We start from the raw sequence: 576,716 nt of genomic DNA on the forward strand, positions 1-576,716 counted from the left end.
TAGAAATAGGGCTTCGGCACTCGTCCTCTCTTGTCCACCCCTTATCATCGACAGCATTAGTACTTCTTAGGCTGTGCCCCTCCTCAAATCAATTCCGCTAACAACCGAATGATTCCTCACTAATATTCAGGAAACTGTTCAAACATGGTAACAATTAGTAGTCACAGGAGTTCAATACCTATTAGTTCTGTGACTGTTTTCTGCCCAGTTGGGTGTTCCAGCACCAAGATGCCGTTGGGTGAATGTTGGCGCTCTAAAAATATCCATAACAAAATAAATAATGTGACCTACATATCATGAGTGTGAACCACGAAATGACCAAATTATCGTTTCATCCTTCTGATGCTGGTAAATTGAGAACCCTTGTATTTGATAATAGGATCAGTCACGGTATACATTGCTGAGAAAAGCCAAACCTGCGTATTTAGGGCTGAATATAAAAAGTAATTATTGGCCCAACTATAATGGGTGTAATGGCAATTAAATGCCAATTACATTTGTGGAAGGCCATTGAATGAGGAAATTGATTTTTCTTTTTTAAATCTCTTTATTGGCATTTTGTGTATTGTTTTGCATGCATTGGTAAATTAAATGAAGACGGAGAAATGAATATTGACATTGATGATAATTAACCATAGTCAAAATATAAACATTTTGCACATATGTGAAGCAGGCTGGTACCCAGCAAAATATGTGTTCATTGTAGGATAACTTTCATGCATTTCTGGAATAAATGCCGTATGTCAGACTTACGATAGATGAAATGTAGTCTATGGGTCTTGGGGTGCGGTAGCTTGGCCAGTGTCAAACTACCCATGTGGTTATGTGCCAGAGATATTGCATTTGTTAAACAAGTGCAAACTAAACTTTGCAAAGTTGCCAAGTCTTTTCTCAAATCGCCCGCTATGTCACCCCTTACGTTCTAGATTATCCATCCTCAATGAATAATGCCCCCCACCCAACCACTCACAGAGCAATCACCCACAGCAGGCCCTGGCACTTCCAGTCCCTTGTTCCCGTCTGTGGGGTCTGGTCCCCAGCCTCTGGGTGGGCAATATGTTGTAAGGCCACTCGTATGGAATCCCAGTGTTTTGCAATAGGATATTTTCTGAGCCCAAGAGCATGTTCCCAGTTAAGTGCTGTACTTTCCGCTTGTGCCCATACTAAAAGAGACTGTTTCCATGCCGTGTGATGTGGGGAGAGTCTGTGTTTCCACCTGCATGTAATTAATCGTTTAGCTGTAACTAGTCCCAAGTCCAGGAACTTGAATGAGGAGGTTGATGACCTATTAATATCATTTCAGCATGCAAGGAAGTACTGCATTCGGTGGCGCACTAGGTCTCTAGCAAACCACTGGAAAACAATAGGATAGTTCACTGAAGGACGCTCCAGCCCTTGATCCCATTGACTTGATGGAAGTACTTTTAAGTCAACTAAATAGAAAGACGTGTTTGGAATCCTTTGCTGCTTTCTATGATCCCATCTTAGTTTATCTCTAAATTAACGTTGTCTCTCTTCTACTGCCATGGTCTTCAGGATGTCATCGCCACAAGAGTTTGTGACCTGCATGCGCACTTAACGAAGCTTAGCCAAGAGCTTCCAAGCATCTCCTCCTTCAGGCATGGCACCTTCCCACAAGCCTAGCATGAGGGAAAGACTGGCATAGCAGCATAGATCCAATACACTAATGAGAAGTCGGTCCTTAGCCAAGATCTTTTCATTTTACTAAAATATTATGTGTAAGGTGCTTGTGGGGGCTTTCAGCCAGCCCCCCTAATCCATTGGTCTGCTATTGTCATTCACGTTTTTCTTTCATCCCCTGCAGCACGAGCCAATGGGTCAGCCCACTTTAGAAATTGGCTATCTTCACTGTGAGTGACAACAGTCTTTTTTATTTGTTTTACAAGGAGCACAACCACTTACAACGTAGCAGTGTGTTTTTTAAGACCCAAAAAGTATTTCCGTTTTTTTAAAAATTGACACAAGAACAGTAGTTTCCCTAATAATGTTTTGCAAAAACATTGCCAAAACTATCATGGACAAATTCATAAAACTGTCAGCCAATGCTGTACCTATTGGCTTTGCCAATGTTTGTTTTAGGGCAAAGTTCTGCCTTCGTGTCAGCAGGCTCCTAGTCCACCAATATATTTTAATGAAGGCATAATACTCTTGACCAGACCATATGTGGTGTGTATGTGAGTGATAACGAAATAAATATAGGGACATGATGGGGCAGGCTAAAACTTATTAAATGTTAATTAAAAATCTCAGAAGTAAAATAAACACACAAGGAGTTACCATGACTAATTGAATATCAGAAAACGATAGAACAATCATTACATTAGTGATTTTGCCGTACAGATCTGAGGTTGCAAGACATATGCTATTGTACATCCTGTGCACATTAGCAGCAACATTTGGACCATGGCTCATGAGTCTGTTTCAGTGGGTCAGAGTGGGGCGTGTGCACTGCTACAAAGGATCCGTCCACCTTCTTGAGCACCTGAAATGATCTGCAACAAAAGATGTGGAGATCAAGATAAAAGAAGAACCTGGGACTACAAGTACCATGTTCTAATACTCCGAGGTAAAGGAAATGGGATTTCTCTGAAAGGATGACAGATGCAGACTTCGAAGACGTTTTTTTACAGTAGCGCATTCCTTTTAAAGCCATAACAAAATAGTTACCTACCTGTAGGTATAGTTTTGCAGCTTGAAGAATTCTCAGCATTCACATGCGGTGCATTATTCTGCACCTAGTGGTTGGGTCCGGAATAGTCTTTCTTCCTTACATTGTGTTGTGTGTGTGCTCCTTCACCGTTTGGTGCGATGTCCATTCTCAATCATGTTTCGTCCTTAGCTTTATGTGGAATTATGGGTAGAGTTTATCATGATTTCAGCACAATGATCCTGAATTGAATGCAATATTTGTGGTTTGTCTGATGTACTTGTATGTATTTTTTTAAGTGATTAGTGCTGTTTTGAGCATGTCAGTACCTAACTATATGGCATATCTGTGCTGTATTGGATGTGTTTGTTATGCCCCTTCGAATGTGTTTGATGTTTTTAGGGTGCATTGTTTCTAAAAGCGTTAGTGGCGCAAATCTAAATTCCTATCTGGAATTTGTGCAGGTATTAAGATTATGAGCACTGTGGTAGTTACTGCACATACTAATGTTCCCCTGAAAATATTGGCCGACTAAGGGGAAGATTTACTAAGAATTTGCGCTGTTTGCGTCACAAAAGTGACGCAAAACGGTTCACAATCTATTTTTCCTTATTTACTTTCCAGCGCTGGAAAAAACGTAAAAGTAATGCGAAGCAGCACATAAATGCTTTCATTTCTCCTTCCTTTACTGGCTTTGCATGCGTGCTGCACTGTGCAGCACTCATACAAAGTAGGAAAATCTTTGCCTCGTGTCTAGGCATAGTATTTTGTACAGGAAGGATACCCTTCCTGTACAAAACCTATGCTAGACTCACTCACTTGCACACCCTAGTGCTATGGTGGTGCGTGGCGCACGGCAGCTGTAATCAGCGCCGGGGCAAGGGAATGGGGAGGAGAGAGCCATATGTTTGAAAATATGGCACTCTCCTGCTCCTTCCCTGTCACGCAAAGCAGCGCAGCCTCGCGGGAGGCTGCGCTGCCTGGAGATTTGGTAATAAATCTCCCTATGAATGTGTCACTTTGGGTGGTAAATGCCTGTATGTATGTAAGTGGCATTTCTATAGGGCAAACCTAGCCAAAGGGCAGCGGAGTGTTGTATATGGTCAAAGACCATCATAATGTCAACAATCAATAGGAGAGGAATCTGGGTTGTGGATGGTTAATACATTGTGATGAAGTGTTCTTTAAAGAGGTAAAGCCTTTAACTCTTTCATGAATTGCAGTAGTGTTGAAGTGGTCTTGATGGATAAGCAGCTGTTGTTCCAGATCCTGCGTGCATAAATGAGAAAGGCCTGCTGTCGATTTTTTTTTTTTTTACTTTACACTTCTTAGTCTGCAGTCTGATGGTATCCTGCCTGTGGGTGTGCCAAGAACCAACAGTGATGGCGAGTTTGTCTGCAAGATAAGTGGGTGATGGTCTTGGTGGCTTTGTAAATGATACAGTGATGGCGAGTTTGTCTGCAAGATAAGTGGGTGATGGTCTTGGTGGCTTTGTAAATGATACAGCTGGTGTTCAAGACTGCAGGCTGGCAATGGAGCCAATGGAGTTCCATCAGGACATTCATCAACTGCATAAAAGTCTTACAGTCACAGATGACAAAACAACAGTCATTTCTTTCTCAGTCTCAGCATTATGCAGCAAACTAACAGGTCTGGAGCAGGGGATGCTAAGTCGGTCCTACGCGCGTGTCCCGATTGTGTCTTTGGGAGGTAGGCGTTGGGTGCTCTGATTGGAGGGAGTGGTCAACGGGTTGTGGATGATATGTGAAAGATTTTAAGACACCTCCTACAAGGAGGAGGGATGTAGGGCCTTCATGGATACAGATGAGTGGGGGGGGGGCTCTCAGACTTTCAGGGGGTTGCTTTAAGAGCCTGTGGGGGAGAAGTGTGGCTGCAACAGCCACAGAACCACTAGCAATGAATGAAACTAGATAACACTGACAGGGCTACATAATATAATCAGATCAGCAGACATAATAACTGTACCAGTTCACACTGTGGTAAGTTGCATGTTTATATGAGATGTGTCCCCTCTATCCTAAAACGATTCTTGGGTCTTAGTAAACGTGTGCAACTGGTTTCCATTTACCTGTTTGCAGTGTGGATCTTAACTTTTGAACTTCTATCACCTGGGATTCAAATGCATCAGCATTCATAATTTCCTGAGATGAATTTCCTCACAGCATGGCACAGCCACTCTCTGTACTTAGCTGGCTGTCTTCCAACGCAATAGCTACTAACCAACCTCTGCCCCATGTTATGCTTTTTGTGATTAGGTCACCTTACATATGATGTGTTCTGGGCTTACCCATCACAGTGAAGGTTTTTTTTATTGGGGGGGGGAGGAAGGAGGGGAAGGAGGAGTCAGTAAATATGGTGATTGCCTGCCCTCTCCATTTGACACAAAACAGCAAGATGTCTTGCTGTGCTGCATCAAATCTTTATAAATCTGGCCCTTGGTGATTTAAAAAAGGGCTATATACTGTTGTTGAGAGAGGAAATTGACAATTGATTTTGTAAAAATATGGTAATTACCATCTTTACTGGAGAACTATGTAGTTTCCTTTTCTGTGAGCCAGTCATACATGCAATCGGCTGTAAAGAGAGTAAAAGGGGGGAAACGGCCAGACCTTCACATACACACTGGGACTACGGAACGATGCTACCAGTAGGGCAGAAGATATGTGGCTGCCTGCATGATGTGATAAAGTTACCAAAGCAGCAAACACTGCACAGTTCCAAAAAATACACTCACACAATTGAGAAGCACAAAAGAAGACAGGCATGTTTCCTTTTTTTTTTCCTTCATTTTAATCAACACTTTACAAAGTACAAAATATACTGTCATTTGTATTGCAACATTCATTGTTTTCCATACAGTACATGAATCTTGAGTCTCAGCAGAAGACTGGCAGAAAGTAAAAGAAGATGTCAGCGTGCACACCTTTCCATAAACTGGCTCTTCCCTCGTCCGTTTTTTGAGCACCACCCTCCGCTGCTGATAAAGAAACTGCTGGATCGCTGTTTCTAGCCACGATATTTAGGCCAGGTTACAAAACGAACCCTTAACAAAAACCCTGTGTGCACGCCCATAATTCATAGGCATGCACAGGGTCATCTCTTCAGTCAGTTGCCAATTCAGAGCTGTCCAGCGTAAGACCATGCAGGATTTTCAGGGTATCCACTGATGTGTCCTTGAATACAGTCACACTATGGGCTCCCTTATGACTTCTCTGGTGATCTAGGGTTAGCAACCTTGCACCCAGATGTAACCACCGGTCCCAGCGATTTCTGGATGTGGGATTACCTAGCAAATCATAGTGGAACCCTGACTGTCCACTGAGAAATGAGGAATTACCACAGCAATCAGTATTACCACATCCGTCTTCAATTTTCTGCCAGATTACCCCCAAGAGATTTGACCAAGTGTTACAAGGTGAAATACCCGATGGGGAAACACCAGGAGTGTGGTTTAACTGTGGTTGTAATCCTGAATTGGCTGGTATTTGGCCGCATCAGGTTTTACTCCAAGGTTTCAACTAAGTCCTACATGGGAATAATTTGCAGAGTCCGCAGTTATCTGGAAAATCTGCCATGGGTCTGCCCTGGTGAGCTTCTATTTGGCAACTCTGGTTTAGTTACTGGTTGTCTGGGAACCCAGGGGGAATATTTACAATAAAATGTTGGATTGCAGCGCTGTGGCAAATTTGACAGCACTCCACTCCAACATTTTCAAAACACAGGAATGTGCTGTATTCACAAGAATACAGCGCACCAGTGTGTTTCACTTACCGCAAAAAACGCTGTCTAGCACCAGCGCAGGCGCCATGCCGCCATGATGCAAGAGTGCCTACGCTGTAGGGACGATTGTTTATGTACAGGAAGAGACACCTTCCTGCTCATCAGTAATAGCAATTTGCACCTTCTATGTGCGCTGCCGAAAATATGGAGCAGCACACAAGGAAAGAGCAGATATATATTATTAAAACTGACAACTTCCCAGCCATTCATAGCCATGGGGAAAAAAACGTGCTCGTCCTCCCAGAAAGCCTCAGAACTTTATATCAACAGTTCCTCTCAATACAATGCTTTCTGATGGGAATTGTAAGCATGTTTACACCAACATTGCAAATGATCAAAGGGCTTCATTCAGTCAACCTCAGCAATGTGGACTGCACTGGATAAAGAAACAGCTTTTAATGCGAAATTCACCATGGCATATCAAACTTTTTTTTTTTTTTAAATGTGTGCATTTTCCAAAGAAATCTAACGCAGCACAAGCTTGCGTGGCTTTGGAAATCCCAAATAACCCCTGAGTTGCCTTTGCTAGTTGAATTTCCTGCAGTAGCAGCAGTGAGAGCGATCCTCAAAAAAAGAACGGAGGAAAAGAGTTTGTGAATCCTGCGCAAACATAAAACCAAACAACAGCAAAAACAACTTGTAACCCCCTTAAGAAGGAGGGCATTTTTTAGCATGTTAATGAACCCCCCACCCTCACAGCATGCGTTTTAACTGAGTGCAAATAAGCCCAAGGGGTTAGCTTTAAATACGATACCGAAATCATGTTAAGGGGGTGGGGCAAAAGGCCTAATTTCAGCATGTCACATTTTTCTTTTACTATTTAAAACCATGGGCTACTTTGCCAAAAAAACAAGACTGGTGTCAATTTCCACTTCAAAGCTGTCGCTACTTTGTGCAAATAAAAGAACCGCAAGCTTCTGACGTAGAACTGTCATTGTAAACTTTCCTACGGACAAACATCCTAGATTGACAGGTCCCTGAACACTTTGTGAGCAGCTGTACCTCATTCTACATTAGCGCAACCACACCCAAACACACACGCACAAACACACACAAAGAAAGTCTCAGCAAGAGACTGTTAGCAATCGACTTATTGTTCAGAGCGAGGCGCGTTAAGTACTCTACGTAAGCATATCGCTGCAAGTCAAACAAAGCAGCAGCTTCGAACAGCCCTAAACATACACCCCTGTCCTCCAAGGCATCACATGATTTCAGGGCAGCTGCATGTTTGTTTCTGTTAACACGCACTTCAGTCCTCGACAACCATAAAGGCAATGTACTGTACAGTACTAAGGTGCAAGGGAACGAACGATCATGTGAGAGTTTAGGATACCCAGACCTGCCACACGGTGGCGATGTTGTCGAGACATTGGAGATGAGAATGCGGAGATGGAGGACGGATACAGGAACCCCCCCCCCCCCCCAGTAGTTATGGGGCACACAGCACTCTCACTTCATCAAAAGTGAAGTGTCCACTCTAGGAAGCGAAGTGACAGCACAGAACACCCTGCACGTAACCACTGAATTGCTCTATGACTATGACAGTGACCCTTCATGATGTTACAAGCTAGTCGTGAGAGAGCAGCTTTCATAGGATTTGGAATTCACCATGGGCTCACACTGAGCATCTGACTCTTCAGTGGAAGAAACCACCTGCTGCTGTCCAAGGACTCATCGCCACAAAAGCTTGTGACGTGCATGCGCACTTAACGTCTTTGGACTACCTTCCCACTGCTACCTACACGGTCTCATCACCACAAGTACTTGTGACCTGCATGCGCACTTCACGTCTTTGGGCCACATTCCCACTGCTGCCCGAATGGACGCATTGCCACAAGCGCTTGCGACGTTCATGCATGCTTGACAGCCTTGAACCAGTCTCCCACTGCTGCCTGCAAGGACTCCTCGCCACAAGCGCTTGTGACGTGCATGCATGCTTGACAGCCTTGAACCAGTCTCACACCGCTGCCTGCATGGACATCTCGCCACAAGTACTTGTGACGTGCATGCATGCTTGACAGCCTTGAACCAGTCTCACACTGCTGCCTGCAAGGACTCCTCGCCACAAGCGCTTGTGACGTGCATGCATGCTTGACAGCCTTGAACCAGTCTCACACCGCTGCCTGCATGGACTCCTCGCCACAAGTACTTGTGATGTGCATGCATGCTTGACAGCCTTGAACCAGTCTCACACCGCTGCCTGTATGGACTCCTCGCCACAAGTACTTGCGACGTGCATGCATGCTTGACAACCTTGAACCAGTCTCACACTGCTGCCTGCAAGGACTCCTCGCCACAAGTACTTTTGACGTGCATGCATGCTTGACAGCCTTGAACCAGCTTCACCCTGCTATCTATCTGCACGGTCTCATCGCCACAAGTACTTGTGACGTGCATGCATGCTTGAAAGCCTTGAACCAGTCTCACACTGCTGCCTGCAAGGACTCCTCGCCACAAGTACTTTTGACGTGCATGCATGTTTGACAGTCTTGAACCAGCTTCACCCTGCTATCTGCACGGTCTCATCGCCACAAGTCCTTGTGACGTGCATGCATGCTTGGACTCTTGGGACCAGCCTCGCACTGCTGCCTGCAAGGACTCCTCGCCACAAGTACTTTTGACGTGCATGCATGCTTGACAGCCTTGAACCAGCTTCACATACTACCTGCACAGTCTCATCGCCACAAGTGCTTGTGACGTGTGCATGCATGACCACTTTGGACAGCCTTGCACTGCTGCCTGCAAGGACTCCTCCCCACAAGTACTTGTGACGTGCATTCATGCTTGACCGCTTTGGACCAGCCTCACACTGCTGCCTGCATGGACTCCTCGCCACAAGTACTTGTGACGTGCATGTATGCTTGACAGCCTTGAACCATCTTCACACTACTACCTGCACGGTCTCATTGCCACAAGCGCTTGTGACGTGCATGCATGCTTGACCGCTTTGGACCAGCCTCACACTGCTACCTGTAAGGACTCTTCCCCACAAGTACTTGTGACATGCATGTATGCTTGACAGCCTTGAACCAGCTTCACACTACTACCTGCACAGTATCATCGCCACAGGTGCTTGTGACGTGCATGCATCCTTGACCGCTTTGGACCAGCCTCGCACTGCTGCCTGCAAGGACTCATCGCCACAAGAGTTTGTGACCTGCATGTGCACTTAACATCTTTGGACCACCTTCCCACTGCTACCTAAATGGACTCATCGCAACAAGCCCTTGAGATGTACATGCATGCTTTGAAAGCCTTGAACCAGTCTCACACTGCTGCCTGCAACGACTCATCGCCACAAGCGCTTGTGACGTTATTGCATGCTTGACTGTTTTGAATCAGCCTCGCACTGCTGCCTGCAATGATTCCTCGCCACAAGTACTTGTGACGTGCATGTATGCTTGACAGCCTTGAACCAGCTTCACACTGCTACCAGCCCAGTCTCATCGCCACAAGTGCTTGTGACATGCATGTTCACTTGACATTTTGGGACCAGTCTCCCACTATTGCCTGCAAGGTTTCATCGCCACAAGTACTTGTGATGTGCATGCACACTTGGCCTTTTGGAACCAGCCTCCCACTGCTACCTGCAAAGACTCATCGCCACAGGTTTTTGTGACTTGAATGCACTGTTGACCCCTTTTCACCATCCTCCCAATGCTGCCTGCAGGGACTCATCACCACAAGTGCTTGTGACCCGCATGCACACTGGACGTCTTTGGACCAGGCCAAAACCAGCAACTTATGTGAAGGCCAGTTAAGACTCAGTCATTTAGACCACTGAAGGCCACCTGAAAAGTATTTCTTATGCCTGCCTAATGTCCACTGATGCTTTGCGCAATATGCTAGTGTGCACCTTCATAGTCTTTTTTTAACACACAATTAGAAGACATTTTCGGAGTGGACAGGGACCTTCTGAGAGGGTTTGGGATATTATAAGGGAAGGACTAAACAATCAGCCACCAAAACTAAATTATGCTAGACAGCCAAGTCCAGTGCCCGAGCACGATTATTTAGGAGTTATTGCTTATACGTATGCCATTAACTACTGTTAACTTCCCTGCCTACAAATATGGTTCAAGATGAGGGTGCATCATAAGGTGAAAAGGCAACTAACAGTTGTTAACGCCTGATGGTGTATGGGCCATGGCATTTATGTCCCTAATCTGACCCAATATGGAAAGACAAGGCGGCCCACTGTCCCCGTCTTCAAGTCCTGGTTCCCACTCTCACTTCACTTAGAATACAGGCAAATACCGATAGTTATATGTAGCATTGTGAATGGCTGAGCCACTCACAGTTTTCCTTACAGGTTGATACTTTACATTCTAAAGGCTCATTAAATCTGGAAAGCTTAAGGTCCAAACTTCCGCGTAATACAGTGTAAACAGCATATATCTAGGCATGGCGATAATCCAAATGTCCTATTCTCGTTAAGGGTCTCTTTCAACAAGTTCAAAAAGGAACTTTTTAGAGCCTTGGCAAACCATGTGTTTGTAGGTCTACAGGAAACTTAAAATAGAGACTGAACTGTGTGCACAGAACATTGGATATGTAGAGCATTGTGAATAAGTGAATCAAAACAATAGTATTTAGTGCCTTATTTATATGTACGGAATGCTGGTGATTGTGTCCTGACAATACATTTTTTTATTACATTGTACAGTTCGAGAATATTTTGAGTATAAAGATAACTTAGTTTCGAAAGGACCCCATGTGATGCGTGACACTTTCATCCTGACCAATTATGCACAAAGCTGTTAGGTCAGTGAAAAACAGGACTGTCCAAAAGGTGCGCATCGTAACACGAGTCCATGTGGTGCCATTAATTCTGGCTATTGCTAAAGATTCCTAGATGTGTATCCAGTCCACCATGATAAACCCCCAAACAACAAGTTTGTCAAGCCAAGGGGGCTGCTGGGAAAATCTAGGACAACCCAGTCCTTCAGACGGGGACAAATCAGGCCTTTTCCATCAGGTGCAGTTAACGCTTCTTAAAGATGAACTAAGGAAGCACAGGGTTCTGATCATCACACTTTTAGAAGTGGGGTGGGGGAGAATTAACCTATAGAAGAAGGGCACGCAGGCAGGCTTTCTGCGCGAACACGCTACGCTGTCCACGTCACCGCCGGCAGCGCATCTGGAATCAGACACAGCACAGGCCGCGGCAATAAAGAATAAACATGGGAGGTGAGGGCACCGGGGCAGTCCCCTTAACAATAAAAAAAAAAAAGAAAAAGCACAAGTACAAGAATGGCACTTCGCGCTCCCGTAAAAAAAAAAAAAAACACTGCAAAAGCGAGGTGTGGCGCAGAATCCAGAGTAAAGGAAAAATCGAGACTGCGGCCCGCTCCCAATACATCAAAACATGGGTGTTGTGCTGCAGCCTGCTATGCAACAAAACCATAGAGCGGAAAGGAGAAACCATAGAGCGGAAAGGAGAACAGCGACACAAAACAATCTAACCGACGGGAGAGAGGGAAATTTGCGCATGCGCAGTTCACGGCGGGACAGATGCCGACTCAAAGCACGCGGTAGCTCTCCGTTTTAAAATAACAGATATGCCATACTAAACATTGTGGGGTTCAGGTGGAGCGGTTGCCAGATATTTCAAAAGGCTATTTATATTTACACTGCTATTTTTGATTAGGGAACATTTCCTGAGGCTGTCAAACCAACGGAAGAACTCGTAAATGGCATACGTGATAAAGGTAGGGGAAATTATTTATGTTGCACCCTTTTTTTTTTCAATTTCTTGACTATGGGATGCTTATTTCTTAGAATAAGTGTCCCGGTTTGCATGTGGAAATATTGCAAAATCGTTCATATCCATCATAATGGAGCTGAACGGTTCAACACTTTGCCGCGAACACATCTGGGGCTCTATGGAGAGTACTGCTATGGCCACAACTGTTATTCTAGTTGAATTTCAAACATGGTAATAACATAGTAGCACCATGTGGTCCAGATTTACTGAAAATCTTGCAGTGATGCTTTGCACAAATGAGGAAAAAATATGCAGCACACAATCTACAAAGGTTTGGAGATCTATAACTTCATCAGCTGCGCTCATGCAAAAAAGTCTGTTTAGCATCACACAAAGGAGCATATTTATCAAAACTTTGCACCACACCAAGTCACATAAATCAGTGCAGTCTTGATAAAGTAATAATTTTCCCACAAAACTTCTATTGCACTTTAAAGATGACTAAAGTGGTGAAAATAGCGCTTTGCACTTATTTATGTCAATAAGGCGTTCCAATGGTGGTTATTTGGGCATTTCAATTCTACCACTATGGTTTTGGACGTAAAACCAGACTTGCTAGAAAAAAATAACACCTCCTTGACGCAGGTGCACAATCAGTAAATGTTTTAATTCTTCAGACATTTCACTCATTGCATGTAAGCTGCAATGTACAACATACATTCAATGTGTTAATGTTAACACATTGTCTGGGCATAGGGGTGTGCACTGGAAGGGTATCCTTCCAGGGTAACCAGATGTCACTCACATACCTGTGCACTATGGTGGCACTAGGCAGCCTGCTTTTGTGACAGTGTAGAGGAAGAGAGCATCAATTTGGAAAATATGGCTCTGTGTTGCACTATTTAAAAATAAATTTGCCTCTTAAGTATTGCATGAGGATGCAGAGTGAAGGCAGCAATGTCCTGTGCGGTAGTTGTACCAGAGGTACACCCTCAAGTACAAATTGCTACTCAATGATAAACAGCAAAGCATAAGTCATGTAAAATTTGTACTTTTGCATAAACTACCCATCACACTTAGGAGTATCATGCAATATCCTGATTGCACCTTGTTTCATTTGGCGTTACTATTGTTTTGACAAGATAACACTTTCTTAGTTGATCGACTTAGTGTCAAATCATAGGGCTGTTTTATCAGGATCCTCTCCAGTATGCCGACATTAGCATAGGTCTGGTCTTGTGCAACACAAAACATGCTTGGTACTGTGGCCAATCAGAAGCGGACAAATATAATTAGAGCCCTCATTATAAGTTGTACTTTCTCACCCCGACCAATAACTCAGATTGAAATTCTACATCTTGCAATTCCAAATGCCTTTGGTCCCATTATAAGCGTTTCTGTGCCTGGAATTATTGGGTCCACAAACACCAGACTGGAGACAAAGGAGCAGTGATGCGGCGGCAGGGACTGCAGCTAGCAGCATTGCCCGGCTCCTGTTGAATCTCTGCAGCAGTCCAAAGGGAGCAGACAGTGCACCCACTGACCAGGCACAAACTTCCCTGCACCCTCCCCAAACTGACCCTCCCAATGATACTTAATGCCTGTCAGAGGTTTTCTGCCCAAAATTGGGGGAAAACACTCAGTATCTCTGGGTACATATGATTATTCCCCATTTCGGAAGGAAAAGTTGTAATCACCGGAATTTGGTGTGAAAATACCAACGGGAATAGAAGATTCTGGCCCCTAGTACTAGATTCCGCCATACTCGCAAATGAAGGGCTAGGTTCAAAGACATCGATGTGATGCAGTGGTCCAAAAAGTGGATGACATTAGCGAAACTATATTGACAATGAAGCTAAAGAAGAAAATTAAAGATCCCGGCGTGCATGCACTCCTGCTAAACCAGAATTTACAAAGCCCTAAAAAAAAAACAATAGAGAAAACCATAATGCTGATCGGTATCAATTACCAAACACAACTTAGAAATCTTGCACAATTCTCAAAGCTGCCATTTGTCTTGTTCAAATTAAAGAGGTTATGAACAATCCATTGTTAAAACCTATTGAAACAGTTCGGCAATGACATTCTTGAGGTCGGGATTAGCCGGGAAGGGCAAGCAATTGATTGTTTTAGAGGAGATGAGCAGAGTTTCTCCACTGTAGGCTTTGTGTTTCTAAAAGGTGAACATTAAAGGATCACATTTTTAATGTTCATAATCCGCAAGGGGTGCTAGCACAGCTTTTCATCTCTTCTAAAGATTTAAGACGAGACGAAAGACTACATCATGAGTCGCAACACAACGCGTCCCAGGGGAAGGACATGATGGCGCGGAAAGAGGGCAGTAAGTGGCATTGGAATATATTAGAACAGCAACAATCCTACCAACATTTATAGCACCTTTGAAATGAGAATGAGGGGGAACAAGCCCCCCTACCCCAATACTTGCAGATTCATATGGAACTGCAGTATCCCAGGTAAGGAGCAGACATTTGAAATCATGACACAGAAATGTACAGTTAGAGGCTATAAACCAAGACAGAACTGTGTGGGCCTCATTTTACAAAAACAATAATTGATGGTGTTTTCCTCTTTCTACGCGTGCTGTAGAATGCAGCACACATAGAAAGAGGGAAAAATGAGGAGAAATAATAAGTATTTCTCCTCGTTGCACCTCCTTATGCCAACCCTGGGGAGGCATAGGATTCTGACGCATTCCAAGGTTTATGAAATGTTGTAAATCTGGGAATGCGGCAGAATCCATGGGTGTTGCGTGGGAATATCTACAGCAACACCCGTGGCACACCCCTTTCACACACAGTGATGCGTGAAAAGGGGCCGTATTTACAAGGCAATGAAAAAAAAAGCCTTGCAAAGTGGCTTTGTCTGGCCTTCTAAATATGTGCCAGCACACTGCACAGCCGGTGCATCAAAAAAAAGTGACTCACCGGCAGCGCAAGGGGCTTGTAAATAAGCCCTGTGTTCTGATTTAGTTTGATGAGGCAAAAAAAAATTCAAAGCTCATCTGTTTTTGATAATTCGGGGTTGGTTAACTAGATTTTTGTTTGAGAAGCATGGTACCTTATTTTGCATCTGACAAGCTAGATCTTACGCTTGAAATTAGGATGAGTGTGATATATGGGCGCGTATTCTATCTTTGAGATTGTCAAAATGTCCTGCATCATTGTTTCATGACATTTGTTCCATGCCCACATTAAGAACATCTTAGGCGAACCCCTGTAGGTGGTTCACATGCACAGATCCAATCAATGATTTTAACAATCCGGATCTATTTATGAGCCCATTTTATATTCAATGAGTAAATATCGGTACAGATCTCCAGTACTATTAATAGGCTGTTCCGGCACTTGCTGGTACTATGTGAAGGTACCTGCACCTCTTCCATCGCAAGCTTTGCCTCATTACACTTTAAGACAGTGGAGTGGGGTTTTGCTTGTTGAAATCTCTTTTGTTTGTTGTTGCTCACAAGCAAATACAACACCAACTAAGTGACAGTAGAAGAAATGTCTGTCGGGGCACTTGGAAATGCTAAACATTTCACAATCATTGTTTTTAACAAAATAACTTTGAGTGTTTTCCTTCTACGTGTTTCAGCACATTGTTTTCCCACTTTTGTCTACCCTCAGCACAGCTCCTTGCATTTGTAGTGAGCTGCTCAGCTTCCTACACAGCACACATACCCTTTAATTGGGAATGCATTCCTAGGACTATATAGTGGTGGCTGAGGGGATAAGTTCTTTTATGCATCGAAGTAAAAAAACTGATCGTCTCAAACTGTACGCAAGAAGTTTGACAAATAATACAAACGAGCTTGGGCTGTCCTTGTAGCTGCAACAAAGAGTCTTAAATATGCTGCTGGGTGGACATTCCTTCTTTCAGTGCAGAAATACAGACGTTCTGAATGTATCCATTGTTTGTGAGTGTAGAGATAGAGAGAACCTTACAAGTAAAATGAAGCTTGTTGCTGGGGAAAATTACCACCAAACTGAAACCTGTAGTATCAAAAAAGAAAAAGAACGTAGCTACCAGTTACTCCATAAAAAAAACTGATGAATCGGGGATTGACTTTCCAGGGTTCTTTGGTGTATGTTTAGGACAAATGAAATACAACAAAAGTGTTCCTGGCACCGGTCAGTAGAAGTATGGTCACATAACCGATCAGATTTTCTGATTGTAGTAGGGAATATCGAAGGAAGAAAGGTAACATTTCACCAGAATATTGAGGGTCAAAATATCAAATAAGTAAGTACGCAAAGGGTGATATGTATTTATTAATCTTAACTCCACAGCTACATACCTTGAAGGAATATATATATATATATATATATATCCACCAAAGTACACATATGTGGCGTTAGCTATAAAAACTCTATACAAACTTACCTTTAGAAATTTTGTTCCTCTATAGTCTGGTTATATATATTGGGATATTCTGCCTTTGATAGTCCCGACCCACACCAGATTTTCTTTGCTGACCAGAACCTGATAGCATCTTTTGACATAAAGACATCTAACACTTGACCTACACTTTGCCAAGCAGATATTTCTTCTTAGTTGACATTTCTGTCCATATTTAGGTGTTACATAGCCTATTTCAGCTTCTTACTCCCAGTCGTTCTGTAACTGCAGCATATTATTAGTATCGGAAAAAACAGAAAGATCAACATCCAGAAAATGTGGCAAAGTTACCGCAAAACCAGTAAAAATCACAGCAAAACATTCAGAAAATTTGGGGGGTCTCATCCGGAGCACACACAATGGTCCTACAAAACTTAGCAATATTCATCTAACAAAGGTAAGACCAAATGTTTGAAAAGCAAATATCCCCCTCGCGTACAGGGTTTTCTTACAGAAGGAGAACCACCTGCCCACACAGACCAATACATCTTCACGCTGGGCTGTAAAATTCTAATTCAAATTGATTATGAACAGCAATCTCTTTCCACCAAGACAGGCAGAAAATTGCCTATAACCTGTAAGTACTCCAGTGAAATGTCGGACAGAGGTGCCTTGGTTTGGGTAAAATAGGCTGTTCGATGACACCCAATGGGAAGAGTTCTTCATGATTGCCTCCACAAGGGTGGCTGGAGCCACTAGCCCTTTCCATTAATTGAACCCACCATTACCCCCTGATTCGGGGCAGTCCAGATGAGAGCCGCTTTTGCACTGTCATTGCTTGGTACCTATTACAGAATTGGTATGTGCCAGGACAGTGGTTGTATTTGCATATAGCATCCCTATGAATATATGGGGATGCTCACATGCAAATACAACCAAGAGCCTCTGCAAAAGCTCACCTACCATTGGATAATGAGAGGTCTGTGTTGTTTGGTTGTAGGTGTACATGCCACTGGGTGGTATGATCCGTCTGAATACATAAGGAGGAGCATTGGTGGCTTAATATTTCAGCTAACCTGCAAGAATATGGCCCTCCAAAAATAAAAAATCTTGACCCTAGTAAAAGAGAAACAAAAACCCATATCAACCAATGGTGTTATAAGTTACTCTGTGTTGATTAGAGCCACGTGTTTCCTACAACCCCACATCAAAGGGAACACTGCTATCACAGATAAGACTGAACTTACACAGCATACTGTTTTCAATGTTACAACCAAGGTGCAGCGAAAAGCAAAAGAAAAGAAAAAAAGAGCAATGGAAGCGAGAAAGAAAGCAAATACAAATGGACTACTTTAGGCCACTTAAAGCCAACGAGAGCACTGCCAGGATACAGGCTTTTGATATGAAGAGTATTATTGTGGGCTCAGAAACCCAACGCCTGCCATATGCCACTTTGAATCGCTGAAAGTGAGTTTGCTTTCTGGCTTAAAGGAACTGGGATCATTAAACAAGTTTTGCATGCATTAACATAAAGCATCTCAACTTGGTTGACGTGTTTTGTCTGTTTTATCACAAAAGTGATGGCACGTCTTATTGGGGATAAAAGGCGCAAACACAACGTCTCGGTACATGATCCATCTGAACAACTCAATAAAACAGCGGACAAAGTTCTGTGTTTTCCTCAAAGCGACAAACCGAGCAACAGAAAAGACCATTCACTTAGGTACAATTGAAAGGTGGTGGTTTATTAGAAAAATCCTTTACTACTGGAGATGAATTTGCACGAATCAGTATTTTCAATAGCACCCAAGGCTGAGGGACTACGCTTGTAAGCCCCTTAATGTGTGCATTATTTTCACTAGCAATTGATTTCTCACTACGGGGTTGTAGCAATGAGAACTGATCACTGGTGCTCAGACAGGAGACTAAGCACTGATTTAATAACAAAATGAAACAATGTCACCAAATTAAAAAACAACACGAATCTCAAATACATGACTTTCTTTTAGGAATTTGTTAACAAACTATAATGTTTTTTCCAAAATGTATACCCGTGTCCCGTTAACGATAAACAATTCCTTGCTGCACTGTAGTCCACCAATTGCAACATCCACACCCGGCAGAACTTTACTGCAAGCACCGTCTGAGCATGGGTATGGTTTAGGGCTTTCAAGAGTGTACAAAAAGAAGACTCGTCATGCTTGTGAGTATATATAGGATTAATACAGTAAGGACTGAGTTGCCATATGCCAGTGACTTGCCAGTTACAATAGCATGCCAAAGACTAGGGATCTTATTTAGAGTTTATCAGACGGGATACTCCGTCACAACCTTGGCGGATGTCCCAGCGGCAGTATTAGAAGTGCATTACAGCCTATGGGACTTGTAATAGCCATGTTTTGACACTATCCAGTTCTCCAAAATATAAATAAGGCCTTTAATCATTTACAGGCTTGACATACACTTGTGGCTCTCAAAACACTGATTTCTTCCAAGGTAGCAATTTTTCTGATGAGTGTTCAGGCTAATAGATTATCTGCCTTTTGGAAGGACTGGGATTGGACAGACATCAGGGGTATCAAGAGGACTTCTGAAAACCGTAGACTGGGAGGATCTCATGGGCACGAACTATGTAACTTTATTGCATTATATTTTATGAGGGTAAGGCATAGGACACACACGGAGAACTACCATAGTGAACTGAGAGCAGAACACAAAGTATCTCTACATAGATAGTCAATGAGATGAGCAGAACTTAGCAGAGGGTGGGCACATCAAAGTTTAGATGTCTGCTAAGAGCGAAACAGGTGTCATTACTTTTGACCTAGGCCCCTCCCTCGGAAAGAAACGAGGGAAGTAGCAACCTGGGTTTAGTTTGTAAATTTACTTGGTCTGAGAGTATTATTAATATGCAATTTGACCTAGAGGCCGTAGTGTTAATATCGGATTTGACTCACGCATTGTACTATTTTTGCAATTAACGCCTCAGTTGGCTCAAACTATATCCTTTGCCTTAGGCCAACTTGGCACAAACACACACACACATTGTATGCATTAACGTGCATACACATGGACAGAATATATAAGCTGCATATATACAGCACATGTATAACACATGCATGTATATGTCGACAGTATATATATGTATATACAAACACACTACAGAATTTAATGTAAACAATACACAGACATCACAAAATCTATAAGTTGAAATTGTCTGAAATTCAATAACACAGGAGCACAACAATGTCTATATATCACTACACTACATAAACTAGCTTTTTATTTCTATGAAAAGAAAGCCTCGTAGATAGAGAGAGAGAGGGAGAATTGGCAAAAGAGGGAGAGGTAAAGGAAGGGGAAGAGAGAGAAGGCGAGAGGTCAACAGCATGAAGACCTTTCTGAAAGCAGATGAGCATTTACATTTTGGTTATGTATATTTTGTGCAAAGTTAATAAAGTTTAAAAAAATACATAGGTCTTTAAAAGTAAATGTGGGCTTCAAAAAATATAAGGGAGCCGGTAATTCCACAACTCCGAAACAATCTCAAAATGATAATGACCATGAGAAAGGCTCCGCCAGGTCATAACTCAGAGTACCGTCCAATCAGCCAGCGGAAGACGCCCATGCAAAGAGGAGACTCCTCATTATCATATGACGAATAGTGCAATTCTTCACTCTTTCCGCTGAGCCTTCTCACTCCCTCACAATCAGAATCGCTGCCTAGCAAAATGCTAATCTTTCAATAGATATCAGCCTCAGCCTGGAGTGTCCTGCCCATATAGTGAAGCAAAACAGATTCTTCAGGCATATCAGAGACACACAGCAATCACTTATGCCAAAGTCACAACTTTAGGTGGGGTTTTTAGACAGGGAAAGGTGAAGGTTGGCTCCAAAGTTCATAACGTAGCTCAGTCCCTCACTTTGGTTCAGCATTTGAATCTCAATTTACAAAACGTCTTTACTTGGGTCGGCCAGGGGGATAACATAATAAACCAACGTAACGTGTCAAAGTAGACACGCCTAAAAAAATATTTTACCAACTGTGTCAAAACTGCAACTCTGCCCAAATCTACATTAGTGCATAGTTATAGTGTTCTAGCACCTTTTAGGTGCTGAAGGTCATCGGCTCGGTCAAGGAACCACCATCCTGAATAGTGTAGGCCTCATGCAAAACATCGCCATGAGAAGAAAGCAGCGCGCAATCGTTTGCGAGCGCTAGTGCTGAGGACCGCACTTTGTCTATCAGGTGACAACACTCAAACCCGAAATACCAACTAAACACATGCTGATCTTTCATTGTCATATTAACCGGAGACGGTGGCAGATAGTGTGCAATGGAAAGGATATCAGTCAAGGGGGAGGGATTAATTAAATGTATTGTATCACCGGGGATAGGAATCTATTCATAACTCAGTGGAAATATCACCCAATATTCCAAGAAAATGGCTCAGACTTCCATTGTGCTTTGCAGTCGGACGCAAGAATTTTAGACAATTCACAGCTTCTTTTTTCAGAAATATTCCTTCAGGACATTCTTTATTGCACTTGAAAACTTTAGCTTTGTTCCTTCTAAAAGGCGAAGGTATATTTTTTTGTCAGACGCGCATGCGCTGTCGCGTGCCACAGCGCCAAAAACACAAAATGGAAGTCTGCGCTTAGAAGGCAAAGGTTGGGAATTTGTGTTGGAAACTAGAAGAGCTGGGAGGGAGGATAAGACAGAAACAAGTTGTCCGTGTGTACTGCTGCCCAAAGGTATAGTGAGTCAGTAACCATGGAGGTGTTCGATATTTAGCCCAATCGCTGTACAGTGCAATCCGAAAGATAAAGAGGCAGCTTACTATGGTACAGCTAGTAAATGGAGTGCTTGCTCTTTGGGTTACACAAGACTTTTGATACAACTGAGTTGGTGAAAACAAAAACTTGCATAATACCTACAAGATGCAGAGAGAGGGCCCTAGCAAACGTCTCTACTGAAACCGTAGAGACCGCGGAAACCCGCGCAGGCGCTACACTCCTGCGCATAGCTGTGTACCCATCCGATGCACAGGCCGCTTAGATGCAAGACCGTCCCAGTTGATGAACATGGACCTGAGCACAAGCGGGAGTTGTGCTTGTAAACAAGGTCCTGGATGGCCCCACACAAAAATAATTTCCTAATCAAAGGGGGCGGAGGCTGGGGGAGGAAAAGAGGAAGCAGGTTCAAGGTGCAAGAAACTGTACATTACTGCTCAAAACCCCTCCTTTGCTCGTGGCCCTACAGCCTGCCCCATTGAATAGAAAGAGAAAAGCAGCAGCCTCTTGTAGCGAAGACAACCCCCTGCCTTATGACTCAATGCGCGGTCTCATGAAAGGGGGAATTTGGTGACAACATTAAGTCCTTCTACTTAAAACCAACAATTTGTTAGGATCTTTTTTCAGTACGATGTCAGTAAGAGATTTAATACAGTGCAATATTAACTTGATATTTCTTTTGTTTACTCTTCACCTTCCACCCTTTTCACCCAAACCTCCTCCCTCCGATTTCAGGGCATTTCTGAAGCGCCCACAAAGCTATAACGCATAGATACTTCGCATAGAAACTAGTGACCGTTCGTTTGAGTCCTGCGTCTTGGGAATGCACCACACCATGTCTGTAGTCAACATATTTCAGACCAAGAGAGCAGGAAGGCTACAGTTTTGTTTTAGAATCTATCATAAGCAAACCTTCATGTTAAAAAAATGAAAATAAATTGTTTTTTTTTTTATGCTCATCTCTTCGGCAACCTCTCTCTTTAAATGGCACCGCTCTGAATTCAGCTTCTTCAGAAATACTGTGCGGAAAATGGAGGAGACCTGGCATGGTCCTCGCGACGCTCTGTGCTGAGCTCTAATGCTTCTCGGATTGGCTGACTTGCAGAGCGTTGATGACGCCATTGATGTTTTCCTCTGGTACCTGTAAACACCAAGCAGATTGTAAGACACATATGAGATGGGCAGGGGAAAAGTCGAACTGAGCACATAGGAGTTGTGGGTGACAATACTTTTATGTATTTAATTATGTTTTGCAATCAGTAGCTTGTAACAGAAAGGCCACTTCGTAGTGGTGACAATACAGTGTACATCAAGTTGTTAAGTTGATCCAACCCCTTCCCAAGGGAGGCCCAGCCTCCCAAACCTCCTAAGGCTATTGAGATCCAGGGATTAGAGATCAGAAGTCTAACATTTGCACTCTCTGGATGAGAACAGAGGCAAACGCAGACATTCTTTCACGATTCAATGAAATGGAGGAAAGCCAATCTGGAAGCATACCCATCCTCCGAGGATGGCATTTACAACCATAAGTACTGCAACCTAACTTATATGGCTTGGCCTTTTAGAGTATTGGTCGAATCATTAGAAATTGCCCCAGCACACCAAAGGTTTCTAGGACCAGTACAATATTCATTTTTTCCCCAATTAGCTCTCCCCTGAATACAAGTCCAAGTTTTACATAAGGGAAAGCGGTTATTTGATTTATTTTTCCTTTACAATTAATTAGAAAATTACTAGTCTCTCTCTAAAACTTAGTTGTCTTTTGCAGACTTCAAAGGAAAAATACAAGACTACTAGATACCCCAGATTGTCGAGGCTTAATGCCTCCATCTCTCAACAAAAAGAAGATTGGATTCCGTGGCCCCCTCTGTCATGGAACACTTTGCACCTGGTGATGGATGGGTAGAATCCTGGATGGTGCATGAAGTAGGAAAGCAGAAGGTAGGGACTGGAAACACTTATTACATTTGATAGAGTCATCAGAAGAAAGGAATAGAAAGATACAAGGAGGGCCACAGGGACATCAAAAAAGGTAACTAAGTGTGGAGATAAGCTATTGGGTGAGTGCTAGAAAGCCTTAGTGGGAGGTGTCAAAATATGTAACAAATAATTTTTCCTTACCTGTAATATTCAGCTTAATACTGTTTGTACTTACTAACTACTGTTAGTGGTTTGATCAAAAATACTTTTTAAAGTTTGGAAGAAAAAAATGTTGGTATCGACAGAGATGGGCTGTAAAGAGACCCTTCTAATGATGGCAGAAATTGTGTATAGCTGCTCAAAGGGAAGGCGGCTTGGAACCAGCATCATATAAGCAATTGTTGCCACTCTCTTGGAGAACAGCAAATTCAGATCAACCTAGGAAGTATTCATGACGATAGTGGTGGGAAACAAAGTCTCCAGGGGGATGGAATAGAATGGCCTGGCTTTCTTGGCAGCCAACCCATCCCCAAATCGGAAGTCAAAAGTCTGGGCTTTAGGCTCAACAAGAAGCTTTTAATGGCAACTCAAGCCAAAAATTTGGCAGCAACTTGCTTCGGCACGCTTAGGACCTTGAGAAAGCTGCTTAGATTGCTACCCGAGCCATCACCCAGGATACTAGTAAGGAGCCTAATCATTTCAAGACATTTACGGAAACTCCTTGTACCCGGGTAGGCTCAAATCGGTCCCAAAAAGTCTCCAGGTCATTCAGAACTCCGCAGCATGCATACTGTTGAAAATATTTAAACACCCCTCTGCAACTGCAGCCCCGGGCAGCCTGCACTAACTGCCCGTGCTTAAAAGGATTCACTTTAAGGCACTATGCATGGCCCACAGGAAATGCATAAAAAGGGCCGGTGTAGTTTTGCAGCTTGAAGATCTTTCTGGATTCACTATGCTGTGCATTATTCCACGGTCTGGTGGTTGGGTCCGGAATCGTAGTCTTTCTTTTGTCTTTTTTTTTTTTGTAGCCCAGTTGGGTGTCAACGTCCCACCATTTGGTGTACTTCTCGTGACGTCGTCATGCTTCCTGCGGAAGTCCCACCTCGGGCGCCATCTTCGGATTCTTTTTTTTATTTTTTATGAACCCTAGGCAATTTTCAGTATTTCTTCTTAATCATATCCTTTCTCACATTTCTTTTTAAGTCTCTTCTTGTTCTCCATTCCCTGTCTTTACACCTTCTTCTCCAGCCTCATCTTTCTGGCGGAGGTGGGTGGGTTCGCTAGTGAATCCAGACAGATCTTCAAGCTGCAAAACTACACCGACAGGTAAGAAACTATTCGTTTTGCAGCATGAATCTTTCTGGATTCACTATGCAGTGCATAGATTTTGTAGCGGTTTGTCATCTTTGTAGCGGCAGGGTGGAAGATGAGCGTTGGTCGTTGAATATATGTTGAAGCACCTTCTGTCCTACTTGTGCTTCCTTGCTCATTTGTATATCCACGCAGTAGTGCTTAGTGAACGTGTGCACTGAAGCCCATGTTGCCGCCAGGCATATGTCTTGAATGGTTGTGTTCGCCAGAAAAGCAATTGTTGCTCCTTTCTTCCTCGTGGAGTGGGCCCGTGCCCCTTCATGCCATGCCTGTTTGTGGCAGAATTGTATCGTTAGTGCGATCCATCGCGCGATGGTGCTTTTTGTTACTGGTCTACCCAGGAAGCTGGTTGCGAAGGACACAAAAAACTGCTTCGTTTTCCTGTGCTCCTTGGTTCTCTCGATGTAGTGCATCACCGCCCTTCTAGCGTCTAGAGTGTGCAGTGCCCTTTCTGCGCTTGTGGCTGGGTTCTGAAAGAATCTTGGTATTTGTATTGACTGGTTCATATGGAATGCCGACACCACCTTCGGCATGAAGTGCGGGTCCGTTCTCATTGCGACTCTGTCCTTGTGTATTTTGATGTAAGGCTTTTGCAGTGTAAGCGCTTGCAGCTCGCTTACTCTGCGCAGCGAGGTTATTGCCACCAGAAAGGCTGTCTTCATTGTTAGCATTTGAAGCGAGGCCTTGTGGATGGGCTCAAAGGGCACCTTCATAAGTTCCGTTAGGACTACGTTGAGGTTCCATGCCGGCGGCGGCATCCTCTTTGGTGGCGCTATCCTTTTCGCCCCTTCCAGGAATCTCTTTACTACTCGTGATGTAAAGAAACTTTCACCCGTCTCACCTCGTGTGTAGGCTACAATCGCAGCTAGGTGTACCCTTAGCGAGGATGAGCATAGTTTAGCCTTTAGTAGGTGCGTGAGGTATCTCAGCACTGTTGATTCCTTTGTCAACTTGTTTTGCAGTTTCTTTTTGCTGCACCATTGTGTGAACCTCTTCCATTTTTCCCCATAGCATTTTCGTGTCGTCAGTCTCCTTGCCTCCCGGAGCACTCGCATAGTGCTTTGAGGTAGCTTAAGGTGTGCGAACTCTATGTCTTCAGGAGCCATGCCGCTAGGCCGAGGATCTCTGGCTCTGGGTATAGAACCTCTCCGTTCTGCAAGGAGAGTAAGTCTTTTCTTTTGGTGAACTTGTGTGGTGGTCCCTGTGCCATCTCCACTATTTGTGAGTACCATGTCTGTCTTGCCCACTGTGGTGCCACTAGGATCAGTGTCATGTTGCTGGTCCTGCACTTGTTGAGTACCCTGTGTATCAGTGGTATTGGTGGAAAAGCGTAGGCAAATGTTTTTGACCAACTTATCCATAGGGCATTCCCCTGGGATTGATTTTCTGGTTGCCTGGATGCGAAGTTTTGGCATTTTGCATTCTGGTGTGTTGCAAACAGGTCTATTGTCGGTGTACCCCACCTTCTGAATAGCCTTTGCGTTTCCTGTCCATTGATCTCCCACTCGTGGGTTGCTGAAGTCTGCCTGCTGAGCCAGTCTGCTTCCACATTGTCCTTCCCTGGTAGGTGTATGGCCAGCAGGTCTATCTTGAGTGGGATGGCCCATCTCCAAATCTCCTGAGCCAGGTTGGATAGGGGAAATGATTGTGTTCCTCCCTGCTTGTTGATGTAGAACATCGTTGTTGTATTGTCTGTTTGTATCAACACCTTCTGGTTGTACAGTTTTTTCTGGAAGGCCTTCAGGGCTAGGAATACGGTCTTCAATTCCAGGTAGTTGATGTGTCTGACCGCATCTGCTGGAGTCCACAGACCCCTCACTCTGAGCTTGTTCATATGTGCTCCCCATCCTATCTGGGATGCGTCTGTGGTGATGGTCACCGTTGGGCTTGGTGGTGTCAAAGGCTTCCCTATAGTTATGTTCTCCTTGTTCCACCATGCTATCTCTTCTTGCACTGCGTGAGTTACAACCAGTAGATCCTCCCAACTTCCGCTTGCTTGTGACCATTGCTGTTGCAGCCATTCCTGGAACGGTCTCATGTGTAGGCGTACATTGGGAACTAGGTGAATGTATGACGCCATTATCCCCATAATCTTGCTCGCTTTCTCACTGTCAGAGCTCGCCCCATCTGGTAGAGGCGCGTCTCCTTCAGCAGGGCCAGTGTTCTCTTGTCGCTGGGCATCACCCTGAGCCCCCAGGAAGATCTTCACCTGTTCTGGTTCCATAGAGGATTTCCCCCAGTGTATTGAGAATCCCAGCTTCGTTAGTGTGCTTGTGACCCGTTGTGCGTGTTCCTCGCATCTTTCGCGTGAACTTGCCTTTATTAGCCAGTCGTCGAGATAAGGGTACACATTAATCCCTTCCCTCCACAGGTACGCTGCCACTGCCGCCAGGCATTTTGTGAAAACCCTTGGTGCGGACTTTAGTCCGAATGCCAAGGTTGTGAATTGGTAGTGTTCTTTGTTGATGGAGAACCTTAACAGATGTTTGTGCTGTCTGTTCATTGGGATGTGCAGGTAGGCATCTTTGAGATCCACGGTGGACATGAAGTCTCCGTCTCTCATTTGCGGGAGTACCTCTTGTAGGGACGTCATTTTGAATTTCTGCGTCCTTATGTACTTGTTTAGAAACCGTAGATCCAGGATGGGTCTTAGTGTTTCGTCCACCTTTGGTACTAGGAAGTAGTTTGAGTACACTCCCCCGTTCCTTTCTTTGAATGGTACTGGCTCTATGGCCTCCTTTTGGAGTAGCTCTTGTGCTTCCTCTACGAGTTGCACTAGCTCCTGTCCCAAGTGTTCCCTCCTCTTTGGTTTTTTGTTTGGTGGTTTCCTTTCCAGCTCTATGCAGTATCCAAACTGTATGATGTTGAGTATCCATTTGTCTGTTGTTATGTTTTGCCATTCCTGAAGGAAACGTCTCAGCCTGCCGCCTACCGGTGTTGCAGGCTCGTTGGTGTTTGGTCTGTGTAACCCTCTCGTTTTGGATCTTCTGTGCTCTACCTTCGGAGGGATCTTGTGGGTGAGCACTCCTCTCCGGGCGAAGTCACTTCGAGGCGGGCTGTTCTCCCCCTCTTCGTCTTTGCCCTCGTCTGTTCCCCCTACTGCGAAAGTACTGGCCCCGAGGCTGGTACTGCCAGTTTTGTTTCTGCTGCCCTTGATGTCCGTGATTCTCGCCTTGATGGATGACCCTGCTGGAATGTCTGGTGTGACGTTCCCGGCTGGTTTCCTCCCCTTCCGTAAGGTCTCCGTGTCGGGGTACCTCTACGCATCCCTCTGAATTGCAGTGCCCCCATGGATCTTGCCGTTTCGTTCTCCTTTTTGAGCTGTGTGAGTTTTTCATCCACCGGTGCTCCGAACAGCGTTTCTCCGTTGAAAGGGGTGTTCAGGATGTTGTTCTGGACTTCTTGCTTGAAACCTGAGATCCTGAGCGAGGCTTGCCTTCTTTCTGTTATTCCTATTGCCATCAACCTGCTTGATGTTTCTGCTCCATCCAAGGCTGTTTTAAGGCAAGAATTCGCTATATTTTTTCCTTCCTCGACTAGATGCGAAGCTCTTTGTTGGCATTGTTCGGGGAGGTGCTTGATTAGTTCCCCCATTTCGTCCCAATGTTGGTATTGGTGCCTGTTCAGTAGGGCATTGGAGTTCGCCATGCGCCAGTGCATCGCCGCGTTTCTCTCAATTTTCCTCCCAGTCAGGTCCATCCTCCTGCTTTCCTTGTCTGGTGGTGGTCCAGAGGTAGCCAGGACATTAGCCCTTTTTCTGGCAGTAGATGCAATGATGGAATCCGCTGTGACGGATCCTTTGATGTATGGAGGATCCTGGGAGGAGTGTTTATATTTTTTCTCCGTCCTGGGTGTGATGGACCTACATGTAGCTGGGTCCTTGAACGCCTCCTTCCCCTGGTTCATGACACTCTGTAGCATGGGGAGGAACTGGCTCCTCGTTTGGATGGGGAGCAGTGTCTCCAGTAAAAAGTCAGCTTTTGGCTTTTCTTCCTCCAGCTTAACGCCAAAAGCTGCTGCTGCGCTTTTGACGACCATATTGTAAGCCCCAATGTCATCTGGCGGCGAAGGCCTCGAAGGGTAAGTCTTCACGGGCTCTTCTGGATTTTCGGCGTCGAGGTCCTGCCACTCCAGGTCCTGTGTCGTCGACGGCGCCGAGCTGCAGTTCGATTGTTGTTCCTCATATTCCTCTCCCTCATCGTAAAGGTCCTCTTCCTCATCTCCGGGAGTCTTCGACATTTCTACGGCCTCAAACTCTTCCTGTTCCTCGACTTAAACGATGATCGATGGTGGTTTCGTTGGAATTGTGAATTTTTTCATCTTTTCGTCGAACTCCTTTTTCCTTTGAAGGATGCTCTCCATTTCTGCCTCGAGTCTCCTCTTCTTCTTTTCCAGTTCGGAGGCATGTTCGGCGTCAAGCGCTGGTCTCTTCGACGGAGCCGTCGTCGATGCGACCTTATCTTTTGAAGTCGAGCGCCCGAGTTCTTGGCCTTGCTTCGACGACCTTTGCTTTTTGCCGGTCTTCGGCACCTGGGAGTCCTTCTCGAAGGATCCGGCGTGCCTTTCGTCCTTGGATCCACTTGCGGTCGTCAAAATTTTCGGCGCCGGTGTTCCTTTCGAGGACATTGACTCTGTTTTTCGAGAGTCTGACTCTTTTCGGGGCCCTGTCGAGGGTTTAGTGTTCGACGTCTCTCCTACCTTGTCAGACGTTTTCTTATCGGTCTCTGCGACCGTGAAGTCCTCGGCGACGTTGTCTTCATCGTCGGTGGAGAGGCCCAGTTCGTACAGCGTCGGGGCCTGTCCCTTGCCCTCCATGTTGTAGTTGGCTCTCCTCTCTCTCTGTCTCTCGGAGTGTCTTCGGTGTGAAGGCGGAACAGGCGTTGCAGTCTTTGCTCTCGTGGTCGACTGGCAGGCAAAGGTTGCAGACCGGGTGTTGGTCTTTCTGCGCGTATTTGTGGTGGCAGTTACGGCAGAATTTAAAGGGTGTCTTGTCCATTCCTGCGCTCAGTGTCCCTGAGTGCGCATTCTCCGTTGGACGTCGAAGATCTCGAGGTTCTCCTCCTTCTTCGTCGTCCCGGTTCGTTAATCTTCCTTCTGTAGTCTTCCTCAACTTCTTCTTCGATGAAACTCGTGCTCTTTCTTCTTTTCTTCGCAAAAAACACTGGAGCTTCACGTTGACGATCCAGGCCCAACGGCGGAAAAAAGAATCTGAAGATGGCGCCCCGAGGTGGGATTCCGCAGGAAGCATGACGACGTCACGAGAAGTACACCAAATGGCCTACTACAAAAAAAAAAAAGACAAAAGAAAGACTACGATTCCGGACCCAACCACCAGACCGCGGAATAATGCACAGCATAGTGAATCCAGAAAGATTCACGCTGCAAAAGACTACTTACTCCTTACAACCCCACCAGAATACTGCGGTCCACCAGCCAGGAACTGTTTGTAGTACCTAGGATCATGAGAACCAGGAATGGAGGACATTCCTATTCTTTCTTGGGCCCCAAGTTCTGGAGCACCCTCCCACAGGACATAATGCAAATTAAGTCAGAACCAATATTTAGGAAACCGCTACAAACAGCTCTTTTCTAGCCTTTTGAGATCAATACTGACACTGTACCTTTAGCTGTCCCAGCACTGGGAGGCCCTTTTGGGTAGCCATGCGCTCCAGAAATTCCCATGTATAGAATAGAATTCATTGCTTGCCTTTGGATCATAAGCATAATCACCATGACTCATTCAGTGGCACCAACATGCATAGGGCTTGGGAGGTGCCACCAACAAATAACATGACAGCGATGAAGGGGGCATGCCCTTAGAGGCGATAGGCATTGTGATTAGTTGGCACTGGCCTCAAAAATGCACTCTGTCATATTGATGCCTTCTGGCTTAATATTGGCCCTAAATATTTAGGCCAAAAATGTATCCTTTTGTCACGCACCGCAACGCCGCAAGCCACTTTGCTACGCTGCAATTTGTGAAATGTAAAGGGCAGGAATACGTCGTATTTAACATTATATGGTGCATTCCTTTCCTTTTCTAGCACTGGCACTTTTCTGGCAGCCTAGTGCCAATGCAGGCTCCTTTGCGTCATGGTGCAAGGGTGCCTGCATTGTAGGGAGGATTGTTTTTACGCAGGAAGGGACAACTTGCTGCAGAGGCATTTTCCTCTTTCTATGTGTGCTGTAGAATGCAGCACGCAAAGGAAAGGAAAAATAGAAGAGAAATAAAAATATTTCTCCATGTTACGCCTTCGCTTGGGAGGCATAGCATTTTGACGCATTCTGAGATCTACCAATAATGGTAAATGTGGAAATGTGCCAATTTCCATGGGTGGATGCATGGGAACACCCACGCTCCACCCCTGGAATGCCTCTCTGGAGCAGAGTAGTGCAAGGCAGTGACTTGCTCTCCCTTGCGTCACCCTATATTTATCAAGTCATGTAAGGCCACGCAAGGTGGACTTGCATGACTTGATAAATCTCACTTAGGTTTCGCACAGCCCTGGCGCCCCCTTACAAGGTGCACGGGCCATGCAAAATCTTCTAGAATCCGGCCCAAAGCATTCAAATAAAAACATAAGGAAACACCTTACCCACTCAAAATTCTTTTGAGCAAACGTTTTCAACCCTTAAGGAACGAACTGTGAAATAGAGTGTGGTCCCATGTGCCTGTACTTCGGTTCTAAAATGGGGTAACCGTAGCCATGGATGTGACCCGATTGGTATACGCAATCCATTATTTTTGTCCTTGTGCCAAAACATCTTTATAACTTAAGGTCTGGTAGAAAATATATTTACTGCAAGGTTTTTTTCCATGTTCCTCCATTATACCTTTCAGTGTATGCTGTGTCAGTGGCCCTACACAATCCCAGAAATTTAGAGGTCTAGTTATATGCATTCTCTCTTTCTCTGGTGGGAGCACTGCAATAGACGCAGAGGTTAATCACATGTATTTTGATCCAGTACTAAGTACTCAATGTACAGTAGAGGGCCCTTTGATATGCTGTGGGCGGAGTAAGAACACCCCTTTTCTGGAGGTCACAGTTCTAGGTTTGCTTCTGTTTGATGATCAATACCAACTACTTTTGTGTAGTCTGCAACAAAGGAAAATGAATTTAAAAATGAATGGTCTTTGCAGTAAGGTGGGAGAGAATGACTTCACTGCCTGTTTACGACACTTGGATATCCTGCCACTGCAGGAAACCTGGTTGCAAACTCTGACACCATTTACCCGCTTCAAAGAATTCCATCTTGAAGCAACAAAACCGAACAAGGTAGGAAGAGCTACAGGTGGTCTTTTCATATACATAGCAATCCATCTCTGGTGGACTCAAGAATCTATCGATCTGAGATTAACTTGGGTCTAATGTGTCAAACTCTCAGCTTTCCCATCAGCACTAAATTACTTTATCCTCTTAATTTGCAATCTATGCATCCCCCCTGCCCACATAAGCAACGCTGGAAAAATAAAGACCTTGATTGCCCTACTTAAACCCCCTCAATTCAACTTTCTGCAAGCACGCCTGGTACTGTCTAGGGATTTTAACATACATCTAAGGCATACCAGATTCCCAACAACCCAAGAGCGTCAAACACACCCGAATCAAACATTGCCAACAGTAATCTCAACGTATACCAGAGATGACCAACATGGAAAATCACGCATAGTGGCCCTAAAATCATTGGTCTTTACACATTAAACAGCCGCCTTCCCCAGGACCAAGCAGCAGCTTTTACCAGGCTGTTGCATAAAACCAATGCAATTCTCAACAATACGTTGGCAGACGCTGAGTTGTTTCCAACGATCATCCAGTATGGCATAACACCAAGAGTAGAGGGCTACCACTTTGCTCAGCATGTGGAGCTACTGCCCTGCCCACCAATGGCCCCTCTTGTGAATGACCTGCTAACATCCCCCAGGGCCTGTAATTTATAACGTCTCGCATGGGCAGGGCCTGCAGTAGAGGCAATCATGGTTTTTTAAGCATGTGCTTGTCATTAAAACAATCGAGCCCTAAACATCACCCACCGCTGGCCTAGATTTGGGAGACCTTGGTCACGACTCTCATTTTGAACTTTCCATCAAATCCTACCCCAAAAAAATAACACTCGGATGGGGGCAGCCTGGTTTACTCCATCGTTACTTCTGAAAAAAAGGGAGTTCAACAGAGAGATCTGAACACTTATGAAATCGGACCCCTTGATCAACCAAGACTCGAGGAAGAAACTTGCATCTCCTAAGCAAGCCTACAGAAAGGCCATTTGGACAGCTAAAAATCCTATCAGACAAAAATATGGCTAAATCTCCTTCAAACGAGCAAATTGAAGAACAGCAAATTATTTTGGGCTGAAATCAATAAACTTGAAAATGGGTGTTATTGTCAACATAATGCTGGCATTTTCCGAGGCAGATTGAGTAACACACATAACATCTCTTTATTCCTTAGACATTTCGGACCACTCCACGAGGACCATATCGGAAAAGCCAAGGTCCCATGTGCCAAGATCCTTATTGGAGGCACCAACTTAATCTGTCGGCTCATGGCTGGACGACTCGCAGGTCCGGCACACCCTTAAGCAACTTAGATCTGAAGGAGCGCCATGCATGAATGGACTTCCCAATGCCTTATTCAAACATGACCAACAATTTTGGGCTTCTCATCTTACCCCTAATTACTAATCCTAACTTTGCTACTCCTAAATGCCTTTTGTGAATACCAAAAGTCGTAAAGTTAGGATTTTGTCTTAGGTTAGGAGTAGTAAAGTTAGGAATCCTAACTTTACTATTCTGAAATGTCTTTTGTGAATATCGAAAGTCGTAAAGTTATGATTTTGTCTCGGATTGCTTTTGTGAATCGGGCCCAAAGAGTTTTGTGTCACTCTCAAGGATAAAGCTAGAGCAGTTGGTGCCAACATGTTAGAAAAAATGGTTAAGGCTTTCTGTACAAATTACTTTAATCTTGTCAATGTGACTTCTTTGATTTTGAACATTTAGCCAAAGCTAAGGGCTTTTTTTCTACTCAATATAATGTCAGGAACATCAAAGTTACGAGTTTGTGGAGGTTAATGGTACCGAATCATCAGGATGGAGTTTTGGCTATCATCTGAGTGAGGGCACCAACCTTCACAGATGATATGACAGTCTCCTTATTCAGAGCCCACACGACCAATGCCAGTTACACCAAATGGGACTCCCTTCCAGGGGACAGGATTTGGATGGGCAAGGGATGCTTAGACAGCATTTCAAATTCTTTACAATCAGTAGTACTCCTGGAGAAGGTTAAAATATTCTATAATTAAATAATATATATGCTATAATTATAGTTAAAAAATATTTTTTAACAATTATAATTTCTTTAAATAATTTAAGTTAATTTAACATTATTTCCTATGGAGTTTTATTTTAAGGTCCTTTCTCCATTATTTTTTAGAGAGGGTGTTGTAGCAACAGTGGTTGGCCATGTGTGGTGCTGGATATACTACAGTTTCTTTAGCTGTAGTAACTTCGACTGCACCCACTTTCTCACAGGGTGGAGATGTGCAAGTCTATATTTTGAGTAACTTTACACTAGAATTTTGGTGATAGCCAAGAGTAGTAATGTTACTCAAAAATGTATGAGTAAATTACATGTGTAAATTACTCACAAGTGTAAGTTATCTTTGTGAATAGCCCTGAGGCACTTTGAGCTCTGTGGTGTTGGGGTAATTAATAGGATTAGGGTTGCGGTTAGGGCTGGTTTAAAGGTTAGGGTAATGATTTGGTTACTTAGGGTAATTCTAAAGGTAGTGGCTATGGATTCATAAATCCATACCCAGGTCTTATTTTAATGTTTTTGAAGGCATGCTTTTTCACTGAGATTCCTATGTGAATTTAAATACTTGGACTCAGATTATAGTACTGAATGACCATTTGTAGGGTTTGGTTCAATTTAGACCCTCAATAAAACAGGCGCATGAACAGTGGTGGCCGATATCATTTATAAGTCTGGGTGGGGGGGCACTGAGTACAGCATGCAGGGGATTAGATTAATAAATAAAAACGAAACTTACCTCACGATTAGGCCTGGGCGGTAATTTCCGTTCCGCTCGCGGAATTGGAGTAATTTCGCGTTACGTGGAATTGCCCAAAATTCTGCCTTCCGCGGCTTCACGGAATTTTTCGCTTGTTCGCGTTCTCAAAATGCGTGTTCGTGAGATATTTCCCCCGAGCACGCAAACAGCATTCGTAAACAGGAAAAAAGCATCGCGAACAAGCAATTCCGCGTGTTCGCGGAATTTCTGCGTGCTTGCGGGGATTTTTTTACTGTTTCGAGGAGCTTTGCATAGCGCGACTACGTAAATTCCGCCCACCCCTACTCATGATGATGGCCGTCTTGCCTCGCACTGCTTCTCTGCTCTGCTGTCCCAGCAGTCTCTGGGGGAGCCTCACGGACTCCCCATCCAATCCCCGCACTGCTCTCAAGCATGAGAGCAGCGTGGGGATTGGCCTGAGCAGGCTGAAAATATATTAAAATATATGTTGGGGTTTACCCAAATTACCCTCCTGTACCTGGGTAAAAATACTAGTAGAGAAAAAAGAAATGGCAAGGAGGAAAAAGGAGTATGCTACTTACCAGTATGCATCTGTTCTTGGCATGTAGAGCTGCAGATCTACACACTTTTGCATAGATCGCCATCTGGTGTTGGGCCCGGATGTTTGCAGTTTGTTTTTCCTCTTGGAAAGTCTTTGGAAGTCACGAGGTCGGTGACTCCTCCCTTGGATCGTATTGCGCATGGGCTTCGGCTCCATCCTCAGATTGTTTTTCGCCAACAGGGAAAGATGGAGCGTAGTAATAACAGTGAAGAAACCCATGTGTGTTGTATCTAAATAAGATAGACTGGAACAGATACAGGTTGCCGGGGAGGCGGGTGGGCGTGTGTAGATCTGCAGCTCTACATGCCAAGAACAGATGAATACTGGTAAGTAGCATATTCCGTTCGAGGCATATGAGCTGCAGATTACACACTTTTGCACAGACTATATAGCAGTTCCCAATCTTAGCGGCGACCACCGGTATCTGTTGCAGTGGTTTGAAATAGTGTCTTTAGTACAGCCTGGCCCACACTAGCTTGTTGCTTGGTTTGTACATCTACACAGTAATGTTTAGTGAAGGTGTGCGGTGTGGACCATGTAGCTGCTTTGCAGATATCATCTAATGGGATGTTCCCTAGAAAAGCCATAGAAGCCCCTATCTTTCGTGTAGAGTGGGCTTTAGGGGGAACAGATAGCGTTCGTTTTGCTTTGTGGTAGCAAATCTGGATGCATTTTACAATCCACCTAGCTATCCCTGATTTTGAGATGGGGTTGCCTTTGTGTGGTGGAGAGAAAGAGACAAATAGTTGTTTGGTCTTTCTGAAAGGTTGTGTACTTTGGATATAGTAAAGTAAGGCTCGTTTGACATCTAGCGAGTGTAGAGCCCTTTCTGCAACAGTTTGAGGTTGCAAGAAAAATACCGGTAATTCTACCGATTGGTTTAGATGAAAAGGGGAAATGACTTTAGGTAGGAATTTTGGGTTGGTACGGAGAACAACCTTGTTCTGGTGCATTTGGAGAAAAGGTTCTTGTATGGTAAGTGCTTGTATCTCACTGACCCTTCTAAGGGAAGTGATGGCTACAAGAAAAGCTGTTTTCCATGTGAGAAATTGCAGGTCGCATTTATGCAAAGGTTCGAAGGGCGGTCCCATTAGTCTTGTGAGAACTATATTTAAGTTCCACACAGGTGAGGGTGGTACTCTGGGGGGAATTATTCGTTTTAGGCCTTCCATGAAGGCTTTAATGGCAGGCACTCTGAAAAGTGATAGGTGCTGCCTGTTTTGTAGGTAAACGGCAATTGCTGCGAGGTGTAGCCGAATGGATGTATATGCTAGGTTACACCTTTGTAGATGGAGTAAGTTACATATGATGTGTTGTATAGACACGTCTAGAGGATTGATTGTGTTGTTATGGCAATAAACAACAAATCTTTTCCACTTGGCAGCGTAGCAGGCTCTAGTGGTAGGGCGTCTAGCTTCTCTGATGACGTTCATACAGTCAGGGGGAAGGTTAAGGTATCCGAATTCTAGGATCTCAGGAGCCAGATCGCAAGGTTGAGCTGAGCTGGGTCCGGGTGCCTGATCTCTCCATGGTTCTGGGTTAGGAGGCATGGTGAGAGGTGTAGCTTTTGGTGTGGTACTACCGAGAGTTCCAGCAGTGTGTTGTACCACGGTTGTCTGGCCCATGTTGGAGCTACTAGGATCAGTGTGAGGGAATGCTGTTGTAGCTTTCGCACCACTAATGGAATTAGTGGGAGAGGTGGAAAGGCGTACGCAAATTTGCCTGACCAGTTCATCCATATCGCATTGCCTTTGGACAATGGGTGTGGGTATCTGGCGGCGAAGCTTGGGCATTTTTTGTTTTCGTGGGTGGCGAAGAGGTCTATCTGCGGATGCCCCCACATTTGAAAGAACGGGTGAAGAACCTGCGGGTGAAGTTCCCACTCGTGGATCTACTGCGTCTGTCTGCTGAGCAGATCTGCCATGGTGTTTTGGACTCCTGGTACATGCTGGGCCAGGAGAAAGATTTTGTGTGGAATTGCCCATCTCCATATGCTCTGTGCTAGCTGAGAGAGCTGTGGAGAGTGTGTGCCGCCTTGTTTTTGAATGTAATACATGGCCGTCATGTTGTCTGTGCGAATGAGGACTGCCTTGCCTAAAATCTGTGTTTGAAAGGATTTTAGGGCTAGAAAGATTGCCAGTAACTCCAGATGGTTGATATGGAGTAACTTCTGTTGCGGCGTCCATATGCCCTGAACTGTGAGGTGTAATAGATGAGCTCCCCAGCCGGAGAGCGATGCGTCTGTTAGTATTATTTGTGGAACCGGGTCCAGGAACGGTCGACCTCTGGAAAGATTTGTGGTGTTCCACCACTGCAGAGAGCGTTGGGTGCGACCGTCTAACAACACCAGATCTGTCAGTTGCCCCTGGGCCTGGTTCCATTGGCGCGCTAAGCACTCTTGGAGTGGACGCATCTGGAGTCTTGCGTGAGGCACTATGAAAATGCAAGAGGCCATCATCCCTATCAGTTGCATAAACACTCTTGCTGGAAGGGAGTGTTGAGATATGAATCTTTGACGCAAAGCCTGAATGCTTGCAATCCTGGCCGGATTGGGGTAGGCTATGGCTTTTGAGGTGTCTCTGGTGGCACCGAGGTATTGCTTTATGTGGGATGGTGTTAGCTGGGACTTTTGGTGGTTCACCGTGAAGTCTAGCTGGTGAAGTAGTTGGATTGTAGTGGCGGTGTGGTGTACACATTGGTTGTAGGACGTGGCTTTTATCAGCAAGTCGTCCAAATATGGGAAGACGTGAATGTGCTGTCTTCTGAGGTGTGCCGCCACTACCGCTAGGCACTTGGTGAATACCCTTGGTGCTGTTGTGACCCCGAATGGGAGCACCTTTAACTGGTAGTGTTGCCCGTCCACTACAAATCTGAGGTACTTTCTGTGAGCATGGTGTACCGGAATGTGAAAGTATGCGTCTTTCAAGTCCAGTGTGGTGAGGAAGTCGTTCTGGGAGAGGAGCGGAAGCACCTGCTGAAGCGTTACCATGTGAAAATGGTCTGAATGTATGTATGTGTTTAGGGGCCGGAGATCTAGAATAGGCCGTAGAGTCTCGTCCCTTTTTGGTATTAGAAAATATAGGGAGTAGACCCCTAAATTTTGCTGATTGGCGGGAACTTGTTCTATTGCCTGTTTTTGTAGGAGGGAGATTACCTCCTGTTTTAGTAATGTGGAATGTTCTTGTGACATTGGGCGTTGCCTGGGTGGAATGTTTGGAGGGGTAGATGTCAATTCTAGGCAGTACCCTGAGCGAATAATTTGGGTCACCCATTTTTCTGAGGTGATGGTCTCCCAGACCTGAAGGAAATTTTGTAGTCTGCCCCCGACCAGAGTGGGATGGTCTGGAGGGAGCGGGGGGAAGTCATTGGGTAGGCGGTGTGGCAGAGCGGGCGGTATTTGTTTTGCCTCTGCCTTTATTGTTATTGCCCCTATAGCCGCCTCTTTGATAACCCCTTGTGAAGGTGGACTGAGTAGGGGATTTGTAGGAAGTGGACGCGCTATCTGAGGAGTAGCCTCTAGCCGTACTCCGAAAGGAAGAGCGGTGAAAGGAGCGCCTAGGAGGGTGTGACTGCAGGGCTCCCATAGATTTCGCCATATCAGTGTCCTTCTTCATTTTCTCGAGGGCCTCATCTACCTTTGGGCCGTATAGGTGTTGTTGGTCAAAGGGATGATTTAGGATGGAGGCCTGTACCTCAGGTTTGAAACCTGATATTCTCAGCCAAGCATGGCAACGGAGGAGGACGCTAGTGTTAATGGCCCTGGAGGCTGTGTCTGCTGCATCTAAGGCACAGAGTATGGAGGTGTTAGTTATAGTCTTATCCTCTTGAATTAACTCGTTGGCCCTATTTTTGTATCTTTCTGGGAGGTGGTGCATTATGGTCTCTAATTCATCATAATGCGCCCTATCGTATCTGGCCAATAGCGCTTGGGTGTTGGCGATACGCCATATATTGGCTGCCTGTGACGCAGTACGCTTTCCTGACGCGTCCAGTAGCTTTGACTCTTTGTCAGGTGGTGGTGCTTCGCCTGACGCCTGGGAGTTTGACCTCTTCCGTGCAGTGGAAACCACTAGGGAATCTAGTGGCGCTGGCCCTTTGATATAGGCAGGATCTTTGGGGGCAGCTTTGTACTTTTTTTCTATGCGTGGGTTAATGACCCTAGCCCTGACTGGGTCCTTAAAAACCTCTGGCGCATGTTTTATCACCCCCTTGAGCATAGGTAGTATGGAGGTAGACCTATGTGCGGTATCAAAGGTGTCGAGGAGGAAATCCTCCTCTACTGGGTCAGTGTGTAACTCTACCCCGTGATAATGTGCTGCCCTCTGAAGTAGGTGGTGGAAACCTAATGAGTTTTCCGGTGGAGATGGCCTGGAAGGGTAAAGGTCATCTTGTGGGACATCTGGAATATCTGGATTATTGTAGTTGTCCCATGGGTCTGGGGATCCTGTAGGGGTGGGGTCTTGGGGAACATCCCCTGGATCGTAATATGGGTCCCCCTGATCATCATCGTCTGGAGACGGGGTCGGAGAGCGATGAGGTGGGGGTGGAGAAGGCGGAGGTGGAGAGGGTGGAGGAGGTGGGGAAGGCATTCTGAAAGGGGAGGTAGCAGAGTCCTTCCTCTTTGGAGGTGGAGGTGGAGGCGTAGCCGGTTTGTCCAAATATCTCTTTTTGGAAGAGAGTGCCAAATGTCCAGTTTTTGGATCCTTGGTAAGAGTTTTTTGCAAGGGATCCGGTGTAAACAGTTCCTGTGACAATGTTTGTTCCGTCGGCGCCAAAGTTTTCGGGGCCGATGACTTTTTAGGCTTGTCCGTGCCGTGCTTAGCACTGGGCTTGGGAACCTCCGTTTTCTTGGTTGGTGCCGAGGTGGGCTTCGGCGTGGAAGTGTCGGTGCCGAGGGCCTTATAAGGTTTGGTCGGTACCGCAGATGGCGTCAGTACGGAAAGGCTGGATTTCGACACAGAGGACTTCGGTGTAGAGGCTGGTTTCTTTTTCGGTGCCGAAGTGTGTTTCTCGGCACCGCTGGAGGGCTGGCTCGAGCCCGAGCCGCCGGAAGGCTTATTTGGCTTCTTCACCGGGCCCTAAAGTGGGGTGTGTGAAGCAGTGTCTCTGGTCTGGCGTAGGCCCGGAGGCGAAGGCGTGACCGAAGCCTTTTTGGGTGTGGGCGCGGGTGTGGGAGGGGGTATAGTACTCATGACCCTCTGCGCCGGGGTGATGTCCTCCACATCTGAGTCGTCGGCTTCGGAAGCACTGACGAGGTCCTCTTCGGTGTGCTGCTGTCCCGGATCTTCGACGTCGTCCCCGAAGATGTCGACTGGAACGGAGGTCGAGGAGTGCTCCATGTTTCGTTTGGCTCTTTGATCTCGAATAGTCTTTTTCGATCTGAAAGACTTACAGGCCGGACAGTCTCGAGCCTCGTGTTCAGGGGAGAGGCAGAGGTTGCACACCTCATGAAGATCGGTGTGGGGGAATTTGGACCCACATCGAGGGCACTTCTTGAAAGGAGTTCTTTCCATCAGCCGGGACCGGAGCTTGGGTAGGCCCGAAGGCCGCCGTCGACGACTGGAATCGAAGATGTGTCGAAGAGAAGGTGATTGAGGAGATCTGGATCTGAACAATACCGCGATAAGCGAGGATTCCGCTTCGATCGTCGAACTGGAAATGTTCGTAACCGGAGCGCGAAGATTACATCCGAGCCCGATGGCGGAAAAAAACAATCTGAGGATGGAGCCGAAGCCCATGCGCAATATGATCCAAGGGAGGAGTCACCGACCTCGTGACTTCCAAAGACTTTCCAAGAGGAAAAACAAACTGGAAACATCCGGGCCCAACACCAGATGGCGATCTATGCAAAAGTGTGTAATCTGCAGCTCATATGCCTCGAACATATCTATATCTACTTAATCATAGGGGACTTAATATTACCCTATTAACAGTACATAGACCTGTCATTAATTCATATACCCTATTCAAGACAACACATCACATACCACAGACACATTTTTGGGAAAACAGTCATCGTTATTTTTGTTTCTCTTTTAAAACATACAAACATATATGCAAACAACATAAATATACATCACAAACCAACTACAAACAACAAAATTCAGAAGTTCCTTCTACCCACTCAATTGAAAATTAATCATTGTTTGCTGACTGAATAAAGGCAATACACTGTGAGGTCGTCTTATATGCACACAAGGTTACCACCCCTCTAAAGACCTTAGTTCAAATGTGCTTTCAATCATCGAAAAATGTTGTTAATTTCATTTGGACTCCTCCTGTCAAAAAACTGTCGATGCGGGCGCGTTTCGGTCTTCATTTACATCTCGGCCTCCTCAGGACAAGGGTCAGGGAACAAACTTGATGCGGACAAATGTAACTGACTGTAAACTTCTGGGCAACCCAATTGGACCTGTGTCACTAGTTACATCACCTTCAAGTTGGAATAACCGACAATCAGAAATAAAATCACCGATCCATACACGAAATGAACAGGATTATTCCACTCCACTGCTTGCTTCAATTCCTACTATTACTCATGGCACGCTAACTTCTTTACAAAAATCCGCTTTGGGCGTACCAGGCGTTCCTCTCTCTTTCTGCCTCAACACAACTCTAAAGTCCGGTCTTCTAACAATCCGCCGGTCCAATATGAACAATCCAGCTCAAACTGACGGCGACATCACCTAAGAATACGAACAAAAGCAGCCTCAGACAGGCCCTAGCCTTTTTAGGTCTCATTAATGAGGGGCAGCTTGGATTTTATGGCACAGAGAGACTGAGAGTCACTTCTGTGAGTACCCATTGCATTTATGGAATTGCATAAAAATCAATAAAACGTGATGGGTAGAAGGATTGCAAAAGTCTCATGGGTCGAATTATTGGAAAGTCTCAGGCACTGACAGGTCGCTCTCTCCATTTTTGTTTGGCTACTGCATTAACCCAACTTGGTAGCAAAAGTATGCAAATTAGTTTTGGTCCTTTTCCAATAGAAACAGACTAGTCTCATCTACTAGGCCACCTTAATTTTGCATGGGAACGCAAACAACCACAGACGTGTTGCTATATTGTTTGGGCCTGATCAGTAAGGTGCCACTTGGATAGTATAGGACAGCATGCATTGGACCCATGTCTAGGCATACCAGTTGTAGTTAGGGAGTCACAATAAAACAACAGAAGGTGATGAGTGGAATGTTTGCAAAAGTCTCAGCTACTGGCAATCGCTCGGGTCTCTGCTAGTTCCTTAATTATACCATGTCAAACGAGTAGCCGAGCTGCACTTGAGCCCGATGATGCGAAATGTGGTGGGCTTTTGTGTTCCCCTTTCCTTGCCGTTCACAATGAAATGCATCAATGTTATGCAACCGCTTCGGGGACCAACATAAATTGAAAGATTACAGGGTGCTCTTGCCAATGCTTAATAAAAAAAAAAATACATGCCAGGGCTCTCGTCAGGAGGCCACTGCAGCTCGCCCCGCCATGCTGCCAGTGATAGTAACAACACAACTACTGACCATCACACTCCTACAAGTGTGACAAGGTGGACTATTGCAGGCCCCCAAAGCTACAAGAATTGCTTGGGTGGCAGGTAATGGTCATTTTTTATGCATATTGAATTAATAATTAACTGTTGTGATCATCTCTAAATTAGCCAGACATAGACATCTTGTGGCAGACTGTCACAAGTACCGGTGCCAAGCACCAGAAACCACCGGCTCAAATTAACCACTGGCTCTTGCCAGTCAGTCACTATTCGCAAAGCATATGTGTTTGGTTAGGGGCAGGTCACACTGTGTGACTGGCGGCTGTGGGCATTAGCAGGAGCAGAAGGGCTGGTTTGAGTAGTGTGCCCTGTGGGTGTGCTGGACACACCTCAAAGAATTTAAGAATGGGAGGAAGAAGAGAGAATCAAAGTAATGAAGATTAAAATGTACGTAAAACCAGCATTATGAAGAATACCACTTGGATACTTTGATTTTAGGATGGGTGTGTTCAATCTGAAAACACTGTAATCCTATGCGTTTTCTGTGCCAATGGTGGGATGCTTGTTTTATTTTTTTAGGGTGCAAAGCACCAAATGAGAGTCTCGCTGTACTGAATGAAAAAGTGGCTATTATGAAGAAGAAATACAACTATTTCTGTCTTTGATTCTTCAAAAACCTTTTTCTGGAAGAGTGCCACAGCCTCCGTGTGATCTTGGATCAACAAAAACTGTGCTGAAATAACAAACAGATTGTCTAGTGTCAACTGGGGCAAAATCGAATTGTTTTCGTTTCGATGCCTGCATGCACTAGAATTTCACAGTAACCTAAAAATGATCCCACAAATACATAGCATTTCCGATCCTACCCACTAGATGGCAGAATATAGCTGAGGATGTTAATCCACACAAGATCACACTAACAGTTGCACTATTTATGTGATGAACACATGCTACAACAAACAAGCATTTTCAATGCAATAGGTCTCGCATTATTAAAGTTTGAGCTGTTGGTATTGCTAATAATAATGAAACACCAACAGCAGATCAAAGATTCAGTAATGTGAGACCTATTGCATTCCAATTGTTTTTTTTTTATATAGCACAAACTTGAGTGAAAGGTGTGTATTTATGTTGCATTGAGTACAGGGTAATTATGTGTTGTGTTATTATGTGGCACAGAGTGGTATTGTGTGGAGTGTATTTAGCTTGCATTAAGTAGAGAGTAATTATGTGACGTGCAATTATGTAGTACTGAGTGGTATGTGGAGTGTATTTATGTTGTATTGAATACAGTGTAATTATGTGATGTGTAATCACACACACACACAACCACACACACAACCACCACAACCACACACACAACCACACTCACACAACCGCAACCACACACTCAAACACACACACACAACCACACACACAACCACAACCACACACTCAACCACACACACACAACCACACACACACAAACACGCACACAACCGCAACCACATACACAACCACACACACACACAACCACAAACAACCACACAACCACACACACACACAACCACAACCATACAACCACAAACACACACACAAGCACACACAAAAACAACACACAACCACACCCAACCACACTCACACAAAAGCACACACATACAACCACACACACAACCACACACACAGCCAACCACACACACACACACACACACACACACAACCACACACAACTTAAGGGAATCGAGTAACGGAAAGAGAAAGAACTCTATCCAAAATCACACTTTTTTTTTTTTTGATTAACAAGTTTTTATTGTGTTGAAAAAGATTGGGTACAAAACAAAGAGAAAAAAAAGATCAGCAAGAGCACGGAGCACATTAAGTCGGAAACATTCACAGTAGCATGACATCCTACAATCCCCTGCCCGATTGGGCGTACACCATCGCGAATCTTTAGACAAAGTGTGGTAATCATTCCATGGTACCCAACCATTTCCCCCGCACCTTACGGTATTTCCTAGAACATCCTCTTGCGACATACAGGGTTTTTTCTTGGGTCGCGCACCAGTCCACCCCCCCCCACGCCATCTCCCCGGGTCGGGTGGTTCGGGGCATTCCCACGCCGCCGCGATAAAGCGCTTGGCTACAATCATGGCCGTGTTAAGGAACATCTTTTCATTCCTGGTCCCATCCAGCCCGTCCGTGATCCCCAGTAAGGAATGACGTGGGTCGTGGGGAACCGTCCAGTCCAGTACCTCCGTGAGCTCCTCCTCAATGGATCCCCAGAATCGCGTCAGGCGAGGGCACGACCAGACCATGTGGAAAAAATCTGCAGGATCGTAGCCACACCTAGCACAGGACGCATTTGGGCGCAAGCCCGCGCGGTGAAGGCGCGTGGGCGTTAGGTAGGCGGCATGTAGATAGTAAAGCTGGATCAACCTAAGCTTGGCGGATTCTGTGATCGTCTTTGGGGCCATAAGGGCGTCACGCCAATCAGCCTCGTCCAGAGGGCCCACCCACTCCACCCATTGGTCCCTCAACCTGTCCATCGAAGTGGGAGTATTGTTGATGAGAGTGCGGTAAATGCGGGAGATGCCCCCTCTGACCAAGTCACCCAACATGGTTTGCACCTCGAGAGGACTGTACTCCAGAAGCCTGGTCTCTTCAGGAAGATGCGTGCGGAGGGCGTGCCGCAGCTGCAGATATTTATAGAATTGGGATGGGTGAAGGGAGTAACGGGTCTGGAGTTCCCAAAATGAATGCAGATGGCCATTGGCCCAGACATCCCCAAGCTGCGAGACCCTGATAAGGTCCCACAAGTTAAACCCCCGCAACCCACAAACCTCGTGGAGCCAGGTTCCCTGCCAGAGGGGTGTGCATTGAGTCAGCCTACGTGTCCAGCGAGTGTGGCATAGGGCCGCCCGCCAGGCCAGCAACACGGAACCCGTCGCGTCGGGCAACCGATACGGAATGGTTCCCCCGTACATCATGGATTAAATTTTGGGGAGGCCCAATTCACTGAACTCGAGCCAATATGCTGGATCTGCCCAGCCCCCATTAAACCAATCATGGATGACTAGAAGGCGCGCTGCCAAAAAGTAGAGATACAGATGTGTCAACCTCATACCCCCATCAAAGGAGGGATCCGACTGGTGGCCAGGGCCAAACGCGCTCGCCCCACACTCCAAAGGAATTTAGTAGCGAGGCTGTCCAGTTCCCCAAACCAGGTTCTGGGGAAGCAGAAAGGGGTATTTTGCAGGACGTAGAGGAATCTGGGGAGGATCATCATTTTGAACAGGGCGACCCTCCCCAGGGGTTTCAGGGGAAGGGTCTTCCATTTTTGGAGATCCTCCTTAGCCCTCTTTACCAATGGAGCTACATTGAGAGACCAACCCAGCTCAGGAAGAAGGGTGACCCAAATCCCCAGGTATTTGACCGATTGGCGCCGGAGCGGAATGGTGGATTGCCAATCGTAGCATTCACTGGATAAGTGTAGTGGGACCAGCACCGACTTTCCAGGGTTCAGCCGAAGACCAGATGCTTGCTCAAAGGACTGCAAGATCCGAAGGCACCGCGGCCCGGAGACCGCAGGCTCTGCCAGAAAGACCAGGAGATCGTCGGTATACAGGGCTATCTTGTCCGCTTCTGTTTTAGGCCATTCCCAGCCGCGGACGCAGTCGTTGGCCCGCCCCTGAGAGGCCAGAGGCTCCATCGCCAGAGCAAAGAGCAGGGGCGATAGAGGGCAGCCCTGCCTGGTCCCCCTGGCAATAGGGAAGGCCTCGGATAGCACCCCATTAACCAACATGCGTGCTCGGGGGTGGGCGTACAGAACGCAGACCAGAGCCCTAAAGTGGGGCCCAAACCCCATCTCGACCAGCACGTCCATTAGGTACGCCCAGTCCACTGAGTCAAAGGATTTTTCAAAGTCTATAAAAAGGAGGGCTAGGTAGGGAGTAAGAAGGTGCCGGTGGGCCAGAGCCAGCTGCAGCCTTCGAAGACAGTGTCTGGTCCCGCGCAGGGGCATAAAGCCACATTGGTCAGGGTGCACCAGCAGGGATAAATAGGGTTTCAGTCGCTGAGCGAGTATGGCAGCGTACAGCTTAATCTCCGTGTTGATAAGGGAGATGGGGCGATAGTCCGCACAGTGACGGGAGGGCAGCTGGGACTTCGGGAGGACCACGATGGTGGCGATGTCTGTCTCATGGGGGAAAGAAACCTTTTTCCAGAGCCTCGTCGAATAGGTCGGCCAAGTGAGGTACGAGAGTCTCACGATACAACACATAGTATTCTTACGGAAGGCCATCTGGGCCCGGGGTCTTACCCGACGAGACGAGAGAGATTGCTGCGTCAATCTCCTCCCTAGAAATGGGGCGATCCAGGTCCTTCTGAGCGAAGGGATTCAGCCGAGGGAGACGCACATGGCCTTGCTCGAAGAAGGCTGAGAGGGATATGCCAGGGGTCCATGTCGCATAAAGCCGTTGGTAATAACGGGCAAAGATGCGGGCCATCACCAGCGGATCACTGTGCACTGCACCCTCATCATCCACCACCTCTGGGATGATGCGGTTGGCTCTGGGATATGTTGCCAGGCGGTGCAGGATCGTGCCGTTTTTGTCCCCCCAGCCATACACTCGTGCCACTGACGATCTCCAAAGGACCTTAGCGGCATCTAGGGATAACTGCCTGATCTTGGCCCTAAGGTGGGCGAGTTGTCGGGCCTGGGCCGCGTCACTGGACAGTGAAGGGGATTGCTCTAGGCGGAGTGCCCGCGCCTTCCGCGAGGTAATTTCACGCAGCTGCGCCTGTCTCTGGTTCCTAAGCTGACCCTTTGCAACACCCCGAATGGTCGCCTTCCCCGCCTCCCATAAGGTACCCGGAGAGGCCACCGAGCCCTCGTTAGCGAGAAAATACTGCTCGAGTTCCCTCCCCACCACCTTTTTAAATTCTCTGTATTGGAGGAACCAAGCATTCAGTCTCCACGTTTGGCGGGCAGAGGGGGGGGGAGCCCCTGTACTGAGAAGCACTGGGGAGTGATCAGAGATCCCCCTAGGAAGGATCCGGACATCTACAATCCCGGTGCAGTCAATTGAGGGGATAAAAATCGCATCTATTCGTGCCTGTGTGTGGTGCGCTGCCGAGGTGTGGGTGAACTGGGCGACACGAGGGTGCCAGATGCGCCACGCGTCGCATAGGCCCAAAGACTCGGACCAACTCCGCAGCTGCTTCGTCTGCGCCAATCTAGTGGTGGAGGGAGGGCCCGTCACATCAACAGCCAGGAAAGAGACCGCATTAAAGTCACCCCCAATGACGGTGGGTCCCAGGGGCAAGTCATTCAGAAGCACTGTGGTGTGTTTAAGGGTAGCTGCCAGCAGTGAAGGGGGAGAGTATATGGACATAAGATTGAGGGGAGAACCGGCCAACAAGCCACAAAGCGTCACCGATGTGCCCTGAGGATCATGAAACACTTGTGTGAGTACAAATGGCAGAGTGTGTTTGAGGAGAATGGCCACCCCTCGGGAACCCCTGGAGAAGCCGGAATGCCATACTCTATCGTACCCATAGCGCGCCAGGAAGGGGCAACAGTTACCCAGCAGGTGCGTTTCTTGGAGCAAGAGGACGTTCACGTTAAGGCGCTGCGCGAAGCGTAGAACGGCCGTGCGCTTAACCCGGTCCAACAGACCACTATCATTCCACGATAAAACGTGTAGAGACGCCCTAGGAATATTTGTGTCGGTCATGGAGGATGGAGCGTGGGTCTGGGTCGTGCACCCCCACTAGGACATGAGAGCGCGTGTGGGAGCCTGCCTCCGCGTGGGTGGGCACCTGCAGGAAGATCGCACCCAGCCCCTAGTGGGTCGGCGCGGGGTGGTCCGTGGTAGCTGAAATGAGAAAACAGTACAAACAACAACAGCATAGCGAAAACCCAATACCAAACATTCCCCCCTCCCCCCACCCTACACTTCTGGAACGGAAGTATCTGTCGACCCTCCATTGTAATAACAGTACCAAACTAAAACGCTCGGGTTGGTTGCGTGGAGGACCCCTCCATATGGACGGATGAGCCGTGAGTCAGCTAGTGGCTCTAGGAGGTGAGCGTGAAACTCTGTCAATGTTCAATGTCTTCGTCAGGAGAGAATCCCACCCAAGGACCAAGGAGCAGCAGGCCTAGCACAATATAACCTCATAGTGTGGGAGTGCGGGAGAGGTCCGAGTCAATCCCGGGCGGTGTGGAGAGCCCGAGCGGATGGATGAGTCGCGGGGCCCACGGGTCGCCGCGCCCGGGGACCCGGATATCGCTGCCCGGGACCGGCGCCTTCTGCGAGAGTGCGTGCGCCACCGGCGCCCCGGCAACCGCGGCCCTACGGGTTGAGAGCCGGCGGGGCCCGGAGAAGGGTCCCGCCTCTGGCAGAGGGGACGCTCCTCCGTCAGCCATGTCCATGCTGCCTGGGGCGTGCCAAAGAATTGAGCTTTATTTTGAAAGATGACTCGGAGGTGCACAGGGAACTGAAGCTGGTACTGGAGGCCCAGGGCACACAGTTTCTTTTTAACGTCCGAATAGGAACAACGGAGATCTTGCACTTCCCTGGTGTAATCCGGGAATACCATAACGGTATGGTTCTGGAACCTGAGGGGACCATGGGCCCGCGCCGCCTGCAGAATGGCATCCCGATCCTTAAAGTTGAGGACTTTCAGTATGATGGGGCGAGCGGGAGCACCTGGCGGCGGCCTGGGGGCGAGGGAACGGTGGGCCCTCTCAACCACGAACCAGGGAGAGAGAGCGTCCCGGGGCATCCATGATGTGAACCAGGCCTCGACGAAGGCAGCCACCGGATTCGACTCGACCCCTTCGGGAAATTCCACCAGGAGGAGATTATTGCGGCGGGCGTGATTTTCAGCGTCTTCAGCGCGCCGGTGGAGTTCCTTGGTGTGGGTCCAAAGGCGCGCTACCTGTTCCTTCAATTGCGAGATATCGTCCTCCGCTGTGGATATGCGGGATTCGGCCTCCGTGAGTCACCCGGTGGTGTTGCGGAGATCTTGTCGGAGGAGGGAGACGTCCACCTTGATTTCTCCAATCTTCCCCTCGACGGACGCCTGTGAGGCACTAATGGCCTGAAGGATTGTGTTCAGGTCCTTGTCCTGGGGTGGGGAAGGAGCCCCGGGAGTGCAGGGTCGGAGGTGGTGAACCGGTCCATCTTCGTCTGGGTGGGAGCTGGCGTGGGCTTGAGACCCTTGTCCCTCCCCATTGCCACCAGGTACTCCTACTGCAGCCAAGAGTCCGGAGACCAGGCCAGTGGACCTGGAACCCTAAACGCCCCACACAAGACCTAGTAATCCGCACCAGTCCGAAGGGCTAGCAAATGGAGCCAGGGGGCAACCCGAGAGGGCATGCAGCACGAAGGGACCAGGACCCGCCGGCGAGCCAAGCGCCCCGCAGCCTAGTCCGCAGGACCAAAGAGGGTGACGTGCTCTCCAGGAAGGGCGCTGGGGAGATGCGGCGCAAGGCCTCCCGATGGAGGGGGAAGTGTCCAGCCAGTCAACAACCCATGGGGGGTCCGTGCATGAGCTAGCCCAACCCGTGTCCAGGGAACGTCAGGCAGTGAAACGTGAGGTGCAGCGCCCCCAGGTGTCGCCAAGGCAGTGGAGAAGATTATGGCAGGTGGGCGGCACCGTCGGCGGTCAGGGTATGAACTCCCAGTCCGGCGCTTCCCATAAGTTGCGCCCAGCTGTCGGTGACGGCGCCGCGGGGACAGTTCCCCGAGGAGGAGGGGTCTTTCGCGTCCATGGGGCAGCACCCGCAAAATACCCCTGGGCCCTGCCGGGGAGCCTGGGGGGAGCCGCGCAGGACCCAGGGCACCAGGGAGGGCGAGAGGAGGAGGGTCCAGTACCAACCCCATCACACGTTTTAAGTCCAGTCAGAAAGTATGACTTAGCCCCAACGAGTCCTTGTTTTGTAGCTAAGCAGATACAGTCAATTATTTCAGTAAGCCTGACGCGACATTAGAAAAAGAGAAGTATAGTGCAATTATTAGGCACGCATTGTTTACCTTGTAACCGCGTAAATATTTGCCGCGCATTTTCATTTGTTTTACCTTGTAACCGCCTTCATTTATTTTACCTTGTAACGAAGTAAATATTTGCCGCACATTTTCATGTACTTTGCCTTGTAACCGCGTAAAGATTAGCCACGCATTCTATCCAATAAAGCAACAAACTGTATTGCAGCCGCAAAGCCACAAGTAAAGTGATCGCAAAACTGAAAGCAAAGCCACAAGATGTATTTGTGTTACTGTCCGTTTCTCTTAGTTTGTGCGTTTCTATCTCTCTCTTAGTCTATCTGTGTGTCTCTGTCTTTGTATATGGTCCTTTGTGCCCGTCATGCTCCGCTATATGTGTCTACCTATGTGTACACTGTATTTGCGTGTATGTATCAAATTCTACATGTGCCTTTTAGTGTTTATAAGTTCTGTCTTTATCTCTGCCTCTGTTCCTCTTTGTCTATCTGTCTCAGTTTCTAGCTTTGTGTATGTGCCTCTGTTTCTGTATATCTCTTTGCTTGTTAATCTCCTTTTCTATATATGTGTACGTGTGTTTTCCTGTACCTAGGTCTAGCTCTGTGTATTTCTGTCTATATGTCTATAACTCTATTTGTAAGCAAGCGCCATTTTAGATAAGGGAATCGGGTAACGGAAAGAGAAAGAACTCTATCCAAAATCACACGTTTTCAGTCCAGTCAGAAAATATGACTTAGCCCTAACGAGTCCTTGTTTTGTAGCTAAGCAGATAGAGTCAATTATTTCAGTAAGCCTGACGAGACATTAGAAAAAGAGAAGTATAGTGCAATTATTAGGCACGCATTGTTTACCTTGTAACCGCGTAAATATTTGCCGCGCATTTTTCATTTTTTTTACCTTGTAACCGCCTTCATTTATTTTACCTTGTAACGAAGTAAATATTTGCCGCGCATTTTCATTTACTTTGCCTTGTAACCGCCTTCATTTATTTTACCTTGTAACCGCGTAAAGATTAGCCACGCATTCCTCCCAATTAAGCAACAAACTATATTGCAAAGCCACAAGTAAAGTGTTCGCAAAACTGAAAGCAAAGCCACAAGTAAAGCGATCGCGAAACCGAAAGCAAACGCTTTTGGAAGCAGAGACAGCCGCTAATGGTGCGCGCGCCTCAGACAGCCATATGCTTTCAATTATCGCGCCCGTGTCTGGGCACGATAATTGAAACCAGATAATCTTTAGTGCGCGTAACAGACACCAATAGGCCGTGGGTGGAGCGATGCACCTGCCTTTGGCCTATTGCGTGCTCTGTCTAAAAAATACAGCCACTAAAAGCCCAATAATAGAAGACAAAACAAAAAACACACGCACGAGCGTGTACGATTCCAGGGTCCATTTCTGAACCCTGGACAAAAGGACTCTCGCTAGGCGCGAGACCTAAAAACACAGCAGATTACAGATGCAGAAACAGGCAGAATTGTATGCTGGGAGTGACTGAAACAGGCAGAATTGTATGCTTGGTGTGACTGCCTAGACACTTTTTTCCTTACCGTTTGGGTGGGTTCTCCTAAACCAATCACATTTAAAATACAATGACGATTCCTACTTTGGCATGATATAACATCTACATTGGTACTTCTTCCACATTATTTTCACAAACCCCTACGTCACACTGGAAACAGAACGGACATTAAGGCGGATCCTGCTGGTGACGTCTACAATGGAAGGAAACACAAGAAACCTTTGGTGATGTCACCGATGGGTCATCTTAAGGGCTTTACTGAACAACAATGTGTCCATTTACAATCAATCAATCAATCAAGGTTTTTTAAAGCGTGCTACTCACCCGTGAGGGTCTCAAGGCGCTGACGGGGTGGAAGAGGTGTGGGGTGGGGGAGGGGGTGGCGGAGGGTGGTGGGAAGCTCCGGGTCAGTTGAAAAGCCAGGTCTTGAGGCTCTTCCTGAAAGTGTGCAGGGTAGGGGAGCATATGACGCTGACTGGGAGTCATTGCTTACATTACTGCTTACACGATATCTCTACGAATACCGATAGTTAGGAATAATGTCTTCAGTGATTCACTGCTAGAGGATGTCTCTGTTGATATTCTTAGTACAGGATGTCTCTATAGAAATTGCCACTTAGCAGATGTCTCTGCTGAAGTCCCTCACTTAGAATGTCTCTACTGATGTCACTGCTTAGAAGATGTCTCTTCTAATGTACCACGTTTAGAATTTCTATACTGACGCCACTGCTTAGAGGATCCCTCAGCTCATGTCCCATGTTTAGAAAGTCTCAGTTGACGTCACTGCTTAGAGCATTTCTCTCGCTGATGTCCCTCATTTAGAATGCCTCTTTTGATGTTGCATCTTAGACGATGTTACTGCTGTCATCTCTAGTTGAGAATGCCTCTAACCACGTTGCTGGTTACTGGATCTCTTGGTTCTTGTCACCGGGAGAGAATGCCCCTTTCTAGCCACTAAGGGGTTGTTTGTCAACTGAATAACCAATAACAATGCTCACAGAGATGGAGATGGGTTACTCCAGAAGTCAGATTGAAAGAAAAGCCCAGGACAGAGATGGCTGGAGCGTCCTGGTTCACTGTCTATACCTCAGGAGTATTAGTAGACATAAGAAATTCTCACAAAATTTCCCGGCACTTCTAGCCTGCCTGCTGTGAGAAGTTGGCCTGATGTATGATGTCACTAGTTATAGTGTACACCTTATATCAGTCCAAATACCCTTATGGTGATTGGTTGTAAAGTCAACCTTATAGACCAGCTATCCTAGTGGTAGCATGGACAAGAGCAGTCTTAGGCTAAACTCTGAATGGCATGTGAAGCCAGCTGTGATACCATATATATCCCTTGAATACCAAATGAAAGGACACCACAACAGATATATATATAAAATAAAGTGTATTTATTCTAAGCAAACCCTCAGCACTCTTTATGAGTTTAGAGGTAAGTACAACACAGTCTTATTAATGCATACAGTAAGTCACACAGGTAAGTAATACAGTTAGGCCCTAGGGGCCACGCAAACCATATACTAAATAAGTGGTATAAGAACCACTGTCACGGAAATAGAATAGGCCTAGGCCTAGGGAATCGCTGGGGCTACACTACACTAGCGTTAGTTAGGAAGTGGGAAGCCCACGGGATTCGTGTGCAGAGTGGAAACACTCACGTGTAATGCGTAAAAGTCAATAGCAATGTTACAGTTTAGAAATAGATAGATTTAGGACACTTCCGGAGTAGCTAGGAAGTTGAGACTTGAAAACTAGACACTAGGATAGTTACTATCCTGATGAGCACCGGAGTACCCAAGTTACCTAGCCCACAGGCTGCGGGTGCATAGGGGTGAAGATGCGTCGTTTTCGTCGTCGACTCCTATGGATGCCTGAAGAAAGATGCTGACAGGCAGTCAGGAGAGAGTGTCCGGTGGATCCCAAGCCTGGGATCAAGAAGAGAAGAAACCTGCAAGCAGAGGGGACAGAGTCAAGGTCACTAGCCAGTGACCACGTGGAACCAGGAAGGAACCAGGCGATGTCGTGAAGAGTTGCAGGTGAAGGTGAAGCTTGTCGCTGCAGCCAGGAGGACCAGGAAGCGTCGAGGACGACCAGGACCAGGAGGCGAGCTGTCCCACGAAGGCTCTTGCTGTTGGCGGCGTCGAAGTTGGACTAGGACTCACCAAGCCTTGGCAAGCGGAACCCACGAAGAACAAGGGACTTGCTTCTGGTGCAGACCAGGAAGGTCTGGGGTGCTTCTTCTTTGCAGAGAAGCGGGAGCCAGTCTGGAGGAGCCAAACCAGCGCAGAAGATTTCAGGGAGCGTCGTCACAGAGGCCACTAGCCAGCGGGCAAGCAACCGGACAGACGCGGCAAGCAGGAAAATGCTGAAGGGCCCCACGCAGGACTCGTGGAGTGTGGGGGGCTGGTCTTCGGTGCAGATGGTGCTTGGGGTTGGGGCTTCTCAATCCCCGGTGCACAACTTCGAGGGTACCTCAGAAGCTGCGCTGTAAGTTACTAGCCACTTTTCCCAGGTAGCCGGTCCCACGTCGCTCGTCGCCTCCACGGATCTCAGCTCTGCTGCAGATGTGGATGAGGGTCGGAGAAGTCTGGAAGTCAAGGCTCTGGTCGGGCTCTGCAATCGGTTCCTCGTCGAACGTTTCACAAAGCAAAGGGTAGTCACTTGATGGTGCCTGTTTGCACAGGGTAGCCACTCCTTGGCTACAAGGGAGATTCTTCAGTCTTCTTCTTTCGTCGAATGTCGAAGGTCCAGAGTTTCTGTTCAGTTTTGCAGGTTCAGGATAATCTAAAGTCTTGAGGCCCAACTCCCACTCTTATACTAATCTGGGGGGCTGGGATACCTGCTAGGTCACGCCTTATGGGTGGGACCTGGGAGGGGGTGGTTACACCCACTTCCCTTTGTCCAGTTTCGCGCCAGAGCTGGGGCTGGAGTGCCCCAGCGCCGGTTTGAACTGGACTATGCAAGGAACACCTTGTGTGCCCCAGGCATGTCTCATTCCTTTCAGCCCACCCTGCCCCAATACACTAAAGGCTGTCTGGGGAGGTGCTAGCACCTCCCCAAGCAGGAAACCTATTGTCCAGGCCTCCCTGGCTGGGATCACTCCCAGCAGCAGGAGGTCAGACTTGTGTCTGTGGCAGCAGCATCCATTTTGTGATGCTGAGGCTTTGGTTAGAGATAAACAGCAAAGTAGGATTTTAACATGTCTCTCCCTCTAGAAGGGAGGAATAATATCCTCATCACCAGAAATGGTATGGGGGTATTATTCCAAAGTGTTAGACACCTTACACGACATGTTTTGATACAGCCCAACCATAGTTACCATAACCGTTTAAGATTATAAGGCACTTTAAGAGTATATGGTAGGCTATATCATAGAACAGCTATAAGGACATGGTTCCGAAAGCTGCAGACAGGCTCAGCTCATGCTAGAGCACCATCTCACATGTTACCAAGCACTCTGCCTCCAGGATTGTTAAGGCCTGCCATAGGAGTGACTGATAGGTACACATGTGTCTATATATAAGGGTAGATATAGGCATACTATATCTAAGCAAGGGGTGATTACACGACCTTGCCCCAGCTGAGTGATCAGCCAGTTGTGTCTGATTGGAAGGCCAGACCAGGGGTGGCATAATACATGCTGCAGCCCCTGGGAGGCCTAGGGTACACCTATGCCCTGGGTACCTAGGGTACACTGTACAGGGTCCAATAAGGTGATCCTTACCAATTGGTTATGTACCTAGGGTACATGGAGTCCATTTTACAGAGAGAGCAGACAGCCTGAGACCCTGAATGGCAGGATCTCAGGCCAACTAAGTCGAAAAACCAGCTAGACACTAGGCAAAAAGTTGGGGGTAACCATAGTCAGATATCCACCTTCCTACACAACCCCCCCCAAACGAAAGGAGATAAGGCTGGCCTTGACAAGGTAAGCCTCTATTGCCTGAGTGGCCATATAAGGAAGAACCAGCACTGGCATGGTTACCCCCTGTCTCATGGTCCACTAAGCAATCCCTCATCCTAAAGATATCATAGGGTCTCCACCATAGGGAATCTCTACCTTTGGTGTGTCTTTGCAAAGTAAAAGGCTGGTGTTGAGATGGAGTACTGAAGTGAGTGTCCCCAAAGTGAGGCCTCAGCTTCCTCCAATCATCCTCCACCATGGATGCCTTTCTTTCTCTAACTGAGTTGCACTGTGCTCTCAGGGTCAGCCTCTGGCTACCTAAAGCTGGAGGCTGGGTCCCTTTTGTGGGCTTACTGGAGGGACAGGTCAGGTTTGGGGCCCTAAGGTCCCATGTTTGCCTGTGCCCAACAGAATCCCTCTGGGGGAGGTCCCTAACTACCTGTGAAGGGGATCCCTCAGGAATGTTTTTACCCATCACCTGGCTAGGGCAACTAACCAGGCAATCCTCATTCTTTTGAAGGGGGGGCTCTTGTGGACAGGGGCCCTCTTGGGGTCCACTGGCCTCCCTGACCTCTGCAGCCCTGGGCTGACTGAGGCAGGGTAGAGAGAGGCAGGCTACCTGCACCAGACTGGGTCCCACCTTGGAAGGGGCCACTGACATCAGAGGCTCTGCCAGGCCAGGCCTGGCTACCTCTGGGGCAGTTCCTTCACAAGGGGTGAGGTCAGATCCCTGAGGAGGCTGACCTCTTCCTAATGTCTGGGGAGAGGGAGACTTTTCTTCCTCCCCACTACTCTCTGTTTGTGTGGAGTGATCCATAGTTTCAGGCTTCACTACACCTATATCAGTCTGAGTGTGGGCTGAGACCATTACAGCCTTGCCAACCTTTTCAGGAAGGCACTCAGTTTGTGTTTGAGCTGTGACTGTCACAGCTCTGCCAATTTCTACAGGGAAGTCTGTCTGTGCCTGGGCTGTGGCTACCACTGCCCTTCCAACCTTTTCAGGGAGGAAAGCTACTTGGACAGGGGTTGTGACTAGCACAACCCCACTACCCTTTTTGGAAAGGCCTACCATTTTAGAATGGGTGTCTTGTTCAACTCCAGCCCAAGCTGAGAGTTCTAAGTCATTCCCCAGCAAGCAGTCCACAGGCAAGGTTGGAGACACTGCCACCCTTTTAGGGCCAGTGACACCTCCCCAGCTGAGACATACCTCTGCCATGGGATGACTGTTCTGTTTGCCATCAATGTTAGTTACCTGGTATGAGAAACCAGGCAAAAGCTGCTCAGAGGGAACTAGCCTATGGGCCACCATAGTGATGCTAGCTCCAGTGTCTCTGTAGGCCTCAGCTTTTCTACCATTGATGTAGGGTTCCTGTCTGTACCTACCCAAAGTGTTGGGACAGGCAGTGAAGTTGGCAAACCCCATGCCACCATCACAGACAAGAGTAGCTGCTGCAGGGGAATTGGCTAAGCCAGGATCCCCCTGTGTTCCCCAAGAAAACCCAACCAAATTTTTGGGGGCACTCCCACCACCTGGGGGATTACTGCTGACAGTAATAGGTGGTGTGACAGGAGTAGTTGGAGGAACAGTTTTGTTTTTAGCCTGTGGACAACTGCTGTCAGTTTTCCAATGCCCAGGTGTTTTACACACATGGCAGTAAGGCTTTTTAACTGTGGTAGAGGAGGGAGCTTGGGACCCACCACCCTGTGTGGAGTTTTGGGGCCCTGAGGAAGATTTCTCTTTTGCTTTATCCCCACCCTTCTCTTGAGGCTTGGTGGTATCTTTCTTTTGGTCACCACCCTGATTTTTAGGCCTAATCCTGGTCCTGACCCATTTATCTGCCCTCTTTCCCAATTCTTGGGGAGAGGTCAAATCTGAGTCTACCAGGTGTTGATGGAGAAGCTGGTTCTGACAATTACTAAGGATCTGCTCCCTCATAATCAAGTTGTACAATCCTGTATAGTCCTGCACCTTGCTGCCAGTTAACCAACCTTCCAAAGCCTTAGTGGCACAATCCACAAAATCAGACCAGTCCTGTGTCTGTGTCTTCTGGGTGTCTCTGAACAACAACCTATATTGCTCAGTGGTTAAGCCAAACCCATCTATCAGAGCACTCTTCAGGACTTTGTAATTGTTTGCATCCTCATCACTGACTGTGAGGAGCTTGTCTCTACCTTTGTCAGAAAAGGAGAGCCACAAGATAGCTGCCCACTGACTTTGGGGTACCTGCTGTACTTTGCAGGCCCTCTCCAAAGCAGTCATCCATTTGTGGATGTCATCCCCATTCTGATATGGGGGGACTATCTTGCTTAGGTTTCTATGGTCATAAGACCTATCCCTATCTCTAGGAATGTTGCTGCCACCAGTGGGTTCTGACCCACACAATTTTTGCTCTCTAGCCAGAGCAAGCTTCTCTTTGGCAAGGGCAATTTCTTCCCTCTGAATCCTCAGATTAGCTTCCCTCATTCTGGCTTTATGCTCCTTTCTCTCAGGTGAAGTCATTCCCCTGTGAGAGGAAGCATTAGAGATGCTAGAGACATGGGAGTGGATGGATTCCCCTGAAGGGGATCTGTCCCTCCTGTTTCTCTGTGAATGCCTACTTGTGGGTCTGTATGGGGGGACCCCATGCAAACTCCCATGTAAGCTTAAGTTAGCCTGGCTAAGTCTCCTTACTTGGCTCTGGCTGTCTACCTCTTCCTCTGAAGTCCCATCTGACTCATCTGTGGTGGGTAGACCCTTATCTACAGCTATGGCACCATCCCTGGCAGCTCTTTCAGCATCATAGGCCTCCAGAAGCTCCACTAGCTGTCTAAGGGTAGGGTTTGCACCCTGTTTTATTCCTCTGGAGGTACACAATTGTCTCATCTCCTGGAATGTGAATGCATCATACCTAGAGGGAACCTGTCTAGGATTCTCCTCTCCTGAGGGAGCATCAGTGTGATCTCCATCCAGGGGCATGATTCTAGTGAGGGTGTGGTGTGTGCACCTACCTACACTAGTTGTATCTACTAAACCTTTCTAGTAGTTGTAGTCAGGGTGTGTTATTCCCTTCAACCTACCACTACAAAGTCCAGTAGGACTTAAGTATAATAATCTATGTTATATGTACCTAGACAATATTTGTGTGATCTTTCAATTTAGTATCTCAAGATTACAATGGTATTACAACAGCAAGCTCAGATCCCAACCGCTGCTCACCAATGTGAGAAGTTGGCCTGATGTATGATGTCACTAGTTATAGTGTACACCTTATATCAGTCCAAATACCCTTATGGTGATTGGTTGTAAAGTCAACCTTATAGACCAGCTATCCTAGTGGTAGCATGGACAAGAGCAGTCTTAGGCTAAACTCTGAATGGCATGTGAAGCCAGCTGTGATACCATATATATCCCTTGAATACCAAATGAAAGGACACCACAACAGATATATATATAAAATAAAGTGTATTTATTCTAAGCAAACCCTCAGCACTCTTTATGAGTTTAGAGGTAAGTACAACACAGTCTTATTAATGCATACAGTAAGTCACACAGGTAAGTAATACAGTTAGGCCCTAGGGGCCACGCAAACCATATACTAAATAAGTGGTATAAGAACCACTGTCACGGAAATAGAATAGGCCTAGGCCTAGGGAATCGCTGGGGCTACACTACACTAGCGTTAGTTAGGAAGTGGGAAGCCCACGGGATTCGTGTGCAGAGTGGAAACACTCACGCGTAATGCGTAAAAGTCAATAGCAATGTTACAGTTTAGAAATAGATAGATTTAGGACACTTCCGGAGTAGCTAGGAAGTTGAGACTTGAAAACTAGACACTAGGATAGTTACTATCCTGATGAGCACCGGAGTACCCAAGTTACCTAGCCCACAGGCTGCGGGTGCATAGGGGTGAAGATGCGTCGTTTTCGTCGTCGACTCCTATGGATGCCTGAAGAAAGATGCTGACAGGCAGTCAGGAGAGAGTGTCCGGTGGATCCCAAGCCTGGGATCAAGAAGAGAAGAAACCTGCAAGCAGAGGGGACAGAGTCAAGGTCACTAGCCAGTGACCACGTGGAACCAGGAAGGAACCAGGCGATGTCGTGAAGAGTTGCAGGTGAAGGTGAAGCTTGTCGCTGCAGCCAGGAGGACCAGGAAGCGTCGAGGACGACCAGGACCAGGAGGCGAGCTGTCCCACGAAGGCTCTTGCTGTCGGCGGCGTCGAAGTTGGACTAGGACTCACCAAGCCTTGGCAAGCGGAACCCACGAAGAACAAGGGACTTGCTTCTGGTGCAGACCAGGAAGGTCTGGGGTGCTTCTTCTTTGCAGAGAAGCGGGAGCCAGTCTGGAGGAGCCAAACCAGCGCAGAAGATTTCAGGGAGCGTCGTCACAGAGGCCACTAGCCAGCGGGCAAGCAACCGGACAGACGCGGCAAGCAGGAAAATGCTGAAGGGCCCCACGCAGGACTCGTGGAGTGTGGGGGGCTGGTCTTCGGTGCAGATGGTGCTTGGGGTTGGGGCTTCTCAATCCCCGGTGCACAACTTCGAGGGTACCTCAGAAGCTGCGCTGTAAGTTACTAGCCACTTTTCCCAGGTAGCCGGTCCCACGTCGCTCGTCGCCTCCACGGATCTCAGCTCTGCTGCAGATGTGGATGAGGGTCGGAGAAGTCTGGAAGTCAAGGCTCTGGTCGGGCTCTGCAATCGGTTCCTCGTCGAACGTTTCACAAAGCAAAGGGTAGTCACTTGATGGTGCCTGTTTGCACAGGGTAGCCACTCCTTGGCTACAAGGGAGATTCTTCAGTCTTCTTCTTTCGTCGAATGTCGAAGGTCCAGAGTTTCTGTTCAGTTTTGCAGGTTCAGGATAATCTAAAGTCTTGAGGCCCAACTCCCACTCTTATACTAATCTGGGGGGCTGGGATACCTGCTAGGTCACGCCTTATGGGTGGGACCTGGGAGGGGGTGGTTACACCCACTTCCCTTTGTCCAGTTTCGCGCCAGAGCTGGGGCTGGAGTGCCCCAGCGCCGGTTTGAACTGGACTATGCAAGGAACACCTTGTGTGCCCCAGGCATGTCTCATTCCTTTCAGCCCACCCTGCCCCAATACACTAAAGGCTGTCTGGGGAGGTGCTAGCACCTCCCCAAGCAGGAAACCTATTGTCCAGGCCTCCCTGGCTGGGATCACTCCCAGCAGCAGGAGGTCAGACTTGTGTCTGTGGCAGCAGCATCCATTTTGTGATGCTGAGGCTTTGGTTAGAGATAAACAGCAAAGTAGGATTTTAACATGTCTCTCCCTCTAGAAGGGAGGAATAATATCCTCATCACCAGAAATGGTATGGGGGTATTATTCCAAAGTGTTAGACACCTTACACGACATGTTTTGATACAGCCCAACCATAGTTACCATAACCGTTTAAGATTATAAGGCACTTTAAGAGTATATGGTAGGCTATATCATAGAACAGCTATAAGGACATGGTTCCGAAAGCTGCAGACAGGCTCAGCTCATGCTAGAGCACCATCTCACATGTTACCAAGCACTCTGCCTCCAGGATTGTTAAGGCCTGCCATAGGAGTGACTGATAGGTACACATGTGTCTATATATAAGGGTAGATATAGGCATACTATATCTAAGCAAGGGGTGATTACACGACCTTGCCCCAGCTGAGTGATCAGCCAGTTGTGTCTGATTGGAAGGCCAGACCAGGGGTGGCATAATACATGCTGCAGCCCCTGGGAGGCCTAGGGTACACCTATGCCCTGGGTACCTAGGGTACACTGTACAGGGTCCAATAAGGTGATCCTTACCAATTGGTTATGTACCTAGGGTACATGGAGTCCATTTTACAGAGAGAGCAGACAGCCTGAGACCCTGAATGGCAGGATCTCAGGCCAACTAAGTCGAAAAACCAGCTAGACACTAGGCAAAAAGTTGGGGGTAACCATAGTCAGATATCCACCTTCCTACACCTGCAAGAGGAATCCTTTGATCGGTGGATGCAAGGATCAAAAGTACAGTGTGCCATACCAAGTCTTGTGACCTAGAACCACAGAGGTGGACTCTGAAGGTTCTGTGACTTTGCTGTTTCTGGTGAATATGGCATACTTGAAATATGTGTAAATTCCTAATACATGCAGATTCAAGATTTGGTGAACTAGAGCTTCAAAGCAATGCAATGTATATATATTGGGATCTAGAAGAAATTAATCGTACAGAACAACATAAGGTGCTATTGCACCAGTGTAAAATAATTTAAATTGTTTCTGAAGGCCAGCTACGCTCTGCCATTGCTTTTGCTCACTTAGTGCTATAGAAACTTACCAGTGCATGATCGAACTTAAATGTGCTGATGTAATACGCCGGAATGTCAGCAGCGGCCAGGGGCTCCGAAATCTGGGCCACAATCCCACATTCATCTGAAGGAGGGAAGGATATCAACAAATCATTGGTGAAGGAATAACACAACTGTGGAGACAGTCATCTCTGGATTACAGTAATGAACCGGAGGGAAGGGTGGCAGGCACTATAGTGCAGGTCACCACAGGCAACGGCAGAAAGCACTGTAAATTATACTCTAAGGAACATGGGAGGTGTCATACCAGCTACTCGCAGTAGTGCAAGCACAATGATACTGTTGACAGTAAGTGCTGCAAGGTACACAAACCCAGCCACAACACAGTTACAGATAGTATATACAGGTATTTACACTCATTCATATGTTCCACAGTTACCACGAATATGCTGGCAAATACACATGTGCACAGATGTCAAAAGGGGTAACCGGGTGTAGCATGTGCTATCCATCGCTGGACGTTTGGCATCTCTGACCCTATACCGGCTACTCCTGGTAATAGAAGGGTATGAAGACAAATGCGGGAAAAGAAAGAAAACAGGGTTTTGTAGTTTCTACTCTTTGTCCTTTCCCAACCCCAGCAGTAACAGCAAATGAGAGTGCTCAGTGTCAGAAAATGGCCCATCCCTGTGAGTTCATCTATGGAATAACAGGATCATTGATTAGTGCTACACTATACACTGGGATGATAACATACCAAAGCCAAGGGGTTGCCCACCAATCCGAACCATCTTCCAGAGTTCTCCAGATGCACTTGTAAATAACAGATGATTAGGAAACCTTTGAAGATAAAAAATAATGCAGTCAATGTACAGAAGCAGAATCTAACCTGATCCTCGGTTGTACTCCAGCGTGGACTTGACACGCTCGCTATTATTCAGCAGGCAATTATAGAAGCATTTGGGAGACTCATAACAGAGCTTAGTTTAAGGCAGTAAGCTTCAAACTGTGGGTTGCAAAACCTGGCGGGGGATGTATGGAGGCAGCATGCCCAAGGGGCACACTCTCAGTAATTAAACTCACAAGCTGTTTCCAGCATTATCAATGGTAGATTGTAAGCAAACACAACTATTGTTGAATACAAATGAAAAGGAAGCTTAACCCACAAAAGAATGTTACAGACAGATCGCTGTCATTATGTGGGTTAAACTTGCCTAGGTCTTTTTAGCACTTTCAGTTGGGCTTGCTCTGAATGACTGGCTCCCTTGGTCTTAGTGCGGATTCCAAGCCTTGCAAAGTACCGTGCATCAGGGGTTAGACTGACGCATTTTAGTACTGGTGTCCGCATAATAGCATTAAAATGCATTCATCACACATCTATAGCACCCCAGGGACCACTCCGAGACACGCTGTAATACAAGGGAGGCTGCAATGCATTTAAACAGCAAGCGCGCTGTGCAGCCCAACTAAGTGCTCAGCTCTCAGAACACTGTGGTTGCATCGCTCTTTCACTTATACTCACTATTAACTACTTAGGTTTTGCGCCGGCCGGGGAATTATTGATCATTGACCAGGAAGTTCACAAGTGCAACGCAGCTTTCAGTTTAAATAGAGTTCACAGTGCTGGGAAACAAAAGGTTTATTAGCCAATGAGGATGGACGTACAGACCAGATTACAGCCAGTAGTGAAGGCCCCTGCTCAGAGAGGAGGTGTGCAAGCGTCTCATGGCTTTCTGTTGTGGAGACTGGCTGATGTAGTTTTGCAAATATGAAAAAAAGGCAATACATATGTAGCAGTATTCCCAGACACAGTACAGTTGGCCTCATTTTACTAATGTTTCCAAGACTTAATTATATGCCATTCTGCCCCCACCCAATAAAAATGATTTTACTATGGCTCTTTACTCTCCAGTCTCTATGGCTGGTGCTGGTGCTGGAGACTAGGTGAAGGACACACTGCAGTGTTGAAAGCTCCTGCAATGCCGGCAAGCTGGACACACCTGAGTGAGGAGTCAGGGCAGCTGGGACTCCGTTCATGACTTGACCGTCTGCATCCGTGACAGCTTTAGCCTCCATGAACTACAGCCTGCTGCTACATCCAAGTTAGTGGTGCTCCCTGCCCAGCCCGGCTGAATAACTTGGAAGATGTTCAATGGAAGTGCTCAGACTGGCAGCACCCTCCCCAGGCCCTTCTGAGCTGGCAGCCTCATCAGGTGAGTCATGAACTCCCGCTCTCCATTGAAGTTTCTTAGGAAAACAACGTGTTAACCTTCAACATGAACCTTTGCACAAATAGCGCCAAAATGCCATATTGATTCTTCCCTGCCATTCGGACTTGAAGAGAATTGACATTTTTAAATCAAACATTAGTAAGATAATTTATAGAAAATGGACTTTCCTGACTAATTTTATGGAATTTCAGTAACTAAAAAGTTCTTACACAAAAGGACTCGCAGGTTTTAGTATATTGTGGTTTTGCAAATACAGTTTCTTCTTTAGTATAATGATAGTGATGTTAGTAGTAGTAGAATACAGACACTTTGTTTTATTGTGACAAACAGCGGCCATCTTAGAAGGGGTTCTCCCTGAGAAACAAGGATTATGTTCATGGTTCTATAGCATACATGACATGTTGTTCACCAGTTCTTGCTTTTTTGCCTACATCATGTTACTTGCCTGTATGTTTCAACATTTTAATAACGATGTAATTTCAATCAATCACTTTATTCACATTTTTGTAAATGTATAAAAGTACCAAACATTAAAAGTAACACAATGCAAAATTTACAAGAGAGTAAAAATGTTAACAAATTGATTGATTATTAAAAGACCAAGGTACCAGAACATACAAACACATTAAAAGCCGAAGGCTTACGTTAGGCAGAGTATTACAGTCCCTACAACAAAACATAACCAAAGTTTAAAAATACATAAATAAGATTAAAAACAATGTATCTTAATTTATCATGAAACGGTTCATTTGTATCTCATCAAAAACGTGACTCACCTGTACTCATGTATATAATTATCTTAATGGTGCTATCAGTAAACTAGTGAGTCCTTCTGTTTATATTAGTGGCAATTTCATTCATCTGATCCCTCTGCAGCATGTGCATTAACCATACCCCCTTCCAGTTCGATTAAGTTATTAGGACAACTAGAGGCATGTTTCTCTAAGTTAATTTACATGCATAAAAATACAGCTGACATTGCATTAAGCGGATTTTGCAGCAGTTTGAACATATTTTTAGAGCTTTTCAGTGCTCAAATTGTGTAATTGCTAATATTTATATGTTTCTATGCACATCATTGCTTGGTTTTACTTGCAAGAAAGTGTCAGTCTAAGTGTCACAGATTTCGCAGTTAAATGTCACTGAGAAATACATTGAAACCATGGAAATGTCACATAAAAGTAATCTGAAAACTTGACAGTTATGGACTCCTGTGGCAAAGGTAAAGGGGGAGTTGGGTGGGCAGGCTCAGAGTCCCAGATAGCAGAATGGCAGCTTCAGTGTTTTCTGCTACTGAAGAAAAGTTCCAGTTCACATGGCCTGTTTGCTCTGTCCAAGCACTACCCACCCTTTAGGGGCATCAGTAACAGAGCAGTAATTGGGAGGGGGGGCTGGGACAGGAAAGGGGCAGATGGATAGAAAATAATATGAGAGTGGTAGTGACACGTGGGGTGGAGCAATGACAGGTGGAAAGGAGCAGTGACGAGTGGACACAGGGACAGAAGACATGGAAAAGACAGGAATGCATGCACACAAACACACGGCAAACACATGCGCGCACAGACTTGCGCACACACACCAGTCTTCGCTCATATAGAACAGGAATAAAAATCAGCTGCTGTGCAGCCTTTCTCAAATTTTCTCTCACAAACAGAACAAGTACTGCATTGGCAATAACACAGCAAATTTCTCTTACAAACAGAACAAGTAAAACAGGCACCGCAGCAGAAGACACACAAAAGATAACTGAATGAGCAACAGCTACAGAGCAAGCTTCCCTCAAACAGCAACGTTGAGGGAAGCAGGAGGATAAGGTCATCACACATAAAACAGGTACAGCATCAACAGCAGTAGTGCAACACACACACACACACACACACACACACACATACACACACACACCCACACACACCCCCACCCCCACACACTCCCAGCCCCACACACACAACCGCCCAGGAAAGGTATGTGCAAAAAAATTGAGGAAATGCTTGTAGTTCAGTCTGCATTTAGCACATCTGGCACAGCTGTGGATTACTTTGTGTCCCAAATCAATATCAATCCACACGAGAAAAATCAGCCATCAAATTCCGTTGACAGAAAGTGCTATGTGAGAAATCACACCACCCTTAGGGCCGGATTTATAAAGTCTTCATGCAATGCAAATTGACAAAACGTGATGTAAACCAGTGCAAAGTGTTGATTTGTTACTTGCTTTCCCGTGCAACCTCTTTTTGGGCTGAAAAGTTGCCTAAAATAAAGCAAAATAGTGCTTTGCCCTCTATTGAGTTGCTGGAGTTAAGGGGCATCCGATGAGGGACACATAGGGGTTCCCATGCTCCACTCATGTTATTTAACACAAAGCTCTAGCTAACGATGGTAGATAGGGCTTTGCAGCAAAAAATTAGGCCTCCTCGAGGAAGGTGCAAAGTAGGAAATATGTTTTTATTTCCTCAAACTTTGCATGTGTGTTGCCCTGTACAACACAGATACAAAGTGGGATTTTCTTTTAGCCTAATCATAGTGTTTTGTACTGAAAGGGTACCCATCCAATAAAAAACAAATGCTAGACTCACACAGATACCTTTGCACAGGGCTGCGAAGGTGTGGCACCAGACAGCCTAATTATTTATGCACCAGCACTTGGGAAAAGAGTGCAGTGCCATATCTTTGTAGACTTGGGCTACCCTGCTCACTCCCTTTCACGCAACGCATTGCAGCAACTTTGGTTACTGTGTGAAATAATAGTAAATTTGCCACACAGTTCTAAATTCACCCACAGCGCCCATATCATTGATGTATACAATGCTACTTAGAACTCCTCCCTCTACCTCCGAGATTCCAGGTATTTATGGTCCAGCAGATCCATCTGCATAGTAGAGGCTTCTCAGTATGTCGGCCAGGTTTGTTTTACCATTACAGTTCCCTTTACAGTCAACAGTTCGCAGAGAATGCTACCACGGCACATGAACAGAGAGTGCGATAGGCTGCTTCATGCTGAGGATTCCCAGAGGAGCAGAACAGTGTCCTTAGAGAGTTATGCTCTCATTTCAGCTGTAGCTATCCCTGCTAGGAGGATTCAAGGAACTCTCTGCTAGTCAGGCAACATGAGACTTTGTCTATGTGCGTCAGCTTTGTCTGTGCATTGACTTAGAGGGTAGGAGCCTTGAGTAGACAGTTGCCACACTATTTGTACTTAGGGTTATTGGGTTGCAGATGATCACAGACTATATCTGCATACTTATGATTATCAATAATATTTCTATTTAGCTTCTGGTAATATTCTTGTCCATGGTAATACAATGAAACATCCAAACAAGTCCATGTTTCATTAAAAAAACATAATCAGACTGACAAAGGTCACTAACATGAATGTTAGTCAACTGGGGATATATTATTTGCAAACCTGAAGATGTGTGACTTTCATTTTGAAATGTAAATTTGAGGGTTAAAGTGTGAATAATTGCCCACCCGGAAGATTTGCAAATTGCCTGTGTGGGTACTGTACGATAGCAATAAAGGAAAGACTACATCACTTATCCCATGGGGGCTGTTGGCAATGATATATACATAAATAGCCATAGCTGTTACAGCCACAGAGGTAGGATGGGAAAGGTGTCATGGCCCTCTGAATTCAGTGGCAGAAAACAAGACAATTCGTCTTCTGGTCTTGCTAATGAGCGGCACCACTTCATCACTTGTGCACTGTTGTAGAGAGACTGCTAATCTGTACAGCTGACCAAATTGTGAGTCACAGTTTAATGATACACATTGCATTTAAATTGGTGTTTTGCATTAATGCACACGTCACATGCCAAAGCATACCGATTAGCAAGGGACACTGCAAGCATAAAGGTTATTTGTTTTCATTGCATTCACATTATGCACCCATTCATTTACCCAGACTCATCCTCTCATTCCTGTAAGGCAGAGCAGAACAGGTTCTATCGTTCTGGTAATCACTGAGCCTGTGGTGGGCAGATTCGGGACACAGAAGCAGTACTAGTGTAAGGACTGTCAGTGCTCTAGGAAAAGGCAATTATGTTGGACCTTGGTGCTTCCGCAAGATGGTGTCCACAAGCTGCTGCGTTACCTACATTCTGGAGTCATCTGTTCAGCGTCTAAGCCGTGTAAAAAGGGTTTCTTTATTTACATTTTGAGTTTTTTATAGCGTAAACTCGACCCAAGGGTTTCAGAGCGCTTTACAAAGTTTGCATAGCATCATTTACAAGGATTACACAATCAGGATAAAAATATACAATAAATGGTGGAATAGATGGACAATGAAGTTCAGAGGTAGCAAAGGTAGGCTGTTTCAGAAGTTAAGGGAATTAATGCACAGTTATTTCGGGAAGTAGTGATGTTCAGGCTCTTTGATGGTTGGAAGAGAGGTGCATCTAGGCAAGTCGATTATTTTTGGAGGGAGTGTTCAGGTATTTGTTGAGAAGAAGTAATTTAAGGTTTTTTCTGAAGTGTAGGAATGATTGATTGTCAAGTAGATCCTGTGGCAGAGCATTCCACATTCTAAACTCATTCCTAGAAAAGGAGTGGGTGAGTGTGTTTTCTCTTTTAAATTTGGACATATGCAGGAGTAAAGTGTTTGAGCTTCACAGAGGCCTCTTTTGGCCGATTTTGCTAGTTTGTTAGCGAGGTAGTTCAGTTTTTCAGTGGGAGAGAGATTTGTGGGTTATGGAGGCCCATTTTAATATGCTTCTTGCTTCACTTGGCAGCCATTGTGGGAGTGATGTGATCAAAGCGACTCTCCCCGGAGAGGTCTGGCCACTGCGTTGAGTTTGGCTTTCATAGGCTTAAGGTGGATTTTTGGGGTACCTGTGAACATTGCATTGCCTTAGCCCAACTTAGAGAGTACTAGGGACTGCACCACAGTTTTTAGGTCTTCAAGGGGGATGAAGGCTTTGATTTTATCTTTTTAGGTGTTTCAACGTGTAGAAGGCACTTTTTTGCTGAAGCACTGATACGATCTTTCATGCTCAGGTTTTAGTCAAGTGTTTTCCCTACTGACTTAACAGAGATGGAGATAGAGAGATGGTTTCATGCATTTCTTCAGATTGGCTGGCGTGTTAAGGACTGCTGGACATGTTACGATTGATTAGTGCAGTTTCCTCCAGATAGTTTAAATGTACTACTTCAGTGTATTTGTTAATCTGAAAGGTTGGTGTTAGCCAGAGTCACCAGTGGTCTAAGTTAGGATGCAATGTATCCTGAAAGATTCTCATTAAATGGTTTTCATTTAGCAGATGGCTTACGATGCAGGTCTGTGTGGGGCATATGGGACAGAGGAGAGCCCTGTCATAGGTGCAGTCCATTGAATCCTGAAAGCACCTCCAGGACGGCGGCGAGCCTTCACCCCAACCATCCAACATCTTAATTTTCTGTCATGAGATTATCCTCACCTTTGCTGTGTCTGTACATCCATCACTAAGGAGATGTAGCCCTCAATAAGGGAAAAGGAGAAGAAGCGGATGTGACCGGAGTCATCATTGCCAATCACAGAGTCTTTTACTCTAAAAGAAAGAGAAATAGAATTTGCTAAGGTCATACATCATTAGAGAGAGAACCAACGGCTGACCTCAATTAACCTGTTGATTAAGTGTGAATATGAATGCCTCATCATGGCAGAACCCGACATCATTTGCAATATCTTTAGCATTATAACATTTACTCAGTGTAAAATTAAATGTATAAACAAACATCCCGTGTCTTTGGTTGATCAGGATTAATTAATTCCAACACCCGTTTGACTAATGTTAGATATGTGCTAAACTGGAAATTTTTGCTTCTACAAATATGAAACGATTGGCCATGAAATGATGACAATTTCCTAAAACTTGTTAAAAATGTTCAAGAATCTGTTTTGAAGGGAACAGTCTCCAAGCAATTGATTATGCATGTCAGTTGTTTGCAAAAAGAAATTATGAAGCACACCAAATTATAAACAGAATCTAAGAGTTATCGGAAATAAGCATGGCTGCCTAATGTTAACAAGGTTTTTCTTTGCAAAAGTTTTTCATTATTGGATTTAACAGTAGGAGAGTTAGCAAAGAAACCAATCTTGGTTTTAGGGACTAGGTGAGACAATGAATCAGTGTTCATTTTTACAAGACAGCAAGGAGGCAAAGTAAAGCTATTCAGATACTGCTCACCAGGAACAAAATAGGTTCTGGAATCTGTTACCGCGTACAACCAAAACTCCATCCTCAATAATTGTTCAATAACCCAAATCATCCCCAACTCCCACTAATCTGCCCAAGACACAATAGCATGGGATTATTAACGACAAAATGCTTACAAACAGAGTGCATATGCATAATCACAGCATTTAGCATGATCTAAAATGTATAAAGGAAATTTTTAAGGATGAATACTTGAAAAACATTTTACAAACCTACATAGTTAAGTTCTTTTAATAGTGGTATTTATTTTTTTACTGATACAGAGTCTAAATGCACAATTATCCAGACTGTATTAAATGGTCTATACTTTCTACCTGCCACTCCGCTCAGGACTTGCTGAAGTTTTCAGTGGTGAAATAACAGTCCCCCTAGATTTCAGAGCCTTAGCATCGACATATATATATATATCGGTTTGTTAATTTACCCTTGAGCACGTGGTACCTACTTTTCTTTACATTTTGACATAGTTGACTGCCATGGTTGAACTTTTAGTATTTCTGACTTTCTCCTTTATGACTGAAGACTTAAGGCCTCATTTAGAGTTTGTTGATGGACTACACGGCCACAAACGTGATGGATATTCCGTCCACCTTAATAAAAAGGCAAAAGAATATAATGCACTTATAATAAGGCTGTTACATTTGTGACGGAGTAACCCATCTGCTAAACTCTAAATTAGACCCTTAGTTACCACACGGCTAGGATCTTCTAGTATAGAAAGCCATGATGCACTTTTTTCATTACAATTACAAAAAAAATCATCATGTGGCAGCAGTTCCTCTTTAGAGAACAGTATCAGGTATACAAATTCTTGCAAATCTACCAAATTGACTTGGAGCTTATACTTTTTTGAAACACAGGATATTCTGATTTCTTCCACCTTTGACCACTCACTTAAGTCCCTAAACTACTCCTGCAAAGTTGGAGGTTCCACCATCTTGTTGTGGTGTATTGATGTTTACCTTCTGGCTGCCTCTCTGTCGATAATGCCATTGGTAAGTTGGCTTCAAAACTGCATCACCATCAGATTCTGCATCTTCAGCCCCTGCAGAGTTTAACAAGTAGACTTTGCGAACAGATTCTGAAGCCAGAACAGGGGGCATGACAAACAGCACCCAATCCTTCTGGTCCTGCACCTGAAGTGTCATGGGTCCAAATGTACCAGAAGCCTTGTGCCCTTCTTCGGAACCTCAATGCACACTTTGTCTGCCCATGGAATCTGTCCTAAACATTATCACCAGCACTAAAGATGCTCCGCACATGTCATCTGTGATTGGCCAGATCATGGAAAATGGAGTGGTGTCGAAACATCTGCATTGTGGAAGAGTGGTCGATGTCATCGGGAACGCCTGATGGCAGGCGTACCTGTTGTTGCGGCCAGTAATGGAAAAAGTTTGTTTTAAGAGAACGGAGTTTTCCCACCAATCCCCAGAGAGCAGAAGCATGCATAGAATGTGAAATTATAACGTTTCTACTGTAAAAATGGGATCAATGTATTCACTGTAAAATGTCAGAAGCATAGTGGTAGACCCAGCCTTCGCTACAGAGTGCTGGGCCAGGGTTGATGTCTACTTATACTGCCTATATGCACGGCCGGACTGGGAACCTAAAGCAGACCTGGCAATTTGGCAGATGAGCCCCGGGTGGGGGGGGGGAAGGGATGCACAAGTGTGCACTGCTGCTTTTGTTACAGGGGGGGGGGGCAAGATTGCAGTGCCGTTGCAAAACCGGACCCCAGTAACAAAACCAGACCCCGCAGCTGAAAAACCAGCCACCACCCCTCCAGCCTCCTGGGAAATTGCCCGTTGCCCGTGACGGCTAGTCTGGACCTGCCTTTATGGAACTTGTCTTCCTCTGTCCCTTTCCCTGGTGACACAGCACGTCTTCGAGCTGCGGTGTGACCCTTAGGGACCTGGGGTGCTTGGGCGACTCACTTGGAAGACTCCACTCTGGATAAGAACTGCCTTCAGTGATGTTGTGACCCTGCAGGGGTTTCGGGGATGGGATGTAATTGGCCCCTCTATGTTGGGAGATGTTATGGAGAGAACCCTTATGGCTTAGTTTGCAAATTGTAGGATTCATTTGACATGTGCAGGAGTCTGTTTTTACGCTCTCTCTAACTCCAGCATGCCCTTCATCCACAGATTACGAACCTGACCGAGCTTCCGGATCACAAACTGCTGGAAGCCCACCTACTCACGGGTGAAATAGGACAAATAAACTTCTCTCTATCTCGGACTACAGTAAATAACTCACCCGATACTTTTGATAACCGGAGGGTGGTTTGGGCTCGATATCGCGGATAATAAGTGGCAAGATGCCAGGATGGCTCTCCGCAAGATTGCCATTGCAGCACAATTTTGAATGATTCAATTAAGAATATTGAACAGAATACATATTACTCACTTCAAGCTTCGGCATGGTCCCCTGAACAAGCCAATCCTTAGAGAGGTGGGCCAAAAGCCTAGACCATTTTATGGTCTAAATGGCAAAGTTATAGAGCTATTGACTATGAGAGGGCGGGGACATCCGCTCATTATAGCACAAGGAGACCCGATGATGTTTCGGTTAAATGAGACAGTCTTTGCAGCGATGTTTTTGTCTTGTCGTCTTGTTAGCCTGGTACAAATGTGTTTCTTTCTATGGGCGATTGGAGGGATGGGATATTGGTTCATAGGAATGTCTTAAAATATCAATAACATTATTTCATAAAACAAGAAGGATAGTGGTGAGCGCGATATGTCAAATTATGTGCAATGTTGGACAATGACACTGAATAGCATGGGTTTGGACCAATTACCCACAGTGCCACATAAAGGCTCTATACTTTCATAGTGATCACATTTATCCATCCATTAAACCATGTACATTTTGCCATTTAATGTACATCAAAGAAAATATAATAGGTCTGTTAGCAGTACTCATGGAGGCAGGATGTGCAGCCTTACAGAGAGTGTGGCTGGAAGAATGGATGGACACATCAAACAGGATGAACATATAAAATCCCTTTTATGCCTTTGTGATCATCTACTTGGCAGCAGGACCTCAATTTTGACGACTACAAATGATTGCTTATTATCACTATCTTTAGCTATTTAAGGTGTTTTTAAGGCCTACTACTACATGTAGCAAGAAACAATCCCTGCATACATACAGCAGTTTTTCACTGTCTTTTGAATTGTGATTTAATAGGGGTCACCGCCTGTTGCCCCTGTGCCCCGCCCCTACCTCACCATTCCCTTGAGTTCTCATTAGTTTTCTAGCCTGTCTTTAGATCTGGTGTTAGCCAAGACCTTTTCATTTTACTAAAATTAAATGTATATAATCTACTTATAGGGGTTTTGAGCAAACCCTCTTCAATTATTGCTCTTTAGTTGTTATTCACATTTTCCTTCAGCCCATTGGAGCATACACTAGGGGGTAATGGATCACCCACTTCAGCCTTGATCTAACGTCACCCTGAGTGACAGCATTCTTCCTTATTCCAAAGAGCACATCCAAACACAAAGCCGTTCCCTTCCTTGCCAGAGACTTCTGTGGCAAGTGTGCTTTGTGAGGCACACAAATATTTTTTTTATAGTCAGTGTTAATTTCTTATAGTGACGAGGACTTGGTTGCTTCTCAAAATAAAGTTTTACCTGAACCATGACATAAGCACTGGCAAAGCTAAAGGTCTGCCAGCCAATACCAGACCTATTGGCTTTGCCAATACTTATTTTTAGATTGAGGTTACAGATCTACCTTATGCCAATACACAATAGGCACCCGTGTACTGGTCCAATCCTCGTGAGGGAAAGAGATCATTATACACGATGCTCAGTGTTATGTTTCTAAAGGAAAAATAAAATTTTACAGCACCTGAGATTTTGGCTTATTTGTTCGGTGATAGCTTTTCGGAAGAGGAAAATCCACAATTTGTACTTACTACGATGACATATTTCACAGTGAATGCAAAACCGGTCGCATGTATGAGAGGTTTGCTAAGAACAAATTTAAAGGACATGTTTCCTTTACAGTGGCGGCTGCTAAGAAACGGGGGAGGCGAGACAGTTGGAAAAAAAATCACTTACCAGTTTATGGCCGCCACCTCTCCTCGGTACTCTTCTCTTTCTACTGACTCGATAGCAGGAAGGTCGCAGGCTCCCCTAAGTCAATCACGACACTGCTGTCACAAGCATGATAGCAGAGTCGTGATTGGTCTGTTTGGCCGCTCAGGCGGTGCCTGGGAGCCTTCCGACAGTTTTCCACCCGGCTCTCCAACACAGCTGGCCAAACCTTCATGCGCACTTAGTAGTGGCAATACCACTCCTCCCCCTGTGAACCAGCCCAGTCCCGCCCCAACCTGGCTACGTGCAGAAAAATAAAATGATAATAATAATGTGTTCTCATTTTATTTTTCCTTGTTGCATCTCTCTGATAGCAGTGGGGCGACAATCCTCCGCCTTAGCGGAGAAGCCGCTGCTGTTCCTGTATAACAACCGGTAGTACCATTTTAACAGTTGAGCAGTGTTGGGATGGGTGGCTTTAAACAAGTAAAAAGTTGTGTTCATTAGGTTACAAAATCTGCTTCTTTTACTCTCTGGCACAGCTTTTACAACTTGCACATTTGCTATGCAACATGTGCATTTTTGTGAACTTACATAGATTACAAGATTATAAAGATTTTGCAAGAGTCCTACAAAAACTTCAAGTTGTTTAAAAAAACACACCCAAATGCAGAGGTCACAGAATACATCAAAATAACAATTTTACCTGACATTGCACAAGTAACTCTTCATGTGATTATCTATATTGTGTCAATGTAAACATCTTAGTCTTGCTGTCTTCCGCAGTGATGTTATTCAAAGTTACCGATTGCACCTATGAATAGGTCTAGCTGTGGATAGGTCTAGCTGTGGATAGCTGTGTGTGCTGGCAGTGCAATACAACACACAGGAGCAAACTCCTATGCAGTGCCGCATGATTCCGCGTCTGGCGTGCCCCTTCCGTGGATGAGTGACACAATTCTGGGCCTCTGCTAGTCTAGATGCCTGACGGTAACAGGTCTGTGTGACAGCTAAACCAGCCACAGATGCTTGACAAATGAGGCTATAAATGGAAACAGCCAATTACCCAGAGCATCCACCACGCACCTAGAACCTGGAAGCAAAAAACAGAGCAGGAGCCAGGACTTGAACCTAGATATAGCCCACTGTCCACAAGACATTCGGTAGATAAATGTACTACCAGCTCAACTTTTAACTAATGCCAAGCAAATGCATGATTTACTATGTAGCTTATAGCAACGTTTTAAGGACCCAATGTACCAAGAGTCAGTTTCTGACACCTTTCTCATGGCATACAGGCAGCCCAAACACACTGCATCGGATATTATAACATTTTTGAAGGGGGGCGAGGGGGGGAAGGGGATTTTCGAATGGATACCATCTCAAATATCACCCAGATCAGCTGTGATTCCAAGATATCTCGATAACAACCAGGACTGTGTTTCTTCAGTGATCTTTGTTACAGGTCTCAGGAGAATTGGGTAAATTATTCACTAAGTATCTTTCAGTACTAACTAGCATTCCTGTGTGCACTGTCAGCAGAAGCCGGCAAGGACTGAATACAGAAATAAAATATTTAATTATTAATTGTTAGGGCAATTGACAAAGCTTGGGTGAGACCTAACCACTTTCTTCTCTCCTTGCACAGCTCAATAAAGAACCTTTAGCAGGGCAATGGAGGGTGGGGATCATGCTGGTATAAGGCATACCAGTACATCTTTTCTCCCAGATGCATTATGGTAAGTGCAGCGCATGATAATAGTCACTTTAGTTTACTTGCAGGTTGTTTGCCATTCTGGTTGCCTCCAGTGCTGCACATCTCTGGGCATGTGTTACTAGATTACTGCCCTTCATCAACAGAGAGCAACGCATTATTTAGGGGTGCTTAGAAATGCTGCTTCAAGTCTTTCCATGTAAAGCACCCCTCATATACGGCAGGTCCACAGGGGCTCATCAGCCAGAAACTACAAGGAGGAGCTAATCAAAGGATGGAGGGAAGCTCTCTCCTGGCACACATTCTTACCAAGATATGTGATGGTAAATGCAGTGCATGAGAACAGGCGCTTTAGGTTACTCACAGGCCACACTGTCCCAAAGGATTTTGGGTTGACAAAAGCCGGGTATGCACATGTAAACTTAAATTGGCTTGCCAAGCACCCCAAACAAACCAATTTCTCATTGCCAATGAGTGCCAACTAGCGGGTAACCCTTGCCAAGGATATCCAAAAATGGTGGTGCCAACAGTGGGTGGCAAACACTTGATGAATTGTGAGAATGAAAACAATGAACGGGGCATCCACCTGAATACATTGAGTGGAATGTTGCCGGCAGGCAGTGTGCACACCCATCCCACAGTGGGTTGACAAACCTGGAAGATGCAGCTGTGTGTCTTGGAGTGGTGTAGAACCTGATATACTGAAAGTGGCTTCCCAGGCAACCGCAAATGGATTGCTCCTTGTGGGGAGAGCCATGTACCACAAAAACACACACACAAGTCCAAGATATCCAGCAATTGCTATGCCAACAATGGGCAGCAAACCCTTGCTTATTTGTGAATATGAAAACTATTGATGAGTGAATGTATCAGAATGCCATGGGTGGACTGAAGCAGGCAGGCAGTGTTCCACTCACCCTGGTGCTGCAGCTGACAAAGCCACAGCACAAGTCAATGCTGGATGTTAGAGCCTCGGTTTCTCCATCTGCCATATATTTTAAGCATCCTCGTTCAATCAAACACCAACTATTGCAAACGTTTTGTGCAAAATGATCATCATCACAAATCCAATCAGTCAGACCTGACTTGGTCCTAGATCCCACTTCTTGAAGCTCAATGACAACACAACACAGTAACACACCAAATTTGACTCAGCTGAAACATACCCATTGGAGTAAAACATGACGTCCATTAGGAGCGTGGCGACTGCAGGGAGGGTATCTGGATCCAGGCTAGTGACACAGAACATGTTGCTGGGGCTGGAGAGGGGATGAATCACAGGTCTTTGAACTGGAAAACAAACACACAGAAGGTTTGGTCAATATATCTAGGCAGGAAAGTGTCACTATGTCCACATTCACCAAGCGCTACTTCTGAAGGTTCGCTTAGCCCAGAAAAGCCTTGTGTTTTTATGGGCCATGTAATAGGGTGATACACAAGTGAGTAAACGATAAAGACAAACAGGTTTGTGCTTATACAAATCAAAATAGGGTGTGAATAGAATCAAATTCACACAACATGTACCTTAGCATACAGACCAAAAGACAGAAATAAAAAAGTTGAAAAACATAAAAGGACCTAACTGCAGACAGCCCGATATATGAAAACTAACCTGGTAAAACTAAAAAATATAAACACCAGCATGCTTTGTGTTGTTTGGGAGAAAACTGCACTATGTGTTCTAACTGACTAGCTTAATCAGTGTCTTGCTACTTTCAACATTTGAGTGTCACATTTTTTACTCATAATTAGTTTGTTTCATTCAATTCACTTTGTGATAACATTTCTGAAACGTGTTTTTTTCTTAGTCGACCAAACTGTGGTCAGAAATCACACAACACGTTCTTAACTAGTTTTTTCAACCTAAATTCTGCCTTCTCGATTTGAAAACTGCTTACAAACAATACAAAGATAATTGTGTAGCTAAGGCAATACAATGTAGGCTATTTGCTCTGTTAATTCATAAAAATAAATTATTGGTAATGCATTTGTTTGTTTGTTTTCCATGCCATAATTTAGGAGTTAAACTCTTTAATAAAAATTAGAAAAATGTTGCAGTGGTGGTTTGTTGATTGCCACATGGGATGTTTCTGTTCACCTCCACACAGGGGCACAGACATCACTAGTCATCTGATGACCTTGAAGTAGTCTCCTGGGGTAGGAAACAGGGCTCCACAGGAAGGTGAGAAGGCGGTCCATGGCCACAAAGGGGATGTTCAGGAAAAATACATGGTGTACCCTAGCTGAATTCTGAATGATCCTCGAATCACTAGGAATGCATAAATGAACTTAGTCAACAAGGAGAGCGCACACAAGAGGAGCCCAACTCTTGCCTAACCTGGAGATATACTGCTGGGAGTTGAACCTGGTTCATATAGGAAAATCTCTGACCTAACAATAGGACATTTCATTGTGATCACACCCATCTTTCATAGTTTAAACATTACATTTCTGGTGGGGAAGAAGTAGTCAATACATTGGAGACCACATTTCTTTCTGCTCATTCTAGACACCTAATCAGAGCTTCATTTAATCCAGTTGCATCCTGATGACAGGCGTAGCTGTCCATTCCCACCACTAATGGAATACCTTTGTAGGTTTTCAGAACAAGCACCTTACATTTGTATGTTGTATTATTCTAAGAATGTTAAACATATGCTTTTCTGTTGCTACGTACATGGAATGTTTGGATTCAGTCTAGCTGATGGTTGGGAGCAAGTGAGAGCAGTAGAGGCTTGCTGGTGGATGGGGGTCCTTTGACAGTGACTAATTAATAAAGTGTTGGACTGTCAATAGGATTTTTGGTGCTCCTGCTCATCTTTATATATGTTTTGAAAAACCAATGTACCTCGGCACTCTCTAGATATTTTACAGTTTGTCAAAAAAGTATGACATCATTTACAATTCAGCAAGTAGTGTGATTACTCACAGGAAACCAACCCATACAATAAATCTGTTGCATAATATCATTTAATTTTAAATATACACATTTCGTACAAATAAATTCAAACAATGAACGGGATGTGATCCAAAATACAAACAAATATTCTTTAAAAGTCCACGCAGGTCAAGATCATATGGCCTCTTTGTTAGTGGTGATGGATAAACAGCCGACATGTGTTTCGTTACAAGGTAACTTCTTCGAGGCACCAACACTATTGATATTGATTTAATAATTCAAGCCATTTACTGTACATGATTGATGTGCAATCCTGTTGAACCATCACTACCATTGTTCTTGTATGTTCATCTTTATATACGTCTACTCCAGTATTTATTGTCTTGTAGACTCTTAGAGGGACAGTGAATACCTTTGGCTTCTGATTATGGGGCAGACCTCCTGAGAGTGTCAGTGACCACATTGCACTGTGGTGGTCCATATGTGAAGGCACAGGAAGCATAATCCTTGGAAAATGTAAACTTTGTGTTTATTTCTCAGTATTTACTAGAGACGTAATTTTACAGATATGCAGCAGATCTAGACCGGTAGCGCCCATATGCAAGTTGATGAAATATAAGAAAATGTTGTCTTGGAATTAAGAAAAAAGATTACTTCTTCGTATCAATGGCCTCATCAACTAAGGTGGTGACAAAACAGATCATCTTGTGGGACGGCAGCCACCTTCTTCGGCGTTACCTGGCTCCTCAATATCTATGCAAGAGCACTGAGATAAGATAATAAACCAAGAGCAGTCAGACCTGAGCTGGGTACAAACATGAAACTGAAGAGCAGCTCAGACCCTACCTGCACCATTGTCATACTGGTCATTTATGCTGAACAAGGCGCAGCAATAGGGACATTCTGAAGTTTAGTGATTTGTTATTCAAGGTTAGAAAATGCATTGGTAATGTAACTGGGAATATTACAAAAGAAATAATAACAATAATAATAACTTGTTTAGCGCTTTGTGCCACAGCATTTTCCATTTCTAAACAATAAGTTGGCTTTGGCAAGATTTGAACAGACTACCTACAGCTCAGGACACATGCTGAGGGTGCTCACGCTACTATTAGACAACAATCTAAGTTAAAGTTCTTGGTCAAAGGGTAGTTTCATATGTTTACTAGCTTCACAGAGGCTCAGGAGCTTCCGCAAAAGAGCTCTACTCGATTATAATCATGATATGCATCTATGCTGTCATGCTGAACGTGGGACCAGGCCAATGATCTACATGATGTTGTGAGAGGATGCGATGGGCTAGAAGCTTGAGACCCTTTTGATTTGAATGAGGTATATGCAGCTATCGAGGATGAGGACGGCTAATGATGCTGTGGATAAAGATGCTGCCAGAAAATGCGTTCTGTTGGGAGCCTGAGAAAGTGTAGGACCCAAGGGTTCTCGCTGGACACGGGCACTAGAGGCAGGGAAGGGTGGGTTGAGCGTCTTTTGAGTGAAATACCATGGGACCCTGTGTGGGTTGGAGTGGCGAGAGGGATATTGTGGGCGATTTCCCTCTCGCGGGGATCAGGGTTTTTTTGAGGCACGTAGGTTGTCAATTGGTGGATCTGGAGTGGGGGTGAAGTGTGGAGGGAAGTATGCATAGTAAAACTGGGCCGAAGCAGCATTAATCTAGAAGTTCTGGCAATATAGTATGCAGGAATATTATTATTGGGGACAAAAGGCTATTAATGTAATGGATGAAGCAAAATAAAGTTCGTGCAATGTTAATGGCATGTCAAATAAGCAGATTTACGGGGGCCTGAGTAGATGGCCAACTTCTTTAACTTCAGAAATATTTTTGCAGGAGAATCATTTGAAAAGTAATTCTCCAGAACAGTTTATTCTGAAGTTTTATTCAAAAGTGTATTTTGCTTCGGGAAGTCTGACAGTGAGAGGAGTAACAGTGTATTTATGCAGAGGGCTGGAGTGGGTGGTTTCCCACGTGTTTAGAGATCTCCAGGGAAGATTGATTTGGTTAAAAGTTAGTGAGAAAGGTAATTCCCTTGAACCTGGGTCAATTATTATGCCCCAGTTTTCGATGAACCTGATTCACAAAGACAGATTTATAATATCGCTATTGGAGAGTCGGTCCGATAATCTAAGGGGGAGATTTTAATTTCATCCAGGAAGTGGCAAGAGATACATCGAATAAGAATAAAAAAAACAATTGAAGCCCCAAACGGAAAAAGTGGTGGATGCACTGAAGCAACATTTTCAACTACTTGATCCTTGGGGTAGTGATCATCCTGATCTGTCACAATATACCGGCTTCTCACATCGCTTTCATTCAGCTACCCATATTGACTATTTTTTAATTTCCCTTTCACTAACATGGGCAAACTCATTTTCCGATCATTCCCTGCTATCATTGTACTTGTGTTTGATTCATTCCCTGCTATCATTGTACTTGTGTTTGATTAATTCCCTGCTATCATTGTACTTGTGGTTGATCAGAGGGGAAAGGCACACCGGGTAGCAGTGGGATAGGAATCTTCTTACTAACCAAGAAGGGCTGAAAGATATGAGAACGTTCATCCGAGATTTTATTACTCTGAATAGGGGAACAGCTTAATTGCTCTTGTTTTAGGAAGCCTTTAAGGCTATAATCCAGGGGCGGATCATTGCTTATAAGGCGCATCAATTGAAATTATGTTTCAGGGATGTTACTCTCACATAGAGGGTCATTTGAGTAAAGCAAAGTGGGATTTGAGGAAATTCTTTATCATGGAGAAGATCAATAGCTAGAGGGCCTTTCAGCAGCAGGTATACGAGGAAAGCCAGATGGTTGGGAAATTTCTTGCATGGCCAATGCATGCGGATTTAGCATGATGCTCCATTTAATACTCAGTTCCAGAAGTCAGATACTGGGGAGCCGGTCTCTGGTAAGGCTAGAGTATCCCAAGTTTTCCAGCAGCATGATAAGGCTTTGTATAAAAGTAAATTTAATATCTCGCAGGCCAATATAATTGAATATTTTCAGTCCATCAGGCTTAAGCAGCTGGCAATTTCACAGGTTGAAAGACTGGCCTCTATTATATGAGGGACAAAGGTTTAGGATGTTCTCGCCACAATGCCTAGTGGGAAGCCACGTGGCAATGATGGATTTCCGGTTTACTTTTTAAAAGTAGTCGCAAGTGAACTTCTATTTTGACGGAGTTATTCAATTTTCTGAAAGAAGGTGGGGAAATTCTTGTTTCCTTTGAGGAGTCCACAGTTGTTAATTTTTTAAAGAAGGATAAGAACCCAAAGGATGTTAATTTCTGCCGATCAAATAACTTATTGAACTCGGGTTATAAGTGTTTCATGAAATTATGGGCCATACGTATTACTCCGGCAGCCCAGACTTTAATACGTAATGATCAGACGAGGGTTGTGCTGGGTCAGGTGATGTCGGTGAATACGGGTTTCTTAATACATGCACTGGACTACTTTACTGTTAAACACACAAGATGATGGACGGAATGTTGCACATTGGCAAAACATTCACCCCCAGTCACAGATCTGGGTTTAATCCACCGTTATTTTGCTCACCACGCCACCCCAGTTGAGACATGGCTATATGCAAATCAGTCTTAACCCTGTGCCTCATGGGAACAGTCCAGCCCGAACTGCCAAGCCATGTCTTCCCTGGACCGGAATCAAGCATCCTAGGACTGGTTTCTGGGTTTCACCCCTCTTCAGCCAGGATAGCTTGACTCCAGTGGCGTAGCGAGCACGTGACCCACGTCTGGGCATACCCTTCCCACATAGGGTGAACAGCAAAACACACAAGATGATGGACAGAATGTTGCACATTGGCAAAACATTCACCCCAGTCACAGATCTGGGTTTAATCCATCGTTATTTTGCTCACCAAGCCACCCCAGTTCAGACATGGCCATATGCAAATCAGTCTTGACCATGTGCCTCATGGGAACAGTCCAGCCCGAACTGCCAAGCCATGTCTTCCCTGAACCGGAATCAAGCATCCTAGGACTGGTTTTGGGGTTTCACCCCGCTTCAGCCAGGATAGCTTGACTCCAGTGGGGTAGTGAGCACGAGACCCACGTCTGGGCATACCCTTCCCACATAGGGTGAACAGCAAAACACACAAGATGATGGACGGAATGTTGCACATTGGTAAAACATTAACCCCCAGTCACAGGTCTGGGTTTAATCCATCGTTATTTTGCTCACCACGCCAACCCAGTTCAGACATGGCCATATGTTTGGGCTGGACTGTTCCCATGAGGCACAGGGTCAAGACTGATTTGCATATGGCTGGGTTAAAACTGGAACGGCATGGTGAGCAAAACAATAATGGCTTTAGGCCCAGATCTCTGTACTGGGGTGAATGTATGACATTTTTCTTCATTCTGTCCATTAACTGTTTTTGTATTTGTCACCCCGAGTGGGACGGGTATGCCCAGACGTGGGTCCCGTGCTCTCCATGCCACTGGAATCAAGCTATCCTGACTGCAGAGGGGTGAAACCCCGAAACCGGTCCTAGGATGCTTGATTCCAGTCCAGGGAGGACCTGGCTTGGCAGTTCGGGCTGGACTGTTCCCATGAGGCACAGGGTCAAGACTGATTTGCATACGGCGGGGTTCAAACTGGAACGGCATGGTAAGCAAAAAACCATGGATTTAGGCCCAGATCTCTGTACTGGGGTGAATGTATGACATTGTTCTGCATTCTGTCCATCAACTGTTGTTTCTATTTTACTGTTAACCAGACTTGTGCAGCAGAAATAATAGATGATGCAGAGAAAGCATTTGACCTGGTCAATTGGGATGCACTCTTTTTTGCGGAATTTGTATTGTAATTGTAATGTGTAAGGTCTTTGTGAATTCCAATCTTGCAGGGGTAGTAAATATAAGTAGGGGAAAGTGACAGGGGTGTCCTCTGTCCCTAATTTTATTCACTTATTTTTATAGAGCCACTGGCTGTTAATATTCCGGAGAATGAGAGTATCGAGGCCCCCGTTAAGGGGCTGCCTAAACTAAATATGCTCTTGGATGATATTATCCTATATCGTAGGCCAGAGAAGCAGATTATCCAACGGGTGTTGGACGAGTTTGAGGTGTTTGAAGGGATTGGGGGGTATAAAATGAATCCGAATAAAACCGAATTGCTTCTTTGTAATTCCTTACCTAGTGGTCTCCCTTCTTCTTTGCAGCAACACGCCAGCTTGAAAAAACTGACTCGATACCTGGGGATCTTTGTAATGAATAACTACTCCCAGCTTTTTCAATTACACTGTCTGGTAATGCTCAAGAAGATAAAGGGATTATTGGATAGAAGGACATTACTCCCCCTTACATTAGTGGGCAAAGTAGCTCGTATTAAAATGTTGATTCTAGCGCTGCTGTTATTTCTTTTCTAGTTCTGCTGTTATCTCTTGGTTGTCCCCCATAACAGTTAAGAAGAGCTATTTTACTGAGCTGGAAGTACTTTTGGGGAACTTCGTGTGGAAGAAGAAGGCCTCTAGGGTAAACTTTCCGTACTCCGACTAGATATTAGTTGGGGGGGATGGCATTACCCCTTGTTTAGACATATTACGAAGCTGCCTTGCTAGAGGCGCTAGCAAGATCAAGCAACAAGAAGGGGGCGGTAGATCTTTTTTTATAGAAAAAATTATCAAGGAAGCAGAATATCAGTCTTCTTAAAAACAGCTGAACTCCCCCCAAAAAACGTTACAAGGTGTTCCGAGGGATTAGTGCCCGACTCCAATCGCTTTATTTATTGAGAAGCATTTCATCAGGCTTTGAGTTATTACCTCACAGGAGTGTAAATATGTTGGCTTGTCTATACCGCAAATTCAGTTAAGATTTTGGAAAGCTAATGTCTTTAAAGAATTAAGCCAATTCATGTTAACGGGTAGGTGTATTACTTGGCACGAATTGCAGACTAGTTGTGGTGATCGCTGTACATTGTTCTTTCTGGGGTTCCAGCAGATCACCCTTTTTTGAAAAATCAAATCTAGCTTATATCCCCACCCCGTCATGCGATCACTCTTAAGGTCAAACCTTAATGGAACTGGTATTTGGTATAGACTACTACGTGACCAGGGGGGCAGGCATCACGTGTAAAGCTTTTTTTGTTAAAAAAAAAAAAAAAAAAGGGCTTGTCCACATAATGCACTCACTCAGCGGCGGATTGGCATTACATTTTGTTAGCAGGGTATAAGGCTTTAAGGGCAGCAAATGTTAAGAGGATGTCCTTCCTATTTCGTTGGATGGCTAACTATACTCCTGCTGCCCTCCGCAGAATGTATCCGGCAGTAGAGGATGGGTGCTTCTGATGTAAGCAAAAGGGGAAGGGAGGCTGGCTACATTCTGTTTTTTTACTTGTCAGCTGTTGGAAGAGTTTTGGCAAAAAGTCTTTGCAGCTCTCAGTCTTGGCCTCCAGGTGACTATAGACCCGGTGGTGGGTGTGGCACTATTTGAGTTTGTCAGGAAGAGTGGGGTTCGGGTATTGGCAAGTGGGGACACATGTTTATGTCAATTGCCTCTATAATCGATCGTTCATTGATTTTACAGAACTGGAAATCATCCAGGGTTCCATCATTTCATCAGTGGTTTCACAAAATGCTCAGGACAAAAATATTTGAGGAGGCGGATGAGAGACGTGTGGGTGTTTAAAAAGATTCGAAGCCTCATGGTGGTTTATGGACACACAAGAAGAGTTTGACCCCAGTTTAGTAAGAGCACCACTGGTGGCTCCAAGAGGGATACTCGTAGATAGCGGAGTTTCTCAATTTACGCGCCTCTGTAAGGATAACCACTTTCCAGGTTATTCTTGAAGGATTGAAATATTTGTCCAGGCAGTGGGGGCTTAATGTGGCACATTGGCACTTTATTGACGGCTGATAGTATAAAAGTGCAGTATAAATGTTTACACCATGGTTTGTTCAGTACCATTTGGGAGGAGGAGACTTAAATTGCCACACGGTCATTTTATTGATTGCTACAATGTATCTCAGCATTACTGTTTTTTAATAGATCAATTGTGCAAAACTATGCAATGGTTCGTCTGATTGGACAGGATCGTAGTAGTATCAAATGGCATTTTGTATAAAATGTGCATGGCATCTTTTTGACCTGTAATTGGTCGGTGATTCTACTCCATAAAAATACAATTTAAAAAGAAATGTAACTGGGAATATATCAAAGAAATAATAATGATAATATTTAACTTGCTTAGCGCTTTGTGCCACAGCATGTTCCATTTCTAAACAATAAGTTGGCTTTGGCAAGACTTGAACAGACAACCTACAGCTCAGGACACATGTCCAGAGTTAGCACTTGATTCACTGGGTCATCAGGCCAGCTGAGGATCACGAAGTCATGTTTCCCAGTGCTCCTCCCAGAAGCTGTGGGCACAACTGGATGGTACTGTATTATGTAACTTTGATGTTTTTTGTGAAGGCTTCAACTATATTTGTGCTGCTGCTCCTCGTCTCTTTCCCTCTCGATTTCTTGCTGTGTCGAAAGAGATGAAAGCCTTACGAGCGAGTTTACCTCACGAAAGGGAATGAGAGAAGTTGGGATAAAAATCTAATCTCGTCATATTTATGAGTGACAGGTAGCACAGTGGCACTAGGAACATGGCGGACAGAAACTTCTGCATAACTATCGGCCTTCAGCGACAACATTGTGGGAAAGTGATCCAGATTTGAGGGTAAATGGAGCATTATCAACATCAGTGCCCTTATATAGTCTATTAACTGTGTTGGATTTCTTGCCACATTGGTAGCACACGTGATGTGTGTCCTTCCGCCCTACAGTGGATTGCAAGCATGTTAAGATGTTGTTCAGACACCAGTGAAGCACTTCCCCAAACATGTCTTATCTGTGAAAACAATTTCAGTAACTTGCACATAGATCTGGCTGAAGTTGATCACATATCGACTCCCCACACTGTGGATGTATGTCTTGTGAACGTGGACTCTGAGCATTGAATCAGACTGCTCTTTCAGTCATTAAAGACAGACTAGTGCAGCATATCAGACCAAAGGGTAGTTGGGACAGAAGAGCATTTGCTAGATAAAACGGCACCGGACCAAAACACGTAGGCAAACACAAAACTGCATAAATCACCATTATGGAAAAAACAAAACGAAATCCAGTCAAAGGCAATTTGTTTTTCGGGTAGGACGAAACTCTGGTTAGACATGATGAGGACACAGAACAGAAAGAAGGAGAAGCCCAGGTAGCTAAGAAAGGTTTAGGCTGTGGAAGAGAAGAAAATCGAAACCAAGGTTGCAGGCAATGTCAAAGGGAGAGCCAGGCATGGATGGGAAGGACTCACTGTGCGACCCCTGGCATCAAAAATCCTTTAATGTGCAGGGTTATATTTTCAAGACCCACTGCTAGGTGGTGTAATGTTGCCATATGTCAGGAATAGAAGCGAACATTCAATACAAATAGTATGATATCATCTTAGAGCCTGTCCCTGAATAGTGCTCAATGCGCTGATATTAACGTTTTGTACCGAGTATCACCCGCGAAGGTATACTAATATAATTTCATGAGGTGCTGTCTTCTATCACCCCAGTGCATTTGCAAGAGATTAGTAAGAATGCTCAAAAGAAGTGGAAGGGTATGTCCCTCCGACAATTGGTGGTTGGAAGAAGGCCCTCGATTGTTGAATGGGGGCAGAGATGGCAGTCTTCCAAGCTCGGGGGTGTCCCCAGAAACACAGGAAAATATGGTCCAGATGGCCGATTTATCAAGGAAGAGAATTACCGCCTCTACCGAACATAGACCCCTTCTAGAATGTCTCTCACATAAAAGTCCATACCTGAACTGTCCAGACACTATTATACTGTTACTGGTGGTCGTATATATCCTAATTTAATCCTTTTTTTGTGGGTTTTAAAATGTTCTGTGTCATGTTTATGTGTTGTTGCCTGCATGTTATGCAGGGGTTTCAGTTTTTCAGTGTACAGAGGGGAATGGCCCATTGTGTACCTTGAAATTCTGATAAAATATGTTTAAACAAAATTAAGAATGCTCAAAAGAAACTTACCAAGCTTAGACTTTGCAAATCCATTCGTTACACCAAAATTGTCAGCTGCCACAGTCTCCCCGTTCACTACTCTCAGGATGGTAAACTCGGCTGCAAGAGTGTGCATCACAAAGGGCAGGTCCCGCTCACGTATCTGAAAGACAAGGCATAATCAGGCATTGTTTGCCGATGGTGGGGTACTTCTGATCAGAGAGATTGTCATACAAAGAGCACCACACTCCAACTGCTTCTGGAACACTGGGTGCAGAAGTAAAGTGAACTGAAGGAGAGGTTAGGTAACTTTACCAATTATGCCTACAATTTTGTCTGCTTGTCTGCAGCTACACTCAACATGTCACCCACACTGGCACCCTCACCAACACTCCATGTTCCCAAGAATTGTTGGGTTCCACTGTGCCACCAGGGACCAGATGACACTCATCCAGATGAACTATAGAGGAATGCACTGGCATGACTCATCTTAGCGGGATGGTAGAAAGGAGCAAAACTGCTGTTTTGGCTTTTGAGTGTATATTTGCTTGTCTTAGCTTGGCTTCTGTCTTATAACGGTTAGAGTAGTAAGAATAAATCAGGAGGCACTCAAAATTCAGGCATTTTTGTCAATTAAATGCTTATTTAACATCAATGAAGTCACAGACAACACGTTTAATTCCAAGACCTTCTTCAGGGCATTACTTGCTAACATCATGGGGTCATCAAAGTAGTTGACAGTATGGAGGACTATGGCATTGCACATACATGTGCACAAGCTCTTTTGGAAGCTTTGCAGGTACTCCTGAAGATTTCGAGGTAGAATCACCCTACCCTGATGTAGCTGTTTCTGGTGCCACCCTGTGTTCTTCCTTCTTAATAACTATCATCCGTCTCTCTCAGTCCAATTCCTTTTTTTCATGCCTTTCCTACTCTCTTCCCCTCCTCTTTCTCTTTTATGGTTTTTCCCTCCTGTCTTTGCCACCTCCTTTTCTTTTGTTCTTGGTGACCTAATCTCAACTTCTTCCTCTTAAACTCCTTGCCTTCTCCTCTTGCTCAGCCATAGCTTTCTGCAGTGCCATGTGCAACTTCAGGGTGTCAGTCAGACTTAATCCACCCAAAGGAATTACTCCTAGACCTGATGACAACAGTAACCTTGAAACTAGGGGAATGTTTTGGGGAATCACTGAACAGCAAATCTGGGGGGACACTTGAGTGTGTCTGGGGACGCCTTTTTCGAAGGGGCTAAGAGCGCCTGACAACGCAGCACTTTCCCCCTGGCTTCCTAACTTGGATCCCTCCCAGAGTGCATGCAACCCATTTTCACTAACTGGTCTTAAACAAACCCAACAAAGATATCCCTATTCTTCTTTTTTGGGTAGCCATGTGAAACTAGTCCAGCCAATTTCTAATATTTATGACAAAGAAAGTACTTTTAATTTCACAGCTGTAACATACAGGGTCGTCCTTAATTGCTTTAAGTTGTGCTAAAAGTAAGTTGTTTTTATTTGAAGACAGTGCTTTGGTTTTGAGGTGACTCATTGTGCTTTCCACAGTGCACCAGAAAACAGAATCCATCTTACATAGTTTTTTCCGCCATTAGGTTCAGACGTGTTTTGACTGCTCTGTTACAAAGCAAATCCCAAATTTTTTACTAAGCAAATACCCCATCTCTCCACACACACACATACTATATTAAAATGTGGTTGGTCGTTGTAGAGGGTGCTCTGCATATACTTTCTTCTTACCAAAATAAAGTCTGTCTGGTAGGTGGAGAGCATAAATACTGAGATGTTCTGGTCTGCCAGTGGTGCGATCACTGATTTGGCAATCTTCGTCACCCCGATTGGTTGAGAGCTCGAAAAACTCCCTCCCCCAGAGACAACGTTCAGGGCCAGCCATGTTGCATCTGCTACGCTCAAGTGTTCAGACGACGGAAGTTCTGAAAATGAATAAAGTGCAAAGGTTACAATTCAGCTCTTTTTAATTTTAATGATCGAAAGGCAACAATGAAATAAAAAATAGCAAACAGAAAAAAACAGAGTAACATAGATAATATGAAATGGAATAAAACAGTCTGGTATCACTAACAATCAGCACAAGCAGTCATTCGGCAATGCTCCTTTGTGTGGAGATGTCTGCTTGGGTTTTGAGGTATTGTGGTATCATTCACTGGATGGTACCTTTAAGGCCTGTTTTTTTACCAATCGAATGTCCTATCAATGATAGCCAGCATAAATAATGTAACAATCAGTATGAATGAAATCAAAATGCTAAGAATCAATGGGTGCTGCATAAACTATGCAAAACCGAAAACAAAAAAACAAACAAATCAAGCAAAGTGTCTGGTTTCTGATCAATTAAGAGAGAGAGAGTAACATAAGCAGACAATAGCATTCCATTGGCAGACCTGCAGCATTTACAAAACAAAAATACCGTCTATGCCTATTGGGGAAAACTAAAAATGACTCCTGATACTCTCAGGAGTGTAAAATCACCACCCGAACACAAGCAGGATTTTCAGTACAAGTTAAACCTAACTGCTCGAAAGCTTTTTTTTTTTGCTGATATTTATATAGCCGAACTCGACCCGAAGGTATCAGGGCACTTTACCTTAGCACCAGTTGCGCTGCAGACAGACACACGTTCCTCCGCACAGGGAGATTAAATAATTTGCCCAGAATCACAGGATGTTGTTGAGTGTCCCTGCCAGACTCAAACCCATTTCTCCAACTTCGAGGTGGACTGCTCTAGCTTTTAAGCCACATCCTTTCTTTTACTGGGAATTCTTCCAGGGTTTTTTATTGCCAAATTTACGCTGCACCCTATGCTTTTGAGCAGTTTCATAAAAGACGGGCTAGAGCGTGAATACCGTGTATTAAATTTGTTTGACTTGAATAGAAAGAGGGCCATATCTTTTCCATTTTATTTTCAAGTAGTGCCTTTGAGCTCCATCATGTGGGACACACAAAAGCCATTGAATTGAAGGCTGGGTGTTCCCAAATCCAATCAGCCCAGAGCAAGGAATTCTATGGAATTGACATATTTTGAGGATACACTGTGGACTTCAAGATGAGCAGCATGATACAATTAAAGATATCCATGGTTACTTGAGTTAATATAAACATAGAAGGCCTGTCTCTTCATCACTTGTAATGACAGGCCCTTTTATGTTTTTTTACGTAGTTTTATATAGCAAGAACTTGACCCGAAGGTATCGGGTAAAAGAGAGCTTTACATAGCACCAGTTGTGTTACATGAGGACACATTCATTTTTGTTAGGCACGGGGAGATTATGTGATTTGCCTAGAATCACAGGATGATCAGCATCATTGCTGAGACTCGAACCAGGTTCCCCAGATTCGAGGTTGACCGCCCTAGCCGTTAGGCCAACTCCTCTTCCTAAGGGAAGCCAAAAAGCATTTCAGTTTGTGGGAATATTCACTATGCTCCTGGACTTCAGGTAGATCGAAACAGGAAATTCTGCACCCACAGACATGGAAAGAGCAAGTGGAGGAGAGGCGAAGAATGCTTGAATGATTCTGATCAAAGGTTAGTGTAGAGCAACTGATGGAGATGCATTGAAATGCAACTTCCCTACTGTTGCACTCTATCAGGGTATCAATTGTGGCACACCTTCTTTTAACACAAGGGAACTTCATTGGCCCTAGCGTATTCAGACTTAGTAACCTCAGGTCCTGATACACCTCGTACTCCACCAGTCTTCTATGTAGAGCCTTCGTCCAACTGTATCTTTTGTCCTGAAATTTGAGTTACCTTTAAAAAAGGTGATTCAGGATAATATTGTTGCATCAGGTTTCTGATGATCAAGAGCTAGACACAACTTAACAGTGACAGGCTTTTTTGGCCCACAGCACCTGAGAGCTCCGTTGTCCTTGAACCCATGTATTTTACTAGTGAGTTTCAAGACTATCCAACGTGTCATTTTGGCTTATGATGTCGGTAACGCCACCGCTGAATTTAGTACCAAAAAATCCACTCTTCCTGGTGAGTAAATACAGGCTTGAACTACCACCCATTCAGGAGACACTTCTATTGCCAGTAGTTGGTTCAACAGCAAATTCTTGCAAAGGTTGTGTTAATGCTATTTGGTAATGCAATACAAAACCATAAGTTACTTAAAAATGTGAGTTTTACCTCTAAACAATGGGAAAACAGGTACGTAGCTGTGGATATAATACGCAAAGTGCAGTGGAACTGGTAGAGTGTTATTAATCATGGCGCTTCATCAACTTGAATAACATTCTAAACAGTGCTTAATTTGTGTTGGTTTTTGGAGGTGTTGGGCACTGACATCCATTTTTGGTGACCAAGGCTTTCTTATTTTGCATCACTAGACTTTGACCCAGAGCAAGAGACAGAAAGGAAGAAAAGAAAGAAAGGAGGAGGAGGAGAAAGATAGGAGGGCAGAGACAAACTGAGAAAGGAGGGGTGAAAATACAAGCCGCAAGTGAGAAAGATGAAGAGAAAGAAAGTGTATGGTGGTGGAAGAAGCAACATGAGATGGAATCAATAGTACGCAGCCACAGTATTCAGAAACCCTGACAATCAACAGCACAGATGGAGCACTCCTAAAACAAACAAAAAAAGAACTCCCTCCCTGGCACTTATTTGTTTACAAACTGAACACTGATTATAATTGATCCGGGTAAGAAAGAACATAATGATAATGCTGCTCAGATATTGTTACAGACACCTCATCAGAGAGTCCTGGGACCTCCTCCCTGCATGTAATAGTTTTTTTTCAGCCACTAGGCTAAACCGCTCTGCTTTACATCCCTTTATCTCTGTTACATCAGGATTGGAAGAAAAATGACTACATTTCAACATGGCCGTCCAGACCGACAGCCGCACAGAGTCCAGCTATAATCTAACAAGTGCCTCTAGTACTGACCAATTCTATTTAAATCGCAGCAAATACATTGTTTGGTAAGACGCCTTAGCGGCAGAGCAGCAAAATGTCCCAACATACCAGGGAAGCTGGTGAAACAAATAAAACATTAACGCCAAGGCAATGATCTGAAATTTATGCTAAAGCAAAAGGAATTTGTCATGGTTTGTCATTCAAGGTCAACAGTGCAAAATTCTGCAATTTTTCCAGCCTCTCTGAAATGTTGTCCAACACATAACTCCCATTCCAAGACTCACCACACTTGAGCCATAATTCTGAGCAGGTCTGGAAAGGGTTAAGTATTTACTGTATGAGACATTCACCGAATGCGCTACAACACCTGCTAATGCAAGGTTTTCACTTGGAAATGAAACATTACATGTGGAATCTTCTTTTTAAAGCATCAGATTGCATATGTTTGCCTTTTTCCTGGACCTTTTCCCCAAAATAATTTTGGCAAGTTAAACCTGTCAAGGGAAAACAGCAGTGGAGCAACAATTATCACGCAACTCAAATTCCACTGCCTGCAAAATCTGTTTGCACGGAGATTGTTTAAACCCCATCCCATAATTAAGGCCGAAGTCTCAACAACAACATCGTAAGGCAGCCGCTGTCATTTGCAGTCAACACCCCTCCGATAAACCACATATTGGTATCTTAGGACATCCAATAGCATGCCACCACACACTGTTGTACCAAACTCACCAACCAATGGTCAAAGCCAAATATAACATGCAAAACTGACCATTCTCACCACCATACACACCTGAAGGACTCATGTGGCAAGGCATGGGAAAACCAATGACATCGTCATGCACCATGCACCCTAGAAACATGTCAATACAATAGCATAAATGTCAAAAACACTGGATCATAAGATAACAAACCTGGATGCACAGAAAACACCAAGCTCTTGCAGAGCAATGCACAATCAATCACCCAATCATATTATACAGAACAGAAAAGTACTTTGACACACCCACCCATACACATAACACAAAACAATCGTCTAGGATTGAACTCACATTACTTTCACACTAGCTTTTTACTACCACAACAACCAAACAAACACCAAGAAAACAGCACAGACTATCAAACAGTGAATCCTCTAATTCAATGGAGGGCCGTTCCAGATCCTCACAGAAAGGGGCCCTGATAGACAATGCACTGTAATGCCGCAACATTGGTCATCAGCACTGCAGGAAAGCAAAATAACAAACCAAAACATATATAAAAATTTGCAGTGGTTGCCACAGTAAAAGATAAAATATCGCGGAAGGGACTGAATAAAAGGACTACTGCAATGATCTTTCTAGAGCACGGGTACTCATAGTACGGCCCGCGGGCCGTCAGCGGCCCGGCAAGCCTTCCTTGGCGGCCCGCGGACCTTGCAGACATAGTGCCTGTGCCTGTGCCCTGTGCTTGTCAGCGAACACCGCCGGTTACAGCAGCGCGGAGCTGTGAGGCCGGGCGATTCTTTTAAAGGCCATTTACTTGTTAATGAGGCTTTGTTATATTTTACCTCTTCTTAGCGCCCCTGCCTCTGGGGGCGCTAAGAAGAGGTGAAATACAACAAAGTCTCATTAACAAGTGAATGGTCTTTAAAAGACCTGTGAAGTACTTGGGTGCGGCGGCCGTGTGCGTTCCCTGGAAACCCTCTCAGCGCGGGGTGAGGTGACAGAGACAGCAGGGTGAGGTGATGGAGGGCAGCAGGGAGCGAGAGCAGGGGGTGAGGTGACAGCGGGAGGAAGACAGAGTGCGACAGAGGGAGGGAGAGAGCGGGAGAGGAGGAAGACAGGGAGAGGAGGAAGACAGGGAGAGGAGGAAGACAGGGAGAGGGGGGAAGACAGGGAGAGAGGGAGACAGAGGGTGGGGGAGGGAGGGAGGGAGAGAGAGGGAGGGAGACGGAGGGAGAACGGAAGAGGGAGGGAGGGAGAACGGAGGAGGGAGGGAGGGAGACAGAGTGAGGGAGACAGAGGGAAAGAGAGAGCAATACAGAGAGGGAGGGAGACGGAGAGAGGGAGGGAGAGGGAGAGAGGGAGGGGGACAGAAAGAAAGGGAGACAAACAGTGAGTGAGACAGAGGGAGGGAGACAGAGGGAGGGAGACGGAGAGGAAGGGAGGGAGAGAGGGAGACAGAGAGAGGGAGGGAGGGAGAGAGAGGCAGGGAGACAGAGAGACAAACAGAGTGATGGACGGAGAGATAGATAGATAGAGAGGGCGGGAGACAGAGTGATGGACGGAGAGATAGATAGATAGAGAGGGCGGGAGACAGAGTGAGAGATAGATAGATAGATAGATAGATAGATAGATAGATAGATAGATAGATAGATAGATAGATAGATAGATAGATAGATAGATAGATAGGGCGGGAGACAGAGTGATGGACGGAGAGATAGATAGATAGAGAGGGCGGGAGACAGAGTGAGAGATAGATAGATAGATAGATAGATAGATAGATAGATAGATAGATAGATAGATAGATAGATAGATAGATAGATAGATAGGGCGGGAGACAGAGTGAGAGACAGAGTGAGAGACAGAGTGAGAGACAGAGTGAGAGACAGAGTGAGAGACAGATAGATAGATAGATAGATAGATAGATAGATAGAGCGGGAGACAGAGTGAGAGATAGATAGATAGATAGATAGATAGATAGATAGATAGATAGATAGATAGATAGATAGATAGATAGATAGATAGATAGATATGTGTGCATACCGGGTCTGGTGGCTCAGTGGATGAAGGCGTCCGCTGCAGTGGCCTGTGTTCAACCTCATGGTCATAGTTTTTTTTTGCTCTAGCCCCGCCCCCTCCCCCACTGGCCCCGCCCCCACCGGTGCGGCCCTCAGCCAGAAACCACACTGTAAATTTGGCCCCCGAGAGAAAGTTTGTGAGTACCCATGTTCTAGAGTGTAGCGACTTTCAATATGGTAAATCAGTTTATGTAGACATCCATCCTTCGATTCTCCTAGTAGGGCAAAATATGTAGGACTTTCAACAGTCTTAACAAAATGTATAAAAGGATGGGTATTTACATCGACAACTAAAAGGTGTAGTGGATTAAAGCTTGATGCAGTAGAACACTCAAAATTCAGGATTCCAAATTCAGACCTAACCTTCTTAAATAGTAATAAAAGACAGGATATTCACTCTAAAACAGGATGACCACCTACCACCAGTGAATGACGGACACTGTTTCCAGTCCTGGAATTGTGTGCTATAGGCTATTGCATTCGGTATGTCGTTGTCTTATTTTACTCCCATTAAAGTAATTAGACTAACACGCCCGAGATCAATGAATTTGAGGTGAAAAGTTCAGGACTGCAGACAGTGGTGCTAATAACCTGGATTAGGGGGTCCCCCAAGTCTGAAAGGCCACCCCTATGTCCTAAAAGCCAACCTGAAAGTGGGGCAGCCTAGTAAAGAGATTATCCTTTGAAAGAATTGTGCTGTTTGCTGCTTTCATTTTTCAAAGGAGATTTTATGATGAACACTTAGGAAATCAATTCCGCATTTTCCAGATAGGACAAAAGTAAACTTCTGCCTGCACGGACAAACACCTCACCCATCTTGTGACAGGACTTGCCCCAACCCAGGCACAACTTGGACTCTCTGACGTTGATCTGTTTTGTTGTTGACCACCTGCGACTGTGAAGGAGAGAATTCCTTCTACATCCCACTGGGAGCATTACATTGAGTCCAGCATCACCCACCGACCAGACATTAGCAAGGAGAGCAGGAAGGAAGATCCTTGGTCAGTGCTGAGTTACTTCATTGAACAGCTTTTCGTGGGAATAAAGGCAAAGAAAGACCTCAACATATTTTAGAACAACTCAGTGTTGATTACTGTACCCCGCTGACTGGAAGCGTGGTCTATGTCTTTTTCAGCCACAGTGCTAGAAGCACTTTAGATCTAGAACTGCTTCCGTACATCTCCACTGTGTTTCTAGAGCAAGCCAGCATAGTATCAGTTTGCAGTTTTGAACCATTCAACCATAAGACCATGTGTCTGTGAACAGAAGCTCTGTGTTTCTGTAGTAGATAAGATATCAACAGCATGATCACTGTTTACATTTTCCAGCAATGGTGACAAGAAAAAGGGAAGACCATTGGCACTGTGGGCCTCCATGTCTTGCAATTGTGTGCTAACGAAGACCTTAGTGGGATAAATTTAAGCCTATCCAGGGATTAACCCTATTGTAAGGTGTGTACAGTCATGAGCACACATTTAACATTACCACACGGCACATATTTAACATTTAGTGCTCATATTTTTCACGTTTGTGACCATCACGTAGCACGGAAGGAGGCTTCCACGTGCAGTCTAAATGTTACACTTTAATGTGGCGCAGATCCTTGAAAGTGACCACAAGTCTTTTTAGCACTGTCCAGTGTTACCATCATTGTGGTGGCTGTCTCACATTATTTGCTTTAATTGCCTCTTTTATAGAACAGTGCTCCCAAAGCAATTATATTATCTTGCCAAGAAGGTGGTGAGAGCAGAGACTAGAAGATTCAAAGGATGTATGCTTGAAATAAGTCATAACCTTAAAATCAGTCATTTTCTAGGTACACATCCAAAATCTAGACTGCCTCAGTTAAGAACAGAACTATGTTTTAGAAAGGTTTTCTTGAGCATTCAGATCACTGCTCCATAAACAATACCTGGTGATTCGTGGCTCTCCATCTAACCCTATAGTTACATTTATGCACAGCAGTTTTTTTTTACCCACAATGTGTTTCACAATTGCCTAACAGAATTCAGTTCATGGGAGTGATGTAAATCACAGTAGTTAGTGTCAAAGTTGATCTTCCTCAGCCTTTGCCATGTAGTGGTATATCCTCCCCCACCCCCACGGGTGGAGTAATATGCATTAAAAGTTTAAAGATTACCAGGTAGCTATGGGTTCCATAGGCACAGTTTTGGACTGGAGGAATTCGATCCTATTCATTTGCACTCAGCTAGTCTTTATAAAGTCCACCGAGTCCATCTATAGAAATGTCTTATGATGAGAAGCCCAGAGTTCCTGCACGGTCTCCTTCAAACTACAGCATATGAAGAATAGATAGACTAAGGTGCTGGAAAGAAAGATTAGTCAAGGATTTGGGTGGTACGGGACAAGGATGCTCACGATGTTAGCCCACGCCCTTCTTTTTTTTCCTTGGTATATTTCATACCCTCACGTGAGGCAATGCTCCACAATAAAAAATTAAAGACATATTAGAGCATTGGAATGTTTGAGAGCTCCATTGAAGACAATGGAGTGGCTCCAGGCTCATAGTAGCTGGTATAAAAAGCCTTCTGCTCAACATTTCAATGTTTGTCTCTCTGTTCTTCCCATTTCAATTTAAAACATTCTACTCTTAGCGGGTGCAATGCTCTAATGGCCATATAGCCTTTCCCCCTCAGACTATGCCTGTTGTTAAAGACCCTCCCCCTTGGTCCTCGCCTGTGGATCGGGCCTATAACTCTGGTTCAGGGCCTTTAACAACCAGTATAGCCCTTGGCAGCAGGCTATAAGACTATAGTATCAGACAATAAGGTGTGCATTAAAAAGAACTGTCACATGCCAATCTTTAAGAGATCCTGATAAACTACCCCCCATGGATTTAAAGTTTGTAAAATTGCAGCTGCAGATTGATCCTGCGAAAAGAACCTGGACAAAACCCCACAAAGGCGATTCTGAATGTACATGAGGTCTCTTCCCAGAATGGATGCTTGACAGGAAACTACTTCAGCACTACACAGATCTGCAGCATTTAACAATTGGCATTGGCAAGGCCAAAACCTCTGACTTGTACAGTGCAAAGAGATACTTGGGGAGAGCTAACTTTAGCCAGAGAAGGGTGGATAACAGCAGCTACCAGGGCTGCAAGGCTCCGGCGTGAAGCCCCACCCAGACTGGAGAAGCTGCTTCTGCTGTCAACAGATCTGAGACGACTGTGTATGCAGTAAGGACTACTTAACCACACCACCACAGTCATGATGTAAATTCAAAGAGTCAGTGTAACCATCCGCGACATGCTGTCACCCTGTATTGATCACACGTGAGCTCACAACAGATATCTAAAGGAGTCTTTAGCTAGGGTGCTAAAATATACTTTTCTAGCAGGACACAAGCTTTGCATGAACTGACAGAATTCTTGTGGAAGGCTCTCTTTCGTGAGGCAACAGAGTCGCTTGACTACCAAAAAGACTACTACTTTCAGAGACTAAGAAGTTGTGATGACATAAAGGTGAGTTTGACCTGTATTACAATGTTTCACAATGGACCAGCATTCTTCCCCATTAAGAGCATTACCATCACTCTAAATACAAGTTCAGAGTAATTATTTTGTTGTGACTAACTTAGACTCAAGTGAGGACCTCATTGAAATGTCCGGCTAATGGTCCGGTGAATTTGGCCACAAGGTATATTGGTATCAACTACAGCGGCATCAGTGGGAGTTGGAAAAACTGGCCTGTACCAAGCTGGACACTTACAATCCAATGAGGAAAAGCCAAGGAAATTAAATTCATCACATCTGATTCCCTTGGTAATTCTTCACTCCTGCCTACATTTTCACCCTGACTTACATGGAGAAATTGGGACTGTGGTATTTCTGCATTACTAGGAATTTAGTGATGACAGGTAGCTTGCTTTAAAAGGCCCAAATGCAAGGTCCATTGGGGAGCGCAATCAACTCCTAATGAGGTCCAAAGCGTAGTGAACCGAAACAGATTTATTAAAAGTATGTGTGGTATCCTGCTATTCAGCCAGAATGACTGCGTGAGAGAATGTTGGTATGTGGAATGTTGGAGTGCCTAAGTCAGTTGGTGGATGGGCTGAGCAGCAGGGAGGCTGCTCCTGGTGGGGCTCTCTCCTATGTAACTGACAGTGTGTGTTTTTCACATGGTACCCGTGCGTGATTCCACACCTATTTACTATCATGTTGGACTTTTTTTCAAAATCCAACAAGGTGTAGTTTTCGCCCCTCTTTTACTCTAGTTTTACTTCTCTCTAACGATTATGTGTTGGATCTTTGCCAACCTTTTCCTTGTGTATGTGAGTAAGAGTTCTGCTTGGTGTTTCTTGTTGAGAGTGGTTTTCTTTTCTGGTCCTTCCCTTGCGCTTTTGTTTGGAGTTCTCTGCTTACCTCCATGCTAGTATGGCCAACTGGCGTACCTGCTGGTAACTCGGATGTCAAGTTCTTGCGTTAGTCTGTGTTTGTTTATTTGTATTGCTGCGCAAATGGTGGGAATCAACCTCTTTGTTGTACTTGTGTATTCCTTGCTTTCTTTTGTTCTCTTCTACAGCCCTTTGTTACAAGATTTATTTGTATTGTAACCATTGTTTGGCGTTTTGCATTTTCCTATTCCTATTCTTCATTTGCTCCGTAAAAAGGGGAAGAGGCGTGTTATTTCATTTTTTGTTAATTAATGCGATGTTTTTTGCTCTTATGGATTTAGTGCAATATTTTTACTCTAAATGCTTTACTTATACTGTTACTTGTTCTGTAGCATGTTCACATCTATGTTTATTTATGCTATTGCTTTGCTTACTTATGGTATTATCTTTTTGTTATGGTTCCTTAAAGGGGGAAGGTGTGTATATGGTCTTCAGTGCAATACATCTTTTCCTACTTCTCTGCCTTGCTGCTCAGCCAGTGTGGATGTACTGTGGAATGTTGGTGCGTGGTGAGGTAATGGAGTGTTGGAATGCCTGAGTGTGGTCTGTCAGTTGAGAGTATGGGCTGAGCAGCGAGGGGGCTGCTCCTGGTGGGGCTTTATGCTTGATACCTATCTACACCTAAGAACTGTATAAATAAACCTACATGGAAAGCTACGTGGATTCGACTACTTTCATTTCACTGCATTTTGGTACCAGGAGTGTCTGACTACGGTCTGGCCACTGATATTTCAAAACATCAAGCCATTGCTAAACTGGAAGAGGCTGAAGAAACCGACAGCCCACGATCAAGCTAAAGCACTTTCTTTAAAACTAATGCTGAGCCCTTCCAGTTAACTGGCACCTCTGAGCCCCACCAGTGACCGTCCATCGGTCGCCCACAACCCAAACGTGCCAGTTACAACTTAAGTCTACCAGCATCTCCTGCCTGCTACCTACCGGTTATCTTGCTGCCTGCCTGCCTTGCTGCTTTCCTCTCCTGTAACCTTTCTGTTCTTGTCCTGCTACCTTCGGACTAACATCCCTGTCTTGCTACCTGTGCTACTACCTCTTGTAAGAGGTCTTCATCGTGTGCTGCACTTTGAAGGAGATGTGCAGAGGAGGGCCACGATCTCTAAAGAATGAAGTAAACTGAGCTGAGGTAATACCGCCTACATACTGGTGACTGGGTTTACCAAGGAACCGCCGTGAAGGAGAATACCCGCTGTTCCTGTTTGTGCACTGAGGAATTCAATTGTCATGTTTTGAAGAGGAGTGATCAGTGCGAGGTATTTACTGCTTGTCTTCGCTTTCAAGTTTTTCTCTTTGACTACACCCTTTACCGCTGCCCCATTCATTTAAAATAAACCGTCACCTATTTACAAAGTTCGTTGGTGCTAGCGCGAGCTGTTCCCTCACCTCGCGCAGCGCCCTGCTTCTTCCATGATGTACTGCTTTGGCGTGCCTGCAGCCACCCGGCATTACCTTCTCCTACGTGCCGCCATCTTGTGTTTGGAGGCACCATCGATGCAGTATGCAATGCTCTGTTCTGCGTTAATTGCTTGTTAGCACGTCTTCTGCCTACCACATTCGTCTCAATAAAGCTTTTCGAAGATTTCTGAGGTCCAGTTGCTTTCCGGCTTTCAACTTGAGGAAAATGAATTGCGAGGCGTTTTCTGGTGAGCGTTTACTTATCATCAGTTTTCTATGCCATCATTCATCTGCAGTGTTTTACTTCAGCTACGAGTTGTCTGTGATTACGCATGATTTGCTTAAAAAACATCTTATCGCCGTTGTGGATCATCGTTGCTTCACTGCAGATACTGTTTTTCATAAACCTGCTGCCCCTCCTACATTGGTCTTCGGGCTTGCACTAATGGAACTTAACATAACTCCTGCAATTTGTTCAACTGTATTACATTTGGTGCAGTCAAAGTACTGGACTTTCATTTCTCCACTGTGCCACCTAGTACATTAACTTTGCCTGCTGCAGTACTTGGAGTTAACTCTGCGTCATCCTGCAATCTACATAAGCTTTTGTGGGCAATCTATTTACTTTGTTTTCAAGAATTAATTGCTTGTTTGACTTGCTTTCCTATTCTCCTTAATGTGTTTTAGACCATTATGTTACCCCTGCAAGGGCTGTTATTCTGGGCAATTTATATTCACATGTCTACTTGCTGTTGCTCTTACTTGCTAAGGAACCTTTCTTTACCTGTTTTCTGGAAGTACAAAACACGTATGCCTGTTCTTATACGTACTGCCGTGTGGCTAGTTGCCACACCTTCCACCCCAGCTTTTGGTTGGGGCATTTATAACGTGTGGTATTTTTACGCCACACCTACTTTTGAAGTTCCTGCGTTTTGCACTGTACTGTGTGGCATTTCCTACCACACCTAGTTTGTTATTCCTACATATTACACTGTACTGTATGGTATTTTACGCCATACCTTGTGTTTTACTGTGTGGTATTTTACGCCACACCTTGCGTTGTACTGTGTGGTATTTTACGCCACACCTAGTTTTACATTTCTTTTATTGCATTGTACTGTGTGTTATTTTCCACCACACCTAGTTCTGTATTGCATTGTACTGTGTGTTTTTCCCCACACCTGGTTCTGATGTTCGTACATAGTGCATTGTACTGTGTGGTATTTTCCACCACACCTATTTCAGCTGTTCACACATATTGCAATGTACCGTGTGGTATTCTCTGCCATACCTTGTTCTTTATTGCATTGTGCCGTGTGGTACTTTCCGCCACATCTAGCTCTGCATTCCTGTATATTGCAATGTATCGTGTGGCACTTTCTGACACACCTAGGATTTGCTGTCTTTCTGGGGACTTTTCCCCATGCTCTTGCTTGAGTTAAAGGCAACTATCCTCTTGCTTGTTCTATCTGTGGCTGCCTTCCACCCTTTCACTGTTCTCTTGTTTCTGTGTTTTGTTCTCTCCTTCACCTTGTTGCCAATGCCCTTGTATTTTCTCGTGTTTGCCTGGCCAGCTTGCATGGTCTTTGTACCTGGGTTGTTTTGTTGTTTGTGTGAGGGTGTGTGTGGGTTGTCTTGGTGTGAGAAAGGTAGTTGGTGCATGAGTCGTTTGTATTTTCTTTTCCTGTTTGCGTTTCCTACTTTTCCACCTTTTATTTCCATGCCTTGTTTCACTGTATTTTCTTCTCATTTTTCTTGCTTCTTTTCTGATGCCTTTTGATAGTTCCTTCCTTTCCATTGTAAAGGAGGGAGATGTATGGTATCCTGCTGCTCAGCCAGATTTGTGTGAGAGAATGTTGGTATGTGGAATGTTGGAGTGCCTAAGTCAGTTGGTGGATGGGCTGAGCAGCAGGGAGGCTGCTCCTGGTGGGGCTCTCTCCTATGTAACTTGCCACTCAATAAACCTACATGGAAAACTACTTGGATTCATTTTACTACAGTATGCAAACAGAAAATCAGCATGGGAAACTGCAGTTTCAAAGAAAAATCAAAAAATGTATGTTTTAAATATATTGCTCTACACAACCTACTTCTGATGTTTCTGAGCGCTGTAGCTACTACCTAATTTCAATCCACTCAGTTATTCGTCACAAAAATACCTTGATTTTGACGTACTGAGCCAGCCATTCTTTTAAACGTTTTCGCCAACGGTCTAATAGGATTTGGCCAAACTATATTACCCAATTTCTACACACACTTTTCAAAATAGTTCCACCGTACTTGTGCTATTGCCAGCAGATTTAATTCCCTCCAGTAAAACTGTTGGGCTTTTAAGTATGATAGCATAATGAAATTAAAAGCACAGCTAAATAGTCTAATGTGCCAAGATAACACTTAATTTGATTTAATGATCACTACACTTATCTAAGAAATATATGAGGGTGCTGCCTTTAATATGCCTACATAAAATGTGGCCAAGGGCTGTTTCATTTTGTTAAAAAAACACCATTATATTTTGTACTTATCTGTGCAGAGCACATTTAATATTGGCCCTGTTCTCTATGTCGCTGTTTGTACCATCTTTGGAGTTTAATGTAGCTTAATTAGTACCTTAAAAACATCATTGAGCTGGTTCCCAGGCCATAGCATTATTTTATAAATGGCGCTACATAACTAAAAACAATTAACTCTGAAAAATCCAATGAAACAATTGTCTATCACAAAACATCATTAGATTATGGGATACCGCAACCGACCCCAACAGCTCCTTTCAAAATTAAGAGGCAAGTATAATTTTTTTGCCAATGCAACGCAGCTCAGCAACCACATTTGCAATGCTGGGTTGTGCAAGGAGAGGGGGGCCACAGCGTAGAGCAATATCAAAGGGCAGACAAGCTTACATCCTCGGATTGCTTTTTCCAGCTTACATCCTTAGATTGCTTGCTATCTCAGAAAGCCGCCTTCCACTATGCTCCTAAAACCCTGCATTAAAAAACTGAACTTGACTTAATTCCTTTAGGTGTTATTCCTCTCCTTTCTTTCTTCTGAGTGACCCTGTTCTTATCTTCCGTCCTTCTCATGCTTTCTATTTCTCAATATAGCCGTCTCTCGGCCTCATGCCGGGCTGCCTTATTCTCTCTTATTGTAATTCTGCAAACGGCTGACACCTCATTTCATGGATACCAACCTCTCCTTCTTTAAAACCCTATCCCTACAACTTAACATAACCTAATCTCCCCCCCCTATCTATGTTACCAGCCATCGCCGTGAAACCACATAGCCCCCATTAATGAACACACCTAACTGGTATAAATAGAATCTATTACAGAGTAACTGGAGTAAATGCATGTAGTGTTTTTTCTTGAGAGCACAGGACTAATCTCAATAGCCAACATTTAATCACTGGATTAACCACTAACCCTGGGTTCTGGAGTAGCGTGCTTCCACGCTTAAAAAGGGGTAAATAGTCCTACATAGAGGTCATTAAAATTACAATTTACAAGACTGGTCTACTAATGTTGTCATCCCTTGCACTGGTGCACCAAAAGGCTGCCTTGTGTGACACAGCCTTACCGAGGACAAAGATTTGTACTGGAAACATACCCTTCCAGTCTAAATACCAATGTGCAGACAAACATAGATGAATCCCAGGCAGCTGATGTGTGCTGCACCCTTCAGGACATAAGCAATGCTTAGTTTATTTTTTTGAGAAGCGAAAACATTCCTCCGAGTTAGCATGTGATTCAAGAGGGCTTTTTTGTTTGTTTTTAAAGCACAACCTGGTCTGGCTATCTTAGTAGATCAGGCTTTTTTTAAACAGAAAATGTGTGTGTTTGCATTGACCCGTCCAAGATACACCCCAGTAATGCCTCTTAATGCAAGACAGTACAAAGGGTATTTGTGCTGCTAAAAGGGCACTTTCCAAGACAAAATGCATTTTGTACTCAAAAGTAAATATCAATGTATTGCTTGGAATCAACAGCACAAAGCTTTAGTGAATCTAGCCCTCTGTTTTCAAAAGTTTCATCACAATAGCAATTGAGTGCAAGTATGCCGGGATTTGATGATGTAAGGGGTAATTTTAAGGACCTCCAATAAGCGTGGAGCTTGACAAAGTGCTCTGTGGAATCCTGGGAAGGTTCTGACAATAGGTGTATCAGTAGCATTTACAGGCGCTCAACAGGGCAGTCGAGCTTTATACTGTTCATATAGGTTAACGCTGTCAATCATGAAACAAGATTCCATGCTATGAAGGAAGTCATCATAGGAATACAAGAGGGTGGAGAGATTGGGGTTTTCAGGACAAATGAGAAAAAATGCAATATTTTCAACCTGCTAGGTTGGAATTAAGGTCATTTAAACAAATCCTACTGTGGGAGCCCTGCATCCAAAGCTTTTTAGGTCGAGCCTGAATGCGCTGATCTGCGAGGCATGCTGTATTCAGGTAACGACTTGAAACGCCACCGACTGCCTATTTTTTTTCATGTAAACTGCGGCTTTTCATTGGTCACTAGGCTTAGTAGTTCCTCCTTACTACTGCCTTGTCTTATTTTGTAACATCCCATGAAGACACCCCGTTCCCTTCGTTGTCACTCTGTAGGCTTAAATTACAGCCGAGCACTATTTTGTCAATTCACACTCTCTCCCATCTCTCCTAACGCTTTAAAAAAAATCTTAATAGCACGGGCGCCAAACGCATGGAGTTTAAGCTATTGGCATTGTAAATGACAACGCATTTTATTTATCTGTTTTAAAAACAACACATAAATAAAAGGCATTGTCATTTACAATGCCAATAGCTCAAACAATTGTAAATGCGAGACCTATTGCATTGCAAATTCTTGTTCTAAGCTGTAGTGGGAATAAAGATTGATTAGGGCCAATATAATGCCCTTCCTTCAGGTACAAGTAAGGGTTTAATAAATATGAAGAACGCTCCAGGGGATCTGACTGAAAACTGGATGGCCTAGCTAACATCAGCTATTAAAATACCAAATATATATTTCCCAATAATGCAGCAAGGATGTTGTCAAGGGATAAGATTGAGTGAAATGTAATAAACTCAGAGTATCTAGTCTGGGCATTTTATGAAATTGGATGGAAGTATGATGCTCTAAAGTTTAAAAACATTTTGTTTGCAAATACTATAGCCACAAAATACCTTAAGCTGACTGGGAACTAAAATTATTTTTAAAACATTGATCCTGTTCAAACAACAATTCTCTTGAATTTATGTTAAACCTGTTCTGTTTTACAAAGCCCAAAGTGGGATTCAGCCATTAATATGCATTGGCAAAGAACATAGCACTAGCGCTGACTTCCAGTGTTTTGGCTTTGCACATGCTTGTTTTGTTTTGTTATGGGTTTAACAAAACGTCATCGTTTGGAAGTTGCCATGCCCTTGTCAATCTAAAAAATATATTGGCTAAAAACAAAAGTAATATTTGGTCTAAAAAATAAAAAAAAAAGCCCACATTGCTCCAGTAGTCCCTAACACTGAAGGAAAATACTTTGCGTGCCTATGTGCTAGGTTTAACTGTGCAGAATGCTGTCCTCGGCAGTGCTTGAGAATGTATTGAATGCCATCCATCTTAAATGCCTCAACAATAACGACAACTTCACCCAACAAGATAGCGCCCTAAAATTCTGAGAGGACTGAAATGGTCTTCCTTAAACCATTTGCTTCCAACCCAGTAGTGGTCTCTGAGGGACCTTCCCTCAACCTTGCCCTTTTTAACGTCTACTTGACTCTCCCTGAAGACACTGTCAGGTCATATTGTGTTGAGATCATCTTCTGAGCCTATGATACTCCAATCACTATTTCCCTCAATTACATCTAAGCCACGAGTCAGACGTCTTCGTCCTGCAAGCCACATATAGCAGAATGGGTGAAAGACCACTATCTGTAGTACTACAGCAACAAAACTGAGGTTATGCTGTTTGACAACAACACTTCCTACTGGGCAGAGGGTTGCTGGCCCCAGTAACTGGGTGACACTCCACGCCCTACAACTCATGCTAAAACCCTTGTCATTGACCTGGCCTCCAATCTGTCCATGACCAATCAAGTAACCTTCATGCTTAAAAAAACCTTCCCATGGTTGCCAGTCGACCTTCAAAAAATGATGGCCCACGCCTTAGTCAAAAGCCATCTTGATTATGACAACACAGTCCTTGTCAGTATTCCTGCCTACTTCACACAAAAACTTTGGACTATCCAAAATGCTGCAGCCCAACTGGTACTCTGAGGACCCTCCACTCAGAACCCTACATAGGCTACATGCCCCTAAAAGAGGACTGTTCAAACTAATATGCCACACCCACAATGCCTTACGCGGCACAGGGCCTCAATATCCAGCTAACAGACTTACTCTGTACCAACCCTCTTTCTCATTCTCTTCAAGAACAATCTCTAAACTTACCTATTTTATTCAGCCTTCTGGCCAACAGATTATTTTCCTTTCTCTGTTTCACGCTATGATACCCTTTCTGGTTTTGAACAGCAAATTAAAAGAAAAGAAAAACAGAGCATGTGCAAGCACAAATAAAGGAAGCAAGCAGCCTGGTAGCCCCTTAAAACGGCCTGGCTCTTGTAAAAAGAATTACATGAAAAAGCAAGACAGGGAAAGTGGTATGAGAGTAGGCTGTGGAGCATCATGGAGTGGTAGAAAGTAAAAAGAGAGCATGGGAAAGTGTACTGGGGACACAAGCAGGAGAGAGAGCAAGGAAACACATGCACTTTTATAGCATGCTAAATGCCAACTAAAACAAGCATTGGCATAGCCAATAGGTCTCGCCTTTGGGACCTTATAAGTGTTTAGTTTTCCAGCACAATATCCTTGGTGTAACAACATCAAGTGTTGCATGGCTAAACACGTCTGCTGAGGCCTCTGAGCAGCTGAGCTGCTGGGTGTGCTCAGCACAGATCCGAGAAAGCAAGCAAGCTCCCCACAGACACTGATAATATTGTAGGCTGTTCGTCACTGTATGCAAAGTTCAGCTATTGCCTCCGTGTGTGCGTTCCTGAAGACTGACATCATTGAACCACCATCTGTTACAGCCAAGAAAACCAAGTGGCGAATTGGGAAAACGGCACTGTTTTGTCGCGCATGCGTAAGATGTAAGGCATCGTGTGCATGCAAGACAAAGAGTGCGACCTCCTCCACCAATCACACGACAAAGAAGCATTGAAAATGCAATAGGACTCGTATATACCCGAGACCTATTGCAGTACAAAAAGTTACGGACTGCGGGAGGGAACGGGGAGAGACACGGAAACAAATCTGTTTTACAAGTAAAGGGACTGAAAGCCCCAGAAGAGCAAAAATGACACCATGGAAGTCAGGAGGCGGGACTAAGAAGACAAAAACCAATGAAAATGCAGAATTTATCATTGCAGCCAATTTATGGCCAAAAAGTGGGCGGATCTTCCCCCGCTATACTGTATACGGCATCTCTCTATGAGACTGCGCATGCGCTGCCTAGCCGAGACCTAAAAAAAAGGATTTTATCCATTTAATGCCTTTAGATATATGGAGGAGGGCAAAATGACAGAAAGGGAGCAACTATATCAAAAAAGATAGGGGGGGGGAGCAGACTTTGGTCAGAACACCTTAATGTAAGCTTTAAAAACTCAGAATTTCACTAAAGAATACACTGTTAAAGTTCAGCTATCGTGGCAAATAAAACTGAAAACTCCCTGAAATTCCCCTGTTATGGCTGGCTCCCCAAACCATAGCTTGCACAACGGCCAAGTTAACCGCAACTTGCACACCACAATCAATGCTTTTGGTCGCACAATATTCCTAACAATGAATACTTCACACTACAGCTTTCCATTACAGCACAGGCATCATACTCTTACCTCAGCTGTGCAATTCATGTTAGTGGTATGATAATAAACCATGCACTCGTGAGATTATTGACGTCATCCTCCACTATGACTGCATACGAGTGACTACACAAAAACAGCCTGCTATACATATTTTCATCTATTTAATTTGTGACATGATCTTACTTGTAATAGCTGTGGGGTATTCTTGATAAGTATGTGAAAGCTGAGATCCTCTGATGCCATGTAATTTTAAAACCTGCTAATTTTTATTTTTAAAAATTATATAATGATAAAATGCGCTGCTGAAAAACGTGTGTTAAGTAGCTGCCGCTCGTGTAAAGCGCTCCAATACCTTCAGGTAGAGTTCGCGCTATATAAAAACTGCAACAACAAAAAATATAGGGCCAGCATTTCGGTTGGGTTTTATCTTTTTGGGAAATCCTAAAATAGCGAGTCCACTTCACACCAGGCGCTACTTTACTATGCATCACACTGATGCTATGATGTGACATAGGCGGCACGTTTCGTACAGAACAATATGAAAAAATTAGTTTTTAGGACTGGTGGAAATTCCGCCGAAAATTTCAAAAGCAGCAAAAAATGTCATGGCCACGTGACAAAGCTTGCCTTCTGTTGTGGTTGTTACAATCCTGCTATACCCTGGCATGGGGCTCCTCACCTTGCAAGCAATAACACCCAGCAACTCTTCACCAGAGGCGAACGCACAATTGTGGGTTCTACACCTAACTATACAAACCAATAAAAACGCACTCTGCAAAGCGCTTTAGTATTGCGCTATAGCATAACGACTTTAAAACAAATGATCGCATCTTTCCTGAAGTAACACAGCTATTTAAGTGCAAGCAATATACATGCGATCCCAGCTAAACATGCTTGCCGGACTTGCGCGAAACTTTACTTTGAACATGTCTAAACTTGCACTGCATTCGAGTATGCATAACTTCAAGATTAAAATGGAAAATTACACAAGTGTTCAAATTTAAGTAAAAGGATCATTGGCATTTTTAAAAGAGGATGTTCATTCATCTTTTAAGAAAAATATCGGTCGAGAATGGCTGGAGGTAACTAGAACAAACACGCGAGTGGTGCACGCACGCCTCAGCGAGACATCTGGTTTGAATTATCGCGCACGCGTCTGGGCACTATAATTCAAACCAGATGGTGCCTGTGCCGGTAACCGCATGCAATAGACCGTGGGCGGAGCAAAGGCGTGACATGTGCCCGCCTTTGCCCAATTGCGTGCTGTCTTTGTTAAAAAGATGCACGCAAAGACCAATAGCCAGGGACAAAACCAAAAGCACACGCACAAGCGTGTGCGAGCGTGTGGTGAGATTTCTAAAGCCCTTACATAAAGTCGAGCAGAGCAGCGCATACGCGCTGCGCTAGGGTCGACCTAAAAATGAATACCATCAAGTAAGCAGTGGTAGGATATAACACATACATCAGAACACTGTGAGACGAAAATTCTCCTGAGTGAAAAGAAACACAAAAACAGGGAAGAACGCCAACAACAGACACCTGTGTTGGACATAAAAGCCATCCAACCTGTATCAAAAGCACACACCTGTGTTAAACAAAAAAGCCATCCAACCATGAGAAAGGAGATATCCAGAGCCCACCCTAAAACTGTCTGTAGTTGAGACCCTAAAACAGAGAAAGGAGAGAAAAAAAGAAGTGCTCTACAAGCTGCTAAATAATTTTTTTGCCTCGTAATTGAGGCACAAGTCAATACATTTTCAAAGGATTCACATAAGTGGTAGTGAAGATACAGTTCATGCCCCAACAGCCGAGTTCAAAGTGCCAAACACATTTTGTAGGTTTAAAAAGAACTGGCAGACTCGAAGATTGAACAAGTGAACCTGCTGGTGAAGGAACCTGCTTTAATACAAACACCCTAGTGAAGTCATGTTCAAAACAGACATTAGATTTGCAAAAACCTAAGAACCAGGAAAATAGTGCAATATTCTGAAAGTGTGCCCCGTTGGGTGTTATTGGTAATCAAATAGTACATTGGGTTATTTTTAAAGGGGTACATTTGCTAATAATTATTTTATAACTTTCTTTTTTTTTTTACCGAGTTTTATATAGCGCAAACTTGACCCGAATCGGGTATCAGAGCGCTTTACATAGCACCAGTTACGTTACATAAGGACAAACATTAATTTTTTTTAGGCACAGCGAGATTAAGTGATTTGCCCAGAATCACAGGATGTTCAGGTCATTGCCGAGACTCAAACCCAGTTCCCCAGATTCGAGGTTGACCGCCCTAGCCTGTATTGCATACAACTTCTAGCCATTTCTCGCATGGAGTATGGAATGGATAACGAGCATTGGGAAAGCGAAGAGGCCTCACCTGTGGAGCCTGTGTAGCTTTGTTAATGGTTTTAGCCTGTTAGTATCCCGAATGCTGCGTAGAATGGCTATAGATTTATTTTTTTTAAGTGAGGTTTTGACACAACCAGCCTATTTTTTGTAGAGATAATTTGCTGTTTTCAGGGACAATGTTAATCACAACTTTACCCAGGAATCAAATTCCTGGAGTTATGAGTCCCATAATGATTTAGTCTTACTCTAAGAGAAATATTTTGCAGAGTCTATAAGAAACCTACAAGAAAAGGCTGCATCAAACAGAGGGTGCATCTATACGCTACTGCGTCCTTGTGTTTCACATGATATCTGTGATCTTCTGGAGTAATCATACCTGATGAGAAAGGTAAGAATGTGCACCAGTTTACATGTTAAGGAAAAAACACTTAATAAAGGAAAGACTCCCTCCATTGAAGGCTGTGCATTGGCAAGCTCTACCTCTGATGTGCGTGCATATGGATTAAGGTCACATGTTTAAAGACCAAGGAAGCATTGTTAAACAAGCATTTGCAATTCAATAGGTCTCGCTTTTGCGAGATTTCGAGCTATTGGCATTGTAAACTACAATGCATTTTATTTATGTGTAGGTTTTTAAAACATAAATAAAAAGAATTGTCATTTACAATGCCAACAGGTCACTCTCTCGCAAATGTGAGACCTATTGCATTGCAAATGCTTGTTTTGTACAGCGCAGAGTTCGAGTTAGGCCATTCCCCTAATTATGCTGGCTACGCCCAGTAAGCAGGTTTGCCACAGCTCTTTTAGAGACCCCCAATCTCCAGTTTTGTTTCGTTCCACTCAAAGCCCTGCAGTGGATGTTAATGTGAACTGGAGAGTGTCCGCCAGTAGACTATGAAAGCATGTGATTTATAAAGTGTGGTGACGGCTAGAATTTAGAGAGGGGACAATGTTTAATTACACAAATCATGTCACGTGCCAGGATGTATTGAGCAGCAGCTGAGAATTGACAAATCGCAATTACTAAATGGGGGTATTAAAGCACGGTTGCTGAGCTATTTCCTGGTCTCACCTGAACGGTGTCAACCTCTGCACCGTACCTCAACTTCTAGGGCTGTAGAACTGCTTCCAGGATCTTTTCAAATACAGCGCCCTGTGCTGCTGGACCCTCCCCTCGCATGCGCACCCCGGCACTTTGAGCATTTCCTGGCGTGTCGGAGGTATCTGAAAGTGCGCCTGCGGTCTGGGAAGGGCAACACAATTTCTTCCTGTGCAGTGATCGAGGCTGCTATTTTGAAACAGGAGTAATCCTTTTTCACACGAACCTAAAATCGCGATATATTAAGTAAATTGTTTAAGAGTAAATCTTTGTAATTAAAAGGCAGCCCCCCCTATTATGAACACTTCACATGGCCTCTTCTGATTAACCCAGTTTCAAACCCTCCAGCCACACAAACCAACAGATTCTTGTCTCGTTGTAAGTCATCTGAGGCAGCAGCACACTTCATGGATTCCTAGTGCTTGGTCTTGTTGGGGGAAAGGATACTGCCTTTCTGTCTTTCGATGGTTTCAGAAAGAAAGCAGGACTGCTTGCAGGTCAAAAGGTCAGGAACATCGGGTATGTTTATGGACTTACTTGGTAGGTGTCACGGCACGTCTAGAGTCAGCAGAAGGCAGGACTGCGTGTTACAGTCATGCGGCCTTGTGGCCCAGAAATGACCAAAAGCCCAGTCTGTGGTTGAGCAAAGCGCGCGCTGGAAGCCATGGATGGGAGTGGGAACAATGGTGGCACATGGAGGAAGCGCCCGGAACGGCGCCCGCTCAGGAACCATGAAGCATGGCGTCCGTGCAGCTGTGGGTGGGGGGTGGGGAGCATATTTAAAAGTTATAGCGTGACGTCTATAAAGTGGGTGTCACGCTGAGCTACTAAAAAGCGTTGTGGGAGACCATGTCCTGCCTGCAAAAGCAAAGCGGTTTAAGAAAATAGTGCTTGGAGGCTGTAATTAAAGCCTGAGTAACAACACAAGTAAGAGGGCCAGTCATCATGGGAGGTTACAAATGCAGACAAGGAGGTACTAAGGAGTGACTACTAAGCCTAACCACGAATCAAAACCAACCATTTAAAAAGGATACTAACAGGAGCTAATTGAAGAGGTAGGTGGAAAATGGGCGGAGCTTCAAGTTCATATCTCAATATAGCATGTCTCCAAGAGACAGAGCAAGCACTATCAAGGCGAGACCTAAAAACACAGATGCCTGCAGGTGCCACCTCTTCTGACCCGGATGCCTCCCGGTTAACACCTGTGATTGCAGTGATTCTTTCTGGAGAGGACAATGTATTTTCATCAGAGCATCAACAGTAAGGATGAAGACCTTCCGCTCATATATGCAACTGAAGAAATGGATAACATTGACCGTTACATGAAAGTAGTCGGCAAGAGGAGCGTGCGTGTATATAAAATTATACGTGCATACATACATTGATCATATGTGCTTCCCTGCTACCCCCGGACCACAAAATAAAAAGATTTTTCGAGAGACAGGCCACTTATATTTCTCATCAGCATTACAGACGTTTCATACTATATTCGTCAAACAGGCCGCATAGTCCTGAGTCAGACTTGTGTTTTGACAGCTGAACTGTCCAGGATCCTGCCGGACAGCTCCGGGTCTGAATGGTATGTGTGCCGAAATGTACGAGCCCTAGGGTGACCAAATTCTCAAAACAAAAAACGGGGACAGGTCATAGACATAGAAGTAGGACGACGGTTTGCAGCAACCATCGACATAAACGTAGGACTATTTGACAGCTGTCATAGACATAGAAAAAGGACTACAATGACAGCTCCCTCCACAGACCGAGATGAAGCATTACAGACAACAAATCTGCGGTCTTTTATTGGCACCCCTCTCCTTTACACAGCAGCATTAGTACTTTTTATTACATTTACACTTTTAAGGACTATAGCATATATTTGCCAAAAATCAATAAAACATCACAGGCTAGCAAACGCCAGATTTACTAGCTTTATCAATGCTTGTTTCTATTGCTGCGCGTCAGCACCACGTAAAGTACAACTCACCAATGTTGCTTAGTTGCTCATGAAAGAAAAGCATGGGAGGTAAACTGCAGAATGCTAAATTGCCAAATGGTGGTCATGGACCAATGTAAAAAAAAAAAACACTTCTCTCCAGGTATTACTGCCTTAGGGTCTTAAGGGTCGCAATGGCTGGCCGACCACACAGTCCTCCCACATTTGCGTGGTCACTGCTGGGATGTCATGTTACCTTACTGGGGTATGTATAGTGCACTCTATCCATTGGTATCATCTCATAGTACAATAGAATGAAGACCCGAGCAAAAAGCTCGAGCAGCGCTGCTCGCCTCTTCCACAGGCGTTAATACTGCTCCTTTAAGTTCTTTCCAGCTAAACAGTTTGCCATGGTCTGAAAGGTCAGTCAAAAGGTCAAGTCATAGCTTTGATATGGAGAACACAGATCAATTGGTTAGGAATAAAACATGCAATGAGCAATGCATTAATCCTTGCACGGTATGCATAAGGGCTACTGAAAAGTTTGTATGGCTATGAATACAAGCTACAGGACGAAGAAATATTGTTTTATCCAAAGTAGAAACTTTGGCTGGCATGATGACATAGGTGGCGCTGCGTGTAAAATGTCTCTCTTCAAAGGATTTCCCTTCTTGCTACAGCACTCACCTCAGTGACGACACATGCCGTAAACAGTGCAAAGAGAGCATGCACACGCATGCTCAACCGGAACAATGAAAAACAGGGACATTTCTGTGTTTAACCGGGACACTGTTTGAAAACAGGGACATTTGAGTCACTTGGAGAAAAGTATCGGGACACGGGGACACTTCTCCAAAAACGGGGACCATCCTGGGAAAACGGGGACGTCTGGTCACCCTAACGAGCCCCCTCGAGGTTTACATCCCATGCCACAGTCAGAGATAGTCACAGAACAATGAAACAGCGGCAGAGGAGCGCGCGCACTGCTGCTTGGCCAGGGCGCCACGCGCCCAGCTGAAGGGAGTGTCTCCTGTCCGTGGACGCCGTCTTTGAATGAGCACAGGAAGCGGGACAGTGAATTCATGGCACTTGGGCACAGGCATGAACACGAAAAGGATACTCTGTGGGGTATTGCGCTACGAGAGACCAGTTAATATGACTGAAAAGTGCAGGCTGCCCACAATACTGCAGCAAACAGTGCAAAGCACAGCGAACATATGTGAATAAATGTTACTATGCAACGGTTCTCGGGTCTATAGACTAATGGATAGAGCTACGGCCTTGTCTCTTTTCAGCGACAATCCATGAACGAAGGCATTTGTCTGAGGTACAAAGGAATAAATGACTGCCCTTGGGCTCGGCCGGTATGCGCTTCGCTGAATACATGCTTTTAGATGTGCTCTTGAACAAATATTTTTTTTTACTAGTTTTTATTAATAATTTGCACAGCCTGGTACATTACATGCCATTGCACATGTTAACTGTACAGTAGGAAAGGATTCAACAAGCATTGTTAAAACTCACAGAACCTGGGCCCAATCAATGGTACCTAGGCCACCCAACAACTGCCATGCCCAGAGCTCTTTGCAGGACTGGTGCTGTGCATACCAATCCTGAAGTGCGAATAAATAGTACTAATAATATGATTACTCACACTTAAAATAACGATGCTATGCCAAGGACTGTCTGGGCTAAAACATGGATGAGGTGTGCCATGGGAAGAGGCAAAATAAAGCCTGTAAGCATCAAATAATGTGCATCAGTGAATGGTCCTCTGTGGCGGACCTCTGGAGTCTTCATCAGGTGAATGATCGGTGCTAAAAAGAACAAAACAAAAAACTTTTGACAGCTGCTTTTTTCCCATTTTAGTTACCAATCTGGGTTGGAAAGGTAAATAAAAAGGAAAAAATTGAAAGTGTTTTTTGTTATGAAGCGTGTGTCGGGAAAGCAACATGGGAGTGCGGAGAAGAAAACAATGGGTGACCGAAGTGTATCAAAGGAGTGCTCATTTTTTTTTTTTACATCTAAGTTCCCTTATGTTGCCTCGCACATTACAGACACTGGTGCAACATGGACATTGCAGGGGTGAGAGAAGAACAAAGCTACTGAATAATCCTGAAAAACCATGCAAGGCCTAGGATGGTGCTATGTGCAGTACATAAGGGCAGCGGATCTACCCTGCAGTTTTTAAAGTGCATGGACATGCACTCTCGTGCTTCTGTGTACTTCTGCTGGAGAAAACAGCTACCGTGGATAGTGAGTACCAGCACTTCTATGTTTCTATTTAAAGCACTGACTGTTTCTAGGCTGGGAGAAAACAGGCATAGGTGATCAGTAGCCGGCGCTGGCTCTCGGATGTGCTTTATGGTAGGCACAGGTTGGAGTGGCCTGTATGCACAGAAAGCTGCCTGTGACCAGTTTGAGGTGCCTCTAAACACTATGCGAAGAGAATCCATTGAAAGAAGCGATAGTGGAGGTGGAGAGAGTGCGAAACCGCAGGCTGCTGAAACAACATGAGGGGGGCACGGTTGGGATAAAACCAAACAGACAATAAAGGGCAGCACAAACCACAATATAGAGAGCAGATAAATACACGAGGGAAACAGCTGGAAAAAATATCAATGTACTATTGCAGAGTGCTTAATAAAAAGGAAAAAGGAGTGCTCTGAATGAGAGCAGCAGAAGAAAACAGTAATGGGTCCATGCTTCAGGGGAGGGGCAAACACAAGAGGAAGGAAAGCCCATGCAAGCTGACTAATAGGAAGCAAGTAATTTAGAGTGACAAAGCCAACTAATGGGTTAACAATATATCTCACGACAGCCAGCGCATGCGTTGTTGTCTAGTAGGCTTCAACCTAAAAATTACTTCAAAAAATTGCCATCTTCTCTCTGAGGACCTGATCTTGAAAAGGGGGGGCTTCATGTCATGACAAATGGATTTGAGTATGAACTCAAACCTTTCTCCTGCAATAAAACTAAAATTTGTGACAACTGCCTCAAAGCAAAAATCTATGCGTGATATTTTTCTGCTATCTTCGCTGCTGTAGTTGCTTTGCTGCCTATCGAGTAGGTTTGAGCAACAGAAATACCATATAGATACAAACATATATATATAACATTGGCTGTTTTCAGGGGGAAATTCTTGGTGCCTCTTAGTTGCGGCTCCCAAGATGGCTGCCCAACACTGGAACCAGACCTGATTATGAAATGATATAAATCCTACTTTAAATTTTCTCTCTGCAAAAAAAAATCACACCTAGAGCCCAGCCCTGACAGAGAGGGCGGTCCAACCACCAAAATACTCAAGGGGAACAATGTCTTGATTTCTGCCCCTGGCCTGCAAAGCTCACCCTCCGATCACACATCAGTTTATCTTTTGCCTAGGAACTAACTTACACTGATTTGATCCACAATCTCTCTATAACCCTGTAAAAAGTAGTAAAACCTCAACGTGAAATCAACATAGCGAGTCAGTGCACAACAACTAATCGCGTTAAATTTTCTCTATTTTGCCCGCGAGCGTTGCTCGTGCCATGAACTAACGCCACTGAGCAATTCTTCCAATTGTCCAAATTCTCTATAACTTGACCTTTCATGGAAGCACAGTGTTCAGTCATCTAGCCTCTAATCAGACTGTGCAGACTAATAATTTGTTCATGCAACCATTATGGCGACGGTAAACACTGCCCTTTTCTGGGAACAGACAGGGGAAAAGTCATGAGCTGGGTTGCTGGGCAGAGAAAATCCCATTTATAATTCAGCTGAAGGACCTCGGTGAGCAATTCACACACGTGACTTCGCCTAACACAAAGAAGAAGTAGCTAAAATAGACACCAGAGGTCCAATACGAACCAAAAATAACATTTACATCTGCAGTGTTGATAAATATGTCGCGCAGTGGAAATAATGCCTGGTTATTTCAATGCAGCAATCCTCTGCCAACTTCGCTTTTCCTCGCCTCTTGTTTTGGCCTCACACACTTGTTTACTTTGCAGTTTTTTTGTAGACAAGCTACACACGAAGAGGAGCTCTGCAATTTTTCCATTAAGGCGCAAAAGCCCCGTCAGTGTGAATGTGCGCTCTCTGTTTGGTCAGCTGCCGCCGCGCGGGCTGCGCGCAGATAACGCGTGCGTCATAATGAAGTCCGGGAGTTCACAGTACACAGCAAGTGTTAAACTAATGGTGTGAAAGAAAATTGACCTGCAACGGGGACGCGCGGTTCTTTTCCATTCCTCGGCTTCCACTGGCAAGAAAAAACACATTTATTTTCCCATTCGTGGAGGTAAGTGAAAATATGGTATTGCTTGCCATGGGCCGCGCTCTGCAGGTGACAAAACGAATGTACAATTAAATATGGCAGGCCTGCTCATTCAAGGAATGGTCGCTGATGAGACCTTACCACTAGGTGGCGGCAAATACTGTTTCTGTTTCCCAGAGAACGTTCTTCTATTTACTAGGTGAAAGCCAGAGTGGGGCTCAGCAAAAACCTTTCAACCCTGTCCACACAAAATCATCTGTATGGGTCAACGACATGTTGATACCAGGGCAAGCACACTGTGACCACTACAAAGGAGGTTGAAGGGGGGGAGACTGGGGGTGGTAGGGGGGGGGGGGGGGAGGGGGAGAGAATGGTACTCTCCCCAAGAAAATGTTGGAAAAATTTTACAAAAATGGTGCATTCTACAATACATTTTCATCATATATTCAATTGTATTAGCTTTTAGAGCACAAAAAATGTTGACCTTACAGTGCACTGGGGTGCAGCAATCTTTATTGGGGCTCTTCAGTTATTCCCTCATTATTTAATTTGTTTTATTGTGCCTCCATACCAGTGTAGGGAATCGGAACACTTTACAACACACACATATCAAGAGACAATGAATCATGTGTGGGTAATTCAGTGTTTAGAAAACGTTACATAAGACAAAAGGGGATACAAGGTGTAGGATTTACATGTCATCTTGGTCTGGAGAAACACAAACTCAGCATTCAAAACGTAACACAGTGGTTAGATTTACTAATAAGCATGTATTTCTACCCAAACAAACCCATCATACCAACATTAGGCTAATGAAAGACTGGGGGAATACATAACTTTTGAATTTGTACCATGCAGTTTGCATGCAGCTCTTTGATGGCTGTTCATAGCTCACTGTGCTGGATTTATTACGATTCTAAGTTATGAATTGCGAGTAACTAAAGGATCTCTGTGACAAAAGCAGTAACCCACTGAGCTATGCACATTAAATTCAGTTCTGTGATCTGTATGGGTGGTACACGTTCTTTGCAGCAGGCATAATAACCCTCTGCACTACATTAGACGTGTCCAAACTACCAACAGACAAAACTCCAATCTCTCCCCAGCAGCAAGATAAACCACCACAGATATCAATCATGACACTTTTATTGTTACCTGGAAACTGCTGGTTATACAAGGAACTCAGCAGCCAGAGTGAGAAGTGTCTCATTAGGCTGGGCACTGCTGCAAAAGTGGCCCCCAGTAACAAAACCAGCCTCCCGCCCCCTCCAGCCTCCTGGGCAAACACCCGAAGCTCAGTGCGGCCAGTCCTGCCTTGGGTGGTACTTACAGCTTTAGTTATAAGTTGTGACTGAGGAATGCCCACAAGCAGTAACTAAACTGCAGTCACTGGGCACTTGGGTAACAGGTTACAGAAAACAAAAAGTGGATAAACGAGGAGCACAATAACTGAACAAAGGAATACAAAATGGAAACAATACTATGCAAACTCAAAACACTGGCTTGCAATGTTTATATCAGTTCTACCTGTGTTTCTCAGGTTTGATGCTGGGCGCTTGCGCATGTCTGCCGGCTCGGCTCCACTCATGAGTGAAACAGGTGTCCCAGCATGGCTTGAATGCTGGTTTTCTAATGTCAAAGCCGTATAGAGCAGGACTCTTTAAACTGAATATATGGAATATATACAGAATTATAAAAAGTACTAAAAGGCATGAAACAACACCCCGATGCCAGGCTCAGGCAAGCCTCTAGGAGTACAGGAAGCATACTACACGCGTTCTCTTACCTGCACTCACACGGCCTTCGTGAATCGGGCCTGAAACTGGCCACTCTCTGTTAGTAGAAGTGCACAGAAGCAATTGTCCTTTCTATTTCTACTATTTGTGATGCTCCCTGGATATTTCCATTTCAGGTATTTTGGGGTCAATTCACAAAGGTATATACAAGAGTACTACAGGAGTACTGCTTTACATACTCCAAGATGCCTTTGTGAATAGGCTGCATATTGTTTTAACTCCGGCAAGTGCCAATCATGCCCCTTAAAACAATGAATGTCTCACGAGGGCGGACCTTTACCCCATCTCTGCCTAAATCCATTATATGTGTCGCAGCTGAAGCTATCTCTGGCCAGACCTAAAAAACAGGCGATGCAACATGTTCATGCACAACTAACAATGTCTTTCTTTTATGAAGGCTCATTGGGAATAGTTTAGGCCTACAGTCCAATTTAATGGTGTAGGGATGACAACAGGCCTACTCTAATATTACTGTAATTTTTCTCAAGATGCCCCGCTGCGTCTTATCCTCCACCAGCGCCCAGATCAGATGAGAAGACACTGCTCATGATGTTGTGGAATTAAATACTTACCAGTAAAGCACAATGTTAGGAGAATACTAGATAGGTCCTGAAGCTGTACAAATAACATAAAAAATATTATTTGGGGTACCACTGTAATATTTTCTGCACTCATATGAACAGAGTCACGTACCCCGCCTCCGGACCACGTGTCAGGGCCTAACGCACCTCACCCAACTTTTCCCACCCGGGTCATATTACAGCCACACACTTCAACAACCAACCCACGCATGGCTGCCTATAACAGGTACAACCAGCTAGAGTGCCATGATGCCCCACTGGTGGCACCTGTGCGCTATTTATGTGTCGGATAATATAACAAGATATAAGAAAACAAGGGTTGTCAATCTGGCAGAAATATGCTACTATAGTTACCTATATTTACTGTTTGTGTAACACATGTGGGTGAGAAGAGAACATGCAAGAGAACATGTTACTCAAAATCATCCGCAAGAGAGTATGCAGTAGGGAGCAGGCCTGGAAAGAAAATACAGATGAACTTCAATACATTCCCATTAGGTACGGCTCATGCTGTGTATGGTTGTTTATCAAATGACCTACTGATTATACTGAATAAATGATCAGTAAAGTTACTGGTGTTGCTAGGTGCATTATGCCTAACTGATGTCTGCTCTACACAACGGGTCACTACAGTGCCATCCACTGGTGAGCACATGTGCTCTGCATGGTTTTCGAGGTGAAATACATTAAAACAAGATCTATAGAGGCCGAAAGGAGAGATGGACGTTTAAGGAGATCTGGGACAAGGGAGCAAGATAGTAGGTTGTGTTGTAGAGAGTGTACACTACGGAGTTCACTTCAAAGTGACACGGGGGAACAGGAGGGAATGGAGGGGACACGAACAAAGGGGAGACCAGGAAGTGTGCCTTTTCTATCAGATTCAGAGCTAAGCGGAGCGATGTTCTGTGTGAAACTTTAACCAGTACTGATTTTTAGTCAACTTAGCTATGCATTCTGGGACCTCTAGTTTCACCTTTCCCATTATAAATATAGGCTTAAAAATTCAAAAATGCTAAGTGCTCTGGACTACAATAGTCAGACTTGCCTGGGTTTCACACATGAGCTAAGGAGCCCCTTCTGCAAGGACCCTGAGCTGAAAGAAGCATGCCAACAACTAGGATTCGTTGGCATGAAAGCTGCAACCCACAACATCGGATCCATCCTCGACCGTGGCGAGACAGCAGTCCTTATCCTCCTCGACCTCTCAGTGGCCTTCAGCAACCGTATTCCCCTCACACCCTCATTGCCAGGCTCGACCACATCAGCACCAGAGGAAATGCCCTCAAGTGGATCTCCTCCTTCCTCTCAGAACGCACACAGAAAATGTACCTTCCACCATTCACTTCTGAACCCAAAAGCATCATCTGTGGAGTCCCCTAATGATCGCCCCTCAGCACTACCCTCTTCAATGCCTACATGACTCCATTGGCCGACAACACGGAAGACACCGCCACCAATCAGACGCAACTTCCAGAACGACAGGATCAATGTTGCCGACTGGATGAGATCCAACTACTTAAACCTGAACACTGACAAGACGGAAGTTCTCACCTTTGGAAGGAACACCTCCTCATGGGACGACACATGGTGGCCCACTGCACTTAGACCTACCCCCACCAACCATGCCTGCAACCTCGGCATCATCCTGGACAGCAATCTCTTCATGAAGCACCAGGTCAACACAGTAGCCTCCTCCAGCTTCCGCAAGACCTTCAGCTGGATCCCTGTCAGTCCCAGGAAAACTGTGACTCAAGCCCACTACAATGGGAATGCACTTTACGCAGGAACCACCATGCATCTCCTCTAAAGACTACAGACCATACAGAACACTCATCCCTTACCTCCACGGATAGACCAGCATCACCCCCCATTCCAGAAGCCTCCACTGGCTCCCCGTCCCAAAGAGATGCCAGTTCAAACTGCTGACCTTCACCTACAAGGCCCTCCACAACACTTGGCCCTCCTACATCAACCATCGCCTAAGCTTACAGGGACCGACCAGACAACTTCGATATGCTCCCTCGCCCTTGAACACGTGCCCTACATCCGGCGAAGCCACAGTGGAGCCCATCCTTTCGCCTACCTCACCGCCAAGTCCTGGAACAACCTCCCACTCCACCTCCGATCCTCCCCTTCACTCAGCAACTTCAGGAAGGGACTCAAGACCTGGCTTTTGATGGAGGCTCACTGCACCCCAGCGCCTGGTTACCCCCCGGAGCGATAAGCAGCTCTACAGAAATACTCATTGATTGATAGGATTAAGGGTTATATAAAAACTGGGCTCCTAAAACGTCCCCTCAATGTTTTGAAACTGTGATGGGTTTGTGCGTTAAATATATATGCAGGTTCCTGGGGAAAAAGGAAATCTCAAAGTCTGATGTTGTGTTTTAAATATCGTATTTTTGTATTTATTCGTTAACATAAAAAAAATGAGCAAAAGAACAGCAGACGCGTGTTTCGCCAGTATAGCTGGCAGGCCAAGGGCTGTCTCAAGGCGAATAGTCTTTAAAGGATAATAAATTGAGTCTTGAAACAATGGGTGATATTAGAAACGGCTGTGTCCGTACTGAAGCAAAGCATCCGAAGTGTGGATGAGGAGAAATAACAATCTCTGCTGTTCTTGAACTTCCCACAGCTGGAAAAGGTGGTCACGGTTCTCCAGTTCAATTACCACAGAACTCAGGTTGTGCTTAGAGCACCTAGGGCACCGGTAACCACACCGCATATATCCACAACCTTCACACCTCCTGATAGCAAGAGTCTGAGCTGGGTAAGGCTCTAGAGTTAGGCAGAAAGGTTCAGTAGAGCGGCTGCACTGCCACAAGGCCACAAATGCACAGGCTCTAAGGACAACACTCTCTAAAGTGATCTAGGTGCAAAGCCCTGACCCCATTGTGTGCAATAGCGTGGTGGAAGCCGGACCCCCTCAGGTCAGTGTTTCACTCACTTATCTGGTCATACTTTACAAAGATCAGCAAGTCTACCTTTTTTGTTGCTAAAAGAGGGCAGCTACTGAAACCTGGGGCACATTGCGGCTCAAAGTTTCATTACGACACACTCTTTACGTTTATTTAGTCTGGGCAAAAAGGTTCCAACGAGTGCTTTGAGGGAATCTAATGAATGCTACATGGAGGTCTAGTCAGTGAACAAGTACTATCTGGGGTCAAATGAGTGAATTAGCTATACACAGGGTCTAGTGAGGGGATAAGTATATGTGGGTTTAGTCAGTGAATTAGGTCTAGTGCTTTGTGGAATCTAGTTAGTAAATGAGTGCTGTGCAGGTTTAAGTGAGTCAATGAGTGCTGGGGGGCCCTAATGAGTGAATGCGTCCTAAATGATTACCTAGTGAGCGCAGGGCGGGGATCTAGTGAATAAATGAATGTTATACAGGGATCTAGTGAGTGATATACAGGATCTAGTTAATTAATGAGTATTTTGCCTGAATATGTTGGTGAATGAGATGCAACTGAGACAGTAAAATGAATGTAACAAGGATCCTGTGAGTGAGTATGCAGTCATTTCCCACAATAGTTTTAATGTCGATTGGTAATAACATAGAATTTGGCCTTTGCACTGTAGTAATACATTTGTTAATCTGTATTTATTAGCCTATTTGCTCCAAATAACATGTATTATTGAATAACAATTATGTTTTTACTGCCATAGCATGCATATAATCTGTGTCTGTACACACACACACACACAAACACACACGTTAAAAGTCCATAGAAGCTCTGAGGGATACATTGAGAGATAAACATAACAAAGTCTCAAATCTCTTTATTTTCTTAACATCTTTTAGTCTTCAAATGTCATACAACTTCCATCACTATTTCAGTAACATTCCATTATCACACACAGCCACATTCCATTATAAACAAAACAGCCAATACGTGTTTCGCGACACAGCTGTTTCTTCAGGACCGTAATCTAATTAGTATGCCACTTTGTTATTATGGGCGTAAAAGACAACAATTTCAATAGTGGAAACAATTTAATTCTTCTTTGGCAATATCCCAAGATTGGAGCGTAGAAAGCAAATAACGCTGCAACAACAGATGATCTAACATTCTCTCGCTATATAAGCACCTGTTATATGAAATCTTGATCTTATTTTCATTTAGGGCGTCTGAACGATGAGTCGGTACTATAGTGATTACAATTTATAAACAACCTATGTAAGTTTATCTGCTCCTGCTCTGTCTTCTTGCCCCCTGCCCTCCGTTTTTCCATGTGCAGAGCCCTATCCCCTCCCTCCTGCCCTGTCTGGTCCGCTGTCATGTCCCTGCCCCCTCCATCCTACCCTTCATGGTCCATTATGCTGCAACTCTCCCTCCTGTCTGTCCGGTATAGTCAGCTTGCTGCCCTTGCCTCTTTCCCCTTAGTCTCTGTTGTCCCTATGCATTGCCCTGTCCCCTCCCTAATGCTTGTCATGGTCTGTTGTGCTGCACTGCTGTCCCGCTTGCCCGGTGTATTGTTTTGTGCTTCTGCAAGGTCCTGTAAGGTCAGTTTGGTTCCCCTGTCCATCTCCCTCCTGCCCTCTTTTATCCGTGTCCTTGTTCCTACCCCATTACACCTGCCCTCTGTGATTCAATGTACCTTACTTGCCAACATTTTAAACTTGGTAAGAGGGAGATTTGAAAACAAAGCCTGGGGGATTGATTTTTCCTTTTGACTTGCATTGAAAAAGGGGAGATTTTAGGCAGAAGATGGATAAAATAAAGCCCTTTTGGACTTAAAAATATTGTGAGTCTCCTGCCTGAATCAGGTCTGTTGACATGTATGCCTCTTCCTTCTGCCCTCAATGGTCTTTTATATTGAAACAGCCTCTCTTGCTTGTACTGCAAGGTGTGTTTGTTGCCCCTGCCCTTCATGGTCCGTTGTGCTGCCACTGCCCCTCCTACCTGCACAGCGTTGTCAACTTGTTGCCTCTGCACCCTGCTCTATGAGAGAGCCTTATTCCCATAGAAATTATGGTCAGTGATCTAAATAACTAAAATGAGGACGTATTTTCAGAGTTTTCAAGTAGCGACAAAGCACTTTAAAATAATTTGCTATCTTTATGTTTTTTTATGCAGTTGATCACTTGATAATATGTTACACTTAAGTGAGAGAATGTGGCCTCACGGCCAGAGCTTCAGACTTAGCAACTTGGCAACCAGGTTCGAGTTTTGGCATCAGCTATACATCCTGTGATTCTGGGCAAATCACTTAATCTCCCCATGACTAAAACCAAAATGAATGTGTCCTTGTGTACTATAACTGATGCTCATGTAAGGCACTACTATACCTTCAGTTGAACTCTGCACTATATAAAACTGCAAAAGAAACTAAACAATAAGTGTTTGCAAACTTCTCTCATTGGGCTGTACTTGGGCTACATTTGGGTGATATTCATGCTATATTTATCTTTTTGTTTCAGGTGGCCATCTTGGAAGGCTTATTTGTTATAAAGCTCCCTAATTTCCTCATTTACTGCAATATTCTCAGTAGAAAATGCATTCAGTTATCCACTTTGATTCCATCAAGATGGCGTTCAGATGTGCCATACTCTTGGCATACATTCAGAATATTATCACTGTAGTTGCTCATTAGAACGCTGTAGTAAAGCTGCTGATCACCAGGGAGTTAACTGGCAGTCTACTGCTGGTGTTGAAAGTGCATGCTTTAATCTGCATGTCAGAATGTTTTAATGAAATTAAAGAGAAAGACATTTGTAAACTCACTTAAAATGTGTCCTCATTTTTATTTAAATAGCACTAATCATAATTAGTATGACAAACCAACGCCCCCTCATTTTGTTCCTTTCTAAATTAAATGTTTTAAGTTTTACCAGTTTGATTCAATCAACATGGCTTCAGGTGGGCCATACTTGTGTCATAAGTAACACTGTCACGCTCTAGTTGCTCAATAGAACACTCTGGGAGGCCGCAGTAGAACACAAGGGAAACAACTGACAGGCTGCTCCTGTTGGAAGTACAAGATTTACTGAGAATGTCAGACTTCATTTTCATATGGCTGAGAAAGATAGTGTGAATTTACAGAAAATGTGCTCTTATTTTAGCTTCTGGAGCACCTTCCATAAACTCAATGGGAAAATCATGAGAAAACAGTTTTCTCTCAGACATGATTCATTAAATCCCAGTCGAAGGCTTTTCCACAGGGTAAAATCACCTTAGAACACACAACAATTCATAAAATGAGTATGGTACCATCAACATATGACTTTTATTGTAACTAAAATCTGTTATCACCCTTTATATGTTCTCCTTTTTGTGACGCTCAAAACCTGCCATTCACTACAATGCATTTCAATTGGGTGCTATCATATATATTGGTCCCAAGATGGCTGCCAACACTTCCTGGTTGAAGTGTTGGCAGAAAATCAGATCCCACCATGAGATATGTACTTAGGCTCCGCCCAGTTATACAAATTTGGTTTTCCTTTAATATCTCCAAAACTACTGAACGAATTTACACCAAGGCATGTCTAAAGAGAATATGGGAATTAACATGGGAAACAAACTTTTTTTTAATCCCCCTTTTTTCTTGGCCCTCCCTTGACGGATCCCCCCGAAACTTTTCATGCACAACTAGAATCACCGGGGCACTTTTTTTGGGACAATTTCGTGAAGATTCGTCAAACGGTGCCAAAGATATAGTCAAGTCAAGGAAACGCTTTGCCTATGGAAACATGGTCCTAAATATATATATATATATATATATATATATATATATATTTATTCCCGGAGGGCGGGGCCCTGGAAGATGTTTAGTGCAGGATATACCGTTCACCAGTATGCAAGTTTACTGCCATTGAAGAAGGGAACCGGAGTTCCCGAAACACGTCTGGCAATTTTAATTGATGCTGGTGTCCATGTTGCTTACCTGCGTGCATGCTGTCTTCAATAAATGTTGAAATATACTGCTGCCTGTGGTTTCCTTCGTTAAAGGGCTACCTGTAAACTGGATCTGACAACGGCTGAGCCCAGCCGTGGAGAGAAGCCCGACGCATAGCAGCGCACCTAGCTGGCGCAAAGGCGTGTCAGCGTGAATGGAGGCAGTTTCACTGAGGCAGCAACAAAGGGAACAGGTTCGCTACAGGAACTGACATCGCCCCACTTGGGTTTCATTAACATTAGGAGTGCAACTCTCAAACGGACTCACTTGAGAATACTATTGCCGCACTACGGGACCCAGAAGGCCTGTTGGCAACGCCCAGGAGGGCGGGGCCGTGGAAGATATTTAGTGCGGGATATACCGTTCGCCAGTATGCAAGTTTACTGCCATTGAAGAAGGGAACCGGAGTTCCCGAAACATGTCTGGCAATTTTAATTGATGCTGGTGTCCATGTTGCTTACCTGCGTGCATGCTGTCTTCAATAACTGTTGAAATATACTGCTGCCTGTTGCTTCCTTCGTTAAAGGGCTAACTGTAAACTATATATATATATATATATACATATATTATATAGATCTATATAGATATATATAACCAGGACCCGGCCCCCTCTCCACGGAAAAAGGTCAGAGCACACACGGGTTGTGTTTCTTGTCATTTTTTAATGCACCGGCATGACGCGTTTCAGCATTACTGCTTTCTTCGGATGCCCCTGACAACAAGTGCTGCAGAGTTTGTGCTTTTGAATGGAACTGGCTCCACTCCGATAGGCGGAAATCACAAGAGGGTGTGGCAGAAATTTCCACGAACTCGACACTGCAAGGTATCGGGTGCAGGCGCTTCGGTAAGTACCATCCCCAGTGGACGTCGCCTGCTAGTTTCCACCATGTTCATCCATGTCTCTAGTTCCTCATAGCAAGACTAACACAACCCTCGTCCTGGCACTTGTGTCCCTTTACATATGAAACCACAGTTGGTTCCAACAAATGCTGTTAACTTGTATTGTGGGTTAGTGGCGGTCCGGCAGCAACCAAGGTCATTAGTTAAATACCAACAGTTTGCCATTCACATTGCCGGACCAAACATGAAAAACCAGGTGATATATGTGATATATATATATATATATACACACACACACACACATTCATATATATGGACGAACACATATATATATATACACAACATCATAATCAATAAGTCTGATAAAGGCGGTAATGTTGTGCTATGGCATAAAGATCAATATCTTGCAGAAGCCAATCGACATCTAGCCGATATATCTTGCTACAGAAAATCCTCCAGACAAGAAATGCACATGGTCCAAGAGAAGGTGACTCAATGCCTGATGCAGTGGAAACGATATGGCCTATTAACCAAAGATGAACTGAATTTTTTGAAAGTGGAATTCCCTGTAACACCAATTTTGTATTTTCTGCCGAAAGTACACAAGAAAACAGTTCCTATTCCTGGTAGGCCAATTATATCTGCACAGAAAAGTCTAATGGAAACAATCTCTAAATATGTGGACAATTTTCTTCAGCCATTTGTCTCTGCTTTACCATCCTTTGTTAAGGACACTCCTGACTTTCTGAATAAAATCAAGAATGTATCATGGCAGCCTGACTATCTACTAGTTGTAATGGACATTGAATCATTATATACTAGCATCAACCACACAGACGGTCTGTCAGCTGTCGAATACTATCTTTCAGAAAGAGGAATAGGAATGAGAGAACACAATACCATGCTGATGAAAATGATTGAACTGTGCCTCCACTATAACCATTTTCTCTTTGGCAGTGAAATCTACCAGCAGCTGAGAGGTGTGGCGATGGGGGCATGCTTCTCCCCCAGCTATTCATGCTTGCATATGGGCTGGTGGGAGGAGCATGTCCTCAGGGCCAATTACCAGACAGAATGGGGTAATAATGTAATGTTTTTTTGGCGCTACATTGATGATACCTGTATGATATGGAAGAGGAGCAGACAATCGGCTAGTGAGTTTGTTGATTCCATCAATGTTAATGATTTGAATCTGAAATTTACTGCCAATATCGATGATTCCAATGTCGAATTTCGTGATGTTTCTCTGTATGTCAGTGAGGGCAAATTGCATACCAAATTACATCGTAAGGTCACTGCAGGGAATTCTATCCTGCATGCAGATAGTGCCCACCCCCACCATACAATCCGTAGCATTCCGTACGGCGAATTCCTTTGAATTCGCCGTATTTGCAGTGAGGAATCAGAATGCACTACATGCCAACATGAGGCCTTTCTTCGTTTCCTTGAGCGAGGTTACACTAGAGATATTCTGAACCAAGCACTCATGAAAGCTAACTTGCCAGCTAGGGAGGAATTACTTATTTCAAAAAAATATCAGGCAATGTCTCTTGCCTTACTTAATCCTGATGTAGAGACCGACAAAAATAATGTGAGATTTATCACTACCTTTAGTCAGCAGGAAAGCAAGATACGTCACATTATATATTCGCAGTGGCCCATTGTACTAACAGACATTACACTTAAATCTATTCTGCCATAAACACCTGCTATTACATTCAGAAGGCACCCTCTATGAGGGATGCACTTGTTAAATCAGGCCCAGAAATCATTCCTAAAACCACTTGGTTGGCTAAAAAGGGCTTTTTTAAGTGTAATTCCTGCCGTGCGTGCACTTTTGCTACCAACAGTGTTGAATATACCACGGCATTTAACAACAAAATAATTCCTATCAAGGAACACTTGACATGCCGTACGGAATTTTCTATATACAAACTCCGCTGTACTTGTGGTCTTGGCTACATCGGGAGTACGAAACTCCCTGTACATAAGCGTATCTTACAGCATGTGAGGGCCATTGTCAACTCGGACCCTAACTATCCAGTGGCTAGGCATGTTAAACTGGTTCACGATAATAAACTCAAGGATCTTGAATACACTGTTCTAGGGGCAGTTCCCATTTCCGGACGGGGTGAGAATCGTGAAAAAACTCTCCGTCAGCTGGAGACTCACTTTATACTGTTCCTTAAAACCAAAATGCCTAATGGCCTCAATAACAGCGAGGACCTCTATAATTTCTTATGGTTCACTATGTGTATTCCGATTTCCATACAGCATAAAGATCCTTTCTCTAGTTATCGATATCTAATTGAGAGATAAACTTTGTTGAGATGCAGTTGATTTTGTGTAAATATGTATTTTTCTATGTATCTCTATGTTTGCCATCTGTCATTTAATGGCATTTTAGGACTGTCTGTTCAGGCTTGAAAATACCTTATTAGCTGCTTTATTCAATTTTGGTATTTAAGTCTTAGATGTTTTTGCTCTATTTTTATATATTTATAGGCACTAGAGCACTTACAGACCTATTAGGTAACTATGTCGAATGTTAGACCAGACAGCTCTCATCTAGATCTATTACAGGCATATATTTGAATCTGTGTTATTTTGCACATTGCTGATTAATACGCTAATTTGTACATTTCCATAATAACACAATGACTTTTTGTGTTTTAAAGCTGTTCTAATTTTTTCGAGCTGGAGTCCTTGCACATTATTTTACATCTCTAATTACTTGATTCTCTGACACTCCAATGCACTTGATCAGTGGCTCTCACTGTATCCTCAGTACTGTAATAGTCAAGGTTGCACTTGCACTTTAGCTAATGTCCCTTCAGTATCTTAGTAGGTACAATGTATTTTACATTGCCTGGTATGACACTCTATCGAAAACATGCGTTTATATAACTTCTCATCTATTGGATCATTGTGGACATCTGCATGCTTTTGCTTGTATTTAAAAATGCACTGGTAACTGGCTGATACATGCGAGAGGAATCTATGCGAATCGGGAATTGTCAGCACACATATTTATGTTGGTAATTTCAATGTACTTTCACAGATGTATTGTGTTTATAAATATAATGTGCAGATCGTTTACGCTGGAATGCTATAAGCAATGTGATTTTTGTCGTTATAATCAATGCGATCGTTTGCAGATATAATCGCTGAATTTTATATATACAATTCCGTTCCTATAATGCACTATTGGTAGTTTCTCTGCACTATTGAGTATTTTAAGTCTGTTTTTTATTGCCATGCACAGAAATAGAGCATCGTTTTGTATTTAGCACTTCCCGTCCTCAAGCGTGTCATGTGACCAAGCTCGCGGATGCGAGCGAAAAGCGTCAGTGGCGGGCACTATGTCCGAGTAGTTTCTGGATTTTAATGTGCTTATCAATAAATATGCGCTTTGCACTTCAGTATGATGTGTTCCTGATTTGATTCCAATGGATGTTCTCCAAGAGGTCCTCGTCATTCATGCATTGTGGGTCTGGAACAGTTTTGCGATATATATATATAAACACACACACACACACATACGGATGAACACACACACACACACATATATATATATATATATTCACTGAAAAAACCATAGGTTTCACACATGTTATAGTTAGCTGTACATTTCACTCGTAAAAAACCAATGAAATTCCACGTTATAGTTAGTGCAGGCAACTATAACTCACGCGACCGCAATCCTCTGCTGATGATGTCAGATATTACATCACTGATGACATATGTGTCTTTATGAAAAATAAATATTTGTAATATATGTATAGCTAAAGATACAGTATTAGCATCAACAGAGGATTGCGGTCGCGTGAGTTATAGTTGCCTGCACTAACTATAACGTGGAATTTCATTGGTTTTTTACGAGTGAAATGTAGAGCTAACTATAACATGTGTGAAACCTATGGTTTTTTCAGTGAATTTGCAAGGTTTTTTAAATGCTAATTCCTAACTATAACGTGTGTGAAACCTATGGTTTTTTCAGTGAATTTGTACGTTTTTTTAAATGCTAAGTTATGTATTTATTTTAAATTTTTGCGCGCGCTGTGGGCGCACGGTGCGCTTCGCGCACCAAGCGCACACATTGCGCATTTCGTACCGTGCACGCCTCGCCATTTTTTTCAAAATATCAATTGTTTTTTTATCCCTTGGGGGTCCTTAGATTTATATATTAAATGTGATTGTTAATTTTTTATTTTTTTTTTATTTTTTTTTACCGTACGCGTACGGTAAGCTTACCGTACGCGCACCCCGCGATTTTTTGAAAAAAAATTATTAAATTTATTTTTCATACTTTTTGGTCCTTCGTGAACCCCCTGACGAACGCTAGGGGGTCTGCAACTCTCTTCGTTGCCCCCTTTTCATGTTATCAACCTTTTTTTTTCAGTGCGACAGACAGAAAATGGCGGCCGATACTTCCTGGTTTCGACCGATTCGAATGTTTACTTTGATCTAACAACCAATCAGAATCGCGCTCGCGCACGGCACCGGCACGGTCCTAACTATAACTACCTACTGGCGACCGCCAGTAGGTAATACACACACACACACACACATATATATATATATATATATATATATATATATATATATATATATATATATAATATGCATACATGAGCTGCATGTTCCTTGCTGTATCTTTTAATAATAACTTTGAGCTAAAGTGTAACACAAACATTAACTTTTAACTACATGGCTTTTTAATAAAGCTATTATAAGGTTACCACCGTTCAGGGGATCATGCAGCGCTGGGAAAATGAATACTCTAATATCCTGGGTAAATGTGAGGAATAATCAAGTAGGCGGACGGTGGCGTGACACTGGGTAAGCTCCATCCATCCTTAGTGTGGAGGAACGGACGAAGGCTTAGAAGCAGCACAGAAGGTATCTGCAGCTCTTTTCCCCAGCACAAACAGGACTCAGTTGTATATTGTGAGTCTTGAAAAGCCTCCAAAGACTGGCATACAAGACAAACTATTTTGCAAGGATATATTCTTTGTGTTAATGACAACACATGAGTAGATGGTCATTCATACTATCTGTTGTAGAACCTGTACTGAAGTCTAAACATTATGACGCAACAAGGGAACTCACAGAAACACGTATTTTAAAGACTAAGGCCCACATGCATCAAAGCAAAAACCGGTTGCAAACGGGTAGATTCTCAGAATCTGCCCCTTTGCGACCGGTATTTTTGCATTTGGGATGCATCATCCCAAATGCAAAAATCGCAATTTAAGTAATCTCTAAATTGCGATTACTTAAATTGCGATTGCATTTAAGGAATCTCAAATTGAGATTCCTTAAATGCAATGCATTAAAGTAAAAAAATTAGCGATTTCGCTAATAGGGGGAGCAAATTACCATGAAGTTGAACTTCATGGTAATTTGCAAAAACTTAGAAAAATGCACTAAAGTGCATTTTTCAAAGTTAGATTTTACACACACACATGCCCTTGGGGCATGTGTGTGTGTAAAATGTACTCATATGCAGATTTCAGGGGTGCAACAGGGTGTCCTTTTGACACCCTGGCACCCTTGAAATTGCATGAGCAATTTGCGATTCTCTAATTGAGAATCGTAAATTGCCAATGTCTTCCCATTCATTCCTATGGGCCTTTAGGCCCATAGAAATGAATGGGGAGGTATTCCTTAATTGCAACTCGCAATTTGCGAGTCGCAATTAAGGAATGTTTAGAAATCGCTATTTTTTAAGCGATTTCTACATGCATAGCCTTTTGCTATTCCTTATTAGCGAATCCTTATTTTTCGCTAATAAGGAATCGCAAATGGCATTGTTGATGCATGTGCCAGAGAGTAATCAAACATGTGATGTTCGACATCAACCACCACTGGAACAAAGAGAACGTCAGAGGAGAATGTGGAATACCTGAACAGGAAAAAGTTACTCATCTATTTCTCTAAGTCTGTAGCTTGTTCAGTTGCAGATTCACATGCTATTGATTCCATCTAAAGCAGGGACTGGAACAGCGCAACATGTATTTTCACAAGTCTTTGTTTTTAGATTCTAGCATGGCCATGTCCCCTAAAGCCCACAATGCTATAGGACAAAGACTCAATTAATTTAATTATCAGTGATACACTCTGCTGGATATGCAGGAAATGTAAAATTGCAGACTAATCAGTACTAACTTTTTAATCTACAAGCATACATGAATTCGTACGTCAGCTCTGAAACAGAATTCTAGATCATCTCTTAGACTTATCTTCTAAAGGAATCTAATTTGATGAGGTTCTGGAAACAATAAAGAACACAGACACAGCTAAGTCAATGAGACCTTTAGAGCAGCATTGGCCCTTCTTTTGGAACACACAAGGCAAGCACACCTCTACAGAAACAAGCCCACCATACCACCCTCATCAAACCTAGCACCAACAGAACATCGCCTCACTGGCCAGTGAGGCGATGTTCTGTTGGTGCCAGGTTTGATGAGGTTGGTATGGTGGGCTTGATCCATCCACTCTTCACAGCGACTTCAAATGAAATGACTATATGAATTGCTTGTACAACGTGAAAATCACAATCATTCTACAGAAGTGTTTATATAATCAGCAAATTCCTGCGGCTATCTGCCTGTATGCACAACGATAAAATGAAATGACACCACGGTCCTAACCTGCAGATCTCACAGGAGACCTGAGATTACTTTGCTGGGAGTGGAGCATTATTCCCACAATCCACAAATGGCCTTGACTGGGCATTACATTACATATTAGTGACTACCTGGAGTAAACGCGTTTTGTTGTGGACAGCAAGCCTCAGAATGAGGTGCAACGTTCCTTAAACTTACTCTCCTTGGAAGGAGAGCGAGAATTTCCTGTTCATGCCAAATTGGTATGGCTGAAAGAAGGCTTACATTCTATAGCCGCAGAAGCTGCTATATTGGCTGCACACAGGCCCATGTGAAGTCACTATAGTCTACAAGCGCATGGGTATTATTAGAAAACTGTTTTCAAGCGTACACATTAAGGTGACTATTGTGAGGAAACGAGATTTGATATGTGACGTGCTATGACATGTAGTATGATGTATAATATATGGTATTGATGCATTTGTCCTTGATTGCAGGGGCACAGAGCCAGAGGAGGACATCTTGGCATGCGCACTATATCCAATTCCCCGCCTGCTTTTGACACTAAGGAACGCTTTTCATTCAAAATAAGGCTATTCATGCATCGTAGATATCGACGTCTCACTTGCCTACATTTGTTCCTACTTTAGAACTCACCATACACACATCGACATTTCGATGTGCACTTCTACTTCCCACACGTAGGACATTACAAAGAAGTAAATCTAGCTAAAATCGTTTTTATATCACTACGTTTGCAACCACTACATCGTTATACAACTTCTTTGACGGCCAGTAGTAGGTCGTCCATGTAAGTTTTTAATGTTTTACCCAATGCCTTAACCTCACTACTTCTACCACACAAACAACCCCAATGTATTTTATTATTCAAATGTCTTTTTTTTTAACTGGAACTGCAACCTTTTTAATTTATTATCATCATTTACTTAAATTTTACATTAACTCTAAAAAATGTTATCACATTAATTTGTTCAATTGTCCTTTTCCTAAACGTGAATCTAAAATTTAAACTAACCAGTATTTGTTATGAATTTAATATTAATGTAGTGCATACCCTTATCCTAACTTTACTATTCTTTTTATTTTTATTAATTGTTCAATTTTGTCTTATTCTTTATCTAACCGTAGCTCGTAAATATAATTTTTTTTGTTGTTTTTTACAGAGTTTTATATAGCGTGAACTTGACCCGAGGGTAGCGCCAGTTACGTTACGAGGACACATTCCTTTTTGTTAGGCACTGGGAGATTAAGTGATTTGCCCAGAATCACAGGTTTTTGCGCGTCCTTGCCGAGACTCGAACCCGGTTCCCCAGATTTGAGGTCGACCGGCCTAGCCATTAGGTCAGCTCCTTTCCCAATTGAATTCTATATAATTTGAAATGATTATACTAAACCGTATAGTCCCTGACCACTAATTAATTTTAATTGTATTACATTAAATTGAATTAAGTACTTTGTACCAACACAAACTTGAGAAAGGGAACCCTGCAGGATCTGGAAGGGGTGAACGAGGTGCCACATTTGATCATTTCTTCTTATACTTGGTTCACCTTGATAAGCCAGGACCTACCAGGCGGTGGGAAAAAGGGCGGACCAACCACCTGATGCACCATGCTTCTGCTACCAAAATCAGGCCATCTGCTCAAACAGGTCTACAAAGAAGGGTTCCTTGATCGAAGCAGAGCTGGTAGCAGTAGGCTCTTGCAAAGCACAGTAACAGAATAATTCATCTAAGTAGATCTAAGTCCTTTCTCAGCTCAGCCAAGGGAAGCCACAGCAAAACAGACCCCCCCTCCTAAGCCATGCTTTTTCTCACTGCATAAAAAACAAGCACTGGCATGGCTAATAGATCCAGCATGCATGTTTGGTCCTGATTAAAACATTAAGAGGCATGCTGCAACAGAAAAAAACAAAGGACAAACAAAAACGATTTCTCCTGCATACAATGAACCTAAGAGATAAATAACGTGATGTTTGACAACATGGTGTTCTTTTGAAAATGAAAATGGTTCCTCGTGCATTGCAATGTAAATACACCTCAGGGGGTGGAATGATAGGACACCCTGAACAGCCAATATCATGCAGTGAGAGGGAAACACTTTGCTAAGCAGAACCGAAGCCCACTCTGTACTTTAAAGAATTGGTAACAATAGGTCAACACCAGGCCGATAATGTGTACGAACAGATGTTGTAGCTGTATAAATCGACACACAGATCAAGATAGGTACACAGACACAATGTTTCTTTTCTTTGTGTGCCATCCTACATTAAAGCAGGTTCTTGCATATCAGGGAGTGCCACAATAACAATGAATTTGCCTTGTAGAGATCTCTTGGTGTCTAAAATGGTGTTTAATCTGCCTCTCTAAACAATTTATGGTAGAGTCAAATTAGTTAAATGTGGAATTATGCCCAAGTGGCATTTCCAAAGGACATTTAAATTGAGGATTTAGAGGGTGGTCCTGCGAGTGCAAAAGAGCTCTTTGGTACGGGTGCAGAAAGTTAATTGACTATGCATTAAGAGCTGTTGTGCATGGATGTTTGTCGACTGACTTTCAGCAGGCATTTCCTGGTCTAATAAACAGTGGAAAAAATGTGGTGATTTGATTACCAAATGGCTAATTGCCATCAGGTATTTCGCGTTCCTGGAATTTACCACCCATAATGCCTTCTGGTAGTTGTATTTCTGGTTCACTTGCGAGCGACAAGTTGGACTTAATGTCTAGATTATAAGGGTTTTTAGAAAGAATGGTGCCCCATTGCTTTGTAGTGATCTAGTAAACATAAAACAGCCAAATACAGTCAATTAATCAATCAATCAGGGTTTGTAAAGCGCAACTATTCAACCGTGAGGGTCTCAAGGCGCTGGGGGGTGGCACCGTTGAATGCTGGGGTCATCCGAAAAGCTAGGTCTTGAGGTCCTTCCTGAACTGGGACAGGGTGGGGCTTGCCGGAGGTGGAGGGGGAAGGTCGTTCCAGGCCTTGGCTGTGTGGTAGGACAAGGGCTTTCCTCCCGTTCTGGCCCTGTTGATGTATGGGACAGTAGCTAGCGAGAGGTCTGCTGATCGGAGGTGTCATTTGGGTGCGTGGAAGGAGAGGCGGTTGTTTAGGTATGTTGGTCTGGTGTTGTGCATGACCTTGTATGCGTGGGTAAGGAGCTTGAAGGTAATTCTTCTTTGCGAGTCGGAGCCAGTGGAGATCGCGGAGGTATTGGGTGATGTGGCTGCGACAGGGGATGTTGAGGATCAGTCTGGCTTCGGCTTTCTGTACGGGTTTCTTGTTGATTCTGGCGTTTAGGGTGTTACTGTCATCTTGTCTGCTACTGATGAGGGGGCTGCGTGACGGTTTTTCTGGATTCAGATGGGATACATCTGAACGTCTTTTGAAGCAAGTGGAGAGTGTGGAAGCAGGTCGAGGATGCAGCGTTATCTGGCGGTTCATTGAGAGTGATGAGCCCAGTATGATGCTGCAGTTTCGTGCGTGGTCCATCAGGGTGGTGGGGGGGTTTCCTAGGGCTGGGGGGCTGCCAGGAGTGTTTCCATGCAGAGTGGGTGGAGCCCAGGATGAGGACTTCTGTTTTCCCGGAATTGAGTGTCAAGCAAATGGATCCTAAATCATTTATAAGAGTCATCACCCCTCCATCGTCCTCATACACATGTGTAATAGAGATGTGTGCTTAGAGATTTGCATGCTATATCCCTATTCCAGACTACAATATAGACATAGCAGGGTAGCCACTTCAGCATCAATTGCAGGGTCATAATGGGGGTAAATTGGGAGACACGGTCAATTCTCCAATCAGGCAATTGGTGAATTACATTAATCTTCAGGGAGATAGACAACCCAATCATGTTGGCCATTGACTCAAGCATTATTTTCTCCTGCAGTGACCCAGGTAGAGGCTGTACCATCAGCATGTAGGGAAGTACAAAGCATGGATCATATCTCGGAAGTAAATAGAAGGACTACAAAGTGGATCTTAGCAATATAATGTGGACAAAGGTCTAAGTGTACCTGCTTTCTAAGAGACTGGGGCAGTCACTTGAAGGGTGGATGGTGCCATTGACGAAGGGCTGGTGGCTATAGTTTTCATTACTAGATAGACTACTTGGGTAAAACTGTTATTTCGTCAGGAGGTAAAGCTGGAAGTCAACATTACACTGCAGAAATTATTCTCAGCCTCTTGTAATTACTCAGGGTCCATCTCAATCCATCGTAACTTTGCACACAATGCCACTTCAGTTTGGACCCAGACACCGCTCTTGGGCTACTTGGGACTCAGGAAGGTGACCCGCTCTAATATGAACAGCCCACCTCGAACTACCAGGCCAGGACCTTCCTGAGCTGGAACAAAAGCTACCCAAAACCGGTTTCAGTCGAGTACAGCTTGCTTCCAGTGGCACTGGGAGAATAGGGACCGCATCTGGACATACCCTTCACACTTACGGCGGCACACCTTAGTATACAAAAAAAATGATGGATGGAATGTAGGAATTAATCCCAGCCTTGGTTACTTAATCAGGCTGCATTCCAGTTTAACGTTATGGAGTTAAACCCCCCGGGGGCGTGGCTTGGCGCCGATGTAGGCAGCAGCGGACCTCGGAGCTCCTCCGTGGCTGCCCTCCGCCGAAGCTTATCCTGATGAGATACGGAGGTCCCCGACACTGTAAACTGGAGCGGAATACCGGGTGCTCCCCTGGCTAAACTTTCTGAGGCGTGAGGGGCACTGATCACAGGAGGAATCCAAATACTTTCTGCGAGCTGCTCCTTGCCGAAGCGGGACCCAAAATGGCGGCTGTGCTTGGGGAGAGTGACGCCAGCCGTTAGGGAGTCTGGGTGCCCCAGGCGCGACTGCTGGCTGTCGTGGACTGGCTGCTTGGAGGGGAGACACGACCTGGGAGCCCTCGGGACGGTGAGGCTGCGGGGCCGCGAGGACGGGCTCGCCTCGGCGGATGGACGGACCGAGGCTGCCTGACCCCAAAATGGCGGATGGAAGGACACCGCCTTTCCTGAAGTAAGCCTGCCCGCATCCAGGCCGCCTATCCTGCACACGGAGCCCGCCGGCGCAGGCTAAAGATACAGGGCGCCCCGTCCGGCTGCGGCGGCAGATTGTGGCGACATCCGCCTGCGCTGGGCTTGTGGCCGGCACCTCTGCGGTCCCCGCGCCTGGAGATCCCGCGGCTCGCGGACGGAGGCGGCGCCTAGAGGGACTGGCGATTGCCGTGACTGCCATGGACCCCCGGAGACCCTGAGAAGAAGAGGGCGTGAGTAGACTGTGGCTGGAGGCATCTGAGGGGGACTGCGATTCCAGGGTGTGGTGAGCGGAGAGTGCAGGCTCCCCCTGGTGAGTGCTGGCGGGCCCCTCGCTTGCCCAAGTCGAGTGGCACGGAGACATAACCAGCGAGCGGGGCTGAGAGGGAGCGAGGTCGCTGCTCACGGCTCGGTCGTACTGGCACTGGGGACCGCCTTGCAGTGGGGGAAGTGAGGTTTGCCCTCCCTGGAGGTGCAGGCCCATCCCGTCTAAAGCCCAGGACCTGCTGCGCCGGAGGGCCACAGCGACAGTACTGCGGGTCTTTCTATTTCCTGCACCGTTACGAGGGCGAGCCCTCCTGCTCCTAGATGGACCGTCCGGCAAGCCGCTGAGAAAGCTGGGGCAACTACCAGGGGTGACTCCGGGCTGGAGACGTTAGGCCCACGTGCTGTCAGGCACTTCGTGCGTGGGCTGAGGTGCCACCACGCCCACGGGAGGACGAAGCGACCCCATACTTGACTGGTAAGGGCGGTGCCCACGACCTTTTCCGCACGCACCACTGTTCTCCCAACTCTACCTTGGAAAATGGGGAGAGTGTCCAGGAGCAAGAGATACGAGGTTCTGCGGCCGTCCGAATCGGAACAACACACGGATGACGAGGGCGGTACAGCTGAGGGATGTGGTGGGGAGCAGCCCGGAGACCCCTTATTGGGTGACATTATGCAGGCCATCATATCCTCCCGAGAGGCATTGGAGGCGAGGATAGACACCATTGGGTCGGATCTTACCCTCTTGAAAGACGACCACCGGAAACTCAAAGAGAGGGTAGTGACCAACGAGACCACAATGAAGGGCATCCCAGATGCTGTCACTATCCTTCAAAGCTCACTGAAAGAGGTGGTGCACAGGGTTAAGGTCCTAGAGATGAGGGCTGAGGACAGCGAGGGGCGCTCAAGAAGGAACAACCTCCGCATAATTGGCGTTCCGGAACGGGAGGAGGGGGCTGATGCGGTGCAGTACCTGGAGAGCTGGCTGAAAGCTGAGGTGGCCCCGGAGGGTCTCTCCCCCTTCTATGCACAGGAGCAGGCTCACAGGGTTCCGGCTCGCCCACCTGGGCCTGGGGCTCCACCCCGTCCATTTGTGGTGCGGCTGTTGCATTATCGGGATCGAGACTTTCTTCTACAGAGGGCCTGCGAGAAACAGAACCTACAGATCGGGAACAGCAAGGTGATGATATTCCCGGACTATACTAGGGAGGTGCAGCGTCAGAGATCCTCCTTTCTGGCTGTTAAGCGGAAACTGCGCCAACTTCATCTTCCCTATGCAATGTTGTTCCCGGCCCGCCTTAGGGTAACCTCTGGGGAAAAGACGCACTTTTTCCTCACCCCGCAGGCCGCTTGGGACTGGCTGGACACCCGAGGTGACGTTGGCCCACGTTCGCCACATCTGAATTCACCCCGGCGGCGGTTGTCCCCCGCTTCTCCCCCACGGAGGCCCCTTTCTCCTGCTGACCGCCGGCGAGAACGAGACAGGGCGGTCTTGGCGGTGGCGACCATTAGCCGTGGGATTGGTGGTCCGGCTGGCGCTGACACGGACCGCGAGAGTGACAGATCTGAGAGCTCGGGGGCGAGTAGTGTCCAGGGGCTCTCTGATGTCGAACTTCCGGATGTCACTCCACAGACGGCGGATGAGGTGTTTGGCTAGTTTGTTTGCCTGTCTCTTGGCAAGAAGCTGGTGGGCAGCCCCCTGTGGGCCCTGGTCCCGGTGGCCTAACTGTTATCGGAGGGGGGGGCTTGACTATATCATGGGGCCCGGTGGGATGGCCTAGAGTTGGCGGGGGGAGTCGGGGGGGGTTCTGGGGACATTGGGAGTGGGACACGTACCTCCACCTTTCCTTAGCTTCGAGCATGACTGCCTTAGTTTGGATGGGGACCAGTTTTTGTGTGCCTGTCCTGGGGTGTGGGAGTTGGGTAGGGTTTAGTGTTTGGGACAAGAGGGGGGGTTCAGACATGTCGCTCAGGGGAATCATTGCGATCAATATAAAGAGTCAGGATCATGGGTACCTCCGTAGGCATAAAAATTATGACCTGGAATGTCAGGGGGCTGCATACGATGAACTGACGGCACAAAATACATGCCTATCTGACGAGGAGGGGAGTCCAAATAGCCTTACTTCAGGAAACTCACTTGACTAAGACTGAAGGGGCTGCGCTACAGCGCCGCTGGAGGGGTCAGGTATTCCACACTACGTACTCGGCCTTTGCACGAGGGACATTGGTATGGGTGCGAGCGGGGGTTCCCTTTCAATGTGTAAGACAGATAATTGACCCTGAGGGGCGCTTTGTGGTAGTGGTGGGGCGTCTGGATGGCCGGGATATCACTCTGGCAAGTATATACGCCCCTAATGTAGATCAGCCGGCTTTCTTTACACAGCTGTCTCAGAAGCTGGCGCAGGTCCTGACTGGTTCTGTGCTGCTGGGGGGGGGGGACTTTAACTGTGTCACTGATGTGACCCTGGATCGGTCTCATCCTCCCCTCCCTGACGCCTCCACGCATAGAATAGCAGAAGCTCGTCGTGACTGGCAGCGGCACTGGGAGCTGATAGACACTTGGAGGGCACATCACCCAGGGGAGCGGGACTATTCTTATTTATCGGCTCTACATGAGCTACATGTTAGGCTGGACTCCATACTCTGTTCCCCAGATGTGCATGGAGGCTTCACCCCGAGTGAATATTTAGCCAGGACGATATCAGATCATAATCCCCTGCTGGTATCCCTGAATTGGCTGCGAGTTCGGTCCGCTATTCCCAGTTGGCGCCTTAGACCGGAGACGTTGGAGGCCAGGTCTTCCGAACTACAATAGGCACTGCCATCGAGGAGTACTTCCAGACCAACACTAACACGACCGCTAGCATTCATAATGAGTGGGATGCTTTTAAAGTAGTGATAAGGGGTCGTTGTATAGGTGAAGCGGTCGGGGTCCGCAGAACCCTGTTGCAGGAGGTTCAAAGGGCAGAACAACAACTCCGTGACGTGGAAAGGGAGAGACCTGAACAGGTGGAGGGACAGGAGAGGCTCATGGCGGCCAAGGAAGGTTTGGAGACCCACGTAGAACGCCTGCGATGTTTTGATTATAGGGCGTACGCGGTGCGGGCGCACGCTGAGAGAGACAAATCTGGGGCCCTACTGGCGTGGCTGGCCAACCCAGCGCGCAGGGGAACTCCAATCTTAGAGCTGCGGGATGGAGATGGGGCAGTGCACTATGAGCAGCAGGCTATTAATGGCCAGTTTTTAGAATACTATACCGCCCTATATCAAAGTCAATTAGACCCCCGGGTGTTGGAGGAGGATGATTTCCTGGATATTGAACTCCCTCAGGTTGAGGCGGGAGATGCGGAGAAACTGGGTCGAGACGTGGAACTGGAGGAGATCCGGGGAGCAATAAAGCGGATGGCCAGGAATAAAACCCCCGGCACAGACGGGCTCCCTATAGACTTTTATGCCTCATTTGTAGATCAGTTGGCCCCCCACCTATTAGCTCTCTACAACAGGTTCTCGTACAACCAGAGAAGCAATAATTGTACCACTTCTCAAGCCGGACAAACCAGCGTGGGATCGCGCTGCTTATCGCCCCCTCGCAATGCTTAATCTTGATTACAAGATAATGAGCAGTATTCTGGCCGGCCGTCTCCTGACCCACATGACCACACTGGTCCATACGGATCAGGCCGGGTTTATTCCTTCCCGGAACACGGCCATGAATGTTTGCCGCTTATGTCAATTGCTTCACAATTCAGGGCACTTCGGGGAAGAGGCGTGTATTTTATCGATTGACATGGAGAAGGCATTCGATAGCTTGGAGTGGCCGTACTTGTTTTGAGTTCTTCGGGCGTTCGGTCTGGGCGAGAGATTTGTGGATTGGACGAGGATATTATACCACCTCTCGACTGCCAGGGTTCGCACGGGGGGTGATTTCAGAGGCCTGCAGTGTGGGCAGGGGGACGAGGCAGGGATGTCCATTGTCTCCCCTCCTGTTTGCGCTGCAGCCCCTGGCGGTGCATGCCCGATTGGGACGATATTTCCGGGGATTGGACGGGGGGGGGGCCAGGTTCATCGCATAGCCCTGTACGCGGACGATCTCCTAATGTTCCTTGCCAATGCTGCTGAGGAGCTGCGGGGGGCCCGAGAACTGTTGAGCAGACTGGGCCGGGTGGCAGGCCTCAAAGTCAACTGGAATAAGACGTGCCTTTTCCCTATTCGGGGTGGTAGAGGGGCACCTCCAAGTGTACCAGATGTGAGGTGGGAAAGCAGCTGCCTGACTTACCTAGGAGCCCGGATCTATCATGAACCCTCTGACCTACTGGAAGGGAATATCGGAAGGGCGTTGCGAACCACCAGGAGCAACTTTAAATTCTGGGGGACCCTTCCCCTTTCAGTGGCGGGGAGGATGGCGTTGTTAAAGATGGTCACCCTGCCACGTCTTCTGTATTACTTTGGCTCCCTTCCCCTATGGATACCGCGAAAATATTTCACCCAGCTCAACGCTATGACTACGGGATTTTTATGGGGGTCTGGGAGGAGCAGAGTGGCGCTTTCTACCATGCAGCGCCCCAGGCGGGAGGCGGGATTTGCAGCCCCTGACTTTGAGGCCTATTACCATGCAGCCCAATTTCAATGGTTTACTAAATGGATGGCCAGGGGACTGCGTCTGGGGGAGGACCGCGGGGGCTTGGGCCCGGACCTGCGCCAGCTCTCTCGGACGCTTCTCCAGCTTCCTCTACGGGAGCGGGAGACTCCGAGGGAGCTGTGGGTGATGCGACAGTGCTGGAATCAGGCGAGCAGAAGGGCCAAGATGGGTCCTCCGTACGCCCCGGAGATCCCGTTGAGGGTCTGTGAGGCTCTGCCACATGGGGGGGATTGGCAGCGACTGCGAAGTTGGGAGGAAATGGGGGTCTCCACTATTGGAGACCTCTATGAGGATGGTGTGCTTTTGCCTTACCAGGACCTCTTGGAGCGGTTCGAACTACCCCGCCAGGACATTCTTTTACATGCTGCCGTGACGGCAGCTATCCGGAAGCACTGGAAGAGGGGGATGGAGGAGCCCCCGACCTCTCTCCCCTGTCAATATGTGGTATATGCAGCAGGGACGATTAAAGCGGTAACCTGCCTATACAGGTGTCTTACTCAGGTCCCCTTTGGAGAGGCTACGGACCAAATGGGAGGCGGACCTTGGGATGCCTTTTGAGGAGAGACCGTGGGAGGATCTGATTGAGCGGGCGTGGAAATGCTCTAGAAATGAGAGATTTCAGCTGATACAATTTTAGATCTTCCATAGGGTATACCTCACCCCGCACAAAATCAACAAATTTTTTGGATCCCGCACTACCTGCCCCCGCTGCAAATTAGAAAATGCCACGTTTTTGCATATGTTTTGGCAGTGCCTATTGTTCCATGAGTATTGGGGGGAGGTAACGGTTAAACTGGGCGACATAACGGATAGGAGCATTGATCAGACCCCGGGTTTTTGCTTAATTCACTGGTTTCCCCACACTGCCCATAACAAGGTGACTAGTAAATGTATTGACTTGGGACTAGTCCTAGCTAAGCGAGAAATCACCAGTCATTGGAAAGCGGCCACGGCGCCTAATGCTGAGCGATGGCTGCGAGAATTTACAAAGTGGGCCGACTGCGAAGGGACTCTCAGACTTCAAATGGCCCAGAGAGCCGATAATGACAAAATGTTGACTGCAGCCAGAGCATGGGTGGCGTTGGTGGACCTGCTTAAGACAGCGGCAGCTGACACTGACTGATCTCCTTCACGACAATACTAGAACACACGCATGGCCGAACCACCCTTCCTGAGCGGGTGGCAGGGCTGGAGGGTAGCGGCTATTGAGTGGTAACTCCCGTTCATTCGTCCCCTGACAGTGCGATACCAGTGGTCCAATCAGCGGGGCTCATCATTAATACTGAAAGATAGCGGAGGGAGCGACATGTCTGACAGGGGGGGGGGGGGGAGTTGGAGGGACTGGGGGTGGGCAGAGGGTGTTTTGTTAACTTGTTATTTATTGCGGAGGCTTGCAGCGAGGCCTCATAGGGCACTTTTGAACTGGATCCTCCGGATGGGACTATAGGCCGTGCCTAACCTGACACTGCTAACGATGTGCGGGTTTGCAGGACCAAGGGGGGAAATAGGGGTAGGGGTAGGGGGAGTGGGAGTGATGCTCCTTCCAGGAGCCTTTGATATTGTATGTGCAGGATGAGATCTCAGCATGGGGGGGGGGGTTTAAGGAACGACCCTGTCTTATGATGTGGATGGTAGAGGGATATCGATGCAACAGAATTTGTTCGGGAGGCCTTGACAGGGGCTCTAGAGAACGTGGCTTATTTAGGCACGGCCCATCTCGCATTAGTCATTGTTGTGCTTACTGTCATGTCGTAATAAATCTGCAATAAAGTTTGTTTAAAAAACAAATAATGGAGTTAAACCCCCCCCTCGCCAAAGTGGTTTCTAAACTATGGCAAGGATGTAAATGTGAAAGGCAGTAGTTAAGCCTGAACATGTATTAAATTTGTGACTCGCAAGAGGCATCTTTAATGTTTGAGAACAGATGGAGTGTTACAGACCATGTAGGGTCGTCGTCTGCGCCACAGCGATAAAAGGTGCACATCCAATGAGCACGATCGTCCTTTTATGCCCTTATGTTTTATGTATGAAAGTATGTAGGGTTATTTAAAGGGTGCTCAGCGAGGTACGAAACAACAAGGCACTGCTGCCGAAGCAGAGATTCAACATATAGTATCAAAAGGCATGTTTTCCACATACATGTTTTTCAAACTGCACAGGCAATCTCCATAATTGCTGCAGCCTGTTACTTTTACATGAATCAAACACAATACAGGTGGAGGATGGACCACTTCTGCTGCATTATAAATGTGGGGGGGGGGGAATTGGCTGTGGCTTGCTTACTTATCGTCAATTAATATGATAGGAAGTTGAATTTCCACTTGTAAATATTCTATCTTTAAAAGAAGTGTTTGAGGGCTTCCTTAGTTCAATTCGAATTGAGGCCAAGAAATCATCATCCTCATTACGTGTCGAAGTTGCGGAAGGAGTTGCGTGCCTTGTGACATTGCCTGCAAGCCCAGGCTTTCTTTTCTCCACAGTAGAAGTCAGAATACAAAATCAAATGGTTGCTTACAACCAGGACTTTAAGTGGGATGAAAAAACGATGGCGGTCTCTCAAAGGGGCATGGCCGATGTAATTAGGGTGTGGCTTAAAACATGTAAGCTAAAAATCTGTGCTTAGCATAGTGTGCCACCTGACTGGTAATTTGCTGCTTCTGTAATTGCATCCAGATATACAATACAACAAGTAACATGACACCTACACCAAGCCAGGAGAATTGGCTTTTGCCAATGGTTGTTAGTTGCATAAGATAAATAAGCAACAACATGGCTTTTTTGTATAGAATATTGAAAATGTTTCCATTCTGCAATGACAAGACTGTGAAAGTACTACAAGTCTGTGAAGTTACATCAAAGGCAGTAAAGGGTGGCGCTGCTGCAGAGTTAAGATTTTTTCTTTCACCCTGAGGTTGAGGGCAAAAATGGAGAGCACACAGAGGCGTTTTAAAACATTGGCAAAGTGGGCTCTGGCCCAGGGCCCCAGCCTTTCAGTGGGCCCCTGATGGAGCCAGCTCTGTGAGTCTTGGCCTGATGACCTTGAATAATTCTTAAACATGTTTGTGATATGTGTATTATAGACATTTTGCAGAAATAAGTTGTTTGTTTCATGCAACAGACATAAAAAACGTTTCTTTAAGATCAAAATAGGACCTGACATATGAGAAATGAGAGGGTGTGACAGAGATTATTTGCAGTAATATTGATGAGCTGCTGCTGTGTTACAGTATTGCAGACACACGTAGCTATCCCTGAATATTAGATGTGAATAACGTTAGCATTTGCACCAGTGTGACTGTACACTGTCACTGACCTGGCCAAAGAGGGCATGAAAGAGCTAAAATTGGATCATAAATTCAAAGCTGTTGAAATACATTTGGCCATGGGCTCCTAAAAATCCGTAAGATGTCCCTGAGAGCAGGATAGGGACGGACCCATCTCAGCATCTGCTATTAAGGACTATCGGTGCTGAGCACCGGCATGACCCAGCCCACTTAAAGTCCTGCTTACAACTCTTTTTAAGGTAGCAAAGCTGGGAATCAGGCGCATTACTGCTTTTGCACCGTTTTTCAAATTTATGTCGCACATTAGTTTTACAAAATGAGAGATTGGCCAAGAAACGGGCATTGTATTTGCGGTGTCTGGGTATTTTGTTTCTCTTGCCTAGGTATATTTGATTGCGACATACAGCAGCAAGAGGCAGGGTCTCCTCTTTGACTTGCAACTTCTTCCACCACCATGGATTTATTATTTTATTTCCTGGTTCATGGCGCCCATGACGGTCGTTGGCCTGATCATCATGTATGACAAAAAACATTTTAAAAAAACACACAGCGTGCTCCCCAGTCTGGTTAGAAAGCTTTGAATCACTGAAAATTGTTCCTCACTCCTGTAATGGGAGCCTGGGGGGCAGCCGAGCACCGCGAGGTCTGCCGCCCGGGCAGGTTGGGAGGGGGGAGAGGGGGGCGTGGCCGAACGGCCATTTTGTAAGTAATTGGGCTACATTTGAGGGATAGCCCAAATGTAGCCCAAATCCAGGGGTAGTAGCCCAAGGGTTTTATAAGCAAAACGCGCGATATCCCAGCCACCATTTTAGGTTTGGTGACCTGGTGGCTGGGTGCGCTAGCTTAAAGTTTTCTGGGTGTATTAGTAGGTGAGAGTAGGAGTATTAAAAGTACCTGGAGGCATGTCTTGCGGCGACTACCGTGTCCTGGAGGCTATCCGGTTGTTGAGCGAGGCGGGGAGGATGGACTTGCTGGTCCAGGAGGCCAATTGGACGAAGCGCCCAGCGAGGCGCGCGTCCGCGGGGGTGGCGGCCGCCGTCGCGGCTTGTTCGCCACCCGGGAGTCCGTCGCGTGTAGCGGTGAGTGTTCGAGGCGGCGCATATGCCAGGAGCGCCGCCTCCGGGTCTGCGTCGGGTGTGGATGGGAGTGCGAGGGGCCTGGAGGCGGGGAGGGGGCGGGGACGAGCGGCGCGACGGGGGAAGGCCCAGGACGCCTCACGTGAGAGGCCCAGGTCCTACGCGGGCCGCTCCTCGAGCCGGGGAGCGGCCGTTGCCTTGGTTACGGCAGGGGCGCGGAGACGCTCGAGCGAGGGCCGGGCAGGCCCGACGCCAGGATCGCGGAGCGCGCGGGGGCGGGCGGAGCAGGAGGAGGGGGATGAGAGGTTTGGAGAAGGGCCTGGTGAGAAGGCAGCACAGGACGGGGTTTATGGGGCAGGCACAGCGTGGAGACACGAGGCCCCGAGCTTGGAAGTAGCGGAGTGGGGGAGGGTGGTGGGGGGGCGGGGGGGGTGGGCGGCTCGGGCCTGGACGGGAGTAGAGTAGATTGGCAGGATAGGCGGCAAGCGGCGGGTCAGGGGAGGGGGGGGAGCGCGGCCTTCAGTGGGGTGGCGATCGCGTCGGGACAGGAGGCGAAAGGGGGGGAAACGGGGAGGGGCGGGGGGGGGCGAGAGGCGAGCACAGTGGGGGGGAGCGTAGGGGTCAGGGGCTTGGCGGAGTGCGACGACGGAGGGTGGGGTCAGGAAGGGGGGGTCCTGGGGGGGGAAGCAGCAGGTGGGGAATGCCCTGTGCTATTTGAGTCAGAGGGCAGTGAGAGGGACTGGGAAGGCCTGGATATTTTTGAGTCGTGGGCGGAGGGCTTGGGGGGGGCTTCGGGGGTGGGGGCCAAGGGCGCAGGTACGGGGGAGACGGGGGGGAGGGGGGAGGGAGGTGTGGGGGGTGGCGCGGTTGGGGGGGGGGGCCGAGCGGGCAGGGGGTGGGGTGGAGTGGGCAGGGGGAGTGGAGCGACGGGGACGACGGAGCTGGGGAGGACGACGAAGTGGTGGATTTGAGCGCGGTGGGCAAGGCGTGGGTCGCGGAGTCGTCGGGGGCTGGCAAGCGGGGATGGGATGGGAGAAGGAAGATAGGTAGGCCCAGCACACCAGACCATTCATTTTCTTTGCAGGTAGCGGAGCGACAGCGGGAGCATCGCGGGGTACCGGACTTGGCAGGGCTGGGAGCGGCCTGGTGACGCCAAGGAGAAGGGAGGGTGGAGCCTCGGGCGGCGTGCCCAGTACCGGCGAGGGATCCCGCCGCGGCTGGCACAAGTAGGCCCGTGACGGGCTCGCCAGCCCCAACACCCACGGGGTCACAGCGCCCCGGGGGACAGCGCCGGAGGAACGCCGGAGAGAAAAATTTGTTTGTATCACGGAGACAGGTGGCACCACCAGCGGGCAGTGCTGAGGGTGCGGGGCAGGAGACTTTGGACTATGAGGAAGAGAGTATGGAGGAAGGAGAGTTGCGTGAGGTGGGAGACGGTAGGGACGGGGGGCCGAGTAATGTTGTGGATAGTTTCTTACAGGTGTCACGACGCCAGGCGCAGCCCACGGGTCGGACATCGAGGTGGGAAAGCAGCTCGGCCCCCAGGCCTGGACGCCGGGAGGAGCGACGGACGGAGACATTGGCGCCAGGTAATGCACATTTGCTCGGGCGGCCAAGGATGGTGTCGAGAGGGGTGGGGGGGCGGGGGTGGAGGGGGAGGTAGGGGAAAGATTGCGCAAAGGTACGTATGTGGTTGATGTGGCTGTGGGCACGGACGGCGTAGGGCAGGGCGACAGCGGGCAGACCAAGAAGGAGGGGACAAGCGAGAAGGGGACAGGGGACACAAAGGCAGAGGAGACAAAACTGGAGAGTAAGGAATTGAAGGTAAAGCGGTTACCATATATGGGAGTGACCAAGCCCTTGGGGGCGCACTTGATGTTGGCAACAAAGGAACGGATCTGGAAAGGGGAGTATGTGGAGATACTCAAACTCCTGCACAGGGAGGTCAGGGCGAAAGAGGGTTCGAAGGAAGAGGAATTTGAGCTCGCAAAGAGGCCTAAGGTGCCGCTGACAATAGAAAACTGGACAGCGGCTTTTCTGATATATGCCAGCGTGTATTGCGAGAAGTTTCCGGAGAGGTCAGTGGCCATGTTCAAATACATGGACGTCATTAGGAAGGCACAGATTACGGGGGGTGGATATGCCTGGGCTCAGTATGATGAGGAATTCCGGGCGCGCATGGCATGGGATGCGGAGGCAAAATGGGGAGAGCTGGATACGGATTTATGGCAGCATACCATGGGCCTGGCGGGGTCGGGGAAGACTATATTTACGGCCAGCGGGCTGCCGCTTGTGTACCAGCCCTTTCGAGGGGGTCCCACCCGCGGGGGGGGTGGGGGGAGCCGGCAGAGGGACGACAGGAGACAAAGGGGCTTGCTGGGATTTTAACAAAGGCCTATGCACGAGAGAGTATTGTAAGTTTCGGCACGAATGCTCGGGCTGCGGCAAGCGACATCCGCTGGTCAAGTGTTGGGGGACGCAAGGTCCGGGCCAGAGCGGGCAGCACTGGCAGTCGGGAGCCCCTAAGGCTGGAGCCCAGCAGCAGTCACAGCAGGGAGGGGGAGGGAGGGGGGCGAGAGGGGCTGGGGCAAAGGGCTCATACTCCGGTTAGGGTAGAGCAGCTGGTGGGGGCGTTGGGGGCCTATCCGGACAGGGCGGCGGCGGAAACACTGAGATTGGGGTTTCAAGAGGGGTTCAGATTGGGGTACGAGGGGCCGAGGGTCCGGAGATGGGCAGACAATTTGCGATCAGCGAGGGAGCATCCACAAGTGGTACAGGCAAAACTAGACAAGGAGGTGCAGGAAGGCCGCATGGCGGGACCATTTTGCGAGTGGCCTTTGCCCAATCTGATTGTGTCACCCATTGGTGTGGTACCTAAAAAGGAGGTGGGCCAGTTTCGCCTCATTCAGCATTTGTCATGGCCAGAAGGTGGGTCGGTCAATGATTTTATTGCGGACGGCGCGGCCACTGTGTCCTATTCATCGGTTGACGTGGCCATGGCACTGGTGGTGTCCGCGGGCGCAAAGGCACAGATGGCAAAGTGCGACATCAAGTCAGCTTTCCGGTTGCTGCCAGTGCATCCAGATGACTGGGATCTGTTAGGCATACAATTCGGCGGTCACTGGTATGTGGACAAGGCATTGCCGATGGGCTGCTCCATGTCCTGCGCACTTTTCGAATGTTTCAGCACGTTCCTACAATGGTTGTTTACGGAACGAACGGGTCACCAAGGTGTGACACATTACTTGGATGACTTCTTCTTTGTCGGCACCTCAGACTCCGCGGACTGCCAGCAGGGTCTGGACAGCTTCCATGAGATCATGGGGGACATGGGCGTGCCGCTGGCCCCGGAAAAAACGCAGGGCCCCAGTACGGCACTGGCCTTCCTTGGTATTGAATTGGATTCGGTCCGCATGGAGGCGCGCCTCCCGGAGGAAAAGAAACAAAACATGTTGAGTTTGCTGACCGGGGTGTTGGCACGACAGAAGGTGACGGTCAGGGACATACAGGTGTTGCTGGGACATCTCAATTTTGCGTGTAGGGTGGTCAGAGTAGGGCGGACTTTCTGTAGGCGACTGGGGCGCGCACTGGAGGGGCAGAGGCCTCCGCACCATCACGTGAGGTTGTCAGCAGGGGTGAGAGAGGACTTGCGCATGTGGTAGTTTTTCCTGCACCAGTTCAATGGGGTGCCTTTGATGAGGGAGGTGGACATGGTATGGGACGTACAGATTTTCTCGGATGCAGCGGGGAGCAAGGGATTTGGTCTGTATTGGCAGGGGAGATGGTGTGCGGAGCCCTGGCCCGAGGACTGGTTAGAGGGAGGCAGGAGCATCGCGTTTTTGGAATTCTTTCCCTTAGTGGTGGCAGTCACACTGTGGGGGGTTTTGCTGGCCCACAAAAAAGTCACGTTCAGGATCGACAACATGGCAGTGGTCCAGGTGGTGAACAGGCAGTCGGCGCGGGATGCGCAGGTGCTTAAGCTGTTGCGGGTTTTTGTGCTGGGGTGTTTGAGGCATGATATTGCGTTTCGCGCGGTGCATGTGCCAGGAGTGGACAATGACATTGCGGATGCCTTGTCTCGTTCACAGTGGGGGAGATTCCGTGGGCTCGCCAAGGACGCGGACGTGAACCCGACCAGGATGCCGAACCAACTCTGGGAAGTAGGCAATACCGGATGCTACAATTGGTTCTAGGTTCATTGGCGCGGTCAACGAAACTAGCATACAGGGCGGCATGGGAGGAGTTTGTTCGCGCAGGGGCGAGATGGCGGGCCTCCGAGGCGGAGAGACGGGAAGACGTGGTGCAATTTATTCTGGATTTGGTGGAGAGGGGTTTGACAAGGGTGACTATAGTGGGCAAGTTGGCGGGGGTTGCGTTCATCGGCAAACTGTTGTGGGGTTATGCGCCATCCGCGGGGGAGCTGGGGGCGCGGATTTTGGAAGGCTGGGCGCGTGAATGTGGGAGAGTGGCCAGGGTGCGGAGGCCTCTGTCCTGGGAGCTCTTAGGTAGGGTGATGGGGGTTCTGCCAGCGGTGTGCTGGGACAGTGGGGAGGCCTTGCTGTTCGCCACGCTCATGTCTTGGATGTTTTTTGGGGCGTTTCGGGTGTCAGAGCTGCTGGGGGCGAAAGGGGAACGGGGTTTGACCTGGGAGGAGGTATCATTTGGGGAACGGGTAGTGAGCATTTGGCTGCGAAAGGCAAAGACAGACCAGAAGAGTCGGGGGAAGTGGGTTACGTTGAGGAAAGGGCGATCCCCGAGGGTGTGTCCGTTCCGCTGGGGTATGCGGTGGAGAGCGTGCGCTGGGGGTCTGGGGGGACTGGTCTTCTCCCATCAGCAGGGGCGAGGCGTTAAAGCTTCACAATTGCTGGCAGTACTGAGGAAAGCACTTAGGACTCTGGGGGTCGAAGAAAAGGGTTTTGGCACGCACTCGTTTCGCATTGGGGCAGCGTCGGAGGCGCATGCGAGGGGTTGGGACAGGGAAGAAATCATGAAGTTGGGAAGGTGGTCTTCGAATTGCTACCAGCGTTATGTGCGCAGCGAGACGGGGGGGGGGCGACACAATAAAAAAAAAAACAAAAAAAACTGGCAAAAGGGGGACTTTACACAGTACAGCGGAGCTTTTCAGAGGTTGTGGTTAGGTTTTCATTCTTGTTTTTCTTTTCAGGTTCGGTTATGGGACCCCTGGCCCGAGAAATGTCTATCTGGATTGTGGGGCACTCGTTCGTGAGGAGGGCCCAATTGCAGGCGCAGGAGAGCTATTTTGGGGAACAGTTGGGTTTCAACAAAGATGTGTTCTCTGTGGGGTGGAGGGGTAGGGGGGGGATGCGTTGGAAGGAACTGGTGCCGGTGTTGAACGGGATCTTAAGGGCAGGTCGGTGCCCAGATGTATTGGTTCTTCATTTGGGGGAGAACGACATGGTAAGGGAGACAGGGTTGGCACTAATGCGGGCGATGAAGAAGGACCTGGCTTTGATTAAAGAGAGATGGGCGAGTTGTTCAATTGTGTGGACGGAGTTTGTCCCCCGGAGGAGTTGGAGGGGGGCAGTGAACCCAGGTGCGGTAGATAAGGCGCGGCGAAAACTTAATACGGAGATGGTGAGGTTTTGTCGGCATTTGGGGATTGACCGCGTGGCACACGGGGACATTCGATACGATGCGCGGGAGATGTTCAGGGATGATGGGGTGCACTTGTCCAGGATGGGAATGGATCTGTATCTTTTGGAGTTGAGAGAAGTGTTGGCGCGTCTGTTGGGAGTGTATAGGCGTTAGGTCATGCGGGGTCGCGGCGCGTTGGGGGGGCAGAAAAAGGGGAGGAAGAGGCGCAGTCGCCGACACTTCCCCCCTTTTCCTGGGTGGCGGGGTGGTTGACAGTTGGCCGGGATTGGCTAGAGTTTGTTGTTAGAGGTTTGGTAATGTGGGTCCAGGGACAGGTAAAGGGTAGACAGGTTGGATAAGTTTAGATTAGAGGTTGGTTAGTTACAGTTGCACTAAAGGCAGGTAGGGGTTACGGTCAGGGGAGTTTGGGAGTTGGGAAAGGTTACATGGTGTAGGATTGGGTTATATGTTGGTTATGGAAGGTTATGTTGTATTTTGGGGGGATGGGGGAAATGATGTGGGGATCGTAGGGGTGGGGGGAAAACACAAGGGGTCAGGAGGTTATTGTATAGCGAGGCGTTAGTTTTGTAAGGCAGTGGCCAAGGAGTTAAATTGTGATATGCACCTGTTTCAATAAAGCGGCCTTTTTCACACACAATAAAGTGTTTGGTGTCGGCTTGCCCCCCTCTCCCCCCTTAATCTCCCAATGGGAGCCTGGGGGGCAGCCGAGCACCGCGAGGTCTGCCGCCCGGGCAGGTTGGGAGGGGGGAGAGGGGGGCGTGGCCGAACGGCCATTTTGTAAGTAATTGGGCTACATTTGAGGGATAGCCCAAATGTAGCCCAAATCCAGGGGTAGTAGCCCAAGGGTTTTATAAGCAAAACGCGCGATATCCCAGCCACCATTTTAGGTTTGGTGACCTGGTGGCTGGGTGCGCTAGCTTAAAGTTTTCTCCCACCCACCCTCCCTATGGTTAGAGGGGTTTAGGGGGTCTGTTTCAAGGGGTTGTTGGGACTGCACTTTTGCGGGTTTTGGGGGCAGCATTTGTTGGAACAGGTACATAGGGGCTGTTGGATGTATTGTCGCTTGGAGCAGGTGCAAGCGGGGTGGTTGACAGTTGGCCGGGATTGGCTAGAGTTTGTTGTTAGAGGTTTGGTAATGTGGGTCCAGGGACAGGTAAAGGGTAGACAGGTTGGATAAGTTTAGATTAGAGGTTGGTTAGTTACAGTTGCACTAAAGGCAGGTAGGGGTTACGGTCAGGGGAGTTTGGGAGTTGGGAAAGGTTACATGGTGTAGGATTGGGTTATATGTTGGTTATGGAAGGTTATGTTGTATTTTGGGGGGATGGGGGAAATGATGTGGGGATCGTAGGGGTGGGGGGAAAACACAAGGGGTCAGGAGGTTATTGTATAGCGAGGCGTTAGTTTTGTAAGGCAGTGGCCAAGGAGTTAAATTGTGATATGCACCTGTTTCAATAAAGCGGCCTTTTTCACACACAATAAAGTGTTTGGTGTCGGCTTGCCCCCCTCTCCCCCCTTAATCTCCCAATGTCATGGCTTTGAGAGACGGCGGCTCGTGCTTCCTCTCGACGCACTGACGCAGGCGGCGCGTGGTCTTCATGAGGCAGTGGAAAGCTTTCTGAAGTAATGTAATTAGAGCGAGAAAAGGAAGATTAATAGAAAATAAAACTTGTTGAAAGCCAGTCTCTAACAGAGATTCCTCTGAGATGCCCCTTGTGGTCCCTGGGCTGGCGTTGAGACGGTGTAATTAAATGGCGGGGTTTGTATTCCGGAGCGCGGTGCCCTCGAGGATGACACCCGGGTCACGCTAGTACAGTGGAGACAAGCCGGGTCAGAGCAGTTCAGGGCACAAGTCGTAAGGAAAAAAGTGTGTGTGGTGTGTGTGTCAATAAGCGATAGAATGGTTAACTTCATCACATTCTCTGTTCCTCGGAGATTAAAAGATTACCCCTCCAGTGCCATTGTCACAAATAAAAGGGGATGCTGCCGGTAAAATGGAGGTGTACAAACATTCTGAGGCCAGTGTTTGCAAATGCAAGAAGCTGCAGTGCTGGGGCACAAGGTGACACCTGCCAATCTCAGGCGAAGGAGAACGGAGTCCCCTTTCTAAAAACAGTGGGAAGACTCCGCCCATCACAACCCTCTCAGACCTGAGCCCTGGTGCATGCAGTTCCTTTGCGTCTCTTGAAAAAGGGCTAATCTGGCCTAGAGGAGAAGGTCTCAGGGTTCACCACCACAGGGATGGCGTGGGAACGGAGAAGAGAGACAACCCATAATATCTGGAAACGACTCATCAACAGATTCACAAAGTCTTCTTCCACGTCATCCCTAAAAATTCCAGAGTAAGTCTCAAAGAAAATATTTATGAATTGTTTCTCTTACCTAAGCTTTCCTAAAACGTAAACACGAAGTTGTGGTACTACTCCAGGGGCTTCCTGGACTCTCTACTAACTTCTTAAGGAGCAAGGCTTTGATAGGAGGACACCTTTTGTAGTGGCATGGGGACGGAGCTTCTTTGAGACGCTTGCCATTTACTAAATCAGGGTGTCTACCTCAGCTTCAGAGACGCCAAATCTAAGAAAGGCATTAAAGACTGCCACTGGTGACTCTGCATTGAAACTAACTGTATGTCACTCAACCTTATGTGGATGTCCAAATCTGGCATGGATCCGGCCATCCTGGACCTACTTTGAACACCGATGTTCTCCAAGAGAGGGAGATGTCCTTGGCACCTTTGTATCAGTGCTCGGGAGTCACTGCAAGATGGCAGTCAGCACTTCATCCAACGTCTTAATCAATAAATCCCCTCTCCTCCACTCTCTCTCCTCTCTCTCTTTCTCTCTGGTGTGTTGTCTGCTTCTCTCGCCTCACCCACAAACAATCCGCTGCACTTCCTGTTTGATTTAGATTATGCTACAAGTCAACAGTTTCAAAGCAAACAAACCTGCTCCTTGATATGATAAATTATAAGCATTAAAAACACTGTTGGGTGATATGTATAATTTATGGAGTTCATAAAACAGTGCATAACAACCGCCTTCAATAAAAAGGTTACACAGCGAGCCACATGGTTAATAGACCAAAATTAAGGTGACAGTCGGGTAAAGTTAAGAATGCGTCTTTTATCAGGCCTGCAGGGAAAAGAATAAAACTGAGGTTGCAAAAAATGGCCTAGGCAGCAGACACAGCACCTATCCATCACGGCTCAAACATGTACTGCCATTTTAAGGATGGGTTGGTCAGTTTGTGGCCGATAGTCGATGGGCGAGAGGATAGATATGGGACAGCCCATCATTGCTCAGATTTTAAGTGCTCTGTTAGGATACATTTCTTTTGCAGTGTCTTACTGTCCTGGGGCCTCTTAGCGCTGTAAAGACATAGGTGGTACTCACAAACTGCATTTTGTAGTACATTAGTAGTACTACAGTAGTAGCAGGCAGTCACTACAAAATGCTATTCACAAACCTATGTGCACAGGTTCCGCCTCCACCACACAGATCTCTTTCTGGACTGAGATCTCTGCCTCAACTGTGGAGTCTCTGTACACGCAAGTATACGTTTTTGTAGTAACCATGGAAGGGGCAGAGGGGTGTGGCTGGAAAATGGGGAATACTCTTTTTTTTTGTTAATTATTCTTTATTTGCCGTTTTTCCTTTTTTTTTTTTCTAATTATTTTATTTAAAAGTTTTCAGTTAACAAGATCAAGAGTACATGTGAAAATGGGGAATACTTAAGAATAAACAGGAGGCGTTAAGGGATGCTGAGGTGTAGCCAGCCACAGAGCAGGAAGCCCATTCAGTGGGCGCAGGGTGGGGGATAGGGGGCAGTCCGCCCTGTGCAGCACAAGTTTTGGGCTGGCTGCCTCCCCCCCATACCTGCAGCCGCTCAGGCAACAAAGGCTGGAATGAATCACCAGCACCCCTCCTTACACCCCGCTGTTATGGCCGCCGCAGGGCGGCAAAGGCAGGACTGCCACTGTCCGCAAAATGCCTAGCTACGCCACTGAGCCCATTCCTATTCACTGCACTCCTAAAGTTACTACAGCTAAAAAGGACCAAAAACAGTAGTAAATTTACTCAGCTGCGGCTCCTCCACAATGGCTGAGGAGCGTCGCCCCACTGGCTCACAGCCAGCAGCTAAAAAATAAAACAATATTTTATAATCATTCTATTTTTCAACTGCTGGCTGAGCCAGCGTGTGTGGGGAGTGGCTGGGCCATGGCAGATGGGGTGAAGTGATGTGCACTGCTAACTGGGCATGTCTGTATGGCTGGCCGTCTTTGGCCGGCTAAACAGACATGCACAGTTAGGTTTCTCCAACCCAGCTATATTGCACAGCTGGGTTGGAGAAACAGCACATACTCCCTATGCCTGAGCGAGAGTTCAACAAGTCCGCTCAGGACAAGCCGCACGCTTCTCTCATGCTACATGAGAGCAGCATGGGGAATGCACAGGGAATCTCTGATGCTGTCCCCAGGGCTGCTGGGATCAGGGAGCAGAGGAGCACCGAGGCACGAGGCGGCAGAGGCAGCATCAGGTAAGTTTTATTTCTTTATTATTTAACCTGTGCCACCCCCGCAACCACCCAGCGCTCCCCGTGACCGCCCACCACTGTTTACATGCGTCGGCCACCACTGAATGTACTACAGCTCATAGCGAGAGTCGATCCAACATCACACATGGCCAACCACTGGAACTCCTACATCCTTTAATAGAAATCAATAGATGTCGGAACTTAAAATAAAATTCTATAGGAAATAATGTTCAATTAAATAAAATTATTTAAAGTATTTAAAAATAGAAACATTTAATTTTAGGAATAAATTAATCTAATATTAATTTTAAAAAAAAATACGTTTGTGAGAATCTTTACTTTCCAATTTTTAATATTATTTATTTAATATATGTAAATTAATTAAAACATTTTTATAGAAAGTGTACAAATGTAATTCACAAATAATTTGACAGTGCTGTAGCATATTTTAAGTTGTTCTACATTTAAACTAAATATATGACATTCATTTACATTGATATTTAACATACAAATATTTTTACTATTTGTTTTATAAAGTTGAATAGATTTCTTACAGGATCCCTATACTTTACCATATGGAGAGGCCCGTCCCAGTGGCAGCAGACTTACTACTTTTCCTTTTTGGAATAACTTTACACTCCTAAATTTGGCTCCTCACCTGTTTCAGGAGGTGGAGACACATAAGTCCCTACTTTTGAGTAACTTTACACTCGTAAATGGTGAATAGCCATAAGTTGTAAAGTTACTCAAAAGTGTAAGAACATACACATGTAGCTTTAGTCACATAGAAGTTTACCTTGATAAATAGGCCTCTTAGAAACTAAGGGCCTGATTAAGAGTGCGGCGGTCTTCTGATCGGTGCACTCGCGGTAGAGCAGCAGTGGCGGCCCACCATCTGCCGTAATACGACTCTCACCATCGTACCGGCGGTAGACTGCCGCCTGCGTCAGGGAACCGCTGTTCCCTGGCGGAGGGGCAATGCAATATGCTGAGCGGGACCGGCGCAGTCCCTCTGAGTATATTTCAAGTTCCTCCACCGCCAGCCTTTTCATGGCGGTGAGCTGGCCACGAAAAGGCTGGCAGTGTGGGGACAAGGGGATCCTAAATGCCCCCCCCCCCCGCCATGGGGATTCATTCAGGGGGACAACATGTGCCCCCCCTGTCTGCTTGCACCTCCAGTTCCAGCACGCCATGAACTTCACAGTCCATGCCGTGCTGGAACATTTTTTGCCATTCCCATTGCAGTGCTCTTTTTCAGGGCACGGCCGTGGGAAAGGCAAAAAGACCATCCGCCCGCACAAGTTTAACTCGTAATAAGGCAGGTGGTCTTTGCGTGGCTTTGGCGCAGCCGTGCAGGCATAGAGCGGGCGCAGCTGTGCCAAAGTCATAATCGGGCCCTAAGAAACTTTAAACGACCACAACAAAGCTCTGCTTTTGTCACTAGTTAAGCAATTTAGCAAGTAAGTAATCATTAAGCCGTGTCCTAACTATGGATTTTTTCTCAATGAATTACAGCTGAAAAGGTGAAGATACCACAGTGGGCGAGCCAGGAAGAGGCTCTCATCCTCAGTGGGCATGAGTTGACAGATATTTTAAGGAGACCTTATAATCAGCCCATGGAACTGTGGAAGCATATCTGTTTAGTTTGTTTTCGGAAGAAAAGTTCTGGGGCATAACATGTTTGATGTGCAAAGCCACTGTGCTGAACTGAGGCTTGGAAGCAAATGACATAGCATCCATGCTTTAGGCCCATCAGCATCCTGGCAGCCATTCACATAGAAAAGTCAACAATCACATCTCAAGGATGTGTAGCTTTGATATGTTTTACACAACTGGGTAAGAAGAAAACTGATTCGATGTTAAATGCATGCCTTGTGCCAAATAGTCACTGAGATTTTCTCAGTGTGGAGCGTACTGAAGAACACACTGCAACACGTTGCGGGGGATTGGCGAAGAGCCTTGATTGACACATGAGGGAGCTGCTATTAATGCACCTCCTGCAGTATCCTGAAGACCGGTTCCATTTCCAGTCATGGTGGCCCAGCTGTCGCAGATTCAGCAGGGAGCCAGACAGTAGGCGCGGGGATTCGCACAAAGCCAGTAGTCATGTTGCTGGGTGGTCGCGGTATCGGTTACTGTTGCAGCTCAGTTACGACTCATAAAAACAACTCGCATGTTCCCACTTAGCATCCAATCAAGTTCAGTATTTTATCATCATTCACTCAATCTACTCCTCATGAAATTTAGGCTCAGCTTCCTGTCGTTTTCCCTTTTAGCGCAGCTGTTGCCCCAAGATTACTGTTCCCCTATCACTAACATAATTCAGTGGTACACCCATGGGAGAAGAACCACAAGGTTATACTGTAATTGCAGCCGAGCAACTTCATGGAGGATAACGCTTGCATAATGTGCAGAAGGCAGTAGACTTATGTCGCTGCCTAGTGGTGATGCCAAATAACAACAAAAGGCCAGAATATGGCTTCCTAATCTGTGTATGGAGAGTGTTCCAAAGGCTTAAGAGCATTTTACCTGAAGCGCTGAAAATCCTTGCACCACTCTTGCCCTCATGTGATAGGACAAGCTGAAAAATATGTTCACCAAATCTTACAAAACAAAGACCAGGGTGCACTACAGAGTTGCATGCCACTAACTTCATTTCAGCTTTAAATAAAATACGAGATTCGTCGTATGGAGATCCGATGAAAAAGTTTGTATCATAAAAGAAAAATACATTGTGTATGAAATGACAAAAGTGAAAAGTACATGAGGTAGACCATTTGTGAGAAACAGTCTTTACATTGAAAATGATTGGTGTTTTTTAAAAATATATTTTTATTTAGTTTTGATGGTTTGAACTTACAAACAATTGTAGGAGAGTAGGATCTGTTTCTTTTAGTTACCCCCACTTTTTGCTGATGTTTCACTGTTTTCGACTTAGTCTGACTGGGATCCTGCTAATCAGGACCCCAGTCTATCTGCTTTCTCTCTAAATTGATTGCGTGTACTTTAGGCTCACACCAGTTTGGATTCTGGGGTACCCTTATCAGTCACTAGTATATGGTATACTATGTACCCAGGGAATAGGTACCCCAGAGGCCTCTCAGGGGCTGCAGCATGTATTATGTCACCCCTGGGAGAGCATTCAAAATGAAACCACAGGTCTGCTACAGCAGCCTGTGTAAGGTGGTGCATGCACCCCTTACTTAGATATAGGTTCACTATATCTATCCTCATCACTGCAAATATAAACCTATCAGTCACCCCTATGGCAGCCCTTAACAATCCTGAAGGCAGGGTGCTGGTTTTTATGTGAGAGGGTGCCCATACATGAGCAGAGCCCCTCTGCAGCCTTCGGAACTTATATTTCAGGGTTGTTTGTGATGCAGCCAACCACAAACTTAAGTGCATTATAACCTCGCGGTAAATGCTAACTTTGAAACAGCTGCATGGAACATGTCGTGTTTGGTGTCAAACACCTTGGAATCATACCTCCACACCAGCAACTGGTGTGGGAGGTATGATTTCACCCTACTAGAGGAAGAAACATGACAACACCGATACACCCGGTACTAGCTTCACAGAACCCTGGTATCACAAAATGGATGCTGCCAGCCACAGGCACGAGTCTGCCCTCCTGCTGCTGGAGGAAACTCCGCAGGGGTGGCTGGACAATAGGTTTCCTGTCACAGGGAGGTGTGACCACCTCCCAGACAGGCTTTAGTGTATTGAGGCTGGGTGGGTGCACTCTGAGAGTGCCTTGATGTCTGCACTGGGGGCACATTTGGTGTCCTTGTGCATAGTCCAGCTCAAACCGGTTGCAGAAGCCATTTGCTCCAGCTCTAGTGCGAAACTGGACAAAGGACATGGGTGTAGCCACCCCTCTGTCCTGACCCTCCCATAGGTGGGTCCCCAGAGTTTGTCCCCCCCCCCTTTCCTTGCGTATAAAGTAGGAACCCCTGGCTACAGGACTTTAGATTTACCTGGCCGAAATTCTGCTACAGAAACCAAGTACTTCGACTATCTACACTACGTTGGATGACTGAAGAATCTCCCTTGGAGTAAAGGAGTTACTCCCCTGCAAGGCAGGCACCTTAAACGCATCTGACCGGTTTGCATCTCTGCAGCTCCTGAGCACTCCGAAGATTTCTGCAACACAGGAGGTGGGTTCTCAAGTGTCCCCGAGGTCGACTAGTGCTCTCAGCAATCCTGAGACCCGCAGCCCCCGTGGGGACCGTGCAACCCGTACCCCTGTGCACCGTGTCCCTTTGCAGCAGCATATGCTTTTTGGTGATCCCGGAGGCTGTGCTTTGGGCTACTTGTAGTCCAGACCCGAGCAGTATTTCCACTGAAGATTTCCAGCCTACACTCCACAAGTGTTCCGTCGGCTGGTATTTTGTGATTCAGCTCGAGGTCCCTTCGCGATCCCTGGTCCGTCGACCTGTGGGTCCCTGAGAAGGGAACTTCAACTTTAAGTGGGCTTTCCTGGTTGCTCCAGATGTGCCCTGACTCTCCATTGCTTGGGGAGTCCCCAGGACCTTGCTGGTCCTCACCGAAGCATCTTTTCTCTGACCACGTGGGTTGCAGTTGCCAAGGCTTGGTGGTGTTCAATCCGGACACTGACCCCCCAGCACTCCCTGCAGACTTTGGTCGTCGTCGACATCTCCTGGTCCCGTGGCTGCAGAGTCACGCTTCACCTCTTCTCACCTGAAACACCCGACATCGGTGGGCATTCGTCTACCGTGCCCCTGGTCACTCTGAAGTGACCCAGACTCTGTCCCCTCTGCTTTCAGGTTCTTCTCAGCTCTGATCCAGGCTTGGCTCACACCGGACACTTCGCATCTTCCTGGCTGCAGCACTTCTTCGCATCACGCCATTGAAATCAGCGAGCGTTTCCGACACCACTTGACCCCTATGCACCTGGCTCCTCGGGGATAGGTAACACGGGTACCTCGGTACTCTCAAGGGTGCTGGCCTTAGAACCTTATATGTTCCAAAGGGTTTGCCTAAAGTCCTCTCCTAAGTGTCCTTAATCTTTAAAATTCCAACCGCGACTTTCCCATAGAGTTGTACGGAGCTCGCGTCTGTGTTCTCAACACTGCACAAATCCTCCGTGGGTCCCCTGTGTTACTACCCTGGGTGGTTCCTTGGGGTCCCAGCGATTCTACGTGCTCTAGGCACTGTGTCTAGTCAAGTCATGGTTGTTATACCACTTTCTTAGTATATGGCTCGGTCTCCCCTGGAGCCTGCCGTGTATTGTGCTATTTACTGTTGTTCTAGTGATTTATTATTGTGTATCTGTTCTGCTCGATTTTCCCGGCCTTCTTGTGAGGAGGAATGATTGAATGTGACTTCAGTCTCTTATCATTCAAGTCTAAGGGTTAGAGTAGTGAATGGAGCCTATTTACTAGGCACTTCGACATGATTCTGTGCTCTTCCCCATAGATCAGGGCTTGCGCACATAGCCTAGGGGATAGATTAGTTAGTATTAGGGATAACCTGTCCTGTAGTGAGGGTATTTCATGGAGCCGTGCTGAATTCAGGCCTGGTAGGCCTCAAACGGGAGAGACTCCATCTTTCTTTCTGCTCCGGCAGCTTGGGATGCTTCTAGGTCAAATGTAATGTTTTAGTTATGAGGTGTTATTCGCTTGGAGAGAACCGGTTCAGGCCGGCCCTTATCGAAGGATTGTATTTTTCTTCATGCCGAAGACACTACATCAGGCCGGCCGGCTGGGAACGTGTCCTTGGTACGGGGAGGTACAAGAATTTGGTGGGCGGCAGGTTACAGGCCGGAATTTTCCATGAGGAAACGCACCTCTATATTAGTGAAAGTCTGAGGCAGTTACATGTTCAGTCCGTAGGCGGCATCTAGCCGTTAGCAGTAAAGCTACTACTTATTCCAGGGAAGACAGACGCCATCTTGAAGGCGGAGAAGAACCGAGAGACAGATGCTCTCCTAGCAGAATAGCCAGAGAGGAGAGAGTAGCCGATAAGGAAGAGGTCCCAGTGACTCGGAGAAGGGTGATTCCAGGCGAGCCGAGGCACAGACGAGAAGGGAACCTAGATGACCACTGAGTGCAGGCTACATACTACTAAGGTGATGTCGACCCTTTCTTATTAGAGTGTACAACTTAATCTTTCACTTTCCTTTGCAGGTTATGTGTTATATTGTAATGTTATGTGATGGCGTATGTAATGAGTAATAAAGTACCCAGTTTGTAGTGAACCAACATGTGCTGCGTGTTCTTGTATGAGAGGGTAGCCTATTCTTCTAGTCAGCTGCGGCTACATGAACAGATGTTAACCCTGATCAGGTAAGTGGTAACTGAATAAGGGAAAGAGGAGCCCCTCGAACCTGAGAACAGGCTATGCTCGAAGTGGCAATCCTTGTGTGATCTGATGAATAGTGAGACTGATTCCCTTTTTGTATGTTATGGTGATCATAGGATGAACTGTCGCATGAGACTGCCGTCTAGGTAGAGAGGTCTGGATTCGTATAGGATCGCGAGGCCGCCACTTGTGATACTGTCGTATGGGCAGAGAGGTCTGGATCCGTGTGGGATCGCGAGGCCGCCACTTGTGATACTGTCGTATGGGCAGAGAGGTCTGGATCCGTATGGGATCGCGAGGCCGCCGATTGTGCTGAGACTGCCGTCTGGGTAGAGAGGTCTGAATCCGTGTGGGATCGCGAGGCCGCCACTTGTGATACTGTCGTATGGGCAGAGAGGTCTGGATCCGTATGGGATCACGAGGCCGCCGATTGTGCTGAGACTGCCGTCTGGGTAGAGAGGTCTGGATCCGTGTGGGATCGCGAGGCCGCCACTTGTGATACTGTCGTATGGGTAGAGAGGTCTGGATCCGTATGGGATCGCGAAGCCGCCGATTGTGCTGAGACTGCCGTCTGGGTAGAGAGGTCTGGATCCGTGTGGGATCGCGAGGCCGCCACTTGTGATACTGTCGTATGGGCAGAGAGGTCTGGATCCGTATGGGATCGCGAGGCCGCCGATTGTGCTGAGACTGCCGTCTGGGTAGAGAGGTCTGGATCCGTGTGGGATCGCGAGGCCGCCACTTGTGATACTGTCGTATGGGCAGAGAGGTCTGGATCCGTATGGGATCGCGAGGCCGCCGATTGTGCTGAGACTGCCGTCTGGGTAGAGAGGTCTGGATTCGTGTGGGATCGCGAGGCCGCCACTTGTGATACTGTCGTATGGGCAGAGAGGTCTGGATCCGTGTGGGATCGCGAGGCCGCCGATTGTGCTGAGACTGCCGTCTGGGTAGAGAGGTCTGGATCCGTGTGGGATCGCGAGGCCGCCATTTATGATACTGTCGTATGGGCAGAGAGGTCTGGATCCGTATAGGATCGCGAGGCCGCCGATTATAAGAGGTCTTGGTATGTATAGTAGGAATCCCCTGTCCTTAGGTGGTAGATATATGTGGTTGCACTATCGTACATAGGTTCTAGGGAGGGGGTAACGTTCTGGCTGGGTTAGTGAGGCTCTGATGAGCGGGTTCTATCTGATCCGAAAACCCAAGCAGAACAGTATCTTGTGCTCTAATCTCATAAAGCAGTTAGTAGAGAGTGTTTAGTAATAAATACATATATTTTATATATATCTTGTGTGGTTCTCCTTTCATTTGGTCATTCAGGAGGTAATAATCTGGTAAACCAAGCTGCTTTACATTCCTTCGAGACTTAGCCTGAAGGCTGCTCTCCATAGCTACCACTAGGATAGCTTTCAATAAAGGTTGTCTTTAACCTAATCACCAATAAGGGTTGTTTGGACTGGTGCAAGTTACCCACTTTAACTAGTGGACAGCATATACCAGGCCGACTTCTCATGAATACACAATATAAAGTGGTTGTCGGGCATTAGCATTTGGTGCAGGGCAAAAAACATAACAATTTCTCTGAATGAGTGCTATTTTTGAACGTTTATGAAATTAACAAAAAGTATTAATCATTTAATAAACACATTCTTTATTTTGGGGGTTAACTCTGTTTATACTACCTTCAACAAGTGATTGAAGGCTCTGATAACCAATAGGCATATTTGGGAGCCCTACTATTTTGATGATATTGTCTGTGCTGTTCAAATGGGCTCCTATATCTTAATTTTCCATATTATTTTCGGACAATCTATGAAATTTGTAAGGAAAACTGATTACGCATATTGCACACATATGGTATATTGACTTTATGTGAAAGTTTGGTTGTAATACCATCAACGTTAAGGACTATGTTTAAACGGCTAAAATGTTTGTTTACTACCTATAACATTTTTGATATTGGCATTGTCAATAAACTAAGAAATATGTTAACTATGTAGATCGCTGTGTATTTATGTAGGATATGTATTGCTGCTATTTTTCTACTTAGTGTCCCATTAGTGATGGCTTGGTATTAAGGTACAGTAAGACTGCCCTCCCGGTGCTTAATTTGTAAGAATGATTTCTGATACCCATAGCTCTGCTCAGAAGGCTGCTCTATTAAGCGTTGACGCTCTGAATACCAGACACTCCCTGCCCCTTTATCTCACTCTTGCAGTTTCCTGCTTTCGTCACTTGTGACGGTTTTCAGTCGTTCTCTTCCACCTTTATTCCCCTTTGTGTGTTTTTTCCCTCTCTTGCTCTTGGTAGGTGTCTGAAGAGGAAAAATAAGTGCCAGTCTCCAAAAATCAGTGCAGGTGACCCACCCACCAACAACCACCGGCGCAAATGAGCACTGTCGCACACTGTCCTATCCAGAAGCGGCTGCTACGGGGCAGTAGTGGTGGAGAGGGGATGAAGTAGTTTTAAAAAAGTTAAGACATATTAAAAAAAGGGGAAAAAGTTCAACTTACCTGCTGGCTTCTGCTTCTTCTCCGTCCTCTTATTCATCAGTCGATGTAGGAAGCAGGAACAAAAACCATCCAGGCTTTCAGGCTTCCATAGCCAATCACGATGCTGCTAATAGCAGCATCGTTATTGGTCTAAGCGCTGTGGTTTGGCACTGAGATGGGGACTGGGAGTCTGGGTATGTTCTCCACCCAGGCTGTGCATTACAGCCGGTGCAGGACATGCAAAATGTGCATAACTATTTGGCTGGACCAACCCTCATGTGCACTTGGAAAGGGCCTACCACTTCTCCCCCGGCTCTGTGGGCAGTCCAGCCTGCCCCGCCCCTACAGAGGAGTACTGAAAAATGAAATAATAATAACATACTGTTATTATCCTTTTCTTTTTCCTGTGGGGCAAAGCTCCTCCGCCTCAGCGGAGGAGCCGCCCCTGGTCCCATCGATTCCGGACTGTAGGACTGCATCATTACTGGGCCAGACAATTTTCTATGCATATTTCCATCCACTTTATGAAGGTGGATATGTCCCTGGAAATACCACGAAACTCTTAAACCCATTTCAGCAGAAAACAGGCATGCCATTCCATTTGCAACAAACCCTAAATGCTTTCCCGTGTACTTCTTTAATAGCACAATGTGTACAGTTTTCTGCTGCCATGTGGAATAGGTCTGTGCTATAAACATATTAATAAGGTAAACAAAATGATGAATTTTTGTAGGCGAACTGAGACAAAGTGGTACTCGAAATAGATTTTGCATTACATTATTGATTTTATGTTTGACCGATAGTGATTTTGACTATTGCTGGTAATACTTGCAAAGTAACTTCAAGAAATGTTCCTCTGAATTTCACGAATTTGAGTTTGTAAAACATAAAAGAAAATACCAATACAAAATCCTGAACAGGTTTTTTGATGGAAAAGCAATGCAAACCCTACTTTTTTGTTGGGGACTTCTGCAAAACAAATGTCTCTCTGCAAAATTCAGCATAACGCTCTTGATGATAAGTTTGGTCCTAGGTAAGAGTTTGAGGCAAGGACAGTTCTTGAAATTGTGTAAAGCTTTTATGTTCACAAAAGGCCACTCAAAAAAATGCACACATCTTGTTTTGGGGGTGTTTGGAAGATCTTTTAATTTTTCCAACTGCAGAGTCTCTTTAAAAGGAAATATAGGATATAGGAAAATTTTAAAAAAACTTTTATTAGCCTCGTAAAACAATATTAAAATATTTCATTATAAATATTAATGTAAATTATTTTTCTACACTTGAGTTATATACAGAACTAAATTAAAGAAATACTACCGCTCTATTACCATAATTTAAAATAAAATCTCTAATTAATGAAAATAATAAATTAAATTACAATCATTGTTCTGAAATTTATTTTAAAATACATTCCCACCTGAATTAAAAAAAAATATGCATTAATAATTATTAAAAGTGCTGTATAGAATTTATTAAAAGTAATTTGATTATGTGTTATGGTATGCAAATTTTTAAATGCAAGAAAGGTTATTGTAACACTTTATAATTAAATTGACAATATGTATAGTTTTATTAATTAGTTTTAACACTAAATTATATCTCTTTATATTTTTAACATTTATAATAGTTTAATTTAACATTATTTACTTAGGGGTTTTATTTGAAGTCCCTAACTCCATTTTTAGGTCTCGACTAGGCAGTGCATGCTCTGTCTCTATGAGACATACTGTATCCACTCTGTGGGCTTACAACCCGCCCTTTGCTTTTGATTTGTTTCTTCGTGTGTCCTTCCCAAAGGCTTGCTTCTATGTGGGTAATCTGTATGTGTTGTCACTTCTTCTTGTGTCTTGCTCCCTACCACAGAGCAGTGGCCTATTACTTGTATCCTTTCACTTTTGTCTATTTCAGTTAGCGAATGGGCACTATTTTTTCATTTCTTTCCGCCCGTGTTTTGGGAAGGTTCCCTTTTGTTCCTTTGCAGCGTTGTTGCTCCTAGCACCGTACAGAAAGGCGTGCTTAACAGAGAATGAAAAAGCAGCACTTGAAAAGTAACCAGTGGAAGCTGAGGTGGCAGCGAATTAAAGAGATTGTAAATAGGCAATGCTTCATGGGAGGGACAAACGTAAGATTGACAAGCTTAGACACCAAGAAGAAGTAGGAAAAAGTGAGAGACAACGAAAGCTGTCAATCAATGATAAGCTATGGGTTGGTTCCAAGCCCCTCTATGTTCTTGATAAGCCACAATATGCCTGGTAACAGACAGCACATACGCGGCCTCCAATTCTGGAAGTCTCATACAATTCCTTTGATACATAAAACCTCAGAGATAATAATAAAGACATTCATCCAATATATAAAAAATAAAGACATTCATCCAATGTATAAAAAATAGGTAACAGAGATCTGATGATGATCATATATATTTTATATACATATATAATTATGTATACATCCACTGAGAAAATAAATGTTACAGTGACATTAGAGTTAGGAATTGTAATAATAGCTTACTTTACATTAAAAAAAAACTTAGAAATTCACAGACTAAAACCACAGGTTAAAGGGAAATTATAGTTCAGTGAATATGTCAGTTAAAAGATGTGTTCATCTACCAAAACCACTGAAATTCACCAGTTATAGTTGTTTCAAGTAACTATAACACGTGCCCTAAAGTAACTAGAACCCATGCCCTCACCATGGGCAGTTTTGTTATTAATGATGTCATTAGGGATGTTATCAATGCAGTCACTGAATATGTCATGAGCAATGTGATATGCGAGGGTAGAAGCAGGGCATGCGTTATAGTCACTTTAGAGACAAGAGTCTGCGTTGCCTGGCGTGCTCTTCGCGCTACAGTGACGACTAGCTGTAAAGTACTCCCTGTGGCCTCCTCTACCATGATCACAACTCTTCAAGCTGAACTTCAGAAGGTAACTGTCATGATCCTGGTTCCTTGGGAGCAGTACCCTCACCAATCCCACCTTTAGGCAGCACCAACTCTCAACTGAGGATTCCCAGAGGTATCGGAGTAGCCAGATGGGGGAAGGATTTTGGGGAGTGTACTATGGGGGAGGAGACCTGGAAAGCAAAGAGTTAGTATCACATGTACAATCTCAAACTTGGTATCCAACTTTTGAGGTAGTTTAATCAGGCAGAGTCAAACATCTCATATAATCAAATCTCAGGTATTAACACTCATTTTTTATTTAAACATGTTTTTATTGCAGAATTATGAACAAAGCATCCATTAAGTCAACCTGTACACGCTTGTTGCTCAAATCACATCCATCATTATAATAATGCACACAGCCATTCAGCCCACATCCCGGGGGCCGGGCGGTGTACTAGAACAGTGACTCAGAGTATAATGGCGATCACCTCATAGAGATGCCAGGTCCACAACCTATTAAAGCATCTGCATTTATACCCATCAAACTCCCTCCCCCCAAAAAATACCGCCAGACAGAATCAACCACTCAGAGTGGTTGGCACTAGTATTGTCCGTGTCCACAGCCTCCGTCCACACCAACGCCCTCCCGTGTTAGCAGTGCCTAAGGCCTATCAGTTTCAGGTATTAACACTCATATAATAAAGTCTCACGTAGTAACACACCTCATATAATAAAGTCTCATGTAGCAACACACCTCATATAATAAAGTCTTGTGTCACACACCTCCTAAATAGTGTTGCTTCTAGGAGCTGCTCCCTCTGGCCTTGCTATAAGCCACCATGGTACTGAAGGACAAGCTCAACTGTTGCTTCAAGGTGAGATTTGTTTTGACAACAAGCTGAGCAAAAAGATTTTCCGAATTCTGCCATCAGGAGATTCTAGGGCCCAGACCCTGTGCAATTCATGGGCCAAGATTCTGCACATACAGCTGATGAGCGAAACACACGTGTCAAACTCGAAAGCGAAACGCAATTTCCAATTGGGATTCGCACGGAAGTCCTGGTTGCTGCTCTGGGGCTGGAGTGCTAAGAACTGTATTTAGAACAAAAATGACCCTGAAATTAAACAAACTGTTTTCTATAATTTAGGGCAGATCCTCAATTATTGAAGACAGTTTGGTTTTCTACTGCTACTGATGCCCGCATGAACCATTGTTTTTCCTAATATGGAGAGCTAACAACTGGCACAGGCTTCCGGGATCGGCCACCTAATATAGACGTGGCCAATCCAAGATGGCGGCTGAGACTTGGGAGCTTCTCTCAAGAGACCTGCTACTTGAAGGGGGTTAATTCACATGCCTCGCTTCTTCTCGGTGCACGCCGCTTGTGTCCAAGCAGATTTACTCATATTTCACACGGCGGTTTTCACGAGGCTAATTCACATACCTCACTTCGGCCCCCAGTAATAATCAGGCCTCGATGTTCCTCATCTTCCGAGGCTATACTCACCATTACGGAATGATTTTGCCTACCATACCAGTGTGATACCAACACATATCCTACGCTGACATGGTGCGCTGTGACTCCTTATAACAAGACCTATCTTAGTGGATCTTTTCTTGCCTTCCTGGTGACCAGCAGTGGTGTTCCAGGTCTATGCATATACACGCACCAGTAGGAATTCTCTACTTGCCCTGGACTGATTTCAGGCAGCAATCATCCTTTGTGTCACCCTTGTCCTGATGATGATCTCTAGTCATAAAGGCCGAAACGCCGTCGACATCTCGCTACAAACTTTGGATCGCTAATTATGACCTCGTATTATCATGACTATATTTAAATAATTCATGCATAACAGACTTCCAAATTATTCCCAGTATGCTGTTTTACGTTTACTCTCTTGTGTTTCACTTGCACCGTTTAAATATTTCTTCAAGAGTACAATGTGTTCACCTTGCACTTAGTACACATTCCAAAACCATGGTTGATGCTGCATTATAACCTGTCAAGCATAATTTTATGTCTCTGTTGATAATATAAATGCATTTATTCAAAATGTTGAGGCTGCATGTTTTTGTTTCGTGTATAATTTATTTACTTTTAAATGTTGCCCTTCTGTTGACACCCATTGAGATAGTGTTGCATGATACTAAGCTGAAGCAATAACACAGAACACTCATAACATGTTGCAACTTGGATAGAGAACATTAAATTAATCGGAATGGAATGCCTTTAATCCTTTCACTTAAGTAATTCAATCTGAATGAAAACAGTACCATCAAGTTCTCCCTTACTCCAGTAGGGTGCATGATGGGTCGAGAATGCCACAGTACTTATACCCTCGTCTCAGTGTTATAAATTCATGTCACACTGTTGGTCTTTGGTGACATGTTATAATGAATGAAAAATGAGGAATTCTGGGTATCTATTCGGTGCAGAACACAAGTATATTTATATGGCCTAATTTTTTTTATGTTGTTGAGCAGTCATTCTTCTAAATGGAATACTGATGAGAACTGTATTCACCAAAACCGATCAAATCAGCTATTTGAAGTGTGTACAAGCAGAGTTCTGGCATTCCCAGCTACCATATATACTTGGGGATTTATAACAGGGTGTGGGTGGGGCCCACCAGCACTAATTTGTGGGTCCGGTGGGGTCCACTGGCATTTATTTTTTCGTTATTAGACATTCACTGAGAGCAAGAGGGGAAAACACACAGACGGGAAAGATGAAGGAAGACGAGACAGAACAACCAGCAACAAGGGAGAAAGCAGGAACCCGCAAGAGTGAGATAAAGGGGCAGGGATTGTCTGGGAGTGGATTGAAGAGGCATGAGTTGGATTCAGGATTAGGCAGCCTTGCTATTCAGCGCAGGGACATTTAATAGCACCGGTAAAAGTCTTTTAACCAGTGGTTTGGCCCCCAGCACACATTTATGTTACAAATTAAGCACTGACTACACAGCATTCATGATTGCTGTGCTATAGCGATATGCTTGATGGGTGGATGGCTGTATGAAAAGCAACGTGTCATAGGACAGGTAGTACTTATTACAATTTGACTGGTTCAAGAGTGATCTCAAAATATAGGTGCTCTTTACAATTTTGGGGTATTTGTTGATCATAGTCAGGTGCCCTTTACAGATTTGAGGGTCCTTGAATAGAATCTAGGTGTCCTTTACATTTTTGGGGTACTAATTGATCAGAATGTAGGTGCTTCTTACAGTTTTGGGGTACAAGATCAGAATCTATGTGCCTTTTACAATTTTGGGGTGCCCCTTACAGTTCTGCTATACTCGCTAATCGAAGTGAAAGTGGTCTATTAAGTTTATATTTGTTGTGTTCAATAGTGTTTAGAGGTGAATCATATCGGACTGTGGCCAACAAGGTTAGAATGTCTAGTTTGTGTAGTAATGTAGATTTTATATTGTATGAAAATGGGTTATTACTTGTGAAGGTTGCGATCCTTCTCAGTAATAAGTCTGCAGCCTTCTATTTACAGGGAACCAAGTCCCTGTTGTAGCCCTTGACTCTCTCTGAGTAGCGAGGCAGGGCAGTCCAAGGCCTAATCAGGGGAGGTGGGTCTTGTACCCCAGTCTGCAGGCACCCAACAAAAACATTGAATAATTAATAGTTCAATCAGTGCTTCTACTTACTAAAAGGAACACACATTACTCTACACTACACATTAATTGACAAATATATTCATGATGGAACATGGAAACATCTATGGTGACAACCTCCTAACAATTCACTCCCCCAGAGAGCCCTGAACCCTAAGACAATGATACCCACATATATACTGACCAAAATACAATGGGATATACAGGAGCATAGACCTTCCTCCTCTCCCCTCGCAAACTGCCTGAAAAGCAGCTTCCAGGAGAGGGTTGGGGCCATGATGTATATCACTGGGTCCTCCTCTTTAAGACGCACATCTGTAATCACACATGCTTGCCAGTGGGGGTGGGGTGGGAAAGTCTGCGTACAGTTTTGTTTTTCATCTTCATTTTTGTATATGCAAATTGTACCGAATTATATTGTCATATTTGGTAATCTGTCAGTATCTTGTTTTATGATGTTTTATGTTGGGCAATTGCCCAAGTGGTACTACAAAAATCCCAATAAAATATGTCTTCAAAAAAAATATAATGGGATGGCCGACTGGCCTTAATAAAGTCAGAAAAAAAGTTATAAGAGACCAATGCAATAACATAAAACCACTAGAAAGCACCATCTTACACTGACGTGTTAATGACTGTACTGATTCACTGTATGGGAAAGTTGCATGTGGCTGCCATTGGTTCTTCAGCCACTAAAAGTGGTTTCTTCAGGACTTCTGGACTCTACATTTTGCAATTCTTGGGGGGCTTGATTTATACTTTTCTCCCTCCTCACACAGGACCTATCTCCTGCCTGGATGCCTGGCTCTTCTCCTGGGACTTCCCCAGCAGCACCCAGGGGATAACTAGGCAAAGTGTCTTCCTTGCCACACCCTCCACAGCCCATGACCACCTTTGGCAATTTTCAGAGCACCTGGTCAGGGGGCCTCCTCCTTCTGGAGGTTACACTCCTGCAGGACCAGTCCACAGAAGATCTAGGTGAACTCTTCAGGTTCCACCAGCAGGTCCATCCCACTACTGTCCCCCCAGAGGATGTGGTGGGGGACAGCAGCACTGGCCCTGGAGAACAAATCATAGCCACTGGGTGCCAGCTGAAGTCCAAAAGTCCTGGAATCCAACTATGCATGAGTTAGAGGTCTTTTCCTAGCAGGGCAATCTTCAGAAGTCACTTCCCCAAGGTCCTGTGTCTTCACAAAAGCCTTTAATTTGTACATGGAATTTTTAAGTGGGAGTGGAATTTTCCAGAAGTTAGATACTTCTGCCCAATCCTAGGGATACACATCACCACTCTACCCTCGTTGCCAAATCTCCTGCACAGCATTTTTGGAATTTTCAAAATGGCAACACCAAGTGGTCTGTTAACAGACCTTCTCTGAGGGCCTAAACGTGTCCCGTAACTGCCACAGTGGTGTTGCCCCTTCCATCCGAAACTTCAATAGGCAGCCCTCCTGTGACTGGGTCCAGAGGTCTTTTTACCTCCCGTTCTTCCTGTGGAGTTGCACCTTCCTAGGCCATGTGCAGTATAAAAAGTAATTAGCACATGCAGAGTCACCATCTCTTCTCCCAGGAGAAGGCCTAATTAGTTGCTAATTGCCCTATTGTATGGGAAGGCCTTTGATCCTAGAACTCCCCAGGTGGGTAATTTGCTTAGCCCAGAAAGGTGATTCAATGGCCAGAATTAATTAGGAGCGGAGTCCAAGAGAAATAAATATTGAAGTACCACAAGTAGAGTAGATAAGTGTAAATTTCAGCTCTGCGTTCGGTATCATGATGTACCATAGGATTGGTGTGTCACGCATGTCTCTAGGCCTAACTATGGCAAAACTATACTTCGGTGTAGATTTTGCCCATAATGTATAACAAAGTAAAGCACTCTACATACTTCAGTGAACTACTACTGATGTAGATACTGACACTTAATTCCCACTTATATAACATGAACTACATGAACGATCCGTCTATGACAGGATAACTGTGCACAGATACCGGGCTGAGTTAGATCATAGTAGTCTCACAAGCTCAGTCTGCACATGTGTGCACATGCATGTGTTAACATGCAGCAAGCCCAGAGCCTTTTACCCTAGCTGCACAGCAATGGGCCTTATCTTAGAAGGAGGACACTGGAAGTTAGCCATGTCAACAGGGCTTACAGTAACTGAGACTAAGTTAGTGACACATGCTTATGGCAAAAGTCCATAAACGAGGTAGTCCTAAAAGTGAACAGATCTAAAGGAATTAAATGTGGCGGAACACATTCCTCATATATATATGTTGTTTGAAAAACTCCAGCTCGCGGTGCTTGAATGTTCCAGTACAAAACCTAAACGGTCCACAAATTGAACATATGAAGATTTGCCATGTAACAGCCTGTCAATGAAGGTGCCTTTTGAGTTTATTTGGCTTCAAGTGATATTAAACGGTACATTTATAAATACACATCTCCATTAAATATAGAGCACAGTCTTTGCCTGCGGTTCGGGATTACTTTATGCCTCTGGTACACTCAGTGCATGGTCCACTACCAACTTAGGTATGGAAATCTCATGCTTAATTCACAAATCTGGAAAAACGTATGACTATTTGGCAACTAATCAGTGGCAGAACATAAGAAATGATGGCCAGGAATTCACAGATCTCCAAGATCTCTCAACCATAGCACTTTAATTATATAAAATTGTATCCCTGCATAATTCTAATATATCACATTTACATAGGGCAAAATCTAACCTAAAAGTTGTTCTTGCGATTACAAGGGTATGCATTCAAGTACATGCCCTGCGCTTTAGCTAACAGGACAACAAAGCATTGAATAAAGTATGTTCCCACCTCAAATAGTGATCTTATAGTTTTACATCCTCATCCCACTGCATTCCGTTCTCTCCAAAACACTTTCTGAAAACAGTTAAAAGTAACCAATTAAAAAAAGAAAATGACAATTGAACAAAAGCTCACCACAGAAACAACCTGCACCAGCAGGGTACTCAAACTTAGCATCAAGACAATATATTACTTCTTGCAACAGTACCATTGAGATACCCATTCACAAAGACTTTTTATGTTTACTCAGTAGACTTGTGTCTTGGTAAAGCTACTGAGAACATGCGAGGCTGAAAACTTTGCAGAGATTGGACAGATGCACCTTGGACTGTGCTTGTTTCAAGCACGTGTACTACTTTAACGTCTCTTTAGTGCACTCCTCGGTATTTATTCCTTATGTCTGACTCACAAGTCCTTGCAGGGCAATGCGCCAAGCTATCTTTCGTCTAAGCTCGTCCACTATCATCCCCAAGTACTTGCTGGGCAATGCGCCGAGCTATCTTTCGGCTATAATGGTCCACTAATGTCCCAAGTCTTTCCAGGGCAATGTGCCAAGCTATCTTTCGGCTAAGCTGGTCTATCGTCCCAAGTCCTTGCAGGGCAATGCGCCAAGCTATCTTTCGGCTATGCTGGTCCAATATCGTCCCAAGTCTTTCCAGGGCAATGCACCAAGCTATCTTTCGGCTAAGCTGGTCCACTATCGTCCCAAGTCCTTGCAGGGCAATGCGCCAAGCCATCTTTTGGCTAAGCTGGTCCACTATCGTCCCAAGTCCTTGCAGGGCAATGCGCCGAGCTATCTTTCGGCTAAGCTTGTCCACTATCGTCCCAAGTCCTTGCAGGGCAATGCGCCAAGCTATCTTTCGGCTAAGCTTGTCCACTATCGTCCCAAGTCCTTGCAGGGCAATGCGCCAAGCTATCTTTTGGCTAAGCTTGTCCACTATCGTCCCAAGTCCTTGCAGGGCAATGCGCCGAGCTATCTTTCAGCTAAGCTGGTCCACTAACGTCCCAAGTTCTTGCAGGGCAATGTGCCGAGCTATCTTTCGGCTAAGCTTGTCCACTATCGTCCCAAGTCCTTGCAGGGCAATGCGCCAAGCTATCTTTTGGCTAAGCTGGTTCACTATCGTCCCAAGTCCTTGCAGGGCAATGCGCCAAGCTATCTTTCGGCTATGCTGGTCCAATATCGTCCCAAGTCCTTGCAGGGCAATGCGCCAAGCTATCTTTTGGCTAAGCTTGTCCACTATCGCCCCAAGTCCTTGCAGGGCAATGCGCCAAGCTATCTTTTGGCTAAGCTGGTCCACTATCGTCCCAAGTCCTTGCAGGGCAATGCGCCGAGCTATCTTTCGGCTAAGCTTGTCCACTATTGTCCCAAGTCCTTGCAGGGCAATGCGCCAAGCTATCTTTCGGCTAAGCTTGTCCACTATCGTCCCAAGTCCTTGCAGGGCAATGCGCCGAGCTATCTTTTGGCTAAGCTGGTCCACTATCGTCCCAAATCCTTGCAGGGCAATGCGCCGAGCAATCTTTCAGCTAAGCTGGTCCACTATCGTCCCAAGTCCTTGCAGGGCAATGCGCAGAGCTATCTTTCAGCTAAGCTGGTCCACTAACGTCCCAAGTTCTTGCAGGGCAATGTGCCGAGCTATCTTTTGGCTAAGCGGGTCCACTAAAGTCCCAAGTCCTTTTAGGGCAATGCGCCGAGCTATCTTTCGGCTAAGCGGGTCCACTAAAGTCCCAAGTCCTTGTAGGGCAATGCGCCGAGCTATCTTTCGGCTAAGCTCGTCCACTATCGTCCTTGCAGAGTTTTGAGATACAGTGACAAAGCCTGGCTCTCAGTTCCACGTATTTCCAAATCTCGTTCCGGGGGCACATCTTTTTATTACTTGGCTCCCTTGTTGTGTAACAAGATTCCACTTTTTATAAGCCATTGCGCAGAGCATCTTAACTTTAGAAAACTTCTAAAAACAGCACTATTTTAGATTTTATCAATCTGCTACACTGCACATAATCTGTCTGCGTCGAGATACCCCTACCGGGGAGATTCGTGTGCACTATAAGTTAAATTAACAAACATAACAAATGCCAGCACACTCACCGATTCCGAATGGCTACAAGAAAAGGCTGTACATTAAGAACAACCAAATAATTGGACCAGTTACTTGCGTACAACTTGGTGAAACACAAATATTTGAGCGAAAAGTTTGAGTGAGTCGTTAAATCAAATTTGTAATTTTCTTTGCTCCTACATCACGAGAGAGCATTTTTTAAAAATAGATTCATAGATAGAAGATACCAAGAAGGCAAGCAATCGTATATCCTAAGTTGGTCAATCTAGAATCTAAGTGTTTAATTAACATCAAGATTATCAGCACCTTGATGTATGTGTTACACCCCACCCTTTCCTCTGTTATCCTTATTTGTGCAAATGAAACTCCAGTGTGCATGCTGTGGACAATACTGATGCAATGTCCTTTGAGCTTGTTCAATAAAAAGATCTTTAAAAAATAAAAAAAGATTATCAGCACCTGGGTGGAAAACAAGGGTCATTATCCACTGATTGACGTGAAAATTTAACACTATTTTAGGGAGAAAAGAATTCGAGTTCTTACTTGCATATCATATGTGAAGTACATTGAAATAGTTTGGAGTTATTTACATGCCCTAATCTGGGGTCCAAAAAGTTTTTAAAAAACAGATGCGGAACAATTTGGTGGAAGGGGACTGGAGTTGCATGCAATTCATTTTTCATTTAAATGACAGTTACAAAAAAATTAAGATCCAGGATAATTCGTTTACACACTACTGCAAGAAAATACTGTGTGTTTGCCAGATTGTATGTTTGAAATTATATTTCGTGGTCTGTATGATTGTTATGCGCGGTTTCAAGTGTGATTTTTTTTTAGCATAGACCTACCCACAGTAAAACAGTATGCATGTAGCATTTGGCACAGTACAATCACAAATAAGACAACAGAAATAATAAAATCAAACACTGGTTCATTAGCAAAATATAATCCATTTCTACCGCACTGGCCATGAATAGAGACATGCAAGCCACTGAAAGTTCGAGCCTGGCTCAAGCCTGATGCCTGGCTCTGGCTCGGCGCAAAGCTTCTCTAGGAGCCTTTAGCCCAAAACGAGGGAAGCCTGGCCTTTCCCTCACAGAGCTCATCCCATTGTGTATGGTCTCCAGCTTTCCGTCACTATCCCTAGCAGTGTTTAATTTGAGCAGGTGATTTCTGGTGCTCAGCACTGGCACTTAATTGTCAGCACCAGTGCTTATGATAGTCTGTCAAATGGTGGCACTGTTTGTCTAATTTAGAGGCAAGCACAATAACAGTTGTTTGTTAATCAAATATACCCTAAAAATGGCTAATACCTGCCTTCCAAACCATTGTTCTAGCTGTGGGGGCCTTGATAGTCCGAATTGTCACACTTGGAGGATTGGCCCTAATGCCTTATTGTTTGGGGTGGGTCACGGTTGGGTTGGGGAGGTGGGAATAGAGGGAGGGAGTTTGGGAGGTTTAGAGGGGCACTTGGGGTGTAGAGTTTTGGGTGGGAAGGGGTCAAATGGTAAAATTTCAGTTCGCAGCATGAGAAGTAGAAGTTATAGAATTTATTTTTTGGGAAAAGCTGATGGACATGGGGCATCTCTATAGAAATGGCTAATAGGAGCTTGCGTATATGTACATTTAATATATGTGGGCTAAATAATGGTTTAAAGAGGAAACGAGTTGCTGCTGAGTTGCGGCTGATTAACCCTGACATTCTTTGTCTGCAAGAGACGCATGTCCCGTGGGATAATCGTAGCATATTATTAGATTTGGGGTATAATTTACTATTAACCTCTAAGCAATCTACTATGAATAGGGGGGTGGCGATCATGGCACGCCATGGTATAGTCAGTACGGGTAAAGAGAGGGTGGACAATTTTGGGAGGTGGGCTATTACTGAATGTATTGTGGGGGGAGTCAAAATTGTCATTTGTGTAGTATATGGATCTAACTTGGATGAGGCTGAGACCTTGGAGTTTTTAAATGTTGAGCTGTCTCTCTGGGGGACTCCGCTGATATTAGCTGGGGACTTTAATATACATGGGGATGTACAGACATGGGAACCTTATTTTATTAATTATAGAGGGCGCAAGCCCAAAGTGTTCAGGGCCTTGCAACAATTGATACAAAATCATGGACTAGCCGATGGCTGGGGGATTGGGGAACATGATGAAGGGGATCTTGGGTATACTTTTTACTCATCCCCGCATAACAAGTGTGTTCGGTTAGATTATATATTTTTACCCCGACTGTTGGCTGCTGATTCAAAAATACAGGTATGGCCTCGGATTTCGTCAGATCATGGACCCGTGGTTATGGATCTTGTTAGTCTTGCCCTCTTAAGAGAACAGCGATCTTTTACATTTAATAAAAAATTGTTTAGTGATGAGGAATATATTCAACATATTCAAACGTGGGCCATGGGATTTATAGAAAATAATAAAGGGTCGGCACCCCAGGCAATGATTTGGGATTCTTTGAAAGCTGGCATAAGGGGCGAAACATTTAGTTATGGATGGGCAAAGCAGAAGAAACGGAAAGAATACATGTTGGGTCTATGTGAGGAGTTAAAGCAGGTCGAATACGAATTTATTCAAGGGGTTAGAGCAAAATCGGATACTAAAGAGATCCTAGCAAATATGGGTCGATGCAGGGCTAGAATTAACGAGATATGGAGTCAAGATATTGCTGTTCAGTATAAAACCTATAAAACTGAGAGATATGAATATGGCGAGACCGCAGGGAGATGTCTAGCGCAAAGGTTGCGGGGAAGACAAACCTCACAGCGAATAGATGCATTGGAAGATGGGAAAGGGGTAGTAGTAGAGACTATTGAAGGTATATTGGAGGTACTCTATCTATATTACAAAGATTTATATACTCAGGACTTGGTCACGCAGGGTACTATAGAGGAATATCTATCTAACCTAGACTTGATCGAGATAGGGTTAGCAGATCGAGAGGAACTAGAAGCTCCTATGTCAATGTTAGAAATACAAATAGCGATAGCAGGGCTAGCGTCAGGGAAAGCGGCAGGGCCGGATAAACTTCCTTTGGAAGTATATCGGATCATTTTTCCTATGATTAAGGATGATATGCTAGCTATGTTTTTAGAAGCCCAACGGGGTAATCCCCCACCATCATGGGATGATGCTAATATAGTGATATTTAAAAAACAAGACAAGCCTCCTAGAAATCCGGGGTCATATAGGCCGATATCATTAATTAATGCTGACAATAAGGTGTACTCGAAAATTCTCGCGACACGACTAGCTAAAATTATACCATCGTTGGTTTCTCGATGTCAGCACGGCTTTTTGCCCGGTAGGAGTACAGTAAATCATATACACAGGGTAATTTCATTGATAGATTATGCTACAACACGCCAAGAGCATATGGGGTTAATCTTTCTTGATGCTGAAAAAGCATTTGATCGAGGGTCCTGGGCTTTTCAGTGGGCCACAATGCAAAAGATGGGGATTGGTCCGCAGTTTTTGTTAGCTTTGCAGACTATGTATAAACGTCCACGGGCTAGAATTTGTACGATGGGGAAGGAGTCTTCTTGTGTATATATAACTCGGGGGACCAGGCAGGGATGCCCTTGTTCACCTTTACTTTTCGCTATCTACATTAATCCACTGGTGCAAATATTGGAAACCAATAATGGCATAAAGTCAATGACAGTGGGGGAACAACAGACACGTGTCCTTGCTTATGCCGATGATATAGTTGTAGTAACATCTGATCCGGAGCAGGCAATTAGGGAGATCGAGGTTCAGACTCAGCAATATGGGGAAGTTGCTGGGTATAAGCTAAATATTTCTAAAACCCAGATCGTATGTACTGAGGGACTCTGTCCTGGTGATGCTCGAGTTACATCGGAAGCAAGATATCTGGGTATAAAGATTAGAATGTCACCTCAAGAGATAGTTGAAGTAAATTGGGCAGGTATACTCGATGCTACAAAACGCCAATTGGAAAAGATAGAGTGCCTCCACTTATCAATGGTGGGACGTCGTAATGTTTTAAAAATGTGTATACTCCCCCGGGTAATGTATTACTTCAGGACGGTAATGTTGGAGTTGACATGCGTACAATTAATGCAGCTACAGTCTATTGTAGATAGGTTTATATGGGGATGGAAAAAAAGTCGACGAGCCTCAAAATATATGACACTCCCACTGATACGTGGTGGATGGGGCGTGCCGAATTTGACGCTCTATTATTTAGTTTGTTTTTTGCAGAATATGCAATACCTGGTGATTGGGGCCGAAGTAAGGCCCTTTGAAACACCAGATGTATATCAGATGTTGTTGGGAATTCAGGCGAGGGAGGCCCTGCTTAAGTTTTACGAACCAAGCTATTTTAAAAGAACTCGGTTCAAAATTGTATTAGCTGCATATAAAGCCTGGAAGAGGATACGAAAAACTACTTCTATAAATCGGATAGGTTACTACACACCACTTAACTCTATGGAAATTTTCCCTGCGGTGTTTTGGGATACAAAAATGGCTATATGGAAGGGTAAGGGGATACGACGTTTAGGTGATTTCTTTAGGGATGGGTCAATTATTCCCTTCTCCGAGTTGGTGGAACGGTATAAAATACCTAAACATGACTTCTTCAAATACTTGCAAATCCGAGACTTTATTAATAAACACTGTAAATGTACACGTGTGGTAACAAATGACTTATTAGAGGCATTATCAAAAAAAGCCAAAATTGGGACTTTGTATGATATATTATTGGCAACTCAGCGGGATGATATAGAGGTGCAAGATGCGAAATGGAGGGATAGATTAGGTAATGCTGGTCTATATGTGCAATCCTCAATTGCGATGGCAAGTAAAGTTATATTAACGGCAAATTTACGCACCCAACATTATAAAACTTTGTTTAATTTATATTGTACACCTGTTAAGATGATGAAGTGGGGTGGGATTCATGATGGGAAATGCTTCAGATGTCAGGCGGATAAAGCTGATATTGTACATATATTTTTTGATTGTATAGCCTTAAAACAATATATATTTGATATTTCGGCATTTCTATCACAAACTACTGGGGTAGAAGTTAATATATCTAGAGAGGTTATGTTATTGGGTTTGGGTGAAGATATTGAACCTAGCCATATATGCTATCCTTTTCGTTATTTTATATTTATAGCGATGGCCGTTGCTCGATTATGTGTTGCATCTATGTGGCTGCAAGTAGAAGTGCCATCATTTGAAATGTGGCGCTCTAAGTTTCATAATGTGTTTAATTTAGAATATAGCCTCTATCGTATAAGATCTTTGAGGAAAAAACAACTAGGGCTTAAAATTTGGCAGCCAATGTTACAATATATGGAGTTGTAGATGTTTTACGCAAGTATGTTTGTGTCATCAGGACTTAATGAGTTTTCCATTTGGTTTTATTATATGTGATGCCCCAATAGCTTGGGTGATTTAAATGATTGATTTATGTATGATGTATTGCTGCGAACTGAATAATAAAGATATTAAAAAAAAAAAGATCTTTAAAAAATAAAAAAAGATTATCAGCACCTGGGTGGAAAACAAGGGTCATTATCCACTGATTGACGTGAAAATTTAACACTATTTTAGGGAGAAAAGAATTCGAGATCTTACTTGCATATCATATGTGAAGTACATTGAAATAGTTTGGAGTTATTTACATGCCCTAATCTGGGGTCCAAAAAGTTTTTAAAAAACAGATGCGGAACAATTTGGTGGAAGGGGACTGGAGTTGCATGCAATTCATTTTTCATTTAAATGACAGTTACAAAAAAATTAAGATCCAGGATAATTCGTTTACACACTACTGCAAGAAAATACTGTGTGTTTGCCAGATTGTATGTTTGAAATTATATTTCGTGGTCTGTATGATTGTTATGCGCGGTTTCAAGTGTGATTTTTTTTTTAGCATAGACCTACCCACAGTAAAACAGTATGCATGTAGCATTTGGCACAGTACAATCACAAATAAGACAACAGAAATAATAAAATCAAACACTGGTTCATTAGCAAAATATAATCCATTTCTACCGCACTGGCCAGGAATAGAGACATGCAAGCCACTGAAAGTTCGAGCCTGGATCAAGCCTGATGCCTGGCTCTGGCTCGGCGCAAAGCTTCTCTAGGAGCCTTTAGCCCAAAACGAGTGAAGCCTGGCCTTTCCCTCACAGAGCTCATCCCATTGTGTATGGTCTCCAGCTTTCCGTCACTATCCCTAGCAGTGTTTAATTTGAGCAGGTGATTTCTGGTGCTCAGCACTGGCACTTAATTGTCAGCACCAGTGCTTATGATAGTCTGTCAAATGGTGGCGCTGTTTGTCTAATTTAGAGGCAAGCACAATAACAGTTGTTTGTTAATCAAATATACCCTAAAAATGGCTAATACCTGCCTTCCAAACCATTGTTCTAGCTGTGGGGGCCTTGATAGTTCGAATTGTCACACTTGGAGGAGTGTGATAGATAGAGGTTGTGTTGCTACTGTCATTAACAGGGGTGGCAAGGGCAGTTGGTGGTGCAAGCTGCAGTGGCCACCTGACAAGAACCCTGCCACTTATTTTTTCACAAATTTAACACTGGTCCCTAGTACGCATTCAGATTTGCAACAAAAAAAAAAACCCAAAGGCTTCAGACTGCCCATTCCCCGGAACACTGCTTTGTGATTCATATTTATAGCTAGTTGACCTAAAAAAATAAGCAGCATCTTGCAAAAAATGTCAAGCGCAGAAGTGAGACCATGGTATCATGTACCGCTCGCTTCTGCATGATGCTTCACGATACTGCTTTTCATTTAACGCAATGCTACTTTGAAGTGAAGGTAAAATTGCACTGCGCTTACGTATTCCTGAAAATGTCAACCATTGGGGCTGAAACTGCTGTAAATGCACAAAGACTGCGACTGGCAGATGGGCATGATGCACATGGATGTCATTTAGGGGTCGCTACTGTGACCCCTGGCATGCCTCTTGTGACCCCTGGCACTGCCTTTGCGACCCCTACCATCAGCAGTGGCATAATCAGTGGCAGGAACAGAAGCAGATCGTCCTTTTGGAAGCTGGGGGGGGGGGGTGGGGGGGCTTCACTCTGCTTGTATTTTGTCAATTTTTTTAAATTAAACTAATAGTGATTAATATTACAATATTCACTATTAGTTTAATAAAAATGGAGTACAAATAACTGGAATATAACTCCCTTGCAGCTGAGGTGAGTAAAAAATAATGCTTTGAAATGTATTTACGTTGTGTGCGTGCTTGCAGTTTTAAGTGTGTTTATGTAAGAGAGAGTGTATGTGTGAATACGTGTGTATGTGTAAGCATGTGTATGTGTGAGTGAAAGTGAAGGTCAAAGGGCATGTGAAGTCACTTCCGCTACCTCTGGCATTTTGGTGAATTGACGTCCATAATGATGCGTCTATTGTGGCGTTCTTGGGTTATGCTAGGTCCTTTGGCATCGGACCACAGTCCACAGCTAAGGATTAGCATCTGTTAGTGTTATTTTCCTCGGTTTGGCCTCTTAGGGGTTGTAGTCTTGTTAGGCTGAGTTCTCTTTGACACACACAGACAGGTACAGTTTACAAGTCTTTCAAATTGATCCTAACCTTTATTGTTTAGCACCAGGATATTAAAAGCAATCAACAGGCTGGGAGCACCATGAAAAGGGGGGGGGGGGGGGGAGATGAATGCTTTTAAAAGTGTTCTCTTTGTGTGCTCTGGAGAAGGAGAGGTTTTTAGAGTTTATGATTGCCCCTCCAGTGCACCCCAGCAGGCAAAGCCTTCAGCTCAGTGATGAGTCTCAGCAGGGAAATCCAGTTTTACCTAAAGGAACTGGCAGGCTGCACAGCAGGAAACCCAAGGAGGGTGTAACTAGCAGCTATTTCATTGCCCCTCCCACCTCACATGTCACCAGCACGTTCACTGCTGCTGTTTTTTGCATTTAACCCCTGATGGCCCACCTGAGTAGGCTGTGGGGATGGAGGTGGGGTGAAGGAATGGGTTGGAGGTGGGGTGAAGGAATGGGTTAGAGGTGAGTTGAACACTGCAGTTCTGCCTCTTGATTGCTATCCAGGGGTAGGAGAGCCCCATTGACATAGCAAGAGTGCTATGAGCCCCATTACAAGCATGGGAAATGGGCCCCTCTGGTACCTTGCTGAGAAGTAAGACCAATCGCAATTGGGGAGCAGGTAGCCTCTTAAAAACAACAGCTTGACCCTGGTGCCGCTGCACCTGCTGCACCACTGATGCCTCCACCCCTGGTGAGCACCACAGAATCACACACCAGCACGTTCAGTACACCTCAGTGTCCTCCCAGCTGCTGTTGTATTTACTTTATTTTATGCAGTGCTGTCTGGTACAGTACTTTGCTACTGTCCAACTTATGGAGCCCTGCCTTATGTTGCCTGTTATGTAGATGCAGAATATGTTAGGTTGCAGCTCCCTTTTTACTCTATATAACTGACTATTTGATTTTTTGGGACATCTGTTTAACACATCTTGCTTTGTTTCTGTGACTTAAAAAAAACAAGCATTGGCAAAACCAATACGTCTTGGCTTTCAGCGCGCTATTTGCTTTCGGGTCCGGGCTGGCGAGGCATGTGGATGACAGGATGGTTATAAAACATTGTTATGAAGCAGTGGCTGCCTCATAGTGCTTTTTTCTGTTGGGAGGGAGAATAAACAGAGACGGGGCTGGTGGGAGAGGGGGAAGAACAGGCACACTGGCGTAAAAGAAATGGGGATGGCTTGGTGGGAGAAGAAACGGTGATGGGATGGTGGGGGAGAAGAAACAGGGACCGGAGGGTGGGGGAAGAAGAAACGGGGATGGAAGAAGAAACAGGGAGGGGAGGGTGGGTGCAAGGGAGAGAAGAAACAGGGATGGGAGGGGGAGAAGAAACTGACAGGAGGGCGGGGTAGAAGAAGCAGGGACGGGAGGGTGAAGGGGAAAAGAAACAAGGACGGGATGGTGGGTAAGAGGGATAGGGGAGAAGAAATGGATGGGAGGGCGGGGGAAAAGAAACGGGTGGGAGGGCATAGGAGAAGAAACAGGGGCGGGAGGGTGGGGAATAAGAAACAGGGGTGGGAGGGCAGAGGAGAAGAAACAAGGGTGGGAGGGCGAAGGAGAAGAAACAGGGGTGGGAGGGCACGAAAGAAGAACAGGGGTGGGAGGGCAGAGGAGAAGAAACAGGGATGGGAGGGAGAGGAAGAAGAAACAGGGGTGGGAGGGAGAGGAAGAAGATGGGAGGGAGGAGAATAAGAAACAGGGGCGGGAGGGTGGGGAATAAGAAACAGGGGTGGGAGGGCAGAGGAGAAGAAACAAGGGTGGGAGGGCGAAGGAGAAGAAACAGGGGTGGGAGGGCACGAAAGAAGAACAGGGGTGGGAGGGCAGAGGAGAAGAAACAGGGATGGGAGGGAGAGGAAGAAGAAACAGGGGTGGGAGGGAGAGGAAGAAGAAACAGGGGTGGGAGGGAGAGGAAGAAGATGGGAGGGAGGAGAATAAGAAACAGGGGCGGGAGGGTGGGGAATAAGAAACAGGGGTGGGAGGGTGGTGGGGAATAAGAAACAGGGGTGGGAGGGTGGGGAATAAGAAACAGGGGTGGGAGGGTGGGGAATAAGAAACAGGGGTGGGAGGGTGGGGAAGAAGAAACATGAGAAGAAACAGGGGTGGGACGGCGGTTGAGAAGAACAGGCGTGGGAGAGCGAGGGAGAAGAAACAGGGGTGGGAGGGCGGGGAATAAGAAACAGGGGCGGGAGGGTGGATAAGAAGAAACAGGGGCGGGAGGGTGGGGAATAAGAAACAGGGACGGGAGGGTGGATAAGAAGAAACAGGGGCGGGAGGGTGGGGAAGGAGAAACAAAGGCCGGAGGGTGGGGAAGAAGAAACAGTGAGAAGAACATGGGCGGGCGGGAAGGCAGGGAGAAGAAACAGGAGCACAGGTCGGGGGAGAATTAAGAGGGGGTGGGGGAGAGGAAAGAGGGGCGGAAGGCCGGGGGGAAGAAAGATGGGTGGGAGGGGGAGAAGCAAAAGGGGTGGGAGGGAGGGGGAGAAGAAAGAGGGGCAGGGGAGAACAAAGAGGGGTGGGATGGCAGGGGAGAAGAAACAGGGCGGGTGCGTGGGGGAGAAGAAACAAGGGTGGGGAGAAGAAACAAGGGTGGGGAAGAAGAAACAGGGACAGGAGGGCGGGCAGGTGAAAGGGGGAGAAGAATCAGGGACTGAAGGGCGGTAGGAGATTGGGAGAAGAAACAGGGACGTGAGGGCAGGGTAAAGAAATAGTGATGCAAGGGCAGGCTGGAGGGGGAGAACAAATAGGGGAAGGACAGGAGGGAAGAAGCAACTGGGAAGGGACAGGAGGGGGATTCGGTAGGAAGGAAAAATCAACAGGGAAGGGAGGGTAAGGGAAGAAGAAACAGGGATGGGGTATGGACAAGATGAGAAAAAAAAGTGCAATTACGCTTTTTCCAGTAGAAATAGTATCGGAATCACAGCTTGAGCACTGGATTGCCAGCAGAGGGGCACTTATCAAACATAATGAATCTGTGCTTTGTCCGATCACCTCGAAAAGAAAAGGAAGTGACGCATTACAAGTGCTGCCCAATTTGAAGGCAGCGAATAGGTGCAAAGATGTGAATGAATAGTAAGCAATGGGCGCGTGCAAAGACATTATTGATAACAAGAGTCTCACAAGCAAAAGTGCATGCTCAGGCTGGCAAAACCTAAAAAACATCAGGAGTTACATGGCATTTTATTTTCGGGCTCGGCTCATGATTGTTTGGGCTCTTACAGCCAAGCTGGACCCCTGGCTCTGCTTGGGCTGTATCCTGCCCCCCAATGTTCTGGCTTGCCCATCTCTAGCCATGAAGCACTTCATGTTTTTATACCAGGTATGCCAAGCAAAGTGAGGTTTATTCACTGCTGGCGCTGCCACAAGGCTAGGCAAACCACAGTGTGCCACACTATGGCGGTGTCAAATCTTTGAGCACAGGGCAAACAACTTTGTTTTTCATCCTCAGGAGAACGCTCCAGCTGTAGAGATCTATTTTGTTTCAAGTGCTGAAAACCACCGAAGTATCGCCGAGCGTACGGATTTGTGTACTTTCCGAAAATCCAAACTTTTGAAACTCTCAGCATGGCTTGGAAAGCACGATTTTTAATTAATTGACCAGTTTTGGCCTCAGCGTCTTCCGCCCACTCTCAGCTTCAACAGTGGTAATCTGTAGTCTAATAAACTCTTTTAGTCACGTAGTAGCACTTTTTAGTAGCCATGGTGATAAACCGGAGGCCTTGGCAACACACAAAGAATGCAATAAACAATGCCGGATAACACTGAAAGAATAATTTGTAAAATTAATTACAGGTATGTGGAAAAATTACAGGCCACAGCAGGGGGTGCAAGTAAACAAGCTACCGAGAGGCCTAATCCTCCTGCTCCTACCACCAGCCAATAACTGCTCTGGATCCTGGAAACAGAGCACATCTCAGGCCCTAAAAACACAGCAATGGCCACAGAAACAGTTATTTCACTGAACAGGAGAAATTCAGCCAGCGAGCTTCTTTGTTCAAGGATGAAAATGGAACAGATGAATACGAGATGACTCATTAATCATTTAATTCCTTAGCTACGTTAAATGTTCTTAAGGGGCATGATGGTGAAAGTACGCAAACAGGATTGTGTTTTATAAATGTTTTAAACAAAAATGTATTATGTAGAATTATAGAGTTGGCAATCAAAAGGATACGTTTAACTTGCAGGTAATGAGTAAAGGTAACGTGGTTTTATTTAAATAAATAAAAATGGGCTTTTAGTAACGTCAGGCACAACATACTTCACATGACATGAAAGGTCTTACTGGGAACAAAATCAAAGTATAGAAAATACACTGAAATGGATGCAGCGCTCTAGGATGTGCTGTATAGGTATAAGAATCTTAGAGGGCTGGGGCGATCTTAAGACCGATAGGTAGCCAGGGTTAAATGCAGGAAGGTGTGGAAAGGCGCACAATGGGCTGGTAAGGGGGCGGGGATAAGAAGGTAGACCACTGACCAGCATTACAGAGACAGGGAGAAGGGCGAAGACCACTGGCCATTTGTGCCAGACAGTTGGGAAAGGCGGGGTAGACCACCTACCATAAGTGCAGGGCCAAGTGAGATGGGTGAAAGACCTCTGACCACGGGTGCAAATACAGCTAAAAAGAGTAGAAGGTCCATTGACCATGAGTGCAGACAGGTGAGTAGCGTAACCTTGGTGCTACCTGTTCCTTCTTTCCTTATCCACTCACCCGGTAAGGCTGCTCCCCTTTAACGTGTCCCATGACCCCATCGCCTGCACGAGAGGGAGATATGGAACGGTGGACTGCCAACCATCTGTTTTGCCACCAGGAGGAGGAGGAGTAAGGGTTGCTTCTGTGCTCACTCGCCCTTCCCAGTCTATTTTGATGGTCACCATCCCTGCTGACCAACCCTGAAAGGACCAGTAACAGAATATGGCTAACATACTTTGAACGTTCAGGATAAGGTCGGTAGATCTAAGGCATCTAGTCACAAAACATACTAAAAGGTCTTTTTTTAACATTGGAAGGAACAGCATCATGGGTTGAGTCTTGCGGAGTATCCAGTAAAGCCCCAGACAGGAGCAGGGATGGTGGAAGGATTTTCTACACGTCAGCCGCCATAGGTATTTACTTGCTAGAGGCTTTCTGAAAGAGTTTTGCGCCACCAGTAAGTGGGCTCCTTATCTCACCTTATGGAAGCCATGGTTAGGCGAAGACATGTCCCTAGATACAGGAGCCTTTTATTAAAAGTGTTCACCCCATATTTATGGCAGGACCAAAAGCACATTGGTACAAGGATTTTCTGAGCCTATGACAAAATTATACTCTCTGCTTGGACCCTCTCTTTCCTCTAAGACAAAGATCATTGCCGAGGCCATTTCTTGCACTCTGACACCCTCGTGTGGCCACTTCTAGTTGTGCTGTAAGGCAGCTTCCTGCAGGGGGCCTAATGTAGTCAAGATGGTGTTACTACAGCATGTTCTGCACTGCAAACTTCAGTCTGTGCAGATACATATAAATGAATCCCTCTATCGCACGTCACTTTATAAAAGCTTCCCGTAGTATAGCTATGTATCTTCAATACACCAGGATTTTTCAAGTATGTTTGGGCTGCGGCGGCCTCAATAGTAATGATCAATTGACCCTTGAGAAAGCGTTATAAAAAGAGCAGGTGCAATAGTTGTATGTCCAAAAATAATGCATTGGTTCAACTATAGCAAATACATTTGTCCGCCTACCAGAGCAAACATGTCTCTGACTCTTTTACATAAGCTATTTGAACGTACCTGGAGGTGTGTTAGTACAATGAGATTTGATTTCACAGATGTCCCCTTGCACTGCTGTTCAGTGTAGACATGCAACGTTAATAGAGAGAGACGTACATCGCATGACAACAATTTACACCACACTTTGATTAACCTTAAAAGGGGCAAACACTTTCTATAAATCCTCCCCCCACCCTCCAAAGCAGATTTTTAAGTAAACAAAGTCAATGTATTTTCTGCTCAGTGGTCCGTGCCAAGGAGTCCAGTTGGTAATGCTGAAGGACGGGATGTCTAATGCTTGGCAGAGTGGGCTTAGCATTGCTAACTTACACTTGCCCTTCCCTTTGGGGTCAGTAGCACAGCCCGCCCTAAGATGCTTTCAAGCCATCAATGCTGAACCTACAGCACATCCTAGAGCGCTGCCCATCCCTTTAAGATCAGAACCAAAGCACACCTCAAAATGGCGCCCAATGCTTCGAGGACAGGATCGCAGGTCATCGCTTCGAGGCGGGATCTACAGCAAATCCTTAAATGCTGCCCGTTTCTTCAAGTGGACCTAAATGACACCCATCACTTTGAGGCCAGATTCATGAAACGTCCTCAAATGCTTCCCCGGCAGAATCGTCCTTTCTTTCACCAAGGAGAGAGTAGTGGAAGCCATTCCATTCCCACTAGAGAGTAGTAAAAACAATTCCACTGTATCGGAAACAACCATCATCTTCCTTTCACCCAAGCTGGTTTAATGGAAGGCGCTCTACACTCAGGGGTCCAAGGTTGTTCTTTGGAGCCCACCACGGGCGCTGCCTAGTTTTGATTCCATCTCTGGCCTGTTTCTTCCCACCACCCTACAATTCCTCTCTCTGTATCTCACTCCTGGCTATTTTCGTCCTTGCTTTCTTCTGATGGTTTTCCATCTTTCTTTTCACCATTCTCACTCTTTTCCATCTCTCTCTTGCTCTGGGTCAGTCTTATGAAAAAGAAGTCTCATCCCCAAAGCTGAGAGCCAGTGCCCACCATCTGCAACCACCAGCACAAATTAAACACTGCTCCATAGATGACAGCAGATGGTACTCGCCTGGTCGGATGCACTTAATATGATGCAACCAAATGTAACTAGTTTTAACTGCTGCATTTATCACACATGTGTAGCACCGTACAGCGGTCGGGTTTCCGCCTGGCTTCCCTTTGCTATGGGTCAACCCAGATAAAAGGAAAATAAGTCCGGGTCTCCAAAAAGTGTCTCAGGGGCCTCAGGAGGTGGTCTCATGAGACCACCGACAACCACTGGTAAAAAATAAACACTGGACCCAATGCAGATCAAATGAAGCCAGCTTTGTGTCATCTACTCGGGGGAGAGTAGAGGAAGCTTCTGGACTCTTTCTCATCCACGCTACCCTACTGACCCCTGGCCTGAGAAATAGTGTAAGCCACCCTACTCTGCCCCACTCTGGAGTAGAAGCAAGCCGGAAACATGGTGTCAGTCCTAGTATCATACCCGATACCTGAAGCTAAGGTGTATCTCCTGTGGGAATCATCTGCACCGTGCGACCGCTTCCGCCCTCCCTCTATACTCCACAGAAGCAGTCTCTACTAAAAAGATCTTTGATTCAACGTAGTTGGGACATTCACTTCTCCCACAAAGACACATGCCCTTAGACCGGGGTGTGCAGGCAGCGTAGAGGAAGACAGGCAGGGGAATACACTTCTTTTGGTGGCTTTCTGACAAATACGTAGGACGATGTTTGACTTTTGCCTACATGTTAAAAAAAGAACATAATTCTAAAACAGCTTCTGAACTGTTTTGCAGATAATCCCCTCCCCTCCTCTTGCATAAGATCAGTGGGCGAGAGAAAGAACCCCCTCCCCCCCCTCTTGTGCTGGCAGTTTATGCAGCCAAGACTGGCATTTCTCATGGTAGAAATAACTATCGCTGAGTGGAGTTACATTTTGGACATGTCTACAGAGGCGAAGGTATCGCAGTGGTGTAACGAAAGCCCCCGCAGCCTCCACGGCGAAGGACGGCCCGGGCTCCAGGCCACTCAGGAAAAGTGATAAGTGGTGAGCCAGGGAGGGGGGAGGGGCGTGTACTGTGCAGGGTGGACCCCTTCAAGTTTCGTTACGCCACTGAGATATCGACTACCTTGTAAAAAACCTAATGAACCCTTTACATGAATACCAAAGGACTGCCCACTGCACAACTGTCATTCAATGGTGGACTTCCAAAGAGGGGCAAAATACCATTATTAATCAGTCCTTTGTACCTTAATACTTGTAGCCTGATTTATACATTGGCTGATACAGAATACGTCATCCACCCTATTTATGGCAGGTCCGACGTACATTTTTCCTGTTCAGGACTGTCAGGGAAAGTCAGTCGCTTCTGAGCAAAGCACACCTTCATGAACCCACCAATTGATGGAAGAAACTCTAAGTGCATCAAGACAGTTCTTGTTTTTTAATAACAACATCCTGCTTTAAGAATCGTTTATTCATAAACAAAAACTTTGACAAGCAGGCGCATTGTACATGGCTCTTGCTCGGCAAAGCTTCCGCGCCTTCAGCAGAGCCCAGTAGGCTCTGCTGAACGCACGGCGATGCCTGCCTGCCTATGGGGGATCTCTAAGTATGGCAAGTGGTCCAATGCCAGGGAAGCAGATGTAATCCCACAGCTGACTTGGCAGACCACGAGCCTATGTCTAATTCTGCCCCTATGTCTTGTACAAACACTGCTAGGAGACATTTATTTTATGTTAACAATTCTTAATCTTGCGTGTCTCAATTTTTCAGTTGCCTTTTGCCAACTGTCGAAAGCACAATGCTCACTTCCTCCTCCAATCTATCCCTTAGTTCCATTGTCCATCCTCCAGCCTCAATCCATCATTCTGCTAGTCTACATTCCCATATCAGGCCCTGCAAGTCAGTCCATGCCAATGCCGAATGCTGCCACTTCCCTTCATGTTATGCCACCTTTGAGAAAGTCATCCTTTTTGCCCTGATCACTCATTTTCTGACTGATACTGATGGTAACTGACTCTGACTGGACCGTGGGTTCTGCTAACCAGGCCCAGGGCCAGTGCTCTGATTAAAAGGTATATGGTAATAAATTGTAATTACAATTGGTACTGACAAACCTCCCTGTAAGTCCCTGTTATATGATAGGGAATGTAGGTTTAGAGGCCCAGCAGCTTTAAGGTACTTAAGTGTGCACTGCTGTGTAGCCTGCCATCATTTTAAAGTCGGCCCTGCTTGGAAAGATGCTTTTAAATTGTATTAACTTGCAAATTCGACTTTGGATTTAAAGATACTTTCAAGGTATTAAACTACCTTATTTTGCATATGTCACCGCTAAGGTCTACCCTAGGTGCCCTCAGGGTAGGGTGTCATGTAAAAATAAGCACAGACATTTTAAAAGATGTTTTATATGACCTGGTAAGGGAGGTACTAACAATTTTGTTTTCCCCCATTGTACCATTTTAGCTCCATAGGCTAACAAGGGAATACTGTAATAAAGTGTAACTATTGACAGGAGTAGGCTAAAATAATATTTCAAGGACTTAAAAGATTGGTAATGATACATACAACAACTTTCCACTGTTCAAGTTATCATAACTAATACGGAAAATACATTTTAGAACTTTATTTTCTGTGGGTCAAGATCTAGCCTGCTAGCAGCCTCTGATTGGCCAGTCTTGAAAGGCTGCTTTGATGAGGTGATAAGTGGCCTGCATAGAGACAAAGGATATCTGGTAGGGTAAGATGTGCAGCTGCAGAGAACAGGTCAGGAAGGGGACTGAGTAAATAAACTGGTTTTCAAAGAGAGCAAGACAGAAAGGATACAAGCCAGGTCTACCTTCTCTTCCTGTGCCCCCCAGCCCCAGGAATGGAATTTGCAGGAGGTCTGGAAGTGGAGTGTTAAGGGAAATGAGCCACACCAGTAGATTGGCTTAGCCAGATATTAAACCTAAGGAGAACGTTTTGCCATCTTGAATAATAAAGTACAGTTCTTTGTGGGACAAGAATGTGCCACAACTTGGAGGATGCGGTCATACTTTTGGGTGGCACCCTGTACCCCATTGGTTAGGGGTGCGCCCTCGCTTGTCACCACAGAACACTGGATAAATGTGGGGGAGCTGCTTAGCCACTCAGATACCCAGCCTGGAAGAAGAAGAAGACGAAGAAGAAGGATTGCCCTTCTGTAACCCTGGCCTGCATCCAGAGGACTGTACTCTGAATCACTGCACTTGCTGCACAATAAGGAACTACAGCCCTAAGGACATTGCCTGGCTTCAAAAAGAGAAAGAATTGACTCTCTGAAAGAAAAGAGCTTCACCTGCATCATCTCAGGCAAGGAGAACTCAGCTAACCACCTTCAGCTGGACTTTCAAGGATTTGGCCAGGTGCATGGGGGGAACTGCAGTTCCAAGGAGCAACTCGGAGACTCTGGAACCTTGGATTGTGTTTGTGGACTCTTTGAACCCAAAAAAGGAACTTCAGGAAGTTTGGAGAACCTTTGTGAAAAATCTCCATAAGTAGACCGACCAGTCGATTAGTCAAGCCCCCGACGTCAAACCTCGACTCGGCCTGTAGTTCAGATTCATCCTGCTGAAAGCTACAGTGCTCAAGACGTCCAGGATGCTCACCGAGGTCTCGTGCAAATCCAAGCCATCATCATTGATCCGAATCCTGGACTGACTAAGTACCCCGCTTGATGTCGAGAGAAAAAGCTCCAGAAACATTACTGAGTACGAAGGTAAAATCTTGACCGTGCCTTACCGCTCAGTTTATCCGACCAGCGCGCCATTGCGATCGGCCACAAACTTTGACTTTGTCCCGGTCAGGTGTGACCAGAGGTCCCAAGTTGGAGCTTTTCGTTTTTAGGCACTGTAAAGCATATATTCTTTACAAACTCATATCATTGGATTTTATTTGTTTTCGTGTCATTTTAATCATGAAAATACTTCCTATTTCTATAAATTGGTTGTGGATTTGTATTGTGTCTTACTTATTTAGCGTATTGGTGTTTTTAAATGCTTTACACACCTGTCTCCTAAGTTAAGCCTACCAGCTCACAGTCAGCTATCAAGGGTTAAGCAAGGGAATAATTTGTTGAGACCTTGACTGGGCCTTATATTGTGTTGGTAGCCTTATTGCTAGTGGTAGGTGCATACTTAGCCCAACTAATAATCCACCTTCTAACACCACCACTTTGTGGGAGGAAATGATCACTATTCAGGGCCAGCTTTAGGGCGGTGCGACTGGTGAGACAGCACTGACCTCAGGGGGGCGCTGTGTTAAGCAATAAAACACTACTAAAAAAAATTAAGCGGCTGCAGAGTTCCTTGTGCATCGAGCTTTCTGGCAGCAATATAAATGTCATGATAATTCTTGAGATTAGTGAGAGAGAGTGAGAGAGAGTGAGAGAGAGGGAGAGGCGAGAGAGATAGAGACAGCAGAGTTTTATCTAGTGGCAGTTTTGACTTACCTTTAAGTAGCGCAGAGGGCTAATAGGCCTGCTGCACTCCAGTCTTCAGGATGCCCAAAACGATTCACCTTGGTTGAAGATTAGAAAGAAGTACTGACTTTGATTTAACTGATCTATCTGTCAATAGAACCACAGAGCAGCTTCACCTGCATAGTGTTAATTGACGCTAGCCCAGACAACCACCCCGTGATCGCATTTCTGCTGCTCCTTGGTGGCATGCACCTCTGCACTCCAGAAGGGCCGGACTAGGAACCCAAAGCATCCCTGGCAATTTTGTCAGACCAGCCCCCACTTCCCGGGGAGGCAGAAGCAAGTGTCAAGCACCGTTGCTTAACAAAACCGGGCACCAGTAACAAAACCAGCCCAAATGCTTCAAAACTAGCCCCCACCCTTTCACCCTCCCGAGCAAATGCTTAACCCCTTCCATGCTGGACGGATTCCCCTGCTGTGCTGATCTTTTCTGCGCGGGCGTGGTCATGACGGAACGGTTCCGTCATGAGCACAGCTCAACCGTGGCTCATGACGGAACCGTTCCGTCATGAGCACCGAAGGGGTTAAAGTGAGCTATGGCCAGTCCGGCCCTGCAGCCTGGCTGCTTAGCTACTGGCTTCCTTCTGACACTTCAGCCATGCCTGCCTTATTCTTTCTGGCCAAAGTCTCTTTTAGAGCTCGGTCTTCATGTATACCACTAATTTATTTCAATGTTGTGGCAGCAGTAGCAAGTTGTCTTCTATTTCTGAATCCCTAATTCTCCTCATCTGACTGTTGCCCATTCTGTATAAGCAGTCTGTGCCCCTTTCCGCACAGCACTGTGAACACGTATTTGCAGTCGCAGATTTATATTTTGATTTCATGGGCTACAGCCTTATCTCTCCTGCCCCAATTCCTGTGCGACCCACATCGGCTGCTTTATTCTGCTGTCCTTTATCTGTCTTCGTGTCATGTGACTTGCTAGGCCACGGCCCTCTGAACGGAAACACGTGCAGCCTCTGAAATGTTTTGGCCATGTTGGGCCTTGGTAACTATGCCTAGCAATACCTACAACCCTTTTCTGACTAAAGAAGCCACATTTGGTCATAGTATGATTGACGGTGCTTGTTTTTGCTGTGAAGAGACATGGCCTAGGATTTCAGGCTTGACTGCTCCTTTTAAGGCTCGATGAACAGGGGAGGCTGCTCTGCTAAGACGGAGGAGCGCTGCCCCACTTCTCTCAGAGCGGGAAAAAAAATGATTTTATTTTTCGGAACTACAGGGCTGGGCGGGGCGGGGCTGTGCTGGTGTCAAAGCCAACGGAGGGGAACCAGTTTGTGCACAATAAGGGGAAATTAAATTTTGGCCGCCGTCTCGGGCTGGCCAAACAGTCACGCACACTTAGGGTGTTGTCCACCAGGCTGTACTAGGTGGAGAATATGCACAGGCTCCCAGTCCCCGTCTGAGCACCAAACCACAGCGATCAGACCAATCACAACACTGCATTTCAGCGATGTGATTGGCTATGGGGAGCCTGCATGCTTCCTCCTTTTGGGACTCGTCAGGAAGCAAAGCAACGACAGAGGAGAGACGGCGGCATTGGGTGAAGACTTCTTTTTATATTTTGTTTGACGAATTAAAAAGTGATGGAATGGAGTGCTGCGCTGATTAATACACAGTGTGTACTTGCCAACATTTTGAAGCAGGAAGGACACTAATAACGAAAAAAGAAATAGTGGGAATTAATTTTCCCCATTGACTAACATTGGAACAGACAGAATTTTAGGCAGGTGACAGCAAAAATAAAGCCATTTTGGCTGTAGATATGGGGAGTCTCCTGCCTAAAATCAGGTCTCTTGGTATGTATGACAGTGGTAATACAATTTCCGTTCTTCGGCTTCCAAGCAAAGATTCACAGCCTCCTTGTTTTACTTGTTTGCAGGCTGCCTTCCCCGCAGGGCTTTTGGTCCATTCCAGCAACTGGCATCAGAAACAAGTGAGGGAGAAGTAATTCCTAGGAATATATGCCCAGGTTTTCCCAACACTGCTGGAGCACTGCTGTAGCAGGAGAGTTTAATGAAGCACATTTTTTATTTATCTAGGTAGAATTGTTACTTTGAAGGGGATTTGGTTACATCAACAAGCTTTGCACAACAGAGGTTTAGAACACCCTGTTCACATGAGTTTACCAAAGGCAGGGATTACAGGAAGGCTGCAAGTGTAGCAAAACAAGGCATCCTGTTTCACAGCTTACCAGTGCGTGCCAAATATAGACAGACCAACACATGTCGACGATTGTTCCGCTAATAACCAGAAAAAGCAGCAGAACGTTAACATTTACATATAACAGGCACAACCAAAAACAAACCGGAAACAGGAGTGCATATTTATCTTGTAACATGGCGTGCGGTTTTGTTAAAAAAATTAAAAAACATATATATATATACATACATACTGAAAAAAGCAACGGTTAAAGGGATGTAATAGTTCGGAATAGGAAATATATCTTAATTTAAATTAAACAAAACATGAGAAATTCACTGAAAACACAAAAGTTAAAGGGATGTTATAGTTAGGTGAAAATGTCATTTAAAACGGACCATTTTAAGCTAACAAAACCACTGCAATTTACCAGTTATGGCAATCTCAAGTAACTAGAACTCATGTCCTAAAGTGACTATAAACTTGCTCCCCACCATGCACAGGCATGTACTCATTGCTGTCATTTCCGATGTTGCAGTCATGTTATCAATGATGTCATAGACAATGTCATAAGTCGGTGGTTCCCAAACTGTGCGCCGCGGCACCCCGGTGCGCCGTTATGAGGAGCCAGGGGCGCCGCGCTCACAATGTGGGAAAGTGAAGATTGTTTCAGCTGTAGTGCAAATTACGTACCCCCTGCATAATCTGGCAACATGGTTTGGCCCAAGAGAGTACTGGCGCGATACGTGCGTACGTATACGCGTCGGACATACGTGCTTTCACAGGCGTAGTCTCAGTCTCCATTTTATACGCACGCAGCTCTGACCGTTTCAGGCACGTTATTGCTGTCTGCCGTGCCGCGTGGGACCCTCTCCTTCACATTTAAGGTTAGTACTTGGGCCGTTGGTGTTGAAACTGGCATGGGAGGGATTCCTGTGTGGTCCGCTTTATGTTTGACTTTGAGTTCTTTAACTCGCTCCGTGGAGCCTGCCTTTTTACAGTAAAATTATTAATCAAATGCCATGCCGATCTTCGGCCCAACCCGACGTTTTACACCCGTATCACCAGCATTATTTTCAGTAAAAATAATGCTGGTGATACGGGTGTAAAACGTCGGGTTGGGCCGAAGATCGGCATGGCATTTGATTAATAATTTTACTGTAAAAAGGCGGGCTCCACGGAGCTCGTTACATCGTTGGACTTCATTTTATAAATGTTGGCAACAGCATGCCATATATAGTGTTTTAATTTTTCAGCTTTTTTTTCTCCAAACGACCCTCTGTTCTGTGACTGGGAAACTCGTGCACACATTAGGATGGAACAGTCAAAGAAAGAGGAATGTAGAAGTGAAGCAGGATGCTATATTGATTTTTATTTTTGTTTTAATTAATAGACAGGCCATTTTAAAGTGCATGGTCTAGATTTTCTGAACTGACTGAAGTTCCTACGGACATTTTATTGATTTCTATTAGCAAACTGTACTGTGAATTGTATCATTTTGCTTCGTTGTCAAAGTGAAAATTGAACTTTGAAGTGCACCATTCGACATATTTTCCTTTTTAAAGTTTTCTCAGGGAAACACCCCTCTCGATTTCCCACAATAAGTAGGATTCTCCTGCCTGATACAAATCACGCCAGTTTAATTATGCCACACTGCTTTAAAAGATTGCACAAGTCTACTTTCCAAAGCTTAGTCACGTGGTAGATTTTCAGAGCGCTGGAAGCATTTCGAACAAGTGTAGTGTGGTCTTGTAATGCTTGTGCTTTTGATGTGGGTGCCATTTTGCAATGTACACACTGACTCGAAACTTCCGTTCACCCGTTTTTTCCCATGAAATGACAGATCAGGCTGAAAATAATGGTTTTTGAGTTAACAGTGCTGTCTTCTGGTCACTTTGAAATAGGCACTGCAACATGTGGATTGAAGTCAACATTTATCAGTTAAAATTAGATTGCCTTGGATTCAATGTTCGTTAAACTTTAACATGGGAATCAGTGGCTGGGCCGGGGTAGGCTAGCAGAGAAGCTGGAATTCTGCTACTTCTCCTGTATTAGTTATTTTTTTGAGGAAAGGCTTACACTGCTGCTGACCTGCAGTATCTGTCGTGTAGAAGCAGGTTGGAGCAGACCGAAGGTAAGAATAATTGTGCTTACGACCAGCCAAGTGGGAGGTCACCCACAGAACCTGGAAATTGATATCACAACTGATAATGGTAGTTTTTGTCCATTTTTAAAGTGCAGCCTTGTAATTAATGGTCATTGGGAGGGGGGGGCACCCAAAAACATTGTCGCACTGGGCACCACCAGTTCTAAAGCCGGACCACCCAGGAATCCAGCGCTGTTTTATTTATACCCGCGTATTAATGTATACATTTTTGAGCCTGGCTTGGCAGTTCGGGCTGGACTGTTCCCATGAGGCACAGGGTCAAGACTGATTTGCATATGGCTGGGTTCGAACTGTAACGGCATGGTGAGCAAAAAACGATGGATTTAGGCCCAGATCTCTGTACTGGGGTGAATGTATGTATTGTATGACATTGTTCTGCATTCTGTCCATCAATTGTTGTTTTGCATACATTTTTGCGCCTGCAAAATGGTTCTAAGTCAGAGCTGCTCATGTTTACTATTGTCGGTTCCAACCGCTGGGCTAAATTGCAGCAAACTTACAATTTGCCATTGTATTTGACCTTAGACTTCAATAGAAAACTGAATGCTCTTTCTGTCTGTGCGGGGTACCAATAAGAATAATAAGTCCAAATGGTCACCATCATCATGGGCTACTATTGCAAACTAACAGAAATAATAGATCCATCATTAGGCAGAGAATAACTTTAGTTCTACTTATACTTGTCTTTACCTGGATGTTTTGTACTTCAGGCTTATTATTCCGTGGAGACTGTGGAGGAGACCTGGAAGAAACCTGGAAATACTTCAGCAAAGGAAAAGAATCGACAACCAGAGATTTTACAGATAGAAAGACGAGAGGAACTGATTCCCATCTTTCTGATTGACAATGAAGAGATTTCTAATGCCAAGTTCATCTGAGCAAAGTGAAGTTGCAGGTTCTTCTGCAGGTTCTTCTGACAAAAAAGAGGACGGGAAACGAAAGGCCAAGTACAGAAAGTACGATGACAGGTATTTGGATTATGGTTTCACGTGTGTTCAGGTTAATAACGAGGAACGTCCTCAATGTGCAATCTGTTTAAAAGTCTTGGCTCAGGAATCCATGCTTCCAAGTAAACTTAAGCGACATCTTGAAAGTCTTCACCCAAATGTGGTCGGAAAGCCAAGGGATTTTTTTGTAAGAAAACTTGCAGAAGCCAAACTACAAAAGTCCAATTTCTCAAAACAAACCAAAACTAATAGTAACGCCCTCCTGTCTTCATATAAAGTGGCCTATCTAGTAGCACAGAGTAAAAAACCCCACACAATTGCAGAAGAGCTGATTTTACCTGCTGCTGTTGAGATGGTAACAATCATGATCGGCGAAGATGCGGGTAAACAGCTGCTGAAAGTGCCTCTTTCTAATAATACTATCAGCCGGAGGATAAATGATATGGCTGAAGATATTAACGATCAGCTCATCTGTAATCTAAGAGGCAAAGACTTTGCACTCCAGTTGGATGAGGCAACAGACAACCACAAAGACACCCATCTTATTTGCTATGTCAGGTTTCTATACGAAAAACAAATTGTTGAGGATTTGTTGTTCTGTAAAGAAATCAAAGGTGGAACCACAGGTCAAGACTTGTATGCGGTTGTGGATGATTTCATGCAACTGAATCAAATTGACTGGGAGAGATGTGTTGGAGTTTGTACAGATGGGGGCCGTTCAATGGCAGGATGCTACCAAGGACTTCAAGCTCGGATACGATCTAAAGCTCCTAATGCTGTTTGGACACACTGCATAATTCACAGAGAAGCACTGGCAGCAGGAAACCTCAGTGAAGAACTGCATGGTATTCTGAAAATTGTCATCAAAGTGGTAAATTATATTAAAACAAGACCATTGAAAGCAAGATTTTTTGCTAAACTGTGTGAGGACATGGGTGCGGAACACTCATGTCTCTTGTTCTATAGCAGTTCTCGGTGGCTGTCTCTAGGTAACTCCCTGCTTAGGGTGTATGAACTGAGGAATGAAATCTACTCATATCTACATGGTGATGAACATTGTTTTGCTGACAAGTTTATTGATGCAGACTTTCTAATACAAATGGCTTTTCTTTCTGATCTATTTGAAAAACTGAATGCACTGAACAAGTCCTTGCAAGGCAATAATACTAACATCTTGCAACTGTCAGACAAAGTTTCAGGCTTTAAGAAGAAAGTGATCCTTTGGAAAAGCAGTCTAAGCAAAGGTGACTATAAATGTTTTCCTTCATTGGACCAGTTCCTGCAGGAGAATGAGATGGCGTTAAAGGAGGAACTGAGGACAGTTTTTGTTCTGTATTTGTCTCAACTGCGTTTTTACCTTGATAAATATTTTCCAGAGGATGAAGTGGAGCCAATAAAATGGGTGAGAGACCCCTTCAACGCTGAGATACCTCAGCATTTCAACAATGAGGAAGCAGAACAGCTTATTGATGTTTCAAGTGACTCAACAGTGAAAGTAAGGTTCCAGTCTCAGTCACTGCTTGAGTTCTGGTGCCAAGCTGGAGATGAATATCCAATGATTAGCAAGAGAGCCCTGCATGTTTTGATCCCTTTTGCAACTTCGTACCTTTGTGAAGCAGGTTTTTCAGCAGTTGCAGTGATAAAGTCTAAATATAGGGCAAAAATTCACCTTGAAAAAGAAATGCGTGTTGCAATCTCAAAAATAACTCCAAGATTTCAGGAGTTATGTAAGGAAAAACAAGCACATCCATCTCACTAGGATTTGTAAGGTAAATTTCGGACTCTGTTTTATTATATAGAAATTTGCGAACTATTGTTGTGTGGTTAATAAAAGTTGCATGGAAACATATTTGGCTATTAATCTTGTATCGTTTCACACTTAACAAAGTTTTATTAAACAGCTGTTATCTTCGTATTTTGTTACAAATATGATTATACTACCTTCATTGCATCCCAATTAATTTAAGGAAGACAACAGGAAGTACTCCCGAGGTCGGGCTTACATCCCCCCCACCCGCCCACCCGTAAAAAAATGTTGGGGAGCCACGGCCAACTGCCAATTAGGTCAAGGGAGCCATGGGTCAAAAAAGTTTGGGAACCACTGTCATAAGTGATACAATATTTGGGGTAAACAGCAGTGCATGGCAAGAACACCAGTTATAGTTACTTTAGGGCACAGGTTATAGTTACAATAATAATAACTGGTGAATTTAAGTGTTTTTTCTTACTTTAAAACATTACGTTGTAGCTGTAATTTTCATCTAACAACGTTATTATAACATTTATTTTTTTCAGTGAAAGTATAGGGTTCTTATTAATGTACAGTACTGTTTTATTACCATATAGGTCCTGCAACTCCATGCAGGCAAGCAACCCAGCGCCATGCAGTCTTTGGCTGTGTGCAGTGAGGGGTTGGGTGCAAGGCCTGGCCCCTGCACCCAACAACCTACATGCACCCCATGCCCAGCAGCACACAATCTCCTGGTATGTGCAGCGTGTGGTTGGTCTTGCAGGTCTTGGCCACACTCAGGCAGACTTACTTGCTTTCTTAAGGAGTGACAAAACCAAAATATAAAAGGTGGGTCTACTGGCTTTATCAAGGGGTGAGCATATCAATATGTATGAAGCAGACCCATCATCTTCGTCAAAAAATCACCAATATTTTCAATCAAATGTATATTTCAGAAATTCACACAATACAATGATTATTATAAAAATGTTTGATAAAGTTTTTATTTAAAAAAAATTAAGTCATCAATTCTGTGAGTCTTTCATTTAATGTAGCTTTTATTATTGCATTTTGTGGGCTGAAAATGTGAGAAGAAAGACTCTGGGGCATGTTTAAAAAAAAAAAAAAAACATCATGTCTCAGAATCTTTCTTTTACCATTTCTCAGCCCAGAAAATGCAATCGTATAAACAACCACTAGAGGGCCTTGCAATACAGCTGACAGCTGGAGACCATAGAGCTCTAGCTAGGAGTGCTTTTAAAAAATATGGCGAGTTTTCCTGGGGTCATTGATTAACTGTCTTATTATAATGTTACACTGGGTTGCTGTACTGCCTGCAGGCTCTCACAACATTTACAAAATGCTTGGTGGTGCCCCTACCCCTTCTAGGGACATCACTAAGTTGAAAATAAGTATAAATAGCCTTAGCAGAGCAGTATGGGGCGCTCCTTCAAGGAGCATTGAATAATAGATGAGCAGCCCCTGATGCTCATTTATTATAATTTTCGTATTCTTGTTTTAAAAAATGTATATTTTGGGTGCGCCAGTGCCCACTTGGAACAATCAGATCTTTATTATTTTTTAAGCAGAGGGGCGTGCACCAACCTCCATAAGCCTTTACAGGCCTCAGGAGCCCCATCCTGCCGCCTCAACTCATTATGGGTCCAGGGATTCATCCCCCGGTCCTATTTTTTTTCATTTCATAAGATGATGGGGGCGTGCTTCCCCCTCCCCAAGTCTTTACAGGTCCGGGAATCCCATCCCCTGGGGCCGTATTATCTTTAATGGGAAGTTGTGGCATGGCCCCCTCACTGATCCTTCACGGGCCTGGTGACTCTCCCCAGGGCGTTGTATCTGCAAGGGGAAGGGGGCATGTGCCCCCCTACGAGCCTTCATGGCCTTGGGGACCGCATCCCACAGAGACTAATGGGGGTGCCCTTTGCCCGCCCATTACAACCAAAAAACAATGTTGGGGCCCCATAGCCCCTGCATGCAGACATCCTGGGTAGAGCAGATGCTGGCATTGTGCCTGCTCAGCAGGGGCAGGTATTTTTCACTGTTCCCGGCAGGTGGGAGCCCTCTGAGTTTTCCTGTCCGTAAGAGTGCTGACAGGGAGACAAATGTATGCTTGTTTCGGGCTGGAGCATTTTTGCTGCTTCTGCCAGGTGGGAACACACAAGTATTTCCTGCTGGTGCTTTCGCCTTTTCCCCTTTTACAAATATTGATCCAGGGGGGTGGGGTCCCTGTGGCAGTAATCAGCTCAGGGGGGAGGGGTGGGTACATACCTCCCTTCCCTTTGGTTATTGGGCCCGGCCATGGGGGATTTGGCCTATGAGGCCATAATCGGCTCAGAGAGAGGGCCACGTGCCCCCTGTCCCTTTTGATTATTTGCCAGGACCCGAAGGATAGGGCCCCTGGGCCGTAATCAGCTCAGGGAGGAGGTTTCACACATGCCCCCCAAATAATAATATATATTCATATTACTTAATGAAAATAAATGCTGGCCTCCAAAGTTTTAAAAAATATATATTTTGGCCCTTCTCCCCACAAGGGCTAGGGTATCACTACCTTTCCCTCTTATATTATTTTTTAAATATATTTATAGGACAGTGATCTAAGTCCCTGGAGTCTGCCGCAACATTTTCTTTTATATTGCGGCCAGCCAAATCGAGTGCTCACTCCCGTGTGAGTGAGATGGTCCAAGAGGAAAGAAGGCCCCTCTGCCCAACTAGAAAATTCTATTTTTTAAAGTGGAGTGTGCAGGACTGCTGCGTGAGTCCCTCAAACCCAACCATCTAGATATATAAATATTTTTGCATCCTAATTTCTCAAAAACTACTGAACAGATTTACACCAAACCATAACAAGCACGCTTTCTGGACCAAGATCGAGCTTCCTGCCAAATGTGTGATTCTTCCATTCAGCCATTTCGCTGAAGCCCTATTAAAAAAAGTCTATTGAAAATGAATGGGGAAAATTTGGTTTTGTGACCACCCCTCCCTCATACTGTGATGTGCACTTTGGGTTTTATTTAAATAAATGAATGAAAACTCCTTTGCTATGCCAAGAGTGGCTCTTTGACCACTGGGTTTGGCAATAGCAGGTCCGGACAACTGCATGAATTGTGAGTCAGCAAACGGTATTAAGATCACCATTAATGCTACAAGTTCATTCTCTTCTTTGGTGGACTATTTTTCAATGATGGGTGGAAATTTGTCATTCAACACCCCTGAGAAGTAGGATTCCTTTTGGAGTGGAACATATGTTGGTCAAAAGTTTTTCTCTGCTGAATGCAGAGATTGCGTTTTCGGTGTACTTGAGAAAAAAACGGATTTGGTCAGTGCTGTCCAACAATGATCCCTCAAGGTTGGATCCATACACATATTTAGGATCACAATGACACCACTGACCACCAATGCCAGCCCTTAAAGTTCCACTTTCTGGGCCAAAAACCAACTTGTTGCCTCAAGTATGTCCAAGGAGCATGAGGGCAGAGAATCACTGTAGGCTGAGAGGCACAGATGCATTTTGGTCTGGGAACAGAGGAAACATTGGAGCTTGAGAGAAAATGAAGCAATTGAGAAAGAGAACCAGAGAAGCACTGTAGCCTGAGAGGCAGAGACCTAAAGAAGACTGGGAGCAGAGGAGACATAGGGACAGGGAAACAGGGGAGCTGCCCTAGAAGTGGAATGGAATAATGGAACCTTAAGGGGTAGAAACATTGCCTGACTGACAGGACAGATATGCCCGAAATGATGACCTAATAAAGATGTGTAAACTCTGAATTTATTCATGACAGTAGTATATATACATCCGTTTTCATTTGTTTTTTAGAGGGGTGTATACTGAGTGATTTCTAAACAATTACCACGTGTTTCCTCCCATGACCTGTTCAAGTTTATTACCAGACAATCTCATGCCTACATCTCAACCTTCATTGTGATGGAGCATTTTCTCAATTTACGGTACAGTTTACTCCAATGTGACCTTTCTTCTTTTTCTCACATCTCACTAGAAGGGTATCTTTATACAAGAATTGCATCATGCGTTCTGACTGTTAGGCACTCATTCGGGGGCCAACAAAATCCTGAACAAGACTCTGTGCCCAAACTGGGATTATAAGTGGCGCGGTAATAATGCACCCCATGGATGTCTGTGTGACCATTTTTCACCAAGTAAACCCCAGAATGGGTCTAACCATGCTCTCTCTTCATCTTCATTCCAAGGTCCAGAACTTTGGCAAGTTTTGTAATTACGCATTTCGTTAATATCACTGCATCCAAAAAAGGGAGATTGATTTTTTCTCTCACTCTTTTTTTGATTGTCCCATATACCCCGCAGCGGTGTTGGCATTTACCAGATGCCCACTTCCCACACTCTTGATTGTAAAGATGGCGGAGGGCGCTCACTAGTAACAGAAAGAGAATTCTGGTTTTTGTACAGTTTGATGGGCTTGCTTCAGTTGGCATCCTCATTGCCATACAGTCCTTGTATGCGGTTGACGCAGATTCTCCTGCAGCTTTTCCTTTCTACTGTGCAAGTTTCGGTGGTGGACAATTAATAGCCATGTCTCTAAAAATACAGCATGATGGCATTTGTAGGGCTTATCATGCATTGCATTGGAAACAGAGCGGGAGCCATGTAAGATCTCGTGATTTATGAGCTGGAATACTACTGCGGATCTTGTCTCGGTAATTCTCATATGACCAGAGTCACCTGCGTCACACTGGAACAGATAAGGTCTATCAGCACCACTGGTATCTTGGTTTTATTGCTTTCATGCACACAACGCCTCATACTCTTCAAAGTAATGGGGGACCAGGGACCCAATCTACCCTGTCATTCAAGCCACTAGTGAGGTCACCAGTTTATGATTCCAGAAGCATGATGGCAATGCACAAAAAACATCAGTCGGGCCTGGTAACGCGTGGGAATCAGCTTGAGCTCTCGAATCAAGGGATATGTCAATCTTTTTTCCTACTATTCGGTACTAAGTTCCTCCCTTTCAAGGGTTTTTTGTATGATTGTATTGTCATAATACATGAAAGGCTGCTGTGCTTAAGTGCCTTTGCTCTGTGGCGTAACATTAGCTCCCGCAGCATTATGCATGGGCATGTGCACTGAGAGCTCCTGACTGGGTCCAGAGCGTGGGGGCCCTCTCCATGTACTTTGCAGGGGGGACACTCACGATTCGTTATGGCACTGCCTTCGCTTCAGACTGCTGGATTCCTGTGGGAGGTAAATGCTGCACCATACATTTGATACAACAAAGTGAGTGGTATTAAATTGGCCAAAAGGAACCCCTATTATTCACAGCTCGTAGAAACAGCAGAAGTGCAGTAGGAATCACTGAAAAAATACAACTTATTGATATTATTAAGACCTCTTATTAGGATAAGAGAGGATGTGGCCTAACGGCTAGGGCTGTTGACTTCGAAGCTGGGGAACCGGGTTCAAGTCTCGGCAGGGATGCTCAACATCCTGTAATTCTGGGCAAACCACTTAATCTCTCCGTGCCTAACAAACCAATGAATGTGTCCACCTGAAATGCAACGGATGCTCATGTAAAGCGCTCCGATACCTTGGGTCTAGTTCGCACTATATAAAACTCCGGGGGGAAAAATCTCTTAATTTTATTATTTACGTTTTTTCACTTTTCCTTTAGCTAAGATTTGAATTAAGATTTTATTTCCCACTATGTACCGTGTCTTCAGGGGAGCCTGAGCCCGGTGTAGGGGTTGCTGGAACCTGGTTTGTGGCTTTTCTTTGGCCCAATCACCTTTCTACAATGAGCGTTGACTCACGATCCCCTCATTGGCTACTACCCGGCCACGCCCCTTGCCGGCTTTGAAATTCGAACACAGACCACGTCCACGCAACGGACACGCCTACGGAAAACTCATCTGCACGCGTCCACGACCAGACTGTGGCCTGTGCCAGGACCCCATGCCAATTATTTAGCTACTCAAGTGAGTCTCTGCTGTGATATAATGTAGATGGTAAAAGGTTTAATTTGAGGGACACAAACTATACATGTGCAAATTGTAATTTCACCTGCTCACTTAAGCCTATTCGAGATAAATCAATATCCGCTAGTGACGGCGGTTTGCCGAGCTCTTATGGCAGCCCATCTGTTAGTCTAATCTGTGCCCTGTTAAACACTAGATCTGCAATTAAGCACAAATTTGAGATATTCAACTATTTGGATTTTCATAGCCCTGATATCTGCTTTTTAACTGAGACACAGGCAGACACATTTTCAGACTATTGTAGCTGCTCTCCCAGAAGGGTATGCAAGTTATGGACTAGTGTAGATTAGGCAAAGGGGGGGGGTGTGGGGGTTGAGGCCTGGCAGTAATTCATAAAGATGACATTGACATTAAATGTGAACCCTTAGTGATCACAGAGGCCAAAGCTCTTACTTTTAACTGTAAAATAGACCACAAGTCACGGTTTTATGGGTTACTAATTTATCGGCTCCTTGGCCCTAGACTTACATTTTTGGAGGCTATTAGTGACCTGTTGGAAAATAGCATTCATTGTGGTAATCACACAGTTTTGACAGATCTAAACTTTCATCTAGAGGATATAAGTAACAAAGACTCAAGAATGTTAATTAACAACGTGGCTAACTTCGGCCGCCATCTATTGGTAAAACCCGACTAATTCTGCAGGCAACACTTTGCATAGTTTTATCTAATTTTCCCGATTGATTGATTGAGAGAATTCTTTCGGTCACATGGTCTAATCACTTGATGATTAAATTCATGCTCCCAGTTTCTACTCCCAAATGGAATGAGAAGGGTAGGGGTGCAGATAAAAGGGTTCGAGTCTGGAACAAGATGGATAAGATAGAGCTAGCATCATTCTTGAATTTATCTCTTCCAATAATGACCGGGAAAGTGAAAGTAATCGCAGAAAAATATAAATTTTAGATTAAGGTTGGAGCCAATAAACTGGCTCCTCTTAGAGTGGTAGAAGACAGAGATCCGGCCCCACAGCCGGATTGTACTCTTCCAAACTTAAGGAACTCCAAAGAGCCTGCAGGAGACAAAAGAAAATCTGGAGGATTAGTTATTCTCCAGATGAGAAAGCAAAATACAGGAGGCTTTTATCGGCCTACAAAGTAGAAATAAAAACCGAAAAACAAATTTTTTTTACAGCCAAAATCAAAACAGGAAGTAAAAATCCTCCAAGGAATTATTTCAAAGAGTGCAGATGCTCCGTCATCCTCTGGACGCTATTACCGTAGTTCCCACGCAAGATTTCTGCGACAATTTAGCTAATGTTTTTAAAAATAAAGTAGAAGCATTATATGAGGCTTTTAAGGGAGGATATTTTACGGACTAAGCCTGGGGTCCCTCTTGACTCCTGTCCTGTGGATATCTTTCATGAGTTGGCTACTACCTTAGCTCCTACTCTTGCAGTTCTATTAATAAGGTCATTGATGTGGACATCTTTCCTGCCAAATGACATTTTATTTATAATTTTGTGAAAGGTTCAATGTGAGGATGTGCAGCTTCAAGGCACTTTTGAAAGCCAAAACCTGGGACATTAAAAAACACATAGAAGTAGGACTACAATTCTGCATCAACCAAGAGGCAGTTAATGGCATAATTGACAAAACCCACTAACATAGAAAACACAGTCAACAAGGGAAACTAAATTCAGCTAGTACACGCAGCAGCATCAGTGTTCAATAAATTGCTTTCTGTTAGTGACTGCTAATTATTCTAGATTTAGAACACATGAAAACATGTCTTTGTCTGAGGTCTTCTGACCTCTAAAAACCAAGACTCCTTAAATTTACTGAAATTTGCCAGGATGGATAGTAAGAAACTGGGACTGTTCTTGCTAATCGGAGTCACCTGGCCACATTATCATTACCAGTATCTTTAAGTTTACGAACAGATCTAGATTGCAAAGCGATAAACCCATGCAAAAAATAAAGTTTGTATAATTCAGAACAAATTTCTTTTGTAGGCCTCACAAAGAAGTAAGCCTATGTGACATGAAAAAAGCATGATCAATGCTGAACTCATAATAATGTACATGTGGCCTTGTGGTAGTTATCGGCTGCCTCAGACTTAGGAAGGACTTCAGAATCTGAGGATGTGGAAGGCAGCGCAAGTCAATTTAGAGTAGTTCCCAAAACTTGATGGTATTGACAACAATAGCCGGTGCTGTTAATGTCAGTGTGCCGAAAACCAAGGCTACATATTCCTGAATCCACCTCAGGCCTCCTTAATCCACTTCCAGGCACTGACTTCTCACTCTTCCAGGTTTCAGATTGTCTGTCTTTCTCTTCCTCCTTCTTTCCCCTTTGTGTGTTTTTCCATCTCTTGCTCTCTGGAAATGTCTGATGAGGGAAAATAAGTGCCAGTCACCAAAAATGAGTGCTGGTTGTCCCTACCGGCAACCACAGGCTCAATTTAAGCACTGGCTTTATCAAGGGTTGTTGAACTATAGAAAAGTCAAGAAGGTGGATTTGGTACATGATCTGACGATGTGGAGATCTGTTCCCCAGTTCGTCCATGTGGTATCAAACAGGTCCCAATGTCTAGTGACAGTGCGAGACAAGAACTCAAAAAAGGATGCAAACAAAAGAATAGATGTAAAGTACATGCGTTTGGAGATTTAAACTCACCGGGGATGCTTCACCAGTGCGTCTTTAGTAAATAAAGGGCATGGAGAATCGACAGCATGACACTGCACAATACTCATTGGTATCATTAACGCAGAGGTGAATATTGAAAAGCCAAATAATTAACACTGAACGAAGTACACAGTGTACCCATTACTTGAAGACACCGTATGACATCTATTTGTACTTCAAACTGGACAAATGAGTTGGAAGCGCAGTGCGCTTCAATGTGTAACTTCCAACAGAAGGACTGCGTGTGAAGAGCATCAGGCATGAGGGTGGCACCAGGGCATCTCTGCCCATCCAGCTTTAACTGGGCAACCTGGAAGCCGTGCCAACCTTCATTGGCCTCGCTTGCAGGCTACCTGAGAAACCTTATACGCATGCAGCGACCTCTCAGCCGAGCATCCGACTGTTCATCTCTGCAGGCTGAGCAGATCTGGTTTCTAGAACAGTTTGTTCCTCATGCCAACTGCCCTAATCTGGACAGGTGCTTGGAAGCAAACCAAAGGAGAGGAAGCATGTATTCATTATCCTGAGTGGGGCAAGTTCACTGATAGATCAGAGAGAGAAACAGCTTGAAAGAATAAATGAAACATATAGCACCGTAATGAACTGGTAACTGAGCATGCAATATTCTCCGTATCAACACCAGGGTCCACTATGACTGATAAAGACGCCGGACCGACTGCATACTATAAACCATTTCGCAAAGCAGACAGATTTGTTCTGTAGTACCTGCTGCAACCCACATTGAGCATGGGCTTGTAGTTCCATAGAGGAGGAACAAACATTGGTTATCATCTAAGACACACTGACCAAACATACAGGAAGAGAAGAGTGCTAGACGCCACTAAAAGTCCATCCCAAGAGTTCACTACTCGCCAAGCCGGTTTTATTTGCAGAACTTACTACTTGGAGGGTGGGTTGGCAGGGATGGAGGAGCATACAGACAAGAGGGGTGGGAATGCAAGAACAGCATTGGAGGTTGGGCGGGCAGAGAAGAAGAAAGGGAGCGCAAGGGGAGAAATACAGAGGCTAGAAGGAGGAACACAAAGTACATGAGGCAGACAGCTGGAAAACGCATACACTATCATATAGTGCCTAACCGAAGAGAAAAAAGTAGACCCTGAAAATGGGGCAGTGGACACAAGTAATGGGTCCATGTGAGGGACAAACATCAGAAGAGGAAGGAGAACCTACAGCAGATGACGAATAAGAAGTGAGAGTGTCAATAAAGCGAACCAATGGTAAGGAACTGGTGGCCTCAAAGCCCAGTTGGGTAAGAATATGTCTTGCAACAGGCAGCGCATGCTCAGTCTTAGGAAAGACCTATAAACGACTGAAGAGAAACAAGCTCGACCTACGCCAATAAATCACGTTGGCTGTTTAAAAAAAGGCTAATTTACTTACAGAAGCCACCCACTGCCAGCTCTGATGGAAGGAAGCTGGTCTACATTTCTTGAAATAGAAATGAGATTTGGTTTTCTATTGGGGGTATTACATTTATCATCTGTGTTCGTGGTGCTGTGAATTGTTTGTGTTTCATATCACAGACTTTTTCTTAGGTAGAAATTTGCCACAATCGTGTAGCATGTAAATGATTTAACAATTTAAATTATAAATGCTCTTTCTTTTCATTTGCCGAACATCAAGGTGCATAAAAGCATACATACTATGTATAGGATCCAATGTGTTATTGCTGAATAACCTCCTTCACATTTTAGCCTTCACACCTCCAGTCCACACTCTACCCGGCAAACCATAGTCCTGCCTTTCTTTCCTTAACCTTCTAAAACATGACCTTATATTTCCCCTTAACTATATTTTAACACACAACCATGCACCGGTGCAGACAGTAAGTAGACTTGTAACCCCCTCAATTATGTCTTTTGGCGGTAGGGGTACTCTGCAGGCCCACGTTTGCATTATGCCTATGTGGTTTGGATTTCAAGTGTGGATCGGAGGGGCTGGCGGCTGTGGAATAGAGAACATGTTCTGTTGCAGGGGAAGCTGTTATCAAACAGGTACTGAGGCAATGCAGGGAAAATGGAACTGCTTTCAATGTGGCTTTGTCATCCCCCTGTAAAGAGCTTCACTTTGAACATTTATCAGGCGTTGATTTAAAGCAACATTTGAGGTAATGCATTATCACAAGAACATCTACAAAATCCAAAAGCATTGTGACTTGAGTATGTGCGCTATTGAGGCAAGGACTGGATGTAATTTTGATGTAACGGATTAAAAGCAAAACATAATTCCAAGGTCCAGAGTGCAGTGGTAGACAAGAAAGAGAAGAAGGACTATTGAGGCCAAGCAATACACCTCAGGGTTACTAAGGCTGACTTCATTACCTCATTATGTATGTTTGAATTCCGCCGTTAGGTAATGCTGAGAAATTTGTTTACGACTTTTCTGCTGCAACTGAAACTGTCTCAAACAATAACGCTCATAAATGTGTTTCCCGTTCCCATGACATAAAAATTAAGGCAGTGTTCGCCTATTTTCGAGCAGGAACTGAAGGGCGGGCCTTCCTTAGCACCTGGTGATGATGCCTTGAAAGCAGTGGTTAATTTGTAAAAAACATAAGGCTCTCGTCAGGAGGCGGTTTGCTCCAGCATATTTCTCCTGTTAGCGCCGCCTAAAACAGAACCAACTACTAACCATGAAAGAGGGGAGAGGATGTGGTGTAATGGCTAGAGCTGCTGACTTCGGCGCTGGGGAACCAGGTTTGAGTCTCGGCGTCGGCTCAACATTCTGTGATTCTGGACAAATCACTTAATCTCCCCGTGCCTATCATGATTGTATGTATCTTTGACTGGTGCTCATAAAAAGTGCCGGTGTTGATGATTAAGTGCCGGTGCTGAGCACCGGTACCCAACTTAAATTAAGCACTGCTTGAGAGAAACCTCAAGGCCACGAGACTGCTCCTCATGCTGCTGTCCTAGCTGAAAGAAAGGAAGCTGGGTAAGTCTACTGTCTCCTTTTTACCCTGAAATTCCATTCCTTACTAACAACGAAAGTTAAAGTTGTCTGGGAGGAACTTCATGAATGGCAGGAGGGTGTCTTCTGTAACACTAGAAATGGTAAGTGTTTCTGGGATCTAAGAAAAAGTATTGGGCTCACCTGAAGGGGTGACGATAGAAGCCTATCACGCAGCCGCACAACTACTTTTCGTGCTGCCTCTCACCTTCGTTATGTGCAGGATATAGGCCTACTTAAGATTCCGAACTTCTGCTAGTCCAACTTTGAGAGCATTCGGGTGCACGAGAGAGGCTTGGGGTGTGAATTCAGTCTCAAACACTTGGTGTCTTTCAGCCTAGCTCAAGGAGGTGAAATCTGGGCCTTTTAAATACTATGTTGCTATTGTTCCGATTGCCAAGGTACTGCTCATGTTACCAACTCCCATTCTTTCCAATGTGGAAACATTTTATTCCTCTAACAGCATCTCTGTCTTGCGCATGTTGCCATATGGATTACTGGACCGTCGCTGATTATTGCCCATCCGCATACAGGACCCTGCTGCCCCTCGGCAGGGCTGGTGCTGTGTATCTGCCAATATGATTTAGTGCAAACTATAATTATAATGTGTGCACCAATCTGCCACAGTGCCTACTCATCACACTGCTAGGCGCAGCACTCCAAGACAACATGACCTCTCTGGTCACTCACGTGACACCTAAACACTTCCACATAGGATCACAACAAGCACAACACTCTGCCAGCCACACATTCCCCATGGTGAAGCATGCTCTCCATCCAAAAAAGCACTCAGCGCCCTCCATGAAGGTATTAAGCTCTATATAAATGCTACAATGCAAACAGAACTTCTCTATAAAACAGCAAATGCACACATTTCTTCACACAGTCTCTCCCCCATCACCTCTGTACATATATTAAGCCTTCCTACATTATGGCTAATTGAATTAATTAATCACTTTCCCAGGGGTTTGCCCCCTGAGAGCTAAAATGAGCTATTGTGACCCCCACCACATTTAAACATCCATAAAGATATCTCCTTTAGACAGGCAATTACGATTCGTTTCCTATTCCCAGAAAATGTGGGTTTGGGGAGAGGAGGTTATAGACCATTGCCTCATGTTTAGTGACGACTTTGCACTCAGCAGAAAACACAGCACTACCTGACCAGGGAAGTGCTGGCAATAAAGTACAGCATTTCAGAAAATCTAAAACCCACACTGGGTAGTAAAGCTCTGTCCAGGTGGTGCAATGAGTTTTTATTAATTTATGCATTAGTAGTTTTTATATAGCGTTGACGAGATTTTAATGGGTGAAAGAACCCATTTGGATTTAATGGGTGACAGACACTTTACATACGAACAGTTTCAGGAAAACAGTGGAAAATGTAATGTATCATATGGTATATAGTAGTACAATATTCCAAACATATAATAAAATAGAATGAAAGAGCTACAAAGGATGAATGGAATAAGCAGGGAAAACAGCATCCTGCAGGATCAAACAAATACAAAATGAGTACCCTTTTTAAAAACAGCAGTGATCTCAAGGTTATTTCACAGGTGGAAATGGTGCTGAAACAGCAGGCCTGTCCACTATTTTTGTAAAAATCCTTGTAGTATGGAACCGTCCTGAATTAAGATTGGATGGCGTCCTACACCGTAGTCGCACTTCCAAGAGGGATAGCGTTAGAGTTGTTACCTTCTTAGGTCCTAGCGTTTCAAGGAGAATGTTCTGATTGGGGTGTTGCCTGCCAGAGATGCTCAAAGTTTCGGAGCATTGTAGGAAGAGTTTCCAAAATCATGGGTTTATGTTTAAGGATGCTCCAATGGGTGGCCATTCCATCGTGTGCAGAATTGGAAAGATGTGGTTCAAAATTCTGGAATCCATTACCAGCCTGGCAGCCATACGGAGGGTAATTGCTACCACCGAGTTGGGTGAAATGTATCTGTCAATAGCGCCAGAGAACTCCTTGAGGTCAATGTGTGCTCTACTAATATGTCTGTCTGGCTATGTGGCTTTGGGAGACGCTAGTGCAGTTTTGGGATTTCTAGGAGTTGGGAGTTTCTAGAGTCGAATCCCGATCGTCGAAGAGATCGGATTACTACCTTGAAATCATGACCCAAGTTTTGGGTCTTGATCTCACTGAGAAGTTTAAGTTAAAATTGGGCCTACTTTGCCACTGTGTAGATGTGCGATAATAGTTTAAGGTTTCTGTTGAAGAAAAAGAGAGAAATTGAGAGCAGGTTGGTACTGTAAGTGAACTGATACATTTTTGAAGCATAATAAGGCCATTAGGAGGAAACAGCAGGGGGGAACATTGTATTAGGGATACACTTTATGTGGTGAAATGAAATCCAGTCTTGCACTCTAGAGCATTGGCCATGAATTTAGCACCCTTAGAGCAGGCCCTTTTCAGATAGAGCTGGGAGTATTCTGCATAGACCTGATATGAGTTCTTACAGCAACAGCGAGTGGTGGCTGAAGGCTCTGTGTAAAGGCTGAATATGGAACGAAAGTGAATAGATCCCTGGGGAACTCTTTGTTGGATCGTCGGAGGGTTACACAGGATGTTGGACGCTCTTATGAATTGGCACCGGTTTTGTAGGTATGATGAGAGCCACCTTGTGTCATTTGCCCCATTCTATCTTTGCAGGTGTTCACTAGAGTGCTGTAATTAACCATGTCGCAGGCTGCTAATGAGTCCAGTTGGATAAAGGTGACGCGTGTCACCTTTATCTAGTATATATCGGCATCATTTATTCATTTTAAAGTTGATTTGTGGAGCTGCATCCTGACCCGACGCCTGTTTGAACCTAGTCTAGTCGGTTGTTGTCCTTAATAAAGTGCTTATTTGTATGGATACAGGTACCACTTATAGCATGCTGGGTATATCCTATCGCAAACTTTAACACATTTATTTTTTGGCTACAACAATCCTCTCCTCTCTGGGCTAAGCCAACAGAACTAAACTTGCACTGATCAAAGCTTTCTTGGATGACCTTTCTGTGCTTTTTAGCAACGTCACACCCTGCATGCAACTGCGTTGTGCAAATGAAGTATGACAGTGCCGAGAAGACTGCAATACTGGTGCAAAAGGTATAAGAACTACAACGCTCTGATTGTTTAAAAATAGGCTGCCCGCCCGGCCGGCTGGCAGAAATGTTAAAGACGCAACGGGCATGTCAGTACTCTGGGTTCGTTTCCAATGATGGCCAAAGAGTTGAGCGAATGTTGGCTTTGATAAAACTATTAACTATACACTGGATGCATTTTGTTGGGAAAAAAACAAAAAAAACTAAAAGATGCCGAAGAATGTAACAACCAGAGCTCATCATTTTTTTTAATTCACCTTCCTAAGGTATAAATATGTCCCTGTCTCTTATTTTTCATTTGTATCGTTCCATTCCAGCAGACACCTTTATTACCGACGCAGATCGTGTTTGCTATAAAGAGCTCTGGGTGAGTAACTCGCATCTAGTGTTGATTTGTTAGCAGGACCTTTTTTTCACAGAACCTTTTCAATTTCACACCGGTGGTCCACAGAGTCGATTGCTGTTGATTAAATGGTCAGGTTGGTTTAACATCCAGCAGTATTTCATTGCCACGCCAACGCAAGTTCCTTCTCTGGATGGAGATTTCATCTCTCAAATCGCAGAAGCAATTTCTGCTCCTGGTTCATTCTCTAACAACACACAGGCAATTATTGGCACAATTATTGCTACGTTAGCGACTGGTAGTTTGCCTGTCCCGGCAGATCTGCCCTGGCTCAGTTGCGGTGGTGTATGGGCCCTAGACAGTTATTAAGAACAAAATGGCTTCTCCAGCACCGGGGTATTCAATGACCCACTTAATACTCTAGAAAAGTACACTCGAGAGACTATTGGCAGATTAGCACCGAGGTCCATGCAACATGTGCAATATCAGCATGCAATGAGAGAATGAGGATCGTGATTGGCACCAGTAGGGTAAAACTGGCCCTAAGTGTTCTAGGTGCTTTTACAGACAATGCCAGATGTAGGGCCACATGTGTCAAACAATTTTGCATTCGACTCGGTAATTTCGGCCATTTTCGAATGCAAAATAGACTATCAAGATGTATGAAACGCTTTGCAGTCGCAATGTTAGGTAATCACAAAATAGCTATTACCTAAAATTGCGACTACAAATAGGGAATCCCAATTTCCAATCCCCTTAGCATATGTACGAGAATGTTCTAATTGCAAACTGTGCATTTATGAAAAGGCTATTACTATCGCCTCCAAGTCGATGGTAACCATGTGCAAATTTTGAAAAATGCACAAAAATGCATTTTTCAAAGTGCCATGTAGTGCACACTTGCCTCTGGTGCATGTGTGCACTTTACATGTGCAAATTTTATTTTCTGGGGTGCTTCAGGGGGGCCTCAGGCCCCTGGGCACTTTTGGCTTTGCATCACCTCATTTGCGATTAACAATTAGGTAATCGTGAATTAGCTAATGCAAAACCATTTGTAGAACGAATGGAGTAGTATTACCTAATGGTGATTACCTATTTACCAAATCGCTAATTGGTAATATTATGGATTCACTAAATCTTTAACAATTCTTTACCTACATAGGGTTCTTTGATTACCAAATAGTGATTCAGTAAAAATCGCTATTTGGTAATCGCAAAATGCTTTTTCCATACATGTGGCCCTTAATTCATATCCTTCCCGAAGCTGCTGCTTCAGGGCTCACCATCTCCTCACCTCCAACACTCCACTCCGTGAATAAGAAGGTTCTAGTTCTCCCCCAGGTGCCTAGGAACTCCTCTGACCTACGTAGCATGGCGGATTGTTCGTGGAACAATCGTGACCTGCATTTGTGAGCAAGGAATAGTAGGTGTGGTATTCTCTGGGTACTTGCACTCCTCACCAAAATCAGCTCTGGCAAAAAATGTTCAAAGCAGCTCCACTCTGCAGGAAGCATGGGGACACGGCTGGGTCATGTCAGCCTATGATGCTCTGAAAGCACCACCCTAGCTTGCAGCCTACCAGGGAAGTGCTGGAGATGCAGAAGGACCAGTCTGGCCCCGGTTCCAAGCCACCAGTTGAAGAAGACCGCTGCAAATGGGGTCCGCGCCAAGAGACCTAGTGATAGGCGGATGCTGTGCTATATGAAGACACATTATAGTAAATCAATGAAATTCAACTGCTATCCGAGGCCCGTAGCCATCCTGGTGCCCGCCACTGTATCTCAAAAGGAGGGCCAGATCCAAAAGGTGGAGTCCGCAGCACTATGAATGGGGTTTTGACAGAATAGAAAACACAAAGCAGAAGAATCAAGGAAGATAACGAAAAAGAAAAAGTTAGGAAAAAATCACCAACAACCAACCAACTGAAGAAGATCAAACCCGCTGACGTGAAGCAAGCGATCAAGTCTTTGGCTCGCGAGAAGGCGCCGGGCACGGACGAATTCCCACTCGAGTACTACAACACGTTCGCGGCACAGCTGGCGCCGCGACTGGCCTTCATATACGAGGAGGCGTTAGCCAACAAGATACTCCCGTAATCGCAGCGGACATCGATCCTAGTGACCTTCTTGAAGCCACACAGAGACCCCACGCTCCCGGCTTCCTACCGGCCGATAACGCTCCTGAATGCAGACTGTAAGATCTTGGGGAAAATCTTAGCTGATCGTTACAGTCAAATACTTCCAGCATTGGTGCATCCCGACCAATGCGGATTCGTTCCCCGTCGCAACACCTCACACAATTTGCGTTGATTATTTCATATCCAGGATCAAATAAAAGAGCGTTATCCCCGAGCGGCATGTCTGATTTTGGACCTAGAAAAGGCGTTCGACACCCTGTTGTGGTCTTGCAGTGCGTAAATGTCGGTCCCACACTACAGGCCTACACCCAACTCCTGTACAGAGATCTCACCTCCAGGATGCGACTCGGTAAACTCATATCGGCCCCGTTCCCGGTGACCCGAGGGACCAGACACGGGTGCCCCCTTTCCCCTCTCCTTTTCGCTTTGGCGATGGAACCCTTGGCCATAAGACTGCGACGGGAGGAGGAGGCATGGGGGATCCCCATAGCGGACACAACCCATTGCGTGTCACTATACGAGGACGATCTCCTGATATATGTTCGTGACATCTCGGATGACCTCACACCAATATGGACCACGTTACGGGAATTCGGAGAGACCTCGGGACTTAAAGTGAACTGGGGGAAATCGTCGATCTTCCCTCTGGGTGCCCCAACAGGGCCCCTGGAGATAACACTGGGTGCTCAGACGCTGTCGTGGGACGAGACAGCCCCTAGATACTTAGGAGTGCGACTGTACCACTCCCCCAAAGACCTCTTTGAGGGTAACCACCAAAGGGCGCTGACAAGTTTGAGAACGGCGGTGGGATTCTGGAAGACGTTACCATTGGCACCCATTGGTCGTGTCGCCATAGCAAAAATGATTATGGTACCGAGAATGCTCTATTACTTCGCGAACCTTCCTGTAATCCCACCGCGCTCCTTCTTCCGGGAGCTAGACACGCTATTAACAGCCCTGATCTGGGGTGGCGGCCGCCATAGAGTGGCGTTGCGCACACTATACCTATCTACGACGGGCGGAGGCCTAGGAGCTCCATCCTTTGAATCATATTTCCTCACGGCACAGCTACAATGGTTGTCTCACTGGACGGCGGAGAAACACGTGGTAGAGACAGTCACCGAGAGAGGCAGAATGCCCCTTCCCGCGATCAGACGACTGCCCTTACCAGGTACTAAGCCAGCACGCACGCACCCGCTACAGGTTGTCGTAGTCCGCAGATGCATGATGCGGATACACCGTATGTCCAAGGGCCAACCACTATACTCCCCCTTTCTTCCCCTGGTGGGATTCCCCCAGAAAGGCGGGTACTACACCGCGGGAGCCCTTCGAGTGTGGACTGACCATGACGTCACAGAGATGGAGGCGTTATTCCATGAGGGACAACTGAAGACATATGCTCAGTTGGTTGAATGGTATGACCTCCCTCATGGACAGTTCCTACGTCACAGACAAATTTTAGACAGTGGTAGCCAATTCTGGAATATGCGGGACGGGGAGCCCCCGACACATCCAGTGTTACACACGTTGTTGCGCATGGTGGCCGGTGGACACCTAATCACGTGGCATTACAAAGCGATTCGGGAATTGACGGACGTCTCCTTGGACGGGCTCCGGGGTGCATGGGAGGACGATGCGGGCTGAGCGTTCCATGACATGAGTGGCGCGGAGCTCTGGAGTTTCCAAAAAAGGTATCCAGGAATGCGCGCTTCAAAAACATACAGTTCAACATCCTGCACCGAGCGTATCTTACACCGGACAAGCTCCACCGGTTCTACCCCGATACGCAATTCCGTTGCCCCCGCTGTCAAATGTTAGAAGCAGACTTCAAACATATGTTTTGGACCTGCCCTTCCATACAAAGATATTGGGATAGAGTGCACCAAGCACTCCGATCGACGACTAATCTCCCGAATGCCTCCACGTGGGAGGCGTGCGCTCTGGGGATCTTCCAGAAAAAGAAAACCGCAAAAGTACAATGGAAGTTCACATCTTTGGCCATTCTCTTAGCGAAATGGAACATAGCTATGCACTGGAGGGCTCCAGCGGGGCCCTCGGAGTCAGCCTGGACGGGAGCACTACTCAAATGGGGTGCGGCGGAGGAAGAGACATTATGAGAGGAAGAGGTGAGGGGCACCCGCAAACATCCAATATCCATGGAATGGGCACAACTCCTAATACACTTCAAACAGGAGTGCGCAGAAAGAGACGCACAGGACACGACACAGCCCACCTCCCGCACTGCTCCTGCTCCCCCCGCCACTCAGGACACACGCATAACGCTAGCGATACAATAGACAAGTAGGGAGCTCAATCAGGAGAGGCGGGTGGAAGCCCCAGCCCTTATCGCGCGCCCGCATATAGGCCCGCTTCCTCCCTAGCTTGCCCCAGAACACGCCCAACACACCTACACTCAAACTACGCACAGCTCACCGTGGCAGCTTATCCTTGCCCGCCCTACACCTTCTCCCCCTCTCACGATCCTCCCATTAATTTCCCTTCACCCCCTTTTTTTTAGTTTCTCCATCCTCTCTACGGTCTTTTCCTCTTCTCCCCACAGTTCGTAGTTGATCCCATCGGCAGTTCAAACACCGATGCACTAGTTAAAAGTAATAGATGATTACATTGGTTATGAGGGAGGAGCTACACAGACAGCAAAGGGGAGACTGAGTTGACCTTAGAAAACACGTGACACATCGGTACAGTCGTAACGATGCGCATGACGGTCTACTGGAATGCATCAGAAGGAGACAGACGGTTTTAGCAATATCAGAAGGCTCCAGAGACTAAGTAACTAATACAATCACCCTTTGTACACTGGAATGATAATTCATAATGATGCACAAAAATGGTTCGTCTGTAATACAGTTGATATACATTGCGATAAGTTGTATGCAAAACCCTAATAAAAAGATTTAAACAAAAAACAACCAACCAACTGAAATCCAACAACTGCAAACACGTCTGCAGAAGACGCTGAGAATAAATGATTCGCTACTGGAGGAACTCAGTTACCAGCAGTTAACCTGCGTGAGAGGACACCACTCAGTGCACAATTTGTAATAAATAAAGTGCAGAGGTCATACGATTTTCTCTTCAGCCCGCTACCACGGTTCAAAACTCTGCAACACGCCTGCTGTTGAATCGTCCCAAACCCGCTTCATTTGGAACGGGTCTGAGCAATTTGCACAGGCTCCGGGTGAGGCAGAGAATTACGTCCAAAGCTCTCTGCTACTGTTACAAGGCATTACCTAATGTTGGCCAGCGCTATCTTCAGTCACTGGTCAACCCTTATGTGCCAGCGAGGCACCGGAGATCATCGGAAGCCAAACTGGCTGTTGTTCCTAAATGCACAAAAGTCAGGATCGGAGCCAGCTCTTTTAGCTACCTGGCGCCTACGAGCTGGAACTCTGTGCCTGAAACAATTCTACTGGCTCCTTGTGAAGCTTCTACTAGGAAACAGCTAAAAAACTGTTTTTCATTTCTTGCTCTTAATTTTCCAAAAATTCTTACATGAGCTTTCCTCATGGGAACAGAGAGCTTAGCGCTGGGTCACTTCATCTGAAGTAGCGAAGGGCTTTACAAATTAGCTTATTATTTAGCTCTTCTGAACGCTGGGACTCCCGAATACCTTAGGCAGCCTAGGTTTTGATTCCATTTCATGCCTCTTTCTTCCATCACCATAAAGTCCCCATCTCCTTAGCACATTCTTATAGGTTCTTTTTCATCTCTGCTTTCTCTTTTCTCAGTGCTTTTCTATTTTTCTCCTCCTTTCTTCCTTTTCTGTATTTCCCTCTCTTGTTCTGGGTCAAAGTCTGCAGATAAAAAAATAAGCCCTGTTTCCCAAAAATGAGTGCTATCACCCAAAAAATGCAGGTCAGCAGCATGTGTGAAGAAATACTGGTTCTTCAAACCACCTTTTCACTACACATTTTATGGATGAGAATATATGTTCTTGCATAATGTAAGACCACATTTTCATTCCGCTCAGTTGTAGGTGGCGGTTCTGGTACATGTAGTGGAAACTCTGTAGTGGAGTGGAGTGAATTCAAAGGTCAGGGCTCGAGCATACCTGCTTGTACCTGCCTTCACATGTTGCCTCTGTAGAAGCTGTGACCAGTAATACGGTACCACCTCAGTTTATGGTGCCTTAACGTCAGCGGGATGTAGGCTTCGCGCTCTGCCTCACTGGACTAACGGCGTCTAGAAATTAGGGAAGCGCGACAAGAAGCAAGGAGGTGACGCTGCTCTTCCTACTGCCAAAGACTAACAAAAAATAACTTTTAAAAAAGAAAGCAACCTGGAGCATGCTGAATTGCATCCTTCCAAAAAACTGTGCTGGGCGTGGATCATATCCGCCAACGCAGCGCATATAGGTGTGGCCAATAAACACACCAGAAAAGGGGATCTTCCGCTTAAGATGGGGCTCGTTATATCCGCATCAGCGGTCAATGAGAGGGAAAAGTGTACGTGTGAATGAATCCTTTTTTCTACAAGAGGAAAAATATTTTCCACATGCAGAACAAGAAAAAAAAGTTAGCAACTGTAGGTTTGCTCATGAAAAAATGTAATTCACAAAGGTTTTCCAGGAGTAAACCTGCAATCTTACGACTGTCACCTTCTAGATGCATTTAGAGAATTATTGAGCAAATTCGTAAAAGTTGTAAAGCTGTACACATACAAGGTCAAAGCTCAAAGGTCTGCAGGTGAAGAAATGAGTGAGTAAATCAGCTTATCCGGAACAGTAGCTGGAGATTATTCAACGGGAGAGGACTCATCAGCACAATATCTTTGAAGAGTGATTAGGGGGCTTCAGCATCCAGCAGCCAGGTCCAGCCCAAGGTCGCCATAACCACAGAGGTGCAGTTTGGAGATCACCAGGAAATCAACTCGATGTTTCATTTTTCCCTTAGGACATGGTGATGCATGAAGCCCAAAGCAGATCTTCAGTGGACGAGCCATCAAGACATCTGAGCTAAGAAACAGCATCTCGCGGAAAAGCAGAACAATGACAATCTATATATTCATACGTTTTCTATGATCCCATTTAATACTATACTGTTGATGATGGTGTCCAGATGGAGCAACTTATGTCACTAGGCAATGTGATAGTAAGAAAATATGCACACCTGTTAGCAGTATTTTGATTAGGGCTCTCGGCTTTATGTTTTTTATTTCCGGTTGTATGTATCTATATTTATGATTTGGCCATCTTATCGGTGTTTATCCATATTATTTTGTGTTTCGTAAATAAATGAAGTTCTAATTTGTATATTTGTACATTTATTTAACAAATAAATGTGCACTCATACCTTGCTGCCTGATGGGTTTTAGTGTATTATGAAGCCAAAAATAATACAAAATTACACCTACATGAAAATTTGCATTTTAGCACAGGCTTATGTTGAGATACCCATCCTGTCAATCTACACAGCTAACGACATGGAATTCAGCAATGACAGCATGGCCTGTTAATTAAAAGTTGTACAATTTTCTACATTTTCCTGCTTTTAAAAAGAAAGAAAGACCGAAAACACACTGATTTCTGTGTGTATTTATCTGTAAAAAATCAGTAAAAACGGAAAACTGGGAGCCTTCATTTTGATGTACATGCCACTGACTGTTGGGCTGCTTTCTTGTGTCCAGATCCCACGTAAAATGCTAAATATTTGGCAATGGTGCTTCATTTTTCCTTTACTAACTAAGAACGAGACAAAAATAAATAAGTGGACTCAGCCCATTCTACCCTGCAATATGAGGACATTCTATGACCGAGTCCCAGAAACGTATGGCTCCTCTCAACCCCAACATCTGGGGTTCAGGACATGCAAAACAATACAAACCATTGCTCTCAGGGGTGATCAAGCTAAACCCCCTTTCAAGAAACTCCACACGTTTCCTCTTCAAGAGGGTCCATGCGGGGTCCGTAAATCCATGGACGGTGCAGTGCATAATTCCCTGACTGGTTACGTACGACAATACTCCCCTGCTAGGACCTTGCGATTTTAGCACCCTACCTAGTGAAAATTCTGATTCTAATACCTCAGGTAGGGGAAGGAGCGTCTCAGCTCTTGGCCCAGTCTATGATGATCTCTGCCTGTGCTTCTCATGCTCCTCCCCGATCAGTCGAGAACGCAAAGACCAACCCAATAACCCCTTGGGAGCTTGGGTCTGAGTATGCAGCTACAACAGCAAATGCAAACCATGGGATCTTTCAAAAACAAATACAAAGGTCTTATCAGACTGAATTATTCATTCATAACTCATTCATTCCTTGCCATGATTGCATGCTAACTCAATCAAATTATGAAAATATATCCAAAAGCGTACAGGTAAAATAAGATAGTTTGGTAATTGAATTTATACTAATATCATTGACCAGTTACATTGCATGACTTATTTCTAACCCAGTAGATGATGAAGGGGTTATACTTTCTAGCACACAATATTCAGATGACCCTCAATAAGTTCTTTACACACAGTTCTTTGAACAGTGGTCAGGTGTATGCTGGTCCAATCCTGCCACATCAAAGGCCATAAGAAGTGAGTAATCCTGTTGAAAAGAATTCCGCAGATGAAACAAATGTGATTGAAGCACAAACACCAGATTTGAAACATGACACAGTGGCTGGGGTTGTTTGCGTATGGTGCACAGTGAAGCGACACCGGTTGCATCACCCGACCGGGACACAAGTTAGGGAGACCATTAAATAGGCTAGCTCCAAGACTTAAGGGGACAATAACCACATCCCCAAGTTGCCAATGGCACCAACTTATCAACTTCCATCAACCTACCGATCAGCAATAAGGTCTTTTAGAACTCAGGAACCAGAAAACTGGGTCTTAACAATGGCTCCAATGTCAAATTTCATAGGGTGGTCGCTATCAAGCAACACCCTCCCTAACCTTCTCTTGCATCACTGTACCTTATCCAGCGACCACTGCCAAGGGCTCCACCAGTTGCATCTGGTGGATATATGGCAGGTGCCAAACAGATTACATTTGGTTTAGAGCAGGTTTCTCTATCTATGTTACCATGTTACTGGGTACTTATAGAGCGCGCGGCTACTCCTAAGAGTGTCCCGGCGCTATCTAGTGGCTCCTATAAGTAGCTCTCCTATATGCAGCCCATCCTTCTAAATGTGAAGCTTTTGCTTGGTGGAATTCATATATGTATACCAAATTATAAAGTGTGTATTCAAGACACAAATTGTATACTTTCAGAGCTCATAAGCAGATATTTGTGGAAAAATTATTGAAATTCCAATATATATATATAATCATGCCGCTTTGGGAAAATGTATTACTGCTGTTATTTTCTTGGTGCCGGTCGCATTGCAGCAATGGCTGTTAGTGTATTAGCTATGTAGAAGCATTCGAAATTGCCAGAGCTTTTTCGACATTTCTGCTAGTTTGGTGCTTGGGTACACATACAGTGTTCTTTTACAGAATTTTTTTTAAACAATTTAGTAACTGTTGGATCGATGTCAATAACGCCTAAAAGGCAAGTCAGTAGAGTAGACAGAGCCGCTGTTTCAAAGGCTGCCAAGAGGGCTGGAAGCGTCACTCTACCGATTTTCAATGAGTTTGGGATGTGGGCAGTTTTTGTTCCATGACTGAGCCTGAGGCCCTACTGAGAAGGATACAGCACAATATAGAACCTTACATGTGATGCTGAAGATGGCCACCACCTTTCTAATATCTCAGCCATTTGTTGGGGTGGGGGGTGTTTACGGTGTGGGGGCTGTGATGGGTAGACAGGTCCCCAACACCAGAACTTTTGGGTTTCCATAGCAAGCGCGTTGCCAAGCCCAGTTTACAGATGCCCATATCACCATTACAAATGATTGTAATAGGGGGTACATTGCTTAATGGCAATCTGAGCAGAGATCGCAAAGAGTCTACAGGCGAGCTGGTAGCCATGACCTTATCTAGTTGGGAAAAGAGCAAATCGGGATGAAAATATGGTGACAACGGGAGCTGCTGGGCTCGACGGTGGCTACACTTGATTAGCGCATTTGCATACTCAAGGAAACACAACCACCTCTGTGGTGGAGCAATGGGTCTTACCTCCCTATTGACAACACAAAGTGAGCGTTAGATGGGGGGGCCTTGCCTTTATCAGCAGCTGCTTTTCAGCAGATGTAGGGTGTACCAAGACGAAAGGGGGGAACACAACAACCACCATTTTATGTCACATATGCCCCAATACCCTATTTGGGAATGATATTACTGCAGCCCAGAAACTGACATGTTGCTGTAACTGCACTCAGTTTAGCACACCACTCCATAAAATTCTTCACCCACTAAATATCCTTATATGAGCCTTGAATCACAGTCTTGTTTGTGACATTCCCAAGGCCTCTGACTCATATATAGAACCTTCAAATTGAGGCAAATTATTATGCCTACATGTCTAACATTACATTATATCTCATCTGATATCTGCTTTCAAAGCATCTAAGGAAGCTTTGTTAGCCCTATAATGGTTTTAGGAGAACAAGTTTGCTTTTGATGTATAAAAACAACAAAGCCAGCCCAAATCCCCCTGGCATTACCACCATGCAGTAATGCTGCCAGGTACTTACATCGTTCCGCGCCACCCTGGCAGTAATGATATAATGCGGACGGCTTTAATCAGGTGCTGTGGTCTCCGGCATCAGCACTTACTCAAACATTAGTTCACACACATTCTGAGCACTTTCTCATGGTCGCCTGGTTTTAAAATGGTTCCTGTTTGTGCTTTTTTGGAAGCAGCAACATCTACCACGTCCTGGATGAAACAAGGTTATGAGTTAGTCTCCCTGGGAGAATATTACTCATTTCACTTTTCTGTTAGCATGGGAATTTAGAAGTCTAAAGAAAGATCTCTGGGAGGGTGTTTCAATCTTCTTTGCCGGTATTCAAGGGTGTAACTTTGGGGGGGGGAGGTTTGGGGTGTTACACCCCCCTAATAATTGTACTCTCTAGTAAGTCGTTGGGTACAGGCGCTGTCAGTTGGGTATGGTGAGGTGTCTGTCGGATTTCACCTTGGATTTCTCTCTAAGTTTTACATATTTTTGGCTATTTTACAAAATATTGTATTTTAAGCACCCCTAACAGTCTACCTTCTTTCCCTTTCCACTGGCCTTTAAGCTCCCTCATGTCCTGCTTCTCATGTATGTATTTTGGGAAGCCAGAGTGATTGTTCAGTAAATTTGAAGCTTGCTTACCCCTCTGCCCCCAATCTTTCTGACCAAGCTAGTTTCCTACCGGCATTGTCTGCTGTCGAGCTAGAAAATGTGGAAATTACTTCTTTCCATCTAACTAGGGGTAAGGGGTCTAAATGTACCTTATTTAATTACGGTGCATTTGGTTAAATATGGATTTAAGAAACTATTCCCACGCAGGTTTGTCTAAGATATATAAACAAACACACACTCTTGCAAGCTCACTTTCAATATTATTTTTTGAGGACCTGTTTTTTTTCCAGGAGTGACTGAATGACTTAGTTTAGTTTACCTTAGTAATTAGGGAGACATTACGCGGTTGTCATCATTGAGGCTGAACATCCATCCTGCTATGGAGCTAAGTCCCTTAAGGCTCCACCTCCATCCTGCTACGCAGCTCAGCCACGTAAGGCTCCACCTCCATCCTGCTACGGAGCTCAGCCACGGAAGGCTCCACCTCCATCCTGCTACTCAGCTCAGCCACGTAAGGCTCCACCTCCATCCTGCTACGCAGCTCAGCCACGTAAGGCTCCACCTCCATCCTGCTACGGAGCTCAGCCACGTAAGGCTCCACCTCTATCCTGCTATGGAGCTCAGCCATGTAAGGCTTCACCTCCATCCTGCTACGCAGCTCAGCCACGTAAGGCTTCACCTCCATCCTGCTACGCAGCTCAGCCACGTAAGGCTCCGCCTCCATCCTGCTACGGAGCTCAGCCATGTAAGGTTCCACCTCCATCCCACTATCCAGTGCTGCTGTTTGGGTATGCAAGTCAATCAATCTGTACTGTATTGACATTTTAGATTGCACATCCTCCCCACTAAGCAGGCCTGCTACATAATGCTGTACTTAAGTTCAGTTACTCTGCCCTGCCACTTACGGCTGTAACAACCGTCCGTTCCGCTGCGCCACTGCTTCATGTTGAAATCCTACCGGTAAGGCAGCCTTGCCCCTTGAAAGGTCTCATGTTTCCTCCAACAAAAAATCTCCACTTGGGCCGGTCAAGGTTGCACCATCCCTATGGAGGCTACACTTCAATCTGAGAAGCAGCCTTGAACCTTGAGTACTCATGCCCTTCCTCCCACAACACATTAGCACTTGACGCTGCATATGAACCCAACGATGCAGCCCTGTAGCATGAGGCTGCACATCCCTCCTACTGAACAGTACTACCACTTTAGTCAGTTGATGTTGTACACCCTGCCACTTACGTGGCCTGACTGTTTCTTGTTTCATGTCTTTCCTGGCACACAGCTATACTGTTTGTATCTGCTCATCCTTGCTACTACACAAGACTGTGTATCAATGGTGCTGGCCAGCTCTCCCACTTGCGGTTTATGACTAGCCGGATAACCAATCCTGCCAACTGAAGCTGCTTTCAGCCACACACCCCTGCAGGTTGGCCAACACACCCCTCTCACTAGTCATTCCGTAAACTGTATATACTTCCTGCCACCTCCGCCCTGCCCTTTTAGGGTGCTTATCTCTACTGCTGCACAGCCTTGTTACTGGATAGGGTGCACACTGCTCCCATGCAGCCCTGCTTGCTAGTACTGCACATGTCTCTTAGTACTCAGCTGTGCTGCTTGAGGTTGTAAGATAGCCCATACTTAGGCCACACGTGATCGCAAATCCATCTCACCACACAACTATGATCACTGGAGACTCCACATCCCTCTGACTAAGCAGCACTGCAACTTTAACCTATTATCTCTTGCTCAGGAGCAACATGTATTCTCCGTTTGCAAAATACTTAATAAAAGGAAAATGAAAGCATCTTTCGGCCTTACCCAAAAAGCCTTCTTCGTCTACGATGATGGTGTAGTCCTCTGGAGTCTCAGTCAGGCTGAAGAACTTGCACCTTGGGATAGGAAAAGCGAATGGAATTTAGCTCCAGCAGGTGACATTTACGAACACAACAAAGTTCAATCAATGTGAAATTAGAAAATCTTTAGCCAAATGGTATTAAGCTCTACATACTGCATGACAAACTCTAATGAAAATACAAAGGAATTGATTACGTTGGCATTAAAGTTTACGAAAGCTGAAAAGTTGCATGCTGCATAAAACAAGCATTGGCATAGCCAATAGGTCTCGCCTTTGGGACCTTATAAGAGTTTAGTTATGCAGCACATTATAAACAGGCTATGCGCTATGGGTGGGACAAAGAGATGCTAGACAGCCTAAAATAAATAAAGCCAGCAAACAGAAAGTAAACAACTGTGAATTACAAAACATGACACGATAATAGGCAGAAATGCATTCCCAAGGAGGTTTTAATGCCCTGTGTATATGTTTGTGTGCATGTGTATATACTGTATGTGTGAGCATACCGGTGTGATATGTGGGTGTTTGTGTGTATATGTGTGGATGTGTACATATGTTGCATGTGTGTTTGAGTGCGTGCACGTATTTGTGTCTCTATGTATCTGAGTGTAGGGGTATTTGCTTTGTACGAGTCCGGAGCCTGTTTGTGCATTTGTGCCACAATGTCTGCGTTTGCGTGTACAGGCATATACGGGTGTGTGCATGCGTCAGTGTGTGTATATGTATGTAAGCGTATATGGCCGGACTGGGATGTAAGTGGGTATGTGTATGCACATGTATATGGCTGGACTGGGATGTAATTGGGTATGTGTGTGCACGTGTATATGGCCGGAGTGGGACATTATATTGTACATGGAGAGAGAGAGAGAGAGAGCGAGAGAGCGAGAGCGAGAGAGCAAGAGAGCGAGAGAGCGAGAGAGCGAGAGAGCGAGAGAGAGAGAGAGAGAGAGAGAGAGAGAGAGCGAGAGAGCGAGAGAGAGAGCGAGAGAGAGATGGGGAGGGATGGAAAGTACATTAGACATAGAGCATGAGATACAAAGGCACTGACGGCGGAGGAGGGGTGGGAGGGACAGAGAAGAAGAATTAGACAGACAGCCTGAGTATTGAGGTACTGACGGATGAGAGCGAGAGAGGGAGAATATGGTACAAGCAGCAGACAATCTGCCATGGCTATGTTGTTTGTGCTACAAGACAGGCAGACTGGTAGAGGGGGTGACGTAGAAAAAAGGGGACAGTGTGTGTGTGTGTGTGTTTAGTTCTTACAGGATGGCGATAGCCAGAGACACAGGGAACAGATGAGCAGAGATGGGGATGGGAGACAGGTGTATCCACAGAGATGGTCGCAGACAGGTTTAAGCTGCACAAGTGCGGTTTAAGATGAACATAACACCACTGTAGACAAGACATCCAATATACATATCTGCAGGGGCATAGACTGAGGCACCAGCCTTTGCTGAGATAACACTACAGAGGAGGAGGAAGAGAGAAGCGCAGGAAAGGGACAAGGCAGCACTTACTAGACATGCACAAATGAATAACTACATGCATTTAAAATAGACAATATGTTCCCACTGTGTCGGCTTGCCACCATGAATGTCACATTGGCGCTTAATGAATTCTGCACAACTCACCTACAATACTGACCATTCATGAGAACAAGACCGCCAGGCGAGCTGTGTCTTGGAGGTTCAATGGCAGATCAAATACGCAACTGCAAGTGGGACCGCAAAAGTGAAAGCGCGACCGCCAGGAGCATGCCGGTCCGGGAGCTCAGGACAGGGCAGGAAAGTGGACATTTCAAACACGCCACTGCAAGCGGGGCCGCAAAAGTGAAAGCGCGACCGCCAGGAGCACCTCGGAGCATGCCGGTCCGGGAGCTCAGGACAAAGCAGGAAAGTGGACATTTCAAGAACGCCCCTGCAAGCAGTACCTCTCGTACTTGTGCTGGCATCCGCCTTGCGGGAGCGAGCAGGGGCGCGGGGCCATCTGTTATCAATTAGCACGCGTGTTGCTGCTCGCTCCCGCAAGGTGAATGCCAGCACAAGCACGAGTGCTTGAAAGAGCTGACCAATTTCTAAAGGTCATCTCCTCGAGCAGTGCATGCGCGCTGCCTAGGCGAGACCTAAAAATTGCCTGCAACCCTGCCAGATTACCCTGACAATGGACTGTGGGTTTCCAGCTCTGCACTAGAGTAGGTTCAATGAAGCAGACACAGAAAGACTCTGCAGACTCTGACTGGATCTCCCTAATGGGTGGATTCTCAGAACCCATTCAAGATCTAGTGTGGCAAGGAGATTGTATTCTAAACACTAACACCAATTGAACTATTATTTGTGATAATTCTTTTTTTTTTTTTTTAACTTTATTTTTGTGCAGGCATGAAAAAATTACAGATGTGACACGTCCCGATCCCCATGACAAACTTACATCTTGTTATGAGATCATAGCCGTTATGCGCCCCACCCCACGGCCGGGCCGCAGCACTGAGGTATGTCCAGTAGAATACACGTGTATCTCACGGTACGCTTCTCACTTGCAATCCCACGATCCTGCTTTTGTATTATTTTTCTCCCACAACATCCCTCCCCCCCGCCCCCCATCCCTCCCCACAGAACCCATAGCACGTCTCCCTCCAGGGTGGACCGACCGCTCCCACGTCCCTCCAACTATGTGTCACCAGTCCATCGGTGTCATGCTTGTAGAATGTATTAATGTTTGACCCCCTCTCTCCACCTAGTATAGGACCTCGTCTGTACGGCCCCTCCAGAGGACCACTGTCACTGTCTTGTCCCGGCCCTCCTCGTTAGCAATTGGTCCCTCCCGCCCGTCCCCGCCATGTACCCCTCTATGTGTTTCCTCCTATGTGTCCCACCTCTAGGCCATGGTACTGCCTCCATTTGCTCCATATCTTTCGAAATTTCTTGGGACAGCCTCTCGCTTTGTATGTCACTCTTTCTGCTGCCATATAGAGGTCCAGCCCTCTCCTCCATTCCTCTATCTCCGGCCTCTCCGCCACTCCCCAGTATTTCGCAATGTCCCTTTTCGCTACCACCAGCGCCAGTCCCAGGAAAATAATATGTGGGCGCGGTAGATCTACTTCGGTCACCACTCCCAGTAATGCCAGTTTCGGGTCTAGTGTTAGCTCCACTCCCAGCACCTCCCCCAATTCTGTGAAGATGTGAGACCAATACGTCTGAATTTTCTCACAGGACCATAGAGTATGGTAGAAATCTCCCAGCTCCGTTTTGCAGCGAAGACACGTGGCGTCTGTTATTCTAACCATCTTGTGGAGACGCCTCCGGTCAAAGTATGTCCTGTGTAGTATATTTAATTGGATCAGCCTCAGCCTTGATTTAATGGCGACTTCTCGTGGGTGCATCAATATCAGCTCCCAGTCTAGGTCCTCCAGCTGTCCTACGTCCGCCTCCCATTTATCCCTGAGTTTCGTCAGATTTCCCAGCATGTTGTTTGTGAGGGTTTTATATGTAAGCGAGACTGCCTGGTGGACCATCTGCTCCTGTAGGAGTCTCCCTTCCAACGGTGTGTATTCCGGTATGCCCTGTAGTGATATCTGCTGTGACTTCCAAGCGTGAACTAGCTGCATGTGCTTGTATCGTTGTGTGTGGTGTAATCCGAACTCTGCCTGCAGCACCGTGAACGTCTTCAGCTCACCTCTACTAATCACGTCCCCAATGGTGGAGATCCCTATGTCATCCCACCTTTGGAAGCCTCTCAGTTTATGTATTTCCTTCAACCATTTACAGTGCCACAGTGGCGTCTGACGCGTTGGCGTCCCTTCCCATCCCGTGGCTCTAGTCGCTCGGGCCCATGCTCTAAGCGTAGTCAAAGTCGCTGGCAAGAGCGTTCTCTCCGCCTTTCCCCCATACAGATAATGAAGTATGTTGTGTGCGGATAATTTATACCTCTCTAAGGCATAGGTTGGGTGATCTGCCGGTGCGTGCAGCCAGTCATTAATGGGGGTCAGGTGTTCCGCCCAATAGTATGCCTCCAGGTTCGGTAGTGAAATCCCTCCACTGTATTGATGTCGCTGGAGAGTCTGGAGCGCAATGCGTGGTTGTTTGCCCAACCATATGAATGACCGCAGGTCAGCGTGTATTCTAGGGATAGTATTAGTAGGGAGCGGATAGTACTCATTTTGAAGTGCGTAGAGAAATTTGGGTAGGGTAATCATCTTATACATCGCCGCCCTCCCCAGTAGGGTGAGTGGCAACTGTCTCCATCTCGTCATATCCTCCACTGCCTCCTTCAGTATTCGTTCCACATTTCTCTGGAACGAGAGCCTTTTGTCCAGGGTGACATATACCCCCAAGTACTGGAACCCCTCAGCGGTGGTGAGGAGACGTTCCGGTAGCGTTACCCCCTGTACTGCTCCCCGTGGTGTGTACAGGACTGATTTGTGCCAGTTGATGGCGTGGCCTGCCATTCCCCCAAAATCTTCCAACTCTCTGAATAACTGCCCTACGGATATCTCGGGGTTCGTGATATACAACAGTACGTCGTCTGCATATAACGAAATCTTTTCCTGAGTATCCCCCGACTCGGTGCACCTGAAGCCATGGATCTCCGGGTTCTGCCGAATTTTGGCCGCCAGTATTTCTATGGTGAGAGTGAAAAGGAGAGGTGACAGCGGGCACCCTTGTCTGGTGCCCCGCTCCACCCGGAATTCGCGCGATAGGCACCCATTCACTCGTACCCTCGCCTTCGGCGCCGCGTATAGCAGCTCTATCCATTTTAGGAAACGGGGGCCAAAGCCGAACCGTCGCAAGACCGCCGTGAGAAAGGGCCAATGTACCGCATCGAACGCTTTTTCCGCGTCCAAGGACAGGAACCAGTGCGGCTCCGTTCTACCGTGTATTTCTTGGAGCCAGGTGTGGGTCCGTCTGAGGTTGAGTTTTGTAGCCCTATCCGGCAAGAATCCGGATTGGTCTGCGTGTATAAGGCCCGGGATCACCGTTCGTAGACGCGCCGCTAGAATTGTTGCCAGTATTTTTACTTCCATATTCAGGAGGGAAATGGGGCGGTACGAGGCACATTCCTCCCTCGGCTTTCCCTGTTTGTATATCGGCACTATGGTTGCCAATGCTAGGTCCCGTGGGAGTCTCCCTAGTCCGTATGCGTCTACATAGAGCGCCAACAGGTGGGGCGTCAATAGGTCCGCCGTCCTTTTAAAGAATTCCGCCGGGAACCCGTTTGGCCCCGGTGTCTTCCCCGTTTTTAGTTTATTGATGGCTACGGAGATCTCCTCCCGTGTGATTCTCGCCTCCAGAGGGGCACTGAGTTCCTCATCCAAAACTGGGAGATCTAGATTTCCCATATAAAGTAGGGCCTCTTCCACCGACCCGAGGTCCCGGCCCCTATAGAAGGTCTCATAGTGCCGCGCGAAGGCCGCTGCTATGCCCCCGTCGGTAGTTTCCAGGCCTCCCCCTTCGTCCCTGATTCGCTCCACCCACCTCGCGGCTTGCTCTTTCCTGCTAAGCCAGGCCAGGAGCTTGCCTGACTTGTCGCCCACATCATATAGGCGGTGTAACGTGGCTAGGGCCTGTGTTTTTGCCTCATTGGAGACCAGCTCCCTATACTCCTTCTGTTTGTCCTGCAGTTGCCGCAGTATTCCCTCCTCTCGGTTGACCAGGTAGTGCCTTTCTAGGGTCAGGATTTCGCTTTCTAACGCTGCTGCCACCCTGTGCTGTTTGTTGCGCTCGTCCCGTAGTCTCCCCCTGAGTCTATCTCGCACCACAGGTTTCATGGCTTCCCAGAAGACAATGTTGGAGTCCACTGAGCCCTTGTTCTCCGCAACATACACTTTTATGTCCGCCCTCAGACCCCGCACTATGTCAGGGGATTGAAGATCCCAGGCCACCAACCGCCATTCCGTCTCACGCCTTTCGGTGGTCTTTCCTAAGAGCGCATAGAGGGGGGAGTGATCTGAAATTCCCCTTGCCTTGTATGCGATCTCGTCCCCTTCCGACAGATACTGTCGTGCCACAAAGATATAGTCCAGCCTGGAGAAGGTTTTGTGTGCCCCTGAGTAAAAGGAGAATGCCTCTTGCGTCGGGTGTCGCCACCGCCATGCATCGGTGAGTCCCATGTCCGCCACGTATTTCGCAAGAGTTGTTTGTGTCCCCCCTCGGTGGTGCTCCCCCGAGCGGTCTAGTTCTTCCGACATGACATCATTAAAGTCTCCCCCCACTATTTGCATCGTATCCGCCGTTTCCAGTAGGATGGCCGCTACTTCCCTGAGTGTGCGTGTTTGGAGTTTCGGAGGGGCATAGACTGAGATGATTGTCACACGTTGTCTGTTCCACTCCCCCTGTACTCCCACATATGTACCCTGTGTATCGCTCCACGTACGCGCCACGGCGAAGGGGTGTGTTTTGTTAATAAGTATTGCGACTCCCCTGGCCCCTGACGTGTAGCCCGCATGATTCAGGACTGTGTATCTCCCCCTAGCTATAAATGTACATTTTCCCGCCCTAAGGTGGGTTTCTTGCAGGAGGATGAGATCCGGGGCGGTCTTCTTTATGTAGGCATTCACTAATCCCCTTTTTATTTTGGAGCCCAGACCATTAACATTCCAGGTCAGAATGGATAACCCCTTGTGTCTGCCCTCCGTGTTTGTTAGTGTATCTGCCATATTGTGTGCGTCTTCCGGAGGCCACTAGTTGCCCCTAACGGCTGCGTGTGACAGTGTGGACACCCATTCCTCAGATCGTGCCTCTTTGTGCTATCCATTTTCCAACTCCCTCCCCTGCTACCCCAACTTGTTGAAACTCCCCTGTGCCCCCTCCCGCCCCCCACCCCACCTCTCTCCCCTTCCAGACTCGTCCCCATCACGGTCCAAGCTGTTAGTAGAAGTCGGTCTGTCACCCACCCCCTCCCTCCCTCTACACAACTGTTATTGTTAACAAATAAACCGTGCCTGAGAACACCAAGAACAAGTTAATGGAAGGGAACAAAAAAAGGGAAAAAGAAAGAAACAACAACTGAAAGGGTGCTGGCCACTTGCGTGTCATGACCGTGTCCCGGCCGACAATCTAACCCTCCACATTTCCCAGGGTCACGACTGTGAGTCTTGCGTTGTCGGTACTGTGCTGCAATGTTTATCTGTTACGTCCTGTTCCAACTGCCGGATCTCTGCTTCCAGTGGGTGCAAGGAGCGCTGTTCAGTGCCTGACACCTCGCCCTCTCCCTCCGAATCCCTGAGGTGTGCTCCTTCTCCTTCCGATCCTGTCGGGTCCCGAGACCCTTCCTGAGATCTGTGTGTCGTCCTCGACGTCCCGGGTGATTCCGATCTCCCCCTCCTGGCTCCTGCCAACGTGCGCGAATGATATGGGGTGCCTGTGTGTCGCGAGTAGAGTCTCCTGGATCTCCTCCTCTGCTGTTTTGGCGTGTCCCACCGGGCCTTATCCTGTGCCGCCCTCACCAGCTCCTCTCTCCCTGCCGTTTCCCTACTATTTAGGATCGGTCTCTCCTCCAGCCAGTGCCATGCGTCCTCTGGCTGGCTGAAGAAGTGCGCCTTCTCCCTGTAGATGACTTTGAGTTTCGCCGGGAAGAGCAGCATATACGTAATGTTCAGTGCTCGCAGTTTGACCTTCACCGAGTCAAAGGAGCGCCGCTGCTTCTGGACCTCCTGACTATAGTCCGGAAAAATCATTACGTTAGTGTTCTCCACTCGGATTTCGCCCATTTTCCTCGCTTCCCGCAATATTAAGTCTCTGTCCGCGAAGTTGAGGAAACGTGCGATTACTGGCCGGGGTCTCGCGCCCTCCGGCGGTTTCGCCAGGAGCGCCCTGTGCGCTCTTTCGACCACGAAGCAGGTAGAGAAACGGGCTCCAGGGAAGGTGTCCGTGAGCCACTTGTGCAGGTTGTTCCCCTCGATTCCCTCTCTAAATCCCACGAATCGGAGATTGTTCCGTCTCGCCCTATTTTCGGCGTCATCCACCTTCCATAGCAGCTGTCTGTGCGACGCCTGGAGCTCCGCCATTTCTCTTCTAAGGGTGTTTATGGAGTCCTCAGCTTCTCCAATGCATGTTTCAGTCTCGGACACCCTGGCGGAGAGGTTCCTGAAGTCTTGTCGCAGTAGTGTGACCTCAGCGCCCACTTCCCCAATTTTCCCCTCCAACGCGGATCGGGATTCCTGAATGTCCGATCTCGACGCCTGGATTGCCGCCAGTAACCTGTCCGTGTTGGAGGCCCCTTCCGCCGCCGTGCCTGTGCCGTCTTTGGAGGACCTTGGTGCTGCGAAGAGGTCCAGAGTGCCTTGTTTGGGGGGCTTGGGTGGGGGGTCCCTCTTCCCCATCTTGCCTGATTCCGTGATGGGCCCAGCTGCCAGCGCCCTGGGCCGAGTGGTTATAGCAGGTTCCCCGTTGTGTGTCCCACCGGGATCCAAAGTGTCACGATGCCGCCCGTCGTGCGTCCCGCTTCCAGTCCAGTCGCGTATCTCCAGGTGGCCCCTCCGCGCTGCCCGTCCCACCACTCCTTAATGCTGCACAGTGCAGTGCGCGGCGGGGCCCCTCCAAGTCAGCTGTAGTTGGCCCAGCGGATGCAGCGGCACTTTCAGCAAGCTTCCATCAGACCCCCGTCTCCCCCGCCGCTGGTTGGGGTCTCCTCTCTCCCCACCTCCGTGGGGCGGCGGTGAGGGCGTGAGGAGTGTGTGGGGTGGGGGGGAAGGGCCGCCGGCTCCCGCTCCGCTCACTCACCGAGTGCATCTATAGTCGCGGCCGCCATCTTGGTGAAGGTGGACTCACGGCGTCCGCTGCTCCCTCGCTCTAGCCGTATCCTGCGAACCACCTCCGTGCCTTGGCTGTAACCGGTATGGGCAGGGAGGTCCCTTCTCCCGCCGGAGAGACCGCAGGACCTGTCGCTGGCCGTCAGACCGGTGGAGTGGCCGCCATGTTGGGTAGGTGCGCCTTCCTTCTCAGCGCCCCCCGCCGCCCCGGGCCACTCAGCGCGGGGCCCGGCTTCCCTCTCTGGCCCCTTCGGGGCCGCCTCACCGCATATCACCCTGGGCTCCGGTCCCTCCGCCGTCCGCTCTAGTGCCGTCGTCCGTCACCGGAGTGCCTTCGCTGCGTCCTGGCTATTCGCCCTGCGGGCGACCCTGCAGTCCCCCGGGCTTGTACGACACTCCGGTCGCTGCTGGCGCCAGTGTCCGAAGGTGACTCGGCGCTGGCAGGTAGGCTCCTGTTTCTGTCGGGCTGCGGGACTCCTCCTCGGGCCGTTCACCTCGCCGCCATCTTGGCCAGCCGTTAGCCCTTCACCACGGGCGCCGTGTCTGGATCGGCCAAAACTTCTTCTGTAGGCTTTGGTTTCGGGTTTTTTTACTCTCGTCCCTCTCCATGCATCCACCGACAGCCAGTGTGTGGGTTTAGGCTGGTGGAGATAAGTAGTTCGTCGGATCTATAGACGTCGGCCGGGAGCTCCCGGGAGACACGTCTAGCCCTGCATGCTGCTGGCCACGCCCCCTATTTGTGATAATTCTTAAGCTTCCCAAAATAAATCTTGAGGTATGATTACATGTCTGATGCTGGCACAATGATGGTGAAAGTACAGGAGTTGATTCTGGGTGAACACATGCCTGCTGAGGAGTCGTTTACTCACTCTGGGACACCTGGATAAGGCAAGCAGGGATAGATAAATAAATTTTGCACTAAATTTATGGTTTAAGGCTTTCTTCCTTTAGAATTCTCCAACACACACAGATTTCTAGTGTGATGAGATGACAAGCTACAAAGAACGAGGTGTCCTCTGGCTCTTTCACCCCCACACTTTTTTAAAAGTCTGCAGATAATCAGATGATAAACTTCTAGTTTGTTGAATTTCTTTTTATTAATTCCCCGTTCACAAGTAGTTATTAGAATGTTGAGTGATTAATAGTTATGAGTAAGAGTTTGATGTTGCTCTAGTGTAGCTCTTTCGACTACACATCGAAACCTGGAGACATGGAAGATGCCTCTACAGGGACGGCATTGGGATGATCTGTCCCTCTCATGGAGATCTGTTCGATTCCCACCAGCTGGAGCCCCTAAACTGAGGAAAATCTGTGTTACATTACCAGGACTGTTAACTCAGCTGTGATACGAGTTAATAACTGCCCAGAAGCAACAGAGTCTTCTGCAGTCACATGCATCTTACAACCCTACATCGAATAACCCAAGGTCTGTGGCTGGCTGAAGGCCACTCTATCCTGATCACAGTATTATGAGGAATTAATGCTTTAGGAAAACGGTCAACGAGTGGAGCCACAATGAGTGATCCTAGGATTCACCTCTTTTAGCCACCTCTTGATCTTTCTTCGTAAAACCATGATTCTTTCATTCATTCACCCGTTTATCCCTTAACCTTGCAGCTCCATCCTCATTCCCCCACGACACCTGGCTTAATTCATTCTGGCTCTTTGCCTGTTTTCCAGCTACACCCTCCCCTGTGCACAATCCTAGGGATTGTGAAAACCACAAATTGAGCAAATGTGCCACGCCCATTTAGCGGTAGACTGGTTAGGATGTGTTATGTAGTCGGTGGTGTATTTTGGAGCACTGTGTGGAAGCGCAGTATCATTTACAGACAGCACATTTTCCGCTGAAATGGACACTAAATTTTCATAGACAAGCAGTAATACTAGTAAACCTATGTAGCGCACAAACGATAATGTGTGGAAATTGGATTTCAGCAAATATTTATCATTTGTGTATCGCCAAGTAAAGGGTCTTGACTTATTTTGATCCCATCAAAAAATCTTTGTTTCCATCACAATCCAGAATTACAAAAAAAAGTGCCTCATTTGCGCTTTCCTAATTGCTAATATATTCTGAAATGTGAATAGTGCATTTTTAAGTATTTAAATGTCACTGTGTGTTAGAAAAAAACTAACATGCTGTATGCTTTCCTTTCACTTCCTGTACCCCAGCAAGATTGTTCCCTAGCCACATTTACAAAATGTTCTCACTTTGCAGTCAGAGAAATACAAGTAAAAACCAGTTTGGAATAAGTGGCAATTTGTCAGAAGACATAGCCTGAAATGTGGCCTTTCCCTTTGAGCACATAGCAAATGTGGCAAAATAAACACAACATATAAAGACATCTTTATTACCGAGTCAGCATGGGTTTTTGTAGGGTTCTGCAGCACACCTACTTCCAATGCCGATGCATGATGCCAAACAATACTACATTATATGTTAAAATGGAACAGGGTCCAACTAAAACAGTTAAAATATGCATTTCCCAGCACTCCAAAAATCCTTAAGATGACAGTGGGTAGATAAACCGAGTCAGAGATAGAGGTCAGCAGAAAGGGAGAGAAGTTTAGATAGAGAAATAGAACAGACAGAGATCAAATGATGGGAATGTTCTGTATCCAATGGACATGGTGGTCTCAGGACAATAGAATGTTTCCTTTACTTTTGGGGAGTACCATTCAAAGGGAGGTGAGGGCCTCCTGTCTTCCGCAAACATCCGAATTTTGAAGCTCCTATATCTTGTTTCTGGAAAGCTGGGAGCCACGAGGGGCCCAAAAGTGGGGTCAGGAAAATGCGGTATTAATTCCAAATGTGATGCAAAGTAAAAATATAATTGACACCGAGGGAGGGCAATGCTCTGCAGCAGGAATGGTACTATCCAAAATCAAAGGGACCTGTCCATTCTCCTTAGACAACTATGTCCCTGGTGCACATTTCACGCCCCCCAGTGCATGAAAAATGCGATGCAATTGGTTCCTCAATGATAAATGTAAGAATTAACAAAACCGGACGCAAGGAAGAATGAGAGCAGAAACCATCTGAATTACTAACAACGGGACAGATGAGGGATTTAAACCCTTCGAGCTTCGAGAACAACATGGTCTAATTACCCAACTGGCGCAGAGCTAGAAGGAAACGGCGCTGCATAAGAGCCTTCCAGATGGGGCGGGTTTGCGGCTGCAGAGCGCATGAAATACTGCCCTGCATGGCAGCAGCCATATTTTATCTGCACTACGTGTGCGTGCAAACACCTACATATATATCTTTAGCTCCATATCTATAATCAATCAATCAATCATAGCATTTGTAAAGCGCACTACTTACTCGTGAGGGTCTCAAGGCGCTAGGGGGAGGGGGGGAACGCTGCTACTGTATAATATGAGGACATATAAATAGCACCATGGCTAACACCGCAGCCGAGGCTTTATTTAAAAGGATCCTTCACATCAGCCTTTCCACAATAATGTGCTAAAAGCAATTAGCCACCTGATTTCAACACCGCTCTGCCTTTTTTGCAGATGCGCAGCCTATTTCCCCGTCTATGCTCCCTACCGTCCCGGGTGCCATGTGTGCGGAGGCAGGAGGCCAGTTAGCTAATTATTTTCCATCCATTCTCCACCTCAAGCTGCCGCACACCGAGGCATAATGCCTACGGAAAGCACAAGGTGCCAATTTACACATACACAGATACCCGGCAGTAGATAATGACGGCAAGGCCCGTCAAGGTCCGGCGAGGCTAGTTATTTCCCGGTCTGCTTCCAGTCTATATTCCCTCTCCCAGACGGGCCTTCGGTCTCATCCTATGACAAAGGCAGCCCTGCCCAACACCTGGCTAGGCCTGGAACTCCGCAGAAAGCAAGCCAAGCCTTTGGAAGATAAAACAACAAGTGACGCAAGTGCGCTAGGTGGAATTGTTAGCTTTATGATTGGTTGAGACACAGGCAGGCAAAATGCTTCAGGAATGGGGTTGAGCCCTGTCTCGGTGCCAATACTGCGCCTAGCTTTTCACAGAAAATCAGCGGAGCCAAGCAAGGTGTTGCCTGATGGTAACACGCTTCGAGTCACCTAATATTCACACTTTCCAAATTAAAATCTAAACAAGGACATTTAGAGCCTTTTAGATGATCAGGGCAAATTTAAAATCAAGGGAAAATGTTACGTAAGACCATATTTAGTTCATAATGTACGATACAAACAGCAAAGAAGCCATTAAACAGCAAACCAAACACAAGTTACATTTGTATAACAAGCATTGGCAATGACAATAGGCCTGGCTTTAAAATAATGGTGTATGGTAATAGTAAGTATTATAGGTTGATAGCACGGGAATGCATATGTATTTGTGTAGGAGCAGAGAACTGTAGAATGATTTTAATGTAGGTTAAAAGCTCAGGTGACAATTGCACTGTCAAGCCAGACCTAACAACATGTATGTCAATGACTGTCCTCCTCCTATCTGTGCTGCAGCCAGAGGATAACACCATAAATCGTGCAGTTATCTAAGACAATTTAATAGCATGGGTGCGCCCTTGAAAGTTCAATCTAAGGCCAATAGATAAATAAACAAAACGATCACAGCTGTGTGGAGAGCCTTCACCTTTTTATGGAAGCACACAACTTCTGCCCAATCAAAACATGTACTCCTGGCTGCCAACATGTGGGTGGAGCCAAAGCCCCTCTCCTGGTGTTCTCATATAATTGCCCGGTGACAGCTGCGCTGTCAAGCCAGAGCATAAATAGAGGTATCACATGGCATGTGCCCTCTGGTGTACATCATTGTGTGCCCCCATTGAATACACCCCCTCGTGCCCACCTAAGAACACAGCTTGTGCCCCTGAGCTAAATCTCATCCAGTGCTAACTAGATGTGCGTCCTGCTACACAGGGTTCAGTGTAGGTGTTAGTCTGTGTGCATTGATACTGGTTTTGTTGCTTCGTGTGGTGTATTCCCTTTTTTCTGTTAAACTTTGTCAAAAAGGGTGTCTGTACCTTCATGGGTCTAGTCTGTATTTCCCATACAAACGCCCAAACTATTGACCTTGTCACTGCTTACTGAAGTGTGTTACTGACTTTGCTATGCTATCTCCCCATATTGCAGTCTACAAAAAATACCAACTCCACAGGGTGCAGTGTGCTGCAGCAGGAAACAAACCTGTGACCACACAGAAAGGGCACTGCACTAGCCCCCGCAAGTCCCCAGTTTTGCCTTAAAAGCCTTCAGCCCCACCCACAAACCCATGCATGGCAAAGCCCCACAATACCACTGCAGCGAAAACTTCACTTCGCCCCTGGACTCTTCATCTGCTCTGCCAACCAGGAGCTACTCCATTTCATAAAGAACAAGAGGGCAGCGCTACCAGACTTGTTATTCACACCCTTCCCCACACTGCCACCAATGAAAACTACCTGGGCTTCAGAAGAAAGTGACGAGGCAACTCATATCAATAATTCTCTGGATGGAAACACCTCGAATGAGTATTAATGGTGACTAGGTCTACAAGTTGCGTCAATTTCATTTATATATACAATATATTTCTATAGAGTTGCAGTGCAGAGAGATATTAGCAAGCTTGGAAATCACATTTTGAAGTATGATGAACCGAGCAAATAAGAGAATTATAACAATTCAGAGCAAGAGGCGAGTGGTGTCACGTGAACCTAGAATTGCCTCAAGCACCAAAACTCTTCCTACAATTCAATAACTCGGGTCAGGCCTACTTATTCTAGACTGAAATGCTGTTATCGATTATAATTCATAAACAATGGGGTGACCGTGTGTCCCTCAGAACCTGGGTATAAATTATATAAAGTACAATGGTTCTGTCGGGTATGACCGCACAATTACTTTGATTTACGATTGAATCAAAAGAAGCTAGGTATATTGTTGTAATTAAATGAAAGTCCGGTAGCCAGGTTAAGTATAGGTATGCTGTAGGTTTATTCTCAAGTACAGCCTTAGGTAGATTACTGGAAGATGTTCAGTCCAGGTGATGCCCCACCAGGAGCAGCCTCCCTGCTGCTCAGCCTGCTCACTCCAACTGACACTCACAGCCTCACCAGGCACCCAAGCATTCCACGACATCATCAATCATCCAACATTCCAGACCTCTCCAAGCACACTAACTCTCATTCTGGCTGAGCAGTAGGGAAGAGATACATAGGCAAAGGGGAACGGTAAACAGTAGATTATAACACATCCCCCTTTCTAAGGAAACCAAAACACAATAAAAGCAAATGGAAGTACATCAGGCAATCAAGATAGGAAATACATTAGAATATCAAAAATGCATGAAAAGACAATGAGCAATGAATCAAAGACATATCAAACAAATTAAATGCATGACAATTCATTTAGTCAACAATTCACGCACCAACCATCACTAAAAGTCAAATTAATATTTCAAAGGTAAAACAAGAGAAACCACGTTAGACTCATAGCAAAGTAAATGCAGAATCCTCGTAAGACTCATAACAAGATAACATAAAGAAGCTTCATAAGAAGGTGTCTTCTCAAACCAGGAAAAACATTCACCCACACATTCCAAACAGTGAGGGAACTAACAAAATCTTGTCAACCATTTACCACGAATCAGTGGCAACACAGAGAAGCTTCATAAGAAGGTGTCTTCTCATAACTAAGGAAAAACCACTCACCCACACATTCCAAACAGTGAGGGAAATTGACAAACTCATGTCAACCTTTTACCACAAATCAGTGGCAACACAGAGAAGCTTCATAAGAAGGCGTCTTCTCATAACCAAGGAAAAACCATTCACCCACACATTCCAAACAGTGAGGGAAACTGACAACTCATGTCAACTAATTACCAAATAAGAGGTAACACAGAGAAGCTTCGTAAGAAGGTGTCTTCTCATAACTAAGGAAAGACCATTCACCCACACATTCCAAACAGTGAGGGAAACTGACAACGCATGTCAACTAATTACCACATATCAGAGGTAATACAGAGAAGCTTCGTAAGAAGGTGTCTTCTCATAACTAAGGAAAGACCATTCACCCACACATTCCAAACAGTGAGGGAAACTGATAAACGCATGTCAACTAATTACCACATATCAGAGGTAACACAGAGAAGCTTCGTAAGAAGGTGTCTTCTCTTAACACAGTCCAAACAGTGAGAGAAACCTTCCACTCACACAGGTGACACACTAATCTCAACCAAATAACCACAAAAATGAGTGTATTAACACAGCAACGCACACTAAAGTGACCAGGGACACTACACCCCCCCACTATTCTACAATACCAAACAAAGACATTACGCACATCTCCACATGGAAAGATACCACATCCCCAAACCAGGACACACTATAGACCAAATGCCCCACAACCACATGCAATATCATATAAGGTACACACTTTACCCCCCCCCCACCAAACAGTGTTAAACAGTAAAAAAAAACTCAAGTAAAGTCTTTCTTCCGAGATCATCACCAAGTTCTTGTGGTTGTTGGGATCAAAGACCATGTAGTGCAATGACTCCCTTGTGGCTAATAGAAGATAAACACCTCGAGCCGGTAGATTCCTATCCCAGAAAAGCACCATAAGAATCGCCATCGCCATCAGTTAAAACGCGAAGAAAAATTTGTAACCCAATCCAAAATGGCCCCCACGTTCAGTGACGCTATGCGTCAACATAGCCCAATCTAAGATGGCCGCCACAGCGTGCAGCGTAACGGGAGCGTCAGTTTCTACTCAATGCGATCCAAGCGTTCTACCAAGCCGCGTGAAGATCGTTGCCGTGGAGCCAGCAGCGCACGTTGGAGCTCGCGAAGCCTTTAAAACAAGTAAGTGAATAACGGCCATTCATCGCATGTCCACCAGGTCAAAGAACAAAATCCAAACGACAACCTTGCGATGAGCAGCAAATCCAATCCAGTAGCTTGTCCCCAAACAAACAGAAGGTGTAGTAAATCCAATCCAGTAGCTTGTCCCCAAACAAACAGATGCTGCAGAAACCACCAGAATAAATAACCAAAACCCCTCTGGTGCGCCAAAGTGCTGGTGTTCCAAAGTCACAAATCTTCAAACAAATGGGATCAAACAGCCATTGGCCATCAAACACCCCAGCTTGTCTCGATAAAATTCTCAATTGAAACGCTGATGCGGTCCAGCAAGTTGCATCGAACACCGCAGCTTGTCATAAAAATCACTCCGCCTTGGTAAAATTCGCAAATAAATCGCTGATGGGGTCCAGCGAGTTGCGCACAGACAGAACAGATAAAGTCATGTAAGGCAGGCAACGTGCAAGGAGACAGACGAAAATTAGCACTTCTGTCAAACAAAAGTCAAATGCCCTGGTCTGCAGGCTGTCTTGTTGACAAAGGACACTGGTGGGGCTGACCAGAGCTTAACTGTTGTAATCCTTCTTCTTGGGAATCCTTTTTCTTGTGGTTCCAGAGCATACCTTTGGTTAGACAAATCCTTAGTTTCAGTAGAGTAGTCCTTCAGCAACACGCAGGTTCTTTGAAAATCGTCGCCAGTGTTGTAATTAAATGAAAGTCCGGTAGCCAGGTTAAGTATAGGTATGCTGTAGGTTTATTCTCAAGTACAGCCTTAGGTAGATTACTGGAAGATGTTCAGTCCAGGTGATGCCCCACCAGGAGCAGCCTCCCTGCTGCTCAGCCTGCTCACTCCAACTGACACTCACAGCCTCACCAGGCACCCAAGCATTCCACGACATCATCAATCATCCAACATTCCAGACCTCTCCAAGCACACTAACTCTCATTCTGGCTGAGCAGTAGGGAAGAGATACATAGGCAAAGGGGAACGGTAAACAGTAGATTATAACACATATCAATCAACAAGAAAATAATCATAAAGGAAATTATATTTAAAGGGAACACATGAAAAAATTAACAGTAACAATACATAAATCACGATGGAATCAGGTTTGCTGGGTGGCAGGGTATTCTTTATGTATAAATTGCATCATTTATATTATCACCCATATAAATCTTTTTATATAAAAGCAAGGCTACCAAAGTTGTAAACATTAAAGTGAATTCGTGAATCAGTGACATAGTGACTTAAGTGACACAATTAGTGCGTAATATATACAAAGTGAATAGAAAAATTCTATATACACAGTAAAAGCGGGCCAGTGTAAAAAAGAGCAATGGCACAGTTTCCAAGGATGACTCAAATTCTTTATGAAAACCGGGTCTTGCACTGGGCCTAGGTGCTGTCGACGTTTCAACCCTAAAAATGCGATCTTAAATCGTCATGCGGGTCTTCATCAGGACTTAAAATAAACAATGGCAACCTGCAGGAGCAAGTAAAGTGCGTGTCAAAAATAATCTTTGATACTAGAATTCATGTGTTCCAAATACCACAAAAATGTGGTGATGGAGATGGATGGCCATGACTCACCTAGCAGTTAGTCTAGGACGGCCTAATATTCGCACAGTGTGGAGCCGAATCACTCATCCAGTGGAATTTCTGCAAATCAAGGTTAAATAAAGTAAACCTATCGAAATTTATACATTGGGTAGTTGCTTAAAATATAATTTTACTAATCATCCAACAACCACCAATAGTGTGAAAAGACTCAAGAAACAGTTCAGGGGACTACATGAAGCACATGAGCCCTTGTAAATTGAATCACATCCGATAAAAGAACGGTATACAGGCATCCTGATCCAAAACAGGTAAGGCCATGAATGGATTCTTATTGGATGTGATTCAATTTACAAGGGGTCAGGTTGCCATTGTTTATTTTAAGTCCTGATGAAGACCCGCATGACGATTTAAGATCGCATTTTTAGGGTTGAAACGTCAACAGCACCTAGGCCCAGTTCAAGACCCGGTTTTCATAAAGAATTTGAGTCATCCTTGGAAACTGTGCCATTGCTCTTCTTTACACTGGCCCGCTTTTACTGTGTATATAGAATTTTTCTATTCACTTTGTATATATTACGCACTAATTGTGTCACTTATGTCACTATGTCACTGATTCACGAATTCACTTTAATGTTTACAACTTTGGTAGCCTTGCTTTTCTAAAAAGAATTATATGGGTGATAATTTATGTATTGTCACTGTTTATTTTTTCATGTGTTCCCTTTAAATATAATTTCCTTTATGATTATTTTCTTGTTGATTGATATACCTTGCTTCTTTTGATTCAATCGTAAATCAAAGTAATCGTTATCGATTATAAAGCAGTGCTTTGCCTAGAGAGTTGGCCTGAAGGATCAGGAGTAGCAAACAATTGTTCTTAGATTGTCTGCTTCAAAGACGCTTCTTGGCAAGTCTCAATATCTACGCAGTAATACTATATGTGCAAACAGAAGACCATGTAGCTGCCATGGATGTCTCCGTTAACGATACATTACAATAAAAGCAAAGAAAGTTGGATAAGTAATGGTTAATTAAAGAGTAACATAAAGGTATGTCTCTAGCAATCTCTTTAGGAAAAGTTACCATTTTGTGCCATAACACACTCAAATCTGCTAGCCTGTGAGCCTCTCTAACAATGTCTTTATATCTATGTAGGATATTTAGGTAACCAACTTATAGGATTACGGGAGCCAGGCTGCTAAGCTCAACGCAGTGAGACCTCAATGGATGAAGTGACCCTTTGGTGATATTAGAAAGTGTGATGGAGATGGCAACTTCCAGTGCAGGGTCACTGACCTGGGCACTATGTGTGGAGAAACATGGCTGACGTATCAAGTTGTATCTAGGGATATCATGGCCATCTGGTACAGTCTGCATTTGTTGATCAGTGTTTATCAAGTCTATTGGGAAGTTAGTTTATGCAGGAGCCCCTGACCAACTGATAACCAGTGCACTGCCCAGAGGGTGGCTGTGGGTTCCAGGTGCAATATTTTAGCATCTTAAATATCCGACCCATTACTGTGGATCTGCTAGTGATCACTGTGTTGTTTCAGAAGTTCAACCTTTTTTTCTTCCTCTATCAAACATCTAGATTTTTAGGTTGAGCCTGGGCAGGGCATGCGCAGAGAGGCATGTTGTATTGGAGTACGGCCTTGAAGCTCCGCTCACTCTCTGCCCCTATTTTTCATTGGCTTGAGTCATTGTCCTTAGTAAATGATGGCTTCTGATTCGTTAATAGACTTGTTAGACCCTCCTTAGCACCGCCTTGCCTTCATTTGTAACCTCCCAAGAGGACTGGCCCTTTTACTTCTGTTGTTACATGGTATGTCTTGTTCAGTCTGTAAGCACTATTTTCTTTAATGAGTTTCTCCTGCTGTAGGCACAACAAGCTTTCCTGCAACATTCAGCTTTCACTTTCCTAGCAGCCCGGAACAATGGCGGCCGCTTCTTTGAAGTGAAATAGGCCTCGCATTGACAAGATTTTTAGCTACTGGCATTGTAAATGACAATGCTTTTTATTTATGTGTTAATTTTCAAAACAGATTAATAAAAGTCATTGTCATTTACAATGCCAATAGCTTAAACTCTCGCAAATGCGAGTCCTACTGCATTGCAAATGCATGTTACTTTCCTTAACAGGAGGTGCAATTATAGTTTTCGGCAGGCTTAAGACTCTTTTTCTTAGTAACCCTTCTCCCACCAACCCCAATGTTGAGGAAAAATGAGAACCAATACCCAGACAAGCCCGGAGAACGAGAATGTATTAAGACAGACCATAAAATGCCCTGTTTTACAATATTAATTATTGATGAGTATCCATGTGTTTAATTTCAATTTTATATGATCATAAAAAGAATCTGATAAAAGAATCTTTTCCTTCCCGTGGTAACAAAGACTGAGCCGGAGTATGTAGCAAAGGAAATTGACTTTTGCAACGAAATGGACAAGGTTTTGACCAAGAACCAAGATTCTTCTGCTTTTTCCCCATTTTCTCCTCTTTTTAGCACCCTATGATAAGCGGTAGCTCGTCCGGAGCCGATGATCACGGCGTGTAGAGCCTGCTCTTTCTCACGAGTCTGTTGAAACTCTTCCAAGATTCTGGTGGCCTAGTCCCCTCCATGTTGTGATTGTCAATATCCGATATGCAATGGCTACCTACAGGGTCAAGGTCTTCAGTATGTTGTGGTGGCTGACAAGTGATGGGGTTGGGACCCTCAGCCTTCGCAGGCTCTTTCATCGGACCCTTATTGCAAGGCCAATTTGGTATATGAGCAGAGGGCGTCATGGAAAGGTTTTTTTCTGTGGCGCAAACTACATTGTTCCTATGTGTTCAAGCTTAAAAACAATTTTAGTGCCTAATTCTTTGGGGGGGGGGGGGTTTCTGCTTCGATATGAATATAGACTAAAGAGAACATTTTAAATAAATGAGTTATGGTCAAGTCACCATTCTTGAGAATTGTATAAACATTGGACTTTTTGCCCCCTATTAGTTCCATCTGTCTTGGTGCATTTTGGCACCATATGACATGTTCCTTATCTCCTGATGTGTCAAGGTCAATTTTATGAGTTCAACCTTAAGCAAGTTACCAGTAGCCTGCTTTTAAGGATTCTATGCTCCAAATACCTTTTGGTTGGAGGCTCTGCACTGCAGGCTTAGGGTTTTTCAGTAAATAACTTTTGCACCTCATCTTGAAGGCGCAGCACAAGTTGAATCCTGATCTGGGTTCTGATCCGGAGAACTGCTCAGCCTGTGCTAATCCTGTACATGAGACATCTGATTTCATTATCAATGCAGAAGCATGAGTCCAGTGGTTCTGCTTCAGAAACCTTTATGCCAGCCGACCGCTGAACATATGCTATTGCAAAAATTAGGGCTTTCTTTTTCAAGTATTTAAGGGGTTTCAGCTTGAAAAGAGCACAAGTCTAACACAGAGCGATGTCATGATCCCACAGGAGATGAAAGCTCCGTATTGTAACAGCGGTGGGGTGGTGGGGCCTGGTGGGGGAGGGGATTTCGAGTGATGATGCCAAGGGAAAATTACATAAATAATTAATTTTCCCTCTGCATCGTTCCTCGGAATCTCCCTCCCCCCACTCGGCCCCACCGCTGTTACCTGCACGGACCACGGCTGTATTGCACCCAAAAAATGTCTTGCATTAGAGGAGCGTAACCCCATATTTTGAAGGAGGAGGTCACCATACATTATACAAAATATTATATATATATATATATATATATATATATATATATATATATATATATATTTTATCTACTGGCGGTCGCCAGTAGATAGTTATATAGTTACAACCTAGTTTCCATAGGAAATCTCAAAAACTATTTTGAATAACTTTGGCGCCTGTTGACGAATTCTCGCGAAATTTTCAAAACAAATGGGGCGCTCCGTTCAGCTCCTACCCTAAAAGTCTCGGGGTGATTCGTCAAGCGGGGGCCGAGAAAAAGGGGGGGTCCCAAAACGCGTTTTCCCCATGCATTTTTCCATAGGACCTTTAGTCGAAGGTACAGCCCGAACGGCTGAACAGAATTACGTGAAATTTGGCAGAAAGGTAGCCATAAGGTCAAGGAAGTGCCTTTTGAAGGTCTCGTGTAAATCTGTTCAGTATTTCCTGAGAAAATAGCATTTAAAAGCATATAAATATCTATACGCGCGCACCCTGCCGTGCGCGAGTGCAATTCTGATTGGTTGTTAGATGTCGGTAAACATTCGAATCGGTCGAAACCAGGAAGTGTCGGCCGCCATTTTGTCTCTCGCAGTCTGAGGGGGTGAAAAACAAAGGTGGAGAACGTGAAAAGGGGGCAGGGTGGACAGTCCCTGACCCCCTAGCCTTTGTCAGGGGGTCCCAGAAGGACCCCCAAGGGCAAAAAAAAGATTTTATTTTTCTTTCGAAAAATCGCGGAGTGCGCGCACTGTGCGCGCACGCTGAAAAAACACACGTAAAAAATGTTTTTTACATTTTTAACGGTAAATTAAGCGAGGTTCGCGCACCGTGCGCGCACGCTAAAAATCCCATAAAAAAAATAAAAAATACATACATAAATTAGCATTTAAAAAACCTTTGAAATTCACTGAAAAAACCATAGGTTTCACACACGTTATAGTTACGAATTAGCATTTAAAAAACCTTGCAAATTCACTTAAAAAACCATAGGTTTCACACATGTTATAGTTAGCTGGACATTTCACTCGTAAAAAAACAATGAAATTCCCCCGTTATAGTTAGTGCAGGCAACTATAACTCACGCGACCGCAATCCTCTGCTGATGACGTCAGATATTACATCACTGATGACATATGTGTCTTTCTGAAAAATAAATATTTGTAATATATGTATAGCTAAAGATTAATGGAAGAAGACATGGGTAAATAATTGTCTAAATACAGTGATGTAATATCTGACGTCATCAGCAGAGGATTGCGGTCGCGTGAGTTATAGTTGCCTGCCTAACTATAACGGGGGAATTTCATTGGTTTTTTACGAGTGAAATGTCCAGCTAACTATGACGTGTGAAACCTATGGTTTTTTAAGTGAATATATATATATATATATTCCTAACGTTTGTGAAATAATAAGTCTGATTTTGCAAGTAACCTACATTTTCCACTGTGTGATTTCACTATCCATAATGTACAGTTTGTGGAATTTTAATTCATATTTAATTATTCCTCAATGGATAAAGAAGCCAGGACTACACATGAGTTAACCAGTGAAGTGAAGAATATTTACATTTTTTTCTAAAATGTAGAAGATAATAACACTTCTATTTCATCAGCATACTTTCTGAAAATAAATAGCTAACAAAAACTAATAGAAAATAATTCCCACTTCCTTGTTGTGGGATGCATGGGGGAGGCAGGATATCAAACAAATCTCACACGGTGGTCAGAACCACCTTCTTTTCTCACTACGTGTTCCTCTCTGCAGATCCTTTCTGTGAATGTTTTATGAGTAAAATCAAGTTTACAACATGTGCAAAATTTGGTGCATTACAAATGGGTTACTTTCAAAGGATCTGGTTATGTGATAATAGGCTGCAGTAATCGGATTATGTCCTCAATTCATGATAGCAAATTATCTACAATAACAGTGTTTGTTTCTGTGTGTTTATAATACCTGTTAAATCACAAAGCAGCTTAGAAGAACTCTTTCAAAATAAAGTAATCTTTCTCTTTTTTTAAAAAATTTTGTTGCCCCAATATTTTATAGCAATTAGTGACAACAACAAGTTGTTTTTATGCAGCACGTGCTGTCTGTCTTTTGGCTTTGCAGCACCGGAAATAACATTTCTCAGCATTATCCAACTCAACGGTATTCATTTTGCTCACACCAGAAGCGAAAAAAGTTTTGATCTGCAATTCTGCATAGCTCCAGTTTTCTTTCTAAACTTTTAGCAATAAATGGGCTGATTTAGGGTTTGACGAAGAGGCTCCCTCGTAACTGTGCCCTGAAGAGGCTCCCTCGTAACTGTGCCCTGAAGAGGCTCCCTCGTAACTGTGCCCTGAAGAGGCTCCCTCGTAACTGTACCCTGAAGAGGCTCCCTCGTAACTGTGCCCTCAAGAGGCTCCCTCGTAACTGTGCCCTCAAGAGGCTCCCTCGTAACTGTGCCCTGAAGAGGCTCCCTCGTAACTGTACCCTGAAGAGGCTCCCTCGTAACTGTGCCCTGAAGAGGCTCCCTCGTAACTGTGCCCTCAAGAGGCTCCCTCGTAACTGTGCCCTCAAGAGGCTCCCTCGTAACTGTGCCCTCAAGAGGCTCCCTCGTAACTGTGCCCTCAAGAGGCTCCCTCGTAACTGTGCCCTGAAGAGGCTCCCTCGTAACTGTGCCCTGAAGAGGGGGCAGGGTGGACAGTCCCTGACCCCTAGCCTTTGTCAGGGGGTCCCAGAAGGACCCCCAAGGGCAAAAAAAAGATTTTTTTTTTTTTTCGAAAAATCGCGGTGCGCGCGCACTGTGCGCGCACGCTGAAAAAACACACGTAAAATTTGTTTTTTTCATTTTTAACGGTAAATTAAGCGAGGTTCGCGCACCGTGCGCGCACGCTAAAAATCCCATAAAAAATACATACATAAATTAGCATTTAAAAAACCTTTGAAATTCACTGAAAAAACCATAGGTTTCACACACGTTATAGTTACGAATTAGCATTTAAAAAACCTTGCAAATTCACTTAAAAAACCATAGGTTTCACACATGTTATAGTTAGCTGGACATTTCACTCGTAAAAAACCAATGAAATTCCCCCGTTATAGTTAGTGCAGGCAACTATAACTCACGCGACCGCAATCCTCTGCTGATGACGTCAGATATTACATCACTGATGACATATGTGTCTTTCTGAAAAATAAATATTTGTAATATATGTATAGCTAAAGATTAATGGAAGACGACATGGGTAAATAATTGTCTAAATACAGTGATGTAATATCTGACGTCATCAGCAGAGGATTGCGGTCGCGTGAGTTATAGTTGCCTGCCTAACTATAACGGGGGAATTTCATTGGTTTTTTACGAGTGAAATGTCCAGCTAACTATGACGTGTGAAACCTATGGTTTTTTAAGTGAATATATATATATATATATATATATATATATATATATATATATATATATATATATATATATATATATATATTCCTAACGTTTGTGAAATAATAAGTCTGATTTTGCAAGTAACCTACATTTTCCACTGTGTGATTTCACTATCCATAATGTACAGTTTGTGGAATTTTAATTCATATTTAATTATTCCTCAATGGATAAAGAAGCCAGGACTACACATGAGTTAACCAGTGAAGTGAAGAATATTTACATTTTTTTCTAAAATGTAGAAGATAATAACACTTCTATTTCATCAGCATACTTTCTGAAAATAAATAGCTAATAAAAACTAATAGAAAATAATTCCCACTTCCTTGTTGTGGGATGCATGGGGGAGGCAGGATATCAAACAAATCTCACACGGTGGTCAGAACCACCTTCTTTTCTCACCACGTGTTTCTCTCTGCAGATCCTTTCTGTGAATGTTTTATGAGTAAAATCAAGTTTACAACATGTGCAAAATTTGGTGCATTACAAATGGGTTACTTTCAAAGGATCTGGTTATGTGATAATAGGCTGCAGTAATCGGATTATGTCCTCAATTCATGATAGCAAATTATCTACAATAACAGTGTTTGTTTCTGTGTGTTTATAATACCTGTTAAATCACAAAGCAGCTTAGAAGAACTCTTTCAAAATAAAGTAATCTTTCTCTTTTTTTAAAAAATGTTGTTGCCCCAATATTTTATAGCAATTAGTGACAACAACAAGTTGTTTTTATGCAGCACGTGCTGTCTGTCTTTTGGCTTTGCAGCACCGGAAATAACATTTCTCAGCATTATCCAACTCAACGGTATTCATTTTGCTCACACCAGAAGCGAAAAAAGTTTTGATCTGCAATTCTGCATAGCTCCAGTTTTCTTTCTAAACTTTTAGCAATAAATGGGCTGATTTAGGGTTTGACGAAGAGGCTCCCTCGTAACTGTGCCCTCAAGAGGCTCCCTCGTAACTGTGCCCTCAAGAGGCTCCCTCGTAACTGTGCCCTGAAGAGGCTACCTCGTAACTGTGCCCTGAAGAGGCTCCCTCGTAACTGTGCCCTGAAGAGGCTCCCTCGTAACTGTGCCCTGAAGAGGCTCCCTCGTAACTGTGCCCTGAAGAGGCTCCCTCGTAACTGTGCCCTGAAGGTCCTCCCGCGTGATTTACAGTCGCACGAACCATAAATTTGCCAGCGATGATGTCTACTCCGTCTCCGTTGCCGACAACATACTCCTCTAACAACCACAGTTATGCACATATAGAAAGGGAGATACTCTTAAATGTCACCTACCCGGACTTTGTAAATGTCGTTTGATTGGCGCGGTTCTGCTTCTCTCCATCTCCCCAACCCGTGCGAAATTGTGCAGGAAAAATTTCTTGCAGTATATTTTTTTTGCAGGGCCCTTCACCCTACTAAGGGCCTTATGAAGAGTTAGGCGGAAAGGATATCCCCACCTGCCTTATTAAAAGTGCATTATATCCTATGGAGCTTGTAATACTACAGGTGAGATATCCACCATGTTGTGACAAAGTATCCTGTCAATCCAACTCCAAACAAGGCAGTAAGTAGTTAAAAGTGCCCAAACATCATGTCTTCAAATTGTGAACATTCGCTGGTGGATTCTAAACTTGTGTCTACCCTATTTGTAATTCTACACCAGAGCAAACTATCGTAAGAGATTCCAGAATGAAAACAATAACTCGTCATTGCGTGATACAAAAAAGACTAGTATTATGCTCCATAAAATCCCAGGTAGGTGACTTATCAATTAGACCACGCTACATTACACAGCAAGAACTTATATGTAACTTTGTTTCGTTAGAAAGTTTTCTTTGAATTGAAAACAGAGGTTTCTCCAAAAAACACAGAGTAGGACTAAAAACATATATTCAAAGGCCTTGTAAAAAGTGATTAAAGATTAATTACATATTGACAAAAAAGGCCCAATAAACAAAACAAGCATTCACAAATACAATAGGCCTTATTTGGAAAGGTGTTAGCCAAACCCTTGGCTTTGCCAGTGCTTGTTGCATATGCTGAATAGCATCATCAAAAAATCAACAACAAAAAACTGTGAATTTTTCCGGCCTCAGTGTGATGACGTATATGCGTGTATGTATGAGTCATGACTACAAATCCACAACAAATATGAAAACTACAGAGAAATGAGTGACCCACACATTGTAGCTAATGGGCCCTCCAAAAATAATATATACATGTTTTTTAAGGAGGAGGGCGAAGGGACAGGATAGTAACAGAAGAGTGGATGAAGAACTCGGTAGATTTTGCTGAGCAACACAAAGTGGGGTAAGAAAATTAAAACAAATTTTTTAAAAAACGAAAAAGCCAAAGGGAATGGGAATAGGGGAGCAATGGATTAGGTAGGGGGATCACTTTAGAGAGCAGTATGTGTAGGGGTGTGAGGACACGAAGGAGAGAGCAAGAAAACATAAAATCTTACAGAATCCTAAATGAAAAAAGTATTTTCCTGAATGTAACCCATGGAAGGACAAAACTCCCGCAATAAGAGACACTCTAAAACAGCTATGCTGCTCCAGGGGCGGGACAACCAGAAGAAGAAAAGAAAAGCCACGTATAAGTAGAAGATAAATGAGACAGACAAGAAAGGCAACCAATTGTGAGCAACGCACTGACCCAAAGCCCACTCTGTGTATACAATAGGTTTTCAAAGAGGTCTATAGGTGAGGCCTGAAAAGGTGCAACTCTGTGACGCAAAGATGTATTTCTAGGCAAAGAAGAGATTCAAGATTTTTTCAGATTGAAAACCCTAAGACACACAGTGAAAACTACAATAAATATGTCTTGAATTCAGTCCTAATCCCGTGTATAGTGCCGAAAATCTGAATGCATTACGTTATGTGAAGTGGAAAGATTATATCTTTATTGTCTTCTATTGAAAATACCTTTCTATGTAAAAGCTACTCTTCTAACACCCCTTTAAAAATGGATGTGCACCGCTGGAAGGGATTAGGGCATTTGAGACAGGCATTGCAATGTTTCAGGCTATCTACAACTGCACTACTTGGTAGCTGCTGCTCTCACCATATGCCTTGCCCAGGCACCCTGACACTGCCATGGCCAGACCCATTTTCCTATAACTAGGTGATGCTCACACCTATGTACAAATCCTAGAATCTTTCTGTTTTTCTGTAGCCCTCATTGGCCAGCAGATATTTGTGAATTAGGACCCGGTTTTCGTGCGTTGTTTGCACGATTTCTGCACTGAATTCTAGAACAGGTTTTGCGAATTGGACCGGAAATATGTATTCAGACCTCAACCATGGCTGGATGCATATAGCACATTGTGACATTGACAGAAAACTGCGCCCAAAAAACACAATCCTGCCATCAACGCCGAAAGAGATCCGAAGAGTTAACACAGAGGCTCAGAGGCAACGGGAAGCCATTTTCGGAAAGGAAAACTGCTCGATTGCTCGACAGCATGCAATTACACGTGTCTAGCGTGTTAATATATCACCAAAAGTGTCCTTTAGGGCAGCGGGGATGCTGCAGGGCAGCTGAAGCGCGCACAACAGGAGGAGATTTCAGGCCAAAACACCTGAGCCAGCAAAGCACCCCCCTGGAGCTGCTCGGAAAGGCGTCACTTTCAACCCTTTTCTTAGAAAACGATTTAGCAGAATTGAAAAAAAAAAAAACGAGACAACTCAGGCGTCCCTAGTTTCAGGCTCTTCCAATCACATTGCTTGTTGTATGTACTTATGTGCTGGTATTTGTAACGCTTCAACCTACTGGTTAGGGAGCAACAAACGTCTGTCGCAGTAGGATTCCTTTTAGATCTTAACATAGCATGTGTATTTGTAAAGCGCACGTTCACCCCAGGGTATCTTGGCGCTGAATAACAGATGTTTATTGTTACCCAACTCAATGGTACTCATTTTATCGACTTCAGAAGGATGAAATGCTAAGTGGCCTGCGGGCATTTGAACCTGTGACCACAAGATTGAACACAGGCCCCTATAGTAGAAGCATTAGTCTACTAAGCCACCAGACTTAGGTCGTGAAGGCAGGAATTGGGGAACAGGCTCTCCTTGTGTGCAGTGAGAAGTCTGGCAGGCAGTTGCTATGTTTTGAGTTGTGTTGGCACTAGAGCAAGCACGGTATACGGAAAGGCCATTTTCTAGCCGTGTTTCAGTACTTTAGGGCTGCCACGAGGTGTCGCAACCAGGCTACTGCGTTTCCTCACTTTATCGAAGCACCATCCTTGTCCAAGGAAATGGCAGCTCACACCAATGGTTGGCGAGGAGCTTCTCAAGAGAAGATGGGGAGTGATGTTCAAGCCTGGTATGCTTGGGTGTGGAGGTTGTTTCAGATGCAGGACTCATGCACTGAAAAACCTGTTTGTTTAGTGTTTGCTTTATTGCTTTTCTCGATTTTGCATCTGACGGTTCTGATTCTGGCTTCGTCATGACTCTTTGTACTACGCTGGTCGTCTGAAGTGGCTAATGTTTGCACCAGATGGGGTGGTGTTCTGAGCCATATTTTAGGCAAGGTGTACTGCTCCTGATCGCGCCACGGCCAACCTTTAAATAGGTGCGCTGGAGGCAAACAAAGACAGTGCTTCCTATAACAGATAATTCGCTGTCCCCTGGAACCGTAAACTCGTGCTGCTCCCATGGCAGCACATTATTAAACAAGCATTGGCATAGCCAATAGGTCTCGCCTTTGGGACCTTATAAGTGTTTAGCCATGCAACAGTTGCATAAATAAATACTTACAAGGTCCCAAAAGAGAGACCTATTGGCTATGCCAAGCAGCCCTGCGGCCGCGAAAGTTAAAGTGATCGCGATCAAACATCAAAGCGGCCGGGAAAGTGAAAGTAATCACAGTCAAGCGCGGCGCCCACGCCCGCGTACATGCACTGTAGCTCTAGGCTGGCCTGGTAGCACTTTTTGGAGCCCTCTCTATAAGTCTCGCCAGACCAGCGCATGCGCTGGGTCAGGCGAGACCTAAAAACAGAGCGACTGGCTGAAGCAGCCGCCCCTTCTTTCTCTGTGCAGGTGGCATTCACCCGCACTTCAAAGAAGGGATCGAGGTCCCCCTACAGGTGAGTGCAATGAGTGAATGCACCCGCCTGCAGGGGAATATCCGGGGGGTCTGTAGGACCCCTTTCATCCTTCGAGAGGGCTGCCCTCCAAGGGCGTACTGACAAACTGCCACATTTTTGTGCCACACTGTCTGCTCCTAAGGGCCTGCTTGCCTATTTGCCCGCATCGTAATAGGGCATGTTGCAGAAGCAAAGTGATTCTCTCATTTGCATGGGCCATGACCTCATGGAAACGAAGAAATGTCCTCTCAATGCAGAGCTAGTGCTATATGTGCGCCAGAACTATCACTATTACAGAAGTGCGTCGCACAAGGGTCTGCGGCCCCTGTTGTTAGACCATTAGTAGCACAGGGAGAACACGCACGTTGTGCAACCGGGACACTATGCCTAATGCACCTCTGGTTGTTAATGCTTTACCAGTGGCAGTGTTGGCCTAGAGTGGCAGGCAGTAAAATAAATCGGGTGGTAAATGATGCGCTTAGATTGCTTCAGCCCTTTGTTAAGACTGGCAGCAGGTCGGAGTACGTGCTCCACTGAGCCCATGGTGGAGCCTGTGATGGAAGCAAGCAGAACATGCCGGCATCCAGCTGGGAGGGGATGAAGCCCTAGGCAGTCTCACCCTGGGACCAACGGCCTTAGCTGAAAGCCCTCTCTGCGGGATTTCTCTGTTTTGCTTGCAGTGTTTTGATTGACAGCTTGCTGTTGGTGGTGAATCTAACCAAGAAAGCATCTGTGGAGAGTGGAGGTTTGACCTGTAAATTTGTTGAGACATTCCTAGAATCGAGCTTTTCTGATGCCTTAGCAATGAAAATACTGCTCCAGATACCTACCCTTTCTACAGAGCTATTGTATAGCACAAGCACAGTTTCGCCAGTTTTATGTGGCTAGCTGCAGTGAGATCATATCCCCTGCGAGCCAGACATCATTAGGAAACCTCCAGGCCGGAGCAGGTTCATGACCTCTCCTTGCTAGCTGGCAGACATATCCAGCCACTACAACGGAGGCAAACTTTCTCAAGACCAGCAGCTACACAGGTTAAACCACTGAGGTAGAAAGAGGTTTAGGGAGGCAGCTGCAACAGTGGTCAGTTTCTGCTGCAAGTGACATATTAGTGCTGCCCAGTCCGAAGGAACCTTTCACTGATGGCTGAGACGCCTTGTTAATGTTTGGGTTGTATGACATTAGGAGGGGGGCAGGTCTGGGGGAGGGGGCTGAGACGATTTTACCACAGGCTGGCTCGCAGGGCCACTACTTTCCTAGTTATCCAACAATACACTACCGAGACTAGTAACAAAAACAAAAAATGAGAAAAGCAAAATTAATAAGGATCCAACGTTTTCCTTTTTACAAATAAATACAAAGAGAAAACAACAGGTTTCCCTGTCAGTACTCATTTTTTTTTTTAGAAAATGCCATATCTAGAAATTAGATGTGCATTTGAGTGTTTGTCCAGGCCGTCAATCAAGACAGCCTGGACAACAGCTGAGGACAAGACTTTGCAATGAAACTTAAAAAGCTTCAGAGATGCACGCGCTAGTACTACAAGACTATGATGTATTCTTACATGTGTACAGTACTATTGTATATGGCTACGTGGTACAGAAAAAACCTACCGCATTAAAGAGTGAGTGTACATGAATCACTTAAATAAATGTAGGAATGTCCTGTTGCAGCTTCATTTTTTTTATTCAATCGTAAAACAAACATTAGCAAATACCAGTAAAATGAGAAAATGAAGTTCAACTGGATAAGTGAAAATGAAATGGGGGTGCTCAAAATATAATACCGGAACCTCTCAATTATCATGCAACAGCGATGAATGCTTGTTATCTTCAGAAGTCCAGTACCTTCAACCATATGTCATCCTAGCACGTATGCTAAGATTAGCACCAGATCCAGAGATGCAGGACACAAGCTCATTGGACTTCAGATGTACCCAAGGTCTTGCACATGCAGGATCCCGTTCTGTAGCTCCTCTTGATGGTTGATTTGCCATCTGAATCCAAGTGCAACCCTTCTGTTGCAGCAAAGTCCAAGGGTGTGATGCAGTACTGCATTCAGAACATCTGTACAAGTAGTTATTGGATACCAGTGGCGTTATTGCATGAGTGCCCAGAGGCAGAACAAGGGCCGTATTATGAAAAGATCCCCTGAGGAGCAATGGGTATGTGCACTCACTTTTTAATGCCCTCTGGGGCACTTTGGTTTTACAGAAGGGGCCACAGACGCTTGCATCGTGCCTTCTGTAGTGCAGATCGAGCTGGCACATATTGTGCACTGGCGTAATCGCAAGGAGGAATTCACTCATTTGCATGTGGTATGCTCCTCATTAAAATGAGTGATCCTTTGAGCCTGCAACAAATTACAGATGCGGGCACAAGGCCATAGAGACTGTCTGGAGGCGCAGTGACTGAGCACCACAGAGAGGTAGTGCACAGTCAGTACACCCCATGACAACTCTTCTTGGAAGAGGGAAAGAAGACCAAGCGTCCATCCAGGCATCCCCATGCATATGAGTGCAGTCACTCACTGCATCCACCTGGAGGGTGTCTGTCGCCCCTTGGAAGTCAGGCTGGGGCTGCCTGCACAGAGAAAGGCTGACCAGCAGCTTCAAACTGCCAGTCTGCCTTTCACTAATGCGCTTTTCAGAGTGAATGCGCGGAATCACATCTGCACTGGGAACAGCACATTTTCTGAGACACGACACACTGTCCGAATCTGCACCTGGCGCACACACTCAGACACATCGTGGTGCAGAGTTGGACAGAGCGCCATATCTATAATGTAGCCGCAGGCCTTAGCACCCATTTTTTGTTCCCCACGTCACTTTTATTTTACAGAAGGCACCAAAAGCTCTTGCACACCCCTCTGTAATACAGATCGCTTGGTCACATATTCCTACATCCATGCAGTATCAATTGACCACTCCCTCATTTGCATGGAGGTGACACCTTGAGTTTGAGGGAATGAGTGTCTCTACCCTGGGTCAAACAGTCTGTTGTGAGGCAAACTGACTGTACGCCACGTAGGACCTGGTGGATTGTAAGTGTCCCACTGGATAATCAACTGGACCCTGCCAGAGCCTGGATGGCCTCATGAGTGACAAGAAGCGCTCTACAAATCTTCTGATTGACTGACTGAAGGGTGCCTTTTGGGAGAAGACACAGGAACCCTAGGCCCCATCCACGGTCAAGCACTGCACCTCGCTGGGGACTGTGCCCGCTCGGAGTAAAAGATGGACAACAGTTTAAAACTCCTTCTTTTCAATGCTTGTCTGGTTTTCTTTGGTATCTTCTTCATGTTCTCTCGGGTGGGTTGCATGCTGCTTCCAAACCCAACTGCAGTAAAAAAAGAGTCTGAAGATGGCGACCATGCACCGGGACTTCATGGGCATACGTCTGACGTCATAGGGGGACAGACATGGTCACCACATGGTCAATGACACCCAGAGGGAAAAAAATAGAGGCAATTCCAGATCCAACCACTAAATGGAGGAATAATGCACAGTATGTGAATCCAGAAAAGATTTACATTGCAAAACCATAGCTTCATCTTTCTTAATTATGCTTTCCGCCAGTGCGAGTGAAAGCACAGTTTTTTCTATAATCAGGTGCTCACATTTAGGTCTGCATAGACCGAAGCTCTGAACCTGATTAATGTGACCATCCATCTGACGTCTTTCATATCGACTCTAGAACCTTCATTCAGTCCCCTAATATTCCGTGGTGAAAAAATAACACAGCTGGCAAGCAGCCCCATTACATACGACACACGTTCTGCTAATTCTAACATTTTAGCTAACATAACTTTGCCTTCTGACAAGTTAAACCCCAAACGTGCAACTCAAAACCGTCTGCCTGAGATCAAAATGTTGCTGGCCAAGCCATGACCCAGCTGGAAGTGTCACACATGGCTTAAAGTCACATGGAACATCCCAGGAATAGAATGAAATACCATGTGGCTCCTCCAGGTCCTAGGCCAAGGAGGCCAGAGGCAAATCTCTATTAGCGTTTCAACTGCTTCCAGTTTTGTAGGTTGTGGAAACGGAGTCACATGCATGAGACTGCCCAGGATCACACTATGTTACCAAAAGACAAAGCCACAATTACATCCCAGTTCCCATCGATCCACCATCAGAATCTAAGCCAGCTAGACCACAACTCCTCTCCTAAATTGTAAAACAGCATCTGCACAGACTGTTATGAATTAATGTAACGAAAACTGGCTTCATTTGGAATTTTGTCTCTGATGGATCACTGTGAGCAACTGCTAATTCTGTATCTTGGGCTGTGAATTTGCACACTTGGTTAAGATGTCTCCCCAAAGCCTTCTACGGATTCTATTTACATTTTAGAGCCTTCGACTAGCTAGATTTATCAATTATGGTGGAACTGTCCGCTGGGGACAATGGAGGGTTTGTGAAATACATGCCTGTGCTTCTTGCGAGCTGAGAAATGTGTAATCCAGTCTCCAATGGGACAGTGAAGAAGGATATTTAACTACACGAAAACATTTCTAAGCTGAGTCAAAGGGGGTTAGCGGGATTCTATTCTGAAAGCACCATAAAAGCTCATAAAGCCATTGTGCAGATACATTTTGTAAGCCATCAACATACTAGCGAATATTGGCAATTTGAGACAAACAAGACGAACTTGCAATAACTACCAATGGCAGCAGCCCGTCTGTCTCATGCTGAAAGGAGGAGAGCTGACTCATCCCATGTGCAGTGGACCATTATTCTGATATAAATATCACAGACAGACAGACAGACAGACAGACACACACACACACACACACACACACACACACACCCACGACTCCCCCCCCACCATCCCCTCCCTCCCCCGGCGGTTGCCAGTAGGTAGTTATAGTTAGGACCTAGTTTCCATAGGAAAAACCTTTTTTGATTTGCCAATATCTTTGGCGCCGTTTGACGAATCTTCGTAAAATTTTCCAAAAAACAGGGTTGGACCACTCAGTTTGTGTGTTAAAAGTTTCAAGGTGATTCGTCAAGCGGGGATAGAAAAAGGGGGGGGGGTGGGGTCGCAAAGAGCGTTTTCTCCATGTTAATTTCTATAGGAACTTTATTACAGGCTACAGCCCGAACTGCTGAACAGAATTACACCAAATTTGGCAAAAAGGTAGGTCTTGGTTTAGACTGCGCCCTTTTTGTTACATGGTGTAAATCTGTTCAGTAGTTCCTGAGAAATTTTAAAAAGAAAAATATCGATATCTGAGCATCGAGAATGGTTCACGAACCCTTCCGGGCACGAGCTTTACTCTGATTGGCTGCCAACACTCCAAATCAGGAACTGTTGGCAGCCATCTTGACACTTGGTAAAACCGAGTGACTAGAACAAGGGTGAAACAAAGATAAAAAAACATGAAAAGGGAGCAGGGTACACACACCCTGACCCCCCAGGGACCCAAAAAGCTTTAAAAAAAAAAAATCTCCTGATTTCGCTCTGCGGTTACGATTTTGGCCGAGAAAAAAAAAAAAAATACGAAGCGCAGACTCCCACGCTTAGTTTTTGAAAGCCCTCAGGTGGCCCTCAGGTGGGCCAGGTTCCAGGGGCACTCACCAATATATTTGCGGGGGCCCCCTCATCCCCGGGGACCGCCACCTCCCCGGGGCTAATTAAATTGAATGCGGGGGGCACGAAGCCCCCTGGTAGCCCCGGGGATCGCCACCTCCCCGGGGCATTCATGTAAATGGGTGGGGGGCCTCACGGGTCCCCCGAGCCCCAGGGACCACCACCTCCCCGGGACACTTAATATTCAAATTCAGGGGTCCGTTACGGAACCCTGAGCCCTAGGGACCACCACCTCCCTGGGGCTTTAAATACGTTGGGAGGGGGTCCGCGCAGCCCCCCTCCTGGAGCCCTTGATTGCCCTGGGGACCGCCACCCCCCAGGGCCGGCTCCTGTAATGTCCCGGGTTGCGCACCCCCGGGACATTGCTGTTTGCTATGGCAGGGTGGGAGCACGGTTCCCGCCCTGTCACAGCAAACTCTGCTTTAATTCCTTGAAGTGAGAGCAGGAAAACCTGCTCTCGCTTCAAGGAAACAAGCAGGATTGCTTTTGAGCAAGGGGAGCTGCATGTTAGCAAGTCTAGTTATTTATTTATTTACTGGTTGAGTGAGTATTATTTAAGTAAGTATTCATTTATTAATTTATGTAGGGGTCACCTTTCTGTTACAGTGGTGTGCCAACAACAGGGAAAGAAACGCAGCTTAATGTTTACAAGCTTAAAACAGGCCATCATGCTCCAGTTCCCGGCCCGCCTCCGGGTCGTCTTCCAGCACAAGACTCTGTTCTTCGATACCCCGCGGGCGGCCTGGGCCTGGTTGACGGAGGAGCACCCCCTGCAGTGCTCTGGACGCGGCTCGCCTATGGGTATGCGGGGGGGACGAGGAAGGCCCCGGACATCGAAGACCCGTCGGCGGCACCGCACGTTACCCCTTGAGCGCACAGCGGAGGAGGTGATCACCACGCGCTCTGGGAGAAGGTCACGCCGAGGGTCGAGAGCCTCCTCTGCCTCCTCGGCCGCACACGCCAGTCCCGGGGCAGATGGACGGCGGACCGTGCCGCCCCGGCCCACGGGCCCTGCAACTCAGCCGGTCGAATTGGTGGACTCTTCGGACCTCTCTCGCAGCCCCAACATTTGACTCTCTTTGCTTCTTTTGGGGGAGGGGGGGCTGGGGATGCCTGGACGGGGATGGGATGCTCCGTTATCAGTGTTGCTCTTGGCCAGGGCAGGTAACTCAGGTTTGAATTTATCGGTATCAGGGGTCCACTAGCGCTCAAGCCCAAGCGTTTTAGCTTGGTGGTTCTTCCATTTGGTTCGGGCGACAGATGCTTCCGTTTTCGAAGTGTAGGGTGGGGGGGGGGGGGTTTGGGGTTGGTTTGGGGTTGTTTCTTCCCCGTTGGGAAGACTTTGTTGGTGGGGGATGACTCCCTCTTAATTGTTGTACTAAGGCATCATGTGCTGTTTGGCTTGCTCTCCTGCCCGATGTCCCGTTGTCCTTCCTCTCTGGGGGCCTGCTCAGCCGCGCCCCTACTGGCCCCCTCTCCTGTCCTAGACCATGGCTGACCCGCCTGTCCCTAGGGCCGCCATGCGCATACTATCCTGGAACGTCAATGGTCTTCTGGACCGTTTTAAACGTATGGCGGTCCTCAAATACGCGCAACGCGCTGAGATCGATGTACTCCTCCTCCAGGAGACTCACCTGTTGGGTAACAACTGCCCCTTCCTTGGCCGCTACGGTTATGACAGGGTATGGCATTCAGGTTTTGCACGGGGATCCCGAGGGGTGGCCATTTTGCTCCGCAAGTCCTTCCCTTTGTCCTGTCCCAGGTGCATTTGGACCCCCAAGGTATGGTAGTGGTGGTTTCTGGCAATCTGGAGGGGCGACCCCTTACCCTGATGTCCCTTTATGCGGCGCCATCCCTCTTGCAGTCGGCCCTCTCCCACGCGGCGGGTCTCCTCCCGACACTTCCGGCGGGCTCCCTCATTCTCGGCGGAGATTTCAACGCCGTCTACTCGCCTCCCCTGGACTCGACGGGCCCGGTCTCCCTGTCCCGCGTCGCCCGCGCAAAACAGCTCTCATCCTGGGCTGAATCGCAGGGCCTCTGCGATGTCTGGCGGATCTGGCACCCGCAGGCACGCCAATACACCCACACATCGGCGGCCCATCACTCCCATGCCCGGATCGACCTCATCTTCGTACCATCCACCGACTGCGCGGGGGTGCGAGATGTACGCATTCTTCCGAGGGGCCTTTCGGACCACTCGCCTGTGCTCCTCGCTCTTGGTCCCCCACCCCTCTCTGCCCGTCCGATGTGGCGTCTGAACGCCTGGTTCCTCCACGACAAGGCTTTCCGGAAGGCGGTCGGGGGCGAAATCGCCGACTACTACTCCCATAACGAGGGCTCTGTCACCTCCCCTGCCGTCTTGTGGGAGGCCGGCAAGGCGACTGTCCGGGGCGCCGCTAAGGGGCATCTGCAGCGCCAACGGCGGGCCCAATCCCAGAAGCTCGCGGAATGCGAAGCCCAAGCCTTGAAATTAGAGCGCAGTCTGGGGGACTTGGACGATGCCGCCCGATCTCGTCGATTGGCCTTCCTGCGGGAAGAGATTCGCCTCCATTCCCTGGAGGCGGCGAAGATTCTATGGCGCTCCTCGGTGGCCCGGGTCTACGGGTGGGGAGACAAAAACGGCACTCTTCTCCACCGGCTGGCGACCTATCCCCGGGCGGGACGGATCATTCCGGCCATCGCGGACCCAGCGGGTGGTACTCACACAGCCTCGGTGGCGATAGCCCAGGCGTTCGCTGACTATTACTCCCAGCTATACCGCCACAGGCCGTCCACGCTCTCCCTTGAGGAATTGCTGGGGACGACCGCGGTGACACTTACGCGGTTGCAGCCCGAGGTTTCCGAGACCCTTGATTCGCCGATCGAGCTGCAGGAGATCGAGGAGGCCATTGGCCTCTTGGCGCCTGGGAAGACCCCGGGACCCGACGGGTTCCCCCAGGAGTACTACGCTCACTATCGTGAGATGCTGGCCCCGAGGCTTCGGGACCTTTTTGCAGCCGTGGTGGAAACGGGCTCGTTCCGGCCCGAGACGGACACGGCAACCATAGTTGCCCTCCCCAAGACTCAGCCTCCCTCGCGGTCCTGCTCCGACTATCGGCCGATATCCCTTATCAACACCGAACTCAAAATCTATGCTACGGTCCTGGCACAGCGGTTGCGCCCGTCGCTTGCCTTCTTGGTCCACCCGGATCAATGCGGCTTTATGCCGGAGCGGGGGACCAGACACTGCCTGCGGCGCCTGCATCTTGCGATGGCGCACCGCGGCCGCCTTTCTCCCTATCTGGCCCTCCTCCTGGTTGACTTTGAAAAGGCCTTCGACTCCGTGGGATGGGCGTACTTGGCCGACGTCCTGGAACGCATGGGTTTCGGCCCCCGGTTCCGTGCCATGGTAGCGGTCCTGTACGCGCACCCGCGGGCCCGGGTGTTGGTCAACGGGGCTCTCTCTCGCCCGTTTCCCATAGGTCGGGGGACGCGCCAGGGTTGTCCGCTCTCGCCCCTCCTTTTTGCGTTGGCCATGGAACCCCTGGCAATGCTGATTCGCGCGGATCCCGTTCTTCGCGGATGGGAATGGCCAGCTGTGGCCCCCGATAAGATTGCCCTATACGCGGACGATGTCCTCCTCTATCTTTCCGACCCAGCGACCTCGGGGCCCCGGGTCCGCCGGATCCTCCATCGGTTTGGCCAGGCGTCGGGTCTCCATCTGAACCCCAAAAAATCTGTTCTAGTCCCGCTACACCCGTCGCGGGAATGTTTCGACTGGCAATCAGATATTCCCCTCCGGAGACTCTCCTTTAAGTACCTGGGGATCTGGGTCACCCTCCTCCCGGAACTCTGCTGGGCACTCAATGTGGCTCCAGTAGTAAACAAAGCCAGATCAGATATGCTCCGGTGGCAGGCCCTCCCTTTGAATCCGCTAGGGAGAGTCGCCTTATATAAGATGATGATCCTCCCCAAGTTTCTTTACATGCTACAGAACACTCCATGCCCCTTTCCGCGCCCGTGGTTCCGGGACCTGGATAAAATGGTGACCAAATTCCTTTGGGGCGGTGGTCGACCTCGGCTGGCCTTGGACCGCTGCAGGGTCCCCTCCTACGACGGCGGCCTAAGCATGACCAACCTCTACCTCTACTATCTGGCCACCCAACTACTGGTGGTCCACAATTGGTTCTCAGGGGGCTGGGGCGACCCGGCTTATCGACTCGAGGTGAACTGCCTCGGGTTCTCCTCCATCCAAAACATGCTCTATGGCACAACGATCCCCCTGTCGCTCCCCGGCGTCGTGCGGGATCCCTTTCTCGCGTGGCGCGCGGCCTTGCGACACACCAGATGGTCGGGGACGTCCACGCAACTCATTCCGCTTTGGCACGGGACGTGGCTACGGGAGGTGGTGGGACTAACGGGCTTTCGGCAGTGGGATCTTCTCGGTATCTCCTGTCTGGGCGATATATGGTGTGGAAGCCGCATGTGTTCCTTCCAGGAGCTTCGGACCCGCTTCTCGCTGCAGCCTTCTCAATTCTACCGCTACCTTCAATTGCGCCACGCGGTTCGGGCTCACGTCCCTCTAGATTCCAGACTGCCTTCCCATAGTCCGCCTGAGGCCCAGGTGATGTTGGGGTATCTGGGGAGGGGGGGCATATCCCGCATTTATAAATCCCTAATTAACAATACACCGGTGGATTGGAGCGGGCTAAAGCAGCGATGGGAGGCTTGGGTGGGACCCCTGGATGAGGCGGACTGGAGGGACGCCCTTATGGGCCCTCGGTCGCTTACCACCTCCGCTAGGCTACGGCTTATCCAACTTTATTACCTCCACACTGCCTATTTGACCCCGGACCGCCTGTATCGTGCGGGCCTCCGCGCGGACGCCTCTTGCACTCGCTGTGGGGAGGTTCCGGCAGATTTTTTCCACATGGTGTGGTCTTGCCCTCGTCTGGGGGACTACTGGGCAGCGATCGAGGCCGACCTAGCGGAGGTCCTGGGTTGGGAGGTCCCCCACGAGCCTAGAATGGCCCTGCTGGGCATCATGGACGGGATGGACGGGTCCCGTAATGAGAAGTACTTCCTCACCACTGCCCTTATGGTGGCTAAGAGAGACATAGCGGCAGTGTGGTCACAGCCAGACCCGCCCAGAGTGGCTACCTGGAGTAGAGGGGTGGATTGGTGTGCGGCTCAGGAGCGGTCGCTATACGCTGCACGGGGCTGCCCAAAAAAATTTCGCAAGATATGGGGGAAATGGTTGGGGGGCCTGTTTTGAAGGGTGGGTGCACAGGGGGGGGGGGGACGGGGGAAGGGAGGGGGCGGGAGGGTTTTTGCACTTGCCTGTTGATGCTTTCCTGATTGCAGATACTGATGCCTTGTTCACTGCACGGCTGTATATTATTCCTGATATTGTTCTTTATGCCGCAAAACACAATAAAAAGAAGTTTATCAAAAAAACAGGCCATCATGCCGTTCACACAAGCCATTTACACCTGCTCTGTGGACATAAACATAAAAACGCACCAGCTGTACACAATGCGTTGCGGGTGCTGTGCAGTGGTGACAGTTACTTGTACCTATGTACCACCGACTGCCGTAGGCTTGCTGTTTCCCAGTAGTGATCAAAATTACAGGTTTGATCACTACCAAAGTCAAGTAAACTTACAGAGCAAGTTCATTGCCTGCTGAGCTTCCTTGATCCTTACCAAGCAGAGGTAAACCTTAGTCCCTGCCCCAGAAAAAAGATAACCATTGCTACTAACACCAACATCAAACAGATGTGTGCATGCCACCACACTTTTCACTCTATCGCTGACGTCAACAGAACATATAATGTGCAGTATCAAAAACATTCTGCCATTCAAAAGTTTCTTCTTCAGTAATGTTTATTGTAATTACAGAATTTTAATTTGACTAAATTTGTTATTTTATAAGTTACAAATGCACGTATTGATACTTAAAGATGGCCTAAAAGGGCCCAGATGCTGTCTTGTCTGCAATGAACCCCATCACCATCCCTGGCGCTGAAACCACAGACTCAACCAGCGCTCTAAGTCAACAGTGCCTTAACATCAGTGGCGTAACGCAATATGATGGCGCCCCCCTGCAGAATGTGATGAGGGACCCCGGCGTCTCACAGATTGCACAGATATTCATTGGTCTTGGGCTCAATGGGGTACCTCTGAATGGTTGGGCACCCCTACACTGCAGGGGCCTGCTTGGTAAAGCAGAGTGGCTTTCCTGAGCGTATAACTATTCCTTATTCCATGCCACTGCACGCATTTTGCAAGACATGCAATGGCATGGCTTAGAGTGTTAGGCCCCACCCTCAAAAACTAGAAACCCTACTCCCTCTCCCATGCACCACGGGGGCCTCTGTTACATCCCTGGATAACATGACACAGTAATACCGCACTGGAAATTACTAATACCACAGGTGCCGAGCTAAGAATATTGCTATATTTCTTCCACACACATTTTGACACTGTTGGTCTGACAAAATCTGTGCGAGGAAAAACAGCTATGCCTGGGTGGTATTTGTGTACAGCGGTGCCTCTGATTTGCATGTAAACTCCTGTGAGTCAGTATCACCGCGCCCTGGTAAGTGAAAACACTCTGATCTCAGCCCTCTGTGTCTCACCCAGAACTTTTCGAATGGGGGGCGCTGGCCTTGTGGTGTCCTTTCTTCTAATCCGGGGTCTCGTAAAAAAAACTTCTCTAGTTGTGTTGTGCTTGGGCAGTACCTGTGAACTCGTCATCCTTGGGCGCCATTTTGATGGACATTATATACCCCAGAATAACTTGATCTCGAAGGCTTGCTAATTTCTCAGTTTTCACTTTAATTCTCTAAACTATTACACACGCTTCCAGTGAAAAATATTGAAAAACTGCTGCACTTTGTTACCAAGTGCAAAGCAGGGAAGGGGCAACGAACTACAACTATGTTACAAATAAATGAATGCATCCCTTACCTTCTCGATCACTTTCTAGTTTTAGTGATTAGTCTCCCAAAGCGGGTCCACCACTTCAAACAAACGCAAAGCTGTCCAACTTCCCTCCTCCCCCTCACTCCGTAGGCATATAAAAGAATATTCCCTCTTAACCCTATCTCGACTTTCTGTCTGTCTTCCCGGCAGGCATCCCTGGTCCTGTAATCAGGGCTGTTGCAGGGTAAAGAAGTTTTATTTTTCGTACCTCCTTTCATTTTTTTTAAGCTTACTGTTGTAATCTAGGCTAATGGTTTATTCCTCGTCCTCCCCTCTCCACCTGATCCCCCCTCTTTTCCTTCCTCTTATTGTTCTACCCATTCCATAGAACGTTCAGGTGAAGCTCACCTTAGAATGTTGGTGTGAGCCACCTGAACAGTCGGAAGTGTGAGAATCTCTCACCAATAAACTTCTCATCTCAACTTGCTTTGGAGGAGTTATTTCAACACTTACTTTCTTTATTTAAGGCATCCTAGTGCAGGGAACGGACTGAAGATCTGGAGAAAGAGTAGATTTGGATTAACATCATTCGCTCCGTGGGGAGCTTGTGATACGAGAACAAGCAGCTTCGATGTTAGGAGATCCACAGCTCGTCTCTGCGGGCCAAGCCAGTAGCTGCAGAAGTTCTCAGATGGACCCCATGTTCCAATGATCCAGAGGTAGAAGGTGGATGCAGAACCAGGCCGTGCTTCCAATGCCCATGGAGAAGGACCAAGGAGTTTATTCAATTCTTTTTGTGGTGGAAAAATCCTACGGGGGCTCATGTTGTCCAATCCTGGATCCAATGAAGGTGAACACTTGGGTCTCCATAATTAATTTCAAGATCGATTGATCGTAAAGGATACTACCACTGATTACACCAGATGAGTTCATGATCACATTATCCGCACATTTCAGTTTGAGAAGAACATTAAAAGTATGCTTGATTCGCAATTCGAGGTCAGCATTACCAACCACCTGTTCTTCCCTTCGGCCTGAAACCAGCTACAAGTGTTTTTTTTTTTTTTTACAAAGGTGATTTCTCCCCCTGTGGGTCTATTACACAATTAGGGCATCGTGCTGCACCTGTAGCCGGATGAGTGAATGATTCACTCTCCAACAAGGGCACAAGCAAAGATCTATCTTCAAGTGAAGTTTTTGCTCCTCATAAACTAGGGAAAATAAAAACAGATTCCTATTCAGTGTATAGAGTCCAGAGCAAGATCCCGGACAGACATATGTGGTGGCTCTTTCGAGACAAGAGCATCAAAAGGCCTGGGAAAGGCTGCAAGTGGGGGGAAAGGTAGGGCCAGATTTAAATGAGGGATTATTGTCTGTCATCTCCTGGAGTCCAGTTTCTATGGATTTCAAAAGCCAGATCATCAAGAACACATCCCTTTATCAGATAAGAGCTTCAGTGGTGATTGGCTCCCTTGTACTTCAGAGGGGGACCTCTCTATTGATGCCATTCTCAAACATAAGGGCCGGCCCCAGGAAGAATGAGTGGAGAGCTACCCAAGGAATTGGAAAAAGTCAGAGGCAACCAAAAGAGTACTGTTGAGGTTTGTCTCTCTAATACAGCGGGCTGTGGACAGACAATATAATAGCCAAATCTTACATAAACGGGCAAGGAGAATAAATTCCAGTAGTCCAGGAGCTGACATATTTCTGATTTTTCAATGGACAAAGAAGCGTCTGTGTCAGTAATCCACATGAAATGCTGGACAATTTGACAGCAGACAAACTGAGCAGGGTGTTCCCCTCTTCCCAGAACTATTGTTTGAGGGCAGTGATATGAGGGTATTTTTGCAGGAGATGTGGTCAACAAGTGAAAGACCTCTTAGCCTGGAGGGAGGCTGCTTTCAGTCTGATGTTTTCTTACAGGTCCACAGAGGAGGTGGAATGCTTGACAGATGTGCTGTCATTCCTATGACCGAGGAGTCTTTTTTATGGTTTCCTCCCCTTTTTAGGTCTCGCTGAGCCAAAGGCTCGAAGAGACATTTTGTATGTGGGATTTTCAAAGTGCTACCCACAGTCTTTTGGCTGGCCTAAACCTTGAGTGCACGATCACATGCACGTGCACAGCTGCTCCCACTCCCCCCTCCCTACTCTATAGCTTTCTTTCACTTTAGCCGCTTTGACCCTTGCATTCCCCCCCCTCCCTTCTCACCCAGCCCTTTGATACTCTGCTCGATTACTTTCACTTTCGCCGCTTTGATGTTTGATTTTTATTGCCTTTGTTTATGTGACGGAGATCCATTGCATTTAGCAGAACATTTCTGGGGCCGTATTGCATGAAATACACCAGGTGGCGCTAACGTGTTTTACAGAGCACCATAAAGCATTTTGTTCTGCGTTAAAAAAAAGACGCTTTAGGAGCGGAAAGGAGCTATCCCTTTTACTTGTATTAAAATGTATTTTTAAGGGTGTCTCAAAGGATCCTGAACATAGTTTATACTAGCATGCTCAAATACTGTCCGTATTTCACTCCTGATTGCACTGGCCTTCCAGGTCCTAAGACTCAGACTCATGATTTTACTGTAATTTCAAAACCAATCTAACATTTGTTTTGTTTTAGGTATTACCTTAGTAAAGCATACCTATGTGATCTTACTCTCCTTGGTCAGTGTTTTATTATGGATGATAAGATGTTTTCTCATTAGGACTCGCACCATAAGCCTCTTTCATTCCAAACATCTGGAAACGCATTCGTCTCTGTAACTATATAGTAATGGCTTTCAGTTACAGCTGGCGGAAATTATGCTACACACCTATTTATTGCCTTCACCAAACGATTCTGCTTTCACTGGTGTGACCATAACTTGCCAAAATATTTTACTGATGCTTTCGGCAGTGTCTCCACTTCTGTCTGATCACTCCTCAAATGACACCTTCCTTAATCCCACCCACAAGCAAGGTAAGCCACTCAATTTTATGCTAATTTCAAACACTTTATCCAAATCTAAACCCATCATCGCTCCATCTGACATCACACATTTCACATGCAAATCAGTTCGCCTCCTTGTAGATCGCTCTCTCATGTACCCATCTGCTGTAGAAAACAGGACCCCACTGCTCTCACTGCTTTCCACGTGATCTTCATAAAGACCTCACTTCAGTCTTGCACTGCAGCTCATACAACTGCTTCATTATCCACCTTGTACCAAAGATAGGCCTCAGCCATGAATTACACTTGAAATAAGAGCGCATAACAGTAAATGAGGGCAGCAGTACATAAATGGCGAAAGCACATATTCACTGCTAACTTCTTGGTTAATAAGCAAGCCCTTCATACACTGCATAATGATCTAGGAGGTGTCAAATCTATCTATTTCCAGGACCTCATTACCTCACCATCCACAAGCGCTCTGTGCAAACCTTCAGCTCTTTACTCTCTCCATCATCTTCAATTATCAGTATTCTATTGTTCATCCTTACCTGCTCATGACTTCACCCTGCTACATCTGCTCCAAGATTAACACTATAATTAGTCCACAGTGCTCAAGTCCTCACTCGCCTCAACCCTGCGCAGTTACATTATTACGATTTAACACAACATCCTCCTAACAAACGTTTCTTCTTATGAAAGTAGCTAATCCACCCTGTGCCCCCCCTGTAACCATTTCGTCCTCCCTTCATCAAATCTTTGCCTCTTTCATCCAACAGTTTCCCCTGCGTTTCCCTTCGCACTGACTGCCTGTCCTGTAACCGACTACTCAACCCTCTCCTGTGTTTGGGACCCTTCATTCCACTATCCTATCCTCTCCTCTGTTCTTGTCTATGCTCATACTCTTAGATCGTTCTGCCTCTACTTTGATATTGCTGGTCACCCCACACTTTTCTCAATGAGCGCACGGGGCATTAGCTGGGTACCAGCCCTTATGCTCCTCAATAAGCAGCAGCAATCGTTGCAGTTTCACCAAGGTGAGTTTAGTAAAAGTTTATTTTACTACTTTCGATAACTGGTGCCTTTCGCAAACAAAAAAGGTAATGACAATGTATGGCACATTACAAGATGGCATGTTTTAATACTAGGGCTTCTGATTATATGCATAACGTTTGATCTAGCAGACATGATTGAACATATGGTGAGACCCTTAAATGAAGGCTTAGGGCTCAAATCACAAAGGGACTAATATGCAATAAAGTTACGTGTCTCTTCACTCATGGCAGAATCTCCGCACTGCACTCACTGCAGTGCGCTGGACAGAGAGGCTGCCCAGAGTGCAGAGACTCCACACTTGTACCTTTACTACACGTAAGTCCCTTTGCAAATCAGACCCTTGACCTCTACTTCTTTGTGATTTTTAAAATAAAGAGAGGGAAGCATTTATAGTAAAAATGGAAAACTCGTGTCTCTATTTACAATGCAGTTATTGGTTGTTTTTAACTTTCAAGAAAATAACACATTTGTTCTTAAACGACATCCATATGTTAAATCACACATTTTATGATTTTGACATTTGGAATTTCATGTCATACCCTTCACTTGTGACCATTCATGACTTCTTATGACCTTGTTATCTAGCAGTGCTTTCAACACCACAGGCCATCAAATTCTGGACGGAACGGCCCTAAACGGTTTCGCCCATACCTCTATAATCACACTCAAATGCTAACAAGCATTGGCATAGCCAATAGGTCTCGCCTTTGGGGCCGTTTAAGTGTTTAGTTATCCAGCACAATATCCTTGGTGCAGTAACATTAACTGTTGCATGGCTAAACACTTATAAGGTCCCAAAGGCGAGACCTATTGGCTATGCCAATGCTTGTTTCCTCTTCTTGCGGGGCACCTTTTTATATACTCTTTTATTTGGCTTCCATACAACAGGAATGAAGAATGGCATGCCTCCTGGGCACAGAATACCGGTGCCTGGCATACAGTCTCACATAACCCGAGTAGTTTCTCTACTAGAGATCGTCCGTTGTTCCATTCACCAGTCCCAAGTGCAGCCACGTTTCTTGGGGCTGCCTCAGGGTACTTTTGCAATAAGAACCTGCTTTTGTACCTAAAGGCCATTCGCCATTCGATTTGGGTGAAGACGTTAATTTGCCTGTGTTTATACCTCACTCACTGACTCCAGAGCAGAATTCTTTGCATTACCTTGATTGAAAAGCACCATCATGATTTACTTAGCGTGTGTCACTGTGAATTCTTTGTTTTTTAATTTTGTCCAGCTAGAAAGGGGCTATGCTTCTACTCTCACTTTCATACGCTGAGATTCCTAATTCTTGCCATGATGAGGTTCCGGCAAAATCAACTGAAACATGTCTGTTTCCTGGACAGAGCTTCACAGTGTGTTTGTTATGGAGCTCTGTCAAGCAGCTACTTGGGCAGTCCCTTCTACTATTGAAAACCATCATCGTATTCTTTGAGAATATAATGGGCAGGGAAACTTTGGTTTCAGAGTTCTTTCAACTGTGTGTCGTATTGTTACTGAGTTTCTGTATATTGCTGAATTAAAAGGTTTCATGGGTGTTGTTTGAGCAATTGTGCACATGTGCTTAGTTGGCAAGGTTATGTGTTAAGCATCACTGCTCTGATTTGTTTTGGTGTCATCACGAGAGTCCATTAAAGGACCAGGCGTTGCAATAAAAAAAAAAAATGTAGGAATTCTGGGAGTCTCAAAATGAGGAGGCATTTATACTCACCGATCCTGACAGCCCATGTTCACTAAGTGGAAGGTGACAATTGGTTGTTGCTATCCAATTATTGGCTTGCAACCACAATTGTGGTCACTAAGCATTTATATGTGGCGCTGTGTTGAAGAACCTGGGAGGTAACAACGCTTTCACGCCGCCCCCACTTTCCAAATTGAGATGAGTTGGGAAGTGCACTTTGTAAGGTACCTTTAGCATACTGCGACTTGTTTTTTAAGGGGATTTTTCAAACTGCAGGCTTTGCTGCCACAAAAAGGCTCGTATATATTGCCCTAGGTTGCATTCTTATACTACATACTCAGATAAAAATTGGAGCGATTACAGAGTGTCAATGAGTATTACATTAAGAGAACTAACTACGCTTAGGGCAGTAACTGTTACTATCTTGTTCGAAGGAAAAAAAATAACAACAACTTCAAGATGACAATTGGCCTCGCTGTCAGGTTTAGGTGTATTATATTTAGTTTTGGAGAATTTGTGTACAACTAAAACAAAATGGAGGCCCTATAAAAGAAGATCAAACTACAGACATCCTTGAGTTCTTGCTACAGACTGAATCCAACATACACGGAAATAAAGGGGCATTTCAGTACTGTGCCTGGCGCCCTCTTAGTTTCTGCCAATGATGATTGAGCGGCAAGTATGCACGTTGTGGCATTAAAGTTTCGGCCAAACATGATAGAGCGGCAAGTATGCACGTTGTGGCATTAAAGTTTCTGCCAATGATGATTGAGCGGCAAGTATGCACGTTGGGGCATTAAAGTTTCTGCCAATGATAGAGCGGCAAGTATGCACGTTGGGGCATTAAAGTTTCTGCCAATGATGATAGAGCGGCAAGTATGCACGTTGGGGCATTAAAGTTTCTGCCAATGATGATAGAGCGACAAGTTAAGCACGTTGTGGCATTAAAGTTTCTGCCAAAGTTGATAGAGCGGCAAGTTAAGCACGTTGTGGCATTAAAGTTTCGGCCAAAGATGATAGAGCAGCAAGTTAAGCACGTCGTGGCATTAAAGTTTCTGCCAATGATGATAGAGCGGCAAGTTAAGCCCGTTGTGGCATTAAAGTTTCTGCCAATGATGATAGAGCGGCAAGTTAAGCACGTCGTGGCATTAAAGTTTCTGCCAATGATGACGGAGCGGCAAGTATGCACGTTGTGGCATTAAAGTTTCTGCCAATGATGATAGAGCGGCAAGTATGCACGTTGGGGCATTAAAGTTTCTGCCAATGATGATAGAGCGGCAAGTTAAGCACGTTGTGGCATTAAAGTTTCTGCCAATGATGATAGAGCGGCAAGTTAAGCACGTTGTGGCATTAAAGTTTCTGCCCATGATGATAGAGCGGCAAGTTAAGCCCGTTGTGGCATTAAAGTTTCTGCCAATGATGATAGAGCGGCAAGTTAAGCACGTCGTGGCATTAAAGTTTCTGCCAATGATGACGGAGCGGCAAGTATGCACGTTGTGGCATTAAAGTTTCTGCCAATGATGATAGAGCGGCAAGTATGCACGTTGGGGCATTAAAGTTTCTGCCAATGATGATAGAGCGGCAAGTTAAGCACGTCGTGGCATTAAAGTTTCTGCCAATGATGATAGAGCGGCAAGTTAAGCCCGTTGTGGCATTAAAGTTTCTGCCAATGATGATAGAGCGGCAAGTTAAGCACGTCGTGGCATTAAAGTTTCTGCCAATGATGATAGAGCGGCAAGTTAAGCCCGTTGTGGCATTAAAGTTTCTGCCAATGATGATAGAGCGGCAAGTTAAGCACGTTGTGGCAATAAAGTTTCTGCCAATGATGATAGAGCGGCAAGTTAAGCACGTTGGGGCATTAAAGTTTCTGCCAATGATGATAGAGCGGCAAGTATGCACGTTGGGGCATTAAAGTTTCTGCCAATGATGATTGAGCGGCAAGTTAAGCACGTTGGGGCAATAAAGTTTCTGCCAATGATGATAGAGCAGCAAGTTAAGCACGTTGGGGCATTAAAGTTTCTGCCAATGATGATAGAGCGGCAAGTATGCACGTTGCGGCATTATCTCCACTCAGATGGACTATCAAGAGAATCTCCCATTCCTGCCTTAGACATGGTGATTAATGAGTCGCCAGGGTTTTGAAGGCATAAATTACGCTCCTTTGAATTCAAGGCTGTGTGAGAGGGAGGGACACCATTTTATATCTCTCATGGAAGTGGCGCGTGATGCAAATTGGCAAAGTTAAAACGGGATTTATTTGCAGTTGCTCTAATTGCAGAAGAACTATTTCTGGAGCTTAGGTGTGAAGCACCCTCCATTGCGGACCTGCCTATGTGACGGCTTTTAGCAGCGTGTGTTAATTTAAAAAGAAAACTCAACTTTTAAAGAGAAAAGATATTTTTCGATGCACAAATAAAGGCATTTCTTCAATGCCAAAAATAGTTCGAAGATCTGTTATCTATCAACCTCTAATATCACGCAGGTCTCTGGTGATGCCAGGGGTGGTAGCAATGGAAGTCCCTGATCCTATCTGTCGCAGCCAACCAAAATCCACACCACTCCCCCTCCACATTAGGAGCAACTCTTAGTTTTATTTGTGCCTAAGACTTCCACATGCTGTTAGAGTTTGGAGCGGCCAAGCTAATGGGCCTGGCTTCTTCGTTAGGAGAAGTGTTTGATAATATCTGGGCAGGGTTTTGTCTTTTGCCGCAAGTAGTCTTAGAAAAAAAAAATCATAGAGAAGCAACATCATGGGCTACAACACAATGGAAACTCGGAGTAGGGGCCTCGGTAGAACAGACTGCATTAGCAGAGTTGGGCTGTACTCTCAAGAGAATAAACTTAGGAAAAGAAGTAAGTAGGTTAAGATAGCATTGTAAGTTAGGATGACCAACTGGCATTGGTGCAAATTCAGGACGGTGAGTGTAAAAATTTAGGACAAAGGGTCAAAATTCAGGACACAAATTCAGGACAGGAGGTCAAAATTCAGGACAAAACTTCAGAACAATAGGTAAGTTTTACAGACACATCAGAGGAGGTCGCACAATAGTATATAAGTAAGCCCAGCCATATCCAAACATATTCAACCATTTGCAAACCTATCCATCATGTATCCTTCCATCTATCATTTCACTCATCCATCCTTTCACTCATCCATCCATTATCCATCCACCCTTTCACCCTATCCATCTGTACACTCATCCATCCACTCTTCTACCCATACATCCATTCACTCATTCATCCAGCCATTTACCCTTTCACCCATCCAGCCATCCTTTCACTTACTCATCCATCCACCCAGTCACTCATCCTTCCACCCATCCACCCTTTCAGTCATCCATCCATCCTCCCTTTCTCTCTCCATCGACGCTTTCACTTAGCCATCCTTCCTTCCATCCATCCACCCACCCATCCATCTACTAATCCACTCATGAATCCATCCATTGACCCTATCACTCATCCACCCTTTCTCTCATCCATTTATCCTTTCACTCCTTCACTCATCTATTCATCCTTTTGTCCACCTACCCTCCCTTTCACTCACTCATCCATCCTTACATCCACCCTTTCACTCATCCGTCCATCCATTCACCCTTGCACTTATCAATTCATCAATCCATCCATCATTTCACTCATCCATCCACCCACTCATCATCCACCTTTTTACTCATCCATCCTCTCACTCATCCATCCACCCTTTTACCCAGCCAGCTTCACCCATACATCCAGCTATTTACCTTTGCTCTCATCCATCCTTCCACTCACTCATCAATCCATCTATCCTCTCTCATTATCCATCATATTCAATCTTTCAATCATCCATTCACCCTTTCACTAATTAATCCAGCCATCCACCCATCCCTTCACTTACTCACTCGCCCACCTTTTCATATTAATTTTGAGCTGAGCCTTTTTGAGAAGAGGCCCATCAAGAACTTCAACCTCGCTGCAGGAGCCATTCCAGGACTGGGACAGAAGCCACCCAGGGCGGAGACAGAACACCACGGGGGGGGGACAGGAGCCATCACAGGCGGGAGGGAGGGGGGACAGGAGCCACCACATGGGGGGGACAGGAGCCATCACGGGGGGGAGCCATCACAGGAGGGGGAACAGGATCCACCAGGGTGGGCACAGGGGTGGGCATGCAGTATTCTCGTATCATCTTGGTCTCTTCCAGGATGGGGTAAGGCTCCTCACCCCCTCTTGGATAAGACAACGAGAGGACAGGCTCTCTTTCTAAAATGTTAGTTTTGCCATCCCCCACTGTGATGTATAGTACTTAAAGGAGATACTCCAAGAGAACTGATTTAACTGATTGCCCTCCATACTTTGTTTATCAGTGTGGGTGCGAATGTGCCATTTCTTTATTGTATTACATTATAGACTGCATGTTTGAAGAACCGAGGTTTGCTTACAATTTAGTAACAGTAATTAAACTCTGTGAAGAGAACCACGTGCTGCCTCGGGCCGGTTCTAAGATGTTTGGGGCCCTGGGCAGAAAGGGAATGTGTGAGGCCCCTCTAAATTGCAGAGACATGACGCATTCAGGGCTGTTTGCATCTGAATAGATGCCCCCCCCCCGCTCCTGAAGCCGCAGCCCCTCCCTCTCAGTCACCCTCAAGCACCTCTTAACAGCTCATCAAGGGCGGAAGGTGTGAGGGTTGCCATCCCGCTGTGCCTCTCCAATACTGCTAGGTATTGCATCGGAGTCTGTTACACCCACCTCAACAGCATCGGAGTCAAGCAGGGAGGTGGGTGGATCTGTGCCGGCTTTAGGGTGGTGCGACCGGTGCCCGGTTAAAATTACGGACAAATGGCGTCCGTTAAAGAATCCTTCACGGACAACGGACAGACGGCCGAAATTACGGACTGTCCGTGAAATTTACGGACGGTTGGTCACCCTATTGTAATTGGTGAAATTAAAACGCATATACAAGCAAAATATTGAGCATTAGGTAACTTTTGACAAAGGACCAGTATTTTCATTGCATCCTCAGGAAAGCCTATGAGCATCAACATCTTTACTTTGAGAACAAAAAAAAAAGCTGTTTAACCAACTTTATCATTGCCGCAAAGCAAAACATATGAACACCCAAGGGTGATTAGTGGGTATATCTGTGACTGACAGGCTAAGGCACTTAAACAGCATGTTTTTCCTAAACGAAAGAACCATTTACCTTTTTTAAGTTACTATTGTACCAGCAACATAAATACATCAAAGAACACACACCGAGTCCCAGTTACGCATTATTTTGTATCCTCAGTCTTAGCAATGGTTTAATGATACCCACCACCGAAACCTAATAGGAACACAAATGGACAATGTAACCATCCACAAAATGCCAATGTATGTAATAGCCTAAGAAGAACATAAAACCACTAGGTCATTTGTTCTGTTTCTTAATTTTTTGAAGAACTAATGCCATGAAATAAATCTTGTGTCTCTAGCCAGACCTAAAATCTATGCATGCATATGGCAATAACAGCTGTGCTAACAGCTGGACTTCGTCTGACATCCCTTACCTAGAAAATCAATAATCGTGTAGTAAAAAAAAAAAACACAACGCTGCATGAATATTAACGGCAATATCACTAGGTAAATTGGTATAGCAAAAGAGACTCCTCTATACCTTTGTTTCCTAGCGAAGTCTTCGATGAAGGAATATATATATATATATATATATATATAGATATATATCTATATATATATATCTATATATATATAATATATATATATATAATATATATATATATATAGCTAGCAAGACACTTTTTGTTGTCCCACACACACAAGGATCTAGGATGCAACTATGAGAAATTTAGCCGCCCCTAGAAGCAGGTACCTTAGGCATGTCCCAGGAATCACCTCGCCTTAGAACCAGCTCGCGCTTTTTAAAACAAATATATACATTTTTTTTTTCTCTCTCCTGTGTCCCAGGGTCCAGTATTGTCATCACGGGGTTCTAGTGACTTCAAAATGCAGCTAACAAAGGACACTGACTGGAATTAAAATGTTTTACGCTTTGTTCTCTTTTGATTAATACATTCTTGATAAACTAATGGACAATGGTGATGGACAGTTCCTATAAGCGATTCTGCAGCTCCAGCGTTTCCTACATAATTATGGATTTATAGCATTTACCACATATTTTGCTGATTTCGCCAACAAATCGTTTCAAGCTCAAATGGATGAACATAATACTGCCAGAGAATGTACCCTATCATTTATGTTAGTTAACTGCACATAATTTAAAGTTTATGCTGTATAGTGCTAGTAGGCATGACAATGCCAAAGCTGTGCAGAGTGGTCTGGGGCTGTCATTATGGTGATGGAACCTGTATTTCACAGGGAAGGGAACCATATAAGGCCGAAGGCAGATTGGATTATAAATGCCATTTGAACCCCGAGATGGCACTGTAGAACCATATTACACATGCTACTTGTTACATATTTTTTATATACATTATTAATTGAATTTACTACTGCTTAGAAAGATTTGGAGCGTTAGAGCATCATTATGTGTCTGATACTGCAGATATGCATGTCAAGGTTTTAAGAAATGTGTATTTTGTTGTGGACAATGTGCAATTTAAAAAGTGTTTTATGCAACAATGTGTATTATCATAAGTCACATTTTAAATGTAAAGCACTTTGTAAAATGCATGTTTTTAATTTCATTACAAAGTGCTTTTCCCATGCAGTACATTGACGCTTCAGAGTAGGATTAACAAGACCTAGAAAGAGAAAGAAAATAAAGTGCAATGTGAAGGTCTTTTTTGCTGACAGGATTCTATGTTTACAGTGTTTATCTTCGCGCACTGGGGAGAATTCATTGGTAGATGCTTGTGTCAAGGATGGGCCTGCAAGGGTGAGCTTGTCAGGTGTGTTGAATAATGCTCTGAAAAGCAACGCTAGGAGTTGTGGTTCTAACTAGCACATAAACTTTACTTGTTTAGTAAAGCTACATATCCTGCAAGTTAATTAATTGATACCTGTGAATTACGGGAAATAATTCACATTTAAAATCTTTTTTCCGTGAAATACACGCTTTGAAACCACTGGCTAACATTCAATAAAAGGGCTTGACCATGCAATATATCTATCTATACATCTTGGGTCACCTGGACAATTAATCCTATCTGAGAGTAGGAGCAAGTGTCCGGTAACAATGTCCTTGATGCTTTTGCCTCCTTAGTGGCCATGATGAACCTCCATATGGCGTCTTCCAAACCTCGCTTTTTCGATTGTGAATGATATTATATGCCCTAACACTTATGAAGTGATTCATTTATTTATTTGAGCCTTATCACAAAGTGGGGCCTTATTTTTCCCATTTGTGCGTTTATTTGTACTAGGAGGGGTTATTTTTCCATTGCCTTGATACAGATCCTTCTTAAATTAGATGTGCTTAAAACAATTTATTTTTAAATATATACATTTGCCAAAAACAATTACGCAAAAACAGATCCTTCAGCTGTCCTCTTTGCTTATGATTATCATATTCTGCGTCTATCGTATAGCACAGTGTTCGCCAATGACTTGGCCTTTTGCCACTATATGGGGTCTCAATTGCAGGTTTCGCCTACAAGTGGAGGGCTGAATCACTAGAGCGAGCTTTAAGTTTTATTTGAGAGCAAACTTGCTTTAAGATCTAAAATTATTATAGACCATCATCACATGGGAAGTGGTACCAGGAAGGATGTGTACCATCCAGAGGCTGGTGATGGTTGGGGTCTGTGACTACAGAACTATGTAGATTGCTGTTTGGTCAAAATACTTCTGCGCCCCTACAACCACCGCAATACAATCAATTCCTCCTGCACTGTTCAGAGACCCCATTCAATTTCATTTAATGTTCTTCATAGACCAGGTGTGTATCAAACTACATCAAGGAGTTACTTAATCCTTCAAAGAGGCACTAAACATGGAAGATGTCCAACAGGGGTCTCAGACTGAGTATGCTTTCCTCCATGCTATTTTGGATGACAGTACAATGTAAATTCCATGTGCCCTGTAGATGTATGTAAAAGAAATAGCCTGGCGCCATGGAAACTCATTTGTAAATGGATGCTGCATGACGGTGCTTAGATCTTCACTAGCGCCCATTGATGGTCCTTAGGTTATTAAAGTTGTCTAATGAAGGTTGATAGATTGTTAATGGTAATTGATGATGGTCCTTGGATTTGTTAATGCTGCCCTATGATGGTCCTTGGATTGTTAACGATGGCAGTTGGTGGTTGGCTGATGCCTTATGATTGTTAAAGCTGCCCTATGAAAGCCCTTAGCTTGATAACGCCACCCTCTATTTTCGCTTACATTGTTAATTTGGATGAATGATAATGGATAGATTTTTTATGGTGTCCTAAGATGGTCCTTAAATTATTGATGATGAATCATGGTTGCTGTATTGTTAATGCTGCCCTGTATTGGTCCTTAGATTGATGGTGATTTATTAAGGCCCTCAGATAGTTAAATATGGCACATGATGGCTGACAAAATGCTAATAGTGTCTTATGACGGTCCTCAGCATGATAATGCTGCCCTATGAATCTGTACATTAAAGATGTTGATTGTTGTTTAACAGATAGTTAATTCTACCCTATGATAGTCCTTAGATTAACTGGGCCCTATTAAGGTCCTCTGATTGTAAATTATGTAGCATTATGGTTGACAGTTTGCTAATCCTGTCCTCTGACGGTTCTCAGCATGTTAATGCTGCCCTATTACAACCTTTAGATTAATGATGGTGATTGACAGGTTGCTAATGCTGCCCTATGATGGTCCTTAGATTAACTGTGCCCTATTAAGGTCCTCGGATTGTTAATTATGTCGCAAGATGGTTAACAGATTGCTAATCGTGTCCTATGACGGTGCTTATCTTGTTAATGCAGCCCTATGATGGTCTTTAGATTAATGATCGTGATTGTTGGTTGGTGCTGCCCTATGAGGGTCCTTACATTAACTGCGCCCTATTAAGATCCTCAAATTGTTAATTATGAGGCATGATGTTGACAGATTGCAAATTGTGTCCTATGACGGTCCTTAGCTTGTTAATGCACCCTCATGATGGTCTTTAAATTAATGATGGTGATTGATGATTGACAGATTGTTAATGTTGCCCTATGAGGGTTCTTACATTAACCGTGCCCTATTAAGGTAATCTGGTTGTTAATTATTGCGTATGATGGTTGGTAGATTGTTAATAGTGCCCTATGATGGTCCTTTGCTAGTTAATGGTGGTCAATGATGGTTGATAGACTGTTAATGCTGCCATCTGATCTTCCTTAGAGTGTTAATAGTGCCCTTTGATAGTCCTTGGTTTAATGATGATGTTTGATATATTGTTAAAGCTGCCCTATGCTGGTCCTTCGATTGTTAATAATGGCGAATGATGGGTGATAATGTTGCCCTATGAAGCTCCTTAAAATTGTTAATGCTTCCCTATGATGGTCCTAAGACTGATAATGGTACCAAGTGATGCCCATTAATTGTTGATGGTGGCCATGATGTAATGATAATTCAAGGATGCAAGAACAGGGGTCCTGTCACCCCCACTTGGGTAGCAGGAAAGCAGCCATAGTTGGATTCTGTGCTAGTGTACTTACTGCTCCAAACATAACTATGCCTCAGCACATCAATGGTTGTTAGATCGTTAATTAATTCTAGCAATTGCTTAGACATTAATAATTAAGACCAATGACTAATAATCATGTCCAATAAAGGCACTTAGACTGCCAACGATGTTAAACGAAACTCAGGCTGGTATTGATAGCAAATGAAGAGCCGTAGATTGTTAATTATCCACTGATGCTAAATCATGCTCGACGATGATGCCTACATCGGAATGAGCTGATGACCAGGGAGCTTACTGTTGGGTGTGCATCATATAACTGCTTTTGATTAAGGTGTGTGCTCACGATCGATTGCATGCCCATGTGTTTGACAAGAGCCCATTGATAACCAGTTTTGAGAGTGAGCCCCTAACAGCCCATTGCGCATGGCCTTTGACCATGCATGGTGTGGGGTTTAACATCTTACCACCCTTCGGCCATGCATGGCGTGGGGTTGGGCCCAGGGCCTGTGCAGCATATGGTTGGGATTCCAAGCTTCAACTGTGCACGGCCCTTGGCATTGTGGGCATTATAGGGTGATCCCTGCTGCTCCTTTATTATTCTTTTTGTCTTGTTTTTTTAAAAGTGGGTGCCCCGGTGCCCTCCACTGAGGCATCCACAGCATATCCAAATCTTGAGAGCTGCAAGGGGAGCCTCAAGGCTCCTGCAGCTCTTGCTCGCTAGCCAGTCAGCATCCATAGTGGATATTGGTAGGAGCCAGCTACTTTTTTTAAAGTGAGTGCCCCAGTGCCCACCCAGGGCACCCATGGCAAGTCAAATTGTTGGGGGTCATAATGGGGCCTCCATGCCCCAGTGGCCTCTGCTGGCTCCATAGCCAGCATCCTCGGATGGATGCCATTGAAGCCTGCTTCCTACCTTTGCCTCAGCCAGGCAGGAGCAAAGTTGTGTTCCCTGCTCAGTAGAACAAGTTTTAGTTCAGGGTCATTGGGTCCTCGCGACATCAATGAGGCTAGGGGAGGAGGCCGCATGCCCCCTTCCCCCAAAACAAATCTGCGTCTAGGGATGGGTTCCCTGAGGGATAATACTGCTTAAGGAGGTGGGCTGTGGACTGCCTTCCAATTCTAAGAAAAGTGTCCCCAGAAGATAGGGTCCACGAGGCCTAAAAAAAGGCAGAGTACCCCAAATCCACAATTAATGAAAAGTGGGCCTTGGGATGTGGTTGGGGCGCACAACCCCACAACCCCCAAACAATGTACCCGCCAGCCTCCCAGGCCATTGCCCATTCTGCGGGTCTTGGATTTAAAAAAGGTGGGAGCCTCCATTTTTTTTATTGGTGCTGCTGATCTGCCCTGCTCATAAATAAAATTGTAAATGAAATTTTTGCACTGGTGGGACCACCCACCAGGTCCAGAGGGGCAGGGTATTCGTACCCTGCCCCCATATCTTTTTTTACTTTCTTTCTCAAGACAGGGGACTAAAATGGCTGCCTTCACAGCTTTGTTGATGTGGTGGCAGCCAATCAGATCTTATCTTGAGATTTGTCGGCTCTGAAGATCTTCTGCAGCGTGAAATATACTTTTTTTTTTAACCTTTATTTCTCAAAAACTACTGAATGGATTTACACTAAATCATTAAAAATTGTTTTCTGGACCAAGATCTAGCTTTCTCCCAAAATTGATGTTATTCCGTTGAGCCGTTTTTGCATAATTGCTGTGGTACCTTGACAAGGGTGGAATTAGGATGATGGATTGGTCAGGGTTGGGATTAGAAGGGTAGAATGCTTTGTATTCTAAGACTATCAGTGCGGGCAGGCCCTGGAGCTGAAGGGCGTGTTGAGGCATCTTTTAAGGATATCTGTCAATAAACCATCTAAAGAAGGTTTGTGCGATGCATCTTTGTTACAATGGCGACTAGCTGGACTTCTGAGGAACAACGTGTGAAGAAGGATATGTTAGGCTGCTGATACTGTGAGACGCCTCAACACCAAGATCGTGTGGCATGCATTGACTGGACCTTAAGCGTGGCATTAGATCTGTGGCTCGACTGGATTGCTCTATTGGGGCTACGCGGGTACTATGCCGCGATTCTCTATGCTGTGTAGCCATTATTTTAATTTTGGTTGAATGCTTACCATTACATGTGCGAGGAATCCTGCGGGGCGGGCACAAGCCTCCAGACAGGTAGCATGAGCATTCTTTGTCAGGCACAGAGGAATATGCGTCACTGTGGTCTGATGAGACCGCATCCTTCATTGCAGGTGGCTGAGTGGTGAGACGACGGATGTAATGGCGTGCTGACATTTCTATCCATCATTTGTTTGGGGCGCAGTTAGCGTTTCTCTTGGTGTGTCTGTGATGGCACACACACCTGTATCATTGTTTATTATACAATGCGAGTCTGCGGTGACACGCACATCATGTTCTTATGCTAGTTAGAGTCCGCCAGTAATTTCACTGGACGTGCTTGCAGTGACATGCACACCATATCTCTAGTTGTCAGTGTCCCACCACCTTTGTTTGGGCGCTGCTCACTAACTTCATTAGGCGTGTCTTATGTGACACGCACACCTATACCATTGATCATTATACTGTGGGTCAGTTGTGAGACGTGCTCCAAGGCCGGTTTATTCGCATCCTTGCTTGTAATTTCATCAGGACGTGCTGGGTTCATTTCTCACAAATTAATTTGGTACACTGATTGCGGTGATACGCACAACATTAAGTGTTTTGTGTGCGTCAGCATTGTTCAGAGTGTTGATGTTCTCAAGAGTTATGAATTGCAGTCATAGACACACCAATGCGTAACGTCGAATATTTACAGACCAGACAACAAGCTACAGGCTACTTGCGTGTGGGACTTACTGACTCTTCTACCTGCCTTCGTGTATTGGTGTCTTTCACTGTAAAGTAGGGCCTATAATATTACTTGATTGGCTGTTTTGTGTGTGTTTGTGGAAGGTGAGGTCAGTTACTGCAGAGGCTACAAGGAGCTGGAGGCAAAATGCAGAATATTACTCCTCCTCCATTTTTTTATGTCACCAGGAGAACCAACATTGCAATGGTCAAAGTGGAAAAAGGTATATTCACATTATGCAAGGGTATGTGGAATCTCATTGAGTGCAGAAAGGAAGACCTCTCTTCTTGAACATCATCCTGATAAGCGGGATACAGAAGCGGAAGGCCTCAATGAGTTAGAGGTGTGAAGGAAGAAGTTACACAAACATTATCTGCCTAAAATAAGTACAATATTAGAAAGGTACCACTTTGGTAGGAGAGTACAGCGATCACAAGAGTCTGTGGAGAACTACGTTACAGATTTTAGAAAGATAGCCTCCACTTGTAAATTTGAAAGCAATATGGAAGATAGGATCAGGGATCAATTCACGTTGTGATGCAACATTGAAAAGGTGAGGGGCTAGCTATGGCTAAACGACGATCTAAAGTAGGTTGAAGAATTACTCATAGCCAAAAAGATTGAACATTCTTTAGAATGTGTTGATGTTATTAAGCAAGCAAACAACCCTAGGGAAAAGGAGCAGGTGCAGAATATTGTTAAGGTAAAAACTGAGCATACCAAAGGTGAAGTTACACACAAACAAATTCTCAGAGAAACATTATAGATGTAGGGGTGTGTGGACATATGGTGAATGACAAAGAGTGTCCAGCCTTGGATGTATCGTGTAAAACCTGTGGGATCACGGGATATTATGCTAAATATTGCAGATCATAAAACAAAAATGGTAGGGTAAAGGAGATGGATGTTGAATATGGACAAGATAAATGGGAGCATGATAATTTGCAGTGTGGTCAAATAGTGTTGCAAGTCCATGATCCAGGGAGAAAGGGCCGGAGGATGAGGTACGTGTGAATAGATTCACGGTGAAGCTGTTGTTCGATTCAGGAGCAAAAATTACTTTGATTCCTAAAACGTTCTATGACAAGATGTTAGCTTCTAAGGCGAAGTTGTTTAGGCTAGATACAAGAACGTTGGCATATAGAGGGCAGCCCATCAAGTTAGCAGGCTATTTTCTAGGTGATTTAGAATACAAAGAACGCATTACTACAGGGCCAAATTACATATGATGTAAGGGAAATAGCATTATTAGTTGGTGTTCACCAAGCTGATTTGGGAATTATGTTGAATTCCAACAGCACTCCTCTAAGTGTTTTGAGAAAGGAGAGGATGTGTAAAGAAAAAATAAAGCATAGATGGGGCATGCACATTGTGTGAAGAGGATTTCAATGAATGACTTGGTTCCCATTCCTGATAATGGTCAGGATAAGGAAGCAGGCTCATACATACACAAGTGGGCTATGGGGTTTCCTGACGTTTTTAACAAGATGCTTCGGTGCTTAACCTGGTATGTTCAAAGAATTGAAATAAAAGACAATGCCATACCTGTGGTGTGCAAGGTAAGAGGGGTTCTACTATCTATGAGACAAGCCATGAAGGATGAGATTCTCCGGTTAAAGATGGAAGGTAGAATTCAGGCAGTCGAAGCGGCGAAATGGGTCTCACCCTTAGTGTTGGCTAAGAAACCCTCAGGGGAAATAAGGTTGTGTGTGGACTTAGGGGTCTAAATAAGGAAGTTGTGGTTAATAGTTACCCCTTACCAATCATCACTGAAATTCTTGACTCAGTTAGAAGGAGCTACAGTTTCCTCCACTCTAGATCTACAAAGTTCATATTATCAGATAGAGTTTTAGGAGGGTTCCTTGTCTCTAACAACATTCATAACACTGTTTGTTGTGTTTAAATTTAACACAACGCCATTTGGCTTTATTTCAGCAGCCTCAGCTTTCCAGAGAGTGATAGAAAATGTGCTAGACAGAGTGAAAGGCATCAAAATTTACCAAGAAGACGTGCTGTATTTGGCGCCACAAAAGAGGATATTGATGGTAATTTGAGGATGGTGTTAGAACGGCTTAGAGAGAGGGGTTTACCTTTAAGAGAGAATAAGTGTACATTATGTTGTGAAGAGACTATGTATTTGGGTCACAGGTTGTCAGGAGCAGGAGCGGCGACTAATAAGGAGTTGGTTGATAATATTAGAAACATTAGGATTCCGGAAAGCAAAGAAGATCTGGTTACATTTTTAGGCATGGCAGAGTACTATCACAAGTTCATGCCACACTTTGCAAGCAGAGCACATAATAGGAAACAGTTATTGAAAAAGGGCGTAAGGTTTAGTTGGTCAAGACAGTGTGATAATGATTATAAGGATTTGAAGAAGCTCTCACTAAAGCACCCTCATTGGAAAGTTTTAGCATGCAATATAAGTTCTATCTGATAACATATGAGAGTGGGAAGGGACTTGCTGCTGTACTTAAACAAGGAAAGGCTAGAAGGTAAAGAACAATAACTCTTATGTCGAGGTGTCTTAAGGGTCCTGAGCATCACTACATGGTGATAGAGAGGGAGACGCTATGTTTATTCTGGGGTGTCAAGAAGCTAAGGACATTTTTGTGGGACAATCACTTTGAAGTGATGTCAGATCACAAGCCCCTAAAGGATTTTTTGGAGAAGAAAGGGTTGGCCGTGGTTTCAAGCAGGATCTGTAAATGGGTAGTGTTGTTACTAGTTTTTGGTTTAAAGTGAACTACATTCCTGAGGCAGAAAACCAGGTTGCAGACTGTTTATCTAGGTTAGTGCAAGTGAAAGGTGATGAGGGTGAGGCAGAGGATTTAATGGATGAGGATCAATAAGATCTGTATCACTGCAAAGTCTGTGAGTTTAAAGGTGTTATTTTGTAAAAAGAGTGGAAGGATCATCTAGTTAAAGATGAAGAGTTGAAGGGTGTGACACAAGAAATAAAGCAAGGTTGGAGTCATGGTAAGAGAGCGGCACTTGGATGTTTGAGATTTTAGGAAGTAAGGCATGAGCTGTCTTCGCATCATGGATTGTTGTGGAGGGGGATGAGACTCATTCTGCCGTTTGTAAGCTAGATTAGTGACTCTAGTACATCAAGGCCACTTAGGATTTAGTAAAACAAAGGAGAGGTTAAGTCTTACATTTTGGTGCCCAGGATTTGAGACACAGGTGGAGAGAGAAATCAGAGAATGTCTAGAGTGCAAAAACAGCGATAAATGGTGTATCATTAGAACACAACATATAGTGATGGTGAAACAGCCAGTGGGTCCCTGAAGCAAGTTGCATTAGACATACTGGGTCCGGTTACTAACAAGTCTGGGCAGTTTTACGTGCTAGCAATGACTGATCTCTATTCAAGTTGGCCGGACATATGCATCACACAGGGTATTGAGAGAAAAAAGGTGATAAGATTTTTGAGAGAGGTATTTGCCAGAGAGGGCATACTGGTTTCGTTGCTAACAGATAATGGGATGCAACTAGTCTCACTTGAGATGGAGGAGTTTTGGTCTCAAAGAGGAATTAAACATTCGAAGTGTGCTCTCTACCACCCTGAATCCAACGGGGTCGTGTAGAGGTTGAATAGGGTCCTGAAAGAAGCAATCCAAATAGCAAAGCATGGGGCAACGGATTGGAGGGAGAAAATTCAAACTAGAGTCAAAGTATATTGTTTCAATCCGCATTCTGTCAGAGGGAGGCTCACATTTGAATTGTTTTGAGGAAGACTGCCTCACTCTCGTGTGTGCCCACCATGGGTTGGGCGGTTTACAGAGAGGGAGATGAATGGGGGTGATGAATGGATTTGTAACAGCTCACTATGCAGCAGAGAAAGGAGTATTATGACAAGAGACAGGCTGTGAAGCAAACTAATGTGATGGTGGGTGATTGGGTAAGGATAAAGTTACAAACTGGAGCACAACAAAGAAGTAAATTTGGACCACCTATGAGGGTAGTCAAATCTTTCAATACTGTGGTCAAGCTGAATGACAATGGAGTTGGAAATTTGAATAGGGTGATGGTCCTGAAACATGGACAGGAGGCAGCTCCATCAGGGTGGTGCGGTTAAAATGCTCTCATGGACAAATATGAAGTATTACTATTTCGGGACACTAATAGGGTAAAAAGAGTGCCTGCTAATTGAAAAGATTTTGTGTGAATGGTTGGAGTGGTGGTAGGTAAGCAATTCTTAGTGTAGAACCACTCATGGATATGTGGTATATATAATGTACAGTTAATGTAGAGGGTACTTATTACTAGTTGATTATAGGAAGTTGTGGTTATATACAGGAGGAGGGTAGGTTAATGCTCAAATACTCATCTGGTTATAGAATGTTTTAATATGATAATATGGGGTCACCTGAAGCCTAATCATTTAACTGCAAAAGAAGGGAGATGTGTAGTATCTTGATAAGGGTGGAATTAAAATGATGGTTTGGTCAGGGTTGGGATTAGAAGGGTAGAATGCTTTGTATTCTAAGACTATCAGTTGAGCCAGCCCCTGGAGCTGAAGGGTGGGCGAGGCATCGGTTACGAATATCTTTCAATAAACAATCTAAAGAAGGTTTGTGCGGTGCATTTTTATCCAGGAACCCTCCCCTCTTTTCTTAGCCCTTACCTGACAGATCACCCAGAAACTTTCTAGGAAAGAGCTGACGTGGATGACATAAATGAGACTTTTGGAAACGATTTGTCAAATGGCACCAAAGTTATTAACGAGCCAAAAATGCAATACCCTATGGAGACGTAGTTTTAAGTACAACTATTCAGGGATGACCCCCACTGTGTGACATATATATATATATATATATATATATATATAAGAGAGAGAGAGAGAGAGAGAGAGAGAGCGCGCGCAAGCAACGTACTAAAGATTTGAATTCCAAGTCGACCAGACCCTAGTACAAGTTCTATTATTCACCATTTTGAATTTACTTTTACAAACTAGGACCCATTTACCATTGCTTCCCCACTGACACGCAACGGGAGTCTGCGTGGTTCTGAGGCCTCCATTTACACGCAAAAACAAAATTCTTATTAAAAAAAGATTTCATGTATGAAAACAGAAGCCCATTATCCGGGGAGTATGTTGTGCGTTTATCCGGGGCTCCCCAAGCCACAAGGATTTTGGCTGCGACGACACTGCGCACGTCAGACCCGTTGAACTAAACAGCATATATTAAACATGCTTTTAAAATCAGTTAACGCGAACAGGCTTCGCACCGGCAGTTTACCTCAGAATGCTATGTGCGTGTTTAACATAAGATCTAGGAAACGCATGCAGAAATATTTTGACTAATTTGTGGCACAATCAGAAAGATATAAACGTCTACACAGATGATCTTCCACTTTATTGAATCAATTTTTTCTACTCTTTGCTGCTTTGCATTTTTTTCTCTTTGTATTCCAGTGGCCGGCTCGTTTTCTTATGCAATTTGTTGTCTTCATTGGTGTGATCATTTGTTCTCGTTGTAACCTATTTACTCTCGTGTAATTTATCACTACTTATATAACGTGCTCTAACGCCACATAAAGCTGCATGAATAAATAAAATAAAAAACACGCAGGCGCGGTACAGGTGGTCGCTACAAGGGACTCATCAGAGCAAAGGTCGCAGGGGTTGGGAATATATTTTTGTAGATTGTACATTTCTTTACATGAGCAATAGGAACAATTAGGGCACTTTTGTAAAGCCTTGTATTTGCTTTTTTTTTTTTTAAATGATATGGCTTGTATCTTGAAGGCACCTGAGATGGACGTACCAAAACTATGCAACTCTAAAAAACCTATAATGTTATTTGGCGACGACACTGCCCTCTCATTATCCGCGAACTCAAGTTGAGAGAGGTGTTTGCACAATATTGTTAGAAAAAGCCTTCATGATACACACTGGCAAGACAAAAACAAAGACTATGAAAAAAGCAAAGCCTCTTAATGGTGTGTTTACTATTAGCATAGAGCCTTTGGAAGGCGCGAGCAAATTTGACTATTTGGGGGCACTTTTCACTCACAAATTGGCCCACCAAAGTAAGTACCCACTTTAGTAATAAAGCCGCTAGTAGATTGACGCAAGCGCGGCATCACAGTGAAAAGACAACTAGGGAGTCACTCAATATCAGCAGTGACACAGGGAGATAGTCAGAAAGGGGAGAAGGCCTCGAGATACGGACCAGAACGGCAGGGTTGTGTAAATACGAAAAAGATTCTGGTGGCTGCAAACAATGTCTTAAGGGTCTTGTTAAAGTAAGGACCAGGAACCCAACTTGTAGCACTTTATTTGGAATTGGCATAGACCTATTTTCCACATCATCGCCCTGCTCCTGGTTTTATATTGGGTGATGTGGAACAGGAAGCGGCATGCAAATGTTTATATGAAAACCAGGGAGGAATTGGCCACGTTTAATAGCGCATCCCAGGTGAAAGGTTTACTTGTCAAACGGGGAAATGTTGTCCAATGCAAAAAGAACTATTGATGGGCAGAATGCAGAACAATGTCATACATTCACCCCAGTACAGAGATCTGGGCCTAAATCCATCGTTTTTTTGCTCACCATGCCGTTCCAGTTTGGACCCAGCCATATGCATCTTGCCTGTGCCTGTGCCATCTTGACTCTGTGCCCAATGGGAACAGTCCAGCCCAAACTGCCAGGCCAGGGCCTCCCTGGACTGGAAACAAGCATCCTAGGACCGGTTTCGTAGTATTTATCCTGCAACAAGACTTGCAACTTATTTTAAGTTTAGCCTAGGCGTTCTTATGAACAATGAGTATTGAGCAAAATGAGATCAGGCTCCAACTTGGGCTGCTTGGTGCAACTGCAGTTTTGGGGAGACAGACATGGTTATGCATCTCTTGTTGTTTTTCACAAAAACCTTGGACCCTGGAGAAATGGCTGCTTCCCCACTTTATGAGCCATCACACCTAAATCTGATGTGCTATAAAACATTAGAGCCTTGTATTTGCAATATAATCCTAACTGAGCCGTAGAAAGCGTGATGGATAAGACAAAAGGATCTCCGGGTTTTAGGATAAGTCTAGGGTATTGGTAAATGCTAAAGCCGGATGTTATGGAGATGATTTTTCTGTGCTTGTTTTTTTCATCTTTTTTTATATCTCTGATTATATTTATTCTTAATTGTATGTGGATTTTTATTGCGATAATGAAGTTGTTTGGGATTCCCATTTTTGCATTATTGTAGGGGTTGTATTAATTTGAGTTTTATAAGGTCTGTAGTTATTATTCTCATTATAGATATTTGTAAAGCACATATACACATTTTCCTTTATGTAGATTCTGACAGATGTATGTCTACCTGTAATCACATGTACATGCGCAAAATCTGTATTGGAGTTTGTCAAACAGCATTTTAAAAGAAAAAAAAAACGTTAAAACTGAAATGTAAACAAAAAAAATAGATATTTGTAAAGCACATGTCACCCCAAAAAGTCCCCACCACCCTCCAAGGGGTCTCACAGCACTCAAGCAGGATGCACAGGTCAAGTTTAGTTTAAATTTTAAGATTGAAAACCCAAGTTTTTAGGTTTTTAAATCTACGTAGGAGCGTAGATATAGTGGTCGCTGGTTCCAATGATGAGGGCCCAAAAAATAGAAAGAGCGGTCCCCTTACCCAACCGTACGAATATGCCAGGGGAGTAGTGGAAGTTGCTCACTAGATCTAAGTTGCGGGTAGAAATGTATAGTTGCATCTTAGTTTGTTATGGCAAAAGCTGAAACAATAAAGTGAATTATGTAATGTTATTATGTTAAGAGACTTCCCAATAGGTCAGCGCTTATCAAAGGCCACCGAGTCTCGGGCGGAGTCAGTCAAGAACATGAATGTGCCCAGCACAGGACTGCTTCTGTTGCAGCCCTGTTGTTCCTTCATTCCCATGGATTCCTGCGGTACAGAACCAGCCATGGATTCCTATGGTGAATTTATTTTACTACGATGTGGATGGACATATGCTTTGGCCTAGGTTGGCTTTGGGCAATCAAGACAGGGAGCATAGTTTCTGTTTGCCAGGGCACACTAACATTCTTTCAGTTTTATGTAACAGTTAGCAGAGGATAAGCCATCATGTTCTAGAGCAGGGGTGTCCAGATTAAGTGTAGGAGGACCAGATCCATGCAAGATTTTCATCAATGACAAGGACTATGAGACTATGTAAAAGAGCTTCATTAATTGCATTTAAATATGGACAAATTCTGCATGGATCCTACCCTATTAGATGTAGATTGCATGGCGCCGTAAAAGGGATTACAGCCAACCAACGCGTTTCACCCAAACATGGGCTTCTTCAGGGCAAGATAATGTAAACACACAGTGTGTCTTCTGGCATGTGAGTCAGAGGACGACTTGAAGCGAAATCTAAAGCACAAAGATGTAGATCGAGGTGTATCGCGCTGGCCCTAGGATGTCGACTACGGACACAGCTCCTATTTTCTCCGATGCGGCTAATACCGACATCAAATAAAACCATCAGTATACATACCTGCTGATTTTTGTTCTACCTCGAGCTACATGTTTGTCCTTTAGCTTTCGCTTCAAGTCGTCCTCTGACTCACATGCCAGAAGACACGCTGTGTGTTTACATTATCTTGCCCTGAAGAAGCCCATGTTTGGGCGAAAGGCGTTGGCTGGCTGTTTTTATATGAAGTGCAACAAGAAAATAAAAGATCAGAAAACACTCATATGCGAAATGTACTTTGTTGATATATTACTGTATATTTGATTACATTTGTTGTTATATTGCCTCTCATCTAAACCAATTGTCAAGTGTATATTTGCGATCTACAAGCAGCAGATCGTTTGAGGTGGGCAATATCGCATATTGCTAGTGACTAGTTCTGGTGGTGCAGTCTTCTATGACCCGGCTACTTTCGATTCCTCTTTGTGGATTACAGCCAACATCGGGCTACCAAATTATGCTGAAAGTCCTCCGGGCCGTACTTGCATCCTTATCCCATGGTAAATGAACTAATCAAACGCAATGCATTTATTGGTTATATCTCAATTGCAGATATTTACTTAAAAAAATACTACACCTTTCCTGCACAACAGTAATGACAGACAAAAGTTTTAAGGTACCAGGGAAGTAAGTAAATAAACCAAGGTCATATGAGAAAAGGCTTGATTCTGTGTTTTAGCCATCCTGCCAAGATAGTTTGTCCACACCATAAACTCGCTGAGCATCCCAATTCATTTAATTGGCATAGCAATAAATGTGATTTGAACAAACCTCTTTACGACGAAAACCATGATGGGGAGTACAACTATTAGGATACTTACAGGCTGTTATTTTGTAAGGGGTGCTGATGACCACTCACGCCAGCTTTAATTCCATGTTATACCCTTTAATCCTTCCTTATTCCCTACTCTCCCATGTCCTCGGTTGGTGCAGTGTAAGAAATATTTTAACAAATACTTAAAGTGGGCCTGCCCCTTGTTCATGATTGGTTAGCTTTCATGTCCATTCAAATTCCTTTCTCCTGATTTGATGACTTTTCTCTCTATGCTAGTGTTTGTCCAGCTGCTAGAGCATTTTGATCTCAGCTGGTTTTGGAGCTGGCTTGACCATGCAGCTCTCAGCAAGTCCGATTGCTACCAATTCTTGAAATATACACAGGGTAGGCTTTGGCTTCATCCAGAGGAGCATTTCTCTCTCATCTCATACTATTAGCAGACTGGCGTTTCATTCCTCCTCGCATAGATTGCTCACCTTATAATGCAGGAGGGACTATTTTATATGTCAAATTACTCTAATTAAAATTCTTATTCGCATAGATGCATTGTTTATAAAAAGTAATTGATCATCACATAATCAGGCTTTTTAAAATATTTAAATTATTCAGGACTCAAAATACAATCAAGACTTATTGGCTTTGCCAATGTCTGTTGGATTGCAGTAGTGTATCTTCCCACAGCTGAGCAATTATTCCCTTAGCATGTTTTTAAGGCATTTACTTTAAGCACTTCATGGGAGTTCATGACCTTTCCTCTTTCTGCCCTCAGCAGGTCTACTTATTCTTTTCCATTTTTCTGTCCCCTCGACTTTCTCCTTTTCATGTCAATTTTTCCTAGCTATTGCTCTTCCGCTCCTTCTCTTCTCCCACCCTCCTTTGTACCACTGTCGCACACCTGTCCTCTCCTGCACATCATCTTTCCTCTTTGTCTAGGCGCCTTGTTAGAACTCCAACACCAAAATGATGGTTATCTGCCACCGCCCAAAACTGCAGATACTAGCTTTGCTGATGCTTGTACATTTGCGGTCCAACAGCAGTTGGCTGCCATCTTGGAACTGTATTTTGTTTTTACACGTTATCTTTGATGAACCATACCATCTAGAAGCGTAATCTAGATGCAATGGGAGAGCTGTCTTGGAACGATACAACATTATTGAGTTATATATTCTAGTGCTACTGCATTTGTACAAGCAGTGTCGAAACTAAGAAAGACGGGTGGCCATCTTTGTTATTCTAAGTGAAACATCGAAGGCAAAGAAAGACCAGCTGGTTTTGACAATGCATGTTTTAACAAGCATTTGCAACGCAATAGGTCTCGCATTTACGAGAGTTTGAGTTATTGGCAATGCAATAGCTTAAACTCTCGCAAAGGCGAGACCTATTGCATGGCAAATATTTTTTTGTTTACTAGCGCCCTTGCGGCTCTTTTACATATATGGAGGCCGTGCCCCTTTCTTTAGACAAGCTGTGTCTAAAGAAAGGGGTGTGGACGTCATTAAAGTGAAAACGCGTCATGGGGCGCTTTGACAAAAAAAGCATCAATTTCTCAAGTTGACAAACAGATGTTTGTTTTTGTAAAAGCGCCCACGCTGCGCTTTCAATTTAATAGCGGCCGCACACCCCTCTTTACACACAACTTGTCTAAATATCAAAGCGCCGCATGGGCCTAGTAAACAAAAAACAAAAAATAAGTAAGCGCAGCCGCTACACCTAAAGCGCGCGCAGCTAAAATAAAAAAAAGAAAAACGCGGCAGCTGTAGTTAAAGCGGACCGCCATTCGTAAGTAACATGAAAGCGGGCGACGTGCTGGAACCTAGTGGCTGGAATAGGGGCAAATCATTAAAACAAAATAGTGGTCACAGCCAAGATAAAGCGGACAGTGTAACAAAGCCAGGACGGGTTCCCCAGCGGTCTTCAGCGCCGGGACACCTCCTTGTGAGGTAGCTGTTCGCGCTCTACAAAATGCTGTATTATTATTATTATTATAACAAGAAGAGTAAACGGTCCAGTCGTTATGGGAGGTAAAAAATGCAGACAAAGCGGGACTAGCAAGCCTAATAACGACTCAGAAGACAGTGTTTACGAAGGACAATGACACAAGCCAATTAAAAAGCCATACTCCTCTACTGCATGCCTCGCCTTGCCTGACCCAGGGCTCTGCTGGAATTCGTATATGCAAATCACTTCGCTGGCATTGCACTGTAAATTACTGGCAATGGCTGCCACTGAAAAAGATGTCCTGTCTTGGGCTGCTGTTCTTCACTCGTGATAACATATTTTCATTAGAAATGGGATTCATCATCATATTTTTCCACATGTTTGATTAGTCACAAATGTTTTCACCATAATGGTTTACCATATTCAGGTAAACTTTGTAAATGACAAAATATTCATTAAATTCAATGAGAGATGTCAAGGGCATTGAATGCGCCTCTGCAGGAGAGCGTGACATACCCATCACTCACCCAAAACATGCCAAATTATGCCACACAAAATGGCCATTGGTGCAGGAAATATGCTGTGTTGCTGTGAATTGTGGGTGCCCTTCATATCTTTTATTGGTGAGAATTATCCTAGCCCAATCACTGACTTTACAGCCCCCACATGAATCAGTACAAAAGCAATTTTCCGAGCTGTGTAAAAAGAGGGCAGGGCTCTTAGCTGGGAGCCGAGGGGCGGAGATGGCTTTGAAAGAACGAGAGAGACTCATTTTTCTCTCGATTCATACAGATTAGAGCACAAGGCAAATGTTATTTATAGAGTCAGATCTTTCTGCATGGTAACCCGTCGCTGAGACCTTAGATAACACTCTGTATTACTCACACAGTAAATGTCTCGTCACAGTGTGGCACTGCGCCAAGTGTGCCGCTTACATAAACGTGACACACCCAGCACATGTGTGTCATGGACCTCTGTTCACCAAATGCCAGGAGCGGCGGAAGTGACATCGCACACCATGCGGCGGAAGTGACATCACACACCCTCTGACATCCAGTAACATCACTCGGATGACCTTTCCTCTAGCCTTTAGCCCCTGAACTGTTTCCTGTTTGCTGCTGAGGGGCTAAGAGAATGGAATGAAGTAAAAACAACACTTTCTGTTCCTGCCACCGCCTTCCTGGCCATTGAGACGGGGGAAGCAAGCCTTGTGCTTCTAAATGGTAAAGATAGGAGTCATAACAAACCAATGTCCATGTTGGTAGATAGCTACATCATGATAAATCTGGTATACAATATGGCACCTTTGGGGCCCCGAGGAGTCCAGGAGGATACCAGCCTCAAGGGGTTATCTGGTGCTATAATCGACCCAGGTGCAGCTCTGGCGAGAGTATCTTCAGAGCCTTAGTTGCTATTTGGTCACTCACTTTCCTCTAACAAACACTATTTTAAGACAATTTGTTGCTATCTGCACCCCTCTTGTGGCTATTTGTGGTGATGCGGTAAGGCAGATTCCTACAACCACCTTAATGTAACCTTGGCTAGACATGGAAGGGCGTATAGAGCTTTGGCATTAGAGGTGGGTATCTAGAATCTTGTGGAACTAAAGAAACCTGTGTCTTACCTTGGGTTGGTAGTGCTTCCTACCCCTGCAAGGTGAGCTGCCCTCACCCCAGCCAGTGTTAGGAAAGTAATAATACTCCAACCTCGAATCTTGAACTCAACACCACAAAGCATCTGAAAACTAGTTCATGGAGGTGTCCTCTGCTCATTAACCGCTTTGTGCGCTCCCCTTTCATTGGCAAATATAAGCCTTTGGGCCACATACTGAGTCCATCACCACTCAAGCCTAATATGCTTTTGTAGAACACGACGATTAGCTCATAGAAAAACTTGAGTATGTCTATTTTCACACTAATTTGGTTTTGTGCAAAAAAATGTTGCAGATCTCTGTGTACCTGGAGAAAGTGTCGCATAAAAAGAGAAGACATGTCCATGGGACAACAAAGGAATATATTTCATAACATTAATGGGAATTCATTTCATGTGTTTTGAAACAGGGTGGACAGGTTGCCTAACATTTCTTATCTGTCAATCATACACAAAACTAAATTATATATGAAGGCTAACAGTTTTTGTTTTTACTGATTTTTACGCTTAAGTACAAATGGAAAGCATCCTCCATCCAGTCCCTTTTGGCTTTCGGCCACAGCAGAGCCGGTCCTAGATTCAGCCACTAATTACATCCGCAAGCTGCTAAGTGACCGAGTCAAGGATGCTCTGGCCCCATTGGACCTCTCAACGCACTCCTAGTCCATTTTGATTGGTCATTTGTATAGAATTGGAATGAGGGACCAATCGATGGACCAGTTTATTTCCTTCTTTAGGACCATTCCCAAGCTGTTTGACGTCCTCACTTTACTTCAGATGTTAAGGAAGTAATTTGAATTGAGTCTCACTCTTTTTTACATTTATGTGGCCCCCTTCTGGCATACTGATTTTTTCTTTTGGCATTAGCGTTTACGTCAATGCCAATGATGCTAAATTGATCATCCATCTGAATGGAAACTACAGCTTCCTTCAAACAGAGTTCATAAAATACATGTACTCCAATGCTTCGAGGATGGATATCAACTCTCTACGTCTTAATTTCTGTCTGATAAGATGGAGATCATTACTTCCCGCAGCCCTCCTGCTCTTTGGCATGAATCATGGTCGGCTAATTTAAGAGGTCTCCCATAATCTAGATGGTTCAACCATCAATCTAGAGGTCATTGCCCACTTCCAGTTGGCTTTCAAATTCCAAAACAACAATTTGTCACTCTGCCTTCTCTTTCTCAGAATTTAAACAAAAATGTCGTCTCTTTTCCCTGCCCTATAGTTGAAATATACAGTCCAAGTTATGACTATTTCTCGCCTGGTCTATTGCAACTCATTCCTTCTTGGTCTCCCTCTACAGCTGTCCAACAAATCCAGTGAATTTAGAATGTCACTGTTTGCCTGAATTTAGGATTAGAAAAGGGCACAGATTACAACACATTCTAATTCCATACATTCATAAATGTACCTTTAAGGCTCTTTACGTCTGTGAATGCCCCATTCATCTTTCTGCACCACCTTTTCTTTAAGAGTTTCTTACCTCTTACTCACGGAGTGGTCCTACGCTCCTCCAGAGCTCAACTCCGAACCAGGCCCAGATTCCACCACTCCAGATTCGATGGACGGGCATTTTGGGCGGTTACAGCTAAGGCACGGAAGAGCACACCACTCCATCCCCAGAACATCACATTTCGCAAACTCAAAATCCCATTTATTCCCTTCAACCTAGCTGCCATGTATCCTGCCCCATCCACCTTCCAACTCCACGACACCCCATTTCTCCAATCAAATCACATTGGCCTTGCACTCTTGCACTCACGGACGTAATCCAAGCAGAGGGCGGGTGCTGGCACATGGGTGAGAGGGCACTGCTCTCCAGGCAGGACCTCGCCCGGCAGAGGGAAAGGTGCTGTCTGATCCTCCACCTCATCAAGGAAGGTTTTATCTCACTGTAGCCCCAGACTAACTGCCAAAGGGTATTAAATCAGGTTTCAAAATTTTGTAGAAAGAAGACCTTTTTAGCTAAGTCTCAGCCTCCGGCCTCTGGTTTTCACCACTTTACTGCAGATTCTTTCCCAGGTCTTCGGAAGTCCTGATACCGCTAGTTAATACTTCTGCTGAGGAAGGATTATGCACGCCTCCTACCCAGGAGCAACATTCCAGATGCTTTTAAGTAGGAGAGATGTACTCTTTACTTTTATAAGTCAGTAATAACCATTCTTTCTAGGGTGTTAAAAGCAATGCTGTTTCCTGACAGCAGTATAATTAGGCAAATACAGATTATTGGTTTCATTGTAAAACAGGAGTATATTTTTCAATCCATACTTTAGCAGTTACCAGTATACATCACTTAGATGAAAAGATCTATTTTCGCCTTAAAGCGCTTCTTCAGATCAGGCAGTGACAGAAGCAGATGCCCTCGCTGGGGCTCCATCGATCAAAACGATTCCACTGAGCAGTGAAGGGAGGAGCAGAGGGGGCCATGGGGGGCTACAGAGGGGGCCAGGGGGCTGCGAGGGCAATCTTCTGGCTCAGTGGACTAATGCATACACTACAGCAGGGATTTAGGTGGGATAAAGAAAACTGAGGGGTCCCTAAAAAGGGCAGGGCCAAAGAGGCATGGCCAGGAGTCCTTTGCTAGGGGCGCGGCCTGTGTAATTAAGTGAATTAAGAGCCTGTAGAATCCTGTGTCTCATACTGTTGACGGCAGCATGCTTTCCGAGATGGCAGAAGGTGCAAGAATACCAGGGCACGGGCTAGCAGATGAGCACATGGTGAAAGAACATCTGGGCAGGGGTCAGAAGGAAAAGCGTCCTTCCATTTAAAGAAATATTCAGATTCACGTGAGCCCTTTCCTTCTAAGAGAGATTCTGCTGTAGGAAGTGGGGGGAGAAACTATACAAACACAAAACATTGCATCTATTTTCATTACTCATCTCCTATCAGAGTTCGCTTTGCTGATCTCACAAACAAAGCTCTTCCTTTCAGCTGGGACTATATGTGCAGCCCGAAAGGGACCTGTTTCAACCACCCTTTTAAGTTTTGCATGCGCATGTGCTGTGCTTGAGAAATCTATTGTTTTTAACATAAACTTAAAATGGATTTACATCCAGCCTCCTCTTTCCTGCCTTCTCATTGGTTGCTGTGCATGCCACTTACCTTTCCTCCATTTCTATTGGCTGTAGCATTTGTTCCCGTATCTACAAATACTTGTTCTTCCTCTGCTTCTCTTATCACTTTCCCGCCAATGAAATTCTGTTAACATCCACTTTGGAGAAACTATATTTTCATAAAGTTTTGCCTTTAACTCTTGCAGCATATTTATGTTACAATTTATCACCCGGAGAGATCAAGTGATTTGCTAGAATCCCACGATGTTGCGTTGCACCACCGAGACTCGAACCAGGATACCCAGCTCTCGAGTCAGCAGCTCTGGCCGCTTTGCCGCATCCACTCCACTCCTGTGTTATCTGTCAGGGAGCTCTTTCCTTCCCCCAGACGATGATTGATGACAACAACTCTTTATTCATTACATAGGCGAAACCGATACATTACGAATGCTTGATAATTACTGCCCGTGTTCGGACCAGGCAGGACCCACCCCACTTAAAGCCCTGCACTACAGAAATCTATCTGTTTGAATTCATGGTCAACGAGTTGTTAATCAGCTGCAAGGTTTGATTCCCATCAAATCCACTCACATTTTCTACTCGCGAGGTTAATCAAACGAGTACCACTGATTTGTTATTCACCCGTCTGGGTGAACGTGTGCTGTGTCATATTCATGACTGCCTACTTCTTTAGTGGGAATTTGCGTTACTCCATTTTATTTTTAGGTTACTGCTCTAAGTCGAAAGAGCAATGGAGGCCGGTACACCAGGTAGGTGGAGGCTGGTACATCAGGTAGGTGGAGGCCGGTACACCAGGTAGGTGTAGGCTGGTACACCAGGTAGGTAGAGGCTGGTACACCAGGTAGGTAGAGGCTGGTACACCAGGTAGGTGGAGGCCGGTACACCAGGTAGGTGGAGGCCGGTACACCAGGTAGGTGGAGGCTGGTACACCAGGTAGGTGGAGGCTGGTACACCAGGTAGGTGGAGGCTGGTACACCAGGTAGGTGGAGGCTGGTACACCAGGTAGGTGGAGGCTGGTACACCAGGTAGGTGGAGGCTGGTACACCAGGTAGATGGAGGCTGGTACACCAGGTAGATGGAGGCCGGACTTGGGGGAGAGGGGAACCACCCAAGACTCCAAGTCCACTGCTTTTGAACAAATAATCTAGTATAAACACATAAAACTAAATCAAATTAAATAAGGCTTAGTGCGCGAGCCATAGGGTCACTTCCGCCACTCCTCCATTCTGATGAGTATGGCCTGATTGCAGAAGGCATTCAGTCTCATGTAAATCTGCTGGGGGTCAGAAAGGTCAGAGGTCACCAGGGAATGAAAGGACAGCTGGGGCTGTCAAGACCTCTTTTTCCATACAGCTTTCCCTCTTTGCTAGATTTTCCGGGGTCCGGCGTCAAATGTTTGCATTTGACGCCATTTCACTTGCTAATATTATTGTAGATATAGTGGTCGCGCCTGAAGTGAAGGCAGATTGTTTCCCTAAAAATAGATAATTATGAAAATCAAGTTGTGGAGCACATTAATAGAAATTATAAACATATTATGTACAACAGCTTCTTTAAAATGAAGAATTGGGCAAAACTGCTGAACGCCTGCAGCTGAAGACAGAATCACAGCCTAATTTGCTTCTGTCTTGCTGACATTTTAGTCTCAACAGCAACAAGACAAAAAAGAAGAAGAAAAAACTGACGATTTCCTGGAAAGCGATTCGCAGCTAATTCTTGCTCACCATGGCATGATGCGCGTAGATTCGAATGGCACCGTGACATGGCACAGAGAACGCCCCCTCCAGCTGACAATATGGTACAACCTTCAATTAATGGATATTCAACCTCCCAGGTCGTGTGTCACTCCTGACATTGCACGCGGCATCTCAGGGGGCCTGGTTGGTACTGGGAGACAGGACGAGTCCAAGGGGGATCGGGAACTGGAAATTGGAGGGGGGGAAGAGGGGGGGATTGATGTTGACTTGCACGCTGATGAATGGATGTCAAATTTGTTATCGGCCGGAGTGCTTGTGAGCACTGCTGTACATTCGGAAATGAGGGTGGTTAAAAATGCTGGCAAGGCACTGCGCATGCCTGAAATAAACTGGCGCGAGCCCCAGAGGCGGTGGGGCATTGACAGACGGTGAGCTTAGACAGGCGGAATTCCAGCTGAAATAAAATTATTATAGACATCGTAAAATACTTGGAAGATGGAACCCCTAAGCTGGAAAGGGTTTACAAATACCAAGTTAAATCTCTTGATGTTGAAAATGACAGTTTTTTACTTTTGTTTTTTTGTATGCAGTGGAGTGTTGATAATTGCATAGCGCTATTGGCATTCGTATGACCTCGCATCCCTTAAGAACCAGAAAATGGGTAATAGGTTATAAGGTAGGGGAGACAAGAGTAGTATGCTGGCTGAAAAAAAAATATAACATCCTGGAAAAAGAAAACACTCATAGGGAATGCAAGATTATGTAGAGCATGTTAGATGTAAGCAGGAACAACATGGTAACCTTAACGCTTTTACACTTATTATTCAGAAATCAAGGCGTGTTTTTGCCTGAAAAATTAAAGACTGGGCTAAGCAGTGTGGTTTAAAAAGAGCACATCCCTGAACACAGGTCCGCGGTACACATTTTATAATCTTAAATAAGGAAACAGCTGATAAGGGTCATATTAAACGGTTCTCACTCTACGCATCCACCAGGTATTGCTGTACCTCCAGCAGTGGTGCACTTCCCCACTCAGGGAAAACACGGTTGTTCAAAGAAAGACGAGAAAACAAAAGTAGCGCTTCACTGACAAAGTGGTGCTTCTGTGTGTGTGATTGTGAATAAAAGCAATCTGGCACCTTTGCGACCACTCTGTCTTGCCAATTTTTTTTTTTATTTAACCTTTTCTTTTTTTCTCCATCTTGAGGCTGCACTTTGGAAAAGAAGAATGTCATAAAAAGCCGACATTTGCAGCTAAAGTGGTTCTTTCTTTTTTTAGATCCATTTCACAGAGGAACAAATAATGGAAAGGAGAGGAAAGCGAGGGTAGGAGCCATTTGTTGAAGTCATGGTTTTCAGCAAGTGAGGAGTGAGGCAGAGACAAAGAGAGCGGGGAAGAGGAAGAGGAAGAAAGAGAGAGGGGCAGCAGCCAGCGGCAGCGCAGGAGAAGTGAACACTATAGGGAGGTGGGCGGTGTGGGATGAGTGTGGTGAGGGCAATGGGGTTCATCATATTCAGAAGGGGGCCGCTACGCCGTTGTGAGGCAGATAAATCCATGCTATCGGTTGGATTTATTGCGTGTAAACCAAAGACTATCCGGGGAGCAAACCTAATGCCGTCAGCCAAGCACGGAAATGCGTTACCGTCCAAAACATGAAGCGCAGCATCCATGAAGTGGGCGCCATGCTAATACACGAGTCGAAGAGCAAACCTAATGCAGTTAGCTAACCACAGAATGCCGTTACTGTCCAAAACATGAAGAACAGTGTTCCTGAAGCGGGTGCCCTGCTGATACACGATCCGAGGGAAAGAAAAAAAGAGTGCACAGGACGGAACATACATAAAAAAAGAGTAAGACCACACGTAACAGGTGAAGTAGGCTGGGAGGGCCCAAAACACCAAATGGTGGGACTAATTAAGCATATCCACCAAACAAAAGCAGGCATTTAGTAAGGGTACTAACAGGAGCCAATTGAATAGATGGGAGGTGCTTTAAGCACATATTCTGGATACATCATGCCTCGCAGCGCATGCACTGCCTGGGCTCGCCCTAAAAATAAGCTGATAAAAAGAAATGATCAAATTTGATATAATATTACATGTATCACAGAATACATGGCAGGGTAAAACATGATCACATCTTGGATTGTGGATAGCTGAGAGCAGAAAAAGCAAAACAAACAAGGACTGGCAAAGCCAATAGGTCTCGCCTTTGTTACCTTTTGTCTTTGCCAATGTTTTTAGCCACACTGCAAAGCATCCCTGATGCTATGGAGTGTGGCTAAAGTTTAAAAATAAAAAAAGGATTTGACATAGGAGCTGAATGTTATGCCAACTTACAAAATGTTTTGTGCTTTTTTTTTTCTTTTTAGTTACCTTTCCGATTTGGATCGTAACCAAAAGGGAGTGAAGTGGGGTGGGGAAAGAAGCAATGGGGTGGGGAACTCAAAGCAACACTGCAAATAAGCCAAAGTTGCATGGAGGGCATGGGCTGGGGGAAGCAAAACAGAGGGTGCAGGTAGGCAACAGTAAGAAGCACATGGGCGCATGCAACAGTGACAAGGCGGAAAGAAGCACTCGGGCGATTGAGAGCAGCATGCAGAGGAGAGAGAAGTACATGAGGGTGACAGTTTGAAAAACACATGCGCTCTCATGGAATGCATGACAGAAAAAAAAGTAGAGCTTGAAAAGCAAGCAATGGCAGCAGAAATGTCAGTCAATCAAAGCAATGGTAAAGAGGCAATGCTCCATGAGAGGGAGAAACACAAGACTGTCAAGATGAAACACGAATAAGAGACAGGCAAATGAGAATGACAGGAAAGCCAACCAATCATAAGCAATAGGCTTGTTCAAAGCCCCTCTACGTACTTTGTAAGCCACATTATGCCTCACAACAAACAGCGCCTACGCTGTCTAGTAGGAGTGACCTAAAAAAGGCCTTAGGACAATTTATCTGAAACTTCAACGTGCTGTTGTACTGGCAACACAAACTTATTGAAGTATTTATAAATCTAAACCAACAGGAGAGCAGACGTCTGGCTGGAGAAAATGTGCTTGCTCTCATCAAATAAGGTATTTAAAATACAATTCTGTGCCAGTTAAACATGTAGCCCAATAAAAACCAGCTTTTTAAATTAAGCATTCACATATTAAGTATTACAAGGCAAAGGTCAAATTTAATCTTGGTATAATAAAAAAATATATCTTACTTGAGAATTCACTAATACTGCCTCACATTTTCAATGCTGGCTCCAGTTTGCCGGGGAGAGCAAGTGGGTCAACACTGATTTAATGAGAATAAGCTCACTGCAAGGATTGTACCCATTGTGATGTGGTTAAATGACTTTGTTTATAACATCTACACATGAAAAACAGCATAACATTAACCATATAATATATCCATCAAGAGTTATATGCTATTTATTTCTATTTATGTGGGATGGGAAGGGCCTAAAGACCCATTCAAGGCTGTGCCTCCTGGAAGCCAGAGCCCCTCAACACACACAACAATGCTGATACATGGCATATTACACTTAGAGGTCCTACATAAACTATAAAATAGCTTATTCTAAGTTAATATACCGTAAGAGCTTAAGTAGGTTTAAACATTCAGTGTAACACAGTATTTAAATGTGTACAACACATGACAGTACTGCTTCATAAATAGCCTTTCACTCCTCTCCATATGGCTCTTGCCAACTACATTAAATAGTGGTAATAACTGAGTAATAGTCATTGAACAGTTGTACCAAGGAAGCCAATAACAAAAGTAATTTCATGACTGAGATCTATCGATTATTTATTACACTGTATTGTTTATTCCAGTTTATCTTTATTAGCAAAAATATCTTCCAAACAGAATATGAAGTTGAACTGAGACGTAATATGTGTCTGAATTCACAAAGAAAGAGAATTGTTTTCCTGCCGAAATATTTATGGGCATAATTCTCAACAAATTAAAAATCAGAAACGTTCAAAGTGCTTTTCGTCACAATGCAAGCCCTGTGAGGTATCAGAGCTATAAACAGGCATTTCAATTAATGTGGCAATATGAAGAGAGCAATAAAAAATACACTGGGAAACTATATTGTTTCATTGGCTGTACTTATTTATTTTTAAAATGAGTTTAAATTCAAATGTAAGATACTTGTCTTCAGTCAATTTAGACTGGTACGGCAACTGGTGCCTGGTATAGTGCCTGGTGACTACCTGGTAGGAACCTTGATCCTGGCACTACTTTTTGAGTGAAGCATCATTACTGGTACCACTGGCTGATGAAGGCTTCTTGACTGGCATAACAATTATCAGACTGAAACACGTTACTGGCACAACCTCTATCAGATTGAAGTCTGTTTCAACTTTCTGATAGAAGGATCATTACTGGCACAACCAGTACTGGGCACAACACTAGTTTGATGGGAGCCTACTTACTGGTATAACTGTCTGATGGAAGCTTGAGGGCTGGCACAACAATTATTAGACGGAACTATAGTTACTGCCACAACACCAGTGTGATGGCAACCTGCTGACCGCTACATCTGTCTGATGGAAGAATCATTACCGTAAAATAACTGTTTGAGGGCTACCTGCTACCTGGAAAACTGATGAAAAGAAGGGTTGGGTATGTGAAAGAGAAGAACATGGCCCGGGCACTGCGAGGAGAATGCAGGGGTCCAAAATGAACGCAGCATGGATTAAAAAAAAATTGTTTTAGTTTATGGTATTCATAAAGTGCACATTCACACGCGTGGTGATTTTTGACACTGAGCTACAAAGCGAGATGGTGCAGCAAAAAGGTGATCAGGAGACTGGGCACCAGGGATGGGGGAGATCTGAGCAAAGCACAGGGTGGTGAGGTGGAAAGAGGATCTGAACACCATGAGGGAGGGGGGAATGAGACACTTGGAGCAGACGTGGTACAAAGGACCAAAGACCACCTGCTGAGAAGGCTAAAAAGAACACAGGTAGTGCATAAAGGGTACTGAGCACGATCCGAGGGAGAGAAGCCGAATGAGTACAGGAAGAAGACTGAAAGGGGACATGTGACCGAGTATTAGGCGATGAGTAGACTGAAAAGTAAACAAGCATAGAACAGGAGGAGCAGGTGGAGCACCATGGAGGAGCGAAATGCAAATGGGATACAGGCAGTCGATGGAGAGCTAGGGTACATGGCGCAGGGTACCATACTGGGGTAGAGGATGAGCTGGGCGTGGTGGAGGGATGCTGGTTAGGAGCCAGGTCATGCTGCCTTGGTTGTCGCGAAAGCAGTAGTAAGTTGCAGCAGAGCTTTTCAACAGCAGAGACTGGCGCTGAAGTGAGGCTCTTGCAGCCTGCCACCTACAGGGTCTACAAACAGAGGTGGAGAAGTGGACCCTCAAGCTCATGGGCACGCACATTGAGGGCCTCCCATGAGCAGACTAGGGTCAATTTACCCCCGCATTGTCACAGCTTCACTGAGTCCTCAATACCCAACAGGATTAAAGCAGTAACAACCTGTTCTAACCTTGTGTTCTGAAATGTAATGGTGCTGCTTCCTTTTATTTACCTCCTTTTATTTCCCTTCCATTCATTTGCATACAGAGAATGACTATGCCACGCCCCATTCTCAAATATATATGGTGCCCTGATTTTCTTGATCTACCCAGGCAACATGAAGCATGCCCCAATAAATGGGGGGTGGACCGCTCATGGCCACACCCAGACAGAGGCCCACTTTGCCAACCACAGGACCCTTAAAAAAGCACAGAGAGACAACATAAACATTTAAAAATGTACAAATTCACAATAGATGAATCGATCCATACTCTTCAAATGGTGTTGTTACATTTGACCCTTTAATGGAATCTTGGGCGATATATGATGGAACAGTACACACAGAGCACAGCCAACGCGTTTTGCCCCAAATGGGGCTTCCTCAGGGCAATCGTCAAATGCCTCAATCTTATGTTGGTCTCGGAAGTACCTGGATCAATACTTCTAAACTTTCAAATTGGTGCGTATTTTATTCCAAAAGGATAAGTATTCTTAACGGAGACCTTTCAGTTCGTCCCCAACTCGGATAAAAAGTCAGTAGTAACTCAAAACCGCGATGTATTAATTCTCCAATGTCAGTAGAGCAATCCAAGTTCAGAATTATCGTGATCACTATGATAGGTCATGCACATAGGGTTGTTCATTCTCCGTAGTCGTTACTTCATTTCTCTCCCATTAGTAACGCTGTGCCTCTCGACCCGCTGTCACTATCCAAACACAACGGAGTGCGGCTTTTAAATATCCCTTTCTGCCTTGGCTCTTGTTCTTTGTTTCCAACCACAGGACCCGCCTGCCTCTCAGCCTGCTGACCCACCAAGAGCCATTTGCTGCAGGGAGCAGAGCAGCCGGGTGCAGAGCCCCCACTCTGTGGGGAGCGCGGCCCTGCTCCCCTCCACCTACACCATGCCGTGACAGAGCCTCAGCTCCCACCTCCTGCTGTGAGCACACACCCTGCTGCCACTGATGGGTGCCTCTTCTCATCACTGAGCACAACCTGATGCTCTCTGGCACCACTTAGCGGAGGACACCCTGCACCGCTCTCGGAGCGAGTGCTGTTTCTCCTGTCTGTCTCCGGCACCATACAGACCCTGGAGGATATCCCCAGCAGAAATGGAAGAACCTCAGCATGGACTTTGGAATCTTCCCCAATGGGAGCACCATGGTCATCCTTATGGATGACCACACCAAGGACTTAGCTGTGGAGGTGACCTAATCTACAGCATTCCCAAAGTTAAAAACACATCCTAGAGAAGACTTTTGCACTATTTGGATTACCCAAAGTGATCCAAATGGATAACGGGCTCCTATTCCAAAGCCAGAACTTTAAAAGGTACCTCCAGAACCTTGGGGTAAAGCACTTAAAAGTCACCCCCGCATGACCCCAAGCCAATGGAGAAGTTGAACGATTTATGAGGACTCTCAATAAACACTAAGAATTAGAATTAATTTGGGTGAAGACCTTGAAGCTGGATTAGTGTGTCCTGATGGGTAACCGACAAACCCCACAGAGCACCATGGGAAGTGCCCTTGTGGACCTTCTGCTCAAGCGACCCACGAGAGTTACCATACCTGCCAGCTGTTGATGGCTACTGACAACTATGGATGAAGAGGCACTGCAGGAAAAAACGTCACAAAACCGAAGCTAAGGCCGGTCAGAAGAGAGGGACACGAGCAATAACCTTACAAGCAGGGGATGGGTGTTCATCAAAGATTCGAACACCCTATGGAGAGGACCTATGGCGGGTCACCCGGATGCAAGGGATGATGGTCACAGCAGTGCGAGGGGGAGAATGGGAGAGTCCATCACCAGGAACAATCCTTGTTCAAGAGAGCACATGGAACACCCCGCCTGGGACGGCGGGCCCCCGGCAAATGTACGCAGGAGATGGATGTGGCCCAGAGGAAGAGGTGATGGCCAGCCAGGAAACCCCAGTGACGAGTCAACGTAGTGAATGGAGAGAGCAAAGGGGCACGTCCCTGACCAGGCCACCCAACAAGAAACCCAAAACGAAGACCGTGAGGAGGTTGAAGGTGCACGGAGATCCGGAAGCCAGCCCATGCTACCGTTTTGTCTAAGACCAAACCCAGAGCCCAGTCGTATGCTGAAAGACTATGTTTGGGGTAACCAGGGGGTTAGAGCTATGGACTAACATGGGGAGGGGTTAAGAGTGCAGAGGGCCAGAGTGAACCCCAGGTATAAATAAACAGGCCCACTCAGTGCCACGTCCAGACCCAAGAGTTTCTGGTGTCCGCTTAGTTTACACTCAGGACCAGGACTGTTGTATACGGCCCCCCGGCCACATTACCGAACCTTACTCCTGTTCTTAATATATTATGCAGTCCCCTAAGAAGGTAAACGTGGTGAGATTTTTATGTTGAATGTACACAATAGCGCCTCCATCCCACTGGTATATCTTTGGTACATTCCCAGGGCTTAATTTGAGCCGGTGCCTGCTGGCGGGGGGCCACCAGCACTCATTGTTGGTAACAGGCACTTATTTCCCCACATCATATATTTATCGAGCGCAAGAGGATGGGGGAACACTCAGATCAGAAAGACTTAATCAGAGAAAGAAGGCAAAACCGTCACAAAGGGAGAAAGCAGTGACTGGAAAGAGCGATAAGATAGTGTCTGGTAGTGGATTAAAGAGCTCTGAGGTGAATAAAAGGTTACTCGGCCTTGGTATTCGGTGCCCTAATATTTAATTGCACCGGCCGCGTGCTTCTGAGTATAGCTTCAGCACCGGCTCTCTTTCAGCATACGACTGGGCTCTGGGTTCAGTCTTAGACAATATGGTAGCAGGAGCTGGCTTCCGGATCGTCCTGCACCTTCAACCTCCTCACGAAGACTATGTGTGGGGTAACCAGGGGTTAGGGCTATGGACTAACATGGGGAGGGGTAGAGTGCAGAGTGCCACCCAGAGTGGCCCCCAGGTATAAATAAACAGGCCCACTCATGGCCACGCCCAGACCCAAGAGCGTCTGCTGTCAGCTTTGTTTGCTAGCACCCATAATTTCTAGCTGTGATCCTCTAATTTCTAATTCAGTCAATTCCTGATCTCTCCCAATAGCACTAACCATTTTAGAATTCACTGCTATGCCACACTTCCGCCTACTCCCACTGCCTGGTTTGTAATTCGATGTCGTCAGGCCTAGATTCGATTCAATGTCAGGCCTAGATTTGATTCGATTCAATTCAATGCCAGGCCTAGATTCGATTCAATGTCAGGCCTAGATTGGATTCGATTCAATACATTGTCAGGCCTAGTTTGGATTCAATGCCCGGCCTAGATTTGATTGCAATCGTTGTCAGGCCTAGATTCGATTCCATTCGATGTGAGGCCTAGATTCCTCTCGTCTTCACTCCCTGACTTTACGTTCATTGCAAGGTCTTGGATCCTCTGGCTACCACCAGTTGGCTTCAAACTCGCTGCCGAGCCCTGTTACCACTCTCTGCTCTAAGGGCCTCCTCTGAGGGCCAAGCCTAGAGATCATGTACTTTGTGTTATTTACATTACAATGAACCAACATCATATTACTGCCCTTCCACCACATAAATCTCCTCAGGATGTGAAATATAAATGTGTGGTCTGATTAGAAGAAACAGAGCTGTAGCCGGCTCCTGCGTCAATGTTTGTGTTCCTTGTGTTTTCGAATACGGCTCCCCTCATTCCAAGCAGGATTACAGCTTGTGCAGTAATATCGCACTTTTTCCTCGCACATAGTTCACTCGGGATAAGCCGGTGGGAATAATATTTAATCAGAGCTTAGAATGATGCAAAGCATGGCGTTATGCCCCATTCCAAGGTGCGGAACCTAAAATGGAGCAATAATATGGCATCAGGTAAATACCACACCCTACAGTGTGGGACTTTATAAGATATGATATTGTCACCCCAATACCGGTCACTTGAAACGAGTGTCTTCTCCAAATGAAGAAGCAACAATTCTAAGGAAATAGCTTCAAAAAGGAGCTATCAGCCGAAAGAGAGCCACTATGGAGAAGCAAGAGCAAAAATAGTCAGGGAATAGCTTCAAAAAGGAGCTATCAGCCGAAAGAGAGCCACTATGGAGAAGCAAGAGCAAAAATAGTCAGGGAATAGCTTCAAAAAGGAGCTATCAGGCGAAAGAGAGCCACTATGGAGAAGCAAGAGCAAAAATAGTCAGGGAATAGCTTCAAAAAGGAGCCATCAGCCGAAAGAGGGCCACTATGGAGAAGCAAGAGCAAAAATAGTCAGGGAATAGCTTCAAAAAGGAGCCATCAGGCGAAAGAGAGCCACTATGGAGAAGCAAGAGCAAAAATAGTCAGGGAATAGCTTCAAAAAGGAGCCATCAGGCGAAAGAGAGCCACTATGGAGAAGCAAGAGCAAAAATAGTCAGGGAATAGCTTCAAAAAGGAGCTATCAGGCGAAAGAGAGCCACTATGGAGAAGCAAGAGCAAAAATAGTCAGGGAATAGCTTCAAAAAGGAGCTATCAGGCGAAAGAGAGCCACTTGAAGCTCTGGCTGCAGCTGTCCAAACTCCTACTTGGCGGAAATTCCATGTACGAGTGGCCTCATTATTAGCTTAACGATGCGATTCACTCAATCACGTGCTAATGGCTCAATCGTTAATTCCACTTAACTTGTTAACCGCTACCAAGCATATTTCCCAAGCAAGGGGGGTTAGCAGACTCCAGCTTTTTGCTGAACACACCACAAGCTTTCTTTCTAATGATCAAAGGTTGATTACTGCAACCAGCGATTTTAATGAAACTTGCTGAACGTCCACATATTTGACGTCAGATGGTTATATATAATCGCTCTGTTTTGGTAAACACGCCAGCTCACAGACTAAGAGTCTTGTCAGCGACAGAGTTACTGAGTACAGGCGCGCCATTCCAAATCCTGCCTTATTATTTTGTTAACGCCATTATTGGAATTTGCAGTTGATGATGAATAGAACTTAGTAGCGTTTGCCAATTTTTCAACAGTTGAGTAAAAGTTTGGGTTGTTAATGTCCCGGTGAGCTGTACGCCAGATTTAGACCAGATTTTGTTTATTAAACAGTTTTTAAACTGCTTTAGACACAATGAGGAGACTTAAAGTGCCAATTATAGCATCGCAGGATAGGAGAACCGCTGTAAAACATGGTGCCACAAAACACATGATAGCCCACACCAATCATGCAGAGGTGGGGGGACCGCTGGGTTTCCATTGTGGAGCCAATGCTGACCCAACCTTGGGTAGGCTTTTGCCGGCAGCCATCCACCATAGGGCCGCCTACTTCAGAGCCTCAGAAGGCACGCCTCATTTACGCCAGGTCTTCAATGCCCTTTTCCTGTCTGTGACTTTTATGACACACACAAACTTGTTGGGTACAAAACACAAATGACCATCACATGCAAGGAGAAAACTCCCTGTGTGTCAAGACCTATGACTGAGAGTTTGTTGAAGCAACACTATAAAAATACTTGGCAGCCACCACAAACAAGGTAGTCGCCCATTATTTCAGGTTTGACAAAATAGCTTCAGCCATTTCGTGGAAGTACCTTTAGCAAAAGAGAATTCCACAGATCTCTAAATTGGGCAATTAGATGTTCGCCCATGAGGCAGAGGTGGAGTCTCTGTGTTCTCATCACTATACCTCTAAATCATCCTGGTATTCCAGCGGCTAAATCTTCAAAGGTGGCACTGAGGATGGAACTCTATTCCTGGTTGACAAACAGGCTAATCTTGAAGTTCAACACTATACAAAAACTGTAAACTTTCAAACTGTTTTGGATGACATCTGAGATGATACTAGTGGAAAACTATCTGTGTGCTCAGGATGAGTGTTACTGGAATGAACCACAGAACAAATATTGTCAAGGCAGGAATAGCACAGTAAGAGCGGGAGGGTTTAGCATGTATGTACCAGAAATATACTTTCGGTTGTATTTGTGTTAAAAGCATGCTCTGAAACAACCCATCATACACTTCTACAGAGTGCTAAATAAGGAATGGAAAAAACACAAAAAAGTAGTCCCATTGACATTAGCTGTGGTAGGCTACACGATAGCCAATCAAGTTCCTGAGCACACAAGCTATGCTTCAGGGAGGGATAAACACAGAATAATGAAGAAAGTCACCAATTGAGACTGACAAAAACCTATCTAATCCAAAGCAAAGGGTGACTCTAGTATACAACAATACTAAAGAAAGCCACCAATAAGAAGCAGGGAACGGAGGATTGACAAGGAAGTCCTCTAATAAAGAGCAAGGGCTGACACTGTGTGTAGTGCATACAAAGCTAGGAAAAGACAGGTAAGAGCAGTTCCTCTAAATGGCCAATTTGGAAAAGATCGTGATGATTTTACTGTAGAATCTGATCTGGAAAGGGAAAATTAAATTTCAGATCTTGTTGCCCTCACACACCTGTTAGGGTGTCATGCTTCATCATTGGGCGTGCTCCTCGTCGGACCGGCGCTGCGAAGACCATGTGTATGACTGTGGAGGGTAATAGCTCCTAAGAATGTGGGGATTCGAAAAAACTAAAATAGACCCTGGCCCCTCAGTAATTTTAATTAGGTTAAGTAGGGCTGGGACTAGGTAAAACCAGGGAGGCTACTCAGGTGATTCTAGGTATCAGGGTAGCCTATAGTTGACAGGGGTCAACATGTTTCGTGTCATGGATGCTCAAACTCGAGCGACACTTCTTCAGGACCGTGGGACCAATTATAAGTACATATACCACAATTTCTTATAACGGGGTACTTAAGGTCAACCACATGTAAAAGCTGAACCTAAATATGGTACAGAATAGATGGCTCCGCCTCAGAGTGAGGGGGTCAGAGCTTCATAGGTGAAGGAGTAGCAACCGGACCACTGGAACGGTCCCACCAGAAAGTAGCGGGGGGCAGGCCAAAACAGGACGTGTCTGCTCCTCACCTGAGGTTTAAAGAGGTCCTGTTCTAATGCTCCCGGGGGTCTACGTAGGAAAAGACAGGTAAGAGCAGTTCCTCGCGTGTCTGCTCCTCACCTGAGGTGAGGAGCAGACACGTCCTGTTTTGGCCTGCCCCCCGCTACTTTCTGGTGGGACCGTTCCAGTGGTCCGGTTGCTACTCCTTCACCTATGAAGCTCTGACCCCCTCACTCTGAGGCGGAGCCATCTATTCTGTACCATATTTAGGTTCAGCTTTTACATGTGGTTGACCTTAAGTACCCCGTTATAAGAAATTGTGGTATATGTACTTATAATTGGTCCCACGGTCCTGAAGAAGTGTCGCTCGAGTTTGAGCATCCATGACACGAAACATGTTGACCCCTGTCAACTATAGGCTACCCTGATACCTAGAATCACCTGAGTAGCCTCCCTGGTTTTACCTAGTCCCAGCCCTACTTAACCTAATTAAAATTACTGAGGGGCCAGGGTCTATTTTAGTTTTTTCGAATCCCCACATTCTTAGGAGCTATTACCCTCCACAGTCATACACATGGTCTTCACACAAAACGGCGTTCTCAGATCAAAAGATCTCCGCTAAAGATGCCACCAGGCCCGTTGGACATTGCAGCGCCGGTCCGACGAGGAGCACGCCCAATGATGAAGCATGACACCCTAACAGGTGTGTGAGGGCAACAAGATCTGAAATTTAATTTTCCCTTTCCAGATTAGATTCTACAGTAAAATCATCACGATCTTTTCCAAATTGGCCATTTAGAGGAACTGCTCTTACCTGTCTTTTCCTACGTAGACCCCCGGGAGCATTAGAACAGGACCTCTTTAAACAACCAGCTCTCTTGTCCCCCCCTTTCCTGATTACATGTGCATACAAAGCTGTCTGCAACAGACAGCTGGGGGCTCTCTGAAGCACGAAGGCATACAGAAAGAAAGGAAAGGATGCAGAAGAAATACGAATGTGTCAAAACATGCATATTAGAGCAGTAAACATGTGTCCTAACGATTCAATTATGTACTTAAAATGTTTAAAGGTCACAGGTTTATATCTCGTGACCTGAGGAGGAGAAGCGGTATTTGAAACGCCTACAGGAGGACTGCCAGCATCGGGGCCTCGACGACTGGATGACATCTCACTGTCCCGGTCATCCAGGAACGTGTGTCAGAGGTTGTTACATTTCACGAATTTGATATAAAGCATCGTTTTCTCGAGAAACAAAAGTTGTCAAAATACAACCACCGATACGCCGTGGGACATACGTGGTGATTTGTAAAAAGATCTCCAAGAATCAGACAGTACAGTAGGAAAAAATCCAGATACAGTCGACGAAGTGAAATATGCTAATGGTATGTGTGAACCCAGTTAAAACTTTCTTCACGCTGTAAAAAATATTTTTAGGTCAAATACCAATATTGAATCTTGGTTAGGAACTGTACATTTTTTCAAGACTGCAAATACAAAAATATAAACTTGCATTTAAAAATGTAACATTTACCTCTCCCATTAGAAAGGTCTAGGTCTGTCAATTTAAAGCACTCAAGTTAATTTTTAATTTCTTGTGGGTGACTGTATACTGATTTTATTTTTTGGTTTCGAAGGTTGAGCTACAGGGCTTGGGGGCTTCTTCTCTGGGGTCCCAGGTTGTTTTGTTAGAGCATTTTCAACAGAATACTTTGTATTTGAAAAGAATCAAAGCATTTGTTCATATGAGGGTGTCAGAAATCCCTACATCCGAATAAAGTACACGAAAGGTTTGTTTCGGCTCTTAATGTTCTTTATTGAGTCGAAAAGCTATGCATTGTACTAATTCTAGCTTCCTATTTTTTTTAAAACAATTTATTTCTGTTAATGTATTTGTAGTAATTTTAAAAACACATTTACTTACTCTTAACCATGAAGCTGATATTTCTTTATCCAGTGCTTTTACTGTTACACATTAAGTACAAGGTCACTGTCCTTTTAAAAAGGGATTATGTACAGTTTTATTACCACAAACCTATCTGTTTTTTGTTACATACAGTCCTGGTACATGGATGCGTCAATACAGCACTGTTAGTTCCTTCTTATGACTTGATATATAAACTTTTAACTAGTGTCAGGAAAGCAACGTCACTGTGGGCATGTAAAAAGTAATCCCATTAGGTGAATGAACTGGACATGCACAGAATAGGACTATGGCGACGAGGCGTAACCCTAACAAACCCTAGACCACCCAGTGCACAGATGAAAGGGAAAGCTGGCCAAACCTGGCCATAGGCCACCATTCTCTTGAACAGCCAATTATTCAAATGTTCTCATGTCCCCAAACCTGAGCTCAAATCATGTGAATGTCTGGGCACTACCAATCAACTGGCACGGATAAGCCTGCGGTTCATCTGAGTTGAAGTGTGAAAAAGCGCTTTAAGCCTCTTTCCTTGGGGGCATCTAATGGCTCGCTTTAGGGAGATAAAAGTCTTTCACTCAAATCAGTGAGCGTCCCTACCCGAGAGCAGCCTACCTTCTTGCTAGTTCTGCACTCTACCAATAGGGCCGTCTTAACAGTATTATAGGCCCCCGGGCAAAGCAGTGTACTGGGCCCTGCTTATACAAGCACTCTCAGGATATAAATGTTTAACGGAAAATGAGTGTTAAATTCTGGTCTGCATGGGCCTCTATGCTCATGAGGCCCTCGAGCAACTGCCCAGCGTGCCCATGCGTTAAGATGGCACTGTCCACCAACACTTCAAAGCCTTCTCTCTCTTCCTCTCAGAAAGGCCAGGTTTAACCTCACAAACTCAACTTTCTGTGGAAGGTCTGAGTTCTCCTGGTGCTTCAAGCACACATTCCGGGTATCCAGTACCTCGTATGCTCAAAATTCACATCCCTCACAGTAAAATATATTTTATTAAACAAACATTTATTGTTTTTTAATTTTACTCCTGATCCAGATATTAATTTCTAATGAATTGTATTCTCATTGTTTTGTCATATTTCATTATATTTTACCTAATGTTGCGACTGAACAGCATATCAGTGTCACAGGAAATAAGTCAATGTTGTGCAACAAGCGTGGATGATTTAGGTGTGAATCAGGAAGTTTTTCGGCGGTGAAGGGGTTTCGACAGACTAGGAACAGTGCTTAATTTGAGGCGGTGGTTTCCGGTGCTGGGCACCAGCACTTAATTGCCTGAACCTGCACTTATGACGGCTGCCACATGGTGCCGCTGTTTGTGTAATTTAAAGATGAGCAGAAAAACAGTTGTTTGTTAATTCAATATACATTCAAAACAACTAAAACCTGCCACCCAAGCCATTTTTAAAGCTTTGGTGGCTCCGAACAGTCTGCTCAGTGTGATGGTTAGTAGCTGTGTAAGTGCAGTGGCAATGTGTTGTGCAAACTACGGTGGCCTCCTGACGAGGTATCCAGCATATATTTTTTTTACAAATTAAGCAGACTGGGAAGGCTATCTATAGCCACAAAGGCGGTCACCCCGTGCAGTGGACATAAAGATGTTTGTAGGTTACCATTAACAAACTTCTAGCCAAAATGCACATTTTAAATGTGAATGTGATCTTTGACGACAGATGAATAGGAACACCATTAGCAGACACAGGGATTTAAATTAAACTGGAAAGTGAATGGCATCCATTTTGTGGGACAACCAGCCACTTTCACAGTCACAGCACTAACGAAATGATACACTGAAAAACAAAACAAAATCTAACTAAGCTTCACTAGATATAATGAAAATACAAATTTAGGTCTGCAGAATACTGGCTTAGTTCCCAACGTATACACACTTTCACAAGCCAACATATATGAGCTTTTGTGGCAAAGAACTCAAGAGGAAGACTGTATCTGGTCTACTGCTCTGCAGACCACTAGATTTAGAAACCCCATCTTTCCAACATGTCCATTCCTTGAGGCATGGGCATTCGGTCAGCTTAGAACTTATGAGTCCCTAAAGATAGATAGATAGATAGATAGATAGATAGATAGATAGATAGATAGAGATAGATATATTCGCCAACTTGCTCCTTCCGCACTGCCTGGGACCCCTGGATCACCAGGAGAGTGGCGCGCACACCAGCACTTCAATATTCCAAATCTAGCAAATTAGTGCGCTCTCAGAAATGTCAAAAACTCAGTGAAATTGTTAACCACCATTTATTTCACAACGCGTTTAGATTCCGAGGAACCTTGATCACGTGAAAATGTGCATCAAATCAGAAAGACTACATAACATGTGGCAAAGAAATTAAAAACGACCAATGTACTAATATGGCAGCCATCTTGTAGTGGCGAACTGGTTGAAATGCATGCTGTATAATGTAAAGGTACAAGCATATTGCATATGTAATATAAACGCATTTGTCTTTGCTTAAAATAAAGCTTTTCCCATTTAACCCACCACAATAGCTTTATTTATTTGGGAGCCAACCAGACTAATTCTAACATACAATCACCAGCATCAGGCTCTTCGTAAGATCTTTAAGAAAAATTGGAGTCTAGTGCGTATTGACCCTGTCATAGGGGATCTAATGGCAGCCACTTCTGAGGTTACTTTCAGGAAAGCACGGTCTATGTGCGGTTCCCTAGTTAAGACCCGTCCAGAATTAGTCATGAATAAGTCATGGCTCAATACCAGTAAGGGATTCAGAAGGTGCACCAGCTGCAAGGCTTGCAGATATAGTGTTAACAAAACTGAGTACAAAATTCCCTTTCGCGATACCCCGATATAGGATGCTCACTTGTAAAACTGACTTTGGTCTATGTGCTGGAGTGTCCGTGTGGCCTGCAATATGTTGGTAGTACCACGTTGCATGTCCACAAGAGGATACTCCAGCACATTAGAGCAATCAGTGATAGTGATGCATCCTATCCGGTGGTACGCCACTTCAAGGAATACCATGACAATAAGATTGAGCTTCTAAAGTATTTCGTAATTGACTCCGTGTTGCCCCTCAGGCGAGGAGGTAACCGTGAAGCTCTTCTCAGAGCACTGGAAACTAAATACATTTTAGAACTGGACACCAATTTTGCACACTTTACATTTCTCACATTTTGGGAATCCTTTTTGATTATTAGTTATCCAAGTTTTACTTTTGGATCTCACAAAATGACTTCTGATAAGATTATCTTTTAGGGATGGAGCTTTTCAAAAAGAGACATCTACCTTGTCACTCAGATTTCTCCTAATGTCCGGATACTTTTTAATGATGTCCCAGTGTTTATTCATGTTTTTCATGATTGAATTATGCTCTTTACTGTAGGTTATTATTAGCCTAGTTTTTTTTATTTCTTTCTCTCGTTTTGGTTGCATGACATAGTTTCTCAAAGTCTCTTCTCGTGGGAGTGCTTCCGCCCGTGCTTTCCCTTCTTTGATATCTTGCAGTCTATAACCTCTTCATTTAAATTTGTCTTCTGTTTCAATAGATTTCATTGTGAATTCTTTTTCATCTGAACAGTTTCTTTTAATCGCAAAAAGATTTGATTCACTTAAACAACCTATGAGGAATCAAAAACCAACTGGGAACAAATTCGACACCACAATTAGAGAATCAGACACAGATACTAGTAAAAGCGAATCCAATCTATCAGTGACTCCTAGAATAACTTTTTTTTAGAGGAAATGAAATTACTGTACACAGATCAAATAGTTAGGTTAGGATCATGTTTCCATAGGAAATGCATTTTGGCCCCATTTGAGAAATCTCCACAAAACTTTCAAATAAGTGATACTTTTTGACTTGCACATGGAAAGTTTTGAGGTGATCCATCAGGGGGTAAGAAAAGGGGGGGGGATCCCCAAAACGCATTTTCCCCATTCATTTTTCTATAGGAACTTTAGACACCACTAAAGCCAAAAAGCCTGAAAGGATTTACACCAACTTTGACAGAAAGCCAGATCTTGGTCCAGATACCTTGACTTTTGTGTTTTGATTTAAATCCCCAAGGGCTGCTATTTGCATTACAAGGAGGGGGACCCATGCGCCATTAATTACCCCTGGGACCCCACCACCCTGGGGCGGCTCACTTGCTGTGTCCCAAGGAGCCCACCCCTGGGGCACAGCAGTTTCCTTGCTCGCACCGGACCGGGCAGGGAATCTTGTGTTTACTCATGTCTGGGGAACGTCTGCTTCAGAAATGCTCCCTCGCAGCCCCCAATGAGAGTATGGTGGGGTGCCCCTATTAGAAGGAGAGGCCCAGGGATGGGGTCCCCGGTGCCAAAAAAAAGGCTTGGGAAGGGGGACAGCACAACCCCCACCCCTTTAAAACACAAAACCTGGCCCTAGGGACTTTTTAAGACTCTACCCACTCCCCTTAATTATCACATTGGGCCCTGGGAGATCAGGACACGGAGGCCAAAATAAACTTGGGGAGTAGGGCCACTTGACCCTTTGTTAACCATGACTTGCACCCTAGCAATGCACAACTAATTACCCCACATATTACATTACCCATTACATCTTCTTTGGCATCTTCAATAAAATCACAGCAACATTTGCGATGAAATTATTGATGAGAAAAATCTGCATGGCAAGTGAGCGAGTTTGCGTTTACCTAGGGCACTAGTTATAGTTACTTGAGATAACTAATTATAACTGGTGAATTTCTGTATTAGAGTCCAAAATTTAACTTTGTTACCGAACATTTCACCTAACTTAAACAAATTATTTTGACATATGGTATTTTGCAGTGTACACACTTATATCATCAGTTATAAATAGAAGATTACTTTATCCCCACTTTAAAGAAAAGCAACACAGTAAGGTCCAGGTCCTGCTGGTTGGATCAGATGACTTTGATCCAAGTGTAATCAAGGGATCTGTTCTCTTCTGCAGCTTCCAGCTCGCCTGTGCTCTTAGTGGTAAGGAAAGCAAATATTATGAATGTGCTTCTGCGGATTACAGACTCACTGCTAAGCAGTCCACTGTAAGTGGAATCAAATCCCCAATGCAGAATCAGGGCTCTTCTATGATTCAGCTGCTCACTGAGATGGAAGCTAGCAGAGTCTACATCGCCCCTCAAAAATAGGAACCTTGCTATCAGCAATGTGGCTATAGAACTTTGGTCCCAGTACATTACAGCAAGGGTGTCCAATGTAAGTTTAAGAAAATCGCTAAGTAAAGAGGTATAAATGGAATGATAAGAACAGAAAGTAAGCAGATCTTTCAATGCCCTGTTCACTGTTTGTTGCTTTCACTCCTTGCCTTTTCCCTTTAGCACCTCAGCAGCCAACAGGAGGCTGATGAGGGGCTAAAGGTAGTATCAGGGGTCTACTCTCCTCGCCGCCACCGATGACATCCGCATGCTACTGGACCAGGGCCACACTCCGGCCCTCATCCTGCTAGACCTCTCCGCAGCCTTCAACTCCGTCTCTCAACGCACTCTCGCAGCCAGACTCCACGATGCCGGCATACGGGGAACCGCTCTCGACTGGATCCGCTCCTCTCTCACTGGCAGAACCCAAAGAATCAGACTCCCACCCTTCCTCTCTGAACCCACATAGATCAACTGCAGCGTACCCCAAGGATCCTCGCTCAGCCCCACGCTCTTCAACATCTACATGGCCCCCCTCGCCGCCATCGTCAGACAGCAAGGCTCAGCATAGGATCCTACACCAACGACACCCAGCTCATCCTCTTCCCTGATGAAGAACACTGAAGACACCAGACTCAGTTTCCAGGAAGGAATGAAAGACGTCGTGGCCGGGATGAACCACAGCTGCCTTAAGCTCAACTCGGAGAAGACAGAGGTCCTCGTCCTTGGACCCTCCTCCGCCACCTGGGATAACACCTGGTAGCCTTCCGTCCTCGGAAACCCACCCACTCCATCAGACCACGCCCGAAACCTCGGCATCATCCTTGACTCCTCCCTTACCATGACCCGCCAGATCAACACTGTCGCCTCCACATGTTACCGCACCCTCATCAAGACCTTCAAGGGGATCCCCCCCGAATGCAGAAAGACTGTCACCCATGCACTCATAACCAGCAGACTGGACTACAGTACCGCCCCCTATGCCGGAATCATGAAAACCCTGTTACACAAGCTCCAAACCATCCAGAACACCGCAGACAGACTCATCCTCGGAACCCCACGACACGAGCACACGACCCAGCACCTACGAGATCTCCACTGGCTAACCATCGAGAAGAGAGTAGCCTTCAAGCTACTCACCCACGCCTACAAATCTCTCCACAACATCGGACCCAATTACCTCAACAAAACAGTCTCCTTCCACGAACCCAAAAGGATCCTCCGCTCCGCCGACCTTGCCCTGGCAGAGACCCCACGCATCCGCAGAACCAGAGCAGGCAGAAGACCCTTCTCCTACATCGCAGCAAAGACCTGGAACGAGCATCCAGTCAACATCAGATGCTCCCCCACCCTGCACACCTTCAGGAAGAGCCTCAAGACCTGGGTCTTCGACTGATAAGGAGCTGCACCACCCCCAGTGCCTTCAGACTCTCACAGGTGAGTAGCGCGCTTTATAAACCCCTGATTGATTGATTGAAACCTGTAATGTCAATGGACAACAAAGGCTATGTGATGTGACTTCCACTCTGCCACCTCCGGCCTGTTGGTAAATTAATGTCCATGATGCTGGGGCTGCCAGAAGGGCTGCTGGGATGTGGAATTTCAAGTATTGCCTGAAAAGCTTTTTTTTAGCATATCTTTATTCAGATAAATGAAGTTATCTTAAAATCTAGCATGGATCTGGCTGTCCAGGACCGACTTTGGAGAACCCTGGCCTAATGACCATCAGACATGAATAGCCTCCCCTTCCGACTTCCCGTAGGCCAGTAAAGCTCAGGTTGTAGAAAAATGGCCCTATTTAAAAAGTGCATTCCTAGGACACACAATGACGTGTTTGGGATTGGATTTAGAAATCAGACGAAATTAGAATTCACAGATTTACAACATACTTGCCACAGTGTGTTACAACAGGACTTCTAGAACAAGATTTATTGACCACAGTTAAATAGCAACTCCACCCTAGGAATCGCAGCAAGTTAGGCACAGGCTTCCACCCCACTGCATCTCTCCCGCCCAATCAGGATGTGCTTGCATTGTCATGATTACCATTAGAAACAATGCACCTATTGGACGTGCAGGCCCTAGATACCATCAGTCAGTAACAAGCTGACCAGTTTTCAGACTGCTCATGTGTGACATTTCCATGGTTTCATTGTAATTATGAGTGATATTTTACTGCCAGATGTGTAACACTTTCTTGCAATTAAAATTAACCAACGGACTCCATTTAAAGAGAAGAATATCATAAATGACCCCCTTTTCAGCAAGAAGAAAAGCGATAATAAGTCCAGGACACTTCTGTAACACCCCTTAAATGAAGGTCACTTACGAAGAGAGAGAAAGAAAAAAGGTGCCTATTAAGAGCCTTGTCTTTCATGCAGAATAGAAAATCTCCTTCCTTTCATGAAAATGAAATTCTCAGGCAGCGCACATGTGCAAATGCTTGTCCCCTGCACTCGGGGAGCAGGTTGGCCAACTTCAAATTAGGAAAGTTCAAAGATCCTTCTCAGTCATCCAATTATCAGCCTCCCTCATGTAATACAAAAGCTTTTGTCACTCATACATGAGATGTATCTTTTTTTTGTACAATAAATGCCAGGGTGAGGGGCAAAAGAGATTTGTCAACCTTAAGCCAACCTCTACTTGTTGCTCTCTGCAACAGCTCTTCTCGGCGGCTGTGACAGAACAACGCAGGGAAATACTTTGCATGCCTTTACAACACATTTTTTACCCCTCATTTTTTTTAGAACGCATATGCTTTTACAACACATGTGTGGAGCATTATATATATATATTTCTGCTGTGTGCTCCTGAATGTTCCTATTGGAGCGCTGTTGTTGATATATATATATATATATATATATATATATATATATGGCTCACTGGTTAGAGGCGGCAGACCCGGGAGCAGAAGTCGGCACGGGACCAGGGCTGGATTCCCGACGCGGCAGGGTCTTGGGCCAAGGTCAGCGGACTCGACAATTCTCGCCTCGGTGCCTACTCTAACCATGGATCCCACTCAGCAACTCTGGGCAATAGCTTGCTTAATCTCCACTTACGGCCCCATCAGCGCCGGGGATGCTTGTCTTCACCTTGGAGATGCCCAGTAGGGACCGTCTCACAGGGAAAGCCAGGATGGGTTCCCCAGCGGTTTACAGCGCCGGGACGCCCCGTTGCTGGGGCAGCTGTGCGCTTTACAAGTCTACAACATTTACAACATTTACATATAGTATTTGTGGGGAGGAGACCTCGCACACCCGCCAACTTCCCTTAAATGCGTGGTAAAGGCATGCTTTGTAAAGGCATATACATGGTAAAAACATGTGTGGTAAAAAATGAGGGGTAAAGGCACAAGGTGGTAAAAACCTCATTGTAAAGGCGGTTTCCCTTCTCGGCAAGCCAGGGCATGACAGTCTTCGTCTCAGTGCCGGGCCGAGACTGGCATAGCAATTCTTTGCAACGGACACTGCAGAACTGGGGACTGGGCTCAGACGTGGTCACGTTGCACTGCTGCAGCACCACTTGCTGCTCTCAACTATGCATTTCTCCGAGCTGCATCTCTCTCTAATAGTGCCTAGAGCAGTGCTGATGGGAAACTGTCCATGCTTCTTAATTCTATTACTGGGACTTGGGAGTGGTCGGATGCAGACAGAAGGCAGACGACAAGTCTATTCCTTCCTCCTTCCTGTCTGATTGGGGGCAACATCCCAAACTCATTGCTGGCCGCTATGTGAGTAAGAGGAAAGGAACAGAGCTGGATAAATATGAACGTATAATGCTGTGTGAGACGAGGGTGGACGGAATCCGGACCCAGCGCATGTGTAAATTTCATTTAAGTAAACAATTTAACCGGACCCAAGTTGAGATGGTCTCCTAGCAACCCACCTCTCCTCCACCTTGTCCTGGCTCACACCAACTAGAACAGCGGCCACCGACCACTTTGAGAGCCTGATTTAGCTCTTAGCGGATGGGATACTCCGTCACAAACGTATCGGCTATCCCGTCTGCCATCCAACGAAAGACCACCGGCGGCAGATCATTCTCCTACCTCGCCGCCAAGACCCGGAACACCATCCCCACCCACCTTCGGCAGACCCAGGACCTGCTCACCTTCAGAAGACATCTCAAGACCTGGCTCTTCGAGCAGTAGAGGTTCCCCCCTCCCTTCAGCGCCTTGAGACCCTCACAGGTAAGTAGTGCGCTTTACAAATTCCTTGATTGATTGATTGATTGATTACAAGTGCCAGAGGATACAGTGCACTTGTAATACGATGGACGGGATATCCGTCACATTTGATCCAGAGTATCCCATCCCCCAAGATCTAAATCTGACACTAAAATGCGTTAACCTAAACCAAGATGCGTGGTACTTTACAGGGCTTCTGTAAGTAGACGTCAAACATGTTAAGCATAAATTACATCTCTACAGTACTAACCAGTAAGGGGGCAGATACTATATACTATAGATTCCGGCAAAGAGTCCCACCCCTTAAGGAGCATCAACTAAAAATCTGATATTGTGACCTAATTTACAACAATCCAATCAATGAACACCACACACTGACTGAGCAAAACATTAACAAAAGTTCAAATTTCATGGTGACCTTTTCCAAATGGCCAATGATTAATCAATGCACTGATCAATGTAAAAGATTTTTGGCTCCATGAATTCGGGTGAGTGCCTGATCCTCCAATCAATGTGCCTTGCTTAGTCAGGGCAAGAGTGCTCCTTCAAGAGGGGTGATACCCCGACCAGGGACAAGTCTCCAGATGTCAAGAGTGAAGCCTCATTACTGGTGCTCGTGTTCGGAAATGCACAAAAACTGAGCAGCAACTTAGTTACAGACACAGGTGACCGACTATAACATTTCCTTCTTCTAAAATTAAACAGTCACATCTCAGAAAAACATGCAAAATGTAGTGATCTTTGAACAAAGACACATGCCTTTTTGACAACGACTGAAATCAAGATAAATGTATTTGGTCGGATAATGTGATGTAGAACTCGCCTACTTAGTGGGGAGCTCTAAAAAAAATTGTTTAGCAAAATTGTCATCCTATGCTGCCCAGTTACGGATTTGTAGTAATATTTTTATATAGAAAATGCGGGAAATTAAAAAGTTCTCTCAAGTTTTTCAGCTCCTGAATAATAAAGAATGAAATAATGGGGTCCATCTTCAAAAGTTTTAGATCGCTTAGAGAAGCGCCTTATAATTGATTTTAATATTGGCTCGCCCCTTCATTTACTGCAGAAAAGGGCTTGAAGGCGAACGTGAAACAGAGCCTGTTTACCGCGTCTGCTTCTCGGGCCCATTGTGTTGTGTTTAGCCGAGTTGTGCAGGAGGTTCCTTGGCGCACAGCGCTATCAAAGGCGCTTCAGTCCAGGCTGCCTGGCTCAGAAGTAGGTATTTGTCCCACAACAGAGCTCATTGTGGCAACGGGAGAAAGGGAAGTCCTGGCAGGCGTGCAAAAGTAAAAGAGCCAGGCAGCTTTCCAAGTGTTGCCTCCACACACACCCGCTCTGCGAGACTGTGCTGCAAGGGATACGAAGGAACACTACATAAAGTGGGTGCCACTGTGCTGCTACCAGGAGTAGCTGCCGAGTGTAGACAAGTGTTGTTCGTCCTGAAGCACAGGCTGACCACATTGCTGCATGTGAACAGCAGGTGCAGTGGCACCAGGGCCCAAGGTACCCGAATTATGGCTGTGTGTGAACCCACTTAGCCGACAAGGAGCCAATTTTCTTGTTTGCACCAGGGCCCTTTGCACCCTTGCTTCCTCATTAGTGCACAGTAAATATGTTTGGCTGTATAAGATGTCCGTGTACAGTACGCGGGTCCAGTGCAACGTGGCGCGGTATAGATCACGTACATAAATTTAGCAGGACCGAGGCGCTCGGCCTCTGCACACTGTTGTGCACATAGTACAAGTGAGGAAGGCCCAGATGTACAAACTGTGCATCTGTACACAAGATGGCTGGTCTGGGTAGAGAAGCTGTGGTCCGTGTTGTGTACATGCACTTAATAAGGAGAGAGTTCCATCACAAGCCGTGCAATACGGTGTACAGTATTGTGAATGTAGCAGAAGTGGTGGCCAGGATACACACGGTGTTGTGCAGACAAATCAAGGGAAGCAGATCCGGACACACCGGGTCTAGATGTCGAGAGAAAGAACTTTGTCAGTAGAGTTGAAGGGTTGTACTGCACTATGCACCACTTGGATCCATTAGTTTTACAAGCATTTGTAATGCAATAGGTCTCGCATTTGCGAGAGTTTGAGCTATTGGAATTGTAAATGACAATGCTTTTTATTTATGCGTTTGAAAACTTGCAAGCTGTGCGTAAACATGCACTTTGTACTTATAGTCCTTGCTTACGAGAAGCTAGGCTGGCAGTCTCTTTTTTTGCCAGCCTTGCTTCTCGTAAGGACTATACAGGTCTGTAAGAGAACCTGCCAACAGAGAATGATGCCAGGAGCCATGGGGTCCAAGTTGTAGCCTTCAGGAGGTCTGTAAGAGAGACCCTCCCACCTCAGATAGGGCATGATGCCAAGAGCCATGGGGTCCAAGTGGTAGCTTTCAGAGGCTGTATTGGCTTTGGTGCTGCAGGCATAACAATGTTTGTTGGCGCACCCCAAAGACCTCTGTCGCTACGGATTCCGTCCCTACCACCCTTTAACAGCGCCCCTCAAGTTTCCAATACCACTCTCTCTCACTTGCATTTCTTTTGTTTTATAGCACCACTCATGCCAGTGTAGGGTGTCAGAGCACTTTAGAACACACATACACACACTACACAGAGACAATGAATCATACATGTGTAAATCAGTGTATAGGTGTATAGGAAAGGTTACATAAGTCAGACGACTACAAGGTGTAGGAGTCACATGTCATCCATACTGGTAGGCAGTATATTTTAAGAGTGTTTGGTCTGAAGCACAAACTCAGGATTTAAAAACAGAACACCATAGTTGGGGGTTAATAATAATAATAATTTTTTACCCAAATTAACCCTTTTGTGACAATAGGATAATGAAAGGCTGGATAAGAAAACAATGTTCTAACCTATATCTTGCAGTGTGCATGGTGCCCTTTGATGACAGTTCATAGGTCACTGTGTTATATTAGGATTTTAACTTCTAAATTCAAGTAACAAAAGGATCTCTGTGACAAACGCAGTAACGCACTGAACTATTTACATTATATGCACTTCTGTGATCTGCATGGTACACCTTCTTTGCAGCAGGCATATTAACCCTCTGCGCGACCTTATGAGCAATCAAAACTTCCATTAGACAACACACCGATCCCTCTCCACCATGAATATTAATCACAGCATTATATTGACATTTTTACTGTTGCTGGAAATTGCTGGAGGCAAAGAATCTGCAGCAGGTGCTTTTACATCCACAATATATTGTGGAAACATGGCTTCCCCCACCCGAAGTCAGCGCTCGGTGCAGTGGCACTGTTCGAACCACCCTAGTGCCGACCCTGGATTCAGAGGTCGACCTGGATACACACAGCATAAGTGAAGCACACAATCTGTGCCCGATTGGGGGGGGGGGGGAAGGGACACCGACAAAAGCAGTGAACCGCAGACACAAACGCACAACCCCCCTACAATCCCTGTGCGACAGATAGCGCTGCTAGCATCACCAAACACCCTCTCCAGGAGCTAGCTTATTGCCAGGGGCCCTCTGGAGCAGCCCTCGCCCCACCCGGGTCCTTGACCCCACACCCTACCCTGGCCGTCTCTCAAGACAGACTGGGAATTCACCCGGCACCCTACTTCTAGCGGCCCCTCGAACACCTTACAAACATTCTTTGACAGACACGGTCTGTGGTTGGTCTGTAGAAAGACCAGGCCGTCGTAGGCTCTCAGCTCAATCAGCCAGTGGCCCCCTGAGTCGATGAGACTGAGAGGCCCGCTTTTGCCAGTGATGGCAAGTGGCACCACCACCCCACTGCATGACACAGTGCCCAGCACTGGTGCCACCCGGGCACCTACACCGCCGACAGCCCGGGTCCACCAGCCTCATCCTCTACCAGGAACCGGAGGCCACTTGTACAGCACCACGTGCGAGGGGAGGCAGCTAGCGCTGCCGGTGCTATTAACCAGCAAACTGGTACTTTTGTTACTGACTGACCTTGGAAGTATAAAAAGCTGAACTGGCCCCGCTGAGATCCTCCCTTCTAGATCAGTAAGAGAGACATGCACAGTTTCTTAAGTATGTACATGCACCACTCACATTCGCAAGTATGCACACAGCCAATACACTGAGTACCACCTGTGCACACACACATTCTGACGTGCACACACACAGATCATTAGCCGCCCGCAGTGCACGTACACAGTACTGAGGCAGCATTCTCTGCACGCCCACTCTTCAGAGGTCATGGGGAGTATACTTGGTGTCCTCGTTTGTGTGCACACGTTCTAAGGAGAAGCATAAAAAAGGTCAGAGCATCGTTGCGCAAGCGCATTCCGCAATGCACGCACATTCACAAGTGCGCGTGCGTATGCCTGGATGGCTAAATGTGTGGACGTGTCTGAGGGTGGGTGGTTGGATGGGTAGCTGTCTGACGGTGGATGGATGAATGCATGAATGTGCGAGGGTGGGTGTGTGGATGGATGAATGGATGGATTTATAGATGAATGTGTGTGTCTGAGGGTGGGTGGTTAGAAGGGTGGATTCTGAATGGATGTGTGTGTGTGTGGATGGATTGTCAGGCGGACTGGTTTGGTTCAGGTTCACCCACATTACTCTGCACGCACTCAGTGCCATTTAGGATATATGGTTCAAACGGTATGAATGTTATTTCTCCAGCTACTCCCTCGCTGTGATTTTTCTACAGACGCCTATTCCTTCTGTCGCATGTTCACTGTAAGTCTTCTCCGAACCCCCCTGATGCTGGTGAGTCTTGGAATCTCCTGCACGAGCGGGTCCTACATTTGTAGGGCGCTGGCCCCAGACATTCCTAAGGGGTGCTATCTCTTCACGGCTCTTTGTCAGGGCCATTGCCGCTCATGGGTTCCAATCTTGTGCTAATATGACCACTTTCACATGACTCCTGGAAAGAATGAGCCGATTTCAGCGCTTCGCTTCCGCGTGGTTTCTCGCGTGAGCAGGCGCCAGCTCCCAGTACAGGCAGCCAAATGGGCTTTCTGCCTGAGGGCGAAAAACCTTAAGGAGAGAAGTTTTGTTGGGAGGAGGGGAGGTGAAACCAGAGGAAGTACAGAGGATGAAGGGGGGCTCGAGCGTGAGGCTAGGACACAAAGCTGTTTCCCGTCCAGGAGCGTGCACATCTCCTGTCCGAGTTGATCTGGAGCCGACGGAGCCGTACACGTCCACATCGCCTGTCCGGGCATGCACATGTCCTGTCCCCCTTCCGGAGACGCCATGCGCGTGCACATCGCCTGTCCAGGCGCGCATATGTCCTGTCCCCCTTCGGTCAAGAAACTGACAACATTAGATCTAGCCAAGGCGAGCAGCGCGCATGTGCTGCGTTGCTAGGCAAGACCTAAAAATCATTTAGGGGGACAATCCCTGTCCCGACTGAAAAGGGTCATTCCCTTCTCGGTATCCTCCTTCTCACAGTGCAGTGCCACACGGGTTTAGGCACTTTTGCAGGGCTCGTTTTGGTGCCCATGGTGGCACTAACTCCTGCCTAGGCTCTCCATCCTCTTGGGTTTTGCTGTCCTCTTCTTAAATTTGCAACTGCTGCTCATAGGTCTCCTGTCCTTGCATCATTACAATGCCCTTCATGTTCCTGTGGTCAATTTCCGCTACCTATATATTATCTTTCCGTGTGTTGATAGTTTTTTTGTTCTCTACACTTCCTCCTTTGTCTTTAGGCTCCCTCTAGTAACCCTTGCTTGGTGTCTCAGTTTGAACGTATGTTTTGGTATTTCTTTTTTTAACAACACTTTTTAATAATCAAGTAGGCAAGGGCTGCAGGCCCCTGACAAACCAGGGGAACTGCCACATAGTAAATAGCAACAACACTTGACATTTTGTCGTATAGAGGAACAATGGAGAGCTATTCATACGGCATCTATCAAGAAACCCCCCCCTCCCTTCCCAACGCCCAACCCCCTTCCCCCCGACCGCACCACCGCCAGACACCACCAGAACCATCGCTATACAGTTAGTATGCAGTACCACGCTTGGCATTCAAGTAGGCCCCAAATCTCCATCCGCAGGGACCGGTGCAAGGAATATGCCCCTATAATCAGCCCACCGCTTCCAAATCTTGAAGTGTTTCCGAGGCAACCCACGCGCCCTAAAGATCGGTAACTCCAGACCCATATTGAAATCCAGACCCCGTTTCCAAACATTGAGAGAGGGAGCCACCGGGGCCTTCCACGTACGAGCTAAATCCCGCTTGGCTGTCGTTAAGATGTTTTGGTATTTCTAAAGCACAAATGCAGTTGGCTAGCAACAGGGCGCTGTCCATGGGGGGGCAGGAACAGAGTGGGGAGGAGGGCCTAGGGGCAGGCCGCGTCTTTGCCCCTAATCTCTGGAAGCTTCTTTCTCCCTACACCTACTAAGCTCACTTACTTATTGTCCGCTGTGTTCTAATTTTTCACAATCAATTCGTTGCCTAGTTTTTATTACTTTAAATTTGTTTAATTGTACGGTTGTTAGAACTTGTTTATTGCACATTCAGAAGCACAACATATATTTAAAAAGCATTGACAAAGCCAAAAGGTCTGGCCTTGTCAAGCTGGTGTGACATAAATAAAAAGGAAAATATTTCTCCACCTAGATCGGACGATCGCAATAAAGTTTCTAAAATTAAAACAAAAAGATAATCACTGCATTGAATTTTAATAGAACGTTACGGGTACTTCCTAGCAGCAAGGTGTAAATGCAGCTGGTCTAGAACCTTTTTTAGTTTTAAGGTAAGAAGTGCCTCAGCCTTCCTCAGACAGAAGTTGTGTGATTGGGAGAAGGAAAGTGGAGTCACTGCTTTGCAACAGAGGAGCACCTGGTGATACAGTGCTTAATTTGAGGCAGTGGTTTCCAGTGCTCGGCACCAGCACTTACTAGTCAACAACAGCATTTATGACAGTCTGTCACAATATGGTGCCGTCTAATTTAGAGATGAGCAGCACCGCAGTTGTTTATTAATTCTATATACATTAAAAGTGACTTATACCTTCCACCCAATTCACTCTTATAGCTTTGGGATCCTGGAATAGTTGGAATTGTCACACTTGTAACAGGGTGATGGTTAGTGGTTGTATTAATACTGCCATTGGAAAGCTGGCGGGAGCAATGGGTGGTGCAAGCTGCTGAAGTGAGCCCTGGCACTTTTAAGCACTGGTCACATCTATTCCCCGGTGTGTGCCCTTGTGAGAGGATTTGAGCTGTTGGGAGTCCCAAAAGAGCCATGCTATGTCTGTTAGGAGGTCTTTGACTACAGCCTCCTGGCTTGGATCCACCTCTGAATTGTTGCTTTCTGAAAGCTGTCTTAAAAGTGGGGGAATGCAAACCACCCATATACGCAGCAATGACTGTATCCTTCCTAATCTCCGAGCATCTAGTCCAAATGAGGATCAAACAGGTGTCTGCCATTAAATGGTATATTGAGGAGGTACTATTTCACTTTGAACCTAAACCCGGACACCCTAAGTCAAGTGTGTCTGCAAAGGAGTGCGCTTGTGCTAATACTCCTCGCTGCCGGTCTACCGCTCTAAGGGCAAACCTAATATTAGCATTGCTAATAGTCTTACCCTCTGTGACCAACTCCTGTTCCCCCTTGTGGTGGACCTCTGGTATGCACTTTGTCAGGTACTCCATCAATTTTCTTGGATGGATTAGCAAGAATGTTGCTAGTGTTGAGGTGAACAAAAATGTTCTTTTGCTTTTCATCCAGCGCATCCAGCAACATCTCGAAGACAGAACCTTCCCAGGCATCCGATCTCTGCGCTGGTCTTGGTGCCAGACATAGGGTAATCTTAGATGTCAACTTTAGTTCCAAAATGGGTCTTTTGACAGCTTATGGTCTACTCTGGTGTGTTTTCAATGCTGAGCTAGCCTTCTTGACTCCTCAGTGCAGAGAAGAAGGTATGTCAGTGGGCTGATCTTTGATGCCAGAGTCTAGGGTTTACCGGCTGGAGGCACCCAAAGGGTTATGCTTTTTTTGGCTCAGCACCAGCCTCCATACCAATTCCCTCACGCGGGGTGCTCTGCCTCAGTCATTAGACATGTGTGGCCTTGAGAGGGACCTTGAAAAGCACCTTGAACACCGGCATATACACTTGTCTGCGGCCCTGAGGTTGGAGCATTCCTGCTCGATGAATTCCACCTCCTTCTAGGCGTTGAAGCCTTCAGAGAAATGTGCCTCCATCTCTTCCTCTTGTGTGCACTTGACATCTCTTCAATGCTGAATACGTCAGGAGTCTGCGGCAAAACTTGTCTTTGCAATTTGCATGAGGCTCATTTGAGGATCCCTTGATGAAATCACATTGAACAAGCAGCTCGATGCTGCAATACTTGAAGGGCTCCAAGTGTTAACCATGGGTCGCAAAGTCTCATTGGTGTGAATCTGAGCCTCTATTACTTCAAAAAGTTGTTTTCCCATGCAGGACTGAGGGGAAAAGTTACTCATCCTGAAGCATCACTGAAGAAAAGAACGCCTAACATGATTAAACTCATCGACTTCAGAGCAGCGTTCCAAGCCTACAGTGGAAGAAAACCACCTGAGGTGGAGCCAGTGTGTTGTTGCATTGTGGGCGGAGGGTGGAGTCACACCAAGCCTCACGGCTCAAACTTCTTCAAAGAAAAACAAGTTGCAAACATCCGGCCCCAACACTAGATGGCAAGAGCATGGAGAGCATGTGAATCTATAGCCATGTAGGATACAAATCTATGATTCTTAGTGACACAGAAGACAAGCATTGGCATAGCCAATAGGTCTCGCCTTTGGGACCTTATAAGTGTTTAGCCATGCAACAGTTGCATAACTAAATACTTATAAGGTCCCAAAAGCGAGACCTATTGGCTATGCCAAGCGGCCGCAAAAGTGAAAGTGATCGCGATCAAACATCAAAGCGGCAGTGTGGCCGCGAAAGTGAAAGTAATCGCGGTAAAAGTGGCGCGCGTGCCCACACACATGCACTGCAGCTCTAGCCTGGCCTGGATGCACTTTTTGGAGCCCTCTCAATAATTCTCACCAGACCAGTGCATGCGCTGGGTCAGGCGAGACCTAAAAAACTGAGCAATTGATGACGAGGGTTGACCTCATGCCCTTTATGCATCCATATAGAATGTATTTTCTTTTATGAATGCATGAAGCTGGCGAGACAGCTCGCGCTCCCTCTCAGTTGATATATTCAACTCTTGCAATGAACAAAATAATGTGTAAAAGTTCAGTGTTGGTTTTGCTCTCCTATAAGGTCTATTAGATTTTGCAGATATAAGGGAACTGAGATCCAAAAAGATTTTAAAAGCCTTTTTTTCTGAAATCGACGACGATCGCAGAAAAGAACAAACTAGGTATGACGAGGTGTAATTCATACCTCATGAAAAATAAAGGCGCATTACAGGATTTTGCGAGGCTTACATTTCTGCAAATCAGACAAATTGGAAGGGCCGTTGTTCCAGTCATAGAAAGTGCTTCCTTTATTTATTGTAATATTTCTAAAGTGTACTCGTGCTGAAACAGGGTGTCCTGAAGCTGTGCTGGCGAAAAAAGATCAGGCGGTGGGAGGATCAAGGCACTGAGGTGCAGGGTGCAGCGACAGCTTTAGTCTCTTCCCGGGTGAAAGAGGGTTGAGTGTGGCTCTCAGGTGAGATGGAGGGGCTCGACACCCAGGATGGAGCCCGAGGACCACAAAAAAGTACGCAAATTTCCATATGATGATTGAAGGATGGATGGATAGATGGATGGATGGATGGATGGATGGATGGATGGATGGACGGACGGATGTTCACAGTAGCAGACAGTTCATTTAAAGTTTTTTAGGGTGCAAGAAATGCTGCAGTAACAAATGGAAGCCATGGGTTCAACGGGCTGGATGGAGGCTGCAGGGGCACATTGGAAGCCACAGTCGGTGATGTGCTCTGTAGAAACGCTCGCACAACCTCAACATCCAGTGTGAAGGCTGACGAGAGGCGGCCTATGATGACTCAAGTGTAGGACAAAGGAGTCAACAAAGAGATCAGACGAGACAATCAGAGAGAGTAGGGGGAGGGTCACCTACGAGACTTGACGCCCCAAGATGGAGGCCTGCCAGAAACAGCATAAAGGTAGGGGTTAAAGTGGGCCGGGTCTGTCCGGATCTCAGACCCTGTAGCATCTACAAACGGACATTGAAACTGTCCCCTCCCCATCAGGCCCGATATTCATGTCCTGAACTTCAGAGGCAAGGAGACACCATGATTTCTGAATGTATGTGTGAAAAGGTCATTCATATCAGCGATTTAATTGCTGTTTATGTTCCACGTGCTTTTCTTAACCTTAATCTTGCGCTCCATAAGAGTGTTTGCTATTTCCAGGAGCATAAGTTTCTGTATTTCTTTTCCATGTAGCCTGTTACTGTTGTACAGCACATTATTTGAAATGAGTCTCCTCCAGGTGTTTACATCAGGCCACGATTGAGAGCTCCGGAGTTGAGGCTGAAGGCAGTGCGTGCTTCTCTAAGTGCCTGTTAGTGGGTCAGAAAGTGCTCAGAAAAGATGATCATCCAGTCCTTGGCCTCTCTGCAGAACCCACCTCACAATGTTCACTTATTCCAGTTGCAATTTTGATTGTGTGCAAATGTGTGTGAAGAAGGTACACAGTCGTCAAAATTCACAGTCTCATAACTAAAACTTTTTCAATGTTAATAATTTACAACAAAATCACTGAAAATGCCACTAGTCCTGACTGGTTTTTGGTGTATGTCAGTTGTTGTGTTCTCTACCGGGATGCAAAAACAGAACGCTTAGAGAGGAACCAAAAGACTGTTCTGGTAGCGCACTATGGAAATCACAGAAATGTAGTTTACAGGTTTACGCCACCCCATTAACTACATAGGCCACACTCCTTTGAGAGACCCCCCTCTGTACCTAACATGATGATGCCCATGGACATGAACCCGGAGACAGGCCTTAGCCTGTACCTAGGTGGTGATACATGATGCTCATGGACATGAACAGAGAAAAAGGACGTGGCCTCCTCTGTACCTAGGCGGTGATACATCATAGAGCCGCGCTGAAAGGAGCTTTTGCAGCTGCCTGTCAACAAATTTCTAATAGGAATAAGAAATAAATAATCTTACACAGGGGTTTATGGAAATGGGGTACCCAACGTTTGTCCAAGCGTGTTGAAGCCATGCCACACTTTGAAAATAACCAGTAAATATGTAATTTTTCCACATTTAGATGTGTTGTATTGAAAACCATCCCAGGCGAACAGGCTGCAAGGTTTCACCCCTCCTGGACCCACACTGGACGCACCAACATTAAACAAGAGAGGCGCTACGAAGTCTCAGCGGGGGGACATAAAACATCGGAATCTGCCTGCTGACGCCTGTCACCAGATGCCAGGCCGTTATGCGGATGGCGCACATGTATGGCATTTCTATAGGGCTGGAGGGGACATCAGCTGTGCAGTCTGTGGCCATTTCTATGCATTCCCTCGTCAGCTGCCACCAGCGACTGGCCATGGGCCACGGGCAAGGGCTGGCCGCCCTACAGAGGACACAGATGCTCCGTTATCGCCTCCATCCAAAGACAGTTAAAACAAGGCAGCTACACCGACCCCAGAGCGCCAACAGCGCTTAAAGAAACAGTACTGTACATCGAAACCAGAATGGAAACAGCGAGAGGCTACCAAGCAAACAGCAGGTCTGCAACCACCAGTGGGAAACTACCTTAAACACGAATTGCACGGTGGTTTATGCAGGTTCAAAGTTCACTAGTTTCTAAGCATCCCCAGATTCTGGCTGAACAAGGGAGGGTTAAAGATCCCCACCAGGATCCAAGCCCACATTACACGACCCCATGGTCAGTCACCAGACCGCATTATAGAGGGATTTAAGGGGTCATCTCTGCACTTACAACCAAGAGGCTGCTGCCCAAGAGAACACAGTGAGTGTTGCACCGCACTGCAGGCGTTACCCACACTGGATGCTGCCCATCAACATGCCACCAGCCTGCACTATGCAGACAAAGCTATTTCCAGCCAAGAAGCATCCCTTCATAAACACTCTCCCAGCAACGTCACACACGTGTTCACAAGTCTCACTAGGAGCCAAGAAACTGTAGCCACGGCCCTTCCTCCACCTCGGGCCTCTAGGCGCTACCCCAAAGCTACCAATGGTTTGGACCCAAGGCGAGGGCAGAGGAGTGGAGTGTAGACATTTTCGCCAAAGTCTACCCACTATTTATCCCCCATTCGTCGCAGTAGTGAGTCAAGCTTCAAGCTAGTCTGTAAGGTGTCTCTCAAACATGATTTAGAATCATGGACACGTTTCAGCCAGTTCACGGTTCGCCATCAGATTGATGCACCGGTTAGGCTCAAGCATGGCACATAGAATGCGGTTAATAACAAGACAACCACAATGGTCTTGCGGATATGCAAGAGACGAAAAATATCCATTGTCATGCGCAGTGCTAAAAACCACAGCTGCACAGACCACATCTGCAGCCAGGTATCAGTGGCTCTCACTCGAGAATCCAAGTGCACAGGCGTGTGGATATGCAGATGTAAAAGCTTCAATGTAGAGTTTTTGGAAGCATCCAGAGGCTGTACCACTGCCTCTGAGGCCCTAACATGGTCTTTCATACCTGGTGACACCAACCACCTGTGCATAGATGATTTTGGAATGATATGAAAATCTCAAAATGAATCACAATTACTTCTTAAAAGGTTATTTTTTTTTAGCAAGATCTCACCATTTTGGGATGCTCAGAAACATGAACACTGGCAGAGTAAAATGTTCATCTCATTATTACCAGATTAACACTTGAACACAGCAATCCGAAACTTTAAGGTGGGTTTTTATAGGATCGGCTACTGTGCTGAAGTGAGCGTGGCCTGATGCCTATTGTTACCAAGTCTTTCAAATAAACATTGAGTGGACTTTGGCTCCACCCAGAGGACTAACACTCTCTCACATAATGCTATTGGCCGTTTAGTGTAACATCCCACCTTCCATGGAATGCTTGTATTCCAATGCATGAGGGACTATTTACCATCCCAATGGTACTCTGATCATCACGCGTTAAAGTCTTTACCACACAGAAGCTTTATGTGCAGAAAATAATTTTTTGCAGATGAGTTTTTTCCGTACAGCAGGCTTTAATTTTTTTTTTAATTCAAGACCCAAAGTGCAATTGTTTTGCCACTGTTTGTGTATAGTACATTTTGAGCTACAAAACATTATTTTGTAGAAATCTGCAGCAGGTGATGGACTATGTGGCAAGCGCAGCACACCCATAATTATGAGAATAATGCAGTAGCTGCAGAATCACATAATTCCAGTGATCCTACTTGAGGGCTCTTGACTTAGGAAAGCTAGCTCCATATTTATGTCTCGTATATGTTTTGGGTCACTTCCACCCGGGGATTTCACGTCATTTCATTCGAGTGCTATTGGTGTCGATTTAAAGCCAGTGTCTAGCAGTGGTCCATGCTAGATTTTTAATAAAAACACTATCCAAGTGAGTCTAGAATCGCTGTATTAACAAACCTGGCCTGGATCTGCCCCAGTAGATTAATGTTGGACCGCTCTATCCCCCTCCCAGCCAGCAATGATGTGGGGTGCAGCATTGTTGGATAATACCAACAAAGCACCATACCAGGGCCCTCGATTTGCCTCGGGGACTAGGAAAGAGGAGGAGGCTGGGAAAACTCCAAAATGACCCAACAACCAAGGGCAAGTTCACTTTGGGTGAAAGCACTCTAAATGGCATTGACAATGACCATCAATTCTTAGAGGTCGACATTAAATAAACAAAAAATGACTATTAAGAGCAATCAACAGTGAGTAAATAATGCCCAACTTGGAACGTGTTTTGAAGTCCAGACACACACGGCTACCAACGCGATCTAGATTCAACATGGCCCGGTGCAAATCAAACAATATTTATTGTAATAAGATACTTATAGTTCTGTGGTGAGAACAAGCAAGCCAACTTCAACCACCAGGTCTTCAAGGGAAACACCTTCTGGTCATTTCTGTTCAGTAGCCTAGATATTGGCCGGCGTCTTGTACATGAAGCCAACAGTTTAATGTGTGAGATTTTCTGGATATTGAAACATGGAATGTGGGTATCACGGCAATTGGGGTTTGCTTGGAGCGTCATGATCCGGACTAATGACATGGAATTAGAAACAGTCCATTATGCCACAATAATGCCCAGTATACAGACGCTGTATATTGAAGTATGGCATGCCCAGAATCCTTTCCACAATTCCAAACACTTATTTTTCATACTAATGATAAAAACATTAATTGATAATGTTGTGTGCACAAGTTTTCCAAAGCTTCAACAGAAATTCAAATAATCCCCTACCTGGAGCCAGTGCCGGATTAAACCCTGTGGATGCCCCTAGGCAGTTGATATTTCAGGCCCCCCCCTCGCAAATCATCTCCTAATACCCAATGCACTGGATTTATTTTTACAAACTGCCAGCTGCCAGAAGTTGAGATTTTAAGAGACAGACTGATGTGAATCTGAGGTCTCTGGTGTATGTACTCTAAGTTGTTAATGGGTACATTAGATTCATACAGTATTTTCTTTGTAGAGTCTTTAATGTAAAAGTTTTCGTTTCTTTGAGTTGATTCATTTTTTCCCATCTTGTGGGAACAATATGTAAGAAAGCTCGATTGTTATTTTCTTTCAAGATCAAATCCATATTATTTTGATCCTTTGTCAGCGGGGACGCTAAAAGGAGTGGGGCACATTGGCCGGTGCCTTTTACCTGGAGCCTGACCGACAGCTGTCTGTCCAGGTGTTAGTCCAGCCCAGTGACTGACCGGTCACTGCACTCATATTACTGGAAGCCCCCTTCGAAGGACAGTTCCTGTATGGCTGCCAGTGTGTTGCAAGTATTCCTAGAAGTCCAAGTGCCTGCCATTCATTCTTCCCCTTCGGTGCCAATAACATTCGGTGGTGAGGGTGGAATCCTACGCCGCGTTCCCACGGAAAGAGATCACTTCTAAAAGAGTACCCGCGTTTGCGATGAGAATGAACGCGCCTTCAGCACAGGCATCAGCTATCCATAACAACTTCTCTGCCAAACTACTTAACATCCTTCTCCCTGAAATCCATCCCACAGAAGCCTCCCAGGAATCTCTGCTATGAAGCCGTTGATCTTTTTTAACATCTCCTAAGACCGGTTCAGTTTCAAGAACTATTAAGATGGCGGCGGGCCCATGGGGATGGCGCATGCAAGCTCCTGAATGACACCCGTGTAAGCGGAGGAGCTGTTACTTTTCATTCTTGCCCACAGTATCCTTCACGCGAATTGTTATGCAAAGATTTTGTTCATACTACTCACAGCCCCCCCTCACCCCCTCCCCCCCCCCCCCACCATCCCGCCTCTCCAGAATTTGATTTCTCTCTCCAGGCTAGGATCCCCAACTCTTGTTTCTTCTCAATGTTTGTTAGTGCCATATTCCTGCCATAGTCCAGTTCTCTGTCCTACAGATGTATTTGGCTATCCTTTGTAGAGAAATGTGGAAGAACTAAAATGTGGCCCATGTTGTAGCCATTAACATATAAAAATAATCATGCAATGCTTGGGAATCCTGCATACGAGTGTATTCAACGCAACCAGAGGACATATCAGGCATAGTTGCATTGACAAGTGGGACACAGCAAAGGCAGACCTCTGAAAGGAGTGTGTGCCTAATAAGTGTAGTAACTTAAGGCCTGATTACGAGTTTGGTGGTCTTCCTGCGGGCTGCCCCGCAGGAAGACCACCAAAGCCGTAGTTGGACTGCCCGCTGGATCACAAGTTTAATCCTGGCTGGCAGTAGGTGTTCCGGCAGTGACCATGTAAGGCACATAGGTGTGCCTTAGACAAGCATCGCTGTGAGACGGCTGCAGCACAATGTTGTGCATTCCAGAGCGTGTGGGTGGAAATGTACAGGGGGCACAACATGTGCCCCCCTGCATGCACCCCCAGGCCCAGGAGTGGAAGAGGGCCCTGTTAGGATCCCCTTAGTTTCCTCACCGCCAACCTTTTCATAGTGGGCTCACCACCATGAAAAGGAGGTCGGTGAGGAAACTCGTAATCTTCTCGGCGGTGCCCCAGCGGCTCCACCAGCATATTATTTCCTCTGACCACTGCGCCACCAACGCAGGATTATGGATCCCTGGCGGTAGCATGAGTCCTGTGGCGGCCCAACTGCCAAAATCGTAATACGTCAGGTTGACCGCCACTATGGTGGTCCAATGGACAGCTGTTGTCGTAATCAGGCCCTTAGGCAGCATTGGCTGTGCCAATTAGTGCCAGCAGCTGACATGTCTGCTTAAATGACAGAACTCAGCATGAGCGCTCCAGGAACGGCGCGCTCCAACAAGGGTGTGCACACATAATCAGTCCCTTTAACGATGTGCCCACTCAACCTGAAATGCAAGGACTTCTTTGTGATAGTTATAACTGTGGTTTCAATTCCACATTGAGGTTGGAAATCAGACTGCTAATTACTTAGTGGATCATTCACATTGAGGGACATAAAGAACCGTACATTGACTGCGACCTCCAACTCTTTAGAAGTGGAAGGGAGGCCCTGGGTAGGTTTGAGGAATCCGAGGTGGTGGTTGGTTTTTCAATGATGGGCCTGACAACGGCATGCTTGAGCTTGCGGCAGTCAAGCCTCTGACCGCACTCCAGCAGAGGAGTAATGTTCAACAGTCCGATTTCACTCACTTTGCCACCACAGACATCATAGCTCGGAGATGGTGGCTTAAATCTAGGGAAAGATGTGGCCACGTCCAAGTCCAGCACTGGAATGAACTCACAGATGGTGATCTGCCTGCAGTGTCTGGGCATTCCTAGTGATTTGGTGGTGTGAGTGATGCCTTTGTGGTCCCATTGTACAGTACTGAATTCACCATGCCTATCCAACTAGAATACTCGCAGGCGGCCTTACTGAGATAATGAAAACATGGAGGATGTTGACAAGCCAAGCTGAAGACCACAGCCAAGAAGCCCCTGGATACTCTAGGCTTCTACAGGCCTAACATGGTCATTGGTCCTTTGAACACAAAGTACTGCAGGAAGGTGATGACCACAGAGCCCAGCTACAAGAGCCTTTGAGGCAGGATGATCTGGTCCAAGGTGCAAGCTTATATAGAAAGGGCAAGGCAAATCAGCACTACTCCCATCTATGCTGTGCATCAGAGGTCAACGCGGACGGTGAAAAGGAAGCTCTGTCCTGTTCTTTGCATAGACCCGAGTATATAAATGAAATACTTCCCAGCTTTGACTGCTTGTACAACCAACTTCAAAAGTCAGCCGTTCATCCATATTGCCACCTTTTCCTGCACATGTAGACATTTCCATCGTGGTCAAAAACAAATAAGTAAAAATTCTGTATTTCAGACTGTGTTTTATTTATGTAGCAGGTGTTTTATACAGCCCATAGCTACTTCATTACAGTTCGCTATGCATATTACAGTCAGTTATGCGTATTACAGCCTATAGTGAGCCTTGACAATAGAGTAGGGCTTTACAACTGACTACTGACAGTGTAGCAGGCATACCTGTTCATGTATACACATCCATTAATGCATAGTCGCAGGATGCTAAGGCCTTCTGTTGAGCATCATCTCCAGTTTTATCCCGCTTTGCCATTACATTTGCTCTTGTGCCTTCTCTAGCCCGGCTTGTGACCACCACTCCCACGGCAAGTTAGTGAGTCTCTTTTTTTGGTGAATAAATATTTAACAAGGTTACTCCTGAGCTCTTTGCTCCCCACCCCAGTTTCGTATTGTGATCTAGATTCCAAGGAGTAATAGTTTGTTGGAAAAAAACCACTTACTTCTTGAACTGTGTTTATTGCTTTTAAGAATTTGGCCTGATCAATCGTATCCTTGTTTAACCTCTTTTTCTCCAGTGTTCATGTGGTTAAATTGTTGCGATTCTCCCTACTGGATCAGGGATTGTGAATGATGCATGGTTTGGTAGGTTATGTGGCCAGTACTTTCATGCTGTACGTGTCAATGGTGTGGTCTCTGTGATTATGGGCCATCAGTGCATGTGTGGCCACACTATTATGAATGTCCCGGAGAGTGCATTGGCATATCAGCGTGTATGTTTTTGCATGGTTGTGTGGGATTTCTGAACCAAGGTCAACGGAGTGGCATACCTCAGTTAACGTGTGTGAGTGCATACACACACACGCTACACCCTGCATGTGGAGTACAGTTGAGGCAGGTGGGTATGTCTTGGTCAATGATGTAAGAGTGTTGTGTTGAGGTTAACGCATTTCCAACGGGTTGGGCTTCAGCGCTGTGGTTGGTGTTTGGTTGAGACTGGAGTGGGGAGGGGAGTATGTGACTGTTCAAATCAGTGGGCTCGCTTCCAGGACTGTGGGGGGTGGGATGAAAGTTTGGTGACATTTTGTGTTTCCAAGGCAGATTCAGTCTTTGTCATCTTCGAGGTGTGGTCTCCAGGCCTAAGCACAATCAGCAATTGTATGAATATCTTAATTATGGGGCCTTTCCTTATTCATAATGCATGCAAGCTGACAATTCTTTACACTGCTGGACTCTTTCAATGTCATAATGTACATTTTATATCTCCTAAAAACGTGGTCGATTCCTCCTAAAAAAAAACATGGGAACCACTGTTCGTCACATGACCGTCAGGTGCGCAACATAGCTTCAAGCCGTATAGACCGCTAAGCATCAGCCACCTCAACAACACATCCACATCAAAATATATTTATCCCCGGCCACCCACCAACAATCCATTTTAAACACAATACCCAACACCAACAGGTTATATTAAACACAATACCTGACACGGTCAGGTGCACAACATGGTTTTAAGTCATTTTGTTGACTAAGTATTTGCCACCTCAACAACACCATACCCTCTGAATAAACCATATATTAACCATCCAGAAGACGGCAACTTAAATCTACCGCACCCCATATGCATAGCAGTGCATCAGCGCCACACACTGTGAACAGCCAAAAAAGCTGAGCAGCTGACAATCATACACCTAGCAGAATGCAACCGATTCAGCAGCTTTATGAGCATAGATCTGTGTCAAAGAACAAACATTTATGAACATAATTCTGCGGAATGATGCATATCTGGATCTAACTGGCCCGTAAACAAAATAATCAAATCACTAAACAATACATTAGTCAATATGAATGCAGCCTGTCTCTATCCAGTATGACTCATCTTAAAACACTATGAAATACAACCAAACACAATGTAAATGCACTACTTTGACACAAGTCTTCAAGTGACTCAGAATTATAAAAGGTGCCACGCCTGCGAAGTTACTATGGAACCACCCAAATGGGGGTAAAGTGCTACACAAATGTACATGACATAATGTACGTTGACTCATCACACCCCAAATAATTCACATTGGTTCCAAGAGGGAATGAACTGCAATTACATAACTTTAGAAAAAGTAGGACTGTTGACGAAAAAAAAAGCCTATCCAGGCAAAGTTTTAGCCTCCTTCATGTCCATGTACTTGTCGGAGTAACAACACTCCGAACCAGCTTGAATGAAATAGTAATAATTAATACCTTAACCAAATGTAAATGTCATTCTCTCCCTCCAAGAATCCAGCTTCAGAAAGAGTAACCATCTTGGGGGAAAAGCAAGAGAAAGGAAGAACACCCCTCAAGCAGCATGCTGGGTTCTGAACACAAAGAATGGCCAGAATTAGAAGAAGAGCTGAATAATTTAGTAGAAACGAGAAGATAGTGAGTGGCTCACGGAAAAGCGGTTAAATTTTCAACACCAATCGTCCTATTGACATAAGTCTTCCCGGGTGTTATAACACTTACTGGCGTATTTCATTTCTGAGACAGTTATTTCTCAGAGGGGCTTGACAGACACACAGAAAGCTTAATCATGTAATAAACTGCTGAGTCATATTCAATCTCCACCCAATCAGAATTCATTTCAAAACCAAGAGCAAAGGGACTGTCACATCACACATGTATGATTTATTGAACAATACCTATAGTGTCTCCAAGGGTGACAAGGGTCTCCAGGGGTGACACGCGAATATTCCATGGTGTTGCACTCTTCGCAGATTCCCAGAACAGCCGTGTAAGATAAATTAGACTATATACGTTATTCCCGGTTGATAAGAGCGGCAAGAACCAATGTCCAAAAGCATAGGCGGTTGGATCTCATTGCAAGGATTTAAAGTCCCTATTTCCTGCTAATTTGTAGACGCATTTGTTTCTAACTACTGCGCCCAAATACATCAGCGCGGTTACACTGCACGCGCAGGTCTGCAGAGCGCAATATGCTATTTATTACAGTTGTTTAGGTAAGGGAGGGGCATCATGACCTAGTGGAATGGCCTCATTAGTCATGGCCACACCCACAATCAACAATGATAATACATTACAATAACCTGTCACACTCTGCCAATTTGCATATTTAGTATGCATTTCTAGCCAAATGCTCTGACTAATCTATTCATCTGTTACACAAGCCTTATTAAGTGATAGCAAACAATTTTAGCTTTTGCTTCTTTATTATTATGTAGAAAATAACAGAAGACAAAGACTCCCCTAATGCTGAAGGTATCTTCATTTTCCTTGTTAGTTTCCATGTGTTTCAAAAGAAAAATGTGTATTTTTCAGAATGTTCATTTGAAGGATAAGTAATTGGAGCAAGAGCTATAAGGATAAGAGGCGGGTTTAGTGAAGAACTGTGGCTGCTCAGCTCTTTAAAACAGGGAAGACAGTGCAGACAGGGCCTTGACAGAGCATCTCCTGCCCACAATTCCTCGTACAATATTTGCATACCCAGAATCCTTTCCACAATTGCAAACACTTATTTTTCATACTTGTGGTAAAAACATTAATTGGTAGTGTTAAATATTCAAGAAAGCGTTCTTTTTTCGATGCCCTATTGGATTTTTGGGAAGAGCACAAAAGAATGCCCTAAAACTGAAGTAGTCTTAATTTTACATGTTTGCATCCATTGTTTATACTTTATAAATGGGACAGTTATCAATTTTTAGAATGCTTAAGTTTGAAGAGGTAATAAAAGGGAATAAACACGAAAGACATCTTATATGGACAAAGCCACTACAAAATATCATGGAATTCTAATGTAGCACAGAAAACGTTTGCAAAGGCTAGACCGGTTCTTCTATAGGGAAAAGGTCTTGTCAGAACCTCTGTAGACCAGAAATCTTCGCTTAATATCTGAATACCTATAATCCTTATTGCAATCCCAGACATTTATTTTTCATTCTCATGCAAAAATGCATACCTAATATTATTATGTACTAGGAGGAGAATTGTGCATACATACTCTCCTCATATTGGAGTCCTGATTTCTTTCCCTTGTTGGCATCCATTGCATACAATTATCATGACAAAAGATTAGTATTCCAGAAGGCCCAGTTCCCGAGGCAGAAAAATGAGGATAAACATAAAAAGATGGCTAACATCTTTGGTTATGTGGTGAATGGCCGCCATCTTAGAATGAGGTTTTCATTGCTGTCAATAAAAAATACATTCTAAGCACACAACTGTGACCTTGTATTTGATACAAACAGTGACAAATGATAAGGGACTACACGAGCAATACTATGTGGATGTGCAGCACATGGCCAGAAAACACAGTGTCACATACAACAGACAGAACAACAAAACAAGCCCACATTAGGGATAAATAGACTGATCCACACTCTGGCATGAAAAGGGGCTGATTAAAGTAATTACACTTCTCCTCAAGAAAATGATGCAAATGCAGGATAACATGTGTTGGTGCTATCTTTTATTTTTAAATAATTCTCTTTTTATGCAGCATTTTTCTCCACCCTAAAAATTATTTTCTTTAAAAGTAACACAACACATAACAAAGAATTTACATACTTATTTTTTAGCTCGTACTTCGAGTAAATATCTGCTTATAAATGCAGAACATATTTCTTTTAGTGGGCAATTCCTTCTTTCCAAGATGACGACTGCATACAGAAATAACACCACCACAGGATGAATACACTGCAACTCATGCATTGCAATGGAATCCCTTCCTAGACAACCGAATGAGAAACCATGCAGCCAACAGCATGAGAGAAGAGTGTATGTTCCTCTGGGCTAATATCAGAGGTGATTGACAAAGCCTTAAAGCAATGGCTGGAGGGGACTGACCTAAATAGGCAAATGCCTGAACAGGTTTGGCTCAAGACTCAGTCTCTATGTATTGAAACAATGGGTTATGCAGACAGCTGCGTTGTCAAGGGAGACCTAAATACATAGTTAGAGTTTTCTGAAGTGCCTATGAAGTGCCTGAACCCAAGGAAGTTCCTCAACCACATGATTATAGGTCTCGTCTTTTTGACCTATTGGCTTTGCCCATGTTCTTTGGTCACGTTGCATAGAATCACCAACGATGTGCAATATGCTGAAAGTTGAAAGAAAACAAAAGAAACATTGACACAGCCCCCGGCATCATTTGCGCTTGCCACGCCTACAACACATACTTTTTTTTTGTTAGTTGCTGATTCGAGTTGGATTAATAACTAAAAATAATAATTACGCGCAAATCTGTTTTTTTCTTTAAACGTGACTGGGGTGAGGATGGAGCAAATAAGGGAAGAAATGAAGTGGAAGCAACCTGGGGTGTGGGGGGCATGTAAGCAACAAGGGGAAGAGCAAGAGAGACGTGAAAACGTCATGGTGATCGTGGTAGATATGGAGGAGCAACACGGAGGTAGGGGAAAGCAACATGGAGGGCAGAGGGGGGTGAAAGAACAACATGGAGAGAGAAGGTGGGTGTGGGTACGCAATGGGTAACAGAGCAGGCGTGAGCTCAGCATGACAGGGAACCCTCTTAGGTAACAGAGAGCAACACGTGCAGGGGTGAGAAGTACAGGAGGGAGATATCTCAAAAACACATGCACTCTTATGGTATGCTTAACACAGAAGAAAGCAGTGTTTGAAAAGCAAGCAGTGGAAGCAGATGGCAGCCAATCAAAGAGATGATAAAAATGCAATAGCCCATGGGCGGGACAACCACAGGATTGACAAGCTAGGACATAAATAAGAAGCAGGGAAATGAAAGCGACAGGAAAGCCAACCAATAATAAGCAATGGGAAGGCTCCAAGCCCCCTCTAGGTTCATAGTAAGCCACAATATGCCTCAAAACAGATAGAACTTGTGTGGTCTAGTAGGCTTGATCAAAAGAAAAGTCACATACAAGAAGATATTTCAGTTATGGCTTTAACTTGCAGGGGAAGGAAGTGCTCTCTAGGTACACGGAATAGCAAGGTTGTCTAAACGATTTTACATGAGATTAGACACTATTTGTTTAATGTGCTGTCATTAGAAGCACAATCATAGTATAATATACGTGTTTAAGTATTCGTCATTTATACTGCCCACAAAACAAATCGAGTTGCCTCTTATTATTTAAATGATATATTACTGTATTATGTAAATATTTGATGTCATTAGTACCAAACCAAACAGTGGTTACATCACTGGCATCAGAAGGCGCGAGGTATGTGCCGGCCTTATTGGGCTCAAACTATGGGGCCAGCAGATTACACACACACATTGGCATCCACTCAGCCTACTAAACTAAATCTGCTACACATTGCATGAAAAGCTCCAAGATGCAATTTCAGAAACATAGAAGCTCCAAAAAAAGGCATTAAATATAAGAGTATACAATAGTTTGAAAACAAATAGCAAGAGGCAGTACATCAAGGGATAGGCTGGGCTTACTTACTTTTATGGCTCTCACATCTAGACGAATTTACAGCCAGGCTCGCATTGTCCAGAAGCAACCAAGCAAGACTGCAACAGAAAGGGACAAAGCCAGCAAATCCCATTACCAACAAACTGCAATGAATGTCCGGTGTAGTTGTAAAGAAGCTGTTCCCTGCAGCCAAAGCTTCATCACCCCATTTCCTGCTGACAGAGCCTGCTGCACAAAGTTACTTTTGCAGGAACAGATTGGTGCTTCTCGCCTGTTTATGGAGCACAGTTTACCGACAAGTATTTTTCCTTTTTTATCACACTGAACTGTACCTATAGCAGTGGGTTGAGCACTTTATTGAAAGCAGAGGGGTGAATCAGGTGGCTGTTTGGGTTGAATGGGGCACCCATTGTTGGCCGTTGAGGGCCACAGCCATGGCAGAATTTCAGGATCATGACTGCTAGTGTAAAAGACTCTCACTTCGATCTATTGCATGTAAATGTACCTTCAGGGATGCCGCAGCAGGAACCCGCGGCACTTCGAGACCCTTGTGGATCCATTTAACACCAGTGGCGGCTCCTCCGCTAAAGCGGAGGAGCGTGGCCCCACTGCTTCCAGCAGTGGAAATAAAGGAAAAATAAAACGATAATACTTTGTTATTATCATTTTATTTGTTCCTGCTGTGCCAGCTTTGCTGTCAGGCGGGGCTGCTCTGCTCTCAGAGCAGGAGGAGGAGTGGTTGGCACTCTGTAAGTGCGCATGACTGTATGGCCAGCCCCTTTGGGCTGGCCAAACAGTAATGAACACTTTGCATGCTCTCCACCCAGGCTGCATTATAGCCTGGGTGGAGAGCATGATCAGGGTTTCCCACACACGGCGATCAGACCAATCACAATGCTGTACTGCAGCATTGTGATTGGTTAGTGGGGCCTGGGTGCTTCCTGTTCCGACCGGAGCAGAGGGACAATGAGGAGAGGCGTGGCGAGGATGTACGTTTTTTTTGTTACCACCTTCCACCCAACCCACCACCCCCCGCCTCGCCACCCCGATGCATGCCAGCCACCACTGTTTCACACTTCTGATTTTGATAATCGCACAATGCTTCTTGTATTAACTCTGATGATTGGGGAAATATAGGCACATATAGCTTGCCATCACTACTGATGCAATAATTTGTCTATTCAGGACATTGTCTCGTAGTGGTCTGAAATTCCACAAATACTATACTTTTCCTAACTCTGGTAATATTATTAGTGCAACCTAAAGAAAACTACAAACAAGCATTAGAAATGCAATAGGTCTAACAGTTGTTGGAGTTGGAGCTACTGGCATTGTAAATTTGTACTTCTGGAATAGGCCTTGTATTTGTTGGAGCTACTGGTATTGTAAATGGCAATGTTTTTTACATGTATGTTATGGAGTGTATGCATGTGGTGTGTTGTGGTATTATGTGGATTGGGTTGGATTAGTTAGTTGTGTAATTTTGTGGCGTGTCATTGAGTGATGTGGAATGGATTTGTGTATTGGAATTATGTGGCATGGGGTGCTCTGGAATTATGTGCATAGTAATTATGTGATATTGAGTGTACAGTAATTATGTAGAGTGGGATTGTGTGTTTTGGAGTGTAATTATGTGGAATGGTATTTTGCGTTGTGGAGTGGCATGTAGTAAAGTTTAATCATGTGGCGTGCTGTTGAGGCTGCCTTCCATGGCACACAAACACCTATAAATAATACTTTTAAAATTACATTATACATGATGTTAGTGGCCAAACATTAATGCACTTGGTAAGGATATGCTATCCCCACCTTAAAACAAAGAACTCTGTTGTGTGTCTTTTTCTGTAGAACTTTGCACAGCATGCTTATTACTTAGATAGTCAGGTAGTGTCGCTGGAAAGGAAGCTCACTGCATCAGCTCAGCACTTTAAAAAATCACCATGGCGCTAAGCTAAGCCACCATGTGATCTGCAGTCACAAGAACAGTCCGCAATGAGTGACAGGCTGCTCTGGGCAGTAGATCTAAGGTCTCTGATCATTTGGCACAGGGTCAACAATTTTATACCACCAAGTGGTACATGGCTCTGTGGTATTCTAAAGATGAAACATGGGGCCTTGTGCTCCTTGCTTTGGTTCACTAGATGCTCATTGAGCGACACTAGACGGGGTGTGATGTGGTCGTACATTAAAACAAGCATTGGCATAGCCAATAGGTCTCGCCTTTGGGGGCTTTTAAGTGTTTAGGCAGAGCTATTGACTTTGCCAATGCTTTTAAGCTGTGCTGTAGAGAAGTGTGGCTGCTGACCAGCATGCACAAAAATTGTAATAAAGTGTCAGAAGCATTTGTGTTACCTTATATATGACCAAGAAGGCATTATGTCCAACAGAACGACCATATTAAAAAAATGTATGTACAATAAAAAAAAAATCTCATTTTTCTTTTGTTCTTGCCATGCTGGTAACTTGTTTTTGCCTATTCCTCTGGTTGTTTGTTAAAGTTATTTTTGAGGGGGCATAAACAATTGGAGGTTGAAGGTTGTGAACTAGTATTACAACACTAGCAGCGGCCAGATGCTAGGGGAGAATCAACAGATGGCAGATTCCGAGAGCAGGCTGAGGTGGTGTTGAGTGATGTTGACGTGGTAGTGGTGGTGACTGGTGCTGAGACGATGCTGAGGTGATGCTGAATGATACTTAGGTCTTGCTGAGTGATGATGATGTGGTGATGTAGTATTGCAAAGGCGATGCTGAGTGATACTGATGTGTTGAGTGATGTGGTGGTGCTGAGTGATGCTGTGGTGGTGCTGAGTGATGCTGTGGTGGTGCTGAGTGATGCTGTGGTGGTGCTGAGTGATGCTGTGGTGGTGCCGAGTGATGCTGTGGTGGCGCTGAGTGATATTGTGGTGGCCCTGAGTGATGCTATGGTGGTGCTGAGTGATTCTGTGGTGGTGCCGAGTGATGCTTTGGTGGTGCTGAGTGATGCTTTGGTGGTGCTGAGTGATGCTTTGGTGGTGCTGAGTGATGCTTTGGTGGCGCTGAGTGATGCTTTGGTGGCGCTGAGTGATGCTTTGGTGGCACTGAGTGCTGCTGTGGTGGCCCTGGGCAGAACAAAAAGAAGTAAACGACGGTCTCTGCTAAGGTACCCCTAGTCTGGGGGCAAAAAAGGAAACAAATTCTTGCAATTCGACAACATTTTACCAAGTGGAGTTTCCCCAAGCCTGAATCAGTCATACAGCAACCACATTAATAGAAAATGCGTAAAATGAGGTCAACTTCACATCATATATTTGGCTAATTAATGCAGTAGGGTTGCTCTTTGGTGACTGAAGGACAAGATATGACTTCGAGGATTCAACTGACTCTGGATATTTTACTTACAAGTCATAACCAATCTTTTTGCAAATATCACTAAACAACACCCTGATACAACTATATAAACACGAGTAGGTGTTTCCAATATGCTTATTCAAGATTAAGAAAACTGGCACCACCAACAACTACGTCCTCAACTGAACATCTAGGAAACTCTGGTATAGGAATGTTGGTGATAGAGCATTTTAATTAAAATGCAGTTACAGAAAGGAGGGTGGGTGAAAGAACTGGAACATTGGAAAGATAAAGTAACAGAACAGTATGTTAAGAACACAGTCCTTGGTGTGTAAAGAAAGAGATGCTGACCCTGCCGTCCTTCAAAATTGCCTGATTGCTTCTCTATAATTGAAATTGGCGAGGTTATGCAACAGCTGAACCAAAAGAGATGGGGACATAGCAAGGCAGGATAATCAATACAGTGGTCTGGAATGAAAACCAAGATAAATGGCACACCCCGAAACAAATGACTGTTAAAAGTACATCAATTCGGACACATGCTCATTACTTTAAACTAAAATCGCTGAATGTGGAACAAACAGGAGTTCGTGTGGATTTGCAGTCCGGTTGTAATGAGGTGTTATAACATAACACAGTTACAAACAGTGTAAGTCTGGTTTTACAAAATGAAGACAGGCTTTCTTTACATGCAATGTTACACCATTAAAGAAGGGAGGTATCGGCGTAATAAAATTCCCTCACTAAGATGTGGAAGGTAGCGTAAAACAGAAGCTTTTCTCAAACATTATTAAAATTAAAGTATACACACTTTTCTCATACAAGAAGTCTTTACAAAGACGTCAAGGGGGGTTTCTTCAAAAACAAAGAAATACAGATCACATCTACAATCTGCATACACTAACAGGTCAATCAATATACGTCCCCCCATATAAAGGAAAACACTGCTCGTGTTGTATCAATCTAAAAAGCGTTCGATCATCTTGCACATATGGTTTTGATATTAAGACGTCTTGAAAATATCCTGCGAGATATATGTTCGGATTATGGAAAAATACTCCGGGCAATGACACTGTAAACAAAACAAGCACGAAAGTGAAAGCTCATTGAGGCAGCCAAGGCTTAATGAGCCTTCACAGAAACGCACATGGCGGCTGCGCACGTGCACGCTTGCGTGAACGCAAGCGCTAGGCCACCAAAAGCCTGTGGCAGCACTTTGAAAACTCACACACTAAATTTCTCGAAGAGCAGCGCATGCGCGCTGGCTCAGCGAGACCTAAAAAGGCATGAGGCAGGCAGTTGTAACTGTCCACAACTCTACTCCAGGTGAAAGTTTCGCTACAAGCCCATAACGATGCCACTGCTCTGGTCAAGAGGACAGCAGTGATGTTCATGGCAGTCTGACTGTGTCGCAGCAGAAGGGGCAGGATCATAGAGACCGATGGCAGGCAGTAAAGCATTGCCCTACTAATGCTGTTTATAGGAGCTATAAGGGCAGTTCTATGCACTGGCCTCTACCAAGCTCTGCATTGTATGTGATGGCAAGGAATGGTTGGTAAACCCATAGACGTGGGCAAGGTTGAAGGTGTTAGAATGGGTCCCATGGCGCTAAGATGTAGAAAGTTGGACTCTGACATATTTAGACTAATCCTCCTGCTCTCCAGCCACTGGTGGTCATGTGTAAGGGGTGAATGACCAGGACAAAAATAAAAATACAAAAATAACTACGCTACGATATATCACTCACGAAAAGGAACTACATTTCGTACCGTCTTGTTTGTCAACTGCACAGCACCTAGTGCTGTTTTTGGTGATACTTCTAATTTCCTCGCACTTTGTGCTGTGGGATTTCTTTGAATTTACAGCTGCAAGAATGCAAACGCGTCACTCGACCACTGATTATTATGATGGAGCATAGTTAAACTTTTCAAAGCAGAGACTTTCAAAGAAATAGTACCAAAATCCTTTTTTTTTTTTGAGTACTTCTTATGACAGTCAGCCTAGTGCAATCTGAAAAACAGCGCAGCAGTTATTTTAAATGCAATCACGACTCTGGGTGCAGCATTATAACAATGTTTATGGATGGAAAATACTGTCAATATGTGTCTACCTTATGACGGCTCACTCCCACTTTTGCGAAGCAAAACGAACACCCCAACCTCAGCTGTTCCTTCCTCTCTGTGCAAATGAACGAACCACTCCCACATTTTCTTGTTCCTCAAGGTGCTTATGTTAGGCTAATTCTCTGGGCTTCCTTGAAGCAGCTCCTGGCAAATTAAAACTGCATTTCTAGAATAAGAGCTGGAATAGTCTAGATTAGAACATTGGAATGTGGCGCATTGCAGACAATGGAGTGCTCCGTGCTTCTACCGGCCGGTAAAAGCCTGTAGAGCAACATCCAGTATTGTTTGAACAAAGGTCTCTCTAAGCCCGAGGAGAGTTCAATCTCCTCGGGCTCCTGAAGCCTTTGTTTTATTTGTTAGAACATTCTGCCCTCTAGTGGCAGAATGTTCTAATAGCCTTATAGCCCTTCGTAGCTGGGCTATACCGGCCATTAAAGTACTGCTCCCTTGAACACTGGAGAGGGCCTCGAATGGCCGGTATAGCCCGCAATGGCGGGCTATAAGGCTAGATTATATTTTGGATGCCTGAGGGGGGATTGCATCTGGCATTACTGCAGGTTGAGTAGACATGAGGAGTACCAAGCATAAGCGAACCACATTTATATTGCAGCACGGCATGAATAGGTTTGATGAAAACACGCACCTCCAAGCACTCGCGCAAAGAAAAGACTTGCAAACTGTTGACAAAGCAAATCAGCTGCAACCCGTGATAGTATATACTGGAGTAGGTTATAGAATCCTCCTTCGAAACCACCTAAATCGCACCCAACACTAAATGAGACAAAGGGTTTCCAGTATCTTAGCCAGTGACAGCCTCCAGGTAAATAACGAGCCCCGAATTATGTTTCTACACCAAATATCACAACGGGAGGGAGGAGGTGCGAGCGAGGAGGAAACAGTTGGCCAACAAAAAGCAGTGCAGGGAAACTCCCTTTGAAAACAAGCAGAGACGCAGGAAGGACGGCAGCAATGATGGGATGGAGGGGAGGCGAGCAAAAAGGTAACAGATGGCCAGAGCTGCTAAATAAAAGAAACAATTGGTGATGTCCCCTGGACAGGAACAAAGCGCCCAAAGCTGGGGCAGGTGAATACTATTGACCAACCAGAGTAAAGGAATTTCGAAAAGCAGGCTATACAACCAACCAGAAGCGCTGGGGGTGTTGAAATCACACAGACTGAATTCAGCATGCCTGACAGAGCAGCGCATGCGCTACCCAGGCTCAACCTAAAAAGGGAGAACAGTCTTTCCACGCTCACTCAGTGTTATATACCATTCGGGGACCATGGTAATACCAGTCATGATGAGGGGGAGAGAAACCTTCTTGTGTGCAGTTTTTCTGTCATACATGTTGCAGTCTTGAATTTGTGGGGTGTCGCTCGTCTTCTACTTTCCGCCCCATCACTATGACAGCCTGGAGATACTGACCAAACCTGAATGCACTGCTCCAAACTGTGATGGGACGCAGTGCAGCTAGAATTCGGGTGGTGCTTCTACAAGGGCCGCAGGACCAGCACCACCAAAGTGCAAGTACTGCCCCAATGAGAGGCTGGGATGCTAAAATAGCTGCCTGCACAGCCACTCAAATGTAGTAAATGATAGTGATGGCTATTCAGGAGGCAAGACATCATCATAGGATTTGATATCACACCTGAAGCGGTGAGGGGTTAAAAGGTATTCATAGGAGTAATGAGGCCAAAACGTTGTGCTTACATCTAAGAGTGCGGAACCCAGACAGGATGTGGCTACATGGCATGGAACATATGTCCGAGTTTGGAACAGTGAGTCTGGAGGGGCTTGTATTCTACTCTGGTCAAATTTGAAGAGCCCAGATCCCATACTTGGTCACTCTTAGACAAACACAGCAGCCCAGGCCAAAAGCCATAAATCCATGGACATGGTGCATACTGTACAATAAAGCCACAGTGAGTCGGTAACCACGCACCACCACTGAGGCGCAGTCCAACCTACCACTGCCATGTTTACCACTCTCTCAGCAAGAGAAGAGACTTTCTTTTATTTCATTTGCAGGAACAGTTCTTGTTGATCCAGCCTTAGGAGTACAAGGAGACTGTCCATCCCGACAAATGTTTGGTCCAGCAGTCCCCCATTTGTCAATGTCTATCGTTTGCATGTGTACTGTACAGAGCACATTATTCAAGGTTCATTGGAATCGAATGGTACATTAGCAAAATTCTCAGGTGCAGGATCAGGAATACAAAGGACCGTGGAAGAGATCCACCCAGGATTTGAAGACGGCGATCAACAACTACTTTTCCAATATCACATTAGTAGGGCCTGATTCTGTATCCTGCAAAAGCGCTCTAATCAGTTCACAACCTCAGCAGATGCAGCCAATGCCAAATGTTTAAACAAATAAATAAATAATTGATGCATTCCGCCACTTGCTACGCCAAATGTCAGGTTTGTCAGATAACAATGCTACATAGTCTTGATTACACCTCATGCCTTTCATCAGCGCACATTATCTGTCCTGTTAACTGAATCGTATGGATTATTTGTAATCTCTGCTTCGTCACTTTATTCATATCTTCTCTGACCCTTTGTAGGTTGCCTCCGGTGCGGTCCATAGTGCACGAGATATAAAAAACTCTGCAATGCAGATGATGGGTTATGGCGAGTTAGACTGGCTACTCGGAGTCACAAGGTGTCCAATGTTGGATTCCCATTGGGAATTTCTACTGCAACTATGCGGAATAACACAAACACAACGACCTCGGAGGCTGTAAATATTCCAACGGCAATCCCATCCCTGAAGCCAACAGTCATGCATGCGTCTGCGCCGCTTCTTTCAGGTTGTTTTGATGTTTTCTTTTTAATGAGACTAAACTGTTCCTACTTAAGCAGTAAATCTGGCATCCACCCCCTGTACTTATCAGACCCAGGAACCACTTTCACGCTGGATAATTGCTAAAACTCTAATCCTCCCAATCCTTTGGTTTGTGGTTGGCCAGGAAAGTCCTACTGTGAGCAGTAGTCAAACAGGAGCAGGCTTGTACACCAAGATCTGCTAAAATGTTTTGGGAAAAAAGCCATAAGTATAGAATACATTTTCATTGTAATGGTCTTTACAGGTTTTACTAATGTTTTAATAAGAGAGAGACATGTTTTAACTTTGAAACACAAATTACCGCTGCCCTTTAGCTAAATTCGTGCTACAGAAATACATACCATACACATACATCCAAGTGATCTAAAGCAACATAATAATCTCACTGTCCGATTCCCTCAAAGGCAGTTTCACATACTAAGTGATTGACGGGCACACTCATTCACTTAGCGACTGTGGTGCTTTTTAGGTCTCGCCTGACCCAGCGCATGTGCTGGTCTGGCGAGACTTATTGAGAGGGCTCCAAAAAGTGCTACCAGGCCAGCATAGAGGTACAGTGCATGTGCGCGGGCGCGCACGCCGTGCTTTACCGCAATTACTTTCACTTTCGCGGCCGCTTTGCATAGCCAATAGGTCTCGCTTTTTGGGACCTTATAAGTATTTAGTTATGCAACTGTTGCATGGCTAAACACTTATAAGGTCCCAAATGCGAGACCTATTGGCTATGCCAATGCTTGTTCACAGTTGTATGTGGGTGTCTATCAGCACTGATAGAGGAGGTAAATCTGCTGGTCTGGGGTCAGGCGCATTAGCAGAGCTTTGCTAGGGTCTCAGTACTAGAATGTAATGAGGTGCTGCAGGTAAGTAGTGAACATCATTGGCAAGGTGTGTGTCTGTCTCCCAGTCCTGGAATCGCAAAGAGGTGGGTTAGTTAGACACGTTAGCAGGGAGTGTCATGCACACCTACAGCTCGGTAGAGCACAATAACAGGTGCTGTTTGAGTAATAGTTTTGAATATTTTTTTTTTCTTACAGCATTATTTTAGACACAGGAATTCCAAATCCCAGCATATGGAGCCACTCCTTCCTCCTGCTTCATCCCATGTGCGCCTGTGGACAATTTATTTGTGATAACCTAAAAGGTGCATGAAGTATGGGCAGAAATATGGAATGACATTGGCGAGAAAGAGGCTGGCAAGGGAGATGGAAAAATCAAGAGAACGGAAAAGAGTCATAAAGGGGGTAACTTAAAAAGGAGAGGAAAAGGCAGGGGTGAGGAGAAGAGAAACAGGCGATAGGAAACTAGAAGCAAACAGACGAGAAAAAGACACAGGCAAAACCAATACCTTTCACTCATAACACCTACTAACGTTGCCAATGCTTGTTTTTTCACTGATGGTTGAAGATAGTTTACACTCAGTATTTTTTAATTAAGTTTCTCTTAGCTTATAATTCCTAGATGGCAGATGGACAAGCGAGCAACTCAGTAGCAAGTGTGCAGCTGCTGAGTTTTCACAAAAATGATTTTAAAAAAATATATATATATGTAAAAGGGGAGATCTGGGTGGGGCGAGTTGACTGCAGAGCAAATGGGCAAAAGTGAGCAGCCTGGCAGGAGGCATGCCATAAGAAAAATAAATAGATAGTAAAGTGAGGGCAGGAATTGGTTAAGGAGGGAGAAGGAGAAGCAGTCATATGGATGCTGAAAGAAAAAAAAAGGTCCACTCGCATCAGCAGTGGAGGGATATAAATCATCCAATCAAAACGATGTAAAGAGGTTATGCTGCCAGGGCAGGAAAAACACAAGAACTGAGAGAAAAGCAGGGAGCTCAGATGGACAGAAAATTAGGTGGCTGCCCCAAAGACCATTCTGTTTATTGTGCTGTAGACGATGGGTCTTAAGCAACAAAAAGCTAAAGCAGTCTGTAGGCGAGGCCTAAAAAAAGTGGGGGGAAAGTGGCGGGGAAGACAATAAGACAGCTGGGGTCGATGAGAGAGGGGGAAATATTGGCAGTTAAGATGGGTTAGAAGACAGCCAAGAAATGTTGGATAACTGATGTGCTGTGATATAGTGTGCAGAGGCTAGACTGGGGACATTATTACATAGTTACACCAAGAACCATGATGACTTTGCAGCATTTAAGATCACTTTACTACAAGTAGTATATTGCTGAGTTAAATGCAGCGCTGTCCAGACTCAAAGGAGCCTAGTTCTGCAGACACAAGTTTAATGTGGCAATCTCCTGACAAAACAACTTAGGAGTTAGGATCTGATTGGCTGTTGTGAATGGCTGTTTAACTTTCTGATACAAGATTAACAACATATTATCCTGACAAAACAAATTAGGAACAGAGTCTATTCTGTTGCTTGGAGAATGCCATTTGTGGACTGGATACACTACCACGTGAACGGCTGGCAGCGATATGCGATTGGTTGTTTGGTAAGTTCTGATTTCCAGAACCACTACAGGAAAATATTTTTATTTAAATCTTTTAAAATTTGATCCAGATAGCAAAGTAGACGGTTATAACATACATATTTCTAGAACTATTTTTCTGCAGGGAAGGACACAGACTATATTATTTGGTTCAGAACATGCACTCTAACCGGAAGGAGTCTTGCTATCTTTGACTGCCGAATTAACAAGAGCACCAACACTTTTGATCAAAAAAAGAAAAAGAGAGAAAAAAAAAAAAAGACGAAAGTCACAAAGTTTTTCTCATTTGTTTCCAATTTGTGCAGCTAGGAAAATTTGAGTGACCCTAGATGCTTCTTTTTCCCCAAATAAGGTGGTCAGAAAGCACAGTGTGTCATGACACCTGCTGGCAGACCTCTGTCTGCAAACCGGTCAAAGGTTGAAATAATTAGGGGTGGGCGGAATTTGCATAGTCGCGCTACGCAAAGCTCCGCGAAACGGTAAAAAAATCTCCGCTAACACGCAGAAATTCCGCGAACACGCGGAATTGCTTGTTCGCAAAGCTGTTTGTGTGCTCGGGGGGAAATATCTCACGAACACGCATTTTCAGAACGCGAACAAGCAAAAAAGTCCGCAAAGCCACGAAACGCAGAATTTTAGGCAATTCTGCATTCTCCGCGGAATGCCAAATTACCCAATTCCGCAAATTCTGCGAGCAGAACGGAATTTACCGCCCATGCCTAGAAATAATGGGTGCAGAGCTAAATTTGTGAAGACTGTACTCTTTCAGCAGGCAATCACCACATGTAAGATCGGATAAGGGCGCTTCACCTCACAGTTGGTTAGACTCAGTCCACAGCGTTGTAAAGCAAGGAGACAAAGGAACTCTTTTAGATTTGGTGAAATCGTCGCTCCGTCCTCTTTCAGTGGTGCCCCTCCTCCGCTAAACTTGCAATTTTAATGCTCTGTTTTGTTTACACCACTAGAGCGTCTGTTGCCTCTACCAAATACCTGACCTAGCAGCCCACCCGCTAGTGGACCACCACGTCACAGTAACGCTCATCCCGCACTATTGTCTTTCCTTCCCATGTCCGCCAAGAGAGCCGGTGAAACGTTGAATAGCCCAGTGCCATCTTAAAGCATGGGCACTCTGGGCAGTTGCCCGGGGGCCCACAAACACAGGGGCCCCCTGCAGACCAGAATTTAACACAAATTTTCTGTTTAAGATTTTTATTCCTGTGAGTGGTTGTGTAGGCAGGGCCCAGTGCACTGCTTTGCCCGGGAACCTATAATGCTGTTAAGACGGCCCTGGAATAGTCAACATGTGCAGGGTCGAAAAGTCCCAGAGCGTCGGGTCTATATGTATATTTTGTATTGAGAAAAATTATCACCTGGGGAGCTCATGTGGCTCAATTCTAAAAGTTTGCAGATCAGGCCCTTCAAAGATGGCGCAAGGTTGGCACACCATCTCTGCTTTGGAGGGAGTTGTGACAGCTGACTCTATACCAGACCAATCCCAGACACCATAGAGCGAATACCCTTCAGCCGGAGAGGGGGTATCTCCACCCCTCCTATTAGTCCCCCACAGGCTGTCCATCAGGGTGTAAATGACTCACTATGTCTCTCCCTTCAGCACTGTGTAACAGACACACAGTGACAAAAGCTAACAAACAAATCAATGAGTAACAGCAGGGCTGACTCAGCGACTGGTACAAGTGACACCTTTATTTAAGGCTCTTCAAGGCTTCTTTGTACGAGCTCAATGCACAACCCAGATTATGATTTATTAAATAAACAAATCAGGGCTGGGATGAGTTCCTCCTCTCTGGGTACAACTCTTCCCAGGCTGGAATGACATTAAACAACTGCTGACACAATGCTACCTCATTATCGGACTACAACAACCAACTCGGCTGACACCTTTCAAATATTAACTTGTGTAGCTGGAACCAGCACAAATTACCTAGGTCATCCCTTGATATGGCGCAGCGCAAGTAAAAGCAACCGGATATTGTTCTGTGAGAAATTAAAAACTGTGCATTTTCAATGCATTTTTACATTTAGTGAAAACCAACAAGCAGGACAGGAGTGGCCACACAGCACAAGCCCAAGGGGAGCTGAGGCTTAGTGTTTTTTTTTTTTTAGGGTGGGTGGGTTGAGAGATCTCGAATCTTCAGTCCATCCAACCCAAAATTCTGGCATGAAATAGATGTACACTAATGTCCAATTCTTTCTGGCATTCGGACAGGTTGTGGCCTTTTCACACAAACATGAACACACAATAAGAGAAAGGAGAGAAAGGCACCGCTACCAGAAAGATTGAAGCCACCCAAGTAAAATTAGCATCTTGCTCATGCAGAGGTGCCAGGTTCATTGAGTCATGGGTAGTTCATGGGTCACTTGGCCGGCCAATGTTTGTGAGAGAATGGCGATTCTCTGGTTGGCATCTGCCACGATAAAAGGTCCTTGCTAGATTTAGATCAGTAAGATGGTTGCTTGAACTTTAAATGCGGTTATCATTGCCCTTCATGAACTGAGCAAACCTTTGGCATATGTGGTCATTTAGGGGCTATTTGTCCCTGGCCTTACTTGCTTTTAGTAAGTAATATACACTCTTTTTGATATGCACGTGTGATTTGCTACAACCGAAGGACCCTCTTGTGTGTTTGACACTAGAAATCAAAATATATCATAAGTTTCTCCTGAGAACGGGACGCTTAGACACATGTTGAGAGCTGCTGTTGTTCTTTTAGTTGCTAATATTGACAGAATAGTTGATTATCTGCTTGTTGGAATAACTGGAGAAAACATACATAACAACAAGGTTACTACTTTATAGTCCCCACATAGGGTAGGACCACAAAGCATGCGGTGTAGTGGTAGGTTCACTTGTAACCTCAGAGGCCACTCATTTCAGACAATGCTGAATGCCACCCCATCGTTATGGGTCACCACAATCGATGGTATAATCTTATGAATCCATGCCATGCGTTAATTGTAACTGTACGCTAAGCCACTGAATGATGTACTGTATACTTACTGTTGCATTTTCAATAAACAGATTTCTAAATAAATAAATAAGTTTCTCCTGAGAACGGCCTGTTGAATCTACGGCTTTCCTGACAATATATTTTAGAATTTGTTCTGTACAATTATGAATTATTTGGCAGTTAATTTTTCTTGGGTGGAGAGCCTACTTCCTTACTGAGAATCAAGATGGCGACCACAAGAGAAGAGCTTCACCCCTAGGATCAATAACACAAACCATCCAGCTACTCGTCTCCTCCCGGTGCTTCTAAAAGTTGTTTCGTCCCTGGCCAAAAGCCTACCCCGGTGGCAGCATTTATACCTCCAACATAATGTGATTGTTTGCTCTAAGCACATTCAGCTGGCAGGTGCAAATGCACTGAGTCGACCATCCACCTATCCACTCACCCTCCTCATTGGTGGGTAAAGCGATTATTTCCCTCCGAGTCCCAACCTCTCTCAAGAAGCGCACAGGTTCACCAGAACCTCATGTATGAAGCATATTTCTGCATACACTATCGCCAACTCCTCCAGTAGTAGAGGCTTCCTCTTCTACGCTGGTTTCATTGTGCAAACACTTGACAGCTCATATCATGTTGACATGATTCAGAGATAGTATGAAATGGGCGTATAATTCCCAGAGGAGACCAGCATCGGCTTCAATCGGAGTGACCTTGTGGGTGTTACAAACGAGTCCCGTGGCCACCCTCAGACACTCCCATGGGCACACTGCGTTCTGACTCCAGAAAGTCCAACTATTAGATTGTCCTCCGTAGCAAGTGCCGCTGGTGCCCACAAAAATCAACCATTTCCATGTTCAAAGGACACTTTTTATACGCCTACATTGCATTAAAGTGCAAAACATATTTTAAGAATGGGCCTCTCGAATGTGTGGGATCCCACAGACCTTAGCAGCAAGGGCAAACTCTGGGCAACTTTGGGACAAATAGTGGCAAAAAGGAATATTGCCCGGTTATAGGGAGCGACTGTGCCGCCTACACTGAGAGCCTGGAAAGCCGACATGGACTAGAGTATGCAGAGGGAAAAAACTGTTTATGTTGCACGCGGCTGCCCCCAAAAATGGTTGGCGGTCTGGGATAAATGGAATATACATCGTGGTAATATTCGTGAGCCTCCGCCTCTCCCCCCGTGATGAACCATTATCGCCTTGACACTAATGCTACTACTGGATTCGACTTTGCTGTATGTACCGTGATATGACATGTCTTGATTTCATTACCAGAATTGTGATGTTGCAACTAATTTCTAATGTACTGTAGTGACCTGCCCCTTTCTTGTTAATAAAAACAGAATACAAAAAAAAAAGAATGGGTCTCTCTCTGCACAAAGGACTCCAATATAAATATAACTACAGGTTACTGCTGGAAAATGCAAGGACAATTGTGTACTCCACGATATCTGGACCACAAAAATAAAAGAAATTCAAACATGAAACACAAGTCCCAAAACAGTGACAAAAACAATATTTCCTGGCCCATGCCACTTTCTGCATACCAGGTCACAAGGTGGTCGGTGTCCAGTGAAGTTTTTAAGACCCTCATTATTAGCTTTGAGCTGCTGAGCCAACTCTCGTCTGGTGGCGATCAGAGCAGGATTCACACACCGAGCCTGATGATGTCACAAGCTCAGAAGCTGGTGCATGCCCCCCCTGACCAGGCACAGACTCTTTCACTCTTCTTGCATTCATGGTGGTTGTTGGAAACGGCCCTTTTTGCAGGGTTATCCCCAAACTTTTTGCTTCTTCCTCCTTTATTTTTTCTGACCCGTGGTTGTTGGCAATAGGACTCTGGGCACTTAACCACTGCTGATCAGTGCTAAAGTGCATATGCTCTCTGTATAAATTGTTATATTGATTGGTTATCCATGATTGGTATATTTGTTTCACCTGTTAGCCCCTAGTAAAGTGCACTGCGTGTGCCAGGGCTGGTGATTCAAATGCTACTAGTGGGCTGCAGCACTGATTGTGCCACCCACAGGAGTAGCCCTAAAATGATGTCTTAGGCCTGCTTGCAGTGCCTATGTGCAGTCCAGGACTGCCATGTCGACCTGGCCAGTGCACCCACTGACCAGGCCTTATCCTTCCCTTTCTGTACATGTAAGGTATCCCTATGGTGGCCCTAGGTACCCCCCTGGGCTGGGTGCAGTGTATCTGAAAGGTAGGGCATGTACTGAGGTGTGTAACATGCCCTGGTAGTCAATTACAGCCATTTTCGTTTTTCACTGCTGAGAGGCTATCTTGCCCATAGGATAGAATGGGGAAGGCTGTTTACATGCCTATCTTCCCATAAGGGCAAGATAGAAAATCCAAGTTTGGTATCTCTGTGTTCAGAATTTAATTATACATCTTTTTAGCAAGATGGTTTTTAAATTCACTGTGTGAGAATAGCACTTTTTAGAAAGTAGCTATTCTCCTGTTTAACCTTCCTGTGTGCCTGTGTGCTGGTTGGCTGAAGGGTGTCATGTGATGGGCTAGGTGGCTCCAGGAGCCTGGATGAGTCAGCAGCAGGGTGAATAGGGAGATCTGCTTTAGATGGGTGGGAGGAGTAGTCCCTGGGTTTGAATAGGGCTGTACCTGCCAAACACAAAGCTGGCTCCACCCCCTGCTGGCCAGGCTGAGGACTCTGCCTCTGCTGGCACAAAGAAGGCCCCACCTCCTGCTGAGCGTCTAACGACCCTGCCCCTCACTCTGAAAGGAACCAGGTGCTCCAGAGCAGAGCACACCCAGGAACCGGTTTGAGCAGGGGAATCCCCCCACTGAAACACAAGAGACAAAGACTTGGAGGGGTATAAGAAGAGAACCCCAGACACCTAAAACTTTAGATCACTTTGGAACTAAGAAGAAACCTCTGCCAAGGAGAAAGCTGGAAGAAACTGAAGAGGAGAAGACTGCCTGCTTGCTGTTTTGCTTTGCTGCCAAGGAGAGGGGAAGGACTTTGCTGTGTCCCCTTCTTTTGATTCTGATCTCCAAGGGCCTGAGAAGAGCTGGCTCCCTGTTAAGAAGTCCCAGGAACAAAAGGACTTCACCACCAGCTCCCCTGGAACTCTGCTGAAGGAGTTCTGACCTGCCTTGGAGTGCTTGCCCAGTCTTGGGGCCTCAGGAGGTCGTTTTGCTGTGTTTGGGAGCTGGGAAGCAGAAGCGTGAACAAGAGTGACTGGTACCCAACGCATCATCCGATTGCGTGTCGCAAGACGAGAGTGCGTGGAAAATTTCATCGCGGCACCATCGCAACACGCAGGGTCTCCGCATCGCCGAGTGCGTCGAGCATCGTCCCGAAGCGTGAAGCTTCCTGCCATTGCGAGGGTTGTCGCAGAACCAGTTTGCGGGCCGCACCACTGCCGGTGCGTGAAAAGTCTCCAATCGCTGCGTGCGTCGACGCAGAGTCCCGTTCCGTGGCGCATCGAGAGTTGCGGTGCCGGAAGGCAACGCTGCGCCACGCATCGCACCACATCGAAGAGTGTCGCATCGAACCTGTGCGTGAAGCTTCCCCCTAAGAAACCTACGCAACGAAGGCCAAAGTCATCGCATCCTCCCCTTACAGATCGGAGCCGGCGCATCCACCTCTGCTGCGTGAAGCAGGGCTGCTGCAAAGCCTCCCCAGGATCTCAGGAGTATCGCATCGCCTTTGCAAGCTTCCTTGTTATAGCTTTTGGGAACCTTATCGCAACTACAGGTACTGTTGGGCACGAGAGTGTCGCATTTTGTGCATTGAGAGTCGCACTGTGCAGGACACTGATTTTGACATCCTGGAGTACTTTCTGCAAACTCTGGAACTATCTTTAAAGTAACCTTTTGAAGTATATGTTGGTTTGTCTGTAATATTTGGTCTTGTGAAGTTTTTAGTAAAGATACCTTATTTTTCAAAAACTGGTGTGGAGTAAATCTGTGGTGTTTTCACTGTGTTACTGTGAGTGTTGGTACAAATACTTTACACATTGCCTTTGATAGCCTAGACTGCTCAGGCCAAGCTACCTAGAGGGTGAGCAGGGGTTATCTTAACAGTGTATCCCCCTTTCCCTGACTAGAAGCAAGGGTCCCTACTTGGACAGAGGTACCTACCCTGCCAACTAGAGACCCCCAGATCTAACATTGGTGGTCAGCAGAGGAGGAGCCTAGCGCGCAACCAAGATGGCCGCGTAGGTGCGAGGCTCCCGAGGACCTCCGCGACCTCCTGAATTAATCCTGGCGATATCCTGTCCTTGTTGAGGGGACTGTGTCGGTGAACCCGAGCTGAGGCGCCACCCGTTTTTTGGGCTCGAATCGGACCCCGAACACCGGTGGGAGCATCGATTGAGGGTTGCGGCCTTCTCCTCGCCGGCCCCCCGGATTGGAGTAGTGGGGCGATCCGGGGACGAAGTGAATAACAGCGGCGAGCGGGGCTGGGCGACTCGCGTACCCCGCACTTTCACTTTCGCTTTTGCCTCCTTGCCTCAGGCGGGGTCGGGCTGCGGAGCGGGGTGCGGTGGTGTTGCCTTGTCCAGGTGCCCGGCTGACCCGCCGGCGGTGGGTTGACCCGCGGCCCGGTGGTCGCCCCCGCCCCCCCCCTGACACCCGTGATTTGGTGTGGCGGCCCGTTTGGAGATCTTGGCACGACGGTGGAAGGGCCAGCATGTCCACCAAACAAGATGGCGACCGGGCGAAGATGAAGACAACCCGCCGTGGCACGGCGCACCAGGCCAATAGTATGGATCGCTATACGCTCCAGAAGGGTTCTCCGGAGACATCGCGGTCATCCCTGGTGGGCCCGACGGAGGCGCCTGCCCAACCGGTGGATCTGACCCTCCGGGACGTCATGGGCGCCATCGCAGAGATGAAGGCCTCAGTGGACCAGCGTTTCGATACCTTGGCGCAAAAAATTGACTCGGTCCTGGTGGATGTGGGCCTTGTGAGGGCAGACTTGTCAAAAACGAACGACCGAGTTGACTCCCTGGCCCACACCACAACGAGCCTCACTACGGACGTGGTGGCCCTCCAGAGGGAGGTGCGCCGGCTTGGCCAGGCGAGCGCCCTGATGGACCGGCGACTGGAGGATTCCGAGGGTCGGGCCCGGAGGAACAATGTCCGCATTATTGGTGTGCCGGAGGGCCGAGAGGCGGAGGCGGCAGATCTCTTCGTGGAAGAACTGATCCTGACCCATCTCCAGCCCCGGGGGCTGAGTAAGCTCTTTGCGGTGGAGCGTGCCCACCGGGTCCCTGGGGGCCGCCCTAAGACCGGTGCCCCGCCGCGGCCTATTATTGCCCGGATTTTTAATTTCCGGGACAGAGACGCCATCCTCCAGACCTCCAGGCAACAGGGACCGGTCAGGCTGGACAACATGGATGTGCACTTCTACCCAGACTTTACTCCGGCGGTCCAGAAGCAGCGACAGAGCTTTCTTGGTATTAAACGTCGCCTAAGGGACCTAAACCTCAAGTACTCACTGCTCTTTCCGGCTAAGCTGAGGGTGGAGGTGGATGGCCGTACGCACTTCTTCGACCGGCCCGAGGTGGCTGGGGACTGGTTAGATACTTTGCCTGGAGATCGGGGTGGGGGGGGCGCGGCTGGCGGGGAGGGCCCGCCGGATCAGAATTGAGGGGTGACTGTATAGGCCTTGCTCTGGATATTGTTCCTTTACCATATATTGCTTTCGTATGTTCCCCTCCCATGGAGGTCGGGTGGGGTCTGCTGGGGGCTTCCCTCCTCCTCGGGGGGACTAGTTAGTACTTAGCTATGGGGCGACAGGCACACTGCACTTTGGGGGGGCTGTCTGGGCTCATGCAGGGGTGCAGGGAGGGGGGAGTTCTGTTGGGACCGGGGGGTGGGGGGGGTGTGTTGTTTGTTAGCACCGCAAGGCAAACCCGCAACTGTTTTGTTGTTTTTAAGATGCTCGGTGGGGGGCGACCGATTGTTTTGACTTATGATGGGGGGTAGGGATTTGATTGTGTTGTCATGGAATGTTAACGGCCTGGGGGATAGGATTAAGCGTGGTGTGGTCCTGCAGTATTTAAAACGTATTTCTCCAGATGTTGTCTTCCTGCAGGAGACACACCTTATAGGTAACACCTTTCATGCACTGAATCGGCGGGGATATCGTTTGGCGGCCCACTCCGGCTTCACTTCGGGCTCGCGGGGGGTGGGTATTATGGTCAAGAACTCGCTCCCGTTGGAGATTGACGAGGTGCGCCATGATGAGAGGGGACGTTACACTGTTCTGGTGGGACGAATGGAGGGTAGAGTGTTTATCTTTACATCAGTGTACGTCCCGCCTGGGTTACAAGCCACTACATTTGCGGACCTGGGGCGCCTCCTTCTGGAACTTCCGGGTGGCCTGTTGGTGGTTGGAGGGGACTTTAACGCGGTTGCCTCTGGGTCTATGGATCGCCATCCCCCTAGGGACCTCCCCCGGGCACAGGCGTGGCTGCCCGGCCTTTTAGACACGCTGGGCCTGGTGGATTGCTGGCGCTTAAAGCATCCCGTATTGCAGCAGTACACCTTCCACTCGGGGGCCCATGGTAGCCTCTCGCGGCTTGATTACATCCTTGTCCCGGCGGCCCAGGCAGGGAGGGTGGGGGAGGTGCGCCATTTGGCACGGGGTATCTCAGACCACTCCCCATTGTTGTTGCATTTCGATGTCTTCCCGAGGGGGGATGGCAGAGTGGCCCCGATCAATGCATGGTATTTGCGCGACCCCACCATTCGTGCCGACTTGATCAAATCCTTACAGCGCTATTTCGATGAGAATGTGGGGTCGGTCCCGTCTGCCATCTCCCTGTGGGAGGCTTTCAAGGTGGTTCTTAGAGGGGAGGCCCTCTCCTTTATTTCCAATGCCCGGCGGCGCGAGCGGGAGGAGGTGACCCGGGTTGAGGCCGAGATTGCAGAACTGGAGGGTGACCTGGGGAGCGGGGTAACAGACGCCAAGTTGCATGTTTTGCACTTAAAGCAGGCGGCCTATCGGGCCCTCGTCACGGAGGCGGCCAGGGGCCTCAGTAGAGAGCAGCAGGGGCGATTGTATGATGTGGGTGACAAGGCTGGCAAATTGATTGCGTGGTTGGACAAGAGGGAAAGAGCGAGCCGCGTGGTGCCTTTGATTGAGAGCGTGGATGGTGTGTGCGTCACTGAGCCGGAAGCCATTGTCTCCTGCTTCGCGGATTATTTCCGCGAAGTCTACTCCCCGGTTTCTCCCTGCTCGGAGGAAGATTCCCATGCCTTGCTTCGGGACATCGCACTGCCCTCCCTTACGGTGGAGGACAGGGATTCGCTGGATGCCCCGCCCACCTCGGACGAAATTGCCTCGGCTATTCGCTCGGTTGCATCCGGCAAGGCCATGGGCCCCAATGGTATTCCCATTGAGCTATACAAGCTACGCCCGGATGTGTTGGCGCCCCACCTGCGCGCGATGTTCCTTGCGGCCCACTCGCAGGGCTCCCTCCCGCCGGACCAGCGTCTGGCTACAATTGTGGTGATCCATAAGGAGGGGAAGCCCCGTGAGCGGGTCACGTCCTATAGGCCGATTTCGCTTCTGAACGCGGAGCCCAAAATCCTCGCCAAGGTGTTGGCCAACCGGTTGGTTGGCGTGGTGGGCGATTTGGTCCACCAAGACCAATCGGGCTTTATACCACACCGCAACACGGCGCTTAATCTGCGGCGCTTACACGGGGTGCTCGCGCGTGTCCCATTTGTGCGGGAGCCGGCCATCTTGGCGTCCTTGGACGCCACCATGGCGTTTGATACGCTCGAATGGCCATATATTTGGGCGATGCTGGCGAAGTTTGGGTTCGGCCCGGGTTTCGTCAGCTGGGTCAAATTGCTATATTCGGGCCCGTTGGCGCAGGTGGTGGTGAATGGGCGAGTATCTGCCCCATTCGCGCTGGGGCGGGGCACGCGACAGGGTTGTCCCCTGTCGCCTCTCCTGTTCGCCCTGGCCATGGAGCCCCTGGCGGAGTGGTTGCGGTGGCACCCCTCTATCCGTGGTCTCCGCTGGACCCCCGAGCATGAGGACCGCGTGTCCCTCTATGCTGACGATATCCTTTTGTATCTCGCCTCCCCGCGCAAGTCACTGATCGTCCTGGTTGATGTTTTGCGCTCCTTCGGTCGCAACTCAGGCCTGGTCATCAACTGGGCGAAATCCTGTGTCTATGTGCTCTCCGGGGAGGCCCCGGTCTTGCCACGGGACTGTCCGATCCGGATTGCCTCCCAGGGTTTCCGGTACCTGGGTATATATATCACTCTTGACCCGGAGGCCCGCTATGAGCGGAACTTGCTGCCCCCCCTCCAGCGTCTGAGGGAGGACGTGGTGCGCTGGCGGCGTCTGCCGCTCTCGCCGCTCGGCCGAGCGGCCTTATTTAAAATGATGTCCCTGCCGCGCTTCCTCTACGCCCTCCAGAATACCATGGACCTGGTCCCGGCACGCTACTTTCGCGAGGTGGAGGGCCTCCAGCGGCGCCTGTTCTGGGACGGGAGGCCGCGTATTGCTCTGGCTAAATTGACGCTCCCGTGGTACGATGGAGGGGTCGCCCTCCCGGACATCAAACGGTATTACTGGGCCTCCCAACTAGCTGCAATTAATCATGGCCTTTACGGGCCCGCCTTGAACCCGGCATTTGAGATGGACAGGACGCTTCTGCCCGGTGGCGATTATAATCGAGCGCTCTACTCTGGCGCGCCCGACTCCCGTTTGACGGGACCGACGCGTGTCATGGTGCGTGTCTGGCACGCGGCTAATGCAGCTATGGGGTGGAAGGACCGTTTGACCCGAGCGTCTCCGCTGTATGCATCTGAGAGGTTGGGCTCCCTGTGGACGTCGAAGGGCTTCGAGAAGTGGGACACGATCGGAATCAGCACGGTGGGAGATCTCTGGACGAGGGGGGGATTCAAAACTTTTGAGACGCTGCAGGCGGAGTTTCAGCTGCAGGGCAGTGAGTACTTTCGGTACCTACAGGTCCGCCATGCGCTGGGCTCCGTCTTCCCGGATGTTGCATCCATTCCGGAGTCTTCCCCCCTGGAGGACAGAGTGCTAGATGGCCATGTCCCGGACAGCACGATCTCCCTCATATACAAAAAATTGATTAACGATAGATCGTGTCTGCTGACTAGTCTCCGCGAGGCTTGGGTTGCCGACGGGCTGGAGCTGGACGACGAGGATTGGATCTCCGCGGTGGCCTCTCCGAAAGAGGTGGCCATCCCGGCTCGCCTTCGTTTCGTCCAGCTCAAGATCCTTCACCGGGTCTACGTGACGGGGCCAAGGCTTTTACGTATGGGTTTTGCCGGTGATGGAATGTGTAAGCGTGGCTGTGGTGCGTTGGCGACTTTCATGCATATACTGTGGGAGTGCCCGAAGGTGGAGCGATTCTGGCGTGGTGTGCATGAGGTTCTACGAATGGTTACGCGTGTCGCGCTGCTGCCTGAAGCGAGGAGATGCTTGCTGAATGTCTGGGAACCAAATGACTACTCGGTCCCGCAGGCGCGGTGGGTGACTCTGGGATACATGATAGCCAAGCGTGATATTGCCCAATTGTGGGGATCCCAGAGGCCCCCTGCGGTGTCGGCCTGGAAAGAGCATATGGATTGGTGTATGTTTCGTGAAAAGGTGGTGTATGTGGCGAGGGGTAAGCCTGGGGCGTGGATGAAACTCTGGGGCCCCTGGAACGCCTACCGCGGGGGTATTTGTGAGCCGCCGCTGCTACCGGCGGCCTCGCCGGCTCCGTCTCCCTAGATGGCGCCCCTCCCTTGGCCGCGGGCGCGCGGTCCCCCAGTCCCTGATCTACTCCCGTCCCCCTCTTCAGAATTTTGCTGCTGGTTTGGATCCCCCACTTATGGAGCACGTGTTGTCACTTTGGATCGAGGGTTGCCTTGCGGTTGTGGTTTGTTTACGTTGTTTTGCTTTAAGAAAATGGAACCGTACTGTGGGCATGGAGCTGTGAGGCCTGCACCATTGATCACTCCTGTCTTCCTACTGTGCACCGCTGAGAAAGTTTTTTGCTGTATGTATGTAATATGCTTTTGATGCTCTAGCGGCCGGCCGTGTGGTTGTAGGCCCATACCTGTAACTTCTATAAACTGCAATAAACGGTTTCAAAAAAAAAAAAAAAAAACATTGGTGGTCAGCGGTGAGGATTGAACTTGTATTTGTACTTGACCCACAGTAATTGGTGTACATCACTAGTTTAAGTGCAGACCAATAGACAACCACATGCTGTATGTTTGATTCTATTTTGGAGTAACTCTTCAAGAGCATCATGTCTCAGGTGGCAACAAGTGAGAGGGCAGAATTGGAGTTTTCCATGGAGGATCTGTATTCGTACAAGGTTGAGGAGCTCAAGCAATTCTGCAAAGACCTTGGTTGCCCTGTGAAAAGCGGATCTAGAAGGGATGTGCTACAAAGAGTCTTGAAGGCCTGGTGGGAGGCCCAAGAAGAGGATGATGCAGATGAAGAGGATGGTTTTGTTTCCCAAGCTCTGCCCGTGGTCGGACCAGTCTCAAGGGCTGGCAGCTCCCATTCCAGTAGGAGTCTCACTCCAGAGGAGTTGGAGGAGAATCAAAGGGCTAGAGATCATGAGTTAGAAGTCATGAGGCTTGAGTTGAAGCTGATGGAAATGGAAACCCAAAACAAAATAGAAGAGAGCAAGAAGATGTATGCCTTGGAAGAATTGAAATTGACCTTGGCACATGAATTAAGAATGAGGGAGCTTGATATGGAGCTCGAGAGGCTTGAGGCCATGAGTGTCTCAGCTGAAGAAGAAAGGTTAGCTCAGGAAGTGAGCTTTGCTGAGTTGGAGGTGGAGTCCAGCTCAGATGGTGGCAGCAAGATTGTAGTTTCTAGTGCTGAGAGAAAGGTACAAACACCCAGAGATGTGGCGCCTAACTTGAGGGAGGGGGTTGACATACACCAGGGAGTTCAGGTTTATGATGTAGTTCCAGTGGAGTGCAGTATCCCTGAAGTGGATTGGAGAACTGGCACAGGGGACCATATTCCTAGTGGTGGGAGGGACACTCTACTGACCCTAGATGAAAGGTACAGGGAGAGGGGTTCCCCCATGGTAGAAACCTTGGTGTGTGAGTGTGGAGACCGCCCAGAAGAGTGTGAGTTGTGTGACAGAGACAGTCAGATACTGTCTTGCCAATCTCAGGAGAGTGGTGTGGGGTACGTGTGTGAGGCACTGGAGGGTGAGGCAAACGGTAGCTTGGTTAACAACTGTGGGGGGCTGTGTGATTCATTTGTTGGAGAGCATATTTTAAGTCCCTGTTTTCCAGAGCTATGCCAACACCCGGTGGAGTGTGAGTTCTCTGGTTCCAGAGAGCTTGCGTTGGAGGCAGACCTTTGGTTGGATGTCAAAAGGTCTGGAGAGGCATTGGGGAGTGATCCCAAAAGGAGTGGCCCGGACGTCTTCCAGACCTGTGAGGTGGAAGAGGTTCAGTGTAGCCCAGTTAGGTCCCAGTGTAGTGGGAGGGGTGTAGGGGCTCACGTCCTGTCTCAGTGGAGAAGGGGTGAGTGTGGGACTGTGGGTCCCAAGGTGCCCGAAACCCAGTCTCAGGGCCTGGAGGGTTCCCTAAGGGAACACCAGGTTGGGGGCCCAGACGGTGCTAGTAGGCCATTTGAGGAGGATCTCCTAGTGTCAGGAGAACCTGGAGCCTCTGTAAACAGAGCTCCAGTGGTTCTGGTGTCTGGCGGTACCGCTCCAGTTGGGAGGGTGCAGAAGTCCAGACTGAGGGGTGAGAGGGGGATGTGTTCCCCAGTGGGAGAACCAGTGGGTCAGGGACCAGCCAGAAGGGCTGAGTCCACTAGGAGTGACCATGGTGACACCACTTCTGTCCTGGGGGATCTTCGCGCACTGTCAGGTGGACAGGGGCCGGGAGATCTGCACCAGGCAGACTGTCACGAGACACATGAGTCATGTGTCACCCTCGGGGAGATACTGTGTGAGTCCCCAGAAGTCCTGGCATGCCAGGCAGGTGTGCAACCGCAGGGTTTAGTCCCTGGGTTGGGAGGCCAGGTTCAGGATTTGCCTGACCTGGGGGGAAGGACATCTGTAAGCTGTGTCCTGACCGGTTTGGCTTCCAGGGGTACCCCTCCAGTGGGGAGGGTGCAGCTCTCTGGAAGGGGGTGCAGAGGGAGAGAGTCCTCGCCTCTGACCCCGGTGCAACCTGAGGGTTTAGACCCTAGGTTGGGAGACCAGTTGCTGGAGAGAGGTCCGGAACTGGAGGGAGGGACATCTGTAAGCAGTGTCTCTACCAAGTTGTCTTTGAGGTGTACCGCTCTGAGTAGGACGGTGCAGAACTCTGGAAGGGGGTGAAGAGGGAGGGAGTCCTCGCCTCTGACCCCGGTTCACCTGAAGGGTGTAGACCCTAGGTTGGAGGGCCAGGTCCGGGGTGTCCCCCCTGACCTGGGATCCCAGTTGCAGGATAGAACCCCTGAACTGGTGGGTGAATGGTGCAGGACACCTGCCACAGGTGCCCTGACTATTCTAGAAGGGGGTACCGCTCCAGGTGGGAGGGTACAAAGCCCCAAGGAAGAGGAGGACTGGGTATGGAAAAGCCTACCCCAGCCTCCTGTCCAGCCACCGGATACAGGCCCGGAGCTGGTCGGTCAGTGCCAGGTTGTCAGACCCGACCTGACAGGGAAGGGAGTGGACAAAGGGTGCCAAGCACCTGGGGCTACCGCCCCCCACCCTCTGACGCCACAGGGGTTTGAGGGCCCTGAGAGGAATGAGTCCTGGGTCTCATCCCTGACCACTGTCAGTGGTCACTGTGGCTTGCTGTCTGTCTGTTGGGAGACATCTGTGAGCAAGTTAAGGCTAGGTGCTGCACAGGTGGTGTCCACAGGTGAGGAGAAGGGTTCCACATGGGTTGGCGTGGTGGACCCTGAGAGTATGGATGGAGAGATCCAACCGGGTTCAGGAAGGCGTAGAACAGGAATAGTGCCCTGCTGTTTGGGCCAGTTTCCGTGTTCTATCGCCCTAAGCAGGGAATCCCATTGAGGTATCGCTTGGTCTTCCCTGGCTTTAGGCTGGAAGGGGGTTGTGTTGGAAACGGCCCTTTTTGCAGGGTTATCCCCAAACTTTTTGCTTCTTCCTCCTTTATTTTTTCTGACCCGTGGTTGTTGGCAATAGGACTCTGGGCACTTAACCACTGCTGATCAGTGCTAAAGTGCATATGCTCTCTGTATAAATTGTTATATTGATTGGTTATCCATGATTGGTATATTTGTTTCACCTGTTAGCCCCTAGTAAAGTGCACTGCGTGTGCCAGGGCTGGTGATTCAAATGCTACTAGTGGGCTGCAGCACTGATTGTGCCACCCACAGGAGTAGCCCTAAAATGATGTCTTAGGCCTGCTTGCAGTGCCTATGTGCAGTCCAGGACTGCCATGTCGACCTGGCCAGTGCACCCACTGACCAGGCCTTATCCTTCCCTTTCTGTACATGTAAGGTATCCCTATGGTGGCCCTAGGTACCCCCCTGGGCTGGGTGCAGTGTATCTGAAAGGTAGGGCATGTACTGAGGTGTGTAACATGCCCGGGTAGTGAATTACAGCCATTTTCGTTTTTCACTGCTGAGAGGCTATCTTGCCCATAGGATAGAATGGGGAAGGCTGTTTACATGCCTATCTTCCCATAAGGGCAAGATAGAAAATCCAAGTTTGGTATCTCTGTGTTCAGAATTTAATTATACATCTTTTTAGCAAGATGGTTTTTAAATTCACTGTGTGAGAATAGCACTTTTTAGAAAGTAGCTATTCTCCTGTTTAACCTTCCTGTGTGCCTGTGTGCTGGTTGGCTGAAGGGTGTCATGTGATGGGCTAGGTGGCTCCAGGAGCCTGGATGAGTCAGCAGCAGGGTGAATAGGGAGATCTGCTTTAGATGGGTGGGAGGAGTAGTCCCTGGGTTTGAATAGGGCTGTCCCTGCCAAACACAAAGCTGGCTCCACCCCCTGCTGGCCAGGCTGAGGACTCTGCCTCTGCTGGCACAAAGAAGGCCCCACCTCCTGCTGAGCGTCTAACGACCCTGCCCCTCACTCTGAAAGGAACCAGGTGCTCCAGAGCAGAGCACACCCAGGAACCGGTTTGAGCAGGGGAATCCCCCCACTGAAACACAAGAGACAAAGACTTGGAGGGGTATAAGAAGAGAACCCCAGACACCTAAAACTTTAGATCACTTTGGAACTAAGAAGAAACCTCTGCCAAGGAGAAAGCTGGAAGAAACTGAAGAGGAGAAGACTGCCTGCTTGCTGTTTTGCTTTGCTGCCAAGGAGAGGGGAAGGACTTTGCTGTGTCTCCTTCTTTTGATTCTGATCTCCAAGGGCCTGAGAAGAGCTGGCTCCCTGTTAAGAAGTCCCAGGAACAAAAGGACTTCACCACCAGCTCCCCTGGAACTCTGCTGAAGGAGTTCTGACCTGCCTTGGAGTGCTTGCCCAGTCTTGGGGCCTCAGGAGGTCGTTTTGCTGTGTTTGGGAGCTGGGAAGCAGAAGCGTGAACAAGAGTGACTGGTACCCAACGCATCATCCGATTGCGTGTCGCAAGACGAGAGTGCGTGGAAAATTTCATCGCGGCACCATCGCAACACGCAGGGTCTCCGCATCGCCGAGTGCGTCGAGCATCGTCCCGAAGCGTGAAGCTTCCTGCCATTGCGAGGGTTGTCGCAGAACCAGTTTGCGGGCCGCACCACTGCCGGTGCGTGAAAAGTCTCCAATCGCTGCGTGCGTCGACGCAGAGTCCCGTTCCGTGGCGCATCGAGAGTTGCGGCGCCGGAAGGCAACGCTGCGCCACGCATCGCACCACATCGAAGAGTGTCGCATCGAACCTGTGCGTGAAGCTTCCCCCTAAGAAACCTACGCAACGAAGGCCAAAGTCATCGCATCCTCCCCTTACAGATCGGAGCCGGCGCATCCACCTCTGCTGCGTGAAGCAGGGCTGCTGCAAAGCCTCCCCAGGATCTCAGGAGTATCGCATCGCCTTTGCAAGCTTCCTTGTTATAGCTTTTGGGAACCTTATCGCAACTACAGGTACTGTTGGGCACGAGAGTGTCGCATTTTGTGCATTGAGAGTCGCACTGTGCAGGACACTGATTTTGACATCCTGGAGTACTTTCTGCAAACTCTGGAACTATCTTTAAAGTAACCTTTTGAAGTATATGTTGGTTTGTCTGTAATATTTGGTCTTGTGAAGTTTTTAGTAAAGATACCTTATTTTTCAAAAACTGGTGTGGAGTAAATCTGTGGTGTTTTCACTGTGTTACTGTGAGTGTTGGTACAAATACTTTACACATTGCCTTTGATAGCCTAGACTGCTCAGGCCAAGCTACCTAGAGGGTGAGCAGGGGTTATCTTAACAGTGTATCCCCCTTTCCCTGACTAGAAGCAAGGCTCCCTACTTGGACAGAGGTACCTACCCTGCCAACTAGAGACCCCCAGATCTAACAGTGGTGATCCACTGCAAGGTGTACAGTGAAGGGCTGCCTGTCTTGCGGTATCCGAGAGATGCTTACTGAGTGCGTTTGGAGAAGGCACCAGGTTCCTGCAAGCCTCTTGCCAGCCACTGTACTAAGCCTGAGAGCTCTGGAGATGGGGGTTTGAGACTTAGCGTTGCATCACTGTGCACATGGAAGGATGAGGTAATTGGGCAGGGCTCCACAGATTGACTGACTGAGCCTATATGGAGACGGCATGTAGGGGGATGACTGGAAGTGCCCAGCGGGGGCTTGTCAACAGCATGTGTGCATGAATGCTCTGGATGATTCTCATGAGACCATGGCCTTGCTACCCCGGAACAGACAATAAAGGGACCTCCTTCTGGAACAACATGAATCTAAATGGACCTCTCTTAAACTATGGCCTGAACCTCCAGACGTCCACGGCTGGATGGCCTGGCACAAGACCAGGCATGAACCACCTGCGGACCGACTCCCCAGAAGTAGACGGTGCAGAAGATGGAGAGTCTGAGGAGCCCAAACCCGTTGGCATCTGAATAGCCAGTATGTGCTACCTTTACACAGCCCCTTTCCATCCTAAATCTACTTGAAGAGCCTTATCAAAGTCACCCAGGATTAAAGCTTTTTGTTTACATGTTCTGATCACTTTTACATACAATACCATCAAAGCCTCCGATACTTAGAAAATCCCATTTTCATGTACCCTGCAATGGAACACACTACATGCTGCGACCTCTGAGGGTAGTGCTGGGTGGCCAGATACTATAATGGTCTAAAGGGATATGGATCACTTCCAGCAAGCGCTACAGTTAGCACCCTATTCAAGTAACTGGTCCCCCAATGCGAAAAGGACTATCCTGCAGCAGCCTACGTCACCAGCTCCAGATCGGCTCTAGTGAATGGCGCACAACAACTCTATTACTTACCTCTTCACTGTGTAAGGCCACCATCTAACTTCAACTTCTCTGTGAATTCAGACTGGCCCCTTTATTGAATTTCACGGGGCGCAGGGTTGTATTTCCACTGCTACCAGGCTTAAACCCTCCTCGGCCGTAGAATAATTCGGCTTCTCCACTCAGCAAACAGCCGTACTAGACCATAGCATCAGGGATGGCTACTGCGAGGAAACCTAGAGCGCTGTGGCTAACAGTCAGGTCTGGCCTCGTTACATGGGCTTCTTTGTAGATCTTGTACGCCAGCAGTAATGGCCGCCACACGGGCATCCCGGAGGCGTGCATCAGGCGGACGGTCTACCAAGTGTAGTTTGCTCCTGAGCTAGCAAGACACCTCTCGCTGCGTGGCTTGCTTTATCACACTGGCCTCAGCCACATGGAGCCATATTTTTGTTTTTAAGCCATCCAAATAGATGATATTTAGCTCTGAAAAAAGAACACATGGGTGCCACTATGTTTGTTATGTGGGTTGGTGAGTGGTAATAATACTGCAGGACAGTCTATAATGGTGCATTTTTATTTCTTCACAATGTCTCGAACCATGCTCAATCAAGGCACCAGAGTGCTGTCTAGGAATCCCAACAGGATGGAAAACACATGAAGTCCAAGTTCTGGTGCTACACCAATTAAAGTTGAAAAGAGAAAAGTTGTAAACAATGTCATTTAAAGTGTTAGGAAAAGCTAAATGTGCATCGAAACAGATAGATTCTTCAAAACAGGCGCCTGTGTGGGGGGAAAAATAAACTTTTCTAGTACTAGACATCTGATGGAAAAGATCTGTTGTAGATGGAAAAAGTCTCCAACTCTTCTAGTACATTCTGTAACAGAGGCATGCACTACAGTCATCCTTTGTAAAGATGTTAACTCTGGAGTGCCCTGCACGGGTACACCGAGTTCGAGCCATGTGAAATTTTAAGATTAACTGCAGACAAATTACAGAGTTCCATTTCATTTAATGCAAATTTATCTTATGTGGCAATCCAGAAACCCTTTACAGTATAACATCCATGACGGGAGAGATAGTCTAAGTACAGACCCGCTGCACACAGCGTGGGCAGTCACACCGCCTCCCCCCCCCCCCCCCCCCCCCCCCGCATCCTATGGGGCCCATGTGACTCTGAGAACAATATTTTTTTTACATTTACTCTAGAAGAGTGAACCCAACCACATGGAGCAAAAACCAGAGGACAGTATCCCGACTGGCTACGAAAGAAAAGAAAGGGGATCCTTCAAATTCTCTTTGGTTTTTTTTGTGTGTGTTTTTTTTTTACGAATTTTATTGAGATTTAGAAGCTTGTTCAAACACACATCATGTAAATTTCTACAATAAGGTACTTACAATCAGGGAGAGTGAGGAACCAACTTGTAATATGCAACCACTTGGAGCATTCTATGTATGGAAAGAACCCTCCCTCTCACCTTCCAATTCAAAAACAAATGAAGGAGGGGGGGGGGGGGGGAGTACAAATAATTTCACATTGTCAATGGGGCGCAAGTAGGTTGAAACATGTAGACCTGATTTTTAACTGTGATATGAGGGACACAACACTTCACTAGGCACATCCACCACTGTTTTCCATCTTGCCCTTATCTAGGTTTTATCAAACCCACCTTTCTAAGGAGGTAATTTTAGATCTCTATTTTAGTACGGATCCCACGCTATCTCCTTGCCGAAGGAGATTACCTCCTGGCGGAGGAAACGACCAGATGACGACACCATCAGTCACAAGTAGGTTGGTGACGAAAATATACCACTGATAGAAAGTAGCTGTTGAGGGTCCAACAATTTCCTCCTTTCCATTTTTAATCCAGAAACCCAGCTACAGAGCTACAGAAGTAGACCTCCTGGGCCTATGTTGGGCACAGCAGCTCAAAAGACTCCTACTTTCAAAGGGGTGACACTAAATGTATACATGAGGTCCTTCTGCACGGCTATCCTGACTTTCAAGACCCTGCTCATGTCCCCCCACTCCCCGGCCTCCTTTGCAATACTTTTGATGAAGGGAGAGGATTCATGCAGTACTTTAAAGCAATGACCACTTCATATAATGCGGAGAGAGAAGGCCCATCCTCTGCTATGTTAATGCATCCATTTTACACAGCCTAGCCTTCTTCCATTTATGAAGATTGTGGATCTAAACAAGCAAATACGAGTTTTGTTTTTTTAATGTAAATTTCCTGGGGATATAAAATATCAGACTAAAGAAGGCCCTGAGGGTGGATCCTTTAGCATGTAGCTGTAGGGGTGTGTATCACTTGTATGCAAGTATGCAAGTATGTCTGCCACTGGTACTTCTATTCAACAGGTCACTCCATCAAACATGCCTAAGAAAGGACGCTGCTTTGCTTGAGAATCTTTGCTTCAGAAGATCAAGGGTTCCATTTCCTTTTTGATGTGCTTTTGTACACACCCTATATGTTCCTAACGATATTATGTTATACACATAAGGGTGCTCTATGCAATGTTTGTTAATTCCATTTTCTATTTCTTGTCAATTGCTACAAACATTTTTTTGCCTGAACCTTGTCTTTTGTAAATATTTTCTCCCCTATTAACTGTACGGTACACAGGCTTGTGTCCAACTTTGAGAATTCCTTTGTAAATTGATGTTCAAACTATTATATTAGTAAAAACTTATGACCACTGTCCGGCTGGACAAGTCTCTGGAAAATAAGCACTGATTGGGTCCTTATTTACTCCCTTCTCTATCTTAATTATGCCTAGGGACCTTTGTTGTTTATAATCACTTGATTCCCATGGTCCCTGGTCGACCTTATATGGGTGCTCTTGTTGTCAATTATATATAGCTTAAGAAGATGGTGCGGGAGTGATTTACACACACACACACACACACACACACGTGTGTATATAAATATATATACATACATACATATAAATATATACATGTCTGTGTCGTCTGCAAAAATCATATGAAACTGTATTTTCTTTCAGAGACTGGAAGGTTTCCCAGGAAATAGGCAATTGTTCTGCTCCCCGCGGGAGACAGAGTGCCTCAGAATGTGTCAAGATGGCGGCCACCTGCTGGGAGGCTAGATTACAAATGATTTATAAATAATGAGCAGGCCCGTGAAAATCTGAAAGCCTTGCTCAAAGAAGACCTTAATCATACATCCCTGACGACTATTAAAGAACACCTCTCATGCTGCATCATTACCACAGAGGCCGGAGTCATCCTGTTTTTTTATTCGGATTTGTCCAATGCAAACACAGTATAGACATGTGGTGCACAACCAATGTCCCTGCTGCAATTTAGAGTAGAGAGGCAGAGTCAGAGGTGACTGCTCCACGCCAGAAGAGCCAGGGCCGGACTGACTGACTGTAACGGGCACCGTGCGTTTTCCCGGTGAGCCGGAAGGATGGGAGTCGGTTTTGGACCCCAGTAGGGGCAGTTTATGTTACAGGGGGCTGGTTTTGCAGCAGTGCCTCCAGCAGTGTAGCAGGAGCAGTGTTTCCACCAGCACCCTACCCACTCCCCCAACGCCCTGGGGGCTGGTCCGAGTTGATTGCTAGGGATGGTTTGCATTCCCAGTCCGGCCGTGAGCAGATGCGAAACACACCAGGCAACTCTGGAAATTGTAGCCCATTTTAGTAGTGGGCGCTGCATTAGACACATGGCACTGGTGCCTTCCAAGGAAAACAAGATGTCTGCTGCAGAAACGTTTTAAGGCATAGGCAAAGTGGCCTAGGCCCCAGCCTTTTAGTGAGATGCTGCTGTATTATGACCATGAAATCACACGTCACTATCCCTGAATATTGTATGTAAACACATTTAGAATTTGGACTAGTGTGATGGTGCACTGTTAGTGACCTGGTAAAAGAGGGGATGAAAGAGCTGAAACTGGATCATAAATTCAAAGCTGTTATGAACAGAGGCCCCAAAATACATTTGGCCAAGGGCACCCGACATCCTTAAGATGTCCCTGGTCTGCAGCGGGACCTAACACAAAGGTAGGACTACAGAACTTGTCTTTTGTGTTAATACAGGTGTTGAGCTCCAGCACAACAGAACACGGGGATCTTTGAGAAGATACAACAAGTAACCTTCCCATATACTATATAATCTACCATTTAGTCCAATACAGAGTGTAGGGCAATCACTTGTACACGAAAGTGCAGACCACATTCTTCTGAGTCAAACAGTATTGTCTACAACAGAGACAGTCTAGAACGCTCCCTGGGTCATAACATGCGTCTGGTGCCCAAAAATATATTCTATTTAAGTAAATATCACAGGAAAAACAAATCACAGATTGCATAGAGGGAGATGATGTAATGGAAAGGTAATGAAGAGATATCATGGATGTTAGCCATCACCAGAGGTGGGAGATTCGTGTGCATGGAAGTGAGGGTGAAGGGCATTCAGATGGATCAGGATGTACTGGTAAATGCATTTTGGAGGACATGGTTATTCTAACATCTCTGCTTCCTACGTACAACCAGGGCCAGACTAGAAGCTACAATCAGCACTGGCAAAAATGCAAAAATCAGCCACACACTTGCATAGGCTGCCACTAGTATGGGTCGATAGGGGCGTGGTTGGATTTGGGCAGCATGTTGTGCTCTGAAAACAGTCCGCCCTGCCCTGTAGCCCAACAACAAAATGCCAGAATGACAAAATGGGAAGTCTGGCACAGGCCACAACTACTCTTGACTCAATGGGTCGCCGTCGTCCCATCAGTGGTGCTCCTGCACAGTTTCCTGCAGTACCGATCACATAAATGCCTCACTTGATACCGCCCGGCCTGCCAACCAGATTAGCAACCAAAAAGACACTCTGCACCCAGCAAATGAGACACAATGGTTTTAACGGAACGTAAAGCTTCAAAGGGCAGCTCTCTGGAATCGCTACTCTTAATCCTATCCGTAAGAGCAGACCCTCACGAAGGGGTCATTAGCTACGGCTCTTGGAAGCCATTTAACCTATTCAGTCATATACCCGCTTACCACCACCTCTTCTTTTGTTATCTGGAGGCTTATCCGCCTCTTTACCAGTCAGCTAAAACTGAATTCCGACACCTCAACAGCGGCATACTACCACCATAAAACAATCAATGGCTGTCTGCACTGAGGCTTTGTGGCTTCTTTCTCTATCTAGGGTACCGCACTAACACCTTGGGTTTCCACATTGCACAATGTCTCCTCCATCTGCCGCCCACAAGAAGCAGCAGCAAAGGGATTGCTTTCTGTATAGAATGCATGTACAAAATAAGGAATTAAATCGAATAAACACTGTGATGATTGGACAGGTTGTACTTTTCAGATGCAAAATAGTCCCTTGTGCCTTCTAATGGATGCGCTTCCCAGAGGGGTTTATACACCGCATAGCCAATAACATGAGGTGAGAGGCTAATACGCCTCTGGGAGGAGCCAAAGCCCATTGTATTAATTTGTTAAAGAATTGGGAATAATACGCCTCGCAGAGTGCAGCGCTGTCAAACTAGACCTAAAAATGCAACATGAGAATCAGCCTTCATCAGGCTCTCAATACCCCAAAGATAAAGACAGAACAATGTAATTCAATGGGACACTAGGACATAATCAACATGAGGGGCTAATAAAGTTAACAAGTGTTACCAGGTTCTCAAAGACATGGAGCAAAAGGTTGTGTTTATGGTCAACTTAAGTGGTCAGGACAGTCAGACTTAAGTTGTAATCAACAATGAAAGAAAATTAGGATGAATGGATGAAGCATTTGAGGTAAATAAATTAAGAGACCAGCCTCTAATCAACAGAATGATTAACAGAAAATGAATCAGGCTTGACAAGTAAACTAAAAAAGCAAAATATTTTACTCAACATCACCGACAAGATGGTGCAATGAGTTAAACGCATTGATTCGAAGGTCACACGTTCGAATACCAGCCACCTATTCTTTAGGGACCAGTAAATTGAGTACCATTATATTGGTTAATAGTAACACCAGTTATTTATTATTCCTATCATAAAGCCGGGTGATGGCCTTAATCTCACATACTGTATTTATTGATGCTTAATAGCGATTCATTGTATAGTATTAGGTTTCATCATTCATGTTTTCTTCTATTTTTTTAGTAGGAGTGTTTTTTTAGAGTGTTGGACAATACCATTTGGTAAGCAAGGCAGTGTGAAAGGATTCCACACAAGCATTTCTTACTAAGTTTCATTTTGAACAAATGCTCTAAATATTTTTGTAGTCAATACGCAGTGTAAATTCTAATATGAATTTGTCAGTCATAGGTATTATTCAAAGATGCGCGACAATCACAGCTAAAGATGCGCGACAATCACCGCCGTGCTTCACGTGGGCGACCCAAGGTCTTACAAGGCAGGAAACTGAAACAAACCGCCTTGTAGGCGGGGAGCAGTATCTAGTTCAGATCATGACACAAAAGAGGAAGTGTAGGCGGAATAGACCATTTCATGTACCAAGGTGATGTGGGCAGTGTTTTACATTGCATTATCCACCAGACGTGGATCGGAAAACATGCAGCAACAATGAGCAGTCATACAACACACACCATTCCTGGCTACCGCTTCCGATTTAGGATTACATGGCCGTGTCTTTGGAGGCTATTTTGGGTACCTCCATAGGGCCAACACCCAGACACATTCCCACTACACAGCAGCTTGTGAGAGTGGTTAACTCGGGAGAAGAGCAGTACAACAGTGCCTACACTGATGTTAAAGGGCCCAGCCGAAGAACAGTGTCACAATATATCTCAAAGCCCAAGCAGACGTCATCAAACAGAGCAACCTTTTGGAATGCTCTTTGTAGGGATTGTCGGTGATGCAGGACTGATTACAGAGAGTTGCCTTTTCCTCTTCACTGGATGGCCGCTTTAAGAGTGGGGAGCATAGGAGTTGTAAGACCCAGTAGGGTATAGAGTGTAAAAGCCAACTGTTCATGAGTTAAATGGAAGCAGCTACATTATCTATTACCCCCCTAATAGAACAGGGCCAGGTGGGAAGATGCAATGTATGAAAGAAGTGTTCTGGAGTGTCCAATGGAGGGCGCCAGTCAAGCACTAACACAAAACCCTACTCTATAAAATGCAGTGTAGATTCCTATACCCCTGCCCCACCCCATTATCAGCTAGCCAAAAATCAAATGTGCAGAGCTCATCGTGCCTTTGCAGTGCAGGGTTGGATTCAGCACTTGTGGGTGGACCTCCGTATTGCATTTTCTCATTTTGACTGTCATGCCACAAGTGGAGGCCTCCCACCTCGACTGCGGGGCCTCCACCATGAGTGTGGAGGCACTGTGTGAAACGGGCTCAAAGACATTGTACATCCTAGAAGCAATAGAAAGACCAAGGAGAGACTTCACCCAGAAACACAGTGGTTTATATGGGACACCCATACATATATACCAGTGACCACTTCATGATCAAACATCGCGGGCGTTCTGGGCTCCCCTCCCCCCTTGACGCATGGAGGTCACCGACTCATGTCTCGCACATACCTCATAGGTGGGCCTCCGCTCCCTAATGACCCGGTGCACCCCTCCTAATGCAGAGCCCCCCTGTCTGATACAGATATTCTTTCTCTCCTACATTCTTATGTTCCAGCTCACCCACCCTCCATAGCAAACTTGCAACAAATTGAATCCATCCCCATGGATCCCTTCACGGAACCTAGGCCTAACACCAGATCCCTAAGTGAGAACAACCTCACGCGAGTCACCACCATGCTTCCCGCCCCAACACACGCCAACATTAGTCTCAAATGCGTGCTTCTAAATTGTAGATCGGCAGCTAAACATGCTGCGGACATTGCAGATCTCACCCTGGCGCAGGATCTTGACCTTGTAATGCTGACGGAAACCTGGCTTAATGACTCAGCTACCCCCTTCTTGGACCTCTTAATACCTCCCAACTATGATATCATTAGGTTGGACAGATCCTTAGGGCAAGGTGGAGGCATTTCATGCTTACATCGGACCACTCTTACAGTGAAGGTACTTCAGACTGACCTTCTGCCGTCCTGTGAATACCTATGCATTGAAGTGACTGGGGGTCACAATCACTCCTGCAAACAGCACACATTTTACCACCCCCCTCGCGACAACCTTCCCTTCACAGAACAGATCATGGACATTATTTTAGCCAATTTAGACTTCCACAGCTCCCAAATCTTCCTGGGAGATTTCAACCTCCATTTGAATGATTTAAACAATGGGGTGGTCAATAGCCTTAAATCCTTCCTTCTTGACCTCAACCTAATCCAAATCTGTGACAGCCCCAGGCATATCAAAGGAGCTACCTTAGATCTCTTCATTGGTAAGCCCAACTCCCTCCTCCTGGATTCTATTCCCCCGTGTGATTGGACAGATCATTATTGCATCACCTTCAGTATCCTGGATTTGGAAAGAACAAGTAAAGCCCAGCCCAAGAACCCAAAACAGTTTAAAAGATGCTTACGGAACGTCAACCCGCATGATCTGACTGCTCTCTGTGAGAACATCCTGCCCCCACCACCGAACATGTCAGATGTCCACGACCTTACGGCCCATTATAATCACGCAATGCAAAATGTACTAGACTCGGTCGCTCCACTACAGCTCAAAAGAATCTCCTCTAAACTCTCCAAACCATGGTTTACCGATAGTCTTAATTCGGAAAGAAGAAACCTAAGACTTTCTGAAAACCTGTCGATCAGCCCACCAACCCCCCTATACCCACCTGGTAGGGAGTGCATGGTCCCGGCGCTACCACACCTCCTCAAAAACAACGCCTCCTGGAGTCTCTTCCAAACCTTGGATGAATGCACTATACACAAAACGCTGTTGACTCTAAAACCTTCCAACCACTACAATGACCCGTTGCCATCGAACCTTTTCCCGGAAGTTAGATCCTCCCTACTAACATTGTGGACTACGATAGTCAATGCATCACTGCGGCAAGGCGCTATTCCAGATTGCCTAAAAATGGGTCAAGTCACTCCGATTTTAAAGAAACCTACTGCGGATCCCTCGGACCGTCATAACTTCCGCCCAATCTCCAACATCCCCACCTTAGCAAAGCTCCTGTAGAAATGTGTGCTTGCCCAACTCTGCAAACAAATCGACCATTTCCAACTCCTGGACCAATGCTAATCTGGTTTCCGCTCAGGCCATAGCACAGAGTCGACCCTAATGCACATTGTCGATGACACGTTAAGAATGTTGGACCACAATGAGTCGTGCCTACTGATCTTTCTTGAGCTTTCGTCAGCATTTGACACTGTCAAACATGATACTCTAATTGACCTCCTGGAACACAGGATGGGGTTGTCTGGGCCTGTGCTTAATTGGTTCTCTTTATTCCTCCTGAATAGATCCAAACGCTTCAAGGTAAACCAATCCCTGTCCCATCCTGCACCGGTTTCACTGGGGGTTCACCAAGGTTCAGCACTGTCTCCCACGCTCTTTAACCTGTTTCTGGAGCCTCTAACAGAAATGCTGAAATCATCCAGCATTCACTATCACATGTATGCGGATGATTCTCAACTATACCTGAAGATCGCCTCCTCTGAGGACATTCAGTCCCTCAACTCAGTCCTACTGGAAACACAAAGCTAGCTGACACGTAACCACCTGAAACTAAATGCTCTAAAACAGAATTTCTCCTTATCTCACCCCATAAGCAATCACCGGACATTGAACAATGGTTGAATCAGCTTACGGCTCTTAACTGCAGACCTCACCTCGTGGACTCTGCATCCTCGCTTGGTATCATACTAGACAAGAGTCTGAACATGCAAAAACACATCAGTCCCCTCACCAAAAGAGCGAACTTCCAACTCAGCATCCTTAGGAAGCTCAAACCTCATCTCCCTGCTCATGACCTAAAGGTTGCAGTGCAAGCATTGGTGATCGCAAAGCTGGACTATGGCAGTGCTACGCTGTGTGGCCTGCCCAGAGTGAAAACGGCTTCCCTTAGGGTCACCTTCAATGCTGCGGCCAGGCTTGTTACGGGCACAATCAAATCCAACCACATCTCTCTGGACCTGCTAGTCCTGAAACGGCTCCCCTATGAAGCTCGGATACAGCTGAAAATTGCAGGCATGGCACACAAAGCCATCCACCTCAAGACCCCGATGTACCTCGCTCAGAAACTGGAGCTCTCATGTGGTTCAAGAGCCTCTAGAAGTGCCAGCACCCTCTTACTCAAACCACAAAAATTCAAGACAAAAAAAGACCTATAATCGAACATTTTCAGGTATGGCGCCAAGGATCTGGAACTCTCTTCCCCCCGAAGTCAGGGTGATCCCTTCCTCTGCCCTCAATCAGAAGTTAAAGAGCTCTTGATGAAGAAATATCTGCCTCAGTCTTCCTTCCCCACTTGACTCCCGGGCCATTAGACGCTGTTTTGTGCCCTGGATGCTAGGCTCTTGAGAATGTTGGACATTCTAAGTCTATGTACCTGTTGATATGTTGAATATTTGCGTTTGCATGTACTCGTCCTACTGCACAATCTGCAAAGCGCTCTGATACCCTCAGTGGTCATGTTCGCGCTATATAAAACTTTCAAAATAAATAAATAAAAAACATGCAAGTATGACTATTTTTTTACATTTAGCTGTGAGTGAATGCCCTGTCTCACCTTGTCATAAATTTAAAAAAATTGGGCCTTTTAATCAATTTGAGCTGACATCCTTTGCTGAGCAAGTTGACATCCTTTTCTTATTGAGTCAAGAGCCCACTTTATGGTTTGCAGATAAATATCCACATAAAATGTTCCTCCCCAAACATTCATCAGCCATAAAAGAACTCGTGATCCCCTACCAGGCGCCAGCGTAACCCGCCTGCCAGTGGGTAACTGTATCCCACAGAGAAATGCAAGCAAGCTGCCAGGGTGAACAATTTGGCAAGCCACTCTGCTGCAACTCTGACCTCCTACCAGCCTAGCTCCTTCATAGTCGCCAGCCTTGCTGCACATCAGAGCAGGAGGAGTGAGAGCGTAAAGTGACTTGTGATTACCGCTGAACCAGAGGAAAGACCTTCTCCTCCGCCTGCAGCATTGGACACACAGCAGTCAGATATCAGCCGAAGGGAACACGAAGTTCACAAACGTTACAAGGGAAACCATTACATTGTTTTCTAGCTGGCATCAGATCCTTGGTGCAATATTGATTTTTTGCCACTGTAAAAAAGATAAAACTGAAACAGCATTGTACGGAGTATCTCTTAAGTACAACACCGGTGTAATTAACACTTTTCTGACCTTACAACTGGTGCTGACTTGGCACATTTGACAAGAAAATGGCCATGTAGACATATTGCAGCATGAAGCAATCAACACTTGGTGACGTAGTGAATCTGGAGGGACATTAAGTGTCTGTCGATAATGTCACTGTCTCACCTACTATACACTGCCAGCTAGGGGTGTGTGCAAGGTTTGTGCCCTAGTTCAAATGTGTTTTATGAAGTTGGTGATTTGCATAGGTCTGGCCTGTCATGAGATGGCATGCCAGGGTGGCAGAGTTATTATAAGGTAGCATACTTGTGAAATTGCATGCAGGTCATGTTACTTTATACAGTGAACATATTCTCAAGCTTTGAGACCACATTAGCCTGAAATCCATCTATATTCTGCTCTGCGATGCCCCCTTCACCAACCTTGTCCATGTCTGAGACGCAGGTTGAATTCAAGAGGTCGCAATCTTGATTGTCACCAAACAGCCCTACCACCTACAAAACAACTGAGATCGAGTTTTTTAGGCGAATTAAAATTACTGGAGTTTTTGAAATACAAAATATACTGTTGCAGGGTTAGGAGGGAGAAGTCGGTATTATTGGGGGAGGTGGGCATGCAGTGAATATTCACCGGTTCATAGGTTTGTGAATATTCACAGAAAGTTAGCAGGATTTTCCCCACCTTGGAAACTTGTGAAAAACCGATCTTAGAAAAAGGGAGATTAAGGGCCCTTCCAGGATACAAATGGGCATACCAAATGCTTTATGAATGGGAAATGTCTGCCCGATAATAAAATCCAAGAAAAGACAGCGTAGTCTATTTACCCAAGTGTACAAAAATGCACTAAACTTACATTACTTTTTATTCTTTAGAGAAAAATACAAACATGTGAAAAAGTGTTCTTGGAACATTCAACATTTGTAACCACAAATGATCATGTTTTTAATAAGATTACAACATATGGTTGAAATATTCATCATAATCACGACGGGTAGCCAAGGGTCTCCAAACTTGACATTACTGTCACTGGTCTCCATGACCAAAAATCACAAAATAAATCCACAAAACAATATTCGTGTCAAATTCAGAGAAAAGTAATCTTACAAATGTTTGCATTTTGTCCCCCTGTGGACATGTCCCCAGTGCTGGATGGAGCAGGAAGTAGTCATATGCATTGGCCTACAAATGGGGCTCGGCCTAATAAGAGTCTATGGCTCCAACCACTTCTGCATGTCCATTGCCAGCAACAACCTCCATGAGTTCTTAGGCTGTCGATGGTTCCTTGCCTTTGAATCATGGCAGCCTTAAAGTTTAGGTTGGGTGATTTCCATGATCATATTTGTATTGTTACGGTTCATTTTGGCTTGATAATTTTAGGTATGTGTGCAAGCAGCAATAGAAAGAGAATGGGGTTGCTTTTAAACACATACATTGCCACAATTAAATCAAACCAGGACCCAGCCAGTTGAGTCATATATGCGCCCAGTACCCTGCAGCTTTCTCAACAGAAAATCCCTCTCTGGAGCCCAAATCGAGATCCTTGTAAATATGTATGCATTTGGTATTTGTGTAGTGCAAACCTAGCCACAAAGCAGCTGAACGCTGTACAGGGTCAAAGGGGTCGATGACTGCAACTGGGTACGGGGAGCAGACCTGGGATGTTATTGCACTGTGATGGGGTGTTCTTTGCCCACTTGATGCATGAATGACCATTCAGCAGGTTGAGGGAAAGAGGTGGATCCATGGCACTAAAGGGCTCCGGGCCGTGGAACGCTCTCATCCCTCTTTGAAATCTGAAACAGATCACCCACGATTGAGAAAACTACAACAGACTCAACCTGTAAAGCTTGGTTTCTCAGCCTAGTCAACACAGACCAAGGGTCAGAACTGTAGAATATCTACATTAGCCGTGGCCTTCCCTTTGCACTCCAAGTTTTTTTATTATGTTTATGGGGTGAAGTGCCAATGAGGACCACCTTTTCTAACACAGTATAGAGTAAATCACACATGATCCACATAAAAAAAAGTTTCATTTCAAGTCTTATTTTCCCCAACAGCAGCAAGACTGTGTTCCGATACTGATCTGAAGCCATTTGTATCATTGATAAACTAGAGCCAGAAAAACCTGTTCTTCAGGTATATAATTAGATGTACAGTTGAATGAGCCATCCTTCCTTAAGGTTGTCAAAACATGCCATTGTTTAGGAAATAGTGACCCACTGCAGCCACCGCATCTCAGTGTCGAAGGCCAAGCCCAGTTCCACAGCACGGATGCTTAGAGGGAAGCCAAACTGCCCCACTACACGCCAAAAATAGCCCTACTGTTATGAGAAGGGGAAGGGCCGGTAAAACCATGGGCACCACCAAAGATCCCAGCGCAAACCCTGCCTGGACACGTACATGGAAACTGAGGCTATTCTTCCGTTAACAACTAGAAGACCCAAAACGGGCACTGTAGAGGATTCGCACTGCAATTGTTTTTTTTGTTTTTTACAGCATCTTATATTTAAAGGGTGAGGCTGGATCAAAGATTAGGATATTTGGTTACAAGGCAATCCCTCATGATCACCAGGAATAATGAAATTTTAATCAATTTTGGAATTGATTCTGCACAGGGCGAAGACTCAAAACCATCTTGTGTAGCCAGTCTTTCTTGTGAATGATGCTCTTGATCGGTCTCTAGGTTTGCAGGAGGGACCCCACTATGTTTTTGATGTTGTTCTGGACTCTCTACCTGTTCCCTGTAATATTGATCATGTAATTAAAGAAAGTGCAGGCCTAATAATGATTGTGGCCCAGTGGCATTCTGAGTCTTCCTACAACTAACTTTTTGTAGCAGATGCCATTTAGACATCAAATTTTAGGAGTCTTTCTCGGACTTAATGTCTCTAACCTTATGGTTTACATTACAATATGAATCCCACTTGAAGTAGAGTGGAGGTATGTGATCGATAATGGCTTATTAAATGTTCACAATCTACTACCCCTACCAACCAGGTGCTAAGCTCTCGGAAAATGCAGTCAAACGAGGTTCTCCAAAATAAACATACCTTAACGTCTCGTTGGGGCTCTACCAAGGAGGTAAAGGAATATTTGGTTAAAAGGCCCCAGTAGGTTCTATTAGACAGAAAATACACTGAAAATGGACCCTCATCCCATAAGTGGTGGGGGTTTACAGACCCCTCGGCTGGTTATGGAACACTGACTGCTAGAGGCAGTCAGTAAATTAACTGCATGAGCGCTGTGCTTGTTTCCTCTATCCCCCTGGGCGAAGGCCCTACTGACCATTGTGCGAAAATACAGTTGTTCTCACCTAACAAGAACCATCCTTTCTCCTGGGTGCTCTACAGAGCTACTATTGAGGCAAAGGAAGGTCCCACTTGCTTTCACCCTCAATATGTGCTTGTCCCTATCAATGCTGCGAGCTATGCCACTGCCTATGTCCTAGGAGATGCAGCTCACCTGCAGCTGTTTTTCTCAATTTGGCTTTTGACTATGAATATACACAGTCAAAGGCTGGTCCAATGACAGGACAAATGGAGCCCTGAGCATTTATGGCTGCTCTTCTTCTGCATCTTGACATGAGCAGAGCCTGAAGCTCTCCACAGCAAATCCAGCATGCAAAAACAACCATCTGGGATGAGTGGAACAGATACACATAGCAGATTTCTTGTGGCTTTTCCCTGGCTTACTTTGGGGGACGTCTTAGGAAATTTAACCCAGTAGTCACAACTTTGGATGGTCACTGACACCTTTGAGCCAGTACTTTAGTTTCTCTGTGACTGCTGTAGCCAATTTCAAGATCCTGTGTTGCTTCGAACCTCGAACCCAGGTCTAGAACACTGCAGTTGTAGCAGGTGCTGAGGACTGAGAGGAAGAAGAGAAGGGAGACTGCCCCGATAGGACACGAGCTCCCAGGACTTTATGAACCTGATCTGGGACACGACTGACACAGACCTGCTGAGAGGACTGACTGGAGGAGAAAATGTCAGCCCAAGATCAGATTCTCATCTGGCCTTCTCAACTGAGAAATCCCCACAATCAGGACAAAGGCCATCAGAGGGCACCTCTGAGCCAGCTGCCCTGGTGACTTTGTTCGCATTATGAGTCTAGAATGTGGCAAGCTGTGATTGTGCCTCTGCGACACTCGTACGTGGATTGTAGGAAGCAGGAATGCCTCTCAATGCTGTCGCCCCAGGTCGCAGTGAAAGTTTTCTACTTCTGTGGTTCACAGAAATGTCTATATAACTGCCCAAGCGGAATATCAATATTTAACCAGAGTCTTCTGGGGTGCTGCCCAGTTTGTGATAAAGCCTCCTAAATTTTCTGAACGTTGTAAAATACTAATGTTTGTATTAATGTTTGACTTGACATTGCTTCTGCACCAATCTCTTTGACCCACTCAGCAACCATAAAGGCAGTGAATTTCCCAAATCCTTTGGGGGGTAGGTTTGGATTTGGGTTGCTTGCACTCAAGGTCTCCAGCTTAGAAGACCTCTGGTCCATGAGTGAATTGCTTTGTGTAACAGTCTATCCCAGTGCGCCTGAGCACGGTCTTATGCCAAGGGACAGTCTCAAGAGAGCATGGCCTACGATCAGCCTTTCAATATAGTTAATGTGACCGACACTGTGTTCACTAATGACAGCATCAATAACATCTAGCGGTTGTTGTTGGGTTCACATTGTAGCCCCAGCAGGGCCGTCTGATTTGCTTTATTGATCATCATTTTTACTGTTCAGTTATTCTGTGTTGTAAACGAATACTTCTAGGTTTTCTAAACTACAGGTCAGGTTGGACATTTTCTCTTTATAGTTATTCGAGTATGGTCCTAGCCGATAAACATCACCTAGATTAAGCCTTGAACGGTAGACCTTGCTATCCCATGAGAGTAAAGACAACATATGAGGTTTTGGCACTTTTGCGTTGTGCAATAGTAGCTAAGACCTCTGGACACCAGTGGAATATATTAAAGTTACTCACTTGAGAACTTTTGAATAACTATAGACAGCCCCAGGACCTGCAGCAGACATCTACCAATTTAAACAATGTATACAACCAAGGCTGGGACTACTCAGGCACATAGAGTTTGCACAGTGGCACTCAATCTAAAACCACCCAACTCCTGTCCACAACCATGGCAGATATGCCACTCTGGTGCACAAGGAAGTCAAGACTGGTGTGACCATGAGCAGATTAGAGAACAGGTCCCTGTCAGCGGGTGAGCACTGTTCACAGGAATCCACCTCCTTGTGACCATCAGGAATCCATCCAAACCATGTGCAGAGAAAGAAGGCGTGCGTCAACATCACCTATTACATGAACATTCATCAAGAATTTTGCAGGTACGCACATAAATAGATCTGGACTATCGAAAGACACATGAACAAAACACTGCACCTTCAGAGGAGACTGCTATTAACAATACACTGTGGTTACTCTCACTAGGATCTATACATTCGTATTCTGACGCAATCAAAAATCCTACCACACTGAGCAACTGGAACTCATATGAAACAATATACAAATCACATTTCTTTAACCAAGAATAAACAGAGAAAATGTAATAAATGAAGATAGTGACATGATGTGAAGTTGTGTAAAGGACAATTAATCAATCCAAGAAGATTGTGCCAACACATCAAGAACCTCTGTGGATGGAATACATACATTTGCACCTGATAAAACCAACATAAGTCACCCTGGTTGGCAGCAAGTACTCCTGGCGAACCCCGGTGCCAGGGGTTATGAAGGCAGTGATAACAAAGGGACGCAAGAGCACTCTACATTGTCTGAATTTTGCACTACTTGCTCATCCCCGACCTGCTCAGCAGCTGCTATTAGAATGTTGAGGGGCTAAGGGCAGGACAAGTTGTGAAATCTGTCATGCCATCAAGGATCCAAGGATGTGTTACGTCAGATCGGCTACTCCTAGCATTTTGGTGAATCAACATCCATGTATCGATTACTAACATGCAACATATGCTTAGCAGAGAAAGATAGAAATCATGGTGTTTAAACAAAAACAAATACTTGCAAGTCGAGATTTGTGATTCAGAAGGTGAGATGCGGTTGTTGACGTTTGTTTCGACCCCAAGAACCATCAGTATGTAGTCTGCATCAGGACAGAAATTCAAAAACTGGCAGCAAATAAGGGTTACCACGAGACACTCAAAAATGTTATGTATACGTTCTACCAAAAGTTACATTTTCTTTGTTCTGGGCTGATGAAATGTGTATAACTTACAGCTCCAAATAAAATCCTAATGTTTTGGGGCACAAGTATTTATACTGTATCAGTTACTAGTTACAGTGACCTAAATGTGATCAATTAATTATCAATAGCTGTCCCCACCGAGCACAGCATGCTTTTTTCAGGTAACCCTAATTCTCAAGAGGTTACAGGGTGATCCTGTACATAGAATGGTTTGTTAAACAAATATGGCTTTGGTTTCCTTGTTGCCCAAAGTGTCACAGGGAGATTTCCAATGGCATTTAAAAAGCTCTCCTGAGCAAGCATTCACCCACCACTTTTCTTGGACTTCACAAACGCAAACAGAATGTTATTGCTTTCATCTTTGAACAGCTGTAATAGAATCTCATTTTGAATGTACTTGGTTTTGGGACAAACACGTGGACTGTTGTAGGAGTTGCATTACCACGTTACATTGTACTTTTCTTGGTACTAGACCATAAAAGGGAAGGGAAATAAAAGAAGCTATTTTATTTAGAAGTCTAAAAGTTGCCTTTTTATTTAGTACTCACCAGTACAGATTGTGTCCTGCAAAGATCAATTGTTACTATCAATCAACACAACAGGATTGAGTTATAGTCCCTTAAGTATAAAAGGCAGAGTCGGCGGCTCCAGGATTCATAGCGGCTATGTTAAGTTATGCAGATCTGTAGAGCGCCTATCACCCGGGAAGGTATCCTGGCTCTGAGCAGGTGTGAGTCTAGCCAACCCAGGAACATGTGACATTCTAAACACAAAGATATCTGTCAAGAGCGCATCAACAATTCCCACGCACCCACACAAGGTATCTTATCAGGTGCATAAGGGGCAAGCTGCATTATGACCAGGGCCACTGGAATTATGAGCCTGTGCGGCCGAGGTGGTTTTAGATTAGCCGCAGTTACCACATAATCCATCATCTGACGTATAATCTGCCGATTTTAACAACAAAAAATTGTTTCTAGCTCAACCGGTTTAAAAGTGACTAAAAATGCAGCATCACATGTTGCCGCATAGTGAAAGGCCGTTAGCAAAAATTCACTAGTTGCTTACTGCTACATGTGGGTGTTAAAATGAGGTGCAACAAATGCACTGACAGTGTTAACAAGTGTAAAAAGGATAAAATAACGAATGCAGTCACAAAATGTGCCACATTATGCCGCGTAATTTACCTTGTCTTGCCACATAATATACTCAACCCTGCCGCAAAATTTAGCACTCACCTGCCACATAATTCCAGTGGTCCTGATTAGGATTATTTAAAGTCATCAATGATTCTTGCAAAACAATAGGATACAATGCTGAGGGACGGGTGGATATAAACTTCATCTAAACCCTGAGAATTTATTGGAACCATTGCACAAGTTCTCTCTTAGGGATCAACTCCCATGCACAAAAGTCATTAAAACTATTTTACGGTTCTCATTAGTTTCACATCCGCTATGCCCAAGAATGTCCAGAAATTACTATCTATAGTTCACTACTACATCAAGATCGTGGATGGGGTCAGTTTAAGAAGGTCCGTGATCCATGCTGCAAGTCACTACAATAGGACCCCTGGCGATCTCCAGATTGCAAGTAGCTCAAGATCTCCAGACGTAATACACGGTTTCAGAAGGTGGTACCTTTGGCACTACTGGGCATGATTTTTCCCACGGTACAATCTATCTGGAGAAAACTTGATTTGTTGGTAATTACTTTTATACATCATGTGATCTTGGGCGCGTCCTTTTTAGCCCTGAGCCGCAATCCAACTGCAGATAGGAAGCACTTATATCAGGGGTGTCGCTTTCATTATTGCATTCAATGCAGTGGGAATGGAGCACAGAGGCATGTGAGAGCCACCGTAACACAAATATAGGTGTATTTTACACCTTCATTAGCAGGCAGGGGACTAATCTCCTTGCTGGCTCTAGGCCAATGGACCCTTTGATACACCAATGATGGGGGTGATTACACGCTACATTTATATGGCAGTTTCCATAACTGCATTTAGGAAAGTATCTTGATCTTATCATTGGGCAGCAAGGCCTCTGCGATGCTAGGACTTTAACTCTATGCGTGACCGGCGAGGTGGACAGCGTGCAGCAGCGTTTGCGTACCCTCCTTCTTAATCCACACCACAGAAAGTAGCTTCGTCAGGGCTCCATATGACTAGCATCCTATGGAACCTAGTACGAAGGTCGGGCAAGGTGAGTTGGTAATGCACCTCTAGTAGTGTATCAGACACAACTACAGCATTCCACGGTTACTAATTTAATGCAAAATTTCCCCAGTATGAATCAGAATTCATGAGCACAAATAGGTACCAGGTCTGCAATCGCAGTGCCCCAGGAGGCCGGCAACTGGTGAGAAAAGCAATTTTGATCTTGTTCCAAAAACAGAACAAAAACTGTTTTTCATCTCAAAGCATACATTCTAATTCAACCGCAACACTTTGAATGCATCGCACGGTGCATGGAACACACAAGGCTCAGTAACCACACTTAGATCTGCACACTCATCGCTTCATCGGAATATCGCGACAGACACTCGTTACCCACATGTGGACATGGACACCAAGTCTCTCCCACGGCTCTCACTGGATGCACGGATCCAGTTTTAGGACTTCGCCCCGGTAGGCTTTGTGAACTGCTTGGAGGGAATAGAATGACCTCACAAGCAAACCCACATTACTCTCCAACCTGGAACGTTCAGTGACACACTTACTTTACAAACAATCTTAAAACTGGCTGATCCACGGCGGCAAACCGTTGGGGGACTAGGGATTCACATCGTGGAAATCTAATAGCCGAATCAAAACTTTAAACGGCAGAAGCACGGTGGCAGATCCTTGTGAGACCAGGGCTCTAGATTTTGGAAGAACCCAAACCCGAAGTCCCACCTTATAACCTCAAGATACACGAGGTTCAGGAGGCACCTAAAATCCAAACCTTCCAATCTCGCTTACAATTAAAGTTCCTGAAGAACAGGGGTAGCACACAAACAACATAGGTCAGGGTTCCCACTTCCCCATATCAGATGGTCACCACATTTCATTCTTGATAAAAGTAAAGATTTTAATCACCCTCCAGCTCTCTGGAGTAAGCAAAAGGGAACTTCACAGAGCTGTCTTCTGGGGGCGACTTATTTGCCTATAATAAGCAATCTGCTTAGTGCGGATGGATGAAAAGCAAGGACTGCCCGCAAGTCACCCCTCGCGTCTTAGCACTACATAGCCATAATGGAGGATTCACCAATACTTCGATGTAGTCTGCTTGTTAAGTCGTATATAAGGGCTCCGGGGGACCCGGAGTTCTTATATCAGTCCCCCCTTCCTGACCTAACTGCATAATACTTAAGGTGCATCTTTTTTTTTGCATTTACTGATTTTTACAGACAAAAACATGGAGTTTCCTGCCTGTAATGCATCGCACGGTGCATGGAACACACAAGGCTCAGTAACCACACGTAGATCTGCACACTCATCTCTTCATCGGAATATTTTAAAAGTTGAAAAATACAGAAAATTGGGCTTCTTCTCTATGGCATCATTCAAGAATTCAAGGTCAATAGCTGTGCAGATTGATAGCATAGGGAGTCTAAAACCAGGATGAGATTACTCTAAATAACTCCATATCTGAACATTTTTTGTGCCAAATTGATAATATTTTCACTCGGGTATTTTGTCTCACCATATTTAGCTTTGGTATGTGCTAAAACCAGGAAGGCATCAAAGTAGAATTGCACATGAATCAGTTAAATAAATAGGGACATAAACCAGTTACAACTTCATTTGTTCACAAAGCTCAAAATAAATCTGGATAAGTACTAATATAATGGCTAAAAATAAATCTTGATAAATACAGAAGGAATTGTTCAAAAATGAAGTAGCATGAACCTGGTAACCCTAATGATACTGTAATACTGGGCAAACCAGTTTCTCTCTCTCTCTGCTTTGGTTCCCTGGGTTACCAGATCACCGCATGCCACCAGAGACATATTGTTCCAGTCCTGGGGTTTCATTTAACAAGTCAGTGCATTCTGGGAGTTTGAGTCTCGTTTCGCCTCAATCAAATCAAAATGGACTGCAGTTCTCAATTACAAAGGTTTGTAAAAATTAAAAGCTGGGCTGGAATATGGTGTCGCTAGACAGATGCTCTCCCTCAGCCCCCACCCACAGACCAGACAGAAATGCAAAACCACACCGGAAAAAAATGTCAGCTCAGTCTGCTGCAGCACCCAGAGTGCTACCAAGCGTGCATCTCTAACCACTTTTCAAACTAAAAAAAAAAAAAAAAAAACCTGTACAAGTTCTAAACCAGAAGTTGTGGAGCTGCATGTATTGTTATTGGCCAACACAAAAACACATGCTCTTTAATAAAAGGTTCACATTTAAACCCAAATTATGAAATATGAGCAGGGCAGCAAGGGACCCCTTGCAACGAACGCCGTGACTGCCCTGGCATCGGTTACCCCCAAGGAAGAGACTCCTCAGAAACCCTGGACATTTGTCACGTGGCACTTAAACGTCAAGAACCAGATTAGCCGGCACAGATCTTGTGACCCTCATTCATTGTTCCAAGATTTCATCGAGTTCATCTGGGACCAGGGTCACACCCACCCCTGCTCCGCACTGAAGTAAGTCGATCCCAACCCAGGCCCGTCGAATCGAAAATCAACCCTTATTCAGGAATTAAAACATTTCTGATATTAAGACTTTTTTCTTGTTCTGTAAATTGCTTCCCCTGGAGTCCTTTAATTTATTGTACGGTGTTTGTCATTTTTAATGATGAGACCTTTTTCTTTTAGGCAGTATTTATTGACTTTTTCTTTTCTGTTGAACTGTTGTGGCTTTGAAAGGCGCCTGCTGCGGGTCTACCTCGCTTTATTGTTGAATAAGTAAATATAAAACCCTAGGTTTTCTGCTCATGGACACGGTTTGGTGATCTTCGGTTTGCACATGGTTCACAATAGGACAGTATTGTTCAATCTTTTTTTTTTTTTTTTTTTAACTAAGACGTTTGACCGGGGAAGTCATGGTGCAATGGGACACGTTTAAAGGAAGGAAGAAAAAAAAGGTGTATTCTCTTCAGGGCAGGAACAGATTGGGGACAATCTTATAACAGGCAAGGACTTGATAAATCATTGGTGTCGCAAGGACTGGGATGATGCAGAGGCTCAGAACAAGCAATATTGGCTGCCTGTGGTCACCTTATTTTTTGAGTATGAGCCGGAGAGGTGGGTGGGCCTTATTGGCAAGTGAGGTCGGAGATTTACCACTTGAAGGATGTACTTGGGTCAACGCACAGTGCACAGGTTTACCGATTTTAAGCGTAATCTTGCAATTAATCAGAGGCTTCCTTCAAAAGGAAGGCGTGCTCTCGGTCAGGCATCCTGCAGCCCACCACCCTCCAGTTCTAACTGGGAGATGTACTGCTCCACGGCCCCTGATTGGCAGGCAGGATGAGCAGTCGCCAGGATAACGTCCAGATCTGCAGTCGCTTGAAGCTTGCCTCTGATGGGACCGCATGCAGGTTGGGCAATCTTTCAGAATGATGTGCAGATTGGCAGGGACTCTCAGCCTGTGTTAGATGGAAATGCATGGCAGAATAAGCACTCCTCAGAAGGCCGCCCAGGGCCCGTATTACATATAGGGCTCATTGTCCTGGTTTGCGCCATAGTGCACCTTTAAGCAGGCGTGCCAGATGTTAATGGAGACTACATCCCATCACAAAGAATGCGCTGTCCTGAGTAAAGTAAGGAGTGTTTGCATCAAAGCCGCTCTGTGGTTCTCTGTGCAAACAGCAACCTACCTGCACTACAACGAGGGGTTGGAGATCTCCCTGCTGGCAGGTGCAGTGAGTGACTGCACCAGTCTGCAGTAGGATATTTTAGGGGAGGGGTCCACGTGAAACCATTTACCTCCTCCAGAGGGCTACCCTCGGGGGAACACTGACAATGTGCCTATTTTTTGTGGCGCTCTTTCAGGGCATGTTTACCTCAGTGCCCATGTCCATAACATGCTGCAGGTGCAGATGCAAAGTAATTCCCTCATTGGCATGGGAACACAACCTCATGCAAATGAGGGAATGCCCTATGAAGATAGCGCTGGCAGTACATGTGTACCAGCACTATCTGTATTACAGAAGGAGCCGTATGAGTGTCTGCAGCCCCTTCTGTAATACCATACTGCCCCAGGGGTACTAAAAGCGGGTGTACATGCCTGTTGTACCGTTGAGGCACTGTGTAATACGGCCCCAGATTGGCAGGTGCCCATAACCTGCAATAGAGGGAAACGTAGGCAGGTTGGGCAGTCTCCAAGATGAGGTCCAGCTCAGCAGACACTCTCACCCTGCTTTAGAGGGAAATGCATGGCATGAGCCAGTAGTGGCTGGTGTCATGGAAATGTGGTGGGCAGCGTGGGAGGGCATAACAAACATAACAATAAAAAACAAAGTACCTGTCGGTCTTCTGCTAGCTGCTCTGCTCACCAGTCTTCTGCTCCTCTGGGCATGGACTGAAGCTCCCAGTCTCCCCTACGGCCAATCCAGACAGTGCTCCCATCCATGCCCATGAGAGCAGTGCTGGAATTGGGCGGAGTGGGCTTGTCTTGTGCTCTGTCGGGAGCCTGTTCCTGCTGGTCTCTCCACTCAGCAACACAGCTGGGTTGGAGAGATGTCAGTGCACATGATGGTTTGGCCGTCCTAAGACGCCTGGCCAACCCATCATGCGCACTGACAGCAGTGCCCATCACTCCTCCTTCCCCTGCTGCAGTGCTGTGACCCCGCCCCAGACGAAAAATACAATGATCTGCATTTTATTTTGCATTTGCCTCTGCGGTCAGTGAGGCAACGCTCCTCCGCCCTAGTGGAGGAGCCACCACTTGCATGATCAGTCTCAAGGACAACGTCCAGACATAATCACCACCTACATTTTTGTATTTAGGTATTAAGTGGTTTCTGGGTAACTGTAGAGCGGTACGGTCTGCAAAGTTCAAGGCCTAGTGGCAGAATGCAAGAGGTCAAGGGCCACAATACTGTCCCAAGGGAGCCCACAGGAGCAGCCTTGGTTGAGGGCGAGAGCGGCACTTCCGCGCCCCACAGAATTTTTTACAGGAACACTCAGCTGCGCACGCATGGGGAGGACAGCCATGCAATATTAATTTAAGACCCCAATTTCAAAACCAAATAAGAAAAAAGAAAAAAGGGTATTTTCTAGCCTGTAAAATATCCATAAGTTTCTGAACAAGTCTCTTAATGGACGCAGCCAGCCGAGCTTTAATAGGAAACGAATACATTTTTTTTCTAAGTATTCTTCTATATTGGACGATTGCATAAAACCAGGGCTGCAGAGCACAGTGGGAGTCCTGAACAGCCAATGTTCTAACTACCAAGATTATCAAAATAAAGCTGCAAAACAATCCATGTTGGACACTAACAAAGAGGGGCCTTGTTTCTGCGGATGACGAGCAAGGCGAGTGGCGTTAATAAAACGTGTTATTGGCCTGTGTCTGCAGCTCCCTTCCCTCCATTTTGATTTATGTCCAGCTGCACCCTAGGGGTGTTCTCTACGTATTTCGGGCCCATCTGGCTGTCATCGAGGGAACACGGAAAGAAGCATCGAGAATGAATATCGCCACGATTCGTAGAGCACGGACAGCCCTGGGAATTACAGAGGCGACCATTGTCCGTGCTTATTTTATAAGTACCCTAACGACAGTCTGACGCCAGCTCCGTACCCTGCCTTAAGCACCTCAGCTCAGGAAAACGCCATTAAACGCGGAAGTGACATCATGCACTCTTTGACCTGAATGACATCACTTCCCCTTGCTCCGCCCCGAACACCAAAATAGACGTATTGTGGTCGATGAGGTGCTAGGGAGGGTGGGGAAACACAAAATAAACACAGCTCGAAAGGTAATGCATACTTTCTATTTCTGCTCCTGCCTTCATGACCCCCGGGGTAAGAGTAGCAAAAGCAGCATCAGGGGTTACAAACGGAAATTACTACCTCTAACTGACAGCCATGCAGCCTGCATCCGTAAGCACTGCTTTCATGCCCATCTGTTATGCCCATCTGAGAGACTATGGGCCCACAATCTATCAACCGAAAAGGGGCCAGCCAGAGCAGATACAAAGACAATTCTTTTCCTCCTCTGTACCAAGCCACAAACAGGAATTCCGGAATGTTCTTTTGCTTTATGGGGTCTGCTTCTTGGGATTTGAGATGTATTGTGACATCAGCCACTGGATTGCCCCTTCTAATTCTTGGCAAAAGCTGCACATATAAATGGCTGTTAAGCTGCAGTTCAGAGCCCAACATTCTGAGGACAGAGACAAGATCTAGATGGGGCGAGGTGGTCAAGAAGGCTAGTGATGGGGCTGTGTGGTCAGAACTCTAGTGTCTAGCAATGTGACATGGCCAAAGGAGGGCAGGAGGATTGTTAGAGAGTGCGAAGTGGAGGCATGAGCAGCAAACAAGCAGAGACCCAGCAAATGGCTCTGGCTTTTGTAGAGTGAAACAGTTCTTCACTAACAAGCAACATAGGTAAAGCAAAGCCAGCAGCAGTGTGAGCTTCGCACAGCACCAGGAGCGAGCACAGGGCAGGGGCCAGAAGCACCAGAGCAAGGTTTCTTCAATTACAAGTACAGAACATGTAGCAGCAGCTGTCGGTAATGTAAGGCACATAACAACAATGGCAAAGGCATCGCACAAGTGCACACTTCCACACACAGAGAGTAAACACTAGCAGAAGCAGTGCAGTGCATCCCTCACTCAATGTTGCACAGTCAACTGCAGTGCACGTTTCCTTGAATACACAGAACAGGTAAAACAATGTGTTTTGTTGACAATTGGTGGTGTTTGTGGTGCAACTGTGATATGTTGGTGTAATGCAGGTGTAATGATTCGAGTTGATGTGGTGGTGTGAGTTGGTGTTTAGTGTGAATGTATACGTTGATGCGAATGTCGTCATATGTGCCTTGGTTGTGTGTACTGTTGTGATGTTGTGTGTAAAGTGGTGCAAGTGAATGTGTAGAATGGCGAGTTTGTGCTTACGCATGTACAAGATGAATCAAAGGCAACATGTTTTATGGTCCAGGGTTACAGCAGTTTGGACTGCAAAACCTCTCCAGGTGTCTCTACCTTCCAGGAGAGCGACAGCCTCAGAGGGGTCTGGTGAGGTCAATTTCTTCTCCCAAGAACCTTTGAAGGAAGATGACCCTGGAGGGATCTTGCTCTTGGGTTTCCATTGGCAGATGAGCAGTGCAGACAAATGCATTAGGTTTTAACATAGAGGTGCAGAGTCCTGTAATGTCCAATACTATAGGAGGCCAAATGTAGCCTGTTACCAAGTGAGGATATTAGATCGATGAAAATCTATTTGAATATAATAAGGTGAGATAAGCAGATTGGTCAATTTCCACAATTTAGAGATGGATGGCCCCACATCACCATCCACTCTGACCTCGTGTAGCCTCTACATCGTTTGAGAGGTTGAGCCAAGGGAGGCAGAGTTAGACACCCAGGAAGTCACTATGCCGCAGGTTTTAATTCCGAAGCACAGATGAATGCAACATATCTACCATTCAGGGGACGTATGGCACCAACATGATGGCCAGACCTGGCTTGCCCTGGGCACACAGTCATCACGTACGCACTACATAGACGGGACTATGCGACACTACAACAAATGAACTTTCCACAGTGCAGGTGTAAACACGTGCCTGAACTGGGGACGGTGCAGCAGTGGAAGACAAGTGTGAGTTTAAAACAGTGCTCTGTGGTCCACTGAAACGAGGCAGCTAGACTTTAAAGAGGGCACAGGGATTCCGCCACGGGTGAGTGCAGTGACTGTAGCCACCTGCAGGAGAGCGGGGGGAATATCTGGAAGAACCCGGTGACTCAAAGTCCCCATAAAAAGCACCCTTGAAGGTGGTGGTGTAGGGAGGTTGCACTAATTGTGCATCACTTCCTATGTGTGCCTCCCAAGAGCATGTTTGTCCATGCACTTATGAAGGTGAAGCTGCATAGGTGCAGTGGCACAGGTGTTCCCTCATTTGCATGAGCCATGTACTGAGGCAAAGGATGGGACAACGAGAGGAGATCATGTAGGTGCAAAGCGTGCACTCGTGCAATCAGTCTTATTCCAGGAGCTGCAACACTGAGCAAAAAGGCAGTTCACATGGTGCCAAAAAAAGACTGCAAAAGCCAGTTGCAGCCTGAGGCACTTCTGTGACACGGCCCTGGACTAACAGCAGTTGCACTGAAGGGATAAAATCGGTGTACACTAGGTGTGGATTCCGAACATTATCTAAGTGGTTCAGAACAGGTGCAGCCCTACCCAAGTACTGGCTTGAGCCAGCTCCCTTCCAAGGTTGTATCATTCACCTGGTTGCATTCATGGTCTTCACCAGAATTTATACTGAATGGTTCAGTTGAACTAGTTCCAAATGTCCTGATAAGAATAACATACCCCGGGGTTCCCCAGACGCTAGTGGGACCTGAGATTTTGTGGGTGCTGCTTAATTTTGATTGATTTGTTAGCAAAAGTAAAGCTTGCACTAAATAACAAAACTTTATTCAAACGCAATCGAGTTTGTATAACATGACATAGAACCCATTAATCATGGTTTGTCAGTACAAACATATGTTCTGTTTTGTTTTAGACACGAGCAATTGATCAAACCATAGTGTTTTGCATATTGTAGTGGAGGCAAGTGTGTGTTCTTTTGTAACATGAAGTGTCAGTGGAATCTAGATCCTTTACTTATGAAGCAAACTGTTTGCGCTACCGATACATGCAGTGCTTAATTTGAGCCGGTGGCTTCTGGTGCTCGGCACTGGTACTTAAATGCCTAAACTTGCACTTATAATAAGTAACAGCTGCCAAATGGTGGCACTGATTGTGTAATTTAAAGATGAGCAGGAAAACAGTGGTTTGTTAATTCAATATACAGTCAAAACAACGAATACCTGCCACCCAAGCTATTCTTACAGCTTCTGGGGCATCAAACAGTCTGAATTGTCACACTCGTAGCAGTGTGATGGTTAGTTGTTGAGTTAGTACAGTGGTAATGTGTGGTGCAAACTGCGATGGCCTCCTGACGAGGGCCGCAGCACTTTTTTAAAATACAAATTAAGCTCTGTATACATAAAGACATTTGCCGTAGTCATGTGCAATGTTAACTGCTTACATAGCTACAGGGATGTCCATTCAGCACGTACATGTCCTCTTCCTGCCCATCTCACACTCAGGGGACGTAACATATGGCATCACCAGAGGTTGGTTTGTGTGAAGATATTAGCATTATAACAGATTACAGAGGTAAGAGCTCATGAAGCATATCAAAATAATTCACATCAATGACACTCTTCAAAATATACAAAGGCTGTCTTATTTTGACAAAAATCCGATTATATTTTTAGCTATTTTTTTAATGTATGGATTTTGTATACCACATAGCCGCGTTTCTTCCTGGCACTGTATGGATCTCCTCTGGCACCAGACTGCAACTCCCACAAACCTTTGCGCACGGGCGCGTATAAAGCAAGCCTGGGCCAAGGGCGGGCCCGTCCACACAACAACGCGGACTTCATTAAGGTACTGTGGGCAGATTTCATTATTTTGTTCACAATGAGTAAGCCCAAGGGTCAGAGTGACCAAGTGGGCAGGGAAATTGCAGGAACCCTTGATGCATTCTTAACAAGGGCGGCATCTGTTATAACACATGAAATAGAACTGACTGAGGGAAACCTATCTTTGAATAATTCTACAGAAGCGATCTTCCTTGGGGGGCCAATGTACACCTAACGCTCCCACACAACCTGCCCTACTAGAACAAAAACTAGGACCAGGAATATTTGCGGACCCAACGCCCCAAACCCATCGTCTCCTACACCATCTCGCACGTCAAGAATACCCACCAGGGGCATGGGCCAGAAAAAGCACCGGGGCGTTATCCCGGAGCCATGAGTAAAGAGAAAAAGAGGTGGCGGCCCCCAGACACAGAAACCAGCAAAAATCTCTAGATCGGTCAAACCAAGGGGGGCTGACGGAACCTGCTCAAAATGGAGCAAGTTCTTCGGTACCCCTAACTTCGTGCCCGTTGACGAACGATGACGACACGTGGCAGCGACTAGAAAATATGGTCTCTACCATGTTGAATCCTATCCTGTTGAAGCCAAGTCAGATTGAAGAGGAGATAGCCCACCTGTACTCACAGGTCACAAATAATGTTTGCTTCCTTGAGGCACTGCATCTCAGGAACGGACCCAGCACTGGCAGAGAGACGGTATATATACCACATAACATGTCAACTTTGTGCCATTTATGAATTAGATGGCATTATGCCCGATACAGCAGTTTGGAAATATAACTAACAGGTTCCATTAGTAGGTCAGCAGACAATGCCTTACAATGTCTGATCCATAGCGGGGGATGCAACCAGCAGTGGAAAAAACTCGCTTCCTTGCTATAAGAGGAAAGAGGTCTTGCTTCTTGGAAAACTCAAAGATTGTTGAAAAAGAGTGACTACAGTTCTTTTCCGAATCTTTTATGGATGGGTATGCCCAAGACTGGTCAGTTTAGGTTATTTATTTTTAGGTATCTAGATGTTGTTTAATTTTTTTCTAATTTTTAAAGGAGTTAGAACTTGCCTTCGTGATTTTTAAATAGTTTTTTTACATAAACATGGTACATTCTAAAACACAGAGTGGTGTGATGCCATTCATCCTCTGGCCATGTCTGTGCTTTTTATTCTCCTCTCCATGGAAACTTTATTTTTGCTTTATGGGGAACATTCAATCACCCGGTGCACCCAGTTCTCCAATGGACCTCACATTCCTTCACAGCCCCAAGGCAAATACTGTTCATAAAACGATTGTGTTGTTCTTCGAGTGTTCCAGTGGAGTTCGATACTACATGATTCCTGCTGTTCCATAATTCATGGATACTGCCACTGGCATCAGGTATTATACTATAGCTTTTTTCTGTCGTTTCAGATTATTAAATGTTTTTCTTTTTAAACGGTCTTATTTCATTCTGTTCTTTTCACGGTCTTCCTTTCATTATCCTCCTATTAGTTATTTTAAAGAGGTACGAACATGGTATTTTCACACTTTGTTTGTTCTCCTCCAAAATCACATTCAGACACAAAGTTCTTCAAACTAACATTTTTTAAAACCTTATTTTTCTGTCAATATTTTTCAACTCGTTCATGTTCTATCGATGCGCCCCTTGGGACCCTGAGGTCATCCTCCGTGTTTCCACCTCTTCTATTGATGATTTAGTGCAAATCGGTCTGATTTTAAGAATCTTATCTCAATATTATTGGCCATCATCTGATGAAAAGTTGGCAATTCCCCCAGAGGGCAATGGAAATGTTCTAAATTGCTCTGAACTGGATTCTTTGCTTAAGGTTTGGTTGGCTGATCCTGCTTCTTTGGAGCGAAGGCACAGTTTATCCAACTTGTTCTACATCCTCCAATTTCAGTTACCTCCTTCTGCAGTCCTACACACGGAACCCTCTTTGAATGCTGATGAATATCTAAACAGTTTTTCTTAGTGTGGGTCCTCTTTCCATACTGATAAATTTCCAAACAATGCTTTTGTAATGTAGGTCCTCTTTCTACATAGATAGAATGCCATCCTTTCTCCTTATCGAAGTCTTCTTTCTACGTTAATGAAATCTCACACAAATTATCATTCCCTTTTACTTTGTTATATATCGACATAAAAAAAATAAAAAAAATGTACATCTTCCTTTTGTAAACTCGGTGCTTGGGAATTGGGCCTGTTGTAGTCGGCTGTGTGTATTAACAAGTGCTCCCTCGTTTACCTCACATGAAATTCTACAATTCCCTAACCACATTGAGTCCTTTACTCACAGTCTGTAAGCAGTCTATCCATTTTGTTAAACACACCTTTGTAAATAGTAAATGACTAGTTCATAGAATGATATTAAGACTGGTCTATTTGACTATATGCACAGAGAGAGCAAGTATTCTTAAGATGAATGAGAAACAACAAAATCTACATTTTACTAGCTTTATTAGCGTACTCCCTTATTTTAATGTTCAAACAACCAGAACTGAATGTAAAATTGCAGGTCGAATTTTTGGCATTTCTATATTCTAAATGAGGAACGCTTAACACCTGTGGACATTACGAGGTCAAGCTCAGGAGTAGGGACATTTTTAATGGTTTGATGATTACCTTGAATAGGGGTCAATTTTATCTGCCTGACCTTTTGATTATGTCTGGGTTTGAATTATTATTAATAAACATAATTGAAACACGAGTCCTTCTCTCAATCTTAGAAAATAGGTAGAAAAAAAATCAATTTTGAAATTATTATGTTAGGCAAATTTGCTGTAACACTTTTATTTGTGGAAAAGACGTCTCGGAAGGTTCCATACGAGGGTGTGAAGTTATGATAGGGTACCTACATAAAGCCAGTTCAGTAATGCCGATCAGGAACCTTATAGGAAATTAATGTGCAAGCACACTTTCAAGATTCTACACGCGAGGGAATATAGAGACATGGGTTTGCTCCCCGCAGCTTGTCAAATGAATATTTGGAAATTACAATTACTTTCTGACTTTGTTCAAAAGTTCTTTTGAATTTCTTTTCTGTTAAGAAATTTGTGTACTGGTATTGCAAGCATTGATTATCAGGAAATGTTTTATTCTGTGTTTTCTGGGATGAGGTAGAAAATGAGCACGAGGCCTTTAAGTAAGTGCGTGACCGCTTAATATTGATAGAAATCCAGTGAAACGAAAGCTTGCAACATTACCAATATGGCACTGCTCTACTTCCAAGTCGGACAGCATACGCAGGGTTAGCGCATCTAGGTATCTCCCACGGACACAAATGCATACTACATAAATAGAACAGGAGGGTGGGTGCATGTTCCCTTTCGCATTCCACTCCAGATAACTAGGGGAGGAGAGAGTAGGGGAAGGACTACATGCTGACTGCAAATCTAAAGAGTCATTTCTACGGCTAACATTGCTCTTATGCATTTTATTTCATCTTTATAGTAATGGCCGTACAACACGCCTAAACAAAGAATGACCAAAGAAAACCCCAATATGAACAGATACTTATAAGACTTTGAAACTCAGAAAGGTAAGAAGAATGCAGAGGACTTATTCAGCGTGAAGGTCTGCATGCAGCTGACCGTTTCATTATTTCACTTAGGTTTCCCTTTAGACTTAAAAAGCCCCACCCTTAGAATGCATATCTCCATTACAGAAGAAATATCTTGGGCATAAAGAGATTAGAGAATATTACTGAACAAAATATACGAAAAGACAAATGACCCCAGGTGCTGTATAAAATGATTTGTTGACTACAAGCAAATTCAATCTAGAGAGGAACACAAATGAATGAGAAGGGTGGCACATAATATTATACCTAACATACCTCCACATATGATGGCATACAACATGCTACTACTGTTGCTAGGTAATACAAATGCTATTGCTTCTAGAGAGAACTTGTCTTAATGGTTAGATATAACAGTGAAGTGTAGAAGTATACAGAAAATAATAATGTAGTGCCTTAACTACAATGGGTATTACCATGTAGATATTTTAAATGAGATTATTATTATATTACAGAAGGTTTGAAAAAAAAATAAATAGAAACAGGGGAGTTCTATGCAAGCACTGTACATCTCATTCAAGTAAATTGGTGACTTCAGTCTCAACAAGTAAATGGACGAACATTGTGGAAATAAGTCATTGACATGTTTACGTGAAAAACAACCACAATGCTCTATGATTGTATTGACTTAGGTGGAGTTAGTTGACTTTACTAGTAGCAAACTGACTTATGTGTGTTTAACTGCATCAAATTATAAAGAGTGTTTAATATTTTGTTCCAACCTTAATAAAGTGGAAAACAACGAAACACGTCTGCTGGATGTAACGATGTGGAAAGGTGAATGATGACAAAACACTGTTCACAGGAGCCAGGGAATGGTTTCTCGTGTGAAGCAAATGAAAATAAACACCTTGGCAGAGCAACAGACACTGGATGGAATGTTGAAAAAATACTACTGAATAACGACATGGTGGAACAAAGAGATTATTAATTAACTTTGTTAAGAATGAAATTCTGTTAGTAATCAATAGGCAATTCAACAAAGGTGAGGTTATTGTAATGCGCATTGCCTTGGTGAAGGCCTTACAATATAAGGAGGTCTGTATTTTAGCCGGAGATGCTTCCTAATGTTCATATAAGTCTTCCAAGTGGATTTAAGTGTTTTCAAGAATTAGAGTTTCCAAATGGATTGAGCTTTTCCAGCCATCTGTAGCAGAATTAACAAATATTACAGAATCGGGACATATAATAATAATAATGCTAATAACTACATAGTGCTTAATGGGGTGCTGATTTAAGTGTTGTAAATACAACTCTGTTTGGCTGGATTAGTCATCTACTTATTGTAACGGAACAGCTGCCTTGACCACGCCAATCTACATCTTAAACATATAACTAGCTCCTGCAACTGCACCTCTCTTGTTAGAGCTCTGAAAAGTGGAAAAACAAATAGAAAAATTAAAATAAATAGTATCCTTATTATCCTAAGCCATTTGTATTTAATTGATTATTCTCAGAAAGAAGAAATGCTAGTGGAGCCACTGCAAATTAATCTCTGTAAGGTTGCTCATACTTGCAAACATCTAGCAAGCCAACACAAGCAGACATCCACGGCATAACATGGCCACGCCAAGTAATGGAAAGTCACTATATGGTAAAACCAGCATCAGAGGAGCAAGGCCAGCTGGGCTCTCTGACAGAAGATTGCCAGCAGACATTCAGATTGGTTCACTTATGTGCATCCAAACCCGCAACCTGGCCTGCGACTGGTGGAGCGTGGTCCATTCAAGGGAGGGGCACCATTCTGGCCTATAGCATTCGAGTCTGAGGATAGCAGCAGGCCAGGGATGGACAGAAAACCAGACCCAACATGAAGGCATGATCCGTATCCAACAAGACGGCAATGCCAGATTAAGTACAGTGCAGTGCAGGAGTGAGACTTGGTGGAGGGATGCCGCCAGACCCAGTGGTGATTTACTGAGTATGCAAGACGGGACCCGACATTCGAGCCCCAATATCTCAGAGATACAAGATCCGGAGACAGGGTGAGGAGCTGAGAAATGGTGTGTCGAGTAACAGCATGGGGTAAATTGGCATGAGTAGTGTTGCAGGGCACGGAGCAAAACATCCAGAATATGCACAGAGCGGCATGACCGCGACCAGGCACCGGTGTGAGCAGACAGATTGCGGGCCCTTCTTTGCAAGCCTAGGGCTTACAAAGGGCTCTGCAGCCTACAGGTAGGTGGGCTTTATGGTTCCTGAAATAGCAAACACCATTGATGGCTAATATATTTTTTCAATTACCACAGTCTACCGTGTCAATTCAGGAGAACAACAATGCCAGCCATGTTTTTAATTTTGCCTAACACTTTTGTAGTTGGCAACACAGTAACTTGCTTTGCTCAGCTTTAAAATGTTTTTGAGAGGTATGCTGAACATTTGATGCATTTGCATGGGATGGCCTGATACAAACTACAAAAGGATATCTCCATAATATGAACTGACTATTTAAATGTATATTTGACTGAGAACCTGGTAACTAAGAAACAAAGAACTAGCTCGTTGCACCCATCTCACAGCAATGCTGAGCCGGCTTCTTGTCGAGCACCCATGGAGTGGAACAAACTGCAGCACTCTTTCAGATGATGGATGGCACAGGTGCTGATTGTGCAAAGAAGCGCTAAGTATGCGTACAACCCTCATTCAGAAAACGAACCCACTGTAATTGTGAAGTAGCAAACTAGGAGAGGACTGACTAAACTAAGCATTGACCAAATGAATATAACAAAAAAGAAAGGCCTAGCAATGGGAGCTCATGGAATCCCACCTGCCAAGGCTTTGAGGTGCCATGCTGTAGGTAGGACATGTAATACGTGATTTAATTGGAAAAACATGATAAAGCGGATTTAAGGAACCCAACACAATGGAATCCCAATAGGAGAAAAGAAAAGGGTAAATACAGTAATAGAAACAATAGTACTTGGAAAAAATATTGTCTAAGCAGTTAGGGTATTGGATTAAAGGCAGGGACAGAAACAGAGCTACGCATAAATCAGAGGGATTTTGGTGGAAATACCCCAAAATACCCCAAAATACAAGAACAAATGTATAAAATTATTACATTATCTAAAAAAGGAACAAAAACGAAATACATAATAAAAACTAAGGGGTGGTGGTTTTTATGTACGTGTTTGGCATAATAATATGATGATGAATACAAAGTAAAGGAGGTTTGGTGGATTTCTCCCCCATATGATGTGATTATATATCTATCTGTATATCTATATCTGTAGATATATCATGTGTATATATTACCTACTGGCGGTCGTCAGTAGGTAGTTATAGTTAGGACCTATTTTCCATAGGAAATCCGCAACATTCTATTCTTAATAAGTCTGGCGCCGGTTAACGAATCTTCGCGAAATTTTCCAAACTTTTGGCCAGCTCCGGTCCGCTCCTATCCTGAAAGTTTTGGGGTGATTCGTCAAGCGGGGGCCGAGAAAAAAGGGGTGTCCCAAAACGCGTTTTCCCCATGCATTTTCCCATAGGACCTTTAGCCGCTGCTACAGCCCGAACTGCAGAACGGAATTACACCAAATTTGGCAAAAAGGTAGTCCTTAGTTCAGACTCGTGCCTTTTGCTTAAATGGTGTAAATCCGTTCAGTAGTTCCTGAGAAAATTAGAGTTAAAAGTACATATATATCTATGGCCTCGGAGGATCCGCGCACCCTATGCGCACCGTACGCGCACCCTCCCGATCACGCGCTGAATGCTAATTGGCTGTCAAGTGTCTGTGAACATTCCAAACCAGGAACTGTTGGCAGCCATTTTGTGCCTCGGTAGAAGCGAGGCTGAAGAAGTAAGGGAAATAAGTGTGTGAAAGATATAAAGGGGCCAGGGTAGAAATACTCTGGCCCTCTAGAGTTGCTTAGGGGTCCCAGAAGGACTCCCAGGGCCCCCCCTTTTTTTTTTTTTTTTAAATGGCAAAATGCACGCAGGATGTGCGGATCCGGCCGTAAAAAAACAAAAAAAAACACGAAGCGCGGGCTTCCGCAATAATTAGCCCCCAGGGGGGGCCAAATCCCAGGGGCAAAATGCGTAAAAAATTAATGGGGGGCCCAAGGGGGCCCTCCAGCCCCGAGGACTGCTACCCCCCGGGGCTAGAAAATAAACAGGGTGGAGGGGCTGAACGGCCCCCCCCAAGCCCCGGGGCTTTATTTATTGAGGGAGGGGGGCTGTGTGGCCCCCCTCCTGGAGACCTCGAGGGCCCTGGGGACCGCCACCCCCCAAGGCCGGCTCCTACAGTGTCCTAGGGTGCCCACCCCCAGGACACTGTTGTTTGCTATGAGAGGGCGGGAGTCTCCCGCCCTCCCATAGCAAACTTCGTTTGGATTTGGAAAGAGAGAGCAGGGAAACTTGCTCTCTCTTTCAAAATCCAAACCATATTGTTTTTCCACACGGGGAGCTGCATGTCAGCAGCTCCCCATGTCGAAAAGCAATGCCGGCTCCCGAAGGACGCGGGGTCCGGCTGGGACCGTGGGGCCGTTGGGGCTCCACCCACGGTCCCCAACGTTTTTTATAAGCCCCGGGGGATGGGATCCCCGGGGATAATAATAATGAGTGATAGAGGCTATTTTTTTTTTTAACTGTAAAATTAGGAGTCGCGCATCCTATCGCGTTGGGTGCACGATTTCTCTAGCGTAGGGTGCGCGGTTCCTAACGCGTTGGGTGCGCGACTCCAAAAAAAACTTGTAAAAAAAATAACAAAGTATTAAAAATATAGTTTAAAAAATATTTATAAAAAATAGTTTTCAAAAATTTACAAAATTTTTTTTTAATTCATTAAAAACAAATAATATTTTTTAAAAGAAATAAGTGGGGGGAAAAACGTAAACTTGTGAGAAACAATATAAAAACATAATTAAAGGAATTGATACACTGAAAAATAAAGATTTAGAAATCCTATGAAAATCATTTAACATCATAGGTTTAGAGATAAGTTATTGATAGTAATTAGCATTTAAAAAACCTTTGAAATTCACTTAAAAAACCATAGGTTTCAGGTATGTTATAGTTAGGAATTAGCATTTAAAAAAACCTTAGAGAGCGCTAGGTGGCGCTAGCCAAGATGGCCGCGCTTAGGTGAGGCTCCTGGATGCTTGACCCCTCGCATCCGTCCTCTATCCGCTGTGGCTGTCCCAGGTGTCCCCTGCTGACCGCCGAGTGCTGAGGAGCTGCTGCCCCGTCCCTGGTGCGATTTTCGGCCGATTCCTTGCAGCCGGAGCCGCGCTACACAGCCTGTGAGCTGCGCCGGTAGCTGAGACGTGCCCACCTGATCCCGAAGACGGCAGTGCCCCCTAATCGAGCCCCCGGCGCATCACGAGGGCGAAGGCCGCGGAGCCACCGGAGGCCGGCCGGGGGCCGGAGGACCGGCGGAGCGGAGCCTGGGCTGGTGCCTGGTCTTGGGCGAGCTTGGGGGACGGCGTATGGTGAGCGCCCCCCGGTGGTGAGGTGATCCTGTTCGGCGGGCGGCTCGGCCCGCGCTGATTGATTGATTGATTGGCTGCCTGCGTGGGACGGCTCGGGGGGCTGAGTTCGACCCCGCCGCTGTCGGTGCCTGCTGTCTCCTGGTGCTAGGCCGACGCTGCCTCGAGGGGGGCGGGCCCGACCCCTGCTGACTTGGTCCTGGCTCTGTCCTCTCTGGTCGCCCCGGGGTGACGAGGCCCCGCGGGCCTGGTGGCCGACTGCTGTGCCTGGAGCGGGGACGTTCCCTGGCGCTTCCGTGCTGGCCCGTGGGGACGAAGTTATCGGACCTCTCCTGTCCTGCACTGCTACCCGGGGGCCGCTGCCGGCCGGGGGGTCCCCCTCCTCCCGCGCCCTGACTGGGCCTGATCCGTCGGAGCCGGACCTTGGGTGGACGTGGCGTTCCCTGGTGCCCTGGGCCTACGCGTTGGACATAGCCGGAGGACCGTCGCGGACCGGGGCGCGAGGCTCGCGGCGAGTGCGGTGCGGCCCGGCCCGTGTCGAGCGGGCCCTGGGCCTTCCATTGTTGGGGAGCGGACGCGCCTTCGCCCTCCCCCTTCCCCTTGGATCCCCCCACTTCTGGCCTGGTGTGGGGGGCGGCTCGGCTTGGCAGGTGGGGGCTGCCTGCCGGTCCACTGCGCCCACCCTCGGGGCCGGCACGTGCTCCCTGGATCCACCATGGGTAAAGAAAAAGGCTCCAAGCCGCCAGCGGCCTCCCACCAGACGCGGATTGATCGGTTCGCCAGCTCGGATCCGCCGGGTGCGGCTGGGGGGGGAGCACCGGCCCCGAACAAAGACTTGGCGGTCGTCCTCCAGGCCATCGAGGCCTCCCGCACATCCTTGGAAGGGATGGTGGGGGAGGTGAAGATCGATGTGGCGCTCCTGCGGCAGGACCTCCGCAACGCCACGGCCCGCATTACCGAAACGGAGTCCCGGATCTCTACGGCAGAAGATGACATTCGCTTGCTACAGGACCAGGTCCGGGAGCTCACGACCCACTCCAAGGAACTGCACAGGCGGGCAGAAGACGCCGAAAATCGCGCCCGTCGCAACAACCTTCGCCTGGTGGGCTTTCCGGAGGGGGTCGAGTCCGGCCGAGCAGATGACTTCCTCGAAAAGTGGTTCAGGTCCTGGATGCCGGCGGCCGATCTATCGACCTGGTTTGTGGTGGAACGGGCGCACCGGTCGCTGGCGGCCAAACCTCCGGTGGGAGCCCCCCCGCGCCCCTTCATTCTTAGGATCCTCAACTTTCGGGATAGAGACGCTATCCTGCGGGAGGCGCGGGTGAGTGGCCCTCTGACTTTTAACAACCACACCGTTATGGTCTTCCCAGACTACACCCGGGAGGTCCAGGAGCAACGCCGCTCCTACACGGAGGTCAAGCAAAAGCGGCGTTCCCTGGGCCTTCAATACCAGCTCCAGTTCCCGGCCCGCCTTCGTGTCGTTTTCCAGACCAAGACACTGTTCTTTGACACTCCCAGGGCGGCTTGGACATGGCTCACTGAGGAACGACCCCTGCGCCAACCCGGTGAGACGTCCTCCAATCCTGTGCCCCGGGGCCACGGTGCAGCTGGGTCGCAGCGACCACGGCGCAGGAAACGCACGCACTCACGACAGCGCCGAGGCGCGGCGCCGGCCCGGACCCGGTCTGAGAGTACATCTGGGAGACGGGTGAGGGAATCTTCGGCCTCTTCCGGCACATCATCCCAGGCGGTTGGGGGGTCCCGGCGCCGTCTGTCGCCTTGTCCGGCCGGGTCTCAAACCCCCCTCAATGTGCAAATTGACTTGTCAGACCTTTCCCGCAGCCCTGCTATATGACTTCCAGTCTGTTCATGCACCTACAGGGGGAGGCGGCGTCCTTGCCGGTTGGCGGGGGTGGGGGGCTCTGCATCCTCACGCTTTAATGCAGCAACCTGGGACGAGACACTGGAAATCCGTGCTTCAGGAGGGGTCCACCACGCTCTTTACACCCGAGCGCTTAGGCTTGGGGTCTTGTAATTGTTGGTTTCGTTAGGGCGACAGATGCTTCCGTTCTTGAAGTGTAGGGTGGGGGGTGGGGGGTCGGGGTTTGTTGTTTGTGGGTTGTTCCTCCTCGGGGGACTGTTATGTTTGGTTTGGGTCTGTCCTTCTTTGAGCCTCCTCTGCAGCATCCCACTCAGCGTAGCGCCGCGCTTCTTCATGCCACCGCCAGCCCACGCGCCGCCGTCACTTGCCCTCCTGCGCTGCCCGCGGGCCTCCCCTAGCGAGAGATCCGTGGCCCTGGCTTCCCCTGGCCACCCCGTTCCCAGCGCGCTTCGTTCCCACCATTACCATGGAAGAACTAGCATCTAAGGCTCAGGTGCGCATTTTGTCCTGGAATGTGAACGGCTTGCTAGATAGACTCAAGCGCACCGCTGTCCTCAAGTACGCCCAGCGCGCGGAGGCTGATGTGCTCTTACTTCAGGAAACTCATCTGCTGGGCGAGAAATGTCCCTTTCTGGCGCGCTACGGGTACGACCGGGTATGGCACTCGGGGTTCTCGCGCGGCTCGCGGGGGGTTGCCGTCCTATTGCGCCGCTCCTTCCCTTTTGTGTTCACCCGGGCGATTCACGACCCCCAAGGGATTGGGATTGTCGTTTGCGGCACGCTTGAGGGTCGGCCGCTCAGTCTCCTGTCTCTCTATGCGCCGCCCACCGGGCTGTCCCAGGCTTTATCTTATGCTGCATCGGTGTTGACAGATCTCCCGCCGGGAGCTCTTGTTCTGGGGGGGGATTTCAATGCTGTCTCGGCTCCGCAGCTTGATTCTTCGGGTCCGGTCTCGGCGCCCCGCGCCGCGCGAGCTAAGCAGATGGCGAGCTGGGCGGAGGCCCAGGGCTTATGTGATGCGTGGCGGATCTGGCACCCACGCGCACGGCAGTACACTCACACCTCGGCCGCCCACCACACCCACGCGCGTATTGATGCGATCTTTGTCCCCCCCTGCCGACTGTGTAGGCATCCAGGATGTCCGCATCCTTCCTCGGGGGATTTCTGATCATTCTCCGGTCCTCCTGGGTCTGGGCCCCCCCCCTCGTGGGGCCCGCCAGATGTGGCGCCTCAACGCCTGGTTCCTCCAGGACGAGAAGCTCCGCAGGGAGGTGGGGTCCGCATTGACGCAGTATTTTACCGATAACGATGGGTCGGTCTCCTCAGCGGGCACCCTGTGGGAGGCCTGTAAGGCCACCGTCAGGGGGGCGGCCAAGGCACAGGTGGTGCGGCACCGCCGGGCGCAGCTCCAGCAGCTCACCGCCTGTGAGGCCCAGGCACTACGGCTGGAACGATCCCTCTCTGGGACCGGGGATCAGGCCGGGGCTAGGCAACTGCGACTTTTGAGGGAGGAGATCCGTCAGCGGTCGCTTGACGCGGCTAAGCTCCTCTGGCGATCCTCAGTGGCGAGGGTATATGGGTGGGGAGACAAGAATGGTGCACTGCTGCATCGGCTAGCCACGTACCCCAGGGCCTCGCGCATCATCCCGGCGGTGGCTGACTCTGCTGGCCTGCTTCAATCTTCCTCCGTGGCAATCGCAGACGCCTTCGCTCAGTATTACTCGCAGCTATACCGGGCCCGGGCGTCGGACCTCTCCCTGGCTTCACTGCTTGCCACTAGTAACCTGCGGCTTCCCCGTCTTCGGTCCAGCGACTGGGAGAGCATGGAGGTGCCCATTACCCCTGAGGAAATTGGGGATGCGATAGGGCGCACGTCCGCGGGGAAAACTCCGGGTCCGGATGGCTTCCCCCAGGAGTTTTATGCCGCCTACAAGGACCACCTGGTCCCACGGTTGGGTGCCCTCTATGCTGCGGCGATCAAGAACGGCTCCTTCCCTCCGGAGGCCGACATAGCCACGATCGTGGTCCTGCCCAAGTCTACGCCGCCTTCTTGCGATCGTTCGGCATACCGACCGATCTCCCTTATCAATACTGACATCAAACTTTACGCGGCGGTTCTGGCCCAGAGGCTCCGGCCCTTCCTGTCATCCTTGGTACACCCGGACCAATGCGGTTTCATGCCGGACCGCGGCACTCGCCATTGTCTTCGTCGTCTTCACGTGGCCCTGGCTCACCGCCAGCGCCTCTCTCCGTATCTCACCCTTCTCCTTGCAGATTTCGAGAAGGCCTTTGACTCGGTTGGGTGGCCCTATCTCTTTGAGGTCCTGACCCACATGGGCTTCGGCCCCACGTTCGTTGGCATGGTGCGGGTCCTTTACGCGCGCCCACGTGCCAGAGTGCTGGTTAACGGGGCACTGTCGAGGCCCTTTCGGATTGGCCGAGGAACGCGGCAGGGGTGCCCTCTGTCGCCCCTCCTGTTTGCTCTTGCAATGGAGCCCCTTGCTGCCCTGGTCCGCGCGGATCCTCTTCTCCGGGGCTGGGAATGGCCGGGCCGTGTGTCGGACAAGATAGCTCTTTACGCGGACGACGTTCTGCTGTATCTTAGTGACCCGGCGCGCTCGGGTCCCCGGGCACTTCATATCTTGAGCCGCTTCGGCCGCGCCTCCGGCCTTTATTTAAACCCGACAAAATCGGTTCTGGTGCCTCTGCACCCCTCCCGGGAATGCTTCGACTGGCAGGACAGTATTCCCCTGCGTCGGTTGTCCTTCAAGTACCTGGGCATTTGGGTCTCCCTTCTCCCGGAGCTGAGCTGGGCTCTCAATGTGGCCCCCTTGGTCAAGAAAGCCAAGGTGGACCTGGCGCGATGGCAGTCGCTCCCGCTCAACCCACTGGGGAGGGTGGCCCTTTACAAAATGATGATTCTCCCCCGGTTCCTTTATGTGTTGCAGAACACTCCCGTGTCCTTCCCGAGGCCTTGGTTCCGCGAGCTGGACGGGTTGGCGACTAGGTTTCTCTGGGGTGGCGGGAGACCGAGGTTGGCCCTGTCGACGTGTCGCCTCCCCACCTTTGACGGCGGGCTCGGCATGACCAACCTTTACCTCTACTATTTGGCCACCCGCCTCCTGGTCATTCATGACTGGTTTGGAGGGGGATGGTCCGATCCGGCCTATAGGGTGGAATTGGAAGACCTGGGTTTCCCCTGTATTCTAGACCGCCTGTACGGCGCCCCCATCCCCGCCTCCTGCCCGGACATCACCAAAGCGGTCTTCCTGGCCTGGCGAGCGGCGCTTCGCCATACCCACTGGACTGGGAGGCTGACTCGCGCCACCCCACTCTGGCAGGGGACATGGCTGAGAGACGTTGCGGCTCTGGAGGGGTTCAAATCATGGGACCTGCTCGGCATCTCCCAGCTGGGGGATGTCTGGCGGGGGGGACGCATGTGCTCGTACTCGGAACTGCAGGCGCGCTTTTCCCTCCACTCTTCTCAATTTTATAAGTACCTCCAACTGCGACACGCTATACGCACCTATACTCCTCTGGACGTTCGGCTACCGGACCACAATCCCCCTGAGGCGCAGGTTATGCTGGGCAACCTGGGGAGGGGGGGCATATCCCGAATACACCGTTCTCTTATTAACAACACCCCCACGGCCCGGGAAGGCCTGAAGGAACGGTGGGAGGTGTGGGTGGGTCCCCTGGACGAGGTCGACTGGCGGGACGCCCTTATGGCTCCTAGGCTGGTGACGGCCTCCGCTAAATTGAGGCTTATTCAAATCTACTACCTTCACACTGCCTACCTCACACCGGCCCGCCTGCACCGTGCGGGTCTTTCTGCTGACGCGGCCTGCCCCCGCTGCGGTTTTGGCCCGGCTGACTTTATTCATATGGTGTGGTCGTGTCCGGCCTTGGGGGGCTACTGGAGGGGCATAGAAGCCGACCTGACGGAGGTCTTGGGCTGGGCGGTGCCACATGACCCTAGGCACACTCTCCTGGGCATCACTGATGGTCTCGATGGCACACGTGCTGAGAAGCTGTTCCTTATGACAGCATTAATGGTGGCAAAAAGGGATATTGCGGCGGCCTGGAAGCATTCACAACCGCCCAGCCTGGCCAAATGGAGTGATGGAGTGGACTGGTGTGCGGCTCAGGAACGGACACTCTATCAGGCGAGGGGCTGCCTTAAGAAATACCGTAGGATCTGGGGGAAATGGTTGGGCAATGTCGTATGAGGATGTGGTTCTGGGGGGGGGGGCGGGGGGGGGGGCTATGGGTGGGGGCGGGGGGGTGGGGTGGCACTGTGTTGTGCGTTTGTACAGTGGCGGCTTGACAGGCTCAATGTTTCCTTTGTTGTGTCGAAAAATCAATAAAAATTTGGTTATCAAAAAAAAAAAAAACCTTAGAAATTCACTGAAAAAACCATAGGTTTCAGGGGCGTTATAGTTAGCTGGACATTTCTCTCGTACAAAACCATTGAAATTCCCCCGTTATAGTTAGTTCAGCTAACTATAACTCGCGCCCCCGCAATGCACTGCTGATGACGTCACATATTACATCACTCATGACATGGTCAGTGACATCACTGATGACATCACTGATGACATCATTCAGTGTCTGTCTGTTTGTGTAAAGTTTAATTTTATTTCATATATATGCCAAGCTGTATTGGGGAATGAGTGGGTGTATAAGTGTCTATATGGAGGATTTAGTAGGTGCGTGACTGACTGTATAAGTGAGTGATTAAACGTATCTTACTGAATGCATGGGTTAGTGACTAAACTGTGTGAAAGTCTGTATGCGTCTGTCTGTTGATGTGTAAGCGGATGCATGGTTTTATGAATAGGTACATGAGTGTCTATATAAGTTATTGATTGGTTGTCTGAGTATCTGTATGGGTGCCTGAGTGTTTGTGTGGGTGGGATGTGTGTGACTCTGTGCATAGATGTGTCAGTGGGTGATTCACTGAGTGCATAGTTTCAACACTAGGTCTGTAATGGACTGTATGGGTGGGTGAATATGTGTATGGTTGTGTTAGTGAGTGAATATATATTTCATTAGTACATCTGTAATTTACTACATATGTGAACGGCAGTATATATGTATGTTGGAGTACAGAAATGACTAAATGAGAGTGTGTGATAGTGTGAGTGGCTGTATAGATGAGTGTGTGCTTGTATCATTGATTGCATAAGGACATAAGAATGTGCTAGTATTTGTATGAGTAATTGAGCTTGTGTGTGTATAACTGTATAGGTGAGTAAATGGCAGTGTGATTAATTATTTGCATGACTGAGTATGTGTGTGAGTACCTCTATAGATGAGTAGCAGTGTGTGAGTGTCTATATAAGTGTATGAGTGCATATGATAGTCCTGTACTGAGTGACCATAAGTATGAGTGACTGTACGGGTGAGTGAGTGGATGGGTGTTTAGACCTAAGACTCTGTGATGGTGTATGTACTTATTGGTGTTGGAGTGTCTATGGTTTTGAGAGTGGCAGTATGTAATTTAGAGAGGGTGTATCAAAGGTTATATTAGATTGTGAGAAGATGCATCAAATGATCACATGAATGACGTCATCAGTGATGTCATTTGAGATGTCATCAGTGATGTCATCAGTGATATCACTGACCATATCATGAGTGATGTAATATGTGACGTCATCAGCAGTGCATTGCGGCGGCGCAAGTTATAGTTAGCTGAACTAACTATAACGGAGGAATTTCAGTGGTTTTGTACGAGGGAAATGTCCAGCTAACTATAACGCCCCTGAAACCTATGTTTTTTTCAGTGAATATATATATATATATATATATATATAATGATGTAGATATATACACATACATATATATGTAGTATTAATATATAAAAATCTGTATTACTATATACTTGATGTAGGGATAAAGGATCTATGCAAACCGTGTAGAAAAACCAACATAGACAATTAATTCTCAAGATGAAGGACATTTCCACCTTAAAAAAATAGACATGGAACATGCAAATGGAACTTTAAAAAGAATATCTGTGACTTGGTTTCTTTGAAATGGTAACATGCATTTCATCCTGAAAAATTCTATTAACAGTTAAGGTGAAATGGTTTCTCAGTAATGGTATTCTACTAAATAGTTTTTCTCTGAAATGGCATAACACCCCGGCCCCCACACACAGGGCAGACGCAAGTGACATAATTGTTGACCCATCCGTGTCCTCGGAGTACATGTAATCAGCGTTATTCAGTCTGCACTGTGCAAACTTCCCATCCGGTGATTACAGTGCAACTTTTATATTGTTTGTTTTTATATGATAAAGCGGAGCACTTTTTACACAGAAATGATTATACAAGAGCATATCGAAGATAAGTGCAGTGCGGGCTCCGGCTCAGAGCAGGTTACAGAATACAGGGTGTGCTACTAGGCGCGGAGGTGGAAAGATGTTTACAGTTGTTTTTTACATTACACATATTTAAAATACGAGGCATAGGGAAAGAAGATTGATTTGCACAGATACACAAAACTTGTTGCTAACTTTCTAAAGGTGAAGCTCGAACCCAGGTCCCTGGGCTCCAATTTCGACAGCCACGAAGGGTTGTCCTTGCATGTTTTTCTGTAGATGGGTTGGGCCCTGGTAAACTATGGAGTGTGTTCCAATGTTTTACAACAGGGTAAAGCAACAGTGATACTTTAGATGAAGCAATACATTTAAGATCATTATGGGGAGCAGAAAGGGAAGACATAGATTTAATGCAGTATATCTGGATTTAGAGACCAAAATGACATTCCCTGGTTTTAGAAGAGGACATGGGTCTGGTATGTTGACGTCAGAGCACATACCCGAGCCCGGAGAGAAGAGAGATGGAAGACAAACTGAATGAGAGAGCAGAGGTGGAGGTTTGTTGAGAGCGCTTACTGCAGAGCAGAAGTTCCATGGCAATGGGGACAGTAGTTTTAGGAAAGGTGCAGGAAAATGATCATTAAAATAATAAATGTATTTCGTTGAAGTGACCAAGGCTTGCTTAAAAGCAAGGCGTCTGTATAGGAGAAACAAGGAATTAAATAGATGTGTGAGGGTGACACTCATAGCAGGGGGTACTGAAGGGACTGTTTCTAGAGCAGAGATGATGAGCCTGAGTGTGGAGAGAGGATGTGATGGGGTGATGAGCGATGGATGCTGTGGAAGGCAGCACGTGGGGCTACATTTTGACTGCTGGCAGTCTGCATAGGGCCGCTTTTTCTTTTAAATGTTGGCTGGTTGGACTTCAGATTCTAATGTTGAGATGGACTGGGTGGGAGTATTTAGGTAAAAATAACAAAGCTTAGCCGAGAGGTCGGAACGAGAGAGAAGTTCAGATCTGGAGGCAGCCCACAGAGGTTTCTCTTGCTACTCCTCCTACGCCCGGGGCACTTGCATCCTGGTCAAGATTAGTCAGGCAAACTGTTACACTGTTATCTTGTTACGGTCCAAATACGGACTACCCGGAGTTTTTTCGTATATTGTGGGGGAAGGTACAGGATATAGGCACGACACATCTAATAGGGGGGGGAGATTTTAATGTAACAATCAATCCACATCTGGATAGGTCCCACCCACAATCACATCATTATACAGCTGTGCAGTCAGCCCTTAAACACATAGTCGAGGAACATGCCCTCACGGATCCCTGGAGGACACATTACCCACTGACTCGCCAGGGCTCCTGCTACTCTTCGGCCCATGCTTCGTGGTCGCGCATTGATTACTGGCTTGTCGATCGGGGACTGGCACTTTGGGTATCGCATACGTCTTACCTCCCCTGCACTTACTCTGACCACTCTCCTGTACAGCTAACACTTACCCCGGTGCGAGAGGAATCTCCATATCTTTCCTGGCGCCTCAACCCGCAGTCGCTCCTGGACCCTGTATTTAAAGCTGAACTCGAACAAGAGATATCAGAGTTCTTTGCCCGTAATACTGGCTCTGTCCCCCAATATTCTACCCTTTGGGAGGCCTTTAAAGTGACCATCCGTGGAATCTGCATAGCGAAAAGTGGAGGGGTTTTAAAAGATATTTGCAATACGCTTTGCAGGATAGAATCAGAAATAAAGAGTACCGAGCTGGCCATTCAAACCGCACCTTCGTCGTCATTGCGAGCACATTTGCGTACACTGATTACAGACTATCAAGATACTGCTGAGCGGGAATGCAAATTTAGGGGTAAATATCATAAAGCTCGTTGTTACGGAGAGGGCGCGCGACCTGGAAGGGCATTGGCCTCCTCTATCCGACCTTCAGGGTTTACCAATACTGTCGCAGAAATTGTTGACGAGGACGGGTTGATACACAGGAGTCCCTCAGATATACTAGAGGCATTTAAACGGTTTTACAAAACACTGTATTCTATGCATCGTCAGGCTCTGGTAGATTTCGCTTCATTTTTTGAGGATACAGCCATAGCTTGGCTGGGTGATGGCCAGAGAGAGTTCCTCTTGGCTAACCATGAGGATGAGGAGATAATCTCTGCTATTATGCAATTACAATCTGGCAAAGCTCCGGGTCCTGACGGCCTAGTTTTATAAATTTTATCGACATCTCATTATCCCGATATTGCGGCATGTATTCGAAGAGGCCAGGGAAACCGGTATCCTGCCCCGATCGATGCGCTAGGCACTTATAATATCATTACCTAAGCCAGGTAAATCGCCCACGCAATTAGATTCGTACAGGCCCCTCTCTCTTATTAATGTCGATGCTAAAATCTTCGCCAAACTTGTCGCTATTCGTATTAGTCCTCTTATGCCGGTGTTGGTCCTCCCGGATCAATCTGGGTTTGTCCCGACAAGGAGCACGGACCACAACCTGCGTACCCTGTTCGCGCTCCTCCATGACATAGATCCAGAAGCGGACGCGGCGGCTATTTTCCTTGATGCTACTAAGGCATTTGACTCCCTGGAGTGGGACTACCTCTCGTTCATTCTGGTGCGCATGGGATTTCCCTCCCCTTTCCTAGCCTGGATTAATCTGCTGTATACAGGACTCCGAGCCACTGTAATGGTGAATGGGATGCGTTCCTCTTTTTTTTCGCTGGCCAGGGGCACTAGGCAAGGATGCCCACTCTCCCCTCTTTTATCCGCTCTAGCCATCGAACCCCTTGTCGCAAAAATACGACAACACCATCGTGAATATGCGATCATATACCCAGAAAGGCAGATCCTTATTTCATTATATGCGGTTGATATCATGTTATACCTGCGTCAGCCGGAAATAAGCTTGAATCCCATATTGCGGCTCTTTATTCTATTCGGGGAGATATCCGGAGTCAACATTAATTGGGACAAGTCCCAAATTTATCCCCTAACTGTCTCCACTGCTAAATTCCAACCCGATTTTCCATTCAAGTGGTGTGACACCACCCTCACCCATTTGGGGATCATACTCTCTCGCAATCGCGTAGAACTCATGAGGGACAACTATGGGCGGGCGCTAGATTCTATTACTGACAAAATTACTGGCTGGATCGTGCTGCCCTTGTCAATGGCTGGTAGAGCAGCGTTAATCAAAATGATTATCTTGCCCAAACTTTTGTATTTATTTGTAATTATCCCATATGCCCCCAGCCGTCACTTTTTCTCGGAGATTAGGAGCCAACTAATACGACTTGTCTGGGGGGGCAAGCAAGCCAGATTAAAATGGGATGTTCTCACGCGTCCTTTCAGTGCAGGTGGTTTCTCTGTACCGGATGTTGAATTATACTTTAGCTGTGCAGAGGCACATTATGCCGCGTACTTGATGAAACCCCCCCCCTTTTATGCCCCATCTGGCGATAGAGGATGGTTATATGACCCCCATACCAAGCACGGCCTATCTGAGTGGTCCCGAGATCCCGCAACACCTTGTGCACACTACCGTTCAGTCCACGGTTAGTGCATGGCATGACCTTGCCAAGGCAACTCACTGCACTTTACTATATTCCCCGCTCCTGCCCCTCTCTGGAAGACAGGATCTCCCGGTTACGCAGGAAGGCGGTTGCCGCCGGCTCCTCCGTAAACTCTCTATTCACACTTGGGGACACCTCTATACAGGGGGGAAGTTTAAGACCAGTGCAGACTTCTTCAAAGATATCAATCCCACCCCACTGGAACGCTTTTATTATATCAGACTCCGTCAAGCTGTGAAAACTGCCACACCTACGTTCCCTCTTGAGCCTCAGGTTATGCTCCCAGTGCATGTTTTATTGCAACAGGAGGCCCCCGCCCACATGCTCTCACTTCTGTATCGTACTGTACAAACTAATGGGGATTATGGGGCCCCTCTGGCTCGCACCAGATGGGAGGAGGAACTGGGACACCCCCTCACGGAGGAGCAATGGACATACTGCCGTAAGCAGACTGGAGAGATCTCCGCCTGCAGTAGGTTTAGAATAATACATTACAAATATATTCATCGATTATATTACACACCAGCGCGAATGTATCGGTTGAAGATCCGAGATAACGATTGCTGTGATAAGTGCGGCCGGGAGAGGGCAGACTTTAAGCATTTAGCTTGGGATTGTTTGCCCATACAGAGCTATTGGGGAGAGGTACTCGCTGCATTGGACCTCATGACAGGCCTACATATTTCCAAAGATCCCCTAACTGCCCTGTTGGGCTACACTGCCCCTCTCGCTGCCAAAATACGTAAATACACCTCCCTTGCGCTGCTTCTCGCCAAAAGGAGAATTGCCTGCAAATGGGGAAGGGGTAGAGCGCCGCAATTTAAGGATTGGATTCAGGACCTTACTTATTGTCAGGAGCAACTCCACACATATGCAGATCTTCAGCCCCCCTCATCACGTCCAGCAGACATATGGGCCCCCTTGCAAACATATTTCTTGGAACATCCCATCGATACAGACGCGGAAACCACACGAGAATTGACTAATACCCATCTGTAGAATTTATTGCTTGAGCCTGCACACACTGCATACAGTAGAATAAGGGATAAAACGGGGCGGCGCTCCCGAAATTATTGGTTAAAAAGCCTCGTCACCTTAGCCACACCCTCTTAGAGCACAGTGCCTTAGTGGAACCATTCCATGGTTATGTTCCTGTTGACCGTTAATGTACTTCTTAACTGCTTGCACGGATGTCACTGCCAACATAATTTAAAACCTCCATCAACGCGGCTGGCCCGGAAGGGTTGTAGGTGGCTTGCTGTGTATCCCTTTTCCCTTCCTGTATTGAACAGTTATTCGCATTTTTTAACTGTTGCATTGCCGGCCAGATGGTGGTTGTAGGCAGTATGCTAAGCTGTATACCTTATCCTTTTTTTGAAGTGCAATAAATGTTTTCAAAAAATAAATAAAAAAAATAAAAAAAAGTTCAGATCTGGAGAGTACGTTTTTTACATTGAAGTAAAATGGTATAACTGTAGAGGATAAAATGAGGTAAGAAACAAGGTGGTTGTCCTCATCACTCTGCTGCTCCTGTGAGCAGATACACCAAGTAACAGACATAAGGTGTCAGACCGGATTGGAGATTTGTTGTTTGAAGCATGCATTGATTGTGGGGAATGGAATGCAAAGGGAGTGGTTCTAAACAGGGCTCTTCTCGCTTGCAGAAGAAACAGAGGAACTAAGGTATAGAGCATCCAGGGCAGACACAAGATGGTCAATGCTGGTCATCTGGGTGTCAAGACTGCTACTTTTGGAAGTGAAACGGGGCGAATCATGCCAAAAAGGAGGGGCGAAGAGGGAACAGCAGTAGAGAGATCAATATTACTGACAAAGTCGCCAAGGTGGCGAGACAATGTACCAACGAGAAGATAGTTGTAAAGCTAAAAGTCAAAGGCAGCTCTGAAGTCGACATATAGGAGCTGGCAGGTCCACAGAATGAATTAAGTAGGATGTTCTGTTGGCATCGCCTTCAAAGGAGGAGAAAGGTGTTGGAGAAATAATAAGATTTTAACAGTGGCTGTGCTGAGCGAGTCGATCACGTGCAGTGTTCTGCCAATCTGGCCAAAGGACTCAAAATTCAACAAGATCACACCAACTGTCAGAGAACTCCATTGCTTTACGTTCGAGACTTGCTGCGTTATCGACAACGCAGGCAACAACAAGGTCCCATTGTACCTCGCCACCAAGCCCAAGATCTCCGTTGGGACCCGCAATACCTGCAAAAGGATCTTGAAGCTTGAGATGAAGAAGTAAAAGAAAGAAGACCAGACAGCAAGACTTCTCCCACTACATCCTCCGTATCTGAATGTCTACCCAATACAGCCGATAGGCACACTCTGTACTCCACTTCTGCACGGAGAGCTAAAGACTCTTTTCTTCAGATAATATCTTCCCTCCTCCTGAGCCCCTTGCATTTCTCCCCCCTCACTGAGCCCCTTGTGGTTGCTCCCCCTAATACGTGCCCTCTACTGACACATCTGTATTTCCCATACAGCACTCCACTGCCTTGTAGCTAAGTTTGCTCCATAAAATATCTCCTATATAAAAACATTAGGTACGTTGAACACAGTAACCTCCACTCAAGCCTTCACCGTGTTGATGAAATAAAAGTCTCCAAAGATGGTGACATTTGACTAAATATTATTCTTAATGGGTAGTGTTTGATGAATTATTATTCTAATGATACATGTTTATGCACTGGTAACAATATCTTTCTTTACAGGAGTTAAGAAGTCATGAATGGAGGTACACTAAAAAGACAGATCACTTGATCCATCGGGTGAGGTGAAACAGGCGGAGGAGGTGAGCAGTGGGCAAGCAGCAGGACACTGGAAATTTCAGAAAGGGTATTACTGGATTTTTACGAGTGAAAAACAGGAAGGAAGGTTATTCGGGTGGTGGGTCTGTTGTTCATGGTACTCTGGAATGGAGACATTTTGCCGATGGGAATTATAGGCCTGGATGAGATAAAGCAGGGTTTCTTCAACACACTTGGCTAAAGAGAGACCTTGATTTGGCATGTTATAAGTTCAGCATATAAGAAAGTGTTTTGGGATAACTAGAGAATCCCAGTTTTAAGGAGTATGCTGAAGGAATAATTAATAGTTGAGCAGGGTGTCAGAAATTAGACCATAAGGAGGAGGTTCACTTAGGGGTGGAGATTATGATGCAGTAAATGGACGGCAGACAGAGTTCTCTTATAATAGACTTAGGCTATTTCCCAGGCAGCAATTGATAAAAGGATGGTGCAGATACATAACTCAACAAGCTTTGACAAAGCCAATAGGTCTTACACACCCAGCATATTACTGGGAGGCACAGGACGGGGCGAGTAGGAGGTGACACAGAAGGCTAAACTTGTAGAGTAGTCCCTCATGAAGTTTAATAGATGCCCACGAGTGGAGGTTGAATAATACATTCAAACAGCCAATAGCCTTAGAAGAGAGATGCATCCTGCAGAGCGATAAGCAAAGAACTGATTGAGTGATTGACAAAGTCTCAAGCCAGAGGGCGGAAGAGACCAAAGACCTGAAAAGGACAGAGGATCCACAAACAACTGTTGGACAAGTTTAGGGATACCACACATAAAGCTCCTGCACTACTGCTGAGGAAGCAAAGTGAAGACTTTTATAGGAAAGGTATCTACAGGCAACACTCTGTAAGAATGCAAAAGCCCTACCTAACCAGAAACGGAAATCCAACAAAAGTGAGGCAGCAAATACCCTGATCAGCCCTACTGTGTGTAAAACAAAAATGTTGAATCTGTTCTGCTGACATTCTCTAAGTAAGTAAGTAAGTAAGTAAGTAAGTAAATCTTTATTCGGTTATAAGAATTAATAACCATAAAAGTACATAAAAAAGATGAAAAGAAAAGAAAAAAAAAAACAAAACATAAAACTTTTTCCCAGTACGCAAACTGAGTCAGTCATTCTCTAAGTGCAAAGTCATCATGAGCAGCAACTGGTAGCTACGGACACAGCGTGACTGACACGTCAGTGGTTTTCCAGGTATCACAGTTATTGGGTTAACTGCAATGTTTCCTTATAGGTGGTAAGCTGGGCTAGAAATAAAGACTATGGAGAACTCTTTGCCTCCTGTGTCGATTTTATTGCGAGTAAACTGTGCACAGTCTCCCATAGTGGGCCCCTCTGCACCTACGGTATAATCGCTGCAAAAATAATTTACCTGAAGGTGTTGGTGGGAGTTGGTCCTCTTGTCCAAGATGTAAATTTACAAGTAGGCCAAACATGTCAGTGCCCCTCAGTTATATTTTGGGGTGCCTTCTCATAGTTTCAGAACTTGTCCAATAGGGCAACATGGAAGTAATAATAATAAATAATAATACTTGGAATTGTATAGTGTGGCTTATCACCCGTGATGGTTTCTAGTTGCTGCCCATAGGCACGGGGAGATTAAGGGTGTAATTCAGAGTTTGGCTGCCCTCCCGCTGAGACCCTCGCCAGTGCTCCACGGGAGGACGGCCAAATCCGTAGTAAGACTGCCCGCTGGATTCCGACTGGAATCCAGGTCAGGAGGACAGTGCTGTGGCTGGTCCCTTGGCGGTGCCTTTCTAGGGCTCAAAGAAAAGTCTTAGAAAGGCACAGGCGTGAGACCACCGCAGCACATTCTTGCATCGGAAGAAATGCACCACGTCATGCAATTCCTCCCATGGAAGAATTTGGGGGTGCAATACCAGGGCGGCACACCATGTACCCCCCTACAAGCATCCCCAGGCCCAGAGGCAGCAGGGGGCCCTGTAGCGCCCCCCGAGTTGCATCTCTGCCACCCTTTCCATGGCAGGCTCACTGCCATGAAAAGACTGGCAAAAAAGCAACTCGTAAAATGCTTTGTGGTGCCGCAGCACCACCGCCAGCATATTACTCTGACTGCTGCGCCACTGCTGCAGGGTCATGGATCCCTGACGGTTGCAATAGTCCTGTGGCGGTCCAACTGCCACAAATGTAAGGCAGCGCACGGTACCGCAGTGTGGCGGTGGCAGGTCTGCCACCATGGGTTCAGCAGTCCGCTGGACCGCCGAACTTGTAATCAGGCCCTCAGTGATTTGCCCAGAATCACAGAATGTTGAGCCAAAGCTGAGACTCAAACCTGAATCCTCAGCTCCGATGTCGGCAGCTCTGGCCGTTACACCACACACTCTCACTGCAGCATTAACTTCAGCCTACAATACCCCTACTCCCCCACAGAGACAGGACCAAAGCTGGAATACACCATGCACATGTTACAGCATCAGGCCTACTTTGAAGCGGGGTGAAGGGGGTATCTGTCCCATACTCTCATGGTCACTCGCAATCAGCTACTTATAGTCGCTAACGTCGACCTAAGTATGCTTACTTAAAATACTTCAACATATGTGCCATATGTGATTAGACCAAATCCCTTGCAAGTACTAATATTTTCCCAGAATCCTTTTCAATTCCTGACGACCAATAAGAAACTGAAGCTCCTCTGCTGTAAAAGATTTGCCAAACGAAAGCGGTCATCCTCAGACTACCTGATGCACCGAAAGTAAGAATATAAAAGCGTCTTTCCAATAATGTGATAGAGGCAAAGTGCACATACTTTATTTTAATAATTGTTCGCACAATGGGAATCAGGCCAAATATAACGCTGGGGCAGGTTACAAGTAAACGCTGTATGAATCAAGAACAGGTATGGCATTCGAGCAGTACTGGCGCACGCCTAACCTATGGAAAGTACCAAGGAGCCACTTAGAAAAGAAAAAGGTAAGCCTATTCACAATACCTCACTTTTATCATCACTCAACAAGACAGCAAGGGGACAGCCTCGCCCCCACCACCCTCCTCCTCCAGGTGCTCAGATACAAAGTAAACACGAGGCTGCGAATAAATTGCTCTGCAAACAATGGCACTGCTGAGCCATCGAAAGCCAACAAATCAGAGGAAAACGTCAAATAAATAAACTTTTCGAGGCACAGCAGGGAGCATGGACTATGCAAACACACTGCCCTGTCCGTCCATATCTGTCCATTGTGTGTAAACGCCCCCCACCCTCCAAAAGACTCTCCACCAGCCGGTGTTTGCACTCCGCTGGGGTTTTGTATTTTCTCTGCAGGAGGTCTCCACAGATCTCCCGACGTCGGCCTCGAAGACACCCCAAATAAACACACACCTTCTTCGGCGGTCTGTTGGGGTCTGGATTGTGCACAAAACAATGTTAACACTAAGGGGGAAACAACTCAACGCCAGCAGAGTGGATGACACTGTGAAGGCACCCAGAGAATTGTGTGACTGAGCCCCCGGAACTCAACGCTCTGCCTCTTAAGGCGACCTCTTTTGCATTTTTTAGCTGGCTTCCCGTTCCCAAACGTTTGTTCCTGCAAGCCAAAAACACACCAACAGAACGAATCCCGCCTCCCTCCCCTCAGCATCCACCGGGAACCGCTCCAGCCCGATATCCATACATTATTATTATTACAGATCTCTACAAACACGAAAGTAGAAAAAACACTGCCACGGTGCCCGGGGGTTCCTGTGCGCAGGGCGAAGTAAACATCCATTGACAAAAAAGAAAAGAAAAGCGCATTCTCTTTTTAAAAATAACTGCAGCTTGTCACTCTGCTGCTCCGGCTCCCCGTGCCTTTGTTCGGCCGGAGACTGTTTTTCATCTTTGCGTTCCCCCTTTTTTTTGCAGAATCCCGTGCATGCATTCTTTGCAAACTCCCTAGCCGGCCGGTTTTAAATCCACACTGAAATGTCAGGTTAAATCGCGAACCTAACAGGCGAGGAGGTGACATGCAATGAGAAGTTGTTTTTCCTCGCCCCTGCAATGGAATCAACCGGTGCATCCGATAGCGGTGCAAGTGATGACATGGGCTCGCGCCTCCTACTGCCCCCACCGCGTTCCATTCGCCCCGTGCACTTACCGGGTTTTCGATGAAAGGAAGGCAAGTTTTATTAATCCATAGGTAAACAGCTGGACGTTTTCCTTGGCTATGCTCGCGACTTTTAGCCGGTGTTCTAATATGTGCAGCTCCATTTTTTTCTTTTTTCTCATTTGGAGATCATCTGCGTGGGATATTATATTTTTTACGGAGGGTCGTGTCTGCGGATCAAGACAGGGGGCTGCGAGCGGACAGCTGCAGAGAGGTCAGGAGAGGCATAAATAGGGGACAGGGGTGAGAGCTGAGTTCAGAGGCAGAGCAGGCTCCAGAGTGCAGAAAGCAGCTGCTGTTTCAGTGTAACAAACAACTTGCCACTCAGCGGGCGCCTCAATGAGCATGCGCCTAGCGTGGGCACCATGGGAAATGTAGTCCCTACGGCACATGCACGTTAAAGGGCCAGTCCTTGTTTTTTTGCACCTTTGGTTTGTCAGAATGGCTTATATGTTTCTTCCAAATTGGAAAACGACATTCTGGAAAATGTCACGAGAATCATGATGGTTTTTTTTATGAATGGGATGCTATGTTTGTGGTAACTGAAACATCTGGTTGTATTTGTTTTGTAATTATATAAAGGTATTTATTTCTTATGGTGAAGGTGAACATGTTCAATTTATTACTAGGACAGTAGCACATTTGATAATGGTTTACACAAAACATGAACAGTAAGCACATATGGTATACATTCGTTTTTTGTGCATAAACGATTGCAATGTTCACATAATTTATTTTAGCATTCACAGTTTTTGTCTTTTCTGACACTTATTGCTTTCTAAGTCTCACCTACAGACAGCTTTACTCTCTGTTGTTGAAGACCTGTTGTCATTAAGATATGAAAATATGGGCTTTGGATCAGCCCCTTGCTCTTGATTGGATGCCTTTCTTGTCTATCTCATTTCTTTGCTTCACATGCAATGACTTTCCTCACTATTCTTTATTTATCCAACATCAGGAGCATTTCCCCTATACTATGTTCTATTAGATGAATTGTATCCTTTCACCAATTGCATTCAGGGAACTACTTTTCAGGTCTTGCCTAGGAAACTGCGTGTGTTGTCTCTTGAGAAACCACATGTTACGGTGCAGGGGCGTAGAGGCCACTCATTAATCACTGTTGGTTGGACACATTGCCACTCTTGTTTGCTTGTTTCTTATTTGTCAGCTTCCATTGGCTTCCTTCCTCTTCTTGTGTTTGTCCCTATCCTGGGGCATGGTCACATTAATTGTGTCCTTCCAAATCTAATTTTTAGAGGTGCTAATTTTTGTTTTGTTTTGTTGAACCACTCTCCTAGAGTGTGTGTTTTTCAGCTGTCTCTGTCATGTACTTCCTTTCTTCTGGGTATTGTCTGCGTGGTAGCCCCTTCCATCAACTCTAAACTGCCCCTGTGGTTCTGTGGTTACCTGCAGCCAGTTCTGCTATGACTCGCTTGTCCTTCTCATTAATACCCCTTCGACCATCAGTTGTTCATCTCCTTGACCCCCAGCCCACCATCTGTTGTCCATCTGCTTGGCCGCCCATCTCCCATTGTCCATGTGCTTTCTCATTCCCATTCACCTGTGTTTCTCTCCTTCCCTCCTCCTGCTCCGCGTTGCCTTAGAGCAGCATGTTGCTAACGTTTAAAAAAAAAGTTCTGTGGCATGGCTGGCATTGGCTGCGTCATAATACTTAAAAATGTTTTACTTTTAGCCAAGCTGCACTGTTCTCTGTCTGCTTGTCCATCGCCCACCTACCTTTATCTATCTGCTTTGCCCCACTGTTGTCTCTTTGCTCTCCCATTCTCTCTTGTCTGTCCTTCTCTTCCTCCCTCCGTGTTGTCGCAGGCAATGGTGTCTGGTAAGTACAACTGAGAGGGGGGCGGAGGGGTGCACACACTAATGCACACTTACCTATACCAATGCATCCACATGCAGATACATGCGCACACACCCATTCACAAATATACATAAATTCATACATACATGTACACACCAAACAGTCAATTAAAAACAACACTTACATAGTAGTTCTTGGAGAAGGAAACCTCAAAGGTGCCAGGAGGGTTGGGACTGCTGCCTCCCCTCATGGGCTGACCTTAGGCCAGCCCGTGAGGGAAGGCAGCAGACCCTAACTCGTCAGAAAGTAGGATGGGGTCAGAGAGACTGCTGACCCCACCCCACTCTGTGATGAAGTGTCTCTGATTGACACTCAACCATGGGCACTTCAGGAGGGCGTGGCCAACCTATCGACAAAGATGGCCACGTAGCGCTGGAGCTCCGCCGTCCGACCCAACATCCTTACTTTATCCGCCCTAAATGATTAACCATCCTGGTCACTGGTGACTTGTTTCTGTGGCTGCCGGTCCGCAGTGGGAAACTCGGATGCTCCGGCGTCCCGGGACACCTCGCTGAACAAAGTTATCGGCGATTTGCTGAGTGCGGCCCAGAGCGATCACGCGATGGAGCCCCCCTGGACCTCGCATCTCCGACGGCCCTTGCGGAGGAAGTGGCCCGCGCCCATCTTAATATTTTGAAAAACAAATGGTCCTTCAAAAACAATTCAAAGTAGGAGAAATAAATATAGACCAGAATCGGCTCTATATCATTATGCAATGTCCAGCCGGACATTTGAATTTAATGCTCAAAATGATGAATGATTAGACATACAAACAGATATTGAGTGGGACACAGTCCTGCGTCCTTCAGCAAACAACATAGTTACGAACAATCACAAAAAACATTTTTCAGGCTAAAGAGAGAAGCTTTTCGCCGATAGGGAATAAAAGGGTAAGCTTTCAAGGCGGTACACAATCATGCGCCCATCTTAAGGCATTGAGTCAGCCACTCCTCCGCACACGGAGGTATATCTTGTCTCTGCCATCCGGGAGAGGAGGCTGCGGGAGATTGTTCCCTGGGCGGCCTCCGCTGAGATCTGTGACCGCTAACTGTGGAGCACTGACGAGCCTTCCTTGCGGCTCAGAGAGACTAAAACGGCTGGCGGCTGCCAACGAAGACCGCTGGGCGGTCCCTTCCTCCACGATCATCCAGATGTCTGCCCCGACGGGTAAGTCCGACCCTGCTACACCCGGAGGCCCCGTGGCGACAGGGGTCGTGGGTGAGCCTAGGAGCCGGCCACCCTGCTGGGCTGGGCTGTATAAGTAAACCCGGTTTAAACTCCACGGAAGGAATACACATGCGGCACTTCGGTTGCACGCGGTTTAATTTCATGACAGTTTCCTTTTGGAGAAGGAAGTTTACTTATACAGCCACCGAAGAAGGGTATTTCGCCCGAAATGCATTGGTCACAGATGAACGTTCATTCATCAAGAATCATTGTTATGGAGAAATAACAAATGAATATGAACAAATGTAAAACATGAAAAAATGCAACAAAGCAAGTTTGAATGAAAATAAAAATACTCCAAATTAACTGACAGACAACTTTCTATTTTGTATACCGTTTTTCTGAGTGCACAAGGGGAACGTACCTCTGTGTCAGAGGCCAGCATTTATTTGAATTATTTACTGAGACACCACGTTGATATAGTGTTCCTGTAGGAAACTAATTTACCAAAATCTTCGGTATCTTGTTTCGCCTCCTCCTGGGGTCCCCACAGGTACTTTGCTAACTACAGCACCTCTGCAAGGGGAACAGCTATACTTATACATAAGCGACTACCCTTCTGTCTCTCGGAGGTTTGCATCGATAAAGAGGGTAGTTACACTATGGTAGTGGGGCAACTTATGGGGCGCCGGATGGCGTTAGTTTGCCTTTACACGCCTAATGTTGATGGCCCAGGATTTTTTCCACTCACTACATTCTCAAATCCTACAACTAGATACAGATTATATTTGCATGGGGGGGCTGTTTTTATGGTCTGCTAACTAGTGGTTGTTCTTACTTTACAGAGGTCTTTATAAAAAAGGACATAGGTATTTATTTAGTTTCCACAAATTCACGCTTTGGGGTTACAGAGGTGGATACTGTAGTCACTCTTCCGTCACCACTTGGATGCACCTTATAGATGTTTGCCTGACTTTAACTAGTCACGGTGTCGGGATAGGCTTCGTGTGACTCACTATATTTTGATAATGGCTTTTCACATGGAGGTAAAGCAGCGGTCTTGGAATGATACTTAGGTTCAATGTCACTTGCTTGTCACTCTTATTTTCCTTCATTACCGCATTAGGTATTTGGGATCTTTTGATCTTATGATATTATTTGTGGTTCATGGTATTGGGCATTTCTTTTGGCCCATGCTCTGCATTGCCCACCCTGTGCATGCTAATACATGTTTGCTTGGAGTTGTTTTCCACTTCTGACACGGGAAGATTTCAGAACAATATAATTAATACCTGCAAACTTTGTATGGTATTACATTGGCCTGTGTTGTTTTGGTGTTTATGCAGCTTTGAGAAAGTCGCGGGACGATTTCCCTTTGTAAGCAACGAAACACATGTTGGCTGTCTGAAGCAAGACCAAAAGAATAAAGAAAGAAAATAAGAATTGAAATAACTTGTGTATAATTTGTGCTTACATCGTGCACTTAACGAATTGTTGATACACCTATGACGTGTGCTGAGGATTTCTTAGCCCTCAATCTCTGAACTCTCTTTGCCACCATTCATAGGATCGACCCTGACCGCCCAGCCGCTGCTGTGTTACTTGACACGGAAAAGGCATTTGACTCCTTGGAGTGGCCCTTTTTCCTGGCGGTTATGAGGAAGATGGGGATGCCGAAGGGGTTTATTGAACTCACTTCACTGCTGTATATATCTCCCACGGCCAGATTCAGGCTTAATGGTACTTTATCCCCTCAATTTAAATTATTTCATGGCATCAGACAAGGTTGTCCGCTCTTGCCGCTGCTGCTCATTATCTCAATGGACTCCTTGGTTTGACAATTTCAGGAACAGCACTTGCACAGAGGACTTCAGTTTACGACTGGACCTCTTTTAATTTCCCTAAATGCGGATGATATTATATTAAATGTTCGCCGTCCCCAAGAGTATTTGGAACCATTAGTTCGTGAGATCATCCGGTTTGGTAGATACTCGGGCCTAAGGATAAATTGGGGTAAATCTGAAATCTTTCCGCTCACGACCAACACATCCAGGTGGGAATATGAATACCTGCTGAAGTTGTGTATTGATACCACCAGATATTTGGGGATTCAAATTCATATTGAAGCTGCGCAGGTAGTGTTGCTTAATTACGTCCCGGCTATGCAGACCTTGGAACAGCAGGTGGAACACTGGATCAAGCTCCCCCTTTCCTTAGCAGGGAGGGTGGCCATTATAAAAGTGGCGGTTCTCCCTAAGTTTTTGTATTTGTTTCAAAATATACCCATCCGCCTGCCCAATAGTTTTTTCCCCACACTTAGATCACATCTTATCCGGGTGGTTTGGGGTGGGAGGAGAGCCAGGGGATACCTTGACACTAACATACGATAGGGGTGGATTTGGGGTTCCAAATTTTCAGATCTATTTTTTGGTGGCACAATGCAGCTATGCACACTTATGGTATCATCCAGATGTACGTATCCTACATTTGAAGTTATAAGCCGACCTCGTGTCCCCGGCTTCACTTAAAACAATCCTCCCAAAGGGGTCCCCAAGAGATCCCAGAGACATCCAAACAGTATCTACCACTAGTTGGGCTTGGAGGAAAATAGCACGAATCACTGTCGGACACAAGTTATATTATTCGGCACTTCCATTACTCAACAACCCTTGGTTATCTATCACCGAAGAGAAGTTAGTACAACGTACCTTGGTTAAGTACTCCCTAGACACTTGTGGTGAGTTATTTCCAAACGGACATATTTTCCACAGCTCCGGGGACAGCAGATTTAGCGAAGCATCTTTTATGGACACTTTCATTCTCAGCAGACTTCGCAGTTCACTGAGGTCGTTGTTATCTGAATTCCCACTGGAACCGGAATCATTTGCACCTCTGACTTTGTTAATCACAAACACTGGGGGGGGGGAAGCATTTAATCTCCAAGCTCTATAAGGCCTGCATGTCACTAGTTCCCACAAGAGATCCTAAAATCCGCGAAACCTGGGAACGAGATCTAGGTCATCCTATAGAAGATTCCCACTGGTCCTTCTGCTGCACTCAAATGAAGGAAGTCTCCCTGAGCAGTCGCCATAAACTAATTCATTTTAAGTATCCATAGAGAGCCTATATGTCCCCCTACAAACTTCACTCGATCAACCTCTCTAGATCACACAATTGCCCCAAATGCGAGACGCAGCATGCTGATTTTGTCCACATGACTTGGAACTGTGAGAAAATTGGGGGGTTCTGGAGAGCAGTATACCGAATCCTTTCTCAGATGATGCACCTGGACGTTCTCCCTACTCCAGAAGTATCCCTGCTGGGTTACGTTAGCAACATCCCCAAACAGCTACGCAGCTACACCTCTATTACGCTCCTTCTCGCCAAACGAGAGATAGCTCTACATTGGGGTGATTAATTTGTTCCCACTACCAAATCATGGTTAAACAGCCTCATCTAGTGTAATACTAATGGGTAATTATTTGCAACAACACTCCCCGTAACGTCGAGACCTAGGGATATTTGGAAAAACCTACTTGCAGGAACTTGGGTCTGATACACCGCCTCAACCACCTCCAGGGGTTGTCCCGACCGGGGTGGGCTGATCATACCTTGGGTTCACCTACACTCCATTTGTGTACTCGGATATTTCCTCAGCATGCAACCAATGGATCAGTAAAGGATGGTATAGCTGACGTGACATTGTTGAGCTCGAGTTGTAAACTGATAACATGTTGAAATGTGCATTACTCCACTGTATGGATTACTGACTGTGTTCTCTGGTATGGTGTAATGACAATGGCGACACATATGCATTGTGATAATTTGTAGATGAAAAAATGTTAAATAACTTTAAAAAAAAAATAATTAACCATGGGCACTTCAGGGCTTAAAACTGAAGCACTCAGGTACAAGACTATCAATGAAGCTCTCCCTTGTCATGAAGGAGAGGACCTGGAGGATCTTTGCTGAGGTGAGGACGTCACGCCCGCAGGAGCTGTGACATTCTTAGCCGAGCAACGTTCAGCTCACAGCCAGGAGCCTGCACATTTAGCGCATGTCTAACTCCGGACTGCCTGACCTGAAAATACCGAGTATCTTTCAGACTGACCTTTGCTCAGTCTGACAGACACACTTTATGCCCAAAAGGTGCGGGGGAGTGGCCCCTCCGCCCTTACGGACGGACTGCTGCTGGTCGCAGGGCAGCATAGACTAAAAATAAAAAAACTCTATGGCACAGCTTGTGTTGGCCGCATTATAACACTTTGCTGTAATTATTTTTAACCATACTGCACAGCACCGGGCTGTAATACAGCACGGCTACAAAACATTGACAAATCCAATAGTTCTCGTAGGTGGGACCTGCTGCCTTTGCCAATACTTGTTAATTTTTCCTTCAGCAGTGCATGTGTTTTCTCTCACTGTTTTGTGTGGTTCTCCCACTCAAATAACTATCTCCATTTATTTGCCTGTTCTCCTCCTCTTGGTGGTTGTTTCCATCCAGCCAACCCCAATCGTCATTTTTGTTTTGCCTCCTCTGTCCCCATCTTAAGCTCTTACTCTGTTACCCCCCGTCCTATCCTCACTCCCTATTGCTTTCCCCTCCTACTCCTCCATTGGTCCCCACCCCTCCTGTCAGGGTGCTCGCCTACTTTAAAAAACATGCTTTAAAAAAGATTTTTGAGCTCCCCGCAGCTGTAATTTGGTGCTAGGCCGTTCCATTTCCCAAAAATGTTTTCATATATGCTTAAAATTATTTTTCGGTCTGGGTTTTGACAGCCAAGCTGTCAAACAGATCTATTGCTAAAAATACACTAGAGAGGACTTTAGCTGTGACTTTTTGTTTGCAGCCATAGGCTTGAATCCTTGTCTTGGCCCAGGTCAATGGAGTATGTTTCTCTCACCTAATGCTGTTGGCTGTTTGGCTGTATTCTTCTGCCTCTTCTCAAGTGCTTGAATTGAACTACTTGAGGGACTGCTTGACAACAGTAGCTCTCTCTGTTCTTTCTGCTGGCTCCCTCCCATGTGTCATGCTTGACAGATTAGCACATTAAACCTAGACCTATTGACTTTGCCAATGTTTGCTTTATTTACTGTCCCAAGATTAATGTCTGCCATCTCGAAACAGAAAATAAAACAAAAGCAAGCAAGCGGGCACTTCATGCTGTTTGCGAGTGAAGTTGTGGTGACGCATGTGTGCGGATTACACTACTTGTGCCAGAGCGTCATGATGCATCAGAGTGCATGCATGTTGACGCATGCACGCAGACATGTCATCATGGTTTGGTTTTTTTGCAATATGGAATCATCATGCATTGCCAGGCACAGGCAAGACCTATTGGTTTTTCCAATACTTGTCTATTTTTCTTTTAAACTTAGCATTGCCATGCATACTTCTTCTTTTCTGATTGGTTATATCAATTTCTTGCACTATGTAATTATGCCTAATTCATAATGATCACATTTTGTCAAGATTTTAAGTGTAAAATGCCCTGCTCCCCTATTATCCATTATTTTCAAGAGTGGATACTTTTCTCCCTTTAACATTTCATGAAACTCTAATCTTCGATTTAGTAAAAGCATTGAATTAAGAAAAAGCTCCACCCAAACCTTTTTCGATTGTTGTATGTTGGCACCTATGAGGAGGCAAAGTATCAGAACTTTACGGTTGAAAAACTTAGGGCTGAGAAGAAAAGTAGCTTATCCAAGCCCCTGGGGTTGCCTGGTTGATTTATGTAGGCAGGTTTTCAGTCATGGGCATTTATTTAACAAAGAAATGGGTTCTGTAGTATTAGTCGTCTCCATTAAACCATTTAGACTGACACCCCTGGGAACATTGATTTGAAATAGTGAAGCTGTTATGGTTGCACTAATCTGAAAATCTGGATCCAACAGGAGTGATGCTAGTATTCACAATTCCCTGAACTCACAGACAAACATGCAAAGAATATCTATGCAGGTCAGCAGTACATCAGATGGGAGGCGAGTGGGACAAAAGAGAGAAAAACAGAAGTACTGAATAGTTACAACTCGCCTGCTGTTTCAGTCGAACTCAACCTGCACCGCAGAGGCATTGGTATCTACCAAAGGAAATGATGGACGGAGTGTTGAACATTGCAAGCACTCACCCCCAGTCAACTGATCTGGGTTAAATCCACCACCGTTCTTTAGCCCACTCTGCCACCCCAGTTCAGACATGGCCATATGCAAATCAGTCTGACCCTGTGCCTCATGGGAACAGTCCAGCCCGAACTGCCAAGCCATGTCTTCCTTGGACCGGAAACAAGCTTCCTAGGACCGGTTTCTGGCATTTCAGCCGTCTTCAGCCAGGCTTGCTTGAATCCAGTGGCAGAGTGAGCAAGGGACTCACGTCTGAGCATACCCTGCCAACTTATGGCGAACAAAGCAAAAACCAAAGGAAATGATGGACGGAGTGTTGAACATTGCAAGCACTCACCCCCAGTCAACTGATCTGGGTATAATCCATCACCGCTCTTTAGCCCACTCTGCCACCCCAGTTCAGACATGGCCATATGCAAATCAGTCTGACCCTGTGCCTCATGGGAACAGTCCAGCCCGAACTTCCTTTGGTTTTTGCATTGGTATCTACGACAAGAAATAATTTGTTTGGTACTTAGTCAATGATATTATGGTTGGCTGTTGTCTCCTTACAGCTGATATACCTTGTGGCAATTCCTGTAGAAGCCAATTTTCTGTGGTTGCTGATTACTCTATGACTTCCTAGACCAGAAAGATACAAATAACTCTTGTACATAATGTATAGAATGACCTAAACCATAACACATACTCTTATATCTATACGTACCTTCAGTGAGTTAGGAATCAAATCTTTGATTGGAAGGATTGTCATTACACATATGTTACGATCTGTAACATAAGGAATACTGATTGGTCATGTTCTTACACTCCTGGCAATATACATTCACTTCCCCCCACAAGCAGTAGCTTAATATCAAACATGTTTCAAGTGATAAAAACAAAGCCTGAACAACTTAGAGGATTCACTAGCTCCTTCCAGCAATGCCAATAGGTACAATAAAGTTTGGAAATTCTAGAAAGGATGACTACGGTGTATAGCATTTGCAATCCTTGCAAACACGAGTCCAATTCTAAAGTGCAAAGCTAAATCTAAATTGTTGGTCTCTAATGTTTATCCAGAATACTTTCCTGAGAAAAAGGTCCTTGAAAACTAGTGATCAAATTACAATGAATGGAAATCTCATGTCAATAAGGTTCCGGCTGTCGCAATCTAAGCATCATGATTACATAGCAAGGAATGATCCGAACTACTAGTAACTTATACTCAGTGGATCCAAGATGGCTACCGCCATTGCAAGCCTCAAGAGGCCTGCGGCTTTCATGTTTCTCGTTGTGCGGGCACCATGAGGGGTACCTCTGTTTTGCCCCCAAGCCCATGTGCGGAGCATGTTCAAGACTACATGTCTTCACTCAATGCCTGCTCTGTAAACACTTTCCTAGTGGGTCCTGGCTAAGGTGACTGTGAGAAGCTGGCTTGGTATATGATGCACACTTATGTAAGTGGTCACCTTGCACCAATCCAGACAACCCTTATGGTGATTTTAGTGGTCTTAGACAACCTTAGAAAGCATTTTAAGTGGTGGCTGTAGAGAGCAGCCTTCAGGCTTATTCCAGATGAAGTGTAAAGCAGCTTGTTTTACCAGAACATAATCTTATAAGTATAGATTAAGTGAAAAAAACCCACACAGTGTATTTACAGAAATATGTATTTATTATAAGACACTCCCTAACAAGTACAGATATCTTCTACCCGGAGATATGCACAACGTACACAATACTTTATAATAGAAACAGGTAAGTAGCACTTAATATACAGCTGTCACTGGGGGGGGGGACCAAACCATATACTAAATTAGTGGTATGCGAACCACGACTCGAGTCAAGACTGTGCCCAGAAGACGTAGAGGTGTTGGGGGACCCAAGGAACCACCCGAAGTAGGTAACTAGGAGCCCCACAGAGGTCGTGTGCTAAGTGGGAACATGACCGCGTGATCAATACAAGTCAATAAGTAAGTCGCGGTTGCATTTTTAAAGAAGAAGGACACTTCCCAGCGGACCCTGAAGAAACCCAGTGGAAGACAGAAGGTTGGAGACCCACCCCACCTGTGGATACCTTATGAACCAGGATACATGCCCCAGAGAAGCCAGATGCTTAGGTGTGAAGTGGCGTCGGAAACCGCAGTCGATTCCAGTGGAGGATTTCAGAAAGATGTTGCTGCTGGAGAAGGTGAAAGTGTCCGGTGGAACTCAAAGGTGGATTCAAGATGTGAAGAGACTTCAAGCAGGGGGGACAGAGTCTATGCCACTCATGAGTGACCAGGAGGCACGGAAGACAAATTCCCACCGAAGTCGGGTGCTGCGGGTGAGCTGACGGTGACCTTAGAACTGCAGCTGTGTGGACCAGGCAATGCTGTGGAAGACCAGGAGCCATACACAAGCTGTCCCATGTTGGATGTCGAAGGTTGAGGGGTCAGTGTCCGACGGGAGCACCAACAAGCCTCAGCCACTGCAACCAACGTGGAAGTGGAGAAAGGTGCAATGTCGGGACCAGCAAGGTCCAGGAGACTCACCACAAGCAGGGGGGTCAGAGCAGGCCCGAGCAATCAGGGGAGCCCAAAGAATACGAAGATGACCCTCAAGAGGACCCACAGGCTGGAGGCACTGGAGTCGCAAGAGGACCTCGAGCAGCTCACCTAAGATGCAAGCCCACGATGCAAGAGATGTGGTGAGGATGAAGATCTTGGTCACTGGAGAGGCTTGAGGTTGGGGATACTTGGAGCCCGAAGATCTTGATGGAAGGAAGCCAACAAGCCTTTGCAACTGCAAGTCAACATAGTGCACAGGGGTTCGGTTCCTGCAGCTCCGATGAGGGATACTGGCCTCAAACTTGGTGAGAGGACAGGGCAGGCATCGAGGGATGTGAAGAACCATCTCCTGTGTTGCTGAGCCTTTCGGAGTCCATGGGAGCTCAGGGTCAGCAGACCGGTCAGCTTAGTTGCGGTGCCTGAAAATGCAGGGAAGTGACTCCTTCTCTTCAAAGGAGATTCCTTCAGGTGTCGTGGATGCCCACAGGCCTTGGAAAGTTCATTATGGTGCACAGGCAAGGACATTGCATTAGACGAGAAGGGCAACGAGATCAGGAGCAGCAGTAGTCTTCCTAGTTGCAGCCTTGATGCCCAGAGCGAAGTGCAGAGTGCCCAGACGGTCGAAGAAGTGGTGTCTGATATGAATCTTGTCCCACGATGAATCCATTGACCAACCCACAGGAAAACCCTTAAATACCCTCAGGAAAGGGTTGGGACAATTCAGGGGTCCCTCCCAAAGGAGGGGCTGGACAAGGGAGAGGATACTCCCCTGTCCTTTGTCCAACATGTTTGATACCAAACATGATAGGATTTGTTGCAGCGAGTTTCGAGATGGTCACCACGTAATGACGCGGTGCCACTCTATATGTCATATGGCTGTCTCACTTACAACCCAGGAGAATGGACTCCGTAGGTCATAGGGGTGTCCTGCTCATGCAGGGGCACCCTCACACTTAGAACCAAGTACCCTGCCTTCAGGATTGAAAGGCCTGCTCTAGGGGCGACTTATAGGTTTTAAGTGCAGTGACCTTAGATATAGAGAAATCTACACCTTTCGTAAGAGGTGCTAGCACCAGCTTACACAGGCTGCAATGGCAAGCCTGTATTTGCAAATTGAGTGGTCTCCCATGGGCGGCATAATGCATGCTTTAGCCCATGGGGGACCCCTGGTGCACCTTTGACCTGGGTACCTGTAGTGCCATATTCTAGGGACTGATAAGTGTACACCAGTGTCAAATCTGGGATGTACCTAAGTACTTACCAAACCAGAAAGCACAGAAACTGGGGTCCTGATTAGCAGAATTCCAGTCAGACTAGTCAGAAACAGCAGTACATCAAGCAAAAAACGGGTGTAACCATAAAAGCAGATCCTACTTTCCTACAGTGGCAGACCAGAAGTAGAAGTTTCCTTCCAACTCTGATTTTCACATGGCATTATCGTATTTAGCAAAGGAATAATATGGTGGCATTTATTAATATTGTCGGTGTTTTCAGGTAAAAGTGTGCTAACATCACAGATATGAGAAGGAACCATAAGTAATGATAAATCATAAGATTAAGACCACAGTTTGGCTAAATCATGGATAATTAAAGCTCATCTACTTTGCATGGTAGGGATACTTGGGGAATAAATAAATGGATGTGTGACCAAGAAGGAAAGTGACAGCATTACAGTATTGCATCTATCTGGTCGTGACTGCAGTAGGTCAGAAGCCTTCTGTTTAAAAATACTAACTTATGTTTCGGCTGCAAAAAGGTGCCACATAGAGATTCATTTGGACAATCAATCAGGGTTTGTAAAGAGCGGCTAATCACCCGTGAGGGTCTCAAGATGCTGGAGGGGCGAGAAGGGGGCGATGATGCGTCTGAGCACTGCGGTTCAGTCAAAGAGCCAGGTCTTGAGATCCTTCCTGAATTGGGTCAGCGATGGGGATTGTCTGAGGTGGAGAGGCAGGATGTTCCAAGTCTTGTCGGCGAGGTAGGAGAAGGATCTTCCTCCGGTGGTTCAGGTATGCTGGTCCTGCGTCGTGAAGGGTTTTCTAGGCATGTATGAGGAGCTTGAAAGTGATTCTTTTGTTGACTGGAAGCCAGTGGAGTTCTTGGAGTGTTCAGTGATATGGCTGCAGAACGGTATGTCGAGGACCAGTCTGGCTGCAGCATTTTGAACGTTCTGTAGTTTCCTGAGGAGTTTCTGGTTGATGCCGGCGTAGAGTGTGTTGCTGTAGTCAAGTCTACTGCTGATGAGTGCATGGGTGACAGTTTTTCTGGATTTGGTGGGGATCCATCTGTATGTCTTTCGAAGCAGGCGAAGCGTGTGGAAGTATGATGAGAATCAAGCGTTGATCTGGTGGTTCATTGTGAGCGATGAGTCCAGTATGATGCCGAGTTTTGTGCGTGGTCCGTGGGGGTGGGCGGGGTTCCATATAAGAAAGGCCACCAGGAGTCGTCCCAAGCTGAGGGGCTGGGTCCCAGGATGAGTACTTCGGTCTTGTCCGAGTTGAGTTTGAGTCAACTGTTTTTCATCCAAGTGGCAACGGCCTTCATCTTGTTGTGGAAGTTGTTTCTGGTGGTTGCGGGTTCGTTGGTGCGGGAGAGGATCAGTTTGGTGTCGTTGGCATAGGAGATGATGTTGAGTCCATAGTTCCTGACGATGGCCGCGAGAGAGGCCATGTAGATGTTGAAGAGGGTGGGGCACAGTGAGGAGGCCTTGGGGACTCCACAGATGACCTCAGTGGGATCGGAGAGGAACAGGGGTAGTTTACTCGCTGTGTTAAACCTTTAAGGAAGGAGTGGATTTAGTCCTGGGCCTTGTCGCGGATGCCGGTGTTGTGGAGTCTTGTGATTAGGGTGCGGTGGGAAACGGTGTCAAAGGCGGCCGAGAGGTCCAGCAGGATGAGGGCTGCGGTTTTACCCCGGTCCAGGAGGCAGCAGATGTCATCAGTGGCGGCGGGAAGGGCAGTCTTAATGCTGTGGTTGTTTCTGAAGCCAGATTGGGAGATGTCCAGGATGTGGTTTGCTTCGATGTACTCGATGAGTTGGGCGTTGATGGACTTCTCGATTACCTTGGCTGGGAAGGGGAGCATGGAGATGGGTCTGAAGTTCTTGAGGTCTGTCCAGTCGGCGGATGGTTTCTTTAGCAGAGGGTTGATCTCAGCATGTCTCCAGTCATTGGGGAAGTTGGAGCAGTTGATGGTGCAGCGGTGCTCAGGGGTATTGGCGTTGGTTGCTCTATGGAAGATGTGGTGCGAGCATGGGTCCAAGGGGGCTCCAGAGTGGATGCTCTTCATGGTCTTGAGAGTGTTGTCTGAGGTGAGCAGGGTTCATTTGAGCAGGATCCGTTTGGGTGTGGCGTGGTTGGGTGCGGTGGTATTGGGTTTGGCGGGAGGGTCTTGGCTGTCAAAACTGTCGTAGATCAGCTTGATCTTGTAGTGGAATAAGGCGCCGAGTTTGTCGCAGAGGTCTTGGAAGGGTGACACATCGGTGGTCTCGCTGTTTATCCTCTCAAACTCCTTAACAATGGCGAAGAGTTCTTTACTGTTGTATGCATTGGCGTTTATTCTGTCCTGGAGGGTAGTTTTCTTTGTGGTTTTGAGGAGGAGTTGGTGTGCTGTGGTTGCGGCTTTGAATGTTGTGTGGGTTTCCGGGGTTTTGTTGTACCTCCATTTCTTCTCTAGTCTTCTTCAGGTGCGTCTGGATGTACAGTGGGTTTGGTGAAGGCGAAGTGCAGGCAGTGGCGGTTAGTCCAGAGTAGTTCATTGGTGTGGCTGTGGGTGATATTTTCGCTGGTGGAGAAGAGGGGTCGAGCGTGTGCCCCGCTGCGTGGTCTGGAGCAGTGACTAGCTGCTTGAGTCCTACGTTGGCATGGTTCTTCAGAAGAGAAGAAGTGTTCTGGTCTGAGGGGGGGGGTCCAGGTGAAAGTAGAGGTCGCCGAGTAGGATGTAATCAGTAGATGCGAGAGCCTGAGCGGCCATGATGGTGATGATGGCTTTGGTAAAGGGCAGGCGGGGCCAGGTGGTCTGTAGACAAGGGTGCCACGGAGGGTGTTGTCGTTGGGTCGTCTGAGTGGATGGTCAGGCGGAGGGTGTTTTTATGGACGATGGCAATGCCTCCTCCTGGTCGGTCGTAGCGGTCCTTTCGGGTCATTTTGTAGCCATCGGGGATGGTTGTGGCGATGTCCGGGCTAGAGCTGGAGTTTGTCCAGGTATCCGTGAAGAAGGCGATGTTGGGAGGGACAGATTAGAAGAGGTCCCAGATTTCTGTGGCATGTTTGTGGAGGGAGCACACATTGACGAGGATGCAGCTGAGCCAATCGAGCCCGCTGTTGGTCGGTTGGATGGCGGGAAGAGCCGGAGTGCGGAGGTGGGACAGGATACTGCTGCAGTTTTGGCAGGAGAAGGGTGTCCTTCAGTGATGGGAGGTGGCAGGCAGCGTGGCATCCGGAGTTGAGGGTGAGGTTGGTGCTGGCGTCGTATCAGTGGAAGGTCCAAGGACCAGGGTCCGTGGCACTGGGTATGGTCTTGACACGGATGGGCGAGATGGGCTTATCTTTGGCGCGTATCCAGCGCATCCACGCAGTGGTCGCCATTAAGTAGTGTAGGGGGGCGGACAGCGGGGAGGCGGGAAACGCAGTGAGCAGGAAAGTGGCATTGGAGGGGGAGGTGCCGCAGGGGATCACAAGGGCAAGGAGCTCGGAGGCAGCAGCCACCAGGCGGAGCTGCGCAAGGTAGAGGGCAGTCCACTGAAAGGTCAATGGATTGTACCTTCACTGTGCAGCGGCTGCCATTAAGTAGTGTGAGGGGAGCTGGACAGCTGGAAGGTGGGAAACATGGGAGGTGGGAACGTGGGACTAAAGGGAGGCGGGCCGGGGGGATCACAGCCGCAGGGGCAAGTGCGACAATAGGCACAAGAAGAAAAAGAGGGAAAAGAGCAAGAAAGATGAAAGGGACAGAAAGAAAAGGCAGAAAAAAAAGAAACAGAGGGCAGGCCAGCAGCAGAGCAGTAACGCTCTACCACTAGACTACCAGGAATGAGAGGGAAAAAGCAGTAAAGGCAGAAGAAAGCAGAGAAAAAAGCAGAAAAAAGCGGAAAAAAGACAGAGGCGAGTTCAGCAGTAGAGCAGTGACGGTTTACCACTGGATCACCAGGGATGAGGTGCAGGTGAGTGCCTGCGGGTGGGGGAGGGCCTCGAACCACAGACCCGAGGGTCAGTAGATCAGTAGCAGGAAGCTCAGGGGCTACCAGGTGGAGCTGCGCAAGGAAGGGAGCTGAAAGTTAATCAGAATTAGTATAGACAATATCACCTGACTTGGCATGACTACCAGGGACTCATGACCACCTTTCTTCACCGGGGATGGTGGGCAGGTGGATGATATTACCTGACTTGGCATGACTACCAGAGACAGTCACAACACTCATGGCCACCTTTCTTCTTGATCTGCAAATCAGTCTTGACCCTGCTCCAATGGGAACAGTCCAGCCCCATTTGCCAAACCAGGTCCTCTTTGAACCTAAACACAAGCAACCCAGGACCGGTTTTCCCCTACTTAGTGCTCATCAGTCAAGGATAGCTTGGTTCCGGTAACCCAATGTGCACAGGACCCACATCTGTGCATACCTGTCCCACTTATAGAGACACACTAAAGTATTTTAAAAAGTGATGGATGGCATCCTCGAATTAGTCTCAGTCACTGGTAATTACTTGGGCTACACCCCAATCCATCATTATTTTTCAAACCACGCCACTTCAGTTTGGACCCAGCTATATGCAAATCAGTCTTGACCCTGCTCCAATTGAAACAATCCAGCTGGAACTGCCAAGCCAGGTCCTTCCTGGGAACACAAGCAACCCAGGATCGGTTTCTTCCTACTTAGACTCATCTGTCCGGTATAGCTTGATTCCAGGGATGCAGTGTACGGGAGCCCCCTCTGGGCATACCCGTCCCACCCATAGAGACACACTAAAGTATACAAAAAAGTGATGGATGGAATGCTTGAATTAATTTCAGTCACTGGTGATTACTCAGGCCACATCCCAATCCATTTTTATTTTGCACACCATGCCTCCTCAGTTTGTACCCAACTAAATGCAAATCAGTCTTGATCCTGCTCCAGTGGGAACAGTACAGCCCGAAATGCAAAGCCAGGTCCTCACTGAACTGGAACACAAGCAACCCAGGACCAGTTTCGCCCTAGTTAGGGCTCATCAGTCAGGTACAGCGTGCTTCCATTAACACAGTGCACACGGAACCCATGCCTGACATACCCGTACCACTTAGGGCGACACACTGAAGTATGCAAACATTTTATGGATGGAATACTTGAAATAATCTTAGCCACTGGTAGTTACTTGTGGTGCATCCCAATCATTATTTTGCACAACATACCGCCTCAGTTTGTACCCAGCTGCATGCAAATCAGTCTTGACCCTGCTCCAATGTGAACAGTCCAGCCCAAACTGCTGAGACAAATCCTTCTTGAACCAGAACACAAGCAACCCAGGACTGGTTTTGCTGTACTCAGGGCTCATCAGCCTGGTATAGCTTAGTTCCACTGACACAGTGTGCACAGGACTCACGTGTGGGCACGCCTGTCTGATCTAGGGCAACAAACTTAAGAATACAAAAAGTGATGGATAAAATGCTTTAAATAATCTCAGCCAATGGTAATTTCTCGGGCCACATCCCAATCCATTGTTATTTTACACACCATACAACCACACTTTGGACCCTGATATATGCAAATCAGCCTTGACCCTGCTCCAATGGGAACAGAAGCTGAGATTAATTCAAGCATTCCATCCATCACTTTTGTGTATACTTCAGTTTGAATGTAGCAGCCATGATATTATATATTACTTTTTCTAATTTGTACAGGATGGATCAATAATCCCCTCTTACTCACTTTGTTCCTGATGAGATCAGAAAATATTTACTTTCCAGAGATGACATGAACGCCGCATCTGCAAAGGTTAGACCCATAGGCAAGACCACCTGCTAGCATGCCCCCCTACAAGTGATGAAACTAACGAAGAGTGGACACCAAAATAACCCACAATGGAACAAATTACTAATGAGTACAGACCTAGCAGGCCTCCCATTTGCACCCCTAAACACATATCAAGACGCATTGGCTCATTATGAGGTCCACCCCTATTAACAAAAGCCTGCTGGAATTAAAGAAAACATCACTTGAACATGGACAGCACTGATATATTGAGGAAGAAAGCAGCAGTGCAGTAATGTGTCTTTTAGGGCTAACATCAATTCTTGTCTCCTTCAGATCCAGGAAGTGTTCAGGATCACCATTCCTGACTAGGAGTATCTCCAGTACCTCTCTGGAGGTACCTACCGTCTATTAAGGGTACCGAATATATATATGTTTTCTTTTTCTCAATCGTGGAACACTTTTCTAAGTCCATCATTGTTGCCAGGAAAGGAAGCCTATCTGTATGAATATTTGTATTGCTGCTCTCCATCTCCTAACAGGTCTGGACATAGCTATCATTGTTTTCGGTGCTCTATTCTGTAACCCATGCACCCTTGAAGGACCACCATGGCCTGCACGCGAATTTCTGACAGGTACGTCCTGAGTTGATCCTCCAGTACCAGTTTCGACCTTTCATCCGCATAGATGCCAAGCGGCTACTATAATTGGACCTACCCTACGACACCTTCAAGCAGCAATGGCTTTCTAGATGTCTCCACTTTGACTTCTTAGGACTTGTAGTTGTCATTTTCTATTAGAAAATTGGGCAAAAAAAAAATCCCATCATGCAAATTTTAGCCAAAAAGTCAGGATGTGCTGACACCGTTGCGCATAGCATGACGTAAGGCCACTTAGCAGCTTTGGCCTTTTCACCATTCTTTTACTTGTCAATCACACACCTGCATTAAAAGGGTTTATATTTGATGGATTCCTATAGATTACTCATCTTGAGATACAGCGCTGTTCAGCAATTTCACCCCTTCCGGAATAATGTTAGTTGATACAAAGCATGTCTTTACATCGTTGTATTTTACAACGTAGTCTGTAATTCGTATATGTTTAGCACGCATAATAATGTAACTATATGTGTCTTACCTTTACCATGCATGTTTTACATGTTTTTCATCTAGCACGCAATATAAACATTCCTGTATTTAATATCAGGCCTGGGCGTAGTTCACGAAGTTTTGCTACGCTGAACTCCGCGAAGTTACAAAAAAGCTCAGCAGAGTTCCGCAAGTGGCGGAGCGCAGTGCCAACTGCAGTTCGTGCTGGTATTCCTGCCGCTCGGCTAGAAATTCTACCCGAGCGGCAGCTTGCGCTCACGGACTTACCGTCTGCGATCGCGAACATATAGTTTGCGATCGCAAACTTACCGTTCACGATTGCGAGTGGGGAAAAACTCCGCTGCACTACGCAAAGCGGAGTTTTCTGCACTCCGCGAGCCACGCCGAGCGGGGAGTGCAGAAAACTCTGCAAACTTCGCGAACGGAGCGGAGTTCCCCACCCAGACCTATTTAATACCCAAAAATTGTCCTATGAAATGTTTTTTTTAAAAATTCTTTTTATCAATACGTGCTCAGCAGTCAGTACAATCAGGAAACAGTTACATCAGATTACCATATCTTCTTTTCCTGTGCAACCAATGATACATAGATCTATACAATAACAACTCACTACATGTCATGACAGTCCCTACACTACTCCCTTTATAAACCTCTATAAGTCTGCCAGGTTCCCCATACCGTCCCCCATTTCCTAAGGCACCACCTGCTCTTTTATAGCATGTGTTCTGTTTGCCAGCAGCAGTCTAAATCAGATTTCCACTCTTCTATTGTTGTAATGTTGGTTGCCCCCCATCTCCTTGCAACATTTTGCTTTGCGACTCCCAGTGCCAATGCCAACCATTGCCTTGTATGTCTGGGCCAGTCTTCCTCCCTAGTGATCCTAAGTATGATCCATTTCAGTGCCAGCGGCACATCTACCCCGTAACTGCCTCCAGCACTTCTCCAACTCGTTGCCAGAACTCTTGTAACTTTGGGCAATCCCATATCAAATTGTAAAAGGTTCCCTCTAGACCGCACCCTCTGACACCGTGCAGCTTCACTCGATGTAGTACCATTCTGGGATAGTATACTTGATGAAGGAACTTTAACAGAAGCAGTCGGATTCTTGCCCTTATCGCTCCTCTCTTGGGCCCTGCAGTGCTTCCAGATATTCCTCTTCTTCAAGCGGACAAATGTCACCCTCCCAGGTTGCTGTCAATAAACCCAATATTTCAGGGGTGTTGTTAATTATTTTTTATATGGTAAGAAGATGGATTTTTCATGTAATGGCTCAGTCAGCATTCTGTCTTCTAAAGGTGAAGCCTCTTCCAATGGCTCCCCTTCACTGAGGTAGTTTTGTAGGGCATGTCCTAGTTGCAAGGACCGTAACCATTCCACTTTCCCCATCTTAAATTCAGTTTGCAGGGTCACAAATGTGATGTAAGTCTGACCCCTCCATATATCTCCCAAGGTCTCAAGGTCCAACAGTTCCCATTTAGCGAACCCCCATAGTTTGCTCACTATTTTCAGCCGAGTACTGTCCCAGATTGGGGTCATCCCTGTAAGCTTTCCTTCCCAACCCAGATATTTCATGTATGTGAAACCCTTCATCTTGGCCAGCACCACACATCTAGAAGTTAGCTCTAGGGCGCCCGCACCATTGGGAAAGTCGTGATTTACCCCAATTGATTAGGTATCCAGAAAACTCCCCAGAGATACGGAATATCTGCATCATTCATTTTTTTTTTTGTCCTCATTACACCATGGTTACTGCTATCTGGGCTGATTCGAAAACAAAACACCCTTGATCCTTCTTTGGTCCAAGCAGTTTCATGCTGTACCTTCGATGGCACCCAACTGCCCTTCCTTAGAAGGGCACAGGGGAGCGGCCAAGCCTGCTCGACACCCCAGTCCATGGCTTGATGTAATCATTGGACCAAGATCCGAATTAGGTTTCCAAATTGATTTATCAAAGTTACCTTTCAATTCAGCCAGTTCAAAAAGGGCTGCCACACTACAGCCGGAATACTTTTATTCCTTTTAATATCAAATCTACATGTCCATTTAACCACATTCAGCAAGATTATTGCATTGGGGGGTTGAGAATCAAACCAATATTTACAAATTTCCCTTCTAGCCAGGAGGATTAAATAAAACAACAACCCCCTCTGTTTAGGTCTTAATGCCTGCTGAGTTACATAGTCCACTCCTATATCTGCAGCATTCTGTCTATTGATAGCTGTGCTTTCCTAACATACAGCAGGATATCATCTGCATACAATGAGATGCGTTCTTCCCAATCGTCCCCAGTCAGGATCCCCCAGATCGGAGGGTCTTGACGTACCCATGCCGCCAGGGGCTCGAGGGCCAGGGTGAATAAGAGTGGGGACAGTGAGCATCACTGCCTCGGTCCTTTCTGGAGAGGGAATACTCTGGACACTGTGGTGTTGACTCATACTCTGGCCAAGAGCTGCTGATGAAGCAGCCTAACCCACCCCATAAACCCTGGTCCAAAGCCAAGCCTATCTAGCACTGGAAAGAGGTAGTTCCATTCCACGCTGTCAAAGGCCATTCTGGCATCTAGGGATGAGAGTGCCACCTGATCGTCAGAGTTTGCCTCTGTGAAATGAAGGAGCCCAAACAATCTACGCAGGTTTAGTCTGGTCCCCCTATAGGGCATAACCCCGATTGATCTGGTTGTACAAGGAAGGTAATCACTCTGCTCAGGCGAGGTAATCACTCTGCCCAGGCACAGGGATAGAAGTTTCGCTGGGACCTTTACTTCAAGGTTAAGCAAGGTGATTGGTCTATATGAACCACAGACTGAAAGTGACATACCCTCTTTTGGTATTGCAGCTATTACCGCCGTCCGTTGATCTGGGGGGAGTACACCATCTTTCCTAGCCTCTTTCAGCATGTCTAACAGATGGTCTGCTGTCTCTCCCAACATACATTTGTTCATTTCAACTGGGAGACCGTTGGGTCCCGCTGCTTTACCCGACTGCAGTGAGAGAGACGCTGCCTTTATCTCTTCAATCGTTAAATCTCCCACTAACATCTCTCTGTCTTCCTCTAACAGACATGGCAAGGTAATATCTTGTAAGAAGTCACCACAGTTTTGTTCTGTTTTCGATGAAGAGGAGGCGTATACTTCCTTGTAATAAGTTTCCACATTACATATCTATGGCCCTCTTCATCAACTAGTCCGGGGACCTATCTACCGTTGGTCCTCCTCTTATCTAACCAAGCTAGAAGTTTATTTGCTTTGTCCCTAGCGTTATATAGTCTGTGCTGTGTGACAAGCGCCTGGGCTCTGGCCCTGGCATACAGCAGTTTTCGTAGTTCTTTTTGGCGAAGCCGCAACCAATGCTGGTCTTCTACAAAGTCTATCCCTCCCTCTGTCACTTGGGATTCTAACCTCATTATGTCATGCTCAAGGGCTTGACACTTAAGCAATTATTCTTTCTTTTTCGGTGCCCACTCGTGCTTGGATTCTACCTCGAAGCATCAATTTAAAGGACTTCCAGAGAATCACTTTTGAGTCCACAGATACCACATTTTCAACAAAAAATAACTCTGCTCCCTTCCTCGTATCTTCCCTGAAATCGCAGTACCATGGGTCTATCCGTGGGGGCAGTGTATAGTCTCTTCTGGGGCCAATGAGTCCCACTTCTACAGGAAAGTGGTCACACATCCCACGGTCCCCCTGTGGATTGCACCTATGAATTCCCCCAATCCCGTGAGTTGTGTTATCATGTAGTTCAGCCTTGAAAGGCTCCCACTTGCGGCCGACAGGTGAGTGTACTGTTTCTCAGTGGGATGTTGGTGTCGCCATATGACTCCCAGTCCTATAGCTCTTAAGAAGCCCCCAATGGCTCACTCTTCTCCCTGACACTGCCTGCCCGTTTACATCCAGAACTGGTAATTATTAAAGTAACCATACAAGTGAAATCTTTTTTTTCCCACATTTTGAAAGTGTTACATACATGTCCCTAACAAATATGGGGTTGACATTTGACAAATTAAGATGGTCAAAACTGATTTTGACATCTTTTCAATATAATTTAAATGTGTCCCAGAACAAACATTCAGTGACACTGTTTATTATAAATAATGATTTTTGTACAAAAACCGGGTGAATAGTAAAAATAATGCCGTCCACCATTTCAAAATCAGGAAATTGTCAGCCTACGTAGTGACAGCACGTCCCTGAAAGCTATAGAAAATTATAGTGCCATTTAGAAACCAAAGTCAGTAAGCACAACTTATGAATACATGCTATAAATAAATACACGTACAAAACCAAACTTAAATAGCACAACTACATATTAAACGTATCTCAAATTTTTCCTGACAAATTTGCCAAATCTAAAGTCAACAATAAAGGAATCCCACTGAAACTGCAAGAGAAAAGGCAACAGAAACATAAACAGAATCTTTAATTTGAAGAAACACACATTTAATAAAAAAAGAGAAATCATTGGAAATAAAATGAAAAGGTAAATACAAGCCAAACAAAGGTTAATATTAACAATAAAAACAGTTTTTCCAACCTAAGCAGGTACTAACTTAAATAAACGTTTTCTGTAACAGATCCTTTAAAAATAAATTTAAACAGAATTGTGAAATCAGAGTAAATTTAGAGAATAAAAAAACGAATTTAATGTAAAGATTCTCTAGCTATTTCAGACAAAACCTAACTATTCTGCTTGAAAGAACTACTAGAAAATTGGCTGATTGGACGTGGCTTACGAAATAAACATAATATAACATACATATTAGAAACAAAAATCTAATTGAATACTGAGTAACAAGAGTGATAAAAAACAAAAAAAAACAGTATATCAATATATCAACAGTATATTAATAAGGATCACAGATCAAGCATGACATAAAACAGTAATAAATATATTTCTACATTTTATGCAAGTAAATATGGAGAACATGGTGAAAGTAAACTCCCAAAAAGGGGAAATCAATTTATCAATTTATCAAAAATGATGGATACATTTACTGTAAGGGGAGACAAGTGCTTATTGTAGATGTGTAGATTACTTCTCAACATGTTTCAAACGCACCGCAGTGACTTTAGGAGATTTTGTAGAATGGACAAGTGGATAACCACTCTGTCTCTGTCTTTTCCAAAAGAGAGAATATGCATATGCAACAAACAAAGGCCTTGGGATCCACCTCCAATCAGCCACATGGCTCACTTCTATGGGGGGGGGGGGGGGTGGGGGGGGGGTGCAGACAATATCCCTGTGCATGTTGCCGGAGAGATGCCTTCTATTCCAAATATTAAAATAATGATTTTTAAGTAATGTACAGTCAAAACAACCAAATACCTTTGATGATATTGATATTCCTCCTGAATTAATTAAAACCTACACACATGAACCTTTCTTTCTGTATGATAACACAAGCTCTCTAAAAAGAATTCTAACATTTGCAACACTTCATAACACTAAGTCTAGAAAAGTGTGAAATCTGGATAATGGATGTGGCGTTTCAAACAACACCCCTTCAATTTATCCAGATTTCCATTACACCTAATAAAATAAATAATACCACAGTGACTTTTATTTATGCTTTATTGTCAGAGAAGCAGTACTCAACTAACACTAAATTTGTATCAGTTAAACTAGAAAAAGACATGAGTATAAGTCCTAGGGAAATAATAATTTAGTTTGAACCTGCCATTTATAACCACTAGTAAAAAAGGTTATCCTGAGACACAAATTCAAGGATGTTTTTTCATTCTTTCCAGGCCCTTTGGAAATAATTCAAAGAATATCTGTATCTGCGTACTACATCTGCAGCTACAGCTTTGTGTTTTGTACAGCCTGAACATGTAGAAAAATACTAAACGATTATTGTTTGATCTAATTAGTTTATACAAAATGGGGAAAATTGTCACCATTACCTAATTACTTTCAAGATGTGTATTTGCCATCTAAACGGCTGGATTGCAGAAGAAACCATGTTATCATATTGAATGGTGGAACTGTTACTCGACTTGTTTGTCGAGGTGCAAAAACAAACAATGTTATCAATGTTGGCATAGTCCTTCATTAGTTCAACAGGAAAACACCACCCTAACCACCCTAACCATTACCATTTCCTAGAAAGTTTGGAAAATAAACAACTTTTCCATGAAATTAGACAGGTGCAACCTTATACAGGTAGCCTCCAAGTCAAAGTCGGTAAAAAAACACAAAGAAATGAAGGTCAGACCCTTTTTTTAAATTCATCAATTCAGAATGTTTGGGGGGACAAACTACCAAAAAATATTACATACATACTGTAGAACCTGGCCTTTTTGGCTAAAGTTCCCTAAACGTTTTGCTTTCCCCCAGACTGTTTTCCTGACATAGAGATGCCAATTTAGATGCTTTGGGTACTTTGCCACTGCTGATCAGTGTCAAAGTACCAGTGTTCCCTATGTAAAATGTAATGGTGATTGGTCAGCCATGATTGGTATGTTTGCCTTACTAGTAAAAGTGAATAGTGATGTGCACTGTGTGTGCAAGGGATAGTAATGTAAAGGTACGCAGAGAAGGGAACTCAGGCCTGCAGTGTGTGTAGGGCCTGCGCGCAGAATGCTAAGTTAACATGTTGTCCTGACAAGTGCAACCACTTGTCAGGCTTGACTTTCCCTTTTACATACACATTGGGCACCCCTGTGGTAGGTCCCAGGTAACCCCTGGGCAGGGTGCAGTGTAGGTAAAAGGCAGAACATATACTGAGGTGTGTGCTATGTTCTGACAGTGAAAAACTCTCCATTTCGTTTTTCACTGCTGAATGGCCATCCTGCCCATAGGACAGAACGGGGGAGGCTGGTTGTTGTGCTTATTAGCCTAGTTTTCTGTCAGTTTATGAAGGAGAGGTGAAGTTTAGTATGTATGAACTCACAGTGTCATAACACATCTTTCTGTGAAGGTGGTTTTGTCACTGTGTGTTCATAAACCACTCTTTTAGAAAGTGGCTGAGTTTTGTGCCCTGAGCATTTCTGTGTGTCTGGAACTAAAAGGTGAGAGGAGCTGGGAGAGGTCTTAACCCAGGGAGGGGTTGAGATGGCACCAGGTTGCCTTGCATCTGGAGAGTAGGGGGAGGAGAAGCCCGGGAGTCGAAAAGGCCTGGATTGGTGCTATAAACCAATTGACCCATCTCGTGCTGAGTGATTAAGGATCCAGACCCACAGTATCAAAGGGAGGGAGGTGACTGGGAGGGAGACACTGAGAACTGATTTAGGGAGGGGTCAGGGACGACTGAGCACATATGAACTTTAAAGACATTGCAGGGTATAACTAGGAGAGTTGAAACCCCTGAAGGTTGGTGTGAAACAGATATGGATTGAGACTGAAAAGGCTTGGACCCGTTCTGTGGTCAAGAGGAACCTCTGCTAAAGAAGGAGCAACTGAAGAGACTGCTGTGGAAAGACCAATCCCTGCTTCGTGAACTTGGGCTGGTCTGCAGTTTGCTTTTCTAACTAAGGGAGAGGCGGTTGGGACTGTGCTTGGAGGCGCTGGGTCCCCCTGCTTGAAGAAGACTGTGCTTTGTGCTGTGTCTTGTAACCCCAAGGGCCCGAGGTGAGCTGGCTCCCTGTTTGGAAATACAGGATCATAAAAGATTCCAGGGAAGTCCCAAGCAACGATGTGTGCACGTGCTTTTGCAGCTTGAGACCCTCAGAAGTTGTGCCTTGTGATTGTGGGCACGCAGGAGTAAGCTAAGTCTCAGATGCGCTGGGTGTGTGTCGTGGTGCAGGCCAAGGCGTTGGTGAGGAGCGCCTGGTCGTGGTGTGCAAGGGGAGACGAGGTGAGGCTCGGATGCGCTGGGTGTGTGTCGTGGTGCAGGCCAAGGCATTGGTGAGGAGCGCCTGGGCATCGTGTGCACCAGGAGAAGAGGTGAGACTCGGACGCGCCAAGTGCGTGTCGTGGTGTAGCCAGGACGTTGGTGAAGAGCGCCTGGACATCATGTGCACCAGGAGAAGGGGAAAGACTCTGACGCACAGGGTGCATGTCGAGGTGCAAGCGGGGCACTGGTGAAGAGCGCCGGATTCTCGTGAGCACCAGAGAAGAGGTGAGTCTCGGACGTGGTGTGTGTGTGTTGAAGTGCAACCTGAGGCGCCTGGGTAGGGTGTGCACCAAATTGAAGTAAAGTCTCCACAGTGCTGAGGGCGGCTCTCGGTGTTGACTGAGACCGCCATAAGGAGGGCCAAGTCATTGAGCCCTCGGAGTAAGCCAGCAGCGGCCCGGACCGGAAGCCCCGGATGAGCCGAGCCGCTGGCCCGAGCCAGCCGCAACCTGTGACAGAGTTCTAGATCAAGGCCCAAGTCGCTGACTTCAGAGAGTGGGGTCGCGCCCCCTCCGGTAACGTGGATCAACACCTGGGGTGGGGTGCCGGCCCGGAGCGACACTCTTTTGGCCTCCCGCTTCAGTCAGCTGCGCGAGCCGTTGCTTCGGCTCGGATCCCAGCCCATGCTGACCCAAGGCAGGGCAGTGCTGGGGCCAGAGTGGGAAGCAGTACTTTTGTGATATCATTTGATCCATAATGGGGGCACTGTTAATGGAGCACGTAAAACTGTTGTATTACACTTTGCATTATTGCTGCTAATGAACTATCGAACTTTCGTATGACGCCTGACCTCATTTGTGCCTGACGACCTACATGCTTGGTGCGCTACGCACTGCGTTATTTTTCCCTTGCATATTACCTGATTGTAACGTGGCGCATTGCAATATTTCTTCAGTGCACAGTATCTGATCATAACGTGGCACAGTGTATTATTTCTTCATTGCACCGTACAGGATTGTAGCGTGATGCATTGCTTTGTTTTTTCCTGGTACAGGGCATGCTGGTGGTGATACGCATTGCATTATTCCTTCAATTGCAAAGTACATGACTGTGGCTCTAGGTAGGGAATTGTTTCTCTGTTGCACAGTATAAGAGAATATTGTTACGCATTGCAGTATTTGTTTCCTTTTGCAACGTGTGTGATTCTAGCAATACGACTTGCCTAACCTTTTGGAAATGGTTAGAAGTGAGCTGTTGGTTAGAAGCGGTGGTTGGGATTAGAACCTACTAACCCACCGGAAAGAATACTACCCATTCATATATGTTGATTTTGTATCGTGTGCTCGTATCGTATAATTGCTTATATAAAGATTATACTCATTTTATCAAAACTCGTGTGGAGTCTATTTGTGGTGACATCATGGGGTTACTGTTAGCGTGGTTGCAAATACTGAACACTCGTGCCTTGGAGATAAACCTTACTTAGGCTAATGTTGAAGCGAGGGGTCGGGGACGCCTGCCTCCAGCATTAGATGGTGGCGGTAAGCGATAAGGACCCCCACTTCCAACACATACTACATTACTAACACATTAAACAAAAAATAACATTTTAAAAATAAAATCTCCTGTCTTGATAACAACACAACTATATTATTACTTGCACCCTGAGTAAAATTGCTTTTTCTAGCAACCAAAATTCCAAAACAAAAATAGGTCATACCTGAACCAGTTTTCTTTCTACAGGTGTTGGTAACATATTAAATAATTTTACCAACATTTTATGGCAATCTAAATATAAATCCACATAGTCACAGTCAAAATACCAAAAATTAAATATAGCACATCAAGCACTATTTACTAAAAGTGCTCTGTTTTTCAGAAGTTCAGCATTTGTTTTTCCAAAACTGAAAAAAATGTAAAAATATTAAATTAAACCCGTTTAATATACTATAAAAAAGCCCCATTCGCAATGGGTAAAAATATGTTGGGAGGTAATTACGTGGGTTACCAACACCTACCTAAATCTATGCAAGGTCAAACAATTTAATGGGTTCTAAATATATGACAAAAATGAAGGAAAAACCCTTTGGGAAAAAACAGAAAACAAATTAACATATGTCGCCCTAAAAAGATGTGAACCCATATCAACCAATAGTATTTTAACTTAAAACAAAACAAAAAAAAATACCTTGGAGGACGCTGACTTAGACTCGCCTCAAAATAAATATATATTTCCTAGACTTGGAAGAGGAAGTGACAGATAAATTTACATTTTGGGTGCCCCAAGGTAATTTTTTGCATCTGGACTTCCTGGTTCCTTTGGACCCGACTGCCTGCTAGAATCTTAATATAATACCTATGTTAACAAAAGTTAAAACTTAGGTTACTGCATGTGCCAAGCTCCTGATTTCCATAATGGGTATAAGTTCCCCATTTAAAATGATACTGTTGCCACAAATTTTATTATATTGAAAAATTATCCATACTTGAACTCCTTATGTACGCTAGTGCAGGGCTTTGTCAACCATATGGATAGCTTGGACCTACGCACTTATTAAAAAAAATCTTTTATGATGTCGTGTGGTCCAAGGAAACGTCAACTTAGTCGATATCTGTGGGTAACCAGAGGCTGATGAGCACTAGCACCTTCCCTTATCTTGGGGTAGTCTTTGCTGCGAACGGCTCCTGGAGTGAGCATATGGCTCACGCCAGGAGCAAGTTCTCAAAGACCTCCAACTCGATTCTTAGCCTCCCACGTCCAAAGAGAATGGACGCCATCTTAGCCATTTAAAACTTTTTTACGTTTCAACGTGTGCCAACAGCTACATATGGCACTGAGGTTTGGGGCTTCGCCAATAGCACCTGCATCCAACAGGAAGAGAACAGATTTTGCAGGAAGTTATTAAGCGTCCCAATCTCCATACCCCAATATACCTGCCATAAGGAACTTAATCTATCTTTTATCCAAGATTTTATTAGGGCCCGCCCTGCCCTTTTCTGGTTATCGGTTTGGAAAAACCTGGCCGCATTCCTAACAAGAGAGATCATCAGCGTCTGCATAGGATGTGAGAAAGGGAAAGACATACCATGGCTGTCAGGGGTGTATCAGAGCCTTTGCAGCGTTAATAAGGGAAGAATCTGTTCAGATCCTAGCACAGCAATGGCTGCAAATGAAAGTGAGCTTAGGAGTGCGCTCTATTCGCTATATAGAGCAGAAAGGTTTGAAAAGGAATCAAAAAAATCCCTTGTTCATAGCTACATGGCCATTGGAAATTCTGCACACTAGCTGGCCATTTATATTACTTTGCCAATGAGCCACTGTGAGAGGAGCCTTTTGTTTCGTCTAAGGGCTGGTACTATTAAATTTGCATTATGCTTTCCCCTTGGTTACCACCCTGACCTTGATTGCATTCCTTGCCCGTGTGACGGCCTGAGTGGCCAATCTACTCTGCACTTATTGTTTTTTTGTAAATACTATCTAAAGTACATCAAGTAGCTCTTAACCCCGTATTTTAAAAAGTACATGCCGATTAGCTTGAAAAATGCTTATTTAAAATTACGATGAAGAGTAGGTCTTTTGCACAGGCACTTTTTGGAGAATTGCAGTTTGAGCTCATCAAGGGCCTCATGTAGGTAGCGAAATACCGGTCGGTAACGGCCGATTTTCGGTAAATATGCCGTTACCGACCGGTATCCAGACAAGGGAGATGTAGGAGTCCAAAAACCACTTTTCGGTAAATATGAGGCGGTAAATACCGATTCATAGTTACCGAATTCTAAAATACCGATTCATATTTACCGAATACATAATTAACGAATCGGTAAATATGAAGTGGTAAATATGAAGTGGTAAAAATTTAAAATGACATGTAGGAGCAGTCGGTAATTAAGAAATCCAGGAAAATCGGTAAATAAGAGTCGGTAATTAACACGGATGAAAAGCAGGTGGTAACCATCAACAATGCACATAAGCAATCCCAAAATGCAACAGCGTGGACAACATGGCCGCCATGTACGTCATTGCAAGGCGCCTACGTCTACAGGCAGCAGGACTGAGGGTGTGGCGACGGGAGGAACAAATCTACAGACAGCGCATCACACTATTCCAGCTGACTGATGCAGAGATACATGAGAGGTACAGGCTACACCCCGAAACCATCATGGACTTAATCAGGGACCTTCACCCACTCCTGGACCAGCCAATAAGAAGGGCGCACGCCATACCCCCACATGTGCAGGTGCTCTGCAGCCTACATCTACTGGCATCCGGCAGTTATCAGGTGGTGATAGCTGCGGTGGGTGGTGTATCCCAGAGTTGCCTGTCCCGTTTCTTCAGGAAGTTCCTGGATGCCATGATGCAGAGAATGCACCACTACATAAGCTTCCCAAACACACAGGCTGCACTGCAGAAAACAAAAACAGACTTTTATCACATGGCACAGTTCCCCCATGTCATCGGCTGTATTGATGGTACACACATCCCAATCTGTCCACCAGCTGATACAGAGCACATCTACAGGAACAGGAAGTCCACCCACTCCATCAATGTGCAGGTGACCTGTGATGCAGGGAACATCATCACAGATATTGTTGCAAAGTTTCCTGGGAGCACCCACGACTCTTACATCTTCCAGAATAGTGGGATCTACACACGACTGAGTGCCGGAGAATTCGGAGAGGGATACCTGCTGGGTAAGTAACAGTGACGCCCCTTGAAACCTGCAAATCAGAGTGTATAGAGGCATGTAACTGATGGTTCCCTTTTACTCATCCAGGCGACAGTGCATATGCATGCCGTTCATTCATCCTCACTCCCTACCTACACCCAGCAACCCAGAGTGAGAGACGATACAACGTGGCCCACAAAACAACACGCAATGTGGTGGAGCGCACGTTTGGACTACTGAAGAGCAGGTTCCGCTGCCTCCACAAGAGCGGAGGCGCACGCCAGTACAAACCCATCACCTGCTGCAAGATTATTGCCACTTGTGCAATGCTGCACAACCTTGCCACGAAAAAAGGTACAGATGTGGAACTAACATATTTTGAGGACAACGAGGATGAGTCAGGCCAGCCAGAGGGCAGCGCAGCTAGAGTGTCAACTGCAATCGATGGGAGAGAGAGACGGGCAGAGATCACATGCAACTATTTCTGAGTAAGTGAGGGGACACAGCGAGTTGTGAGAAGTCATGACGTAGTTTAATGTGGCACCACGCCATGAACACATGAACAGGCCAATCTGGCAATATACCATCTATACAAGGAGTATGTCCAGGGTTACGTCACCCAATGGGAAGTGGCTAAGCAGGGCCACATCAATGTTTGCGCATACGCGCTGCAGTGGTGGATTGCACGGCCTGTGCATCCTCACTAGAGCCAACCCCAAGCCGCCTGCTGCTCCTGCGTGCTTCGGGGACGGGGGGTGTGATGCTGCTGCTGGTGTCGATGCTCTCCGCAGCATCCCCTGCAGCAGTTGTCGACGCCTGACTAGTCAATAGCACCCCTAGTGCACTTGTCACCTGCACCATCCCCCGAGACAGGTCGCTGCAGCACTGTGTTAGGCCCTCCTGCATCGTCACAGAGCGCCGGCAAAGTAGGGAAGTCGCAGTTGCCAGACGGTTGAGTGCCCTGCTGGTAGTGTCCCTTCTCTGGCGTTCCCGGCGCCGTGCTTCGATGTCAGCATCTAATTTGCTGCACAACTGCTGGATTGACTGGGACATGTCCCGAATGCCCGCAGCCATGCCGCCAATGTTTGTGTCCATGTTGACTAAGCTTGTCTTCATCACCCGCATGTGCCTCTGGACTGACATAACTGCCTTTGATTGCAGGCGCTGTTGCTTCAACATTTGGCCCTCGAGCCCCAAGAAGACACCATGGCCGTCAGTGGGTGCTGGTGGACTCTGGACACGCGACATGCGGCGCCCTCTTGCTCCCGTCTGTGCTGCCTGTGAGGTGTGGGGCACAGTGGGATGGCTCCCTTCCTGGGGCCCGGTGCGGTCTTCTGGGCCCATGCTGTCGTCTGACGAGGTGTCGAAGGCTCGTAGCCTGGCTGCTGGACGCCTCCTCATTCTCACACCTGCAAGCGGAGATGTGGCCGGTGATTCGAACATGAGTGGCGATGCTGGCTGTGGTTGTGGTGATGCTGGCTCTCGGTGAGGTGATGCTGGCTCTGTGTGCGGCGAGGCTGGCTGTGTTGGTGGTGCGGCTGCAAGTGGGCCTGCACCCTGGTCTGAACTCGTGCTGGCTAGAGGTGATTTTTGTGGCCGGTGTGCCGTCTCCCCTGCAGCATGCCCTGTACTGCATGATGTCACATCTGTGGACAGAAAAACAACATTGGCTCAGTGTCCCCGAAGGGCTGCATTGCAAGCGTCACAATAAATCATTTCACATTCCAATCTGTCCTCTGTCTCCTTGTGCCTCGAGTGCGTGACATGCCTTGTTGCCCTGTAACATTTACGTCATGGTTAGTGTTGCCCTGACTACATCTCCCGGAATGCATTGCCTGTCTGCACTGACACGTGTGGACTGCAGTGTGATTCTCGTTTCACAATGGGGAATGTGGGATAGGGGTAGGGGAGGCTACATTGCTGTGCTTTCGTCTTACCTTGGTGTGTTGCGGCTCTGGCAGAGCTGTCGGCGTCCCCAAGACCCACGACGCTCTCTTGCTCGATTGTGGCCGCCACCAGCTCCTCCAGTTCGGTGAGGGCAGGTGCCCTGTTGGTTCCACCTCCGGTCTGGCTGGCCTCCTTCTGGATGTCGCCCATCTTCCTCTTGGTCACAATCCTCAGGTCATACCAGCGCTTTTTGAGGACCTCAATGTCCCTGTGGGTCACTCCCACAGCATTGACCTGCGCCTGGATGGCCAGCCATATGTTGCGCTTTTCGGCCTCAGGCACTTGCAGGGATTGCCTCCCAAACAGCTTCTGGTGCTGCTTCACCACCTCCTCCACCAGCACCTGGAGTTCCTTGGGGCTGAATTTGAGCTTCCTCCTCCTTTCCCCTCCGTCTTTCTGTGTTCTCTGGCTGGACATGCTGTTCGTTTCCCGCTCGCACATGCAACTGCTCCCTGCCTCTCCTCTGCACTCCAAGCCTCTCCAGGGTCGGCTAATTATGAACACCTGCCTGGGTGTGGCCACTTCGGCTAATTGTGTACACCTGCCTGGGTGTGGGCAGTTCCTGGTTGGGTGGGCTGTCGTTGCACAGGATTAGCTGTTTCGTCAAGTCATGTGATGTTATTTACCGAATCCGTACATACCGATTCGGTATTTTCCGATTCGGTAGATACCACCTCGGTATTTTCGGATTCGGTAGATACCACCTCGGTATTTTCCGAATCGGTAATTATCACCTCGGTATTTACCGAATCGGTGAATTCCGATTCGTATTTACCGAATGTTACCGAATCGGTAACTGTTACCGAATTTTTACCTACATATAACTTACCGATTCTAATTTACCGATTCGGTACGGCTCGGTATTTAAGAACCGGTAAAATTTATTTACCTACATGAGGCCCCAAATGATTTCTAATCCTTGAGCCCTTATACTTTTTATTAATGAAATTTTTATGAACCCAAAGATTATACTTTTTATTAATTAAATTTTTACGAACCCAAAGACTATTGAATAATGTATGCTGCTATGATTTTAGTATGACTCTCTAAACTTGCACATTTTTAACTTGTTTGTTGTTGTGTCTTTGTGCTTTTATGGATACAACATTATCCGAATAAAGTGTCTTTGAACCTGGAACCATACTTGATACCTCCATTGTTCTTTAATACATTCCAGTCCCAGCTGTTCTCCTTTGGCTGTGCGGGTGCCTCACCCAGAGTAGCATTTGTTTAATGTGTTCAAGCACCCGATGTTGGGGAGTACTGGGTGTGGCATATATTCCATTGTATTAAGATGTGTAGCTGCAACAAGGGCAGCAGGTGCAGAGGGGCACCGGGGCCCAGAGCCATGAGAGGCCATTGAACACTGACAATGCTGTATTTTAGTACCTCAACAGCATTAAAAGGGGTAATTTTTCTTGCTTGCTCCAGGACCCATCCCATCCTTGCTATGATGCTAAGGATTGTATTATTGAGCATCCTAGATGCTTCCTATCAATGGCTGAGAGGTTAGTGAGAGGGTGGACCTGACCATACTGTTAGAATTAAGATGCTTAGAGTAAAACTTTTTTTTTTACACAAATCCACGCCATTTTCACCACAAGCAACCAGGATCCCAATTGAGTGTTAGTATGGTGTGCTGAGATGGACGGCACGGGAGAGGAAGTTATCAAAAGAATCGACTTTGTGGGCTGGTAACCCACTGCCAGATATGGCATGGTAGGCTGGGTTCATGGCCTGGGATAACATAGGCATATCAAAGTTAGGTGATGTATGGATATCCACACAAATAAAATCCATTGTGAACCCCACACTGAGAACGCCCCACGCAAGTCTCAATTCTTTTGATTCTTACAATTAAGGCATGCATTAGAGGACATAAAATGGCAGTGGACTCCATCCCGGATTTCAACGCCATGGAGTTAAACCTGGTGATGGAAAAGTTAAACTGGCAGAGTGTCTCCAGACTCTATTACGCACTCGTGACCCAGTTGAAGTCCTCAGGGATAGGTGGACCATGGATCTGGGAGGCATTGAAGCAGATGAATGGCTGGAAGCCAAGATGGCGTCTATGGTGTCAGCAATCTTTATGAAGCTGCGACTCATACAATTTGAATATTTTCCTTGAATTATACTATACCCCGGTTAGACCCCACAAGATGGGAACAGCCCCTACACTCCTTTGCACTCGCTGGCAGGCTGCAGTAGGCACACTTTTACATGAGATCTTGGACATAAAATACAATCATACTAGCACTGTATTCATAATACACTTCACTCGATGCTGGGGATATCGGTTGTGCAGAATCCTATGAGTACCACATTGGGAATACAATCTGACTGGGAGGAATCCCAAGGAGATACAAGGCTATTGATGACCAGGTTACTAGTTGCCAAAAGAGATATTGCCCGGTACTGGAGGACGCACACGGCTCTATCGCTTGATGAATGGCGTCAGGGGAAGGATCGGTGTGCTCTAGCAGAAGAAGCGGTATGTAGCAACCATGGTGCCCGAAGAAACATACCAAGTTATAGGGGAAATGGGACAAACATTTTAAGAATGCATTACCTATCAGATGATACATTTGCTTGAACTGAAATGTGTATGATGCTGGACTTGACTTTTGGTCATTCTATTTGTGTGATACATAATTGGCCAAAGTGTTTGTGACTTTGGTATGCTCAACAGGCTCTACGTGCTACAAATGTTATTTTTCTAATTTGTGTAAAAAATGAATGTAAAGAAGTTTAAAAAATACATATATTGGTAAAGGTTTATAATTTAAACAAGCACTGGAAAAGCCAATAGGTTTCGCATATGTGAGACCTATAGACGTGGTCAATATTTTTTAAAGCTGTTGCACAGCAGCGTGGGTTGCTGTGCAACATGGAAAAAAGTAAATAAAAGCAAAGCGATTTTGCATGGCCAGCACTGACCGCATCAGAGCGTTTTTTGTTTACTTTAAGCCATGTGGCACAGCAGCCCGCGCTGCAATGCAACTTCTTTAAAAAACAGTAATAGAGCCGAATAGTTCTGTAGGGGAGACAAAGACTGAAGCCCAGGAGGAAGTCAGAGGAGCTCAGCAATTGGCAGGGCCGGACTGGCTGTTGCGGGCACCGGGCATTTCCCGGTGGGCCGTCAGGGTGGGAGCCGGCTTTGGACCCCTGGGGGCCGTTTTTGTTACCGGGGTTTGGCAATATCGGCTCCCTGTAACAACATCGGCCGAAATCGGCCCTCATAAACGGCTTTGCTGCACCCCCCTCCCTCCAGGGGGATGCGGCCAAACAGTTTGCCAGGGCCTATTTCGATTCTCAGTGCGGCCCTGGCAATCAGAAGCAAGGAAACGAGAATGACGTGACAGCCAAATAATGGTAAGTAAAGGTAAGTAATGGGTGGGCTCTAAGCCCCCTTTTTTTTCTTTATGTGAGATTTCACAAGCACGGCACAAGCGCTTTGCAGGCAAAACCTAAAAATGTAATTCTTACCTGACCAGTGCAGCTGCAAACCTCTGTCCTCGACCACTCAGATATGGAAAGATAATGAAAAGCAGTTGATGAACAGGGCAGCAAAACGAACAAGTCCTCCTGGAAAAGGTCTGGTAAACATTGTACATCACATTTATTTTTTGCTACAGTTTGGAACTTTTGTTTTCAAATTGTCTTTGTACACATCTGTGTGGGATGTATTCATTAGGTTACAAATCTGAATCAGGTAGTTTAAGGACATCCATTTGGTATATGAGTTTACCCAGCAAGTTGTATATTACGGTCTAATATGGAGCAAAGCAATCATGTCTTGTAACTATTTCATTGGGAGCAAATAGAAATGTGGTGGATGGAATGTCTGAATCAAGCATAACCACTAGCATTGTTTGGGTACAATTCAACTCATAAAACTCAACAAGGCTAAAATATGTCCTAGATTGCTCGGGTGTGGGCTAAATTATCCAGAGTGAGGAGAGCCAAGACTATTTTGCATATGGGTTGTCTCTGTGTTTAGTGGGCACATTGTGCAAAAACACCCCCAGAGTAATTAACAGCAACTATGATCAATTCAAACATATATTGTGTTTTTTCTCAGTAAGACGCCCTAAGTATGACAGTTATGTGAAGACACGAGTCCTGAAACTCACTGTAAATTCACTGCGCCATATGGTGCCAGCTGTGCCTCACGCGAGTGCCAGCGACCTTTTGGCTAAGCTTAAGTGTAGAATCTGTTCTTATCAGAACATTACTAGAATCTCGAATTGATGAACCATCACTTTAGTACCAGGGCAAGGCCTCCTGTTCTCTACAGAGATAGTGGAAGTATATTAGTTTACTCATTCCAATTGCTCAGCAGGGCATGAAAAAGAAATATAAGTAGTAGCCCTAATGACCATGCACCCTTTTTAGGTCTTGCCTGACCCAGCCCATGCGCTGGTCTGGCGAGACTTTTTGAGAGGGCTCCAAAAAGTGCTACCAGGCCAGCCTAGAGCTACAGTGCATGTGCGCGGGCGCGCGCGCCGCGCTTGACCGCTTTGATGTTCGATCGCGATCACTTTCATTTCGCGGCTGCAACGGCCGTGAGGCATAGCCAATAGGTCTTGCTTTTGGGACCTTATAAGTATTTAGTTATGCAACTGTTGCATGGCTATACACTTATAAGGTCCCAAAGGCGAGACCTATTGGCTATGCCAATGCTTGTTTGTTTGGGAGGACTAATGCTGGAAGATTAAAACCTGTCCTAAAATCCTTCACAGTCTTCACACTGCACTCAGTGCTCCGGAGAGGGGATCTATGCTTGGGCAGTAACATCTCTAACCCTCACCCTAGTCCTTGAAGTCAAGTGCATTGTTTCAGGTTAGGCCGGTAGGACGTTCTCTGGAAAAGAGCGAATGCAAACTCTTCTCAGGGGTAGTCCCATATAGACTAGTAACTGCAGCAGTAGCCTCAGATGGATCAGAAATCTCACTGAACATCCCAGTTGAACCAGTAATCTTGGTGGAGAACCCAAAGAAAATGGCTGAGAAATGAGCTCTGACTGCCTAACTTTCTAAGAAATCACTATTCCCTCAACGAATGCCCAAAGGTTTTGCACTGAACCCACAGGGGGAGGGAGCAAAGGCACTAGACAACCCACACAAAAAAAGATCACCAGCGCAGGGAAGGCTGTTTCAGCGGCTCTTCAGGGGCCGGGGATGGTGGACCTAAAAGAGTTGGAACCTTCAAACCTGAAGGAAAAAGGGTAGGCAAAGAAGGGACTAAACAGGGGAAAGCCTTTGAACCCTTCATTGGGTACTCCCTGTCCAACAGGCACTCTCAAGTAGTGAGATGGGAAGTGAGGGACAAAGAGAGTGTCCAGCTGGACTAGGATCATTTTCTGGTCAAGGTGGCAATACCAGCAGAAACGCCCAGGAGCAGAGGTGCTGAGCTGCCAGTATTGTCATGTGTGACTCAGGTACAATTTAGGAACTACTGGAACTCTTCCTCCCAAAGAAAAGGTAGCACCATATAACAGCTTCAACATGGAGATCAATGGGGACTACCATTAACTGAGAAGAAGATCACGTTTGAGGTGACCAACCCCCATTAACCAGACTCAGACATTGCACACCTGCACCAAAGATATGACACCATCATGGACAAGAGAAAAATCTGGAATATGATCTGGGAAGGGATCCTCAACTGGAACACACCTCCGCAGGAAAGGACGACCATTAATTTGCAATAAGAAGTGGATGAAGGCAAGATCAGATACCAATGCACCATTTCAAATGCTGGAATGCAATAGCAAAAGACACAAAGACAAAGGCTGCCTGAAAAGAAATTACTGGATCTGCAAGGCATCTGGATATGAAGACTTGCTGCTAAGGAAAGAAGATTTGTAACCTCTGAGTAGCGGAGGGACACATCTACTACTGATCCACAGAATCAGAAAGAAAAAGACATATATAGTGTTAGCAGCGGGGATCCCTGACCTAAGAACCACCAGACTCAGAAACCAATGCAAAGTTGCACGCTGTCAGAATCCCGTTCAGAGGGCCACAGGCCATGCAGGAGCTACTGCACCCAACCGTGTTGAGGCCTTTTCCTCATGATGTCCCGGGTCCAGACCTACAGTGAATCCTGAGCAACTGCGCCACAAACCCCTTAAGCACTTGACTATCAGTGGTTGTGCCGGTCCAGTAGTCCAAGTTTCTTAGGAGTTGGGGGAGAAGGTAGCCCGAGGGAATGAACACAGGCTCACAACTCAAAATGCACACATCAGCAATAATAAATGATTGTCCAGTCAAATACACACTTATATGAAAAAAGGAGTATATATATGAGCACAAACTGAAATACAACATTCACAGACTATACACTCAGTTCCCTGAGGTCAGGGCGCTAGTGTTTTATAGGCAGGTCCCCGAGTCCCACTCCCCTCTGAGGGAGGACTGAGAGTGACGGGAGAGAGTATCTGCTGATGAGGGATGGGATCCCGCAATGCTGAGCGCTCAGCATGGCAGCAACCTGGAAGAAGAAAAGAGACACTGGTTAAGGAAGGGGGAAGAGACAACAAAAAGAGGGAAAATGAAGATGAACGTCTCATGGCAGGAGAGGGGTGAACCCCAAGATAGGAATGGTAAGAAGGAGGGGAATCGATGAGTAATTATTGGTGTTTGTGTAATATTGAAGTATTCAAGAATCAACCATTTATATTAAGAAACATTTGGGTTTTAGAAAAAGTAATTTCCTGATTCTTCCTTAAAGACTGGTAAAGAGTTCCTAATTCCCAGACACAGTGGTACCATATTTCTTCCCCCCATCCAGGAACAAAGAAAGAAATCGCATGGAACCCGGCACCTTCTATGTCACAACAGGGGAACCACAAGAGATACAGAGGAAACCAGAGAGTGTAAGAGCAAAAAGACAGAATAGGAATGCATAACTTCCTAGTAAAACACAATTAGTTACCTGAGTATTCTTTTTCCGAGGAGAGGTGGTGTCACTGCCAAGGAGATCCTGCAAAGGAGAATTAAGAGGGTAATATTCAAGAAGACAAAACAACAACTAGATAGTGAAAAAAAGGACACAAACAAGAGACTGCATCCATAGGTATTAATATTTTTTTTCTCCTCTTGTTGTTACATAATAAAGCCATCATACATAAGCAGAGTGACCGGAGTCCGCAGTGGCTCCCTCCAGTAAGTCTTTCATAGGCAGCCCGGGTGGGCTGCGGCCGGAAGACCTCGAGTTCCTAACACGCGGTCCTGCAGTGCCCGGGGAATACTCAGCGCACCTCCAATGCTTGTTGAGTTTCTCCGGTCCTACCCATGGGTTGGGGGTTGTGATGCTCCTGGTGCTGGTCTTCAGTTGTGGCTTCAGCCCACTCAGGTCACCACGGCAACCTCCGTCCTTTGTCGACGTTCTCGACTAGACCATGCTCCTTGCCCAGTCCCAATGGCCTCCACTGGCATATGGAGTCACCATACTCCTGTGTGCATGGGCTACAGCTCAATTGATACAGGAGCAGCAATCTTCACAGTGGCCCTATCTGGCATACAGATTGCTGACTTGATCCTGGACATGGGTTATGGCTTGTCAGCACGGCAGCAATCTTCACAGTGGCCCCACCTGGCATGCAGGTGCGCAGGCTTTGTACCTGCATACGGGTAATAATCTGTTCAGTACAGCAATGATCACGGCTCACTTCCTGTTGGTCCTCCTCTGGCATACGAGGGCCACCAACTTTTCCCTGCACATGGGCAAGAAATCGATCGGTGCAGCAGCTGTCTCCTCACACCAGGCTACGGGGATTCAGTCGCCAAGATCCCCCCACTGGACCTCGCTTTTTCCAGTGCTCTCCTCTCCCGCACAGGGCATACTGGTCTTGGCATGCATGCAGGCACTGGTGCTCAAGGCTCCAAGGGCAGGTGGCCTTGGATTTCCTGAGTATGTCCTTCACCTAGCTGGTAGACTAGCAGGCCTTGGCTCTTAGTCCCTGTAGTAGGCAGAATTCTAGCTGAACTTCTCTTTCTCACACAGCCTGACTGGGTGATTGACAGTGGACAATTTTTGGGGTCTCAAACCCCCCTTCTTATAGTTCATTTACAGACACCAAATGTGATTTAGAGTCTGAGTCTTTGAATTTTATGTTGGGGGTCTGCTTCCTTTTTAAGTGCTCTTTTCTCTGTTCTCCCTACCTCCAGAAAGCAGTCTGTGACAGCAGGAGCACCTCCAAAGTTGATAGCCCCACAGGACAGGCCATTGGAGTGACTAGGAGTTCACATCTGGAGGTCAGTCACAGTGATATGTGTATTAAAAGGTTACCCCAGGGCCTCTGCCCTACTCTTTAGGATTCTCTTATCAACCTAATCTCCTTCCTGAGATGTTCCCATGCCCCTTCCCAGTAACCTCTCTCTGAATCAAAGAGCACCCTTTGAAGAGTACGAAGAGCATTGCTCTCTCTTTCTCCAGTATGTCCTACCCAACTTACAGGAATGCGGAAATACATTGATCTGGCCGGGGGGGAGGGGAGGTTCCTCTACAGCCTCCTCTCATGTTCCTCCAGTCAGCCTTGGGTCTCCCAAAATGGAACCTAGAGTCTTCGATGTATTGTACCATTCACAGGCATACATCTATCCTGTGCATGCATATAACATACATGCACTGCACAGCACTACATAATTTATGTGTTGTACCATTCACAGGTACACACAAGCACATGCATATAATATACGCTCAGGACACAGCCCTGCACCATCCCTGTACCGTACTATTCACAGGTACTCATATATTCAGCACATGTGTACCACGCGTGCTGCTCAGCACTCCACTCCAAACCAATGTAGGCCAAGGGCGAGTTAACCCCTTCGCTGCGGGGGTAGTTCCCCCACGGTGCGGGGGGCGGAAATATGAGCACGGCGCCGCGGTGCTCGTGACGAGCCTAGCTCGTCATCAGTCACAGTGGAGCTGTGCTCATGACGAGCTGGTCTCGTCACGACTCCGCCCACTCATTAATTCACCCGCATAGGCGGGGAATCAATCGCATGTGGGCGGAGCGCAGCCGTTATGACGAGCCCAGCTCGTCATGAGCACAGCTCCACTGCGACTCATGACGAGTTGGGCTCGCCATGAGCACCGAAGGAATTAAGCACACATCTGCGGAACATATATATATGTTTTTTTTATTGAGCAGAAAAAGGAGGATGCAATGTACATGGTTTCAAGCATTACATCTAAATAGCAACTGAAAATATGCAAAACAAGAAAAGGAGGGTAAGATCCCAAATCAACTGAAATGGGAAATGCGAGATAATTCGTAAAAATTGAAGCTATTGACATTTCATTCTATTATATCATACAATGAATCGATATTAAAGTGCAGTGCAAAATATAGAGCCACTCCATAGCATGTATATATCTTGAAAGATATTCGATCTTGAGTCCATTAAAGGCAGAAGAAAAAAGTGCTGCTAATGTCTTAAAATACGATTTTTTAGAAATCCCAGAATAAAGTGCAAATGCAGTAGCAGCAAATCATAGCTTAATAGAATAAAGTACGATTAGCAACGCACCTGAAGATTAATTCCACATAAAGGGCAAATGCAATATCAACAAGTAATTATGTCAACAAAAGTACCGTACTTAAGTCTAAAGTACAAAGCAAAGAGTGAGGCAACTAAAGTGCAAATGCAGATAGCAATCAATAAATACAATGTAAATTCACCTTAAGGGAATAAAACCTTTTTCCTCCCACGGCACCCCCCAAAACTTTTCTAAATCATAATTAAAGAAATAAAGGCACACTACCCCAATCAATGTATCAAAGCATACAAATCTAAGCAATTACTAAAAATTGTTGATCATTAGACCCCATTAAAATTCTAAGAGTCATCGAGAACAAATAGATCCGGAACTGTCCTTAAATACAAGTAGTTCCCTAAACCCCTTCCAATTTTAGTCAAATTTCATTATTCCCCCAACTCTCCTAGCATAGGCCTCTTCAAATCTACAAATCCTTTTCATTTTATTGAACCAAGTTAGATGGTTTGGTATCTCCTTCGATTTCCAATTTTGAAGTATCAGGGAGCGAGCCACCATACAGGAGATTGCTACAAAAGCTTCATCAGCGCTGGATAGAATAGCTTCGTCCCTCGCACCCCCAAATAATGCAATTTCAGCCTGAGGAGAAAAACACATACCCAAGGCAATGCCCATATCGCTAAATATTTCTCCCCAAAACTGGTCCAATAGCGTCCAGGAATAAAAAATATGATGCCAGCCACCTTCATCCTCCTGCTGACACCGAAAACACCTATTCGGACAATCGGGGAATTTTTTCTGTAATATGGACGGTGTCCAATAAGCAAACCACCTTGATAGAAAGGACATTCTTTTAAAGTTAGCAGCACGTAGGGACCTATAGCCCAAGAGACAGATTTTCTCCCACTCCTGGATACTAAACCTACAGCCAGTCTCCCGAGCTATTTTTTCCAGATGATTTAATATAACTTTGTCCTGGGCTTGATTCCTCAATATAGAGTACCACTTGCCCAACCCACAACAGTTAGAGGCATATAAATCTATCATAATTGTATGTGGAGTATTTAAAATGCCCGCCATGTTAGATATAAAGTGGACTATCCGTAAATATTCAAGAAACGTGGGTTTTCTGTGACCCTCGAATCTTGTGATAATTTCTTGCCAGGACAAAACTCTATTTTGGACTATGAAATGCTTGAGTTGAAAAAAACCACATTCTTCCCATATATCAAAATGTCTAGATTGAAGGTGCAAACCGATGTTATTAGACTCCCTTAATGTAACATATTGAAAGCCAGAGGAGCTTGTTTTCTTAAAGACTGCCTGAAGCCAAAATAATAATTCTCGAAGAGACTTATAGCGGGTCCTTTTCGGTAATTTAGATGTTTTTAGGAAAAAGGAAGATTGAACTCCTGCTTCTAAGATCATTTTATCTAAAAAACAACAATCAAAGTTACGCTTGTAGAATAAAATATCGACCACAAAATTTAACAAAGCAGCCTCATAGTAAGTTCGTACCTGCGGGAGCGCTAGACCCCCTTGGATTATGGGTAATTGCACTATAGCTAATTTTACTCTGGGGGCTTTTTTCCCCATATAAATTCCCTAAACAAAGTGTCTAATTCATTAAAATATACTTGGTTGATACGTATAGGGACATTTAAGAATAAAAATGTTAAAAGAGGAAGGATAGACATCTTAATCATAGAGACTCTCCCTATAATGGTAAGAGGGAGCACATACCATTGTTCTAATAGACTTTTTATCTTCTGCTTAGTCCTCAGATAATTCAATTCGAATAATTTATGATACTGATTCGTAACATAAATACCCAAATATCTTATTGGATCTAATTTTCTGGTTTGAGCCCTAAACTTTATAGGAAACAAGTTAGGGTCCGAATTGAAAACGAGTATCTCAGTTTTTTTTTCATTTATTTTGTAACCACCGATCTGTTGGAACCGAGAGAATTCAGAAAAAACTCGATCTAAATTCTCTTTTTCCGGGGTTAGGTATAAAATAATGTCATCAGCAAATAGCTTGACTTTAGACATCGCAGGTATTGGAGGAATAATAGCAACATTATTTCGAATTTTTAAAACCAGAGGTTCGATAAAAAAGGTGAAAAGTAAAGGGGAAAGTGGGCATCCCTGCCTCGTTCCTCGTTTTATTGCCACTTCCCCTATCTGTTCTTGATTAATGACCACCTTAGCACTCGCATTCTGATAGATATTTCGAAGCATATTAATTACTTGTTGTGGAACGCCAAAGTGATCTAAAGTAAGAAATAATGTTTGCCAATTCACCAAATCAAAGGCTTTTTCTGCGTCAACCATTATAACTGCCGCAGGGATTTTGTTGGTGCTAAAAAAATCTAAGGCATGTATTAGAAATTGCTTGTTTATAGCCATTGATTGACCTGCGATAAATCCTGTTTGATCCCTGTGAATTATTTCTTGAGCCGCAGGGCCCACAACTTCATCAGGATCTTATAGTCAGAATTAAGTAGGCTTATTGGTCTAAACGAGTTGACGTCTTCCGGGTTTTTGTCTTTTTTTACAAATGATATTATAATAGATTCTTTAAACTCGCTTGGTACCATTCCACCCTTTCTAATATTATTAAAAAGTCTCTTAAATGGGGATGCCAATTCTTTCATAAAAACCTTATAAAATTCCAGTGGGAACCCATCCTGACCACACGCCTTGCCCCCAGCCATTGATTTGATTGCTTTTATTATTTCCTCCTCCCCTTAATCCTCGTCCAACTCTCTAATTTTATTCTCGGAAAGCCTGGGACTATCTATATCTGAAAGATACATCTGAATTTGTTCATTACAAGTTGGATATTCTGTTGAATAAAGCTGCCCATACTGTTGAAGAAAGATCCGTGCAATATTATCCCTATCCACTGTAACATAATCAGAGGCCGGATCCCTAAGTGAGACAATCAAGGAGGATTCTGTTTTTTTTCTCGTGGAGTTAGCTAATAACTTTCCAATCAGCTGACTCTCCTCGTAGATTTTTTGTTCAAAGATTTTAGAATTGGAGATTTCCTCTAGGATAAAAAATTCCCTTAATTCTGAGCTAGCTTCATTGTAGTGATTAGCCCGAAGCTGGATCATTAAGGCATATTCTTGATTAACCTTACTCTGTAGGTTTTCTATTTTCAGTCTCTGAATTTTGGACTGACTGGCCGTCACTGTTATTATTTGGCCCCGAGCTGCGGCCTTGAACCCCCCCCCAAATAGCAAATGGGGCAGCAGTATTATCATTGACCATAAAATATCGGAGGATCCATTTTCTAAACCCTGAAATCCATTCTGCGTTTTGAAGGAGAAGACGATCCATCTGCCATCTGGGTCGTTCCCTAGCCCTCTGCCCTAAGACTAGGGATATCCCAACAAACGCATGGTCTGAAAAAGGATTAGCACGGATCCATGCATTTGGGACTTGTAACGGCCTACATATTAAGAAATAATCTATCCGAGCGGCTGAGTGGAAGCGGTGAGAATAGAAATTAAAGAATTCTATATCTTGGTGGAGTTGCCGCCAAGAGTCTACCAACGAAAATTCCTCTTGAATTGCTCTCATTATTTTTTTAGTATTTGGTTTTAGTTGTTTCTTATTTTTGTTAGTAGTATCCTTCCTAATATCTAAGATGTAGTTGAAGTCCCCCCCAAAATTAATTTGTCCAGGGGAGGCAATCAGCATTTCATAAATCTGGTTCAGGGGTAGAACATTATCAATAATTGGACCATAATATTTTATAAAATTTAGCCTTATACCCTTGACTACAGTGGTTACCCAAATCCATCTCCCAAGAGTGTCTCTGTGGACCTGCAAAAATTCCCAATCTATTTTGCTAGAAAAGTAAATTGCAACCTCTCTCATAGCTACCCCCGCCGAGGCAAAAAAAGCTGTAGAATTTTTTGGGGGGATATATAAATTGGGGGAATTATATTTAAGATGTGTTTCCTGCAAAAAAAGATCATGGGGATCCAATGAGGAAGCCCATCTAATAAGTGCACCATATTTCTTTTTATTCAATAAGGTGTTTAACGACAAAATCTGTAATCTACCGCTTGCCATGTCTGATCACTAGAAATAACATTCCATGAACCTTTTTCTCTGCCCCTTTTTTCTACAATATCCCTTCCCCTAGCCCCCAAAACCCTTAACACAAACCCGCTCCTAGAAATGTGAAGCCCCCTCTCCTGCATCCACATTTCCCCCCCCACCAACTATCCTGGGTGGCATGTTATGCACCCTGTGTAGCGGCCACAATGGGCCACCACCTCCCCTAGTAGAAAAAACAGAAGACGACAAAAAAGAGAAAACGAAAACAGAAAAGAAATAAAAAACTAAGACAAAGAGAAGATATCTATACAAAAAAAAAAAACACCATTTACAGAACCTTTACAAGACTATCCTGTGAGTTTCGCCACTAAGATTCTGCTGAGGGTCTAGAGAGCTCTTTCAAAAAAATCTGGGCCTCCTCTAGGTCCGAAAACATAAAGAACTTCCCCTTCACCAGAACCCGTAGCTTGGACTGCTGCGCAATCGAGGCCTGGGCACCATGTGCCTTAAATAAATGCAACATCTTGACAAACTCCTTTCGTCTACGAGCTGCCACCGCAGTCATGTCTGAGAAAATTCGACACTTCTGAGTCTCATTGATTGAGAACTGGCGTTGGTGAATAGCCTTTGACAGAATTTTCTCTTTTATTCTATAGTCGGCGAAGTTCAGGAGAATCGTCCGCGGGAATGGGGAGTTGGGGAAAGGCTGAGCTGGAACACGATGTGCCCTAGTAATGGAGAGATCCCCCTCGTGTTCCGGCAAGACTTGCTGCTTTATGAACGAGTTAACCCAATGGAGAGTTTGTGAGCCCTCTATCCCTTCAGGTACCCCTACTATCCGGAGATTAGATCTCCTAGAGTGACTCTCTAGTTCCTCGACCTTATTCTCAAGATATCTTCTCTTTTTAACAGCCTCCCTTGACTCAGAGAGAACAGAACTCATTTGATCCTCGATTGTGGATATTCTAGTCTCGGCCTCAGTGACTCTACAAGGAAGACCATTAATCGCGTCTTCGATTTTGTCTAGCCGTTGATTTAGAGTGTTGATCTCGGTTTGTTGTATTTTCTTCATATCTCTTATTTCTCCCAAAATCAAATTTAACATTTCCCTAATATCTACTTGAAATGTTCCCGGATTTTCAATACTAAGATTGGCTAGGGATATATTTTTAGAATAAGTTGGCGGCGTCATGGAGGATAGGAGCCCAGGCTCAGCTGACGGCTCTTGTGTAGAAGACTGCAAAGATGGCACCGAAGCCTGGAAGGGCTCAACAGTTATTCCTGGTGCCTCTAAATCCCCATGCGCCACAGAATCGTCAACGTGTTTTACTACATCCGTTCCAAGGGATAAATCAGGGATCTTCTCCTTCCCTATTGACTTTGTAGATGCCAGGAGATAAGGGTCCTCCTGCAGGGTGAGATTCTTGCAGCCAGACAAGGTCACAGGCGAGATCAATAAAGATACAGTAGAGCCTGATGGCTGAGGTGGTGAGGATTGCAGAGGAGGCTGAGGAGACTGTAAAGATTGTTTTTTGGTGAATAGCGGGAATTTTTTAATCTCTTTTGGAGCATTGCTTGTTGCATTAGAGTCATGATTGATACAGGAGAGGGTGGGCGTAACCTCAACCGGACTACTTTTCTCTCGAGACACGGACAGGTCAGCCAAAGATGTTCTGTTTACACCAATATCCGCTATCATGTCCGGGGAGATAGCGTCATCTGAGCTTCCCAACATACTATGACTCTCCGGTGAGGATAAAACCACTCTCCTTTCACCTTTGCGAACCGCTTGACCCGCCATTTTTGTAAGGGCACGGCGCGTTTTCTTAATTTTTTGAGCTTCAGTTCTAGTGGTTTTTTCATTTGCCGCTCCCTCTTTCTGGGATCTCACCATGCTTCTTAATATATTTTCCTTGCTCCCTCCCCTATTCCCTTTCTTTTTTCTTGAGACTCCAAATGTTGTTCGAGTTGCTTTCTCCCACGTTTAATAGACTCCCATACAAAGTTTCACCTCAGCTCTCCCACCACATTTTCCTCCTTACGTGTTTCAACAGTACAGTACTGTACAGGATTCAGGTGTCGCTCTGCCTCCCTAATGCCATGCTGGTATTGCAATGCTTTAGTTGTCAATATCAATGGAGTCTGTTAGAGCCTGAGCCTTATCAAAAATGAAGCTGTTATCCCTTACTTCAGCATTGGAGCCCGTTTTTCACACTCCTTTTCCATCACACATTACAGCTGGTATTTATTCCTTTGGCGGGTTCTGGCAGCTCGAGTGCTTACTCAGTTCCCCGCTGCAGCCATCCGCCGTCCGCCACCATCCGTGTCTGCTTCGTCCTGCTAGCGAGAAGGGGGTGGGGCCATTGGCACGCTAACGGCGTGGAGGCGTGGTACTCCTACTCGCCGGCATCCCGTTGCAGAACATAAATGAGTGAGTCTGTAGGTCTTAGTCAAGTGACATAAGTAAAATGGACCTGTTCACTTCTACTGATCACAACACTGTGTGCTGCCACCACCCTGCTTATTCTGCTTAACTCCAGGTAAAGGCAGGAGCCTTTCACCACTATGAGGGTAGCCCCTTGGGTGTCCCTACAAGTCCAAAAAGTCTGCAGTCCATGAGACAGGGCTATGTAATGCCACACATTCATGGCCGGTGTTCGCCAATGACAACAAAATTCAGCATTAAGGATCCAGATATCATTACAGTTGGGGCGCTCGGGGAAGTGGTGCACATCCATCACCATGCAAGGGACTTTTCCATCCCAACACATGCATTCTTAAAGTATGGGAGACCTAGGTAGGAAGGATCAACCGACTAAGAATAAGGACACACCATGGAAACTGGATTTGTGTTGACACCCCAGGCCACACCTGGGAATGCAAAAGTGATGGAAGCACCCATGGGGAAGACAAGACCAACAACACAGCAACCCACAGTAACTCAGGCACAGAAAGAGAACTTTATTTAGACAGAGCCAAAGAGGAAGAAGCTTCAAAAGAAGTAACACAACCCCAAGAACCCCATAAGGATCCAATGCTAAAGGCAGAAGCTGAACCATCATCAACACCAGAGCCATCAGCAGGGCCAAGATGGCAAAGGAAAAGGAAGACAGGAAAGAAGAAAGCAGAACCGAAGGACAGTAGTAATAAAGAGCTGCCTGAGGAAGTGAACCAGATGAGATCCCAGAATCTAACTGGCAAGTACAAGGAAGAGAGAGAGAGGAACAGGAGAAGAGGTGCAACTGGTCTTGCAAGAAGACGGTGGGACTCCAGGAACTAAACCTACCCAAATCAAAAGCAAGTGTAATTCAGCCAGAAGTGTTTCATTTGAAAGATGGGTAAGTTATTCAGCACACAGTCTTTATTAAATGTTTCAAGGTCTTTGCAGTGTTCTCATTGAGTGCAGTACTGAGCATAACAAATCAAATTTCATTTTCATGTTTTAGTAAAAAGTAAAGCATTGTTAATACTAATTGATGTGTTGAAGTCTTCCAGTTAGACGTAATGACTTGCAAAGTCATCAATCAGGAGATCAATCGATGTGTTGTTAGCCCGTGAATGTCGGCTGAATTTCATTCAAAACATGGTGGAGTTTAGTATGTCACAATCACAGATTATAAACTCCCTTCTCTTCAGCTGGTCAAGAGGTTGTTAGGAGCGCTCTGATATGGTTACCCTAATCGACCGTTCCTTCAAAAAACACTAGAACATCTTCCGGAACCAATATTGTCTATGATGCTCCTTAATTAATTAATATTTATACCTTGAGAATTAATCTCAGGTTAATATGCCACATTATTTTTCTAATTATACCATATTTATTATTTGGTATACTCTTTGTTTTATGGTTTTATGAGTGAAATATTATTCAGGAAATGCTTGTCCTCTTTCCCTCTCTCTCCCTTGTCTCCCCCTCTCTCACCCCCTTCACTGAAAAAAATGAAAATACTAAAAACGCTTAAAGTTTAATAAAAAATAATGTACAATAATTACTGTTACTTTTATTATATCTTAGCATATCGTATTTTTCTGAAATATATTAACTTCTATTTACATTATGATGCTTTGTTCTCTTATTTCAAGATGTACCTTTATACTTGCTTATGATATAATCAGATGGTTGTAATATCAAAACCTTTCTAATAAATACATTTTTGACAAAAAAGTCTTTGCTGCACAGATCGTTAGCACTTTTGTGACACATCATACATTAATGTTTATTGAAAATCTATTCCAGAGCTAGAGAATTATGAAACAGTCAGTGATTATGTGAATAAAATGATAGTATGTTTGACATAGTAATGTAGTCTACTGAGATGATATATGCTCTATTGTGGATAACAGTGGCTTTGAAGCCCTTACTAGGTCTCTCAGCAGCCTTCCTCACTGATAAATAAGAGATCCTGACCTCCTGACTACTAGTGTTGGACGTCAGAGGCTTACATTTTTTCCCATTGACAGAGTGATGACAGTGTAGATTGGTTCATTTTCATCTCTCCAGAGTCCTGTCTCATGGTTTGAGCCCCTTGGTTTGGCATTATCACCACTCTGATTTTGTGTGCATATACGACGATTGCCACTTCTATTAAGAAAGTTAGGTGTGGCCTTTGCCAAGTATGCAGGCGATGCCCAGATTTTGTTGGACATCAGAGAAGGCAGCACTAAAAGCACTGTTATGCTTCTGCAGGTCTTAGAGCTTACTAAAGCTTGAATGTGCCTGAATCCCTCCAAAATGGAGATTTTATTGACTCCCATTCGAAATGATACAATTTTTGGACACCCAATATTGTATCCAGTTCCATGTCCATACCAATGATCAAGGATTTGGTAAGTCTTGTTGACCAGAAGTTATCCATTGATCAACAAGTACCGACAATTTCTAAATCTTTATTCTTCCAGCTGAAATTGCTACTACGGTATATTTTCTGTCTTCCTTTTCTCAGAGAATCACAGTGATAAATTCCTTTAATCATGGTAGGATTGATTACTACAATGTCATTCTCTTGGGGGTGTCAGCGAAAAATGTAACTGGACCTCAGCATATCCAAAATGGAGTATCTGGTTTGAGAAAATTTGACTCAGTATTTCTATGTGCTTCATTGGTCGCGTGTGGGCAAGTGTATTCTTTCTAGAGCACTTTGCCTGACTCATAAGATTTATTTTACTTCTCTTCCAAAAAAACTCTAGCATCTGCATTTATAGAATTCTTGTGTAGTTTGCACTCTGATAATCAACATCATCGTTTAGAAATGTACCTCCTTTGCTCTCCATTCCCCTCCCAGTAGACAGGCATCTAGCCATTCAGGCCGACCCCTAGCTACTCTAGCATTAAGTGCAGACTTCAGGTGATGTCCCCTCACCTCTGGTAAACCAACTGTCAGACAGACACCAGCCCTGGATACACAGATGTCCTTTGAATACTTGGCGGAGCATTCTCTTCTTTGGTTTGAAGGACCTGGAACAGTAATAAAATAGGGGTTTGGGATTCTGCTTTTATACACAACTTCTAGACAAGAGACGTTCTACTGTCTCAAACTTTAGAACTGGTTTGGGATGGTTCTCATTTCAAGTGTCCTTCTCAAGCTGCTCTTAAGACACAGTCTTTGTGTAGAGTGCTTCCAACAGCAGGTGGCACCAGGCTTTCCCCAGACTGGAGCACCCACTATGAAGTTGAAGCTTCTGCACCTTGCTATCATCAGCCTTACTGAGCATTAATGAGGGATAGACATGCATGACATAAAAACTTTCTTGTCTAATACCAGAAACTGCTGCCCCCACTCCCTTCAATCCTACCATCAAGCAAATGGCAGTGCTCAGGAAGAGCTAATGAGCCCCCCTTTACTAACAAAGGTCCTCAATGGATTTCTAACCATGTCGCCATCCTCGTCACTTCAGTGTCTTGATATCCACACTCCAGCCACAAGAATGAAGGCAATACACTTCTCTGTAGAGTAGAGCTGCCTTGCCCTTCTATCCTGTGCCAAGTGAGAGGCATCGACAATGGATCCCATTGACTGCAATACTTAGCCTGACTCTTATACAGAGTCTTACTACTGCACTGCACAAGCATGCATACTCATCAGACACAAAAGATGCCAGAGCGACAGTAGCGACTTGTCTGCTAAGGCAGAGGAGCATCGCCCCACTGCCCGTTGAGCAGTGCAAAAGAAAAAGAAAATTATAATGACACGTAGTTATTATTGTTTAATGTTTTTAGCAGGACTCTGACTCCAGCCAGGTTGGGCAGGCGGGGCTGGGTTCCCCCACATCAGAGGGAGCAGGAGTGGTTTACACCCCCTCCATAGGTGCGCATGATGACTTGGTCGTCCCTCTGGGGCCGTCCAAGCAGTCATGCACACTTGACATGTTCTCCACTGGGCTGTGTTGCACAGCCCAGTGGAGAACATGCCCAGCCTCCCTGTCACTGCTCCTTCAGCGTTGTGATTGGTTGGTAGAGTCCGGGAGACTGGGTGCTTTCGGTGCTCTGCGAGAACTAAAGGAGAGACGTGCAGCGGCGGCGTAGAAGGTAAGTTAGTTTATTTTTTTATCATGCCTCCTCCCTCCCATCCCCCCATCCCTGTACAGAGGCAGCTGCTACTGCAGTGCAGGGTTCTAGGCATAGACATACAGGCTGATTATTTGATTGATTGTTAACACTTTGCTTTAGAATACTGCTAATTTTACATTGATTGTGAATTGTAAGGGGGTAGGGGAGATTCTGAAAGGGGGAGCGTGGTTTTAGGGCAACCTTCTTCAGTGTCCTGTTTAACTGAATTTGAACCTGCACTTACATTACCACCTTAAGTTTACTTCGGGGAGAGAGCCTGAGACGCCATTTGGTAGGCGTTCTAGTTGTTCTCCTGGCTATTGCTACAAATGAAGGCTGGGGTGTAGACGTGCGCAGCGGGTGTGCCGCTGGCGTGCCAAAGGCAATCCCATCTGTGCCCTTCTGCATCCAGCCTGGGCCAGGGACCCTGTAATCTTTACTAAAATTGGGGTGTTTGATTGTTGCTACAGACGGTCAGCGTGAAAGGCCTTGCTGCTGCCTTGCTGTATTATCCCAGGTGTTTGTGCATCCAATGGGATCTTCATGCTTCTCCCTAAAGGTTGATTGTTTGTTTTTGCTAAATCCAAACCAGACCCCTGAATGTTGGAACAGCTCATAGAATCTTCCCTTTTTAACACAATTGTCCCCCCCCCCCCCCCCCAGTTGCCAGCTGCGTTTTCTTTGAGAATACAAGCAAACACACTTAGAGACAAGGAACAGGGGAAGAAAGAAGACGCAGTTCAGAGAGTGTTTTCAGGACTTGAGAGGACAGATGTCTCGACCTCACCCTTTCTTGAAAACAACTCTCAGCTCTTCTCAGCTGTTTCCTCTTAGAGCGGAGAGCGCTTCTGCCTGGAACCAGCATCCTGTGGGCGCTCCGGCCCCCCTTTGTTCTGGTGTAAGTAACAGAGTAAGACCCCCTGCAGCCCTCTCAGGCGCGTTAAAAACAACCACAGGCAGCCACGGCTGGAATTCCTTCGGTTGTTTAAAAATCAGGAGCCGGATTCACAATGAAAAGTAGTAAATTTGCCCGCAATGCAGGACTCCTCCGAACAGGTGTAGATTTAACAGTTTTGAAAATTCACAAACATTCCCAGAAGTATGCTTGGATGGCTTACTCCCATTTTCTTAATTCGGAATTGCACGAAGTCTACACTAGCACACTGGGGACATGGAGCTTGCTATACATATGAACCTTTCTTAGTTTCCTCTTTTTCTCCTCCTTCCCCGTGTAAAAAGTGTGTAAGTAATGTGTTTCTCTTAGCACCCTTGATGGGGCGTTACTTCACCCTACTGCTGGAGTAAAGCTCTGACCCGTGAGTTTGTGGGCACTCAGAAACTTTCAAGGCAAACCAAGCCTTATTCGGGTCACTTGCCACCCCTTGTGAGTTTACAGGTGCAGACTTTTATGCACCTGGGGTAGAAAAGTGTGTAGTAGCAGAACCATTCATGCAAGTCTGAAATCCTGTAAATACCTGACAGATGTATGTGAGGTAGAGAAAGTGATCTCTGGGTGCAGGTCTCTGACTGCGCGTTTTTCAATCAAAAAGTTTTTTCAGACTGACGTTCGCAACCCCTGCAAAATGCCTCCAATCAAGCAGCTAAAAATGGCACAAAAGTTGGTTGATGGGCTATAGTTTGAAACCAAGATGTCTGGAGCCGATCACCCCGTGCCCTGAAAGAAAACGAGAAACAGCCACAGCCCTGCTGCTCCCCGACTCTCCTACCTCCAGATTCCTCACTCTCCCCTGATAGTAACCCCTCCTTGCTCGGGTGCCTTTTGCCAACGGCGAGAGGAAGTTGGTGACACTTGCATTCCCAGCTCCATTCAGATCCGGTGCACTTCGCTCTTTGCCAGTCAAATTCAATGAAAGATATGTGTTTATGGAAAGAGTGTATAGTAACATGCGTTGCTTTGCATCTGGGGACGCTTGGATTTGAATAGGACCAGTGAAAACGCTGTCTACTGTCCAGAGCCACACAAGTGTGCACCAGCATCAGCCCACTGAAAAGCAGCCTACTGATTGTTTTACTCCTTATGTATGTTAGGAGTACATTTAAACGGACAGAAACATTTTTACCTTAACCGAAAATATTTATTTTGACATAGAGTTGTGAATTAAAGTTGGTAATCCATGGTAATTTGCGCAAATTAAAGATGCCCTTTTCTCCTTGGAACCCTCTTGTGTCACATCACTCCTAATGTCGTTGTTCTGGGCATCAATAGGGTAGTTCAAGTGGAAATTTGGCACATTCGGCGACTAACACGAGAAGCCAGAGATCCCGGCTGCCACCCCTGTCTTGCAGTCTGCTCATGCCAGCGCTGCCACTGCTGCCACCGCTCCCAGTGGTCATGAAGCCAGTGGCAGGAACATAAATCACGGAGGCCTATGTAATTCTGTCTTTAATTATCCCTAGCCTCTGAGCAGCAAAGAGGAGGCTGTTTACAGAATGGGTCAAGTAATGAACCTGATGTCATCAGAGGTCTTGCACTGTGTGGTAGCTCGGATGCTACAGTTGGAATTATGGTGAATTGGTGGCCTGAGAATGAAAACTATTTCTTTCACTTCCTGAGAAATAATTTTATTCTCAACTTTCAAAAGTTGGGATTGAAAGGCTGCTGCTTCTACACCTTATTAACAGGGCTGTGAATTATGACCAACCACAGGTACCAGCTGCCCCCTCCGGCTTATGATCCAGCGCGAAGGATAACATTTACATATTCTCCTTATGTCACAGATTCTTATTCACAAGGTTCATACATACATTCATTTATTGGTGGGGCCTATAACACCAACACGCTTCTCATTCATACAAAACTCACTCGAATCTGTACACAGGAGAAAAGGCCGCTGGACAAGTGGACACCCTATTAGCTATCAGGATTAACTTCTAACTACTTTATGTACACATTTTATACAATTTCCAGAATCCTGACTTTATCATCAAGGCACTCCACTGTTTGGTCGATGGACCAACTAATTGGATTGGTTGATAGTGAATTAGAACCAGCTAAAACACAATTAAAGCCTAGGAAACATTTGATATTTTCAGTAATTAATTTAAGAACCATAAACTCATTTCTTATTATTTCAGTTTTGTTTATCTAAACATTTATCGAACTCTTAAATCTTGCATTTACTGACTACAGCACATTAATTTGATTTAGATTTATTAAAGAGAAAATAAACATTTAGAAAATACTCTTAGACATAGATTTAAGAAAAATGCAGTAATCATTTACCAATCGATAGGTGACGATAGCTTCAGATCAAATAGGGAGTTATCTGCATTTCTCAGGTGAAGACTCCCTCAGACAGGCAATCTGACCCTCGTCAAAGGATCAAACCGTCGTACAAAATACAGGATGCGGCGTAATAAAGTTCAGAAATTCAGCAAAGTCCATACATCAATCCGGAGCATGGATCAATCCCACACTCAGACTGACAGTCATAGAATAAGATTTGGAATTTTGGAAAAGGAACAACCACGCAACAAGAACTCCTTCTCAAACATAATTAACCCAAAGACAAACGCAACCGCAAGGTTATTTTCCAAATTTAACGCCAACTGCGACTCTAACTGTCACCGCAACCGCAACTCCAACGCAACCACCCACTACATAATAATGACAGATGAGGGGTTCTTTATACCCTTTTTCCCCTTACTTCATACAAGATATGGCAACTTTAGGGGCAGACCAAATGTTCTGATTGGACAGTTCGGGGTTATCAATTGTTCATTGCACTTTTCCCAGTGCAAACTGGTTCTCCATGGTGACTTGGCACAAGGGGTCATAAATTGAAAGTTATTTTTCTGCTTCTCAGGCAGGAACGGCAAATGTATCTTTTCAAGGTAAAAGGGTCCTATTGATAGGTTCATCTTTTGTCTTCTCCCAAGTTTCCTATTCGATCTGCTGGCTTGCGGTCAAGTCCCCAACACATTGTCCTTGGCAGGGAACACAATGTCAGGAGTTCAATTCACCTTGTGATCTCAAGAGCCATCTGGGCATGCGCAGAAATCATCGAGCGTACATGGTGGCATCTGCTTCAGAGAACGCCATCTTGGGTACTGCGGCCTAGTAGTCCCGATTGTTAACTTAAGCAAAAATAGACATAACAGCAATTAAAATATAGAAATGAAAATTCTAATGTTCAAACCCACTCTAATCCTATTAAATATTAGTATTTTCCTAGCTGCAGCAACATTTAAAGCGATAATACTTACCATACGATAACTTTTAAGCACAATACAATCACAAAGCAATATAAACCATGCAATTTCACTATTTTAACTCAATCTAAGGTTAGTTTGCGTACCATTGTTAATTATTTAACTTTGCCATGCAATTAGCAATTTAGTCCCACGTGTATTATGTTTATCAAGGTGTAAAGGTTGATTAGTAACTCTTCAACTTCAAACATATTATGTAAATAAAATTTTAGCATGATTACGTAATTAATTCCATGCAAATGAGAGCAGGTATACAAAGTTGTTTTACCTGCTCTATCACTTACCATTCCGATCTCGTCCGGAAAGCCCTTCATACGGCTCGGATCCGGAGGGCTTTCCAGATGACACGGGCTCCAGGAGTCCGAGCGAGCGAGTATGATGCGTTCATAAGCATACGGACTCAATTCGCTCGTACTTCCATCGGAGTCTATGGGAGCCTGCATACAGAAGCGTACACAGTCTCCCACAGCAAAAAAGTGGTGGTTGAGGAAAAGCATACACCCTGTGGCGAATACCCCATGGTGAACGCCAACCTGTGCATGCTTGGATCTGGGGGACCAATGGGCATCCCCCCGTGACAGATTCGAAGGCCCTGGGTGAAGGGGTGCCTGCTTTGGCCCCCCGAAGTACGCTTCCGACGGCCATTTCATCTCGCTGAGACAGAGATGAAGCGGCTGTCCAAAACGTGCATCGTACTCGCTTGGTCAGAATCCGGCTCCATTGCACAGTACGATTTGTCTGCAAACGATTCGTACGGGCATGATTGCGTTCGTAAACGATTCGCTCGGTGCGTAAGCTATCTTCGCATCGTACTTGATCGTTTGGACCTATGTACTATTTGGTCGTAAACAAGGGCTACAAAACGGATTCGGTAAAGCCAAATCTGATTCGGAGGCCTTCCGAACTATATCAGAATTGGGCCCTAAATTTGATACTTGGAGTACTATGTTTGGTGGTCATCAATGAAAGTTAGCACTTAGCACATGGGCTAGTGTAACTCCATGTTAGCCAATGGGACTACCAGCCTTGCTACGGTGAAAACGACAATTTCAAGTTTTCACTTTAATGATATGTCAAACACAAAAATAACTTGTCATTCTTTTAAATATTTGGTACCCTGCCTTGTTGACTACTAAAGCCTTCCCAGGAGGTGATTTTCAAATAATAATAAATAAAAAAGGAAGGGTTTGACTTGGGACTAGGTTTTATTTTGATATGTTAGGAGGGCAGTTTAAAAGTTGCAGACTAGGCTGCAGTAGCATACCTAGAACCGTATTTTCACTGGGTCATTGTAGTTGTGAAACAATAAGTGCTACAATCCACTAGTGGCATTTAACGTGCAAGCCCTGGGTACACTTTGTACCATATTCTAGGGACTTGTAGGTAAGTAATATGCCAATCAGTGACTGGCCAATTGTGCATAAGCATTTGAGGGGTCAGAGAACATGCACTGGTGCGTGCTCAGCAAGGCCCATTCGCTTTAGAGTCGAAAAACCAGCAGAATCAGTCCAAAGATTTGGGGGGAGGAGTCATAAAAAAGAGGCACTTTTTTACAATGTCCACTTCTCCTACCTCTGGAATAATTGTGAAACAATGTTCATGCTTATCTGGAGCTCGGGTTATAATATTTTTGAAGGATACATAGCTACTTTGTATTTTTAGCTGGAATTTTTTTAATCTTGCCAAATTAATCCTTCAACTTGCTATTTGTTAAAAGCAAGTTAATGATAGCTTAAGTACACCTCGATACAAAAAGAGGAGGCCAATGAGCTGTTCACACTTTTGATGGAGCAAAGATAAAGTTTGCGAAGACGTCACCCTACATCAATCCAACATCCCACTTCTACTTATTTTGCTTTCCAGACTTGTCCTTCTATATTGAGTTACTTTGCTGGTGTGTTTAGTAGTGAACTCATTTGTAAGAGCTCTAGACATGGAGTAGCAGCTCGGGAAAAAATTAAATATTCTGGTAACTAGTGTTCTTTTCTTATATTTGACAGCCTTCATTTTCACTTCAAAAGCACCATATTGCATGGTTTTAGGTAATCTTTTTTCAAACATTCCATTGCTGTGTGGCAATATTTTCTATTTGTAGGATCGATCTGGCATCTCTCTGCTGGTGTTGCCTAGTTCTGCTTTGCAGAGAACTCACAATGCAAGGAGAGAGTATTTATTTAGTATGTGGGACAGCTTGTCATCTGGTTTTACTGACAATCTATCTTCCATTTGGCGTAGGTTACTCACTCTGCCATTCGTCCAGCTGAAACGGAATTCCTTTCTATGACTTTGAAGAGGACGCACAGTTTCTGTTAAACCTTTATTCACCCACACCAGAAAACTAGTAAACATTTACAGCTCATCTGTGTGGAATGGATGAGTTATAAATGTTATAAAAGTTATAAATGTTAAAAGATGACCCTCACAAATGGCGGTGAGCAAATGGCACTGGAGACACCAGATGTATGTCCAACACAAGCAGGCTCATCTCTGGTGCCAAAGGTACATCTCAGAGTTGTGGAGGATGGACGGGCGCAAAAAGAACAGATGATGGACGGAATGCTGAGCAATGTATACATTCATTACTAGTCACAGATCTGGGTTCAATCTATTGATTTTTGCTCATCACGCCACCCCTCCAGTTTCAAACCAGCCATATGCAAATCAGTCTTGACCCATGGGAACAGTCCAGGCCAGGTCCTCTCTGGACCTGAAACAAGCATGCTGGGACTGGTTTCGGGGTATCACCGTCATCAGCCAGGCTAGCTTGAATCCAGTGGCAAAGTGAGCAGGAGACCCACGTCTGAGCATACCCTTCCTACTTAGTGTAACAAAAGCAAAACAAACAGATGATGGACGGAATGCTGAACAAGGCAAACATTCACTCCCAGTCACGGATCTGGGTTTAATCTATCATTTAGGGTCAAGACTGATTGGCATATGGCTGGGTCCAAATTGGAGTGGCATGATGAGCAAAAGAACAATTAATTTAACCCAGCTCTGTTGACTGGGGGTGATTGTTTGAAAAGTTTTAGAACACTGTTCATCATCTTATTGTACAGGATGGAGAGGTCACATTAGCAGCACTGATCGCAAATGGGGTTATGGTGGATTCTTACATTAGAAGAGAATCAAGAGGATCTTAATGTCCAATCCCTACTTCTCAGGGTTAAAGCAATCCTGCCTGAGGACAACTCAAGAACTGCTGTGAAAGCACTGGTTCTCTCTCACCAGAATGGAGGCAAAGCCCTATGCACTCCGGTCCCAGAAAAACATCTGAAACCTTTGAAGAGCATCCTTAATGCTACAGCGCAAAATATCATAGATAGAGATAGGTAACACATATAAATGTATATATATGTATATATGTATATACATATATATGTACATGTGTAAATATAACATATATATATGTGTATGCGTATATATTCATATATATGTATATACACACACATGTGTATATATATATATATATATATATATATATATGTATATATACAAAAAAGAAGCAGAGAACTCTGGGTAGTTCTCAAGTTTTGGTGGAAAGCAGATCCTGTATAGAGCATTCTCAACACCAGCGACACTCTAAATCTGCTCACCTCAAACTTGAGTACTACCCAGAGTTCTCTGCTTCATTTTTGCATAATTTATGCATCACTCTATGCCTGAAATGGTATTGTTTTGAGATATAAATATATATATATCAGGCGAAGACAGCAAAAGAGGCCAGTAGAAAAACAAAAAACAAACGAAGACGCGATAGGGGAAAAAAGCGCAAACATAGGTCAGAAAAAGGGGGGGGGGGAAAAAAGAAAGAAGCACAATGGCAGAGGAAAAGATAAAAAAATATAATTCCATAATTAATCTGTCATCGGTTGTGCTGATGAAAGCTGAAGAACAACTGTTGTCACTTGGATTAAATTATTGCCCAGGTCAGAATTTTGATTATGCTTCCACTCGGATCGACGTATTTTGTTTTATCAGGAAACTTAAACTTAAATAGTTTTTTGCTACTAAACCTGGCAAAAACAAAACTAACAAGGAAATGGACAGCAACGACAGAGAAAATATGGCACTTGCAGTGTCTCACATCCCCACTTTACTGACATTACACAACCTTAATGATGCAACTGGATCTCAACCCTCAGGTCCCGACATAGATATTGCTACACAAACCAGGCTACGCAAAATCAATTTGATACAGAAAGGGGCAGGGATTAGCCCTTTCAAACCTAAGTCATGTTTTATTCCACTGATGCCCAAAGACGCGGAGGATATGTTTCATGACAGAGTTGTCGAAGACATTAAGAAGTTGTATCAAAGGAGGCAACTGTTGTGGGTTTATTTCCACTTTGATTGTTATGTGCGTTTTGGTCCTACTTCTCTTACTTCTGTTGTCAGGTTATGCATTACAATCTATGTGGTCATAACATGGCAACAGAATGCTGAGGGGACTAGAGAATACAGTGTGCAGGCAGTTGGACTGGTAACTGCTGCCTGGACTGGTGGTCTTTCATCTATGCTCAGAAATAAACTTCATTATCTATCGATTGATTTCTAGACTCCTTATTTGGATCAGCGATAATCTCTTCACTGGCGACGAGTTGACCTGCTTGGGGACAGGACTCCATGACCATCAGTCTCCCCATAAACGGACCCATTGAACTAATTTGTTGAACACTACTAAATAATTCACTGGTTTTGCTGCGGTGAATGAGGGAAAATCATATCGATGTTACAAGCGGATTAAATCTACATCTTTCCAGCGTGAGGATATGGACGTCTAAGTAACGAGGAAACGGCATCTAGCAACCATCTTCATACACGCAACGCTGATGGAGAAAAACGTGTAGTTTGGATTTGGAGTATTGGGCAGTCTGCCGACACTTTGGAAGCAACCGTGTTGCACTGAGTATGGCATGCGAAGCACGTCATGTTTGAACCTTGATGTTTATTCAATACATCATATTTGAAATCGGAACCAGCAGTTGCCATTTCAAAAGATTCTTACCGGGCTCGAGCACTGTGGCATGAAGCGCTAGCTTCTTCCGGCATCCTTGTTATCGGAGTGACAATTACGTGCCGTGAGCCATCCGGGTGACGTTCAAGGATTTTCACACAACGCTCCGCCATCTTGGATTTTACGAAGCATTTCTATTTTCAGTGCAAGTTATTATCGTTTGGAAAGCGGCATCTTCTGCATGGTCATCGGATTGTGAATCGGTGTTACACACACTCTTGCCTTGCGAAAATCGACATCGGATTGTGTATCTGTGAATATTGCTCACAGTTTCAAGCAGACATTGGATTGAGTTCCGGAGTGTATCAGTGATACACACACTTTCGCCTCTCACAGTACTAATTGTATTATTGGGGGAATAAGTTGTGCATTTTTGAAAATGTTAATGTTCTTCGGTTAGGCATTCAGATATGTTACAATTTTATTGTTTTGTTGATATCTACTTTAGAATATCATCTTGAAGTTACACTGCTACCCTCTTTTGTTTTTTTGTACAACTGTTTGATACTTTATCTGGAAATAATGGCTGCTATGGGGATGTCTCAGCCGCCGCAATTTCTAACTGATGTTGGTGATCCTGGCCTGCCTTGGAAGAGGTGGAAACCTCTGTTTGATTCATACCTCCTAGCCATCGGAGGAGAGAAATTTTCGGCATTACGAAAACAAGCCACGCTCTTACATAATTTGGGAGTAGAGGGTAGGCATGCCTATGACAGTTTAGATGAGATTCCATTAGGGCGTGGTGAGGGTGAACCTGAAAACATATATGATATGTCTGTTTTAATGCTGGAAAACCATTTTGGTTCTAAAATTAATGTTGTGTTAGAGCGTCATATATTCTTCTCCAGGATCCAAGGTAAACAGGAGAAGATTACCAGTTATGTAGCTACGCTGAAAACATTAGCTCACACCTGCGAATTTGAACAGCTTACGGATTCCCTTATAAGGGATCAAATTGTTAGATGTACTAATGATCCGAAAGTTCAACAGAAACTGTTAGCCAAGAATCCTGATCTTAGAGACACGATATCCATTGTTGAGGGTATGGAAAATACTAATATGTGGGTACGGGAGATGAAAGTTGAAAAGAATCCTGACACTAGTAATGATGATAAGGCTATTCATGAGATAAAAAGGAATGAGGCTAGAAGGGATGACTCCAAAAATATGTTGAAAGCCAGTCTGAGTGAGAATGATAAGAAGGTTCCTGGCTCTGAACAACAACCTCATCCTAGATCTAAGCCTCCTGATTTTGAACATTCAGGCTTCAGATATAACAAGAGTGGTTTCAAATGTTTCAGGTGTGGGAGTGAAAATCACTCACCTAGCAGTCCGAATTGTTTTGCAAGGTCTGTAATATGCAACAAGTGTGGAAAGAGAGGCCATTATGCACGGGTGTGTCGTAATGGGAAAATTCATCCTGTACAGCTGGTTGAGCAGGAAAAGCGTTTCATTTGTAGCATTAAGCATGATGGTACAGTTGATGGTGATGAGCTAGAGATGCCTGAGTGTGAAGTGTTGATTGGTGGACAGCAATTCACTGTTCTTGCGGATTCGGGTTCACCTTACACAATGGTTGGAGATGCTAATTGGGATGCAGTTTGTGGATTGGATAGAACTGAATTATTACCCCCGGACATTAATCCAGTAGGTTATGGGGGGGTTAGAATTGATGTTTTGGGATATGTCATAAAAAGGATTCAGTTCAAGGATAGAGAGACAATGGGTAAGGTATATGTAGCTAGGAGGGGAGACAATCTTCTTGGGTGGAGGCACCAGAGGGACATGGGGATCAAGTTGGATCCCAATTCGCCACAAAAGGTTCTGCTTCTGTCTCCCGGTTTGTCATCGGATGTATGTTCGCAGTTTCCGAAAGTTTTTTGTGAACAATTGGGGTTGTTGAAGAATTTTCAACACAAAATTATCTTAAAAGACAATGCTCAACCTTATGTTCCACATATGCTTATGGAACCTCTGAATGCAGAGCTTAAGAAATTACTCTGTGCAGGTGTGATTGAAGAAATTGAGTGCTCTGAATGGTTGGCTCCCATAGTTTTGGCACCCAAGGATGGTGGGAAGGCGATTCGCATGTGTGTGGATTTGCGTGGGTTGAACAAGCACATTTGGATTGATAGACAGCCTCTACCAAATATTACTCAAACGCTTACATTAATCAAGGATGCCAAGTGTTTCAGTGTGATGGATTTATCCTCTGCTTATCATCAGATTTTGCTACATCCTGATTCCAGACATTTAACTTCGTTTGTAACGCCTTTGGGAGCTTTTAGATTTATTCGTATGCCCTTTGGATTGGCCTCTGCGGCGGCTTGCTTCCAAAGAGTTATGAATAAAGTTTTAGTCGGGTTGCTTAAGGTATTGATCTTTCAAGATGACATTTTAGTATATGGGAAGGATGTACAAGATCATGATGATGGGTTATGGAAGGTTCTACAGCGGTTGGAGGAAGTTGGTCTTGTGATTACGAAGGAGAAGTGCAAGTTTCGTGTGTCATCAGTGGATTACTTGGGGCACACTATTTCTGCAGATGGAATTAGTCCAAAACTTGATATTGTGGAAAGTATTGTGAAAGCTCCTACACCAGCTAGTAAAGACCAGGTTCGTTCGTTCTTGGGTTTAGCCGAATTTTGTTCGAAATTCATTCCTAACTTTGCTGGTGTTTCTTCTCCTCTTAGAGTCCTGCTTAAAAAGGGTACTTCCTTTATGTGGTCAGATGAATGTTCATCAGCTTTCAGTTCTATTAAGGAGGTCATTAGCCAGATACCCACTTTGGGACATTTTGACACAAAGAGAAAAACGATTTTGTCCACTGATGCTAGTATGTTTTGATTGGGGGCAGTATTGTCTCAAGTGATGGATGGAGAGTCCAGGATTGTTGCGTTTGCCTCGCGTTCACTCAAAGGGGCAGAAGAACGTTATTCAGTTATTGAGCGGGAAGCGCTGGCGGTTTACTGGGCTGTTCGTCATTTTAAATTTTATCTTTGGGGTTTGCCTGTTGTAGTGAGGACTGATCATCGTCCTTTGTGTCAAATTTTCTCATGTAGAGACATTGATAATGTATGTATGTATGTATAGGTATACTTGTATAGCGCATTGACTGTCACCCAACGGGCATCCTGGCGCTTAGACTTTTAATGGAACCTGCACGATGTTATCAACCACTATACGATTTACACCACTCTTGGGAAGAGATGTGTTTTCAAAGCTTTCTTAAAAGAAGGAAGATCTCCCACACTCCTCAAAGCCAGTGGTAAAGAGTTCCACAGAGTTGCTGCTGAGAACCCGAAAGACCGGCCTCCCAACCGAGTCCTCAGGATTTTAGGGACTACCACCAAGCAGGCTGTGGCAGAGCGGAGAGATCTAGACGGAGTGTACCACGAGAACATGTTCTGCAAAGGGATGGGACCTTGTTCATGAAGGGCCCTAAAAACTATGCAGAGGGCTTTAAATTCAATCCGCTGAGGGACTGGCAGCCAGTGGAGGTCCCTGAGCGCAATGGTAGAGGAATCAGCACGCCGGCGTGACAGGGCCAGTTTAGCAGCAAGATTCTGCACGCGCTGCAATTTTCCCACCAGAGTCACCGGGGCTCCCAGAAGTAGTGCGTTACAGTAGTCAAGTCTACTTAAGATGGTACTCCGCACTACCTCTGGTCTAGCCTGTGCTGGGAGCAGTGGTAGGATCTTCCTCAGCGTGCGAAGCAAAGCCATGCACGTTGCCACTGTTTTGTTAACGGATACATCCAATTGAAGATTGGAGCCGAAAAATACTCCCAAATTCCGCACACAGTCTGACGGTGCACTAGTGCCCTGGAGGGAAGGGGGCCAAAAGTCCGACGGAAGAGGCCTGGGGGTACGGTCTATTGAATAATGTCTCTCCCAGAATCAAGTGTTGGATTGAAGGACTGACGGAGTTCAATTTTGTTGTTGAATATGTTCCTGGGTCAATGAATGTTGTTGCAGACTGCCTCTCGAGGTTACCTTTGAATCAAACGGGTGTGGAGGTAGACAATTCTCTGGCTGGATGGGTGCATGAATCAGCTGTTGAGTTGGATGAGTGGTCGCTGGCCTCTCGAAATGATAATGAATTGGACATGTGCAAGAAGTTCATAGTTGAAGGGTGGCCGGCTGAAAAAGACTTACCTGAGAGTATGAAGGGTTAGTTAATGTAAAAGATGATTTGTGTGTTTTCGAGGAGAAAGTGCTAAGGGGGAATCGTGTAATCTCTCCGTGTAAACTTAGGGAGAAAGTTATTAACTTAGCCCATGAAGGTCATCTTGGGAGGAATTTGACCAAGGCCAGGGTAAGAGAATGGTATTGGTTGCCGACTATGGATAGACAAGTAGAGGAAGTTGTGAAGGATTGTTGGGAAAGCGCTAACAGCGATAAAAGTAAGAAGACTCGTACTGCACCACTTTCACCTGTTGAAGTTCCCATTGAGCCCTGAACCAAGTTAGGTTTGGATATTGCGGGTCCATTCGAGTCATTTGCCTATGATGAATGCTATGTGCTTTTGCTAGTGGATTATACTTCCAAATGGGTAGTTATGAAGTGTGTACCTGTAGTAAATTCCAGAACTGTTGTAGAGTTTCTTTCAGATGAGTTTTCGAGGGAAGGAATACCTAAGCATCTCATTACTGACAATGGTGTTCAGTTTGTCTCTCAAGAGATGAAAGGGTTTTTGAAGGAGTTGTCCATTACACATTTTAAAACAGCTTTGTATTCTCCACAAGCAAATGGATTAGCGGAAAGAATGAATAGGATTGTAAAATCTTGTGCCCAGAGAGCATTACAAACAAGAACTTCGCTGAAAAACTGCTTAGAGAAACGTGGTGGGCTCACCGCAACACTCCTAATTGTGTGACTTCAGTTTCGTCTTTCTCTATTTTGAGAGGAAGGAAGCCACATGACAAATTGAGCCCAGCCTGGTTAAATTTGGATGTTGAAGTACGGATGAGTGACCAAGCTGTGGTGAAACGCAATCTTTATCAAGACAGATATAAAAAAAACTTTGGTTCACGGCATTCTTCTTTTCTCAAGTGTTGGAAAGTGGGTGATGAGGACTTGATCAAGAGGCCGGGTTTTCTGAGTAAAGGTCAATCACGTTTTACTGGTCCATTCACTATTGTGGAGGTTAGGAAGAATGTGGTTGTTTTGGATTCTGGTGAAGTGTGGAGTATGTCACGGCTGGTTGAGTGGACACCAGGAATTAGTTGTAACAGTGATAATTCTGAAATTCAAAGCGATGTTCCTACTGTTCCGGAACGGAATGGTCAACGAAGGTTGAGATCTAGACCATCTTGGCACAAGGATTATGAAATGTTAAGTTAAAAGTGTGTCCTGAAACATGATGGCCAACGAAGGTTGAAATTTAGGTCAGCTTGGCACATAGATTATGTTATGTTTGGTTAAGTATGTTTTTTTTATTATTGTTTATACTTTTTGTATAAGGGTGTTCTTCTTGTGGGGTTCCTCATATGTTTGGGAGGGAGATGTGTTGTGGGTTTATTTCCACTTTGATTGTTATGTGGGTTTTGGTCCTACTTCTCTTACTTCTGTTGTCAGGTTATGCATTACATTCTTTGTGGTCATAACATGGCAACAGAATGCTGAGGGGACTAGAGAATACAGTGTGCAGGCAGTTGGACTGGTAACTGCTGCCTGGACTAGTTGTCTTTCATCTATGCTCAGAAATAAACTTCATTATCTATGGATTGATTTCTGGACTCCTTATTTGGATCTGCGATAATCTCTTCAGCAACCTAGTTATTTGGCCGAAAAGTGATTATGTTCAAGAGGCCAAAAGTCAATTGGACAATCGAATTTGTTATGAAAGATTTACATCTAAAGAATACAATAAGGCAAAGGAGACTCTGCAGAAACAACGTGCACAATGGCGACGGGAAGGACTGATTTCTTCAGATGAATACAAATTTATGAACAATGAATTTCCAGTCCTTCCAGTGTTATATCTTATTACCAAAGTCCACAAGGGTATGATACCTATTCCTGGAAGCCCCATCATATCAGCCATCAAAAGTATGGGAGAACAAGTGGGTCAATACATTGATTTTATCTTGCAGGATATAGTGAAGGAACTACCTAGTTATGTGAAAGATACTGGTGATTTCCTTGTAAAAACCAAATACCTAATGTATACAGAGGATATGTTGTTAATTACCTTAGACATAGAGTCTCTGTATACGAGTATCGATCATGACATGGGGCTAAGAGCAGTCAAGTATTTCTTAGACAAAAGATCATGTGAATACCATGAACATAACAAGGTTGCCTCAGATCTCATTCAATGGTGCCTCAATAACAACTTCTTTCTATTCGGGAAGGAGCTATTTAGACAGCTGAGAGGGGTGGCGATGGCAGCCTGATTCTCCCCCAGCTATGCGTGCTTGCACGTTGGCTGGTGGGAGGAACAGGTTCTGAAGCAAGAACAGCGTGAGAGGTTTGACAAACATATAATGTGCTATCTAAGATATATTGACAACGTTTTTATTTTGTGGAAGGGAGAGGAAAGGGAAGCTTCGGAATTCATCAAAGCCATTAATATCAGCTCAATGAATCTCAATTTTATGTCCCACATCAATAAACTAAACATTGAATTTTTAGATGTCAAAGTCTATATCAGGGATAGCAAGTTTGAAACGACTTTGTTCAGAAAACCTACCTCTGGAAACGTCACGTTTCATGCAAGTAGTGCCCATCCTAAACACCTCATAGCGAGTATTCCCTATGGAGAGATTCTAAGACTTAAAAGGATCTGGAGTCTTGAATCTGATTTTGTTAGCTGTTTGAATTAAACTATGATTAGACTGAAGGCTAGAGGGTATATTGACAAAATGTTGAATGAAGCTATGGAAAAAGCCAGTATGCGACCGAGAATGAGTCTATGTAAGAGCAATGCCAGCAATATCCACTTATGGAGTCTGTAATTTTATGTGAAGAAAAAAATGAGGGCCCTAGATTAATTACCACCTACAGCAGTGAGGAAAGGAAAATTAGATCCATAATCAAAAAGAACTGGCCTATTGTCCTCACTGATGTAGTTTTGCGCACCAGCTTGCCTGCGACTCCTTTAATCATTTTCAGGAGAGGAAGATGTATGGGTACAATGTTGGATAAAAGCAGCCCTGAGACTAGACAGGAAAAGACGTGGTTAAGACTAGCCCAGGGCTTCAGAAACTGTTCCACATGCAGGGCCTGTAAGTTTGGCACCAATAAGACTCATTATCTTACCCCATTTAGTGACAGAGAAATAGCAGTTGTGGGAAGCTTCAACTGTAGAACTGAACACGCGGTATATGTCCTGACATGTACCTGTGGTCTTAATTACATCGGTAGTACCAAGCTGCAGGTGCATGTCGGGATTTTACAGCACCTGCGGGCCATTCTACACAGTGATCCAGCGTATCCAGTTGCACGCCATTTTAAAAGGGTACATAATAATGATGTCAGTTGCCTCACGTATTTTGTGATAGATTCTGTTTCTAAACTGCGACGTGGAGGCAACAGAGAACGCCAACTAAGGCAGTTAGAATCCGGAATGATCCTTGAATTTGACAGCAAGTGGCCGAATGGCTTGAAGAACACAGAGGATATGCACAATTTTCTCTAGTTTCTAGATAGTGTTTTTGAGTCTGTAATTTCACTAATACAATTTAGATATAGGATATGCTGATGTATTTGCAGGATTAATTTGCAAAGGAATTAACAGAATATATATATATGTTTTTGAACTTAAATCTATAGTGGATGTAAGATAGCAAATGTCTTTAAATCATGATGTAATGATTTGGATATCTCATATGCTGAGACAATTGATTTTACAACTACATTTTTTCAGTATGATACTTTTTAGCAATGATATTTATATGATTTTAGCAATATTAACCAGAAATGTGTTTTTTATTGTTAGTAATATATATAGATTTGTACATATCATACTGATGCATTTTAATTGGATTATATGTCGTATATTTGCAATTTAGTACGTTTTTGCACGTTTGATCTTTGCTGCTATGCACTGATGCACTTTAGTGGGTCCTCTCCAAAAAAATATATCTACACCCAATAGGGAATTGTCTTAATAGAACATACTTTACTTATGATTAATGGTCAACATTAAGGATTTATCCTGTATTGGACAACAATGTAGGATATATGTTGCATGCACGTGGAAGCGGTATACATAGAGCAGATGTGTTCTGCTATAAAGGGCAATTCATATCTAAGTTTGCACATGTATTTATTGTATTATTTAACCATTTGTCAATGAACAGATGCCGCATCCTCATAATTCATGCCAAACATATATATTGTTTTACATTTTATTGAATTATACAGAAATGTTTTTATGTTGACAACAATAAGGAAAATAGGTATGTTTTTATTTCGAGCAGTTAGAAGTATGAGTTTTTATTTAAACTCCATTCCTAGCTCGCAATATGAGTAGTCTGCTTTCCATGCCTATGATCATGTGACACGGAACTTGAGGAGATGGGTGTGCACTTTAAATGTTTAAAAGCATCTAGCCAGGCTGAGTTCCGCATGTGAACAAGGGCTTTTTGAGCCCGAAATGCGTCATTTTGTGAGAAGATGGTCGTTAATAAATAACATCTTGCCTGAGATTCCGTGGGTCCGTTTCTCCTTCATCGCCGCCTGGAGGTTGCGGGAGTGTGTATTTCGTTGGATATATATATATATATATATCCAGCTCCTTACTTGTCACAGTAAATTAGGGCCAGCACTCACGTTAGGTGTAATCCGTTATAGATTTATTCACGAGTTACAATCAACAGCAACAAACGCGTTTCGGCGTTAGCCTTCGTCGGTGTCCACGGGCGCCGTTGTCGTGGCAACTTAAATTACAAAACAATTGCATGCAACAAACAAAGGACTCATGCTCAACTTTGAGCGCCATCTTAGAGTATGTTACTATTCACATATCGTGCCTTGCAAAATAATTCAACAGCTTAAAATACAATGCATTCTTCTAGTCATATTTATGCAGTGTATTGGTCATGGCCACAATTAATTAATGGGCTATTTCACAAACCTAATAGTGTTAGCGCATAACTGAAATTGCACTAGTAAAATGCGTTCTTGGGTAGCGTGATGTCGCCCTGGATGGGCATTCGCTATATGGACATGAACTCCCACCATATCTTAGTGCTGCTCAGAAACCCCCTTCCAAAATAACTTGAATGATTCAATGTAATAGACAAGGGACTATTGTTCCAGTAGAGCGCCATCTTTGAACATGTTTTCATACATATTTCAATATGTGATGAATCTAACACGCAGCATATGGTATCAATCATGTTTCCTAATCCACCAATGTCTACATATCGCCCTGTATGGGCTTTCTATATTAGTGTATTCGGATATGTCCAAGGACTATTAGTTGACATTAAAAAATCACTATATGGTGTGACCAAATCGTTTCCAGTTTGGTAATCGCATGCAAAAATATATTGAATGAGGGTTACCAGTTTCTAATACTATTATTCATCATAAATGGACTGCAAGTTCCTCCCCACTGTTCAGACCACCTGGATATTTTGTTTGGAGGTCAATAATGTAGCGAGATTCCAATCTCCTCAGACTCCTCTCTCTATCACCTCCCCTGGTGCTCTTCGGGACATGATCTAAGCAGAAAAATTGTAACAGAGATCTATTATTGTTATGCTTACTCGCAAAGTGGCGTGCAACCGGATAATTTGTGTCTCTACTGGTTATTGCCCTTTGGTGTTCCAAAACTCGCATCTTCACAGGATTTATAGTGGTCCCAATATATCTTAGACTGCATGGACATTCCAGGCAGTAAACCACATATGGGGTACTACATGTCATGAATTTGTTAATATGTCGCTGTCTCAATTCATTCCAAATTTTGTATGTCGTGACTCGTTCGCTCGTGGCACATGCTCTGCACTTGTGTAGGAGAGTAGGGTCTGCTATCCTATGGTCACCCCAAATTTTTGTTTTTTGCTTCACTGGTTTTTGACATATTGAGGCTGTGGGCCTGCCAATCAGACCCCCAGCCTGCTGTTCTCTCTACTAAATTTACACTATGCACCCTAGGTGCATAACCAATTGGAAGTGGATCACCCTGTGAGCCCCTGTACCAGTGTACACTAGGTACCCAGGGCATTGGTGTATCTAAGGCCTGCCAGGGGCTGAAGCATGTATTATGCCACCCCAGGCTTGGCCTAACAAATTTGACACAACTGGCTGATCACTCAGCTGGGGTAAGTTGGTGTAACCACCTCTTACTTAGGTGTAGTATACCTATACCTAACCTTAAATGGGACACATGTTAACCTATAAGTCACTCCTATGGCAGGCCTTAACAATCCTGAAGGCAGAGTGCTTGGTTCCATGTGAGATGGTGCTCTGGCATGAGCTGAGCCTGTCTGCAGTGGTCGGAACAACTTCCTTCTACTGCTTCCAGATATCGTCATACCATATACCCTTAAGTGCATTATGAACCTCGCGGTTAAATGCTAACTTTGGTTTGGCTTTATCAAAACATGTCGAGTAAGGTGTCATACGAATTGGAATACTAACCCCTCGCCAATTCTGGCGACGGGGTTAGCATTCCACCCTTCTAGAGGGACACGACATGTACAGTACCTGAAACCCGGGTAAAATCAGACATAGCCTCAGCTCCACAAAATGGATGCTGCCACCACAGACACAAGTCTGCCCTCCTGCTGCTGGGAGTCCTTCCAGCTTGGGAGGTGTGGACAAAGGGTTTCCTGCCAGGGGAGGTGCGTGCACCACCCCAGACAGGATTTTGTGTATTGGTCAGGTAGGGCTTGAAAGAAACCAGACATGCCTGAGGCTCACAATGAGCCTCGGTGCATATGCCAGTTCAATCCGGTCCTGGGGCACACCAGTCCCGGGCCTGGGGCGAGCTGGACAAAGGATTGGGGGTGTAACCACCCCCCTTCCTGGTCCCACCCTTAGGGAGGGACCTAGCAGGTAGTCCGGCCCCTAGAATCCTCTTAAAGGTAGGAGCTGTGTCCTAAGACTTCAGACATCCTGGAATCAACTTAACTACAAGAAGAAGACGGGAACTTCGACGCTCTGCCGCCCAGAGGACTGAAGCCAATCTCCCCTGTGGTCAGGGAGTGACCACCTTGCTAACGCAAGCACCATCCAGCGAATCAACGTCTGCTTTGCCGCCGCCTCCTGCCGGAGCCCAAGCCCAAGCCCAGAGACTGACAAGACCTGGACCTCCAGACCTCTCACCACCCGATCCACAGTCCCTGAAAAGAAGGCACCCGTGGAGGCACCGAGACACGTGGAGCCAGCCATCTTGAAAAGACCACGACAAGCTGCAAGCGCAACAACCGAGGCTCCCTCCAAGTTGTGCTTTGGGATATGAGAAGCCCAACACCCGAGCAGCATCTGCACCAAAGGTGAGCCCTCCAGCATCTCCACGATCTGCGTGGGGCCCTTCTACATTTTGCCACTCGACGCGCCTAACCGGTTGCTGGCCCGCTGGCTAGTGGCCATCTTGGCGACGAACTTCAAGAACTACACCACTGGTCTGGTTGCTCCAGACTGGCCCTTGCTCCCCTCCAAAGGAGCAATCCCTCTGACCTTGCTGGTCAGAACCATCAGCTTATTTTGTTTTCCATAACAATTGCTTTTGCCAAGGCTTGTTTGTTTTGATCAAGTGGCCGACACCGCCGACAGTGAGAGCCTGCGTGGGACAGCTCGTGAACCGACTCCTGGACGTCGTCGGCCTTCAGGGACCACGTGGCTGCAGAGACAAGCTGCACCTTTCTTCCTGTTTGCACCCGACATCGCCTGGTACCCACCTGGTGCCACGCTGGTCACTGGCTAGTGACTGTGAACACTGTCCCCTCTGCTTACAGGTCTTCTACAACTCCGATCCACTCTTGGATCCACCGCATCTCTTCCGGACCGACCGCCTGCAGCATCTTTGTCCACAGGCTCCATTGAACAGATAGAAGAAACCCGACGCACTTCGAGACCTATGCACCCGCTTCCTGTGGGTGAGGTAAAGCTGGCACTCCGGTGCCCAAGTGTAGAGTATCATCTCTAGTGTCTGTGTTTCCAATCTTGAGTTCATAGTCCATCCGGAAGATCCTTTTTGCAGTAACTTTGTAACTTTTACGCACCCATTGAAAACCTATGGGAGCTTGCGTGTGACTATTTGCTCTGCACACGCAACCCGTGGACCTCTTGGTCACTAAATGAAGTTAGCTCCTTGTAGGCCCAGCGATTCTAGAGGCCCTAGGCCTTTTCCCTTTTGTGTTCGTGGTACTTGTACCACTATTTTAGTATATGGTTTGAGTGGCCACCAGGGCCTGTCCATATAAAGTGCAACTTCTGTGTATTCTAACGTATTCTTGTTTAACGATTTGTGCTCCTGTGCTCATAAAGAGTCTAGGGGATACTTTGAGAAATAAATACATATATATTTTCAATATATATCTGTGTGGTGTCCTTTCATTGGTATAAAAGGGGGTTGCATTTGGTAAAACAGCTTGCTTAACACGTTTCACGAGTTTAGCCTCAAAGACTGCTTAGCCTACGCTACCACTAGGGCAGCTAGTCCGAAAAGGTTGACTTACAACCACACCATAAGGGTTGCTTGGCATGGTACAAGGTGGTCACTTTAACTAGTGAACATCATATACCAGGCCAACTTCTCACATTGGTGGCAGCGGTGGGATTTGAGCTTGCTGTGTTTTACCATTGTAATCTCTTGGTTACCAATTGAAAGATCACATAGGTACCTGTAGGTACATATAAAACAAGATTAGATATACTTAAGTTCTACTGAACTTAGTTGTTGTAGAGCAAAGGGAGTAGCACACCCTGACTACAACTACTAGATAGGTTTGGTAGGTAAACACAAGTGTAGGTAGATTGCAACACATCCACCCACACTTAAGAGCAATGGCTGGGGCAGAGGGGCCCAATGTACCCATCTCTGTTGAGAGTGACCCCCAGAGGGCACCATCCATCTTTGCTACCCTAAACCAAAATGAGCTCAGGCAGTTGGCAAATATCAGGGGCCTTAAACAGCCCAAGAATCCTACTTCTGCTGAACTCAGAGAGCTTTTACAGGCTGATGAAGATCAGAAAGCTCTCAGGAAAGCCTCCCAGTTAGGCCCCTTAGGGACAGGAACAGGAGGCCCCCCTTCTGAAGATGCTACTGAAGTACCCCTTTCCAATAGTCATCCCTTAGATGAGAATCATACTACAGAGGAGGAAAGTGAGGGGGATACAGGAGGTAGTGAGGATGAAGGGAGAACTAGCCCAGTGCCAAGTGTTATACGTGGCCCAGCTAACTTAAGGCTATTGGGGACTGACAATGGGATCACCCCATTGGATCTCCCCAGTGGACTTAACCAGGGGTCTGGGAGGCAAAGGAATCACTCAGGTGAATCTAATGCTTCTCATACCTCTAGAGGCTCTCAAGGTCACTCCAGGAGAAGGATGACCACCCCTCAGAGGAGGGAGCATGAGGCCAGAATGCAAGAAGCCCAGCTGAGGATCAGGAAGCAGGAGCTAGAAGTAGCCCTGATGGAAGAGAAACTGAGCAAGGCTAGGCAGCATAAAGAGAGTGGGTCTATACCCACTGGTGGCAGCATTGTCCCTAAGGACAAAGATAGGGTCTTTGATAATAGGAACCTGTCCAAGGTTGTGCCCCCCAACAAAAGTGGGGATGACATCCACAAATGGATGACTGCTCTTGAGAGAGCCTGCAAAGTGCAGCAGGTTCCTGAAGACCAGTGGGCAGCAATCTTATGGCTCTCCTTTGAGGGGAGAGGCAGAGATAGACTCCTCACTGTTAGAGAAGAGGATGTCAGAAATTACAGAGTCCTGAAGAGTGTCCTAGTTGATGGGTTAGGCTTAACCACTGAACAGTACAGGTTAATGTTCAGAGACACCCAGAAGACACAGACTCAGGACTGGTCTGAAGACATTGAATGTGCCACTAAGGCTTTGGAGGGTTGGTTGCTGGGAAGTAAGGTATCTGATTATACAGGATTGTACAATTTGATAAGGAGAGAACAGATTTTAAATAACTGTCAAAACCAGCAACTGCATCAACACTTGGTTGACTCTGATCTGACCTCTCCCCAAGAATTGGGAAAGAAGGCAGACAAATGGGTCAGAACCAGGGTTAAGCAAAAAAACCAGAACCAGGGCCAAGGGGGTGATCAGAAGAAAACAGACCAAAAGGGTGGAGATCAGAAATCTAAAGACCAGAAGTCTTCAACAGGGCCCCAAACTGGTACTAAAGAGGGTGGGTCCCAGCCTAAAGGGAAGAAGAAAGAAGGTCAAAAGAAACCCTGGTGCAACTCTTGCAAGAATACAACTCACTGGACTAGTGATTGTAAAAAGGGTGGAGCCCCCAACACTGTTGCCCCTAAGGCACCTGCTCCCAGTACTACTGTTAGCAGTGTTGGTCCCCAGACAAAGGGTGTAGTGGGAATCACTATGGGAACTGAAGGAGATTCTGACTTAGACAGAACCCTGACACAGGCAGTCCTGATCTGTGATGGGGACATAGATTTGTCCCTGACTGTGAGCCCCAGTAACCTGGGCAAGTACAGACAGACTCCTGTAATTAATGAAAAAGTGGCTCAAGCCTACAGGGATACATGTGCCAGTGTCACTATGGTGACACCAGGCTTTGTGGATCCTGGACAGTACATACCAGGTGAGAATTACCTGGTGACCAATGCCAGCAATGCCACTACTTCACATAGTGTGGCAGTTGTTAACTTCTCATGGGGAGGGGTAACTGGCCTCAAAAGGGTTGTGGTTAGTGCAGACCTCCCAGTAGAATGTTTGTTGGGCAATGACCTAGAGAGTTCTCTATGGTCAGAAGTGGAGTACAGGACACATGCAGAGATGTTAGGTATATCACCACATGTCCTTGCTGTGACCAGGTCACAGGCCAAAAAGTGCCTTACTGAACCACAGGTCTTGGATCCTGGAACAATGGACCAAGCACCTACCAAGAAGAAGAACAGGAGGGTCAAGGCTGTGCCTTCCCCCCTGCCTCAGAGTGATGATCAACCTTCCCAGGAAGCTGATCTAGAGAACCCTGAAGGAACTGTCCCTGAAGAGCTTGAACCTGATCAGGTTGAGTTTCTGGGGACAGGGGGACCTTCAAGGGCTGACTTGAGGCAGGCTCAGTTATCCTGTCCCTCTCTTGAACCCCTCAGACAGCTGGCTGCTGCTGAGGCTGCTGGGAATGCTCAAGGTACCCATAAGGTGTATTGGGATGAAGGGCTCCTTTATTCAGAGGCTAGAGACCCCAAGCCTGGTGCAACCAGGAGGTTGGTTATACCTCTGCAATTTAGGGGCTTCCTTCTTACCTTGGCCCATGATATTCCTTTAGCAGGACACTTAGGCCAGAACAAGACTTGGGACAGGCTTGTCCCTCACTTTCACTGGCCTCATATGAATGAAGATACAAAGGAGTTTTGTCGCTCCTGTGTGACCTGCCAAGCCAGTGGCAAATCAGGTGGCACAACAAAGGCCCCCCTAAAACCACTACCTGTGGTGGGGGTCCCCTTTGAAAGAGTGGGAATAGATATAGTGGGTCCCATGGATCCTCCCACTGCATCTGGGCACAGATTTATACTGGTGGTAGTGGATCATGCCACCAGGTATCCAGAGGCAATTCCCCTTAGGACCACTACAGCTCCTGTTGTGGCCAGGGCCCTGCTGGGAGTATTCTCCAGAGTGGGGTTTCCTAAGGAGGTAGTTTCTGACAGAGGTACCAACTTCATGTCAGGATACTTGACAGCTATGTGGAAGGAATGTGGTGTCAACTACAAGTTCCCCACCCCTTATCACCCACAATGCAATGGGCTTGTTGAGAGATTCAACAAGACCCTAAAGGGTATGATCAAAGGATTACCTGAAAAGCTCAGGCGAAGATGGGACATCCTTCTACCCTGCCTTCTGTTTGCTTACAGAGAGGTCCCACAAAAAGGAGTTGGCTACAGCCCCTTTGAATTGTTGTTTGGGCACCCTGTAAGAGGCCCACTGTGTTTAGTGAAGGAAGGATGGGAGTTACCTCTCAAAAAGCCTAAACAAGACATAGTGGACTATGTACTTGGTCTCCGCTCCAGGATGGCTGAGTATATGGAGAAGGCATCCAAAAACCTTGAGGCAAGCCAGGCCTTACAGAAAGCTTGGCATGACCAAAAGGCTGTCTTGGTTGAGTTTCAGCCAGGACAGAAGGTATGGGTGTTGGAACCAGTGGCCCCAGCAGCACTCCAAGACAAATGGTCTGGACCCCATACAATCCTGGAAAAGAAGGGAGAGGTCACCTACTTGGTGGACCTAGGAACTCCCAGGAGTCCCCACAGGGTACTCCATGTTAACAGGTTAAAAGCATATGTTGACAGGGCAGACATGGGCTTGCTCATGGCTACAGATGAGGGACAGGAGGAAGAGAGTGACCCTCTCCCAGACCTGTTGTCTCAGAACCCTGAGGATGGCTCAGTTGAAGGAGTGACCCTTGGAGGCAACCTCACTGATCATCAGCAGACTGAATGTAGACAAGTTCTACAATCATTTCAACACATGTTTTCCTTGATACCTAGCCAAACTGACTGGTGTACCCATGTGGTGGACACTGGTGACAGTCTGCCTGTAAAGAACAAGCTTTACAGACAACCTGACCACGTCAGGGACTGTATAAAGGCTGAGGTACACAAAATGCTGGAATTAGGTGTCATTGAACCCTCAGAGAGCCCCTGGGCTAGCCCAGTGGTTCTGGTCCCCAAACCTCACACCAAAGATGGCAAGAGAGAGATGAGGTTCTGTGTGGATTACAGGGGTCTCAATGCTGACTTGACAGCTGGCAATTGGCAAATCAGATTAGCTGAGGAGTCTAAGGCCAAAACAGCATTCTCAACCCCAGGTGGGCATTATCAATTTGTGGTGATGCCCTTTGGTCTGAAGAATGCACCTGCCACCTTCCAAAGGTTGGTGAATCAAGTCCTTACTGGGTTGGATGACTTTTGTGCAGCATATCTTGATGACATTGCTGTCTTTAGCTCCACCTGGGAGGATCACCTGATCCACCTGAAGAAGGCTCTTGAGGCTCTGCAAAGGGCAGGCCTCACTATCAAGGCTACTAAGTGCCAGATAGGGCAGAGTAAGGTTGTGTATTTGGGCCACCTTGTAGGTGGAGGCCAAGTTCAACCACTGGAGAGTAAGATACAGTCCATCAAGGACTGGTCCCCTCCAACCACCCAGACTCAAGTTCGAGCTTTCTTGGGCTTGACTGGGTACTACAGGAAGTTTGTTAAGAACTATGGGTCCATTGTGACTCCTCTTAATGATCTGACATCCAAGAAGATGCCCAAAAAGGTTCAGTGGACAGTAAGCTGTCAAAAGGCATTTGATGACCTGAAGGAGGCCATGTGCTCTGCACCTATCCTGAAAAGTCCTGACTACTCCAAAGAGTTTATTGTCCAAACAGATGCTTCTGAGTTGGGTGTGGGAGCTGTGCTGTCACAACTTAATGTAGATGGTCAAGACCAACCCATTGCTTTTATTAGCAGAAGGTTGACCCCCAGAGAGAAGAATTGGTCAGTTATTGAGAGGGAGGCCTTTGCTGTGGTGTGGGCCCTGAAGAAGCTGAGGCCATACTTGTTTGGCACTCACTTCAAGATTCAGACTGACCATAAGCCCCTCTTGTGGCTAAATCAGATGAAGGGTGAAAACCCCAAACTGCTTAGGTGGTCCATTTCCCTACAGGGTATGGACTTTACAGTGGAGCACCGGCCAGGTACTGACCATGGGAATGCAGATGGTCTCTCCAGGTACTTCCACTTAGGACATGAAGACGAGACTGGTCAAGGCTAGTTTAATGTCCCTGCGTTTGGGGGGGGGGGGGTTGTGTAGGAGAGTAGGGTCTGCTATCCTATGGTCACCCCAAATGTTTGTTTTTTGCTTCACTGGTTTTTGACATATTGAGGCTGTGGGCCTGCCAATCAGACCCCCAGCCTGCTGTTCTCTCTACTAAATTTACACTATGCACCCTAGGTGCATAACCAATTGGAAGTGGATCACCCTGTGAGCCCCTGTACCAGTGTACACTAGGTACCCAGGGCATTGGTGTATCTAAGGCCTGCCAGGGGCTGAAGCATGTATTATGCCACCCCAGGCTTGGCCTAACAAATTTGACACAACTGGCTGATCACTCAGCTGGGGTAAGTTGGTGTAACCACCTCTTACTTAGGTGTAGTATACCTATACCTAACCTTAAATGGGACACATGTTAACCTATAAGTCACTCCTATGGCAGGCCTTAACAATCCTGAAGGCAGAGTGCTTGGTTCCATGTGAGATGGTGCTCTGGCATGAGCTGAGCCTGTCTGCAGTGGTCGGAACAACTTCCTTCTACTGCTTCCAGATATCGTCATACCATATACCCTTAAGTGCATTATGAACCTCGCGGTTAAATGCTAACTTTGGTTTGGCTTTATCAAAACATGTCGAGTAAGGTGTCATACGAATTGGAATACTAACCCCTCGCCAATTCTGGCGATGGGGTTAGCATTCCACCCTTCTAGAGGGACACGACATGTACAGTACCTGAAACCCGGGTAAAATCAGACATAGCCTCAGCTCCACAAAATGGATGCTGCCACCACAGACACAAGTCTGCCCTCCTGCTGCTGGGAGTCCTTCCAGCTTGGGAGGTGTGGACAAAGGGTTTCCTGCCAGGGGAGGTGCGTGCACTACCCCAGACAGGATTTTGTGTATTGGTCAGGTAGGGCTTGAAAGAAACCAGACATGCCTGAGGCTCACAAGGAGCCTCGGTGCATATGCCAGTTCAATCCGGTCCTGGGGCTCACCAGTCCCGGGCCTGGGGCGAGCTGGACAAAGGATTGGGGGTGTAACCACCCCCCTTCCTGGTCCCACCCTTAGGGAGGGACCTAGCAGGTAGTCCGGCCCCTAGAATCCGCTTAAAGGTAGGAGCTGTGTCCTAAGACTTCAGACATCCTGGAATCAACTTAACTACAAGAAGAAGACGGGAACTTCGACGCTCTGCCGCCCAGAGGTCTGAAGCTAATCTCCCCTGTGGTCAGGGAGTGACCACCTTGCTAACGCAAGCACCATCCAGCGAATCAACGTCTGCTTTGCCGCCGCCTCCCGCCGGAGCCCGAGCCCAGAGACTGACAAGACCTGGACCTCCAGACCTCTCACCGCCCGATCCACAGTCCCTGAAAAGAAGGAACCCGTGGAGGCACCGAGACACGTGGAGCCAGCCATCTTGAAAAGACCATGACAAGCTGCAAGCGCAACAACCGAGGCTCCCTCCAAGTTGTGCTTTGGGATCTGAGAAGCCCAACACCCGAGCAGCATCTGCACCAAAGGTGAGCCCTCCAGCATCTCCACGATCTGCGTGGGGCCCTTCTGCATTTTGCCACTCGACGTGCCTAACCGGTTGCTGGCCCGCTGGCTAGTGGCCATCTTGGCGACGAACTTCAAGAACTACACCACTGGTCTGGTTGCTCCATACTGGCCCTTGCTCCCCTCCAAAGGAGCAATCCCTCTGACCTTGCTGGTCAGAACCATCAGCTTAGTTCGTTTTCCACAACAATTGCTTTTGCCAAGGTTTGTTTGTTTCGATCAAGTCGCCGACACCGCCGACAGTGAGAGCCTGCGTGGGACAGCTCGTGAACCGACTCCTGGACGTCGTCGGCCTTTAGGGACCACGTGGCTGCAGAGACAAGCTGCACCTTTCTTCCTGTTTGCACCCGACATCGCCTGGTACCCTCCTGGTGCCACACTGGTCACTGGCTAGTGACTGTGAACACTGTCCCCTCTGCTTACAGGTATTCTACAACTCCGATCCACTCTTGGATCCACCCATCTCTTCCGGACCGACCGCCTGCAGCATCTTTGTCCACAGGCTCCATTGAACAGATAGAAGAAACCCGACGCACTTCGAGACCTATGCACCCGCTTCCTGTGGGTGAGGTAAAGCTGGCACTCCGGTGCCCAAGTGTAGAGTATCATCTCTAGTGTCTGTGTTTCCAATCTTGAGTTCATAGTCCATCCGGAAGATCCTTTTTGCAGTAACTTTGTAACTTTTACGCACCCATTGAAAACCTATGGGAGCTCGCGTGTGACTATTTGCTCTGCACACGCAACCTGTGGACCTCTTGGTCACTAACTGAAGTTAGCTCCTTGTAGGCCCAGCGATTCTAGAGGCCCTAGGCCTTTTCCCTTTTCTGTTCGTGGTACTTATACCACTATTTTAGTATATGGTTTGAGTGGCCACCAGGGCCTGTCCATATAAAGTGCAACTTCTGTGTATTCTTGTTTAACGATTTGTGCTCCTGTGCTCATAAAGAGTCTAGGGGATACTTTGAGAAATAAATACATATATATTTTCAATATATATCTGTGTGGTGTCCTTTCATTGGTATAAAAGGGGGTTGCATTTGGTAAAACAGCTTGCTTAACACGTTTCACGAGTTTAGCCTCAAAGACTACTTAGCCTACGCTACCACTAGGGCAGCTAGTCCGAAACGGTTGACTTACAACCACACCATAAGGGTTGCTTGGCATGGTACAAGGTGGTCACTTTAACTAGTGAACATCATATACCAGGCCAACTTCTCACAACTTGCCACAAGGAAAAGAACCACGTAATCTCTGTAGACCTGTTTCAAATTTATTGGCTTCCAAATGGCTCTCCACCAACTGGTCTTTTAGGGATCTCGCTCTCCTGAAGCTGACATTCGGTTTCATAGGCAGATCCCTGCCAATGATAGTGTCAGATCTAAGAATTTTCCAATTGCTCTGTAAGATACGTTTAATATCAAATGCAGCATTCGAGTAACTGGTGATCATGCAAAATTTATTTTCAACATCTGTTCTTCTCGTTCGTACACTTTCCTGACTCAAAAGTTCGGACCTGTCTTTCTGTGCTACCTTAGTTTCTGCTATTCTCAAAATATCATTGGGATATCCCCTCGCTCTAAAGCGTTGAAGACTTTCTGTCGCTGCTATCTTATAGTCCTCATCCCTAGAGCTGTTCCGTTTAATTCGAAGCAATTCCCCATAGGGGATACTCCGGATCAAACTGGCGGGGTGACTGCTCTTTCTGTGTAATATGGAGTTCCCTGCTGTTTTCTTTCTATAGAGTGCAGTGTGTAACATGTTGTTCTCTACAAATACTCGCAAGTCTAAAAATGACACTTCCGTGGTGCTCATCTCTCCTGTGAATTGAAGATTTAATTCATTAGTATTCAGTGAAGAGACATACTTCTCCGCTGATTCCCTGGACCTTCTCCATATAATGAAGAGGTCGTCAATGTACCTTCTCCAACAGATTATGTTGTCGACACCACCCTCATTGGTTTCAGCCCAGGCCACCTGCTTCTCCCACCAGCCCACGAAGAAATTTGCGTAACTGGGGGCGAAGCAGGTGCCCATCGCCAGCCCCTGTATCTGCCTGTATCTCTGTTCCTGAAATAAAAAAATATTATTGTTCAGGCAGAACCGTATAAACTCAATGATCATTTCATTATGGTCCAAAAATTTGAGTGATCGTCCTTTCAAAAAGTATTCCACCGCTGTTACTCCATCTGTATGTCTAATACTTGTGTATAGACTAGATATGTCCAAAGTTATCATCATAAAGTCCGATTCCCAATTGATTCCTTGTATTTGCCTTAAAAAATCTTTCGTATCACGTGTATATGATGTTAACTGTGATACTAAGGGAGCCAAAAATTAGTCCACATATCTTGATAAATTCTCTGTCAGGCCTCCTATCGAGGAGACTATTGGTCTGCCCGGGGGATTCGTGGCGTCTTTATGTATCTTTGGAAGATGGTAAAAAGTGGGGATCCGTGGGTGTTTGTTCCATAGGTAATTGACTTCATATGTTGACAAAATGCCTTTATGATGCCATTTGTCAATCATTTTTTCAAATGCCTCTATGCTGTTCAAATAGTCTCTTTCACTGACCAATATGTAGTTCTCACGATCATTCAATTGTCTTAATGCCTCTCTGCAATAGTCTTCTTTCGTCTGTAGGACAATGTTGCCCCCTTTATCCGATGGTTTCACAACAATTTTTTTATCGTTTTTCAAATCCTGAATGGCTTTGTTTTGGTTATAGGTTAAGTTCCATTTATTTGTTTTTGGCTTTCGTATTCTTAGTGAGAGAAGATCTTTATTGACGTTATCAGCAAATACGTCTATTGCATCTAGTGGCATCTGAGGATAAAACTTTGAGGTAGGTCTGAACGGACTCAACGCTCTTGTTTGCGTAATTTCCATCTCCTCTATCCTGTCCCGATAGCCTCTATGCCTCAATTCCTGTGAGTTGTATTCCTCTCCTAGTTCTTCTAGGGTGGCCATGGTATCCAGATCTCTGATTGTCAATGAACTGTCCTCCTGTTCCCTTATGTTGTCTTTCGTAGGTGCCCCAATTGGATCTTTCATTTTGAAAAATTTGTATAACTTCATTCTTCTTATATATCTAAAAAGATCGATCCGAGTTTGGGTGTACTCAAAGTTCTCCGTTGGGCAGAATGTCAGGCCCATCCTTAAGACTGATTCTTCTGTCTTTGTTAATTTTTTACTGGTCAGATTGACAATTGTGAGACTGTCTTTCATCGTTTCGTATTCCTGCCCCTCCTGTTCCTGGTATTTGTTCTGACGTTTTCTGCCGCCCCTCCTTTTGATTCTTTGGCTTTGGTGTCCGGGGGTCTCCCTTTCCCCCCTCTTAACCATGTTTGTCTGATTAAATTGAATTCCTCGTGAAAAGGAGGGGTCTGGCGTGTAGCTCCTTGATTCACACTTCCACCTTCCTCTTCAGACTGTTCGGCGCTAGTTACTTCTGATTCCGAGGTAAAACCAGGTTCAATAATTGGTTTTTTTGTGGATCTCAAATCACGTCTTGGGGCGTCATATCTTCTGGCAAAAGTTAATATTCTGCCTTGTGCATAATCCCTGGCATCCCTTTCAAATTTCTGTTGTTTCCTTTCTTGAATCTTCTTCTCATAAGCTATAAGTCGTTTCTTTATGTTCTCTTTCTCCTCTTGATGTTTGCTGGTATCCGTGATTTCCAATATGGATTTCTCAAGTTCTTCAATCTCCTTAATAGCTTTCTCTCTATCACGCCATGCAAAGCGCACCAGGATTTTAAGCATTACTTGCGACGAATTGGCTGTGAATGCCGCCCATTCATCTAGGAGCTCTGGGTCTGGGTTTTCGTACGCCGGGACCGCATATATCCTTAGGCCCCTGGGTACCCTATCAACATCAATGTAACTTTGTAGGGAAGTGGCCTCCCACCACTTCCTAATCTCACGTTCATGGAGTCTTTCCAGTAGTTGGTACTTGCTTTTTAAGCTCTGTGGTTCTGTGTTAGTGGTACCTTCATTTAGTGAAACCGGGCATGCTTTAAATATGCTTGCTGCCACGTCGCGGCGCGCCGTTTCACTATACATCAGTGTTCTCAAAATTGTTCGTATCCTAACTCGCTCTGCTGCACAGTTAAATATACCGCCGTTCACTTACCCCATCGAGTACTTCTTGTTCTGCTGAATTTGTTTTAAGCTCGGGGGCTCTTCTGCGGTTCGTGCAGCGGTGCGGTAACTCTCAAATATGTCGCTGCTCCATTGGTCTTGCCTGTTACCGCACTCACGAGCGGGTGCCCGGTCCAGCGGTGGCAAACCGCTATATTTCCAGCTCCTTACTTGTTACAGTAAATTAGGGACAGCACTCACGTTAGGTGTAATCCGTTATAGATTTATTTACGAGTTACAATCAATAGCAACAAACGCGTTTCGGCGTTAGCCTTCTTCGGTGTCGACGGGCGCCGTTGTCGTGGCAACTTAAATTACAAAACAATTGCATGCAACAAACAAAGGACTCATGCTCAACTTTGAGCGCCATCTTAGAGTATGTTACTATTCACATATCGTGCCTTGCAAAATAATTCAACAGCTTAAAATACAATGCATTCTTCTGGTCATATTTATCCAGTGTGTTGGTCATGGCCACAATTAATTAATGGGCTATGTCACAAACCTAATAGTGTTAGCGCATAACTGAAATTGCACTAGTAAAATGCGTTCTTGGGTAGCGTGATGTCGCAATCCTCTGCTGATGACGTCAGATATTACATCACTGATGACATATGTGTCTTTCTGAAAAATAAATATTTGTAATATATGTATAGCTAAAGATTAATGGAAGAAGACATGGGTAAATAAGTGTCTAAATACAGTGATGTAATATCTGACGTCATCAGCAGAGGATTGCGGTCGCGTGAGTTATAGTTGCCTGCACTAACTATAACGGGGGAATTTCAATGGTTTTTCACGAGTGAAATGTCCAGCTAACTATAACATGTGTGAAACCTATGGTTTTAAAGTGAATTTGCAAGGTTTTTTAAATACTAATTCCCAACTATAACGTGTGTGAAACCTATGGTTTTTTCAGTGAATATATATATATATATATATATATACATACATACATATACATATATATATATATATATATATATATATATATATATATATATATATATATATATATATATATATATATATATATATATATGTCAGAACACTCCTGAGCATTCCCCAGCCTCTAGAAGGAAGCCATATATGTATACATATGTAGATTTATACACAGACATATACATACATACATTTATATGTGTATATACATATATATACACATATATATATACATATATGTGAGCAAGGCTCTGAGGAGCCGAAAAGTTATGGCCGTCGCTTCTGGCAATACAAATTGAAATTGCACTCTACTTAGGTCCGTGTACCCTGCTTTGTCAACGTCCGGAGGATTACCGAGAATTACAAACACGGTAATCAGGACATATATATATGTGTACCTTTATCTATCTATCTATCTATCTATCTATCTATCTATCTATCTATCTATCTATCTATCTATCTATCTATCTATCTATCTATCTATCTATCTATCTATCTATCTATCTATCTATCTATCTATCTATCTATCTATCTATCTATCTATCTATCTATCTATCTATCTATCTATCTATCTATCTAGATGTAGATATATCTATACATAACATGACAATAAAGTTACTATTGGACTCACCTGGTGTGCGGGCCTTCCTTGCCACACGGTGGCGTCAGCAAGGGATCGCGAATATAAATATAGGTCATGGCGACATAATGGCTTGCTGATCGAAATAAAATTGAAATAGCACCAAACCTGGGTCTAAGCTCGTTTGTTCGGACAGAAGACGAAGCTGAAGGCGAGGACCTTGGCATATATATATATATAGTTATTACCTACTGGCAGTCGCCAGTAGGTAGTTATAGTTAGGACCTATTTTCCATAGGAAATCCGCAACATTCTATTTGGAATAACTTTGGCGCCGATTGACAAATCTTCGCAAAATTTTCCAAACTTTTGGCCAGCTCCGGCCCGCTCCTATCCTGAAAATTTCACGGTGATTCATCAAGCGGGGGCCGAAAAAAAAGGGGGTCCCAAAACATGTTTTCCCCATGCATTTTCCCATAGGACCTGTTGACGCAGCTACAGCCCGAACTGCTGAACGGAATTACACCAAATTTGGCAAAGAGGTAGTCCTCAGTTCAGACTCGTGCCTTTTGCTTAAATGGTGTAAATCCGTTCAGTAGTTCCTGAGAAAATTAGAGTTAAAAAGATAGATATATCTGGGCGGAGCCTAACCACACATCTCATCGGGGAGATCTGATTGGCTGTCAGTACTTCATCCAAGAAGTGTTTTCAGCCATCTTGGGACCAATATACATGATAGCACCTCATTAAAAAGCATTGCAGTTAAAAGAAGGTTTTAAGACTTTAGTTAGATTATAAATCATTTGTTGATGGTACCATACTCATTTTAGGAATTGTGGTGTGTTCTACGGTGATTTTACCATTTGAAAAAGCCTTCTGCTGTGATATCATGAATCATGTTTGAGAGAAAACTATTTTCTCATGCTTTTCCAACAGAGGTTTGGAAGGTGATCTATAAGCTAAACTGAGAGCATATTTTCTGTAAATTCACATTATCTTTCTCAGTCATGTGAGAATGAAGTCTGACATTCTCAGTAAAACATGTACATCCAACAAGGGCAGAGACTGTCAGTTGATTCCTTTGTGTTCTACTGCAGCTTCCCAGAGTATTCTAAAGAACAACTACAGCGCTAACAGTCCTACATATGACAAACGTATTGCACACCTGAAGCCATCTTGATTGGAATAAAGTGGTAACTCTTAAAACATTTAATTTAAAAAGGAACAAAATGAGGGGGTTCTTCTCTTCTATTTCATTAAAAAATTCTGACATGTAGACTGAAACATGTACTTTGAATACCAGCAGCAGACTTCCCTGGTGAGCAGTAGCTTTACTACAGTGATCTAATGAGCAACTAACATTCAGAATTTATGACAAATGTGTGACAGATCTGAATGTCTTCTTTATGGAACCAAAGTAAAAAACTGAAAATATTTCCTACTGAGGAGACTGCAGTAAATGAGGAAATTAGGAAACTTCATAACAAATAAATCTCCCAAGATGGCCACCAGAGACAAAAGAGCCCAGATGCAGCCCAAATATCACCCAGATGTAGCCCAAGTATAGCTCAATGACAGAATGTCCCAGAGTGTTCTAACAAACAACTATAGCACTAACAGTCTTACTTATGACAAAAGTATGGAACACCTGAAGCCATCTTGATTGGAATAAAGTGGTAACACTTAAAACATTTAATTTACAAAGGAACCCAATGAGGGGGTTCATTTTGCCATAGAAATTATGATTAGTGCTGCAGAAAGAAAAATTAGGGCACATTTTGACTTCTCAAATCCTCTTCTATTTCATAAACAAATTCTGACATGCAGACTGAAACATGCACTTTGAATACCAGCAGCAGACTTCCCTGGTGAGCAGTAGCTTTACTACAGTGATCTAATGAGCAACTAGAGTGCCAACATTCAGAATTTATGGAAAGTGTGTGACACATCTGAATGCCTTCCTGATGGAACCAAAGTAACCAAAGTAAAAAACTGAAAGTATTTGCTACTGAGGAGACTGCAGTAAATGAGGAAATTAGGAAACTTCATAACAAATAAATCTCCCAAGATGGCCACCAGAGGCAAAAGAGCCCAAATGCAGCACAAATATCACCCAGATGTAGCCCACATGTAGCCCAATGACAGAAGTGTGCAAAACACTTATTTTTTGTGTATTTGCAGTTTTATATAGTGCAGACTTGTCAGGTATTGGAGTGCTTTACATGAGCATTGGTTACATCACACAAGATCAAATTCATTTTGGTTGTAGACATGGGGAGATTAAGTGATTTGACCAGAATCACAGAATGTTGAGCTGAAGCAGAAACTCCAACCTGGTTACCCAGTTGCAAAGTCTGCAGCTCTGGAAGTAACACCACATCCTCTCCCTTAAGTGAAACATTTAATCAAGTTGTCAACTGGATAAAAAAACATAAAGATTACAAATAATTTAAAAGTTCTTTGTCGCTATTTGAAAACTCAGAAAATATGTCCTCATTTGAGTTTTTTAGAGCACTAACAATAATTGTGATGCAAATAAGACCCTCTTGTGGAAATTTAGCTTGTAACTGAACATTATCTGCGCCATCTTGCCTCTCCCCAGCACCACGCACAGCGAATGCACGGCCGCCATTTTAGGCACCCCACTCTCTCCCCGCTCATTCTCGATCGCCAGCGCTTTCCCCTGGCGCTGCAAGCATCCCCCGCATGCCGGCCACCCCCGCTCTCTCATACATGGGCCATAAACCCTCTCCTTCTGCGCGACCCTGCCATGGAACCACATCCTACGCCTGACCGACATCCCATATATGGTCACGCATCTCTTTGATAACCCCTTCCTCTGCGCCCCATTGTCCGAACTGATCCCAGGCCATCACCTAGCCCTGCGGATGCAGTTTATTGCCCCTACTGTAAGGGAAACACCCCACATCAAAGGGATACAGTGGATCAAAGCCCCTACCCCCTGAGACCCGGCCGGTTGCACACACCCCCGGGAATTGGCGGAATGTCCAGCTGCGTGATAGCCATCTCCTACTGTAGATGGGGTGGGGACTTCCACTGTAGATATATGTGGGAACGAGTTCGAAGTGGGGATTCCGAAGACGTTCTTTTATACATCAAAGTAATCTCAAGAATGTGCCATGTACAATAAAGTCATAAACCTGTGTATAAGAGGCCAGGCCTCAGAGATGCAGTTAGAGCACCTCGTGACGATACCTTGCTGTCTGATCTGATGTGTTCTGCTCCGACGGAATAAAACTTTGTTTCCTGTCTTCCAGTCTCCGGCGCCTGCCTCTTTCATTGGTAAATTATCGAATGGTATGAGAGGCGATTACCGCCGGGCAATACTTGAAAGGTTATCGACTGAAACTGCCGCTACCATTTAACAATTGGCGTCCCAAGCGTGGGGCCCATCAGAGACACGTGGATCCAGTGGGAGAGGTCCTGACGACAGAGTGAACGACTGCAACGATCGGGAGAGCTCCTGCCCAATAGACCCTCGTCTGGCAGCCGATCATCCGAACTTCACTGGTTCCGAGCAGACCTCTCTCGAGTGATCTACGGTCCTGACTGGGAACCATCAGGAGTGCCGCAGCAATAACGGAGAGTAGAGGACGATCGGGCGCTGGAGGCGGAAGACGAGAAACTGTCTACGCGGTCCGGGTAAGGTCGTGATACACGACAAATTGCGAAATAATTGATTGATTGTTTGAAATTTTGAAATACTAGTATTGCTCATTGATTGTTCTCTTCGAGATATTCGCTGTCTACAAACGGGGAGGAGTAAAAATACTCTCTCTCTCTCCCTTTGCAGATAGTGAAGGGTAGGTAACGCAGACTTTTGTCCCCGTTGAAACCCGTCGTGCCTATCTTTATCTCCCCACTGATTGATTGTCCGAACATTGATTGTTTTGAAGAATAGTGCTCTTTGAGATATTCTCTGTTTGCAAATAACGTAGAATAGAAATATTCTGTCTAGTCTTTGCAAATAGTGAAGGGTAGGTAACGCAGACTTTTGTCCCCGTTGTAACCCGTTGTGCCTATCTTTATCTCCCCATTGATTGATTGATTGATTGTCCGAACACTAGTTGTTCGATATTGGTTCTTTGGAGGTATTCTCTGCTTACAAATAACGAGGAATAGAGATATTCTGTCTAGTCTTTGCAAGCAGTGAAAAGATAGGTAGTGCTGACTTTTGTCCCCTTTGAAACCCGTCATGCCTATCTTCTCCCCACTGATTGGTAGTTGGTTCTGCCCGGACCGCTTATTAGAGGTGGACCATCCGGCTCCACTGGAAGGCACCCCTAATAAGGACATGTTCACTAAATATGGACTAGTCGCCGTAGCTTATAGCAAGCTATGGCATAAATATACCAGGAAGGACCCCGAGAGTCAGTGGCCACTGATGGGATCCTTCGACGACCATAAGATAGAAGTGCTAGAAATGGCTCTGCGTAGCAATAAGACGACGCCTACTATGCTTGACAGTATCGGCATGTGGCGCAAAGAAGCAACGCAACGGAAAAAGAGGGAAGAAGTAAAGGCAGAAAAGGAATTACAAAAGGCAGCTCACCTTGCCGCTAGAAAGTTAGAAGAAGAAATAAAGGAGAGAAGGGAAACTAAACTAAGACAGGAGCCCGAAACCTCAGGCCAGTACGCTGTTAGGACCCCCTCTATGCTCTACCCTGAGTTGTCCTCTAAGCAACGAACAAATGACGAATTACTATTAGGTCCCCCAATCATTTACATGCCCCCTCCATACGCACCCTCCCAATCGATAGTGCAACACCTACAACCCCCAAACACGAGCGAAAGCAGTACAGGGACCTCGGTCCTCACGGCCTCCGCGCCGGCCGAGCCTCTTGTACTGAACACAACGTCGGCAACGACGTTGGATGACCCTGAGATAAGAAAGAAAGATTCCACCAGAATGAATCGACTAACAAAGGATGAACGAGCAGGAATCGACAAGATAGTAGGGACACTGGTGGAGCGAAAGGAAAGTGAGGAGTATATAACAGATGTGTATAACTCGTATGCCGACAGCCGTAGACGACACTTTGTCATACGACTTTGTTACCACGCCCTGAATGCATATGAGGATAGGTACCGCGATAAAGGTCCCGAAGGCTTAGCGGCCCTATATAGGAAGGTAGACATTGGGGAAGAAGGAGAGGGCGATGTGACGAACCTCTTCACTCGTACACTCGAGGTCTATCGACACCTTAAAGAACACAGGCAGACAACCAAAACAGAAACCCCCATAGCGGCTAAGCCCCAGGAAGGAAGGACTGATACCATGATGCCCATCAAAGAGGCCGCCCCCTACTGGGTCCCCCCACGAGGTCAGGGAACACATGACGACATCAACCACCAAGATGCGAAGGGGAGGGTTGTATATAATTGGGTCTACCAGCCATGGGACCGACAAGATATTTTGACCTTTAGAAAAACTCTACCCGACTTAAGAAAGAACCCGACTGCCTTCTACACCGAACTAGGTACAGCCTCAGGCTCAACAATAATGACTTTAGCAGATATCGACTTGTTCTTCGGATTATGTCTGTCGGCTGATGTGTGGAAACAAATCCGGAAAGTTGACCACGCTGAGCCGTTCGGATATACCTGGGTACAACTCGATACCATAGATAAACAGCGAGAACCGGGACAGAAACCCCCGAAAGCCATATTAGAGCTCCCAGACAAGATTGTACTTAAGTTGAAGACTCTAATCCCAGAAAGAAAGGTAGATTGGTCAATAGTGACGGCTTGTCGCCAGAAACCCCAGGAGGATGTGTCTGAATACTTCTCTCGGTTCGAGACTGTGTTTTCCGATTATAGTGGCCAGGACATGACCACTGCAACCGGACATCACCTCTTTGTCCAGAATTATGTGAAGGGTCTATCACAAGAAGTTTCTCAGAAGCTGCAGACCAGCGAGAGTAGTTGGGCAGCCTCCAAACCCGCAGCTATCCTCCAGATGGCCCAATACTACGAAAACCAAAAGAATGAGAACGATAGGGCGTCAGAAAGGAAGAAAAAGGAACTAAAGGAGAGGGTAATGATAGCACAGTTGCAAGGGGTGACCATAGGAAGAGAACCCCCGAAAGGGAATTACCAACCAACCGCACCTAGAAAGCTACCCCCTAGAGACCATACCCCTGCACCCTACAACGGACGGAGAGACTTAGATGGGAATCAATGTGCGTTCTGTAGAGGGTTCGGACACTGGAAATCCCAGTGCCCGGTCCTTCTGGAAATGAACAAAAATAGGGACCCTAGAGACACAGCATATGACCCCAGAAATAGAGGACAGGGACGAGGGTACACGAACGACGCCATCAACGACAGGCCAGGCAGACCAAACACCTTTGATCGCCCCCGACAAAACCAGTGTCAGCAGTCCGACTATGAAAGCACCCATGACTTCGCATAGGACCGCCAGGGGCAAGGGAGGGATCCAGTCGAACTCCGTGTTGACCAGCAAGGTCCTTACGTCACTGCTAAGGTCTTGGGCACAAAATCTCCATTCCTGGTAGACACTGGGGCGACACGTAGTGCGTTATCCAAACGACTGATTCCTAGGGCACCCTTGTCTGGCTCACATGTAACCTCAATAGGCTTCGATGGAACGCCCTCCACTAACCCCTTATCAGCACCAATCTCCTTTGACTTAGAAGATAACACCACTGACACAACCTTTCTGCTCTCCTCCAACACCCCTGATGCTATTATGGGACTTGATTTGCTAAAACATTTTCGAGCTACCATCAGATGCTCCCCAGACGGAGTTCGAGTCATCCTACACGATAACCCAGATCTGTCCAGACCCTGTCACACACGGCGTATGCTCTCTATAACCGATGCTGACATGTCCCTACTCGACACATTACCTTCACATCTATGGGCTAAAACCGACTCAGATGTAGGGCGCATGGTGATCGACCCGGTACACATAACCGTCCGACCGGACGCAGTGCTCCCAAAGCTTCCACAGTATCGGATATCACCCGAAGGCGAGAAGGCATTGGTGGAAATCATCGAGTCCCTAGTCGAGGCAGGAGTGGTAGAAGAAGTAGTCAGTAATGTTTGCAACAGCCCTTTCCTACCCATTGTAAAGAAGCAAGGCGAGGGAGATGAGAAAGCCTACCGTTTCATTGTTGATTTGCGAGAGGTTAACAAAGTAGTCATACCCCAGTACCCCGTGGTCTCAGACATCACCACCATCCTCACCCTGATTCCATCCACTGCCACCACCTTTACTGTTATTGATCTCAAGAACGCATTCTTTTCCATCCCCATCCACCCAGACAGCCGCTACCTGTTCGGCTTCACTTTAAAAGCCCGTTCGTACAGATTCTGCAGGGCACCCCAAGGCTACACTGAGAGTCCCAGTATTTATAGCCAAGCCCTCAAGAGGCAACTAGATGTAGTCCAACTACCCGATGGAGTGGTGTTGATACAGTACATCGATGACATTCTTTTGGCGGCCGACACCACTCCACTTGCCGTCACAGCCACCATTCACCTCCTCCGCTTCCTCGCGGAGAACGGTCACAAGGTCTCCAGGAAGAAATTGCAATTCTGCCAACCACAAGTAACATATCTAGGCCACCTACTATCCAAAGACGGGAGAAAACTTACCCCTGACCGAATTCAGACCATCCTAGAAACCCCTGTTCCCAAGACTCAGAAGCAAGTACGGTCCCTAGTAGGCCTCACCTCCTTTTGTCGACAATGGTTGCCAAATTTCAGTCTTGTCATAAAACCTCTGCTTTCCCTGCTGGCTAAAGATGTCCCCTTCCCCCTCCCCTGGACACCCGAATGTCAATCCTCCTTCGAAGAATTACGAGACGCCCTCTGCTCGGCCCCAGTCCTAGGAACCCCAGACTACACTAAACCTTTCTCCCTCTACACCCACGAAAGCGAGGGATGTGCGTTGTCTGTCCTAACCCAGTCCATAGGCCCTAAGCAACGCCCTTGTGCCTACTTCTCTGCCACTCTTGACCCTGTAGCCAGAGCTTTGCCCGCCTGCCTTCGAGCAGTAGCCGCCGCGGCTATCTCTATCCGGCAAAGCGAGGGGATCGTGCTCACAAACCCCCTCACAGTATTGGTACCCCATGCGGTTGACACCCTCCTGAACCAAACCAAGACTCAACACCTGACTAGCGCACAACTGACTGGTTATGAACTGACTCTGCTTGCACCCCACATCACATTGAAACGATGCACCACTCTGAATCCAGCTACTCTACTGCCTCTCCCTGACGCTGACCCCAATGCGTCCCCGATACATGATTGCGTGACCCTCACCGACGAACAAACCAAGAGTAGGGTTGACCTCCGGGATACCGCCTTCCCGGACCCTGACGGAGAACTGTGGGTGGATGGCTCATGCATCAAGCTCCCCGATGGCACCACCTCAGCTGCCTATGCAGTCACCACAGCCCGAACAGTTGTTGAGACAGCCCGCATCACACAGCGATCCGCACAGGCGGCGGAACTAATTGCTCTCACACGAGCCTGCATCCTGGCAGCAGGGACAACCGCAAACATTTACACAGACAGTCAGTACGCCTTCGGGGTAGTTCATCACTTTGGGCTCTTATGGAAAGAGAGGGGATTCTTGACTTCTCATGGCACACCCATCCTGCATGGAGATCTAGTCTCTGCCCTGACCGAAGCAGTCCTCCTCCCCACACGGTTAGCTGTGATCAAATGCCAGGCACACAAGAAGGTGACAGACATTATAGGACAGGGAAATGCACTGGCTGACATTACTGCCCGAACCACAGCCGAGAATAGGTCCACGACCTGTATGTACGTGACCAGGTCACAAACTGAGAAATGGAAGGATGCTAGGGAAACAATTAGGGATATCCAACTAGCCAGCACACCACACGAATTAACTGAATGGGCCCGGGTGGGATTGAAGGACGATGACGGTTGCTGGCGAACTAAAGACTTGAGCAAATGGTTGCTACCAGATTCATACTTGATCCCCATGCTGACCATGGCACACTCCCCCGCACACATAGGGTCTGCCCCCATGATCGAGCTCATCTCCAAAGTCTGGCACAACGACAAAATCCCAGACTCAGCCAAACGTCTGGTCCAACAATGCCTAGTATGCCTCCAACACAACCCTGGGAAAGGAACTGCTGTACCCCGGGGAGGGTTTGGGGTCCCCAATCACCCCTTTGAAGTCCTACAAATGGACTATGTCCAGTTAGAAAGGTGCCAAGGTTTGAAGTACGTACTTGTCGTTGTGTGTGCCTTCAGCAAGTGGGTGGAAGCCTACCCAACCCATGACAACACCGCTATGACTACCGCAAAAGTACTACTGAAGGAATTCTTCCCCCGATACGGCCTTTGTCGAATTTTGTGGAGCGACAACGGCCCCCACTTCGTAGCCGAAGTTATCCAACTCATCTTAAAAGGGTTGGGTGTAAAACAGAAATTCCATGCGGTCTTCCATCCCCAATCTGCAGGCTTGGTTGAGCGACACAACGCCACATTGAAGCTTAAGATAGCAAAAATAGTCGCCACCACAGGACTGAGATGGCCAGACGCTCTCCCGCTAGCATTGCTATCAATGCGTTCCACCCCCACTAAACACCACTTAACCCCCTACGAGGTCGTTTTCGGGCGGCCCATGAACCTTTGGGCTGCTCCAAAGCCAACATCCATCCACGACGTCCCGGACGTCCTCATGTCTGACTATTTGTATAACCTAACTAAAACATTGTCTGTTATCCATCAGCAGGTGCTGCACGCCATTCCCGATGTTTCCAGGGGCCCCGGACACGACATCCAACCCGGTGACTTCGTCTTAGTGCGTAACTTCCAGCGCACCAAGAGTCTGGAGCCCCGGTGGGCGGGCCCCCTGCAAGTCCTGATCACCACCCGAACAGCTCTTCGAGTGGAGGGGAAACGCAATTGGCTGCATGCACACCACTGCAAGAAGGTATCACCGACCCTGACAACCACGGACAACATCACCGCCCAAGAAGAACTTCTGGACAAAGACCGACCATCCCTGAGCCGCTGCCCAGATACAGAGACACTTGAGTTAGTAAGATATCCTGATCCCACCGTGCCATCCAAGGAAGGGTATAACTTGCGACGAAAGGAGAGAACTTCGGCTAAGCAGACCACAGGCTAAGTGGAAATCTCAGAGCGGTAGCCTAGTCACCTCAAAGGCCACCAGGAGAGAAACTAAACAAAGTCTGTGGTTCTGCCCGCTACCGAGTCTCTTGAAGGTGATGGAAGCGCCCGACATGAAGATGATGGAAGCAACCGGACGTCCGAAGATCCACTACAAAAACCCAAAGACCGACCGAATGCACAGCTTAAAGACTATTGCACTTTTCATTACCCTTCTCTTTTGCCTTCTCCTCGTGGTCACCTTCTGGATCATGGAGGAGAGCACACCCGCTCATAAGACATTGCTGACCACCGTTCAACCTACCGTTCAACCTACCACCACGAAAGAACACCATCTGATCTCACTTTCACCCCAACTCCGAGAAAGGCGTAAGGAGTTCTGGAATAACTCTTTTGTGCAGTTGCTCCACCAACACAATCTTGCCGCCAACGCCACTAATTGCTGGATCTGTGGGTTGCTACCACATGCTACTGGACACTCTATCCCTTTCATCCCTTCACCTTTTTCTTTCCATGGTTCCTGCCTCGCCTGGCTAATCCTCCTGCAAGAAAGCTACAAGGACAATGCCACTTCCGGCAGAACCATGTCACACTTCTACCATGGGTTCTGGCTGAACAAAACAGGAAGAACTTCTGCCCTCTGAGATCGAACACTTCCTTTCACATGGACATCCCTGCCAAAGAACGAGTTGAAATGCAAGTGTTCAACAACCCAGCCAGACCCACCTTCTCTTACCTCCGGAAACGGACGGCCGCCACCCTAACAGTGGCCCTGTCCGTCATCAACATCACTGGATTTGTGTGCCTCGAAGGCCTGGGGGCGCAGCTGGTGGGCCACAGCTCCTGCCTCATCATCCGAACCTTGGACTCAGTTGACCCACCCTCCTTTGTTGCCTCCCCGAATATGTACTTCGTCTGTGGTACTAAGGCCTACACCTGGCTTCCGAAAGGTTGGGGAGGCACCTGCTACATCGCCTTCGTCCTTCCTCCGACATATGTGGCTCCAGCAAACCATCACCGACAGAAACGGGCCAAAGACATTGTGCAAGCCGACTCCGCCGGAGCACAGTTCATGGACGCAGTAAAAGGCCTTGTTCCACTCTGGGGTCCAATGGCAAACAGCCGTGCCATCCGCCACTTAACCCAGGCAGTCGAAACGGCGATGAACATTACGGCTGGCGCCCTCGCCAACAACACCGCCGAGCTCCAGGCCGTCCGCTTAGTGGCCCTTCAGAACCGCCTCGTTCTAGATGTGGTTCTGGCTGATCGTGGAGGAGCATGCCGCATCATTGGGTCCAGCTGTTGTGCCTACGTACCGGATAACTCACCCTCAGTCTACAAAGCAATTGAACACCTCCACAGACTATCCGCAGAGGTACATTAAGAGCAAGAAGAATGGTCACTGGGGAGTTGGTTTTGGGACACTATTAAAAGTTGGGGATGGAGGCTGTTTTCATTTATCCTAATACCGATTGTGATACTATGTGGATGTTGCTTGGGGATTCAGTGTCTGCCACCTTTATGTTCGCTTTTTATGAACTGCATCTGCCCTAAGACTTTGGACTTTGAAACAGAGCGAATGAAAGCTCTGTATGAGGTGGAAATTCGTAGTATTATGGGGATAGATCCGAACTAGACAAGCTGGCGAGATATGTTAAGGGAGGACTGTGGAAATTTAGCTTGTAACTGAACATTATCTGCGCCATCTTGCCTCTCCCCAGCACCACGCACAGCGAATGCACGGCCGCCATTTTAGGCACCCCACTCTCTCCCCGCTCATTCTCGATCGCCAGCGCTTTCCCCTGGCGCTGCGAGCATCCCCCGTGCGCCGGCCACCCCCGCTCTCTCATACACGGGCCATAAACCCTCTCCTTCTGCGCGACCCTGCCATGGAACCACATCCTACGCCTGACCGACATCCCATATATGGTCACGCATCTCTTTGATAACCCCTTCCTCTGCGCCCCATTGTCCGAACTGATCCCAGGCCATCACCTAGCCCTGCGGATGCAGTTTATTGCCCCTACTGTAAGGGAAACACCCCACATCAAAGGGATACAGTGGATCAAAGCCCCTACCCCTGAGACCCGGCCGGTTGCACACACCCCCGGGAATTGGCGGAATGTCCAGCTGCGTGATAGCCATCTCCTACTGTAGATGGGGTGGGGACTTCCACTGTAGATATGTGTGGGAACGAGTTCGAAGTGGGGATTCCGAAGACGTTCTTTTATACATCAAAGTAATCTCAAGAATGTGCCATGTACAATAAAGTCATAAACCTGTGTATAAGAGGCCAGGCCTCAGAGATGCAGTTAGAGCACCTTGTGACGATACATTGCTGTCTGATCTGATGTGTTCTGCTCCGACGGAATAAAACTTTGTTTCCTGCCTTCCAGTCTCCGGCGCCTGCCTCTTTCATTGGTAAATTATCGAATGGTATGAGAGGCGATTACCGCCGGGCAATACTTGAAAGGTTATCGACTGAAACTGCCGCTACCATTTAACACTCTCTTATATGTAATTTCTAAAGGAAATGCTCTAGGTATTACAGTTTTGATTACATCAAGATGACGTCAGGCGTGCCACACTTTTGTAATAAATATAGAATGTTAGAAATCTAGTGGTTCATTAGGATACTGTTGAGAGGCAGAGGCCAGGGGCACGGACTCTGAAAAGCGAAGGCAGTTGGAGGGTGCAGAGGCAACAATTTGACCACACTTGGCAGGCAGGAGGGGCAGTAGCAGCACAACAGACTATGGAGGGCAGTGGAAAGGGGGGTAGGGGCAACAAACCAACAATACAGGACTGGCAAGAGAGGCTGTGGCAATATAATAGACCATTGTGGGCAGAAGGAAGAGGCAGTGGTAGTACAACCATACATGCCAACAGACCGGATTCAGCCAGGAAACGTCTAATGTTTTTAAGCTCAAATGGGCTTTATTTGATCTGTCTCCTGTCTACAATCTCCTCTTTTTCAATGTAACTCAAAGGGGAAAATCAATACCCCAGTTTTTTTTCAAAATCTCCCTCTTACCAAGTTCAAAATGTTCGCAAGTATGGTACATTGGATCATGGAAGGCATGAGGAATTGGGGTAGGGACTTGGACTCGGATAACAGAGGACAGGAGGTACATGGAGATGTGCACCAAACTGACCCTACAGGGCAGGCATCATGGTTTGCCGCAGCACAATACACCATGTCATGAGTGATGTAATATGTGACGTCATCAGCAGTGCATTGTGAGCGTGCGAGTTATAGTTAGCTGAATTAACTGTAACAGGGGAATTTCAATGGTTTTGTACGAGTGAAAAGTCCAGCTAACTATAACGCCCCTGAAACCTATGGTTTTTTCAGTGAATTTCTAAGGTTTTTTAAATGCTAATTCCTAACTATAACGTGCCTGAAACCTATGGTTTTTTTAGTGAATCTATATATATATATATAGCCAATCCTGTTAAATACAGATCAAAAGAACAGCCGCTGACACCGTGGAGATATGACAATGGAATTTATTCCACACGTAGGCCCTGACGCGTTTTGACGTTAAACCATCTTGCTCACAACATTGGGGCCATTAAGGTGAATCTTTAAGTACATTTTTACTTGGCATGGTTGTCACAGTAACCGTAGGTCACAATAGACATAAAGGTTTAAAAAAGCAAAAAAGTCTGTTAATCGAATTATAATGAACCGAATATATACGATGCAGACAGAGTATCGTGAAACATACACGTGACTTAAAAATAAAAAAGACTTTACATCAGTCTGCTATTCGGCATTTGCAAAAAGTTAATCACAACCTAGTGTGGGCTAAGTATTGCAGTAAACTATGTAGTATTACACACAGCAGAAAACACAGGAGACAGACTACCAGAGTAACAGTAACAAGATAGTCTGTGTTGGACTGTACACATCATGTTACAATAAAATCTTCTGCATGAGTATATAGAACAGTGCTGATTTCAGGTGGTTGCTACAATAATTAAATAAAATTACATTTGAATTTACAAGTACATTTAAATTTAAATTTAATAACAGCACTAAAGGCAAAAAAAGGGACTGTGCCACTTGATGCTTACTATCAAATTTGTGCGCGCGGTTAATGCATGGGGTCCTGCCCAAGTAGGACTTGGTCCAAATGCAGCGCATAATGAGAAACGGTACCAACTATTGTCTAATATTATTTAGCCCGTGGATGATGCACAGAGTGCTGCCCAAGTGGGCCTGAAGGAGTTCTGCAAACCACAAGAAACTACAGAACAATGCACTGAAAAATAGGTCCAACCAAATATCGCCGGTGTATATCAACAACACATTGTAAGTGGCTAAGCTCACAAAATATTAATCATGTGAAAACTGAACCTTAATAATTATTAATCATAAAAAGTAAAAAATCATAAATGCAATAATAACCAAAAGCCCGGGGGTATTTAGAGAGAGGGAAAGAGCTATAAATGGACAGATAGCGCTTCATCTGAGTTCATCTCAAAAGGAATTTTGGAGTTCAAAGGAGGATATATCTAGATTCTAGCCTCCTCAATGCCAATTGTCTATTCCCGCCCCTAGGTTTCTTAGGGACAGTGTCGATTACGAAGTAGGATAAATCCTTTACATTACCACCATGGCCTTGGTTGATGTGTCTGGCAACAGGGTAGCTGGTAATGGCCCTAAAATGTTGCAAAATCCTAACGTGTACTGGGTGTATGGTGCTCCCCACGTACCTTTTGTTGCAAGTGCATTCCAAAACATAGACTGCAAAATTGCTTATGCAATTAAAGCTCTTTCGTATTTCAAAAGGTGTCTGTCTGAAAGGTGTTTGTACATGTTTCATGTTAGAGTCGTGTCGACAAGCTTTACATTTAAAACACTTTTGGAAACCTCTGTGTACTCTCAACCAGTCTGTACCTTTCTTAACCTCTGGTTATTTGCGTAATAACTAATTTTGCATTGATTTGGCTCTCCTGAATGATATAGAAGATACTCTGGTGGTATTGCGGCCAATAACACGATCATTTTTGACAATATGTCAATTTTATAGAGAATGTTAAGAAGATTAGTGTGGTATGTTGAGTAACCAGTGATAAGAAGCGGTGTTCCTGGATATAAGGTTTTCCTCTTATTCTTACTTTTACTGAATAGTTGACTTCTCTCTTGATTGATGTAGTCTTAACTTGGGTAGTGTTATGTACTTCTGGACTATACCCATGTGACCTAAGCCTCTTAAACAGGTCATCAGTGGCGTCACCCAAACTTTCTTCGGTGCTGCACTTACGTTTCATACGAAGGCATTCCGCATTTAGAATGCTCTCGTTAAGTTTGATGGGGTGGAAAATGCTGGCATGTTAAATTGAATTGCCAGAAGTGGGCTTTCTGTAAGTTTTAGAGTGCAATTTCTTATTCTCAACAAATATTTCCAAGTCTAGAAAGTGTATAGATTGTGTATAGATTGTGTATAGATTGTGTATAGATTGTTGCAAGTGAATGAAAGATTCAAATCATTCACATTTAACTCACATGCACATTTTTGTGCTGACTCTTGAGACCCATGCCAGAGAATAAAAAAGTTGTCAATATATCTGACCCATAGAATGAAGTTCTCAGTCATCTCTCTGGAAAATTTGGCTTTGAGTACCAAGCTCCTCCCACCAGCCTATATGCAAATTCGCAGAGCTCTGGGCGAAGCAGATACCCATGGCAGTGCCCTGTGTTTGCTTATATGTTTGTTGGTCATAAATAAAGATGTTATTTTTTAAGCACCATTCTGCCATTTTAAGTAGCATTTACGTGTTCTGATACAAATGCATAGGTCTGCTGCTTAGGTAGTATGCTAGGGCTCTTAAGCCATCAGTGTGTTTGATGCTCGTATTTAAAGCATTGACATCTAGGGTCATAAGTACATATTGATCTTTTCATGCAACATTGTAGATCTTTTTAGGGAAATCCCCCGTGTCCCTGATGTAAGAGGGAAGTTTGCAAACATGTTCTTGTAAAAATAAATCGATGTATCTTGAAGTGTTCTCTAACAAGCCCCATATGGTAGAGATTATAGGTCTCCCAGGAGGATTGCTGGCATGTTTGTGTATTTTCGGTATGAGGTACACTTGCGGTGTGATCGGATAGTCAGTTTTCAAAAAGTCAAATTCTTGTTTAGAGATCAGTCCTGAACCTGCCCATTTGTATAACTCAGTATGGAATTTCTCCATGATGCCTTGGATGCTCATGGGGGCTATTCTACAATAACAAGCTTGTAGTATCTTGTAGTTGTCTCTGCGCTTCACTGTTGTACATGTCAAGAGGCCAGAGCACCATGTTCCCTCCTTTGTCTGACCATCTGACTACAATATCTTGCCTTTCTTTTATTTTATTAATCACTATCATGTATTGTAATCTATGGTTGTGGTCAGTGCCATGAATTCTTTGCTGGATTGGGATGCTAATTGTTTGAGTTCTTTAGTCACATTTTCTGTAAAAATGTCTAAGCCATCCCTTGACATGATCGTCAGAAACACAGATTTAGGTTTAAATGGTGTGCGGATGCTGCCATAGATATCTATGCCCATAGCTGATGCCAAGTCCTCTGGTGAAGTGCTGTTCAGTTGCTCTCCATATTGCAGTTCATTCATGTCTTGAAGGAGTGTCATTTTATTTATTTATTTACTATTTATTTATTTATTAAGGAGTTTTATATAGCGCTAGCGTGACCCGACGGTATCGGAGCGATTCATAACAGTTTTTGAACAAGATTCATACAATAAAGCAGTATTCTACATATAGGTTCGGAAGTTCAAGTGTGCTGAGCAGCATTGAGGTAGTCCGTGAGTCCTGAGATAACCTCATAGAGTATACGTTGTCTTGGGGTTGAACCAAGACAACGTATACCAAGCAGTTAGGGGTCAAATAGAAGGGATTAGGTAAGTCTTAGAGCTACAATGTCTGGGAGAGACGATGAGCAGGGATTTGCGTTTGGATGGCGGCTATCCATTCGGGTGGGTGCGGTTGAGGAAAAGGACTTTTAGGTGTTTTTTTGAATTTTGTGAATGATGAGATAGTCCTGATACCGACTGGTGTGGCGTTCCAGATTTTGGGAGCATTTCCAGCGAAGGACCGTGCGCCAGTTTTTTGTTTGCGTCTTTTCATAGGGATTAATAGTAGGGTGATGGAGCTCCTGAGGTTCCTTGTCTGACCAGCCCTCTTGAGTTTAGCAGCCAAATACTCAGGTTTTCCTGTGTGCAGGGATTTGTGTGTGAGGCAGGCAGTTCTGAAACTGGCACACAATTATACTGGGAACCATTTTAGTTCTCTGAGTGCTGGTGAAATGTGGTTGTATTTCCTAATTCCTGTGACCATTCTAGCTGCTGCGTTGAGAGTAGTTTTGAGGGGAGCTAGGTGAGATTTTGTTGTACCAGTGAGGGTGGCATTCCCATAGTCGAGTCTGGATAGCACCAGTGTTTTGGTGGCTTGTTTGAGGTCGTTGGTTGGGATTAATAGTTTTTTGTTAAGTAGCTTCGGGTTGATGAAGGCACTCTTTGCGGAGTTCTGATGTGAGTTTTGAGTCTAGGGTGATTCCTAATGATTTAACGGAGTGGGTCAGAGTGTGATTGCCGTTAAGAGCATCCAAAGCTTTTAGCCATTCTGAAAATGAGGGTTCTCTTCTTTGTTGGAGATGAGGAGGATTTCGGTTTTATCTTGATTGAGTTTTAAGTGGTTAAGCGACAGCCAATGTTGGATTTCTTTTAGAGTGATATTTAGTCTGTGAATGTCATCTATGGAGGAGGTTTCTAGATAGATCTGAGTGTCATCTGCATAGAGGTGGAAAGGGATGTTAGCATTTTTGAGTAGGGTGGTGATGAGTTCCATGTATATGTTGAACAGTTGAGGTGAGAGCACTGAACCTTGGGGGACGCCCCTGTTGACGGGGTGTAGGTCGGAGATAAAGTTTTTTTTTTTTTATCCTTTGTGAGCGGCTGTGTAAGAAGGAGGAAAACCAGCGTAGGACCACCTCATCAGCACCTACCCTTTCTTGCAAGGCCTTGATGAGAAGTTGGTGATCAACCGTGTCAAAGGCTGCCGATAGGTCTAGGAGAATGAGGAGGCAACATTGGTCGGTATCAAGGGATTTGTGGATGTCGTCTGTGATGTTAAGGATCGCGGTCTCTGTGCTATAGCCTTTTCTGAAACCCGATTGGTGGGGGTCAAGTAGGTTGATGTTATCAATGTGCTGAGTCAGTTGTTGGAGGACACATTTTTCAAGGATTTTGGTTAGGAGGGGGAGATTGGAGACGGGTCTGAAGTTATTCAGTTCCTTGGCGTGAAGGCCTGCTGTTATTTAGTAGTGGCGTGACTTGGCCAACTTTGAGGCATTCAGGTATAATGTCGGTTCTCAGGGAGCTGTTTATGATCTTGCACCAGAACGGGGCTATGGAGAGTTTCAGTTTTTTGGTCAGTTGGGTGGGTATCGGGTCAAGGACGTGAGAGGCTGGTTTGGAGGTAGAGATCAGTTTGAGGATCTCAGTTTCTGGGATGGGGTTAAAGGACTTCCAGGTTTTTTGGGGTGCTTGAGCGTGCTATCTACTGTCACTGGGGGCAGACTTTTGCAGACGGGGTTGACGTTGGTGTCCAGTGAGAGCTCAATCATGGTGATTGTTTCTTCGAAACAGTTGGCAAAGTTTTCACACAAGTCCTTGGAGGCCTGTAGGGAGGATTCCGGGGCTTGGATGTTTGTTGCCTGATGATTTTATGAATCAATCGTTTTTATTAGACGGAAGTCCAAACACAGGGACACAGTTTCCTGCCTACATCCATTGGCCGGCAGAGCGAATTTTAGTTAACAGTACACAGCGTTGAAGCCAACAACCCGGGGGCCGGCCGCGAAGTGAACAATATTGCTGTACATTAGATTGCAACTTCCTAATTTTAAATATAAAATGAGAAAACATCGGACAAAAGGGAAAGAATACCAAAAAGAATCCCTCTCCAACCCTGACTTCCCTCCCCCACCCTCCTCCGCACCAGTTATTACCTCATGATTGGAGCGTAGCCTTTAGTCATGAGCTATGGGCACACCTCAGAGTCATGTGGCCGGAGTCTGTTCAGCAACAGGCCTCTCCAATGGTAGCAGTTGAAGGATCTGCAAATATTTAGGACAGGTGACTTCCCTCATGTCTTTGGATAACAGTTGGACAAAAGGCACCCAGAGTTTTGCATATTCCTTACCCCTGCCCTCCACACCCAGAGACACGCGTTTCATAGCCAAGAGATACCACAGGCGATGTATGTATGTCAGGTGTAGACGTCGTGCCCCATTGTATTAAAATGACCTATCTAGCTGCCAATAGTGCCAAAGCTATCTGCCTGCCACGCAGGGATCTTAATGGGAAGACCTTAGGATGAGAGGGGCCAAGCCATGTATATTCTGCGGAGCGGGGCAGCGAAGTATCCAACGCTTCATCTATGTTGTCTAAGACCTCAGTCCAGTATCATTGCAGCTTCGGGCAATGCCACAGCAGGTGAGCCAAGGTACCAGACATCCCACAACCTCACCAGCAAAGATCTGTTTTACTCTTGTCCCAACCGTGGATTCGCACAGGCATGTAATACCAATAAGAAAATACTTAAAGAGCGGACTCCGCCCCAGATGTGTTGTGAGCAGTGTGATGAGCTCTATAGAGGATGTGTTCCCATTCCTTATGTGATAGTGGCCTGCCTATTTCAGTTTCCCAGCGGATCTGCGCCCTAGTGCGTTGCTCATTGGGACGCGCAGTAAACATGACATCTAATTCTGAAATAAGAAGGCGGTCGTCGTGCTTGCGCAGTAACCATTTTCAAATGCAGTAAGGGGCCTGGATATGAGAGCAAAATTAGCAGGAGCTGTAATCCAGTGGTATACTTGACGATAGGGGTACTCATCAGATGCTAGTAGGCCATAATCGTGCTTGAGCTGATCAAACAGAGCCAGCCATTCCGTGTCAAAGAGGGACCCTACTCTTTTACACACCTCTTCTCGCCATCGCTGAAATACCGCATACGCCTGTCCTGGAGGACAATCAGGGTTATCCACAATGGGGGTCATAGGCAAGGGAAAGGAGGTCCAACTGTTCTTAAGCGCCACCCTGTCCCAAACCCTAAGAGTCGGGGAAGTAACAGGAGAGGAGTAGGGACCCCAAGTCCTGTGTTTATGAGGCAACCGCAGTTCCCGCCAGATGTTGATACCAGCAACGGTTTGGTCCATGAAGTTCCAGTGTTTGCTGGATAGAGGTCTGTTCCATTCCACCAAGTAACAGAGGCAGGCTGCCTGATAGTAGCCTCCGATCAAAGGTAGGCCCACTCCGCCCTGGGCTTTCAGACGTGCCATTTGATTGATGGAGAGACGCAGCTTTCCCCCCATACAAACTTATTGATAAGAGTCTGCAATTGTGTTATCACCCGAGGTGGGGGAGACATAGGGAGCATTTGAAAAACATAAAGAATGCGTGGCAGGATTGTCATTTTAACTGCAGCGACCCTCCAATAACGACGCTAGGTGCAGCAGCACCCATGCGTCCAGCCCCTTGGTCGTCTGCTCCATTAAAAGTGTGTAATTGAGCGAGAACGTCCTGGAAATGGCCGGGGCAAGTCTTATACCCAAATACAGTATGTCACTCTGAGTCCACTGAAACAGGAACTACAGCTGCATGGCATCTGCCAAGTCCGGAGGAATCGACAGATTTAAGATGTGGGATTTGCCCAAATTTACTTTAAACCCCGACACTTCTCCAAAGACGGAGATCTCAGCAAGCAGGGCGGGCAGGGTTGACTGCGGCTGCGTGAGGGAGAGGATCACATCGTCGGCATAGAGGTTTATTTTATGGACATCAGCCCCAAATTTCAAGCCTACTATGTGCTGGTCCATCCTTATACGTTGCGCCAATGGCTCCATATAGAGCGCAAATAAAAGCGGGGACAAAGAGCATCCCTGCCGAGTCCCCCTAGAAATGGGAAAGTACGCCGACCTACACCCGTTGACCCTCACGTAAACCGTGGGTGCACAGTAAATACATCGGATCCATTTAATAAAGTTTTCTCCAAACCCGTAGCAGCGCAGGGTCTCGAATAGATAAGTCCATCCCACCCTATCAAACGCTTTCTCAGCATCAATAGACAATAAGAAAGCCTGTCTACCCGAGCGCTGCACACTATCTATATGGTGTAGAAGCCGGTTCGTATTGTCCCCTCCTTGGTGCGTAGGAATAAAACCCGACTGGTCTGGGTCAATCAGATCTGCCATGAGAGGATTTAGCCCTGCCGCTAGAATACCCGCAAAAAGTTTCGCATCTATATTAAGAGGGGAGATAGGTCTGTAGGATCCACAGTCTTGGGACTCTTTGCCAGGTTTGTGGATAACGGAGATCGCCGCCTCTGACATGGAGGGTGATACCTACCCTGTCTCTAAAAAGGAATTAGACAGTTTGGTTAAAAAGGGAGCCAGCTCCCTGCAGAAGGTCTTATAGAATGAGGCTGAGAACCCATCGGGACCTGGGAATGTGGCTAGTTTCAGTGCGCTTGTGGATCGATTTCAGTTCCCCTACCTCTTTCTCTAATGCGCTGCGCTTCTCCTTCCGGAGTTTGTTATATGTTGCAGAGATGCAAATAAATTCCCCCCTAGTGACCAATTTCAAGGCCTCCCATACTGCCGATAACGGTGTAGACCCCACATCATTGCACCCTAGGTAGTCTTCTATTGTGTGCCTAATTCGCTGCACCGTATCCTCTGAGTGTAAGAGGCTCTCACGTAAGCGCCAATCGGGGGGGGGGGGACGTGGTCACGGCGCGGGAATGTGAACAGCAATAAGGGCATGATCTGAGAGGGAGCGGGGTTCTATCGTGGCCGTGTGCAGGTGATGCAATAGGGATGTAGAAGCAAAAAAGTGATTGAGCCGCGCATAGGTTTTGTGTGACGCTAAGTAGTATGTGTAGTCCCGCTCCGCAGGGTGCTGCATGCGCCAAACGTCATGCAGCCCATTGTCCCCCAACCACTCCTGACCCTTTAGGGAAAATGTCACCCTGTGGTGTGTGCATTGTCCCGACCTGTCAAACTCTGTGTTCATTGCAAGGTTAAAGTCTCCTCCCACCAAAATTGCTGTGAGAACTTCTGTGAGGGCTGTCAATCAATCAATCAATCAAAGACATTTATAGAGCGCACTACATACCCGTAGGGTCTCAAGGCGCTGGGGGTGGGGGGGGGTGCCGCTACTGCTCGAACAGCCAGGTCTTCAGCTTCTTCCTGAAGGAGAGGTGGTCTTGGGTCAGGCGCAGGTCGGTCGGGAGGGAGTTCCAGGTCTTGGCGGCCAGGTAGGAGAAGGAGTTGATTCGGCTGTTGAGGTAGCTCGGGCCTTGGTCGTGTAGGGCTTTGTGTGCGTGGGTGAGGAGGCGGAAGGTGATTCTTTTGTTGACGGGGAGCCAGTGAAGGTCTCTCAGATGTCCGGAGATGTGGCTGGTTCGTGGGATGTCGAGGATGAGTCTGGCTGAGGCGTTCTGGATCCGCTGGAGTCTCTTCTGGAGCTTGGCGGTGGTACCGGCGTAGAGGGCGTTGCCGTAGTCCAGTCGGCTAGTGACGGTCTTCCTGGTCTCGGTGGGGATCCACCAGAAGATCTTCCGTAGCATGCGTAGGATGTTGAAGCACGCCGAGGAGACGTTGTTGACTTGCCTGGTCATGGAGAGGGAGGAGTCCAGGATGAAGCCCAGGTTGCGTGCATGGTCTGTCGGTTTGGGTGCGGTGCCCAGGGCGGGAGGCCACCAGGAGTCGTCCCAGGCGGAGGGTGAGGAGCCCAGGATGAGGACCTCCGTCTTGTCCGAGTTCAGTTTCAGGCGGCTGGTCGTCATCCACTCGGCTACCTCTTTCATCCCTTCGTGCAGGTTGGCTCTGGCGGCGGCGGGGTCGTTGGTCAGGGAGAGGATCAGCTGGGTGTCGTCGGCGTAGGAGATTATGTTGAGGTTGTGTTGGCGTGCGATGGCCGCGAGGGGGCTCATGTAGACGTTGAAGAGGGTGGGGCTCAGAGAGGATCCTTGAGGGACGCCGCAGATGACTTCGGTGGCCTCTGACTTGTACGGTGGTAGACGGACTCTCTGTGTTCTTCCGTCGAGGAAGGAGATGATCCATTCCAGCGCCCTGTCCTGGATTCCGACGTTGCTGAGGCGCTGTACTAGGGTGCGGTGGCAGACAGTGTCGAATGCCGCGGAGAGGTCTAGGAGGATGAGGGCCGCTGTTTCTCCGTTGTCCATCAGGGCTCGGATGTCATCGGTGGCGGCGATGAGGGCGGTCTCGGTGCTGTGATTGGCTCGGAAGCCGGACTGTGAGGGGTCGAGGGATCCATTCGTCTCGAGGAAGGCGGCCATCTGCTTGTTGACGGTCTTCTCGATGACTTTGGCAGGAAACGGGAGGAGCGAGATGGGGCGGTAATTCTTGAGTTCGGTGGGGTCCGCTTTGGGTTTCTTGAGTAGAGCGCTGAGTTCGGCGTGCTTCCAGCTCTCAGGGAAGGTGGCGGTGTCGAAGGATGTGTTGATGATGTCTCGCAGGTGGGGTGCGATGACAGCGTCAGCCTTGTTGAAGACGTGGTGAGGGCAGGGGTCGGTCGGTGATCCTGAGTGGATGGAGTTCATCGTGCGGATGGTGTCTTCGGTGCTGATCGGGGTCCAGGCGTGGAGGGTGGTGGTGGGGGGTGGTTGTTCGGTCTTGGTGTGCGTTGGTTGGTTGTTGAAGCTGTTGTGTATGTCCGCGATCTTGTTGTGGAAGTATGAAGCGAGGGAGTTGCAGAGGTCTTGCGATGGGGTGATGTCGTTGTTTCCTGCGCTGGGGTTGGATAGCTCTTTCACGATGTTGAAGAGTTCCTTGCAGTTGTGTGCGTTGTTGTCCAGCCGGTCCTTGAACGCAGTTTTCTTGGCGGCGCGGATCAGCTGGTGGTGCTTCCGGGTGGCCAGCTTGAGGGTGGTCCTGTTGTCCGGTGTAGGATCCCTTCTCCAGACTTTCTCGAGGGCTCGGCAGCTGTGAGGATGAAGGATTCCTGATGTGTATTTGGAGCATAGTAAGGTGAGTCCCACCCCACTGCACTCTAATTGCTAGCAGCGACCTTTTATCTCTGCGACCGTCCCTATGACTTTGCCCGGGAACTGCGCCCCAATCAGGATAGCTAGGCCATTCTTTTTGGACGGTCCCGCGGACCAAAATTGTTGTGGGAAGCGCCTAGTGCGCATACGCATGGTATCTTTGGAGAGGAGGTGCGTTTCTTGAAGGAGACATATGTCGCCCCCAGTATTTTCGAGCAGGGACAGTACAGCTGCTCTCTTCACTGGATTATTTAGGCCTCTAACAGTGAGGCTGACTACTTTAAGGTCTTTTCCCATCCTAGGGGTGTAATGAAATATATATCCGATACGTCGGCATATCGCCTATCTGGCCGGCGCAGAAATAAGTGCTCCCCTGTTATTCCACAGAGATAAGTCGTAAGTATGAAGTGGTGCGGGGATCCCCAACATAAAACCCCATCAAACCCAAACCCAAATGAGAAACCCGTGTTCAGAACAAATATCAAAACCAAAACATGACAAAAGTCCGTCAAGGCAAAAGGTGTCCAATGGGTCATGGCTCGGGCAGCCGCCCAGCCCATGGCAGGCTGAGTTCGTACACACCTGCCCGCGGAGGGGCTGTTAACACTCCTCTTAGGACAACCCTCCCCGTCTCCCCAACACCCATCCATGTGTCCACCCCTGTGCAGCTAGTTGAATACTTCAGGGGGTGTCCGGATGTTCCGACGGTTGTGACAATGATGAGATCACGGCCTCTCGTTCTTTGTCTCTTGTGGCATGATCAGGCTTCAGGCTGGACACTGCCTTTCCAACCCGCTGCCATCTAGCTATGCGGCAGGCATTTTGATCTCTGGGCCGTTCTGTGTGTGTCACAGTTGATGTATTCTCCAGGCTGAGAACCTCCATGGCCTCAGCTAGCGAACGGATCTGGTGTAACTTCCCATGGTGCTTGAAAACAACGCGGAAAGAATGGCCCCATGAGTATGGGGTGCCTTGCTCACATAGGTGTGTGGTGACCATCTTGAATTCATGTCATTTAAGTAATGTAGAGGCTGCTAGGTCCTGGAAGATGGCCGGCGTGTGGCTGCGGAACTGAATTGGCTGGGCCGCTCTCGCCTTCCAAATAATGCGCCCTTATTATAGTTAAAAATCGTGGACACACACGAGGATGTCCTGTGGCGGGGCTTTATTACCACGGGGAAGGCCCACTCTATGTACCCGATCCATTCGGATGTCCGTCGCCTCCTCCTCCCCCAAGACCTGTTGGAACAGCGCACCTACATAGGCCCTGAGGTTGTCTGCTTCTTCTTTCCACGGAACACCTCTGATCCGCACGTTGCTCCGCCAGGAGCGGTTTCTAAGTCTTCGGCATGCGCCTGAAGATCAAGATGTTGCTCCTGAAGGTGCAGCATCTCCTGTTGAAGTTGGTGGAGGTCCTCCTCCTGGCTGACATCGTGCTCATCCAGCGTGGCAACGCGGTCTCAAATCTTGTCCACTTCCCTCCGCAACTCCCTGAGGTCAGCTGCAAGCTGGCCCCTGAGCTCCTGTATATCCTCTTTGATGGCCGCAAAGAGTTCCATCATGAAAGCATCGTCACCATCCGACGATCCAGGAGTGCACCCGCCCGATGAAGTGGTCGCTCCGGACTGATTCATGAGCTACTCCTTTATGGTCTTGTCTCTCTTGCTGCGTGCTGCTGCCATGCCTCCGCCTCCGGCGCTCTGCACCTGTTCAAAGAACCGCCAAGCCCGCCACCTCTCACCGTCGCCAGCAGTCTTGCACACACGTTTTCAATGCTCACACGGATAGGGCTGCGATAGAACTTCAAGCGCCTCGGGCCTCCTCGGTGCCCATCCCCATAAACGCCTCACCCTCACTCCGCCAGTTCAGTTCTCCAGGCTGCAAGGGGGACAATGGCGGGCACTCAAAATGGCGAATCCGTGCTTCCGGAAGTGAGCCGGTGGCAGGCGCCACTCCCAGTACACCGATGTGTCCTATCAGTCCGCTCACCGTGGATCCACTCCCTCTCAGTGCTCACTGCCCACCGGTTCGTGGGCCGGGGGACTCCAACCCAAACCAGACCTGCCAGCACCGACCACCAAGCCTCTGTTTTCACCACCCTCTCACCTCAGAGTCAGCGTATCGGCCGGCTTTACCCACCCTCCGGGTGGGATCTCGACCCTCAGGGGTGCCAGCCCACCGTGCCGTGCAGTCAGCGCTCTCGCACCTGTGTTAATCTGTGTTAATCTGCAGAGATCAACGCTGCGCTTTGGCCGAGTCTGTGTGCCCTGTAGGAGTTCCACGGTGGCTGGAAGCATAAAATGGTGGTTCCGAGGGCTCCTGCCCGCCAATACCAGCGCCGAAGGCCGTTACCTCTCTCTTCTCTGCCATCCGCCGCCGATCAGCCTCCGGGTAAGCAACGCTCCTTTAGTGCTATCTGGCCACTTGCTCTGGACCGCCAAGTGCCACCGCCAGGCCACGCCGCAGCTCCCGAGGCACCAATCTGCTGCTCCTCTCCCTCCCGGTGCTGCTAGGCCTCTTCTCAGCGACGGGACGATGGCTGCTAAACCGTAATCTCTGGGTGGGAAATACGATCTGCCGGTTCTCCTTCACACACCCAAGTCATCCGGTCCCCGAACGCGATTGTAAGGCAGCGGGGATTGGCGCTACGCCAATGATTTTACTTGGCGTTGCCGGAGGGACACGATCCTGCGTCCTACCGCACCACCAGCTTAACCACACCCCTCTGCCTGATGATTTTAAACAGTTTGTTGGGCCTGTTTTTTGCGTTGTCCAAGGCGGCGCAGAAGAAGGTGGATTTTTCGCTGCTGATGTGTTTTTTGTATTTCCTTCGGGCTGCGTTGGGTTGTTCGAGTAGGCTTGAGGAGGGGTTGCTCCTCCATAGTCTTTCTGTAGCTCTTATTTGTCTTCTTTCATTATTATGTCCATGCTGAACCAAGATCTGGATGGGATGTTCCTGGTTTTTTTTAGTTTCAAGGGGGCTACATGATCTAGAATGGATGTCATGCTTGTGTTGTAGTGGGAGGTGAGTTCTGTGGAAGCAGTGAAGAGAGAGTTAACCCTTCCCTCTAGGCCAGTCATGTTAATCTGTGTGAAGTTTCTAGTCCATTTCGGAGGATCTTGGGTGGGGGGTTTAAGTGTGATCTGCAAAGTGGGGTGGAAAAGGATTAAGTGGTGGTCGGACCAGTCCACGGGCAAGGTGCCGTCTATCGTGACAGTGTTGTGCTGGGCGATAATGGCGTCTAGGATTGCTCCTTTGTTGTAGGTTTCGTCTAAGCAGTGTTGGGTAAGGTTGTTGCTGTGAAGCAGCTCCTTCAGATTCTGGATTAGCAGGTTGTTTTATTCATTCCAGCATAGATTGAGGTCGACCAGAATAAGGTTGTAAGTGTCTTGGAGAGAGCAGTGGGCAATCAGGTCGGACAAGTGTTCAGTGAAAGTGGTGGTGTTGCCTGGGGGTGGTAAATAAGGTGGCAGATAAGTGTTTTGTTGTTGCTAGTGTTGATGTTGGTGGTTAAGCACTCAAAGGTGTTGTAGTTGAAGGAGTCTATTTCCGTCACGGAAATATTGTTTTTGTGGATGATTGCTATGCCTCCACCTCTTTGATCTTTTCTATCTTTGTTGGTGATTACAAAGCCAGGGGAAAAGAGTATCCATGAGTGGAAATGAGGAGTCATTTAGCCATGTCTCGGTGATTGCTATGTCTATGTCGTGGGTGAGGATGGATTCCGCTAGTTCTGTGGCAGGCTTGGTGGTTGATCTGCAGTTTATGAGCATGCAGTTTGTGGGGTCGTCTCTGTTGTGGGTGTTTTCGTTCGGGGGACCGTGGGGATGATAGTATGTGTGGGTGGGGGTCTAGGGGATTTCGGAGGGACCTGTTCTCTTCCCAGTCTGGTGATCACCTGTATTTTGGATTGGAGGGTGGCAGTAATAGGAGTTGTATGAGGAAGCGAGAGCTGCCGCTTCACTTGCAGATGTTTCATCTCAAGTTCTTTTTGGTCTCTGTGTCTGATTAGAGAGGGGGGTAGAGATCCCTTTCGGGTGTGGAGCCTTGGAAAACCTCTGTTGAGAGAGAGAGGGGAAGGAAGGGAAACGGTGAGGCTTTAGGGGTGCGGCAAGGTTGGTAAGGATTTCGCTAAGACCCTGGATTATGGTTGTTATCTGGCTTTCAAGCAGGGTGAGCCACTGCCCAGTCTCTATGTCGGTGTGGGTGTTCTGGGCGTGTAAGTTAAACCTGGGGGGCAAAAGCCTAACGTTGTTAAGTTGCTCATTATGGGGATAAGCGCTACGAGGCCTCCGGGTAGCTACGCGCTATATAAATATAACTTCATTCATTCATAGAGGGCGGGGGTCGGGTGAGGGTGGTTGCCTGAGGGGGTAGAGGTGTCTTGTTCTCTCTGGTAGTGTTGGGGTGGTGTCTCGCAGCGGGGCCGAAGGTGCGGGGAGGCGGGGGCCGTGTTGGGGCATCGGTGTTAAATTGCATGTGGGTTTGGGGAGGGGATTGGTAGTCACATGCTGTGTGTTGAAGTCGGTCGGAGTGGGTTGGGAGGGATGGAGGGTGGGCGGCAGGTGAGGGTGATTGCTGGAGGGGGGTAGAGGGGTCTTGTTCTTTCTGGTAGTTTTGGGGGTGGTGTCTTGCAGCAGGATTCAGGTGTTATTACTAGGGTGCACCGGAATGATGGGTGAGTTCTGTTGGAGGGTTGGGTTCTTCAGGGAGAGGAGGATGGGCAGGCAGGGGAGGAGTGCGTGGGAGGGGGAAGTCCTGAGGGATGGGAAGAGGGTGGCATAGGATTCTAGATTATCATTGTTGGCTTGTATCAGGGCTGTGCCATTGGAGTAAATGGTCGCAGTGGTATTTCCATTTTGCCTGTTGCGGTTAGGGCCTGAGAAAGTCAGTTTGCAGCTATGGGAAGTGTTAGTCAATTTGGAGATATTGCGTTGCGATCTGAGGATGGAGTTCCATATTTCGGGTCTTTCAGTGTGGAAGATGAGACCTATTTTTACTTGTCCTTTGGAGGCGCAGTGATAGATGTCCGCGTATACTGATTCAGGATGTTGTCTGATCAGTTTTTGTTTAAAGCTTTTTTTCGCTTTGGGTGAGAGGTTAGGGGGGAAACTGATCGAGAAGGAGTTTGGGCTGTGCGGTTTTAAGTGGTTTGCAGAGGCGAGGTTGGAGTAGGCTAAGTGGTGGATGGCATAGTGACTAGGTGGGACGGGGAGGCAGGCACCCTATAAGGAAGGATGGGCTAGAGTTTCCAGGGCTGTCCTTTGAGGGTAAAGTGCGAGTAGTAGAGAGATTTGTGCTATTGCTCTAGGGCTGGTCGTTGACTCTCCGGAGCATAAAACTGAGGGCGACTCCTAGGAGGCCATTGAATGGCGAGGTGTCAAGTGTGAGGCAATGGGCAGATACAGACTTTGCATGGCAGTCATGACAGTGAAAGTTTGTGCGGCCACATTAGGGTCAGGCACCAAGCCCCGAGATCGCCGACTCCCGATTGTTGAGGCGGCTCGGGTGTGAAACAGTTTCACTTGCAGGGGGCTGTTGCATTATTCTGAGGGATCGGGATCTAATGGTTAGATCTTTCCCGTTTACTGCACGGGGTTCAGCCGGTGAGAGGACGATAATGCTGCCATTTTGGGATCAGGCACCAGGAGCCATGACCTGGTATTCCTTTGGATTGGGGCAGCGTGGCTGAGAGGTTGGTTCCTTTTACCAGGGGGCTGTACGGCTGTAGTAGGGACCTAGCCCGTTGTTCAGTGGGAGGGTTAGTGGCTGTAGCAATTTGTGCCGGACTTTCCCCGTTGGTCCGCGTGGGCCAATCCGCCATTTTAAAATCAGCTTTGATTGGCGAGTCCGACAGAAAAGGTTCAGCTTTGGACTTTTTTGTATTGTGCCCTGGGTTCCTTATCCGCCATGTTTAGTTGAATCAGTGCCGGCTGAACCCTAGTAGAGTATGAGAAACAGATTATTGATAGCTGAACCAATGTCAGTCCGCTGTCATATCCTCTACTGATAGGCCTTCCGTAGTGTGTACATTCTCTGCACTATCCTTGGTGTGCATCTTAACGTTGAAGAAGTATTTCTGCAACTTAAGTTTTCTAATAAAGTGAAAAAGGTCTATGCGGGTCTGAACATATTCGAAATTCGTTTTGGTGCAGTATGTGAGGCCCAAAGATAAAATCCCTTGTTCGTGTTCATCTAGTTCCGTATTGGTGAGGTTGATGACTGTGTTGTCCATATCTGGGTCTGACATTATTTCCTCCGTGTTTGTCTGGCTGTTTGTTTTGCCTTTGTATTTTCCGTCCCAGCGTCTGTTTTTTCTTTTTCTGATCCTCGTCCTCTTCCGCTGCCTCTCGGCTCCTTGTGTTGGGGCCTGGGTCAGAGGTGCATTGTGCGCTCTAGCCGTAAAAAACGCTGCTCCTGGACTACTGAAGGTGCTTCTCTGCTCGATATGCCTGCTAGATTGTCCTCCAAATCTGTGTCTATTTCGGAGCTCATTTCAGTACTGCTGGGCCCACTGGCTGTAACGGATGTTTCCCCTGCTACAGACAACTGCTGGCGTCGGATATTATCAAATTTTTTCGAGAAGGTATATATTTTCCCTTTTTGATAATCTAATTTGTCTCTTTGGAACTTAGTAGCATTTCTTTCCTTAATTGATTGTTCATATTTTTGTAATCTGTTCATCATTTCAGCTTGCATTTTACTGACTTCCTCTTTATTTTCAAAACGCTCTAGTTCTTTGAGCATAGAGTCTAAACCCCGCCCACTCTCCGCCCATATTTTTCATTGGCTTCTGCCAATGTCCACTGTAAACTGTGGCTGTTCATGGGTCAATAGGCATAGTAGTCCCTCTTTAGTACAGCCTTGTCTCATTTTGTAACCTCCCATGGCGACACACCCTGTTACGTGTGTTGTCACTCGGTATTTAATTACAGCCTCCGAGCACTATTTTCTGATATAGCTTAGTCCTGCTTGCTGTTGCAGGCAGGATGGGGAACAACCTTTACAACGCAACTTTTACAACGCACTACACTTACAACGCATTTTTTACAACGCAAAATCCATTACAACGCATGACATTACAACGCATGACACTACAACGCATTTTTAAAAACTACCTTTACAACGCATTCCATTACAACGCATACTACCTTTACAACGCATACCATTACAACGCATAATATTACACTACACTATCCAACACTTACCCTACTGTTGCACCCCCTGGAGTTAGAATAGTAATTTTTACCCCTATACTATCCAACACTTACCCTACTGTTGCACCCCCTGGAGTTAGAATAGTAATTTTTACCCCTATACTATCCAACACTTACCCTACTGTTGCACCCCCTGGAGTTAGAATAGTAATTTTTACCCCTATACTATCCAACACTTACTCTACTGTTGCACCCCCTGGAGTTAGAATAGTAATTTTTACCCCTATACTATCCAACACTTACCCTACTGTTGCACCCCCTGGAGTTAGAATAGTAATTTTTACCCCTATACTATCCAACACTTACCCTACTGTTGCACCCCCTGGAGTTAGAATAGTAATTTTTACCCCTATACTATCCAACACTTACCCTACTGTTGCACCCCCTGGAGTTAGAATATTAATTTTTACCCCTATACTATCCAACACTTACCCTACTGTTGCACCCCCTGGAGTTAGAATAGCAATTTTTACCCCTATACTATCCAACACTTTCCCTACTGTTGCACCCCCTGGAGTTAGAATAGCAATTTTTACTCCTATACTATCCAACACTTACCCTACTGTTGCACCCCCTGGAGTTAGAATAGTAATTTTAACCCCTATACTATCCAACACTTTCCCTACTGTTGCACCCCCTGGAGTTAGAATAGTAATTTTTACCCCTATACTATCCAACACTTACCCTACTGTTGCACCCCCTGGAGTTAGAAAAGTAATTGTTACCCCTATACTATCTAATACTTACCTTAAATGCAATTTAATATTATGCATTGTAATGGTATGCGTTGTAAAGGTAGTATGCGTTGTAATGGAATGCGTTGTAAAGGTAGTTTTTAAAAATGCGTTGTAGTGTCATGCGTTGTAATGGAATGCGTTGTAATGGATTTTGCGTTGTAAAAAATGCGTTGTAAGTGCATGCGTTGTAAAAGTGTGCGTTGTAACGACATACATCCAGGCAGGATACGCTCTCTGCTAATGCTTTTTAAAAAAAATGTTATAGCACAGGCGCCGAGGTCTCGCATTTGTGAGAGTTTAAGCTATTGGGATTGTAAATGACAATGCCTTTTATTTATCTGTTTTAAAAACAGCACATAAATAAAAAGCATTGTCATTTACAATGCCAATAGCTAGGACCCTCGTAAATGTGAAACCTATCGCATTGCAAATGCTTGTTAAATATGGTAATTCCAGAGAGTTATGTCCTAGGATCAATTTTTTGTTTATCTGCTGGTTTCCGTGCGGTATTCTTTGCACAAACTTGTTGAAGAAGGGAGCACAGGACGGAAGCACGTCACGCACTTGACAGCGTAGGAAATATGGCGACCGCTCAAGCTGGTCATTCACCACTGATTTACAGGCACGTCTGTTCCCTGCAATGACACCCGCCCCTGCTCTGAAGGCGTGTACTGCGGCAACGGTGGCCGAACAGGATTGTTTTATAATTTGCGAAGGAGCACAAATGTGTTACAAGCCATGGAGCACATTAAAAGAACTGTGCAAACAGCAAAAAGCGCTTTTTTTAAAAATCCCCAGCTTGGTTTATATAACAATGATATCACTTCTTTGTAACTCCTTAAGGACACAACCCTTACAATGAACATGATTAAGTCTAGTTCAGTTTAATGATTTTACTTTCCCTTTGTTCTCTATATATGGTATTTTGCAACTTAATTGATGTTAAGGCTGCAGCAAAAAAAAAAAAGATTAAAGACATGATTAAACACTGCTTACATGGTGTCTGAATTGATCTGAAATCCAATCTTGTTGGGTCAACCACAAGCTGGGAGCTACAAACAAAGCCCACTGTTATTTAAGAAAACATCAATTATAGCAACAAAGAGGCCTGGAGGAGCAATGTTCTTAGTACAATCTGTGGGAAGTGTATAGGCATCAGAGCCTGCCTGCCAGGAATGGGGGCTTGTTTTGCCCCAACCCAGCGAAGAGGAAAGAGCAGAAAAAATATCAGAGAGGTGCTTGTGGCAGAATGTTTGAAAAGCATAGTTCCTTCCACCCACACTTTCTCTTCATCTCACTTTCTCTTGCAGTTTCCTTTTCTCCCCTGCTTTCTCTATTTGCCGTCACTGTTTCCCTAGCCTTCACTTACCCCTTCTTTCTCCTTTTTCTGCCCTTCTCTCTCTTGTTTTGGCTGGAAATCTGATAGAAAATAAGTTCTGATCCCCTTGATTGAGTGTTGGTGCTCACCACCTGCAGCCACCACCACAAATTAAGACCTAATGCTTCCCTACACTGGCAATGATGAACAAGCATTAGCAATGGCAACAATTCTGACTTGAAAGGAATGTTGTATGGTAATGTGAAGCATTTCAAGTAGATGGTATGGGAATGATATGTATTTGTTTTGAAGCATGGGGGCTCAACACATTTGCCTTGCACATGCTTATGGATCTGAATAGAGGTCTCAGAGATGACTGTAGGATGCCACATTGAGCCGTGATAGACTGCAATAGAGGGGTCCCCGGACTGGAGCACTTTGGCCTGAAATATTTACAGTCCAAACTAGAAACTCACTGAGCAGTTTTAAGAACAATTTTGTTATGAACAAAATATATTTCAACTAGTGTGCTCCAAAAGATATTGCACCATTTTTAAATATGGTAATTCCGTAGACTTTTGCCCCAGGATCAATGTTTTGTTTTTCTGTTCTTTCTGCGCTGTATTTTTTGCACAAACTTATTTAACATGGGAGCATAGGATGGTGGTGGTGTTTATTGGAGCAGAAATACTACACGTGGGGAGTGTATGGAAATAGACTTGACCTACAAAGAGAGCCGCTCTGGAAGCGAAAGGAGCAATCTGACTTCACTCATGGCTCACCGGCCCTCATTCCCTCTTTGTCTTCTAATACTCCTTCAGCGCCATCGTTCACTCTTACCAGATATATTACTTTCCTTTGAATTAAGTAGGCAATGAATACAGGCAAACTAATAGATTACCCACCTTTTTCAAAGGTGGAGCCGCCACTATAATTCTTGTAGATTACTCCATGGCCTTTGACACCATCAAGCATCCTAGGCTCCTCTAAATGCTTACATTGACAATAATTGTCTCCACTGGACTGTGGTGGCTTGGTTCCTGCTTGGCTGACAGGAATAACACTGTCTCTCCACCTTTCTGTTGATCTAAATTCAGTACTTCTTCTCTCGTGCCTACGCTCTTTGCTGCTGATGTAGCCCATATTGTCTTCTGCCTCTGTGTCTCTGCAGATGGTCTCCTGTTGCTACTCTGACTTGATGGTCAGCATGGGGATGCCTTTGACATCTTCTCGTTCTACCTCCTGGAGGTCTCCTGGTGGATGTCTTTGAATTCTTTAAAGATCAACAGAGAGAAAACTGAGATGCTTATTCTATGCGTAATACAAGCATTCTCTGCTTTTCTCCTCCATTGGTATCCAGCGGCAGGGCACCAGTGGTAGCTGCGTGCCTGGCCATTTCATTTCTGCATCATCATCATTCTGACGACCTGAAACTGTCCACTGGCAAGATAGCTCCATTGATTCATTTTGGAATTTGAGAAAGTGCTGCAGAGCACTGCAGGGGAACAAGTGTCCGGATATTGAGTTGATTGAAAGAGGTTTTAACCATGCAACGGGTACCTGCCCGGTATTCTTCAATTCTTTCACCTGTTGGTGAAGAGCGCAGGTAAAAGTGGCTCGGACAAATTCTGAACAGTTGAGCTTTTAGGCCTTTCCGAAATGCATGTAGATTGGTTCTATCCTCCAACCTGAATCCAATGACTGCCATCGCTCCTGGCCCTGGATACCCAGTGATCTTTCTATATGTTTCATCCGTTTGCACTGTTGGTTGCAAGTTTGGAGTCATGATTTCGGGTGAGGTTATAAAAGTATCCGGACCCTTCGCCCCACCTGTCCTTAAGGACTCCGAAGAGGATTTTGGCCATGGCATCCACTGGGCGACAGGGCAGAGCTTTCAAGGCAGGTTAGATATTTGAACACTTTTAGACCCAGTTCAGCGGTCTGATTTTAGAGTCTTTGCATCCTGATAATAAGCTTCTTTTGGAGTCCAGTGTGGATGATGCTGCAATAGTCATTAGGGATTTTGTTAACTCAACTCGAAGGAGTAACAGGATAACTTCCCAGAGGAGGAAGAGCTGCAAAATGATGCTATTGACTACTGCAGTTACTTGCGGAATAAAGGCATCTCTACACTGAATTTGACTCCCATATTCTGTGATTTTAGTGTGGTGCATACCCAGACTAGAGCGTCATCCAAGGGGAATGAGGCGGATGCTGTTCCAACCAGCATCAGGACCACCACATTTGCTCCCTTCAGGAAATGAAACTGTCTTTCATCCAGTGGGAAACATTCCAGGTAGTTGGTGAGACTGTGAGGTTGGCAGCTTGTTTTTTTTAGCTGGCAATGAATTTCTGTATGATCAGCATAAATTTGGAGGTTCACCTGATACAGTCTGAGGAGTGGTGCTAGGCAAGTGTACATAGATTTAAATAGCATGCAGAAAAAGGGGGCCCTGTGTTACAGCACAAGCCGTTGCATGTGATGATGATTCGGTGGACCTAAAGCACGCGTGTTGGCTTAGACTTAAGAGGAAAGGACGCATCTAACTCAGAGCGGTCCGCCACTCAAGCGCAGTCTACAGGTCTAGGCAGCCGGGTGTCAAGGAGTGTGAGAGAGTTTAGTTCTTGATGCTCTTGATGTCCAGTGGCCATCTTTTTCATTATCTTGTGGGTAAGAGGGAAATTGGCCTTTACTTGGACAGGGTCGTTGTGCTGGCTGAAAGGCCTTTTCACATTAGGCATAATGATGGCATCACTCCAATGAAAAAAATGAAGCTTTGATCATGGATATGACGTGCGTCTTGATAGTTGGGAGGAATTGCTTCAAAGAAGCCGTTGTGCAGGGCTCTGCAAGGTATTTAAATAATTAATCTTTTTGGAGTCAGTGTTCCAATAATTGGACAGAAGGACTTTACGGTCTGTTGAGAAGGATGGTGCAGGGGGAGCAGTTCTGGCTTTAGGGCGTTGCGAGTGGTGGCGCTGCACTAAGCATCAACAGTTGCCAAGCTCAAAGAGGTGGGACATTTGTGAAGTGCACGCAGAGCGCAGTTGTCTATCTTTAATTTCCACAATGATGGTCATCATGGAAATGAAAGACAGACAACATTACTAATGGTCAGGTGACAGATGTGACCTGGCATTTAACTGTATTTACCGACACGGCTGGAAGCCTGAAGATTACCTTCACACTGCATTGTCCCTGATGAGCACAACCACCCCCAAAGCCACATTTGTGGTGGTGGAGCAGGTAAAACAAAATGTTGTATACTTCTCTATTTTGCATGAAAATACTAATTAAGTAACTATCTAATTACTAAAGTATATTAATTGTGTGCCGTGGTTAAATTAACCAACCTTACACTTTAATAAACACAAATTACACGCGGGACTAAATGCAAATTGCATGGCAAATAACCCTAATGAATAACTGTGGTACGCATATTAATGGTAGATTGTGTTGATATAGAAAATTGCATGGTTATGTACATAATGTATTTAATATAAATATTTTTCCCCTATAGGTAATAAGGTACCCCCACATGTCCAGCACTTCTCTTCCTCCTGTGTGCAGATTCGAGGAGTGAGACGTATGAGTGTTGGTATTATGGGCCCCACCAATGAATGTATGCGTGAATGAATAAGCGTGATGACGGGTCTGTGAACCAGGGAGGATATGTAAATTTGCCCTTTCCTGCTGGAGCAGTGGCATCCCAATTCCGAACTATACTCTTCTGGTCTGAATAACTGCAAACCCTTATCCCTGGACTTATGAGCAGCACTCTTCTTCACAACATTATAGAATCTCCCACAAGGATCAGCTTATCACTCTAAAGGGGCGGTCCCATCCCTCCAGCCTACTGCCTCTTGGCATTATTTGCTTTTGTGTTTGTGTTTATCACAGCCTGTAACAATGCATCGAGCAAAAACAGATCTCGGGAACATTAACTCCCAGATGCCGCTGACCATTTGATCTCCCCTGGAAGCTCTTGTATGGATAGCAATGCCAGGAACCCTGCAAAGATTTTTAGCAATTGGGTCAAGCTGGAACTTTGCCAGCTGGAGTGCTCCCTGCATACTTAAAAAAGGCAATGCTCAGACTTTTTCCTTCTGGGAGTACTTTGACTCCACCACAGGTTGGCATCCAAGGCTGCTGCAGAACCAATCCAGTCCAGCTTCGCCTGTGTGCTTGATGTCAACATCCACCGTCCGTGTAGTTAGTGCCATATTATACAACTTATGCACAGTATCTCTTGTAGAGATGCTATTTTTCTGTGAAACTAGGTAATACCGCAAAGTATAGCATTGGTGAAAAGAAAGACCTAAAGGGCCAGAAGTCAACAGCAACTAGGTTGGAGGGCATTCTATCAAAAGTTGGCATGAAGACCTGAGTCAATGTGGCATCGATACTGGGCAAAGAGTGACCCTGCACTCCTAGATGGGATGCTCACACCCAAAGTGTGACGCTTGATTTGCCTGCAAACTTTGTAATAAATAGTGGTGTTAAGGTGTTAAAAAATTAAGCGCTCAAATTAAGCACTGGTGAAATCACCCAAAACTCCCTTGGTTATGTAAAAGTGTTGAGAATCAAAGAAACCTTTTTTCAGAAGAGTATCAAATAAAATCAGGTTCTCCTTTTGAATTGCTGCCAAGCAACTCAAAATGGCAGACTCAGTTTGGTTATAGGCCCAACAAAGGTTATGTTACGAGTGTGCTCAGATGCAGGATCCAGAAACTGTGCATGAATATGCTATGAAAATACAAAAGAAAAGTGAAGACCTTTCCTCTTCAGAGAAGGATAAGATGCTGTGTGTACACATACATGTATACATGTGTGTTTGTACTGTGCATACCTAGTCAGACAGCAACAGAGTGGAGAACACACTGGCGCTGCAACTAGGCATATAGAAAGTACTGCAGCAGCCCAGGTGACCTTGAAGCTGTTCACCTTGAAAATTAATCATAAAGAGACCTTTGCATATTTGTCTTGCAGCATGTAATATTTCTTAAGCGACATTCAGTTAGTCAGATGTCAGCTTCTTGTGACTCACTGCTTTAAGAACTGTTTTCTTTTCTCTAACTCAAAAGTGAAGGTGTTTTGTAACTTGAGCCCAGTGACATGCTTGCTGGGGCACAGGAGGGTGTGAAAGAAGACTGCATATAAATATATAACACATATGTAAATACAAATATTTGTTTGGGTTACAAACTAAACTTTCCAAGGAGTTATAAAAAATAGCAGTAACTATGAAATGCAGTGGAACCCACGGTATGTGAGCAGATGTAACATCACCCCACAGTAAATACACCTACGTTGTTGGAATGACCAGGCGTGGTGTTACCTAAGTTCTCTACCTTCGGGTGAGCGATAACATAGAAATAACATGTTTTCCCCTGTGTCAAGCTACAGAACTCAGAATATTATGGGATTTTCTTCTACAAATTCTGCTCGGTTTCACCTGACGGAATTTGTGCTGGGAAAAGTTCAGTATTTTTGCACAAGTTAAAACCAGATTCAAGTGCACATTTCAGGACAAAAACATACACTCCACATTTTAGCCATATACTTGTTAACACATGCTCAAAAATACCCTATTGCACTTTGAACTCCCACCATTCCGTCACAAAAAAGAACCTCTCCTTAAGTACATTTACCCTTTAATTTGCACTTGGATTTTTCACAACCCTGGGGCAAATTTACAAGCCCCTAGCGCCACCAGAGCATCCATTTTTTTGATGCTCCGGGGGCAATATGGCCTGAACCATATTTACAAAGTGGCATAAAGCCACTTTTTGTGGCTCAACAACGCTTTGTAAATATGCTAACCTTTCACACAGTTCTCTGCCTGAAAGAGGCGTGCACTGGGTGTTACTGTGGGCATCCATTGCAACACCCATTGCTTTTTGATGCTGCCCCAGATTTACAAGGCGGTGTAAATCTGTGGCAGCGACAAAAACGAACGCCATGCAAGAGCAGGCGTTAGGAGGGCGCACAAGGAGAAATGCTTTTACTTCTCCTCGTTTTTGCTTTTTCTATGTGTGCTGCATTATGCAGCACACATAGAAAGAACAAAAAGCCATTGCTGATTGTTAATGTGCAGGACGGGGATCCTTCCTGCACATAAACAATCATTAAATAATGACTATTTGCTACTTCTGTGTGTGCTGCAGAATATGGATTTATGTGCAGGACACCTTCCTGCACATAAACAATCATTCCCTGCAATGCAGGCACTCTTGGTCTATGGTGCAATGGTGCCTGCGTTGGTACTAGGCAGCTAATGTTAGTGCCAGCGCTAGGGAAAACACAGGGTTGTGCCATATTGTAGTGAATAGTAGTTCCTGTGATAATGACGGACCGTGGCGATGCCAAATTTGGAGCAGCTCTGCTTTCTGATATTTTGTTGTACATATCCCCCTTGATTGGCTGGTATAGTGTGACAACCATTGATTGCATTCTGGAATGTTGGCTGGGTGAGGGGTAGAGGTAGCTGTGAAGAAGAGCTGGCTGGATGTGGACTGTTGGTGATGGAGATTGATAGCTGGAATAAACCTTTTATGAATCACCCACTTGTTCATTGCATGATCCTTGAACATGGGACTTAACATGTAGCAACGAGAAGCCTGTGCTGTGGGCAGGATTATCCATCACCACCCCAGAGACGAGCTTGTATCACTTTTATTCGAAATAATTAAATCCTGTCTGCTATGTTTCTTCACTCTGTATGAACCCTTTTGGGCACCTTGTTTCATCATTATGGACATCGGTTTACTATTTTGTAGTCTCTGGTAAATTGCGCTACGAGGTTTGTGTGCCTTTGCCGTTTGAACGTATGCCGCGAATCGGAACTGGACATGACTGCTGAAGAGACAGTGAGCGTACCCATCCAGCATTCATCTGTGTGAGTGCAATACATGGAGCATGCATATTCCATCATGTTTGATTCGGCATGCCTATATGACCTTACATGTCGCCATTTTGGGT

General features: G+C 45.7%; 1 protein-coding gene across 1 annotated transcript; it reads right to left on the reverse strand.

Annotated features, from left to right (window-relative positions):
* Positions 1–19,147: 19,147 nt before the first annotated feature.
* On the reverse strand, positions 19,148–447,893 carry CASTOR2 (cytosolic arginine sensor for mTORC1 subunit 2). Its single transcript, XM_085649800.1, has 9 exons — positions 447,561–447,893; positions 234,886–234,956; positions 90,274–90,467; positions 88,556–88,688; positions 77,769–77,892; positions 70,063–70,173; positions 63,178–63,260; positions 62,450–62,544; positions 19,148–22,467 (listed from the first exon to the last, which is right to left on the reverse strand). The coding sequence occupies exons 1-9, from the start codon at positions 447,689–447,691 to the stop codon at positions 22,402–22,404; spliced, it is 1,008 nt and encodes a 335-aa protein (XP_085505926.1). The 5' UTR covers positions 447,692–447,893; the 3' UTR covers positions 19,148–22,401.
* Between the last annotated feature and the right edge of the window lie 128,823 nt (positions 447,894–576,716).

The sequence above is a fragment of the Triturus cristatus genome, chromosome 3_2 (assembly GCF_964204655.1).
Source record: "Triturus cristatus chromosome 3_2, aTriCri1.1, whole genome shotgun sequence".
NCBI lineage: Eukaryota > Metazoa > Chordata > Amphibia > Caudata > Salamandridae > Triturus > Triturus cristatus.

Bases quoted from the DNA above. Each gene is read 5' to 3' on its own strand.
- CASTOR2 (XM_085649800.1), bottom strand. From the start codon at position 447,691: ATGAGAAAAAAGAAAAAAATGGAGCTGCACATATTAGAACACCGGCTA. The intron at 90,468-234,885 runs GTAAGGCCGAAA...ATTCATTTTCAG, and splicing joins AGACGAAGAAGGCTTTTTGG to AACTTCCGTCGTCTGAACAC. The intron at 77,893-88,555 runs GTAAGTTTCTTT...TTTGTTTTCCAG, and splicing joins ATTTGCAAAGTCTAAGCTTG to TTCAAAGACCTGTGATTCAT.